At 40.8% G+C, this 488,133-nt stretch overlaps 20 protein-coding genes and 1 non-coding gene across 50 annotated transcripts; 11 read left to right on the top strand and 10 right to left on the bottom strand.

The window, feature by feature from the left end:
• Window positions 1-4,445: 4,445 nt before the first annotated feature.
• TRNAE-UUC (transfer RNA glutamic acid (anticodon UUC)) lies at window positions 4,446-4,517 on the bottom strand. The gene has a single exon. It is a non-coding gene; the product is annotated as a tRNA-Glu (tRNA).
• Window positions 4,518-5,713: 1,196 nt separating this feature from the next.
• Drep4 (DNA fragmentation factor-related protein 4) lies at window positions 5,714-13,617 on the top strand. Its single transcript, XM_066742925.1, has 7 exons — window positions 5,714-6,127; window positions 7,109-7,195; window positions 7,671-7,772; window positions 8,947-9,076; window positions 9,501-9,712; window positions 10,578-11,152; window positions 11,237-13,617. Exons 2-7 carry the CDS (start codon window positions 7,145-7,147, stop codon window positions 11,394-11,396), a joined length of 1,230 nt encoding a protein of 409 aa, XP_066599022.1. The 5' UTR covers window positions 5,714-6,127; window positions 7,109-7,144; the 3' UTR covers window positions 11,397-13,617.
• Window positions 13,618-36,389: 22,772 nt separating this feature from the next.
• Window positions 36,390-245,342, top strand: LOC136783133 (uncharacterized). Of its 4 annotated transcripts, none has more exons than XM_066743003.1 (13): window positions 36,390-37,391; window positions 86,098-86,196; window positions 148,406-148,545; window positions 157,352-157,354; window positions 193,131-193,269; window positions 195,636-195,700; window positions 201,754-202,005; window positions 205,983-206,306; window positions 207,765-208,056; window positions 208,154-208,299; window positions 235,095-235,970; window positions 236,640-236,885; window positions 237,303-245,342. In XM_066743003.1, the coding sequence occupies exons 3-13, from the start codon at window positions 148,464-148,466 to the stop codon at window positions 237,389-237,391; spliced, it is 2,514 nt and encodes an 837-aa protein (XP_066599100.1). In that variant the 5' UTR covers window positions 36,390-37,391; window positions 86,098-86,196; window positions 148,406-148,463; the 3' UTR covers window positions 237,392-245,342. The 4 variants fall into 4 exon arrangements, with proteins under 4 accessions (XP_066599100.1, XP_066599098.1, XP_066599097.1 ...); XM_066743001.1 differs by lacking the exon at window positions 157,352-157,354 and adding an exon at window positions 61,933-61,989; XM_066743000.1 differs by lacking the exon at window positions 157,352-157,354.
• Window positions 245,343-254,070: 8,728 nt separating this feature from the next.
• LOC136783143 (cystinosin homolog) lies at window positions 254,071-266,920 on the top strand. 5 transcript variants are annotated; one of them, XM_066743030.1, is made up of 11 exons: window positions 254,071-254,266; window positions 254,511-254,725; window positions 255,458-255,576; window positions 262,199-262,250; window positions 262,323-262,413; window positions 262,474-262,653; window positions 263,561-263,801; window positions 263,890-264,009; window positions 264,095-264,383; window positions 264,467-264,569; window positions 266,227-266,920. In XM_066743030.1, exons 4-11 carry the CDS (start codon window positions 262,211-262,213, stop codon window positions 266,300-266,302), a joined length of 1,140 nt encoding a protein of 379 aa, XP_066599127.1. In that variant the 5' UTR covers window positions 254,071-254,266; window positions 254,511-254,725; window positions 255,458-255,576; window positions 262,199-262,210; the 3' UTR covers window positions 266,303-266,920. The 5 variants fall into 5 exon arrangements, with proteins under 5 accessions (XP_066599127.1, XP_066599129.1, XP_066599128.1 ...); XM_066743032.1 differs by lacking the exons at window positions 254,071-254,266; window positions 254,511-254,725; window positions 255,458-255,576 and adding an exon at window positions 258,579-258,622; XM_066743031.1 differs by lacking the exons at window positions 254,071-254,266; window positions 254,511-254,725; window positions 255,458-255,576 and adding an exon at window positions 261,598-261,684.
• Window positions 266,921-268,587: 1,667 nt separating this feature from the next.
• Window positions 268,588-273,275, top strand: LOC136783139 (transcription factor TFIIIB component B'' homolog). The gene is made up of 5 exons (XM_066743020.1): window positions 268,588-269,516; window positions 269,579-270,032; window positions 270,214-270,650; window positions 271,011-271,121; window positions 271,200-273,275. Exons 1-5 carry the CDS (start codon window positions 269,180-269,182, stop codon window positions 271,532-271,534), a joined length of 1,674 nt encoding a protein of 557 aa, XP_066599117.1. The 5' UTR covers window positions 268,588-269,179; the 3' UTR covers window positions 271,535-273,275.
• Window positions 273,276-273,730: 455 nt separating this feature from the next.
• Window positions 273,731-280,245, bottom strand: LOC136783145 (methylglutaconyl-CoA hydratase, mitochondrial-like). Of its 3 annotated transcripts, none has more exons than XM_066743035.1 (9): window positions 280,027-280,245; window positions 278,549-279,310; window positions 276,997-278,195; window positions 275,933-276,105; window positions 274,896-275,859; window positions 274,531-274,620; window positions 274,316-274,464; window positions 274,124-274,240; window positions 273,731-274,035 (listed from the first exon to the last, which is right to left on the bottom strand). In XM_066743035.1, exons 2-3 carry the CDS (start codon window positions 279,280-279,282, stop codon window positions 278,036-278,038), a joined length of 894 nt encoding a protein of 297 aa, XP_066599132.1. In that variant the 5' UTR covers window positions 279,283-279,310; window positions 280,027-280,245; the 3' UTR covers window positions 273,731-274,035; window positions 274,124-274,240; window positions 274,316-274,464; window positions 274,531-274,620; window positions 274,896-275,859; window positions 275,933-276,105; window positions 276,997-278,035. The 3 variants fall into 3 exon arrangements, with proteins under 3 accessions (XP_066599132.1, XP_066599131.1, XP_066599130.1); XM_066743034.1 differs by lacking the exon at window positions 280,027-280,245 and adding an exon at window positions 279,639-279,973 and having other exon boundaries at window positions 278,549-279,298; XM_066743033.1 differs by lacking the exon at window positions 280,027-280,245 and adding an exon at window positions 279,639-279,972.
• A 514-nt stretch (window positions 280,246-280,759) lies between these two features.
• On the bottom strand, window positions 280,760-352,925 carry LOC136783135 (protein groucho-like). 10 transcript variants are annotated; one of them, XM_066743005.1, is made up of 19 exons: window positions 352,852-352,925; window positions 352,345-352,467; window positions 351,535-351,627; window positions 351,222-351,399; window positions 339,524-339,717; window positions 324,771-324,877; window positions 323,423-323,498; window positions 315,236-315,280; window positions 309,092-309,154; window positions 308,927-309,013; window positions 308,781-308,813; window positions 308,195-308,551; window positions 288,221-288,274; window positions 287,924-288,115; window positions 286,328-286,552; window positions 285,893-285,960; window positions 285,542-285,817; window positions 284,357-284,960; window positions 280,910-284,241 (listed from the first exon to the last, which is right to left on the bottom strand). In XM_066743005.1, the coding sequence occupies exons 5-19, from the start codon at window positions 339,557-339,559 to the stop codon at window positions 284,134-284,136; spliced, it is 2,331 nt and encodes a 776-aa protein (XP_066599102.1). In that variant the 5' UTR covers window positions 339,560-339,717; window positions 351,222-351,399; window positions 351,535-351,627; window positions 352,345-352,467; window positions 352,852-352,925; the 3' UTR covers window positions 280,910-284,133. The 10 variants fall into 10 exon arrangements, with proteins under 10 accessions (XP_066599101.1, XP_066599111.1, XP_066599102.1 ...); XM_066743004.1 differs by lacking the exons at window positions 351,222-351,399; window positions 351,535-351,627; window positions 352,345-352,467; window positions 352,852-352,925 and adding an exon at window positions 346,912-347,839 and having other exon boundaries at window positions 280,760-284,241; XM_066743010.1 differs by lacking the exons at window positions 351,222-351,399; window positions 351,535-351,627; window positions 352,345-352,467; window positions 352,852-352,925 and adding an exon at window positions 346,912-347,839 and having other exon boundaries at window positions 308,927-309,001.
• A 1,189-nt stretch (window positions 352,926-354,114) lies between these two features.
• LOC136783141 (uncharacterized) lies at window positions 354,115-355,931 on the top strand. Its single transcript, XM_066743026.1, has 3 exons — window positions 354,115-354,518; window positions 354,585-354,815; window positions 355,073-355,931. Exons 1-3 carry the CDS (start codon window positions 354,208-354,210, stop codon window positions 355,911-355,913), a joined length of 1,383 nt encoding a protein of 460 aa, XP_066599123.1. The 5' UTR covers window positions 354,115-354,207; the 3' UTR covers window positions 355,914-355,931.
• A 23-nt stretch (window positions 355,932-355,954) lies between these two features.
• LOC136783140 (uncharacterized) lies at window positions 355,955-362,888 on the bottom strand. 4 transcript variants are annotated; one of them, XM_066743023.1, is made up of 5 exons: window positions 360,938-362,888; window positions 358,281-358,521; window positions 357,930-358,039; window positions 357,374-357,724; window positions 355,955-357,298 (listed from the first exon to the last, which is right to left on the bottom strand). In XM_066743023.1, exons 4-5 carry the CDS (start codon window positions 357,654-357,656, stop codon window positions 356,088-356,090), a joined length of 1,494 nt encoding a protein of 497 aa, XP_066599120.1. In that variant the 5' UTR covers window positions 357,657-357,724; window positions 357,930-358,039; window positions 358,281-358,521; window positions 360,938-362,888; the 3' UTR covers window positions 355,955-356,087. The 4 variants fall into 4 exon arrangements, with proteins under 4 accessions (XP_066599120.1, XP_066599121.1, XP_066599118.1 ...); XM_066743024.1 differs by lacking the exon at window positions 360,938-362,888 and having other exon boundaries at window positions 358,281-358,523; XM_066743025.1 differs by lacking the exons at window positions 357,930-358,039; window positions 358,281-358,521; window positions 360,938-362,888 and having other exon boundaries at window positions 356,151-356,313; window positions 356,402-357,298; window positions 357,374-357,896.
• LOC136783136 (protein fem-1 homolog CG6966) lies at window positions 358,892-390,942 on the top strand. 4 transcript variants are annotated; one of them, XM_066743015.1, is made up of 9 exons: window positions 358,892-359,113; window positions 359,318-359,783; window positions 384,853-385,012; window positions 385,292-385,492; window positions 385,549-385,800; window positions 385,864-386,020; window positions 386,439-386,880; window positions 387,164-387,370; window positions 387,688-390,942. In XM_066743015.1, the coding sequence occupies exons 2-9, from the start codon at window positions 359,661-359,663 to the stop codon at window positions 388,090-388,092; spliced, it is 1,947 nt and encodes a 648-aa protein (XP_066599112.1). In that variant the 5' UTR covers window positions 358,892-359,113; window positions 359,318-359,660; the 3' UTR covers window positions 388,093-390,942. The 4 variants fall into 4 exon arrangements, with proteins under 4 accessions (XP_066599112.1, XP_066599113.1, XP_066599114.1 ...); XM_066743016.1 differs by lacking the exons at window positions 358,892-359,113; window positions 359,318-359,783 and adding exons at window positions 368,066-369,758; window positions 369,835-374,017; XM_066743017.1 differs by lacking the exons at window positions 358,892-359,113; window positions 359,318-359,783 and adding an exon at window positions 374,973-375,979.
• A 143-nt stretch (window positions 390,943-391,085) lies between these two features.
• On the bottom strand, window positions 391,086-394,738 carry rump (rumpelstiltskin). Its single transcript, XM_066743019.1, has 8 exons — window positions 394,602-394,738; window positions 394,091-394,463; window positions 393,738-394,007; window positions 393,426-393,672; window positions 393,182-393,358; window positions 392,672-393,102; window positions 392,456-392,591; window positions 391,086-392,362 (listed from the first exon to the last, which is right to left on the bottom strand). Exons 1-8 carry the CDS (start codon window positions 394,613-394,615, stop codon window positions 392,307-392,309), a joined length of 1,704 nt encoding a protein of 567 aa, XP_066599116.1. The 5' UTR covers window positions 394,616-394,738; the 3' UTR covers window positions 391,086-392,306.
• Window positions 394,739-395,185: 447 nt separating this feature from the next.
• Window positions 395,186-398,243, top strand: Idh3a (isocitrate dehydrogenase [NAD] subunit alpha, mitochondrial). The gene is made up of 6 exons (XM_066742928.1): window positions 395,186-395,371; window positions 395,718-395,843; window positions 396,535-396,707; window positions 396,784-397,018; window positions 397,109-397,387; window positions 397,483-398,243. The coding sequence occupies exons 1-6, from the start codon at window positions 395,345-395,347 to the stop codon at window positions 397,717-397,719; spliced, it is 1,077 nt and encodes a 358-aa protein (XP_066599025.1). The 5' UTR covers window positions 395,186-395,344; the 3' UTR covers window positions 397,720-398,243.
• Window positions 398,244-398,420: 177 nt separating this feature from the next.
• Window positions 398,421-400,683, top strand: LOC136783146 (uncharacterized). 2 transcript variants are annotated; one of them, XM_066743038.1, is made up of 4 exons: window positions 398,421-398,865; window positions 398,929-399,409; window positions 399,511-400,051; window positions 400,214-400,683. In XM_066743038.1, the coding sequence occupies exons 3-4, from the start codon at window positions 399,848-399,850 to the stop codon at window positions 400,424-400,426; spliced, it is 417 nt and encodes a 138-aa protein (XP_066599135.1). In that variant the 5' UTR covers window positions 398,421-398,865; window positions 398,929-399,409; window positions 399,511-399,847; the 3' UTR covers window positions 400,427-400,683. The 2 variants fall into 2 exon arrangements, with proteins under 2 accessions (XP_066599135.1, XP_066599134.1); XM_066743037.1 differs by lacking the exon at window positions 400,214-400,683 and having other exon boundaries at window positions 399,511-399,836.
• Window positions 400,684-400,818: 135 nt separating this feature from the next.
• Window positions 400,819-407,735, bottom strand: LOC136783142 (uncharacterized). The gene is made up of 3 exons (XM_066743027.1): window positions 407,457-407,735; window positions 402,022-403,182; window positions 400,819-401,848 (listed from the first exon to the last, which is right to left on the bottom strand). Exons 2-3 carry the CDS (start codon window positions 403,160-403,162, stop codon window positions 401,685-401,687), a joined length of 1,305 nt encoding a protein of 434 aa, XP_066599124.1. The 5' UTR covers window positions 403,163-403,182; window positions 407,457-407,735; the 3' UTR covers window positions 400,819-401,684.
• A 10,020-nt stretch (window positions 407,736-417,755) lies between these two features.
• On the bottom strand, window positions 417,756-421,127 carry LOC136783205 (G kinase-anchoring protein 1-like). The gene is made up of 8 exons (XM_066743143.1): window positions 420,990-421,127; window positions 420,112-420,221; window positions 419,547-420,010; window positions 419,402-419,467; window positions 418,866-419,097; window positions 418,531-418,788; window positions 418,303-418,460; window positions 417,756-418,170 (listed from the first exon to the last, which is right to left on the bottom strand). The coding sequence occupies exons 3-8, from the start codon at window positions 419,715-419,717 to the stop codon at window positions 418,138-418,140; spliced, it is 918 nt and encodes a 305-aa protein (XP_066599240.1). The 5' UTR covers window positions 419,718-420,010; window positions 420,112-420,221; window positions 420,990-421,127; the 3' UTR covers window positions 417,756-418,137.
• LOC136783203 (uncharacterized) lies at window positions 420,718-432,879 on the top strand. 3 transcript variants are annotated; one of them, XM_066743141.1, is made up of 5 exons: window positions 421,396-421,518; window positions 421,602-422,226; window positions 422,315-422,391; window positions 422,550-427,289; window positions 427,365-432,879. In XM_066743141.1, the coding sequence occupies exons 2-5, from the start codon at window positions 422,051-422,053 to the stop codon at window positions 431,276-431,278; spliced, it is 8,907 nt and encodes a 2,968-aa protein (XP_066599238.1). In that variant the 5' UTR covers window positions 421,396-421,518; window positions 421,602-422,050; the 3' UTR covers window positions 431,279-432,879. The 3 variants fall into 3 exon arrangements, with proteins under 3 accessions (XP_066599237.1, XP_066599238.1, XP_066599236.1); XM_066743140.1 differs by lacking the exon at window positions 421,396-421,518 and adding an exon at window positions 420,718-420,817 and having other exon boundaries at window positions 422,550-432,879; XM_066743139.1 differs by having other exon boundaries at window positions 422,550-432,879.
• Window positions 432,880-433,521: 642 nt separating this feature from the next.
• Window positions 433,522-437,956, bottom strand: Pi3K59F (phosphatidylinositol 3-kinase 59F). The gene is made up of 11 exons (XM_066743142.1): window positions 437,900-437,956; window positions 437,719-437,819; window positions 437,208-437,402; window positions 436,702-437,131; window positions 436,539-436,634; window positions 435,590-436,141; window positions 435,032-435,507; window positions 434,767-434,955; window positions 434,520-434,695; window positions 434,124-434,198; window positions 433,522-434,035 (listed from the first exon to the last, which is right to left on the bottom strand). Exons 2-11 carry the CDS (start codon window positions 437,787-437,789, stop codon window positions 433,635-433,637), a joined length of 2,661 nt encoding a protein of 886 aa, XP_066599239.1. The 5' UTR covers window positions 437,790-437,819; window positions 437,900-437,956; the 3' UTR covers window positions 433,522-433,634.
• A 520-nt stretch (window positions 437,957-438,476) lies between these two features.
• YL-1 (Vacuolar protein sorting-associated protein YL-1) lies at window positions 438,477-440,388 on the top strand. 2 transcript variants are annotated; one of them, XM_066742845.1, is made up of 6 exons: window positions 438,477-438,732; window positions 438,809-439,029; window positions 439,093-439,275; window positions 439,346-439,559; window positions 439,657-439,830; window positions 439,902-440,388. In XM_066742845.1, the coding sequence occupies exons 1-6, from the start codon at window positions 438,599-438,601 to the stop codon at window positions 440,131-440,133; spliced, it is 1,158 nt and encodes a 385-aa protein (XP_066598942.1). In that variant the 5' UTR covers window positions 438,477-438,598; the 3' UTR covers window positions 440,134-440,388. The 2 variants fall into 2 exon arrangements, with proteins under 2 accessions (XP_066598942.1, XP_066598941.1); XM_066742844.1 differs by having other exon boundaries at window positions 439,642-439,830.
• Window positions 440,389-440,533: 145 nt separating this feature from the next.
• On the bottom strand, window positions 440,534-445,219 carry Rab11 (RAS oncogene family member Rab11). The gene is made up of 5 exons (XM_066742847.1): window positions 444,929-445,219; window positions 444,086-444,281; window positions 443,725-443,999; window positions 443,477-443,633; window positions 440,534-442,403 (listed from the first exon to the last, which is right to left on the bottom strand). The coding sequence occupies exons 1-4, from the start codon at window positions 444,966-444,968 to the stop codon at window positions 443,497-443,499; spliced, it is 648 nt and encodes a 215-aa protein (XP_066598944.1). The 5' UTR covers window positions 444,969-445,219; the 3' UTR covers window positions 440,534-442,403; window positions 443,477-443,496.
• Window positions 445,220-445,946: 727 nt separating this feature from the next.
• Window positions 445,947-447,837, top strand: pyd3 (beta-ureidopropionase pyd3). Its single transcript, XM_066742846.1, has 5 exons — window positions 445,947-446,236; window positions 446,375-446,622; window positions 446,689-447,077; window positions 447,159-447,476; window positions 447,557-447,837. The coding sequence occupies exons 1-5, from the start codon at window positions 446,142-446,144 to the stop codon at window positions 447,617-447,619; spliced, it is 1,113 nt and encodes a 370-aa protein (XP_066598943.1). The 5' UTR covers window positions 445,947-446,141; the 3' UTR covers window positions 447,620-447,837.
• Window positions 447,838-447,839: 2 nt separating this feature from the next.
• Br140 (bromodomain-containing protein 140) lies at window positions 447,840-451,713 on the bottom strand. Of its 2 annotated transcripts, none has more exons than XM_066742842.1 (8): window positions 451,428-451,713; window positions 451,038-451,320; window positions 449,672-450,515; window positions 449,282-449,581; window positions 449,037-449,211; window positions 448,562-448,974; window positions 448,109-448,474; window positions 447,840-448,035 (listed from the first exon to the last, which is right to left on the bottom strand). In XM_066742842.1, exons 1-8 carry the CDS (start codon window positions 451,545-451,547, stop codon window positions 447,855-447,857), a joined length of 2,682 nt encoding a protein of 893 aa, XP_066598939.1. In that variant the 5' UTR covers window positions 451,548-451,713; the 3' UTR covers window positions 447,840-447,854. The 2 variants fall into 2 exon arrangements, with proteins under 2 accessions (XP_066598939.1, XP_066598940.1); XM_066742843.1 differs by having other exon boundaries at window positions 451,400-451,523.
• Window positions 451,714-488,133: the final 36,420 nt, after the last annotated feature.

Genomic DNA, 488,133 nt, shown 5'->3' with positions numbered 1-488,133 from the left:
TTTGCCAAAATATTGCCAGCTGAGTACAATAATTGAATTCAATTGTCGTGTTAATATAGGAGAATAATTTGTAAAACAGTGCGATTAAGAATACTAAAAAGTCGAATCAAATTCTAAAAAGTGAAACGTAGCTCTTGGTTTGAAATAATTCCCATATAATTTACAATTAGATTACAATGATACGTGGATTTCGATGCCAATTGACTTTTCAATTAATTACATTCGGGTCATTGAACGTCTTGTCATCAAAGCTAGTTCCCTCATTAAAAATCAGCATCGGGGCCTATGCATTTTCAATTTTCAGCGATTAAATTGTTTCGTTAGAAAGCTGGCCATTAAACAAATACCACTGCATCAAAGTAAATATTTTTAAAAGAGAACTCAAAGTTCGTAGAATGTAATGTTTGGATCCGCGCTAATTACTCTCGGCGTTGTATGGTGTGCGTTCACAAGTTTGTCCTCTTACTATCTTCGCTTTTTTCCATTAAAACAGTAATCTTGATACTATAGAGCTGTTATAATAATCACAACCTGTTACAATCGTGCTCGCTGTTAGATTGCAAAATGTAGGGCATTGCTGCAAATTATCCAATTTTAAAGTTAATACATCTATGTAGATGTAGGTAAATAAAAATTCTTGGAAAATGAAAAATAATTTCCATTCTAACAATTATTGCAGAGCTCGAGATAGACACACTGTTCCACATATGGCATATAAATTAAAGTAGAGAGTTACAAAGGGTTAAACTACCGGTAAATTTATCAGTATATAATAATCTGTAAAAGGATTACAGGTTATTTCTACTCCGAGGTTCGATCGCGGTTGATTAAATGGGATCGATCGTAAAAATAAAAATTGAATGGGGGGAGACTGATCAAAATGTTTGAGCAGTGTGCATTCAAAGTTAATACGTGATATTTCCGTTGGTTATTAGTATTTTAACCATACATAGTGATACGATTGGAGTTTTCGATTAATGACGGATTGTCAGTTGGTATGAAAAGGTTGGGTATCGGGATCGCAATCTGGAACGTCTTGATCACGCCTGAGGGATTATGCACGGAGTCATTAGCGAGGCTGGCAGCAATCCTACTTGTCCCAGCGAGTCAAGTGAAATTGAAATGAGCCTCGAAATGAAACTAAATAATCATGTTGCGAAAGCCCAGGCGACGATGATGAGGTCGACGTCATTTTCTGGGCAAACAGATTCGACTCTCGTCTCTCGTATTGGATGCATCGTTAAAACTGACACAGATTTTTTATTTCGCTCCCTCACACTCTTTGCACTGCACCTTCCAATAAAGTTACGCTATAATTTCAATATTAATTTACGATAGACAGCACAAAATTTAATATTATTAATACGCGAATTTAAATAACATATGAATAGAAGCTTCGACTTGACGCGAGACTTTTAAAATTAGAAAAATCATTCATATGAGATTCATCATTTTGTCAATTCAATTATATACTATATATATAAATTATTGTACCATTCATATGATGATATCGAAGAAAAGTTAATAATGATTCTGCACATTTTTAAAGAATAATTTTAATTTATATCGATTGAGCTTTCATTCGTTACTGATCCATGTATAGTTTTGATGTGTGTGTGTGTGTTTGTGTGTGTGCTATGCTGGCATTTAGCTTCATGAATTCCCATAGAGTGATGTAAATATGGAACGGAATAATAATATCTGCATCTCATTTATAACAATGAGGATAACACTGGAAATTACCTTATACCAAATGAACAAGAAATTATTATTGTAGAGTGGAGTTGAAGCAATAATATTCTTTTGTGAGAAAAATATCTAGTTCCTACGTAAAAGCTCTCAACAATTATGAGAAATTTGTGGAAAACCTGCCAATTCACCGTAATTTATCCTTATTTCAAACAAGATAAACAACTGTAATTTTTATGAAGGTAAACTAATTTTTAACGATACTGATCAGTTCAAACTGGTTATTCCTTTGTAAATAACTGACGAAACAAGCAAATTTCTAGTGATCTATCTGTTGTTTTGTAGTTTAAAGTCCAGTAGACTAAAGAAAAAATAATAAAGTGTTTTAAAGAATTTCCATTGATTCAGTGCAATCAAAATTAATTATTTGTACTTTGTAGGTCAACGTAACCTCAACGTTTGTCCCAAGTTAATTTGCTGTATTTTAATGAGATAAACAGATAATCCATAGCAATGAGTCCATTGCCCCAAGGGTCGAAAACGAAACACTTATCGAGAGGTTAATTGTTGACTTTTCGATAGTGTTAATTCATGAAGAGTAGAGAAATTTCAAGAAATATTTGAATACATTTGAGAGAAAGAGAGAGAGAGAGAGAGAGAGAGAGAGAGAGAGAGAGAGAGAGAGAGAGGCCTCTCTGTTTCGTCTTACATGCACGTTTATGAAGAAAAGAGACAGTTACTTATATTATTAAATGTAACAATCTAAAACTATTGGCGTTTCCATGATTTCTGCATAATTTATTCCAACTTTTATCGCATGAGACTGGTTTATTGTTCCACGACTTTCGAATCTGCAATCTTTACTGATGCTCGTCAATCATGCCTTATACCGAAATGAAATCTTTTAGCCGAGTTTGGTCTGCAGGTCAAAGCAGACTTTGAGGTTGTTTTAGTCTGCCAGTTATGGAAATAGTGTTCCTCCGCCTCGGACTAGCCAAAACGAGTCCTGCAATTTGAGAAATTACGGGGCAGGTGAGATTTACAACTGTTTTTATCCTTTGTCAGAGTTCCGTGGGAATCGTCGTTCGATAGATCGAAAAATGAAATATCTAGGAGTTTCGATAAAGTTTCACAGTGAAAACGCACGTGAGCCAAGAAGATTCCATTTACGATTTCTCCGTTACGAATAAAATTACAGAGTTGGAAAAAGATGCACGCGAATTAATGTATAAGATCCTTTCGCTCTCCATTAAACTGAGGCAAATCAGTCGTAACCTGCGAAAACAATTACTACGCGCAATTCCTTTTCAAGTGACCGGAAGAGAATCGATCGACTAATTGAGTTATCGAACTCGCACGATTAACCAGCTAAATCCATCAAATTATCCTCATATTTTTCTCTTAACCGCTGCTACAGGAAAAGCAATATTTTTTATAAATCGATTGGACGAGGTAAGTATGCAAAAACAAATTTGCAAATTATAAGAAAACCAATCATATCGGGTTTTTCGAATTTCTGTGGGAACATTCCTTAGTCATTCAATGACACAAATACATAACGCGTCATCAAGTTTTTTCCCATCTTCTCTATCCATCGCGATTCTAAGAAAACACTGGAGAGTCATTCCGCGAGATTATTTATACTCGAGAAAATCAACACGATGTAAAAAAATATTCAGATCACTATTATAATTCAATTTTTTTCTCAAATACGTAATAAATTAATGATTGTTCGTAGAAAAAATTTGTTGATTTCCGAGAATGGTTCAGGAGAGCTGGGATTTTCGTAGGTGCCTTTTTTTCACACGAGTATTTGGGTAGAATGAAAATTTGCTGTGTATACAGAGAAGCTTTCTTATCAGCGATAGAATCTGTCAATGACTCGGCAAAATTTATGTGGAGAAGTGCATAGGTTGATTAATGGACGCGAATGATTCGCTCTTCCAATGCTCAGACACAGACGTTCGCAGTAATCAATTATATATGAGCCCACGCATTCGAAGGATTTAACGTCCTTTGTGCGGAAAGCTCGGCTTTGATTATACCTGCGATCGAACCTCAAAGCTCTACCGTGCAGCCGTTATTGTTATGATTATTGGCGTTGTGGCTGATAAGCCTCGTCTCACTGTTCCCTCTCGTAGGCTACAACACACACACACACTAAATTGTAACAAATCGGTATATAGGCACCCACACACAGTATCTCCATAGTACTGAAATTTTCTGATTTACTATAGGTCACACGATACGATCTCAGGCCCATAAATGCTATAAACTGTGTCATAAGCACAAAAATGGAAAAATTGTTACAGTGTCATTATGTAAAATTTTAATATGTTTTCATTGTATAAGTGTTACGATCGATAATAAAATTCACTGAATTTTCGTCATTTTTATGTATTGCGTTTTATACGACCGATAATTAATTAACGTAAGCTTCTCATCGCGTGATACTAATGACTGGAGAAGAGTGGGGGTAGGGGCCAGACACAGGGATCGAAGAGAAGGTGGAGAAGGAGATTTATTATTAAGAACCTTATTTTTATTTTGTACTTATTACTATTGTTACTAATGATTCATTATCACTATTCCTTTCTTTGCTTTATTAGCAGAGCTGGATGTATTGTTTTGAAGAAATAACTGTTTTTTTGTTTAAATAATTTTTTATAACAATTATACTAATCTTAAGATGTTGTAATTTTAATATAAAATGTAAAAACATATTGTTGCAAGTGTATTTGAGAAAAAAAAGAAATTTCCGATACCGGGAATCGAACCCGAGCCTCCTGGGTGAAAGCCAGGTATCCTAGCCACTAGACCATATCGGAGGTTCTGTAAAGAGAACCAAGTTAAGCCTATCGACTCATTCGACTGAAGAATTACAGCAGTCCAAAGGTTATACACGTTTGTGGTATATACGACTACACATCACTTATACATATTTATTAACTTTGGAATGGTAAAATAAAAATATATATTATATGTTACAATTTATTTATTAATAACATTATCACGAAAAATGTTATTTAACCTTATCTTTTTAATCATCCTCCGAACATTGATCAATAAAATCTTTAAATATATATGTGCATAGATGAGTTTTAAACTAAACCTAATGCGATTACTAGTTAAATGAAATTAACAAACAATTTTACTTTGGTTATTTTATTTCTCGTATGGTAAATCATAATATGACGAGGTTTGCTTTGCCAATGCATATGGTGGTTAACATTTATTCGTAAACGTCAGTAATTTGAAAGCAGGGAACCGCAGAATTATCCAAAGCTCCACCAACAGAGTGAATATAATTCACGCGGCTGGTTAATTAAAACCGCAAATAACGTAAATAATAAATAACCGTGACCACTGATTATTCGTAAGTATTTGTAAGTATATAGACGTCCTAGCTTTTAAGACCTTCCCTCCGTTAAACTAATTAAAAATAACATCATTGGCTAGTCTAAAGTTAATTATACAAAATTTGTATATTAGTTTAATAATGCGTGTTGATGGCAAAAGTGTAAATGCCAGATGTAGGCAAGTCAAGAAAACTGTGTGTTAAAGATAATGAATTTCTAATTTCTTCATTAATAAAAGATAATTAATATAATTATACAAAGATAATAATTATTTACCACCGATTTTAAGCAAGAAATTCGCGATAATTTGGGATTATTAATGACGAAACTATCATTACAGAAGTAACCATAGTTGTACGCTTCTCGTAGACTTGAAATTAATTATCCAACTGAACACACAAAATTACAATGACACCAATCACGTAATTAACGTATAATTACTGTATTTCTGACGAACCTATTACAGCTCAGTGATCGTACCAATATTCACACCAACTTAAAAATAATTGCAAATTCATAATACTGTATTATAATTACCATAGAGCTTTAACCATTTTTTTAACACTTTAAAATACGATGAAATGTCAGATAAACTCGCTATAATTAAAAAGTTACAATATTAAACAGATTTTTCAACAGAAATATTTCTTTATTACCTCAATAATAAACAATTTCACATTAAAAAATAAATTAAAAAGATTGAGAAATATTTCATGAGAAAGGTTTGTAAATGTTGAAAAATTGGTGATAAATTCGTGTCTCTGTGAGGTGGCGCCACTTAGGCGGAGAGCAGCGGAAGCTTCAAGCGAAAATAAGCAAGCTGGAGAGCCAGAGACGGTGTGTGTGAGAGCGAGAGAGATAGCGAGAGAGTACAGGCAGTAAGGAAAGCCAGGCAGGCGCATATGCAGTATGCACTATGCAGTATGCACTGGTACAGGTGGCTCACTGCAACTGAATCACACAAGAGCTGCCATTCCTTCCCCGCATTGCACCAGTGCTAGACTAGCGTGCCTTCGTCCTTCACCCTCGCACACCCCTACGGCTCTCTGCACGTGTCTCAGCTCAGTGTCTGCTGCACCGTGAGTTTCAAAAGGCTTCCAGCCTCTTATTCCACTCTGCATTTTGTAATCTCTCTCTCTCTCTTTCTCTCTCCCTCTCTTTCTATCCTCGTCTCTTTTTTTCTTTCTCACTCTTCAACACAGACGTACACGAATAATTATTTCTTTCTCTCGCTACTTTTCTCGATTTCAAAGCTATTTCCACCTTTTTTTCTTATAATAAAAACGTGTTTTTTTACTTAACAATTAAAATAGAATTAATTATATTCATTTATTTTTTAAAAATTATTATTGTATAAGTTTTTTTTGTCTCGTTCGAGTAACCTTTGCTAATTTACCATCTGTTTAAATGTATTATCGTTAGATCGAATACACGCGTTCTGCACTTATCTGACAGTGAGGAACTACGCGTATCCAGTGTCAGGGTCAACAAGAGAGATAGGAACATAGAGAGTTGGAGAGGTAGAAGAGTGGGAGAGGGAGAGGGAGAGGGAGAGAGACGATCACAGCAAGAGCGTGGCTCGGTTATCGGAATGAGAGAGAAATTGAAAAGAGACAGGAATAATAATATTACTATGCTGGAAAAGTAGAAAATAGCTGAGAATAGAAAAAGTAGTAGAATATATAGAGTGTGTATGTACATATAGGAAATGAGAAAAAAAGTACAACTCAATACTAAAGTGGTCCTTGTGGTAAAAGGCTTGGATGAATAAAGAGGGGAACAAATAGTTAAGGAAGAAAGAAGCGGGGAGAGCTAGATTGCGTGTGTATGCATGTGTGAGGGACAAAAGGGAGAGGGGGGATAAAGGCAGATTAGAGCAGGGAAGAAAATTATACGACTAACGACTCCAGCTGTTGTCCTCCGGAACGTGCTATCTGTGGAGGGAAAGAGAGAGAGAGAGAGAGAGGCAGAAAGAGAGACACACATATATACATTTAATTTTATTATTTTAAACTTAAATAATTTTTCGCATTATCATCAGAATTACATTCACGTTTTAGACAGGATAAAGTGTCCTGTGGTTATCTTCCAACGATATGTCACTAATAACGGAGTGTTTTCGACGTTTAACCAACGGAAAATCTGAGGTAAAATGTACATATAATTAATAAATATTAGTTTCTTAGTTCATTTTAGAAATTATTTTGTAATTGTTACACGAAGCCAGCACTGTAATCACGAATGAAAAGATTTTATGCTCGTCATTACAAATGTTGTATTTATATTTCCTAAATGTATATGAATATAATTAAATAGATGGTACATATCATGAGAGAAAGAGAGAGAATCTCGATGACCTTGAAAGTTCTTAAGAGCTATATAGAAAGACTCGAAAATTTTTTTCGTTGCCAAATGCAATTGTTCAACTAAGTTATCATTGTGTTTTATAATATTTTGTAATTTTTATATATATTTCTTCTATTTTTAAATTCAAAACTAATCGACAGCCAATTTTGATATTATTTTCAACGTTAAAGGCGATATGATTAAAGGGTCAAAGACTGCGAGTTCTCTCGTGCTTTCCTTCATAAATTTTTTATCGACGGTCTTTTCACTTTGCAGGTGAAAGGCTACAAAGTGACCAATGTCGATCGAACGAGGAAATTTGGAATTGCTTGCCGGAATTTGCAAGAGTTAAAGAGAAAGGCCTGTGTCAAATTAAACGTGAGTTAAAACTCTGTAGTTAATAATAAATGAAGTAGATGAGCAGACGATTTTTGCTTTTATCCAGCATAGAGAGAACTGCTAATTAAACTACCTACACGAGCATCGGTTCGTCGGGTGTTTAATAGTTTGTTATTGTTTTTCCAATATAACAAAGGTCAGAAGCATAAACTAGGTCATAAATATTTCCACAAAATAAGCAGCATGATTCGATGCATCAACAAACTTTATCCTGCTCTCCAGCTTTATATTAAATTGCAAATTTAATTAAATGTTACAAGATAGCTTTCTAAAGATGGAAGGGAATTCTCTCTGTACTTTCTTAGTTGCTAAATAAGATCAATCGATCCTATAAAGCGCTTCTATCGATAAATTTTGATCAAATATTAATGAAAATTAAAAGTGTATATAGGTTTTCGCGTAATTCGTCCAAATAATTGAAGATTTTTCTGAAATTAGAATAAAGAATCATTTTTATAGCAAATACATTACGAAAGGTAGAATAAAAATGACTGATTTTAGTATTTAAACAGAAGGAGTACTTGTTTATCGATGAAAGGATCAAGCTGCAATGCTTGCATGAAAAGTCTCGTTATGCAAAAGTAGAGAGGAGGAAACGTTGGATTTTAAATTACTACAGGCTAGTCTGGAATGAAGAATTAATTTGAAAGAAGCTTAAAGCTCGCGAAACACTATTAACAATTAGAAGAGCGTTTAACAAATAGGTTGAACCAGTTGGAGCTCGACCTTGTTAGGGAATTATATTGGCCTACAGCGCTCTGGCTGTATCGAACCAGCCGGGCCAGGGACACTCTCCACCCTCTCAATGTCAAGGTCCCCGACTCATTGGAGAACACAAACTTGACTTTGAACGAAAGTCCTCATCCGGTTATTTTTCTCATACGAAAACATTGCCATTGCTCTCTTCGGTCCTTCTCGATTTTCCAACGTCAAGGTCATTGACTTGATTAAAATACACGAATGACCTTGAGCAGAACTTTCGACCTTAAAACGTTCATTAGATGATTCGTTGATAAGAGGATAATATTTAATCTTTTTCTGCTTTAAAATTTAAGATTGTTAAATAATTCGAACACGGAGAAAAATATTGTGTTCGGTTAATATCGATAATGTAATTTCGAAGAAGGCATGAATAAGTGATTTATGATCTCAGGTAACAAGTGATATTAAGGAGGTGAGCGTATATCTTCTCGATGGCTCATTGATAGACGATGAATATTTTCGAACGTTGGAGCCTCAAACGACGTTAATCTTGCAAAAGCCAGGCGAGAGAGTGTTATCAGGTGAATATATAAATTAAGATATAGTATTTGTCAGTTGGCGTACGTATATCAAAAGTCGAGTGAAAGTCCATTAAAAAATGATTTACTAATGAACCGCTCTTACATCAGTAATGATCCCAAAGGCTAAATTTAGTGGAAACAATTTACTCTGCCACATATTTCCTTAATCTGATCAACTCGCATGGTTTTTATTTGCTCGTGGCTATTATATTCTCATCTCCTGCATTCATATCTGTTATATCGTTTGCCTGGAGATTATTAATTGTTGCCTTTAATATTCCACACGGGAGAGCTGTTATTTGTTTGCTTGTTTATTTTGTTATTACACTGTGCTTTGCGCGATTGTGATTTATTTCCCATTTTACGATGGGACGCGTATATAGCCGTACTTTTATTTCATATTAAATAAAATTTCCAATTTCAGATGCGGATTTGCTGTACGAGACCCTAATACGGGTAAACATTGATTTTCTCACCACTGGCAAAAGAGCGTCGGAATTTCTGACGGAGAAGCTTAAAGCCAAAGTCGCCGTACTAAATAAGGCTTTGAACAAGGATGACTCTAAAACGTCATTCAGTAACAGAAAAGAGCACCCCGAATGGTTTCAAGGGCTGGAAACTAACGCTACTACCAAGGTAAGAAGTTTCTCGTCTCAAAACCACACGAGATGGTCTAATATATTTTTTGTTTGGTTTTTTTTTTTTTCAATAAATATCGAGACGAGACATCGGATGAATCAATTAATAAAACACAACACTATTAGCCCCAATTAAAGAATAAAGAGAAATCACAATTATTCAAATTGAATTTTAATATATTTGCACCGAGAGCCAGTAAAAAATGTTTTATATGCAGCATCGTGAAAAACATTGGTTTATTGATATTCATAAATAAAAGGAGCGAGGTTCAATTAGCTAGTGGATAATTAATATGTATGAAAGTTGAGTTAATTAACGTGAAATTTTGTAGCTCGCGTTAGCTTTGAGGCAGTAAATTTTGTGCTTATCGTGCGCCTCATTTCTATCTTAGGCCTGTGAAATGATCCAGTGGTAGCAGGTACCATGCTTGCATGCAATTAATTAACTCATTATGATCTCCCTTTAGGAACGTCTAGCAAGCTTGTCTCTTTAGCGTGTGGAGTTCTATTTCAGCTGTCTGTTTCCTGTCTGCCAGCTCCCCACCGAACCTCCCAAAAACTTGCCTCTTCTCCAAGGCCCACCTCTCATTTTCACTTAAACGCGCAAATTTTCCCAGACTAAATATTGCAAACCATAATATCACCTACATACACGCTCTTCCCGCGTTATTTCTCACTTACTCCGTTTGACTCTGACGTATAAATCAATATTTGAGTTATTCCCGGATATTCTACTCTTCTCATTAACCGTCTCAAGGACTCGATACAATCTCCCACGTCTCTTGGACTGGAATTAATTTTTAACGAGATACTCTGTTTTACTTTGAATAATATTTTTTAACGAGTCTTGTTTATTTTCACAGGAGGCTTACATGCACAGGAGATGCCAAGACAGAATACGTGGCTACTTGTACAAGGCGATCGAGCAAATCAGAGCATCGGAGGTTTTCTTGGAGAATCCAAAAGCTCGGAGGCACTTGTTGCAGGCAATTTCATTTTTCAAAATGCAGTTAAAGGAGGACCACTATTTCGGCTTTTACTTCGACAGAAGCAGAGCGTTGCGAAATTCAGGGAGCAGCGAGGACGAGCTGGACTCCTCGGAATGCTACGAGCATTGTCCTTGTAGGATCAGGCAGGACGAGAGCTCGTACGTTGGACTATTTGACAAGGAGAACGAGAAATCCGCTCGAGTCGATGAAACTGACGCGAGAAAATTTTCCAAAAGCTCCGAGTCGAAGGACGAGGAAGGGGAGTGTCCTTACAAGGTTCGACCGAGGAGGAAAAAGGACCAAATCGCTTTGTGCAACGGTAACGGAGAATTCAAGTGTGAAGGGGTTTGGAATACCGAGAAATGCTTATACGGGGACAGGCACAGAATAAATCCTTACAGGAGTAAGGAGGAACTCGTCCTCTTTTCTACCTGGAATCTGGATCACAAGTAATTTAATAATCCTAATTGTTTCATGCGCAATATTGTATACATGTTTTATTTGACATTCCAACAAGTCTCCTTGCATTGCAGGATCGAACGCTCAAGGACCCTGATACCTCAACTGATAGAAATATCGAAACAAGAGAAAGTGAAAGAAAAGGAAATTATTGATATGTACGAAAAATTATTTACCATAAAAAATTTGAGACTGGTTCATATCGTATGTCACGATAAAGGATCGCACAAGTAGTTTCAAGTTTATCGTACAATGACGCGAAGAAATACTTAATGGTCAATACGTAAACGGTAGAAAAATTGTATACATTGAAATTGTGTACCTGCAGTTGATAATGAATAGATTTAGATGCGTGTTGATTGTTTAGAAAAAAAAACAAACAAACAAAAAATACTCTCGTTGTACTGATACAAGCAATATAATCGAATATATGTAACGATAAGACTTCTGACATCCGATGTGAAAGATACTCTCGACTCACCGAATAATATCGTAATTTTTAAAGTAATTACAAGTTAAAAAATACAATGTTATTCGACTATAATAATGTTCCTGAAAAGTACTGATTTCTGCAGACTGCCAGTATTAGAAGGCTTTTAAGATAATGAGAAAAGTAAGCATTTGTCGCGAGTAAAGTTTCCGGACAGTTCAAATGGTACTTACGATTATTGGTGTAAGTAACTGATCATTCTGGCTCTTTGCTGCTTTGAATTCGGTTTACGAGTGTGCCTTCCTCTAGTACTTGTGAAATATTTCAATAACTCCTGGGATTATCTTACCTACTGTATTTCTTATTCCGAAGAACCACACAATAACATTATACAATGCTCATGTACGTTAATGTAATTGATTTCTGCAGAATCAATAATACGTGGTACACGAACAGCTTCTTCTCTGAAATGTGTATGATAATAAGAGCACAGAGTTTGTCAAAGATAAAACAAATAATTGTTTCGAATCTCGATAGCGCAGTATTCTATATACTTACCAATGTAAATTTTCTTTTCCAATTCTTATTTAGAGATGGAAAATTTGTCGACAAAAATTTCTGTTTTAATACAGTGCTTTTTGAAGAAGGTTTATTGCGATGCAATGTCCAGCAAAGTTCTGATAACTATATTGTTTAAACGAGTCACGTGCATATTTATTAGATTATTCATTCAGATATAGTATTATATTCGCATATATGTTAATGTGAGCGAAAATGCAAACTATATAACATTCCAAAGTCCCTTATTTTAGGGAAACTAAATGTTATCTGTCAAGTACTCAGTACACTCAATTACATGGATTGTTTAAGATTACCGATTTGTAAAGCTTTAAGAATGATGTGCCAAATTTGTGTAACTCATGGATAACATTCTATCCACTATACTACGCAAAATTGCTCATTGAATTTATTTCTGAGACATTTTGCAAAATACTTAATGCAATGTATATATTTTAATTTTAGTTCTTATCATAATAAGTAATTGTTCTGTGATAAGGAAACGGTCAGCTTGACAGTTGTGTGTACAGAGAGTATTGATTATTTTATTGCGATTGAAGTTATTTGCTGAATAGTATAATTTGATATGCCATACGTATACGAGAGACATGTATTACATATTACACAGGGTACAACTTTTTAAAACAATTATAGACGGATGAATATATCTAACTAGTTTTTCAAACTTGTAATTGTGATTGTATAGAAATTCACTCGAAGCATAGTATACTCTATTTTAGATAGAAATCTTATTTAGAGTTTATGACTGGACTAAAACGCGAAGATTGTATATGATAAATTAGATGGATAATCCTGTGTGGAATAAAAACGACTTTCTATGGGAGAGCTCTTTGTTGCTGAAAAGAATCAAATGGAATTAACTGTGTAGGCGTTTGTGTATACGTTATATACTGCGTGAAAAATGAATCACTTAATTAAGCCAAATGTTATCTGGGACGTCGCCTTTGTCAAGACTTTTAGACGTGAATACTGTTCACGAGCAGCTTAATTGACCAGTTAACTCGAATAAATGGATATTTATCAATCAGCATCAACCAAAGGGTCAGGTCTTGAATTTTGAGCACTCACGAAAATAAACGAGCTTCATAACCATCGAGATAATAAAAATGAAAATCCACTTGAATAATTCCAAGCTCGAAAAACCAAAGTAACGCAGCATTATCTCTACTTTTATTGTATTTTACAGTGGAATCTATTTATACTTTTAGATAAGAATGATTGAAAATTTCAAGTCAATGATACTTCTGAAAGTTTTGGCGACGATGACATCCGCGGGACGAACGATTTAATTTGCACTTTTTGGCTATCGTATATAGACTTAAGGATTTCAGCAACGGACGAGGTTGTACGAAAATAACAGTTTTCGACTGTATTTCGACACGGCTTTGGGAGAAGAAATTACGACGAATATTCTCGAATAAATATATATTTTATAGTTACGAGAAGTGGAAAGAATGCTAGAGGTGCGTTTCATTGATTTCCCAGTCATCATCACGCGCATAAATCAATTACGCCCAGTTAATTACAGGGCGCAATTAAAATGGCGATTATAACGTAAGAAGGGGCAGTCGAGTGCCATTTAATTTAATTGCGCCCCAGGATTCCCATAACTGCGAGAGAAAGAGAGAAAGGGGGCTGTGCAGGAGTCTTTGGGGGGGGGGGGAGGGGGGGGGGGGTTAGCCGTACCAAGTTTTGAGAATAGCATCGCGAAAACTTCATTAACGACGATATTGTATAAGTTTTCGCTTTGCTAGTTAGAATTTTATTGGCCGTGCGTCATGTTGCTACCAGGATTTTTTCTCTCTTTTCTTTTACTCTCCTCCGCTATAATTAATTAATTGCAGCTCTACTGCCGGGACGATGGTGCCAAGTAAGAGAGAGAGAGGGAGCTAGGCCGGTGTGCAGCTTCGCTTCCAACGACGAAGGCGTACAATAACGAAATGGACAATAATAATTCGATTTCGAATTCAGTGAGCAGCATGAATGAGCTTTTAACTCTGTGAGACGTTCCGCAATGACGTTTTCCCTTCGCTTTTTTGGCCGTTCGCGTCGCACAGGCCTCTTTTTATTCCTCTCCCTATTCTTGATCCATTGCAGCTCTTACGGGACCACGCATAGCGCGCAATTTATATTCGCACGTATTTTCCGCGCAAGACGCGTCGATCCAACTGGCAATATTTAATCGTATGGAAATTTTTAAAGCACGCACGCGCGTGCAGTAGGATTTTGGATAAAATTGCAAAATGATTTATTAATTATATATCTAGGAGCGAATTGAAGCTGCGCAATCTGTCAAATAGCGCGCTCCGGTAGAATGGACGATGATAATTGGATTTCAGATTCAGTGAGCAATCTGAATGAGTCTTAAACTACGTCTCGAAAGCGCCCCAGGCTGTACGGAGTCCCAGCAGCACAACCAGCAGATTTTATTCCCCGTCCCGAAAAGTTTCCCTATGATTTTCCGGGATCGCCTTCGGGCTAGAATATCATCGAGCACGCGTTATTTAAGCGGCAAAAATAGAGTAAAAAACGTGACAAAATGAAAGTTCTTGCGGAAAACTATATTCGATCTATCCGTGCAAACATATATATATATATATATATACATATATGTATATAGATGTATCCATCGGTTGAATAATCGCTGGAAAGTTTACAAGCAAAACAAAGGACGATATTACAGGAGAATTTATATGGTGCAAGTTTAAATTGGTGAACGGAGGGCTCGACGTTTAATAATGAATCTTTAATGGGGCGCACACTCGATGTATTTAATTGCGCTTTCAATAAGGCGAATTTTTCGAATAACTCGCGAATCGCGAGCGTTTGACGCAAATCAAACCGGACAACCGACGTAAAATAGTCTTTCATGGCAGCTGGCTGGATTTATTTGTAATCACCCGCGACCACCCGGCTTATATTCCAGAACCTACGTACAACATGGCGAAGGATAAATTTTCATTTCACGTCCCGCTGAGTTTTTGCGGCTGAGCGATCCTCCATGGGCTAAGCCGGGGTGCAAATTACCCGGCAATATGTTGCCAATTGTATAAGTAAAGTCGAAAATCGATCGGAAGATGAGGCCCTTCGAAGCTTCCACTACATATACATATACGTATATATAGTGTCTCTCTTTTATTCCCTTTCACCCTCGACCCTCTAAAATACCATTCTTTTCTTTACCTTTCAATTCTGTATTGTATACTCGAGTATTAATCTGTTTTTTGATAATAAATCAATTAAAACTTTGTAAATTATCATATATATATCCAAATAACATAAAAATTGAGAACAAATTGGATTCCCTTGTTTCGAAGAAGCACGATAAAGTTTTGAGGCGAAATCTTTGAGAAAAGAATCGTTCCCTAGATTTCAGAGGAGTAGCGGCCTGTCCCCATATAGGAGAGGTTCTGTCAATCCCACAACCAACATGGGTACCCATATAATAAAATGTGTGTGGAGAGAGAGAGAGAGAGAGAGAGAGAGAGAGACGAGGGCTCGGTGTAATATACGTTCACGCGTGTGTCGGTGTGTGTGCACGCGTGGGTTTAACGTTGATGAAAATCGAGAGAGCAATCGCGTTACGCCCTTGCAATCGAAATTCGAGTCGGCTTTCCACCCCACAAGTGCCTTTACTGCCGGCACTAATCACTTCACTGCGAAACGATTCACTGATTTATCGTTTAATGTCGCTTAGATGCTGTCCCAATGTTCTCTCCGCAGCAGCTATAATGGCTTTCTAAATACCCCTGGCCATTCACTGGCTTAGGGCAAACTCTGCACCCCCTCCCTCGCTTTTTCATTAAACACTCTTGGCTAATTCAAAGAAATATGATTATGGCATTTTACGAATTCACCTCGCTCCCTCCCAAACTCACAGTACTTTTCTTTCCTTTAATCTTTCTACTTTGAAAACTCCTCTTTTATTTACACTATATATATATATATATATATATATATATATATATATATATTATTATTAAAAAAAATGTCGAGTAATTTTGCAAGACAGCCTTCCAATTCATTGGATCGTTGAGAAGCAATTTTTGTCCATTCGAGCGTCCAGATATTTTCACTGATTTGTACTCGTATTACATCATTGACACAGATTGGTATAATCATATTGATCCGGCTGTGGGATCCATTTGGAACGATGCGTTCGTGAGTGGGCTATCAAGTGATCATAGCATGAGAGAAATGATAGCGAAGGATATAATTTAGAATTATATTGCAGGGACGCGTTGCGTTAAATTATCGGAGCAGAGGGAACGAGTAAGAAAGTTTCCATGTATTATTATTATAAAGTTGGAAGCTGTCAAAATGACAGTACCCAATGTTTACCCCTTTCGGTATATCGCGTATAAAGAGACGATACGAAACGGAGTTGATCCAATATTCCAAAAGGATTAAAAGCTAGAGAGCAACATTTTACTTTGGAGTGGAAAAATGCATTTAACTTACGCACACAGCGTTATAATAGGGAAGCGCACGTGGACGAAAGCGGTCCTTTCAATTACGGTAAAGCCTGGCGTTATAGAGCTTCACTAAACATTCTCTTTGTGGCTATGGAGCGAGATTCAACGATCGGCTGATGAATAATACAGGAGGCGAATCATCATCGACACACAAACGTATGATTGTAGTCTCCATCGCGAATAATAAAAAAGAAAATCTTTTGCTCTTCTCGCTATTTGCATGGTGTTAAAAATAATTTCAAGAGGTTTATAACGGTCGATGTGGGTAAAAATAAGTCGAGTCCTCGTGTCTCGCATCATTGCAACTTGCATGCTTATTCAATGGAAAAGTGTCTCGATCGGTTATTTAAGATTGTGTGTCTGGTGCACGAATATAAGAGAGGTTTGATAAAATTCTTTGGTTCTCTCTATTTTTCGAGTAAGAAATAATGCAAGTGGGTTGTAGAGAATGGTCGAGGCGAGCGCAAGTTCCCACAGTGGCACGTGTCTCGCGTATATCGCAGGATTCTGGTTGCTCCACGGAAGGACGGCTTGATCGGCCATTGAAGAGTGTATCTGGTACAAAGAGAGATTCCCGGACGAAACCAGTAACGAGCTTCCGCATTCCACTCGACGGATCGATTTCCATCCTCTTGTGGTGGGCCACGATGAGCGGCCACCAGGATTCGAGACTCCCCGAAATTACGTCGAGACCGAAACCAATAGCAGCCTCGGGCCCCAAAACGACGAGCAAATTTATTCCCCCTGTAGCTCCAATAAGTGCAAGCAATTAAACAGACAGATGGCCCTTGCCAAATGCTTTCCCCCTAATTTTACTTCCTACCTAGTATTATTATTATTATTATTATTAGGATTTTATTGCTCCGGTTGCACCGTGCACCGATGCAAATATTGACTCTCGGAAAGGAGGTTCTGTCAGAATTACTTTTTGCAGCTTCGAATTTACGTTTTTTAACGTAAGAATCGCTCGTACAATGGACACGACCGTTCTAAAATTTCGGATGCCTTGGAACTCCACCCATAACTCCCCTGGGGTAGCCGGAATTTATTTACCGTACAAGAACCACCCCACGTGCAAGGATAAAGCAGCCATGAAGTATTGGGGTGATTCGGTAAAAAAACGTCGTTCACGATTTCCCACGTTTAGGTGTCTTCTTTATGTTTACTGTATTCTTTCAATTTGGCTAATGCATTGATTAGTTGAAAAGCATTTCTTACGTACTGTAATCAGTATTATTTTTTTTTTTTTTTTGAACGACTTAATATTATTGCAAAAGTTATAATGGAGTATAAATCAAACACGCAGTGGATGATACGCGTAAATAAATTGATTCCCAGTAGCAATTCCAAGCCAGAGTTACATTTCCTGTGAGGAATACAAGATTTAACGTCCCCCTATCATGTTTTTTTTCTTCGTTTACGCGTATCCCCCATATATGAATCACCTATTCTCAAGGTGCGTGTGGTTATTAATCCTAGCTTCGAAAAGAGGGCTGCCTATGTATACAACAATGGAAAATAAAATACGAGCAATCCTTTCTATTATGATTTTCAAAAAAAACCAGTGACAGTGAGAGAGAAAGCTATTCGTAGGTTCGATTTCAGTACAAAAACACAGCAGGATTGTTTTAGCAATAAGATTTTTAAGACAAGCTTTAAGCTCCAAATTGAAGGTTCGAGTTGTAAGAGGAGTAAAGTGAGTTTTGAAAGTTATTGAAAGGAAGATTGAAATAATTTTGGAGAGGAAGGTAGTTAAAGAGTCTGTTAAAGAAAGAAGCGAGAGAAAAAGAGAGAGAGAGAGAGTTTTCGAGTTGAGATTCTACCTGGCACAGGCCAGGGTACCTACTGTACGAGGTGAAACTTTTCTCGAGTAAGCGGCATGGCAGATGTAAGAGGGATGTGCCAAAGATAGTTCTGTAGGAAGTATAGGCAATGCTTTCTCCTCCTTTTTCAACGATCTTGAAAATTCTCACGTCGTCGCCAGCATCCACTGCAACTATAGATATATGTTTCTTCAGCAAAGAGGAAGCTGGTCCTTGTGTACCAGCGGGACGACACCTCAAAGCTCCATGCAACCGACCCGATGCCTATCGCCTTTTGCCCATTGTCCCATTATTTGTAGGAAGCACCGTTTATCTACTCAACCGTGCCACATTCTCACGCCCCTAAATCTATTAGCCAAAATATGTCCGGAATACAAAAACTCAGCTGTGAAATATTGCGATAAAATGAACTCGAAGACTAAGAAATTTATTATTATTCAATTACGTTGAGATACTGAGAAAAATCTGGCATATAATTTAGTGGGAATTTTTAACAAATTGTACATATATATATATATATATATATATGATATTCGTATTTTCCCCGATCGATGCTTATCAGCCCAAGATACAGCGATTGTGCTTTTATTTCGCGAAAGGGAAATATTTATAGCATCGAAGGAATCGGCGAGATCGATCTGGCAAGTTTCTTCCTCGGCTGTCTGGGCCAGTCGCACCATCTCTCCATCTCCATCGTCAAGCTGGAATTACGTATTCCGCTGTTTCTCCTGCCAAGAAGAAAGATATCGCGGCAAAGTTCGCTCGGTAAATTTACTGATTAGAGCCCAGGTAGGTGTTCGACCTCGAATCTCTGTCTCGCTTTCATTCGGTTTCCTCGTCTGGCCCTCGCCACTCACCTCTTTTCCTTTCCCCTCGTTTTCACCCCTTTCAACCACCCCGACTCCTCCCCTCACCCCAAATCCCTCGCGACGATTCCATCTTGACTCTTGTATTTCGTTGTCTTACTCGTACTCTTCGCTCCCATCCCCCTCCCCCCTCCTTCTCTTCTTCCACATCCATTCTCTCCCCTCGTCCCTTTTACTCCTGATTTTCTTTGTTCTTGCATTTAACTCCCTTTTGTTCCTTAATTTCCCCTCCCCTCCGCCCTACACCTTTTACTTTCCAGGCTTTGAGCCTAAGCTATTCATACTTTTGCGTATAATCAGTTCTCAATGCAATTTATATTCGTTGTATGCGAGAATTATTCATTTTTGATTGTCAAGATTCATTATTGTTATGGTATATTTTCCACCTTTAATTCTGAAAGCCTCGATGGATTTAATCCTTCGAATGTCTCTTCGGCATCGAGCAAATGCTTTCTCTCCTTTCTCCAGGATTAGCAAGAAAGTTCTCGTTTTTCGTTTGTTGAAACTTGTTTCATTATTATCCATGCGTGGAGGTTTACAAATAATTTCTATTGCGCGTCGGAGTAGAAAAATACTTGTCCGGTAGCAAAAAGTTGGTCCTTTGGGATAGTCTTCGAGTGGTTTCACGCGCCTGTGTGCGCGTAGATGTGTATGGAAGTACAGGTAAATATTAACTTTTAAAATGAAAATATCCGTCGATATAATTGCATTTATATATACGTCACTTTGCAGTTTTCCTCCGTGAGTGGAGTGTGTCAAGCTCGTTGGACGATTCTCGCGTAAAAATAAATACGTGCGTGGTCCCGAATTATTCGAGTCGAGTATTCCAAGAATTTCCAATTAAAAAATGCTATGAGCTTTTTCCAAGTTCGATCCAGATACCGAGTATTAAATAACAAATTTCGCAACTTCCCCCCCCTCCCCACTATTTTTAATTAATAAAACGCAAACCTATATACGTTTCTTCGATAATCTGTATATAAATATTCGAAGCATTTTCTATTTTCTAATAAGCAGCAGTATAGAATTCTACGATTCTTTACGCGAATTACACGCGTGGAAAGCTTGCTCTGCCAATGTGGGGAAAGGGTTGTCCAGTAAAATTTGTAATTTTAAAAACATGTTACACGTATATATTTATATCTCTGTAGACGAATATTTCAATGCACACGTATATATATATGTAGATGTTATACGTGTTTCAGAGCAGAGTTGAGCTCGGAGCTCACGTACGCGTAGCTCGGGGAGTTTGTGTGTGTATCGGAGGGAATGTGTGTAAGCTGGCAGACCGCGGTAATATTACTCCTCCCACCGGTAATTTACAAGGCTCGCCTAAGTACACCGACGCGCACTTTCCTCGCAAATGTTCTACTTTCCAGATGAATTTTCCACGATCGCCCTCGCGCGCCTGAAAAAATATATTCCCCACCGGGAACAACGATTGCAGCCAGTCATTCTTTCTCGTGGTTGTTAGTCGCTGTCGCCCCAATTGCCACTGCAAACCTATTAGAACGTGATTTTAAACCGTTTCTCTTGCACCATCTCGAACCAGATAAGCAAAGATCAAAAGTTTTCTTTCCATGCAAAAAAACCTCTGGACTTTTCTTGAACCTACCCTGACGTGCTCCGAAGAGAATGACTAGAATTCATTTGACAAATGTGTGTGTGAATAGTTTTGTCAGAGACAAAAATTTTCATGCAATATTTTTATAGTGATTACATAGATAAACGAGCTTTTGTGGTAGAACGTTTGCAAAATTAACGAGATGAATTTTTTTCAGCCTCGAATCGAAATACTAAATGGAGCGGAGCGATTAGTGAAAAGATGGATATCGGGGTGCACGCATAATTTATTTGGAGCTGACAGTTCTATTTGTAAATTTTTGACACATCGAGGGCAAAATAGCAAAGACCGGGGAAACTGGGACGCCAATTCTTTTCCAGCGAGTTGACAAGAGAAAGAAACCCTGCAGTCTGGTCGTCAAACTTTTTCTCCCTGTCACGATATTTTTGTTCTCGATCTATTATGTAAGTGAACATTCTTGCAGTAAAAAGTGCAAATAATTGTTTCGACTTGGTAATTTATAGTATCTATACGTTATTCCAAATTAATATCAAGGTTTCTTTCTAATTTTATCAAATACAGCAGCTTTTAGGAATTTTTTCCTAACTCAGATGTGTATATATAGAAACTAGTTTCGTATTATTTGACTATATATATACAGCAACGATACTGGCAATAAAAAGTGAACGTTCATTAAACTAATTGGAAGAAAAATTAGCAGTTTAAAATGTCATTAAACGTGATAGAATAAAAGTGTGCTACATGTTATAAAGTTAGAAATAAAAATAAAAGAAAAACTGTTGGAAAGCACGATGTTTTTGAGTGTCTTATCGAACTTGAGAAATTTCTCTTTTATTCCTCTAGTCACATGTCGAGACACTTACTTTAAATTCAAATAATAATATAAAAAAAATCTTTACCTGTAGAAAGAGTTTTCGTATCAAAGTTAATGCATATAATGGAATAGAAGAAATTATAGTCGGAGAACAAGTATAATTATTGCTAAATAGAAAAGTTAGGAAAGGAAATTTCAATATTTATTAAATGGGAATGGACAAGACTGGGCTCTGTTTAAATTGCGATGCGGTATTGGTAGACTGGATCGAGGGAAGTAGCGTAATACGTTAATTTTCTGTTTTCGAGTGAGTCCTGGGTAAATTTTGGTGAATAGCATCGAGTGCTCAGGTGGTTGGCGTGAAAAGGAAGCATGGAGGAGTTTCGGGCTCGTCTATATGCGATTAATAAATTGCTCCACATGTTCGGCTGCGTTACATCGAGTGCGAGCCGCCAGGCACCACAGTGATAACATGATTTCCGCTGCAAATTATAATCAAGCTGTACGTCGTAGCGAACAATAACCCAGGGAGAACGAGTGGAGCGCGTAAATGGCATAATCGATCGGCGTGTGAAACACGTCAAAAATGATCTGCACGACGCTTTCAGCACGCCGGAATAATAGACTGCCACAACCGAGTATCCGATCATCCTCCTCTTCCCCACTCCAATTTTTTTTAATATACATGTAACATTGCTTCTAATTTTAATTGAAAAATCTTCCTTTGTCTTTTATCTGCGTTTGGCTGCTTGAAAATCATTGCAAATTATACGAGTGCTTGGAAGACTGGTCAGGTTTTTATTGTCACATTGATTGTTTATCGACAATGACCAATTATTGAAAGAGATTTTATATAAAGGGACTAAAATTCTATACACATTTAAAATGTTGATTTGACTTTTATTTGATTTTGCTGCTGAAGAATTTTTGCGAATTACTATAGAGTGCTCGGTTTATGTAGGATTAGTAAGGTTTATTGTTAGACTGATTGTTTATTGACAGTGGGGAACGATCGAAAGAGATTTTTTTTAGAGATTTTACGAGTTCGGAAAAGCTTGGGAATTGCTTTTAGTTTGTATTGACTTTTTACGTGTCCTTTTTAGCTTCCTCGTGAAGCTTTTCTTTTACTTGGCTTCCTAACAAAGCTGATAACTGTAGCTGTTTGTAATCTACTGAGTATATTAGCTCTTCCTGGGAGTAGTGGGCGGTGATTGGCTGAAAATCAGGTTAATCCGTGCAGCGCAAGCCCGAACGCCAGCCGGATTGAGCGAAGTAATGAAACGCTCGTGGTGCGCGAAACAATAAACGTCCGGTTGATCAGAACGCTCGTGTTTCCAATAATTATCGGTCCAGCTAATCCGGCCAAAGCGAAAATTAAAAGACCCAATGGGCAAACTTTTATTCAATCCTTCAAGTATAAACTTTCTTTCCTATACAAAATTCTAAATAATCTTATACATATTGGACACTATTACAGATTCAAAATTGATACAACAGCCATAAAAAAACAATGGCAGGTTGCTCCAGTGAATTTCCAAGCACTCGTATTGTTTACTTGCCAACATTCAAATTGCATCCAACAGTAACTATATGTCTCTTTAAATATTTCCGCATCAGTACTAGCACATCCTTCATCTATTTTTCTATAATATAAAATTCACCAGTCGAAAAGGGAAATGATTCATTGAAGTTAATTAGTAGCATGTGCAAAATTTCAAGTCATAAACACGGTGGCAACAGAATATAAAATATGTACTTTCTGATCAAACAATTAAGAAAAATTAATTCTCAATAATGAAACAGCCCTGTTAGTATTTCTAATCATTGCTGTTTTCATTATTGCAAATATCCGCAGCTTCACTTACCTTATAAAATATAAAAATACAGATAGCATATACAAAATTAAGCATATAAATGATTTTTAAAAATTACATAAAAATGCACAATAATAGAGAAGAGGCTTATTTCAATTTAGTTTACTAACAATATAATTAAGTTTGAATTTAATCATTTACTCTAACTTAATTATATTGTTAGTAAACTAAATTGAAATAAGCCTCTTCTCTATTATTGTACATTTTTGTGTAATTTGTAAAAATCATTTACATGCTTAATTTTGTATATGTTATCTATTTTTATATTTTATAAGGAAAATGAAACTGTGCGGATATTTGCAATAATGAAAACAGCAATCATTGGAATTACTAAATGGGCTGTTTCATTATTAAGAATTAATTTTTCTTGATTGAGTGATTAGGAAGTACATATTTTATATTCTGTTGCTATCATGCTTACCACATCAAATTTTGCACATGCTACTAATTAACTTCAATGAATCGTTTTCCTTTTTGACTGGTGAATTTTATATTATGGAAAAATAGAAAAAAAGTATGTACTGGGACTGATGTAGAAATCTTTAAAGAGAGAGTTTTACTGTTGGATGCAATTTGAGTGTTAGCATATAAGCAATAGGAGTGCTTTCAAATTCACTGAAGTTACCTGTCATTGTTTATCCATGGCTGGCGTATTAACTTTGAAAATCTATCGTAACATCTATATATTAAGCTAATATTAATTTTAAATTGAAAAAATTGTCTCTCGGCCTTTAATGGTCAAATCATCCAATCGTACGACATTTTACAATTTTGTCCAGGTTTTATTTCGAGACTCGTACTGTATTTCCAATAATTATCGGCTACCTGCTAATTCATCCAGAAAGCAAACTAAAGGGAAGAAGTTGTATGGGCCAACGTCAGGGGTAAAATTAAAGTTTCAGATGCTCTCACCGTGAAATTCCTGCCTGCCCTCTTGAAATTTTCAGCATGATTAGGGGCTGCGTGAAACTGTCCTGCCACCTAGAGATATGTCAGCTAGTTGGACAATTTTTACATTCGCTCGTTTCTCCGCATACAACAGCTATTCCCCTCGTGAGAAACTTTCGCATGAATTTAAAATCATTTCAAATGCTCGCAGCGAGCCCTGTTTTTCTTACTTTTCTAAAAAACATTTGTAATCCTATAGAGTGAGATATATAATTAATGTATTTGCAGAGAGCTAGTATTACACGCCTCGTAATTTAATAACAAAAAAGTCATTCGAGCTCATTTTGCAGCAATTATAAACAAAGCCTGGGAAGCTGGTGTAAACAAGAATTTAATTACCGATGTAAACAATATATAATTAAACTGATAATTAAATGTCAAAGTAAATTCTTTACTATGATGTTGTAGTAGGAGAAGGGTGGGGGGAGGGTAGAATTGTTTCTTTTTGAATTCCTTTTAACCAAGGCGAATACTCCGGAGGTATATCCTGCTGTAGAGCAGAAGAAACGTAGGTGGAGTTTTTGGACTTTTTCGTGGGTTGATATACGTAAAGGAAAATTTACTCTGTGTCTGTTCGCGCATCTCGCGGCTGCTTTCATGAATCTTTCATCGCGATCGGAATTTGAGATTTTTCCTGTCGCTGCCCTGGAAGGAGTCCCGCAACCAGAGAATCCTGCGGGATCAAAGAGAAAGGGGAGCCTTGACCTCCTTCGAGGAGTTTCCTCGCTTTTTCGGAGAAAGGAGAGACTCCGCTGGCCAAGATTATGCAAATTGTCCGCTGGAAGCTCGTTTCAAAAACGCGAATACCTGCGCTGGCGAGCCTCCCGAGGAATTTCGATCCGTCGATTCCTCGTAAAATATTTTGCAAAAACGTCGCGAAGCCCACAAACCTCCATTACAAATAATCAAACAGCCATCCGTTTTAAAATCACTGTTTATAAATATCACAAAATTAGAGATAAAACGATCAAAAAAGCGCTGCTGTTAATTAATACAAGTTCTTTCCAAATTTCCGGCTTTCTTTAACCATGCATCTCAATGTGACCGAGAATCTATACCAGAGAAACTTTTCCCTGGCGGTTGGCGAATCGAATTGGCGATTTCTGGCGCGTATATTTGCAAATTCCATCGAGGTTCGTTAAAAGAGAGGAGGAGGAGGAGGAGGAGGAGGAGGAGGAGGGGGTGGTTCGAGTCGATACGTTTCGCGTGGGGTCTGGAAGGAAAGGAGTTGGGTAGCTAGGGTGGCAGTGGGGGGAAGGGGAAGGGGATTGGGTTATTCAGGGTAGCTTGCAAGTTTGGCAGAAAAAGTAGCCCATATATATACGTATATATACATATATGTACAGGGATGGTCCGTGGGATGTACCTGCTTAGGCGTGTTGGGTGGCTCGCGTAAGGGTCGTGGAATGAGGAGGGGGAGGGGTGGGGGGGATGAAAGAAGGGTGGAAAGGACGAGAGTTATCGCGAATGGTGCACCCTCGCACAAAAGGCCCTTGGAACGTGCAGCCGAGTACTTGAGTTTACTAATGAACCCAGCTGGGGCTCTGCCACTCGAGAAGCACTTTTACTTCTGTCGTTCTGCTCTGCTGTATGCTCCGCGTTCAACACTGTCTACCGCCTGACAAATAGACTGTCGCGGGCAACGATGGTCGAACTTGTCACAAATTTTCATAGCCAGGCCAACCCCCTGGCTGCTGAAGAAAACTCTTAATTAGCAGGCTTCCTGGAAATGAATATTAATCAAACATGAGAGAAACGCTTAACTTCTCATCTCGATCCATTCATCCTGGAATTTTATATGAAAGTCTCAGGACTGTAATTTATAGTTTTCAATTAATAAAAGGATTTTTTTGATTTTTCTTCGTTGTGCAGGGGATATTGTATTTATTTTAATCAACCACTCGTCAAAGTATTGATTGAAACCTTTGCTTGTTTTAGTTTCTTAATTAAAAATCATAGGGGTGCGTGGGAGGAGGAGGCGTGCGATAAGAATCTTCGAGATGGAACAATGAAAGTGGGATAAATAGCAAAACTGCCTTGGCTCGCGTACGTGACGTAATTTCCGGTGACGAGATTGTCGATGTTTATCCATGGAGTGACGGGCCGTATAGAATATATGCTTTGGAGATTCTTTTATGCGTCTTGCACGAGTCGTGACAGTATCGATAATAACGCTTACGTCATCCCGTGGTGGAATAAAATCACATTACACGACGTTTACAAGATACTCCAAATAGATCCCCAGGATTCTCAATGTCTCGTTGACAGTTATATTTACTTTTTCTACCTTTATAAATAGACCTTTCGAGAAATTCTTGCTAGAAATTTATTTTATACGATATATTGACGAAATATGTTATATATATTAATTTAGCATATATATGGTACGTTCGATTTAAAGAGCCTTGTTATTAGCTAAACCGGTATCGCATAGCAGGGTGGTTGAAAAAAGAGGATAGAATTTAGAGGATCCACGAAGTCTGTAAATTTAGGGCACTTGCAAGGACTAAAGCTGGCAAATGGCGAAAGTTTCTTGCGTCTAAGAAGTAAAAGGGGGTTGAAGAGTACATGTGTATGTATATATATATATATATATAAATAGCTAGCAGAGGCAGAGAGAAGAAGAATCGCGGACAGGGTTAGGGGATAGCTTGAAGAATTAGTTTCTCGTTAAGAAAGTTTACGTTCTCGCTTATACGGTCTGCTCCATGTACCGGAGAGTCCTGCGGGATGTTTATAGCGGTGCGCACGCAGGACACGCGCGTGATCCGAGTGGAAGGGTCCTTTTTAGGGCCGTGTTGGATAAACGGTGAAAATATGGCGCGCCACTAAACACGGGGCGTCGTTAACACCTGCTCCGTCCCGTCGGTATTATCCTCCAATGAGGGGCAGGGGGAGAGGGAGGAGGGGGGAGCTTACTCTTCGACCAGACAGCAAAAAGGGCGAGCACGGTCGAAATATTCGCAAGTGACACCCTTCGCTGACAACGAAATCCGAGTGAGCTGCAATTTTTCCTACCCCAAGCCTACCAATCCTCCCCTGCGTGCGCTTCTACTCGAAATGTCCTACGGGATTAAGGAGATCATCGCTTGCTACCATCCAAATTCCGTCTTTAATTACTCAGCCCCCATTTCGATTTAAATTCCTCCCCCCTAACTCACTCACATTTGAATATTATTGCTGTCCTATCAAAGCGGAAACGAGAATATAGTACATAGATCTAAACAAAATTCGATATCGATCATTTTGAATCGTACAGTTTTATAAAAATGTATTAAAAGTAATTTTATATATTTCACTCGTATATTATTCCTATCAAGCTGTGCTAATTTCTGATTATTTCGGAGAGAGTCTATCGAAAGAGGAAAGCTTTGTTTTTACTTGTGTATGTGTATGTGTGTGTGTGTAGATGAAAGCATTGGTAAAATGAAACAAAGAAGAGAGAGAGAGAGAGGAGAGAGAGAGAGAGAGAGAGAGAGAGAGAGAGAGAGAGAGATGATCGTACGTGGTAAAATTGGTTTGTTCCGACATGAACAATTTTCATATAGGGAAAGTGGAGATAATTGGATGGTCCAGGGTCGGAAGTTAATCTTGTTGGAATTTGCATAAAGTTAGGACCTTATCCAGTCGATCGTGAAACATACGGAGCTTGCGATCGCACGATATCCAGAGCCACTAGCATCTCTTCATCCCTGTGTCCAGTGACTACGGTGTATACTCTATATATATATATATGTATGTATATGTATGCAGTGTATAGGAGGAGTACACGTAAACCACGGGACATCGAGAGCCAATACCCTTGTGTACCGTGAAACACGATCGTTCTGTGCACAATTAGGACAGCAGTTCGACCTTACGTCCTGCAGGTTCGTCCCGAATGTGTCTGAAAGGGAACCCACGATAATCCTTAAATCGGATAAAAGACACGACCAAAGCCCTCCGCCACTTTACTGCAAAATATCGTCCAATAAATAATCATACTCTCGTATAATCTCAACTAAAAACCCACGAGTGACAAACTATCTCCCCCTTCCCTTCCTTCCACCCAACTTTCTCCCTCCCACGAATATTTCCAACCAAACAGCAGAGTTATTTATCACTCAAATTTATTTCTCCAAGGGTTGACCACTCGTACTATTGGAAATGAAAAAAGGTCGAATTTGTAAGACGTTTCGTGAAAACGCGAGCACTCCTCGAGATGATGATCGTTAATTAAATTGACTGACCGTGCTCGACGAGCCGTGCTATTTTTGTCTAATTAAGAGCATCTGGCAGAAATATGCTGCGTGTGTATTTTATGGATCGTGGTGTGTGAGGCTCTGCTACACACATATTCATATATATATATATATATATATGTAGTAAATTCAGGGTTGACCCATATTTTTACGAGCGTAAATATTTGAGGGAGAGGAAAATTACAAGGAAGAGGAGACTCTCTGACTGCAAGGGGAGGGTGGGTTCTTTGACTGCTCGAATGCAGCTCGTCCTTCGTAAAGTCATTTCAGGAGCTGCGAAAGTCCTTAAACCGTCACTAATTGTGGGAGTAGCTGGTGCAGCCGTTTTTTACGAGTGCCGCAGTATTATATTTAGTAGCTCGGGCTTTCTAGAAAACTCCTCCAATGTCTGCCCAGAGCCATTTCTTTCTTCTCCCATCATCCTTCTTCTTCCACCAATGCGTTAAGATTCGAAAAGCTTCGAGATCACCGACGCAACATTATCAACCATCTTTTCACCCAATACTTATATTATTCATGACACGACCAAGCACCACTTTCCCCCTTCCTCTTAACCACCCTACACCTAATACTCCTCTCTCCAAATAACTATATACATATATATATACCCCTACTCACGAAAACTTTTTTTTAATTCACTCGACTTCCGAAGTACTCCTGATTTTCATCCGATACAACAGAAAAGCCCATTTAGATAGAGCTGAGAAATATGATTGAAACCCCAAATCGAAGCTCCGAATCGAAACGTCGTGAATTATCGTTCTGACCGATCTCGTCGAGGAATTTATATATCGAATATATGTTTGTTTATCGCGAAATAATAATTTATATAGAAAATAGTCTTTTTTCCGAATGTTCGATTAAATGCGGGAATTTATAATTGACGGACTAGGATATAATACACGCACATATGTATAGTAGAAAGGACTCGCGATTTTAGATTGGCAGGAAAATTTTTGTGGTTTATAGCGATGGGATTATCCGAGCATAATTTAAACGCGAGGTTACAGGCCAAAGCGATTCTGTCAAACGAGAATACTTCAAATCCTGTCTCTTCCGCGTCTCTGCCTCGTCTTTCGGCTCTCGAGCACGTGCTTGGAAGAACTCGCGACGTTACGGCACCGTGAAGACTGGCAAAAATGCTGTGAGAAATCTGCATACGTCGGGAAGACGAACGGAAATGTGTGTACGTGCTGGTATTCTGTGTCGAGATTTAATCGAATTCGAGTTGAAAAGATGCGTGAGGCAGTGCACTCTCTCTCTCTCTCTCTTTCTTTCTTTGTATATATTGTGTACTTGAAAGAAAGCTGGCAATCAAGAAGGAAAATGAGGAAATGAGAAATGATTGAATATATGCATATATACATGCAGATGTAGAATGAAAGGAAGAGTATTAATAGTCGGTTCTATAATATTGTCAGTCGTAGCAGGTTCCATAAATCACATCTAGTGGGTTATTGCGAATGTAAATCCGCGGATATTACCACGATATCACGAGATCTGTTGGAAGGGTCAAGAAAATAATATTGTTTATCAATCATCGAGGGGCTCCCTTTGTTGCAGGAGTAGACGGGAGAGTGCGCGGTAACATGTTTAATGCATCCCCCGGGTGGGATACATCGCCGATCCCGTCTCTTGTCGGTTCCTGCGTGCACCCCGTGCCGTGTGTTTCCTACGTTGTTATACGTGTCGTTGAAATACTCCGACCCACACACACACGCGCGCGTGCCAAACCTGATCCACTGGCAGAACACACGCGAGTGGATACACCAACACGCTCAAAGCCCGCAACTGTTCTACCATATACATATTCACACGCCTTTATTTATAGTTATAAGCTCCGAAAAGCCAGACAGAAGCGACTGGCAGGAAAATTTGTTGCGATTCGCCCTATTGACACAAATATAACGAACATTTGCCACTCGCTAGGAATTACTCGATGATGCATTAGCACTATCGAACCTTCCATGAAAATACTGCAACTTCCTCTCGCCTGAACTTATAGCTTCCTGAAGGAACCTACTCGACCACTTTTCTTCCTATGGATTTAATGGTGCAGAAATTACCTTTGATTTCTCTGCCAACTTACCCAACTTTGCTGCGCGATTCTCACACGACTGTCCTCTCTCCCTCGCGATTGTTCGAAACTGGAGCTTGTCTGGAGAAGAAGGAGGAAATTGTACGAAACGTCGAGTTCTTCAGGGTTCATTTGGAATAATAATAGGGATGGACCATCGTAAGCTAGAGGATTTTTTGGCCAAGTATTCATCGATGATTATTCCTTCTACAGCTGTACATCAGTTTGTTTATAATAAAGTGGCGAATCGCTTGTGGAGAACGAAAGGTTTTCGACACATTTGTTCCGGTTTTCCCGCAACACGGCTTTGGATAATAACGGCTATCCGAAAGCCACCGAGTCAAACCACAAACCATCAGCATACGCTGCACGTACATACGTCCTCTTGCATACAGCCGCGCTGCGCCGATATAATCGGCCACTGCTGCACTCCGCAGCTTCCTCGTCTATTTAGCTGTCCTCCTCTTCTCCTACATAGAGCTATATAGATTAGAATCCATATATCAATATTAGACGCGTGTATAATTTATAGGCCTTCGTTGAAGAGGACCTCGTTCTAGAATATTAAATCTAATATTATTATTCCAATCTGGTACAACTACTCTTCCGTATGGTAATTAACATAATTATCGTAATTTAGGCTTTGCTTCAACTGTAAATATATGTAGTGGAAGAAGGAAAAATATTTGGAAGAAATAATGAGAGAACATAGAGTTTTTAGGGAGACAAAGGGCTCAGTGGGCTTTTCATCGTGTTTCTTTGGAAAACTGATAAAAGGGCTTTAGATGGAGGCATGGCAGGCTTGGAAGGGAACTGCGGTAGGTTTAGGGCGGGTTTTCGTGTACCCGCGGGAAAGCTTCGGTCCGTCGTGGAAACGATCGGATTACCATTTTTTAGCTCCCTCTTCCTCGAGAATACGCGCTTCTCACTACCCTCACCCCCTCCAACAAGTAATTCTCTGTTTTCAATCTTGCCGAATGATGCGGAAAAGCCAGGCTATCCGCCAGCTGCCAAAATATTGTCCGGTTAAAGCCTCCAATCTAATTTGTCATTCATTTTGATTATTCACTGGCGAATATTCAATCTCTTTCTCTCTTTTGCTTATTATTTTTTGTACACTCTCGTACAAAAATTGCAATTCTATTTTTAAAATATATTAAATTATTATGAAAAATTTCAATTTTATATTTTTATAGATAGTTTAACAGCGAGAAGAAAATAATGTGTTATCCGTATAAAGTTTCGTAGTTTACATATTCGTTTGGAGAGAAGCAAAAAGTAACATTCTTATAGATATATCCGTAACACCTTTTCGTCCCTCGTTTTTGAAGCTCAGAGCTCCCAATAAGAAATAAAAATAGCTTAGTGTCTTCCTCTAAACCCACAAGCAGCGACGTGTCCAGTTTTTAACTGGAACATCCGGCTCGACGAAAATCGAATTTACAACACTCTTTCCTGTAAAGTGATTCGAGTTACACCTCTACCTTGTAAATCACGCGTTTTATTCAGAAATAAGGAGAAACATTTTTTACAATAAGCCATGCTGGAATATTTCAGTACCAAAGGATCGATATCGAGATGCATATATATACGACTCATCGTGGAGTACGTTGAGCAACTTTTTTCATCGAGATTGTTCGCATTTAATCGAACGCTTCCGCTGGCAGATTATTGGCTAATAAAAAAGTAGAGTGGACCTACCGTTGTAAAGAAATATTTTTAATAAAATGTCGATCCGCGCGTACAATGAAAAGGTGTTCCTCATTTAAAGTGGAAAAAAGGGGGTGAATTTTGTAGCGGTGTAATCTCGAGTGGCACGACGAGGAAAGAATTCTACACGGTTACACGTAATTCGATTTATCCCTTAAGAGAGAAAAAAAGTGTATATTTTTCTTCTATATACATGATAACCGAGTGTTCATTGGCATGGTTGAAAGATTAATTCTGATGAATGGAGGAGGCAAGGAGGTTCTAGATAAAGTTATTCGACGGTGTATAGGTCCAAGTCTCTCTTTTTGCCTGGTCCTCGTTTCTTTTGTGTGCTGGAGCCAGCAGCAGCAGCAGCAGCAGCGGCACGTGGAGGGCTTTGTCGGCGCTTCCGATTTTCTCGATAGCTCAGCAGACTCATTCGTCTCATCGCGATTCATCCGAGTCTGCCGGTGATATTTGTCGCGACGCGACGGTCCATTATGCGATTGGAAAATTTAGGAGGCCCACCCTGCCTAGCCAACGCCAAAAAACCTCCGACAAGCCCCAACCCTGAAGAGAGCCCTTTTCTTCCTCCTCCTTCGCTTCTGATCTTTCGCAATAAACGTTAAGTCGAGCTGACGCCCCGGCCGTAGCGCCGTCCATAAGTTACACTGACTCGACTCCGAATTAATTAACGTGGCTATAAACCTACCGGAAACCTCGATTCTATCCCGGAACTCGCAAACGATGCTATATTGAACGATCCAAACTTTTCCTCGGTTTTCCCATATTTTCCCACACGACTGTACGATGATAACAAAAAATTCTCTACTAATGTATTGTTTGTATTTTAGTATAGTACATATATATATATAGAGGATTTTCCATATCTAAAATCAAGCAGCATTGTCGAGCGAGAGACGAGATTAATTGGCAACTTCTCGAGTCGATTAATTAATTTTCGAGTGCTATAAGTTCTTCGAGGGTATCCTGATTAGTCAGCAGCTTTGGGGACAAGAGTCACGTGGCCGGTAATTAACAGGAACTTCTGGCAATGATCCTGTGGCTTCGATGAGTTAAATAGGACGAAGATCGAGGAGAGTTTTGAATGCTAGAGAGAGATCGATAAAAATATCGATTTAGTCCTGAGAGAGATAGAGAGAGAGTTTTCGTTAAATTGGCAACACTGTGTGGCTGAGCGGACCTTAAAACCGAGCAGAGGGTGAGGAAAGGGGGATTGGGGAGAAAACGCAATCGAGGACGTTGGAAAGGGGTGGTTGGGGGTGGGGGAGCTAGAAGGGGCTGCAAAGGTGGAGGAAGCAGGGTGTCGAGGGAGCACTGACCCTTCCAACAATCTTCTTAGACACCCGCAATTATCTTCTCTCATCTTTTTAATCCATCACCTCCACAATGCTCTAATCAATCCATATGATTAAATCAACCTACTTTACAATCAGAAATGTAACGAGGCAGCTCGTTAAGGGATAAACGTGCGTGATATTAAAATTTTTAGCGATCCTTGGAATTCGATCACTTTGGGGATGGGTTATAATATTTGATAATAATTCGATCAGAGACGACTTTCGGATAAGGGGAGAGGGGAATGGCCTGCGAGGTGGAGGATTTTTCTCGTTGCCTGCGCCACTGACAGCTTGGAAGACAGAAAGGGAGGGGGAGGGGGGATAAGGGCGCCGAGTGGTAGAAAGAGAAAGCTGGTAGGGACGAGACAGAGAAAATATAGAGAACACTGCGAAGAGAGAGAGAGAGAGAGACCGCGTTAAAGATCGGTGTAAGAGAGACGCAGTGGTGTTAGGTAAAGATGGATAGTCAAGTGCAAGAATGAACAAGGATAGATAAGGGAGCAGAGTTTATTAGCCCGAGTAAGAAAATGAGAGAGAAAGAAGGAGGACAGGTTTCAGCAGCAAAATCATATATTTCAGAAAACAGAATATAAGAAATAAATGGCAACCACACACGGAAAAAGAACTTCTATATACTGTATATACAATATAATATATCCGAGAGGTTACACAGAGAAAAATAAAATAGTACTTTCTGCTATATTTTAGAGTAACTTTAAGACACAACAAGGATTCTGTCAAAAAATGATGTACATTATAGTACTATGCACAATAATTATAGGAAAATTACAAATATTGAGTAAAATGTATTACATATTCGTCTTGTAATAATTACCAGAATACTTAATTTATCTTAAAATTACTGTAAAATATGGTAGAAAGTGTTATTTTATTTTTCACTGTGTATTTCAATACTACAGAAATTACGTTGTTTTATTTTTCGTTAGTTCTTTTCCCGCCCGGTGATTGATTGTTTTGGTAAATTTCCGCGAATTCAGAGACTGTCGCGATTCCACGAATCTTAGTGCTCGGCTTTCCCGCGAGAGCGCCTGCGCAGTAGCGTCCGCGCAGAAGCGAACGCGCAGAAGCAATCGCGTAGCCCGCGCATTTAGTTGTAGACAGTTGTAGATTACCGAACGTCGCATGTCTTTGAGTGAAGTCAAGTGAACTTTTTGCATATATTAAAACGAGACAAGATAAAACTTAGAAGTGATCAGAAAAGGCTTGCTGTAGAAGATATGAGAAAGGAAGGGGCTTGCTGTAGGAGAAATGAGAGAGGAAGAGGGCGAGGCAGCAATCAAAGTTACTACAATATAATCTATAGTATATTTAGTCGGATAAAGTACAAGCCACATGTACCGTCCTATACGAGCGATGCGAACGAGTCGACACAAGTCGGTGTACGGCAAATTATGTGATTGGTTGCGAGTCTGATGTGCACATCTCGCACCAATCGGATACTGGGCGAGAGCCGACGAAAGTCGCTGGAGCCAGGTCTTCCTGCCTGATGCGTACAATAAACTTACTTCTATTCGAACAGCGTTAACAAACGTATATACGTATCAATAAAACTCACCAATGCGAGATAAAACAGTGAGAATATAACGAGCAATTAAGCAAAGCGAGCGAACAATACTAATAAGTTTATAATTTATTTCGTGTGCAATAATAAATAGAACTGATTGAATGATAATTGGGAAAGATTAAGATCCCCCAATATCCCCAAAATTTTCGAAGTTAATTCACCACACTTCTATATACCATATAAACTGGATATATACGAAAAAAAGATGAAGAAAAAGTTGGAGGTGATCAGCAAAGGCTTATATTTAAGAGAAACGAAAAAGGAAAGGGGTGAGAGGGAAATCGAAGCAAGTGCGATAAAATCTGATATACTTAGGCGGGAAAAGGAAGCCATTTTGGCTTCTCTATATACACATATATATTTATAATACAAAATGAAAGAATGTTATTGCTAATATACAGAAAGAGGAAGAGAGAGAGAGAGAGAGGGTTATAAAATTTACGATAAGCATATTAAGCGGGAAAAGGTAGCCATTTTGTCTCGTCTATATACACATATATATTTTTTAATACAAAAATAAAGAATATTATTGCTAATACAGAGAAAGAGGGTTATACAAAATTTAAGACAAGGATACATCGAGGTTGAAGCACATTCGGAAAAAGAAAGAAAGAGAAGTTTGAAGGGTGATGGTGAGAGGGGAGAAGGTGCGTGCGCGAGAGAGGGTTGGAGTGGGAAATTTGGGGTAGAAGCGCGGGAAAGAGAGGGGTGTAGGGGAGGGAACGAGACAGCAGTAACGGAGGGTTTTCAGCGTAAGGTGGTGGGGATCGAGGGGAAGGTCTAAAGCGAGGTGGGACGAGATGTTCGGTAGCTCGAACGAGTCTGGACGAATTTGCCCGAGTCGCCCCGCAGTCAGTCCGACCCGGACGCTCGAGGGAGAAGCGTCATATTCTGGTCATTCGCTCGTTATTCCCAGTCGCGTCAGTGTCGCACTGTCCTCGCCTGTTTTTTTCCCGCAACGTACTCGTCGTCTCGCGACGTTCCAACTCATCATATATAAATACATGTGAAAACGCAGTAGAAGAGAAAGATCCTCTCGGCCGACGATCCGAAAACTTGGCAGAGCGATCGGTAGGGAAAAAGTTGTTGGGTGGTAACCCCCCAGAGGAGTGTTGGGGCGTTTTGAGAATTCGCGGGAAGACGCTCGAATTTTTCCAGTGCCCGACTCGCTGCGAGAGGGGAGGGAGAGAAGAAAAAGCTTTCTCTCTCTCTCTCTCTCTCTCTCTCTCTCTCATGGCTGGCTTTCAGCTTTCCACGGCCAGGAATCGATAGCACTCGCGACCGGTCGTTCCTCTCGCTGCAGTGTGCCAAGCGCTCCCGGTGTGGCTGTCCGTCAAAAAAACCAGTTTTCCCAAAAACGAGATTCCCCCTTTAGACCAATTTTTCACCCTCCCCCGTGGATAAAAAATTTACAACTCGTTATCTCGTCTCGCTCGTGGGATTGATCCTCTTATATCGTGCGAAGTGCGAAACGTAATCACAGCCCAGCTGAAAGGGTGAATGACTTACGAGTTTCGTCGACCACTCGAGGCTTTTGCGTGGATTTGGATATTGCTTCGCGAGAGTCTCCGTGTCGCACTCTTCTGCTCATGCTGCTTCTGATCGGTGACAGTGTTTTATGTTACTTGAGTGCCGCTCACGCGGTGAGCCAGTGAGATTTTATTGCGTTATTCCTCCTTCTTCTCAACGTGGCCAAATGGGAACCGATCTCTGACAGTTTCTGCGACAGAAGTGAGATATTGGAGTTTTTCCTTTGGTTCTTCTTATTTCTGTGATTTTGTGAGACGATCTGTATCCCTAAGTGCTGCTTTTTTCGAGACCTGCTTCGGATTCTACGTGCCGCTGGGATTTTTCTCCTACGCATTGGCTTCTTGGAGGAACAGTGAGTAATTGTTCGTCTCTTTGTTCCACGTATGAAAAAACCTTAATCTCGTGCCTCTCATCGCTACGCGCATTAATTGTTATTTTTGTTTATTCGTTGAAACGCATAGTAGTATTCCTTTTGGAAAATTCAACGTTTCCGTTTTAATGCGTTTACTCTTTTGAATCGATTACGTTGAATAATATTCTCTCACTGAACTGTTTATTATTGCGTTATTAACGTACATTGTTAATAACGCGATAAACGGTAATCGTAATTATAAAAACTTACATGTTAAATATGGGAATGGAATATTTCGTTAAAGGTGAAGCTGCAGAGCGTTATCTTCGCTTGTTTATTGTGCGGAAAATTGAAAATTATACGACGAATTTCCCGGATCTAATTGTATGTTTGAAAAAAGCTCGTAGGAAAACTATTTAAAAGCGCGAATTATAGTTGGTTCGCGTTGAAAGAGGGAAATGATGGAATATTATTAACGCGTTGAAATGACATTAGGAAAGCCGTTATTTTTTACTATATAATAATATAACCGTGTGATGTTTTAATTAGCTCTTCTTAAAAAAAATGTATATTTATTATTATAAAGGGGCACACACACACACACACACCTGGCTTTATTATTCTCGCGGATTACGAGATTAAGGTGTTTCAACTAAGTCACTTGTTTACATTCCATTCCCGTTGCAGCTTCATTCTCAAAAATTCCTCTTTCCGTGATTGTGTTTACATCGACTTTTCCTGACCCATTGGAAATATTGCATTGTTTATTTTTTCATGATAGACCATTTTAGCGTTAATCCAAAAAAATTAATATAGTTTTTTAAGCGTTAAAGTTGCCATTCTCATTCGTCTGCCTCAAGTTTTTCAATGTTATTTACTATTTAAGAATTAATAAGAAATTGTGTGCATGGATGTTAGAAGCTTTTGTTATTTATTTTTTTAACGAATTATTAAATATTCCATTCTTATGACGATGATTTTTCAGAGATACGTGTCCTTCCGTGATTGTTTGAAAGGTCATCGTACTTGTTTTATTTCCCATAGTGAAACAATCATGTTGCTTTCTAAGAATAATATTTTTATAAATTCTGTCAAATGTCACAAAAAAAAAATAACTAGTTTTCGTCCTTTTCCTAGACCTAAAAATTTGTAAAAATTGTTTTAGCAATCACTAATTACCCATGAATTATGCAAGTACACCAAGAGCTTCGGCTAGAAAAGCACATTAATTTTTTTCTTTGAATTTAGTGGTTAAACGAGCTGTTGGTGGAACGTTTCCAATTTTCCTAGTGCTTTGTTAGAACGTGATTTCCTTTTTTTCGAAGGAAAGTCCTGCTCGCATGAAAAGCCGTCCGCGACATTCGTATATTTCACGTAGTTTTACGATTGAGTGGCATTAAATGGAGCGAGACTTTAACGCGACGGTTTGGAATTTTTTCTTCTTGTTTTACATGTTTCGTTGTTTCTCGAACAAAAATGGGCCAAGCCCATCGCGAGTAGAGTGGGGAGATGCGTTGGGATCTCTCGGTATGGCTCTTTACCAGCTAGAACATTAACATATTTTATAAAACGTTACGATCGGATGCCGCGCGGGTGGAATTTCGAAAATTGCAGCTTCTCGTTGCTCCTCCCTCCACCCTCTAGTCGTGCACTAACCTCCATAGCGGCAAAATTATTGCGCTTGTAAATTAGACATTTGGACCGTAACCAAATGCCTCGTGTCATCGACGAAGCCCGGCCCGGCAGTATCGCGAATCATCGTGAATTTTCCTAACACCGACACTCAGCCAGCCCCCTTTCATTCTCAATGAAGCAAAATCACAAAACCTTTCCCCCTCCTCCCAATTTTTTATTTATAACAAGCTCCTCGACTGGCTCCAATTACCAATGATACGACTCGGTTAAAAAAAACAGTTAACACAGAAAAGGGAAAAAGAATGTTACAGGAACGCGGTTATCGAAAAAAATAGATACACCGCATATATATATATACCTATATATATAACTAAAAGCGATATCAATCCCAAAAGTGTGTATTTTTAATGAAAATCGACGGCCGAATTTTTTGCAGCTATAATATTTTTAACTACATTTATTTATAATAATAGTCATGCGAGAGAGCTGGAAGAGCTAAATTTATAAATGAATAAAACGCGCGCGGGCTTTTACAGGAGATTTTTCAACATTTTCCGTTCGTCCGAGCGGGGAACGCGTTGAAAAATTTACATCGATTCCCTCCTCTTCCGGCGTATATACGCATATATATATATATATCGAGGGTGATTCGCGTGATTTTTTTCAGAGCGACAATGACGAGCCGCGCTCTTCAGCATTACCCTCGTTATACGACGCGAGTCATCGATAATACCTGCAGGACCATTGCATCTCGTCGAGTATGCGAAGAACTCGCGTCTCCCGTGTGATCATTGGTAGTGGGGGGGGGGGGGGGGGGTGGGAGGCAGTGGCTTATCCGAAAACGTCCATAATGGCGTTTTATATATTTTTATCGAGGCACACGACGGCCACAAAGGTTTTCACGCGCCGTCGGTCCGTCTTTTTATAGACCTTTCCGCGCGCCGTGAAACGTTTCGTTCTATTGCCGAAGAATTAATCGCTCGTAAAAAGTCTAATGTTAACGACGCGCACTATCCAGCCGGACACGCTGAATATTCATCAAAGGAAAAGCTCATGCGGGCTCGTTTCGAGCGTGGAAAACGTCCGGATCCGATGTTTTTCCTCTATCGGGGCAAAAATCTTCAATCTTCGAGTCGATGCTCGACTAATGAACGAGCGTGAAACAGCAAAATGTTAAGGATCTCGCGAGCAAAGCCTCGCGCAGCTATATATCTGTGCGTGCTTCTCTCTCCGTGCAGGATGAACCCTGAAGAGAGGCGCGTCTGTATAGACGATTATCCATTATAATAAATTTTCATATGCTCGATAATTAACTAGCTCGTGCGTTTATTGTTGACCAATGAATAGCATTGTTGGGTCCAATGGCCGAAAGATTTATGAAGTTGCTTCTTTCGTTTTATCCTTTATTTTTCCTTCCTCCTTTTTGCTTTTCCAGTTTTTCTCCTATGAGGGATAATAATTTATCTCGCTCGGGGCTGAGAAGCAACGTTACAGGAAAATTCTCTCGATTTGTCCGATTAGCGAAGATATATCGATAAACGTGGTGGATATATTGGGGGGAGGGGGGGGGGGGGGAGAGGAAGAAGAAGGAGAAGGTTTCTGGGAATGAAATCGACATTCGATCCGAGGAAAGCGAGTGCCAGTGGCGCTGGCATAAATAAATGAACGAATGTCAGAAGCGGAGGAGAAAAGTATACACGGTCTCTTGGCTCTATAATTCCTCCTTCACGAATCACCGGTCTCCCTTGAAAGGGAATAATACACGAGGCCCTTTCTATATCATTATATACCTAACGTATTCTATTACTGCATGACCACACCGTACCTATTGTACTGGCTATACGTCTCATTCGATATATAACTGTGTTCCCAAGATTGCCCAACTTTAGCCAACAAAACCTCAAATCCATTCGTAATATCCTTCTAATGCGCCACGATTATTTCTCCGCCCCCCAGCAAGGGTTGAGCGTTGAATTTTTCATGCAATATTTTCCTTATACCAGCGTTTGTGTATCTTAGTATCGTTATAATTGTTGAATTTGAGAAAAATAGTCTCGCGTTTTCCCTCGTTTTATTCGCTCATATTCGAGTCGGTTGTGTCATTGCACTGTGTATATGTGTACGGGGAGGGGGGAGGGAGGGGGGGATATCTGGTTTTGCCGCTAGTTGTGGAGAATTAGTAGCGATTGTCTCGGCAGAGACAGTTTATTTATTTCCGCCTGTTGGAATACCGTAGGGGCGTCACTTGGTTTTGTATTCCGTCAAGTTTACTCGCGGAGCTACACCTGCGTGAGATAGCGTATACGCTATAAGAGGGCACGACGCTCGTCGCTTGCTTGGTAGCGCGCGCCTCTGTGTACCTTGGCATGCTTAGAACGGCAAGACAATATTAACTTGGGCGTTCTTGCGCCGGAGAGTCGTAAGAACGCTAACTTTATTTTCAAGGCCTCCTATGGCCTGAGAAAAGAGCACTCGGCCCTTCTTTCCCTCGGTAGCCGCAGTGTGTCGTGACCTTGTTACACCCGGAGAAGAATTATTTTGCAAAAATTGCCCCAGAAGGATCCAGCGAGAGAGAGAGAGAGAGCTTTCCGCACGAGCTTTTCGATCGCGATGATTATTACGGCGAGATGGGAAGAGTTTCAAGGCCGGTGCAGGGATAAAACGGTGTGCGTAAACGTTCCGAAGGATCGGTGTATAGGTTTTTACTCGCACACGCGGGTGCATTTATTTAAATTCCAAATAGGGAATTCCCCGCCGCGTACTTTCGTGGTCTGTGATTTTGCCTAATGCTCTAGGGAGGGTTGCGCGTTGCTCTATAGTAGCGAGGGTGGATCTTCAAACGAGGCATAAAATCGGAGATGAGTCGGTCGTCGCGAAACGAGTTGCAAGAAAGGGTCGGAAAATACTGGCGCTCGCGCGAGGGCTTCCCTCCTCTATACATATACGTATTAATCAATGCAAAGATGCCTGACAAGCCCCCTTTCTCCGGTCACGTGACGCTGCCTGCGCCTGCCTCGCCGCGTCAAGAATAAACTCCGAAAGAGCTCTCCCCGAAGACGAATCTTCAAGGCGAATACATACAAACGCGTTATCTCGTAGCGCGGGTTGCCTCGTCAGTATTACCGAGTTGCGGATCTTGATAGAGAGAGAATTAAATAATTAGCTGGATAGTTTCTTTGAGAATTTTCGTAGATGGGACGCAAAATTGAAAAAAGAACTCGTGGGGAGTGGGGGGGGGGGGGGAGATTAAAAATGGTCCTTTGTGGTGTAAACGCCTAGTAAAAAGTAGTATAAAACATGATTAATCTTGCACAAAGAAACCGACTGGCTTTTTTGCTCCACTGCACTTTAGTTTATGTTTGAAAAATAAACACTGGGAAGGGAGAGAGGGGTCTGGAGACCTCGTAAAAAGGAGCAAAATGTTTCTTTTTCAGGATAAACGTAAAATAAAGAAGCCTATAAAAGATAATTAATCAGTACAAAGAAAAGCGTGGCCAGCATTGTTTGGTCGCGTGCGCTTTATTTTATGCTTTTCGAAATAAATGCGATGGTAAAAAGTCATAAAGGGGGTGGAAGGGTTTCTCGTAGGGCCGGGATAAGCGTGAGTTAAGAAAATCTTTAAAGGGTAAAGAGTAAAATTCGTCTTTTTCCGAATGTGTGTGCAGGTCACTAGCTGTGGTTTCGCGATAACAATGGGGTTGTTTTTACGAGCCATCCCCGGTCAACCCTATTTCCGTCCTAGCAACACGCGAATTAATAACCGTTTCGAAAACCTCACTGCCTCTCCCCCCCCCCCCCTCCTACCACCTATATACACACATGTACACACTTTGAAATTAAAATATCTTTCTGCGGGGTGCGAGAGAGAAAGAGAGAGAGAGAGAGAGAGAGCGGAGGCAGACCGGTCGAGGGTTTAAAATGAGGGGTGGTTAGAGGGGGTTTGCCCGCGAGAATTAATCACTCGTCCAATCTGCGCGAAATCACGGCGTGTAATCACCCTGTGAGGTTTGTTATTAGCGCTCTCTACGCTCGCGAAAGTATACACAGCGATTGTCGAAACTTTCCGGAAACCAGCCTAGAATTGAATGTTTCAATTACCAACAGGTATTATGACTTTTCTGCCTCGCCATTTCCCATTATTGTCCAAATTTTCACTCGAATTATATCACCCCACTTTTTTTTTCTTACACACACTAATTCGTTGCTTCATCGACCAATGTTTATTCAAACAAAAGACTTTTCTTTCGCGTGCAATTGTTGTACGATTAGCCGAGTTACATTCTCGATATCCTCAGTATACTATATATATATATATGTATATAAAATGATTTGTCAATTGCTTTTTTCATGTTTCTCATTAAATTCTCCCCAGCCTCGGTTCCTACTTTAATTATTTGTCCGACTAAGAATTACGAAAGTACGAGAAACGTTTGTTTTATTCATGAAGCTCTCCTGATACTTCATTCCGTTGGTCGGTCCGATGTTTGCCAAATATCAGTATGCTTTCTTGCAAAGATGCACGTTTCTTGATCAGGCGAAACAGGATGATCAAACATGAACAACTACTTTGGTTCAATATCGTTCCAGCGGAATAATGGATTAAACATTAGTTTGTTTCGTATCGTACTTTACGAACATGAAATTCCCTTGGCTTATATTCCGGCGGCCGCGCGCTTTGGGATTGGGGAATTTTATTTCGATGATATTCCGCTGGACGTCTTAATACTTTAAGTACACGGAAAACTTTCTGGTTTCGCGTTACTTTAATGGATATCGTAATGCTCCGGCGGCGCTATGTTCTTTTGCGTCGTGGCTGCTGAAATGGTCAACCGTGCAACTTGAAAATGGAATTTCTGCAAAGAATATAATTCTTTCCTCATTTCTGTATTGATAATACACAAAGCTGATTAGTGGATTGCTACGCGTTACGCGCGCAAACTAATATTGAAATTTGTTCATTTACGATGTAAAGAAGCTTACGCAGTGTTGATTCATTTTTTAAATAAAATTTAACGTTGCATTTTGTATATTCTTTAAACGAGAATTATTGTTTTTGTTACGTATTAAGAAAGGGGATTTTTAGGGAAATTATTATCGTCTCGTGATTCGATCTTTTATCGAGACTAAATACTGTGGATTGTGCAGTTCTTAAAACATTGCTGAGCAAACAGATATTGGAGTTTCGCTTTAATGGATACTGTAATACGATCGATGCTCCTTTGTCGTGCTAGTAGAATAGTCAACACGATTGATCCGTTGTTACTCCCCTAAAACGAAAACAGGAAAGCAGTGCTTGGGAAACTAGTCTGAAACGTCATTGCAGATATGCTCATGGATGCGTCACACTAGTCATTCGTCAGGGATCCTCTCTCTCTCTCTCTCTCTTGTTCTCATTGTACCCTGCACCCCACGTGTTTCTAACGTCAAAGTACCAGAGTACAAACATGCGTTATTTCTATTCCATTAAGAATTTCCAATCGACTGATTTTCCACACAAAATTCAATCTACGTAAAAATTAATGACTATAGATGCGTTAATCAGTCATTTAGAGTTTCTCTCTCTCCTCTTTTTCCCTTCTTATATATTTATAATTAAAAATTCCCAATAAATGAATATTTTGAAACAAAATTTGTAATCCACACTTTTTTTATACATTTGTATGTGTGTGTGTGTATTACTAGATTAAGATTTTCGTGCAGCAAGCAGCTTTGGTTTTACCCATTTAAATGCAATTCAATTAAACGAATTGCATAAGTTGCATGGCAGAAGGTGGTGTAGGATTAATCAAGCAAGGTTGGCGCAAAAGCGTGTCGCGAAACAGTTTCCGTGTGCAGTGTTATCGACAAAAACCACTAATCAGGCGGACAGTTTGGTTTGGCAAGAGAGATACCGCCTGCTAAGATAAATGGCTAAGCTCGAACGAGTGTAAAGACACGATAAAAATATGTAGGAGATTAAAATGCTCCAACTGCGAACGAAATGAGCAATGTAATGCATTAATCTGCCAAGAGACACTTTTCTGGGTCAAAAGTTCAGGCGTTATTAAAATTATGGACATTTGTCACGTGTCCCACGTGCATTATACGAGCCATACACCTTCCGAAGCATCCTGGCATATATACTCTGTATTAAAGGTATTTGGCTGCCAGACAGCAGCAAAGTTGCATTTCTATTACAGGCCTGGAAATTCGCGCGTCTCCAGAGTATATACATACATATATATATATAGCTGTGCTTTACGGTGGAGATTTTTAGTCATTAATGACGAGAGAGATATCTTTGATGGAAATGAGAGAGCTTTGAATGTAATTAGTGGAGAATTGTCGCGTCGTTGGAGTTGCGTTTAGGATTGGGTAGGGAGGGGAGAGGGGAGGGAGAGGGGGGAGAGGGGGGGGGGGAGGATGTGAAACAAGGAGAAATGGGTAGAACGAGGCGGAGTCGAGGTCGGACTAAGATAGATAAGGCCTCGTTATGGATTCCAGCAGCGCACAAGCCAGGGCCAGGACGTTCTCATTGCCTCAAGTGTCCTGCAAGATACGAAATAATGCCAGCGTGCAGGGCCAAGGCACAAGGATAACTTATCCTGTCCACGCCCCTTGGAATTTCTCCTCCTTAAACTCTCTCTCTCCCTCTATCTCTTCCTCTTTCCTTTGCTTTTCACATCTCTCTCTCTCTCTCTCTCTCCGCGTTTCTGCTTTTGATTCCGTTCCCGTCATTACTATCGCAAGCCTTCGACTGACACTCGTATCACTCAGCGAGACTTCTTTACCTTGAAAATCCTCGATGCTCGGTAGAATCGCACAATTTTTCCTCTTTTCATTAGAAAATATCACTACACGAGCGATGCTAAAAACTCGAAGAATATTCCATTCTCCCATATATATATATATATATATATATATATTGGAAGCGAAACGTGTTTGGACTAAATTATCCATCGGGCTGAAACTATACATAGTCACGTGACCGCGTGAATTTCAGAGTGGTGTGCTTTCTTTGGAATGTTGCTTGGTATCCGAGGAAGCATAAAACTTGGAAGGAACGAGTGATTTTTCTTTGCCCTACAAGACTTGTTCGAAAAGCGAAGAAACAAGCAAGTGGAATGAGCTTGGCAAAGTTGTTGCGGCATCGAAAAATTTCGGATATCTCGCAGTAGCTGCCGCTGCTGTGCTGCTGGTAGCTGGCTTCTCGCGTGGTTCGTGAAGGGAAGGATGGATTGTTGGGGGGGGGGGGGCTTATCGGTCTCGCGGGACGCGCCAATACGGTGCGAGAGCCACCACACCGCCACGCTCGAAAACGACACCGCGTATAAGCACCGGATAAGAAAGTTTCGCGGTCTATGAAAAATGCAACGCTCGAGTTATCGCCGCCGTGAATTTTTCATCGACGCTAGCGAGAGCGTACGCGAGTTAGTTGCCTTTTTTCCACTTACCACGTTTTACCTGGCTCCCCCCTCCTTGTCCACCCTCTTATACTATGCGCCTCACTCTTCCAGCTTCTCCTCCATACTTCTTTTTTCTCCGCTAGTTTTACCTCTATCCCTCTCCCCATCTTACTTTCTTCCTTCTTTCTCCACACACACACAAGTTCCTACCAACTGACCTGTCGTTGATAACTTTGCCATGGACCCTTTCGTGTTACATGCTCGCTTACCTCGAAAGACGTTGCTTAAGCTTTTCTTATATCCTTGCTATTAGAATTTGTTATTTAATTTTTCATACTCTCTTCTCTATCCGCACTATTTTTCTATTAAATAATAATTTAAGAAATTGCACAGTTGAGAGAGGATTCGTTGTTTCGTTTCGTATATTATTCGTAGGTTTATAGTTTAGTTTTTGAAACTATAGTAAATTGATCCTTTGGCACGGGAGTCAAGCGTTTTCTTCTTTCCGAGACCAATCTGGTGGTCAAAATCTTATTCATAGTGTAGAGAGAGAGAGAGAGAGAGAGAGAGAGAGAGAGAGAGAGGAAAACGAAGGAACAGCTTGCATATGGGGCAAACCAGTTGTTTGACTCGACCGAGCGGCTCTCTTCAACCCTCGACTGATAATTTGGTGCTGTTTAGGCAGGCTCTCTATGCCTCTATATAGAAACGTGTGCGTGTGCAGCTGGTGCTGAGAAAACCTGCATGCACCATATTCCACAGAACCCTCTCCTTGCACATGGGAAAAGAATGAGCGAATGCCTAACCTCGCACAATTTTCTAGATTTCTTTTAAAAAAATCCTTTGTCATTTATAATTCTACCTTTTTAATTATTTATTTGCTCTTCACAAAATGAAATGATTTTTTCGAACCAAAAACTCGTGTATAATAATGGATTTGGTTATTATGTCCCAAAAATTCTATTCGCCTCGTTCCAATAAGCCACACACGGAAACTCTATAGAAATATTAGAGTTTTCCTCTAGCTGCTCTATTTCCAGAAATTCCTTATTTTTGCCCGTTTATATATAATACTTTAATTCGGAGCTTTTCCCTATTCCATCCATCGCAGTTTGGGTCACGCAGGGCAGAGGAACGCGTCGCGGTCGCGCGCGCGTTGCGGCACAAATAGACTCGTCGTCGCGCAGTTCGGTTCGTTCCAGCGCGATTCTCTCGATGTTCTCGCGATGACAGTTGGACGTGCCACATCCGGGTGTTCCCTTTTCATTGGAATTTCGTATCTCGCACAGTTGCACGTATGCCACGAGCGAACGAAAAAGGCGGAAAATCGAAAAATCCGATGCCTTCCGGCTTTTTCACGATCACACGAGAGTACCAGCTGGATCGATTCCTCCAATGTTGCTGGATTGTTCGTGCCTTTTATCTCCGTTCACTAGTTAACAATAAACAAACCTCTGTGGCGATGAATCGTCCTCCAACTTTCCAACTCGCAGATTTTTCCTCCCTCGTGTATTACATCGCTCAGAATGGAGAATCGTTTTTCCTCGGTGCTTAAAAAGTTGGTTGATCGATGTAATCTGCATTTTTAGAATGATATCGTTGCTTTTGACGAATGAGGGGGGGGGGGGGGGACGAGACCTGCCAAGGACAGTTTTTTAATGGTATCGTTTTAAGAGGGGGGATAGCCCTAGTTATTTGGACCGCACACGTACAGCATACACGCGACGTAGGAGATTGGCCTTTGGCAGGTGGGCTTTGAAAAAAAGGTGAGTAGTCCCTTGTTCGAGGCGGGAAGAACCCTCGGGAAAGCGGCAGCGATCCGTCAGCCTTAAATCCTCGAACGCAGATGCCTCCTCGCGCGCTCCATCCCCCCTTCGAAACCCAAAGCTATTTTACATTCACCTCAAATCATGCATATTTAATCGCACCAGCGGCCCGATCTACTTTCCCTAAGAGTTAATCGTGGCATAAGAAGGCTTTCCCTCGCCACTCACACTCCTCCCCTTATGCTACTGGTGGGGTGCTGCTGCTGCTGGTGTAGCACCACCACCAGCCTGCCTACGAATCTCACGCTCTAGTCGAACCCTGGTGACGAAACTCCGGAGACTGCAGAGTGCAGCGATCAAGCGGAATTGTCACTGTACACCCTTGGGATTCGTACAATAGAAGCCTGATAAAGTCAGAAACCGAGCTTATTAAAGTTTCTCGCTTGGAATTCAAGAAAAATCTGCCAAGAAAATTTCCTTTATTAATTCTCTCCTACGCTCTCTCTTCCTTCCTTGGTTAGAAATGTCACTTTTTGATGAATTTATTCAATATTCGAGTGTGTAGCTCGCCTTATTAGAATTATAACAAGCGTCTTATTAAATTTGCCAAAGTAATTGAAAGTTGGCCAACTCGAGTCCAGCCGAATAATTTTCCATCTGCGTTTTTTGCTTTTGCTTCATAGAGGAGTCTCGTTGATCGATGGATCCTTCAGTGTATAAAGAGAGAGAGAGAGAGAGAGAGAGAATAGAAAGTGATGCTTTTCGAGAAATTTCCAAGAGCCAGATTAAAAAGATTGATAAAGAGTTTTAGAGACGAGAAGGAGAATGGACAAACGATTGGATAAATAGTGATTTTGGAGAGGGTCCAGTAAAAAGGCTCGTTGTATCTCAGCCAGGTCGGTAATGGAGGAGAAGAACACCTGGTCGGAATCTCGCGCGACCAGAGTCCTTGGTGGAAAAGAGGTGCAGGTAGCTTTTCCGTTGCTCGCTGCATCCTTCTCCTCTGCACAGTCCTTGATTCCGCCGCAGCCCCTTGGTCGCGCAGGTCCTATCGCGTCTTTTCTCTTCCACTTAATGGACTTTAACGAGGTCGAGACTGTCGGAGGGGGGCTGGCCGGTCTCCTGCACAGGATAGACTCCGGGACAGACGGCCAACCGCCAGCGGTTAAATTAGAAAACTCTCGAGACGAGAAAGGCCGGGAATATTTAAATTAGGCGAACCAGCGTCCAACCCTGCCTCGTGTCCTTAATGAGCGGAATGAGCGATCGAGATTTTTAAACAAGGATATTTAGTGAATTAACGCTACTCTCGTAAAACAACTGCTCAACTACAAAAACTTGTTGGAAAAGTATAGACGCGCGCGATTAGCCTCTTATAAACTTTACTATTTTTTAAAAGGAGGAAATATTGCATGTATAAGAATAATGTATAAACACGTGATTCGTATTGAAATAAAAGAGCTCGCTCCTCGGTTTTCCTACGGCTGGAATTATCCCTGTAAAATTGAGAATTGCATCTGTGAGGTTTAGTGGCACAAGTTTGAACCATCCCGAGCATTATTACCATCGTCCCTGGTTTATGCTATTGTCGTGAAAAGTTTTCTCGCAAAATGCAACTAGCTAGCTCTCATTGGACGAGCAGACAAGCGATTAGCATCACGCGGATTCCCATTAAGCGAAAACTCCATCAGTTTGAAATTCGTTTATGTAAACGCGCGCATGACGCGCTCCTTTATTGTTCCAGGGGATAATGCACGGCCGGCTAATCAACGATCAGATTCGTCAGGCTGATTCGTTACCCTTCTTCCTGATTCCTGCTCCGCCCGCTCGCCGCGCGCCTACGTATTTATTCGCGGACCACCACGTTCATTATCACGACTAAGCGGAGCTAATTGAAATTATCTGGCCATCCTTTCGTCGTCTCCGACGTGTTACGCCCCCCCCCCCCCCTCCTATATCACTACTTTACGCAAAAACTCTCCTACACAAAAATATACACGATGAATGATGAAATTTTCCATCGAAACTCCAACAAGGAAGAGGAGGAGAGAAATATAACCGTGACGTCACAGTGTATTCGAAAAACAAAGAAAGGCGTTGAGAAAAGGTAAAAAATTGTCTCGTTTCCGTCAGCTGATTAATCGCAAAATATCGAAGACTTTGACAGTAAATATTTACTCGTTAGTAAACATTCTCCCGTAGATCCTTCCTCGGGGTGGATCCCTGCAAAGTTTGTGCCTGGCCTGTACTGTGTGTGTGTGCAACAAGAACAATGGAGATATATTAGGTGGTCAAGTTAAATGGAACATCCTGGTGTGTATAGCAACGATACACATGACTGTACATAGAAACTTGCTTGTACGTATGAGAAAAGTATTGGTGAAAAGAGAGGCAGAGAGAGAGAGAGAGAGAGAGAGAGAGAGAGGCGGCCAAACCCGGGGTTACACTGACGGAACGATGGTTCGCTCCTGTGTGTGTGTGTGTGTCGGTTGTAGCCGCGTGCGAAATGCCTGTACAAGGCGCGGAAACGCTGCAAGAGGAAGGAAGCAGATTCCATTTGCGGCTAAATGACTGATGCGCAGCGTGTTGCGCGCGTCACGTTATGACTCTTGACGTGCCGTGATATATAGCTGAGACAACAACACAAAACGCACTACGTAAACTCGACGTGACTAACACAAACCGCCAACGACCTCCAACGCGCGCTGTCTCTCGCGCGAACCAACCGAAACTCCTCTATAGATCTGTGTCTATGTGTACGAAAGGTAATATATATATATATATATATATATATATATATGTTTTAATACTCTATGTACTCTTTTTACGTGTGAAACGTGCGAGCGTATTAACCCCTGCAACTCCTCTCTATCGGCTCATTAATAATCCATTCCCTGCAAAGTTACTTGTATAATACGCTTTAAAACTGTGCAAATTCATTTTTACGATATTCCAATTTTTATTGAAACGCCATAGATTTATCGCTCGATGCTTTTTAATATTTTTTCTCAAAAGCCACTCGGTCTTCTGGTCAGTTTTCTTGTTTAATATTTCTTTACCAGGCTACGTGGAAGGGTGGTTTTCTTCTTCGCTGTTTCTTCAAAGGGGTTTTGATTTTTTGTTTAATTTATCGTGCCTTTGGGGATGTTATTTTTCAGTATTCGCTTGCTGTGTGCGTCCAGCCGAAGAGATCTCGTACTCGTTCTGATCGGGTCGCGTTTGTGCTTTATATATATATATATATGTAATAGAGTACAACGAGAGGCGTGCGATTTGAATATTTGACTCGGTAGCGAAGGCCTCGATGGCGGCACATCACCGCAAGATTACTCTATTATATCTCATAGACAATAGAAACCGCTTACGTGCCCGTAAATGGCTAAATCTACCACGAAGCAGCACCGGGGCTCTTGCCTCTCATCTCCACCGACGTCTCCCTTCCAATTGTATTTACTCCCCTCCCCCTTCTTATATTCCTCCTCCCCGAACTTTGTTTTACAGCCTTAAACATGTCTTGCTTAAATAATTCTATATATTTGCTTCTCCCCTCTCGACCATTCACCTGTTTCACCAGGCAATGCCACGTTTTATCCTTTAAAAACATCTCTCGTTCTTTTTTTATTTACCTCCCCCTCCTACTTGAATCTTCCAATGCACACACACACACACACACGTGTTCACTCTTCTTTTTTTCCTACTCGTCGTCCCCCTTTTACATTTTATTATTTCACTCGTACTTGTTGTATTTCTTCTCTCTCTCTCTCTCTCTCTCTCTCTCTCTCGCTCCTCCTTTTCTAGCTCTTTTAATATCCCGCACTCAATATTCACCTTCCTCCCCCCCCCCTCTCCCCTCTACACCCCTTCTCAGTATCTTCATTGTTGTCTCGTTCGCACTCTACAGGGCTCCCTCTCTTTTTCTCGTTTACATTCGGCGGTATCCACGCCGCTCTGTGTCGCTTTCATTTCCTGTGACCATTTTCCCTCTCTCTCTCTTTCGGCCCCTCTTTGATCTCGACGTCTTCATCGTCGTTTCTCCCCTCCGACGAGAATTCACCTCCACTCTTTCTTCCCTCCAAGCACGCATCTTGCTTGGACGGAGCCTTATCAACGTCCTCGGCTTCTTCAAAATGTCAGTTTTTATTTTAAAAGCATCTATTTCGTTATTAAAAGTGTTTCCAATCATCTTCAGGGATCTGTGTCCTTATCCTTTCATATTCGGTGTTTCTCGTTTCGACTCTTGGTACACACTTTGACACAGTTTATCAGTCGATGGTCCATTCAACAGCGATAATACCCTCCTCCTCCTCCCTTATCCTTGGACTTTCTCTCTTTTCACCCTCTCTTTATGTTTTCATACCCCATGAATCGTTGCGATCCCACGCACCACCCTGTATTTCCTCCCCTGTCCTGTTTGCGCGATCCAGAGCCTCGAATTCTGAACGAAAATTGATTTAAAACCCTCCAACACTGTATTCCACCAATTTTCGCGGTGTCAATTTCCCAAATCAACCAACGCCACACATTTCGAACCATTCGTAAGGAAGCATCGATCCTCTTCAGCCACTTGGCCATCTCGAAGATTCAACGCGTTTATCGCTCGACTCGAGTTTCACCCCTAAGAATGGATCCCTGCTCGCCGCATTTCTGGATAATATTACCAGTCCCACTGCCATAACACGAGCACGACAAAAATAATTCGTCGGCTTTATTGGATCAATGTTATTCGTGTGGCATTGACGAAGGACTGTTCGGTCGTCATTAATTTTTCTTATTCGATTGGACGTGCATGATGAAAGGAGGAACGAAGCTTGGCAATCGTCAATGTCGTTAGGCTCGCTCCGCGTACACGCGTCGCCCTTGCTTCAGTGGCTAGATCGGATGTAGGGAAATGCACCGAGTCCTATATATATAGCTAGGGGAGAAAATGCGAAAGAGGGCTCTCCCTGGTAATCAAGGCTCGAGAGGAGTTGTAATCATGTGGTTCTCCTCGGGTGTCTAGTGCCTCCTGCTAAAGCTCTTTGTCAATGCTGCTTATATATATATATATATATATATTGCTGATGCCAATCCCACAATTGTTAGCGCCCATTCAACGAGACTATATATATACGTATTTTGCTCCTTTCAACGATGAAACAATGACGCACGATCTTGGACCATCCACATTTGTCTTGTTGCATTCTCCCTGAACACTTTGTCCTTTTTCTGACTCCTCGCCAAAGTTTAAAAGAGCTGCTCGATGTTATCCTGCCTTATATTAGCTTGTCGTTCAAAATTTGTACGATCGTTGCACGTCTCTCTTTATATATGTATATATAATATAAATATATCTCACCCCCTCTTAGTCTCTCTCGCTAATTGAAAAATATTGCCAGTAAGGAGAGCGGGGTTAAAGGGACTGGGCTCGGTATTTAATTAGAACCGTTTGAAATTAATTACCGTCCACGTCGGCCCATGAAACATTTCCAGCGCGATTTCCATGGAAACGACATTACCGGCTGTTGAAAAGAGGGCGCCGCTTGTCATTTCCATAGAAACGCCTCGTCCAATTGGATTCGGTCGGACCTTCCAGCGACGCTCGAATTAAAACAAGTGTTTGGCTGCGCAAACCTTGCAAGATTCTTGTACCTGTAGCTTCTCCGCGGCACAATTCTTGGACGATCATCTCGAGGTCATCCGTTTCTGACCTTGATCGAGGTCAAATTATTTCTCCAGAGTGATAAACTCTTCGACAATGTATACAGGAATTTTTGTGGAACATCGACGGTCCATACAGAGTAAGATCTTCGAGAAATAAATTGCCATTGGAAGAAGAAAATGTAATTGTTGGCTTAAAGGCGAATGTCCCGTAAAAGAGACACACGTTCTGGCAGGAGCCACGTGCTGCTGCTTCCAATTCCCTCAGGATTGGCGGGAAAAGCGCGAATACTTAATATTGCACGCAATTTCCGGTGTTGCAGGTACATACGTGCTACGTCCCACTCGCCTCTTGGAAACAGCCAGCGTCTTCGTTGGGCAAATTGCATAATGGATGCAAGCCTCTGGCCACCCCAAGTCCACCCCCCCCCCCCTCTCTCTCGAAAAGATAGAAGCAGTTTTGTCGAGCCTCTTTCCTTATCCAGTAGTCAGCTGTCGCGTTAGATTTGGGTTAGTCGGATTACATCGCTTATTTTGGAGCCACCGATTGGTCTGTATTATTGAATGCTTGTCCAATGCTGGCAGAGATAAATATCCGCTGGGCGTGGTCTTAATCATTTAATACCATTGGAATTAATCGAAATTGTCGACACTCCACTTTGCTGCTACCTGTAAACGTTACTCTGGATTTCGTCATGGATTTGCTTCGACGTTCAATAGGATAATCTCTTTTGCTGTGCTCAAAAGTGCTATTCTTAACGGTGATGATTGCATCGAGCTTTCGACAAAGGAAGGATAATTGAAATTCTTCATCTTTTATATATATAGCGGAGGTCGATCGAAAGTACAAGGTGGAAACTGGAGAATCGTAAAGATTAATAACGTGCTGCAGCACCACTAAGCAGCTATTTTAAATTAAGTAGATATACATGAAATTATGGCTAACAAAGTTTTGAATTCATATCGTGTGCCACATCAAAGAGGCTGCATTTTGCACAAGGTTACGAAGCCTTTAAATGATTTCGCTGAAAATGTAGTTGGTGGAAAATAAGTCACTTTTGAATGCTTTGAATTTTTTTACATCCAATAATTTCACTACCGTAACTAAAGCACTTTATTTTTTTGCATCTTTATCACATTTTCCAATTTGATTTTCGAGAAGAGAATATATTTTCTACGATTATGTTAAAAAACTTTCAAAACTTGATAATCGTCGATGTTTGTTCAAAGATTAGTTTAAACTTGGAGGGGATTTTGGTAAGAAAATGGGTGGTGGAGTACAGTAGAGGGAGGAGTTGAGGGGGGGGGGGGGTCTTAATAATTACGGTTAGTATTGCCGAGTCTCACTAACACTGACCAAGCGAGTTTCTCGAGCAGGCGCAAGTTGGCAGTATCCCCATGGAATATTAATATGACGCGAAATATTATAAGCCGCGACAGCGTACGCCACGGGAATACTAAATATTATCCTGCAGAACTCGTGTGCTCTCGGTCTCGCATTTTGCTTCTGGCAGATCCTGCAGGACATCTCTCCACCCAACTCCTTCCTCTTCCACAACCATTCTACTCTCTAAACCCCCCACCATCTGCGACCATGATGATATAGTACATTTTGCGGAGAGAGAGAGAGAGAGAGAGAGAGAACTGCTTGATTTCACGCTTAAAAAGCTCTACAAACTCTACACCAATTTAGTACCAACTGAAACTTGTGTTATTTCGTTGCCTGTTCTTGCTACATCACTCGAAAACTTTCGATAAAATAGAAATCAATGCGAGTGCTCGCGTTAGGATTTATATTTTCGAAAATATTTTTCATTTCATAAGAATTCTCTCCCCAACTCGCTTTTCCATTATTTTTCTTAATAACGCTTTTCGTGCGACTATATACTATAGACATTTATTTATAACAGATATAATATTTCAATGTAAAAACTGGCAAAGCTATATAGGAGGCAGTCTTAAAATTCTATCAACGAGTGGAACGTGGTATTCGGTGAAGGGCTGTGCACTGTGCAGTGTGCAGTGGTGGCTTTGAGAGGGAGTGTAATTTCTTGATAATTAAAAAATAATTTTGAGGACAAGCAACATAAGGTAAACGCTTAGCGCTCAAGGGAAGCTCGTGTATGGAGAAAATGAGGAAAAAGCGAGCGAGGGGGTAAGGTTGAGCATATAGATGCGTGGGAGGGCCTTTAATATTTTTCTCATTTCGCGAGGTCCTTTTTCTCAAGTTGCTTTTGGATCTTTTCCGTCGTCGTCGGTGGTTGGTCGGGGAGCTCGGAGGTCTATAGCGATAAGATCGTTGACGATAAGGCGTCGTTACTGCTACTAGGCGTCAAAGCGGACCCGTGGGCGAGACTCGGTACGGTTAAACCTACATTTATTGGCTAACGAGACCCACCATCGTCAGCCCTTTAACAGGTAATTTTCCTTAACCGGAGATAAACTGCCGAGTGGCTGCTATTACACCTGCTTACCTACCCTCCCCTCCCCTCCCATCTGCTTATCCAGAGACGAGTCACTCGAAATTTCCAGATACACACCTTATCTTCCCCATGGGCCAAAATATATATATTTTACAAAATAATCCATACGTCCGATCCAATCGAGTTGATAATTTTTTAATATTTTTATTTCACACTCTTACTCAAAGTCTTTTCAAGTTTTCTCTTAAATTACATTTCTGCCAATAAGTGTCTTGATTTTGTCGATCGCGAGGGATTTATAATTTTGTTACTAGCTCGGTTATATTGACAAGGGAAAGAGTGGACATTTTCTTCTGATAAATGGTAAACACGTCGATGGCGGCAGAGTTGATCTTGTTATCAGCGTCTGGGCTGCGGTGGTAGTGGTAGTGGTGGTGAACACGTCGATTTGGGGGACTTGGCAACGCAGCTTTTAATTTAATACGTCCAAGCCCTAGCTGTGGATCATTATGCATAATAAAGCAACTTTGCTGCTTGGACAAGGCATCTCTCATTGTCAAAGAGAGCGAAAACTTCACTCTCCACCTTGCTTGTTTTCCTCATATTTTCACTCTTCTCGACAAGGCAAGGCCCATCTCTTTTTTTAACCAGAATAACTCTTTCCTTTTTTTCATGGGTATTTAGATAACTAGTTATCCCCTTGACGAGAGGCAAATCGAATTTCTACCCCCCTCGTTTGAGCTTTCCGTCAATTTTCCACTTTCTTTCCTCAGAAATTTGCTTATTTTTCACCTTGAACTCTTTTTCACCTCGTACAAAATTCTTTGGGAAATTCCTAGCGTTCGAATTCAGCTGGTTTATTAATTAGAAAATTTGCACTACAGCTTTTCCTTGATTTTCACGTTTTTTCTTCATGCTAGTCTCACCCTCCTCCCCCCTTTTAACCCCATCGAACTCTGGTTTACCTGATCGCACTCCATCGTTCAAGTCCCTCGACACTCTTTATTGCCCACTCGACCGCGAGCATAAGCAGGTACACTCGACGAATATTATGTCATTATGCAATCTCGTTGAGCATGCAACTTCCACCTGAAACTTGGAGTCTCCCTCGCACAGGTTCAGCTTGTGCCACAAACTTAAATCCCCTACCGAGGAAACGCCTTTTACAATGTTGCTGTACAACCTGTGACCAAAAAGTGTAAGCAACTCCAATAACCCAGAATTTAATCAATTTCTTCACTCCTGCTACTTAAAAAAAAAAAAAACAAAAACAAAAACTAAAGAGAATACAGCGATGAAGAATGTTCCAATTTGTTTCAAGGTCAAAATAAAATTATGGTATACTATATATTCTCGATTGTTTATTCCTCGTATCGTGTGTGGTTTTAATATCTTCTTTCCTTGAAATTAATAATCCATGGCTTAATTTTCAATTAATCACTTTAAACACGTTGGTCTTTATATAGTTACGTAGCTCGCCTGCAATATATCATAAATTCCAATAAAGCATTCCTGGTGACCTTAAGCTCGTGTGAGAGGGCTCGGTAACTGTTTAATCGCGAGCTAGTAATTTATTAATTTAAATTATGCTCGCACGAATATGACGGGTTGAAGTTAATTGGAGGTTTCGAAAATTCCACCAGTCTTACCCTCTAGCTCTTTATGCGTGTGCCCTATATATATATATATAAAACCTTCTCTCTCTCTCTCTCTCTCTCTCTCGCGCTTTTTAGCAAGAATCTCTCAGCGGCGCGTCAGCAATTGGCTGAATGTTTTAAGAGCAGTGCATAAAACGGATTGTCATATTCCGTCGCGCCTACCCATGCAACTGTTTGCGAAATAGCCGCCGGACAAATTTGATGGATTTTTTCGTCCATTTCCAGTTCATTGGCTCCTAAATTATTTACCGTCTGCTATAGCCACTATCAAAGGGATTTCAACCTGATTGTTCCTGATAGCGACGACAGATCAGGGATTTGCGAATTTCACGAGATCCAATCAGTCCCAGAAACAGATGCATACATTTATGTCTCTCTATTCAACTCGGATTTACTAAATTAATTGCCAGGCTTATTTTTCCATTATATCTATATAAATAAAACTTTCAATTTTATATTTCAAACCTTTTCCATCGACAAAATTAAGTGTTTAATTGTTTCTGAAACTTTGTTACATTCATTCGCAAGGATCGATTCGATTGCAACAATGCTGAAGCAATCAACTTTGATTGTGAGATCCAATTATTTTATTGCACAACGAAATTCGAGTGTCTTTGTCTTTAATCGTGGAAAGAAAGAAACACCCAGTATATACGTTGGTATTGGGGGGTGGTAGGTTAGCACGCGTGAGTTTGTGGGTACATAAATACGTATACTTAACCCCTCCTTCGGGGGTTGATTAAACAAGTAGCACGCGTAGGTTCTCGGCAGAGCGAGCGAAAACAGCCGTTTCCTCCTTTGGCTGGAAAGAACTTTTAGGGAGGAGCAGCAACATAGCCTGCAGGAGCTTGTTTCAAACGCGAGCGTCATTATCGCCACCTTAAATACCAACGCTGTATCCCATGCAGCAACATATATATAGAGCTATGGTGGAAAAACCACGTGACTTTTCATTTCTACGCCCGAGCTGCCATTTTCGAGACACCTGTGCCGCATATTTTTGCATTAATTCATCCGGCATTACACCCTCGCCCTTCCCACTCCCCCTACCTTTTTCATCGTCATTTTTTACTCGTTCATATAAATAGCTAAATTAGCGAGGAATATTTTCACGAATTTCAGAAAGCAGCCGCGCACACCGTTCGTTCTCGAATAAAAATACTCTTGCACCCTGCAGGAATAAAAGCGAGATGAGGTATAAAAATATACAGGATTCTACGTGTATGGGTGTGTGTGTATCGAGAGGAGGGAATTCTCGAGGATAAATTTTAAGTTGGATTTGGTTGGCGGGAGGATCGTGCAGTGCAGCAGCGGAGCAAGTTTCGATTTTCTCGCTCAGAGTCTACAAACCCAAATCCCATAGACCGGGCTTCTCTGGGTGTGTGCGTGCGGTCTCTATATACACATGTATATATAGGGGCAGGTTTCACGCTCAAGCAAGCACGGACGTGGGCAGACGTTACGTCCAGGTATACGTGGACAGGTAAGCCGTGCTGCTGCTGTTCTGCGTCTGACAGCCGTTACACATCCACGATCCTTGCGGAGAGATTGGGTTGATGGTGCATGGGTATGGGGGGGGGGGGGGGTGGAGTAACAAGCTCCCCTCTCCCCGCGTGCCCTTTCGAGGCCGTCCAATCCAAAGGGAGGTCTAGAAAAGGGGCACACGTCGAAAGCACGAATCCTGCCTGCTGCCTGCTGCCTGCCCCAGAGAGAGAGAGAGAGAGAGAGAGAGAGAGAGAGAGAGAGAGAGAGAGAGAGAGAGAGATTCGGGATCTCCGCATCGCTGCTGATCGAATCGCTCGTGCATAGTTCGCGAGAGCGGGGTAATTCGACTGCAACTGATTCGGGAATTGCCCGAGATACCCCCTCCAACCCTTCCGCATCCAAAATTCAACCTCTTTCATCAGTTTGGTCAACCGTTTTTAATGTATTTGCACAACCTCCCCCAACTCCTCTCTTCTCTTTACATATCCCGTGTACAATTTTATTTCGTACCTCGTCTCACGTTTTATATCCACGAACAATTCGCTACAATCTCTGTGCACTCTAATCTATTCGGCGCATTTCCTCCACAAGGTTCGATTTACCTTTATTCGCAGGTCGAACTATAGTGTTTGGAGATTTTATGCGTTGCTTCGTGCAAAATTCATCGCTTTGACAATTTTCACGGAGAAGCTTCCAATAGCGTGGTTGGATTCATTAGCAAAGGTTCTCGATATCCGGTTTCTCCTGACATTCTGGAGAACGTTGAATAGAATTTCGCTAGGTTGATGACGTAACGTATGAAGGGACGATTGTGTACATGGACGAAAGAATACGAGAGCAGAGCTGGCATCCCTCGTAGAATCGATGCCACCGGAAGATCGACCCTTGCACATATAGTTGCAACGAGTATACACCTTGAAGAACGTCAATTCTGTCTGACACGTTTCTACAATAAACCACTCGAACGATTCTCCTTATCTACGACCGTTCTTCGTTTACATACGATTGATAATTAATTAAAAATTGACAAGATTGTTCTCTCGAATCAGAAACTATAATTCACGATACTTCAGCATCGGACCATGAAGGAAAAACTCTAGGATGCTCGAGGATGAAAAGACTGCGCGAATGCACGCATATATTGACGAGTCCGATTGGCGCACGGCGCAGATGCATCAACGTGCGCACGTCTGCTCGGTATTTCCGAAGTATAATTGTCCCACGCGTCCATCATCTCCCGTGGGACACAATAGCCCATGGACGGACGGGCGAGTCTCTCCGCACACTCTACAGGGCCCGGCGAGTGGCATTGATTGCACCAGAGTGGAACAACTTGCATCCTCGAGTGCCAATTGCTCAGAGATTGTAACCCCGAGCTATCCGCTCCCCCCCCCCCCCTCCCCTCTCCCTCTCCTAGCTGGAACTATATACGCAAACCTTAATGCTACTCCGATCTGGAGCACCACTCGGAGTCGATTCAGCGAAGAATGGACCTCGCGTAATTAGATTCTCTTCGTTTCCATATCGACGTCCGCCAGTCTTCGGAATATATATACGTACACACGCGCACTCGAGACCGGCCTCTGCAGTACCCTCGCAGCAACGATTGGACGGATTGAAAAAAAAACGCTTCTCCATTTTTGTTCTCCCTTTAAAAGATTTATCGCGCGCAGCTCCTGCTCGACGCCACGTTCTATAGCGAAATCCACTTAAGCATCGCGAAACAGTTTTAAAAACAGGCAGCAGCGAGTAACTAGTCTCTGCAAAGTCACTTTTCCATAAATTGTACCATACATATTTATGAGGCTCAATGGATGATTTATCGAGTGGCACTTTTGGGAATTCAACTAAATAAACTAACTAGTCTGCCAATTTCATTTCGCAGCTGGAAAATCTCGCCGGATCGCCTCGCCGAGGATCATCCGTGACGCGGGTTGCTCTTTCTGCGATATGTCATATATATATATGTGTGTGTGTGGAATTTTGCGCTCTTGGCGTACTTTGGTCGCAGCGACGAAAACTCGCCAAGTTTGCGCGGGAAAAGGGCGGAAAAAGGGTGGCGACTACGTTGCATCGCGCTGCACGGTGGATCCTGAATTTATTTTATCCGTCCTGTTCAATTGTACATAGATGCGACCGAATCTCTTCGAATTTTTATGAATCCCTGTTGTACACTATGTACATTTCTGATTACAAATACGTCGGGCGCCTCTATCACAGATTTCCACGTATCATAAATTCATCTCGTTAAATGTACACGATGGAACACGTCCAACGACAAATTACACGTTTTTCGTTACACGTTTTCCGCTTTATATTAGCAAATGCTGCTAATAATTTAATGGAATTTAAGTGGAACGAGCTATATTTTTGGACCAGCCATTTTATATCTATATATATACATAGCGTTTTGCCATATAGCGCACGATAGCTTTGCCAAACGAGGGCTTCGATAAATCTCTCTATATGTTGATTTTATATTTATTTCTGTCTTGTACATTTATATAATTTTGTTTTTCCCACTTTAATCAGTGTACTCCTTTCCATTCCAGTGTTCCCCCCTAAAAGGACGGTTATTAAAACAACGTGCTGCTACAAATATCGATAAGGTATATATAACATTGATTATTATAATTAAATTGAATTTTGCACGTTTTATTCTCGCATATGCAAGAAATAATCATTGGAATAATTCTTGTACCATAAATAAAATAGACACGAGCGAATGTTTGCCATTTGCCCATTACACGTGACTCGAGCGTGAAAATCGCCTACTTCCGTGCAAATTTTGCAGATTACGCAAGTGTACGATTTCATCTCGACCGTGTCGCGATAAGAGAATAACTTTCACCGGGAAAATGAAGCAGAGTGTGTGTGTGTTATAAAAATCGTATACCTATATATACTAATCGTAATAAAGTTTTCTTAAACCGTGGAAAATTGCAATATTATCGAATAATTCTATTGACACGAGGTAAAACGGTTGCAGCAGATTTATCGACGAGAGCGATAATCGAGTGAAGCGCGTGCGCGATTAATTTGTAACTACTGCAGGAGAGCCGGCTGGTGGGAGTGGAGAGTATAGAATATTTAAAAGACGATAGGGGGAGAATCAGGAGTATACAAATTTAGCTTAGCATATTTAAAAGCTGCTGCAGTTGGTTCGCGGCTAAACCGAAGCTTATTCGTGGGGAGCATAAAAACACGTAAAAACTCGCGCTAAGCAGGCTAATTAGCATTTCGCATAGCTGTCTCGCGGACACCTGTTAAGCGCGACGTGGTTCTCTCTCTCCGGCAGCTCGTTTTGCAATAGCCTGCAGACTTTACGTAGGAGGGGGGGGGGGGGGGGGAGGATTACTTTTTCGTCGGTCTCGATCTAAAAATGTTGTTAATGTTGAATATCGTACGTAATAGGTCGCTCGTGTATGCAAATTTTCGCGAATGGAGATGAAGTGAGAGAGAGAGAGAGAGAGCGAGAGAGAGATAGGGGAGGGGGTTGAGTCGGGCCACCCTCGTGACTCGAGTGTGAACTCTATCGCCAGGCACGCAAACCCACGCACGCTACCCCCTAAGATTGCACAAGGAGGTCGATTATCGCGCTACCCCCCCCCCCCCCCCCAGACCTTCGCGTACAGAACGACCAGAAAATCGTGAGACTCGCTTCCGGTATACCCCTCCCCCCTCCACCACTACCTTTATAACTACCAGTACCTATCACACAGACCCTCGTAAAACACACGTTCTAAAACTCCTTTCATAATCACAACCATCCTCGCCTATATATACCTATATATATATGTGTGTGTGTGTAATATCTCCAAATTATAAAAAAAAAATTTTGCATAAATTATAAAACTCGGTGTAATTGACAAGGAAGAAAATTGTAACCCTACGTAATTATAATATCGAGAAAAAATTAGCGTTACACGAGGTAGCGTAAGATTGAATCGCTGAGAGAGTAATTGATGTTCGATATAAGTCGCAGATATTTAATTTGTTGCGAGCGTGTTATAATTTATTAGGTGTTGCGTGCATTCTCTCGTGCATACCAGCAATGAGTATAAACGCGCGGGGGCTCGTAAATGTGGTGTGTGTCTGTGAGCAAGGGTAGGAGGAGGGGGTGAATGAACGTGTAGCAAGGAAGATAGGAGGAGAAGGAGAGAGCGTGCGAGTGGAAGACCGGGGGAGCCATATTCTATACAAACTTCATCCACGAGTCGCACAGTCTGTATTTTCGTTATAGAAACACAGAAGGTACACGTAGCGCGCGCGCGTCGTAGGCTGCTGGATAGAGTGGCTGGGACGTACGCGTTTATACCGTTCGTATATATAGGTCTGAGTGGGGAAGTAAGTATCGAGAAATTTCTCAGATACCACCACGCCGTGCATGTCCTGCGAGATGCACTTGCCTCGTATTCCTAGATGAACCATCTTCTTCATACATGCGTTGCTTTATTTACACGTCTACTTTATTTGGCCCGACCATATCCTCCTTTCTCTACTCGGGGATAAGTATTTACGGATTTCTCCCACCCATCTCCATTTCTTTATCGTCAAACGCGTTTTGCATTCGCAAATGAACGTTCTCCTTTCGCACGAGTATCAAGGAGAGACCTGCTCTTATTCTCTCCCCTTCTCTTTCTACTTGGAAGCATCAAGAGAAATTCGCTCTACGCCATCGAAACCGATAGGAATTTTTCTCTCTCCTCAGACTCGCGGCATCTCTTATTCATGCGTATTCCTCGCGGTTTTCCCGTTGCAACAATTGGAACGTAACGCAAGCTACGAGGTTGATAGCTCGTTTGAAGAAATTCGATTGGCGAGCGAATAATTGCGAAACCGCGAAACGTCGGGCAGCCGGTCGCGGAGCAATTATTGGCAAACGCTTCGATTTTGAGGTTAATTCTGGTTATCAATTTAATTTCTGTTTTATAGTGGCACCTGCGTGAAATAAACCTTAACCCACGCACACTCCACGCTCGAATTATTTTTAGATTGGTCGCGCGCGGAGGATTAAACGAATTTGCGCGAAAGGATCTTTTTCCTGTATCATTCTGATCCAGTGATTATCGAAATCCTTTGGGAGATTCGTTCTCGACAAATTGAATAGGAAAAATGTGTGTTTGAAAATCTCTATTAGTTAGTTTTCCTACGGTACCAAGCTGGACCTCTATATATATACGCGTAGTCTCACGAGAGGGAATTTTCAGCAGCGAATCGAAGAAAATGATGAAAAATGTGTCTCTGGGAAAATGTCGATTTTCTTTTAAGAATTCGACCTGTTAACGTTGGCTCGCTCGCGAAATTCCTCCAAGGACAAATCGCTTTGTTGGGAACTCGCATTTATATGTCTCAAGATGCAGCCTGCAGTTGTCTTTTCAGCAAGTTTCACAGCTTAACGAGATAGCGGAGATATTTCTGCGGGAGTAACGCCGTTATCAGGGATGCGAGAGGAAAAGCTGTGAGCGAGTGTGTGTATGTGTGTGGGTGGATGGGTTGGTGCGAGGTGGTGGGGGTAAGAGGTAAGAAACAGGGTTGGGGGGATAGTGTAGTTTCGTATCATCGGAATGTTTCGCGAGGCGCGAACCGACTTGAGATATTACGAGGAAATTGTTGCTGGTTATCAGAACGAGAAACTTTATGTCACATAAACAGGAACAAAAGCCGACGATGGAGAATGGAGGATGGCAAGCTCAGGTTTCCTCCTCAACCTCGCCTCGCCTCGCCTCGCCTCACCACACCCTTACTTTCTCTCTCCTCTCTACCTTCTCCGATATAACTCATTGCATCCCCCACGGCAGTCTCATAATACAAGGATTAATACACCGTTGGTCCTTTACTAGTTTATAGAGACTAGAATACCTATAGATTTACGACTCTCATTCGCTATATTAACCCCATTGCCACACTCTCAATTCTTTTTTCTTCTCCTTTCTTTTCTTTTTTGGTAAAATTACAAGGACAATCTTGGGTAATCTTCTAAACACTATATACTGTGTTATTTGAAATTTACACTGGAATAAGTTGGGAATACTTTGATAATTATTATTGGGAAATTTTTGTAAAATTAAAAATATTAATTTATGTACACACAGTGACTGTGTGGTGAGTTACAAACTTACGGAGACGAATTTTGTTGTAATTTTCCCGAAAATAATCATGTTTGCAAAGTTTTTGATTGTCTGGAGATAAATGGGCAGGAAAGAGAACTGTTTTTCAGGTATATTATAATTGGGGGGATTTAATATATTCTTCAGGATAATTTTTAATTTAATTTAAATAGTGTAAAAAGTGTAGAAGACTGTAGACTAGTGTGGCGAAGCTCGACATTTTAGAATTTCTCAAGTTTTTCGTGCAAGCTGGCAAGAGCATTAGGAGTTGGCATCGGTGGGGGTGTGAAAACCTCTTGATGGTTAGAGGGTGGGAGTGGGAAGTGGTTGAGTGGAGGTGTCGCATTGTCCTGGAACAGGAGAAGAAGGTTAAACGTGAAATCGCGAGTAGAAAGGTGCGGGAGAGTTTCGCGGGACCTCTTCCAGTCCTCCTCCCCCCTCCCCACAAACCATACGCGAAGATAGCAGACGCAAGTTCTCGAATAAAATTACCGTCAGGGAATTCGTCAACCGATAACATCTCTCAACGTGCAATGGCGAATCCGTTTCCTCCATTTTCTCACAAAACTCTCGTCCTGCAATTTTTCCAGCCAGCTCTTCTCCTCATTCCTAAATAAAAACCTCTTGCCTTCTTTTCGTGGCTGTGCTTCCTATATATATGTATATATATATATATGATATATCCTCAAAGCTCCTTCAAAAACACATGGACAAATTATGAAATGTATTCAAATTAAAAATTCCAAAAGATATTTTATTATTCTCTAGATTCTTTAAACTAAGCACTCGATAAGATAAAACATAATTACAACAGCAGATAAATCGTTAGAATTTGTTCAATCGTGTTTTCTCCTTGGATTTTTCTCGCTCAGCCATCCTGGCACGAGCAAGGATCACACTAGTCGAGAGAGAGAGAGAGAGAGAGAGAGAGAGAGAGACGTACAGATAGCTCGCAAGTTCTCGAATAAAATTACCGTTAGGGAATTCGTCAACCGATAGCAGTGACGTTTAACGGGAAAGCAGTTTCTCGCCTTCGGAGAGTTTCCCCTCCTGGAGTGAGCTCTGCGCGCGGGATTTGCATAGAAACACCAAGGAGAGAGAGCAGCACACAGCGATCCCAGCCAGTCAGGCTGCTCCAGTTGCTCTGCTAGTTCAGCACTATCGCGGATGGATCCACTCCCCTTTTTCCAACCCTTAATCCTAAAGCTGGTACGTTCCAGTCGAAGAAAAGTCGATCCTCGAGATTGTCGCAGCAGCGTTCGAGCCCGGAGGAAAACCTTTGGAAATTTTCTAAACGACGCACGAATTTGCCACGACTGGATTCCTCGAATAACGCACTCGCTTTCCAAGGTGTTGCTCGAACCAACCCTCGATCAGCCAGTGAAAAACAAACTTTTTCAAGGTTATCAGATTCTTCCTCTTCTCGTCGATTGGCTCGACAAATAGGCTGCAGCAGGATACAGGGTGAAAACGTTTAACACGGTTCACCCCAAAAGCTGTCACTTCCTGTCGCGCGAGGACGTACTTACAGCGGACCGAGTTGTAAGCGAGATCTTGTCAGCGAAACTTGGGCGAATCAGTCAGTGTCGATTTTACAGCCGAGGAACTTCTGTTGGTGACGTTTGAATCGAATCGACAAAAACCACGAGGAATCCGGGATCCTCGACAGCTTGCCTCTGTATATATATATATATACCTGCATGAAATACACTTATATATATATATATATATAGGATATATTTACAGGAACCGTCTGGAGAGTCTCCCTCTCGTTCGCTCTCACCGATGTAGCTCGAGGGAATCGAGGATCACGTCCAAGTAGTCGTTGAACTGTGTTAGGTATCGTTGACGTTAAATTGTAGTTATATGCAGACGATTGTAATAATGATAATCGAAATGGTCGCACTTAGTCGCTAACTTCTCCAGCTTCTGTTGGAGAACGCTATTACCGTCAAGTCCCAATGTGTTATGCTGATTACTCAAAGTTATTCATTAGCCAATCAGGCTCCGCTATGGCGCATGGCGCCTGAAAGCTGAGCAATGTGGAACACTTTGCTCCTGCTTGAACAATGGCATTTCCAACGTATATATATGTGTGTTTCTTGCTGGAATTAACTGCACAAATTTCCATACGATTATTATACAGTCTTTGCGAGAGAATAGGTTTTTTTTGTCGGAATTTTTACGGATTGCAGTGCAAAATTATATTGCACGCAGTGCTATATACATATATATATATATAATTGCTAATTGAAATTGAGAGGCAGAGGGAGAGAAGTTGTTTGTCTTTCGATACTTGGAGGTCACGTAGCATGGACAATGGTTTATAACGACAGGGGCGTTTGGAAGCAGCCGATAACGGTAATCCAATTTTTCGGAATAATATTTGTCCTGAAGATCGACGAGCTTTGCCGTTGGCCGTGCACGTCCCGACTGACCCCTTCCGATAGCCAACCAGGAGAGAGAAAGAAGAGAAGGCACAGAGCGCTGTATATATATAGCTCCTACATCACCGACCAACGCAGAGTTCGGTGCTTCTTCGCTCGCTCGAATCATCCCCTTCGGGCAAGGTCGCCTGAATTTCGATGAGCATTACAGTATTTGCCGTAAACGCGGAGGGTCAGTCAGTTAGCTTCATATTCATAGGCAAATCTTGATTTATCAAACGATTTTCCTCCCATCATGACAGATTCTTCTTCAGCATCCGCGACATTCGTGCATGTATATAACCTTGGCAAAATCAAAATTCCAAAGGTTACGCTTTTCTCCACGCGCATGCAGAATCAACGGGGAAAACTTGGGAGAACCACAAAATTCCTGGACAACTATATATAGTCTCGTGGTAGTTTAAAGGATATTAAAAAAAGCGATTCGAAGCTGACTGAAACCAATTTCTGCTTACGCATGATTCAGCAATCTCGTCCCTTGCATATTGGGATCGGCCCTCGCGCGTAGGTATCTTCCCCGCGGCTGTTCTCTGCGTAGGAGGATAAATTCACGCGTGCATTTTGACGCGTAGAAGGGTGAAAAGTCGTCGTCGTCGTCGTCCGGTGGAGGAGGAGGGATGACCCTCGATTAATTTTGTCAAATCGCTGTTGGATCGAATTCGATATTGGCCAGCCAGTTCCACGCGTTGGTTGCAAGGACGAATGTGCCAGCACGTTTCGGTTCATGGCCATCATAAATATGCTAATGCTCCTCTATAACCATATCTCCTTGACGCTTTCTCAATTTTCACTCGTTACACGTGCCTGTAATTTTTTCTTTCGAATTCCAGAGGACGGCGCGACTATATATAGCGTAATGGGAAGACGAATGTTTATCTGCAACTTATATATATATGAAATATAACATTGTCAGAGCTGAATGGAAGCTCGTTTGAATATTTGACGATCGTATCTGGTGCTGCAGGAATATCAGGGAGTAACGAGCGAGCAGTTGTGCGCGATCGTATTATATTCCTCGCGGTGTGGATTGGCCGTATTATTCAACTACCCCCCCCCCCCCCCCTTAGCTTGTAAATCGCGCACAATCGAAGGAGTTTTCGAGTTGGAACGGGATTGGTTATTCCATTTTCTGATTTTCCAGCGGTAATCGAAGCTATCGATTCTCGCGTCAGCAATGGGACTGGAACTTATTTTTTTTCACCCCCCCCCCCCTCCCCTCCCATAGCCTATATACCATCCCCAGGATCGCATGATGGATCGCTCCCCACAATGGCTGGCTTTCTCGCGGAAACCTTCGCACGCGCCGCACAAAAGCTCCCGCGCGAGCTACCGTGCCTCGATGTGAGCCAGAGTGCGTGTGAATGCGTATACCTGAAAGCCTCTCGTTTTGCGTGGCTGCATTGAGAAAAGAATCGCTATGGATTTAAATAAACTGCTTTGCGCCATGGAAAATATTTATACGCGAAAGGGAATTTTTCCGAGTGGGGGGAATGGCATACTTGTGTGTGTGCGTGTGTGTATTTTCATTGAGTAGATTTTTTTTTGCAAGAAGAAGGCCAATGGGCGTGCGCGGCAGTGGAGAAGGTCCTTCGAAAAAGGCTTCCCTCTCCTCGTCTTCTTCTTCGTCTTTACGACAAATATTGGATCGCCGGATCCGCTCAAGATTTTGGATATTGCTCGCACAACACCCCTTGGCTATGCTTTTGAAGCACAACCCCTGCCTTCCTCCTTCTGCACGAAGAACCCTCTTATTTTATTATAGGGCTCAGTTAAACGCGCTTCAAACTCTCCTATCACAGTGAAAAACCTCTCAAAGTCTGCTGCTGCATATGCCCATGTATACAATTTCCTATTATCTACACTTGCGTCTGTTATTCTCTCAATTATCATAAAACTGATAGGCACTTGGAGTTTGCGGACTAAGTAGACTCTGGGACGATTTTTGCAAGAAAGATTTCTTGGAAAATCTCTCGTTTGGTATTCGTTGCGTTGGGTCTGTCTAGAGATGAGGAAAAGAGTTTAATATCCGAAAATATTGAATTATATTATCGGACGTTTTCTCGTTGAATGCTCGCTCCCCCATGTATACATATGGTACATATGTATACGTATACACACATCTATACGTATAGGAGGAGATTCACCATTGCAGCGCTTGGAACTATGTCAACGGGCTTGCGTCAGCCACAAAAGGCCGTAAATTATCGAATTCGTCGACAGGTCGTTTGACACGTACGGCAGAGTTAGCACAGGGTCCCCAATAGTGCACACACACCAAAACATACGTATATGCGCACCGATATCCCAAACTCGCTATACATTTTTATTCGTTGCGAGCATCACCAGTCGCACCCATACATTCTCATTCGCCCAGTTACACGTACAATCTGCACGTGACGTATAAACATCCTGCATATTTATACGAACAAATTCTTTTATAAGAAACAGAGACACATGCTCCAAACATAAATCAACAGAAACCTCTCTCCCTCGCTCGTGCGCATAAGTCAATGCAGGAAAAAAACAGGGAAAACAATGGAATTCCAATAATAGTCTCTATATTTATATTGCAATACATACGCAGACTTTTTGCGATAAATATCAAGAGACTGTGCAACACGAACGAATATTATTTCATATATAAGAAAGAGAGACACTTGCTTCTCAAACGTAAATCAACGACAAAAGCCTCTCTCCGACGAGCAAAGTAATTGCCTCAAAAATATTGATGAACGAAAACAAAGAAAATCGTGTAGCATATATCGCACGTACACCAGACACGTGTAAGCATCGATGGGAAGAAAATAATTAGCTAGATTTCCTGCCTATTTAACATAAATTATGGAAACAAGAATACAGACTGTGTTTTGCGAAAAGTGTCAAGGGAACGACGAAAGCGAACAAGAGCGATGCAAATGAATACGAATGATGGGATAAATAAAAGTCAAGCGAGGGATGATTGGCACCGGGGCTCGTACGAATGATGTATATCTATAAATATAAATGAAAATCATTGGGGTAATTTGTTTATTTGCTTTGTATCAGTGGAGAGGCAAATAAGCAAATAAACAAATATCAATACACATACGTACGAGCATTTCCCATCGACGCGAACAATGGGCCGTAGAGAAATCAATTTGCGATTTGGCATGCGTGTATTTAAGTACGTGGGACGTTGCGTCACGTGGTGTCACGTGTCGTCAGCTTAGTTGGCGCGCAGGGGTGCTCGGTCAGCCTTGAACCCTGAAGGGGAAGTAAACTACGAGAATGGTCATGGTCCTCGTGACAGCGTGTACGTTTGGGGGACGCAGGACACAAAAGAGAGAGAGAGAGAGAGAGAGAAGAGGAAAAAAGGTAGCATCACGGGAGGAACAGGATGATTTCCACCCCAGTTTCTCGTTCAGTCATCCATCGTGTCTTCATGACCGGTAAATAACGATAAAGTATATGCCCTATTCCCCAGGATCCGCTCCAATCGATATAAACGACACGCGATCCTTGCAAGAAAATTTTCTCCACTATATTCAGAGAGAGAGAGAGAGAGAGAGAGAGAGTTACACTGGAAAGAATCCTCCCAATAAACCACTCTCCTCTCGCTTTATTTCATGCCATAAATTTAATATAAATATTTTGTCGTAACGCGCGAAATAGAAAATTCAATGGAAACAATCGCGTGGACGTTTAACGTGCAAATTAATCCACGATTAAATCATTTTTTCTCCTTCCTCGACATATTTATATATATATATATACAATACACAGAATATCCGTCACTGGAGGGAAGTACTTAATCTGGCGTTTTAATTGTTTCGAGTTGATCAAAGCTCGGCAAATATCCTAATCCTCGCGTGGGTTGATACGAGTGGTGGAGGGGGAGGAGGGAGAGGAGTGGAGGTAGAAAGATAATCCATCCGGGTGTATGACAGTAATTGGTGCAGCTGGAACTCGATCGACCAATCGGTCGTTAAGCATTCATTTATGGCAAGCTGATATACAGAGCAATACTTTACTGCCATTATTGTTTGTCGTGTTGGACCAAACCAGCTCACGATTCGCGTAAAGTATCGCGTACTACTCGCTCTATATATATATATATATATATATATATGTATACGTGGCTGGCGATTATGCGAGAAATTTATGCCCCCGACAGATTAGCCTGCAGGTATTCGCTGCAAAGTGCCGACGACCATTAGCATGCTACAATTACTCGAAAATATAAGCCCTGATATACGAGCCAGCAATTAAGCACGCTAAATTTTAAGAAATTCTTATACTTACATGCACGCTCCACTTGTGTAATTAATGCTCCATTTACCAAATATAATGTACCTCTTCTGCCTCCCCCCTCCTCCTACTCGATATACTATATAGCTCCGATGCTTTAAGCCTTCGGTAATTTGTCGAATTACCGACTGTGATTTACGAGCGAACGATAATACTCGAGTGCGCCAAGAGTTGTGCTTCTACAGACTCTTTTTGGATTTATATAGAAAAATAATATCGATACGTGTTGCAAGGATCGAATTATTTCGATGCTTCGTACGAAACTGAGAATCAAAGGCTCGAAACTGTTCTTTCGAGAAAAATAGATTGTCCCAGCTGGTGAAACGGTGCTGATACACGAACGATTACCGAGTGCTCGGCTCTCCGTGGTAGTCATCGATCATTTCGCGAACGCAATAATTTCAAGGGGAAGAAGGAGGATTTTACGTGGAGTGACAGTCGCATTTTTTCTCTCCCTTGCCGAGAATACGATTGCTTTCTTTCATTCCCTGGGACACCTGTCTCATCCTTTACCCAAAGAAAGATGGCTTCCCTCGATCGCCCCCCCCCCTCCCCTCCCCCACCCACCTCCTCTCAATCCTCCTAAACACTCGCAACACTGATGCCTCGGCTTATATCCAACACGTTTAATCTTTCCTCTATTTAGTGCTATCATATAAAAGTATCTTGTGTTAGTGACGTTAAAATGCAAGATTCTACTCGTTTTATTGCAATTTGCTACTTTTTCTCTTGATATCTGGAAGTATCGAGTTTCTACGGGAATTTTTCGGATTATATTGAAGAATTTACATGCATAAGCTTATGACACATGCACAATCGCGTGGCTCGAAGACGATGCTGCAATTCGTTGCATTTCTCCTTTGTCCGCTCTTGTCTTAAAAAGGATACACGTTGCAGCATTAAAAAGCTGCGTTAACGAAGAAAAGCAATTTTTCCTCGCAACTAAATTCACTTTTGGCATATAACAGCAGGGCCGTTTTATAGCGGTGAGGGGAATTTAATTTTCCACATTATATTAAAATGCCAAGCTCGTGTAGTTGGCAAACTCTGCGGCCAGATTGTAGGTGGTATATATATATATATATATATATGGTGCGGAAGGAGAGGGGCAACAGGAGGATACTTCGCGACGGCTGCGTTTTATATGAATTTCTAACGCGCGCCGAGCTTTACGCACATCCGCGAAATTCGACGTGCAATTGCGGTGCACGCGCGCGGCGGAGCTTGCGGGCGATCAAGGAGAAACGGGAGGAGAGGGGGGAGGAAAGTGTCACGATGAAGAGAGAGAGAGAGAGGGAAGTGGTTGCTGCGCCGAGAATGAAAATGTAAAGGCCGTGTGCTTGCACGTCGAGCTTTCGTAAGGGGGCCGAGCACCAACGGAGCTTTTGTTCTTTTGCCTCGTTTTCTTCCAGCCCCGTGCACCAGCAAAATTCACTGACTTAATGGTCTCGTTTATTATTTCTTATACCCCGTGTACTCGCGCGCGTACACTCCCCCGCAAAAGGGTCTGCCCAAAAATTCAGCCACTCTCGAAACGCGAAAGCTCTGCTTTTATTATCCCAGTACCACGAAATTCGATTCGAATTTTTCTCGATCTTAATGGAAAATCGTCACTGGATTATATTCGAAGAAAAGTTCGACCGAATGGACGGATTATTCTGGTCGAATGTACATATCGACGAGAAAAATGTTACTCCCTCTTTGTGGCGTTCCAAGTTCAAGGACAGACTCGAGTCTCGTTAATGCAAAGCACCCGTAACGAGGCTGCATTCATTTGGAAGCCGTGAAAAGGGTCGAGGGAGGGTGAAGGGGTGGGAAATAAAAGCACAAAAGATCGGCAAATCTTTCAGCCTGTTTGGCCGTCCTCTTCACTTAAAAAGGAGCCACGCGGGGAAAGGGGAGTGGGGAAAGAGAGGGAGAGTGGCGCGCGAGACATAAAATATGATGCTTTTAAGCTCGTATGGAAAGTTTATGCGAGGGGGGGGGGGGGGTTGGTGGGCGAGGGCTGTTTTAAATTTCAGTTCGAAGATCGAAGAACCTGGGATGAAATGAAGCGTTGAGGGGGGGGGGGGAGGTTGAGCAGTATGCAGATTCGCTCGCTGAATAAATGCACATTAGTATGTGTACGTGTGGCTAGAGAGGTAGGGTGGAGGGAGAGAGGTGCACAAAACACAGATAAGGAGAGGGGTTGAGAAATAAGTAGAGTAAAGGTGGGTAATAGAGGGGGAGGAGGGCACTGCGGAAGGTGATCTTTTGAAAAATGAGGTCGTAAAGCATTCTACTCATATCGCGTACCGCCTTTTCACTCTCACCCCCTTTCAACCCCTGCACCATACTGTTCTTTCAATTCATCCAATCCTCTCGTTTCACTCTTCTCCGACGCTGATGCACGTACAGTCAATGGACCCTTTAACACCAGGCGAACCTTCTAATTCTTAATTTTGCTTTTTATCTCTCGTGGAAAGCATCGACTGGATAAATATACAGGGTGTCTGCTTAATTCGTGCTAAAATGACTCGGTCGAATTAAAGTAGGAATTTTTAGAATTCAATTTTTATACGTTTCTCGTTATTTGATTATTCATTGAAAAATTCTCGTGGATTGAAGATCTCTACTAATTGTAGAATTTTATCAGACATTCCTTGGGTTATTCAGGGTATAATAGGAATGTTCAAAGTATGAATTTTTTCATTCCGAAAGCTTTTTGATCAATGGCCGGATAACGAGATAATTGTTCAGAATTTTGTTCTTGGAATTATTCGCTCTACGTACGAAGCTACAGAGTTTTGGGGCGTGTTAATTAGACACCTTGTATAATGCTTGGAATTTTATAGGCCAACTGACGAGATTCGGTCGTTGGACGAACAATGATTGACTTGGCGAGGCAGAGTTAATCGGGCCATGGAAAAATTAAAAACTGGCGAATTTTCAGTGGAGCCACCGAAGAGAATTTCATTCACGACGCGACATCCAATCGATGCTTGTCGATAATTCTCGACAGCCAAGAGAAACGAAAGTGCGAACGGCTCGGGCTGAAAAATGGACGTTTGAAATCCACCAGCGTTGCTCGCTCACCCATATTCCTACGCACGGTGTCAGTTAAAATACGCGTATACATCGATAAAACTGTGCACCTACGTACTTGTATTTTATTTTTTGCAATTATAACAAACGTATGGATCAAAATTACGAAATATATTATCACGCAAAAAAAAGCCTCGCTTGTCAAACAAGGCGAATAGTGCATAAATCGCGTCTAGCATAATTAATATAGTAAAATAAAATATTTCAATTAAAAAAATTAATGAAATCCCAATGTTCTTATCTTGAAAAAGGTTGAAAATTCGAAAAACAAAATAGTAACAGAACAGTTACATGCCGGGGGACAGTTGTATTGAATCGTATTAAATTATGATCATTCGTGCTTGATTATTATAATTGGAGACAATACTAAATACATATAATCTCATTATCAATATCCTCAAGCTATTGACAATACTTATAAAATAGATTTTGTTGATTTCTATATACATATATATATTTGGAGTATTTTGTTTATTCAGCACGCTTGATTCGTCAAGAAAATAATTATTGTTTTTCGTCAATCTTATGAAAGCCTAGCTTAGCAGGGGCCACTCAACGTTTGGTTTTGTTTAATCCGATTTAAATTATTCATACATATTGATCAAATTTTGTTTGCGAGCATTTTGCTCGGAGCTTTCGAGATAACACTGTGTAACTCGTATTGGAATCGAAACGAGCTGCGGGGCTTTATTTTGTTACAACTATTATGTGAAATGAGTGGCGCTATATCGTGTGCCACGTGTCAAAATTTAGCTGATAAAACTTCTTGTATTATCTTCCTGTCACTTTTTACTCCCGTTGAAATGTAAAATGTGAAACGTGAAGCATAAAAACTACAATGGGACGGGATGTAAAATATCGAATGTAATGCGTATTATGTGCAGTATAATATAATAAATACGAAATATACATTGCTGAATATTCAAATCGTGGTGAAATATAAAATGTAAGGGAGGGTAGAGAATTTTAAGTATCAAATAAAGGATATTAATTTTAAATTTTATATTTTCTAAATGCATCACTATATATAGTTTTTTCAAAAAAATACTGTCAATTTATTCATTTTTGTTAAAATATATAGTTTACTAGATTTTAATAGAGAAAATCGTTTCGAACCAACTCGGTTGATGTATATTTTACTTTTTGATTGGGGAAATATATATGAGAGATGTATATACAACTACTCCGAAGATTATCCGAAGTAAAATTCGTTAACGGGACGATTTCCTAGGCGAGCACAGACAACTCTATTACAGATACGAGAAGGAAATAGTCGATTATTAATACGAATCCTCGAATAGATCCGCACTTCTGATAGCGATTAGCAAACGATCGTTATAATGTTGTATTTTCAAAAGAATGAATTATTTAATCGGAAAAGAGAGCTGTGTAAAAATTTCCCATTATTTATTTATTCGTTAGAATAAATTTTTTCACGATGGAAAATAACATCCTCGACATCGATAAAATTCCATGTTTATCGATTAGCATGGGAAAGCATCGTGCAAACAAAAACTGGGAGTTGCATGGGTATTTATGGAAATGATGAATGAAGATGGAGACGGAAGTCGGTGAAACTTGGCCATTCTTAAGTGGCTAAGTTATTTTTTCTCATATTATAAGTGTATAGCTGAGGGGTAACTCATCCAAGTATTCGTAAAGTTCCTTGGCACTTGGCCAGGTTCAAAGGTGAGTTTACTGAATAAATAAAGGCTTCGAACAAAAAGAAAAAAGAAAAGAGTGTGACAATTCGTGGCACTCGCACTTTCCAACCAATTTGCAGCTTATACAAAAATTCCTAAGGAGAATAAAAATGATTAATCCTGCGTCTAAAAAAAAGGACGAGTAGACAAAAGAGCCCGAAGACTGCGGAGCATCGATCCAAAATACTTGAAATTTAAATTTCTCAGGCAAATTTCTAATTTAAAGTTTTTCTCTTTAAGCATATACCTAGCTGGAGCTCCTCCAGTTTATTACGATAATCCAGTGTCCGGGCTTTCCATTTCTTTCTCTTTTTTCACCATTTTTTTTTGTTCAACGCCACGCAAACAGGCCGAGTTTTTATTGCAGCGCGAACTGTAGCGATTAATAACCCAGCCTGCACCCACACACCGTTTTTGCCTTATTCCTCTCCTTTTAGATAAAATGGCGTTCTCTCGTGCTGTGAAAAAATCTGATCGCACTCGATTAGGGACTTACGAGGCAGTCAGGCGATTGTGTGCATAAGCAACCGTTAATTATATCGCGATCCTATCATTTTAAATAATATGTATTTATTCCCCTCAGCCGATTAAGGCGATTACGCTTTTATCATGCTCGTATATTTTCTTCTCGAAATGGAGACGTTAGCGCTGCAATGTTTTTTTTTCCGCGCGCCCAAAGATACCACTAGACCTATATATATATATACTTTATACCGAAGCACGCGAAACGCGCGATAAGATTAACGCGCACGGCTCTCTCAAGATTTCCAAATCAATTTAACATTCGCCACTCCTTGGTTCCTCCGCGCTTGAAATTATTTAACGCTGCACTTTGGGCCATGAAATCTTTTTTCATTTATCAACCGCGTCCACTTTACTCCCTGCAGCAAGATTATCTATTTTTCAGAGTCGCCACGGCCAGAGAAAAGCGTGCGCACGCGTTATTTTTATTTTCCCGCGCTATAATTGACGATAAACGTTTCCCGCCGACGATTGCACGCGCGGCCATCGCCGATTTTGATACGCGCACGCTTCAGCGTTGCTACGTTTCCCACGGGATAAGGCGATTACCATCTATTTTTTCTGCTAAATTTATGCCATCAGCGCGCAGCCACTGCGGAAGTGACAATATTTTCTTTGCGCGTGGTCGAAAAGAAAGCGCAATTATCGATCCCTCCTCGCTCCCGCAGGCTCCGCCGAACGGGAGCCCAAATTGCGAACCCGCGGAACGAAAATCGAGCAGTTTTCACCGGGATTATTCCTGCAGCGACTGTACGGGGAGGGGGGGGGGGGGAGGAGGAGAAAAAAATCCCTTTTAATACGGCTTCCCATTTAACGATGCGTGAATTTTCCTCCCTCATTACTGCATCATCGTTTTAGTTTATGATTTAATTATATTGTTCAGCCGAGGAATTATCACGGATTTAATCATCAAACTTTATAAAATAGCACCGGCTGAATCATTCGTTCGAGCGGCGGAACTTTGTTTAACCTAATCGTGCACTTTTGTTGGCTTTTCTGAGCCAACACGGTAACTCGGTACTAACAAGGGAGACTGTGGTAGTATATATGGTATTACTTGCAAAATTATTAATCCCTTCAGTCGATAATCCTGTGTGTGGATCGTTAAAAATCATTTTTTTTTTTTTTTTAATAGTGCAGTGATTGATTATCTCGTGTTTATCAATTAATCAAGTGCTACAGTCTCCGAGGAAAAGATTCGATTGGAGTGGGTAAAGTTTGCAAAAAATTCTGGGGGTGTTGCAAATATATATCTATATATATATAGACACAGGTAGGGAGTAAATAGACAGGCACGCGAAGGATAATTCGGCGACCTCGCTGGTACAATAATCCTTCGTGTCATGGACTGACGACGATGAGAGGGGGGAGGGGCCAGTGGTTGCGAGGGGTTGGAAAGGGGATGGAAAGGGGATAGCTGGCCGAGGGGCGAACGCCGGCGCGAAGATATAAAGCGTGGATTATAATAAGCCGAGCTGCGTTACGAAATTGTTTCGTTCTCCATTAATAACGGTAGCCTGCTTGTCCAAACAGCTATCGTAGCCAACGACACCCCTTTCGACACGCGACTATTATTATTGCTGCCTTTTACCATCCCAAGACACCCTATGCATATACTATATACGTGCATGGGGAAAGGCCAGCCAGAAACCCTGCAACCTAAACTTGCAGATCGAATTTACTCGCAACGAAATCCAATGTGCTTTCCCCTCGCCCCCAAAATCCACCCCCTGTGGTTTTTAAATACAACGCTACACTCTACTCGAACTTTTATATTCATCGATCATCTTATTATCAAGCACAACGATAAAATAATTGCTATATTCTAGACTCGCGAAGATCATTCGTTAATTGATAACAATCGCCAATATTTATTCCTATGCGTTATCGTAAAATCGTGCAGAATAATTGTGGCATCGAGAAAACCTGGTAAATATTTTCTCTGATGAGGAAAGTTGCACTGGGTGTTGGGTGTGTAGTTATGACACAGTGGATCAGTATAAATAGGAATAAGCTTTTCGAGATACGTAAGTCAGTGTAATTGGAGATTTGGAGCTCGTAGTCAAATACAAAAGCAGAGGAGAGTCATCGTATTTATTCCTGATCTCGGTTGTAAAAGCCAAGGGATTGCATTTATGGTTTATCCGAGCTATAAAAGGGAATGATACTCGTAGCACGCAAAACGAAAGGAAAACTGGCGTGCAAGCTGCGACGCGAGTTTATCGTTGGATTCAAGTGGCGTTGGTCATACTACATGCAGGGATTGCATCGCGTTGCATGGAAGTCTGTTAATTTCGGTTCCACGAGTGACCGCAGACGAGATCTCGCGGTGGAGATGATGCCGAGCCGCGCCGTGCCTCTTGGAATCTTCAGCATCCCCTGCATGTATGCAGCTACAGCGGCCGGTACGTATATATAGCACTGGCCCGGCCAATCCCCATTGGCCAACTCGAGCCAGAATGCCCATTCACCTGTATATATGTACCTTTGCTCTCTTTGTCCCATCCTCCAATCTCTCCAAACTTACCGACCAGCCGAAACACTCGCGTAAACGCGAATTTTCATCGATTCGGTTAATGTCTTTGCTACACTCTCCACTGTCCGGTATAATTGAATTGAAATTGTATTCTGCTTTGAGGTAATTGTCGAATTCTTTGGTCGAATTATCCAGCTAGATTCCACGAGTCTTTTGTGATCATAGTATATACCTTAATATTTATGCTATTATATATGTATATATATATATATATATTATAATTTAATCTATACACAATGTGTTTTTTTCAATAAGCTGGACAGTTAATTAATTCTTGATTGGCTCATTGCGGGTAGGAGAATATTGACTATGGCAACCGAAGGGAGCAAGCGAATACGCGCGGAGCGACAGCCTCATATTCGTAATGAGTTTTGTGATTGACAAATAAGCGTAAATGTAGCAATTAATACAAGAGCAGTTAACACTGGGCGAGGATGTGTGACATTTTCATAAAAAGTACATCTCAATAATGTTTTAAATTATAGTATATATACGGTACAGCTGCCTTCCAATCGACTCTTTTCGCTTATGAGCTAATCAAAACAGCAATAGCAATTAGCAAAGTATAATTATCCGCGACACAATAATGATTCGAATAAATAGCATCAAATATGATAACGCACACATGCGTAGATATACGTATCGTACGTTTAACCACAGAAGGCATAATTAATTATAATTTTGCAAACGTTCGGTAGGTAGTTTAGTCCCTATAATTATTGATTATAATTATACTGCTATATCGGGGGTAGTATTTTATTATTGCTCGGTTCAAGGATTCAGCATCGGCACAGCAGCTGATGTATATCGCGAGTAACGAACGTTGCTTTATGCTTATGGATAAATAAAATCGATATATTTTGTAGAGACGTGGAGGGGGGAGAGAATTGTGGAAGCTTCGAGTGTTGGAATATTTGTGGAAAGGGGAGGTGTCGGGTGGTCGAAGCAGAGAAGTCGTGGTCGGCTTAGGGCTGTTTTACTCGGCAGGTGTAGACTCTCCGATGTCGGCTTGCGGACTCACGGGACTTTACGGCTACGTGCCATACCCACCGGGGTTAAAGCTGCTGCCGCCTGCCTGCCTGCCTGCGAGAATGGGATGTGAGCAGAAAGGGCTCTCTCTCTCTCTCTCTCTCTCTCTCTCTCTCGCAGCCTCATGGCCCACCATGCGCAGTCCCACGGGATAAGAGCAGCTCAGACATAAAAGCTATCGTCCTCCTGTACAATGAAAATATAAAAACCACAAATCGTTCCTCGCTTCTTTTTGCTTCTCCTGCGCAGCTTCGTTAACAAAATATCACTTGACTCTGGGTAAGAAAAAATTCTTTGCAATATTGGTGGTCGGATTGATGATGGAAAATAATTCTGACAATTGCATTGTATGTATACAGTGATAAAGGGAGAGAGATGCAGCAGTGCAATTTTTCATGAAAACGCAGCTATTCGAGAGAAGCCAATAAGTCTTTCCACATTTTTATTCGGAATATTCTGAAGCCATATGGGCTTCATCCGACCATCTGGAGCTGCTCACCCTTTGCTGACCCCTCGCAATCGTTAACTGACCACTTCACCACCACCCCCCCTCCCTCCCTTAAAAAAGCCCCTCCTCAACTCGCCTGGAAAATCATGGTATCGCAGCAGGACCGTGAATATTTTATTTACTCCAAGCGTTTTCTCAGGCTTCTTATCCCCCCTCCCCCTACCTCTCTTCTTTTACTTATCCTATATATATATATATATATGTATGTACATAGCAGCAGCATACTTTTTCACGTTAGCCTTTTTCATTCCTCTTATACTTCTTCCAATTTCCTGTATCCTTTTTCTTGGGACACGTTTCGTGTTCTCCCTTGGCTTTTGCGCCTCCTTTTGGCCTTAATCGCGCGAATTTATCTTGATTAGACGTTCTCCGGAAGAGCGGCTGGCTGACTGGCTACCCCCTTTGCTCGTTGCGATCACCACCCCCCCCCCTCCCCCCTCCCCTTTTCCTCCATTGCGTTTACAATCGCACTACAAAGCGCACGCTGCTTCGTAATCATTCAAGCCATTCTCGTGCCTGTCTCTCTGTTCTTTCTCCACCATAAGACTTCCTCCATCACTGTCTCCTTGCTTTTTCATTTAAATTATTCGATTATCCCTGATAGGATTCTCCATTGCTCGACACGTTTATTAAACTTTTATCGTTTTCAATTAAATTGCACCGAGTCGAAGAATCTTGATCGTTTCTCGCAAATTTGTCCGTCCGACTTTACACGTCTCTTTCTACTTAGCCAGTTTGATTTCCCCGGAAAAACAAGCGAGAAGCAACTTTTATTTATATTTTGTAATAAAGTCACTGAAATATCATCGCGATTAATTTATACGTTTGAAGAGAGAACGTTTGGTACGAGAGTCTGGCAAATATTCCAGCTATTCGTACGACTCCAGTCGTTTAAAACGTGACTTTATCGATTTCAACCTGATACGGTTACGTTACAAGATTCTTACAAGGGATTCGACGAAATATGAGCAAGCGGAACTCTTTTGCTCAGTCTCGAAAGTCTTAGAATAGATACTTTATCGCGCCAGTTCTTAAGCCCTTTGACTACCCTTCGTTCGACGGATTGATACCCCCCACCACTTGGTCCTACAAATTTGTTCCATCCTTATGCATATTACACATGTAAAAAGATCAAAGCAATAACCGAGAGCAAAGAAAAAAAATTAATTTCACTGTTATACAAAGAAATCTTAGAAATTCTCCAGTAATTTGATAAACGATTAAAAATTGTGCACGTCAGTCGGTTTAACGAGTCGGTGAACCATAGGAAAAAATGTCGAATCTTTTTGGACGAAGCAATGGCGACGCACGCACGCAGCGAATATTGCACGTAATACGATTACTCTGATGGTTTTCGGGGTGGTGCAGGCAGGCAACTTGCTGTGAGATTATGCAGGTTGTACACGGCCCTTTATTTAGCCCACTCCAATGGAGTTCTTCGTTAATTTTGCAACGATGCTTCTCGTGCACTTGCGGACGCAACTCGCATTCTGGCCTAATCCACACTCAGTGGGGAACGGGTCTGGCTGGTGATTTCATAGGGAATTAATCGATCGGCCGGAGGCTCCGAATTCGAGTGTCGGTATTAAAGGATTTCCCCGCGGCTCCTGATAATTCGATTGTACCACCCGTTATGCACACGCACGTCTATGCATCACTATATATACACGTGTACCGCGTCTGACAGTGCACCGACTATTACTACTACTTCCAACTAACATTGTCCTATAATTCTCACAACGATGCACACACGCACCCTCTCCCTCCTCCTATGTATAATTTACATACATCGGATTTGTAATTAATACTTGATTGTATTATTCGGATCGCGCGGATAAGAGCTTTCGTGAGATTGTGCAATGATTCTAATTAGACGAATTTCGTTCGAACCATTGCGTAGAATAATTCTCAAATTTACCGTTTAAAGCACTGTGCGATAGTCTGCACTTACCATATTTATGCGTGTGTGTTTTTAGCATTTTTATTCTCTCACAGAGGTTTGTGTTTTCTATAATAAATTGCTTTAATTTAATTATACAGAAATCACACGTGTTCTGTACATGTAAATAGAGCCAGTGCACGTCTTCGGCGTTATTCAAAGAGAATTAAATTTAGGTAAAGTCGCGTCCAGCACGTAATGAAAGGATTCTTCAAGCTGATATATCGGAGGAAGCAAAGTAAGGTTGTAATTTGACAAAGTCTGTTATTAGATGCACGTTTAACGTAATCGTATGGTACATTGACTGGTGCTTGTGTTGTTGCGCACGGAAAGCAGGAAGCAGGAGACATCGAGGGCTTGATTCGAGCTATTCGATCTACTCGAACTGCCGACATCACTGTCGTCTATAATTACTTTCGAAACAATCCATACCAACACTCTCTCCCTTCCTTGCTGACAGCGTGCGTTCATTGTTCCAACATGCGATTAGTACCATGCCGCGCCGACCAATTCTCCGTCCCTTATCTAAGGCTTATCTCCTCTCCTCGGATAGCACTGTAGCCTTATCGATCCAAATTATTATTCGCTTCAATCGTTTGTCAGCTTGGAAACTCGATAACTCCACATTGATCAGTCGTTTGATTCCCTTCGCCATTGAATCGACCAGATCTCTCTCTCTCTCTCTCTCTCTCTCTCTCTCTCTCTCTCTCTCTCTCTCTCTCTCTCTCTCTCTCTCTCTCTCTCTCTCTCTCTCTCTCTCTCTCTGGTCTTCTCGCAGTCCTGCTAATTCTAATTGTGTTGAAAGTATCGGGTTGTTGATAGGCCAAATCAAGGTTGATAAGATGTACAGGGGTATTTCTTGCATTTAATTAGAATTTTAGTCTTTATTTTTTACAACATTATTGACTGTATCAAATATTATGGTTTTGGGCAGGAATCAAATTTTAGTTAATCAAGGAGGTTTAGCCTAGTTTTTATGTGGCTGACACTATCTTGATATGGTTCTGGGAAACTGTTTTATCTGGGATGTGTGACAGTTTTTCTTGGGGAACACGGTCCATTCAGATACACTCGAACAAGTTAGCCTTCTTTGCTTTTGCTATCTGACACGTATCTTTGTTTCTTTGTATCGCGTACGGAAGAGGAGGGTTTTTATCGAGTGGAAAAATGCTATCCTCTTTCAGCTTGGTAATTATTAATACTAGTTTCTTCATGTTTTGTATAATGGTCTCTTTATACGTCAGATATTACAATTTTTCATTTAATAGCAGCATTTACGAGAGAGAGAGAGAGAGAGAGAAGCAATTTATTATCAATATTCCCAGTTTGTATGATTGGGGGAGGAAATTGAATAAAATTATGGATTTTTATATGACGTAGGTAATTTATTACGAGGTTGCTCTCGATGGCAGAGAAATCCAGTCGTTTTTATGTCACTGGGACCATATTTCCTTCAGGGATTGCTTTCAAGTTTTCACAACCCAAGTACATGATTTAGACTGGTCAATTAAAAAAGTTATCAATATATAAAATTATTTTCATGTTGGAACTTTCTGCTTTGGCCAGTATTGACTCGATGAAATCACTTGACTGGCTTCGAAGTAGACGACAAGCCAAATTAACGAGAGGCTACAGGCAAAGTGCCAAGAGATAAAGTGATCTCGGCCTTGCCTCGACTACCAATTAAACAGTTTATTTTATGTTTTTATTTTTTCTTGCTATCCCCTAGTCAACATATACATAGATAAAGATAGACTAAACACAAATAAACTCAACTATTCAAAAATTCCCTAATAAGTTAATAACAAAAAAATCTAAACTCTATCCAGTTGCATTCTCGAAATGCTGTAAATATAAATAAAGAAACCAAAATTTCCATTTCCTGTGTTAAATTACACCTTGAACAATTATCCGCAGCATATTTTTCCACTCGTAATACACAAGAAGGAGCATTCTCCATCTCGGTACATACAGCAAACTTGTGTCAGATATATAGCAATAAGAGCAAAGAAGGCTAATTTGCTCAAGTGTATCCGGGTGGACCTTATTTGCGTCAATCCTTGTTTAGCTAACGCGATTACCAGAGACTCGAGAGAAAACAAGCTCGTCTTCGAAACTCGCCGTAAGTCAAGCGGGCCACTTGCGCTCGTCTCTCTCGCTGGCTCCCCATCTCTGCCAATTCGATTGAATTACTTTCCGCGTCTTCGCCAATGGAGAGAGAGAGAGAGAGAGAGAGCCGGAGCTTATTCAGTCGGTTATAGCTTGTTAGCAGCGGAGCTCTGAATGCGCCAGCGAGCCATTCCGACTCGCTGTGATTACTCAGGTTAACCGTGCACGGCACACAAAGCGAGCCATGCGAGAGTTGGGGATGGGAAGGGGTGGGGTAGCCACCCCCTCCCCCTGTACATTAATACACAGCGCGTAGGTGGAGATTGGTTTTATTTCACGAGGAACATATACACAGCGCGCGAGCAGTTATTACGGAGCTGCTGCTGATTTATCGCACCATGGAACGTCCACTAACTCTTTCTTTGTTCTTTTCGCTGTTGCAGTGTAGTTACGACCCAGCCCAGCGAGCTAAAGCACGAAAAGCAGAGGATACCATAGCCGAAAGCACCAACATCGCCGCAGTGCAGCTCATCGGCCAGGGGGTGAGTCATACTCAGTTTCCAACCCCTTCGTTCGTCTCTCTCGACTCTATATTTATTTATTTACTTTTTTCATTTATTTCTCACAAGCCAGACCCAAGGAATAATTTAATGTACCGTGTACAGCTCCAGTTATATCACTTTATATACGTCGAAATGTATCTTTACGCGTTTTTTGCTCGTTCTTATAGTTTTTTTTTGCGTTAAAGCTGAATATTGTTTCTTTTGCATTTTTCTATGATAAATATTATAGTGTTTGAAAGAGGAGCGTATCTCGAACAGCGGTATCTAACGCGATAAATATAGTCGAGTGATTTGGAAATAATAAGGTTAGGGAGTTTTATCTCTTCCTTTAAGGAGCGAGAAGAGAAGTACATTGTCATTCCGGGCTGTGCTTTAACTTGATATTTTTCTCTCGTACAACCATGTTTCAAATTCAATCGCTGAACAGTACGGAATTTCTCTCGCTTTATTGCAGTTTCTTGATTTGTGTAGTTTAATATGCAGCAATATGATTAATAGCCCTTTTGTACCAGAATTTACGTAAAGTTATACATAAAGTTTTATTACGCTGTCGAGTATTTGATTGATTCTTGTATTGTGTAAACATGAAACGCACCATCGAGAAACGTGCATTAAAATACGTTCGATATTAGCGAAATGAAAATCTGTTCGAATAGGAAAGTTCCGCGGCAGGAGCTCTCATGCGTAAGAGGCCATTGTGTTTATCAAAGAAATAAATCACTTATTTAAATGAGAATCACGTTGTAAACATAGAAAATATGTCGAGCGTTCGCGCTAGTTGAATCACAGTGAAAATATCAGTCTTACATTTTTTTATTCAAAAGTACGTCATTGCGACGATTGGAAATTTTCAGAAATTTAACACACCTGTTATGTACGATTGTGTGTGTGTGTGTGTGTTTGAGAACCATTACAGACACTGCGGCACGTAAGTAAGTTTCACCTATATTAACGAAAGCTGCGTGGAAAGAAATTTTCAGGTGGAGTTACGTACAAGCTAGGGGTGCGAGGTATGAAAAATAGAAAGAAATGGATTCTTAGTCGAATCTCAAGTTCGACGCACGTACCGAGAAAAGTGTATGCAGCTTGTTCGAACTGGAAATCTGGCGAAAAGCTGAAGCGTGTATATAAGCGGGAACGCGAGGGGCTTTCGTAAACCGCGTGTTATCTCGCTCGTTATTGCATATGACGAACGTGTTTCCCAGCAGCTAGCAACCTCGCCTCGACAAGCCACTCTTTTTCTCTGCATAGATGCGACCTCGCCTGAATACCAATCAGAATCGAAACTCCATTATGCCGAACGACGCGCAAACTTTTAATCGGGAGATTCTTACTACTTCTATCTTGGAAAGAGTATAACAATAACCTGCGAAAAGAATCGCTCGAGGAAATTGAATCCCTCGGAAGAACCGAGAAATGGCAAATCAAAGACTGAACCGTCCAACTTTTGCACTGGCTAATCTGCTAATAGTCCGGCTATAATCTTTTTTCGCTACTGTCAATTTCCTTCCTATATATATATATATATATATATAGAGAGAGAGAGAGAGAGAGAGAGAGAGAGAGAGAGAGTTTTATCCCTAACTTGTGTACATTACTCGTCCGACGTAATTATGCACCCTTATCACTGGAATTGTTTAAATAAAATTTGATATTTTTGACGAATTAGTTTGAGATATCTATATATCGGTCGAGGTAAATAATGGAATTCATGGTCTAGTTTGTATTTGGTGGTCCAGTCTTGGGAGAACGCCGTGTAAGTGGTAATTCGTCATTGTCAAGGCTATATTCAGCTAGTCGTTGGATCAAAGATAAACATCTAGAGTGTGTCGGGGCAGTAACGAGTCCCGTTCCGGTTATATACACGCACAGCGTGTCCAGATGGCTCGTTCTGCTGATTAGCCCGGCTCTATTGGATCAAAGAAAGATAACGCGGTGTGCACCCTTTGTTTCCTGCACAGCTACTTTCGCCAAATAAATCCGGGCCTAGGCTCTTTGCGCAATATGTTAAAAGGTTTCCAATCGCGTATCGGGAGCACCCTGTCAATTTTATCCACCGATCATCAATCGTATAGTTTGGACAAAGAGCTTGTTGGAGCAAATCTCCATGCGTGACATATTTATCATTTCTTTGCAGTAATCGATTGAATTTTTTCGCCAGAAATCATAAACCATGCAAAAAATATATTTACCAATATTTTTCACGTCCTCTTCGGGCCTACGTATTCCCTCTGGAAAATTGATAATAATTGAAATAAAAAATCACGTCTAGACCGTGCAGGGTTTAGGTTTTTCGCGCGTTACACTTTTTGCAAGACTCAAAAGCCATCACCGCACATCGTGATCTATCCATTTCGATCGTTTTCCAACAGCCGGATTAAATTAATCTCCACGAACGCACAGAGTTCAATCACCGAAACATTAATAACTTTACGCGGAAACGCATGTGGAAATTCGGCTTTGGAAAATGAAGTAACGCTGCTCGCTCCTATGGGCTAGCTTTTTTCAGCAATTAATAGCGGTGTTCCGAGGATAGATAGGTTTTGTCAAGGCATTCCTCTATAAAGCACAGTGCTGGAAAGCTTTGCCTCCAAAGCTTCGTGTTTTGTTCGATATATTGGCTATAACGCACGCATTGTTGTACACGTTTCATCGCAATTTCTTTTATCTGCAGCGATCCTCCATTCGAGCACACTTTTAACCAAACGTAAATAAACATAGTTTTTTTTAAATACTATTCCCTAGAAAATTTCTGCGCAATCACCACTTTAATTTTCCCAATACCATGCACAGTTCAAATGACCAAGTATCAGCGACTCTCGATCCCCGTGCAGTCTCGCTGTACACAAGAAAGCGAGTAACGATCATCGGCAGAAAATCGAGTAGCCCGAAGTTGCAGAATCGAAAGGGGACGTAGGTTGGCGAATCGGTTGGCCGATCGAGAATATTACAGGTTTGGCCTGATGGGACGGGTTCCGGAAACGGAGCCAGGGTATTTTGCGCGTAGAGACGCAGAGTCGCGTCGGGAATAATGCACAGGGTGGTCGTTCGGTTGACAGTGGTTGGGGGGGGGGGGGAGGGGGAGGGGGGTAAATTCTACGGTGAGCCGCGCGCGCGACGAGAATTGTGCGGTATTCGGCGTCAGCGTCTTGAATGGTGACAAACGGCATGCATCACGAAGCCCGCACGGATGCAGCGTCGAGCCCTTGTGGCTTCTCCGCGTGGTGGTCGTTCCTGTGCGCGTTTCTACACTCACGCGTATACACACACGCGCGCCGCTGTCTGCATGTTCGTCCCCGACAGGAGAGAGTGGTGCAGCGCGCGCGCGAGCAATGCGGCTGCCCCTGCAGTTCGCAGTTGACAGAAACGCTTACGGAGTCGAGATATCCTCACCCCCCCCCCCCCCCCCCCCCCCCCCTCCCACTCCCTCTCTGCCTCTTCGACCCTGCCGACTGACGAGGTTGCCTGCGGTGGCCAGGGATAAACCACCCCCTACCAGTGCTAAGTTGGAACCCCAAATTTTAAAAATGGACAAAATCTAAACAGTTCTGGTAGCAGCTGGACAAGTTCTACAGTTCCTTGCTATTTTGCAATAGAGTTCTGCAGATTGAACTAGGGAAACTATAAAAAGATGATTTGCGGTGCCAAATTCACATTCTCTAATATTCAAACGCTAATATCCTTTAAACTAATAGTCCTATCGATAAAAACTATTAGACATTGTTGTGGAACTCTTTGGGGTGCCATTGGAACTCTAGTTACAAATCCAAAATTTGACAAAAAAATTGTATTACTGCCGAGTGTGCCTGTACACATATAAATGATAATTTCTGCAAGTAGACGTAACATGTAGAAACGAAGTAAACAATAATGCGAAGTATCCGTAGAATAATTGCACTGTCACTGCGTGCTTATTAAACTGTAGAATAGTTGAATAGACTCGACCAAATTTTAGTATTCATCGCGTATGATATATTCATAACTTTCTAGACTATATTTTGCTTTTGCTACATTTTCTACTCTCACTTTAGAGTATTTTACATGCAATCTGTATGCAATTCGACTCCGCGAACAAATTTATTTGCAGCTGCTATTCCATTAGATTGTATTATAACTAGTTTCATTCTGTTTTCACACGTTGGAATGCTTTGCGTTTTCGATTCAGCCTGTCCAGCTGCGTCCATCTCGCTCCTATCGGTCGGTTCCCTCTCGAAAGAAACCTGTGCTTCGCGGATCGTTAATTGAAAACTTTGGAAACTGCGGATTATTGCAGCCCTAGTCCTATCTAAATATTATTGTTTCTTCGCTAACTCGCCAAGTTAACATTTAAAAAAAAATAAAAAATTCGCTCAAGTACATTATTATTAAAGTCTGATACACGAGTAGTAATTTCAGCCTCTATAGAAAATCCCTAAAGATTATTAATCCAAGACGCAAATTCATTTGAAAGTAACGACGTTCGATCCGTATCAGAGATACAGTTCCTCGCAAAACCGCTGCTTCAGCTTCGGTGCTATCCTCTCCAGTTAACTTTTGGCATCCATTTGTAGCATTATTCCTGACTGTTTATCAATGTCACGTTTTTCATACATCAATCCACCTAGCTCGCATCTATCGTCCCTACCAAAGCAAGTAGCAAAAATGTTTGGCACGCCTCGAAATAAATTACCACACTTTGCTCCGTTTCAATAGTACAAAAATCGTATTGGTTAATTAATAACGGCGCTAATTATTTAACCCCGCCACAAATACATTATAATACACATACCTTATAGAAGACATCAAAACCTCGAATGGTAAATATTAAAATTAAAATTGCCTAGCGAGGATTCGATGGACTGTTTCGCACAGTTGCAATAATTTAGCCTCGAACGGGCCGGTTAATATTCGAAGGAGCCAGTTTCTTTGAACGAAAGAAAAAGCTTTTCGTCTTGGTTAATCCCGGCAGTTGTTTGAAGGTGCTGCATGCACGAAGATATTCCACACAAGAGGGTCTTTCTCTCTTATCCCTCCTTCGCCTCGCGTGTATACGCGTTGGGTGTTCACGCAAGGTTCGAGCGTATGTGCTCCCATACGTATAGGTATAGAGGCACATAGCTCGGCATGCCCTAGCATAGTCTCAGCTCCACTCGAGCGGCTGAATCGATCCGAAGCTTCCCTGTGCGCTCGCTCTGCGCCCCCAGAACGCGCCGTCCCGTTCTACCTACCTCCTAACACCACCGACCAACCAACCACCCCCTAAAGAAACTCCTCTCTCTCTCTCTCTCTCTCGCACGCGTAAAAACTCTCCTTTCTCCTCTTCTCTCCTTCTACTTTCTTCATTTTATTTTATTCTCTCCCTCTCCTTCTCACTCGCATTATACAATACACACAAAACCACTCTATCCAACTCTCATTGCTCTCTCTCTCTCTCTCTCTCTCTCTCTGCTTCACTCCACTCGTCCTTCCTCCAAATCTCATTCCTGCTTCAAGCACTCCCCCTCCCTTCTCTCTCTCTCTCTTTCTCTCTTCATCCATCCCTCTGTTTCCGGCTCGTTCACTCGTGACTCTTCTTATCATTCCTTGTATATAGCTATTCCTTGCTTATGCTCATATTCTCCAAATTACTCTTTCTCTCTCTCTCTCCCTCCCCTTTTTTCCCTTACTCCAATCTCGCTATAGGTTTATATATATATATATATATATAGGAGCAGCTCAATACACCTAATTTATCTTTGTCCACTCTTATACTTTCAGCAGTTTTTCCCATTTTCTCGCTCTTCGCTTCCGCTCGACTCTCCATTTTCTCTCCTCAAGGTATCCCTCTTCCTCTCTCGCTCCTTAAACAGTTTATTCCCATCCGGTCTTGATCAGCTTTTTCACTTTAGCTTTCTAGACAAACGCTGTATTCCCTCCCTCTCCCACGCGTTCCACGTTCCAACTCCCTCCCTCTTGGAGCAGCTTCTCTCCTTTTCACAAAATAGTCTCTCGCGCCAGCTTTCATCCTTCCTCGCTTTTCTCTCTCGTCTTTTCTCCCGTTTCGGTTTCCCGCCTGATACTCTCTTTCTCATCGACGAACCCGGTCACGCAGGAACCCGTTTCAAAAATGCCGGCCTCGCCCGTTCAACGCGAATTTCTCCGATATTTCTTCCCTTTTTTTTTCTCCTCTACCCCCTCCCCTATCTTTTCGCTCCTCCAGTCCCTTTCTTTTTTCGTTATTCGCAGCTTTTCGGATGGGTCGAGGTCTGGTCGTCCAACGAGCGAGCGAGCAAGCATTCTGCAAGTATATTATTTGGTAGATAGTGCCGGAGAAGGCGCGCTTGTTGCCCGAGGTGCCAGCAGGATATTGATAGGTCACTTGACTCCGAGAGGGATACGGGCCCCCTGCCCCGTGTGGAAATTGCTGAGAATCCTGGCCGCATGCTGGAGTACGCCTAGAATGTGTACACTCGCGAAAGAAAGCCTAGCTCGTCCCATATCAATAAAGACATGATAAAATCCGCTGGAATTCGTCCGGTCGGATTTCTGTCCAAGTACGAAAAAAATTCTATCGCAGCTGTTACGAGGGTAAACGACGCGAAGAGGATCTTCAAGGACCTTTCCTATTATGTCTCGAGTAAATATATTTTGAGAATTTGCCTGTGTGCTTCTAACGCAGCTCACTGGATACGCCAACCACTCTAACAAGGGTATCAGCATTGCTGAATTTCTTCTTCTCTCCTTACAGATTTTTCCCCTGGATAAACTTTACTCCTTTTTTTAACTTTGCGTGGATTTTAACGCCGTCCTCCGTTGAAATTTATCGTCGAAATAATTCGATAGTTCACTGTTCTTCTCCAGCAAATAAATAACCCGACGAAAATGATATTCAAGGACCTTCCGTATTGGGTCTTAGCTGAATAAGGTGTACCACTTTAAGCATTCCGGAACCTCAACTGTATATATACGTGTAAGGATCCATTTATCTTCCAAACTATAACAGATATCAATTTTTTACCAAGATCCTTTTTGAATCTAAATGGAAAATTTTTTGGGAAAAGCGCTGTAAGAGCGAGAAAATTGATGTCTCTTATAATTACAGGGATGCAAGTCCGTTTAACCTTTGAACTCTTCAACGAATCGATCTGTCCACCGTGGTATATATTTATAAATTTCGTCACCTTCCTCCGTAATACGCGTGCCAATAAAATATACAAAGGCAAAGTTTGTCGGATTCTATTGGCTTCTAACAGTCATTCCGAAGAGATTAGTCAAAGTTTATTCTGTCGAGGCCACACAAGTTGGAGAAAATCTTGGAGGAACGATCGATTCGAGGAGCAGAAACGTTTGCATTATTCCTCCGCGAGTCTCGGAGATTCAATTACACGTGCGTCGGGATTTGAGTTATCTCGGAGCATCCCGTGGCAAACGGCAGCTCGTAGCCGGCAATGGAAACGCGAGCAAGCGGCAGAGTTGCCTCTCTCGGGCGCAGAACGCTTCATGATTTGTGTCCTCGTTCATCTTTGTGCGTTCGCGCTTGGCGTCTGTTAGGCACACAACACACACGCGCGCACACGCGCACACACTTGCCGGATGTAGCTCTGCGAGAGACGGAAAGGGGTTGCTAATAGAGAAATTCAGAATGCGACGGAAACCGTTACGCATCTCTCCTCTATATATATGTATGTATATACATGTACCCTGCACCAAAATCTCACAGGGAAGGTTTGGGGGGGGGGGGGGGGATTGCTTCAATCCACTCCGGAATACAATCGCATTATAGTCTCCGCCTAAATATAGATTCCGTTTATTTCACGCAGAATCTCCGAGAAATTCGCACGATCGACGCGTTCGATAATTTTCTTTCTTATTTTACCCAATAACTATATACGTATACACAACGCGTCCCCGTACACGAGACGAGAATCCCGAGTTAGAATCACGCTCCTTTAGACTCGGACCTTCAACCTGGCAGGATATCTGCAAATCTTTCCCCTGGGAATAAGTTCGCTGACTAATTTAATCAACGCGCCAGTCATTAATTAAGAGCCCACCCCCCGTTGAACATCTGATATTCGTGGTTGAAGTACTGGAAAATGCTGTAGAATTTCGGGTAGGACGAATTACTTAATTGGATGGTTGAACCGTGGGTTATGGGACGAATTTGGAGGGGGGGGGGGTGGCTCGTCTAATTTGGCTAGCCAATTTATGCGTCGGAGAGAATGGACGAGTTGTTTATTATGTGGGAATCGTGCTAAGAGAAGGAGTTTTCGTACAAACGCGTGCGTTGATTGGATCAGCGCCGACGATTTCGTATTTGGTGGCGAGTCATGATTCGAGGAGGAGAAAATAATGGCATTGGAAAGTATAGAAATAGATCGGCGTGAATAACGATCGACGCAACGTCCGCTACGAATGGTCTGTCAAGTGCAATTAGGTCGTTCGTCCATGAAGGTGCGTCGATGACGTTAATATATCATCGATTATCCTATAAACGTATATACGCGACTGGAGTAGTGATATTCAGTTGGCACGTCGTTGCAGTCATTATGCAGCAATGCTGTAATGGATGCCATTGCACTGACCCCGAAACAAATCCAGCCTTCCCTTGCTGTCCCTGCAGAAATATCCTGTTCCTGTATGTGTGTCTGTGTGTGCGCGCGTATATATATATATATATATATAGCAACCGATTAATCCTCGCAACTGGGCCAACAATTCATTCAAGCTTGCCATTAGTGAAAATCGTAAAGCCCAATAATTTTCATTCGCTGTAAGAGTGGAAACTATAAATGTAGCCTTGGACTTTTTGCCAAGGGAAAACTTTTCCTACCCCCCCCCCCCCCTTCCACTCTCCAACCCTCTAACTCCTTTCTCTCGAAATCCATCAATTTTATCCTTTAATGGAATATTTCCATCCTCTCCTAGCAGATTTGCGACAATTGTTTCTTTGCTACCGATAAAGACTAAAGAATCCTCCTGTAATGGAGGAAAATTAATGTATCCCAAGTTTTTCCTGGCAAACTTTCGTTTCGATCCGTTCCCATTAATTTTCTTCCTTTCGAATTCGACGATAATTATATGCATACTCGTAATCTATATTCGGGGGTCGTGGTTGTGCGTGCATCATCTAGGAGAAAAATTGCCCTCGCATCGTTCTTCCAATGTCCCACGGGTTTTCCTCTCTCGACGTGTTCCATCTCGCTGTATATTCAACAACGTTATTATTGTTAGTCAACAAAGTTGCTAACAACGACGAGCCACTTTTCACCCGGACCACCGGACAGCCACTTTCTATAGCATCGCCATCTTCAGTCGCATTGAATCCATTTCCTGGACTCCAATTAGAGTCTGCAGACATCCTGATCCCCTAAACATCAACGCCAGTTAGCACAAACTTGGTTATCTATTTTCGTAATCCTCTGCAGTAGCGTTTACGTAAAAACAAACTGTTGTTCCATACATGCGCGTATAGGATAACACATATATAACAGCGTTGCTCGTATGACGAACAAAGGCGCAAGACTCCCCCTCCCTCTCTCACTCAAGATCAGTTTATTACAGCGCAGTATATCCAGTTAATTCTCTTAAAAATAGCTGGTACTCGGAGCAGCGATTGTTTTATTGTGGGGGGTTCTCGGCGAGAAAAAACATTCGGACGTTTTAAGTAGTGCTCGAATTACGTACTTTCGATAAAATTCTTAAGACCCGTAGTGTTGCGTTATAGGGTGCTCGAGTTTTATACTGAAGGAAAAAAGGGGTTTACGTCGATACTAAATACGGTGCTTCAAAATGGTGTTTAATGATCGCGGGCATTGCTACATGCACCGTTCTCGAATCGCTGTGTGTATACCTCTGCTTTCATATATATACATATATATATACATGTATCCGCGAAAATGCGTCGATCCGCAAAAAGGTGTGCGGACATAGTTGGGGTACGCGGACTTGGGGGGATAGAGGATAGGAAAGGATAATATTCATGAGCGTTAACGCGGGCGAGCGCGCGCGCGGCTCACCTATGTACCTTCCTATTGAAAATCGTGCGTTGGGGGCGCCAATTAGGGGCCTCCGGAGATGCGAATCCTTTGGAACGGCTGAATGAGTTAACTCGCAATAATAACAAGCAGTCACGCTAATGGCCGGTGATTCAGCACTATTTTGACGGCTGCCCGTCGGAATAATCGCTGCCTTGCGATTTTGCAGTCTCAATAAACGAGGGATGAACCTGACACCCCCTCGCGTTCGTCTAGCGCCCCCACCCTCCCTCCCTCCCTTTCCCCCTCATCAACCCAGCAAGCTTTGGTAAATGCTGAGTATTTAGTATTCGCGAGTTTCGCCGTGTAAACCGAGCCATGGCTGGAGCCGTGCAAATATTTGATTCCTAAGTCTCGATGAAATACGGCAAGCCTGCCGAGTTAATAATCTGATCGTACGTATATAACTGTGGCGGAAGCTGCGCTCGCTCGGGCCTCTCCGCTGTACGGTTCGTTTGATCGGATTATTAAGCAGCGCGCAGCAGGAGCCAAGTACGTGTTATGTGCCCGTCCGTACCTTTTATAAGTGGATTCCTCGGAGCTAGATTATACTCGAATAAGAGTGATAAAAATTGTCCTTTTACAAATGCCACACACGCTCTTATATATAAATATTGTAATTTTACGTGCAGGTACACTGCTCCAGCGACTCGAATAATTTCGCCTTCCATTATCCCTTGTTAAACCATCTTCATCCGGAAGGACCGGCGCGACGTGGAAAATTAGGATTAATACACGTATATTCCTCAAGATGTGTGCACAATGAAATCTTTCCTAACGGCAAATCACAGCGTTACTCCCGTTTCCACCCATACAACTGTACCTTCGAGTGTCATAGAAGCTAGATTTTGCAGTAATTCGAGAACAGGGTTCTCTTGCTAATGATTCAGGATCAAAGTGATCAAGACTGGACTTGTCCGGTGATACTTTGTCATTTGCATTGCACAGAGTCTTTTTTCCAGTTGGAAAGCTGATAAGCTTCACGCGAATCCCTCTTTTTAGTTACTCGTGAAACTCGAGAGGTAGCAAGGAATATCCCATCGACGCGATACCCTAGGGATTGTTCGGTGTGGGATGATGGAGGGTAGCCAGTTTTATCCGAAAGATAAAGTGAATTAAACAAACATGAGCCAATGTGTGTGTGTGTGATACAGCTCTCTCGCTCTGCGTCTGTCAGTCATCTCGCGAATAATATATTTTATGAGCAATTCTGCGGAGCGCAACTGACTGGATCGGCCTTACTCGTTTGGCGCCGTGCAGCTACCACCCCGACCAACTCTCGCGGTTGAATGCGTCCAGCTAAAAGCCACCAAGCTTCCAGCAACAACGCCCTAAACGGATGCTGCGTTCATTCGCTATGCTCATTCTCTCTCTCACACACGCACACATGCACAGTTAGAGTATTCCCTTTGACAATGTTCGCTATTATCAATGACAAAGGAAAAACCGCCGCGAGCATCGCGACAGATGTTGGGCCACACGCGTGCCTTCTAGATTGCTTATTTTCCTAGATAGAACTGTAGAAAATCTTTTGATCCAACGCGCGGGCCCCTGTAACGCAATAGGCTGCCAGAATTACATCAGCTTACGGAGATAATGTGTCCATTGATGGTTGACTATTTGATTAGACGACAATAATGTTGCAGTTTAATTGGCCCAGTAGTTACAGTGCGAAATGGGTCAGCCATACAGTGGAACAGTTGTGCAGTGAATCGTGTCAGTGACAAGCCCGGCATTCTTTTCCCTCTTGTTATATATATATGTATAATGATCGAATCGCACGAGGGAGGGGGAGGAGGGGTCGACTAATTCTCAATTGTGTCGCTAATATAAATTTGCGAGTTATTGCCGTATCAATAAAATATCTGGTGGCGCATGCAAGCAGCACCCCTTGCAACTAGTCGTATGTGTATAGGTATATCTATATAGTATCATTGCAATTGCAGTTGGCGCGCTGTACACAGTCAGCGATATTATAGAGAGGCACACCACTACCGGGCTAATTTAGACACCAAGACCAGTGCACCCTTGCGAATACATATCACTGCATTGACATGCCGCCGGCGCTACAAACACCAACAAGACTCCCATTCATCGGGGTGCTTTCCATCCTGCACAGTTCTACCCCTTGTACCCCCCCCCCCCCCCCCCAACATCCGTACCGCTCCGTATATCCCTTCCTACCCCTTCGTGACCTCTCGAGAGCACAATAGATTCCTGTAACTACCCCTATCTATGCCACGAATCGAACGGCTGTTTGTGTATTTGAGTGCACGCTTATTTGCCGGACACGCCAGTGTGTTACGTGCTCGCAACTCGGTATATATATTGTTATCCGTGTACGAGTGAGTGTTTGTACATTTCTCCGTGCCGCATCGCTGCAGCAGCTTTACGGATGAGGGTAGTTGTGTGTGTGTGTGTGTGCTGGTGCGGTGGCTCGATCCACATTCCCCCCTCCAAAATCATAGCCTGCCTCGCGTTCGCTTTAAACCGATGCGATGCTGCGAACGTCCTCAAGATGCTTTCGGGAATTCGTCGGTCGGGGGGAAAGCTTTGGATCGTTGACTCGTAACCAATTGTACCCTTTGTGCAACCAGTTCCCAGCCTTGTGCCGCTTTGCGAACGCCAACCTACCGTTCCTAATCAAATTCTCGTAATCTCTGACCTTGTAACCGCGCTTCAAACTGTTTTCATTGCGATGCACGCTTCGTCCCTTTCAATTAAATCTTAATCGACAGTAAATGTACCTTTTTTTTCTCCGATACGTATGTGCACAATTGCATATCGACGTTTCTCTTTTTCACTTTGTAATATGATTTTGCACCATAATTATCCAGTCGATTTTTCATTTCCAAAGACAGTCGTAGGTATATACAAAGTTGATAACTATATAGTCCCTGCAAATTTATAAAAATTGTTTACGCTGCAATTTTTTATATAAACTGATTTTTCGCTTCAAGTTGCACGCTCGGATTAATAAGGATAACAATTAAAGCAACTCGTGGGAGGAATGATTTTCTACATGCAGAGGGTTGTGTTGCGTATGATGCCGCCAGGAGGATATACGATTACAACGTTAAACTAATTGTTCTTTCCACAAGTTGGTTCCACGGCTCCATCGCGTCTCGCGAAAGCACGCTACCCTCTAGCGTCCTGCTTTTAGTATACTTTCACAACCTATACCGTGTATCATCTGTGTTACAATGATTTTGGTGAGTTTTAACGAAGCTCGAAAAGCGAAGCAAGCGCGTCGTAAATCGTGCACAGCTGATACTCGATACTTTTCCTATATATGTAACAAATATCCTAGCTGCTCCAATATAATCCGATAAATTTCATATTTCTTTAACAAATACCTCGAATCCTAGTATAATTGCAATTTCAATATAAGCAGGTTCTAATTTAGCTTGATATATAGATTCGAGCAATTAGCGATAATTATTTAGAAGGTTTTGTGCATGGATGGAAACGAAAGGACTGTGATATTGGAGCGAGGAGCGCTGGATATATAACGGGGTAGATATAATATTTTATCGATAGTAAACTTTGATGTCGTCAAAGTAGCCTCGAAATTGAATTCATTTACGTATATATATATATATGGTGGTTGGATGGGGGAGGGAGTAGGCCGTAATGATGGTGACTATCATACGTCACATAACAAGACGAATGTAACCGAGCAATTTTGATCCGATTTTAGCCACGCACACACACACTAGGGTTACTATACAAAGTATACACCGTATAGTAAACTTGTAGTATCATACACACGAGCATACAGAGGTTGCAGCAGCACACGCTAAAGTATAGACTCGAGGCCCAAATAAGCTGGAATAACCATTTTGCCTTTAGCTGCATTCATCATTATAGTCCGTAATCGCTCTTCAAAAGTCTCGTTACACTTTAACATCTAATTCCAGGCCATCCCGTACGTACGTGTTTCGTACATGTATTTCCGGCTGCCATTAGCTCGCGTTATTGATCAATTAAAGTTGCGTATCCCCAGAGTGGAAGAAACCATGCAAATAGCAGGCTGTGTGTACGAACTAGTGGGAGATTACCGAAAGTCGATGTTTAAATTTTCCCTATACATGTGTATACGAGAGCCAAATTTCTCGGAAACTTCTCCCCGACGTTTTTATCGCAACGGTGTACGGCATGTGGAAATTACGACGAGTCAATATTGGAATTTCGCGAGAGCACAAATTTTGTCATTAAGAAATTCTAGTATTGCCTGGCAATGTAAGAAAAGTTCTTACAAGCTTATCCTATATATCCGGCAATTAGTAGATCGATCGTAATTTGCGTTAATCGACGACTACAGCGGAAATCTCTGCATTTAAATTACAATGCGATCAGCCAATTAGCGGCGTCTACCTTTAGCGATCTCGTTAGCTTTTATCAATTAGCGCGATCCTTTTACAGCGAAGCCTGAACACGAGTAAGCTCCATTCTGTGTGCTTCTTTCTTTTTTCCCTTCCTTCCTTCCTTTTATATCTGCACAGCTCTCCTCGCTTGCTTTCCTTCTTTCTTTCACCGATTCAATTTTATGTTCGACATCACAGCCATTTCCCAGCTTGCCAAACAATTTTGTCTACCCGATCCAATCGCTTACCTAAATTACTTGCTTACATGTCCTCGCTCACACCCTTCTCACCTGTCACTCCGCGCTAACCAGTCGCAATTTATTTTCTCATTCGCTGGCTCCATTTTTTTTCCTAAGCGTTTCGCGTACCTTCGATATTCTTTTCCTGCATCTCATTCTTACATTGACTCGTAAACGCGTTTGCATGGCAATTATAATTGTTCATTTATAATACATATACATGCATATATATATTTCGTTTTATTCTCATCGCACAACCCGCAATTAAGAATTACTCTTATACTCGCATCAATTAAAGCGCGATTACTTGTAAATTTTGTAACTCTATTATGTATATCTGTAAGCTATAATTTCACGTTAATTATTCCTCTCTACTAATCTGGTATTATATATAGGATGTGATACGGTTACATCTAATAATGGAGCTGCGTGGATATCAGATCTGATATAGCACAGCTCTCTCCCATTGTATAACCTGTTATGAATATAATCTGTTTTCTAAATGAATGCAACAGTGTCAGATTGTTTGGCCGAGCTTGTAATAATATTAATGCAGAATGAACTGAATGGGGAATATTGTTACTTCTTACATGCTAATAGCACTGCTCGCTTTATTATTACACGAAACCAGTAACGAGAATAAATCCTATAGAGTATCGGCCAATACTCTGCAACGTATTTCATAAATATAATACAGAGCTCCGTGCATGTGCGTGTGTGTGGCTAATTTACAAAAAAATGCCATATGTATTATTGATACGGACAGATATGCTACGTATACCTATATAGAATAGCTGTACCTTTAATATTCCATTTTACCACTTTTATCGGTTTTACTCGCACATCTTTACACCGAGTTACGTAACGCAGCATCGATCAGACATTCGCTCAACTTTGATAAATCCTACCGGAACAAGGAGCAAAGCACTAGAATTATTCATACGTGTTATAATTTTGACGCGTCTGACCAGCAATCGGGTTTTCTACTTTAGTCGGTCGATGTTTCTTCGCGAGTCTTTCAAGATTGCTCTCGATCCCGAACGCGTCGCGAATCACGATTTTGCCGAGGCACGCGCTTATTAAAACATTCCGGTAAACGAGTGCACGCATTTAACACGAGAGGTAACCAACCCTCTTTGCAAAGGAATACGAGTCAATGAAGAAGCCGACTCAACAATACGTCGCGTTTCCCCTACATCCGAGCAGCAGCGAGGGGATTCCCGTGGAAATGCCGGAGAATCGGCTTGCCTCCGCCACTGCGCGCGACTCGTTTGGGCCCAGGTGTCGAGCACACTGCCGAGATGCTCCCCATAAACTTGCACGATATCGCGAATAAGAATACGCCCGCGATTATGCCACTTTATTCCCTCTGATACCCGGTAGCTGCATCGATTTCTCTGATAATCCTGGCCCATAATTTGCCCCATCTTGTAAATACAAGACGCGACGCCGCTGCTCTTGAAAATACACAATGTTGCTCTCGGATAATCCCCCCCCCCTCCTCCCCCCACCCACCTCTATTTTCAACACAATAAAACATATAAGCATTCCTCGCTAATTGCGCGCAATTTGTTTTTATAGTTATTGGAAAATATCAGGAAATTCTTTAATTGCTACAATTAACGAGACTCTGCAAATGTTCCAATCAATTGTTTCTGCAAATTTTTTCTCCTAGTCGGGATGTTTTAATCAGAGCGAGAGATTTGATCGATAACGCGAGATTGGCAAAAAGGAAGAAGGAGCGTTGCGCGTTCATCAATTTTCACTCTTTATTCTCTATTTCTCGGAGAAGGCAGAATTTTTTTACATAGAGGGAGGGAGAGAGAGAGAGAGAGAGAGAGAGAGAGAGAGAGAGAGAGAGAGTTCCGGCAGCCCCTCCCTCGTGCAACGAGAAGAGGAAAAAGTAAATCGCCATTGGATATATCTTGTAATAATCGATTTAAGCAACGACGAGGCCAACCGTACGGTACTCATCCCCCCCCCCCCCTTCTCCTCATGCTCCTGCGTGGATTCCTTTAGCTCGTATACGGTTACGATGCTTTCGTCGAGTGTCCGGACGATATTCTAGGATATAGAGCGAGTAACGAGGAGGAACGTCGTGTGCTCCGTCAAAATCGTGGCTAGATAAAGGGGTTGATGGTTAAGTGGGGTGTGAAGCGAGAGGCATTCGGCCGCGGGACGAAAATAAAATATGGCGAGCAAAGCGTCCCTTCGCCAACGATGCTGTGCAAAAGCTTGAATAATGGAAAAAATAGAAGTAAATAACGAGAGAAGCCATGCATGACGAAGCTGGGTGAGGGGTGGGGGGATGGGTGGTGAAAATCACAGCCAATGAAGAAAGCACCCGCTAATTACGTACGAGCAGTAAACGTGTAATATTCGTATGTGTAAGGGGCTTGCATCGCTACGTATGTGTTAGAAACGTGTAAAACATCTTGCATCGATGCACCGCTATAGGGGAGGAGCTGTGTTTATATCGCACTGCCAATTTTTTTCCTCTTTTTCCATCGGTTTCTATCTTACTCTCGCGCTCGTACTCTTTCTCCTCCCACACATCCCCTCCTCGTCGAGCAACCCTCGGAGCAGCCAGGCGCAAATCTCTGGCAAAAAGTGGCCTTAATGCCCTCCCTGTATTAAAATTAAAATAGTCGCGAAAAAAAACACGATGACTGCAAAACGCGCTGCAACAACCCCCCTCCTCCTCCTCCTCGCTAACGAATTGATATTCCTCCGAGTACGCTTGCCTTCCGGATGATTTAACCCCGTCCCGAATGATTCCCGAATGCTTTTTGTCTCAAGGATGATCCAATTATAAGATTGGAGCACCAGGCAGTGGAATATATCAAACGCGAGTCTGGCGTCGTGCTTTTTCCCCTTGTCTGACCCGTCCTTACTGGACTTTATTCACTGTGCTCGAAATTATTTTTCTGGTAAAACGGACGAGACTTGTTGGTGGCCGTGAGAACGAGAGAGATGAATTAGGCTAAAATTAAGTATACGTGTGAGAGGACAAGAAAGGAAAGTGTAAAGTGAGAAGATCAGTTTTGAAGTAAAGAGCTGGACGCATGTATATATAAATATAAATATATATATATATATATACAGGATTGGGATAAAAAGAAGAAATGGAATGATGAAAGAGTATATACGTATAAGATGGAAAGGGCTTGTAGGACACAGAGCGCGCGCGCGCGCGAGAGAGAGAGAAAGAGAGAGAGAGAGGACAGAGGTGGTTGCATCGAATCGAAGTCGGGGAGAATAGCCCAAAGCAATTGAAACCCCTGCCGAACCCGTGTAGCAGATTCACTTACTCGCCTCCCCTTGTCGCCTCGCCCTTCGAAAATCCACGCGAGTTACGGCAGCTCTGCGGTTCTCAAATCGCCTTACGCTTAACTCAAAAGCTTCTTGATTTTCTAACTTGATTACCAAATTCATCGATTCTCATGTAAATGTAGAACATTTCTTTTTATTCTCCTTTCTGTGGATGGTGTATAGAATAGTTTTTTGTGAAGCACAGACTACGTCCCGTCATATCTGCACCTTATATATATATATAGAGAGAGAGAGGGGGGATAGAGTTTTTCGCAGTGTTTCAAAGTTTGCCTTGTACTGATTGTGGTGGCGAGATTGCGGTCCGGTCCCCTTAATGGATTTTTCTGGCGAAATTGAGAGCCTCTGTGGTGAACGGGTGTTGCTACCTTGACGAGAAACTAATGAGATTACGCGGTGTCCGGATTGCACGGAAGATGGCGAGGATTGTGGAATAGTGGATGAGCAAGGAATGATTGCGAGAGGAGAGACTGAAAATTGTATTCGTGGAGCGTAAGTTGCAGAGAGAACGCTATACTCTCGAGCTATTCAGCCGAGTGGAGAGAGTAAAGTCAGGGCCAAGTCGGAGGGGAAACAGCAGAGGACAATCGAGAATATCAACGATCCACCCTCGGCAAGAATACTAAATACAGGCGAAAACTGGGGGAGGCAAATGGAAACATGGAAATTCGTAGAGTGGAAACCATGTCGGTGTGGGAAATTAAGAAAGAGAGGGGAGAGGATCTATATATATATATATATATATATATAATAGTTGGCCTGGGACACTGGATGCATAGAAACGTAGGAGGGATGATTTGGTCGAGTAGAAGAAGCAGAGTGGATTTGGGAAACAGCGGCAAGTAGAAAAAAGAGGAGGAGATTTTAATAAAAATACGAAGAAACGAGAATAGAGAAGAAAAAATATAGTACAGTGGACAAGCGACGATGAAGGAAACTGAATAAGCAGTAGAAATGGATAGTATGGACGGACAAAGGGTAGGAATACAGTATTGTTGAAGAGAGAGAGAGAGAGGGTGAGAGAGGGTGAGAGAAGGCCCCTGGAATCGAAGGAAGACAGTGATGCGAACATTGGACCGGGCCTCTATAGGGAAATATCCATAATGCGCATTTGCAATTTCAATGGCTCTGCGCGAGAGCCGGTAAGTTGGCCTTCGTACCGATGCCTACAACTTGCGGAGCACTCTTGCTCCCCTTTCCACATTTCCGCGAACCCCATAAACGCCTCGGGCCACCCCTTACGTGCAACCAACCCCCAGAATGCGCCACTCGACTATGCTCGCGCGTGATCAAATGAATTCCCTCGTCTCTCTCGCTGGATTTCTCTGTTTTTCGAAATGCAAGAAACGAATGGGGCTGCGTCGCCAGACGAGGGCTGCACTCTCCTTTCAACACCCTGTATGTACGCCAACGCCCCTCCTGCCTCTCGTTACGAGACGAGACGAGACTCGCATCACCAGCCACCCAAAATTTTCGCGACCCTTGAACCGCGAAACGGCAAGATAGTAAATGTGTAATTACCATGCGCGAAACGCGTAAACTGCACGCGTGTAATTGCGAAATTCTGCTGCGGATGATGAACGCGATTTATTATGCGAGGGGAGCATTTTTTTTATCGACTCACAGTCTTTTCCATTTCCAGCTATTTCTACCGAATTTCCACGCTGCTTTTACGATTTTTTAATTGCCCGAAGAAACACGCCATAAGTGCGAATTAATTTATGCTTTATGCACGAGCCTCGCATCCCCCTTGTTGATCAAACCTTTGCCCGCATTTATATTGACACTTTCTACTGTACACTGTTTTTTATTTCATTCAAAATTTGTCACTTGTTATATGTATCTTACAAGTGCACACGTATGCAATGTTAATAATCAGAACAATATTTTTGTAATATTATACGTATCACAGTGAATTATATCTGTTTGGCTGAAAAATGTCTTAGCTCTTTCCCTTATGGAGTGATTCAGCTTTTAGTTCTTGTTTGTCGAGCTTTGAAAGTTTCGCGTTGATCACGTCGGTTTGGTAGCATTGGGTAAAGAAGGGGCAGAAGCTTGTGTGTGTGTGTGTGTGTGTAAGGAGGGGGTGGTGCTACTTGGGCTGGCGCTCACGTAGGAGCTGAACGATTTGGTCGGTGAGCCGTAAAAAACGGGACACCCGGTAGACGGACGGGCAGCTGCTAAAGGCACGAGCCATTTCGCGAAGTGGTACATAACGCGGCGAGCGCGGGCCATTTCGTATGGTGGAGCAAGCGAGGTCGATAAATCTGACGTCGATTGAAATATTGCCTTCCTCGATATCCCTTGCGGCACTGATTCCTACCCCCGTCAACTACCACCCACCAGTCTTCCACACACTCGCTATACTTTTCCTTTCTCGACTTTCACTCCTTTCGTTTCTTCCCATCACCACCTTCCTCTTTTTTCTCCCAGTGGCCCTTTCCAAACTTTCGGTTTAAACCACCTTACCACGCTCAAAATTATTATCATGTAGATATGTATATACTGTTATACTTCTTGTGTGTCTGTGTTCAACCGATATAAAACCTAATTATAATAGCATAGTTTTATGTCGATTTAATCGATCTTGTAAATTAATATTTTATTGCGATGATATAAAATTGATAATCGAGTTTTGTTTCAAGTATAATTCTTAACAATGCTATGTGTGTAAAAAGAGAGTCTATAACGCTAGCTGTTATAAGTAGTATCCGGAGGAATATAAATTACACAAAGCGGTTATGGTTAATTAAGTCAAACATTTTGTGAGAATATTTCTCTAAATGTATCAGAGAGTACTCTCTGATTAATTGAATAGGTATATTTGGGCCACGAGTTTTTGATAATTTAAAAAATCCAGAATTATATTTATAACGTACGTTATAAATGTATTGCTATTTATCGTCCATCGAGTGAAAATCCAGGCTTGGATATTTGCGATAGAAATTGCGAGAAGACGAGCTTTCGTGTCAATCGACACGGAGTCATTTGAGATTTCCTCGAGCCATGAAATCGAAATAATAAATGTTGCAGTGGAGAGCCCTCGGGACGCCCGAGAAGAAATAATTTCACGTTGACTGGAATTTAAGTGGCTTCGTAATTAAAAAGCAGCAAAACTTAACCATGGTGTCATGTCGTGCGAGACCGTGTATTTTTTGTCTTCCCCTTCCCCCTGCCCCCTGGCCCCTTGGGCGATAATGGAAACATTATTAATTGCTTTTCGTTGTAGCTACTGTCAGGCTGCCATATGGCACTGATTAATGGCGATGCTCGATGGCCGAGCCATCTTGTACTATGCAAACAATTTGCCGGCCACGATTAACCCTGGGCTAACAGTGTCGCAGAAATTACCCCGAGTCCCATCGAACCTTTCCTCTGAATTTACATTCGCCTTGGATACTTGGATTTTATTGGATCCTCGGACTTGCCCGGCTTAAATACTCGCTGAAAAGTTTGATCGACCAATCCCCTTCGATTGAAAACTGCGATCAAACATCTTTTCCCTATTCTCTTGCTAGAAGAATGTATCATTCTTTAAGTAAGAGAGAAGAAATTTTAAAAGTACAAACAGAGAGATTCGAACAATTATAATGCAAATTATTTTTTGATATTTAATAGAGAGTTGAGGAATTTTATTTTAGAAAATTTGATTAATTATTTGATCCTAGAAGCATATGGTACACATCGGTTAATTATAAAAGAAATACATAGGAATATTTAAAGTATAGATTGCTATTCTATGATGATCATTCGATCATTATTTGGTTGGTTGGTTCTTGATGGAGGATTATACTATAGATTCGCATAGTACATTAGTCTTGGGAACCACATAGTCTTCCCCACGTATATATATATATATATATATACGATGATATACAACGCTTCGTGGGTGCTTAGATTTAACTTTGCCAGAGATTACCCAGCTTTGGATGATCGAACGTTGAACGCCGAGTCTCCAATGTTCAGCCTCGAAGCTAGGTTATCATTTCATTATTTCCGTTAATTTAATATACATCCATTGAGGCAGGATACGAGTGCTGTCGAGGGATCACGCGAAATAACGAAGGAGAAACGTCTGAAACCACATCAGAGCCACGTGAGGACATCTGACTTGTTAATTTTTCCCGCATAAATCTCAGTGTGCCACGAGAGCTTTTAATTGATTCGACTGGGACTACCAGCACCTTCCCTAACCCCTTACAAGCCACCCCCGAAAATTCCACAGCTCTATACAATCCGATCCCTATCGCAACGTCGACGTAATCGTTGAAAATCGTCTTTTTCAGAGTCAGGCCGATTGCATGACTTGAAAATTGAAGTTTTTCCACCGACGGTCAGAAAAGCCTGGACTTTAAAATAACACGAAATTAAAAGACGAACAAACACGGAGGAATCAATCGATCGAATCGCTGTGACTGACTTTACCTACGTTTTGAGGTTCGACGAATTCTTGCGGAATTAACGAAGGTTTAATTAAGAAAGCTCGTCTGTGTAGAGGGAGATTATACCGAATGGCCATGAACAATTACGGATAAAGACGATGCAAGTTGGGAAGTGACAGTGGGTGGTGGAAGATTGGGGTGTAGTGAAAGGGGGTGGGAGAATGGGGAGGGTTGGAAGAAAAGGACACGGGAGGTGCTCACAGGAGACAGAACTAATTTAGTCCTGGTTGGTCCACAAACAAGGACGAAACTGTGGAAGTTACAGGATAGCTGGGACGGGAAAAGGGCGTGTGGAAGGGAGAGGGAGGGGGGGGGGTGGTTGCTAGTGCACGGTCGACAACGCTGTTGGTCCAGAGTTAATCATGCCCGGCGAGAGAGAGAGAGAGAGAGATCGAGAGCTTCGCGTACTACGGCCTGACTCAATATCGATCATGCTAATTAATCAGTGCCATATGGCGTGCTTTGCGTCAGAGCTCTGCTGACAACGAAAACCGATTAATAACGTTTTCATTATCAGCCGCTTACGGACTGTAAGGCGGAAGTATAGCAAAATCCTCGTGACTTCCGGTGGGGTAAAAATTACAAAGTCACTCTCCCTGCACCCTCGCGCGTTACACACCTTCGTTGCAAAGATCCTTGCACCGACGCTACGCCATGTATATTCAATTAAACGAGCGAATTTAATCTCTCGGCAAACGTGACATCTTCATCTCTTCGCTCCCACTCAATATTGTTATGCAAGTGACTTGCTTCGACTACTATAGATATAGTTATCTATATATGTATATAGGATAAATTGTTTTATGGATTATAGAGACAAGAAGATTATTAAATCAATAATTCAAAACTTCTTCGCAGATTATTTTCCGTGCGGGAATTCTTTATTGGTCGATGAAAATATGTCGTAAGTAGAAAAAGACAGTGTGCAGAGCGACACGCAGTAGTTACACTCGGTACGTGTCAGACAGTCGGTACGGTAATTAGTGGCGAAAACTCACACTCGTCGCTCTCGTCCTGTGAAATTATTGCTGGCATAAAACATCGCTGCTTTACGGTATAAAAGGTAATTAGTGCCACGTGGTAGCGGTCGTGGGAGACGCGCGTTCAGAAACAATTAGCAAACGAATCGCGACATCTGCTCACTAACGTTTTGATTATTTAGCGTTGTGCGTGATAAATCGTCAGTTAAGCGTCACCGCGACCTACAAACCAACACGAGAACGCGCATCCTTGACAACTTTAATCGCGATTGCAACTTTTGTGTTATTCGCGCGTTCAGCTTTAAAATATCTGTAATAATTAATGCTAATTAAATTTTGCTGGAAATTAAAGAATTTCTAAAACTCTCAAAGTGTCAATAGTTGCTTTCTGCTGAAAAATTCTATGTCTTTTCGCATTTCGCAGGGGAACAAAGATTTCGCCCCTTCTCTTAGTAGCTGTGTTTTGCACTGATGGCATTTCTTGTACTGCGTGATCCCCCTGGCTGGCAGGCGGCGCCAGAAGAACTCTTCAGATTCTGCAGAGTACACGTGGAGGGTCCAGAAAGCCTAATTAGACATGGTGCAGAAAGTAGGTTGGGTCGAGGCAGTTGGTTGTTGAAAAAAAAGAAGAAGAAACAAGGAGGAAAGCGGAAAAAAAGTAGTAAAAGTTAGAAGAGTCAGACACACAGGCGTATATCTATTGTACGAGGAACATCTTCACGTTGCAGTGGTGACTGTGGGTGCTTCAGAATTTCGTGTATCAACTGCAACACGCGGTGAGACAGTGTTGGTGCATCGGCCCTCCCCAGTACGAACCTTCACCCATGCACACACGCACGTTATATAGGAATAACATTCTCGGAGGAAAAAGCCTGTGTATAGCAGCCTCAGAATTTTCTGCACCAATACAAACACAAAAATGGCATTCATGATTAGGGGTGGATAGGGGTGTGCGTGTGTGCATACAGGGAACTTTTTAGCACAAGAGTCGTGTACTTACCTGCAGACGCGTGAGGTTATACGCGCCAGAGAATATGACTGCTTGCACGTGTAAAAGGGCACTCGTACGTGAGTTTTTCCCCAACCTGGACTGCCCTTAACGTCTCTCTCGACCGACTACAGTTCCAAACTGTCTAGCGCAGCTGTAAAAAGAATGCGGGAGGGTGTATACGGGAGAAAAAATAACGAGAAACAACAATTCGGTAGTCCCCGAGCAACATCTTCTCAAACCTTTCCCTTTTATCCCCCACGCATGACGTCATCGCTTCCCTCTCTCTCTCTCTCTCTCTCTCTCTCTCTCCAGACACGTCGAGTACGTATATTTTCGTGCATTGGCGCGGAAAGCACGTTTTTCCCCCGTCAACTTTCATCGGAATCAGCGAACCCCTCGCAAAAAGTCAGGCTAAAATTGCGGGTTAAATTAACGAGTAATTTGTTAAGTACATTCCACTGGGACTAGATCGATTCAGGCGCGATGCTTTATAATGCGGCGAATGCTGCGGTTGGCAAACGTTGGAAAGTCTCGCGTCTTTCCAAAATAGAAGTAGTACATCCAGAGTTTTTTCGGGCCGACTCGAATAAATCCGTATAGATGGGGGAAGGGGGAGAAGGGACGGAGGGGCTACGTTTTGCTGTTTATCGATCTTTCAGAGTTTTTCAGCGACATCGTCTGGCTCAACTTTTCAATTCGGGAATGAGCGACAAAACGTGGCCATTATAAGCGTAGGCCCCGCCGAGATGGGAGGAAGTGGAATGGGGTTGACAGGGACTGGCTGGCTTTCTTGGGTCGTGCTGAGGTAAAAATTACTGTGTAGTCCGCGTAGAGAAAGTCTCCGGAGAACGAATTTTTCTTCCAGCGGCACCTGGCACCTGTCCGGTCGTCAAAAAAGAAAGAAAAGGGGAGGAAACAGGTGGAGAAAGCCAGGAAAAGAGCAATACGTTTCCATTAGTTGACTACGGTTGGCAGTTTCGATGTAGTCGCGACCGCGCGACTCACACAAATTTACATCGTCCAGCTACCTACCTACCTATCGTTATTGTTACGTCACGAACATTATTCCCGATTCCCTAATATTTAATGCATTTTTAAATGAAGCCTCAACTATCTTTTAAAATTTCTAATCCATTATCGCGTCAGATATATTTGTAGACAAAGATATTTCTAACATTGCAGTAAATTACTTCACTCGACGGAAAAATGTCCTTTTTGTAACACGTCTGGCTTTATCGACCCATTACTACTTATTCGAGTAGTAATAGTATGATGAAACGTAGTTGCTTTTTACTTTAGAAATCAAATAGTATTGCGACTTAATTACAACTACTTACTGATTTAGCTTTTTCAATTTAGCAGCTTAATGGCACTTGAAAGCTTCTGCACCAATACACAGCAAGAACCATTCGTAACCTTCACTCTGCAAATCTGGAGTTTGCCCCATGAATGCAAAAATGTTTCTTTATTCAGTTCCACGCTAACACATTTTGCAGCAACGAGCGCTTTCGTTCGGCGGGAATGAAACTAATTCACAGAGTAAATTTATGTGCTTGGGAAAGTGCGGAATTTCAGATGTATACGTGTAGGTAAATAAATAGGTATACGCATACTGTGCTTATTCTCGGCTCCCACGGAATAAAGTGAAAAACAATTCGATTAAACGTCATGTAATAACGTGTGCACGATAGCTAGAATATTCGAGTTTCCGTGTTTTCCACGAGTCGTATCAAATTTGTTACTATATTTCGTATTAACTTTAAAAAATTCTTCTTTTTCGAGATACGCTCCCACAGAGCCGTGGAACCGTGTCAACTATAATACTTGGGCAACTCTGCCAGTTAGGGGAGTAATCAGACTCTCTGTCGGACTGAAAAGGGAAGGTGGAAGAAGAACGATTCGTTTTCATTATGAGGCCCGTTTCCAAGTACCAGTGAGAGACACGGGCACAAAACGCGAAAGGGAACGCGATGCTCTTTTTTTTTTGCAGCCCCATTCGTAACATATGCCATCATTGCTACACATGTCATCCATTACTCACGAGCTAATGAATACTTGCACCATTTTTCTAATCAAAAATCCCAACGAGATTAGCGACGAAGCAAAAGTGAATAAACTCGTTGGGTAGCTTCAAAAAGTGGAAGAGGATGGTTCTGGTCAGACCGATTATTTTCAGCGGTAGTCGAACCACTGGCGAAATAGGAAGATTTTGTTTTTTGCATGTAGCGAAGCATTAGTCCATCCATGCGCTGCTTCGGTTCCGTTTCAGCGTTTGGCTTCGCCGCGTGTCTAAAAAGGAGGGCTTGAAGAAGAGTGATTCGTTTTCATTAGCAGACTCGCGTAAGTTTAGGATCCATGGGAAACTCATTGGGTGGTTGGTGAGTGGCGGTGGTGGGTGAGGGGGGTGGGGTAGTGGGAGGTGCTGAGAATTCCACTTGCGGGCCAACTACGAGAGGAACGTGAGTAGGTATCAACGGAGTCGCTTATCGGTGAGCGTGTGCCGACAGTGTAAAACGCAAATTGGTGAGTGTAAAATGTGAATTGGTGGACGTAAAAGGTGATCGTGTGCATGGCTGCTCGCAGCTAGCAGCGCCTAGTTCCGCCATTCCTTGCATACCGGGTGTTCCGATATACACGCCTGTGAACCACCAACGACTGTACGACCAGTTTGCGTACGGACAGTAATATCATAATTATGAAAAATTAATTCCAACGTTTTTAATAAATAAATTCATAAAGCACAGAGAGAAATGGTGATGAAAAAATGTTCAAATGCGTAAAACTAAAACGAATATAAAATATATATATACTTGTATGTTTAAAAAATAAAAAATTAAACATTTCAAAATACTTTGCAGCAGATGATGAAACGTACAAATAGCAAACTCTTGCATCGCGTCTAGATATTCGAGGCAATGCGACACGTAAATAGTTATTGTTGGATGTTAGTACACCCAGTAGTCCACGGATTATAACGAGCTCATTCAGCTAGTAGCGTTTTGATGAGGGAAACATGGATCGGTGAGCGTAAAAGGTCGAATGCGAATCCATAACTGCACGTAGCTTACCAGAACTCTATATTGAATATGGGGTTTTAGGTGGTGAATTGGTGTGCGATTGTTGGACGCGTGTTTGTGTGTAGCATGGATTCAACTGGATACAGACTGTAGTGTATGTGTCTCTATACATGGATAGAGAATATCGAGGTTACGTATCAGCCAGTAGAGGCCAGAAGGGTTTTAGGGTGTGTGGGGGAGGGGGAGGGTGCGGTGGGCTACTACCAGGACTGGCTGGAATGGCGGGGAGGGGTTGGGGGTGTAAGTGCTATTTCGTGTACGACTAGCACAGCCCCGATCCTCCCTTTCCTGTAGGAGAGCCGGATACTAACACCCCCCGGTCCATAGCCGCCTGACGCAGAATGCGCACGCGGCCAGCTTACGCGAGAAACTTGTCTTCGTGGATCCATTCCCATCCATCGTACAACCCCATTTTTTCACCCATCATCAATATACTCCCTCCTTCCCCCTCCTACCACACCACATTTCCCAAAATCCTTTATCCTTGTTTACATCCGTTTTTTAATATCGTTTATGCTTTGATCTCTCAGATATCTTTATTCTCGTACTCTATGCCGGATATTTTACTCACTCGTATCACTGGCATATCTCTAAAAAATGATACTTTTAAACTTTTCCCTCACGATTCTTTTTAGCATCGTCGTTCCTATACCCACTTGCGAAAGACTTTTTCCTGCGTATAAGAATGGAGTATTATCGATTATATCAACGAATGTGATTACCTGTGAATGGATGCGCTGCTTATTGTTTAATCGCATCTCTCTCTCTCTCTCTCTCTCTATATATATATATATATATAGGTAACAGTAATATTTAATTATTGAGCCAAGCTATTTTGGCAAGATATTCGCAATGTAAATTGAAATGGATGGCTAAAGGGGAGAATATGCGCGAGGCTAATGATTAATTTCATTATCGTCGCTGAAACCAGTAGATCACACAAGTAATGATAGTCCTCGTGATAGGCCAGCCGTAATGAAGGCATAGGGCGCTATAAGTACAGTTTCGGGAAGCTTCCATGGACCCTCTCATCTTGCAGTTTGACCATTTCCAGTCTGCCGTCTCCTCGTGGCCGATGTAACCCGCTATTAACTCCGCTCTGAATTGATTCTCCGGTTTACAGCCGTTTATAGCAGATTCCATCTCTCTCTCTCTCTAGAGTTATCTCGAGATAATTTGCTCTATCCATCTATTCGTCACTCTCTCAATCTCTCTGTCACCCCTTTACATATATCTAAACCCTCTCTGGTATCCTCCCACGCCCCAGCTCTCCTCGCTACGTACAGGTCAACCGGCCAACTTGGAGCCATAAAGTCTCCGATAAAACCAATACGACTGAGCAGCTGCCTTTTTCCACCCGTCGAGTCCGAACGTTCTCGTAAAACCTCGATGAATCCGCGCGATGGAAAAATTATACCAGTCCAACTCCTCCTACTCCTATAGCAGCCACTGTCAATGTAAACCTTACTGCACCACTGAAAAATTACCTCGACTTTTCAAAGCAAAAAAGAGGACAAAATCTCTTTTGAAAGTTTAATAATAAATTGTTATTTTGTTCATTACGGTGCTTTTCGGCGATTGTCACAGTGACGAGGGTCTTTTGTTTTTAGAATTCTCTCTGTTATTTTATTGTCGTAGGAATAAGTTTTTTGCAAATTGCTTCGTGAAAAGCTCGACGAACTGTTAACAGACTGGCGTTGTTTGTTTGTGATTGTTTGGGCCCTAATGGAGGATCAGGATGGTTGATGTAGTTAATCTGGTTACGGCGGTTTGGACTTGCTAAGGACAAGCCAAGCGTTGGACGTCTGCCACCCGAGCAGACTCCAAAATGAGAAGCTCGTTCGATCGCGTTCTCGTGAAATTGCCTTGCCAGCCGAGGCTCTCTTCTCTTCAAAGTATTCATTAATTATTTTCGATCGATCGAAAAACATACTTGAATTTCAACGAGCCATATCTTACTGCTACGATCCATCCGGCATGAAACTTGTAATTACAGGAGATTGGTCTGTGTGCTATATATATATATAAGAAAGTAGAAATATTTCCATTGAAAGGTACAATGCAACTCCAAGATTAATATTAATAGTGTACACATCCACCAACGCGCGCAGAGTGCGCGATTTCTGTTGATTTAATTTTAATGAAATTCTTTGAGAAATTTATTCTTTACCGGGGGTTCGGTGTACGACTGGTCGTAAAAACGTTTCATTTTCGAGTAAAATGAGGCAGACGTAAAAAAGCAAGAAGTGCCGGAGCATAATAAGCTTGCTTGACAGCTGGAGATAATTGATATTAATGTATAGAATAGAGTCGTGGAAATGCAGAGTCGGTATATAGCTCGTGGTGGTTCTTTGATCGTTCAACGTACGAGCAATTTTCATTTCAAGGGAATAAGTAACGAGAGTGAATGATTCGCGACTGGAGAACTCGCCTAAATTGAAGATTGGAACTTGCTCTCGTTTACAGTTCGACTTCTCGCTTATCCTCTTTGAGTTTTCCAGCTCCTCTTATACGACTCGCGAATTCGAGTACTACGTCCTGCTTCGTTCTCCTCCTTATTTCCCTATTTCACCTCTTCTTCCCTTCTTCTCTCCACCCTCCTCTCGAGCCCCGCCTTAATTCGCTACCCTCCCACTTTCCCTCCAAAGTATTTGCCCCCTGTGCGTTGACCTCGTCTAAAGATTCGTATCAATTACGGAATTTCAGCTACGTTAACTCTCCAACACTTTTAGACTCCTGTTAAAAACTCGTCCATCCTTCAGCAGTTTCGACTAAAATTAAACCGACAATCTCACACGTGTCCTATATATAATGCAAGCTCATGAGTTATCGATCGTACAATATTTCACCTAAAAATTATCAATTATGCTCTTAAATAAATCGAAGCTTTCATATTTTCAAACGCCATTCCACATTCAAAAGCTGAACATTTTAGTTTTATATTTGACAGAGAGGTTAAACTTTCAAGTCCATAGGCTATCCTTGCAATTCCCTACGAGTAGCTATATAAACGCCAGAACTGATCATCCCCACCACCATTCAACCACCGGTATAACGCACGCGCACTGTGGACCAAAATACACCAGAGGTTCTTTTATATCCTGAATTTCTACGTTCTCGAATTAAATCTCAGTTATAAACTTTTCTATTACTTCAATTTTTCAGTTATATATATAGTAGAGCCCTCGATAGAGGAGAAAAGTAGGAGAAGAACGGCAAGAATTAAAGAGAATTTATCAACAGTAGTAATTCCCCGTTTGCTCGAGTGAAAGCCCATCGAACGTACAGTCTTATGTCGTTTAATTGAAACCTCGCGCTCCTCCATTGAATTTGCGTTGGAGCTTTTGCCTCGTGCTCGTTGATGAAATAGCTGTGGAGAGAAGGAAGACTGGTTGGTCGCGTCGCGCATTGTGTACCAGCAGCTAGCTATTTCGAGGAGCCAGACTAGCACTAACCAAGTTCCGTTAGTATCTGTTACTCTTCAGAACTCTCGTCAACGGCTATCCGCCGGACTCGCGCTGATCTTCCTCGAGTCTCTCATTTCGCAGTTTGCTGTTATATCCCTTTACAATCTCTCTTTCTCCCCCCCCCCCCCCCCCTCACCCTCTCTGCAACTGCCATATTCACCCTACATTCCAAGTCTGCCATTGAACGGCTGTAACTACTGGGAGAGCTACAAGCTCGAATAGTTTGTTGCTTTACACAAAGCTTCTTTATTCCATCGGTGCACGGGAGAGGGGGGGGGGGGAGCATTCTCTACGATTCATCGATAAGTTTCGTCGATAGAATCCGGATAAATTAAAGTTATATATATACGGTGTTATGCGGATCCTCTCGCGACCAATGGTGGTTTTGGCCCTGCATCGACGTAAACGTTGCAGGAAGTTTGCGTAAAACGATGGAAAATCGTGATAAATCCCTCCCCCCTCCAAGTGGAGCATAATCGATCGATCCTCCGAGTGTCGAATTGAATTGGAAATAAATTCAATCATAAGTGACTTTGAGGCTATATATTCACGGTGATCAGAGCTTTCAGTCGGTGTTTCAGCTAATCAACGCTCGAGGCTGCGCAATCGTCATCTGAATAATTTCGCTGTTCAAATAAATCATGCAACCCCCGGGTCGCATGATTCCAGTGTGAAATAACGAGATGGTCGCGAGGCTTTATTATTACACGGAGATTACAGCTTTGCAAACATCGCTCGAAAGCTAACCCACGCTTGTTTTCCCGGGGGGGATGTCTGTGGAGGGGGTGGGGTGTGGGTGGGGTGTGTCCAAGGGGACTCAAGGGGGTCGAAGGGGCGAGAGGGAGTTGCGGTTTGCGGGCGACGGGCGGTTAGATGTGGCCAGCCGATTAAGACGTCGATAAATAATATTAATTGCCGACCATCCCCCTTCTGCAAAGGGGTAGCTCTCTCCTCGGCAAGACCCTCGTCGACTCGTGGTTGGGTTGGGGGTGGTTGCGCTTAATCAATACAACGTAACACGGAGGTGCCGATGCCGAGGTGTAAGTTTATTACGTAAGCCGCAGAGCGGCGGCTCGCTCTCAGGCTAAACTCTCTCTCTCTCTCTCTCTCTCTCTCTCTCTCTCCCCCCCTCGACCACTCGCTCTCTCCATCCAGCTTGTGCTGTCGGAGTTCCGTAATTAAAATTAATAATTCCGCGAGCTGGAGATGCAGCCCTGTCAGACGACTCTATTTGCGGCCTTAACGTTGCCGATACAGAAATCGTGACAGGACTGCATGAGCGGCTGCTGATTTAATAATGATACCTTCCATCTCTGGCTCCCTCTCCCTCTCTCTCTCTCTCTCTCTCCCTCTCTATACCACTGTACTTTGCTCTACGTCCCACTCCCTGCTGAACCCTATCACTCTCGCACCCTCTTCCTCTACCTCTCGACCGCTTTGAATTTCCCCACTTTTTAATTATGTATGTTTTATTTATTTGCTCATGCATATTTATAGCACGGATTCTCATATTATTCTTCCACCACTGTTTCTAAATTAACATGCTGAAACTACGGCTAGCTAGATGAGACAAATGTTTCGAGAGGGGAGCTGGAGGGGGATCGTGGGAAACACGTAGCTCCGCACATTATGCTGTAATCTATATATATGTGTATTCGTGTCTCTTTCTGTTTATCCTTTTGGGCGAGTGCGCCGCCTCGTCAATCGAGACTCGGCAAAGTTGTACTTAAATATTTGAAAGGAGCCCTTTCGTCATAACGCGACACATTTTATTTCATGAATAATGCAGGGAGGGATTCTCATCGACAGTTATCGTTGTTTGTACGCGAGATAATATCGAGCTGATAATTTATTAATGACATTTAGATTAGTCATTAGATGCTCGTTAGAGTACCTGTAAATAATCTTCAAATATGGATACCGTTTACAGGGCGTCTTGATAGGGCGACCGAATCTATCCGTCAACTCCAATCACGAGCTCGAGGCCACAGGGGCTTTAAAGCAGAAGGGTAGTTCCTTCGAGGGGGTGGCTTGGCAATCGAGGTAAGGCTAGGTTTCTCCAACCTGCCAAACGATATCTATCGTCCTCCGACTCAGCTACCCTCCCCGTACATCCCCCACTCTTTTCACTCCCCTTTTGCTTATTCAGTCCGCTTACTCGTTCATCTTTTCTTCTTAATAAATCTTACCCCCCATTCCCACTTTTTTGCAAGTTTAATCCTCGTAAAGTATCAAGCCTCGATACCTTTGGCAATAAACAGAATGGTAATGTGACCCACCCCCTCTCCACTCTCTTACACTTTTGAGCAATTTAACTCTCAAGGCCTCGCGTAACATCGCAAAGAGTGATTAATATTCAGTCTTCTTCGAGACTCGACGAATAATAATTATCCACGTGCAGTTTCTGCGAATGCTCGTCCATGTAGCGAGATTTTAATGGCGGCATTGTACGTTTGGAGTCGTGCGAACTCGACCGAATTTAAAGCAATCGATACTCACGATTTCGAGCCATGTTTATCATCCAGCCATCCCCTCTTTCGGCCAATACTATTTGCCTCCCAATTACGTAATTGCAAAGTACGTGATAATCATAAATTTATACATTATAGGGAAGGATCCGTGTATCTATAAATAGTGCGCGAGCCGATTCGCAAGATAATCGAAGAATCAATAGACGCCCGGCGCCGCGCCGAACCGAGCCGCGCCGCGCTGCTCCAAAAGCTTTGCTTCGCTTATTTGCGGTTTATCTCGCAATTTATAACTGATTACTGATTAGTTGAACAAAGAGGGTTAGAGTATTCGTTGTGATAAGAGTTCGATAGACAATCAAAGCTTTCATATAATCTCTGCAGTTTTATTAAAACTACGAATTTTTAATTAATTGAATCAATTAACGATACTCTTTGTACAATGATTTAATCATATATGAGTTATATACGAAAAGCTCTCTTATCCAATCACTCTACGATTTGCTTCTGATCAAAATTTGCGGTTTATCTAGAAATTTATATAATTAATTATACCAATACGTTAAATAGAGAGGATGGAGTATTTGTTGATAAGAATTTCATACACAATCAAACCTTTGATATAATCTGTGCTTTATTAAAGCTACGAATTTTCAACTAATTACTAATACTCTATATATATATATATATATATATATATATTGATATAATTTGAGAAAAGCTACGTAGCTTTCTTATATTAAAGCATTGAACGATTTTTGCTTCTGAAAAGAAATTGTTGGAATTATAGAACAATCGGAGACTCTATTGTTTTTCCTTGCTTTCTTCATTATTGGTAGCTGATTAATAGAAGTGGTAAGTAGAAACGGGATATATATGGTGAACCGTGGTCGACTGTGCAAATTCAATGCTGGCATTGTTCGATTCAGTTCACAATTCACGAGCTGCCGGTGGTATTTATGACCGAGTCCAATAACAATGTAACTCTCGTATGGATATTTATTGCAGTTAAACATAAAACACTGGCTTCTCACTGCGAGTCAATTGGGAGCCTGCGCGACCTTACGAATATTTCGCTGTGCAAACGATGGAGATCATCCCTTCTTTATTTAATCGTGCAAATCTAACGACCAATAAGTAGTATAGCTAAAAGTTTCGTCGGACGCCAAACTTTTTCTCTCTCCTTCCCTTCTCGAGTGGTTTATAATTCGATTTGGCGATAGTCCCGTGCCGTCCAAGCAGCAATAAAATCACAAATATGCTGATACGACGGTGCGTCAGTCAGTCACGGATTTAACAAATCCAACCAGCCGGAAGTCACGTGCGAATAAAACTCTTGCAGAGCTAAGCAGATAGTTATCGAGTTTTTCCTGACGCTATTCACCAGCTTTCGCAGTCTCGAGCCTTTCAAAAACGACAAACTCCGCTTTGACGCCTCTGCAAATTTCGGAATTAACGCTGCTAAGTCTTTCAAACCCCTCTGAACTGTTCTAATTAGTCGAACGAAATGGAAAAATTCACCCCATTCTTCCACCCCCCTCTTTCTCTCTCGATATACAGATTGAATCTTAATAAAAATATTTTTAAGCAACCTTTATTCTCGCTTACTATCATTCCAAGGCGATTCTCAATTTTTTTAATAATTAGAGAAAAAAATAGAAGGAAGTTTCAACGATGAAAATCTCATCAAGAAAGAACGAAAAGCCATGTTATATATACAGTTTCTTTTTTAAACAAGACTTTGCTTTTAGATTTTTTCTAACGTTTATCAATTTAAGGCATCGCGAGGAACACGTGTGAATAAAGGAAGGATATTGCGTAACAATAGATTTCGATAAAAGTAGAATGGTAGAATGGAAAAAGTGAAAGAAGGGGGTTGAAATTCAGATGAAAGGGAAAATTGTTCGTCAAGCAGATGTTTATCAAGCCAAGTTTTCGAGGGTGCCTACCCTAGTCGATGCAAGGGTAGGAAAATCTGCTTTGCTTCTCCAACGAAAATTGTCATTCTCCTCACGTAGAAAGCTTTAAAGAAATAACCCAAGTTATAAAAATCAACCGACGATTGAAAAAATAACATAGTTATAAACAAATCACTCTTCGCATCCCTTCGTTAACAAAAATACATGTCTAAAAAAATTCAAATACCGTTAGAAAAAAAAGTATGTGTTGCGAAATTTTGATGGTCGGAGGAAAGAGGAGGGGGGGGGGGGGGATCGGAGAGATTTTTGAGCAACGTCGTAATTTGGATGACATTTGGCAGTTGGTTCGAGTCGGGTCACACGGTTATAAGGGACGAGAACGCATGGGACGCGTGACGGCTGCACAGATTAGGTTAGCTTTGGTGATAAGTGATCGCGGTTCCTGGGCTGAAACTCTAATTAATACCTCGACGCTTCGTTTGAGCCGGTGACTTACGGGCCTGTCGGGCCGACGCAGAATTACGCCCGAACTACGGCGTAACACCGTTGTCCTTCAGGGGCGGTACGACCATTTGTTATCGGCAACTTGGCTCTGCCCGCCCGCCCGCCGCGCCTTTACCAGAATTCAATCGCTAAACTCGGGACCGGAAGCTACACACATGCTCTCTCTCTCTCTCTCTCTCTCTCTCTCTCTCTCTCTCTGTTCTCTTTTCTCTCACCTCTCCATATATCGCTCTCGGCCTTTCCTCTCTATTTTTATTCTCTTTCATCCTTACCGAGACTTCCTTTTACTCTTGCATTATATCCCCCTCATTTTTCCCCTGCTTGTGCGCTCGTACAGCTCATCATAAAACAATTCACGAGCTCGACTAAAAATCTCGATAAAATTTAGTAGGTAGCCGAAAGAAAATTAAAATACCGAAGAAAAACTTTTATTAGCTCGAATTATTTTAATAGATTGGCCGAGAGACGAAAATAAAATAAGAGACATTTTTGGCATTATTATAAATTCTACTCGGCGTGTGGGATATGGCGTATAATCGTATGATTTATCGTATTGTATTTTTATACGAAATGATGGTAAATTAATGGTGAAATTAGTCTAATGCGAGGATGAATTATTAATAAAATAGCTAGTGGTAAAAAAAGAGCAGAAGAGAATAGCTTTTAATCTTTTATAAGGCATGATACTCATTATGGATTGAACTAATACATATTTGATTTTCAATGCTCTTATATATATATATATATATATATATATGTATGCTTTATTGATTTCAATATTAACTGGTAGTATTACTTTTCACTTTGTTAGCCTGTAAATTATTTTCACTTTAAATATAGCTTGTATAGAGAGACGGTGAGCGAGCAAGAGCAGAAACTTTTTTGCAGGATTATTTTTTATATCTCATAGCTTATTAAGAAGAGCCAGTAAAGATTCATATTATTAGCCTAGGAGGGCTTCACTTCCGCTTCCGTCAGTCCGTTAATTCGACGTAGACCTGACGTTATAACGTCCGGTTGGCTGACACTTGTTCACCGAGCGTTTCGCCTTTAACTTTTCATACCAGCTCCTAGATTATAACAATTCTCTCACGATAATTCTTAAACACAGCGTGGCGTCCCGCGGTTTACTCGCAAAATCACCCCTTCATCCCCAAAATTCGACCATAATAACAATCCTCTGCACATGGATTATTATTACATCTGCAAAATGAACTTGAATCATTTATCTACAGATATTCATGTGGGAGCTCGTTAATTAAAGACCGTGATTACACTGGTAGATATTTGCCAAATTTTAAGCTAATTTACGTGGGTTTTGGGAAAATCACATTTCGTATCTTTATCCTCTTTGTTCAAGAGATATTACCATTTAACAACTCGAATATATTCCAGAAGACGACACTTGACCGAAGATTCGCGTTTACAAAGGTAGTTCAGGGTGCATTAGGTCGGTGCTTCAACAGTGGAGAGAGTGTATGCGCACGCAGCTTATCGGCAGAATAAACAATCAGGAAGTGAACGACTTGCACACACGTCGTCTGTGCAAGCACATAGTTGCGCGTTTTATCCGTCGCGTGTTATAAGCAAGAGACAATTTTCTAATAAATATGAAAAACAAAATAAAGAGCTAGCTTGAGAGACCCATGTACGTATTTTAATGGAAATATCGCTTGCTCTCTTAATAAGTAGTAAAGTCAGTGTATAGTCGGCCGTTCCTGGCATTCGTCCAATACAGCTGTCTCTCTCTCTCTCTGTCTATCGGTTATTCGGTTTTACAAGAAGCAGTCACTGAACCGTTAGATTATTTTCCGCACGGTACTTCAAAGCTTCTATCGTTCGCTCTTATAGGCTCTGCAGCTTCTTAAACTGTTCGAATCTCACATTTTGGAGGCTAGCAAAGTTTTCAACTGCCAAAAGTCCTCAGGCTGAAACTCGAAATTTTAACTGGCTCCATCAAGTTCCCCCCTAAGCTTAATATACATCATGCTATTTGGCGTGGCAGCTGTATTTTCGTGCGCGAAACCGTGAAGCATTTCGAAGAATTTCATAATCCACGAGGCGAGCGCTCGGGCGCGCGCCTACCTTCCTTTTCCACTGCGCGCAACAGTAATTCTATGTAAATTCGAAACAAATTACAAGTTGGCCAGCCAGCCAACCGACGTATAAAACGTCTTCAACTTTTGCCTCAAGTGTATCTCGGCGTGCATCGTAATTCAACTTGCGATTAATATACACACATGTATGTATATCGTTGGATAGGCAGTGTGAGAATTATTACACTTACACCGAAGATGGAATGGCGAGCATAAATCACAGAGATTGGTCTGAATTATGTAGTTTTTTAACACTGGGGTATAGTTGCCATGGATATTGAACATGCTGAAGCAGACGCGAGTAAGGATGAACGCTGTATAAGAAAGCAAGTTAATATTTAAGAGCTTTGCAATAATTGCATCTCTTGTCTTATAATTTACACTTGTATAAATATATATATATATATATATATATATACGTAGCATTTACAACGAACAGCACGATACCATCGTAAAATTAACGCAGCGCGTGTTAATTATGGGCTGCTTTTAAAGAGAAAGTAGATAACGCCAGTTAATAGTCGGACGTGTTCAGTGACACTCATCATTTACGGTTAATAACAATGTTGAATGGAAGAGTGAAGTTGAACGAGGAGAAACGAGTGAGTGGCTTATCGGAGCACGTAGCTATTTGGTAAAACAAGCCCTTTACAGGTAGAAACACAGGCTGAATGCGAAGATGACGTCAAAGAGACAAGACGAAGCCAGATCTCGGTCTAATCTGATCCAAGATAGACCGAGGCTGACACGATTGTAAGACTCCGAGACTACTTAATTACGCGAAACTTGAGCGCGCTAATTATAGGAGCTGCCAAAGGCGAGCACTGCCGTCAGAAGGCCAGCCGTTAGTCGTGGAACTATTCAATTGGCCAACTTCTTTCATTCCCCTATCGCGTCGACAAAAATTTATTACCCACGCTTAATTATAAAGTCTGTATACTCTTACTACTGTACTGCCAATTGTGAAAAATGATCCTTGCGATCGGACCTACCTTTTCCACTCGGAGGAATTATTTTAATTCGAGCAAACCGATGGAATCTCGTCGTTGCGATATACTCCAACGCGATAACTTTTCCATCCTGCGATATATAGTGCAATTCTCTCGAACCACGAATAAATCCAAGGGTTTTCGGCTAGATGTGAAACACAGGTATGTCAGTAACAGAAATCACGCGCGAGCCACAGAAATGTAATTGAATATCGAGCGAGGAGCGTTTTCTCTTTCGAGCCTTGGGTTATTAGTGCTAATAATTTAACGGGCTCCGAGTTGATTTACTGCCTACCAAACCACCCCCTCCCCTCCCCCCAATTCCCTCATGGACGACTTACCACCTTTTCAGGGCTGCCAGCAAACACATTCAGTTTATAGTTCGGTTTTCGTTCCGCGCCCGCTTCGAGTTGTTTACTCGTACACTCAGGCAAATGCACCGTTTGCGCTTTAGGTATGTTCGTAATCGTGTTCCTGTAATCGTACCAATCGCTCGGAAACAATAGGATGATAAATCAGCTTCCTGATTTTCATCAACGAGCTCCCCGACTCCACGTTCTTCCGGATTGTTTGCTCGTTTAATCAAATTAGGCGTTTAGATTATTTTAACCAAAGTGCACGCAATCTCATTTCGCACTTGCCACGCTCATCAGCGATTGCACCAAATGAACAATAAAATTCTTTCTCCCTTCGTTATTGTTAATGTATACTGATTAAATCAACGTTCCAAGACAATTAGAACCTCTTTATCATTCGAGGGCGGTCTTTGCTCCGTCAGCGTATAACCAGCGGTATTTTATAGCCACTCTCTTTTTAGTTTAAGATTCGTTGCAATTCCGAACACGCAGCTTTGGTTTTACACAAGTATATAGCGTTCGGCCTACAATCTGGTCACTATCGTAACCGGTCCCCGACTATCCGCAAGCTCTAACTGGCTGTAAACTCGGTGGAATTCGTTATCGGATCGGACTCGTATCTCCGCAAGCCGGTAATCGAGAGCTTCGCGATTTCCACAGCAAGCATTGGCGGCCACGTTCCATTCGGTAGCAGTAGCCAATCAATAAACTGCGCCCGGTATTGACCTATCCAATCTGATCGGGTCAAAGAATTTTTTACGCGTCACACACCTAAATATTATCAAGATAGAGCGAAATTTATCGGCTGAAAACATACGGCCGATTAGTTGCATCGTGCATTATTGATCAAAACGAATGTCCGACTAATTATAGGTTCGTACTACTTATTACAGTGTTGCTCGAGAATGTAGTTTGTCGGGGTGAAAATTCGATGAAAATTCGGCGAAATTGGGTGAAATTAGGGCTTCTATTGAAATATTCTTTTAACGCGGAGCGTAGCGCGCGCGTCGTTGGGACAATTTCACGAGCCGGTTGAAGGGAAAGGAATAATAGCGCGATGCACATTAGCTTGTCCCATTCTCTCAAGCCGTCTCATGGCGCGACAATAATACATTCGCGCTCCCGTATATCTCGAGCTTGCATGCGCTGCTCCTTCCTTTTTATTTTACAGAATTTCATTCGTCACGAGTCAAGTTGCTGGGCGGCGAGTCGCGCAACGAATCGCAATTATTTTTCCGCCCCGGCCGATTGTATACGCGCGCGCGCGCGCGCGTGTCAGCGAACATTGTTGTCTCGGGCAGAATTCCATTTTTGCAAATTATTCTTCCACTTCTCTCCCCACCCCTTGTCGAGCATTGTTCCACAAGAGGCACATTGTGTCTCGGAACATAATAAATTATTCCATCCCGCTCCGTTCCCTCATTCACCCAGCTCCTCCTCCTCCGTATACATTCGCGCCTCGCTCTGCATCAGCAGGACCAATTAATATTTCAATTCGAACTTTCGTCCAGAAGCCCCTTGCTGCTGCTGCTGCTGCTGCTGCTGCTGCTGGAAGCCTGCCTGGCACTCTCTCAGGAAACACGCGAACCAATGACAAAGATTGCCTCGGCTCGCGCTCGGTGCAACGCTTAACGTGGACTAACATTCCTTGCACCCCTCTATGGCGAAATGTAATTTTTCAATATAATGTTCCATCTATATTCTAGCTTGTCCGACCAAACTCGAGCTTTTCTACTGATTTCTCAGGGATTCTCCCCTTGCTTCAAAATTTCAAAGTAGTCTTGATCAATGCTATGATCCGACGGTACTCCCCCCCCCCCTCCACCTCTCCTCGGTCTTCAAATTGCTTTTGTATTTTGGTAACTCATCTAGTTCCCAGCGATCGTCAGTTTTCACGTCCGCCGAGAATATTTCGAGATTGCATTACCAAAGTAAAATTAAATTTTGGCTTGATTCTAACTTCATTTGTGTAAGTAGGATGATGTAAATTTGTTTTAGTTTAATAAGACTAGACGTTAACATTCTTAAAACTAATTTACAAACATTAAATGGAGGCGGAACATCCTTGCTAAGTTGGTCTCTGTATACGAGCATGAAATGAGCGAATATCTTAATTTGTTCAGCATGCACATAATGCAAACTGAGTCAATTAATACTTGAATCAGGAATTTCGCGTGTTAAGCGACCATATCGTAGCAGTAGACGAGCGCAAGTGTAAGTACCCCCTCAAGGAAACCGTTTCAGCTCTCTATATCGTGGGAGCTAGGTGGACTCGGTACAATCATGAACTTGGGCCAATAACGACTCTCCTATATTTCACTTCGTTTATTCGCCTGGGTCCACCCCGAGTCCACAGCTCTCCTCAAAATATATATATATATATATATACACACACATATAGCCGTAGTCCTTGCACCGATCTGATATTATTTGAAAACTCGATCCTCTTTCATCGATCAACTTCCGGTCCCCCCACTCGTGGAAACTTATGATAAAACAGTGAACGCACACACACACTTTTGTATACCGTTAAGAGTGAGCGGATGCTTCGAGTGTAGTTCTTCCGATTTAACGATAATACGAAAACGATTGTCCAAGAATATAATATGAAAAAAGTACTTTCTCTCCCCTCCAAAACTTTTCGCTCTCGTCTCAAATAATTATCTTGACCCTCGGATGTTTTATCCTCCTTCTATCCCATAAAAAATGAAAATCTAATGTTATATATATATATAGCTGTCGAATGAAATTGGATTGATAAAGTTTTCAAAGCGAAGATGAAAACTTGTTGAAAAAATTTCTTATCGCTTTATAAATCTTGATTACCACTTTGAAATATAGTTTTGCAGTGGGAAAGAACAGCTTGGAGGAATATTCCTCAGTTCTTGACTAATTAGCTAGATAATTATATATATATATATATATCGAGGGTAATTATTTATTCATTCGAAGCTTCGATTTTGTCCTTGATCAAACTTATTGGAACTTGACATGAATACCTAGAAGGATTTTGTGATTGAAAAGGGACGCTCTACCAGATTGGCCCATCGAAGCACTTTTTCCACTTGCAGCTTCCTGCTAATCCTTTTTGGTTCTCCCCTTTAAGGCTACTTTGCAAGTTTTAATAGGCAGTCTTCTGTCACAGGACGAAGCGACCGTGAAATATCAGGCCAAAAGCGAGCGATGAGTAAATAATTTAGCGAAACGACACCAAGCTGTTTCCAATATTGGCCAGTAAAGTAAATTGCCAGCATTTTCCACTTAAATTTGATTGAAGAGGATGAAAGAAAGGGGAAGGGGCAAAGAGGCTGAATAAAAAGGGAAGGAAAAAAGGATCCGCGAGAGAGGAAGATGGAGAGAGTAAAAGGTAGATTCCTTTATTTTTGGAAGACTTTGCAAATTATAAGAGACGGCTATCGTAGGAGAGCATCCGTGAAGCATCGGGATAGAAATATACTGTGAACTGATAATTTAGTGGAAGGAAATGACACCGAGGGGCACTCGATATTAGCTACACGCTCCGCCGGCTATCCAAGTGAAGCAAAAGCAGTCATCTCGTATAACGTCTGTAGCTCGGATCGTGTCTAGCAGCACCTCTGATAGTCGTAGGAGCAGCCAGCTAGCTATAGCGAAGCCAACACGCACACGCATCTCTCTCTCTCTCTCTCGCGATTCATCTATGCCCCTTAAATCCTCCTCGAGAACTCGGATCAAGGATCAAAGGAAACGTTTTGCGCCCTGATATTTTCCGCTGGATGGAGTCAGCTAGCTTTACTCTTCTACCCCCACCCCCACCCCTTCTCTTTCTTTCACCCTTTATCATCATTCCATTTGCTCGAAATTCAAAACTTGCAGCGCGATATTACCGAAAATGTTGCTCGAGTTAGCGCCTCGAGTTAATTGAAAGACTCGCGCGCGCGCGCGCGCGATTTAGTCTAGATATTATCCTCCTCCATCCTTTACAGCAATCGAATTCCCTTCAAATGTCTCAAGTTCATCCTTCGAAGAGTTAATATTCTCCCTTTGGTGTACCGCTACTCACTCTTCCGCTAAATATATATATACGTTTTATAGCTGCTTGCTTTTAAGAGAATTAAACGAATCGACCATGAAATCTTTATTATTGCTCTATATAATTATATTTCATTATTGCAAATCTTCCGGGCTTTCTCGTCCATGCTAAAAATGATTCCAAGGTTCAAGCGTTGCGATATTACGGTGCAAAACGTCGTGCAGGTATTATTCCTTTGCTGTATTGAGGCAAAAGTGGTGTTTAAGTGCAGCTGCACTTGCAACGCTCCTTATTGAGACGAGTTCGCGTCTCGAGTGCAAACTGGAGATCACATGCACCTCGTTATGTACGCATTCACGAATATTTCCCTCAAAAGCTAACGACCCCAGCCATGTACAGGGGCTTTAACGAATAATTTTACCGAATTAATTACGAGGTCCAATGCACTTCATCAAGAAATTCTTTCTTCGGGTTTTTCTTCGAGTACGGTACATGTCTTGTTAATTGATTATTTACGATTCTTTGTCCTCGTTCTCTGATTACTTTAACGCGTAATTTTAATAACACTCGCGGGAGAGAAGAATCGATATAGATTTTGTCAGAGTGAAAATCTCTTAGGAAGAAACGAAGAAGAAGGGTCGTGGATGAAAGCTGATAATAAATTGCGAGGAGTAAAAGTTTCTAGGAAAATCGTAATAAGTTTGACGAGTTAATTAGCCACTTCTGTCGTCTTAAGGGACGGATTTCTCGGACCCTCGACCGTCCTTAAACGTTTTTCCACTCTCCTTCGCTATACGCACCTTCCGCGTGGCGTGGCGTGGTGTGGCACCTCGCGTCAGCCTCGCAGCTGAACGATTATTAGAAACTGAGGTTTACCCAGCAGCAGAGTCCTGTCTGCAACTTGGGAGCCTCCAAGGGAGTCGAGTCTTTGTTTCCGGGATAATTAATTTCGAGGAAAACCTAGTGGGGAAGCCACACCCTCCAAACATCAACCCAATAATCCAACTCACTTTTCACTACCCTATATAGCTACGTGAATCTGTAACGCTTATCCAGGATGTCCTTCGGTCCCCTTTAAATCCTTGGATTCTCTTCTTGCAACAATAGCGTTACTGCAAATATATACGTATATACAGGACTTGTAAAATTAATTTCATGTTAATCGATGTAAGAGAACTCGGTCGTTTTAAACGTGGATTATTTTCAATGAAATTTATATATATACAGAAGCTCGCGGGAAACGACTAGTTCCTCGCTCTCATCGATATTCCAAAATCCCATTGGTATTCAGAGTACAAATGTCTGTCCCGTTTCAATTGGTTTCTTCTAATGACTCTGTCGACCCTTGCCACGTAACATTAACGAGAAGCTTCGCTGTATCGCCAGCTATATTTTCTCAAAACTTTTCTGACAATTGAACAATTGCCATTTCCCTGAATAAAGGGAACTTGCTTAATTTTCTTTCTATAGATTGAATATTTTAAAATTAACACAAATATTGAAATAACTTGTATTATTTTTGTTTAAAACAGATGTTATCCTATTTGTAAATGTAGGAAGAGATCGAACGGCAGAAAATTGCGTAATTACATTTGCATCAGAGAAAGAAGTAAAGTAGTTGTAATTTATTCCTATTGGTTTTTGTTAGTGGGATAAGCGCAGCATTTCTAGGTAGTAATCATTTAGTAACTGTTGGCTCTTAACGAGAGAATATTCGTTGACAGGAGGGATTGGTTGGAGCGGGGTAACAGTCGGGGGTGCAAAACGCGAATACTGGCAACCACAGCCTCAGCCGAAACTTATGGCTTAGAAGGACGTGTAATTTCCTGTTGGTAAAGTGACTTTGGCGTTCCTCCTTTCGCGGCAACACCGGAATTTACAATGACGAATGTCCCGGCACTTTTTAAGCGATGTATTTCTGGAGAGAACATCCAGCTTATTAGAGACTTATGAGTGTATACTCCCGCCGCACACGCACGCCCACTTCGCTACACACCAGACATGCTAGCCATGCCAGAATACTTAAGAACGCACAAAACCCTTTTAAATTAATGGCCCTTGCACCCGAAACACGATATACAAGGCAAATCCAAGGCAAACGAGCTCTCGTGCCTCTCCGAACATGTTTTATTTTTACCTTTTATACTCCCACCAGCCGAATTCATGTTTAATCTCCAGTTAACATTTTCCTACGCGCACTGCTAATTAATCGAATGTTAAAGACTCGTTTGAAAAATATCAATGCGATGCAACGATAATACGAAGAATTTAGTGGTCTCGTTCCTTGGATATAGATTATCCTATGGGAATAGACTTATCGTTCTAACTTGATTTTCTAAAAATTCCACCCCCGTCGATGTGCAGGGGACGCGAAATGTCAATAAACGACTGGCCAATAAAACAAAGGCGTCAATCCCCCGTCTACCCTGTCAGATACTAACTTTACCCTTTCAGTGTAACTCTGTTTGTCTACGCCTTTATTTTATTGGTCTTTCAACCATTGATTTATCGACCCTTTTTTCATTAACTGGAAAACAGACGTTCCTTCGGATTAGAATTGCTTTATTTCGCGAAAACTGAACAGTTTTCGAAAATCCCACTTGGACGATACTCCCCGCGCGATAAGCAGCAGTCTCGTTGTCAAAAAGAAAAAAATTGGATTTCTGCCGCATCGGTAAATCCCTTCTCCGAGGCTCGGGAGAAGCTTGGCCATCCGCAGCTATTTCTCGCGCGTACGTCTCGTTTAAACAAAAAGGTGGAATAAAACTCTCCAGTCGGAATTATGTAACTTTGAAATATCACCCCCACCCTTTTCCTAGCTGCGCACGATAAAAACTGTTTCAAGCTTCGTCTCCCTTTGGCAGTGGTACGTGCTCGATCTTTGAATTATTCGCCATTTGTATGAAAGAAAATTCGTCTTTATGGAAGGCAGTACGTTACTTGAAAGTTTTAAAACTCTCCAGCAGTTCTCCTTAGAGAGATTCCGATCCCGAAAGAAATTGCGGTACGCTGGAAAACTAGTGACTCCATGAATCTTGTACGCCTGCTTTTCGACTTTTGGTGCGAGCGTTTCTTTCTCGGTGAATCCATTCCGACCATCCAGCAGCAGCTACGAGGCGAGCGTTGCTGGCTGGTGGCAGCAACAGCAGCTACCAGTCACGCGTGTGGTCCGACGGCCCGGCGAACGCCCTAAAGAGGATCCAGCCAACCCGAGGGGGCGAGAGCGAGAGAGAGAGTGAAAAGGATGAGGGAGACTAGGGAAGAGTCAAGCATCGAGTCTGATTTACAAGCGCCATTAATCTCTTACGTCCCTCCAAACTCGTTTCACGTCCAAACGCAGATACGCGCTGTCTATTATCGCATATCGTTTTGGGAGGCCTTGCCAAATGGAAAAACTTGGCCTTAAGAGTGTTTGGATAAAATATATATATCACCTATAGAGAGAGAGAGAGAGAGAGGTCAAAGGTTGGGGATTAGATATATAATAATTTTTCTCTCTTTATCATTACTTTATTTTGTCTTAGTTCTGCCTAAAGTTTAGCAATGATTGTGTGTATCATTTTCCATCGGGATAATTATTGACTATAGATAAAAACTTATACAGAGTCGTGTGTTTAGCACATTGATTCGTCAGTTTTATCAAGGCTTCTTGGGGGAAATCTGGCTAGGATTCCCAGAAGGAAGGGGCTGGTCCTTGGCAGTTTACGCAAGGTACAAAGAGAAAGCAGGGAGAGAGAGAGTTGAAGCAGCAAGTAGCAAGCGGAGCTTTCGGTACTTGCAGTAGGTGGCTCGTTCACGGTAGTTCAGGCTCCGGTTTCCTACTAATCAACCTAATTCCTAACTTGTAAAACACACAAGCTGGTCGCCGGTTAACGAGGTTATCCCTTGTTAAGCATCGAACCCTTCCCGGATACAAGCCACGCGTGGCTGACCATTGGCAAAAAGGAAAAAAAAGAATGGAAAAAAGTTCCAACAACCCCCCGTTATCATTCGAATGAAATTTTACTCCGATGGGCGGTCATGTGTATACGAGGGGGTGGCACGGGTGCATTTAGGGAGCTGCGAGCCCGAAGCTATTGTCGCTCACGCGCTTCCGCGACAAAATGTTAATTACCTCTGCGAAACGTCATTGAAACAAATGGTTATTTCCAAGCTGCCCTTGCCATTAATGTAAACAAGAAAATTGCACTGAATCATATTCCTCTCTCTCATAATGGCTCGCGAAAATGCACTGCTATTGGCGAGACTGCTCCATTTTTTCCTCAAATTTTCCCCAAGAAATATTTTATTCAATAGGATTATTATATTCGTATGCTCCGTCATTGCGTCCCTTCATTTTTCCACCATCAACCCCTTTGATTTTTTTTTTTTTTTTGAGTTATTCTCCTCAGCGTCCGTGCTTTCGTTTGCTCGTAATTTGGGATTTTTTTTATTTTCGGATAAACTTTTGGTATATCGAAGGCAGGTTTTATTATAGAAACATTTTGGTACCATCGATTTTCGACAGAATCCGTGACAGGTGTTAGAAAACATCGTTTTTCACCACGCTATTTTCCATACGGCGCCTACTTGGCATTCCGCCAGCCACTGTCATTCGAAAAATTTATAAAAATTCATACTTTGCTGTCGGAGCATTCGTTTATGCCGCAGTTACAAATTTTTCAAATAGCGGCTACCTCGTTAACCTATATTTTTCAATCGTTGTGTCTCTCATCGCGGGACACAGTATTTAGCATTCTGCTCTCGATGTGGATACTTGGAGAGATCTAGTTTCATTATTCGCCGAAACAAATGGAGTAAATACGAGAAACCATTGGGAGATTATATTCCGAATAGACATCAGCTATATATATATATACACATATATATTGTATTCCCTCGCAAAGTATATATCAATTTGTAGCTATCTATCGGGGAGTTTCTTTGAATTCTTAAGGGTTGGTTAGAGAGGCGTGTAATAGCTCGGAAGCTTCTGAAAAATAAATAACTCGCGGAGAGAGGGATGCGGAGTAATTTTCATTGAGGCCGCGAGAGACGAATTTAATTCGCCGCAATTATGCAGGGTAGCAAGCAAGAGCAGTTGGAAGATTCGAGTCTCGAGCCCGTTCCCCACCCACTAGACATCCCGCTGGCGTCTATCCTCTTTTCGTGAGTTTGTCGTGCCCCGGGGATAAACGCGACTGGTTTTTCCCTTTTACCAGAAAACTGTTCAATCTGGGGGGAGGACTTTGGAACCAAGACAGGCACGGTGAGGAATAAGAGGAATGGTGCCCAAGGGTGCCAACCTAATTGTACCTACCTCATCCCCAATTCCCAGACCATACCCTCCCCCCCCCCCCCCCTCCCAGAAAACACCTCCAATGTCAGCTCCTGAAACTCTCCTTTTTATTTTCATCCCTCCTCCCCCTCTCACACAAACGCACACACACTTCCTCAACACCTCTACCTAACTCCTTTGTCATTCCAATCTCACTTCAGACCCTTGGTCTCTATTATTATTGATAATACACTTAACATTATACGTGTAATGATTCTTTCTCCATCCCATTTTCACCGGCCTCTTTCCTCTCTTCAGGAAGGAAAAGATAATCGTGAAACATATATATTTATACAAAAGTGTTACTTTGAAAATAGAAAGTCTCCTCGCACAGAGGCTATCCACAATTATCGTACGACTGATCGCTTTCAAAGAAATTACGAATTCTTCTCTAATTTTAGGAATTAAACGATAGTTATTGGTAGTGACGGAGCAATTACGGAATAATACGCCTCGTTATTAGAGGCGTTGGAGTATCATTAATTTAATCGCGTTACAATCGCGTCAAGCAGAGACGTAAATTATTATTACGTTCTTCCTCCTCCTGCAATAATTCTGCAGCGTCGAACGCTGTCGAAGAAGGGAAACGACTCTCTTGATATTCCTAAAGAAATTCAGCACTGTGCGATTTTTAATTAAAGCTTTCAATGACTGTTGCGTGCCACACGCATGCAGGCTTTTCAAATGAAATAGTATATTTAGTGTTGAAGTGCAAGAAAGTATCACGTGACATTAGCCAGCAGATTATTGTCACGCTTTTTCCATACACGTCTATATTACGAGTTCTACTCTGGGACAAGTCTCCAGTTGGATCTCTAATTGTGGCACGCGACGTTATTTTTATATCGGATCAATTCGGGATGCTTGGCTGTTTTGTTAAGCAGAACGGGTGGGGTGGGGGGTGGGGGGGGGGGGAACAAAACTGCTGCTACTGCACGAGGCTAGCTTGCAGGTGGTTCTCAAGGGTAGTCGAGGGTTTAGGGGGTAGAAAGGACCAAATGGGATGGGTATATCGAAGTAAGCCGATTTTATGAGGTTTTCTCTCGTGGCGCTACTCACTCTCTCTCTCTCTCTCTATCGGACCACATCGAACGATCTGCTGACTTTGCAAGAAAGCGACTGCCTCTCGTCCAATAGCACACGAGGACTCTGCTCGATCGCCAAGTTCCGCTTTCGTTCTACCGTGCAATGTCTCAACTCGATTCTCTCTTACAGACAGACACACTACTCCCCCCCTCCCCTTCCATTCCTGAATTTAACCGCATCACGAGATCCTTCCCTGTACAGGATTTATTGAATTTTAACCTTATCGCCGTTTTTGTCGAAAAACATGGCGGATGATAAAAATATAATATTGCGATAAGTTACTGTATATAACGTGCAATTTTGTTGTATACACAACAGTTGATAATTAGTAAAATTTTTTAATATGGAAAATTCTCCCTTATGGGCACAAATGTACAATATTTTCTTTTATTCTGGAATTCAACTTTATCACAGGATTCTTTTGTGTAGAAAATTTATCGAATTCTAACAAATTGTCGTTATTTCTATCGAAACATGATGGAAGATTTGACAAAGCGTCGTCCAAAGAGCAGCTAATACTCAGTCCACTAGCTCTTCTAATATAGAATGGTCCAGCTCGTGTGTGGAAAAAGGTGGATGGAGAATTACGCAGGGTGTATTGTAATCGGAGCTGGAGGAGCTAGGATCCAGGGGTGGAAAGGTATTTTTTGTCTGAAAGTAACGCGGTAGGAAGGACCAAAGGGGGAGGAAGAGGGGGGCGGGGGTGGCTGGCAAGAGGTGAATTCGATCAGTGAGAATTCCAACGCGGAATGCCAGAGGAGACTGCGAAACTACAAACAATGTATATACTTCGGATGGAAAGCGTACGCGGTAGTGTCACTCGTTTCGAAAACAAAAGGAATTCGGTGTCGAGAGATATCGCTCGCGCTCGCGTTCGCGCGAGCCTTTTTAGATCGAGCGCCGAGCGCTGAAAGTGCCCGGGCAGAAGCCTCCCACCCTCTTCCATCTCTTTCCATACCAACCTAACTCAACCCAACCCCCTTTCGATGAAAGCAAAACAAATGACGTACCGAGCGAGCACTTTGAAACGATCCATTTTTCTGCAGAATTCCAAGAGGAAAAATCAAGCCTTTAGGAAGATTACCCTTGATATCGAGCAACGATTCAAGCAATTTTTTTTTATCCTTTTATTAGCAAGATTTCAATCGGGGATCAATTATTCCCTGTCTATATGTACTCGTTTATAAACAATAAAGTGGAAATTGTATAGGAAAAATTCATTAAAAAATGTGTGCAAAGTATCTCTCGATAATAAAGAAGACTCGTGTATCTAATAAATTAAAGAGAAATTTTTCGAGTGGTTTGAGCGAGGAAGATAATGATGAAATGTGTCGAGAGAGAGAGAGAGAGAGAGAGAGAGAGAGAGGTGGTGGAGAAAGACGAGCGACGATCTTGCATGATTCTTGGCCGAGGTTTCGCAGAGAAAGAGGGTGCTACGTGTAGCTATTCGCTAAAATTTCATGTAATTCCAGAACTCGTTTCATTCGAGTCTGGCGAGGAGTGTGTGGATGTGGCTCTCTTTGGCTTTGGCTTCCACAAGGCGAGTGTTCTCTCCTCCTCGGTTGAATTTACGAGTTCGACTCGCGTGGACCTGTGGCCAATCTCGTGGATCCATTTCTCCAGATTCGACGAGTTACTTCGTCTTCGGGAAGCAAGTCCTTACCTCGCAGCTGCTGCTCCACTACCAATTTGTAATTTCACGCTGGGAGCTTTTCCTTTCGAAACTTTGATCAGTACCACTCGCACACATACAAATCCTTCAACCTATAACTTGGACAATTTACTTTGCATCGAGCAATTGTACAACTTGTATATGATTCTTCTTTCATCCTCCAACGATCGCTTTGCCAAGTTGCATTTTATACGCTCCAGAGTATCGTTCAGACTCACTTTTACAAATACTATATATATATACATAAAGAATTCTAGGTACAGAAACACTGAGAAGAGGAAATTCCTCCAGTTATGTTTAAATATAATTTTTAATCGATGCAAAATTGGATCGAGGTGGAAAATTGAGAGAAGGATCGAAATAGTGCAGCGATTAATTGATAAGAGCTTAGCTTGCTCCATGGGATAAAGACTGCGAGGGAATAATAGTTTATCCGATAGAGGTAAGAGAGAGCTTAACTGTACTTTTATCTCTGCGTCATATGTTAAAGGAAATCTTACAGGAGTATGAGTGCGGGAAGTAGTTAAAGCGTGGTGGTGGTAGGAGATTCGAAATGGTAGTAGTGGGATTAGTTTACAAGAGATTCGAGTGGAACGGACGTAGTCGGAGTGGGTCCGGTCGATCCAAGTTCGCGTGGAGAAAAAAGTACGCGTAACTCGTGTTGGACGGTGTCATAAACTGCGAATAAAGTGAAATTCTCGTTTAGTATGTCACTCGGCTCGCTCTCGAGCCTTCCTTCGCTCGTGTTTTCCCAACTCCTCCTGCCCAGTGGCCACTTTCGAAAAGGGCTTGGGGAAAATGCCGGATTTTCGAGCCTTCCCACCGAAGGCCATCAAAATTTTACATCGGATTGACCAGCTCGATCCAACTTGGCCCGGACTCCTCTACTGCGGCCAATGCATTCTATCGCGAAAAATCGAATTTCCACCGCAGAACTCGCTTCTCTCTCTCTCTCTCTCTCGCACACCGATATAGACCCACACCATGCACCTTTACCCAGGACCGAATAAAGAGACGGACACTATATAGTTGCATGGTCAATAGGAAAACGTCACCTCGAAGCTTTTCTAATACGAGCATTGATATCACGTAAATTATTTCTGCTCCATCCTATATGTATATATAGCACGTTCTTCGCCCTAGGATTTTGTTTGCAGCTTTGCAAAGATTGGGATTTCACGGAGACTCGGTGGAAATTTAATTCCAGCCTCATGGTGGAGCTTGATTAACGTGGAAAATGCACGTAGGAACATCTCTTTGGATAGCGAAAGATTTTTAATAGGACGGAATAGCCAGCTTGACGAGCGACACAATGATAATGCATAATTAATAGTTTTAAAAGATAAAAGAATTCAGCTAGCTCATTCCCCTTTCTAAACCTCTTCAATTATGATCCTTCATAATTCAGAAGACAATAGCGCTTCGTTAAAACGATCTCTAGTTAATATTTACTAGCCAGCTATTTAATTAACGACGCTCCGCTCTGATTAGTTCAAAAATAGAATGATAACGTCACTTTCCGTAGTAAGCTAAAGCTTCTCTTATAGTTTACTTATTAAATTCCTCCGACCCTTAGCTTTACCTTCAGCATAGATTACAAAGTTTTTCATACTTTCTTCGTACCGCCCTTCGGATATATATCTCGAGGAATCTCTTGCTATATTTCTTTTACAGAATCACGTAATCCCAATCGTAATTTTAATTCGTTAACGTTTAACGATCTGTGCCAGTTATTTCAACTTTTAGCTTCAATTTTTTCTATTTAAAGAAATTAGAAGATGGTTGATTATATACTTTCGTTTTTCTTATTTTTTCTCTCTTTTATTAGAATTCGAATAATTTTAATCAGTCGTAGGATTAATGGTGAGAATTCTGCTGTTGAGAGTTTATTCTGTATTTCTGTCAAGTTTCGAATATTTGTTGCTGAGAATACTCGACGAATTTTTGCAGAAATTTCTCCAACAGATTTGGCAGAAAATCGCTTTCATCTCATTGCATTACGGTGGCGTGAAAAAGGTGTTTGACGGCAAGTTTGCGAGGAGCGATCGCGTCACCGGGAAATCGGCTTACCCCGCAAGTTTTTCAGCAAAGTGAACTAGCTCGTGGTGATTCCCGTAACCGCAATTCTGATTTTCGCCAAGAGAGAGGGATGGATATATATAGAGAAGCACTGGCCAAAATATATAAGCTACGGTTTATTGATTATTTTTTCGCATAAAGTAATTCTCCAGTGACTGCATATATATACGTACGAAAAATTATTCATTATCGACTAAAGAGAAACGTCTTTTTATTGTTGTAGTCTGGCTTCGTTAGCTCAGTTTTAGTGGCTGACTCGAAAAAAGCCATTCTGAATGGAACAATTGCAAAGTTTTCTGGAAAAACGTTCTCGCGAAAGGTGAAAACGCTGACGGAAGTGGAACTAGAGGGGTTTGGGGTGGGGTGGCATTGTTGATGCCTAATTTGACTTGGACGTCTAATTAAGTCAGTCAACGGCGGCTGATGGCTCCCGGCGAGATGGAAACAGCAGTTGACGAGGTTACGAATTGAAAGAAAAGGAACTGCGTCGCCGGTTTATGAATTCAGACCGAGAGATTCGCTGGTGCTCCGTCTTCAAGCCAGATGTTTCACTTTGGCATGCAACGAAGATTTAAAAAATGTCATTCGACGTTACTCTGGAAATATTAAAGGTGCTCGCGAAAGCAACGAGTAACTTTGGAGATGGAATCTCTAAATTTTAATTGTTTACTATTTTATGCAACCATCTCTTCTGACTATTTTCTTATTTTATCACTGATTCTTCTTCGATTATTAAGAGAAGCTTCCAAATTGAATAAGATCGATATCTAAAATTATAATGGAGGCAAAAATGATTTCATCAAAGAATCTATCTGGTTTTTAAAAACCTCTTCTCGGTATAACCGTTCGAGAATGCGTGGTGTGCGTTATTTTCATCGTCGCCAGTTTATTCGCGACGAGTAAATAAAGAGACCGAATTGCGGAAGTTGAAGGTGGGGGGAAAGTAAAAGTATCGGTGGAGAAAAAAGGAGAGAAAAGTGGGAGGAGGTGAGGGAGAAGAATGGGGGTGGGTGAACGCGAGGGAGGGAGGAACAGAAGGAAAAGAGTCGATAAGGGAAAGAATGGGTAGAGTGAAGGGGATATAGCGTTAGGAGTGGTGGCGAGAGAAGGCAGGCAGGCGGAAGGCGGGTTGCGAATGAAGCCGAAACTGCAGTTACAAAAGGGCAAAAGAAGAATAGTGCAGCAATCCCCTTCAACAGTCTTGGCCAGTCTCGAGCGGCCCCGGTAGAGTCTCGAAATGGGCACACGCGCGACTCGTATATACCACACACACACACACACACACACAGACGAATACGCACGAGAGTAAGGAAAGAAGAAAGAAGAAAAAAAGAGGGGGGGGGGGGGGTGAAATCGAGAGCGAGGAAGCTGCGAGATTTACCGAGGAGAGTTGAAAAGTTGCCTGCAGCATCGGAGTCTCTGCCGGGGATGGAGGAGGTTGTCATCCCACCAGAAACGGCCGTAAGGATGAGGAAGGAACTTGCGGTCCGTCCTGGTGGGCGGCAGGGGGTGAAAGAAGATAACACCGCGCGAAGGGATTCCCTCGGATTAACCCTCCGGACAGATAAGGATTCAACTGCCGATAAAGCCACTCCCACGAGCAACGTCCATCAGTCTAACACGACTTCTGGACGAGCAAAATGAAGCCTGGACACGGCCAGCAAGTTTCGGACTCAGGAGGCGCACGCGGCGGACGCCTCGATAAATTGGGGACGTTACGCTCAAGATGCTTCTCGCCACGGTAATCTCTTATATGCGTGTTGCTTTCCTCCACACCTTGTGAAAAATAACCTCTGATATTTTCTGCATTGCCACTTTATCCTTCATCTCTCTTTCGAACCTGTGTATAAACTCTTGCTGCGATATACGACCATCTTATTACTCTTCTTATTTTTACACCTTTTTTTTAACGCAATATTAATTGATTTGCTAAATAGATGAACGTTGGATCTTCTAAGATTTCAATGAGAATTATCGAGAAACGCAAGGGTGAATGAACTTTATTGCAACTTATCGCTCTTCATCGGGTTATCAGCATAAAGTGCGAGTTGCAGGGGGTGGAAAAATCGGGATGAAAGTTTTTGCCAGTGATCCAGTGTTTTCGAAGGTGGAGTCTTTGGATTCTCGAGGCAGACGTTTGTTAAATGACTCGGCGGCCGGAGAAAGGCGGATGATAGATGAGGACGCGGCCAAGTTTGCTCGGCAACCAGGAAAAACGGCGCCGCCCTCTCACGGAATCCAATAAAACGGACCGCGTATACCTGCACGCGACCGATCCAGCAAGTCCCGCTAAAACCGGAAGTTCCTATCGTCGCATCGCTTGCTCTTTCCCGGTTTCTAGCATCTTGCCTATATGTGTTCCTTCACAGTTGGCAAAATTAACAATCTCTCATCCACTCGCTCCTATCCGGCTTTATCATCCTCGTCCAATTAAATCCCTTAACTTCTGGATCAACGATCGACGATTTCTCAGGATTCTTGAGTAGCGAATAAAACTTTTACTCGCAACAAACTTTGAGCTCGGTGAAAGTACAAAATAAATATTTCCAACCCTTGTATCCCTTGCGTAATAGATAATACTACAGTGTTCTCGTATCAGAATCATTTCGGACCAATAACCATTGCGATGATCAACGACTATCGATAATATTACGCAACGATCGAGCAATACGATGAAAAGCAAAGCTTGAATTATACGAGTAGCTGGGACGCGGGGTAAAAAAGCTAGATCAAAAACTCTCGTGGAGAATAACGTTTTGTTTATGAGAATAGAAAAAAAAGAGTGAGAGGGAGAGAGAGAGAGACAGCAAATCTGGGTTTAAAATGGAGTTAACATTGGGTAATGTACAATATGGAGGCAAGTTTGCCGCTGTAAAAACAATCGTTCCGGAAGTCGGTTGACCTCTCAAGGTGCGATGGGGATTATATCTCGCGCACAGCTATACATATATATATATATATATATATATAGGAAACAGCCCCAGGTAACACCTTCGAGTTTGTTGCCGCCAACTCGTCCGGCCTTTTTCCTCCGCGCCGTTTTTATTTCACCGCGTAAACATCGTTGCTGAAAGCAGAACGTGTCGAAAAAGGTATAATAAAAGAAGTGTTACTGGCTACTGCAGGATGAAAACGAAGGGGTTAAGTATAAGGAGGGGGATGGAGCGAGCTGGAATGGGGGCGAGAGGGAACAGTGGCAAGTCCGGAGAGCAATTCTCTTGACAATTTAGCCTGGCGGTTCGCCAACGGAGGCCAGTTGATTCAACTAATCTAAGTTGCTTAGCACGACTTCACCCCCACAACCCCTTAAGACCTCTACTATCCTCTGTACTCCCCATGCTGCTTATCCTTCTCACACCCTTTGCTTTCCTTTGCTTTTCTCCCTCCTCCGACGTACCTTCTTCTTGCTCTTCTCTCTCGCACAGTCTTTAAACTTTACATCTCCCCCCCCCCCACCTTTCACCTTTCCCTTCTCATCTCTTTATCCTTTCCACCCCTTTCTCTCGTTTTATCTCTTATTTCCATCGTTCCCTTTACCTTCTTCCACCCCGACCTCTCGTCAGGTTCTCCACTCCTGCAACCACTTGCCTGTATCACCCATATTACAAGAGTTCTATCCCCACCACACTTCCCCAAGTACCAGCACTGCGGTCCGGCTTGTTACAACTGCAAGTGCAGCGTGCAGCATGCACTAGGAACGTGCACTTCACCTCTAACCAGCAACCATGGCTTTAATCGAGCAGGTTACATTGCTAATTGGCTAATCGAACTTGGCGAGACCTTTGACCTTTAGACACTGTACCTTCAGCGTTTCCGAATCCTTCCAGCGTGAGTCTAGCTCCAACTCTCTCCTCCTTTGACCAATCGCCTTTGTTTCACTCTTATCAGCGTTCGGTGGACACCAAGTACAGTGGGAGTAGTTGATTCCTGGACGAGTAGGTACAGTTTCTTCTCGTCCTGTACCACGCAAAGTTAAAAACTGCCAGTGTTTCACGAATAATGGCAGCCTTCGACTTTGCGTGCCATAAGGGTGGTACAGTCCAAGCAGAAAGTACATCGACGAATCAACCACCTCTGCAGTAAAATCCTCCCTCTTTCGTTCTCCTGAAATATTCCAGTCCGAGCAACCTTGCTCTATAAAAGCAAATTCGAACTATTTTACCTTCTCGTACGTTCTATTTATGAAAATTCCCGTATATTCGTGTAGCATAGTCACGTGGTTCGGGGATTTAGACGAGTTTGTAAGGAATTAGGGCTTCATCGGCGAGTTTGTGGAACGGAAGTCCTGGTCCTAGCTGGTAGACACGGTTGGCTGCCACTTATCCCGGTTAATACGAAGCAGAGGTGGACTACGCTCGCGAATGGCGTTGCAAGTCCCACGACGACGACGACGCTTCACGGCTGGCAACTGTTATAACTTGAATAAGTTTGGAGCCAAAACTCGGAGCACACAAGAGGGTACCACGTACGTACGACGACACAGTAGGAAGCCTCGTAACTCTCCTTGCCTCTTTCTTACGGGTAATTGCTATCCCTGGGGAACACTCCCTGACAAAGCGGCCTGCTAGCTTAGCTGCTTCGTCCTTGTCGATAGGCTGCCATACCGATAAAACTCCACTTCGTTACGTTCTTCCACTCTCCAAGCCATTTTCTCCCTCAAATTCACTCTGCAATCCTATATTTATTCTCGTGTCACTTTGCCAAGGGCACGCATCTGCCAATATCTATAGCTACACGAATCTATTTAACTCTCTGACTGTAAGATCATGTGTCTTGTTTTTATTTCCCAAATACATTTATTTTTTTAATCATACTATAAATCCATCGATGCTCGGAGTTTGATTCGAGAGGGACCAAATCTCCAATAGCTAATATTTTCATATCCACAGTCTTTTTCGAGTAAATTCTGTCTTGGACAAATTCCTATGACGTAATATACCCAAGGACCAAACTAACACACATTCATCAATTATTCCCACTGCGTAAAGGACGATCGATTCTTGGCCAAACTCTAGATCAGACTTCCTTTCGGGCGCATTACCGATATCCAGCACACCGCCAGCTGATATCAAGCTCTCGCGGGTCTCGGAATTATTAACAGCCGTCACACGTACACACGGACAAGCCGGAGGCGGGATAGTTTCCCACTGAACTGTTGGAACTTGAACAGTCGATCCTGGAATTTCAGGCTGGCTTAACACTTTGCGAGTGAACGTATGCAGGGGAGTAGCTGTATACGCGCGTTCTCCGACGACCTTAGTGTGGGTGTGCTCATTCACCATTTATATACGTATATATATATATATATATATATATATAGACGTACATGTATTATCATACAAGAGTGTGTCGGGTGAATAATACTCCAAGATAGTATTGGTGCACGTCGACAGTGTCAATGTCTCTCGGCACTTCTGGGTGCAGACATTCCTACCTTTGTATATACACACGTGTGCGAGTATAAACGTCTCGAGATCCCTTTCACGTGTGTCTGCGTTCGAATCACTCAAGGATACGCATGTGTATGCACGAATGTCTTTGGACACGAGAGTGTATTGAGACTCGTGCGAGTGTGTTTTACACGCGCCATCGCAGGGTCTCGAGTGTGAGTGTAGGCAGAAGGTAGGGGAGGGGGGATGGTAGAAACTATAACTTGATATCTCTTGCTCTGGCAGAGTCGCGCTATCGCCAAAGCCTTGCACGAGGTGGAAGGATCCTCCGTGTTAACTGCTTGGTAAACTAAGTTAACGTTTCTTACATTGTAATTGGCTGAGAGGGTGGAGGATGGGGAGGAGGACATTGTCGCAGCTCCCCACCACTTTTACCCAGGGAACCCTCCGTTTTCACCCAGAAACCACCCATCCTCGACGCTGCTGCTGCTGCTGCCTGCTTCTCTGCCATTGAAAGAACTCGCTGTAAAGAGAACAACGTGATAAATGGAGTGGGAACATTGATTTTTCATTCCTTATACCCAAGCCTTTTATTGCTCGGAATCATAGCCGATGGCTTTGATGGATCCTTATCTTTATTCCTTTTTGCGTGCTCCTTTATTACTGCTTTCTCCAAAGAACCTTTTTTCTCCTTTTTCTCTCTTTTTTTTACGAGACTCTGCCATTTTTCTCAAAGGGGTTTGCCGTTATATAGTATTTGCAGGACAATGGGCCATATTCGTCCATTGCTCCATCAGTTACAAAGATTCTTCGTTTCCCTCGAAAACCTTAAGTGTGACTCGGCATGACAACCAAGGAAAACTGCTGGTTTTTCCCGTTTCTCGCGCGCCCGACCACGTTGTTCCTCTTCCACTTGATACTCTCGCTTGTCCAAAATTTACACGAATCGATGCAACTCGGTACATGAATTTTCGATTCGTCTCGCAATTTGCGAAAAGGTTCTTATTACCGGTAGAAGAATGATATGTTAATCGGTGTGAGTGTTGGCGGATTTAAGGGATATAAAGGGAGGATTAAGGTGGGTAATAGAGGATTGCGTGGGAAAATAGGAGCAAAGGAATGCAAATATAAGGGATAATGGTGTTAGCCCGCAGATTGCAGATTCGGGTTTATCGCGAATCGTGGGTGAAGCGGGGCCTGAAATGGGGGTGGGAGGTGTGCGGTAGAAGAGGATGGTTCCCCTCGCACCGAGCACGCGAGTGGAAAAAGAATTCTTGCCGCGGCGTCTATACGCGTCTGGGATAATAACTGGCGGACCAACGGTGCAAATCTTCAATCTCGTCTGGCAAATGGCCGATCTCGACGCGGCGGAAAGGAGTCGCTTCGAGAGCTGCGAGCCTCTGGAAATTTCTCTCACCGGAAAATGCCATTGTACCCCCCCCCCCCCTCTCCTTTGCCCTCACCGTCATTCCTATATCCTACCTCGATCTTCCTCAACTTCGATCCTCTCCTCCTTCTTTTTTCCCCCTCCTCTTCGACAAATCCTCCATTCGATCCTCCATTAATCCTCCAAATCCCCATCCTTCATCCCCACCGATTAAATCTCATCCAATACATCCACTAATTGCAACCATTTTTTTCTTCCTGTACCTTCTAGCCTCGTCCGTTATTCCTAAATTGCTAAACGTTCGTTTTCATACGGGACTCGAGGACTGCTTAATTTCCGAGTCAACGAATAAGTTTATTCTCGGAGATAAGTCAGTGTCCATAATTCAGGTATCTGCGTCTGCTGCTCCGAATTAGGAAATTAACGAAAGAATTTACGATTTCCCTTACGTATGATGGGTAATGGTGGTTTTTGGGATTCGTCGTGCTTCGTGGCTATTGGAATATTTTAGCCGATTTTCGACGGAGTAATATTTTATACGCGCGTGTACTCTGTGTGTAATGATATACGTGTATATTTGTGGCGCACGTGGGGGGAAATAGGACGAAGGAGAGGTGTGCCCACACATGAAAAAACGACGGTGATACGGCTGCGGTCTCATTTACGAGGAGAAAAAGGCGAAAGGAGAAATAAGAAAGGCCTGCGGGAGGATCGGAGTTTGCACGAGAAAGAGCAAAAGAGGACTTGACTAGGGGACGAGGGGTACGAGGGGGCGAATTTAATTTCTGAGTAACATTACACCTTAGGAGCCTTATTCCGGTGCCATTGTGCGCCTCCGGCAGCCACGGGGAGACACTCGATCGCAGGACTCCATTTGCGGTTTAGCATAATGGAAACCCAACGCTCCCCCCCCCCCTTTACCCACTCCTAAAAAGGGTGGATGATATCTTAGGGACTCCGCGAGAACGGTCCGCTACTCTCCCACACTCTCCGCCCTCCCCTCCTCTCTTCCTCTCGCACCGTCACCGTTTCTTTCTTTTCCTTGTCTTTCGTCGAGTCTCTCCAACGAATAAAAAAAAATAAATAAATAAAACACTCTTTTCATATCACAATGGAACCTTTCCCCACACTACGATTCGAGTATTTATTTTACCAATCTGTCAAAAATAGGTCACGAGATTTATCCCCAACTCTCTCATCTCTGCTCATCTCTTTCCAATGCTAAATAATAAAAATTCTTCGTGCAATATTTAGAGAAATAGTCTGTGAAAGAGAAATCTATTTTAAAATATATTTTCGTTCCTTCTATTAATTGCGATAATTTAATCTAATTAAGAAATTTCATAATTAATTACTGTGTATCATTGAATTAATTAATATATTATTTCGACATTCATTTTATAATAATTTCATCGGGTTATCGGTAAATATTGTTAGTAATTATTATCGATTTATATTATTATAATTATTTTCCATTGAGATTATTAATTGGGAAATTTATAAACGCGTATGACTAATTTTTTCAAAAAAAAAAAAAATACTGCGTTTGTCATAATTTGCACGGAGCATGAAAGAAAATGGAATCCTTGATAAGATTCGTTCCGCGATAATACGATTTCCTCGAATACATCAGGAAAAACCATTAAAACCGAATGATCGGACATTTCTGCTTCGTAGTTCGATTTCGATAGATTTTCAATCATGGGCGTAAAAATATGACGCGCGGTTTTGCCAAGGTTTTTCGATGATGTTTCGACAAACCTATAATCGTTTTCGCGTTGCGTAAATAATTGTCCTTTCAAAGTCACGAGCGTGGTGATATTTTTTCACACCGTCACTCGTTGCGTGGCTCCTGCAGACCCGTCGTCAAATTCTACCTTCGGCATTTTAACGTTTGATTTTATTCTCGAGCGATCGATATACACGCACTTTGGCCGAAACATTTTCACATTACCAGTTATTAAAGCAAGCAGGATTTATTTAAGGCTGAGATTCTAACGTTTTTCCTTCGTTTGATCGTTGCAGGAGTGCTGTGATGAGGGAAGAAGGATAAAGGAGTTGCTCAGGTAGGAGCACAGGAAAGATGCCGCCTTCCTCGAGAGCCTTATTAAGCCTGGTGCTTCTAATCATCGCCGGAAGTTACGGTGCCTTCAGCTCCAGACAGGGTGAGTGCCAATTTTTCATAGCAGGAAGCTCCTGGATCATCTATACTCCCTCTCTTCTTCGCTCGCTCGCTCGCGCGCACACACACACACACACCCACTTGCTCCCTCTCTCAACCCCCCCCCCCCCCCGCGTTTCCCTTCTCGCCGTTCCAACGAGAACTGGCTATTTTGTCTTCGCTTTTGCAAATTTTCCGAGATTTATGAACGAAATTTAGATTATCCTCCTAGCTCCTGCATAATTTTCGCGTTCAAGTGGAATTTCCGAATTGCCGGGGTGCTGTAGACTGAAGAAATTATTGTGCTATGTAAAATGAAGCACTCAGCGCGCGCGAATACTCTTATACTTTTGACTTTATTATGTTGAAACTATTAACGTAGAAGCTTTCAGGTCTATTGTTTTCCTTGAGAAAACTTAATTATCGCTCTTAATCTAAATTATTATATAATAATATTCCGACTTTTTCATGTATATAGCAGTACTAAAAATGCTACGCGTGTCTCGGGCGTCTCGTTTTATTATATAATATTTGGTGGCTAGTAATTTTAACGAATTCATTATATAAATAGCTTTGTACGAGACTTTTCCTTTTTATTGTAATTTCAATTTGTAAATTCCACTTTTGAGTCCTCGCAGGGTGGTGGAGCTACGGTTCGTGTGTTCGTTTTAATATAAAATACGCGAGCTTGTCTCTGTAAATATGTACGAATCTATGAAAGATTTCGTGTAGGTATTCTAATACGTGTGTTATACATGCATCGGACCGTTGCATTTGCACGCGTGCACCAACACAAATGCGCTCAGTCGTGATGCTTTTACGAGACCTCTTAGTGGCCATTTCGTAGATTAAGGCCACCTGCAAAGCAAATAGCTCACGCTCTGAATTTCGGTATTCCAACCCTCAACCAGCTCCTTTCACCCCCACCCCCATTTTCCTCTCCCATTACTATAGTTTCCTTCGCTAAAGTTGATCCAGTAGAGCTTCAGCATTCATCTTTCTTTTTTCACCAAAAAACACATCAAATGCATATGTTTCAAACCTGCAGCTTTATTTGATCCTCTCGTTTGATTTTTAATACTTTGATCGAGCTCGAATTAAAGTAGTAACTTGTTGCGCAATAATATTCTGTGCACGAACAATTGAATAAGCAAACTCGTTAGAAAAATAGTCTTCTTTTTTTGCTTATCACGTCGATAACAATTTTCTTAAAAGCGATACTCGATCAAAGTAACGATTTCCAAAGCAAAAATTCAACGTTGTATCAATGAAAATCATTGATTTGTTATATTTTCTCTAATTATCCACCCCCAAAATATCAATATATATATATATATAATGAAAAGAGTCACAAGAGGAGGAGGGGGTGGGGGCAGTATAGTTGAGAAAAATTAAGATGCTCGTCACGATGTTCGAAGGAGGTTGAAAAATAGAATGAAATGACGTGGTAGTTTTTTTTAGCGTCGAATCTGGCAGTTGATTGGGTAAAAATTTATGCGACTAGAGGGGTCGGTTGGGCTTCCGGTTTGGTATAGCACGTGGGGGGCGGCAGGCAGGCAGGCAGGCGTCGCTGTCAAAGAAGAACGAGCGAGCTAATCGCAGAGCAAATAAGATTATCTGATCGAATTTTAATGCTGGCCTCGCGTGTTGCGTTGTGGCTTGACCTTAACCGCAAGCGTAGCTGCTATACCACTACTCCACTCCCTCCTCTCTAATACGGGGATCTTCCAGAGTGCGTGTGCACGCTGGCTGGCTGCGATTAGAGCACTCTACGCACACACAGACTTAATCTCGTATTGGCTAATTTACAGTGTATAAACACGCTGTCCCAGTTTATCTCACTCGAGATTTGCTGCCTGACCTTTCAATTTCACCCCTTTCAACTTTGTCTTTGCTCTCTCTCTTTCTTTTCTCTTATCTCTGCTACTTTCATTTTCGTTTCTCTTTCATCCCATCATCCTCGGCGAGTCGTAGAAAATGTTTCATCGAAAACATTTATATTATCACTGCGTATACATTTATGAATTTTATAATTCTGGGAACAATAGCCATCTCACCCAGAAGCATTCCAGTGTATACAGCGAGGGCTTATACTATACGTTAATTTATGTATTTATTTTTTCAGTTGCTAGAAAGTCTGGTTTGTATTTTATTAATAATGTTTTTAACCGTTATTTTTCTTTGTGCTTTTATACGTTTCACAAAATGCTTTGTGCGTTTCCAATTTCACATGATATTTTCTCTGAAATTTCACGTCTCTCCCGGAATCAAGCATTATAATAGTGAATAAATTTTTTATCGAAACCTAAAATTAAATAGTCTCTCGAGCCGATAGTTTTCCCTTCGTATTGTTTCTGAGCTGTTTGAGCTGAAAATTCGTGCTCGTCCAACCACCCTAAGAATTGAAACTTTAATAAAGATATCGATTTCGTACGCTGGGGTCAGTGATTCCTTTTTGAAAGAGACAGAGGGAGTCTCTCCCTCTCTCTCTCTCTCTCTCCGAAACTAGTTGCTGCCAGATGATATTCTCTATCTTTCGACTCGCTCTTAGCAGTTGCTCGCCTTGTTCACTTCCGGTATAAAAGTTTCCTTAAAATAACTCTGCGAATATTTTTCCAGCAGCTTTTACCAGGTCTTATCTAACAAATACTAATTTAAATCTACTTTGCTGCAGGAATTAATCTCTCCATCTGAAAAATGATACAATTACACTGGTCCCTTAACTGATTCGCGATTGTTTAAATCCTGTCGCTGCAATGTTTCATTCGAATTCCTCGATGCTTCTCTTCGATAATTTTAGCCTATAGAGCAGAATGTAGATTATTCTCGTTCGAGCAATTAGTATAGGACTGATTAAAAGTTGGGGGTAAGCATTAAATGCTTAGGAAGGATCTGTAATTAAGTAAAATTTAGCGTATAGAGTCGTGTCTTTGCTTTGATCTTGGGAAAAGTTGAGAATGCGCACTCAACGTGCGCGCGTATAGCTTTAATTGTTCACCCTAGTTAACGACCACGTAACCAGAATCTTTAACGACTGACGTCTATTACCTAGAGCCTCCCCAAATGATACGTCTGCTGCTCCTGCAATTTATCGTCCAACTGTATTTTAATGCCTCGTGTAAAATAAATGTTTCCATCCACCTTCAAAACTTTCCTACCTTTCTACAATTCTTATACACCTTCTTCTATAACCATACGTTACTTTGATCAATGCTACTCTATTACCTTTTTATTTCATTTTTATGCCAGTCTTCGTTTATTACCGCCCCATCAGTTACCGATCATCCGAACGTTACGTTGTTTCACCTGCATATTATGGAATACTAGAAAATAATAGCTACTGCCAGTAATAAACAAACACTCGACACATACATCAACAGCCTTTTTAAACTCGATCCATTATTAATCAATTTGTAGTTTGCAATCGAGTCATTGCAATTAGTCGATCGACTCTCGTCGAGAGGATTTTGTTTATTTATAGCATGGATTTCAGTTTGCTAAAACACGAGCAAGTTTGATGATTATTTTGCCAAGCACCAGCAGACGTCTAGCGTTCTCGTCGCGTTAACAGGCTACGTTGCACTCGGCCCTGTAGTACACACCGACGCATTTTAAACGTAGAAAGGGCTCTGGAAAGAGATCGAGCTAGCAGACAGACAAATGCGAGTTTGCGCATAGTTGGCCCCATCGACCAAAACTTTGCCCATTCTCGTCCCCCCCCCCTACTCATCCCCCCGGACAAACCGCGTTTTCTTCTCCTACACACGCCTCTTGGTTATTATATTTCCGTGGCTGGACTTTGTTAGTACTTAACCTGACAGTCATCGCGAACTTTGCTAGAATTGCAAAATTTCCTCTTTATTGAATTTTCGTATAGCCAGTCGAGTGGAAGCTGCCCTCTCTGATCGGACGATGGTAATAGATTTCGATCAATCCTCTTTCTCGGGGATCAGTGATACGTCAAATTATCACAATCGTAAATAATTAACAAAAGATAGCACTACGTCTCTACAATTATCCCTCTCGATCGCGTAGATAAATATAAATTTAAATTCCACCTCTCGCAGCGTTATCGTTATTTTTTGCAAGAATTTCAGAAAAAGATTTTCAGTGGACGTCACTCTCGAGGCTCGGTATTAATTCCTGCTGGAGCTAAATGAATTTTTCAAGTATGATGGAAAGTGTAGACCTACCCCAAAGTAGAATATCGTGCAGAAACGTTTTATTCTGCTTGTGGGCTAGGGAGAATGACACCTCGTACCAGAATAGAAGATCGGAGACAAATGGTTCCGCATACTTAGCGAGCACTTGACTGTGACAAACTACCTCGTTCGCACACAAACACACGCGCCTAGTGTTTGCGGACGTTCGATGGTGAGGGTTCTTCGGTGTACAACGGTGTGGGGGTGTGCGCTCACTTATGGGATCACGTAGAAACGAGATCATGGTCAGCCCTTAGGGCTCCCCCAGCACACTTTCGCCGTACGTTTGCATTCCTAAGAATCCAGGACTGCCGGCCTGCCTGCCTCTTAACTTCCTCTTCCCCTTTCGAACCTCCGCTTTTCCCATTTCAGCCCTAAATTCTCTCATTCGACTGGCGCGTTGACCCATGTTTGCACTACTCCCTCACCCCCCCTTTTTCTTTCCCCTTCCACGTGGAAAAGTCAAGACTACGAAAAGCCATTTCCAATTAAAAAGAGAGAATGCTTTATACAAAAAAAAATTGCCCCCTTCACTCTCTCTCTCTCTCTCCCTATATATATGTGTGTGTGTGTGTGTGTGTGTGTGTGTGTGTGTGTGTGTGTGTGTATTTATTCATCCCTCGTTTATTCTACTTAGTGGACGGAACAGTGCTTTATATGTACTACTCTGATTTTTGTGTTTCTCTCTCAGTCTCGTATATATTATATTCCGTTACCATTGTTGTTATCAGTATTATTATCATCGTTATTTACATTTTCATTCCTTTCATTCCAATTACGGCTTTAAAGTTTGTTCCAATTTTCACAATACCCGATATATTCCCGTACAACACACGATATTATCAGACTGTTGAAGTAGTTTTATTAATTGACCTCAATTTTCAGTTTACAATACAATATGCTGTAGCTTGCTTGAAATTGTGGCTTAATTAAATTTGTACGAAATATTGAAAATGAGCTTTGGGTATAAATTTTGCGCTTCGTAACTGGATCTAACGTGAAATTATCGATTAAATTTCATGACGAGTGTCCCCGTAATGACAACGACGCAGTAAATGAATTTTTCTTTGACGTTTCGTCGAGTAGCACAGCACTCTTTGGTGCTTCAATTATTTAGCGATAATTGCAGTTTGAAAATGACCATCCGCGCACGGGAATCGCGTGACAAAACCGCAGGGAGCCACCTAGATTTTTGTCCCTCCTTTTGCATTGGAACCCAAGATAATTAGTAGATCGATGCATTAATTATTGCACCGGTGCACGACCACACGTTGTACGTACTGCATTTTCGTGGTTTTATCCTTTTCCCTTTATCCACTTGCCCCCAAAACTTTCCCCCTATTTACCTTTATATCCTATTTTTCGCGCAGCTACCTTTAACCCCCCACTCTCACTTAATTAAAGCGCGACGCATGGTCCGATTATTTCACCATCCGACGAATCGCGAATAAATGGCTATATATATATATATCGGCGTGGGGAAAAAAATTGGGTCAGGCCAGCTACACATTCGACCACTGAAAATTTTTTATCACCCCCGATCTATTAAATTATTTTACTCGACATTCCACTTTGACTCCGACGATCCTTCTCCCGTGCATATCCCTCGGCACTGCAGCTTTAAAAATAGCACGATATATAAGAGTTACAAAGAAATCGCATCAAGCTTGATTCCATCTTTCGTATGCTTCTCATTTCCTTCGGTTTATTATTCCATCTGATTTCCAATATCCGCTTTTTCTCCATCGACAAATATCGTACTAGTCTTACACTATACTGACGCAGATCCAACTCATTACACTCCAATTCACCCTTTATCGACTAATTCCAAGATACGAATCGTCGTGATTCGAAACTGTTATCTTCCTCTCGCTCGCGTGTCACTGATTATTTTTTTCATTCCACGCGTTGGGCTTTAATTAATGAATTTATTTAGTCCACGTGATATTGGGGAAAATAAATGAATATATAATTATTAGCTCGGTGGTTGGTAATAACGCGAGTCGTTCAGTATATCAGGATGACAAAGTGTTTTTAATTGAGCGATGAAGGAGGTACGGTGGTGTGTTGGTTGTGTGCGGGTATATAGGGGTAGGTTTTCATGTCGCAGGATAATAGATCCTGGTTGGCGAAAGCGACCAAGAGGAGCTAGGATATCGTGTGTGCACCTCAGGCTTCGCTCGCTCGCTCGCAAGCACAATGTAGCATAACACGGACGATCAATTGAAATTCGCATTATTGCCAGAGAAGCGAAGCGCGATACAGCAAGCTCGATCCGACACCTAATACGGCTAATTCCAGTTTATTAGGCTCAATCGCATTAGCTTTCCGGTTTATTGGCTCTCGTGAAACGTCTCTCTCTCTCTCTCTCTCTCTCTCTCTCTTCGAACCGATTCACTCGCTATTGGGATTCTAACTGCGGATTGCAACTCTTACTCATCTTCCTACCTCTCTGTTCTGTTCAACGACTCGACGTTAAATTTAGTTTGCGGCCTTAAATTTAATGTTTGGAAGGAGACTCTCCCTCTCTCGGGGTTAAACGAGAAATCTTCGACGCTGCATCACTCCCATGCAGCTACTAATTTACTTTCGACGTACTTGTGTGATTTGTTTGACAAAGTGCGACAGGAGAAACTCGTCGCGGTGCTCCGGCTCGTAATTTAAATTTTAGTAGACGAGTCCGGGTCATAACTGTGGGAAAATGGAGTGATTTTTGCATTTATTCCTTTAATGGATCAGCTCTCTTTGAATAGATCCCTTGGCAGGGCGAATGCTACGTATGGCAGGAAAATCGTCGGTCAATGGGCAAAATAACGTTATAAAGATCAATGCTAAAGCATGCTTTCTACAATTTACAATAGGGAAACATTCTGCAATTTACAAAACTCTCCACGTATACGGCCGGGCTTTTTCAAAAATTATTACCGATTCTCGATACAGAAATGCTCGGCTCAGCATAGACGGGAATATCGACAAAGTAGTCATACATATTTCATTTTATGCCACTATATATTCTTGTACCCGAGACTTTGCTTTTAGTAAAAAAAAATCCCTACATGCACTATTGAGCTTTCATCCTCGAAAAAAAAAGAAGAAAAAAAAGCTGCACATTTATTGAAAAGCTCTATCTATATATGATTAAAATCGCGGATTGCTGCTTCGCGATGATGTCGTTAACGAATAGAGTGGTGGTATCGATTTTCAAAGATTTTTCTTAATTTTGTCGAAAGGTCGTTGACCTATCGACTCGTAGCTTTTCCGCTCGTGTGGAATTAAATATCGAAAGTTTGATGGAATTTTCATTTGTCTAAGACTCGAGGCTCGCGGTTATTGGAGAAAAGGAAGAAACGGAGGAGGAAGGTTGACGATGAACTATTATAAAAAATCAAGCATTTTCTCCGAGTTTTCCTGTTTAAGTTTTACGAGACCATTTGTCCCTCGAAGAAAAGGGAGGAGGAGGAGGCGAGCCTTAAATAAGCACGTAGCGGTATTACAGCAGAAGACAATGATTCCGGATAAAATCCAAGCTATAAATCTTTTATCCGGATGTTTTTTCCTCAACTTTTTATTCGGGACACTCGCGCTTTGTTCCAGAGCTTTAGCCACAATCGCCTGAAATCTCTTGTTTTTTATCTTTAACCTTTTTCCCCTCGCTGTTTCATTGAAGAATATTTTAACAAAAGCTCTTTAAACGTTGAATTCCTCCATGCCAGATTATTCGTCGCTTATATATATATATATATATACGTGCACACGTTAAATATGTACATATACATACATAGCCTGATATTATTTTTAACAGCACACCGTTAGAAACGTATAAAAAGGTAATATTCAAGTTTTCTCGATGCGAGGTGAAGGAGGGAGGGAGGGGGGGGGGGGTGAGAAGGGAGAAAGGAGAGAGAGCGAGAGTACTGTTTTAGATTGGCCGCGCGAGAAACGCGCTTAATTGACGGCGAGCTTTACGCTGAAACTTCATCATTAAATTCCTGGCGGCAGCCACGACGAACACGCAAATGTATACACTCGTGTAACCCCAGTGGGCGTCGCGTGAGCCGATATTAGTTTGGAAACTGTTGCCAAACAATATAATGGTGCAGCTAAGTAGGGCCAAATTGCACACGAGTACTTTATGCCTCTTTCCCTCTTTGCCTCGGCTACGAAAAATCGATCATCCCTCTCTCACTTTTCTTCCTCTTCCTTTTTCTCACCCCCTCCCCCGAGCAGCACGATTTCTGTCGTTCAAGCATTATATCGCGTGAGCCACTAGCCCTTGCGTGTGATTTTTCGATTCCCAATACTTGTTTAGCCTAAATATCCTTCTAAAATATTTCATTGTTTTCTCTCTTTATGTACACCACTTTCCACGTCCCCTAAAACTATACAATCATCCACGTTTAATCCATTTTTCCAAATATTGTATCACGTACAACCGTCGTTCCTCGTTGTACGAGAATTTTGTTGCTCAATTTTCTCACCATTTTAATATTTCTATTTCACTGTCACGCGGTTCCACTTATCGATCAACGAGAGCCAAGGTAATAGCGTGTAGTTTCTATGGTGAAATATATTCTATTATATTACCGTTAACGCGTTCAGGGCAATGAGAGGGTTTAAAGGGGAGGGGAAGGGTCAAGGGAGAAAGCGTAAAAGGTTGTATCGAGAATCGGTAATAATTTATGAGTAGCTTTTTCGTGGCTCTGTATAGTAAATCACACAACATACTCTCTCTGTTTCACGCGCTGCGAACCATAGATTCTTATGGCGATAGCAATAACGTCGTTTCCGAGTTCCATCGGCAATCTTTCTCAATGTTCACGAGTCGAGTAGCCGGGGATAGTAGCGGAGGGTCGAAAGGGATGGGGGTAAAAGTGGCGTATAGGTGAAGAGGGAGGGTGGGGGGCGGTTATAGAACGCGAGGTAGTGACAAAGTAAGCATTGTTGGTCCAGTAGATAGCAGGGATGCAGATAGAAGAGAGAGGGAGAGAGAAGACGTTAAGAAAACGAGGGAAGAGAAGAAGGGTCCTGTCATGCCGGCTGCGACGAAACGAGGGCTCGAAGAATAGAATTCCTTGGCTGGCCAATAAGGGATGTTTCCTTTTTCAACATTGAACTTGTTCCGTGGCCCATGGAGCATCCATAGTTGAAGCAGCAGCCCTTTCTCTTCTCATAACACTACACACACGTGTATCCCCCCTCCCGAAAATTCTCATCACAATGGCATTTTTATTGCACAGCCATAAACGTTCCTGAAATATGTTTTTTGAGTAACTTACTCTTGCTTTCTCTTGATTTCTCCCTCCCCGAGCCCCTTCTATTTCTCAAAGTGCTATAACATTTTTATTAGCCACATTCCCCACCGAGAGATTTTTATCCCGAAACAAAAAGGTGCCACTTGCCAAATAGACGGTCTTATACTTGACTCGTACTACTCGTAATTTTACAATTTTCCAAATAACGCTTATATAGCACTCTCGACAAACTTTTATCTACCTGCCCTTCCACCAGGAGCTACTCCATGCCTTCCTAGTTTCCTTTAATCTAATCCAATTTAGCATCAAGGTGGATTTTTAACGAGCTTCCTCTCGCGGAATTCGATAAAAATAATTCTGCCATAAATTAGACGCGCATGGCGGATCGGCCTCCCTCCCTCCCTCTTCCAGGGGGTGAATAAGAATTTGTTTTTGGAGGGGAAGAGAAATGTGTAATTCGCATTTCAACCGGTCGTAAATATCCGGAGCGAGGGCACGTTTGGACATTCTCGATGGCACTCGACGAGGCAGCGTCAGGATGAAGGGGCTGCAGAAAGTAACTGCCAGACCAATAAAGGGCCAGCAAGGATGCAGATAAAGGAGAAGAAACGGCGAGAAAACGCTGGAATAAGGCTGGCCAAACGGAGCGCGTCGAAACGAGAGTCGAGGAAGGTAAACCTCCTTCCACTCTCTTATACAATAACCAACTTTCTCTCTCTCTCTCTCTCTCTCTCTCTCTCTCTCTCTCTCTCTCTCTCTCTACAAAAGACAGAGAGAACGGAAGAAAAATTTGTCATTTTTCGCTCAAAATATAAAGCCTTTGGAATAATAACAATAATACTTTTTTGTGCCACTTTATAGTCCCAAGTTTATCGCACGAGAAATCTTGTAAAATTAATGATAAAGTTCGATCGAATGGATCGGTGCCACGTACTCGATAAGAAGAATATATACCCGAAGGCACAAGTAAAATTCCAGGAGGAATTGGTAGCTCCTCGTCCTTTCTTCTTACTGCAGCAATGTGCTCATAACGAAATGATGACTGTTACTATACTTCAACATGTCTATATACATATTGCAGTTCTAGGCTGCCGAGTTACTCGGATGCAGCACGCGTTGCCTCGATCCCAAATGCCTCTCGAACTAGGAATTCTCTCTGTTTTCGATAGGAAATGCTACCGAAGAAACACGCCGCATAGCAAACTTAAAACACGCCCCGTCATTAGGCAAAGGAGCTTCAACAATTTAACGATCCAAAATAACTGCGATTGTCGCTGTTGATGGAGGGAATCCGAGCAAGTTTTCCAATTGGAAAGTCGAATAAAGCCGTGGAAAATGATTATTAACGAGGCTCCGTTCCGGAGAAAGGGCCTCCTCCTCGCTCGTTGATGGGAGAAAGCCATATTGGCTCCAAGTAGAAACATCGATATATAGTCAGACGCGTCCCACCCCTCGTCCGTTATCGCGAATCGAGTGATCCGTGATTGCATTAGCGGAGTGAAAAAATTGCTATTCGAGTGTTTTAAAGATGCCGTTGGTTGTTGAGGAAGCTACTTTCACTGAGCACATATTTGTCTTGGTTTAAAAGCTCGGGAGGCGGGGGCCGGGAGGGGAGAGAGGGAAAATCAGAAAAACGCGCGCGAGAAGGCTAGAAAAGAAGCAAGAGGTTTTCGAGAGGGAATGGGGGAGACTCGTAAAGTTAGCCAGGGCTGATAGGACACGTTTGCCGTTGACTGAGGAAACAAAATTAATCGCATCTCGACGTGTTTACTGGAGCTCGCGAAATGCCACTTGCCACTTTGCCAACAAAAAATGAGTCTGGGGATAGAAAAAGCCAGCCCTCCCCGATACAAGATTTTTTCCTTGCCAAGGTCCATGCTTTCAGCCAGCTCCCACCAGGTTTACGCTTTGATTCGGCTTACCCTGCACGGATCGCTGCCTATCCTAATAATACCTAATAAACCACAACCCTTTTATAAATAAGATTACAACCTCTCTTGCTTCGTTTGTTTTAATAATGAATTTCAACTCCACAATCAACGAATTATCTTACTCGTTGATAATCTCGTATCCTCTTAAAAGGAAAATTCTTTGTGCCAGAGGAGTTTATTGATTCGCCCAATGCTTCATGGTGTATCCTGTCTTCGTAAAATGTGTTTCTTTTTTTTTTTTTGTAATTTTATTGACTGATTAATTTGCGAGGTTACTTCTGGTTGATCGTGTGCGAGTTACGTTGCTTCCTCGGAGTTGTTGCTTTATTTCCGAGTTTATGCTTCTATATAATATTTATGTGTGTTAGAAGGGAGAGAATATATAACAGAGTGGAGAGATCGTTTCACTTTATATATTCTATAAGTTTGTTGCTCGCACTTGTCTATAGTTCTCGAAGATATCTCGTTGCTCATCGCCGTTGATTCTTCATGGCCCTGCAACTTTGACCCCGCTTCTCGCCTCACGCGAGATGCGACGCGTGCCTCCGACAAGATTTTTCCAGACACCCGGTGTATTTTTGGCAGTAACAATACCATGTCGCGCCTCTACTCGAGGAAACGCGTCGTCTTGTTTTAGATTCCCAGACACGGACTTTCCTTACTTTCCTCGTTTTCTCATCTTCCCCCCCCCCCCCCCCCCTCCCCTCCGCTCTCTTTTGCTCACTCGCTTCGCTATTCTCTCGCTGGGTAGCTCGAAATTACACTTTTACATAGAACAAAAAAATGAAAGAGAACTTGATGAATTATTCCGCGTAGCTTTCTCAAAACGTGGAAAGTAGTACCATTATTAGTCAGACATATTTAAATTGTTGCGTTATACTAGCTTTTTATGTCGAATGTTCTTTTTTTTTTTTAAGTCAGAGTTTATTAATTGGAGCTTTGATTATTCTGATATAAAATAGAATAGAGGCAGAAACACAATTAGACTGAACTTAACGAGGTGCGTCAAATATATACCGGATAGCTCAGTCTATTCCCATTGTTCCAAATTACCACATTGAATTTCTCAATTGGCCTCACCTATTTTCGAAAGCCTCCTACAAGCAGCTCGATTCCGTAACAATAATAGTCACTGGAAATTGCTTGCAGTATCGAAAATGGAGTATAGAACCACATGATTGTTTCATTAAAGGGAGTTACAAGCGGTTGTTTATTGTCGAACAGTAACTTCAGCCAGTTGACGACGTAAATAGAACATCAACCATTCATTTCACAGTTTCCACGTTAAGTACAGTAAAATTCTAGCTCTCTTTTATATTTTCCATTTGAAAAAAGATGTATATAATTTTCTACTTTCACAGCATTTGCAATTTATCGTTAAATTAATATCTGAAAAATTCAACATATTCCTCCTGCTGGTTGCAACGCGATCGATGGACAGCCGTACGGAATTTAAACATTGTCGTTTGATGAAAATTTATTTCTTTCAAAATAATGGGATTTTCTTGGGTCCACGGGAGTAAGATAGAAAGCGGATATTAGAATTGCAAGATAGGAGGAATGGTAAAAAAACAAGGTGGGGGAATTGGGGTGGTAACGGAATTCTCGGACAAATAAAAGTATCCGTAATGAGAAATGTTGATGGTCTAATTGCAATTTCTTCGTAGCAGAAGTATCATTTTCCTGTCGCATTAGTCTGTAATATACGTTGTCTCGCGCGGGCGTATATTTCCATTTTGCGAAAAGTGGTGGTTGGAGGGGCGGGAGGGGGGAGAGGATACACATTTCGACGCGGACTAATATTTCCCTGTGCTGCGAGGGGTTAAGGGGTGACGTGGGGGGTTGCACGTCAAACTTGCCGAAGATGGCGCATTAAATCTATTAAGCGCCGATATATCTTCATCTCACGTCGATCCTGACGTTTTGTTGATTTTCTTGATGCCTGAAATAACGCCAGTCCATACCCGACCGTGACAAAGAAAAGCAGCCAGATTATTTTCAACCGCGTCAAGCTGTTTTATACATATATGTGCATATACATTACTTCCAACGCTTCTCTCATTAATATCGAGTCTGTCCAAATTTCTCTATAAATCCCTAGTATCAAAGCGTGCTTCGACAAAAGGATACAATATTCCATTAATAATAATTGAATCGTGACAATTTGACGAGAAAATATTTCGTAATTTAAGAATCTCTATATCTATCTATATATATATATATATACATGTGAAAATCAAAAAGTGTGGGAGAAAGTTTGCAGCGAAATAAATAAGCCCGATAGATTTTTCAAAAGTGTCCTAGATTAAATCTGTTATATTCAATCATATTGGGGACTGCTAAATTTTTTCGCATGTGCCTTGTTGTTTGTCAAGCATTTGATATTTTTACGAATATTTCATTGTACTAAAAGCTCGAGCGGTAAAAAGCGAGGAATAAAAATTTCAGTAGTTTTTAATAAAGTAGCAGGGATTTCAAGGCTCTTTCAAAAATCTTGAATGATGTTTCGTAATACGAGCGTGTATATATCTGGCGGTGTGTATATATGCCTCCCTGCCAAACACATACTTAAGAAATCTATTGAAAAGCTCGCACAATAGCACGAGCTTGAAAACGAACATCTGAAAGTTGTGATTTATGCAAAACTCTTGTACTGATATTGCAAGCAGCTTTTCCAGCAAAATAGGAATATTCCGTCGTGGGGTGCTGCTGCTGCTGCGGTCTGCATTACAAATTCCTTACCCCCTTATAAATTTCACAGTGTATACTCGCTACTTAATTAACTCGATACTAAAAAGTACACTGGCCTCGTTAGTTTCGTATCATCCTTATTGACAGCTATCGAATTTCGCTCTTCAAATTAAGCCTCCTCCCGCGTCTCGTGTCCCACAAACTCACTTTACACATTATTATAACTTTATCCTGTCGACCAGTCAGATCTCGTCGCTAAAAAGCTCATCCTTTAAAATCCTACAAAGAAAATAATAATAATTACCTTAGAAAAACTCCATAAAATAGCTACGGAGAAAAATTTACGTGCTAAATATTCGTCGTGCAAAATCGAGTGTTGCTTTGCAAAGAATCATCATGGAATAATATATCTAATAATTACCAATTGAGATCGAACGATGAATTATTTCATCACACGTTAGTTTTGGAGTCTCGCGAGAGTAAGGACAAGTATGGGGGGGGGGGGGGGTGTATGTTAAAGGGATGCGAGGGTAGCCGTGGAGTGAGAGTGTACGTGTATGTGAATGCGAGAGAGGGAGAGAGAGGGAGAGAGCCCGGTCGTTACGCTTTGGTAAATTTACCTGGCAGATAAGGCGCCGTGGCAGATTAAACGCGGTATGCATGGGAGCTGGCGCTGTAATTGGTTTGTCACGGTAGACTCGACTGCCAGGCAAATTTACCGATCCAAAAGGTGTGCCGTCTCTCCTCTAGCTCCTTGCATCCTGCCACAGGAGCCTCCTTCCCCGTTGTTCCTGCCATTCTTGCTCCCTAGGCGGTGTCCTTGAAGCCTTCCTTGTCGTTCATCCTGCAGAATACACGTTGGGGATCGCGTTGCCCGACGCGCAGCTCGTCCTACCTTTCATTGTTTGATCAGTCCGCGTGTTTGGCATAATTTACTGTTTTCTCTCCTTGCCCAAACTCCGCTCTGTTTCCTCCCTCTTTCAAACACCCCCCCTCCTCCCCCCTCCACGCGGCGATATCACAATTGCAACGACACAACTCATGATTATTCATGAAAAGAAAAACCGTCGCAAAGTACCAGAGAGCGTGTTGCAAACCCTCTTCTCTTCAGGATTTATAGACTAGTAGGAAATTTATATAGCTGCAATGTGCGTGGCTGCTTCTCACTCGATCCACTCTCTTGGCGGCTTACACAATTAGCTCGAAATAACACGTAGGTGAATGTGTATATATACGTATAACGATGAGCGATATTTCTGCATTTTATGGAATTTGTCTTTTTCTAATGGGGCAACACGTGGTCTTATTAAGACTATTAATAGGCGAGGGAGAATGAACGTGGCTGGGCTCCGGCGGTGCCTTTTGGACTTGTCAGGCGAACGCGAGCGACGTTGAAGGGGCTACCACCGAGCACACCGTGAAAAACAAAGAGGAACCTCAGCTTCCTACAGCCAGCAGCAGCGAGCCAAGCTAGTTCGTTATGTTATCTTGTGTCACGCCGAGATAATTAAGTCCACGAATATATATTACCCTTCGAAATGCTTTAGCTACTATAAACTTAATAATCACTCGCTTTGCGACTCGTTCGTTCTTTACGAGCAGCCTTCCTTCTCTCGTGTACCTTGCAAACATAATTATGCAAATGGCCATTGTTAAATCCACTTTGTTTATTTTACAATTGTACTTGAGCCAAACGACGATCCACCTTAAAATAGCATCAAAGTAAACGCGAGAATTCTAGAATTAATTAAATGTATTACGTTTGGTAAGCTCATTAGATTTAAGTCCCGTCAATTGCACATCGAGACTGCACCGTTAAGTAGGCTGGGGCTGCGCGTTGGAATTTTTGCCCAATTTTTACGTCCAACTTCTTCACGAGTTTTAACATATATACGCTGTTTAAAATGTTAAATATCCTCTTTATACGTGGGGAATCAACGTAAACCTACGCGAAGGACGAGGGATTAAAACATTACATGAAATTGTTACAGCTATTTTTTTGCAATACAATTAAAAAGTTGCGTATACTGAAAAATGCCAAGTGCAAACCGGGAGCTTTAGATTTTTGTCGGTTCTATGAATAAGAGGAGCCTAGCATACGCGGAGAGATCCAACAGTGGAATAATTTTAATTTAGCTATAATGTAAATTCATGCTAAAAAACGTAAATGCGTATGCCGAGAATTTGAAGGGATTAAGGACTTGAAAATGGACCTCTCGTGTTGTTATCGTTATCGAGCAGAGATTCATCGACAAACTTTCCGATACTTGCAAATTTCACAAATCTGCATTATTTTTTATCGCAATATTTATTTGTCCAAAGAGTCTGTGTGGGTTAAGTTAGATATATTACAAATATACATGGCACAAGGGGAAACGAATCTTTTACCACTCGCAGCAGAGCAAATATGTATTTTAAAGGATTGAAGCAAAGTCGACGATAGAGATATGGCAGTCGTAATAAACGTTTTGTTTGCTTTTAATTGTCTTTAAAGGCGTGACAAACTCAAAAGGCACGAACTGCGCCGAGAGTTGGCGGCTATTATTAGTCCTAATAGACCGTATGTCACGAGCACTTCTCTTCATTTCCCTTCTTTCTCTTTTTCTCCCCCCACCCCCCATACATCATCCTCTTCCTCGTTCTCGGATCCTCGGAACTCACGAATTTCTCGCCAAAGCAAAAATTGTTAACACGTGTCGTCAATCGTGTGACTCTTTCGCTCGACAGCAGCCGAGAGCAATGTGTAAAAATATCCCTGCACTGTGCACTTCCGATGCCTAGCTACCACGATAATTTACAATATCCTGGTGGATTCACCTTTAACCTTTTTTTTACACCATAAACATTCTTATTTATCGCATAATTTGGCTTATAAATGGATCCAAGTGGAGATCTAGAAATAAATTTTGGCACAATATTTTCTGCAAATAATCAATACTGCGGCATCCTGACGTAGCATGTCGTAAAAAACGTCGATGAACGTTGGAAAATAACTCGGTCATACACCGAGCTAATATACTATATTTAAATTGCAGATGCACCAAGCCAAAAAATATTGTAAGAAATCTTTATTAAAACAAGGTGTGGTGCGTCATCGCGTTTAATGGATATTTATAGAAATATCCGAGTTTCGTCGGGGAGGATAAATTTATGCAAGATTTATCAAATTTTAGAAACAAATTTTTTTCCCTACTTATATTTTACTCTCGTTGCAAATTTAAAGTTTTCTCTACGTTTCCGTGGACTGCAAATTGGAATACAGGAAGAAATTTCTTTAAAAACCGGAAAGAGTCAGAGGCAGAGACGTTGTTGGTTCCTTCCTCTCGATTCCTCGTGCCTTTTACACAACAGCATTAAATTCATCTCTGTTATATTCTTGAAACTGCAACTATATAACTTCCTGTTGAAGCTCCTTCACCCAACCGCATATGCATTCCCCTGTTTTTTCGTGCTGCAAATCTTCTTTTCGCGCTATAGGAAGAAAAATTCGAAAACACACTTCTCCCCCCTCCTGCATTATCACGACCACTCCTTTTTTCAATCTCCGTTTCCTCCCTACCATTTCCTGAAGCGTGCATTTCTTTTTCTCATCTCAAACACGGTTTTTGGACTTGCCTCCCGCGCTATGCACACTCCTTCCCTCTCTCGCGAGCTCGCATTACGTTAAACACGTCGTCTCTAGAAATTTTCAAAAATATCTCTACAACGATCTATCTCCTATAGATTATTTCACTAATGATACTCGTTAATTTTTCCCACCTCGGTACACAAATATATTAATAAAATTACCAGAAATGGACCAATTGCAGAAAATGTATAGAAGCATTTTAGTCAGCAGGTTTGTTGAAAATCTAGCCTAGTGGAATTAATACATCACTAAAGCCCGCAGCCAAATCCACTGTAAATCTTGGATCTAACGTGCGTGCTTTAGGTACGCGGTGATCTATCACTGGAAATCTTCTCGCGGATTACGATAACCCCGAAACGATCTGTACAGAACAGTGAGACTATCTCTCTTCTCCTTCTACCCCCCCCCCCCCCCCCCCTCCTTTCTACAATTCAACCCTCATCTGGTAAGCGTTCACATATGTGTGTGTTCATGAACAGTTTGGAAGGCTAAAGAGAAAGGGAGGAGAGAAGAAGGAGGGGGGGGGGGGGGGGGGGTTAGGGAGAACAGTTTAAGTGGCCCCTCGTAAACGTAACGGTGGGTTGACATCCGGCATTATAGCCCCATGATTTACGCATTCCGCGACTGTATTTCAACGCTCGCGTCTCCTTTCGTTGAAATTTATTACGTAGCCAGCTTAGTCATCCCTCGCCCTATACTAAGGGTGGTCGTCATTCTCGTTTGTTAATGACATCCCCCTCTCTCGTTTCTTAAAATATACCTGCTCGGTTGGTCCGATCGACTCGATGATCGATCCATCGTTCTCTTTAGATTTTCTGCATTTTTTACTCTACACACTGTTGTCTGATTATTCCTACACTACACAGACTATATCAGCAATAATGTTTTTTGTTGTAACCACATATTCTTGAGGATAAACTAAGTAGAATTGCCCTGTAGTAGACACATTCGTAAATCCAATATTGCTGAGATAATTTATCCTCAAGAATTTGTGGTTAAAATTAAAAATATCACTGTTGTGATACACTCTGCATATATATTATATACACTAAAATGATGAATGTGTAACTTGTACGTTATATATATTTTCGTGAAAACATAGTTATTTCCAGTGGAAAGGCTGGGCTCTACGCTCGAGTCCAATATTTTGGTAATTTTTCATAAATATCTTGATTTCCACGTAATAACAGTTTCGGAGGTGGAAAATGATAAATGCCAGCATTTTCCCCGATAAAAATTGGAAATTGCGCTGGAGTTTCTTAGCTGGGGAGTAGTGGAGGACTGTGGTATAACCGCACGTGGCCGATTGGAGTGCATCTCGCGAGGGGTCGTTAACTCCAACGTAACTGCTGACACCTGAAAAAGAAAGAGGGCAGATCGAGCGAGACAGGAAGGAAGGGAGGGGGCAAAGAGGTTGAGAGAGTTGGTGTGTGTGGCTAGAGAGAGAGAGAGAGAGAGGAGAGCTTGGGAGATGGAGAAAAATATGGTAGTAAGCCCAGACGAAAAAGAATGGTACGCAGGAGCTTGCTTGCCTGCCTGGCTGCCTGAGAACGCCGACGAAAATGAAGAGAAAGAAGAAAAATGGTATTAGTGCCTTACCATCTCTCACTCCCTTCAACTCCCTTCAACCACCCCCAACATTGGCATGATAAATTAAATTCGGATCCGAAATAAAAGAAGCGACTCTAAATCAGTATGGGCACACGAAGACTGGGCTTTCAGTGCTCCTGCTGGTGCCTTTAACGAGACTTTGCAGCTCTTAGAAAAAAGAAAGGAGAGAAAGCTGGAAAACCTCCTGATAACTCCAAACAGCTGTTAACAGTCCTTTCATTATCGAGACTTTAATTGATTTTTCCCTCTAGATGCGTTAATTTACCAAAGTCAGTTTTTGCAGTTGGAAATTATTTCTAATCAAACTCATCTTTTCTTGTAATCCTTTTGTAGAAATTCTCAAGGACGTATAACCATCCCCATCAGTGACAGGGTTGCAATTCGAAAGAAATAATCTAGTATTGGCGGGTATCAGAATTCTCCCCTAAATTACGACGCAATACACGAATCTGGCCCCGCAGCAGCGGCAGAAACGCGAAATCGATCGAAATTCAGGAGAAGTGGGGAGTGCGAGGTTGATATCCAAGCCCCGCGGCGCAACGAGAAACACAGATTACAAGCGGTAAGAGGGTTGATTCCAAGTCCGGAGTATAGAGGGTGCTGGCGCGAGGGCCAACCGGAGACTCGACGGGCGATAAATAATCAGATTAATGAAAAATATTTCCCTCCGTTCTCTCTCTCTCTCTCTCTCTCTCTATCTCTTGTCGCACGAAGCACCGCGGAAAAAAACTCTACCACACCAACGAGAAATACAAATTTCCGATTTTCTTTGTAAGCTCTGAATATTTGATTGTGTGCGCAGTTTCGAGCCATGGTTATTTATTCGCTCGCGAACCGCTGCATTCGGCTTCCTTTTGTTTTCCAGCCACGACTGCATTTCTATCGCGTTACGTTTACGTTATTCTCTGCGTGGAGAACACGAGCTTGTGCTATATAGCCGGAACAACCATTCATTCGGCAGTATGAAAATTAGCAAAGATTAGGTGCATTGGACATTTTTGCGGTTCTTGCGAGAAAGTTTATATAATATCCTCGGATATATCAGTAAAATTTTTTTCTCTCTTCAAATTAAACATTTCCAAAGGATCTGTAGTTTTTCCCTTTCGTTGTTGACAATGGTAGTTGGCGAGTGAGCAGCTATTCGAAGATTATTAAAATTCCTCTTTCGTCCGAGGGGGTGGTTTCTCGCTAAAATTTGTCCAACTTAATTGTATATACGTAGGTAAAAAAGGGGGTGGACCCTTGTACAGCATCAGAGGGGGGAGGAAAGATTGGCGCGAATATGGCAGTAATAGTGTCGTAATTTGAGACTAGTTAAATTACGGATAAAATAGTAGTAATTACGAGAGTCCCTCCAGACGTCTAATTAGATGGCTGCACAGGGCCGGAAGTTACTACTGCTTCGATTTAGTGGCGCGTTATTACCGCATACACTATTTTCTCAACTCAACTCGACTCAACTCAGCCCCATTTTCCCTTGGTCTCTTCTTCTCTAGCTTTGTCTTCACCCTAAAGAAAATGCACTTGAAATGTTGTTCGATAAAGTACCCACCCCCTGGAAGCAGACTCACCCCGAAGCATGGGAAAGTTCAAAATTCTAGCAGTTCTCGGTAGGGTGAAAAATTCCATGAGATATTATTGAATATTTCATAGATGTAAAACTGTGGAGTAGACTTCCTTGGAAATGCTCACGTTCGTCATTTCTTTTTTGCTACAATTCGTCTCTTGACTTTTTAGCCTTCGTCCTCCTGCCACTCCCCCACGTTCTTATAAAAATTCATTCCTGTCCAGTTTTCCCTTACTTCTCTCCTAAATAATTTAACAAATACACGCGACGACGGATGCCACGTGTACCACTTGCAAAAATACATTTTTTCATTTATACTTTTCAACCTAGAGACAATTATTTCGGTTCGTTAAGCTAAATTTATATTGTGAATAATGAAAGGAGGGAATGAAATTTGTGCAGTTTTAACGCGCGGATGTGTGTATGGGTGTGCGACTCCTTACAAGCGAAACGCGTTAAGGTATGCGAAATAATGGATGGGCGTCGACCTGCCAGAGCCTTATTTCCATTCGAGTTTTCCATTAAATAATTCAGCCAGACGAGAAAGGTATCGCCGTGTAATTGGGCTGAAATATTGAAAAGCTCGCAGGTGATAGAAACTGAAGAGATATTTAGAGGGAGAATTAACGATAAGAGAGTGTGTGTGTCTATATAGCATATAGTACGGTATATACACGTATTATGGGAAGGCTGTAGGAGGAACACGTCTTGACATTTGTTTTGCAACGTGTCATATCGAAGAAACTTTATAATTCACGGGAGAGTTAAGTTTATTTCGGATAAATATTACTTACCCGGCAATGTCAGCGAGGAACGCGCGTGGTGTAGGAGGAGGAGGAGGAGGAAGGGAGAAGTGTAGAGGATAGGTAGCAGGTTTAGGTGGGAGCTATGACATTGAGGGTAGCAAAGTTTCAGGATCACATTAAAAGGCTTTTAAGGATCTTTCCGCGAGTACGTCTGGGACTTTACTGGATTAATACGGTAGGATTAATTTCGAAGGCAGGAATATTCGAGAAAATTAAGGGGTGGGCATATAGTTACGCGTATGAGTTTTAGCAAATGGCAGTCTGGTTAAAATATTGTTGAATCCAGTTAATCCACTCGGCGGATTAATTAAACGGGGCCAAAGCTTTCCATATCTCGGCATCGTTAAAAATTAATTAGCAATTTCTATAAAAAGCCTCGCACTTAATTCTACGTTAAAGCAAATTCTTCCGTTTCGCTGAATTATTGGATAATGAAATATGCAAATGGGACGAATATAAAAAGTGCGATTGTAGGTGTAGGTGTGCTATATAGCATAGAGAAATTGTTCCCGATCGAAGCTAATGCCGCGAGAGAGTCGGTGATTAACGGTGCTTCGGAGTGAGGATTAATTAAAAGATTGAATAATGAGGAGAGCCTAGCGTGCGAATTTCCGGGAGATTTCGGTGCTGATTTTTGAGAATTTTCGAATTGGCCTGCGGGACAAAGGTTATTCCCGTAGGGTTCTCACTGTTTCCAACGGGATTTCAAAAACCCTCTTGTGCAACTGGAATATTCGCAGCAGCAGCAGCGTGACGGGGCTGGCTGGCTGGCTGGCAGGAAGCTTCCCGGTGATGTAATTCGTTGGCCGGTCGGGACCGGGATCCTCTCCTCCATATACTTGCTCGATTTTCCACTCCCCTGCGCAAACTCGTTTCTCCGCTCGTCAGGAATTTCCAAGAACGTGCGCTCTCCTCTCATGGTGCATGTGCACCGACTTAAGAAATAAAATACTTCTCCCTCATCCTAACCTGACCTCACCCACCCACCCTCTTTCTTTTTCTCTCTATGCATTATCAATAACTTTGGATTAATCATGCTTCCTTCCCTCGCAACAAATATTATTTATACTCGAGAATAATGATCCATTGTGTGGATTCAGTGAAAATATTATCCTACCACCACCACAGGAGAATTCCAATAACACAAATGAGAAAACTTTCCTTGTTGCTACTGTGAAGCATAAAAATATCTGGTTGCGAATTGAGCTGATCGATATTATTTTTGTTTAATGGGTGGAACCTGTGTAAGCGACGTTCAGCTCTTTAAAAAGTGCTCTGATAAGGAGAATGAAAGAAATTTACGAGTGATAAGAGTAAAGGAGAACTTCTCTCTATACTCATTATCAATAACTCTGAATTAAACATAATTACCTCGTATAACTACAAATAATAATCAGTCGTGGAATAAGCGAAAATATTATTCTTAGAGTAGAGTGCAGCTCAATTGCAATAAAATAAATGAGAAAACTTTTTGATCGTCGAATCGAGTGAAGCATAAATACATACATATATATCTGAATGAATCAAAGTGATGGATATATTATTGTCGTTTAATGGACGTTACTGCAAGTGGCGTTTCTTTGGAGCGAGGCTGATAAGAAGGAATAATAGAAATTTAGAAGTGGTGGGGGTAAGGGTATGTGATTCTCGCGAGACTGCAGGAGAACTTTCGCTGGAAGGACCTTTTAGGAAGGCAGGCAGGCAGCTCGAGGGAAAGGGCCGCCCGCGTTAGTCGTCGCGATCTATCATTTAGCGAAAGCAAGCCAGGACGTGTACACGTTCCAGAGACCCCCCGGGACTTTTACAGGACCTTCTAGAAACCCCCATAAACCCCCTCGTCTCTCTTCGTCAAAGTCCCCCAGCTGATCCATGGCCTGTCGTTCCTACCAGTGAGAATTTATCCCCTGAAAAGCCGGGCCTTGTAATAAGTATTTCATTATATTCTAATGAATTAATTGCCTTTTAATTAATGCACCTTGATACTCGATCTACATCATCCGCGTCTCATCCTTTTCTCAGGCCAGATGCTGTCGCAACCTCTAAATCATAATTTAAACTCTCGCCGTGTATAATTCTACTAGCTAATTTTCCAAGGATGAGAAACTACACTCTACCTTTTTTTAAATAAATTCAATTTTATATAGGGTGTACCACTTAAACGCCGCTCGTCCCGGAACACGAACGTAAGAATTCACTCGCCTTCTCGCAACTGTATAACAAATATCAATTTTTAACTTATGGCTTCTTGGAATGCGAATATAGAGATGGGCTTTAAAAATGTCCTATAAAAAAATTGGTATCTCTTAAATAAATATATAGTTGCAGAGAGAAGGAACGTTTCTCACCTTTATGCCGGGGATTAAATTAGTAAGTATAGTACAACAGTACGATAATGGAAACTTTGTTTCAAAATCTCGCGATTAATTCGAGCAGCGATTCCATCTCGATCGAGAGTAAGATCGAAATCGTGTAAAACGATCGAGTTTGCCCTAATCAGCCGAACGTCCTTTATTTGAACAGTGTTAGGCACTTAAAATTTAACCAGTAATTTCTAACTCGCTTCGTTTCTATATTTACAAAGCACCGTTTTATCTCCCATTATACTCCTCCCTATTTTCTACTCACCGCACACTTTAAAGGCCGACCACGCCGAGACGTATGCAAATACACAATTATGCAATGCACACGGATAGGTTTATAGGCGAGTACTGGAAGTTGGAGGGTTTGTAGCAGGCAGGCAGCGGTGGTGACCATTCTCCATCCAACCTCGACCGCATGCTCCGTCGGCTAACGAGCATCCAGATAAAACGCCAAAACGTCGTCGGGATTAATTAAATAATTAAAGCGTGTAATTATCTCGAGCACGCCACGGAGAAACAGAGACATCCGTGAAAGAGGCAGGCGGAGCTCGGTCCCATCGCGAAATTAGAGATTTCGCAAAATTGACCACCCCTGCGCGCTGCTGCACGGTGCACGGTGAACAAGGGATAAACGAAAACTGAAAAAAGCTCGCGCAATATCCGGAAAGATAGGTTGCCTCTCTCCTCTCTCCTCTACTGCGCGCGAGAACATAAACGAATTGAAGGCCAGAGCTTGCTTGCTGGAAAAAAATAAGCGTTTATTACCTTGTCCTATAATGGCAAATTGCAAATTCCACCTTAAACAATTATATTCCCTAGCTACGCGATGAGAATAAAATTAAACGTTAGTAGCTCCGCGCGCGCGCGCGCGTGCTGCACACATAAGCCAGATGTACCTCGAGAGAGTTTATTTTTCATTTATTAACTTATATACTGGAATTTTAAGGAGGTTAAACATCACAAGGCATTGCCGAAGGAATAAATGCTGATGCTGTAATAAACTCGCTTGTTTTCTTCCTACAGGCTAAAGTAAATCCAACTATTCTGCAATCAACCGGAAATCCATCTTTAACGTCTACTTTAAGAGAATTAATTAAAATTTGCATTTAGCCAGCTGTATTTTATCCCTATAGTCAAGACTGTTTGTAATTCCAATTCGGATAAGATTATTAGCAATAACGCGTGCTTCTTTTTTCATTTGACAGCCGAAAAACAATTAAGATTGATAATAAGTACATTAACGTTCAGCCAGTGTCTTCTTTTACAGCGACTGCAAGCTCCAGTCCCTTTTCACTTGTCGGCCGCAGAGTCCCGTGGGACGCTTTTCTCGTTCCTGGTTAGCGTTCGATGGAATTGATATATTGGAATCGACGATAGGGGAGCTCTCACAAGTGCCGAGCTAGTATTGCAAATGCGTGAGCGTAAATAAGGTCATCCCTGAAGCTGCATCCATTTTCTTCTCTACGCGCAACGATCGTCCGACTCAAACGGGCGTTTTCCCCTTTTTACTATATTATTATTATATGCGCGTATCGTGTGCTCTATGCTCGTACACCTAATTTTCATGCATTGAAAATAAAAAAAAGACGTATATATTGTGCTGAAATTATGGACAGTGGAGACTCTGTTGTTCAATGTTTAATCGTGTTTAACATTTAACAAATGTACTACGGTTGAAAGTCCTTTTTTCAAGATTTTCATATCCATTCGCGTCTTCTATTTTTATTCCACTTTTCGTACTCGCTTTTGGATGCTTGAATTCTCGTCGTCGGTTTCGTTACAGCCACATTGCATCATTTTCCGCGATGAAGAGTCTTTAAGAAATCAGAAATCTCGTTTATCCAGGAGGAAATCTCCCGACTATAGTATCTTTAGTTTTCTTTGTCAGCTCGTCGTCCCATTCAGCAACTCTGCTCACCCTACCTCGGCCCACCCCCACCTTTTAAAGTATTCTATCCTCTTATTGTTGCTCGTTCGAGTTTCTGTCTTTCACTTCTCAGTTTTCTCTAATGATACGTTTCTATTTGCGATCCCCCTCCCCACAGAGCCGAGTGTTTTATTCAGTTTTTCAAACAAGCAAGAAATTTGCTTAAAAGAGTTTCCCTTTTTCCCTACTATCCTGAATTTCAGAAGCACGTTTTTATTTTACGTATTAATATGTATTTTCTTGTTCTCCTGCGCACAGATTCGAGATTTTCACTCGTTTATCATATTTTAAATATTATAATTGTAAAACGTTTACAAAAATTTGCATAGCTCGGAACTTGGAGAATGTTTTCTGGGTATTTTGGAAAGTAGCTTCCTTATTCCGCAAAGTTAAAATTTCTTTCCTCTTCTCCCGGCCGAATAGCGGTGAATGTAGCAGTTGAGAAATCGAGTGGCTGTAGTTTCGGTGGAGGTCCCAGTCCTGTGACCCGCGGTCACTTCCGGTAGTTTACGAGTTTCCACCCAGCCGAGAAGAACCAATAGAGAAAGTAGAGAAAGAGAGTCGCGAGGACGTACACATCGGAGAACTGGAGAAAAATCTAAGAAATTCCTTCTGCATTTTCCTCCTCCTCCTCCTCCTCCTCCTCCTCCTTTTTCCTTTTTTCTTTCTTTCTCTTTCTTTTTTTTCTTTCCTCCGTCGTCCATGTGATTTTATCCATGAATACTCTCGTAATGTTTGCTGCCTTTCTATTCTCTTACCTTCGACATCTTTCTTTTATTTCTCTTAATATTTGTTCTCATCGAAAGCTTCTTTTTCCACAAATCGACTGCTTTAAACTTTGCGGTATCTTCATTTAAATGAGAATCCTGTCTGTATATAAATGAAGTATTCCCTTGACTCACTTGCATCGAGAAATCCGCCCTACTCTCTCTCTCTCTCTCTCTCTCCTTTATTTGTAATTAAAATTTATTTCGTCCGCCCTTAACAAATGTATATTATCTGCTCCCTACGTTTACTCCAACATTTTCCACTTTTGCATAATCATACCGAAGCAACTTTTGATTGTGCACCTTATACTCCACCACTGTTACATTTTCAAGTTTACATATTTTATTCCGCGGTAATAAGTACAACCTGGTCTATTAATGACAAGATTAAAACTTTCTCTCTCTCTCTCTCTCCCTCCCTCCCTCCCTCCCTCTTTCCAAATTATTTCCCTCGTCCAATCACCTTCCCAATTTTTCCTTTCACCTTTTCTACCCACACTAGTCAATTTCTCCCTCTTCACAGGACCCTAATGGTTTTCCCTCAACTTTTACGAGACAGGTGAATCAGTGCGTGAGAGTTTGGCTCCCCAAAATGTTGTTTTTGTCACTTTTTCATGAGATATCTTGTCCACCTGTGTTTTATACTGTGTACGTTTTGGGGGGTGGGGAGAAGGGAAGGAGAGGTGTGGGGTACAGCCTTCATTTTCCAAATGGACCGAATTCACGTTTCGCGAGTTGGCGTTTGGGATTGAAAGAGCGGAGAGGTAGTGGTGGTGGTGGTGGTGGTGTGGATCGGTGGGAGAATGTAAGGGTGAAAGAGGAGAGAGAGAGAGAAAGAGAGAGGCAGCGAGAGGGTGAGAGAGAAGGGCTGGCAGGGTTAAAAAACGTAAATTGATAGGAGGCAGAGTCAGAGGTCAGTCTAAAATTCGAATCCTTTGCAGGGCCTCGTGCCGTGCTTGGAATTACATCGCGATCGGTTCGCATTTATGCAGACGCGGCTCCCATCACTCGCGCAATGGCGCCGATTATCGGGGCAAAATTTTCCATCCTTCCCCATCATGGCAGTTCACCCCCTACTACTCTCCCTCAACCATGCTGTATATTATGTAAGCCCATGTGCATCCAACATTCAAATTGATCATTACATGTAAATATTAACCTGAAAATGAATCGTAATCAATCCTTTATATATGTGTTACGTAAGCTCCAAAGCATTTAGTTTGAAACTGATTATTCTGTGTAAATATTGCGCGATAATAAGCTTCCTGACAAATTAGTTAAAGCTTCGTCATCCTTTCATTTTAGAATAATAAATAGTTCGCAGCTGGCTCGAATAGAATTTCTCTGTTTATCACGAAAATAAAACTTTACTCCATTTGGTTCGTTTCAACGAAGGAAACGCTGCATTTTCTTTTGTCCCGGTTATTCGTAGATTATTATAATACTGCCGGAAATGCTTTTATTTCGGCCTACTGTTCGTATAGTATCAGGCTGGCTTGTACGCCGAGCGAGCCATTTACCCACTGCACTCATTTTTCAGCAACAGTCGCGAAATTCAAGCTGGAAATACGCCTATGCGGACTCCATAAGGATTTTATATTTGGTCGTTCCATATGCATACACGGCTCGAGACCAGCGCGATGTAGGGAGGGAGGGGGTGGGTGGAGCTGAACCCTCGGGTAGCGTACAGCGCACGACGTTTACGGGGAGACGCGAGTTACTCGACTTTGGCTCTGAAATTTATGGAATCATATCCGAGGGAAATATACACCGCGTAGAGCGTTACCTAATGTGCACTACGAGTGGCTAGTCCATGCTGAATTCGATAACGATACGGACGTTCTTTGAATAATATTTTGTCGAGACACCCCGCCACGAAATGATATTCAATTTACGTCAGTTTTTCACCCCCACGTATCCACTTGCTCTACTTCTATCCGCCTCGCTCTGCTTCTCCCTCCTTTCTCCGTAACCTTCCCTCCCCCCTTTCTTCCTTACCAGCACACCAACTCGTAACACCTTGCGGAATATTTTTCACGAAAAGCCCCCGAACATTTTTATTAGTCGAAGTGTGTCGGTATTCATGGAAATGGAATTTTCCATTTAGCCAGAAATTATTATCTTATTTCTCCTACCCCTTACATCGCTGCCTGATGAATTTTAAGCAGATTGCACAATTATTTCCCTCTCGTTCGTAGGTTGATTTTTCCACACGCGCATATTTATCCTATAGTTGTACGAAATAAATGTACAAATACGAGGATGAGGGAAGATTATGAAATTTTCGGGATCAATTTTCAGCCCCTGCGCGTCAGGGAAATTTTTCTCGCAGAGGCGCCGCATCGATTTCGGCTCATCGCGCGAAATAGTTTGCGTCTCATCCAAGGGCGCCCGCTCTCGATGCTCTCGCGAAAAGATAGAAGATAGGATCTGCCCCGCGTGTGGAAAAATGAAGAAAAGTCGCATTTACTTACTTTTGCGCCGTGCACGATTTTCTCGCGAGAGAGCTTGAAAAAGAGGGCTGGGTTGGGTGAGAAAGACAGCGAGGTGTAGATGTGGAGGGGGGAGGGATTGAAGTGAGAAATATTGGTAGGAACGGGAAAGTGGAAGGATCGAAACCAGATTACGCAAGCAGCTAAGCTCACGCCAGGATTCTCCTCATCAGAATGATGCGATAGGCTTTCCCAAAAAGGAAAATTCTTGCAAAATCTCCCCACGACGATATTTCGTCTTTCGCTCGCTCCATTCTGATCTCAAATGAGAAACCGACGATATCGCGAAAACAATTTATTTGCTATTTCGTCACTCGTCTGACATTACATATACTTGTTCTACTTGTACTATTTATATAAAGATAATTGCAAGTTTTGAGCTTTCTCCATTCCTCTAATGAATTATAAGCAGACACCGAAACTGCATTTGTTTACAATGAGAATTGAAAAATGTTGATTTTTTTCCTAAATTAGTGCAGGTAATTGAAAAAAATTAAGCAATAACGAGCCTGCCATGGTTTAATTAGGTAAAGTCCTTGCTGGCTTACTTGTAAGTGTCTCATTAGGGTGGATGTCGCGTCTTGTAATTGAAATTTGCATCGCAACTAATTACTCCAGGAAGAGTAATGATTGTGGTATAAGAAAGATAATAATTATATGTGTCTCGTTTTCAAAAAGCCCCTCGTACACCATAATCGATTCTCGAATATTTTCCTACACGATCGATTCGGTTGGAAGCGAAACAGAGATTCAGTAGAGTAATTTAAAACAGAGTAAACGAAGAAGTCAGACGACTTTTGATCGCAATTTGTCAAACGCTTCATCCGTGCAAAGCTCTTCCTCTCGTTATCGATTCTCGGTCGGTCTTTAAGCCCGTTTTGATGCCCCGTAAAATTGCCTATCTGGACCGACAAAATTCGTCCTGCCTAGGTCGAGCGTCAACCTCCTTTAATAACGTGTCTCTGGAAACCTTGTATAAGCATTACAATTTTTTTCTTCGCAGTTTATAAAAGAAAAAATTGCGTAATAAATAACAAACTTTAATGCACCCACTATACAGCTTGAAAATCTGCAATAATCTCACCCTGTGAATACATTACACGTTAAACATTTCATCCATGCGCACAATTTTTATATCAAAGAAACTATACCTATATACACATAACCAACGTTGCATCATTCTCTGTTCGATCAATCCATTAGTTTTCGTGGAGCAAAGTGAATTGTGTGGATCAGGGCTGCGTCAATAACATAACTTACCACATTTATTACCACTAACAAACACCACGTCATCATAACCACGACGCAAACTGGCCCTTCGGAAGATTTACCGAGTCTGCTAATAGGTTTCCCCGTGCATCCTGTGCGTAGCATTCGTGATTCGAGACAAGAATGGTCCAGTGGGAAGTGGAGAATGCTAGGGCCGTAATGCGTTTTGCCATTTTGCCATTTTCCCCGACAAATCGTCAGGGCCTTCCGGTTTCCTCTCGCCGAAATTCATCAACGAACGGTTCTTCGTTCCGCCGGTCTTTATTCGAAACACGCGGGCCTACTCGAAGGATTATCGCTGTTCAAACAGAGCCTGAGGACTCTCACGGAGCTGCCACCAATTCCTAAACAGTTTCCCCTGGACCTTTCTACCTCGCTCGGGAAAGCTATAGCCTTGCAGTGAGCACCCCAAGGCCAATAAAATACCTCGCTCTGGCCCTTCTCGACTTATATTGCCCTTTATCCATCGAACTGCCCATCTTGGAATTCTCTGCAGGGGAAAAGACCGGAGAGCTCTGGGCACAGAGTCAAACAGTGAAATAAATAGTGATATAGATAAATAAATAGAGAGACGCTCTCTCTCTCTCTCTCTCTCTCTCTCCGCATCCACAGTGGAAATACCAGCTGAAAATGGATGGATTAACGAGCCTGTACAAGTTCGATTCGAAATACTTTTAACCGGATGCTCCCCCCTCTTTTTCTAAATTGCTGAATATTTTAGGAAGTATTTGCGAGATCGTTGAGTAAAACTAGGTTGAATCAATGGGGTGGGGGGTTGAAAAATTTCTAATCTCTTCCTCGAATTAACGAGCTCCACTCTTCCGGGCCTACCAGAATCGATGAAATTCCACGTCATCATTTTTTCCCTCATCTCGCGTCAAGTTTAAATAATTAAAGAGTGCTCCTAGATTTTCTCTACGTATAGAACACTATTGACATTGAATTATAAACTTGTGAGTTATCTCTCGCTCTTGTAATATTATTTCCTGGTATTACGTATAAGCTATAGCGATCGCTATTCCAAGGTATACAACGTGCAGTATATATCGACGGTTTCCTTTAGGGCGGATACAGTGCCTTAAATATTCCAGCGTAGCCGCGAGCTACGGTGCTTTTTATGCGACGTGACAGATCTTTAATAAATATCGTCTCGCGCGTAAAACGCAATGAAGTAAAGATGCAAGGAGGTTGAAAAATGAAAGGAAAGGGGAGGGTGATGATGAGGCGAAGGGAGGGGTGGTCTAAGAATGAGAAAAGCGAGGCGGAAAAGGAAAGTACGCTCAGAGGGATGAGATAAATTGAAAGAGCTCTCGAAGTTGTCAACCATTCTTCCAACAACTCTTTCTCCCTCTGTCTGTGTGTAGCCCCCTCCCCCCTCCCTTCTCACCCACATTTCAACCACCGTCTAACACATAGTTATCTACAGTTATGTATTTCACTCTATAGAATGGCTGATGCACCCTCGTACAACGTAGGTACGTACGATTCTCTCTCTGTGGCTTACCTTACCTTACCTTACCTTACCTTACCTACTGCTTATCTCATTCTCTCCTCTCTCCTTTTCCCTTTTTTGGCATCTCGCTTACTCATTTATTTATTTATTTATTCAGAACGCTTCGAACTGTTCGTCACTTCATGAATACAATATTAGAAGCTTCCGTCGTTCTATGTTTCCGAAGATCTCACGCGATTCCCCCTTCCCTTCCCGAGACAAACTCCTCCTCCATATTGCTTTTGCAGCTACTCGCTTGCTCCTGTTAAATCCAATTGTTTTGGAATTGAAGGATTGGATACCAACGCGCGTTAACCAGTTTTCTAATAAAATAAACTATATATTTATATATACACCAGTACAGACATATCCAGTGCAATCGATATGGCTACTTGAACATTTTTCTCATAAAATTACGACAATTTCCAACTGATTTATCCTCTCAGTCCAAACAATGGTTTGCGATTAATCAACGCTTATCGATAATTGTTAAACAACAAGCACCACGAGAAGCAATTTCTGCAGGGTTCTCTATTTTTAGTTACGTACGTTCCACTATGAAACGTATTTGCATTACTCGCGAAATTATTCCTGTCCAGTTCCAGGGAAATACACATATGATTCTGGATTTGACAATCTTCGTTAACATTCGAGCACTATCAAATTGATAAAGCATATTGAATCGCAAATGTGACTCGTTGCGCTGGCCATTATTTTACAGGCTAATGACATTTTACAGTCGAAGTATGCCAATTACCTACAAATGTTATGAAATCATCAGCTCGTTCTAATCATCCGTTTTAATAGCCATATATGTCCAGTTATCTAATATCTAGTCGGTCAAACAAAACCGATAAAATCGTTCACTCGGACGAGTAGATGAACATTACTGCAAAGATGGGAGAAAATATTTAAAGTAGCTAGCTTTCATTATTTACAAACCGTGCACCACCAGTGCGAAGTTAGCACCCCAAATTTTAAGAATGGAAAAAAACCAAACAGTTCTAGTAGAACCCGGAAAAGTTCTACAGTTCCTTGCTATTTTTCAAAAAAGTTCAGTAGATTGTTCTCGAAAAACTATAAAACGATGATGTGCGGTGCCAAATTCACATTCTCTAATATTCAAACGCTTATATCCTTTAAATTAAAAGTCCTATCGATGAAAACTAATAGACATAGGTACTTATACAACTCTTTGGGATGCCAATAGAATTCTAGTTGAAAATAAAAAATTAAACAACAAATTTTTTGTTTAAATTTTATAATAAAATTTGGGGTGCTAACTTCACACTGGTCCGCGCACCACATCGTTGTTAAAGTCTATTGCACGATGCTCCATTTCTGGACGATCTATCAGTGATCCAGAACTGTCAATTCGGAGATTCGTCGCTCTTGTCATTTGTCTCTTTCACTTACCGTACGACACGTAACTATCTTTCTCTTTCACAGCGAGATAATTCGAAAATTTGATTTTCCCACGCGACTGACTGCCAGGCCTGCCTCTTCGCAGACAGCATCGTCAAATTGCAAAGTTTTCTCACGGGAGAGAAGACGGGATTTCGTTATGGATTCCGCGAAAGCCGCGAGACTTTCCGATCTACCCCCATCCCATCCCCCTTCTTCACAGTCGACCTTCTTCCACTCCTTTCTCCCTCCCTCTGGCTTTTCATCTCCTCCTGCAAATTCGCACGGTCCCCCCTCCCCTCTCCAATACCTTCTTTTTCATCCATCTCTTTCTTGCTCCCAGGATAATTGTCCCTTTTCGCTTCACCCTCTACCTGCACCCTCCCTCTTTCTCTCTTTAGCACCTGCTTTCATCCCTCACTCTCACTCATCCGTAAATTCGCACGGTATTCCTCTCCTCTCGACATAAATACTCATACCAAATGCTCGTCCTTCAGCCAACGGAAAATACTCCTTTCTTCTTATTCTTCCCCCTGCTTCTTCTGCTTCTTCTTCATCATCTTCTTCTTCTTCGCCCCCCTCCCTTTTTTATTCTCGCATAAAATATGATTCTGTCTCCTCGCGAGAGCTTCCACATTTATCTGGATGAAAAGAGGTTAACTCCTGCAGCTAGTCAGACCTTGGTAGATCTTTATTTGATCAGGTTTAAGGCAAGGAGTAAAATACAAAAGTTGAACAATGAATAAACGTACACAGCACTTTATTTGTACGCAATTGCATCGAGATGTTGAGAGGAACCGACAAAAATTTAATAACCAATATCATTAAATCTGGATAATTTTAATATTGTTAAATTAATTACTGAATAAAGAAACAACACAGTCTTACAGTTATGTGTACTAATTAACATTTCATATTCAGAGAAGAGGAAACACGAAAAAAGCTTTACGTATAAACTACTGTGAAAGCTGCGGATCTCAAGATGGCATAGAAAAATGATTTTTCGTATATAAATGTATGTTTCAAGTTCGTCGTACAGGACTTTTGCGTAAGGTGCTTTTTTTCTCGGTCCGAAGTACAATTCAGCAGACTTTCGAATGACTTTACCATGGAGTAGTCTCTTTGCTGGTACAGAAGGCGTGGAAATACAAAGCTCTCTCTCTCTCTCTCTCTCTCTCTAACACACTCTTACACACGCTCTCTCTTCCTATTTCTTTTTTTCTCTTGGTACTCACGCTATCCTCGCGCCCCCAACTTTTCATGCCGAGGCTGCACCAGCATCCCGCGCGCGTTTTCCCTCTTATTCCTTTCTTATTCCTTTCTTTTTCTCTTCCCTCTCGTTATCCGACAACTCGCCTCGCGACTCTATGAATTGTGCAGTGTCTTCTCGTGTGGGGGATTTCTACGGATTTTATGGTGATTCCCTCCCCGTACCTACAGTGGCGGCACTCGCAGGTGATTTTGGAAATGAATAACCCATGACCTCTCTTGTTGTATCGCACGCTGGATCCCAATACTTCGGCCTAGGCGGATATCCGGTTTCTTTGTTTAGATTACAGGGTCAAGAGTCTTTATAAATTAAACATGAGTCGTACAGAATTTTTAGATACCTATGATTGCACCAATAGATCCATTCTTTTCATTATCTCCGTAGCCTGATTCACTCTTCTCTTTTTTTATCGATATACTTATATACATTTTTGACCAAACGATTGGCCGAATCCTTGTGTACGATTGCCTTCCAATGATTTTAAGCCATCGAAGATAGAATTACACTTTGTGGAAAAATTACATTTACCTTTCGCGCGCGCGAGCGCGCGTGTCTTTGATCATTTATTTTAGTAGCGGCTTACTTATAAGCGCTTTATGAAACTTGAGCACTTTAATAAAATAAGAGAGTGAACGAACGTTGGGAATTGAAAGGGGTAAAAAATGGATTTCATAATTGTTTCGCGGCGAGAGTTGGCAGAGCATCGTATAAATTAAGAATAAAGCCTTGAAACACCGTTCGTTGATTCGCGGACTCTTTGGGAAGTGTAAGCGATTAATTATTAATGAGAAGAAGCATCATCCTGCGGCGTACAGCCTCGAAAAACACGAACATGACTGACTGGAATATAGTCGACTTCCCCAGGATCTCGCGGAGGGTACACTAGCTTATATTTCTTGTGTTTTCACGTTTCGAGCAAATTGGTCCTGAGTTTCGGAAATTTGTCTCTCCTGCTTTTAATGGACAGGAAGAATGATAACGGTTGAGGAACGTGAGAAAATGTATAGGAGAGGCAGCATCTCCGAGGGGGGGAGATTAATCGAATATAGATGATGGGATATAGAGGTAAATCGAAGAAGTATCACCATTTGTTGGGAATAAACGAAAGGGCATAGCAGATTGTTTCTTTGTTCAGCACAGCGGGACTATTGTGTAAAAAAAACGAAAGAAAGTGCAGGGAGGGGAGTGTGGGCAAAATGGAATTGGAGAGACACAAGCAAGGGTGCCGATATTTGGCCCCTGGGAGCACTGGCCATTTTACGCGCCATTTCAATCCGTGACGTCGTCATCGTTCTTCACCCCTCTGCACCACCCTCGCCCCTTTCACCCCTGCACCTTCACCCTCATTCATCCTAAGCACGTATCGACTCGGAATATATGCTCGCCAAGTTTTTCCATTTTTATTTGTCTATTTTCTTCCTTCTCTGGATTGCCGGGGAAAGGGGGGGGGGGGGAGGGGGTATTTCTCTCTCCACCATCGATGGCAACCACCACTGTGCACGGCCATTCATTCGCTTTCCACGGAAATTAGCGCGTCCATCTTTTTTTCCTTCTTCGATCGGAAATAACTTTTCTTCTTCTTCGTCGTCGTCGTAACGCGTCCAATGATCGGTTTTGCGCGATTATCAGGCAGAAAGCTCCACGACGAAGGAAATTTTTCAGTTTTTACAGCCGCATTGCTCCAATAATAATGGACCACTCGCAGGAATATCGATTGGGGCTGGGAAATGCCTCTCGACGAATCTATCCTGGAAAGTATAGGGGTTGGACAAAATAGAAAGTCGTTTCATGATTCGACCCAATTGGACAGTGTAAGATAAACAAATCTGGAACATTGCTATTTTTTATTCTCCTCAATGAATTAAGTAATTTTTTATGTTATTTAATTGTGACATCTCGTAAGCTTTTTTTCTTTATTGCTTTGAATGAAAAAAAACACAAGGTTTGTTTACGTGATAAATTTCATCGTAATAACAAGTGATGAAGTGATAGAGTTCATCATGCGAAGCTTTGGAACACAGCGAATTATGTTTCACCAAGAAATCTGATTAAAAGTTATATCCACGCTTCAATAAACAAACTTACGTTTTAATATAAACTTGTAAAAAGCTTCTTAGCAAAGTCTATCAGCTGTATTCGTCGAAGTTTGCGCAAGATTTGCATAAGCATCGATTTCAACGTGTCTACGTAGCACTTTAAACAAAAGCTACTCCCTTAATTCGAAAAATCACAGAAATTAGCTTGATTATCCCAATGACACTGCAGAACCAGTTCGAGTGGAAAATTCATCATGACTTTAGTGTCTCTTCAGTTTAGAAAAATAAACTGAAGAGAATAACGATAATAAAGACCAGCAAAATTAATACTAACGCGCAACACGAGATTACAATAGAAGTCGGTATAAAAAAGTAAAAAATTGTAGAAACCTAGGAATCATTATCATTGACCATTTCCCCTTGGAACTTTCTACACCGTTGCTTCAGCTACTCCTGTTACTTTATAAAATGTTGATTAAGCGGTACAGAGTAGCGAGGCTCGAATAAAATACTGACAAATTGTTAGCTTGTAAATTGAGTGGAGGTAAAACCGACCTCCATCGTTTCCAATCGTAGCAGCGTTAAAATGCAAGCGAGCGTTGCAGACTCGATGGAAGTTTAACAGAGCGGCAATATGTCAAAGTGAAACGTTAAAAAGTTGCTCGTTAAAGAATCGCTAACTGTATGCTGAGTAGAAGGTTGAAAAAAAAATTGCCAGTCGTTCATCTTTGGTTGGGTTTGCGAAGGAGGAGAAAGCAGCGAGGAGGGGAAGGGGAAGGGGAGGGGTGGAAAAAAAAGCTGCGAGAGAAGCTCAGCTTGCAAGCGCAGCAATATCCAACTTTCGTCCTCGTAAAACTTTTCGCGGCTGACGGCTGACAGCTGTCAATGACGCGCGAGCTTGCAGTGAGTAGCAGGGGGGGGGGGGGGGGAGGGAGGATGATGGGGGGGACAGCACCGTGGTTTTCCATCTGACACCCCTTACAACCCACCCCTTCCACACCCACACACAGTTACCAGCGGTTTGTCAAAGTGTCAGGGATCCCGGGTGGCATTCTTTCGGGACAAAACTGACAATAATTCCGCTGATGCGACGAAGACTCGACGCGGTACGCACAGGCTGGCTTGCGGAATTGAAAGCGAAAGGAAACGGAAATGAGATTTGCGCCACGTAGAATCTTCGGCAGGGATTGAAAGCCGAGCTTGCGCGCCCACCCGCCCTTTCCAGCAAATTACACCGCTTCTGCTGCTTGTCTAAAGCCTCGTGGTACACAGCATTCGAGATCGATCGATCTATCCTCGAGTATAACAAGGATTCTATCATTTTACAATATTATATATATATATATATATATATATGCGCGCGCGCGGTACGCTTTATTTTCTTCTCGATGTGCGGCGGAAATAAGAAATCGATATTGCATGATAAATAAAAAGTTGCGAAGGGATTGGATGGCGGGCGAATAAACGAGAAAAAGTGATGAAATTCGCGCGGATAATGTGGAATAATATATAGAGGCGGAATAACGGAAATGGCGGAAAGGTAATGTAATTGTGGCAATGCAGATCGTGGAAGGAATCGATCAAAGCCGAGGACGTATCGGTTAATCGGATTAATCAATCAATCACACCAATTCTCGTTTCGCGACACGTGGATAATGCGAGGGAAACCATCAACGCCCCCCGACCAGTATCAACTCGCACCGTCACAATTTTTCGATACTCGATAATCAAATCCTGCAGCAGAGTACGACTATCGAGCATTTTTTCATTTTCATGTAATTTTACGCTTTTCGAGTTCACTACCGCTCATTTTTTTAGCGTTCGTCGAGGAAACCTGTGCATGCGTGGGAAAAACAGGTTTTGAACAAAGAAATGGTATAAATATGAAGAAGCATCGCTCGTAGCTGTGAGACTCTGCTCCATGACAATTTTTTATATAATAAAATCCTTCGAGCATTTTTGAATTTTCTTGTAATTTTGCGGTTTTCAAATTCTATCGCACGATGTTTGTGGGTGTACATCTCGTAAACTGGGAAAGACAGGCTTGAAAATAGAACAGACGAATATTCAGAAGTACTTGCAGTCATAAAAAAGCCGGCAATTAAAAGTGGAAGATAAAAACGGCAGTTATAAAGGGAGAGATGAAAAGAAGTAGTTTAAAAAAAAATAGGATCGTTTTTTAAATGTGTCTATACGTGGGAATTGTATGAAAGTTGGTCTTTGTAGAATCATTGACCCTTACTACTTAGTTATCGATTATTAGACGATTATTTCGTTCGAAAGGTAAAACGTTTTCTAATTGTTGCAGCTGCTTTCTTTCTCACTTGAAATGAGTCGAATCCTTTGTTCGTCGCAGAGCCAACTAGATTTTACAGGACTGATTGTCAAATGTATTCGTTAACCCCTTCAAAGCTCGGCAGGTCAAATAAAGCTGACTGGGACAACGAATATTTGTGGAGATTGTAAAGGTCGTTGCAGGAGGGAAGGTGGGGAGGGGGGGGGGGGGTTGTTGGTGAAATGTTCGAGGTGGTATCAGCTACAATGTTTTTTGGTCTGCAGGGTGTTGTCCGAAAAGCTTGTTTTTTTTTTGCTGTCCCAGCACCGGAAATAAAAGTGGCGGCGAAACGGCCATTCTCCCAGGTTAATAGTTACTTAAACGGCCACCCATTGTGCTCTCTACGGGGAGCCTCGCGATATTGCCAGGGACCGGTAAATAGCGTCAAATAATTGCTAGTGACATTTTTCGGCCTCGCCAACCCCCAACATCCCCCGAAGATTTATCAGCGGTTATTCTTAAATCACCACCGGGGCACCCATACAACCAGCTTTATTATCATTGCGTAAACTCGTAACCTGAAAAGTAGAGGCAGGCTTTGTAAAGTTTACAGCTTTTTAAGTTGATTACGCTTGAATCCGGAAAAGCCACGGATCTGTGGGGTGAGGAGGTGCAGGGGCTGCACGCGTCGAGAGACGAGAGGGAAAAAAATCTTTGTCGACAAAGTGTACACGCTCCCACAGCCACCCCAAAGCTTCATACGAGTAATCGAATCTCTCGTGTGCAAGATGAAGCGAAAGGCTGGTCGTGATTAATCGTCGAAAAAGCGAAGAAAAATGGGGATGTGTTGTGTGCTGGGTGCAACGGGGAGCATTGCGTGCCATCATCTTAATCAAGAAATTTTCGGCTGGTCACGTGACCCATGTGTGCAAGCGAGTAGGAAAAAGGGGCATAGGTGCCATTTCGGGCTGAATTACAGCCGCGATGGGGTCGTTAGATAGACTCGACGAGGGGGGACCGAAGGTGTGGCTGGAACACGCCGATGATGAAGAATCCACCAAAAGCCCACGCTCGAACCGTGAGAATAATCGTCAACTAATTGCGAGATGACCTCCTCGACCGACCTCAATTATTAGGCCTCATTTCACCTTCTCCTCTTATTACTCTTTTTCACATTCCTTTTTTCCGCATAACTTATTACCAGCAGATTTTCATCCTCCACCCTCTATATTCACATATAATTGCTCTATTTTTTCTTCTTATTTAATGCTAATTAGTGTGGTAAATTTATGTACCAATAAAATTCTTATATTTTTGTGGTACACATATTTTAGGAATGTTCAAGTATGGCTTTTTAATTAATTTCTACATTACTTCAGTTTGTTACTTGTAAGAGCACATCTCGATTATCGAATAGATATTGTTTTGCATAATGCAATTCTCATGTTGGATAAAAAAGCAATAAGAATCTTGCAATCGTATTAGCGGAAAGATTTCGAATTTTCACTTGCTTTGCCAATGTAACTTACTTAAAAGGTTCTATAAACGTAATAACAGATTTAATAAATTTCCATTAGAGCACGCTATAATGATATTACTCTGAACAAACAATTAGTATTTGTGCACGTAAGAATTTTAATTTGTGAAATTAAATAATTCGGGACGCGAGCTTTTAACGTAATCATATAAAATCTAAATTTCTATATATATATATATATATATATATATTATAAGAGTAAATTAAAACAAACAAAATGTAATTCCTACTTCAATTTTAAACTCAGGCTATATAGCTGCATAACTTGGTTTAATTGTTAATTGAATATTGCATGACAGTACACGAGGTAGTTCCGAAATCACTTGTCCAACTCATAACAAACCTTTTCTACTGTCTGACTTTTTTAAATTTCTATCACAATTTTCTGGCCAACTGAAGCGAATAATTATTGTGCTGTTTTCTTTTGGGGGGTAAATTGAGATTCCATAATATTAACGAAGTTTTAACAAAAAAGAAGCGCGTAAATAAGTTTGTGATGAACGAGGCATACTTTATGGCTGGGAACTAGGTTACCAACTTTGGAATCGCATATCCAAGCAGTTTCTTGCAAAGTACATTAATGAGCCATAAGGCTTAATGTCTTAAATTACTCTGCATTATTTTGCATAATTTTGATACCATTCATTACAATAGCTAGGCAGACCTTATTATATTTTTCATAGGTGTATAGCCAACAATGAAACATTTTCCAGTTTTCTAATAATTTCATGAAAGTCATAGAGTACGGGATATTTATTTGCAATAATACGAGAGGGGGACCACATGTAATATTCGCGAAGCTTACAACCGTTCTGTATCACATGACTTTTGAACGATAAATAATACAAGAGATTGTATAAATATATAATAAATATGATAAATAATATTTCCCACAAACTCATCAGTTTTAAATGCATCGAGCAAAAAAGTATTAAAACAAAAACGAGGATCTGCAAAACATAAATGAAGAATGATCAGAGTGAGTATTTAACGGATAAATATCGTAGATTCTAGCGTGAAATAAAAAAGATAAGCGACTTGGTGGGCTGGAAGTGAATATTTCAGGATCCCGTGGGGTTCGCGTTCGGTACTGCTGATTCGAGGATTTAAACTCGCGAAAAGGGAACCGCTTTTCCCGTATAAGCTTCCCGATCGAATAGAGGTTGGCTTACGGCGTACTGGCCAGCACACACCACGAAGAACGGATAATACTGGACCGTTGGCAGATTTATGAATCCGCGGAAAGTGCGAGAGACTCCGAAAATCACCCCCTGAATTTATGATTTCCTCCGGTGATCGGTAATATTTTCTACCCTCTACCCGCCATAATGCTTGATTAAGCCGTCGAGAATTATTATCTTGCCAATGATAAACCACCTAGAAAAACATTGCAAAAGAAAAACAATTTCTTCAACATTTCTCTATATACTATATAGGTATAGCTGCTACTTTGTTACAATAACAACTGTGCCAAGAAAGTTATGACAATGAAAAAATAGTTCCCCCCATGCACCGATGCTAGATCAATACCATGGGAAAGTTAGTCGAGCGACTCGAGCAATAAGGCAAATTTATTTCAACTTTCATCGCGAGCCTTATTCCACTCGAGATGAAAAATATTTTTTCCATCATACCTGCACAGCGATTAAAGCAGCGGAAGCTTGCATTTCTCTAAATATTGACTCTTTCCTCGAGAATAAAAAGCTTTCAAGCTTTTCGCTGGGAATCAATATAAAAACCACCCTGTCATTACTGTAAGAAAAAACGGGCTGGCGTAACTCTTAAGAACTTTTAACCCACCCTCCTTTATTATGACTCCATACAGCTCGTAAAGACGTAATGGCAGAAAATTTTTTCATACAACCACCGAAAGCCTCGCAGCATTCCCTATCGCTATTCACCCCTTGTGCACCCTAATTCTGACCAGCTTGCACGAGACTCTTACCTCCGAGAGCCCTGTTCGCCGTGAAACAAACGAGGAATCCCTCGGATTTCGATTATGGACGATAACTCTTCTGTGTATATATATATATATATATATATATATATAAATATGTGTGCGTGTGTGTGTGTCTGTGGCTCAACCCTTATTCTTGCCTCGCACCCGCCACATCTTGTGCGTCGGTTTTCTCCTGTATTAGTGGGTGGTAGTTTCCGGAAATTCGCTCTCGGCCCAAGATTATCCGCTCCTGGAATTCCCGTCGCTCGTCTTTCTTGCAACCACCAATAACAACCAACACACCCCCTATCCTCTCTTGCGCATTTTCTCCACACCCCTCCATTTCTACCCACTTTGTCTTTAGTCCCTTGTGCCTCACGCGATTTCTTCCAAATTACATTGCAAATATTACAAGCTGCATCCCCCCCCCCCACCCCACTACTAATACTAGCAAAAGCAGGATTATTCATTCAATATCCTCCCTCGCGAGCTTTCGTAACGATGGTAATATAAAATTGAATTTTAAAAATCAAATGTGAAACGATTTAAAATACAGTGGTAGTACTAATGATATTGCCAGACAGATATGGGATTTGTCATAGAAATACGCTCTTGTATGAGCCGTAACTGGCTTTTCTACTTTGTTGAGGCTTCCCTGCTTGCTCGCAGCTTATTATATTTGCCCAGTCTTTTTTGTATCTAAAAGTCTCTTACGTCGTGTCCATCACGAACGCGTTGCTTCGCCTATTCCATTAATCTGTTATACAATAATGAATTCACCGTCGAAGGATATTTCAACTGGCGCGCGCGCAACTGCGGGTAATATTCCTGATTCGCACGCTAATAATCTATAGCAGAACTTTTCGCAGATGCAAATTGCAATAAATTTGCATAACTCATGGTGAACGATAGCCCATACCATCTGCGCTATCTCCGCACTGATAATACGTATTAATTACAGTAACGACAAGTGGTAGAGCACAACGGTAGTCCCGGCACTAAGTAATAGTAGCGGTAATAGTTTCCGGAAATTCGATCGCTCTCAGGATTATCCGTACTATATATATAGGAATTCTCATCTCTTCCCGCCATGGTAAAGGATTCTCGCGCCCGTTCACCGATAACTTTCAGCTAGAAAATCGCTGCCAAGTCTCTCCCAGCTTTTACATCCCCTACTATCACCGCACTTGACTTCCAACCCTTCCTCTTCCCCCCCCCCCTCCAATTCGCCACTTCTATCATTTCTCACGTATTTAATGCGCGATTCGTCTCGCGTTACTTAATTATGGATATCGCAGTCCGTAATACCACTCGAAGCCTCTCTCTCTCTCATCTATAACATAGCCAATCTTAAATTAATCCGAGAAAGGGAGAGGGAATATCGGATCATTCTACTTTCATCCCCTGTGTAGCTCCATAACTCGCCTTTCCAACGTCTCATCATCCATCTCTCTATATAACTGCTCTCTTTTATATTGACTCTTTAAACCCGATTCTTAAGAGTTATTCTATCACAAATTATACCCAGCATTTGGATTTTCCCTGATTTATTCCGGTCCAATAACCATCGATAATATTCACGATCGCTTTAATAGCAATGCTTGTTCACTTTCAATTTAGTCCTTCGTTTTTTTTTTTTTTTCTATTGGATCGCGCACAAATCCGAGCATTAATCACAATAGCATTTAACTTGATTGAATATCAATACAGGAAAAAATCGACAGAGTGAATTTATCGCGAGGTTTTCCATCTACGCGTCCATTTATTTGTCACCCACCTCAATTTGTAATTAATTATTTATTTTTGTTTACCGAAAGATTTCATTTTCATTCAAATTGCCATTTCGGTTACAGCAAAAAAAATACAGATTATTCGCACGACTTGTAGTTGTCCCTATTATATAACTATACATACATATATTCGATGCTTTACTTCCTTACGTGCATTTTACTATAAAAAAACCACAAGTTTAACTCGCGATTTTTTTATCAAGCAGAGTTGGATCTTTAAGCTGTTTACACAAGCCTGAGCGAGGGCTAAATTGGGCATGAATTTAACGATGCGACGGATGATTTTACACAGCAGTTCCCATAACCAGAGACGACTTATGAGCATGTTTATATTCTGTTTCAGAGTGCATATTTCCGTTGAAATGGGAGGGCACCTGGTTCCAGAGTGGAGTGCGGCAGCCCATTCTAATCTCGAGGAACGAGCTGTCCAGCAAAGGCACGTGCCTCCGCAACGAGGGCGATAAGTTCCTCCTGTACGATAAGTGAGTACGACCTCGTTTCTTTCTCACCCCCACTCCACCCTCCCTACACTTTTTTTTTGCTGTTGCACTCAAGCAAGAAGAATGCCAAGTATACTCTCCCATCCCTCTCCCCCTTCATTTCACTTTTATCCCAAGCCGGGTCTAATCTCGCTCAACTCTTTTTCCCTCCCATTTAAGGCTCCTATTTAAGAGAATAAGAAACTTTTCAAATGTAGAAAAGAGCTTTTTAAGTCTAGCCAATGTTTTATTCCTCGTGATCCTCTTTCGATCTCTCTTCTCTTGCCTCAAGTTTAACCAAAAATTATTATTATCCAAGCTCTTATCTCTTTCGATTAATTATGGTCCCTGGCTTACGTATACTCCACTCTCTTTCTTTATAGTTTAACTTTTTCTCTTTCAATCTCTCTCTCTCTCTCTCTCTCTCTCTTCTGTATCTTCTGTATCTTCGATCGTGGGACCTGTGGTGTGTGTATATTATCCATGCTGAATCTTTGGTAGTATTTTCTTATAGCTCCTACAGAGGTTTATCTTTTATCTAGAGCTGCTCCTCCTTAGTTTGTATTCTCCTGCAGGCCTTTTACTTACACCTATTGCCTAGGGATCGTATTCCCCTTCTATATAATATCCATGTCTTGCTGGCGCCTCGTTCACAAATGTATATTCTGACTAGAGCAAGTTTGGCCCCGGGCTTGGTGGATTAAAAGGGGGTGGCTTTGGTGGAGGGACCTTGTTCTCGAGACACGCGAAGAAGCTGTGGCTCTGCAGCGAAGCTGAAAGGCCCGCTGGGGGAGGGAGAGAGAGGTGGGGGAGAATAAGGCAAGGTAGTTTCTACGCTATACTCGTGTCACACGATCGGTATGAAGTTTTCCGAGAGAGATTCCTATCGTATGCTCGCCTGCTAAAACTTCGATAGATACGCTTATACCAGTTTTAAGAGCTTGAATTGTACTTTGACGTGTTTTTCGAAGCACCTTCGAGACTTTACCCAAAGTCTCTCAAGGATTAATACAACCTTTGTTTGCCCGTCTATATAGTATATGCTATAAAAAGTGTAGTTAATTTAATCCGAGCTGTACAAATTACTTAAGCTTTTGGGTATATTGATTAAAGAAAATGAAATTGTTATATTATTGTGTAGGAATTAATTAAAGCAGCTCCAGAAGAAATTAACTATTGGTATGCTTGTACATTTATACGAACCCTCTACCTACATGCCATGTGCTTTTTCAGTAAATTCTTTGATGTAGCAAAGTAATTGAATTTCTCACGTTCGATTGGATTGGACCCCTGGAGGGGCTTCCTCGTACATTTTATTTTCCGTTAAGGCCATTTGTAGTTTACCGGTATTTCGATCTTGCAAAAGTGGAACGCGAAAAGATGAAAGCTCGACAGTGCAATCGATGAAAAGGGAATAAATCTTTCCGTAAGCGCTATAATCTTCGACGAGCGCGATCAGGTCTCTCACACAGATTTCCATTTTGCGCGATGAAATATTCTATTCCTCCTCGTTTTCACTTGCCTTGGAAAAAGAGAGATAGAAATATACATAGTTATAGATGCAAAAAGAGATGGAGAATTAATGTCTGCCTGTGTTCGTCTTTACCCTCGAGCCATTCTCTCTCTCCCTCTCTCACTCACACTCACACACACGTGCTCACCCTCCTCCCAGAGCCTATAGAATGTTTAAAACCGAAAATCAAGCATTAGAATTTCACGAATGGTTTTTTTTTTGCCACAACCTTTTCATTTATACTCTATATTTTGCTTTCTCTCTTCGTACCCTGGCTTTCGCGTACCAATCTCTCTCATTCGAAGCACAAAGAAAAGAACGCAAATTGGAAAATGGGAGATACTCGATAAAAATAAACACACGACAATCTCGACGAGGTTTTTTTTAGAGAGAGAGAAGGGTGAATTTTTCAGGAGAAAATTTGCTCAATTTACCATTTGTCCTCAATTACAGTCTCGCGAGATAACATCGAGTGCTTTTCGCTGGTAGATTCAGGTTGGCTCGGATGGTACGCGGTATTTCATTTACGGTAAATCGAGTAGTGCCTTGGAAGTAAAAGAGTTTGATATATCGAGTGAAATAAAGCGATAATAAATCAGGCGCGAAGTTTGTTGCGAGAGGAGTTGGGTGGGGGTTAGCGAGGGGCGAAGGGGAGGGGGGGGGGGGGGGGGAGGGGGCGAGACCGACCGGAAAGAATTACAGCATAAATTTTACAATTCTCATTTTGTGGGTCGAGTGGAGAGAATCCGGCGGTGGCGTTGTGCGTTTTAGCGGCTGCGGCTGCAACGACGACAACTACAAAGAAGAAACGACAAGGACTAAATGAAGGCTCTTTTGCTCTTCTCTTGTGTTTCAGAAAGTCCTGCTACCGCTGCGTCGTCATTCACGAGAAGCACTCCAACGTTCTTCAGTACAAAGAAAGTAAGTTCAATCCAGCAAAGTTACAAATACACCTACGTAAGCCCCTCTACATGCGTATACTATATATATATAACCATATAGAGTTAAGAGCAAAGGTAACGGCGCGCACTCCCACTTATATTCGAAAATTCACGGCCACAAAAGACATCCATTTTCTTCCTCTTTCAGGCTGGCAGTGCCAACGTACCTACCACTGCAGGCTCTGCCTCAAAAAAGAAAGAGCGATACTCGTGAAATCGCACCGTTGCTTTCAGTAGAAAAATCCCTGGAGCGAACGAGCAGCCCGCATAAGATTTTAAGTACCGGCTTGTTCCCACGTCGAAAACATCGCGTTAAAGATGGAAAGTCGAAAGAAAAGTCGATTCAATAAATAATTCTTCCTTCGTTCGTTCGTTCTTTCCCTCGATCCCCCCCCCCCCCCCCCCACGTCCCTACTATACTCGTCCGTTGACTACATTTATAGAAAATAACGTTTTACGAGTATACAACCAGTGATGAACATCAGTCATAAGTCAGACGCAGCGAGGAAATCTCTTTTATTATTAATTTTAGCAAGGACCCCGGGTATTGCCAGTGGAGAATCGTTGTTTTTGGCCAAAAATAACCTTCAGAAATTAAGTTGATCAAGCGTCTAATGAATGCCACGCGATGGTTTAATTAGCGAACGTATAATTCCGGGCAGGTTTACGAGTTATCTGGATCGTTTGAAATAAATCGCTGCCACGGCTTTTCTTAATAAACTTTTCGGCATTACGCGGCAGCTAGCACGAGCTAATTACGCGGACCATTTGTGCCATACCGAATACCCACACACATATACATAGTACGTAAATGCACGTATACACGCGTAGCAGCATTTCACAGCGGACGTTTCATTTTGGGTATCTGCGTCGTTAATCGCTTTATCGGAGGACCGCGTGACACCTCTGTACTCGAGCGAGAAGTTATAATAAAATCAGGAAATGAGAAGCTGATATTTATATTTGCCGAGCAAACGACGCGTCCATATTTGGCGACTATGCGGCTTCGCATTGTTCCGCGGCAGGCTCGATTGACAACATTTGCAGAACTTCCTGAAATCGAGTCTACCCAGCTTGAAATACGTGCGATTGGAACTGTGAATAGCGTGCGCGCTTGCTTGTGTGCAGACCAGTGTGCGAATTTAGCCTAAAATATCTCGCGTATACCGTCAAAGTTCCTCTCTTCGTGTGTGTACGTGTGTGCTCACTGTAATATACTTTAGTACGCATTACATATGCTCGTGTCAACACAGATGAATAATATCTGAATTAGAAGCACAGATTTGCTTATCCATATAGGAATGAGACTGCGCGTTTCATTCGATATATATATATATATACAAATGACTCTTAATTATACATCTTTCATCGGGGCTGCCTTTGTATCGCTCTGAATATAATATCATAATTATTATATTCATACGATTAATCTCGATTATTGCTTATAAATAACGAAAATAGCGTAGTAAAGGTAATATAATCAGTTTATATCCTTTATTAAATTATTGTTGCAGTGAACAATCGAGCAGAAAGATTTTCATAAAATACTTAAAATAACAGTATAGAATTCGTGTACAATAGTTTCATGCTTTCATTGAATGTAAACACGAACGTGGAATTAAATCGTTGCAATTGGCAACAATATTTGTTGCTGGTATATTTTTATATTTTCGCGCATACCTTTTCGCAATTTGACCCGTGACTACGTTCAGCTATCCGAAACTGAATAAACAAATCCGGACAAACAGACACTGATCTATGAATTCGTTGAGAGTGTGTTTGCTAGAAACTGCAGCTATGAGTGTACGAGGGGGTGAGAAATATATGTATGTATATGGGTGTGCGTACGAGTATATAGATGTGCTCGTCAGTGAAACCCTGCGGCCTCTCCACTCATGACTAACCCATTTTTCACGTAACGATCCATATTTACCTGCCTTCCACCGCACAACCCACTCATACGTATCACTTTCGATTATGAGCACCGATTCAGCTTCGTTAAAAAGTCCGGGGTGGGGGGGAAAAAAAAACAAGAAAAACTTTAACGATGCACCAACGACAAGAACAGATTTTTGCTCGGAGCATTTTTCAAATGTGAAAATTCATTGGAAAAATTAAAGCTTCGATTTTTCCTCCTCGATACATCTCCACCATTCAAAACTCATCAGTTTTACTTGTTTTGTTTTCTATACTTTATCGAGAAAAGTCTCTGTCAATTTTAAGTATTTTTATCGCTCGTGTATTAACAGCATTACGCATGATGGAAATAGTTGAGATTCAGTTAAATTCGATAGTATTGTTTTTAAGCAGAGACTGATATATCTAATGGTTAACTATGCTAATCTCTCTGCAGATATTTTCGATGCATTAAGAAATCGTTATTAATCCAAGGGAAGGGAGTAAAATGTTCGATTGGATAAGTTTAATGAGGAGACGCACAAGTTTTCGTCATTTTAATAATTAATATTCCAACGACGAAAGCTACGAGTCTCCTGGGAGGAATTCTGGCTGCTGAGGATTTGTTCGAAATAAGCAGAATCACAGCTCGTCATTGTCGTTTGTACAGGAATGAGAGTCGTTAAGTTCACTTGGAGGAATAATACAACCGTTCGAATTTCGTTTTTCGTTATCAGCGGGCTTTTAATTAACGATTGACGTTCCAATCAGCGAGCGAGTCTTTGGCTCGGTGGGAAGGGGAGAGGGCAGTAAGGAAATAGTTATCGATCGACCAATGGGAACATCATATTCCACGAGGATACTAGCAACTATTAAATTAACTCTTATTGGCCAGCGGCGATTGAATCATATTGACAAATATTAGATATTACATTGAGGTGTACTATTAACAACACCAACAAACTCCCATACAAAATATATTACATCATCTAGCTTAATCATTCAATTCATTTTACCTTCATTACACGCATAATTTTGTTTATTTGCAAAATTATCTTCAAACGAGTAGTCTTATTTGTTTGAAGTAAAATCATTTTTTTATTATCAAATTTACGCATACGGTATTTGAAATACTCAGGTTACCTTGTCAGCCCGAAGTTCCTTTCCCCGGAAAATTCTCTTATTTCTCACGATGATTCAATTAGAAATACTATTTAAAGCACTATATATTCGGTTTTAACGTTATGGAGAAAATACACTTGAAATACAATTATTCAATTAATTTAACATAACATGGTCTACCATTTGATACGACATCATCTGATATTTGTACTGGAAACTCGATTAATTTGGTTTTTCATTAAAAGAATTATTTCGTGATATATTCTCGTAAGGTGAATTTATTCGGATGATCGAAATGGACGTTTCCTTCTAAAGCAATCTTGGCTTCTACAGTGTTAATTCCTTTAAAATCCAATTGTACGATGCTCGTATTCCTAGTCCTTAGACATTTCCACCCATCAACCACCTCGTAAATTGCTTCCTGATTCTATACCCTAGAAATTCTCTCGACCGGAAATATTTCTCTTCCTTCTCCCTTATCCAAAGTCTAATTCTAATACGTTTGTTTTCATGTACTCCTTTCATTCACAAATGAGAGCCTCAAATAACTCGCATCTCTTTCGTTCTTGATTACCAATCCCTAGATAGCTGCAGACTTTCAACATATCGCTTTTACACTCCCCCCTCTCCCTCACATTTTCTCCATATATTCAGCCATTTCCCTCTTTTTCCATATTCGTCCAGTTTCTGACTGACCGAGTTTTCGAGTATCGTTCCTGTCCTTGTCTAACGTTTCGAATAGCAGTGGGTTTACTTTCCACCGAGCGTCATCCCACCACCTATCACGAGGCATTCCATATTTCCCCGAATCACAATGAGTCTCTCTCTCTCTCTCTCTCTGGTCCGGTATCCCTGTGGGGGCTGCAGAATCCGGCACTCGCGGTACGACACTATGCAGATTAAAGTCCGATAAGAGCGGGGAACTTTGACAAATCGTCGAAAAATGTCAGGCCCGCCGGCCTACTACCGGCGTTTTCCCCTTAATATCCGCCAGACTTGTCTTCTTTGCCTCTTGCAACACTGCAAGGAAAAGTGATATTTCCCCACTAATAATTCTCTCCTGCCTTCTATTTTTACATCCATCCATTTGATGTATTACACAGACATTCATCTTTTATGCCTTTCACGACGTTAACTACACTTATCATTTTCACTCTGCCAAGAAATGCATTTATTATATCATTACAGTTTTATCAATACAGTATCTGTATTTTTTAAAATAAATTTTATCATGTAAAATTATTAATCAGTTTTGAGATATGTATGGTATTCTTATTTGCTCGTTAATTGGAAGAAATAAAATTAAAAGGATTTTGAAAATGCTAGGGTAAATGTTAAACGAGTGAAAAATGACTTTTATTTTCGCACAAAGAGGGATTTGAGGGTGAATGGAAAATTTGGAAATGAGAGGATAGCGAAAAACCACGTGGAATGCCAGCTAGAGCCTAGGGACAACGGAATCTATTTCTTGGTGACTTAATAGCCGACGAATTAGGTCAGTTTTTAGCGTGTGCTTCGTCCAATACGTTTCGGTGGAAAATGGAAAACGCTTGTCAGTGGGGAAACTGATGAGCGCTAAACTGAATTCGTCCCCTCGTCTCCGAATCTTTTATCCTACCCACGGAAATTGTATATATCCGTCCTTAAAATCGTGCAGTATTTCCCATCAACATCGAAGGGAATAAAGTTAAAGCTCTTTTCTGAAAGTAAACTTTATAATTTCCCCTACTCTCTCGTATCTCTTAAATTTATTCATTTCTCCTTTCAATGGCAATAACTAATAGCATTAATAAACCATACGATCATAATGATTTCAACTATGAAAATAATCGGCAGTAAAAGAAAAAAAAGGAAGGAAAATGCAATTTCAAGGAGCTAGTAAGAAAGTATGGGAGGTGGAAGTTAAAAAAAATTGGTTTTAGTGGTATTAAGTGGCCATTTAAAACAAATGACTGTGAATAAATATTGAAGAAGGTGAGGCAGTGAAATGGCATGAGCGTAAAAGGGGAAGAATGCTGGAAAGGCGCGAATAAAATAACGCTGGCTTTTCTTAGTCAAATGGCACCATTAATATCAATATCGGAAAACGATATGTCGATCGATGAGTGCCTGGGTAGTGGGGGGATGAAGAGGAGGATTGTAGCCTGGAAGGGAAAGGAGTAGGGGTGGATGAAAGAAGGTGGCAAACGGATACAGGCACCCTTTCCTGTGCTGCTGCTTCTGTCGCCTACGGCAGTGGCACCTGCGCGCGAAAAAGTTAACTTCCTCTCACGCCTGCCACACTCTTTTGCAAGAAGGAAAGAAATCGAGAGGAATATCCATCCTTAAACTTCCTTCGCTATGAACTTACTACTCAGGAAGATTCGTCATTGCCCTCTCCCTCCTCCCATTCACTCTACCTTTCCTCCCCATTCGAAGCTTTTCTCATTTTCTCACTCAACTTTCTCACCCCCCCCCCTCCCCCCCCCCTCTCCTTCTCCAACTGCAAACTTTCTGACACAGCGGACCCTACGCTCCTCTCCCTATACTTTCTCCCTTTCTCTCGATTCTGTCTCTTTCTTGGAGCGATATTACTTTCCGATTATACTATATATATATATATATATATATATATATATATATATATAGAAAAAAGAATTATGAGATACACAAGGAAATCGAGCCTCGGCCTCCCATCGAATTTCCCCCGGGAAAAATTGCGAGCAACCAGGATAATGGGAATTAAGGGACGATTGTTGCTATTACGCTGTTTATTTTGCAAATTAGCTTTGCTTTATGGCCCGTCCGAGATTGCGATTTTACGGGATCTTGATATATATATATATATATATCTGCTTCATCTTATTTTCTCGATTCTCCCTTCTTTCCCTCTCTTCTTTTTCGACGGGATTTTAAAGCTATCGAAGTAGCTGCGCTGCAATGTTTCTTCGAGGTCTGACTCGTCGTTGATTCTTTCTACTGCGAGTTGATTTTTTGTCTATTTTTTACTAATCGATTATCGTTCCTCTGTTGCAGCATATTGTCACAATAAGAATACACTGGCATCTCTGTGCTCGTACATAACCGGTGATGCACTGTTGTATTCCATGTTCCGCGAGGATGCCCCATCTGTGCCATGTCCTTTTCGCGGTCCCATGACCTTTTCGTACAACCGAGGTCATGGCACCTGTTCCAGTCCGCAGAGCAACGTGGACACCTGCACCGATGACAGCAGGCTCCTATTTAGGTACCAGGCATGCCCGGATGTACCTGCATCCGAAAGCGCAGGTAATTCACGTTTATCGAATTAAGCTAACCAAACCTTGCAATAATTCTATTTAATCAGGACAGAAAACTTTGCAAATTTACACAGAGCCGAACCAATTTCAATAATTATATTTGCTAATAATTTGTAATCGAGCTTCGTTTCCTATTGTCATATATAAAACTGCGATAATTACTTATTTCTTTATGATAATTTCTCGCGAATGGTTTAATTAAACTCGACAATGCTTATCGTAGATCTATTACGTTATTTCTGAATTTTTAGCTTTAATTCAATGCTCGACTCCACATTTTTTCGCATTCTACCGCGGTACATAATAGAAGGCATCAGGCATAATTGATCTCTAAGCCGGACGCAAAATGACTTTTGTCACTGACAGTTGACAGTAAAACCAGCTTCGTTCTATGTAAATTCTATAATGTTTAATTAAACTTTTGTGATCGATTGAGAGTAACGGAAGAGTAAGTGACTGATAATACCTGCAAAAGTCACACTGTATTTGCATACTCAATATTTCCCTCTGTACTGACGGATAAGCCTTGTCATTATTTACTTCCTCGCATTGTTTCTTTAAAAAAGTAATATTTAAAACACGATAACATCAATGCGAATGTATTTGTGAAAACTTTTTAATTTCACTTGTCAATAATACGAGCAAACTTGTTAATAATTAACGCTCATCGATATTTTAATTAATCTCGTATTGCCTGCCGATATAGACCACACTCTCCGCGCGTATACAAAGATTTCTGAATAAAACCAGAACGCGCGCGGTATTTACATTTTTATACCGAGTTCTTCCACCCTAAATGATCGAATCAATAACTCTGCACGGAGAACAAAAATTGTTCGATTTAAATACATTTTTTCTCCGAACAATTCCATTGTTACACGCATAAGAAACGTTTTAAAAAAAAATGTCTACTCGAACGAAAGAGTGTCGAATGTTGTATTCTTACCACAGTCAAATTGTAGCATGGTTCTTTGTTTGGCCAGGATAATTTTGGTCCCTTGCACGTTACATCCAACTCATTTCGGATTTTGAAAATTCGTTGCGTGACCGAGCTCACCGCGAAACGCCGGTTAAAGGGGCGCTCGTCAATTACACGCACGGAAATGTTTCCATTTTACTGAATTCATAGACGTGTGGAGCTTTTCTGTGTAGGTGCGTTTGTTTATTTGCTCGTGTGCGAGCACCACCGGCTATATCGATGATAAATCGAATCACACGGGACCGAAAATACAAATATATAAACCGCCCACCCACGCGATTTCTCCGCGGTCCCTTTCCCTCTCCGATATTTGCCCAATGTACTATATAATTCCGTTTAATTCGACGCTTCCATGTATAAGTGGCTCCTGATTGTGTGTGCACACATCTATAAAGTAACGCGTAAACATATCAACCACCACTTTGCTTCTCGTACGATTTATTCCCTATAGAAAATTGTCTGCTGAAGCGTTCGATTCTTTATTACCAAACGCAAAGTCGAAGAAAAAACAGTATCGCTTTCCAACGTTTTTAATAAACTTTAGTCAATCATTTATATCACTATCCAGAAGCTTAAATCTTTCTTCTCGACTAAAATATTTTAATAATTTTCTTCTCGTATATAGGTATAAAAATGAGAAATAGTCTCTGTATTTCGTGGTCGATCGATGGTAACGAAATTGATTGGAAAAAGTGTGTATATAAGAAATAACAGATGAACAAAAAATTGGAACGAAGATCGTTTTAATTGACCCGCGATTGAAATTTGGTAGACGCGAAGCAGTTGAAAGCACGCAGAAGTTCTGTGTCGCAAGTTTCGAGCGCAAAATTGAGGCGTGTGCACACAAACCACGGGCAAAAAATACCACGGAAGTAGAAAAAATCTATTTGCATCAAGCTCGTCACACCAAGCTATACACATTGTAAATAACATTTTTCCTCTTCTTTGATAGCTGAAAACTATTCCAGGCTGGCACACAAGTACGCTCTGTGGAGGCTCTGATATACACGCCACCTTTCTTTGGCACATGGAGTATTGCGAAGACCAACCCCCCTCCCTTTTACAAATACACTCTCGCCTATGCACGTTCAGCCTTTCACTTCATCTCCTATTTCCTTCTATAAGTATACACCAACCCTATCTTGGCTAAAACTATTCATACGCGAGCTCAAACCCTTCCAGTCAAACTTGTAATTTATTCCAGAAGGGTGTGCAACACCCCTTTCTTTCCTCCCTTTATATATATACGTATACCGTGATGGTCAATGAAAGCTTATCAGCCAACAATACCAGTTATGGAAAATATAGTAATATCGTAAATTACCTCCCCACTGGCTTCAATCGAATAAGGGCTGCCTCAAGCTTTTTCTTTTATTCATATCAGTCGATACCAAGGTAGAATCTTTGTTAAATTTATAATTTAACGTTATATATTTATTATCAAAGAGATTTATGCGAAAGCCATTCAGGCACTTTTCCAATATTTTATCTCGAACGGAATTTATGCTCGATCGCAAATCGAACGAGCTCACGAGTTGAGAATAATCCATGCATTTAAGTATAGGGGGAGAAAAATATTGGTAAAAACAGCTTTCTTATCGCGGAGAAATCTCGCGATCGAACGGAGCTTTTCCCAACGGATCGTCGCAAATTGCCCGCGGCGAGAAATCTAGACTCGAGGAGGAAAAAACGTGTAAAGGGAAAGGGAGGGGGTGGGCGAGTGGTAGGGAGGGCGCGCTGAAAAAGGTATCCAGCACTCTTTCGCGAGATGTGATTTAGATACGCGAATCCTGGCCGGCGGGCTCCTTTTGCAAAGTCCAGTAGTACGAACGTTAAAGAGCCAGCCAGAGAGAAAGTAAGATCCTGGAAAAAGAATGATCGCGCTTGCCAAGATACTGAAAGCAGGATACTTTTGAAGCAGGGATTCTTTTATATCAGTTGCTCTCCTAATGAAAATTGGACTAATATCTTAGAGAGGAAAGATTTTTGCTCGTCTATTTTCATGATTAAAGGGAGTCTAGGAGATTTATTCGAATACGTCTCTACGGGGTATAAATATATATAATTTATTAAGAAACTCCTGCGTACATGTATATATCTCCCTTAGAAATACATCGACAAATCAATATGACCAGTACGCGAGAGCAATTAAATTCATTTATATCAGGCTTGGGGCTGGATAAATTCATTGATCGGATAGTGATTAATAGAAAAAAACAGCAGTTTGGTAGAGCGAAAATTAATAGCCAGCTGATAAAGCTTGGAAAGAGTAAAGTGGAGAGGTGGCAGTTGAAGATTGAAGAACGGAGATTCTGGAGGGGCGAAAAACTTAGTAGGTTAGCCACGCGGGATTGCAAGAAGATCCTTTAGTCCTTTTCAACGAGGATATCCTTGCAGCAGAACTCAGAAGGCAGTGCTAAAAGAGACCAACAATTATCGCTCGCAGGTAGCTGCTGTGGCTTTCGAGGTGTGGCCCAGACACGTAAAAATCTTCGAGCTAGCTGCTATCGGCTTTCCCATCGACCCCAAGCCCTTCCCCTCCTCCAACTACCCCCTTTTTACCGCTCCTGGACACTCTTTAGCGTCTCTGCACTCTCGCGACCACTGGACTTTCTCAACTCGATAATCAGGACTCGGCTATCTAAATCACATCTCGTGGCAAACTCGAATATCTTTTTATTCTTGCTACAATCCTCACTCCCCTCCCCCTCTCTTTTAACAGCAAAGTCCTCCATTTTGAATCCACGTTAAAAACTTTCGTCTCCTCTGCCAGAGTTATTTTTGTCAAAATTTGGTGAAAGGAAGCCTGATTTCTCTATCATAAAAATTTATCGAAAAGCAATTTTTTATAGAGTCGAATGTTCTGGGCTGTAATTGGTAATGAATATTTTGTCAAGATAAAATTTGTCAAGTGTTAAGGGTCCGGGATATATGCGAGGATTTTTGCGGAGTGTTGTGAATTAATGAAAGATCGTTGCTCGTTGCAGTGGAAGAATTGGAGTGCTTGGCGACCTGGAAGGAGGGCAGCAGCCGGTACTTGGTGGGCCGTTTGCATCATGGACATGCTTCCAGCAACGAAGATCGATACCGCTGCTTCGTGTACGAGAAGGCAGGTCAGACAGTCCAGGGCAGCCTCAACAGGGCAGTCCTGGGCATGGCCACCATGGATCACGAAGTAAACATAAATGGGGCCACTGCCCCTGTTCCCGAGGGTGCATCCGAAATTTACAGGGTGGCGCAGAGTGGGGACGCCACTTGCAATGGGCTCTTCAGTGCCATGGAAGGATCCAGGACGATGACCTTGAAGAAGGGTAAGTCCTTTGCAAATATTTGAAGTGCACATTTTTTTGCAACGCTGTGCCATTATCTTGGGACATAGCTACGTAACAAATTGTTGAGGAACGAACAATTTTTTTATATATATCACGGACGTGGAAAAAGGATTGCGAACTTGAGAATAAAAAATCCTGGCAGGTATGTCATTATCGTATTAGTTGGAGCTCCGCAAAGGATGCACTTTGCAATTAAGTAATTTTAATTTGCGCGGTGAAAACAAACGTTAATTAGCTTGTCGCCGACAACTGTAAAGTCGTTGTGAAAATAGTGCGAGCTGACCATTTCGACGGGATAGCAAACAGTATTGTCCTTCTTCAGTTAAAAGTATAATATTCTCTCCTTTCTGCTTCGCTCCCCACCTAGACGAGTTTGCAAACCCGTATCTCACCGCGAGTCTCCCGGAAACTTCGTTAACGGATTTCACTTCAGTGGATTTCACGATCTCCCCCCTACTCCTCTCTTCACTGCACTTCCCAGTTGCCACTTTCTTTGGCAAATTGTTTTAAGTCGAGTGGGAGTCACGAGGGGATGAAACTCAGGCAAACGAGGGTTCTTATAAGCATTGTTTTTAATATTACTATAGCCTTGCTCAACCTGGATGAAACTTATTTCATTTATTCACACCTATTAATTTATTTCCTTCCAACACACACGCACACACATACATATGCATTCTTTGACTCTTTTGAAATGCAAAATTTTTTATCGTCCTGCCTGCTTCAGTGAAATGCCATATTTTTACCGTTCGAAGCAATAAATGCAAATATTTCGAAATGGGAAGAGCTAACGAAGATCGAGAAATTTCCAAGTAGTGTATGAAGGTAATAAAGCTGGCCATTTCGGGGAGTCCTTTCTCACCCCCCATTTCTCGCACCCACGACGATTTTGCGTGACCGATAAAACTGTCGATGGCGAAACAGAATCGTCCGAGCTCATAGAGTTCCGGTTCCGGTTCTCACATCCACTTGCAGCAGCAGCAGCAACCCCCTCGAGCATCCCCTCCCTCCTATTCTTTGTCGCTTTTATGGCACGTAAAAGCATTGTTGCTCTCCACCCTCTCCTCCTTTGGCGAAAGAATGAAAATAATTCAGCAAGCTCGATAAGTCCTGTCAGGATACAAATTCCACTGTCGTAAAAATCGAGTTGCTTCTTCATCCATCTTCCCACCTTTTCCACAGACGAGCAGTAAATTCTACTCGTCACGTTATGCCTGCAGTTTATGTACTTTATTTTCCTCGCTTTCTACCCCTAAACCACCGCCCCCCTCCCCGCCTTGAAACTGCTTAGTTCAAATACTTCTCCAATGTATGATTCAGCGAAAAATATTGATTTCTTCGTACGTCTGATTATAAAATTGTATTTTCTATCACAAGTGTATTTATTTTTTCGAGGTTATTGAATTGCATTGAGATATCAAGGCTTTTACTTTACAGTTTCATCGCCAGGCGAGTGTCGATTTCCTAGTTGGCTTACCGGACACACCAGTGGTGGCCTCACCTGGCACACGCTGGATCTCGCCAGGTCGTACACCTTCCACCCCCGTAATGCCTCCCTCCACGTGACAAGAGTGAACACGAGCTCCTCGAGATACGAAGCTGCCTTCTCGGATTCGCCAAATGGCCTCGAACAAGAGGGACAGACTGTTAAAATTCTATGCAATAGCATCAAACAGTCGAGCGCTTCTCAAGCAATGACGATGATAGTTGCTCATTTTACTGTTGGCTGGTAAGTTTATTTATTTCTCGGATTAAATTGATTAAGTTTGGTTTGATCGATTCTTTAAGAGATATTAATTTTTGAATATTTGTTATTTTCTTTACAGTCAAAGCGGCTATATGTGTATGGTATTCTACAGAAGAGACGGTCATGTGATAGAAGTACAAACCGGAAGTCCGGTCTCCAGACCGGAAGAAGCCTGTAGCTCGTCGTATTTTCAAGAGAACATCATCCCCTACCTCACCTTAGTCAGTGAGTACTCTTGGGAGAAAATCTTTATACATCGTCCGTTTAATTTTTTATTAAATTATCAAAAATAATTGCCAGCGATATGATAAAGCGATTCAATATTCGATCGATCGTTGATAAATTTTTGCGTGTAATCGCAAAGAAGTAAAGCTCGAGAGATGAGACAATCTGGCAAATTTTTAATTAGTTGTGATAAAAACATTGCGGTTAATTACTGGTGTACTTTGGCGTACAAGAAACTCCACAAGTGCTCTTCCACTCTCTTTTTGGACCGCTTTCCAGTAAATAAATTCTTTTCGGGCGTAATCTCTCAACAAAAGAGCGGTCAAAACTAAGAGAGTGCTTCCTACAAAGCGTGTTCTGGCCTCCACGGTCTCTCAAATTAGAATCCATTAGTCTACCCTACACGAGTATTACCCCATTAAGAAGACACACAAATTTTCATTAAATTTGTAACATCTCGCTATGTCTATTATTCTCCACGAATTAATTAGCAATCACTTTCAAAAAACTGTTGATAACAAATTCATAATAATTAATATGAAAGAAGACACAATTTTTACAATAATTATCCGTCATCGTTCGTGATAAGAAGAGAGTTTTATAGCGTTTTTACGAGGTGCTTTGAAAGTTTTGGAAATCAGAGTGCTGGCCTTTCTATCGCGAGGGCATTTATGACACGACAAGATCGCCTTTTGTGTCGCGAGTTCGTGTTGGTTTGCCATAGTCGGGGTAAATTTTCGGGATCGCTTGTTAGGAGCGTTTTTAGGGGTCGCGTGGGGTTGTAGGATAAGGGCGTTTGCTCGGGTTTGGCTGAAAGGGGGTAAAGGTAGGCGGATTGGTGAAGGGGATGGGGGTGAGGAAGGATGAGATCGTAAAAACTGTTGACTGCCGACGATAAAGCCGCGTGTGTGCTGGAACTCTCGGGCTCTCCCGTAGAAAAGTTTTCGGACTGCGAGGATTTAGTGCGGTTGGACTCTCTCTCTCTCTCTCTCTCAGTGGCAAGCTCACCCTGGTCCGTACATTCGCTTCGATGGAGTTGCTAGGGCCAGAGCAAAAAAAAACAGGCACGAGCGATTTGTCAAAATCCCACGAACGACTTATAAGTTATATATATATATATATATATATATATATCTCCCTTCGAACCCTCTTTGCTGCGCTAGATACGCCACACTCAATTGTACTACGTCAGCGAAGTAACTCTACGTGTACGTGTCTCTCGTATAACACACACATATAGATATTACAAATAAACGTGGAAAAGTATTGGGGAGTCAAGTAGCCAGATTTTCTTGTAACTGAATTCCACTTGAGAGGAGAAAATTCCATCCCAGCCCCAAACCCTTCCCCCCCCCCCCTCCACTTCTTCTCACGAGTGGTAATAAAATCTCTCAAGTTTGAATTCGACTAATTAATAATAAAAAACGCACGCGAAGGATTTTTGAAAGAAGGTTAAAGTTTGTTCCGTCCGTTTAGAGATGCACCTCGTCTCCATTAATTCGTTAAAATTCTGTTCCGATCCCGGATCTGCCGCAATTCCTTTTCCATTAAACAGTTTTATGGGGGCCATAAAAATAGCTAGAACACTTTTTCCCTTTTAGCGTTAATCGAGCAGATCGACATGCAAATGTTGAATAAATCGTATCCCTCGTCGTTTCATCCATCGATCGTTTCTTCTCGCTTCTATCATAGCGCAACAAACTAAACGAGTTTTATGAGAATTGCGGGACGGCGGGAGTGGGGGGGGGGGAGGGGGAGGGGGGAGAGTAGCGTCGAAAGAGGGTAGCGAGAGGCGTCGCATTGGTATTCCGTTGACGAGCCTGAATTACACCTCGAAGACAGACAGACTCTTCCTTGCTCCACAGAGAACGGTCGAAGGGTTCATCCGGTGGTGGAAGGGGTTGAAAATTTTGCGCGAGAATTCGAAATCACGAGCGTGGAGGGTTGAAGAGGGGAGGGAGGGACGGGGGTGGTTGTAAGTGTACCTGCGACACCGCGTATAACGAGCTGGAGTCCCCGAGCAATTAAGGTACCTACCCTTCCAACCCCTTTCCAACCCTCCAACCCCCCATACTCGAACGAGAAACGACCTACGTGATCGCTGTCGAAAAATAAGGGAATATGGTGCTAAAAAAATGACGACGCCGGCGTCGCGGCGCGCCGAGCCAAATTGGCTGCAGCTCCCCACCCCTTCGCACCCCCTTTTCACCCTCTTTTTTCATACCCAGCACGCGTCTCTCTTTGTGGCTGAATTTGTCACCGGCAGCTGCTGTGTCTTGTTAATTGATTTATGGCTCACCCTGTGGTTCACCCTGAAGGATGCGTGGCCTTGTTAATGATCAGTCTTTCCTGCCAGCCTAAAGCTCCTCGTTTACCACTTCATTTAGCTATATATACATACGTATATATATATATATATATGCTCGAATTTAAAAACCTGATCGATACTGCGCGAATCGTGCCTTCAATTTTCTCTCTTTACTTTATATTATTATTACAGTTTATGCGTGTACCGTGTACGTGTGTGTGTGTGTGTGTATACGGTACATCGCGTATTAAAATTCCATTCAAATAATGCATTTTTCCGAGCTCGCTTCAAAGTTGATGCAATATTCCTGTCCCAGAAATTGGGAGGCAGCTTTCGGTGGAACGCAAGTTACTCCTTTTCACGATTTAATCACGGGAGCTTGCAAGCTGTACGAAATTTTTGCAGAGAAGCTCGCCGAGGGGGAGAGAGGGTGAAGCAGAGGAAAGTATAGCAGCTAAATTCACTTGTGTCCCTCCTGACCTTTTATTTCCAGCCTGTGTGTCCCTGCCCTTTTCCCCCGTCACTTGCCACATAAATCTACCACTGCCAGTGCGCTGGAGAGTGTCTGCATTTCCGGCGAATAAATTTCATCCCCCGGCCAGCTCGGAGGATGCTCGAATGAAGTTTCGAATTAGGCGCTTTTTCCCTTTTGCCAGCTTAAACATTCCCTTTGGCGAAGAACAGACGAAGGAACTGTCGGATACGCTAAGCACCAAGATAAAGATCGGCTAGGCGAATTAGCAGCTGTAAAATTTTCAACCCACTGGAAAGATAAATATTCCTGAATAATGGAGAACGCGTGGGGAAGGTTGACGAGGCTCATAGGCAAATCGTGAGCTAATCGTTGATACGAAAGCGAAATTAGGGGAGAGAAGCTTAATTGAGGGATTTTTCGAATTAATGGAGCTTCGAATTAAGCTTCTCTCCTTAGGTATGAAACGAGCTGCTTAAAAATTCTCTTTAGCCGGAGGAGAAGAGCAGCGTTAGGAGGGGCAAGAGTGGACAGAAATGGTGCATAAAATCAGTGATACACCCAAGCATAAGCCTGTAGCAAGAGTTGAAACTCCAATGTCGAAGGAAATGTTGGAAAAAACAAGAGTTGCTCCTCGTGTGAAACAGAACGTGTAGCAATGATAAAGTCAGGGAAATTTGTCAAAGTAAAAACATCCTAGGCTTTTTTCCAATATATCAAGCATGCACAGTGATATTCTATTTTTCTTATATTTGAACTTTCTTGCAGTCTGGAAATTAAATATCGAATGTAAGTAGAGAAAATATATATATACGTCACACGTTTAGTCATACTAATAGAATTTTAATAAACGCTAGAATCACTACAGAGCTGTAGCGTTTTAAATTCTTCCGGTGTTTTTTCTTTTTACCTCGGTTAAAAAGACAGGAGGGATAACGCTCGTGTAGATTCTTATACAGAGTATATTTAGCATGTATATTATGCAGCTTGTGTACAAAGCTCGCAGCTGCTGGCTAAAACGTGTAGGTACACAAAATTATAGTGAAACTAGACTGAATGCATAAGTGTGTACGCTGCTGAATAGTTGTCGCGTACAATTTCTCTATTATACGTATCAGATGGCACGCGGTTTTAAAATGTAATCAACTACAATATATAGGGAAAAAAGAGGAGCAGTACGAATTTTTACAAACTTTGAATGAAATTTTCTTCTCAGTTTCGAGTACCTTTGATTTTTTAAAAGATTCGCTTAATATTTTCCTATCATCGAGAAATGTATAGTCGAGACCGAGGCAAATCGAGGATTCTTCAATCTAAGAATTAAAGCTTATAACTTGTAAACGGTGTGATGAAAATGGTAAATGAAATCCTTATAAAATCCAGGGTCGTCTCTCCCATAAAAAAATTTCGCGTGAATTTTAATTGACAATTTTTCCAAGGGGAATGTAACAATAGGATATTAAATAAATAAGGCGATCTTTGTGGGTTAATTTGCTGCATAATTTTTCTGGCTGGGAAAAAGATTCGATCTAACGTTGCATTGGTTAAACGCACATACATGCGTGTACCTGCATCGCATGCAAAAAGTTGGGGTTACGTGCTCCAATTTATCTACACGGTGTCTACATTGCTATTCGTTCATATGCTTTTACTGCAATAACAAAACGAGCAATCTTACAATATCACTGATAACAACTATATATATTAAAAGCTTTTCTCTGTATTTACACGTAGCAACTAAACGATTTTAATTCGTGTGCTCCCAACTTCCGTATTATACCGTATATTGTTATTAAGACAGTAACAGCACCCTGTCTAATAATTATTTAATCGCCCCACTATATTAATCAATGAATCATTCGAATATTATTATTTAAAAATAAAAATGTTAGATCATAACGCATTACACACCCTGTAGACGAATAGTATCGGAGTTCGCGTAACGTTAACGAGCGCGTGCTTCCTAGAGGTACACCAGCTGGCCCGCTGTAATCGTCGGAGTTAAGTGTTGGGGGTTTTGGCCTCTATCGATTATGCCAGCAGCAAACGAAAAAGAGGAGTAAAGAGGGAGAAAAAAATATACGATACAGCTTGATGGAAAGCAGGCGAGGGTAAAAAGAGGAAGGAGGGGGGGGGGAGGGAAGATTCAAGGAAATGGAAATAGAATGTAAGAGGGTGTGGGGGGGGGGGTTGTGATTTCGGTACTGCGACCCTTATAGCGTGTACCAACTGATGACTCGCCGGAGAAGAAATTGGCGGGGCGAGTACGAAAAGGGGATCGTGCGGAGAGAGAGAGAGAGAATTAATACCACGAAGCTGCCGCCTTAAACAGCTATCCCCACGACTCGTTTAATAACAAGACTCGTAAATTTGCGGATTCACCTCTTTAACCTGTTTAACCAACTCCACTCGCAAAGAATTCAAGATGAATTTTAGAAACGAGCTGCGCGCAAATTGCATACAAAGAAAAATTAATTCCCTCGTTAACCTGGAATTTCCTTCTCGACAAATAAATGCTAATAAATTGAATTGTCATGCGAAAGGGGACTAGCTCTCGTTCGATGAGTCCTTTTTACGCTGGCGTGGAAAGGCTGGGAGAGCCAGCAGTTTCGTGAAAAGACTGTGTACGTATATGTATATATATATATAGCTTCGATACGAAAGCTGTGCTTTTAATCGCATCTCGTCAAGTTTCATTGTGCCTGTAGATGAGTTAACTGGAACCTCTTGGAAGGACGTTAAAAGTGCGAGGTGCGCTAGGTGGGGGGAGTGGCTCTCTCTTAAAGCTCGCGTCTCCCGACCTCAAGGCTCGTTTTCAGCTACGCGATTAACCTCGTTAAAGCGGAAACGATCGTAAACGCCCGAGAAAGCTCAGGCCTCTTCTTCTCCCTTAGATTTTCGTCGAGAAGCCGTGCAGTCAGTTTGGCGTATCTCGCGCGCGGATCCCGATAATCCACGCCGGTAGCCGAGAGGCCGTTAGAATTTTGTTCGAGGATAGTAAACGAGCGAATAAAAACAGCTTGTAATTTGCGCGCCCTCCTTTATCGAATTCCTTGACACTCGCAGCGTGCAGGACGATGCACACTCTCGTAAAAAAGTCCAAAAGCTCGCGAGACCAGAATAGATAAAAATTCGAAGCCTCTTTATAATCGCCGCGCTCCCCTCCTCTCGCCGCTCGCTTCGCGCGTCTTCAACGATAACGTGACGGGAATACAACGATTTTTATGCGTGTTTTAGTACTAGTTCCTAATCTATCGCTGTTTAAACCTATTTAACGCTAAATTTATGTTCGCTCGCCACGCTCAGTTTTTCTCCTTAATTAGAAATTCGATCAGAAATAATGTGATTTTGCATCGAGTGATATTTTCGAGTTCCCATGTCTATATATAGGGTTTTGTAATTGGAAATAATTTGCCTTTGATAGAGACACTACACGTGCAGTTTTTTTCGTTAAAATACGAAATTCAATTAGAAAAACAATGTAATAATTATTTGATCGATCAATACGTCCAACTTGCTATATTTATGGTGTTTGTGATTGGAATTAATTTGGTTTTGATAGAGACGAGAGCGGTTGGTAGTGGGGGATGTTGGCAGTTTGGTATATAGTAGAGGGCCAAGATGGCCGCTGCCGAGTAGTAGACCGTAGCTCGCGTTTTCACGAACGGTTTTTGCGAGCTTGCGCGTCCACCACGGGGTAAATTATGGCGCATAACCTCGGGAGACACGAAGGCACGATGCATATAACCTATATTTCACGTTCTTACTACGAAACGTGCACTATGAGACCCCCGATCTAGCCTGACCCCGTCACGTGACCAGGACGAGAATATTTCTCTTCCTCACTTTGGACAGTTTAACTTCACCCCGCTGCATCCCCCGGGTTATTACATAATAAAACGTATCAAATTTTTCAAATAATACACCAGCTAAGATTAAAATTGCTATAATTTTACTCGAGTTACACCGTTGGTGAAAAAATGTAGACATAAAACAGCTGAGAAAGTTGTACAAGGACCTTTCGTGATTATCGTGTGTTACTATATTTTCCTCTCTCTCCTTTCCCTGAAAAATAAGTCAAGTTAAGCGCTCGATTTGCCGTACAGGGATACTATATCTCGTGAGTTGAACGAAAAAACAAGAAAGTTGGTTCCCAATTACACGTTACAAGGAAAGTGCAAGCACAGCTCGGCATGCGTGCGAGGGTTCATTGGCTGAGGCGAGAGGAACGCTCTACCGGAAGTAAAAATCCGAAACAAAATTTTTCCGCGTGAGAAAAAAAGGGGGAAAAGAGAGAGGGGAAGAGTCCGCGCGAAGTGAAATAAGGGGGAAAAAGAGAAAGGTGTTGTGCAAGGAACGAAAGGGGAATAAAAGAGTAATAGAGAGTGTAGAAGAAAAAAAAATGCGCGCGCGCCATATGTTGGGTAAGCTTTGAGTCTTCTTGAACCACCACCTCGAAGCAGCCCTCGACCACTTTCCAACGAGAAATTCAAATTTACGCACCAACTGCCTCGGGTATGTTTTTCAAAGTTATGAAAAATGAGTCTGGCCTGCCCACCTCCTTATCCCTTCATCCCGAGGCTCTCCAGTACGTTTCCGTACTCGACCGGAAGCAAACAACATTGTTGATCGCCTGGCGAGCTTCCGGCGAGCAAATTTTAAGAACCTACAGCGCTAACCCGTAGAAATTAATCTCATCTCGCTCGTCCCTCCGATTATTCCTCGACTATACAGGGAGCTCTAGTAATTGGAATTACGCCTCGTGTTTGCAAATTGAGAGCTACCTAAACTATCTACCAAAGCCCAAACCTCTGGTTATTTGATATTTCAATTGCAAATTCTTCTTTGCCTTTTACTACGTTACACATCTACATATATATATATATATATACTTGTGTACAATAACATTTAAATCCAAAAATTTAACCCAAATCGATATTGAATTATTTAATAATCTTATTTTTATCATTTGTCAGAAAATGTTAGTTTAACGAATAAACGAAATTCGCCGGAGCAATGACAGTTTGGGGTGCGTTGGGTTTTAAGCAGGTTTGTGAGAAGTTGGGGGAGGTTGTAAGGAGATTTTCAGACACGTTGAGTCGAAGATTTGTGCGCTTGCCAATTGCGCCTGGGAGAACAAAGACGTCAGTTTAGTTTGATCGAGGGCGAGTCCCGTTCGAGTGTTCAGGGATTATACGAATTCCATCGGAACCTTCGAACAAATATTGTGCATACCGTGCCATTCTGCTATTCTAGCAAACTTAACGCTTATCTTAAGATTGTAAACGGATTTGCCTAACAAGCCGAAAGCTCTGATCACCCTCTCCCTTGCAATTCTTTCTGATACGACTCACTCCAATTAAATGGAGAATTTCGATTTGCAACCGAGAACTCGTTCAATTTTCATTTTCCACGGCTAGTTTGCATCTTTGGCTTTGTGCAGGAGGCATCGTTATCCCCGATGTTTTGGACTCGATTACGGCCCCTTGTTAAAACGCACGCGGAAGTCTCGAGGATCCAATGCAACCGCTCCGTACCGTCGGCAAATTCATGCAGTCGTATCGTATTTTCGCTGAAACACGTCGAATAGCTCCCATAATGGACGTCGATATGAATGAATCATACTTCTATGGCTATTGATAGTTTTCCTTCTTATTTAAGCCCGCAGGAACCTCGATTCCAGAGGAGAATGATTGAACCGAATACGAATAATGAATATAACGATCCCTGTAGATCACTTGGATCGAATTTGTCACTCAGCGCTCGCTCCATTCACGAATAATTCTCTGCAATTTCTCGAAATAATTTCCAGATGAATTATTCCTTGACTCATACTACTTGCCCGCTTAATCGTCGACTCAAACCACTGGCTGGAAATAAAATTCTTCAGTCTGCTATAATTTATTTATCAGTGGTAGACGGATTGAAGGATCGTTGTCTCTTAATTGTTATATACAAATTTAATTATCTCAGTTATATTTTTGGAACAGCCAAGCATGCTACGAGTAGTACGAGTGTGCATAAGCCAGCCTAAGTACATGTATATACAAATTCGCGTTGGAGAAACGAACGCCGCACAGACAGGCGGAAATGCGGCCGGGGAAAGGTTATAACGCGGGAGATGTCGCTGCGGAATTATCGAGCGGATTCTACTACGTGTTGTGTACGAAACAGTCGGATTCTGACGTGTTTCGGCAGAGGGGTGTTGCTCGTAAGGGGCTGAACTAGGTGAGGGGGAGGGGGAGGCCCTACAGGGGTGACGCGAAGATTTGTGGGCGCACCAATCGCGCCCTACTTCACGGGACAAAGACGTTAATTTGATTGAGTGCTGGAGCACCTTGCTATCCTAAATTAATTGCTCTTACCTATGAAAGCCCAGACTCGTGCCAATATACATACTTGTGCACGAATTTCAATTTTCTTAATTCAATTACCACATTTTTCACCATATACAATTTAAGCAATAACGTTCTCGCGATAAATAACTGCTCGAGACTTCGCACACTTAAATTTCTATTTCTTAATTGTATGAAGAATGAAAATCAAGGCACGATTAAGAATAAAATTCGAGTGTTTTTCTGCGGGCCAGATTTATGCTTATGGCTGTTAAAGGATTGTATTATTGTTAACGTACATAGAACATCCTGAATGTACCACGTATCTATATATATATATATATATATATAGACTACATACATATATGCATATACATACAATTTGCATATACCGACGTTTGTCTTACGCGTTGCTTATGGGTGCATCCGTACTTTACACACTTACACGAATTAGTTTGCTTAACGCCAGTGTGTATGGGTTTACATAAGGGATTTAGCCAAGTGTCTGACTATGTGTGTATTGGTGTAACTCGTGTACACCATTATTCCACCACTAGAGCAGGGGTGTGTACGTGAGAATTGTAGCAGTGTGTGCGAGGTGAGTTATGTGTTTTTGTGGATGAGAATTTGCGTTACAGCACCTCATACGTGTGCATTGTTGCCTGCAGATACGCTCGGGCTTCGGTTAATACTGGCTTTGTGCTGGTACGGAGCACTTTCCCTGTGTGCACGCGTGTGTGTGCGTGCGTGTGCTAGCGTGAGCCAGCATGCGGAGAGAGCGACGGGACGCATTCGTCACTGTTTTAGTCGCGGAACTACGCTGCCACCCTGTCAAACTAGTCCCGAAAGGCTTTCAGCTTGACAGGTTGGGCCAAATCGAATCGACTGGCATTTTCGGAAAAATTAGAAAACATCCATACACACAGGCGAGAGCTCGCATCCACTAAAAACAATATTACTCCGTTAAACTCGAAATTAAGATTCCTTTGTTCTGCCATGCACTGGAAACCAAACAAACTGCTAACGAACGTACAAACACTCCATTTAGAATTTCTGCAAATATATATATTAATCACGTGACTAGAGTTTTCAATCCTGCAGTGTAAAAGGAGAAACAAAAACGATAAATTATTGTAAATTATGCAAATCCGTTGATTGCTCAGCCGTTGTACGCTGTAAGATAAATGTGTTTAGGGCGAGAATTGGATAGTAATAAATATTCGCAATTTATCGTATATCGTGAAGGACGTTTCGTGGAGGGGGTAGGGGGAATAAATCAGTATCGAGTGTGAGAGAGAGAGAGAGAGAGAGAAGAAAGTAGATTGGGACGAAATGCAGGATTTCAGGCGATACAGCAGGATCGTAGCAATCCCTCAAGTTGTCACTTACCCCTTTTGCCAGTCCCGGTGAACCCTTTCACTGGAGGACATCGGCTTTCATCCGCGGCAAGCCGTTCCTTTCATTTTGGGGTAACTCGAGGAACCGAGCAAGGTCAACTGGTGGCCAGGCTTGGGGCAAAGTTCGCCAGGACGTACACCAAAGGACTTTACGGCGCGAGGATTAACTCCGTAACGAGCCCTCCTCTTCCCTGCTGGATGCCCTTCCGGAACGCTGACTACACCGCAATCGAATCGTCGAGCAATTTTTGCCCCCTGAAAACCTTCGCCCCATGCTGGAATCGACGATAGTTGGAATTGATCGGTTTATATGCTCGATACTGCCTCTTCCCTTTTTATTCGATTTATCGCTAAGGGGTTCTGCTCCGTGACCAGCCAGCCGTCGAAGAATGCTCTCGTCAAATTTTGAAAGGGATGCTTTGCCAGGAAAGTGATATCAAAGAAACCGACTGCGAGAAGTTTCTCCCGTGGCATCGCTCGTCGTCGTCGTTACCGACCGGGGATATTCATAAAAACCTCTCCGACTCGCGCGCGAGAAGCACCCGAAGCAACACTGCAAAAACGCTCAGGACACGCGTGTAAAAACTCTCGAATCTCTCTTTCAATTTTTCATTGGACTTTTCCCAAACCGTACAACGTATTACCCACTAAAATATACATAAGCAATGTTAAACCAAGTCTTACGTCGCGCACTTTTTACTGACTTTGCATAATATTTTTCTCCCTTTTATGTACGCGCCCGCGCGCGCGGCGAAATTCACGCGATAAACGGGGCCGAGAGGTGCGAAAGCTCTAAAGTGAGATTTGCAAACATTTCAAATTCCCTTAATATATACGTGGAAGATGCTGAATAGCGCGACACGAGAGACTAATTGAAACGGTAGCTTTTAATTTCTCCTTCTCTTTCGGGCCTCTATTACTTTTTTATTCATTTTTCGATGAGCCAGTCGACTTAATCCGGAGGTATTTTTAAGTGGGTGCTTGTGCGTTTGCGTTATAATTAGTATCTAGCACAATCTGCGAGATAATCAGTGGAATTAACTCGTTATCGAGAGCCACGTTTTAACGTTAATTCTCCGCAGGTTTATGGAAAATCGCGAACTCGCGCCATTATTCGATCAGGCACTCGATCGAATTATCGCCTTCGTTTTCAGTTACTCTAGCACATTAGCTGATTAGGGGGGGATAGGTGTGTAGGTGGGTATAACGGAGAGAAAGATGGCGAAGAGAGACGAGTAATTAAATAACGCGGAGGCATTAAACGAGTGGATTTAAACCTAAACTTGCTAGGCTGAAATAGTTGAACGCGTTCAGACTGATATATCCAGTGTCTGATGAAATTTTCGTCCGCATTCCTCGAATACCCCCTTTGGAGGAAAGTAGAAACATTCTGCGTCCTATAGACATTTTACTTTGATCACTATCGATGAAGAAGAGTTTGTATACATATATATACAGTACGTTTGTTCGGTACCATTTTTAACCCTGTTATTTCGAGGCCAGACGAAATCGATATAGGGATAAAAATTTAATAACGTTTGATCCTCATCCAAAGCGATAAAACGTTCAATTTGCATCAAACTTCGTTATCTCATTTCTATATATATTCGTTTGCTTTTGTTTACTCTATATGGGTCAATCGTGGATAGCAAATATATGAAAATACTCTTGTGGCTATATTTATTTTAGACCAGACTTTTGTTCTTAGAGGCTTAGGACGCTTGAGTGGAAACGGATGTGAAATGTCAGACCAGCGCCTCTGGCGATCGACGACCGGAAATGACGCGACGTATCAGCGTATGGGGGAGCCAACGTCACGATTCAGAGCCATCGCATGTCTAATCAAGTTTAGAGCTAGCTACGCGTAACTTTATCAAGCCCCTTATTTCCGATTCTATTTTTCTCTCTAACGCGCGTTTAAAAATAACTTTGCGCTGTAATATCAGGGATAACGGTCTATGAAAAGTCAGACGGACGATCAGTCCCAATTGGATCGTTCCAAACGAGCCAGATCGATAGAATGTGTTTCGATGCAAGAAATTTATTCGATGTGAAATTTACGACTCAAGTTTAACAAGCTCTCTTTTCTATATACTATATATATATTGAGAAAGGCCAAAGATTATAAGCTTATCTCCGGGAAGCAATCGAGGAACAAATAACGAAGCGTATAGAACGTGAAATCATTTCGTAAATTGACAATCGATTTGGTCGATTAATGGTCGTGGACTTTCTTGGCGTCGTGCACGTTCAGACGTGCCACTGTGAGGAGTAGGGGGTGAAAATGGGGCGAGGGGGAGGTTTTGGCTCTCGCAGCTTGACTGCTTCGGTCAGACACGAGAAACGTGACCGACATGGATGACCAATTCCATCCTGAAGAGAGAAGTTCGGGTAAATTAAAGGAAAACAATTGTCGTACCAACTACCCCCTCTCCCCCACAGTCCACCCTCTTACGTCCACCTTGCAACGTAAAGTGTCTGCCAGAATGTGCCCCGTCGTGCTCTCTTGCCAATTTAACGAATATACTCGAGAGCTCCAGCAGCTCGTGCTCACGCTGCAAGCGAAACACTCGTTGTCAAATGAACGACCACCACTGCAACTTCGGAATAACGAATCGCACGCGTCTCTCCCTCTCGTACTTTGTCATCCTGATTTTCACGACTCCACTCGAGACCTTCTTCCACCCTAAATATATATATATATATATATATATATACTTACGCACCGTTATCCTCCGTTAATCAACCGCGAGCTTATACAGCTATCTAAACTGTAATGCTGAATTTTATCCTCCGTCTGATTTATGGCCGACTCGTACTACTGCTTTTTTTATTACGACTACACTTTCTCCTTATACGCGAGAGATATTTTACGAGCCCCCACCGTTGATGCTTCGTTACCTCGCGCCAGCACCATTTTGACAAGTTTATTCGGTGTTTTGTGCCAGTTTCGCGCGAGGCTCGACCAACGAAAAGCACTCGTGCGTTCCGCGGCGCGTCGAAAAAGCGTCCGCCCAAAAAGATTGCGCATAGCTTTTATCACTGAAATGGCCCAGGTCGCGAATCATTGCATTAAAATTGATAGGCGCCGATCGGAGAAAAGTTTGGCGCTTCGGGTATCGCCAAATGGAATTTCTACGAGTCTATCCGGGCTTATTGCAAATCTCGCGGAGCTATAGATACGACGAGCAGTAGAAAGAGAGACGCTTGGGTCGGACAAAAGGGGAGGAGGAAGACGGAATATGGCGCGATTTGCATGGAAAATTCCAATCGCGTACTGGGAAAAGTATTACCCGGACGAGATATTGGGCCCGCGGCAAAAAGTCCTCGGCACTCTCGAGCCTCAAAGTGTTCGGTTCGTCGTCCAACTACTTTGTCGCCCATCTATAGAAATTCCAAGAATTTCCGATGCGAGCCGCCCCCGGCCGACGGACCCGCGTGAAATTTGCAAGCAAATTGCCAATTCTCAGACGCGTGGACACAAACACGCGTGAATCACCTGTGCCCGACATGCCCAGCGGCCATCTCAGAATTTCAACGGTTTTTCCTCCCCCCACCCCCATAGCTATTATTGTTTACCTCAGCAAAAAACTTTACCACATTAAACTAATCCACGTCATTCTTCGTAAACCACCCTCTTCATCCCCGAAACACAAACCTCCCGAAAATACCCTGTTAATAAACAACCTTTGCCCCTTCGCCCCTCTCCTCCCAGCCTCCGACTCCCTTTGTCCGTCCAACTCTCACTTTTTCCACTCGCGAACGAAACGGTGCAAAATATCTCAGCTACACTACTCGATTTTCATTCGCCATCGGTTTTTATGGTATATCGTATCTCAAGCGTGGTAAGCACCGCACACGCGTATTTGGCTTTTTTCATCGTTCTATAGTGTTATTATCCCGAGATTGGAAGTTTTTCCATTCTTACGAATTTTTCTTCGTATAATGAAATCCTGAAAAATCTCGGGCTCCTCGCGTAATTCTATTAAAGTTTTCGAGTTCTCCTTCTCGCGGGGGAGGATCTCGTGCAAAGACGCGTAAAAAAGTGGCGTGTTCAAGGGGTCGATTTACGTGGAAAGGAAAAAGCTACTCTCTCGCATTGTTTCGCGGACGCGATTGGCAGTTTGCATGGAAATTCGCCGATTCCTCCTTATCCGCGGGGCGTGAATTTCCCTCCAGCACACTGCGAGTTTCACGGATTTGCCCGGCAAGGTAAACGCGATACGATATTCGCCCTGGATATATAAGATACGTGACTGCAGTCTTTCCCACTGCGATACGAACAAACACATGATATTCCATGCTGCATTTCTCTTCGACGCACCTTCGATGCCAGAATTCAAAATGCGATCGGGTTAAATCGCCCCGTAAAACGAACCTCACGTTTACCGTTGTTTCTACGAAAGGTGGAATCGTTTCCGATGGTAAAAAGGAATAATTACAATTTTATCCTTAACTCTATTATCTTTTTTTTCTTTTATTTACGTGATTAAATCAGATGTTTATATCATTAACAATCGAGTTTTTTAATCGGGAACGAGGTCATACAAATTTACTCGCGCAGGAAATATTTATTTATTTAACTCGGTCCTCTCTCTTCGCGTTGGGAATTCGCAGTGCTAGTTTCTTGAACGAGAAGAGATTGAAAGTGGCCAAGGGGGTGTTTAGGGGGGATGAGGAAGGGACAGAGGGAGATATATATATATATATATATATATATATAAAAGATGGAAAGAGAGTGAGGGATTGAGTGAATTTCTCAGCGAAAATTTCTCTTACATATTCTCGAGCGCGCTTCGGTCGCTTTAACGGACTAAACGCTAAATCGCTTTCATTCGCGAAGCTGCCCATACACTCTCGGCTTAACCCACTTTTCCTGGAGACACGCTGTGATAATAAAATGAGATAGAGAGCGAATGGGAGGGAGAATAACAGAACTGGGAACGAGACTAAGCGAGTCTGGAATTATATAGTTTGACACTAGAAAAGTTTCTTTCTCTCACGAAATCACTGCTGTACGAATAACTCGTTGTCACGATAAATGGCAAAGGAAACATATTCCCAGGCGACGATATTATCATTGTATCCCATTGCGAATAAATTTTTGCAAAATACAACGACAATCGTGCGCAACTTTTGCATGCTCACCGTTGCAAAAATGTTACGTTACAAGAAATTATCAACTCGTGCTTGTGCAGTGCAATGTAAATTTACTACCCCACTTTTGATTAACGAAGCTGCTCACGATTTTCGTTATAATTTTCCCCAAAAAATTACGCTGTATATAATTAAAAAATAAGCAATTAGCAAGCAGTTCTTTGTTAAAAACCCCTCTAGAGAGAGAGAGCAAAGAAAGAATTAAATGAACAAATGGCAATGAGAAATTTATACAGAGGGTCGAATATTAGACGAGAATTGGGATGTTCGAAAGATGGGTGTGATTAGGGGTTGGAGGAAAATGCATGGGGGTGGAGCCACACCCCGTGGATCGTGCGGGAAGCGAAGGGGCGGTTTTAGCAGGATGTCAAGAGCTGTCAGAAAAAAACGGGCCGCGAGAAAGAGAGCTCTAGGTGGACGAGGAAAAAAGAGTGGTAAGGATGGTCCTGAGTGGTACGAGGGATGGGGGTGGAGGAAAGAAAGCCAGGCGTGTGCCAGTATCCGAGGAGAGCAAACGGGGATGTGTGCAAAAAACGAAACTGCAAGATCTGCAGTGCAAGCTACGTCTCGTGCGACGATGCAAGAATTGCCGTTGACGTCAGCAGAAGCTTCGCCTTTTATACTTGCTCAGGCTTACCTTCGTGAGCCACCCCCCCCCCCCTCCTCTCATACCCCTCGCTCTCTGTTTCTGTCCTTCCCTCTTCCTATATACCCTACGCCCCACCCCCCCCCCCCATCGCAGTCGCGCGGCAAACCTTTTAAAGCGAGGAACTTCCAGAATTCTTTCGTATTTACAAACCCCTTACCTAAATCGAATTCTAATCATTCGGAAATACCGAAACAGACCGCTATAGCTTCCGAAAAAACTTTTATTCAACCTCCACCTCCGAACCATCATCGCTATCCTCCCTATTTTTTAAATGACTCCGAAAAGCTCGAATCGTTCCTCGAGCTTTCGAGATTTTAGGAGCTTTTTCCACTCAAACTTTCGAGACCACCGAGATCCATATACCCCGTCAGTCTTTATCCTAGCCCTGTGACCTGGCTGGCTCGTTATATATACGTACGTTTTTCCACATTTTGCCTTATCGCAAAGACAGAAAGGGCGGAGAGAGAAAGTGGAGCAAAGTCGATTGATGAAAAGTATTATGTACACGGAGAAAATATAGACCGAGAATAAAAAGTTTTGCCAATAATGGCAAATAAAATGCAGAAAGGTACCTATAATCAAACGCAAGTTTGATAGTTTGCGCAGGAAGAAAAACAAAAGACATGCGAGGTGTACATAGAGAGAATGAGAAATGCAAATGGCGAGAGGGATGGTTAAGAGGGGGGGGGGGGGGGAGGACTGGGTTTGATGCAATTCGAAATGGATTCAACGGAAATCGCATTGTTTGCTGGTGCTTGCAACTGAAAGTTTTGCTAAGGGTCGCAATCGCAGATGCGTTCTCGCATGATTTACTCTGCACGGCACGGGGACTTTGGCTACCTTTTCTTACTCGAGCGTAGTCGGTTTATCGTGAAACAGCACACAAGATATTCACAGACGCCATTACTGCCCGATGTATCTCTAATAGCTCCGGCTTTTTGCCCGCATTAATCTTAAAACCGTGAGACCGAGGAAGGTAAAAAAGAGCGTTAATAAATGGCTGATAATTAAAAGAAAATTTATCGAGGCGTGTGGTTTGACAAAAAAAAACTGCGAGAAAGAGAATTAATCCAAAGTTATTGTTATTGTTATGCTGATGGTAATGCAAATAAAAATTCATTGTGTAAATTAGGTAATTATAGAGTACTAAAATTCGATTGGCTCTACGGTGTAAATTTATCGTAGAAAGTTGATAATGGAATAATATAACGTAATAGATATTCCTGGAGATATTTCACAAAGGAAGTGGAAATTGCTCGTAAATCAGGTATTATCGGTGTATTGTCTAAGCATTGTGTAACGTATTGCTGTGCATTGACGGTATTTTACGGGTTCTTGGGAGGATTTTTGCAGATTTGATCTCCAGAGATACTCCGGGGAGTCGAATAATGAGATTAAACGTGACAAACGGGCGCTACCCCCTCCCCCTGCCACGTATCCCACTGAAAATACTCGTCAGCTTTACCCTTTAGAAATTTACGAATGGGATTAAATTTCTCATTGAATATTCAAATACCGATTGCTTAATTGCAAACCGAGAGACAGAGATCGAGAAACTAATGAGTCTCTCGTATAGCACTGTACCACTGCGATTGATTCCAAAAATGTATTATTAACAGGCGAGATAACTCGGCGTGCATTATAGGCATTGCTGCAAATTTCAATTATATCATTAAAAAGGACAAAGTGAATTACGCAATATTTAATCCATCAGGATGAGTGAAATTTTGAAGAATCGATAGGAAATTCATTTTATCCGAATTAGAGTAACAAAAAAGTATCGTTAAAATGCACCAAGTGAAGAGGGACATTTTGAGGAATCGAGAAGAAATTCATTTTATTTCTCTTGTGCAGTATCAAGAAAAAATGTCATTAAAAATACAAACCGCATTTGGCAATATTTAATCCATCGGGATGAGAGAAATTTTGTAGAATCGATAGGAAATTAATTTTATCTGAATTGAAGTAGCAAGAAAAATTCTCTCCAATCTGGTCAGTATGGTAGGTAAAGAGGGGGTGTGGGAGGGATATTGGTGGAGTAAACCATCGGATTTCCAAGTGTTGCAGCGTGAGAAAAACTTTGCTCTGCGCACGGCTAATTCTCTTCGCATTGGAGCTAATTAGGAGCCAAGGGGAAAAAGCTGTGCTCTCAGTGGTAGGAAGGATTTTGCAGGATCCCTCTTGGTTATCCTGTTCATATAGCACCTATATATATATATATATATATATATATATATAGAAGAGGCGAAATCAGACAACGAGGCACTGCTCGAGTCCATATCGATTGGAAGATTGTCCGCGAGATGAGGCTCCCTGAAACTTGGTGAGATAAGGGAGAACAGTGTTCTTTTACTGACCAGCTCCGCCAGGCTTTTCTCCCATTCGTCTGACTCAAACCAGACAGTTTCTACTTTAACGATAAGAAAACTGTCAAGGAAACAAAAGATTGTCTATTAAAAATGCTACTCTAATACTATAAAGTTCTTCCTAGCATCCCCCCCCCCTCCTTTATCTCTGTTGTATCTCAGCTAAATACACGAGCAAGCTCTTAAAATATCTGTTTATATTCGATAAAATTGCTAATTAAAGTGGTTCCTCCCTTATCCCGATGAATATTAAGGGATTTAGGTAAATTATTGGCAGTTTTAGCAGCGTTTTAGCACCGATCAGCCTTTAATATATGGTTTAATAAGAGTTTTCGTCGAGTCGTTAAAACGTTAAGGAATTTCAGCTTCCTCGATGATCATAACACGCACACGTACACGCAAATGTATGCCCACTCACACGAGAGCCATTATTCGTTACTCTTGGTTAAATAGAGCTTTCGCACGAGTCTCGCTAGCGAGATCCACTCTCCCTCGCACACATACCCCCTCCCCTTCCCTTTTCAACATCCGTAGGTAGCTCGAACAAATTTTATCTAATTAATTATATAGCTGGCGATAATCAATAACCCAAGGTAGAAATTATGCGCAACGCTGAAACATTAATCCCCCGTCCCTTCTCTTCATCACTAGCAAAATAACTGGCAGCGTTGTGTCGATAGCAGCTCGGAAGCCTTTTCAACGTTAAGACAGAATATCGTAAAACTGGCAAAGAGTGCGAAACCTGCTTTTGCCGATAAACACACGCGAGATAAATTCACGTGCAACCAAATGGTAATCAGAAATACAAAGTACAACCACGTGGAAGCAGTTTTCAGTGTGAGATTCGCGCTAATTGCAGGGGCTGTCAAACATTGAAATATAATTAAAATTCTAATTAACTAGTTTCGCGTTCGATGGCAAAGCGGTGAATACAGGGGGAGGGGGTGGTTGGAAAGGAGAACGAGGATAGTTTATCCAAAGGAGAGAGACACTCTTATTTATCATTATATCGCGCCCCACGCTGAAATATTCGTTGATTCGATCATTGGAATCCAGCGGCACGGCTTTGAAAAAGTTTTATGTTTACCACGCGTTCCCTTTCTCTCTCGTACACATATAGACAACCCACACGTATACCCCTTTTTGCCTCCGTTGTGTTTTCTAGCTCGATATTCGTTTAACGCCGTTTCCAGGCCCGATGCTATTACTCAAACGATTATAAAAATTTATCCCCTCAACAGGCTGAAATAGGATTCTATTGATCCTTCTTCTATTTAGACGGGACCCTTGTTGCGGCATGAAAAATCTGGCGGAAAAATCGTTTTTAAAGATAAAATATAGCGTGTCGTATTTTCGATATCCCCCCTTTTTGTTCACGCTTAAGAGAAGCATTAAACGTATTCAACGGCTGGGAGCTGCTGCCGCTAAAAAAAAAAATAAAACACTAACGCCAGGAATTCTTTCGCTCCATGGGCACTGGTCGCTAAACGGGCATAATTAAAAATTAAATAGTCCAGGGCAGTGGCCATACATATTTACACACTTTTATAATCCTGCATGGGGAAAAAAAACATTGTCCAAAGGCTCGGTGACGTTTCAGCCAGCATTAATAATGACGCGGAAGCTTCGGGGGTTTGAATAGTTGAAAAATTAATTTATAGGAGGGGGGAGGGGATGGAGAGAGAAAGGTAGGAAATCTGGGCTGCAATAAGCCCCATCGCAAACTTAAAAATAGATGGAGTTTCGCGTGCTGCTGCAGGATTCGGTGAGAGCAAATACGAGGATTAGGATTTTTTGTCTCCTTTGGTTGGGTGGCTGCCGCGACAGGGGGTGGCCGAGTGGAAACAAACCCCGTAGCTGCATAACGAACGTCAATTGAGAGGCAGAAGTGCGCGTGTGGGAAACGGAGTTAGAAGTGGCTAGAATTGCACGTGCCAAAAATTCCATCGTATTCGTCCATGGGACTCGCATCGTTTTTATTCGCACAGCAAAACCTTCCAGCAAATCGAATCTTCAATTGCGATTGAGCCATTGTTCCCTCCTCCGGTCACTGCTCATACTCCCTCCAACTCCCCTTTCCCTCCTTGTTTATTACACTTTCTTCTCTGTCGCATATATACAGTTGGAAAATTCAGTGATGATAATCATCCGCTAAACTCGAACGTTTATTCACTTTATCAGCCTCCTCCTTAAACGATAATGATACTTTTTACTGTCGAGAACCGTGATACCCCTTATCTCCCCTCGGTCTAAATTCTAATTCGCTCGGATTGCAAACGCACCCGTTTTGTTTCAAGATTCGCGATAATTACGTCACGTGGCGCCAGAAACCTATTTAGGGAACTCGTTTCTCTCGGTGAAATACACACTCCCAGCTGGCAACAATTAAAAGTAATTCCATTTCATCGTATTTGAAAAATTTTCAAGTGTAACGATGCTAAAATTGCCCTCTACCGTTTCATTGTACATGCTAATTTTCTATAATAATGCATTCATTTGCCTGCGCAAAGAGTGCAATGCAATTATTCCATAGAATTTTAATACTTGCAAATAATGATTTTATTCCCTGCGTTCGTTATCTTTTGTAATTCACCAAGCGTATTTTTAGGAACGTTGTAATTTTGTTGGACCTGTTAGTAGCAAGAATTAGATTGTAATTTGGTTTTCATTCATGTGTATGCGCGCGCGCGTGTGTGTGTGTGTGTGACATGAGTAATTACAGGAGACCGTTCAAGGATCTGTAAAACGTCGTTAATTCAGCCCTTGACGTCCTTTGGAAGGACCAACATGGTCACTGTACAATTTTAGCAGCGTTCTAACTTTCGTTGAGAAATTAAGTGGATATCTCGAGGAATGGTCGGACAAGGATAAGGTGAATCCAAAATAGAAAGAATTCGCTGATAGTCTACCTGCAAGAATGTACCGCCACTGAATAAGAAACTCTCTACTTTGCAAAGTGTTTAATTTATTATATTCGTTTGAATTATTAAATTGAAAATATTAATATAATAACAACAATAATTATATACACTCGAGTAATTATAATTAACATAAAACTCTTGTCTGACCAAAGCTATTATTTTCTACTGGTCAAACACAGGATGTCCATAGTATATTTATAATAAATTAACGATATCCAATATCTTACAAAGGTTATTGCTTGCCCATAAAGGCTAATCGTTCTCGACAAGATTCAATGAAACGATAAACTCGCAGAAGCATTTGCTCAGGTTTCCCAGGTGTTAGTGGTGGTGATGGTCGTCGTCGTCATCGTTTCGGCTCATCTTCGAAGAAAACTCGAAACCAGCAAGACACACGTACGCATAGGGTGCGGGTTTCTGTAGAGACGTGTGTCTGTGTTATCGTCTAGCCGAAAGCCGGGATTAACGTCGTGGGGAAATAATTTCTGCGTCAAAGGCGAGCCTCGTTTTTACGCTGGATCGGTCACGAAGCACCTTAGCGGCATTTCTCTTTGCTTCTTTTCCCACCCCTCCCCCTCCAACCCTCCTCCTTGGCATCCTTTCAGGACTGGAATAAACGCTAGGAGATTAGGACTCGTGTCTTTGAACTTGACACGGGTCACCTGACTCCGTGGTTCCAACCTGCTGTCTACAGTCTTCTTCTTTTGCTCCTCCTTCGTCTTCTTTTATCCAAACTTCCTTCTTCCAGTCTTCCGCCTACCGTCCTTTTCCCCTTCAACTTCTCTTTATGCCACTGCCTGCCTTACCTCACACACACTGAGAGAAAAAATACTCTATATTAGAACTACAAAAATGCAGTAGTTTTTGTTCTCATCTGTGTTATAATGTAGATTCGACACTGCGGTGTAATTTAGTTACTCTGGGTAGAAAAGAAGTAGCGAGCATCTTTAAAATTAAAGTTTGGGAAAAGTAAATTATTTAACGAAAAAGAAAATGGTTAAGGGTGTAGTATAAAAATTGTACAGTATTATTTTTAACGAGTAGTTTAAAAAAAGAGATGCTTTTTATTAAATTTTAAACTTAATTTGCTATACGAATATCGGTGTATTCTAAAATTCTTATTTTATTTTATAATTCTTCGTAGCCCTTATCTCTCTTTGCTATTTCTTTATTTTTCCTTTAGCTTTTTTCCAACAACTCTCATTCTTTCGAACTTGCCAAAGCTTCCCCTGCAAACGCTCTACGACCGCAGCTTCCTACCAGCATCTCTGGTCCAACATTTCTCCTCGGGCCTCTAACATTCCACCCCCACTCCCGTACCCCACGCCCTCTGCCTGTCCTTATCAACGAGGATCTTTATTTTCCTCCTTTTTTCTCGCCGTGGCGTTTGATTAAAACGCCCTGACCCGATTGTCCCCTGCCTTTTCCTCCCACTAAATCCCATACCCACCTCCCCCTTTCCCAACCGCCCTTCGCCAGAAATTGCAAGCCCCTTTGATAAGTGGCAAACAGTCACTACTGTAATTTTACAAGTATTGAGTCGCGAGTTTAAACCTTACTGCCTCAAATCGCACCAAGCATATTAGATTCTTTGGTTTTTATTGAATTTCCTCTCGAAAGAAGCTACGAGACAGTTTTTAGCAAATAAACAATAACGTCAATTAGAATCAGCAAAGAATCGAGGAATCTCTAATATCGAAGCACGATTTTTTGCATATTTAAGCAACATTCACAATTTTTTTTTCCTACATCACATACAATACTCTACTGATCATTATTACTCCAAGTTTTTTCTGTTTTTCAATAAACACGTGGATTTTCTAATAAATACGTCAATGTAGTCTGTATAGATGATAGATTCAAAAGATTTAATCCAAATCGACGAAAGTAGCTTCGACAGCAACAATAACAACTTTCCTTCAGACTAATACTCTACAGTTCTATATCCGGTTAACAGAATTATATAGAAATATTTTTCATCTGGCCTTGATGTTCTTCAGGCTTTTAAGTTTCTCCGTTTATATAACCTCGTAGAAGTTTCAGCCTATACTACTGCCTTATACTTGAATAATGGCCCGTTATAATTAAATAAGTTTCTCTGCATTTGAATACTGCCAGTCAGTGTGCTAAGAATCCCAAAAGAACTTGGAAAAGAATTCTGTACTGTAATGGCCACACGATTTAGTGACGAATTCAATGTAGGAATAGTCCCCATCCACTCTCCTCCCAAAAAGAGGGGGAAATCGTTCTTGAGGAACAAGAACATTAACTTGATTCGCGGTGTGAAAATCGACGAAAAGAAATCGGCTTAAAGTCTGCGCAGGGAGTTAATGCATCGCTGATCCTCCATCCTGGGAACCAATACCAGCCTAACAATCTGTGACGCTTGAACCGAAAAAGGAATGTTCCATTATTACCCAACCTTTTCTTGCATAAAAAATCCTTATTTCGCTAAAAAAAATAATTGAGATTATAAGCATAAAAAAGGCAATTACAATAACCACTACTAAATTATAAAACGAGAAACAAGTGCGTTATTGTATAGCTTCGATTAAAATCGAGATTTACTTTATTGCTTTAAAGATTTTAATTCAAGAGTAAAAAGTATACAGAATAAATTGGTTCATTAAGAGATAACGATAAACATAATGGTGAAGGAGATAAAATAAAGTAAGGATCCGTATATTTTTTTTAAGGAATCACACAAAGCGAGGGTAAGTTTTTGAGAATCGCTATTACTCTTGGTGCGATCAGGGGCGATTACCTTTGTTCCGTCGATCGGAAATGACGCTCCGATTCTCGGCAAGGCGATAAATTTCCACCGGAAATAACTTTTGGCAGGATTGCTCGCTGGAGGGATGAAAACTAGGGGGGAGGGGGTAAAGCTCAACCGAAAAAGAAACTCGACCTTTCCGACATTCGAACAGAGAGTCGCTTCCCTAACTCTTTCGATATCCATTCCAATCTCAAGCCTCTCACTTCCGGTTCATCGACGTATACATATATATATATATATCGTATATGTATGTATATGGCCAAGAAGTGTACATACGAGGAACATTTGCAAGATTAAAAGGAAAATATTAATTTTAGGACTAAGTGTACGTTTACGAGGGAAGACAATTTGATAATTAGCTATGAAAGAGAGTAGTGAGGGGTGATCAGTGAGGTAACTAAAATCTCTCAAAGTAAATAAGCGATCGCGTCACGCGAGACCCAAATAACCAACGAGCTTGTCATAGTAAAGGTAGAAAAGTAAATGGTGAAAGATCGATCAGAAACAGAAATAGTTTGGCCACTCAAGGGTAAGTTAAGAGGCCGAGGGGTGGAAAGTCAAGGGAGGCCTGCGAATGGCTCCACTCGACTGATTAATTAAAAGTTAGCAATGCCATGTCAAGAAATATTCATATCGCGACCGGCACTACCTGCCCACGACTTCAGAGCTTCGTAGAGTGTATACCTAGCATTAAACCTTTATGATTTCGTGACCAAGTCGCTGTTTCAGCCAGAAATATGTTACAAAAAAAATACACACTCTTGTATCTCCTTTTCATTGTATATCCTTAAGAAAAAAAATCTTTGAAATATTTGCAAAATCATTAGCCAAAATTTTTAATTTGAAAGAGCATAGCCGTTCAGAGAAAATACACTCTGAAGAATTATGCTAGAAAGCTCGTATAACCCAATTCTTGTCCAAACTTATTACAAAGAGTATGATAATATTCTTATTAATATTAATTACACGTAACGTCAAGAATAATAGTGTAAAATTATTTTTTGTTTATGAATCATGGGCTGAAAGGGATTATATATGTATATATAAATTTATAAAGATTGGACTTGGTCGAGATTGGATTAAGTGTGTAGAAATAGGGGAGGGGGTTAGAAGATAGACTTTTAGTTTGAAGGAGGAGAAGATAAACGAGGCTTGGGACACTGAGTAGACATTAAACTCTCGTCAGTGTAGGAGACCAGCGGAGGTCAGTGAGATTTGCAACAAATTAATACGATAAGATAGCGAGAAAGAGAGAGAGAGAGAGTAATTAGCGATACGCTGGATCTGCAGAAGGGATGGCCGAGGGTGGCTTCGAAAATCGATCGACTCGAAGGTATACCTTGGTCCTTTGGCGTTCCTCTCCCTTAAAACGTGGAGCCTCCAGACCGGGAATCGCCTAACGAGTCGGAAAAATCAAGTCTCCTTTGGCAGCCAATGCTCGCCTTCAACCCTTAGGAATTCGTGTCTAATTAACCATAAAAATAACGAGATTTTTGCGGCCGGCTCACCCTCCTCCGATAGCTCCAAATCGATAGGGAAACTCGTCTGAAAGTGAAAAGGGAGCAGAAGCGAAAGTGACGGGCCAAGAAGTAGAGTGAGATCCGATGTGAGGGCCACCGGGGCTGGTGAAACAAAAAAATCTTCTATCTATAGAATATATGGGAGATACAGAGTCAATAAAGGGAATAAAATCAAAGGTATATAGAGAGTAATCGAATAAACGCTGCAGGGAAGAAATCAAAAGGTATATCTTCAGGTGGAATTGGAAATGTTGGGAGGGAAATAAAGATGGTGGAGGGAGTGAGGGTGAAATTGGGGGGAGGGGGTAAGAGATTCATCGTCTTGGAAGTTGAAGTTAGCGAAGGAGTTGGAGGCAGGGTTGAATGGGATGGGTCGAGGGTGAGAGTTGGCCCTTGGGGTGCGTCGTCAGATTTGTCTCATTAGAGCTCGCATTGTGCGTTCCTATGGCCGATTTACTCTCTCGCTCACTCCTTATAGCCATTCGCTTTTCGCTTTTACTAAAAGCGTTCAACAAATTTTCCCCTTTTTCTTCGCTAAATCTAACGAGCTTCCATTTAGCTCACAATACTCCCACCCCTCCTCCCCCCTTGTTTGCACGATTGCCATCATCCAACACGAATATCATCCTGGTATTACTTTCCTTTTTCATCTCACCCTTCTCATTCGAAAACTTAATACACTTACCTACCTCATAGTTTCATCCATCACGTGCCTTTTAAGATCCTGTTATGAATTATGAACCTAGCGCGAAGTTCGAGCCAATAAAAGTAATTGTAGGTATGTAGTGACTTGTGCAATTCTTTTAAGCAAGAAAAATAATTTATTCTCATTAATGTTAACATTGAAATTTGAAAAGTGACTTTTTATATTAAAACGAGAAATTTCTTTTACAGCGAGTTCACCAGAGCCACGACAGTGTCCTTACTTGGGGAAATTCACGGTGACAGGGGTGAATCAGAACCAGAGGAACACCAGGGACAACAAGAAGGGACAGCTGCACCAGGAGACACAGACCAGCAGAAGAGAGAGGGAGAAAGTACGTCATGGGGAGGATCATCGAGGTGGACGAAAAATGGACTTTGAGATCGAGACGAGGAGGGCGAACAACGAGTACCTGATTCGCGAGAGATTGGGTCGAAGGGCAAGGTCAAACAGATACAATGGCATTGGCCACAGAGATGGAAGTAACGAGGACATGAGTACTGGGTATCTGGAGGAGATGTTGTCGAGTCATGGTCCAGGTCATGGCAAGGTTAGAAAAACGAGAGACATCTCGAGGTTGAAGTGGTCCTCGAGGACTGGTGGGACGGAGAGAGTCAAGGTCGAGGAGTGGAACGATCGGGCTGAGGAGAAGAGCGCCCTGAAGAGGGTCAGGATGAGAAGAAGCTCGGCGAGGGAGGACTTCCAAGTGGACCAGGACGAGTATGCTCAGATTCGTCAATTCTGGGCACCAGAATTCGATGACTCGACCTTGTCAGCCTTCGTGCAGGCTCAGGCTGATTACTTCGGGGAGTACCCGGAGACTGAGAACCTCCCGAAGAAGAGGTCCCCGGAGGAAAGGGGCAGCAGCTCCGGGATGACGTACGATGATCTCGTGAGGATGAGGAGGGATCTCGATGGTCCTGACAGATTCGAGGACAGCCTTGAGAGAAGGGAGAAGAGGGAGGAAGAGGAGACCAGATGCAGCTCGGAGGTCACAACCCTTAACATAGGATGCTCGACCGCAGACAGAATGGAGTTTCGCACAGATTGCGAGGACTTCATTACTGGTAACATCCTACGCCATTAGAACTACTGTCTAGATGTTAAATATCCTTGCTGCTGTGTCAGGACGATTACATCTGTGTGCTAGTTAGTTGGTCAAAGTTCAGACTTTCAGCTTACTGGACGATCCTTTGTGCACCACGTCCAATTGAATTTCTTACCAACGCTAAACTGCTCTAGAATATTCATAGTACACCGCTGCTTCAGGGTTGACCCTTGCTCTGACACTACTACCACTGTCTCGATCGGACCTTCTTCGATCCTGGGCTAAATCTTAGAATTGAATTTTTTGTACAGTTCACTATATACTTGGTAAAACGCTTCTCTGCTCTACTAAGAATAACTTAAAGTGCAGAGTGTAATAGACACAGTACTTAAAGTCCAATTTCTGATATACTCCACTGCATATTAGCTCTTAAGATATATATGATGGATAATTTAAAATTCAAAGCGTTGACAGAGTATTGTTACCGGACAGGGTACTTGGTTTAGCGATATACATACGCAAAAGTTGGTCGAGCGCCTTAAATCCCCAAAGTTGAATTTATATGAACCCCCGGGATACACTCGTCACTGTATAGTTGGGAAAGTTTGTCAGGGTAGGGGAGGAGGACGTGTACGAGTCAGTGGAAGTTGCAGATCTAACGCGTTGGAATTCTTGTTACTGCTTTCAGCTTACTCGTGCCACGGTAGATGGTTCGATGCTGAGGGCACGCAGTTTGTGATCGCGACGCCCTTGGCACGCAGACCGACGTGGACGAGCGAGAACAATAGGCCCCAACCCTACAGGAACACCAGAAGATTGTGCTTCATGTACAAAGAGAGTGGCGGTGTTGTCAGTTTGACGGCCAGCCCCATAGCCTGTCAGAGGGGTGTCCCACCACCCCCACCCCTCTTGGCCTTCAATGCAACCAGCATCGGTAAGACCACCCCTCCATAAATCTCCCCTGCTCTCAAATAAATTCTTAAGATACCTTAAACACCCTCCAAACCCCTCGCTACGATAACCAGTTATCTCAACCCCTCCCCGCCCCTCGCCCCATCTCCTATCTCACCCTTTTAGCCACTACCCCCCCCCCCCTTTTTATAGCTTTACAGCCTCGGATAAATGCATCAGCACAGAGGCTACAGAGATTTTTCATTATCCACTAACTTCTCCCATTAAAAAACACAGTCGTTCCGATAATTAAAAAACCTATCCTAAAACAGTTTTGGAGAATCACATTATGCATGCTCGTATTTACGATTTAGCTATAGCGGTAGTCATTCGAGTATCTCATGGATGAATATTTTAGCCTATTAGGAATTTCGTATTCTTACACCTTGTTATTTTCAAGGACAATGCATGGAGGACAGCAGCAACGTTAACAGCCAAGCACACTTGACAATCTTGATCGCAACAGTCATCGTGGCCATCTTTAGGTGATTCTAAACTAAACTCAGCAAGGAGTGACGATCAATCGACTCTAAACCGAAGATCTGCGCTGCAATCGGAAAATCCCCAAAATGGATACGGTCAGTGCTGGTCACACCGATGCTCGTCACTCGTCGTTCGAAGAAAACTAAAATTGTACATATAGAGAGACTTTTAAGTGATTGCAATAAGCGTAAACTATTATTACCCCAAGTTTTATGAAAAAATGCACACGTGAATAGTTTTCAAGCAAAAGCTGGCTGAGTTTCGCCCGAAGAATAGGTTTTTTACCAATGTAGTTAATAGGCGATAGATAATTCTTGGTACCCATCGTGGGTCCATTTTTATGGTTAGACCATATCAGCAGATCGGCGGTCACGCTTGATCGGTTTTATCGATCAGAAGACACAGATGTATCGACGGATTCTTATAGCGAGTAAGTTGAACGTTGAACCTTGTCCTTCGAGGCAGGAGACCTTGGTTGTCTTCATTGTTTAAAAAAAGAGAAAAAAACACCTGACCTTGAGATTAAGATAAGCTTGACAACTTGTATGGTGGATGCTGAGAGATTATTAATAGAAAATCGAATGCAGTACAATCTTCTAGAGCGATGGGTTTTAATCGAGCGAGGAGAAGGGTGGATTGCGATGGTGCGAATAGAAAATGAATAAAATGTTAAACAATAAATTTTAATTGCAAATATATCTGTGAGTATATAACCAATCGAAAAGTTATTATACAAATATAAAATTATCCTCCAAGGACAAAGACTAATGTTAGACCAAATTTTTACTGATTGATATAAAAATTCTATATATTTGTTAATGCATATTCGATAATAAACTGATTGAATTACTTAAAATGTTCTCCACAAATAACAATGTATATCGTACATTCTCATAGATTCGTGGTAACACAGAGCTTTTCTAATTTCGTCGTATGGAGAAACGATCCGGGATCCCCTTAAGGATTACTTTGCCTGTTTGTGAAAAATAAAGTTGCATCTGTGATCTACGAAAGTTGCACTATCTGTAAAAATCTACCCTCTCTCCTCGCTCTGGTTTTCCTTCAAACGCGTTTGCTGAGTATTTACGTTTCTCGCTTTACGATCACGCGCTGTGATCTCCCGAGAATTCGTCGTCGACGCATCGTAAACGCAGCGAAATTCTCGGCGATCTTGCGGGCCAAGCCTGTTTTTACTACAAGCAATAAGCAATAAAGCAAGGGGCTGGCTCAGCCCTCCACAGAGATAAGCCACACGGTACACAAACCTGCATAAATTCTCGACCTAATTCAGTGGCATCTTTTCCGTCGCTCTAAGGGCAAATCGTAATTTATTGCCCTGATGCTTAGGTACCGCTGTTTCTGCTGGTTAGCCCAAAACATCGAGCTAAATGATACGAAGGGATCTGTAAAAATCCACGAAGCGCCAATTTGCATTGCCTCCCCTAATATTTTAACTAAATTTCTATTTGCTCCCCACTGGACTAATTCAATTATATCGAGCAACATAGCTGTGTTTTTTCATTGTTTTAATTTGGAAAATAAATATTAAAGATTGCGCTTAATTCGTTTGATCGTGTTAACGATAAGCGAGGAAAATTAATTAACAACGGTGATAATAAAGCAATTTATGTGGGTAATGCAGCATTGGATGCTTTGAGGATAAGCGAGAGTGCATAAACCAGCAGAAAATCGTCTTGAAATTTATGGCAAGTGGTTTGCTCCAACGAATAAATTGTAATATACCTGAGGATGCTTTACTAATTTAGCCATTGTTATCGCAGGTTGGTGTACAACGTTCCGATAAATAATTGAGAGTGGAGAACGAACGGTTGGAAGCTGGCGTATTATTATATGATATTGTAACTAATACAGAGTCTATATTATATTATTGTACAACTATCTTTGTAAGGATAAGTAAATCGAGTGGTGAGAATTAAGAGAGAACGTAGAGAAGCAGCCAATGAGAAGGTATGATAGGTAATTATTAAATGGATAGTTGGGATACGAGAGGAAGAAAAAAGCCAATCGCTATTTTACCACTTTTCCAATAATGTTACAGTAGTTGTTAGAAATCTTGTACGTCTTCTTCGATCATTTCGTATTAATTGAAATCATTTTTATCAGCATGTTTAAAACAATAATTTTACAGAATCATAGTTACAGGTTTTTATTAAAATTGTCAGATCTCTCTCTGATAAAGAAAAAAGAATTCCCATTAATTTCAGTGATAATTCTTTTAAAATTAATAAATGTATAGATATGAGTGAATCTCATTGCAAAAATAAAAAAGCTGATAAAGATGATTTCACACCGACTCTGTCTGTTCAACGTTTGATTGCGATGGGAAGAAAGGTTTCACTCTCGATTATCTCGAGATGGTTGATCGTCAGTCGCACAGAAGAAAAACCAATCTGAAAAATTAGTTGTAAAAGAGAAACATTTGATTTATCACGGACAAGTAGAACTTAGCGTAGGTGTATTTAGCGATTAGCACCTTAAAAACCATACTGTACCTAAGAAGCAACGTATTTAGCGTTAATGTTAAGGATCGAAATTAGAATTTAAGTCTCCTTAGCTCTTAGGGATTAATAAGCTCATTGTGACAGCAATCAGACGGTGCCCCGTGGTCCCATAGCAAACAATCGCCTTGCGCTTCGTTCATTTTTCTTACGTCACGCGCGTCCAATCCTCCAGTCGTCTCCTCGGGATATCAGACCACTACAAAAAATATCATAATTCCAATATTATTTGCTCTAAATTCTCTTTCCTCTGTATATTCTGCCACACGTGAAAATCTTCATGATGGAATTAAAATTCTCAAACGCGAAGGGTTCGTACCTATATATATATATATAGTAATTTAAAATGCATTCGCGTCGCAATTGGTGAATAGAGGTTCGGAGTAAGATTGGCCGAGCATCGAGATGAGCGATTGAATTTTAAAGGGCACGATCGGGTTTTCATTATTCTGTCGCGAAATGGAGAAAGTGGAGGAGTTTTTGCGCGAGCGAGAGCGAGAGACGCGTGCGCGTGTTCGGGAGCCACGCAGCAGCCAGGTTGCTGAATATTCCATTATTTTCAATTTGTCCATTGCAAACAATGCGGGGAGATTCGATAATTATCGGAGCATCCCCAAACATCGTTACTGACCGAGCGAGACTACGCGCGGCCGTGCTCGTCAAACATTATACGAACCGCTTAATGAGATTGATACAATCGCCCGATGCATTTAATCCTACCAATTTACACTGGTCCTAATATCGCGCGAATATTCCCCTAATTGAGTCACTAATGAGAAACGCGAACGACTCGCCTCGTTTTCCTACACCCTCTCCCCAATCGCGTTCCTTCGACCCCCCTTTCTATTCTTTTCATTCTTCTGACAATAACTCTTCTGTTGACACGCATCATTTAGATTTTTTTCAGTAGAAAAGTTATTTAAAATAAAGAAAATAATATGTATATAAAGGGGTGATCGCGAGGGACAACCAGGTTTTACAAGGATTTCTCAGTTTATGATTTTGTCTATCAAATTCGAAAATAGTCTTTTGATTTATAATTTTATTGAAATCATTTATACAAGTTAAAAGCTTTAATTCTTAAAATCAAGAATCTTCGTTTTCACCCAGCCTCTCCCACCTAATTTAATGCAAGATCAACCAAAAATCCATAAGCAAAAATATGGACGTTGATAAAAACATTTCTACCACTAAGAATAATGTAAAAATCAGGAAACATGTCCATTTTGTCTCGACAGTATTTTATCGTTGATAGTATTGTTCTAGGAAGACTTGTTAAAAAGAGAAAAATATGAAAGGCCATTTTCTAGAAAATCTCTTAGGTCACTCTTGCAGTAAACGCCTCGTTTTATCCAGCGATCGATCGTTCTTCGAGATATCCGAACGAGCCTCCGAATGCTCGCGGCGTACGAGAGCTAGAGAAATCCCGTTTTATTTTTTTACGGGGTCGTAAAAAGTGCGGGGAATTAAATCAATCGTTCTATAAAAAGGAAATCGGACAGTTTCAGGTTTCATAAACAATCGTAGGGTTTTCGATGGTGGTTCACTGGACTCGTTACGTCGTTTTGTAATCGATGAATGAAGCGATCGATGTTGGATTCTAATAGAGGGGGGGGGGGGGAGTAAGAGAGTGAGATAAAATAACGTTGGAAATCAGAGAGAGAGAGAGAGAGAGAGAGAGAGTCGAGAGTTTGGTATGCAGATTGGCCGGAAGGTAGTGAAAATGTCTCGGAGTGTCGCGTGGTTCGTGGAACTAGGTGGCATGGTGTGTTAACGATTTTATGGGGGGTTGGGCCCGTCTAATGGGATTATCGGATTACTTTCATGTCGGTACGAGTACTCCTGCGCGGTTTATTACCTTCGCACGCTGGATTATGTGCTCATTTTTGAATCTCCTTGGCCAGCTATATAGCCACGTTCCACTCTACGATCCAATTTGCTGGTAGACTCTAACTCCCACTCCCTGCCTACGACATCCAACCCCCTCTCCCTATCCTCGAAACGGAGCGCACTTTAATTAATGCAAAATTCGTGAAACCGCCGATCTAAAACTGTCTCCTCCGCGAAGCTTCCGCTCCACCTGGAATCCGGTCACGTCCCTTACGAAGATGATCGGACTTTGGGTAAAGCACTTTGGACAAGTATCGCGTCTCTCTAGTAGCCAAAGAAATTTCTTTAATCGTCCGTGAAAATTAAATTTACCCCACTGAGCTTAATATTCAACTGCGTAACTAGAAACTAAAATGCCATGAGGCTAATTAGGCCAATTGCTCGTAATTTAGATACATTTGTTTAGATTCAAGTGATACTTATCTAATATTCTCTTGATGACCCTCTATACTTACTATAATTGATTTCGCTCTGTATTAATTTTTATGTTTTCTTTGTCTCGTGTTATAATTTTTGTCAAATAATTTTCCTAACTTTTTAAAAGACTTTTTTAACTCCTTGTATATTTTTTAATTATTTAATTGCACTTACGGTCTGATCTTACAATGTCCATCGTAAAGTTAAATGATTTTACAAAAATATCTTACGATCGAGCTCAAAGATGCGATCTACGTAAAAGTGGATCTTTGAAATTCTAAAGAAGAGGATCATAGAGACAGGGGGAGGGGGTGTATTTTTTCATTGTTCGAGCAATTTAAATGGTAGCGACATTAAAAGGTGGCTTGAATTCGAATCACAAAAGATTAGAGGGTTCCTCGTGTAAACTATATGGGGAAGGGGGACCAGTCCCATTGAAAAGTAGTATACACACACGTACACACACTCGCACGAGTCTGTTACGAGGACTTCGATCAAGGGACAATCATCCCTCGGCCGACTATCGAAAGTTTTCTCTTTTTTCATCATCGATTATGCCAATCCCTTTATCGAGCACCGACAAGCAGGCAGTTTTCGCGAATGAAAATCGTGCCACGCGTCCCCCTCCCCTCCCTTCTCCTAAAACCAACAATAAATTGACGTTCCTACTGCTTTATCATGCATCTGCATTGGGGAAATAATTGACGATCCGTTTATGTACCGTCAAATGCCACTCAAACTTCGACATCTTACACGAAAAAGATCTCAGCCGCGACTGTCCATCGAGAACGTTCCACCTGAAAACCCATAATTTTGCTCAATCCGTAACTAAAATGCGTAATTAAAAATGCTCAATCAAATCGATCACTCCCACCGAACGAATTAAGGTGTTCCAAACGTGGCTGCTACTTCCATCCCAATAATTTCCCCCTGTCATATTTCTCCAATTATCACTAATGATGAATTCAGAAACGCGCAATTTTCGCACTGCAAGAATTAAAGTCAAATTTGCAACATTATTTCTTTGCAATTTATTTATAATTTATAAACATTTGCACGAAGCGTTTTTTTATTCGACCGACTCAGAGTGTTACCGGAGAAATTCGATGATGTTTCACGCGATTTTTGCTGCTGAGTCGTTCGAATCGGCTTGGCTAAATAACGTAGGTTAAACAATGGAAAATAAAATAGGAGGGGGGGGGGGGGAGGTAAAAAAACACAAGCAGCAGTAGATAAATCAGCAATGGAATCGTCAGTTTTAATGGATTCTAGCATGCACCGGTGTCTGTTAGAATTTTCTCCTGGCAAATACCGAGCCTCGCGTGACTTTTGAAGGCTTTGCATGTGAAAAGAAATTCCGGCGTACGATTCATACGGTGTGTGTGTATGTGTACAGACACGAGTATATAAGTAGGTGCTCGGTCTATCAACATGCGCGCCTACCTGTTTCACTTTGCGCGCTGACGTGTAGTGTGTGTGTGTGCGTGTGTGTGTACGCGAGCGCGAGTAAAATCGAACACGGCCGGAAGTGCCATTCGCGCGCGACGCGTGACACGTGCGAAAAGGACCGCGGGGCGATAATGTATTACAAGAGTTGAAAGGTCAACGCGTTTCCCGAATAAAAGAGCCTCATCTCTCTGTCCTCCTAACGAATACAATCAGCATCCGCGAATGCACGCCCCTCGATAGCCCAGAAACCAACGTCCCAGTTAGTTTTAAACAACGACGCATTTACCAAAAAATTCCTGCGGTGAACAAAATATTCTTTCGCGAAGAAAATTCACCCGGCTATCCATCGTGCATATTGTTATTGCTGGAGCAAAATGGGAGCTGTTCTCCGTTTGGTCAGTGACGTCAGGGATGTGCGATCTGATTGGCTGGTGGGCTGTTGGGGAAGCGATAGGACCGGAAGTGCTCGATGCGTGGGAATTCCGGCGCGAAGATTCAATCGGTCGAAAGGGTCGCGAATAATTCGAAAATTATGAAACGAGACTCTCCTGGTTCGTTTCATGGCAACTCGCAGGTGGTCGAGTTTCAATTAAAATTCTGAATGCCATTAAAGAGCCCGGAGTGCTTCCAATGGCTGGAAGATCCGAGCTTTTGTAAAATCACCTTCTCCAGAGAACGTTTAAGTGAAATTTCACGCATCGAAGGGTCTCTCGCGAAAATCGAGGGAGCCTTTCTTTTCTCGCAAAGAGAGAAAGGTATATGTGTATAGTATACAAAAAGAGAGAATGCGGGTAAGGGGAAGGGGGAGCTTGCGTGTGTGTGGGTGGAGAGAGGAGAGTGTGATAATTTGTTAATTTTATCAATTGAAGAGAGAGAGAGAGAAGAGTAATTGGAGGGAATTACCGCGATTTATAAATAAGTATGCGAACTATAATAGACTCGAAGCTACGAAAAACAATGTTGGGAAAAAAAACAAATTGTGCATACGAGTTAAAAACTGTAATAATGAATTGAAAAAGACGACCCTGTAATCCCTCGATTTAATGCAAAAGCAATATTGCGCAAGTGAGAGTGTGAATGTGTGTGTGCAGAGATGGTGAGAATTGCTGAGCAAAACAGAGGGTAGGATGATAAAGAGTGTAAGCTACCTGTGCCTTGTAACAAACTATATATGTATATATTAATACACATTACGAATGTACACACACTCGCAACACTCACAAAAACATATATTATATATGATAATATATATATAAATACATAACTCTCACGGTAATCTATTTAACGATCGTTACCGTCTCTTCTGAAATAGAAAAAAAATGGAAAAAAATGACAAAATCCCCTCTCAGAATTTTCATTGAGCGTAAACGAAGAGAGAAAGGGAGAGAGTGAGTGAGATAAAACGAGTGATTGTCGGGAAGATTGAGGGAAAGAATGGGGGGGAGAGAAAGGGAGCGTGAGTCTTTGAAAAGTGAGTGCTGGAGAGAGAGAGAGAGAGGTGAGTGCTAAAGAGAAAACACATTGTTAAATAAAATAGCAATAATCGAATTTCAGACTGAACTATAATTGAATATTATACCGCATCTTTGTTGTTGCCACAGCGACACGAGCGTGTTAATTATTATTATTATAAAATACTGTTACAGTGTCTTGCTACATTGAGGAGATTGAATAAATCTCGAAGCTCGAACTGGAGGATTTATTTGCGTACCGCATACACTCGCAGCACGCTTGCATTATCTCGCATTTTTACGTTTTATTCTGGCAAAGGCGAGCAAAGTGGCGGGAATCGTTTTAATTTTGTAACAACCTTATCCTTTTAGCTTGTATAGTTTTTTATAGCCCAACCGCGCGAGAGAGTTACTCCTAAGATAAACGAGTTAAATCTATCGCAAAAAACGAGCTTGTAGTGTCACTTAGCACGGATAGTCTTATCGCGCGAATTTAATTCGATTCCTGAAAACTCTGTAATCTTCTGTAAATTGCCTATATATACAATACAATTTTATTTGATCACTGGAGGAACCGAGATTACCCAAGTCGAAATTTCGAGTCCACAGCATAATTATATTCCAGACGATTCGAGATCGGACACAAAGTAAATGTTCAATCTTGAGAGAAATCGTTCGGTTTTAGCACTTTAATGGCGAGCGTTATTGAAATATTACATTAGGGTCTGACGCCTCCGTGGATTAAATGAATTCTAAAGTTCTAAATGGAGATTTTTATATTTTGTGCATAAAATGCACGCCGGCTGCGAGCAGTGATTACGGTGCTTTGTCTTATTTTAATTAGCCCGATGTAAACGAGTTTTGCCTAATTAGTGGCGCGAGTCAGCATAATATAACGAGTACACGTGGGGAAGGTTCGCTCGCTTGCTAGTTGCCTCTCGTATCAGCTGTCTACTTTTTTCCCCCCTTCAGTTTTTCCATTGCCCGCGTGCAACACGAATTTGCTCAATAATTAGATATCTCTGCGCCGTAGCGCCCGCCGCTGGCTCATCTTTTTCTTTCCGCGTTGTACTCGCGCTCTTGCCACCAATCCCCCAGCTTTTTCAATGTGGCAAAACGCCGATACCACTTTAACGCTGCAAAATCCGAAAAACGAGTCCAGTAACGCTGATAAATCTCTCACCTACAAAATTAGTTTCTCCATTCAATTTTCTCCTCTCCACTCGAGAACCGTTCTTCTCGTCCAAAAATATTTTTAAACCTCTCAAAAATACGCAGTATACACATATCTACATAGTTCATTATTCATATATTCTGATGAATTTAGCAGAAATTTATAACAATATTTCTCAACATACGAGACACTTTGCTCAGCTGTGATAACGATTCAAATACTCTGTGTTCTCCATTTATCATTATTATTTTCAGTTAATGAAATCGAGACGTTCTTTTGTTTATTGAAATTCAAAGAAGAGTAGGATTGTAATACGCAGTATAAGAGAGGGAATTGTCCTTGAAGAATACAAGCTTATTGGAGAACTTGGTAAGATTGGCAGATCCACGTGAGGCTAACTAGAAAGGAGCATGGATATTTTCGATGCTGAGAAAAGGATCGACAGTGCTGTATGTACCGTGCAGGAGACCTTTCGCTGGATGGACCAGCCGTCGTTTCCCGAAGGAGATCAATGGGAGTGGTGCGACAAGACGTTTCCCAGATTGGAAAATATCTGTCAGTGTGCTGTTTCGGTCCCTGTTACCCAACAGTGAGTCCTCGCGAGCAATTGAGATTGCATGTCAACCAGCAGTCTTCCCAAGAATGTCCAACTGGATCGTGACAAGACACTTTTAATTTGCCTTTCCAACCAGCTGGACACACTCTATACCCACAGCTCTGACCCACATCCCCCCACCCCTCTCCTCGCCCTACCCTATACGACTCTCTGACTAATTAATCCAGCAAATTTCCTCACTGTTATGCACCAAGTACCAAACGTATCCACTCTATCAACCCTTTGGAATATTATCGTACAGTAAATAACTCTTGAACGAATGCTATAACTGTACTTGGGTGATTTCTTTCGTCCGATCTTAAGAATTATTCTTAAATAACTATTATAGCTTAATCATGCAACTGTATAATAGTAATCCTTGATTCCTAATTAAAAAAGTGCGGAATCATTTTGTAAAATGATATCGTTTCATTGGATATCACGCGATTTATAAATAGTTCTCGTTATTTAAGCTAGTTCAGAGCTTATAATGATTTTATTAAAAATGTGTGATTCGTGGTTATATAAATATAAGTATTAATTAACTCGTGAAAATTATTATTATTTTAAAACTATTTTTAGTGTAATTTACTTGAATTATATACCTGCATGTATATAATAATTGTTTCGTGTTAATGAGCTGTTATTATATTTATCAGAGGTTGTTTGTATCCATCTTAAAATCTGATCGGAGTAGACTGACCATAGAAATAAATCTAGATAGGGAATTAAAGTTTTGATGAAGAAGAATAAAAACGTTGTTTACGTGGGAGATCGTAAAGGGGGGATTGGCGAATTTGGAATTTAGTTGAGGCTTGTCGTAACTTTGGGTGATTTCAGGGGCCACCGGGTATATCCGCGGAAATGCTATGCTTTGGCCTTCCGTGGAATGTCCGATTAACGACGACCAATAAACGAGCACTGCAACTTCCTCCCTCCTGCGCTACCCCCTGTGTGTGCACGTGTGTAAGTAGATATGACCGGTATATATGTATATAATAGATCCTACGAATGTCGCTCGCTCCAAAATACGTGGAAGCTGCCCTGTACCCCTTTACCACGTATTCTATATATATATATACTGATCGCTCGATATTCAGTCACGAGCAATCCCAACACAACCATGAAGTATAAACAACCATTTTTTATCCCAAAACTTTCACCAATCTCTCCTCGAAACTTGCTTTCTTAAATTAATACCTGTACTATAATCACCACGGAAACTAAAAATCTTCAAGTTTTTGAGGACAACCACAGTATTCTACCACAAGAACCAAATTTTTAAGTTAAAATGTTTATTTAGTCATTGTGCAAAATACATAACTATAAAAACTCTTTAAACTGAGTATTACTTTTGTACAATTTCAAGAAACCAATTTTCAGGTTGAAAAGTTGATTTAATTATTGCAAAATAAATAAGTACAGAAATTGGTTAATTTGAGTAATTTTTTATTAGTATATTTAATGACGTTGCAAAGACTGAGGAGAGTTTGCGATCGTTCCAGTTGATATGAGAGAAGAATTTATGTTTAGTTTTCATGGCTTTTAGCGACTTTTTTGGCGAACGATTAAAAGAATTACGTGTTTAGAGGAGAAAATAGGAAATTGCAAGGACGTACGTTGCACAAGTTTAAACGAAGGTCTCGGTGAGTCTCTGGGGAGGAGGAGAGAGGTTCCAGCAGGGGAAAGAGGATAGAAACTTGATCAAGGTCTCGCGGTCGTTAATGAGCAAGCTTAATCGGAGATCGGTTCTCTTTGGTAAACTACAATTAGGTACATATAGACATAGAGAGGGAGGGTGGCTAAGTATCGTCGAAAACGTTAAATTTTAAGAGGATTAAGGAACAGCGCCATCACGTGACTCGCAGGCATTAATTTTTTCCCTATACAACCCCTGTACGTAAGTTCAACTATTTAAGTCGACTTTCAGACTTCCGGGTAATCCCTGACACGTGGCGAATGTCAAGGTATAATCTGGCACTTGTAGAATTAAGAAATCCGAGCCTTTCGAATTAGTTTCTATTTACAGCACGCGACTACGGTACTTTGAATTTATGACGTATAACAGTTTTCAATAAAATTAACTATTTTAAAAATGTTTTATTTATCTTTGCATTTTTTAATTGGAATCGTAGATTCGATGTAAAAGCAGCAATTTAGGGAACTCGTGGAAGGAGTTGGACATCTTTTCTACTTTCTTTATTCCAGCTCCAAACTATTCCCCATTCTTTTAATCTCATCTCCATTTTTTGATAAAGTGTACCGCTTTATAGTTAAATTACAGTATCCCGTGGACGAGAGGCTCAAGCGGGGCTCGTTTAAAATTGCGATAACGTTTATACACTGTAGTTTCCTTTTAAGGGGCTGCCGTAAATTTCTAAGTACCCGTAAAATGATTATAAATGGTTAAAGTTCTGCGTAACTGCACACTGACGTTGATTTAACGTGGACTTTATATGCCATACACACAGCCCATGGAATTTTCTATATTCTATTGTCCACTGGTCCTTTTCTCAACTAGCCTCTCACACTCTTTCACCTTTGGTCGAAATGTTTTAGAGAAACACTTGCAAGACATTTGCAAGTTCTAAATATACATATATAGAAACGGATATAAGATCTCTGGATTGCGTGAGACGCTTCTGACGTTTAAAGCCTCATCATTTGAAAGCTTTTTTAAAACCTATTTAAGAGACGCTTCCTTATCATGATAATGCATCATTCACGTAAAAGAATCGGTCTGAAAATTGGAACGGCAAAAGTTACTGTGCAGCATAGTTGGACGGTAGCGGTCGACGGTATACGTACTTGCCGCCGAGACACCACCGATTCTCGCTTTATATAACTTGAGACTAAAAAATAGATACCTCATTTAAAACAACTCATCCTTTTCTTCGCTTCTAACAATTTCTCATCAATTTTAGAATGGCAATAATCAGGTGATTTGCTCGTTAAAACAAATATTTAATGAAAGTGACAAAATCGAATATCGAGGTTGCGCTATATTTTCGAACTATGCAAATCGATGCGAGCTGAAATCCCGAAAACGTGATACATAATTAAGTGGATTATCGGTTAATTAAGCAGCAGATTAATTTAATATAGATGATTGATTTCAATTGGCCGTACATTTGTTATCAGAATAAATATCAATTTCGAGCTGAAACAAGAAATCTCGAGAAATAAGAAATTAGCTTGTTTTTGTTTTACATATAGAAAGCACAAAGTATTTCACTATAATATAAATATATAAAATCATATATTACTCATCATTGATGCCAATCAATGATAATTGAGTTTCTCGTACTAAATTAAGAAATTGACATTTCCACAATTACCTCCAGGAAATTATATCCAACAATAAACTATTCCAAAAACACCTGGTTATATAAAAATTCAATCAAATCAATATTAATAAAACCATATTGGAAACTCAAGAAAATCAATTTCTATCTCATGAATTACTTTTTTGAAGGTTCTATATTCGCACAGATGAAATATTCTCCAAGAACAATAATAACATACTGTGATCTGAGTATACGGATATATAAAATATAAAAGAGCAAAGCGAATATGAGCGATAAGCGACTACAGAGGTGAAAATACGATGACGTTTCAAGCTTATTCCCGATGTGCAATGGTGATTAGCGAATTCCCTCGGTTGGCAGCCATTGTTCTACCAGCAATTATTGCATAAACGCAAACGCAGCGTTAGCGAGCAGAGCGGCGCGGCGTGACGCGACGCAACGCGACGTCGACGACGACGGTGACGCGCGTTACGTGCCCGGTCACCCCAGAAATGGCAGGCTGCCTGCCTGGAGGACAGCTGTGGACAAAAAAACGCCATTGATTGGCACGAAACGAGCTGAACTCGTTCCAAGACTCGATCGTCGCTCGCCTTCCGGTGGCCAGTCTCGCCGATTCTTCCTCCTCCTCCTCCTCTTTTTCTCTTTAGCTAACCCCCCCCCCCCCCCCCATCCAACATTCCTCTTCTTGCACGAGATTCCTCGTCGACCAAAATTCGCCTCGATGATACGTAGAAAACTCGTCGATCATCGAATTTCACCCAATCGATGAAAAAACTCGGACGAATTGGGTTATTCGCACCAAGAGTTTCTTTTCTTTTATCGAATTTTTATACTGGGTGTGTTACTTTATTCCGAATCGAACCTGTGCCTTCATCGTTATTTTTTACCTCTATATATGTATATATATAATAGATCTTATCGCAAGGAGTCACGTGGAAGTTGTTGAAATTCAATTTTGCATCGATAAGGATTAATTCTAGCAGTGCACGAGGTACCAGTTTGGTGAATGAGGCCCACCGATCTGTGAATTAGATGATTTCAACCTCCTGAAATTATCTTTGTAATTATCTGACGGATGTATTGCAATCACGCTGCGTTAATTAGAGTGTTGATGCGAAAAAACTGACAGTTTCGTATCAGACCACTTTCGAGATAGATGATCTTGATGCTTTAATACCATTCACAATCGTATTTGATTCAATATTATTGTGTCACCTGTGGTGATCGTGGCATTGATAATTCTATATAGACTACATCATTTAGCATATAGTCACTCTGCAGACTGACGCTTTTTCGAAAAATCATCATTCTCTATTTTAGAGTAATCCCTGTAAATAAACTGATATTGAAATGTATCTGTCGTTGTGTTATCGAAGATTTTCAATTAAGAGTTATAGACAGATATGAAATTAATGTTTAATTATATTTTGTTACAAAATTACTGTAGATATCGTTTATGTTCGAATAGTATAAACAAACGAATGGAGGTCTCTTTTATTTCATTCTTACAAAGTTATACCTTTCTCTCTCTTTCTCACAAAACGAGAATAACCCATTCTTGTCTGCAAGCTTCTCTACCATTATCATCAAAGCAAGTGTAAAAACTATCGAATTACTTTGACAATAACAATATCACGTAGGATTGTACATTGTTGTCTTATCTGAAAGCTAAATGTTTAATTGCAGTAGTTACGATTACATCCTATCTCAGCTACTCTATCCAGATAAGAATATTTAACAATACTTTGATAAGAACTACTCTTTGCATACCAAACCAAGTTAACTTACTGTATAGAAATCAGAGAATGTGTGCAAACCTATGGTTCGTATATTGTTTTCAGTTGTAAAATTTATCAAAATGAGACCTGGATAATTAAAGGTGAGAATATAGTTGCTTGTAATATATATATATATATATAGAGAGAGAGAGAGAGAGAGAGAGAGTTGATTGAAAAATAAATGGTAAAAGCGTAAGAATTGGAGTAAAAAAAAAGCAAATGGTTGGAGGACTCTTCATTTCACCTATTAAAGTCCACGGTCTATTAAATATTGTTCATCTCTGCCACTGCAGATAATTAATATAAATTGATCCTTGAATGATTCGGTATATATCAAAGTCTGTAGCTTGTATTGGTCTATCACACAAAGAGTCAGATTAATTGATATCGATTAGTGGAATAGGAAAAGCTTCAATAATAATATTCAGTTGGAATATAATAATCACCAAGAAATTTCGAGCAATTATCCTTCATTATTAATGAGTGGACTCTTGCTATTCCGCCAATTAATACCAATTGACTTAAGCCATTGGTTGCTGCAGCAATTACATTTATATATGCACTTACATCCCATTTCTCCACGTACATTTGGTCCAATGAAAATTCAATAACTCCCGATCAATAATTTTCATTTAAAATCGATAACCCAATTCTGCTGCTTTTTACACGTAGCTCGTCATATCTCGAAGAAGAATCCAATAAAGAGATAAAAAATTAGTACGTGAAAAACCGGGATATATATACGTATATACATATACAATATATGCAAAATTGCATTACTGCAATAATAATAGATCAGTATCCGAAATTGCACATGAAAAATTTGCTTTTAATCAAGCAGCTGGAGCAGTGTGGTAAAAATTTGTCAAAAGCTGACGTTTGACGAGGAAAAATCTGGTTGTGCTTGCATTAAAAATGCAACGTGCATGGAAAAGCGCAGAGGCGACCCACATCGGGGAAAAATAATAACGCTCTTGCCATTTCGTGGAAAAGGTAACAAGGAAAAGTGAAAATTTCTCTATATGTATATTATATATATATATACATCGACAGATTCGATTTTCCTCCACGTATTTGACTTTGGCGAGTGCAATTGACTGCATCGCATTTACTTTGCTGCACTTTGTGCTGCAATTTCGGAGGTTTTCTGGCAAAATATCAGTCGAATTCCTTGAAAAATTACGCTTTTCCTCATTTCGGAAAATCTCCATTTAGCAGCAATGAATTTCCAACGAGCTTTATGTATATTTAACAATTCAATCAGAATTTTCACGATTATTTCCTTCGTGCGAATAACGCGAGACCTACGGATAATAATAATAATAATAATAATAATAACACAGGAAGAAATAAAATTGGAGGGAAAAGATAAACGCGAAAATTACTAAGAAAAAAAAAACAAAGAAAATCGCTCATCTTAAACCAAACTAAAAGGATGTATCTTCCTGGTGCAAAAACGCCCAGCGTGAAATGCACTTTTAACAAAGTCAACGTACATTCTACGCCTTTTTATCCGTTGCACAAGATTTTTTCCTCGTTACTCGCGTGACACTTGAAACGATAAAGTAAAGCAATAACCGAGGTTCATTGAAAATTCTCAAACTCGTCGTGATATATTCCGTTCCAGGAAAAATGGAAAATTGAAATTGAGAATAACGAGAGAGCACGCGAGATAACGACGAGTATAAAGTCAATTAAGTTTTCGAGATATAAATTCGAGGAGTCATCGTAGGGAGAAAAATCCATAGGCGTAAACTTGGCAGTTTCTCTGATGGGAGTACGATTGGTGGGGTAGGGGGAGGAAATGTGATTGAAAAATTTGATAAAGTACAATATCAGGTGAGAATATCCTGTGAGTGCAAAGTGAATTCGATCGTGGTGATAGCATATGTATACATATACATTTATACGAGTATCGTTATGAGAGAGAGAGAGAGAGAAAGAGAGAGGGAAGGAGATAATCGGTAGTAACGGGCATGTTTGGGTGGGGCAATTTTCAGGGATGTCTTGGCGGGGAGAGAGGAGGGGGGGAGAAGACGTTCGATCAATTTATATATACAATGTCAAAGGCTCCCACGATTCATTGCGATGCCGACCGTTTCACGCGAAACTCACTACGGTTTCTCTCCTCCAATTTGCACGCTGTCAACTCTGAGAGAGATTTTTCTCAAGGCCGAACCATTGACACCCGGATTTTCGACTCCCAAGATCAAGGCACATCGAGGTCACCCGTTAGACAGCTTCTAAGAATTGATCGATGGATTTGGAATTTTATCGATAAGATCGAGCACCGAATTTTTGTGAGTCTCTTATTCTAGAAAAAATTTTCAGGTGTATTTGTCACTTTGAAAAATTATTAATAACAGAAAGAGTTTTATAATGTTTATTTTCTTGTAATTGAATTTTATCGTGCAGGAAATTTTGTGTTTCTTTTCTTGTTTATCATTCCTTTTATCACTGTGTTCTTGATTTGATACTCGACTACCTTCTTTGGTATATATATATATATTACTGCATTATCATTACTTCCACGTAACGTTACAGATTATAATTGTGCATGGCAGTGATCTGGCCTGTTGACCTCGTGCACCGTGCTACTTTAACAACCTACCGAGCGAGCAGCCACGTGCTCGTAAAAAACTGGAAGATATTCCGGTGAATCCTTCGTGTCTCGCCACTCTTGAGTTTCCTCGTCAGCAAACTGGAGTCTTTTGCTAAAATAGAGGCTGGAAGCGATAGGAACTATTCCCCTGGATGACGTAAGTATAACCAAATTTCCACTCGACCGAGCAAACTCGGTGAGAAACTACGATTCGCCAAACGACGTAACGATAATAAGAAACAGAAGTTTTCTCAATAAACAAATTCGTTGAAATCGTTGAGCGAGACTCGATTTACAAAGCTGTGCAAATATTGTAATTACAAATATTTTACTCTGTTTGAAATCAATGTACAGTAAACACAAAAATTTACTCGATTCAAATAATTCTTGCATCGAGTAATGCCTGTAAAATAAATTACTTATTTTATTAAATAACTGACTTGTTTAAAAAAATTGCTTCTCTCGAAGCTCAAATTTAATACGTTTAAATGGAAGTTTGTTAACTCAAAATAAATGATTTTAGTGGGAATATTCAAGGTATAATTTAGTTTGAATAAAATAATGTTTTTCTTAATATAAATATAATGTATACTTAGTTTATTAAATAACTGACTTGATTAAAAAAGTTATTTCTTTCGTATCACAAATTTAATGCGTTCAAATGGAAATTTGTTAATTTAAAATAAATAATTTCAATGGGAATATTGAAGGTTTGGTTTAGTTTGAATAACATAACTCTTTTCTCACTATAAATAGAATGTATTTTAGATGAAATCCTGGTACAGTTAATGGTTGAAAGTTGGAATAAGGGATGTAAAGGATAAAAATGTTCTTTGGGGTCGACTTGAATTGATCTGGGCAGAGTTAACCAGGTTTGATTCGATTGCAGGTAGTTCCAACGAAGGAGCGTGTCTTCTTGGGCAGAAATTGGACGTTTCTGCACGGGATTAGTCGACGAAGGATTTATCTGTCGAGCGGTTTCTCTCGCTACACGGCGAAATTCACCAGGTGAGTCTTCCTCCTTCTTCCTACCAACCCCCCCCCCCTTTTCTTTCACCAACACCACCACCAGCGAGCAACCCAGAAGGGATTGAATCGTCCAAACGAAATTACGAAATCGTTCTCGGTCACCGGGATAGCTGGCGTTTCGAAATTGGCGCGCTTGAAATCTCACACGATTCGAACAGTTGATGACACTCGAAACCGGAAACACCAGGCGTGTCTCCCTGACTCGCTACAGTAAGTCATTGACTCGCGTGAGAAATCACGCGGATTCCAGCGATTTCTCATATTCGTTGGGACGATTGCTCGATAAACAATACATTTCCTCGGCAAGTACCACTTCATTAACACAATTCTTCTCTCTCTCTCCATTTTTTCTATCCATTCAACTATATTTTCCAATTGTTAACTACAATATCTATACGTTGCAACGCGTTCACGTTCACCATAATTCGTAATAATCTCTCTTAGAAAGACAAAAAATATTCGAGTTACACATTATCAGTACAATATTATTTTCATTGATATATAATTATATAGTAAAATAGAATTTTTTCATTAAACTCCTAAATTTTGTTTTTTCTTTTGCAACTGTTTTACCATCGCTAAAGTTTCTCTCGTGTATTTCATCACGATACAAATCGTGCTTTTGTTATTGTTGAGTCGGGGAGAGAGGAATGTGTCGATAATGAGAAATCTGAGCTGCTGTATTGCACGTGAACGATATTGGGATCCATCGAGTCGTACTGTTCGATTCGTGCGAGGAATTATCACTGATAAGAAGCAGTCAAGACGCGTTAACTAGGAAGCTCCTACATTTCTCCTTATCACTCTTCATATGCTATATCTCGGATGAATCAACAGCTTATAATAATTTACTACACGAGTCTTTTCCACCTATCTCTCTCTCCGCCTTTAACAAACCAATTACGAGTACAGTTCTAGTGGAGACTTTGGAAGCACAACATTTATGAAAATTCACCCCCAATTTTATTGATTTTTTGCTTGCAAAATTATTTAATAATATGTACTTTCTTTTAATTAATTTATGCCGTAAATTATAACAAATAATTTGTTTAATTTCTGTAAATCATAAATCAGCATTGTGTACTATATCTATATATGTATAGTATATACGTCAATATATACTTAACAATTAAATCAACGTATATTACACGACCTATTTACAGGACACGCAAATCCCCTGCACTCGCGTGCAGCCAATAGCCTCATCGAACTGCTTGTTTATTTAACGGAACTCGTGTAATTTATTACAAACAATGCTGCTGAAAGTAGCATTGGTACACGTATACGAGACACGAAACTAAAGTGAAGAACGTGCGTTAGAATAATTGTTTATTATAATCAGGTAATTGATGTTGATTCGTCAGCAATTTCAAGAGTCTTTATGAGGAGTCCCCAGAGATAAGAAAAGACAAGATGGAAATGAGATACAAAGCATTTAAGAAGCGTTGACATTGACCAAAAGAATACGTTAATATCGTCTGCTATCAGTTTTTGCCTCGTTGATCATAATATATAAAGAGAAAATTTATATTGTTTAATTTTTTTTCGCATTTTAATGTTTTTAATTTGTTCACGAGTGAAACTATGAGGACCTTTCCTATGGGTTTTAATTATTAAAACGAAAGTAGGGAGATTTCCACGTCATGAGAGCAATAAGGCGACTGAATTTTACGTAATACGATATACCGCATTAATAAAGCTACCTTGGATATCTCATTTCTTAGGCATATGTCCTCGAACGCAGTAGGACAAGGAAAGTATGCACTAACGATAAATCTGGCATACTGATCGATCTACTATATCCAATTGAAAATAGTCTACTTTCGAAAACAGTAACAAGTTTATTTAAATCGTGCTCTGACGCCTATCAGTTATATAGATTACAAAACACTATCAATGAATTAACTATTAATATTGGAATCGTGAAAAATATAATTGGTATAATAACACGTTTAGTGACTCTCGCAGAAAGAATCAAACAACTTTGGAACGAAATTGACTTGTGGCAAAGGAAACCTGAAATTTGCCTTGGCAGACAAACTGATAAGAAGATAAGGCTAGACCCTTGTAGGCTATCAATGACTCCAAAACTGTTTTATCAAATAAAACTTTTGTTGTAGCATTGTAATCCGAGCAATCCACACGTCCTGAGTTATTTTTTTAATTCCAAGAAAGCTACGTTATATAGATATTACTCTCCATTATTGAATGATTACTGGGGTTTTTCTTAATCATTGATAATGATAACATTAAATGTCTGATGATCGGTGGAAAGACGATAAGGTTTATTCAATATAAATATTTCGATTTATTTATTATAACTTGCTGGATCACAGAAATAAAATCTTAAGAACAAATATTTCAATGTACTCCGAACTATTAAGGGGTTCATTATTAGATTATAGTATAGCGAAGGGAATAATAGAAGCATAAGTAATTGTAGATAGTTCCACGCGGTCTTTGCTGTACATAAAAAACAATTATTTATTTCCATTATTTCGAGATAATCGATATACATATATACTCAAAGCTATTTAAATCTTTTTTCCATAAATTCAATTTATAAAAATTGATTAATCAATATTACTCCAAAACTACAACGTTTATTCTAGACCAATATTTATATATTCATATTTATATTTTCAAATGGTGCATGTCTTTATCAAGGAGGAAGAATTAATTAATTTCTCGCTGAATAATTTTTACTTTGATTTGGACCAAATAGAGAGAAATAAATCTAGCTTATCTTTTAAGATAGTCTCGGATAATTCGTGAAAAAAAAATTTTAATGTAAGCTACCTTTATAATCAATTGGTTTAAAACCAATGAAAACTTTAAATTCATTGCTGAGCTACTAGATAACCAATAAAACGTATTTTTAAAGATTTTCCAGCTATGATAAGCTACAATATTCCAACGTTTCTCGTAAAATAAAGCTAAAGTACTCGACCTTCTACCAGTCGACGATAATGCTTGAAAAATGGCTAAAGTGCGATACTGGATACGTTCGATTCTTCGTAACAAGGTATCTTTTCAGACAAAAAATCTTATAGCAAATCATTCAAAGAAAAACACACCAGAAGTTTCTATAAATTTCAAACGCACATTTTAAAAAATCTACAATTTTTCTAACACTCGAGTACAATTTCTTTGCAGTTTCCATTAAAATTTCAATGGATCAAACATTTTTAATCTCCACAAAATTTAATTAAAATCAGTTATGAACATTACAACACCTATATACGTTCGCCCAGAAGTGTTTCCAACTCGAAACACAATTTTCTTTCATCTCGATAGAATTTGTCGAAAATCTCGCGTTTCAACCACCACTTTTTCATTTTAATTGAATTCGCCGCAGAACGAGTTTTTCGAGCTGAAAAATATCAAAAAGTTGTAGGTTTCTCGCTTCAAATGGTAGAGGATTTTTGGTTATCAAGTGAGGGTGGAGGGATACAAGTGAATAATCGAAAAATAGTTGTTACATTGTCAAGTGATAGAAATTATATGGGAGAATTTTTGAAGCACACAAGAATCGATTTTAGACGAAAATCGAAGCTATCTTGGAGTAAAGTGCATGACTTTCGATCTGGTGCGTATATTTTTTTCGTCAGGTATCATTCATCAAGCGTCTCGAGCAGCCTGATACAGGCAGCTATCGCAGTGGTCGTCGGTCACGAGACAATGAACTGTTCCTTTTTTTCTCCTTTTTCTTTTCCTTTCTTTTTCTTATCGGACAACACGTGATACCGAATAACCTGTCAGAATTCGCGGCGGGTCAAGCTTGCACGCGCTCGGAAGTTAAAACTTATTCCTGGCCTCGAAGATAAGCCACTTCCGTTTTGTAAAAAATATGTTTCAACGAATCCCCCCCCCCAATCAGATTGTTACACACTCCGGGTATTTTTTTCCGCGACGAGTCAATCATCGTAGCTGCTATTAAATTCATAATTCAAATAACAACGTTTATGGGAGGCTCCTTCCACCATTTTTCTTCATCAAACAGCTCGCCGCGTTTCGCGTGTACCATATCAAAGGGTTTTTACGTACGAATGATATAAATACACCGTGCAAGTATTTGTTTTCAAATGTCCATGTATTTTTAGGTCTCGTATAGAGTATCATAATATTTTTTCTCTTATTTTGTTCAGGGGCTTTTGTTGTGATTATTTAGTTTAAAATAGGAGTAAATTATTTTTCAAGCCTATTAATAAATTAATATAGAAGGGCGAGTTTTGTTATATTCTAATTGGGTCCTTTCTAACAATAAATGTACACATGAAATAAATCCACTGCACAAATATTTATTTTCAAATTTGTATAAATTTTTGTACATCTATTGAGTGTCATAATATTTATTCTGATGCATATATATATGTTATTAATAATTTCGTATTATAATCATTGAGTTAAAAATGACAGCATCCCTTGATTTATTTCCAAGCAAAAGACTTAATTGTCCCAATATTTCTGTCGATCAAATAATTCTACAGCTGCTCAACGATATATATAGTAATCAAGAAACACCCTCCAATCGAGCCAATGCTAAAAATTCTTAACCTTTTCGCACTATCCACTTTATTTTGCTCAACGTCATATGTCAAAATTTTAATTAAAAAAAATATTTTATTTTTAACGATTGTATAATAAACTAATAAATAATATACTAGTATAATTTTTTGTATTAACTCTTACAAAAATCGTATTATTTTTTTGCGCTGCTGCTATATTTTATGCAATAAGGAAGATTTGGCGAAAAGTTGTTGCATAATTCGTTTGTTACTCATCTCTCTCTCTCTCTCTCTCTCTCTCCTTATATAATTATCATTTTTCTGTCCTTATCAAACAGCTCCTTTCAGTACAAACCAAGAGCGTTTTCCGTAATCTCGATGGAACTTCACCGAGTCTTGACCCACTAAATGAGTGTATTAAGTTTATCTCGAGACAAACAATCCGGGTTTTAACTGAATAAAGAAGGCGAGTATCCTGTGTGTTTAGTGGAGGCTAGAGAAAGGCGCGAATATATATATATATAAAATAAGTTTGTTTTGTTTTTGTCCGAGTCACGATAAAAATCATTCGTGTGCAACGAGATATTATATCTAAGGATAAGGGTTAAGGGAATATTGCACATCAGGTTATCCTTGTTTTTGACCACGTTCGATCTGTAAATTTCCGAGAAATAAATAATATTATTAACAACCCGCGCAATAAATCAACGCTGTAACGATGTGTTTCCTCCTACATCCGCAAAAATTTTTTCCTAATCGCATTTCCTTTACTCCGTAATTAGATTATTCCTGGCAAAGTCGTTAAAATAATTCGTTTAACCTTCGTAATTTCTATGAACACTGTCGCTGATTCCTGCAGATAATTTAGATTCATTTTTAATGAGAATTAAATGAATTCTTGTGAACTTCCGGTAGCGATTATACCTATATAAATTTTCGCCTTGTAATTTTTTAAAATATTTCTAAAATGTTACGTATATAATTCGTCATTGAAAGAATTTAATTTTATATTTTGCTTTGTTCTCCATGGTATAATTGTCCTGTAAATAATGGAGAAGGACGTGTCATATTATTTCCAAGTATTTTAGAAAGGTTTTGCAGGTATACAGGGTGGTAAATGTATGGAAATTTCCATTGAGGGTCAGGTAAAGTTGAGCATAATAAAGGTCGCTCCAATCCAGTATAACCAAACTAACAATGAGTAAGTGCCGAATAGTTATCTGAATGCACGCGGCAAGATGGAAATTTCCATTGGACCGACTAGCATAGAGTGGAAAATTTTTAGCTGGACAATAATAAATGTGTACTTGTAGTGCTTTTACGCAAATTCTATTCGATTTGGAAATATTGAAAGATCTTTTAGAGGGAGAAAGTCTTTTATTAAAGCAGCATACTGCATCAATATCTACGTGTATGTGTAGTATGTACTATGTAGGTATACATGTGTATCGAGAGATGTAAACATAGCAGATCCACGTGCAGCCTACAGATGGCACTCCGATAATGCTGACATTTGCGTGCCGACGTAAATATTGTCTGTCAAATGGGCACGTAATGTACGACCGGCCGGCAAAACCACGTAATTTTTACTATCTTGTGTAGAACTATTGAAAGAATGCTACCAAATCTACGATTTTCATTGAGTTGTTAGTTTGTATGTTCCATAAGAAATTTTCCGAAGACCGATGCACTTATGAGGTTAAGTTCGCGCGATACAATCAAAGTCGCTTTAAGCATTTAATAACAATGAACTTGTGCCCTTTTCTCAATTCTGGATAAAATTATATTATGCTATCCTCTTTATGCTACACTAACAATTCGTGATGACACGAAAAATTAGTCACGTGTTTTACTGTTATTTTTAAAACCTTTGTATTCTTCAAGGTTCCCATAACTGATTGTTCGTGCTCAAACTAAGAAGTTTACTGCTGTCTTTGTAAATTTCACTGTTATAAAATCAAGGGAGTTATGCATGTACCATGAATCCATAGTTTCTATATTAATACTTTATTATCTAAAAAGCATTAACACACACACTGAAAAGTCTGTTTGAATGATAAGTCAATTTAAATGGATCATAAAATTTGTTACAGTTGGTATACAAGATGGCATTATCATGTTACGTGGGATTTCTGCTATTACTGGGTGAGTGCAAATGAACAGATAACAAATTAATCATTTTCTTACCATGCTCTTAATAACATATTTATTTTATAGCTTTTTGCCTGACCGATGCTTCTTTTGAAGTATCAGAGAGAGATATAACAGTACATTTAAACACCGTAAAAAGTATTAGATTATCTATAACGTAAGTAAACTTATCCTAATTGCATATTACAAGGACTCATTCAAAATAAATTTGTTTTAGAAACCCTTTGACAAGCAATGCTACAGTATCGTTGGACATTCAACATCCTGACTTAGTCAGTGTTCACCCAGCAAAATTTAATGTAACAATAAAAGAAAATGCATGGGACATTTCTATAAAAGGTCTAAATGCAGGGCATTCCATTATTAGTGCCAATGTAACTCCAAGCAATATTACAGAGTAAGTAATTTAGATTGTAAAATTAAAATATCAAGTGATTAATGAATTTAAAACATGAACTGGTACTATGTTCTATTCAATTTCTAAAAATTAAAATGTTTAATATCTTATCTTTGTGTCCTCAATATTCAGAACTGCTTAATTGTCTTAGACAAATTGATATACACTGGTCTTTTAAATTTAGATCTAATAATGATTATTATATCAATAGCAATAGGTTGATAACAGGCTATGAACTACAATGGCAAAATTAAAGTATATAATAAAGTTATGTAGATTTATCATCTAAAAAATCAAAACTCCCATACTAAAAGTATCTTGTGGCAGATATTGATACACCTTATTTATTTACCATGAGTAACTCTGAAAAGATTCCAATCAGTAGCACTCTCACCAGTTCATTATTTAGTAGCAGCTATTAAGATAGCCTCTTGACCTCAACTTGTCATGAAACTCAAACTTCAACTCCAGTCAGTCAGTGCCCAGATTTTGAGCAGGTCACTGCTTCCTATTATTTCAGTGATAGCTTCAGTTCTTAATGTGTTATATAGTGCATACTGACTGTGATCTACAAGAGTATCAATTATTCAAGATTGTCATTGAATTATTTAGCATTAATGCTAATTGTGTTAATTATTTCAAGTATTAAAGTTGTGATATATATTCTTTCTATTTTAACCATTAATTAGTGACACCATTTTCAAAGTTAAGCATAATGACACTTTACACAATATTAATAATAACTAGGGATCAATTTAATAAACTTAACTTAAAGTAAGAGTTATTTTAACAGAAATAAATATATATACTCTTTGAAAATTTTGCAAATTTTGCAAATTTTGCAAATTTTACAAAGTGCTTAACGTTCGAATAAAAGCTATAATGGATATTTATTTTATTGTTGCAGTTTCTCTCAAGCATTTGTCAGAGTTACAATTGAAAAGTCCGAATCGCTTTATCATATAAGTGCAATAGTAGGATGGATTTATTTCTTAGCATGGAGTGTCAGCTTTTATCCACAAATTTATACCAACTACAAACGGAAAAGCGTAGTTGGACTAAATTTCGATTATTTATCCTTAAATCTCGTTGGATTCATAATGTACGCGTTATTCAATTGTGGACTATATTGGGTACCAGATGTAGAGGTAAGCTAATATGTCATTAGTATTTATGGATATTCATAAGTAATACAGTAATTGATGGAAATCATTAAGAAACAAATTTTACTTGCAGCAAGAGTATTACAATCGTTATCCAAAGGGCTTAAATCCAGTTCAAGTCAATGACATTTTCTTCGCCTTGCATGCCGTATGCGCTACAGTAGTAACGATATTCCAATGTTTTATCTATGAGGTAATGAGCAATAATAGATCATTTTAATATTACAAGGTGTTTATGTCCACAATGTTAATGCATAAATTTGGTTTTCGTATTTTAGAGAGGTAGCCAAAGGGTATCGACAACGGCACGAATAATTCATGGCGTATTTGCCGGCTTTATTTTTATATCTATGGCATTAGCATTCACAAATACAATTAAGTGGTTGGATTTCCTATACTACTGCAGTTATGTAAAGCTAGCCATTACTCTTATTAAATATGTACCACAAGCTTTCTATAATTATAAAAGAAAGTCCACCGTTGGATGGAGCATAGGAAATATATTTTTAGACTTTACCGGAGGCATATTGTCGATGCTACAAATGATACTTAATGCATACAATTATGGTAACTATAAGCCTTCCAAACGAAAAGTAGAACATTCGTTAGAAAATATCACGGTGATAATAATATCCTTCAATTTGAATTAGATGATTGGGAAAGTATATTTGGAGACGCAACCAAGTTCGGTTTAGGATTCTTCTCAGTCGCTTTCGATATATTTTTCATCATTCAACATTATGTATTATACAGGTATGTTAATGATTTTTGGTCACTCTTAACTTTTATTGTACTAATGATGATTTATGGTCTCTCTTGTTTGTCGTATATTATTAATGCATGGGAATATATACTTTATTTGTTTCTGCATTCCTTTTTCAAGTGCATATAGATTTGCATGTACTGGAGTTGATAAACGGAAGTTTGTCTGGATCTTCATTGGCAGGTCTAAATGGAAACATGCATGCTTCTGGTAGCGTTTTTATCAATTAACATTTTGTGTATCCCAAATGTTAAATGGTTTATTACAAATTATTAAAACTGCTTACAATCGTGCTTATGCTTTAATGCAGAGTCTTCAGTTGCTTATAATTTTTTCATACCACTTCGCTGTACACTTGTATAAGGTAGAGAAAACTTTTCATTTTCCAGATATATCAATGAAAAGGTGATCGACCTGAATGGCCGAATATAATCAACCTCCTCGTCGTAATAGTTTTAATTTTGTACAACAAAACCTATTTTTCTCTAAATACAGACACACATAAAAGTATTGTAGTTAGAGCGAAAAAACGAAGTCCGAATAGTTTATAAAATAAAATTAATAAATTATTTAATAAAAAGTTGTATATATAGAAATTAGGTCAATATAGGAATAGCGCGTTTTTATAGATATTTTTAAAGATACAGTATTAAAAATAAATTATACACTTTTTTAATATTTATTAGCTTATATATAGTTAAATGCTAGATGCCATGAGGAGACTTAATACTGTAGGACTTTTATATACGCGTGTTTGTTTTATTTACTTTTTATTTGCTAATCTCAAGACATAATTTAGACAAATATAAGGAATATTATCATATATTTTTAAGAGTGTACATAATGAATACTAGTAAGCTATAGAGGGATAATATGTTACAAATGATAATTAGGATTCAATTTAACAAAAAATCATTGTAGTCATAACATAATATAATTATAACATATATTTTGTACCAGTGAGATTTAACTTATACTATAATAAAAGAGCATCAAAGTTATTCGCGAGAGGAAAATATGAAGAATTGAACAAATAAGAATTGTCTGTATAAATAATGTTATCGATTTAACACATTATCGCCATACAAAAAACAATAATGATCCATCTTAGCTCCCCCTTGTGTTGTTGGCTAAATATTAAAATAAACATTTTTTCACCTTCCAATCCTTTAATTGCATTCATTCCTAAACTTTAAATGTTTCTTATTAATGATATAGTTGAAAATAAATTGTTCATATTGGTATTTTTTTAAGTTTGGCATGTTGCATGAAAATTTTCATTTGAATCATTGTTAAACCTTCTCTAACTTGCATGATAGCGAAGGGCTTTGCAATGATTTATCTTAGAAACATTTATAAAAATATTAGTATGTTGCTGCACATTTTTATGTATTGAAAAGGTAGGTAAATATATGTATAAGATTTTAATTCTTTTTGCATGCTTATATTCTTTACTGCTTGCCTGTATGTCCTAACACAATAAATCAGTACAACTAATACAACTTTAAAAACTAATTTATTTTGAAAGTTTCAAACAAAAAATCTGTAATGCTAAAAATTAGGGAATATTTTATGTTAATTTCATCTTATTAGCTTGTGATTTTATCAATACTTGTATAAAAAAACAAATTTTAAACATTTTCACAGGGAATGCTTAGAATATGCCGAGATACCTGGTGAAAGCAGTGTGAAAAAAATTAAAGAAGAATTACCACCTGTTTAATATAGAAATGTCAAATAAGTCATTTCTTATAATTTTTTATTATAGTAAAAACTCATCATTATATAAATATCAAAATTATGTAAAAAAGGAAAAAAATAGTAAAAAGTATCATAAGCGTATGAAAGGAATAACATACAAGAAATATATTTTACAGTTCAGTTTTTTAAAGATTGATTGTGTATTTCTCTAGCAAGAAAGAGTCATTAGAAAATTGAATCTATTTATTTGTATTAAATTATGTGATATATTTTATCTTGCGTATTGACATTTGTTATGTAATTAATTTGCTATAAAACACATTTTGTAATTTCAAATCTTTAGTTCTGACTGGTGCAGTGATAATGTATAGCACAGTCAACAGTCTAACTATAGAGTTTTGACGTCATACCCGATTTAAAGATGTCCGAAATCCGAATGGTCCGATAGTCCGATTATCTATTTGATTATTTTCAGTAGCTTCGACCAAAGTCACAATCACCAATCAACGTTAGAACACTTAGAAAAACTATTTATAGAGAATACGGAAGAATGCTAGTTAACACACATTTTGATTAAAAAAACATTAAATTTTATTATTCAATGTTATTTTTGTAAAAAATATATGCTAACTCGCGCTTTTTTATCTTGAGTATATGATTGTGAGGGTGAGGGCTCTATATAAAACGGTTCCTACTATACTTTTCGTCCCGGAAAAAAGTGAAATTACAACGAGTTTTCTTAATTAAAATGTAAGCTAATTATTATTTTAATTTTAAGGAAAATAGGTCTTTAAATAATGAAATAGCATTTTATAAACAAAACATATTTATTCAAAAGCAGGGTAATTTTCAGGTTTATTAGGATATTAAGAATAAAGGTTATCAGTAAATAAATACAATTAAAAATTGAACAAAATTATATTAAAAAATATATATACAGGTCTTTCCTTCCCATGGAGGTACGAAGTACCTGGAGAGAGCATAAGCTTACGGGGTTGCCAGGTAAAGGGTGAGGGGAAAGAAGACTAGCCGCCATCTTAGTACCTGTAGAAATGTAGCTATATATAGTACATACATACGAGCACCGATACAGGCGATACTAGCGATGTCGCTGAAAAGTTGGATAAATCCAACTTTATTTCAGTGTCGCTAGCGACAGAATATATAAGGAGAAAGTGTATACTTTGTCCCACGTGGCCATTTGTCGCTAGCGACGAGCGACAAGTGAAATCGTACCTTAACGGGAATCCGTATACCGACATTATAGGGCGTAAACTATTTCGCATGCAGCGTCGTCATTTGTTGACGGATTGTAAAGTTATTACAGGTTTTTGGAAATGCCAGAAGCTTATCTACTAAGCTACGTTAAGAAAATTAACAAAAAATGAAAAAAAAATTTTGTTTAAATAAATATATTAACATTATTGAGAAACAACAATTCAATCGCAAAATCCCCAACGTACTTTACTAGATAATGTTCATACGTTTCCAAAAAGTCCACATAAATGCAAATCCGACAAGAAATGACGATGCTGCATGCGAAATAAATAATGGAAGAATTTCGTGTTCGGGAAGTCGCCAACACGAAATTCTTCCATTATTTATTTCGCATGCAGCATCGTCATTTCTTGCCGGATTTGCATTTATGTGGACTTTTTGGAAACGTATGAACATTATCTAGTAAAGTACGTTGGGGGATTTTGCGATTTAATTGTTGTTTCTCAGTAATGTTAATATATTTATTTAAACAAAAATTTTGTTTCATTTTTTGTTAATTTTCCTACGTAACTTAGTAGATAAGCTTCTGGTATTTCCAAAAACCTGTAATAACTTTACAATCCGTCAACAAATGACGACGCTGCATGCAAAATAGTTTTCCCCCTGTAATGTCGGTATAGAGACCGTGCACACCAACACAATGACAGTGAGATAAGAATGTATATTGGTGTATATGCATACTATCAGCGCAAACTATCGGTCAATTTTCGCAGTTTTTGAGTGTAATTTATTTATACGTATACAATTATACAGTGACACTTCGCTATCATTGTGTTGGTGTGCACTGGGATCTGACACGTGGGCGGAGTCTATATATATAGATAAATAAAAAAACGAATATGGCGCATGAAAGCCTAAGTGTCTAAATGTCTATTGAAATTACAGGAGGGTTATAATGATTTCGATGGAAAATATCTGTACAAACTTTTCTCCCATATTCAAAAGTTTTAAGGTTTTCAATAATAAATTGCAATTTATTGAAAAATATCCATAAGAATCAATGTAAAACCTGGGCTTCCTCTGCTTTCATTTTTTACCGCTTGGAGCGCTTCAACTATGTCAGATCACTCAGAATTCAGATCCCAATACGGTACGGATTCCCGTTAATTCGAGCCTTCGAGGCTTGAGTGTCCAGGCTCCAGCCCCTGGAGGATACTACGCTATAGGAAAATTATACTACACTTGGCAACGCTGGCTGGTTAATCACTAGCAAGAAGAAATAATTAAGCTTTGCGAGACCCATATTGCTGTGTTATGTTGTTGATAAGTGTTTCGATATTTTGAAAATACCGTGGCATCTTTTTACCCTACTGTTGACCCCCAGTTATTTACCATTGTAGGAATTGACATTTACAGTGAAGAAACAAGAATTTCATAGGTTATCGCAACTAGTGGTGTTAATATAGCTTTCATTGATTCAACCAACTTTTGTTTGACATCTTTCACTCCGATGACTCCAATTTCAATAGGAATGGAAGTGATACAGTTTAATCAGATTTTATGTCGTATCATGTAATTACGGAACGCAGTTTTCACGAGTTTGTGTCAAGGAAGGTTTCAGAAGAGAATCTAAACGTAATATTTTTTTCTTAAGCAAATCGTATTCGTATTAAATACAAAAATGAGAAGAACACGTATAAAGGCAATGGCCAATGTATCAGTGCGCCGAAAGCAAGGAAATTCTTCACCATTCACAGCAGCTAAAACTGAAAGTATTAATGCTATGGAGAATGTAGATACAGATAACAATGCAGCTGTAATTAAACAACCTCAAATAAAAGTAAAACAAGAAGTTGCAAATGATTATGAGTTAATGGAAACAGAATCAATTTGTTTTTTTAAACATGAAATTGATAAAGATCCAGAATTGTGTAAAATTTCAATAGAAAATTATGACTCAAAAATACCTCACGATCAAACTTTAAGCAAAGTAGCCGAGCAAAAAGATATAGAAGAAGGTAAGTTTGTATATAAAATTTTAAATTGTATAAAATTAGAATAATTTAAATTTGAATTAAAGGGTCTCCATTAAAAGCTGTGCAAAATCGCTCTTGTTTTATGAGGCCCATATTAAAATTTGATGATGATGGATGGACTAGAAAAAATAGCTTACAGGGAGATGAACCCACTACAAGTGAATCAGAGGATGATAATAGAAAGGTCTTACCTATTCCAATTAATCATTTGTTGGAAGATCCATCTCCTTCATCAGCTCAAAATCTTAAAGAAAATTCTAATGCTCTTCAAAACAATTCCACTAAATGTAAAGCAGCTCAGAAAAAACGAATAATAGTTTCAGAATCAGCAAAAAAGTTAATGGAGGCTAGAAAGGAATTCTTTTCAAAACATGAAAATAAAATACCAGATAGAAGCAAATTAACTATGCTTGATTTAATATACTATAATCCTATTTCAACCCCAATGAAAAAATCTGAGGATACTACCTTAGCACAAAGAAAATATTCAGGTTTGAGGTAAGATAGCTTGTGTGTTTATTACCATTTCCTTAAAATGATAGTTAAGAATGAGTAGAACTAACTCTCCTTAGTATAAATATGCTATCTTATTTATTACCTAAAATATAGCATTTTCAAGTTATGAGTTAATTTTACTTATCTTAAGTAGAATGATTAACAAATATTGGAAACATTACAGACACGAAGAACTTACATCAGAAGTAGAGGAAAATTTAGATGATCCAACAACAATGCCAGGGCCTCGAGTTAAGGTTGGATCAGATGGCCAATTGATACTTGATAAGCAAAGCTTAATAATAAGGCCTTCCCATGCAAGAAAGCATAAAGAGGTATTGTCAAAGGAAGCTTTACTTTTTGATGACGACAGTGGTAACGGATTTTATAAAAAACGACTAAAAAGTAAAGAATGGTCAAAGTGGGAAACATTGAAATTTTACAAAGCTTTGAATACAGTTGGTACTGATTTTTTATTGATGCAAAGTTTATTTCCTAAGCGAACCCGTCAGGAAATGAAATCTAAATTTAAAAAAGAGGAAAAAAGGAATAGAAAATTGATTGAAAAAGCTCTAGAGTTTCATCAAGAATTTGACACTGATTTGTTGGAGAAAGAATTAGGTAATTCGCCGCTTTTGTTTACTACCTAATTCATAAAATATGCAGGTAGTTTCACGTAACGGTCGTCACGATTATTTATGTATTTCTAATAAAATTAAAAAGTACTTGGGTTAAATTATGAAATTATGCAATAAAAAATAAGTCATTCCATTTAAAAAATAACAAATGACCGTATTTTTTAATTTAGCCCTTTTATGAGATGACGCTGACATTAACTTGATTAATTTTTAATTTTAATAATTTCTCCTAATGTTAACAAAAGCTTCTTAATCAATCATTGTAACTGTTATGTGAAACATCCTGTACATCGTTATTTATAAATTTGATGATTATAAAGTTTCATTCAATACTTCATAACAGCAATATTTGAGGAGTCTGTAGTACAAATGGAGTCAAGAAAAAGAGAAACAGCAAAATCATCTAATATAAAGAGTAGAAGAAGTAAAAAATTTCGATCTAAGAAAATAAGTAGTAAGTAAATTATTACAAAAGTATATTTGATAAAACTATAGATATTCGGATTATCAATTTTAAGAACGAATCTTATAGGATTAGCAGCATCCAGCATTGGAGAAATGAATGATACCGAAGATGAAGATAATTGCATAAGGTCAAAAAATCGAACTTTTAAAGCTCCTTTAGAGAAGAAACAACCAAGCGGCGCGACCGTGAGTAAACGAGGACAGAAGTTTTCAGAAAGCGAAGAAGAGAAAGAAATAAACAATTTAAGCTCAGATTCTGACTCGGAAGATGAGCAAGAGTCTTGCGTAAATCGACCTACGTCATCAGAAAAATTACGAAAAGTAAAAAGAACCAAACGGAAAGAATCGAGAGGAAATGAAATGGATACCAATATTCTGCCATTTGAATTGATACTTTGTTAATTGATCCTAAGAGGATCCTTGCTACCGACATTATGCATTGAAAACGAAGACCAACGATATGATATTATATAGAGACCGATTACAAACTTCAGTTACGTCGCGAACTATTGCTCTTTCTTCCTCTTTCGCTTTTGCTTTCTCTCTAATAAAAAAGTTATATTTTCAAGAAATGAAAATGTTGAAATTATCGCTTCTATATTTTACAAATGACTAATAAATTAAGAAGTGGGAATCTTTTATGTAAACAAGAAGTCCAAACGAATCCAAAAGACATAACGAATGAAATCGAACAAGAGATAAGGCCATATCATTGGCCGGAGTTTAAAAAAAAATAATCTTAAAATTTACATGGAGCCGATAACCGACCTCCATTTATTGAAAAACGCAAGTAAACGATAGTTGAATTATTTCACGTTCCACTGCATTTTTCTATGAATTCATTAGGAATTTTTCTTTGTATTAAAAACATTTTTATCACTCGTGCATGAAAAGTGCCTGATTTCAGCATAGTTTTTGGGATCGAAAATGAATATTTTCATGCCGGTATAGCCGCGCATGCGCAGTAGAGGTTAACTTCACTTTCGGCCCGATACTTTCCTCTCTAGGGTAGAAAATGACTACTTTCCTCCCAAGGAACAAAAGTATAGTACTTCCCACACGGGCTGAATATAGTTACTATTGACCATATGAGAAATTAAATAAGAAGGGTTATATTTCATTGTCATAAAAAAACTAATAAACTCCGAATAAGATTATCCAAAGTATAATATAAATTATAATGCAGAATTAGAGTGACTATATTTATTTTTTTACACATAATAATTTTGTTTATTTTTATTTTAGGGGGCTCCGCCCCCAGCCCCCGGCGGGGGCTTCGCCCCCGAACCCCCCGCTCCCCTCCCTGCCCTTCTTAGAATCACTTCCTTCGAAAACCTGCATGTACCCTTTTACGTACTCATTCATTTATCATTTCATTCACTCTTTACTTATAATTAATTCATACTGAACAATTTATTAATACATTACAAATCTGTAATGCACTCGTGATAAAAAATATCGTTTGTTACTCGGGACTACTTTACAATTGTACTCGTGTGATGGCAGCCCTCGCTTCGCTCGTGCTGCCAACTTCACACTCGTTCACAATCGTCAACTTTCGTCCCTTGTAACAAAATCTACTATACTTTACATATTAAACTTCTTAAAAATGAGAACATCCCCTCTCCCAAAATCAAAATTTTTAAATAATTCTTATTTTCGATACATTTATACTTGTGACGAATATTTGCATAAAAATTTGTATGGATTAGTTCATTATATTTTTGAAGGAAATGTAAGCGTCGCAACGAAACGTGTAGATTTTAGAAAAACACGTTTAACCCTTTGAGTCCTAGTGGGGAGCACCTGGAGAGAGCATAAGCTTACGGGGTTGCCAGGTAAAGGGTGAGGGGAAAGAAGACTGGCCGCCATCTTAGTACCTGTAGAAATGTAGCTATATATAGTACTATATATATATGTCATATTCTGAATCCAGAATACCGTGAACCAAGACAAATTAATAACACGGAGTGAATGTAGACGATTGGTGAATGGCGGGAAATAGGAATATTTACCAAATGCAAGCTGGTGCCGTGCAACTTGTCCATTGGACTCATTAGAATTTGGAGTAATCTATAACGGGCTGTTACCGCTAATATATATAAATCTATTAAGGTATATATATATATATATATATATATATTTAAAGTAAAATACTTAAAATAAATTAAAAAATAAATAATAATTTATATAAAATTACGTTGTAAAAAATATTGCACATTCAAATTAACACAAGAAGCTTATAAAAATTAATACAAAAGTATGATCGAATTTAAGAGTTACATACAGAATAAATAAAAAGATATTTATGAAATTGCTCTCTCCAGGTACTTTGTACCTCCATGTTATTTGAACATCAACACAGTAACAATAAAGTAAAAGTGTGAAGGTGTATTATATACACATACTAAGTGCATACTATATACTACGAAAAATGTCCGTCAAGAATAAAGAAATTTATCATTAGAAAGTGTTGGTGGCATGAATGCATTATATATCATCTACACTACCAGAATTATCCATTACCTTAACGTTACTGTGTTGGTATAAATGGAGGAAATACTTGAATTTATAATCCTTTTTCAATGAAACAAGAAGTAATCACACAAAGTTTTGTTTTTAATATTGGGATTTTCATAACTTACAAAAGAATATCGGAAAATAACAAAATATTATAATGCCAGTAGTGTATTTCTATCTATGAGTGTATTACTCTCGAATCTAAACTTTACCTCGGTAGAAATTATTAACAAGCTTTTGCGTTAGTGTAGAAATTATGCTCTGAATTTTTTAAAAAGTGGATGCTTGTTTGCCGTTGAGGAGTTAGCTGATTTTTTATATTGATAATAAACGGCATCATCAGCTCCGGAAATTGATATCACATTACCAGCTTCTCGTATGATCTAAAATGCATAAACCGTAATGTAGCATATGAAGTAAATATTGTATATTGAAATAAATAAATAAATATTATTGTTTCATTTATTATACCGATCTGAGCCATTCTCCAGGAATTCATTCTTCATCGGCGTCTTTGTCACTTACTAATAATACTTGCTGTAGTAAATGACTTTATTCCCCTCTAATCTTATATATCAAATCTAGCTCCTAAAAATTCATTACAATTAAAAACACTTTTTTCCGAGCAAAACTATTTTGAAAACTTCTTAATAAAAACAATACCTTATCCATTCCAGCTAGTTTTGTGATAACTTCATAGGCGTAACCCTGATTCACTAAAAATCTTTGACGGTTTTGAGAATAATTCATTTCCATAGTATCTTACGATACCAATGTATAAAAGAATGCATTGTATTATTCAGCAACTGCTTCTATAAAATAAAACAAAAGTAAGTATTTTTTAATTTTCTAACTTATTTTACCAAAGAAGCGCCAACCTTTCTTAGCTCGCAAAATTCTTTCCAAACGCTGTGCTTCTTGTCTTCAGAATCCACCATGCGATGATATTTGTATAAGAACATTGGTTTCTGCCAAATCAAAAGATGTATCTGTTACTTTACTTACAAATATAATATTAAATTTAGTATTAAATTTAAAATTCTGTAAAATTTATTTTCTTTCACTTTGACTAGTAGGACCATAAATATAACTTATTCATTTTTATTGCATAATGCTTTATGGCGAAGAAATTGTTAGAAAAAACCATTATTTTATCTCCCCTTCTTTCATGATTTTGTATCAAATATTGGCAGCAACGAAATTTATTTGGATTTATTATGTAGACCAATAGCTCTTGGCTCACCTTTTCATTATTCAGATACTCTCTATATTATTCGGGTGTCATAGGGCACCAAACTTCTGCACACTGTACCCCTGAAATAAAACTTCATTTTCATAATTCCAACCATTTGGATTTATATAGCTTAGGTCCAATTAGAAAGGTAAGATCCACGATTTTATCATCTTTTCTTAATAATGTAGCCGTTAAACCTAATTTACAATAGGACTGGACAATTGTTAGTACTCAATGGAACATTTTTCAAAAAATCGTATGCACTTCATCCAAGACTATAATTCTCCATTCCTGTTCCTGCAACCACTTTATTGTTTGTTCAGCCTCGAAAGAACGTTTTTGTGTATGCGTGATCATGGAATATGTTGTAACTTAGATACCACAGCCCATTGGCTTATGTTTTGCTTCGCTAGTAAACCGACATATCATCAAGTCATCAGCAGTTGACCACATTTCAAATTGCTGTTTCCATTGCTCAACCGATACTCCGAAGTTGCACAAAACCAAAGCTCTTTATCTTATTATACAGCAAGCTGTGTGACTCTTACTATACATTTTCCAGCACCGCATGGTAACATTAATTATTACACCAGATCTTCCTCGATTTTTGCCAAACATCTTTCTCAAACTTTTCTCTTGGTAAGGTCTTCAAACTGCTGATTGTTTTAAATCAATATTAATGTCAAGATTAGCAATATCATTTCGAAAATCAAACTCTGCCAGTAAAGAATGCTCCAATTCTATACATCTCTCTTCTTCGTTACTGCAATTTTCACTTGATTTACTTCAAAACTAACAGTCTTGATTTCCGCATCTTTTTCTTCATCCTCATCTTCTTTATCTATTTTATTATAAAAAGTAATAATATCCTCTGGAACTGTAACTAATTCCTCTGTAACTTCCATAGTACCTTCCGGTGTTTGCATTTTTCCAGAAAAACTGTTGGAGCATGTAGCATTAGTTTGACACCAAACTGTAAACCATGAAATGATGCCTTATATATAGCTTTGTTTTAATTAAACCAATTTTTTGTACAATGTACTTACTTGAAAATTTTTGTTTATTATTTGTGAATATAACAACATCATCCTTTTGTTTCATCTATAATCTTCCTTAATTTGCATTCTTGAATAACAGCTAGAGTCTTTTAACAACCTTTGAAGTACTTCTAGATAGGAAACTCAACAAAGTACTTGTTGTGTTTTAATACAAGTTTGACCTGAATTAAAGAATTAGTAAATAAACTATAAATTTTTTTCTCTATGCATTTTAAGCGGTTTAATGAGTTATACATACTTTATCAGATGATAATGTATATAATTTAGTAAATTTGATAATACCATCGGGTATACTAGTTTTGCTTAACCTTTAAAATATCCTCTACATTCACTCACAGTGTTATTAATTTTTATCTTGGTTCACGGTATTCAGGATTCAGAATATGACATACATATATATAGTACATACTATATGTAGCTGCATTTCTACAGGTACTAAGATGGCGGCCTGTTTCCTTCCCCTCACCCTTCTCCTAGTACCCCCTTGCCCAAAGTAGGACCTTATGCTCTCTCCAGGTACCTCGTACCTCCATGGAGTCGCGCGGTGGCAGTACTCGCGTGATACTCGCGCGCCACGGCGGATTCCTAGGCTAACCACTACGCGACGCTACGCAAATAAGTCCCTGTTTCCGCGCGTGCGCGTCACTCGACGGTTATTCGCACTCACTCGAATCCGTTCCCGCGTACTCGATCACAACACGACCCGGATTGTTTATGTTTGGGAGTCTAAGGTCGCGAGTCCTCACAATGACTGTACTAAGTCCGCGGCCTTGAACCGACTCAAGGGAACGATCCTGTCAACTGTCAAACGCACAACGAATCGATGTAATCGCGAACACTTTTACTAATTCGCGCTTTTACACACTATGACGTTCGTTATCGGTCCGACGGAATGATCACTCCGCTAGGTTGCCCGCTTACCCGTGACATGTGAGCCGGGCCAGCGGTTCCCTATAAAACCGTTCGGTGCTACGAGCCCTAAAGCCCTAGCACACCCCGGGACGTCACTGGACTTTTTTTACAATACGAATAATCACCCTTATATCAGCTACCTTGGGCTGGCTCTCTTCTTTATCTCTCTCTTCTTTTCTGTCTCTCGCTCTCTCTCCGAATGCCCAATGCTGGCCCTTAGGGCTGGAAGCTCCGCTGTCCGGTACGGCTGGCGGCAGGGTGGCAGTCGTCGCACTTAAACGCACGTTTTGCTTTTTTTCGGTATGCGGCGCGCCGCTGCTGCTCTGTCGCAGAACTGGTATCGGCGGCGGGGAAAATATCCTGGCACTAAGTGTCACCTTTGACATCTAAACTACGTGTGTCGGGGCAGTCCGCGGGAGCAGGTAAGGCCCTGCGCCTGTCCCGCCGCTGCCCCGCTACACCCATCGCGCGACACTAGGAAGCCGACAAGTTATCGATCCCCGATCAATAACTCATCGGTTGATAACTTCCTAGTTCGCATACGACCCGCCTATCTAGCGCTTGAGATTAGCAAAGCGCTAGATGGCAGCTATTGTAACGCTGCGGGAACGCAACGTTACACTATACTATAAAGTGAAAGCCGTGAAAGCTTTAAAAAAAGTGATATTTTAATAAGATAATTTGATACCTTTAGAATTACAGTGTATCATTTCATAAAAGCGTTAATCAGACAAGTCATACTGACCATAGTATCAGGATATTATTTGTTTTCGAGTTATTGATTGTCGTAAAATGTTGTTAAAGATATTTATACATTTTAATTAAAAAGACAGCTGTTTAGTTGTGTCGGTCATTATCTATTAAAAAATAATCATTTTAAAAATTTCTAAGGTTTACTTAATTATAACATTGATAAGTCCGTTGAAAACCATTGCGAAATATTAAAATTATTTATAAATTTCTGTTATATATTGCTAAGTACACAGAAACATTGCCAAATCTTGTACAATTTGTTTAAACTTATAAATTTACCAAAATGCAAAAACATGAATTGTTTTAATAGAAAAAAATTAACTTACATAATTTTCCAAGAGGATCTTCGATTAATTATTTGATACTTAAAACTTAAAAACAAAGTAATATAACAAAGTGGACGATTTTCTGTTCTATTATTTGTACCTAAGCTCCTTTAAAAACAGGAACACGTTTTGCACTAAAAGCTGCAAGTCCCTCGAGTCTATCTTCGGTATTTATTAGCTGAGAGTAACATTGTTTTTCTATTTCCAATCCATCTTTAATAGGTACATCCATTCCTTTAGAAACAGCAACCTTAGCCATCCTAAATATAAGCGTTTAATAATCATACCAATGCTTGCAGAATAAATGCAAAATACATTCATAGAGAATATTTTATACAAAATTTAAATTATTTAAATTAATATACAACAGTTTTTCCTATCCCTGCCAATTTACGGCAATTTTCAATATATACATATATATTTATAAAAGAATGTTTATTTAATTACAAACTCTTTCCACGTTAAAAAAATATAAACTCTTATACAGGAATTTTAAATCTTAGTGTCAATGAAAAGAAAAAAGATGAATAAACATTCTTTAATCCGAACATCTTTTACTAGTCTACCACCTGTAAACGTAATTCTTTTGAAAATGATACGCTTATTTACTTACTTAACTCCGATGGGACCGTTAGGTAAAATTTCTCTAGCAATTGCGAGCGCCTCTTCATAAGCAGCATTTCCATTTTTATTTTGGGGAACAGCTCTATTAACGAGTCCAATATTTTCAGCTTGTTCTCCATCGATTATTCTAGCCGTATAAATGAGCTCCTTGGCCCTGGGTACTCCGATCAATCTTGGTAGCCTTTGAGTACCCCCTGCGCCAGGTATTATAGCTAATTTTGTTTCCACGAGTCCCATTTTTGCTTCACGAGTAGCAACTCTGATATCGGTGGCTAATGCCAATTCTAGGCCTCCTCCCAATGCTACACCATCTATAGCGGATATTACAGGGGCCGGTAGCATTTCCACCTCGCTCATCATAGTTCTTAAGGAAGAAACAAAATCCGAAACCTCCGAGTCATTCATTTTTAACCTTTCACGTAAATCTGCCCCAGCGCAAAAGACGGAAGGTATTAAGCTACGAATAATCAATATTCGAAGCTTGTTATCTTGTTTAATTTTAGAAAGCTTATCTGACATTTGCGCTAACAAATTTTTGTTAAAAGCGTTACGAGCGTCTGGTCGATTTAATCCTAGAACAGCGATACCATTGTCTTTTCCATCCAGATACTTGAGGATCACATCTTTAGTTTTTTCCTTGGTCCTGTACGATGTTTCGGTAGATATCGTTCTTGACAAAGATCGAGTAAAATGGTTCAGATAACACGTAAATTTTACACTCATTGCTACCAGTTTGAATCTGGAAAATATTCTAAAAAGTATTTATTACTTTCGTTAAAAATCCAGAAAATTGAATCGACATGTAATAAAAATAAGTTTCTAAACAGTTAACATCGAGCCAATATCGGGCAATTTTCGAGCCGAGTAAACAACAATTTTTACAAGTTTTATTTATCTAACAATTACTACATTGTTGATAAATCATGTCTCCGAGATTATAGCTTCTACTGCGTTGAATGATTTTTGTTTATATAGGGGAGCACACATAATTAATTAGAGAGCTACGATTATTTCAACTATCGAGCTTACAATTCACCACGAGAAAAACTTTGAAATAATAACTAATAGCTTGGCCACACCTGTATGTATTAGACACTGTTAAATAATGTGTTAAAAAAAGTAGAAGTATATCGCTGATCCGGCAGGAGTTTGTTGTACTTTTAAAAAAATAGCTTGTACAAACTAGAATTACAAGTATTTTCACAATGATAAGAAAGACGAAGAAGAAATCGCAAACATTGCGATACGTTCCACTTCTTATTTCATTAATGCTTCGTCAGCATTGCTCACGCTACTTAAGCCGGTGGCACACGATGCTTGTTTTCGCTTTTGGATTACTCGCAGCCTTCTAGCCAGCCGAGCTATCATTGGCCCGTGGTAAAATGAAATTAAAACTTTCTAACCAGTCAGCCAATAACACGAAAGTGAGCGAGTGATCCATCGAAAGCAGCATCGTGTGCCCCTTACTTTACGCTCAAACGAGTGGGGGGGAATGAGTGATAGCAGTGGTGATAGTGGAGAACACTGGTGGGGAGTGAGGTCCGAGGCTCCTTTAAGGCCAGTATCCACGTTTTGACAAATTGGTTCCGAGTTTTTGGCCACGATTTTTCACACAGGATGTTTGTCCTTGGATCAATTTTTTCTTCTAGTGTAAAAATCCAGATTCTAATTGACCTACTTCTCGAATCGTGGAAATAGGGGCCTTAGATCATCCAAGGCAAACTTGCTGAGACCTTCGTCGCTTCTTCAGCACCTGCAAATTGATTTGTGTTATTAATGCGATATAAGCTTGAAAATTACTTTTTCTTTTACCTTTTAACTGCTGAACCTGTATATTTATGGACTTTATTTTTGTATACTTGGGGCTGATTCATCGGTTCCCATAAATAGAATAGTTTTAAATTCTGTCGTAGTTTATTTGTTTCGATTATAATTAGGAAAGAGATTAGAAAAGTTATAAGAAATCAATCATCGGGAGATTAAGATGTAGTTGAGGAGGCACTTGCGCCCACGTAGCCACGATTGATAAAAGTATCGTCATTAAAAAGAAAAAGGACACTGATAATTTATTATAACGTAATTTCGATGTATAAGAATATAATAGCTACATCGTATAAAAATTATAATATATGTATATAATTATTATATTCCAATGTGACTTTTCTTTTATAATTAGAAATTTATATACCAATGAGTTTTATTTAAAAAGTCTACTGTCACAATTGAAATACTTTGGAAGAAACTTCGTCAAATTTATCAGCCTCATGATATTTCTTAAACTGAATAATGTTCTGGTTTAAAATATTCTTTGCTGTTTTACTTACATCTACTACTGCAGTATCCGCTCGTTATTTCGTCATTATTTTTTCACTACTTCCCACTTTATTAGACGTACCAAAATTTAGTGGCTTCTCGCAAAATATAAGAATAACTAATCCTCGTTTATGAACGATTACCGTTGATCATTTGCATTATCAAGGTAATTTTAGAATTGGTGGTATTTTCGCAAAGAGGAAAACCTCGTGTACAATAGTCAATTTGTTTATGTAGTGCAGACTATTGTCAGTGGTAAGACTCGTCTATTAACAATGTCTACCCACCAAGGTCATTTATGCTGCGTTGACATTTATAGCTAAGTATATTCTGAAAAAGAAATAATAGACACAATTAATACAAAACAAATATACTTAAAATGATTTTTTATGCTGAAAATCTCCTGGCTGCATCTTTGCTGATGAAGAAGATTAAAAATAATTCGCCATATAATTCGTAATTGATTGCTGCATAAATGTATTTATTCTTTTGTTATGACACTGAGAGATAGATAGCTGGTTTTATGCAAGACAATAAATAAAATCATAATATGAATCGCCATATATTGTTATTTCTAGAAACACCATTGCAGGGGGAAATTGAATAGACCCTCTTTTACTTATAAATGTCGTCTTTAGACATGTCATTAATCGACACATCATCTTTACTATAAATATTGATTTGGTAGGCAAGACAAGGGCTGAGAAATAAATAATATCAATTTCTGTAACAGCAAATTTAAGAAACAAAATAGTCTTAGCTGAGGCAATTTAAAGCGTGAACTGTTTTTAATATAATTTCTTTATTTGTTAATTAAATAACGGTTAGGAGACACTAGTCATGCCTTTGAAAATGTAATTTTAGATTTTCATAGACTTTGCATTTCTCAGTCCTTGAAGCAACTACCAATCACACGTTACCAGGAAGACGAGAATCGCACAATAAGCATTAAAGAAAATGCAGTTTAATTTTTATACGACAAATTTACTCTGATTCTAAACTATAGCTATGCAATTTTGTGGGACAAGAAAGTTAAAGGAGGGGCTTCTAAAAAAGAAGCTATACGTGTTGCCAAAGCTTGATTAATAAATTTGCCAAATATGACAGGTTTAAAGTCGTATGGGAAAGTAGGAAGAGTCCTATTTTCTACGTATTAAAGATTAAATACATTTGTGCTATCTGATACTCGTCTTTCTGTATTAGATATCAAGTGAGCGACGCCTAAACAAAAATGAATAAATCACTTATTCTATTATGAATAACATAACGCTTGGAAATAATAGTTTCAAATTTATCCGCGTGTGTGTGATCTACTAGTATTAATTTTGTACCAGATGTTAGATTAATGGTAGACAACCCGAAAAATCTAGAAAGAGGAAGAAAAATCTTATAAAAAATTTTTAGCCCTAGCCCCGCAATTAAAAAGTGATAAGATATTAAAAATGCTCCCTTATAAGATTTTCTGCTGACTAGGCATCGCTATCACAATCTTTTGACTAATAAAATGCCTCGACTAAAATAATCTGTAACTTTTAAATAGAGCTCAACGAGATACAGGGCTAGATCGAAAAATTACTTGGGTATATGATCGTTTAAAATTCCCTCCTCTTTCTATATTAGGAATAAATTTCTGTGCGGAGTGTGATAAGAAATATTATACTTTATACTTTTCGTAAATCACTTTGTCAATTTTTGTGCAAGCATCGCTCATAAATCACCATTTAAGAAGAGTAGAGAAATAGTTTTGTTTTGTTTGTGCATGGGATTGTACTTTACATAGGTATGCTGAAAAATTATGCCCAATTTGCTCAAAGTGTAAAGTCAAACTGGCCACAATTATCAAAGATATACATGAATTTTTTTTACAGAGAATCATTGTATCATTCACACTTCGTACCAAAAAGCCAACACTTTCCGTTAGTACGGATAATCGCATGCAAAGTGAAAAACTACGAGCCTCATAATTTTCTTTCTCTCTTACTCAGAGCAATGGCGTAACTTTCGATTCATACTCTCCTGGTTTTTGTTTTATAGAGCAGCAGCACCGTTTGAAAACTATGCGCGAATATACCTGTAATATGTTGAATGTATTTTGAATCGTGTCTCAACGCGAGTCATCTAAAATTATCAGTGCAATAAAGTTATGCCAGTACTCGGAAGCAGTATTGTGCAGTTACAGCGATTAAACGAGAAGGAACCAATGACAAAGTTCTATGCGCCTGTATGAACAAGTATCATAGAGCAAAGACAATTTTGATGATAAGTCACATTTTTACCATTCGTCCTTCTAAATGTAAATTTACAATTGGCAAACGCAAACCTCTTTACATTGCAAATATACGCAATGCATATGTATGCACAGTACTACTTTCACACAAATGCTTGGCATGACAAACTTTGATCGCTCCCATAAGTACTATTACATGCGAAAATGCTCGATTACTAAATTGTTTCAAGAACAACAAGGACTCTTCGTAACGCAAGATTTAACAACGCCGGTAACATTAATATGGATTATGAACGATGAAATTTTCGCGACTACGGATTTGCCGCTGTTACTTCAGCCAATCAATTTTAGAGAAGTAATATTTCTATTCTTACTCGACTATAAAATCATATCTAATATCAGCACTTGCAAGGCTCGCTCGCTTGCTCCACGCAAAATGCTTGGTAACGTTCTATTAACACGTTCTCGTTGTATACACGCTAAAGTTCGTAATCACATCAGCAGGGATAGTAATGCCATGCATGCTTCGGGCTTACAAAGCACGTATTCCCTGCTACCTATCTCTCACTCTCTTGCATTTACACACGTACACACGCACAATCGGACGTTTACGCGCATCGTTCTTCTCCGGAACATAGTCCTAATATAGGCTCTCGTATATGTACACAATAACTGGAAAGTTGTCACGTGTCCTAAAAGAGTGCTAAAGCTTCACTTGCCCTTTGCATCCCCCAAGCAGGGTTAACTCGAAAACGAGTCAAACTCGGATGGGAAAGGAGTTGTATAAATCAATCGATGACAATTTAACAGGGATTGATCGAGTTGTTAGTTTCAAGACAAATATTACCTTGATCAAAAAGAAATTAAGAAACGACGATAAAACAAAGAGGACTGTTATACAGGAAAAAAATCCAGGTTACGAATATAAAGTTAATGGAATCGGGCTGCTGGGTCGAAGACAATTAATCGGTGCGGAGACAGCAAGGACTCGGACCGTTATTCGGGTCACCCTGCTGGGAGGGGGAGGAGTTGGCTTAGTAAATCACTTCGTAGACGGTGGCCTTCTTGTCGCCGGATCCGGTCACGATATACTTGTCGTCGGCTGAGATGTCGCAGCTCAGGACAGACGAGGATTCCTTAGCCTGAAACGAAGGATTGCACTGATCAGAATTGTGTGAGAAGGCCAATATATATACACACAAAATTCGATAACTCTCGATTGAAATATCACTTATAAATGAATACATATATGTTTACTTGGAATATGGAGGCTCCGTAAGGCGTGCGCCAAGCATTGAGCAGATTGTCCTTGCCAGTGGAGACGAACCACTTGCCACAAGATGCGAATCTCAGCGAGAGCACACAGGATTCGTGGAGGTGTAGCTGGTACTTGTCGGATTTGGTAGCATGGAGTACCTCGACGTTGGAGTTCTCCATGCCAACCGCCAGCCACTCTCCGCTAGGGCAGTATCCCAGTGAGAATATTTGCGAGCTGAAGTCGTGCTGCTGGAGCTGCCTGCCTTCCCTGAGATCCCACGATCTCACTGTGTTATCAAGGCCACCGGTCCAGAGTTTCGAGCCATCGGCGGAGATGTCGATGCAGGACGCTCCGTCCGTGTGACCTTGAAACTGTCTGACGAGGGTTTGGTTCTGCAGGTCCCAGACGGCGATATTCCCATCGCTGCAGCAGCTGAAGCAGACCTTGGAATCGGGCGAGATGGCCAGGGCGTAGCAGGCTGGTGCCGATGACGTCAGCTCGGCTTTGATCCTCGGCGTCGGACTCGCCAAATCCCAAATACTCAACTGGCTAGCCTCACCGCCAACTATGAGCGTCCTCCCATCCGGCAGCAACTTCACCGACCTGCGTTTACAAATTCATAAAAATGTATTCCTTCCGTTCGGCGCTTCTTGACGCGATCCACGCTGCGAATCAATTATCATCCCGCGAGCATGCGCATCGGGGACCTTCGCGATGCTCGAAAACCAAACGCGCGCATCTTATCGAAATACGATTAATCACGCATATTTACATAATTGCGTGAAACATCGATACGTTGTACATTTTACACATACACCTTGGTCCTTGAAATTGTAATTTTCACAGGCATACGAGAGTTAACAAATGTAATTCGAACATTATAATTATTATCATATCGTTCGTTTAAACGAAAAAACGACGAAGATGCGCAATAATAATGAAGTAAAAATAAATATTACAAATTTACATTATTATCTACCGCAGAATGTAACAATAATTATCAACGTATAAAAATGATTGATTTTCGAGTATCGTAAACTCTGTTGATTATTGTACAAAAATTACGAGTAGTACGGATTAAAGTTGAGAGTACTCGTGCAAAATTAATGGAATTGCGTATTCGGAATTAGGTCTTATAATTGATTGGCATCGTTGAAAGGAGTCGAAGAGAATTTAGGGCCAACCTGATGTAATTATCACGTTGCAAGCAATCGAGCTGTGAGACTGGTTTGGTCGAACCGCCGACCGCTTGGCCGATATCCCAGACTTTGACGCAGCCTTTGCCACCGGTGTAAACATACTTGGTAGGATTGGAGATGGTTACAGCGCATACGACTTCGCCGTGAGTGAGCGTATTAATCTGGCGAGCGTGACGAGGGATTCCCGGCCCTATTAAGGCGTCAGTGGGGAACGGTACTGGTTGCAACTGGCCCTCTCCGTTCATGTGGAACGAGTAAGCCCTGAAACGAGCAAACAACAATTTATCCTCTAATCAGCTTTTGCCAGATCCAACAAAAATACCGCCATGTACTTACGGTTTGCCACCTGGAATGTTGCTGATCCCGTTGCTCGAAGGTATCCTCACGTGACCATCGAATCCAAGCTGACATACGGACAGAAAACGGATAAAGATGAGTATTACAAAAAATTATCCACAAGCATATAAACAAGAAAATACACATATAAACGTAAAACTAAAGTGGGATAGGACAAGGACGATCGAACGTTTGAAGAAAGCAATGATAAAATCAATGACATGCAAGGTATATATGTATACACGGTGTAAAAATGAAAAGTTGTTAACACTTGAACGAGTGTAAGAGAAGAAGAGGTTCTAATGTACAGAGGGTGAATTAATGATTTATGACAGAGAAGCGGAGAGTGTGTTTAGCGTTGGTGTGTACAAGGAAGACAGAGGTAGGATAGAGAGAGAGAGAGAGAGTGCGATATGATTGCAGAGAGTGCTTTACCATAGAAGGCGGCCTTGCGTAGGGTAAATTGTTGTAGGAGGAAGGCGACTGTGGGGGTTCATTGGCGCGGGACTGTAAAGCCTGATAGGGCTGCGGTGGCGTTTGCTGCGATGATGGCGGATGATAAGCCCGCGATGCCAAGGGTCCAGGGATGCCGCCCATAGTTGGCGTACAGCTGCGCGAGCCCCTCGCCGCCGCCGCTACAGGTGTACCCGGCTTGTCGACCTGCCAAATGTCCCGCAATTAAGCAAACCCCACTACCCATCTCTCCACACCCCACTCCCCTTCATCCTTACCCCAACCAACCGCTCGCAGAGCCACTTAACGCGATATCAAAATTCACCACCAAATTCCATTCCAATCTCTTCTCCTTACCCCACACACACACTCGGTTCCAAACCAGACCCATGTATATGCTACGTGTACACCTATATATATATATATATATATACATACACATGACAATTTTCACCTCCCACTACGACACACTCGCGACCTTCCGACTTTTCAAGGTCGAGCTCTCTAGGAGCAATTTTACAGTTTCTTACACACGTGCATGGTCGACAAAACTACTATATATATAGATATACATGATGAATTAAGAAAATATTGCAACACACAAGAATCGTGTTGCTCGACCGACGAGTGTACGAACAATCGCGAGACTGTACCGGAGGTTTCTCGTAGCGTTCCATCGAAGAAACACGGAAGCCACTGTGATAAAATAACGCCAATATAATATCGTCGCATCGAGGCACTCGATTTATTAGAAACAAAGACGATTGAACGAGCGAAGCGTGAGAGGAAGAGAGGGGGGGGGGAGATATTCAATTATAATCAGGTCAAAGACTCGTCGGAGCCACCGAGGTACAGTCGATGGAAAGAACGCGAGACACGGATACAACGACAATTAAAATTGCAATTTTCTCGACACCATTACTGGTCGTTCGAACAAACCGGCACACGGTTTTGATTCGCGTTCACCGTCCCCCCCCCCCCTCTCTCTCTCTCTCGCTCTCTCCGCGTATCGATTACCGCGAAATTTAATGCGACCATGGCTCATTAGTCTCGACTCCATTTGATTTGGCCGCTCAAGCGGTTTTAGCAATTTCATATATGCGTGTAATTTTATTCTCCGGATTTAGCAGCGATGATTTTCGCATAGGATCTCCTCTTCCTCCCCTCTCCTCCTCCTGCACCCTTACAACCAGACCGCCAAAGCTCTTATAAGCCGTGGTTTCCATAAGTTGTAATGGCGTAAATATAGTGGTGCATGTATACATATATATATATATATATAATACACCCAGTGGGATTATCCGTTAGCGTAAAATATTCCTCGCATGCCTTTCCTATATATATGTATATACTGAAATTCAATTTATTCTAACAAGCGATTCTCTAGAAATTATTTATAAAGCAAGCGTGAAAGCGTGTTGATTGATCTGATGCTTGGATATATCTGGAGATAGGTGTATATCGTTGGATGGGATTTCTCGCGATAGTCGTGGAGGGGGAGAGGGAGGAAGAAGGGAAGAGGGGGGGGGGGGATCAGCATTCGTTCACCGAGTAAGCTTGCTCTCCGCGAGATCTTACATCTTTACTTTTCAGAGAGGGCGTGCTACGGGCCGAGGAACTGCCGCTTCTCGAGGGCGGCCTGTCCTTGACCGAGGTCGAGCCGGAACCGGAAGTGGGTCCACCGATATGGCTAGGCGCTCCCAACTTGTCCAAGGTGCCGTTTTCTCGTGGGTCCGAGTGCTCGCCGTTGGCGTGTGGCGACGATCCCTCCTAACGATCGTTACAAACGTTCAAAATTAGGGAAAAACTTGAAAAGACCCCGTACATGATTTTCTGGGCCGATCAATCGGTTAATTAGTCAAAGCAATCACTCACTTCGTTAGCCACGTCAACGACCAAGTCTTGATCGCTTTTCTCCCCGTCGCTTTCCTGCAAAATAGGAGAAAGAGAGATAACGTTATGGTTCGTGATGCTCTTATTTATTATTTAACGCATTATTACTATTATTATTATCTAAGTGATATAGCCCTGGTACACAGGAAGAAAGTACGGTAATTAGTCCATTGGATATACAAGTGCGAGGAGAGATAGGTGCAGCCCGAAGGTGAAATGTGTGTGCGTTGATTTATTATCGTCGTTATATTCGATTCCATAAGGTTGCAATTGCGATACAGCGTACTATAGACGCGTATATCGCTCGATAGTCTGAGTTAGCCTCGACCCATATTCAGCAGCACCAGATGCTTCTTCAAGGATGCATTATTAATCTTGATATTCGCACGTAGAACGCGCATCATCTGCCATTCCCTTAATAGTCCACTGCTGCTCCATCTCTAAATTGCCAGTCTAAAATTGAAAGTGCACTCGACTGCACAGCTTTCAATAATTCAATTTCACATTTCTTCATCATTTCCCTCCGTTCCATTTTCAGAAATCTTCCCCATTCAGGGAGCAAAAGAAGCTTTTACCTCCAATTTCGAATTAAACCTTCTCCGGTATATATATCGTCTTCTTTAATTGCAATTAAACTTGTATAAATTTGTCCAAAATTAGACAACAACATTTCGTTTCGTCGAGTGGAAATTCTTCGAGTCAAAGGGGACGAAGAAGGCAAAGGCCTAATTAGGAACTAGCGAGGAGCGATTGTTGGGCGTGAATTAATGGGGCGCCTCCTTTTCGGTGCAACTTTCAATCGATTCGCGCCACTTTCCACCGGCGGCCCATTAATACACCTATATTCCCATTCGTCTACTCTGCCTCGCTATTGTCCCAAGTACGCCAGAATAATCACCAGTTTAATTACCGAGCGTATATACAAAAAATACAGACAAGAATCTACGAGCGAAATTCACTGGAAATCTTGCAACACTCCAGATAATAATATTACGTGATAAATGCAAAATAAAGAAATGAATATCGAATGATAAATGATTTCGAGTAGATAAAATGTTGCTGTACGTAAAAAGCTCGGAGTATCAAAGTTAAAATCGTTTAAAAAAAACTTCTAAAAATTGGGAAAGGGCATAAAAGTTTGAAAATGAAAATGGGGTGGAGATTGAGAGTGTACAAGATGAAACGAGATTTTCGTACAGCGATTCTTTTCGCAAACTGTACAAATAGTTACGGTACAACGGTATTGGGTGGCTAATGACGTAATATCGCATAGCGATGTCCATCGATGCATTATAGGATTTTCCGAGTGTGCGTTCTTGTTACACGGCAGTTGGTACACTCTCTCACACGTGTTTCTGATTTCAGAGAACGCGTGCATGTAGCCGAGCGCGAGTGTGTAGGTGTGTGCATGCGCGAAAACCACCTGTGCACGCTTTGCAGCCGGCTGGGTTTACCCACCAAATCATCTATTTAAATGAACAGTTGAAAAGCCGATAACAAAAACTTGCGCGTTATATTTATTGGCCTATCAGCGGCAGTTCGCACCCCTCGAAATCCCACCGGCCAATAAAATTGCTCGATGCGATTGGCGCCTATATATTTATATGTATATGGTATAGCGATACGTTCAAGAAACAATCGATGAGTTGGCCGATCATTGGATACTTTCAAGCTAATTAAACCATTTGCTGAAATACAGAGCGAGCTTATACACTTAAAACCCAGCGAGCCAGCCAGTCAGCCCCGAAGAAGCGTTGCCATTGCGCAGGCAGAGAGTCCAACTGAGACGAAACAATGTTTCTCCGTCGAGAGGATTGATAGCAGCACTTGCGTTTTGATTTGAAAATGAGAACGGAGCCTGAGTGGCTGAGATTAATTAAGCTGGCCGTTTAAAAAAATGTTGAAGGAATTTTAATTTATCGCGAGAGGCTTGATAGGGGGAGGGGGTGGGGGAGGAGGATAAGAATGATATCCGGAAGGTAGGGCACACAGCAACGAGTCGTTCTCTCGCAACGCGATGCTCGAGATACGAGGGGGGGGGGGGGGGGGGGGGGGATAAGGATGAGGATGAGGAGGAGAAGGTTGGCGCGGAGAGTACGAGCGAATGGAGGAGGGGGAGGGTATAAATAGAATTGTAGACACGTAAAGTTATGCAGAGGAATGTATCTGATGGTCGTAATCCGTTGGCGATGTATCTGGAACGAGAGTGGTCGTTGAAGGGGTAGGAGGATGGGGGAGGATCGGGAGAGTGATTGGACTCCCATCAGAGCCCTGGGGAGGTGGGAATGGTTAGGGAGAAGGTGGAGGAGGGTTGAGGGGGGTGGAGGTAAGGAGTGGCATCGCAGAGCTGCCGCGGACATGCAATAAATTTGTGTACGGACGATGAGCCAGGGTAAATAGAAGGCACAGTGTGGTGGTATTGATTTCAGTGGTATTACGACTGTGGGATGGGGGGCGCCACGGTTCGTCGAGGGTCGAAGGGGTTGGAGGTAACCGAAGACGACGACTACGACGACGACTACGACGATGACGACGAAGAAGAAGAAGAGGAGGGGGTGGAGGGTGGTGTCTACCGCCCCTTAACCTGCTCGTTCTAGCGTTAAATATGATACAAATGTTATCATCCCTTCCCCACCGCCTCCGCATCAGCCTCTCCCACCCCCCTTACCCTCGCTCCCTCTCCTCGAGCCAGCACAGCCACCTCCCGTTCCACCCACTGCAGCTTCTTCCCTCGTTTACCCCAGTGTAACGGGGATGACGGTATTAAGGGCAGCTCTATTATTCGACCACCCAACCACTCGACTCTTTGCCTCGAGAATCCTCCAATTCTTTTTTCTATCCGCCCCACCCCCCTCGCCACCCCATGCCTCGACTAACCTTTCCTCCTTTCTCTTTTCAACCCCCTCCCTCCCTCTATCCATCTTCCCCGTACACTATCACTCTCATCCGCTACTTCACCCTCCCCCCCCCCCTTTCCCATTTCTCCCGGTTATTTCTTGCACCGTCCTCTCCCCCACCCCCCTCAACCTCCGCCCCACTCTGTAAACAAACGCGAAAGGAAAGAGATTTAAAGATCCTGGAAATTCCAGAGTTTTCTTTTTCCAACAATTTTTCCTTTAATTTCCCATTTTACTGGCTCCGTGCATTTTTCCAGATGGGAGTGGAGAAAATGTCTAAATATGCTGATTCGAGGGATGCGGCAGTTTTCTCGACTAAGTGGAATCTCGCGCGTTTGACGAATCGTAATAGTTTTGCCAGTGAAATTTTTCTCTGCGGATTGTTCTTCGGATTGCGACTCTCGTTACGGTTCGGTGACGTTGCGCAACGGAAAGTTAACATCCGTGGAAACTAGTGTTAAAGGCGTTGCAATTACGAGATTAACACGATGCAACAGTTGAAGTAATAACTTTAACAACTGGGATTACTGATAAGCCGATATGAATAGGTCGATAATATATTAAGCGATAATTCAAAATAACGTCGAATCGATGCATTGTTACAGCATGGCAGGGCTGGCTAAGATACCGAATGGAAAATGAAGCAAGATATTAAAGCTAATGCCGAAGCTACTATATTATAGAATACAGTGAAAGAAGAGAATTTACCGTCTTGTAATTTTATTCGTTCCTTCTTGAAAATCGACTTACACTTGGTTGGCATTAAAATTCATTTAATGGGGCAGCGAGGGGCAAATTTAAACTGAAAAACTTTCCAGTCAAAATCTCATTGAATAAGAGTTTTTAATTTGTAGGATTTTATGGGCTAAGAAAAATGACGAGCAGGGGGGGTGGTGGGAGGTCTGGACGATAAAAAATTTACATGGATCATAATTTAAAGAAAAGAATCATTAGGGGGTAGAGAGAGGGAAGGACTGCGAGGGATCATTGCGTGACAAAGAAGTAAGAAGAATAGGAAAAGTTTTTAAGATAGCTCGAGCGTGGCTGAGATGGTTTAAAGTCCCGCAACTCGGGAACGAATGGCGAAGCTTGCTTTCGGATCTCCATTTTTCCCCCTGCCACAGTCCTTATTCGTCAAACAACTTTCCCGAAAACTGGGAAATAATATCCCCCGTATTCCTCGGAGACCTTTTCAACTGCCGCTCTATGTAGTAAAAAAGATGCCAAGAGAGAAAGAGAATGAGAGAGAGAGAGAGAGAGGAGAGAGAATTATGTGAAATAACACGGATACGATAGCACCATTTTCGAATTGCCGAGAATATTATTTTATTATCTCTCCCACCCCCTTCTCTTGGAAAAGAAGAGAGAGAGAGAGAGAGAGAGAGGTGGAAAATATAAAAGTGTATAGATATAGACAACTATACACAGAAAGTGCAGGAATTTCTACTCGGCCATTATGTACATTTCCCATTAGGAACTCATCTTTCGAGAATAAACTTTTACAGGAAGCGGAAAATAATACTGGGAATGCGAAACTTGGTCACGTGGGATTACAAATCAAACAAGGTTTAAAAAGAAAAACCAACTGTGTCTGGTTATCAAGAGAGAAACAATTGATCGAGATAGAGAAGGAAGAAGGAAGAGTTAAAAAAAATATTGTTGATATGATAACTACAAGCCTAGACGCGACTACAGCACATGAAGAATTTTAAACTTATAAAATAAATAAAGTGACACTACTGCACAAAAGTGGAGTTTAAATCGGTAAGCCTAAACGGGACTGTAGTATAAAGAACAGTACCAAATTATAAAATAAATAAAGTGATACGGACTGCATAAAAGTGGAATTTAAAACGCCAGAAGAGTTTAGTTATTTTGATTGAAATACGTGGCTGAATAATGTTGATGGGAGATTAAATACTGATAGAGCATGCTATATTTTCATTGTTGAGACAGAGTGGAGGAGAGGGGTGGGGTGGGGGGTGGTATTGTCCCGTAACTTTTACGAGACAAGTCGCTTTATATCCCGAAGCAGAAACGCGGTGGAAACGTATTAAAGTGATTACCTCGGATGAAGAAGAAAGATAGGGTGGTGGATGAGATGAGGATGGCGAAAAGGGGGGGGGGGGTGAGTGGGGAAGGGGATTGCGAGGGGTTGGAGAGAGGTGGACGTTGACGAAAGTCTGGAAAAGCTGGGTTCTTGAAGGATAAAAACTAACGTGGACGCTGAACAATGACGGGGAATGAAATTGTGAGATTTGCGAGAGGCGTAGTGCAAAAAAAATCACTTTCTTCGTCAGAAATTCTTTTAATTACAGTCTCGGGAGAGTCCCGGGGAAAAATTGGGGAGAGGCGCGACGAGGATGAGTCGGGGTAGAGAAAATTGAGAGATAATTAATTATGGCGAATGACGATGAGGTTGTTCGTATCGAGAGAGAGAGAGAGAGAGAGAGAGAGGGGGGGGGGGGGGAGGGTGTATATTTATGGTGCGCGTGGTGGTTACGTAAAATCTAGGAGGAGAATGGAATTAATGGGAGAGAGTCGCGCTTGATATTACGAGGTCGTAAGAGGCGAAGACATTTATATTCGTGGATCGAACGTGTCTCTGTCCCCTGAAATTTAATTTCAACAATGGCAGGAAACGCCGTCAAAAAACGTTTACGAGCTATAAAGAATCACCGATGGCCGGCCGCGTGTAATGGGGAAAAAAAGAAGGAGAAGGATGCCACACTGCAACAGCCTGAAAAAGAGGGTGGTTTTCGGTGGGTGTGAGCGTGTGTGTGCGCACCCTGTAGAATGGGACGAGGCTTGCTTGCAAGGGCGCACGAGGGCCTGAATATTTGTCCAACTAAACTTGCACACTCGGGGGTGTAAAAGTTAGCGCGAAGACAATTTATTTGTCGTTGCGCGACTCGAAATTTCCACACTCGCTGGACGATACCTTCAACTTGATATTGCGGAGGAAAGAAAGGTGTGTGGCTGCTATTTAATTATGCACAATTCTATTTATATATAATATTCCCCTTGCAAACTCGCTCGAATCGCAGTATCGAGTTCCGCGCTGCGCGCGATGTTAATTCGCGAATTAAAAATAAACTTTCCATGCACCGATCGTGCAAGATATAAAGTGTTTAGCCAGGTTGGCAATATACAGTGGGGGAAAAAAATGGTATCGATTAGGCTCTCCCGGTGAAATTTGCTCGGCTGTGCAAAAGTGAAATTACGTGGAACCACTAATCTGTGTAATTAATCGGGCTAATCAAAGAAGAGGTGTGGGGTAGATGGGTAAGAACGATCAAAAAGATAGATAGAGAGAGAGGGAGAGAGGGAGAAGAAGAAAAAGAGAGAGAATTGCGAGGTTACTATATATATGTATATACATATATATATAGCAGAGCGAAAAGAGTCCTGCGACTTTCCGGCTGGTTTTTCATATCTGCCGACGGAATGGAATGGTGGAAACGTATTAAAGCTTTTTCCAGGGGGGGGGGGGGAGGGGGAGGAGGGTTGCGTTCACGGAGAGCCGCAAGAGAGAGAGAGAGAGAAGTGGTGGGGGAAGAAGGCTTCCCAGGCAGAGAAAATAAAGGGAAAAACGGTTCGTATGAAAATGTAATTAGGGGAAGCGTGGAAGCTCGACTCATTGCGGCCTCGACCCTTTTATCTCGCCACTTCTTCTCCATCCCGCCCGCTCACTTACTTCAACCGACCGCACCAGACTCCCTCCCTCCCCTCCACCCTTACCTGTCCCCCCTTCCACACCACTATGTCGAATTATAATTTGTTAATTATAACGCGTGTGTGTCCAGTGACGGGCTAAACTTTGCCGCTTAAAAACTCCCGCGTGTAAAAGTCGACTTTGCATTTCCGGCAACGACTTAACGCGCGCACATTACGCTCCGCTCTCTCTCTCTCTCTCTCCACAGACAAATTTCTTCTCACCTACATATATATATATGTATATTCGCAGGGCAACGCGGATTAAACTGCTATTGAAAAATATAATTAAAACCCGCTAATCTCTCGCTCTTCCGCGAAAAGATGCGCGAACGGGCGAGCGATAATATTGCTATACATTTATTGCGCAATTAAATTTCTTCGCACCGACGCAATAATTAATACAAATTATTATAGCCATTTCCTTCGCGGAAAAATATAATTTTGTCCACTGAAGATACGTTATAAATTGTGGGCGTTTGTGCAAATATTAATAGTTTTAAAAATGTATAAATTTTTGTACAAAATAAATTACTAAAAATTGGATATACTGTTTTATAGTTTATTAGAAGTTGATACATTTTTTTATTTACGCGAAGATGCAGAATTTAGTCACGAGTTACTCGATAAAGAAAAGGCATTGTACTGCACACTGGGGGAGGAAATGGTTAAGACTTGTGCTGTTAAAACAGTGGAATGGAGAGGGAGACACGCATATACACATGCACATTACCGGTACAATACGTGTGTAAGTAAAAGTCGATTGTTTACATCGCAATAAGACCTAGTTTCCAATCAAGAAACACGGTAGTGTCTCGATGTCAAGTACATAAATCGTTTATAGCATAATTAATATAGTAAAACAAAATAATCGAAATAAAATAATTAGTAAAACTCTAATTTTAGGTAATTAATTACTTTTACTGTGACAAAAGTTAAAATCTCGAAAAAAAAGATAACACAAATGCTACTTGCCGAAGGCCCGTTGTATACAATCGTATTAAATATCGCCATATTTTGAACTTTTGCTATCAAAAACACATCACATGCATTACTCACTAACGATAATCACGAATTTTGTAGATATTGCACTGTATTTTAAAAGATACTTCAATTATAAATTGATAAAAACACAAATACGCGTCACAAATACTGCGCGCGAACCATGCACTAACGTTTTTTACGAATTTTTAACCTATTTCACTGTATATTGAATGATTATTGATTTAAAAACTAAGAAAAGCACGAATACAGATGACAAACACATTGCACGCACTAGGCACTGACGTTTTTCACTTATTTCACTGTACTTTAAAAGATAATTTATTGATAAGTTGAGAAAAGTTCGATTACGGATGACAAACACACCGCGGGCACCACACAGCGACGTTTGTCACTTATTTCACTGTATCTTGGGCGATTGTTGGGTTTTGGAGTGGTGAGGAGCACGCGAATCTCGTTGAAAAAAAATGTTTGGAAGAAAAGCGTGAAGAGCGCAGAGCAAGGCGCGCGAAAAGTGAGAAAAGGCCCGTGGTCGGTCCCGATCGCCGTTGGAAAATTCGAAAGGCCGGCGGCGGCGGCCATTTCGGGAAACAAAAATAAACATGGCGGCTCGGCAAGCCGGTGGTGGGGAGAGGGTAGAACCTGCTCGCACAAATCCGAAAACTGGTATCAGTTCAGTTTTCGGATTTGTGCGAGCAGGTTCTACCCTCTCCCCACCACCGGCTTGCCGAGCCGCCATGTTTATTTTTGTTTCCCGAAATGGCCGCCGCCGCCGGCCTTTCGAATTTTCCAACGGCGATCGGGACCGACCACGGGCCTTTTCTCACTTTTCGCGCGCCTTGCTCTGCGCTCTTCACGCTTTTCTTCCAAACATTTTTTTTCAACGAGATTCGCGTGCTCCTCACCACTCCAAAACCCAACAATCGCCCAAGATACAGTGAAATAAGTGACAAACGTCGCTGTGTGGTGCCCGCGGTGTGTTTGTCATCCGTAATCGAACTTTTCTCGATTTTTGATTGAAAAATTTTTTAAAAGTCAGTAAAGTAATTTAATAAGTAGTGAATATTGTCAGTGCGTATTGCGTGTGGTGTATTTATGCCATGTGTACATGTTTTCTTTTCATTTTTAATCACAATCCCTCAAAATGCAGTGAAGTAAGTGAAAAACATCAGTGTGCCTAGTGCACGTGCTGTGCCTGTGTTGTGCATTCGTACTTTTCTCAATTTTTGATTGAAAAATGTTTTAAAATTCAATAAAGTAATTCAAAAAGTCGTGAATATTGTCACTGCGAAGTGCGTGTGGTGTATTTATGCAGTGTATACGTGTTTTTCTCCAGTTTTAACTACATAATCTCTTAAAATACACCGTAATAACTGCAAAAATCGTGAAAATGTTAGTGCCTGGTGCGTATACAGTATGCACTTGTGCTATGAATTTTAACTTTTTTCGATTTATAATTAAATTATCTGCTAAAATACAATGTACCAATTCAAAAAGTCGTGATTATCGTTAGTGTGTGATGCGTGTGACGTGTTGTTATTGTTTAAAATTCAAAATATAGCTATTTAATATGACTTTATACAACGGGCCATCGGCAAGTAACATTTGTGTTGCTATTTTTGTTTTGTTTTCAACATTTTAACTTTCGCCACAGTATAAGTAAATAATTGCCTAAAATTTGAATTTCACTAATTATTTTAATTCGAATATTTTATTTTACTATATTAATTATGCTATAGAGACGATTTATTGTGCCTGCCGTCTTTTTTTACAAGCGAAGCTTGTTTTTCCTGGGATATAGAAAGTTGCGTGAAATTTCAAACGTTTCGAACTTGCTCTCATTTGTGTATCGTGTTTAGCTGAGAATATAAACTCTGCCACGTAATAGCGAGGTAAAGTTTTAGGCTTGTGGGAATCAGTGTCTCTCATTGGTCTTCTCCCTCTCTCTTATTATTATACCTCGAATAGCATAGGAACTTTACATTAGGAGTTAAAAACGATAAGTGGGCTAGACAGAAAAATAAATAAAAACTCAGTGACACTGAATTTTCTCAATTTTCCAAAATGAAAAATTTAACAAATCGCTTAATCGAAGCTACAGTGAATTTTGATTCGTTCCTGACCCATAATTGACACTCGACAACAATGACGATTGAATAGTAAAATTACAAATGTTTTTTTCGTTGTTGTTATTTACTATCGGAAGCAGGGGAAGTCGCGTGTAATTTTATTCCGAAATTTGTAGAATTCAGTTGTAAACTATGATCCAATGGATTTTTTAGATTCCTCTGTGATATGAGAAAGAAAGAAAGAAAGAGAGAGGACATAGTGGAATAGGGGAGGGGGGGGGGGGGTCTGGGGTGAGAGGACGAGCGATTCCCTCTAAAAGCTTTCCGCGTGCGCGCGCCAGAAATTGCTCGGCTAAAAGCAAAAGATATGAATGCAGGAAAAAAATTGAAACATCGATCCACGGGATTCCTCTTGGGCGTTTAACGCGGAGTTTGCTGCTGTACACTGGCTTTAATGGATTTTTCCGGAATATCCAGAGCCGGAAGTACCGAAAAGATAAAGGGCGTAAATAAAAGACGCAGCGAGGAAAAAATGGAGCCTTCTTCCCCGGAAAAGCCGCTTAAATCGGGATGGAATATGGAATGCAAAAAAGACTTTGGAAAATCTGCGAAACGCGCTCGCGCGCTCCCGCCTTTCCCACCTACCGATTATATTCACGTACGAAGAAAAAAAAAGAATTCTTTCGCCAGTGTGTTTGAATAAAAAACATTTCTCCACATTCTCCGCGCAATTTATCTACATATATATATATATATATATACAAGAGTGTTCTTTTTCAAAAGACACACATATAAATATTAGAGAGAGAGAGAGAGAGAGAGAGAGAGAGAGCAGTGGTAATAATTGGAAGAATTTTATTCTTTCGCGTTTTATCCAGCATCTTCATCGCGCAGCCTCGAGGCTCCGAGTGTAAGACGGAGGCTGTTCATGACTAGAGTTGTCCTCGAGCAACAATTTACAAGCAGCGCGGTCCACTCGAAAGCGTTATAAAGCAAAGAGAACCATTCTGCGAAGATGCGACGTACTTCGTACAATGGCTCGGTGGGACGGGGAAGTGAAATGGTGTTGGGTGATCGTGGAGAAGGGGATGGGGGTGATTCTCGCGCGAGGGTGGCGAGAGAGTGGGATGGAGGAGGAGGAGGGAGCACATTAGACCGGGAGTGGGTGAGTGGGGGGGGGGGGAGGAGGGATGCGTGGCGGATCGTACAATAAATGCGGCATTTGCACCCTTGGCTTTCGCACAGTGGGATCGAGAAAAGCCTGGAAGGGACTTACCCTCCCCTCTTACCAAGCAGCGTGACGAATTGGAGCTTGTTCCTCGCGTTTTATTAATGATTCACCCACTTTTCATTATCAGCGTTTCATCGGATAAATTTCTGCCGTTGATGATATTGCACTGATGATGAGATAAGGAACACAGTGTTGAATTTAATAGAAAACAACATTGTTTTCAATTATTGTGGGACCAAAGTTTTTCCGTTGAATCGCGATTTGAATAAACTTGTATCGTGTTGGTGGGGATGGAGAGGAGGGGAAATCTGCTGATCGAAAAGATGTTATAATTCTGGGTACTTTTGAATTGGATAAAGATGTCAATTATTATTCGAGATTGGTGGAGGGGTGCATTGGGAAATAAGGGATGATGGAGGGAAAGGAAATCAGTAATATTTATGGTTTTAGCGTGGAAGCGCGCGTTCCGTGAAGACAGCGAGTTTAGAGAAGCGTGAAGGCGTCAGAAGTGGCAAAGAGAACAGCTTGGTGAGAGGGAGTGAGAGAGAGAGAGAGATGAGGATGTAGAGGGTGGAGGTTATACGTTGGGTGGGAAAATGTAAAGGCGTTGGGGGTTGGTATACGCGGACCGTCATACAATAAATACGATATTTGCACCCCGAGTGGCGTGGGGCAGGAGGGCGAGGGGTGTTGGTTTGGTTGAGCCAGCCTTTGGGAGAGAGAGAGAGAGAGAGAGAGAGTCAGTGGTGAGGAGGGCGGTAGGGGAGGGAGCAAGAGAAACGGGGGGTGGAGGAGTGTTGCGAAGGTGCGAGGGCGGGCAGGGGATCGTATAGATTTTTATGTCTGCGAGAAATACAAAATGATGGATATAAACCACCTCTCGCCTGGTCACCCCCCGCTTGCTCCATCCCCCACCCCCTCCTCTCTCTCCCTCCTTTACCACTCAGCCGAGTAGCACACAAACACGCATTGGGAAGAGATCGAGAGACGAATAAGTGAAAACGCGTACGCACACTCGACGGGATCCGCAAGTACGTGTGTACTACGTGGTAGAGGGGGTGTGGGGAGACGAGAGAGAGAGAGAGAGAGAGAGAGCGGAGCGAGAAGGAAGAGAGTCGCAGAGAGACTGAAAATAGATGTGGCGGTGAGAGAAGAGGAAGAGAAAGAACGAGGCAGTAATGCAGCGGGCAATCCGCGAGACGTATACATCGAAAGATATATAACACGAATGCACACACTCTCTCGACATCTATCCATGCCGCTCCCCACCCTCCCGCGCATTCTGCGGGTTTGCAAGGGGCAAGGGGATAAACGGGGATGTCTTTCCGCCTGGCACTCACGTTTCCCCAGTGTCAGCCCCGACTTTCCACCTCCACCCCCCCCCCCCTCCCCCACCAGGACCAACCTCGACCTAACCTGCCGGCGGAGCAACCTCCGCGCGCGCTACGACCCCCTGCGGAAGCTCCGAGCGAATGTTTTGTCATCATACCACCCTCTGCGTCAACTCCACCTCCCCTTACCCCCACCCCACCCTTCCATCTCCCTCCCCCTCTCCATCCCACCATCCAGATACACTGGCAACCACGTACACACCTCGAATTTCCGCTTTAGGTGTCCCAAGTACTTCCTCGCTGTGTTGGTGAACTCTCTCTCTCTCTATATATATATATATACACACCTATTTCGAAACACCCACGTGCATGAGCTTTGTGTGTACAGTATATTATACATATATACTATTATATTGCCATCCACTTGTATTCCCACACTCGTACCTACAGGAGTTTCGTATGCTCCGGCCTCTTTCTACATGATTATACCTACACACACACACACACACACACATTACCAATCCAAAGCACATCTCTCTCGTGCCAGCGAGAGTACGCGTATTCTTAATTCCGTTTTCGCAACTGATTTACTCGTGCGTGTCGAGCCAAAATTATTTAATCTCGATTCGTTTAATATTTATTCCCCCCCCCCCCCTTATGATCTTGGCAAGCGAAACACTCGCTCGAGAGCAACGTCGATGGAAACTTTTGACACGAGGAGCCGCGTTACGCGTACGTGCAGGAATTTCTATATATTTCGGTGTGTGAGTGATCGTTACCCGTGCACCAGTGTGTTTGCCCTTTTTTACATGGCGCTTTCAAAGAGCGGCCGGCTCTTCTAAAAATGCGCTACTCTCTTTTTTACCCCCTCCCCCACCTCGAGCCACCCCAGTTCCCTTTACATCCCACGCTACCTCCCCCCTACTCCCTGCACTCTTAAGCGTACCGAGCGCTCCTTTCTCAAAAGCTCTGTGAATACACCTATAACTCCATTAATAACCAACGGCATATGATTCGATAAGATTTTCCATTACAAATCTATGAATAGCGCGATTTTTTTTAAATAAAACCTTTCGCGCGGACTTTCTCGATTGCTCTCTGTAAAATTATATTTTTATTATGTTTAAAATTCGTTGGGAGTAACGTTTGCCAAAGGGGAATAAATTTCGGGACGAATTGTTTCTCCAGGATCGAAGCGTTCGTAGCGAGTAAGAAAACGTGAAATAAATAAGTGTGTTATATATAGATATATGAATGCTTTGATTTCACCCAAGTTTCACGAATGCACCGAGAGACGAGCTTTCAATCACCTGCTTAAAGATTCCGATGTGGTAGAGGAAGTTACGTATCGAATAAAGTAGTTTATCCAAGTTGCCGAGCGGAAGCGTGGCAGGTGTAAATGGATTAATTAAGGGAATGCATGAGGTGAGACAAGCGGCTGTATTGTAACTAATCGAAAGAATCGTGAATATTTAAAGAAGAAACACGCTAATTCGATCATCAAAGAGACACAAATGTCATACCCTTTTAATTACGACGAACACGCGAGAAAAAAAAAACGCAACCAGCAGATAAGAGTTTGTCTTTTTTTTCTACACTAAACATAAATGAAATTTAACGAGTCTGAGGGATCAGCAGTGTATAATCGACGATAAAGATTACTCGGGTTAATGCAAAATAGTAATAAACACGCTTGGCGCGCATATACAGCGTCAGGGAAACTCGATAAAATTACGGACAATCCGATAATCAAGCAAGAGTCGGAAAATCGAATTAATGAAAAAAGCTTTTAAAGCCGTGAATAATTCCAGAGGGGTCCGCGCGTGCGTTCGTTCAGTTTCGTGCATAATTACGGTGGGTTAAGAAATTTCCAACGGTATCGTTGGGGAGGGGGAATTGAAGATTGCTCAATAAGGCCGAAGATTGGTTTAATTAGGTTTATCGGTTGATGCGTAAGTTATTCCACGCTCCATCACGAGTTTATTGGCAAAATAGCGCGATTCCAATTACATTAGTGTACATTAGCTCGACGGAAAGTTGCGTTATGAATATCCCAGTAGCGATTACTATCGGACACAAGTTACTCGCTATCGCGTCGATGTCGTGCTTTAATAATTTAAGCTGGTAGTGGAGTTTACCACCCCCTCCCCTCCCCCTTCCTCCTAACACCCTCCTTGGCTTCTCTCGCTCCTTCCTCGCGCAACCACCCTTCTCGGCGTTTCGCCCCTCCTCGAGGCAGACTCTCTATCCGCGCGTACTTTATTATTTTTTCAAACAAGACAGCAACAGTCGATATTCCAACTTGGGCTCTCTTTGCGAAGCACCCCGAACCCTCGCGCGCAGTTCGCCTCGAGAGACGAGGCGCTTCGCTGTTACTCACTTTTCTCAGCGTCAACCCCTTCTGCATTCGTCGATTCGTTCCTCCCCTCGAACAGCTGAAACCTCGATAACAATCTTCATTCAATTTTCCATAAATCTTTTGCAAGAGGAATTTTAAACCTCGAAATATTCTTTTCTGCTTTCTTAATAGGTGGTATGCAACAGTTTTTATTTTTGTCCACTCGAACGTTATATATTATAATAATTATAGAAGCATCCACTTTTGCAGAAATCTCTCGCAAAGATAAAACTTGCAATCCTCGCTGAAAAGTCTATCGCCTCCATTGTTACTCGTTTCTGCCTTTGTTAATCAATGGCGTATAACGGTTTCTTTCAACGTTCTTCCGTTAGGAGAACGGGCTGTGTATTATCAAAGCCACTCGGGACTAATTCCCCGCAAATACGTTGCATCTATGCTTTCGTGTATAATTTATTACACTTGTTAATAAAAGCCTTATCAGGGATGGCTGCAGCTATTAATCTTAATGACTTTAATTATGGAGGGAAGAATGCAGGACAAATATTTTAATAGGATGACCTAGTGTAGCCTTCTCGTTTTAGCGAAAGAAATTGGCATAATTACGTGGCATTGCAGAAACGTCGTTATTTTCTTGGCAGATAATGGAGATTAAGATGATTGTCGTAGGACAATTTCAGCAGCGATGCGAGTTGGAGCGTGATAAGCGGTATGCCTGACATAAAACTTAGTCAAGGTTAAAGCAAGCAGGTTTTGTCTCTCGCATCTTTGCCGCGACTACGGCAAAGTGTTCATTATACACACACCACGTGACAATGTTTTTACTCGCGTCCTGCTTTTTACTGGATTTCACATTATCATGCCAGGTGGAAGGAAGAACAATAACTCGTGTAGCACGCTTTCCTACCAAACTCCTTCCATTTTTTCCATTTAATTTTACACTCTGACACTCTAAATGCATACATGATCCAGAGGAAAAATCGATCAAAATCGCGTTGCACTAAATTGAGAAAATTGTGTATGTGGTAGTGTGGTGACGCATAACCATGAAAGAAATAATAATGAATCGAGTCGAGGCATGCCCGGAAGAACCGTGCGTGGGGGACAACGAATTATCAATCTAAATGTAATAATTAATCATTGCAACTATATATATATATATATATATATATAGCTGGCGGGCTTAATGTCCAATTGTGGTATTTGATTTAGATAAATATATACAGCAAACGCAGTACGGAGTGTAAGATAATTATGAAAACAATTCAGAGTACTGGTATCTTTTGTCAGTGTGCAACAATAAGCTGTTAAATTAAATAAACATCATTGACCCGAGTTGCAAGGGTATTAATGAAAGAATAACATTTAACAACGCGATAAAACGGTAAATGGATTTATCGAGGAAGCAAATATTTCGTCGCATTTCGTCAGTAGCGAGCATAAAATCTGTCCTAGCTCGCTTGGAATAATACCGTTCCCCGCTTGATTCACATTTCCGTTGCAACGAATAGCTAAGTTTGGTTGGTAGAATTTTTAGCAAAAGACATCCATCGCTGAAGCTGGTTTGACAAATGGTCACAAAGGAGTATGGAATGGGCCATGGGGGGAGGGTCGAGGGGGAAAAAAGGACGAGGAAAGCGTACGAAGGGAACAAAAATAATAAAAAAAAGGGGAAAACCGGTAGCGAGGGAAATAATCGAAAAATACAGGAGCCGGATCCATCAGAAAAAGTCCGGGCTTTTTTAATATTATACAGGAACTGAGGTGGGGGAGGGGGAGGGGGTAGTAGGAAGGCGCGAATCGAGAAAGGGTAGAGGGATGCGCACGGGCGAACTGAGTAGAAAAATGAAGGGATGAAAAGGAGGTTGGTCCAGAGGGAGGGAGGGAGGGGGTGGTAGGGGTTAGAGAGAACACGTCGACGAGGCTATATACGAGGGTTTGGTTGGACAGTGACAAGCGAGCTGGTAGGACCCACAAAATAAACTGAATCCCTCCTACCTCCACCCCCAGCAACCCTCCTCTTCATCCCCCTTGCTGCAACACGTCCCAGCACCCTCACTCCCACCTCCCTTGCCCCATCTCTCGGACTCCCATTCTAGTCGCGTCATCCGAACCAACTCCCCCCCCCCCTCTCACTCTCTCTCTCTGCGTTCCCGTGAAACCCTCATCCCGCCAAGTTGCGCACTCTCCCCCCCCCCCTTCTCTCGCAGAGAGCCTTCCGCCTCCGTGGCTACGTAGCTTGGCCAAATAAATTACACCGCCTCGTGACGCGAAAAAATCCAACGAGTTGCCGGAGTGAGTGAGTGGACGGTTGGTCGGGGTAGGGGAGGGTGGTAGAGGGTTGAAGGGGGATGGATGAATCGGGGATGGAAGGAAGCGGAACGAGCCGCCGCCGCAAGGGTGACGAGGAAAGGAGGAGAGGACCACTGGGGCAACCAGTGACTGAGAGTCCGAGTGTAATAGAGAGATAGGGGTGGGGAGGGTGAAAGAGAGAGAGAGAGAGAGAGAGAGAGAGAGATTTAAGTGCGAGCAGAGTGGAAATAGGAAAGCGCGAGTTCGGGTAAAGCGAGGGGTGGTCGACGAGGGTGGTCGAGGGTGGTGGTGGTTTGGGGTAGTTTGAACGTCCGAAAAGGGGTAGGCAGAGGACGGATAAAGGCCAGCACGCCGGGCGGAAATAATGAGAGAACGGAAAAAGTGGAGGAAGCCGGGAATGGGGATGGGTAGCGTGGTCCGCTTTAATTGGTTCGACGTGGTCAGATGAAAAATTCAACCAACCCCGCAGTTGCCTTCCCCCACCCTCGCGATTTTCCCCACCGAGCATCGAGACTCCACGCATCCCGCGTCGCCAGTTTCTGCTTCGTCTTTGACTCTCCATGCAAACTCGCTTCCCCTATACTTGTTCTCCACTTTCCTTTTTTTATCATTTCTACCCTCAAACGCTTCGATGTTTATTCCCCCCCACTTTGCTACCATCGGACGATCCGACGACTTTGGCAACTTTTTAACAACAATTTTCCAGCAGCTCTATCAAAATCAATTTCAACGTCGAACGATCTATTTCAATCGCGATTCTCGCTCAGAGATTAATCGAGTGGAGAACGCTAATGGATGTGATTTGCAATTCTGGGTGTCTGGGAAATTTCCAGGATTCGCCACACGAGATTCCACTTTTTCTTTTTCTTTCCTTCCAAGTGCAACTGTTAGGTTATACATATATATATAGTCTAAGGAAGAAGCGCTAGTAGTAGAGGTAACGCATAGCGTCAGACTTAAAACTTTCATTCGCCTCTTTCATCGCAGCTCGAGGTTGCGCCCGACTCGTCTACCTACCCCCCAGGGCGATGACTGATATAATCAAGCTTTTCTCTGTAAATTAACACCAAAGATTACCTTATTAGATTCCCTGCAGTTCGTCTAGTATGTTAGAATGTCAAATCCAAACTAAAACCGTTTCATTTGAAATATGATAAGCTTTCCCTGTTATAATCAAACTAACGTTAGATATATAATTTCGTAAACTTCTTCAGGTTCGTTCTTTGATCAAGTCAATGATGCAATCAAAGTTAATTAAGCTCGTTTGGAGGATTCTTCCATGGGGGAGAGGGGATACATTTTTTTCTTCTCAAAGGGTTTTAAAAAAAGTATTTACGAGATGAAGACGAGGGGAGGTCTCGTTGGTCGACAAGAACCACAGGTGTAATTCAACTGTTTACCTTTCCATATTTAAGGTGGTGCAGGTAATAGGGCCACTTTGATTAATGCTTTATGGCAAAGAGGGGTGGAAAGGTTCGAAGGATGAGAGAGAGAGAGAGAGAGGATGGAATGGACGAGAGGGAGAAAAGCATCCTTTCGAGGATGGAATGCCGAAAGCCAGCACCTACCAACTATGACACGCGAAATCTCATTTCCGATTTTCACCCCGGACACCCCCAACTTCCACCGAGCGCTGTGTCCTTCCTTGCAATTCCACCAGCCGTTTATTCAATCCGAATAATGTCAGAGAGCTGATATTTTCTCCAAATCCCATGACCACTCTTATGAAATTACTCGACATTATCGCTCCTCGGAGATATTTTCCACGATTTACCGAGGACTCTCTGTGATTCGAGTGAAACGAGTAGTCAAACACTTTTTTGATACAAATTAATTTTTTCAAATATATATAATTAACGTTGTTCCAAGCAACGAATCAACTGTTTCGATATCCGAAAAACTATTACTTATATACGAGAAAATGCGAGGTTTTGTTGGAAAAAAGTGGTTCAACTTTTTCCGCGGATTAATCTTGAAACGAGATACGTTGCCAGTCCCCGAAGGAGTGTATTAATCGTCCGGAAAGAGGGTAAAAGGACTTGACTGATTGGGGGAGGAAGAGACAGCGATAAAAAGGGCTGGAAAAAACAGTAAAAACGGAATCGAGGGAAGGAATCGAATGGAGAAGCAGGCAGAAATAAGAATGTGTTATATAGTATATATGTATAGAAAGAAATAAATATAGCATAAAGGGGGAGGGGTGAAAAATCTAGGGAAATCGTGGAAAATAATTGTAGAAAAGATGGGAGGAAAATAATGAAAGATGAAAGGGGGATATGAAAAAGGTTGAATGGACTTAACAAAGGGGTAAAAAAAGGGGGGGGGAGCACACTTGAAATGAAAAGAGAAGGAAGAGGCGGGAAAAGGAAGAGCCGAGGAAAGTAATCTAATTTAACTCGGCTGTTTTCACGGTTTTTAATTATACAGCCTCGACTCAAGAGCTGCCACGCTTTGTCCTGGCAATTCTGGTAAAGCACCAGGGCGCGTTCTACGGCTTCCCACCAGTCAGCTTTTCGCCTTCACCTTCAAACTGATTCGCGCTTTTTCCAACAGCTGACCTGATTCCTTTGCTAACGTCGTTTCAGCGATTTCTTCGCTAGTGCAAACATTCTGCTAAATTTCAGATAATTCTTCAAAACAATGATATTCTCTTATTAACACACAAATACACACAGATACAGATAGTTTACTCCTTTACACTTACTCAGACTAAGAACGGTGCACTCACCAACACGTTTCCTCGAAAGACCGAAGAATTCTTCCTTACACCTCCACCGTACAGTAATTAACATTTTGTACAAAATCTCTGATAGAGATCAAAATCGCTATATATCCATATAAACTAATTACTCGACTGTAATTATCCATGCAAAATTCCTTCGGTACAGCGTCGTACAAAAGCTTTCGCTATATTACACTGGATAGAACGTATCAACGTGTAGAAATGAATTTTTCAAGAGAATCGAAGCTTTTGTAATTGGCTGGACGGAAGGCTCCCCGAAGAAGAGGACCCAGAAGCAAGTGGAGGATCTTTCCGACTCACGTGACCGAGTTTTTCCTCCTTCCGCCTTTTGGAGTCGTTCTCAAGGTCAGGGGTACGCGTTCTGAACTTTTCGGGGGGCGAAACGGATCTGCGGAGTCTCTCGTCGGCATGGGCGATGGACTTCCGGTCCTCCGGCGTTTCTGCGGCTGGTGCCCGATGGGGTTGAAGGTCGGTGGGTTTGAGCAAGGCCTGGGCCTGGGCGACGGCCGCCGATGGATGAGGTGGTACCGGGCCCAGGTGCGGAGGGACTCCGGCGGCTGCAGCGGCCGCTGCAGCCCCGGCTATGCTGAGCAAGCCACCGGGAGGCAGACCACCCACCACTGCTCCGTGTGGCAACTGTTGAGCTTGCATCTGTTGCTAAAGGCAAATGTAAAACAACGTTTAATTAACGCAACAAACTTTTTCCCTCTTTCCCCATATACACATACGTATATATATATATATAATTATCCAATATGATTCGCACGGAGAAACACGCTTGAAATGTTTTCAACGAAGTACGAGTAATTCCGGCACAAAGGATCATTCATATATATATATATATATATATATATATATAATAAGTGTGTAGGAAAAATGGACTCACCAATATTTGCTGCAAGCTCTGCTGGTGCTGTTGCTAGAATGAAAAAAGCACAATGGATCAGTGAGAAAGGTTCGAGGAGAATTTGGAGAATAAGGAGTAAGGGGTGGAGGTGTGGGGGTTGGAAGGAATTGGTTGGCTGAGCTTACCCCAATAATAGCGTTGAGCTCTGGCATGGATATTTGCTTCGCCCTCTCGACAGCATTGGCCACCTGCTGCTGATGCTGCAAGCCATGCTATCATTATCGTGTCGTTGTCACACTCGATCGCGAGATTTTGCGGCACGCGTGCCAAATTGAAAGTCAAAGACTCACCTCTTGCGCCAGGAACGGAAGGAGCTGGTGGATTATCGCGTTCAGCCTCTTCGCAATTTCCGTCTGCGGAATTCAACAAAAACACAGCATTTTATATGGAATTTCTCTATATAGAATTTTTTTTTTAAAACAGCTCTTGCAAAAGTTTTTATCCCTTGCGAATATTATTTATATATATATATAGCTTTGCAACATGGAAAAGGGAGATATAGGAACGATGCATTTGTTGGATTTTCTTGCAATATTTTTCAATACGCGATTCGTAGGATAAAGCTTTTACAAATTGCCAGGTCGTTTCGGCATTGTGCCTCTATTCCGAAGAATTTACGGACAGCGTTCAGCCGCCGCCGCCACGGCGCGCAGCGCATATATGTATATATGTATAGTCCAGAAGAGAAAGCTCGGCTCGGGAGGGAAAAAAGCGCGAGGCCGAGCGCGCTCCGTTCGCCGGAGACAGAAAGATAGAAAACTGGCGCGTCCGTCAATTGGATTCCACCCCCTTCTTCCCTCTCTCCCTTTCCCACCCCTTACGAACTCTCGCTAGTTACCCCGAGCCATCCCTTCCAGGCGAGCGCGCGCGTATACCCGGTTGCCACCACCGACGCGCGCGCCCGGAGAAAAAGAATGCGTGACAAGGAAAAAAATAAAAGTGGACGCGAAAAATGCCCCTCGCATGAAAATTCATTTTCACCGCTCGAAACGATATTTCGCTGGGAAAAGCGTCTCCACCGATCCTCCTCGCGTCGTCGAAACTGCAAACGCTGTTATTCCTGAGTTTCGGGGTGCGTTTCTATGTATATATACAGGGTGTTCCACGAACGATGGCTATGCCAAAAATACCATCCGATAGGGGACAAAAATCTAAGTAAAAAAGTTGCAAAATCTTTTTTACTAGCACCCGTGGTTAAAAAGTTATTTGCAATTAAAGATTATCGGTTATAGTAGGCCTTCTTTAAGAGGAAGATTGTTTTGGTCGCATTAAAAGGCCAAAATGCTAAGATTCTGCGAATTAAAATACTAAGAAAAACACAAAGCCAAACATCCACCTGAGACTATTGTGTGGTGTGCTTATGTTTTGATTGTTTTTATGGCGCTCAAACTCGAAACAGCCGATCGGCCTTGAACCACTTGAATAGGCTCAAGTGGATGTTTGGCATTGTGTTTTTCTTAGGATTTTAATTCACAGAATCTCAGCATTTTGGCCTTATAATGCGACCAAAACAATCTTTCTCTTTAAGAAAGGCTACTTTAATGGATAATCTTTAATTGCAAACAACTTTTTAAGCAAGAGTGCTAGCAAAAAAGTTTTTACAACTTTTTTACTTAGATTTTTGTCGCCTATACGATGGTATTATGGCATGGCCATCGTTCGTGGGACACCCTGTATATAAATAAACAAATATAAAAATAGTGTGAGAGAGAGTGAGATAATTGATAGGGTCGAAGGGTGCAGCGATGAGGTCGGGTTTAATGCTGAACAATATATATATATATATATATATGTATAATGCACAAAGGGACGGTTTGAAAATTGCGCGAGACGTTGGAAAAAAGGAATAAGGAGGGTGTGTGTAGGGGGATGAAGGGGGTGAACGTGTCAAACAGAATCGAAAGCTGGTGGACGCGCGTCAATTCGCCCTGGGGGCTGGAGAACGAAAAGGGCGAGGGTGGCGAACGCGCGGGGGGTGGAAAGGAAGGTTTGGCATCGGAGGCCAGTTGCAAAAGAGGTGGAGGAGGGGGAGGGGGTAGGTGGAGCGGGGCGGTCGGTGGCGCAAGTGTTGTCCAGCAGGAAAAAATGGTTATTCCTTCTCGAATGTGCCCGATGCACATGCAGCTTTTCCCGCAGAACGGATGGTCCAGGTGGATGGGAGGAGGGGAGGGGGATGACAGGGGGTGGTCGAAGCGGCTGAATGGGTCGGGGGGTGGAGGTAACATTGAGATTAGCAACGGGTAAAAAATCGATGTCATCGCCCCTGGTTCACCCTAGCCATCCCGACTCTCACCCACGCCTATATCGTCCGCCGTTCTCTCTTTCGTCCTGCATCCCCCTCCTCCACCCCATCCTACTCTCTATCTCACCCCCCGGACCCTCCGCTAGTTCCACAGGGCCAAATAAAAGAACCCGAACACACCAATCCCCGTTCCGCGTACCTACACAACGGCCGGGGTTCGCGCGTGTGCGTTTACGCTTCTCCACGTGTGTGTGTGCGCGCGCTAGAAAAGCGAAGCTCGAGAGAGCGAGAGAGGTTAGAGGAGGGGGAGAGGGGGATGAAATGCGGGGAAAAAGCGAGAAAGACTGGCGGAGCAAAAAAATGAGCGAAAGGGGTGGCCGAGAGAGGGTGGGAGGGGGTGGTTTCGTGCCCGGATAGATAGACATATATACGTGTGCATGGAGGCAGAGAGAGAACTGGAAAGGCTGGCTGAGTTATATGCAATTGGTCAGCTTGCGCATTTTTTATCGGTTTCGCCCCGCGCGCTCTCTGTCGCGATGGGAAATCGTAGTTTCTCGCGCTCCCTGTACATACATACATATATATATATATATATCGATGCACGCCCCGAGAATACAAAAGCTCACTTTTCTTATAGAGATTGATGATGAAACTAAAGCCACGGCAATTTTCGACCTTTCCTTCCACCATTTATATATATATACATGTCTACGATCGAATCGATACATCGTTTGTTTTGTAAAAAATTCTGGACGAGAATCGTGCATGTGTAAATGTGACGGACCAATGGTACAGGAATGTCTCGTGTGAAAATATTTTAGACCCGATGAGACTGTGCAAAAACGTCTAAACTTTTTTTAGGAACCAAGTAGACCACTGTACACACTATACATGTTGCAATAGGAGAGGAAGAGGGCCAATAGGAGAACGCATGGTACGGAACGTCGCTGCGTATTGGAATCAATCGAGCAGCAGGGCGACTGGCATTCGTGCCTTTCAATTAACCGATAAGCGTTATCGGCTAGGCACGCTCGCCTCGCACCGGTCACGCAGTGTTTGCTTTTTTCCCCGACACATTCCTGCCATCTCCCGCGCAGCCGCCATTTTTCCCTTTGCCGTGGGAAAAAATTTGCGGCAAATTCGCAAGGAGGACGCTCGGCAAATTTATTCCATCGCGTCCGAGAGAATTTTCTATAACCCACACACACATATATATATAAAAGCGAGTGGCTTCTGGATTGATAATTCGGCAAAGTAGCGAAAGCGTGTAATAAGGTAAATCCGAGCGGGAATAAAGTATCGATGGTCCATTACGTTTTACGGGGAGGAAATTTAGGGTCCGAGGGGCGCGCGTGCGGTTATTTAAAGAGGATCCTAGGGTTGCTCGGTATACTATACCGTGCCGGGGTGAATTTGAGTTAGCGTAGTGGGAGGGGGGTGGGGTGGCGAAGAAAAAGACGGATCTAAGCTCGCAGGGGAAGAGAAGAGATTGTTTTCATTGGGGAGTCAAATTGAAGAGGAGAGCGAGGAGCCGAAGAGCGCGATTCGAAAGTCGGCCAAGTGCCAGAGACAGCGACGCAGCGCCGGGTTTGCCGGGCTTGGGGCTGGCTGGATGCTGCGGCGGAATTATTTTATCCTTTTCCACTTCTCTCTCTCTCTCTCTCTCTCTCTCTCTCCCTCATCCTCTTCCGGAGCCCTCCGAGTTCAGACGGCGAGAATGAGGGGAACCGACAGCTCGCGTAATAAATGTTCCTCGAGAACCTATTAAGCTGCAGGTGGTTAAAAATCGAGGGAGCGAAAACACGCTAAAAATATTATCTATTGCTCGGGGTAAGAAAAGTATGGTTCTTCGGGGGGAGATCCATTATTCCTCGAGAGAAACGACCCTGATAATTATCCGCTCCTCCGATATTTTTTAATCCCTCCCCCCTCTCTCTTTGAAATTCAATCTCTTCTCGCTTTTGCCTCGCGAAACAGATTTCGGTGCAATTGTTATATATATATATATATTTATGTATATAGTTTACGGTGAGAATATTCGCAAACTATTTGGTCAGGGTAAATCGTTCCTGATCGTTGCTTTGTTGGCAATTAAAGCTGGAACAATGGTATATATTTATAAATAAATTTCAATTCGCTGGATACAGAGTAAATAGTTTACTCTGCGAACATATATGTATACGTGTAATAGATATTTTTTCTATGGAGTAGCTCGAATGTAACAGCAATAACCGGCATACGTTACAGGAGATACTTTGTAACGATACAGGAAAGCAGGTTACAATTAGCATAAATTAATCGGTTAAGTAATTTAATTGCAAATCGTCCGCAAGCGTATCAAGTTGATATTGCAGTTAATTAGCGAACTGCGAAGGACCAATAACTTTTCATTTCTTTTCCAATTAGCGCCAGGGTGGGTTGAGACGCGGGGTGTTACGTTGCTACCCCCACCCCACCCCTCTCAGTGGGTCTTTAACTCTCCCACCCTGCAATTTGTCGTCGCCCGCGCGCTGCCCCCGGGGGATTGATTTCCCGACGGCCAACGGCTTTCCTTTCCCCTTTTTCTATCTGCTTCTTTTACCCCCGTCCAACCCCCTCCCCTTCCCCTCCACGCCATCAACATTGCCACTCGACTTCTTATCCCTCCTTCCCGACACTTTATCTTACACCGTAGCGAGGGAAGAGACGAGTTTCTCCCATTTGTTAAGGGAACGATTATTACATTTTATTATATACAGAGAGAGAGAGAGAGAGAGAGAAAGATGTTCAAAAAATCTGCCCCACCCCTCCACTCGGTCCGTTACATCCCCACCCTTAAAATCCTCCGCTTCGTTCCCGTACCACCGCCTTTGTTCACCAATTTGGTTAATGAAAATCAGAATAAAATATAGAAAACCCTGAAAAGTCTGATATTCGCGCTAGAAAGAAACGAACAATTGAAATTCAAAAGAGAAATTATAAAGCAAAGTTATAATTGTGAAAATGTGGACGAGGAGAGAGAGAAAAGGTTTATAAATTAATTGAAAGATTAACGCAAGAAATCAATTAACAATTAAAAGTTGTACCAGTGTATTATATGTATAGTCAACCGTTTGCCAATTGTGCTTTTCGCCCGCTCCTATTACCCTTCGTCGATAATCCTCAGTTTCGTCCGTTCGATTTTCATTGCCATTTGGTTTTATCCCTCCTCCCCCCTTTACAAGGTCTCGTTAATGTTTTCTGCAAGAAATCACGAGTCAGCGGCAAACTGCATTGTACGAGGGAATTCATTGTTCGGGTAGAGGGAAATAAAGTGATTGATTGTTTCGAGGGAAGAGAGGTGGATGGGGGGGGGGGGGGGAGGGGGAGAAGCAGCAGAGCAACGGCAGTGGTATTAGTATTGATAGCGATGCTTGTAAGAGCCACGCGTAGTGGTGGTACAGCAACGTGCAAACAAGAAGAAGAGGAAGCGGAAGGGAGGGGTGCAGGCTTCTTAAAGAGGAAACTGTTCCGGCTGGATACACCGGTGTGACCGTGGAATTTCGGGCTGGAGGAAGGAGCGTCGCTGCACCCCATTTCGGGGATGGCCTTAAGCCGCTGCAAGGGTGAGAATTGATCGGCCGCTAATGCTAATGAATATCGCTTTTGGTCCCGCGCGCTGAGGTTATTCTTGCTGCCTCAAATCCCCCCCCCCCCCCTCTCCCTTCCACTAGTCTCTTTACAAATCGACTTCTTCCACTTCCGTGTCAAAGGTCGCGCGCGCTTTTAAGAAAATTACTGCCGACGCGGAGAGGCTCCAAACGTTTCCCCTAATTAGCCAAAATTACGCGATTTACAGAGTCTCGGTGCCAGCCTCGAACACACTCCGCTCTTAATTAACGCGAAATCTCTTTATCGAAGGAAGAGACGGATTGTCCTTTTGGTAGCGCGCGCGCTCTCTCGCGACGCTTCAATCGTGCACTCGACTTTCTCCCCGAATCAATAATACTTACCGAGTATTCGTAACTTTTGCTTTGTTGTACACGGGAGTTCTGGGAAAGTTTTAAGGGTTGATATCTCTAAAACCGTTTTGCATTGGGAGAATAAGATTTGCGAGAGCTGTTTTAATTATCTTAAGATCCTTGTAGTATCGGCTGATTGGATGGTTCAATTAAGCTCGGGAGGAGCTGATGGGGTAATCGGGAATAATCAATTAAGACGATCAGTCTCGTACCTGCTTGTGCATCTCCACGTTCAGGCCGTAGGACATCTCGTAGTACTGAAACAGAAGAGAAGATGAGAGCGTTAGAAAGGTTTTCGAGACGTGGAAGAGACGCCTCCAAGGCGATTCCCCAGCTTCAATATTTAAAGCTTCTGCAACGGGTCTATAGCTAGATACTTATATATATACATAATACGCAAGGCCGTTGCAGCATTTTTTACATTCAGCTCTTCCGCGCTAAATTCCCCGACAGCCTATTTCAGCTGTCCAATGACACGATTTCCAGCCTCATAATCATTTCATGTACTGGGGGAGACTACGGTGTACGAGAGAAGAGTCCGCGATGCACGAGCTTTGCACTTTTATTAGCCAGCGACGATCGATCCTAATGTAATTTTATGCAACTAGAAAATGTTTTTATCCTCCAACGTGTCTGGATATTGTCACAGAAGCGAACTTTGTCCTCCCCTTTCTTGCATTATTTATTCAGTTACCGTGATACTTTCTATCAAATTCTTGATGCAAGGTAAGGCGAAAGAAACTTCCAGACAAACCACCTGTCTTCTCAAACTTTCCCCAGTAACATTCCTATTCCTCCCTTTCTTTATCATCGTCGAGTCTAAATGCTGTCTAAATCCTTTCTTATCTCTTACAGGGACGTCCTCCCGTTTCCGAACATGACGAAGCTTCGAAATTATCTTGAATTCGGAATTTTCTCCCACAAAATATTTCTGGAGCCTCGACTCTTGCATTTTCTAACCCTGAAGAAAAAAACTGGGATGTATTTGTTGCTCGATAAATGATTTATGTAATTTTCTCAAAGCCATATACATATATACAGTATAAGAGATTGAGCGATTTAACGTAGGAATCTCGTGGAATGAAACTTTAATTTAGCACTCGCATTGAGATTTCCGTCTCGGATTTCATCTGACTAATAGGGACCGGCATAAAAAGCTTAACAGAGTAGAAGGTGGTGTGCTTTGTGTATGTTGGAAACACCTTTTATCGCTTTCGCTCGACGTCTATTCTCTCCGAAACTAGTTGGGAGCTCGCTCGGAAAGTTGGCTGCTGGAAGGACGCGTATAAGGTGGTGGGAGAGGGAGAAAAAGTGGGATGGAGGAGGCGAGTGGTAGGGCAAAAGGGGGGGGGGGGAGGGTCCATGTGTGTGTGTGGAGCTTTTAATAAATATTGCAGACTGCTCGTAAATCACAGCGAAATGGGAACTGGCATTCTCCAGGTTCTCCCATATTTTGCCTGGTAAAGGATCATTACCAGATCATACCATAAACGAGATTCGGTAAAGGGGCTGTAACTGTGTTTTTGACTGGCCATATGCAAAAAACGATCAATTTACAATGTTCCATCGTCGAGCTTTTAACTAATTCCGTGTCTAACGTTTGGTTCCATGATACAAACGGCAACATCCAGTTTTGCGTGTACCTGATGTGATTCAACGACCGAAGAGTCCTAACCTCAAATTGGTATTTTTAAAGGATTCCACAATTTGCCAAACGATAGATTTTCTGGCCAGCCAAACGAGTAACGATTCACGTACGACAAACAAGCCTTGCTTTCATAATTTCCTTGCCAAATAAACGCACTGGAAATCCAGATGATCCTGATTGCGAGTCAACAGAGAGTAGCGCTTGGATTAATCGTTTCTTACAGCCTCTTTTCGTTCGGTAAATCATCGTTTACCAGGAATGATGGAAAATTTCAGTCATTTCACATTGTTCCATCATTACAATCAAAATCCCCATTATCATTCTTACCAAATAAACCCTGCAATAAATACAACCAGTATCATAAAAGATTATAACATGGGTAAAATAAACACGAAGACATTGATGAAGAGCATTCGGAAGATGCTGATTCTTCGGACACTGTTTGGCGTAGCTGTTGGTTTGCACGAATGTGTGTAGGGAGTGTTATTGGGGATAGCGGAAGAGGGGATGTGGGAGAGAGGAAAAGCTGGGGGACGAGGGATGAGAGGCGAGGTGTGGTGTAGCCAGGGGGGTGGTGAGGGGAAGCGTACACACGTCAGATAGGAGAGATCGATAGCACTGGCCACGGAAATATACTAGCTTAATAATGCAACCGATAGCGTGGAGGAGGACGCGAATCTGACCGCGTGTGCAATCCGTGTACACGTGTTTTCTTGTAAACGAGCCGACCACCACTGATCGCCACGCTAAACACGCAATTCATCCATAAACTCTATTATACAATCGCCTCGTTCCATTCTGATGCCAAAAACCTTCCCAATGTCACTTCGACTACCACCTTTATCTCTCCACCCCTAACCTTGAAGAGAGTAATTGGAATTATGTTAAACTCGATTGACACTGGGAAAGTAAAAATTCTTATTTTGGTTGCCGAAGAGGAGCTTGATTTTTGAACGGTCTACTTTAAATTTTCGTTCTTTGTGCATGGATAAGAGTGTTCTTGAAAATGCGAACGTTTACCCTGTAGGAATCGATGATCGATTGGTAAACAGGATCTGCGTAGGCTTCGTTTGGCAAACGAGGGTGTGTTTATCATTCTACGTGTATCTAAATAGAAGGTCGATGATCGTTTACAGTATTTTGCTCTTTTTCGTCTTTCTAATTGATTGTGTAAATGGTGATAAAAGTTTGATCGATCGAGAATTATTTTACAGCGTTGCAGGTTTGTATCTTTTGTTTCTACACGTGCTCGAGTAATTTTCATCCAATCGAGAGGTTTGGTCCAAGAGGATTCTTGGGTATATAAACTAACAGGAGTAAACGAAACCAGGATGAACGTGTCGAGTAATCGTTTGAGAAAAAGACTGGACTGTTCTCCGATACATTATCAAGTTTATATACGTGTGTGTGTGTTTATATAGCAACAAGATTAAGCAAAATAAAAATGACAAAAACTGGCTACTATCGAGTGAGAATTAAATTCCAATTTAAGAAGATTAAACAATTTATTTTTACAACGTACTCTCGTCGTTTTGTTCCACAATTGGGAGACTCGGTTATAAAAAAGGAAGATTCTTGGGTGCTGGCAGCAGGAGTAAACGAAACCAAGATGTACGTGTCGAGTAACCAATGGAAAAGAGACTGGGGAGGAAACAACTCGACTACTCTTCGATGTGCATTATCGGTATTTCTATATCGGAGCACGAAGAAGAAACGCAATGAAAATCGAAGACCGACTATCGCCTGAAACAATTATATTAAGGGGTGAACTGGTGGCGATATAATGGAATGGTAATTTAAAGTCAGCGGTAAAACAATTGTCACGCTCTCTGGTTCAACCTATAGAGTTTCCAAGGTCGAAGGGTAGAGGGGCGAAGAGCAAGAGAGAGAGAGAGAGAGAGAGGGATCATGAAAGTTGATAATCCGACGAAGAGAAACTGTTGGTGGCAAAGGTTCGTATCGATCTTGCAGAGCGTTCCATCTTATCCTTTCCATTCCTTTTTCCGTCCTGCCATCGTGTCCCATCCTTTCCCACTTTTGCCACACTTTTTTTTCTTCTATTTTCACGTGGCAAGGAACCCAATAATGGGGCTTGTACCGATAATTCCACCACCCTCCCCGGTTATTCGATATGGATCTTACAGTAGCGAGTCTTTGATAGGGTGATCGAGCCACCCTGCACTCCCCCCCCCCCCCCACCCTCTTTGTCCCTCGATTTCCCGTTCCTTCGTGGCTGGCCGAGTGATCCTGCTCATTCGTTTAAAACAATTCGGTTAGAAAAATGCTCGATCAAGAGTGTAGTATAGAAATTAAGGCAAAAGAGAGAGAGAGAAAGAGGGAAATTAAATGAAAAATAGCTGATGGGAGAGCAGAGTTGGGGAAGAGGAGGAGGAAGGGGAGGGGGTAGGCGAGGAGGATGAAAAACAGACGAGGAGGGTGCAAAATGGAAAAGGCAAAAAGTAATGAAGAATCATGCCCGGGGGCGTGGGCTACGTTTAATTTTTGTGCCGTGTTCGAAAAAAGGAAAGTGCATATCGCTAAATGGAAAGAGGTAGTCGAGCGGAAACGGTTAAGAGGGGGTAATTGGAGGGCTCTCCTTTCAGTTTTCGATAAGATTTTTTTTCTCCTCTGGCAGAGGCTGATCGTTATATCCCGTGTATCGGGAATCAAATTAATTTGCCGAATGAGCCCGGCCAGTCTCCTTTTTCTCACTGCTGCGCCTGCCTTCATTTTCCAAAGTGCCACGACGAAATAAAGTGGCAACTCGCTCTACGACCTCGTTCGCGGCACACTTCAGAGAATTAATTTAGCTACGGAGTCGCGCACCAGTGCTGCCAGCGCCAGCGCCTGCTCCGTACCGCTACTCTTACTCTCGCACCCTCCACCGCCGCGAGTCTCCGAGACCCTGAAGGGCGATCCAATTCCAATTTTTCTCCTCGCGGGGAGGAGATCGTTCGTCGAGTTCGATGCCGAAGAAATAAATACGAGTTGCCGGCGAACAACCCAAAAATCGCAACGGACGCTGATAAAACAACGACGCGAGTACAAGATATCTCTCGTACAAAACTATTTATCAAGGATAAAGAGAGTATACGTATAGGAATCCAGGAAAAATAAACGGGAAAAAAGGAGGAAGAGTCGTGAAAATGTCTAAAATCATGCTTCCGAGTTACGGGGGAATAAAGCTGTGTAGATAAAGAGAGTTAGTCGGGGCTTGCGCGAGGAGGGAAAAGTTAAGAGAGCACGTCTTATTTCGCATTAACCGTAACAAGGAGGAAAGGAGTATTATTGGGATAAAGGAGACAGTTTTGGTGGAGGGTGAAGAAAAAAAAAAGGAGGAAGAGAAACGCGTGGTGCGTCGTAGTCTCGATTTGGGAGAGAGGAAGAGGGGGAGGAGGGGGGAAGATATAAGGCGATGATTTGCGCGGCGCGTCAAATGGAAGCGTCGGGGGCTTTGGCAGAGGAGGAGGGGGGGGGGGGGTTGAAAAGGGAAAAAATTGAAGCTGCACGGATTTACGCGGCGCGTTACCCTAATGAAAATCGCGCTGGGTGGTAAAAGGAGAGGCGTAAAGAGGAGGGAGGGGGATGAAAGCGGCACCCCCCTCGAGCCCTGCTGGATCCACTCTGGGAGCAACGCGGGATGCACGAGGATAGAATTAGAATATCAGAGACAGACTCTCTATACGCAAACTCGGGGACGCGCTCACCAACGTGCAATTGCAGGTATATAATACTCGCCGGTGGTTGACAAACCCTCGACATCAATTTCTCTCTCTCTCTCTCTCTCTCTCTCTCTCTCTCTCTCTCTCTCTGGCTGCTACTCCCTTCCGACCTCCCCCCTCCACACCCCCAAGGGCTCCCTCTTCCCTGTACTTCTCTCTTCGTTTACTTTGGAGATATCGATTACCGGCTCAACTCACCCAACCTCCATCAACCCCTCTCTCACCTACCTCGGCCATACCACCACCACCCCCACCACCCCTCCAGCCCCAGCTAGGTGGAAGCTTGCTGCTTGGTTGCTTGCACGGTGTCACATTGGTGCAGCAGCAGTTTACAGAGATGCCACGGTCCACGACAATTACGATCTGCCTCGAATTGATGCATCACCCCCTAAGAACGATCCCCTCCCCCTCCAACACCCCTCCTTTCTATCTGCAATACTCCCTCCTATTCCCTCTTCCCGTATCCAACTATCCATCCACCCTAATGTTCCTGATACTTGTCTAATATGATTCGATCATCCCCCTCCTCCCATCCCTTCTTCCTCTATACACACACACACACACACAAATGCACCATTTCAAACTACGACACTTTCAATTCCAAACGATCGATACTTGACACGCGTCGAGTCTCTAATTTCTAACAATTATTTTTGTCGATACGAAAAGAAACGTTGTGTTGTATATATGGATGAGGGAGAGAGTGGAACAAAAATTGATCGAAATTAGATTTTCGGGAGGTTCGATGATGATGAATGGATATTGGAAATATTTGATAAATTTTGTCGCGTAAATAATCGAACGGTTCGAATAGAATTTCTCGTATCGCGTTACCGAGACTCGAGTGGTAATTAAAAATGTACAAGAGGGACGATGCGAGATAATTCGATAATATTGTGCGGGAAAATGCTTTGGCTATTTAAAGTCCTGAAACTTTCAGCTCGGAAGTCTTTGTTATACATATATATATATATAAAGGGGTGGAGGGAGAAATTCTATTGGTAGTTTTCGGAGATACCCAGTGCGGTTAAAAGTTAAATCGAAGGCAAATTCACAATCAGCCGCTATTCCTCTCTATGATCTTCCGGCGCGACTAGTTTTAAACTGAAAATTTATGATAGAGCACATAAACACTCGGTCGTTGTGTTGGAACGACGACGAACGTAAACAATTTCCCGCTGGAAAAAGCAAGTTTCGCTCGAGTTTGACCCACTTTGGAAATTCCACCTCGGTGACGTAACTGCTCGAAGGAACACGGTAGGTTTTCCGGATATAAGAAGAAAAAAAAATGTACAAAATTAGTTAAATTAAACTTCCGAGTAGAGAGCAGATTCTCGGCAAATAATTTCTCTATTACGTTTACATTACGCGAGAGAGCTAATCGAGTCTCAGTATCAACTAACTAGTTTGCATAATTTTTTTTATACAGAAATCTTGTCGAATTGGTAGATCCATTTAATTGATTATAAAATAACGCGATTATTTATATATATATATATAGAGGATAATTGGATCATATCGGAGAGAGATTTCTATAACGATAATAATTAGGCTGTGCCGGAATAAAAGCTGGCATAAGTCGTGCTTCTGATGGAATTGGGAAGGACAGAGGAGCGGAGCCAGAGGGTGAATTCGTGTTCGGAAGGTCCGAGTGTCGCCGACGAATACCAAAAAGCCACTCTTCGATTGGCCAGCCACTTTTTGCCCTCTGGAAAATCTTGGAAAAAGCAAGCCCGGGCGATATTTCATTCGGAGCATTTAATTTCCGGTCTGGCTGCTACGCCACTCGTGAAAACCAACCTTTAAATGGCCCACGGCTATTATGATGAGCTATTTTAAGCAATTATCGAATTTCTTTTGTCATTGAAAAAACCAGCCATTACGGTCCAAATAAAATCAATTAGTGATTGTTGAAAAAAATTACACTCCTGTAAACTGAATACATATATATATATATATATATATATATATATATATATATAGGTGGAAAAATCATTTCGAGTGGAGAAAATCTGAAAAAAAAAGAAAAGAAAACAATTTGGTTTAATGGTATGGTTGGATTTGAAGATGGAGCGTTAAAAATAAGGTGATGGAAGGATGTGTCGAGGTTTCCTGCATTTTCTCTCTCTCTCTATCACCCCCTTGCGTAGAGACCGGGTCGCATCGAAGCCGCACTTTAATATAGGTAAGTCCACGTTAAGCTCCTTTCCAATGACGATACGATTAGTACGGTTGGTCGAGCTAATTGCCTTCGCGTTGATGGGAGCTAAATCGAAGAGCTGGCAATACGAAGCGAGAACAATATCGATCCTTTTTCCTTCATAACCACCCTCCCCCCCAACCAACCTTAACGTCCTGCGTTCCCCACCAAACCTCCTTTACCGTACCCTCCAGAGAATTCTGATAAAGATTACGAAGCTCCACCTGCCAATTATTTCCCCGTGATCTTTATTTATCCCCATTGCTTATTCGGTAAACCCATTAACCACGATGAATCATGTACGGAAAATCCTACTCGATTGCACGTTTTTGCCATGTGGCCGAGGGGAATCTGCGAAAAGTTGAAAAATAATTTAATCGTTCTAATTAAATCAATATACTATATATATATATACAAGAGTAAAGAATGCAGGGGACGATCAGGGGACGAGAAATTGAGAGGAGCAACGGTGGGACACAACGAGTATATATGTATATCCAAGGAAAGAGGAGAGAAGGTGCAGAAAAAAAAAAAAAGAAAAGGGGAATAATTTTATGAAGGCTGGAAGAGGGCAAAGTTTCCGTGGCGTGTTGGTATGAAAATTAAGTGGACGCTTTATGTTTTAATAGCCAATGAACACGGGCCGTAATTTTTTAAGCGACCTGGGGAGAAATTAATTTTTCTGCCAGTGTTTGCGGACGCGTGTCCCCCCACAAAGGAGCGGATAACGAGGGTCGTCTGGGGAAGGTAAACGGGGGAACTCTCGGTAGGAGTAGGAGGAGGGGGTGGGGGGAGCAAAGAATTGAGAAATAAAGTAAAAGCAACTTACGAAGTGCCTTACCATAACGTAATGCCTCTGCATCTCGGTCTTCTCGCTGGCCAGCTTTTCGCACTCCAGTTTTAGTCTGCGAAAAGGAAAAGAGATTGAAACATAAATCAGAATTAACGCAGCTTTTAGCGGTTAAACTCGCTACGTGCATTTTAACTCGAAATAAACACGACTGCCACGCTCTCGCCCGAGCTAATTAAGCGTTCCATTGAAAAACTATAGTAATGACGAGTCGAGGAACCTTTCCAATCGGAATCTGGCTGTTGTTGTTGTCGTACAGCGAGAAATCGATACAACGAAAGCTTTTTACCGCGATTAGGTATTTTGTCCAATAGCCATAAATAATAAATGATTTTTCGTAGTTAGGGAGGAGGACGGAACCGTCGGTGGTATAAAAGTGTCTATAGCTATCCTTTCCTCGGGGAATCAGAAAATTTCGAATTCGGACAGAGGCTCCGGCGGAACCCGAGAGAAACTGACTTTGCTCTTAGTCGAATTCAATGGTCTCGGGACGGAAAACCGATCGTAAACACGAGACACATATCCTTCTACTGCGAAATTGATGATTCTCGCTATTTTATCGAATTCTTCCCGCTGCCAATTCGGTCGAATTTTAACTAGCTTCCTATACGTTCTCCTTTTTTCCCTGTTTTTGTGCTTGTGTTACATTTTTACTTTTATGAATACATATAACTATGGTTAACATTGATTGATAAAATTTGCTATATGTGTAAATAAAGAATTAATCTGGACGATATCTTTCGTTGTTTCCCGAGCAAAACGAGTGAAAAATCAAGGTCGAGACGCTCGTTAGAAAAGTCGTGGCAAAGGGAAGAAGTACAAGTTGGGTGGTTCGAAATTGCGGCGGGGAGGAGGAGGATCGCGAGATACTAAACGGCTCGTATGTGCGGGACTCGAAGAAAATGAAAGCACCTTTAACTGCGCCACTCTCGCGTCCGGAGATACTACCGAGAACGAGAACCATATTGCGCTTGATAAAAAGAGAGAAAAATAAGAGAGAGAGGAGCTATCCTCGCGACTCGTCTAAAACGATAATCATAATATAAACGCGTAATCATATTTGAAAAGAAGAAGAAGAAAAAGCGGAATGAGAGGTAGCAATATCGAATCTCTCGTTATATTACCGTAGACTGCCAGTGGAAAATTTGAAAATTGAACGCAGGGATAAAAGCACGAGGAAAAATGGAGGGAAAAAATTGGAAACGATTGATTAGGCGATATCACCGGCGTGTACAGTCCGATTAATAAAGATTTCCCTCTTTGTTACCAAGTTATTAACGGGACGAGCTGTGGAGTATCGAGTGGAGAAATATATATCGGGTCTTACGAGTGGTACTGCTGTTGGATGAAATTGAATTCTTCTTTGATCCTCTCACAAGTGTCGGCCACCGTGAATTTCAACGCCCCCGCAGCCCCACCGCTTCCTCCGCCGCCCTGAAACAAAAGAAAGAGAGAGAGAGAGAGAGGTGAGATGAGAACGGTTGCATAAAACGGAAAATAAAAACTGGAGAAAAGGACAATGATCCGAAAAAAAGGGGAGGGGTAGAAATAAGATCGAATAAAAGGGGGGGAGACTATAGGGGAGAAAAATTGAAAAGTATCGATAAAAAAAAAATAGAAGACTCTGTGCATATACAGTGTGACGAAAGCGAACTATAAAAGGGAAAGAGATTCGATTAGCATGCGACAATCGTAAAAACAGCTAAGCTGCGATATATATATACATATGTATAGGTGCGGGTCCTGCAGGGTATTAGCCTCGTTTACAAGGGAAAATATCGGGACGCTGCTGCCGGGATTACTCCTCCTGGTGTGTGGCACTCGATCATAAATTACTCAAGATGTAAAAATGTCCTTCTAGGAAAAAGCATATCCCATATGTTTTATTGCAGCGGTGCTCATCCGCTGCGTCATCGTAAACCAAACGCCGTTTCTCAATTGGACAAAACTACAAATCATTATCAGGCTGGGTATCAAACGACGCTAATGAAAAGCAACGACTGCTCTCGGAAATACGCGCGATACATCATCGGCCAAATACCTTCGTTCGCCAAACAAACACTAGTACACACACACACACACACACATATATATGTGTGCAGGATGACGAGCGTCGCGAACGGAGATTTGCCGAAGAAGAGGAAGAATCCTCGAGCGTACATCCCGAAGAATAAACCTTTTCCCTGCTGTCCGGAGTAAATTGGCTTAATTGGACGGGAGAATTACTCGCATCGAACCTGAAGAGGAGACTCCGCGTGCTTCCGGTTTAAATTGTAGGCTTCCAAAAAATAAGAAAAGGAGGGGGGAGGGAGAACAAAGTTGCGTCCATTTGTGCCGTAGAGTTCGTAGTGGTCGCGTGATAGCAATTTGGGATCTTTCGAAAAGTCGAAATGGGACAAAGATGACAGGCGTGTCACGGAATGGTTTGTGGTCCACGCGAAAAAAAATATTGCAGGGGGGGGGGGGGAGCATCTGGGAAATACGAGTGTGGAAGCTGTGCGAGTGAGAGAAAAATAGAAAGAAAGAGAACTTGTGTGTGTGTGGGTAGATGAAGGTTGAGCGGTAAGGTGGCCAGGTATAAAAGACGAGCAAGGTGAAGGATGAGGAGTTGGGGAGGGGGGAGGGTGGATGTAGCGAGGAGGTCGGGGTGGAGGCCTCGAGAGGCAAGGATGAAGGGCCATGAAGGCGTCCTTAATGAGACCCATTCCACCAGGTACCACCGAGTCCACCACCACCACTACTACCCGACTCGACTCGACTCGACTCTTCAGCCTCTCTCGTACCAACGGCTCTCAGCCGAGCTGAAATTACTGGGAAAAGGATCGGGCTTTCCGATGACAGTAATGATTACGCCAGCTTCTCCCCCCCCTCCCCTCTCCTTTTAGCCTCTCTACCGCTTCCTGCGGGAGAACGTCAATCGGGATCGACAAAAACTCTCCTCCTCCTCCTCCTTTCTCTTTCCATTTCTCTCTCCTGGTCCCGACAATTTACCAACATCGCTGTGTATAACTGTGAACAGTAGTATATATATATATATATATATATATATTGGACATTGACCAAGCAAGAATAATACTTTTCCACTTGTTCGAAGATCCAACTAATTGACCATGGTGTGCGGGTCCGGAGCTTTGGATCAGCCAGCGGAAGTAGCATCGCGATATTTCGATATAATTGTTATATAGGTGGTTGATTACGCAATGGATAATTAAGAACGTTAATTAGCGGAGTGTAGAGTTCGAGACGCGTCTCGATATTTTCTCCGAGGCAACGTGTTCTCGGCTGTTTTTCTTCGAGAAGCATCGTGCTGGATCGAGCGCAGCGTTCGAGTGGGAGAGAGAGAGAGAGGGATAAATGGATGAAATAAAGGGGGAGGGGGGGAATTAACGCGATGGAGAGTCGCGGTGCGTGGGAGGAGAGGAGGGGGGACGGATTTTCGTTCGGTCGGCTTGAAAATTGGCGAGCGGCTTTAAACAGCTGATGACTGTCCGACGTGGTGCTGTGTGTACGGGGTGCGGCGATGTAGTTGGGAGTAGGGGGCGGGGGGAGGGGGTTGGTTGGAAAAGCAGCGTTTTTCGAGGGCACGCAGAATCGCGTAGAATGATTTGGCCACTTGTTGAATTTGAAACGGCGGTAAATGTCGGTGGTAAAATGGTTTGGATCCCTCGCGTCCCGCATCGGGCCTCCTGCACTTGTTGCCATCATCAAACGGAATAGTCATCGAACAGGTTGTTTCCACCGCGGTAAATCCCCCCCTGTCGTCTCGTTTTCATCGAAATCCACGCACGCGAGCGAGCCTCCCTGCATCCGCGCGCGTTTACGCCTCGCGATAACAAACGAGCTCGCCGATCGCGAGCTAATCTTCTTTCCACCCAAACTCCATTGCGAAACGATCAACCGTCTGCTTATTTGCCTTTGGGACCATCGAGCTTTCCCGAAATTTTGCTATTTTTTTTTAAATAGCCTAAAATTACGAAAATCTGTCTGTTTCTGTTATCTCGAGGTCATTGTTTAAAGAACGAGAAATCTCATCGGTGAATTACCTCGTGCAAGAGGAAACACATTTTCCAACGAATATCCTATATGTGTATGTGTGAAAGAAGGAGAATGATAATGTTGATAACGATAGGAAAGCGAGTTGAAGTAGGTTCGAACGTACAGAGTCTCCTCCCTCTCGCATACGAGGTGAATGATGGCGAGAGAGTGCGTACTCATTGCGCCGTAATTAATAAGCTGAAAGTCTCTCTTGGCCGGCGGCTACTAATTAAGGACAATCGTCGATTGAAGTCCGGATATCGATATAATTCGATTGGTCGAGGCGTATGAAATCTGCTTTAGCTGGGCACGGCACAGTACGGCAGCCTTCCTTTTAATTATATCACGTTGCGTTCTTCCCTCTTCCACTCTCCACAGCCCCCTCCCCCCCCCCCCTTCCCACGCTGTCCATCCGTCAAGCCGACAACTCCTCTTTTTCCATCGTTCTTTGACGCAACTATCGGATTTTCCTCTTTGAGCTTAATGAATCGCGCAGCTTCGTGCGGGACCGCGGAAGTAAAAACGTTTTATTCCCCGATGAAAGGAGGAAATCAATTTTTTCGCCACCCCCAACCCCCCTCCCACCCCATCACCGGCGAAAAAGTTATTAGCGGCAAGACAAAAGTCTTTCGCGGACAGGAATTATCTCCAACGAGAACCACAACGCGTGTATTTATATATATATATATATATTTGAAGAGACTACGTATGTATATGTGTGCGTGCGCGTGACCAGCTTTTGTATTCATTGTCCGAGGGATCGAGTTCCCTTTCGCACCAACGAATCAATGAACGCGTGTGGTAGAAGGAGAGCGTGTAGTGGATGGTATCGAAAAACCGGCTGGTTCACTTTGTTGGCCGGAGATAATGGCCGTGCGAATCGTAAATAAGGTAATAGGTCTTCGGAGGGTCGGAGAGATAGTCCGCGAGGCGAGCGAGAGCGGCCGAACCGAGCAACGATCGAGTGACGTAAGCGACCAGCTTGTTAAGCCCCGTTCACAATACCTCCTCCCCCCCCCCCCCCCAACCTCCTCACGAGCTATAGTTCTCTCAGCAACACCATCGACATTTTTCCCAAATATCTTTACGACCTCGTAGCTAACCGATATTCCGCCTCCAACGCGCCATTTTACACCTTAATTATCGTGTTTGACAGAGAGAAGCAGCAAATTTATAGCCACACGGTTGAAATAACGCAGAGACCGTTTATAAATCGCGAGGCTCGCTCTCTTTCCATCCTACGAGCGTCTTTGTCCGACTCGAACACTCGTTTTGTTTATCGAGAAGAATTTCCGAGAAAGCGTTTGTCTCGTCGAGTCCTGGAATAAAGCTTATTTGGATTTCAATGGGGAAGGTCAAAGGTCGACTTGGTTTGTTATTGTTTCGTCGTCGTCGACGACGACGAGCAGCGAGGACGAACCGTCGAGAGACGGCCGCGCCTTTTCAATGGAACTGGCAGTTTGGACGCTTGCACCGGGTACGAGGCTGGTGCAGCTGCACTCGAATAAACATCGGTGCACCGATGAGCATCGAGCGTCGGTGAAACAGTTGGTCGGTTTGGGTCGAAACGTTCAACGTGGCCTGGATGGTTGCCTTCGAGCTAGCGCTCATTGTCAGTGCGTTCGCTCGCTCGCTCGACTGTTCCTTCCTTCCCTGGCCGATTGCACGTGTGTACACAGCGTGCCTTCACAAATAACCAACGAGAACCACCGCCTCCTACGGATTCGTCGATTAAACACGCGAAAATCCCGGTGGAACGCTGCACGAACGTACCTAACCTACACGATTGTGAAATTGCAAAATAGTGTCAAGCGCAGCATGAGAAATGAAATAATAGCGCAGACTCGATGGAGAATTTTCGATTGAATTCTGTGGTGGATATGTACAATAGGATCGAGTCGACAAGTGCGTGCGTGTTCAATAACAAACATCGGGAGTTGGAAGAAACGTTGCTTCGAGAGTAAACATATAAGAGAGGAATCGCTACTGCTCTCGATGAGAACGAGTTTGAAAGAAAACGAAAGTTTCTTGCTTCTTCGGTGGTGATAAAAGACGCTTGGAACTAGTTGAATAGCTTTTATTTACGTGGATTAATGGCGAACGCGGGTCGATGAGGGAACGAGCGTTGTCGGTTCGAAGCGATCGTGTGGTTGGGATTGGCTACGAAATGAGCGAGTGGATGATAATGAGAAGGAAGCGGAGTGAGACTTTACATTCGGTATAGTATGTAAATCGATCAAGCCAGTTTCATCCATCTAACGGGGCTCTGTTTAGTAATGCTGACTGTGGAACGGGTGGCAGCACTGTACACGCGCGCACGCACACACACATCTATATATATATATTTAATACACTAGTAGCGAGGCGCCCGTATGTACACAGGCACACACGAATGGGAAACGAAGACACATAAACGAGCTCGAGCGAGCGTGTAACATGGCGTAGCGACTGACGAACATAACCTCACTTCTCGTTCTCGCCCAAACCTCACATCCGTGTCCGTGTCCGTGTCGCAATGGCGGATCAGCAGCAGTAACACAGTTCTCTCCACTCGTACAATGCACGTATACATAAACAGTGCGTATATACGGTGTATTCACACTCGTACGAGTCACAGAGTTGCATCTGTATATCGGTATGATTATTATAGGTTAAACGCCCACCGTGCACAATGCGCCCCACAACAGGACCTAGCATAACCTCACTGACGTGATACACCAGCAATATTATAAGCTTGCCTTGCCAGCTGCTGCGTTTATCCTTCTCCTTGCTTATACTCCTACGTATACATATGTATATATATACGCTTCTCCAAAGCTTTTTCTATATACGAAAATTGCAGTGGAACGTTAAACGAAAGTTATTGTTTTGATTACAGTGAAATTGCAGATGTGCACAGAGGAGAGTGTTTGTATGCTAGGTGAAGAAAATAAATGGTTGGAGGACACGACGCAACACAGGGCTGGGGAAAAGTGTATTGGAGTTGGAGAGAAAAGTGAAAGATTTTCTGAACTAGGCAGGTGTCCCCGGATAGTTTTGCTATTACTGCAGACAGTGTTTTAGCAATTCGCGAGGGGTGTTATTCGCTTGGCCAGCTCGTGTATCGCCTCTATTTTTCTTTCTTTCCTTCCTCAATCGCAAAGGCGATAATCGTCGAGGCTCTAGGAGCGCCTTGCCACCTGTTCGTTTCTCAAACTTTCAGAGGAAAAATATTATCCTGCTATCTCTATCCGCTCGTCAAAGAAAGTGATATTTCAAACATAACTGCGCGAGTCGTGCGACGATCGATGCTACCTGGCAGCAAACTTCCCTTCTCATTCCGAGCTAATACCGACTCGACTCTAGCCTTGATCTCGCTCACCTTTCTTACTCTTCGTCAACCTCATCAAACTTTCACGCTGATACCGAATCATCGAAATATCACAAATTTATTACACTTATATATATATATATATATATATATATATATGAAAATGCTATTAAAAGGTTTTAAGAATATTTTTTTCAACGACGAAAAATAATCGACGGTAAAGAACGCATAGAGGTCTGGTCGAAAGTTTTACGCGTGACGATACATAGCCTAACGATAATCGATTTTCTTGGTGATTTTCGTGAGTCTGGCAGACCAATAATTGATCACGTACGAGCGGATAATATTTTCCCAAGCAAATAGAGAGGATTAATTCAGCGAGCGTGAGATTGCGGGAGAAAAATCACAGAGAGTGTTTTCCCCTTTGGCTGTAAAACGAAACAACTGCCACCTCGATCCGTATTCTCGCGATCGATCAGGATGATTCGCAATACTCGTGCGGGGAGCCAGTGATCATCATTCGTTGCGATCGTCTCTCGGCGTCCTAAACGTTATAGGCAGAGACGCGTGCACGTGTGTGTGTGTGTGTGTGTGTGTGTGTGCGCGCACGTAGCAAGTCATCCCCCACCCCCTTTCGGTCCTTCTTCCCTCGGCCACTCGTTCTCCTCACCCTTCCCCCTCCACCATATCTCTATCTCCGAACCTTTAACGAACAAGGCCGAGGGTCGATTCTCGTTCGACATGTAAATGTAAATGTTGGACAAGAACGTTTCGAGGTTCTCACCGATTACCTCACCGCGTAAAGCAATTTTTTACATTGCGCAATTCCACCTTAGCAACAATCCAATTTCCAACGCGCGCTAATTATCATCCATAACGGTTGTAACGTTGGGGGAAGATTGGCAAATTTTTCCGTCGAAATTAAATGCACCGGACGGATAATTGGATGCGAATAAAGAATTGTGTTTTTCAGGAGTGAGAGTTGCGAGAGAAATGAAATGGTAAATTGAATGTGATGGTGAGGGGGGGGGGGGATTTTGAGAACCACTGTCAGGGCCATTTGGTGACTCCCCAGTGCGGTGTGAGAGTGTATAGCCGGGATCTCGACGCACTTGACAGTGGTTATCAATCTCTTGGGCCAAGCGTGAGACACGTCGGACGAGCGTTCGTCAGGGTACGTCAGGATTGTTCCGTACATTGGGAAATAAGAAAGTGTGGCGGAGTATAGCAGGTGCGGGTCGATGAGACGCGCGTAAGAGGGAATAGAACCAGGATGTAGAGGATGGTGGGGGTAAGCGAGAGACCACCGAATATTGCGCAAATCTCCATTAGGATTCTGCACGGTGCATAAGGACTTCATTAAACGGCTCTCCCGTATTCCTCCAGCAAACTCCGCGCTCGGCATTCTGATTTGTTTCGATACGCGTGAGTCATAGCGATTAAACCTTCGATAGCTCCGTTCTCCAGGCCCCGAAGACTGGCAAAATCCACCAACGACCTTCCTTCCGCCAAAAATAAAGATTTCCTTACGCGAGTAACGGCCAATTTCGCGCGGTCGAGGAAACGACAACGCTCTTCAGGGTCGTTGGAACTTGAAATACTTCCAGAGGATGGAGGACTCTGGGTGTGAGATGGAGGGGGTGTAAAACGGAGTTGAGAGCCACTGTGGAGGATTTCAGTGGGCGGCGTTGGACCCCTCGTGAAATGCTTGTCATACCGTTCTTACCCTGAAACCCTGAAGCCTAACGGATCCCAACAGCGAAGCAAAGCTCGACCCGTTTGCATCGACTCTCCGCTCCCCGTTGCACCGGTGGAAGGAGGACGCGTGTAGTGGATGGTGTGGAAGAGAGGGGTGGGGACCAGGGGGTGAAACGAGAACGAGGCAATGGGCATAGAACGTGGGGAGGGGTGGGGGGGGGGGGGGACCACATCGATGAACCCCGTTGGACTCTGCTTTAAACCCCATGGGCTCGTGATATGACCTCGGGCCAAGAATTATACTGCTAAAACCCACCAATTACGGCCTCTGAGGTCCCTTCCTCTTTTTCAACATCCCCCCTCCCCCCTCTCACTCTCTCGCACTTTTCCACCGCCGAGAGCAAACACCGCGCGGCGTTGGCCAACCAGAGCTCCTCTGATTTATTTGAAAAACACTCGCGAATCTCTCGGACAAACTTTGCAAAATTCAACTTGAATCGTACACTTGGCTGGCTTCTGCCAAAAGGACTCTGATCATTTTGACGAATTCTTGCTAAAAAGCCAATTAAACTTTATAATTATCTTCCTGGCTGTGTATCACGGTGTTGGACGTTGGTCTTTTTGCGGATGCTGCAGAGTGGACGGAGTGTGCGTTGTTCCATTGGGTAATGATTGAAAATAATGATATGTATACACAAAAATGAATGGAACTGTACAGTTAAAGAGAAAATTGGTGAACTAATGGGGACAAAGGGGAGGAAGACACTCGTTTCTAGAGAGAGAGAGAGAGAGAGAGAGAGAGAGAGAAGTAAATTAGAGGCTGGACGGTGAGTAAATAGGCGGTAAGAAGGTTGGTGGAGGCTCAACTGGTTCAATGTGCGAGTCAAGATGGGGTGTAAAAAGTTTGGAACGTTTCCATTATTCCACGGCTTTCCAAGTATAAAGCGGGTCGGCCGGAAGCGACATGGGATTTTCAAGAGTTTTCATCAGCCTACGAGAACGCACAGGGCTTGAAAAAGAAGGGGGGATTGGAACCGAGGGAGATAGCGCGCAGCAACGTTTCATAAATCGTAAAAGACTGGTCTCGTAGAGTGTGAGAGAGAGAGAGAGAGAGAGCGGAGCCTTTTTATATATTCTTTTCAGGGCTCCGCTCATCGTTTTAAAGCTGCTCGGATCAAGTTAATCGCGGATTCCTACAGCCTTTGTTCCACGGCGCATCTCGCAAATTTTTACACCGTCCAATGTAATTCTTAAAACGCATACAACACCGTTCTCCACTCTTACGCTCGTTCCCTTATTCGGTAATCGCTTCGCCCTTTGCCATCCCTGTTTACCTCGCAACGAATACTCGGAGGAGGAGACGAAAAATACCGGAGACTCTGTATAATTAATTTCCATGGACAAATTGAACGCAGTGGAAAACTATCGTCGGTCTCCGGAGCCCGGGAAAAATCGTTAAATGGACGAACTGTTTTATCGCGTACCCATTATCAACGCCAATTAATAATTATAAAGCTTTAAACTTCGGGCAATTGCAAATTTTAATAAATTGCTCGTACCAAGTAAAATTTCAAAATAATATTTTATAACTTTGAGTTATTAGCGATGGAAATTGATGTTGAAATATATCCAGTGCCGTTGCAATATTAAAAAGAGTGCAAAATTTACAAAGAGAGAGAGACGCGCGCGAGGAATTTTGTAAAAAAATTAGCGAGAGCTTCAACGAGGTCGAGCGTGGTTTCTTTCATGGAAGAAGAGCCCGCTGTTGTATATATATATGTATAAGTTGGTTAAAAACATCGAGCTGATTACTTTGTCAATCGTGGCTGAGCGTTAAGCATGACTTTTGCAAAATCCATCAACCCTCCGGCGACCATTTCAATTTTCGTCGCCAATCCCAGATTCGACCGCTCCAACAATTAGTCCTCGTGCAATTTGATCAGCGATTGTCATCGACCATTTTTTTTAACTTTGCTTTTTTGCTCCCCCGTGTCCCCACGACTTGCAATCAATCCCGGCTTTGCAAGAATATCCAGGCCCTTCCTGCCTCGGCCATGCGACTGAAAAAAAAACCAAAACCTTATTTAATCAACGTTCGTTTCGCCTAACCCACGGCTAAAAATAATACCTGGATTTTGTTAACCGATTTACGTTGGAATCGTCGAAGAAGGATGATGAAAATTGCGCAAACATTTGGACGTTATTTTCCCAGCGATACGAGGAGACACGAGGGGAAAATATAAAATAGAAAAGATGCTGCATACAGAAGCCGATGAGAAACCAGTTGAGAGCCACTGACAGTTTGAATGTTAATTTTTCGCAAAAACGTTCAATGTCGCGCACGACATTGGAGGCTGAAGAAAAACGTGCAAGGGTTTTGATGGAAAACTGGGCCAAAGAGGCGAGACTCGGCAGTAATGAGTTTTTAATTAGCGCGATATGAAAATGTACGTTAAGGGGGTCTGAGGAAGGAAGATTCGCTAAATCTGGTCAAAAGTGCAATGCTATAATAAAAGTTTTAATTAAGTCTCGTGGGATCGGTAGGTTCGCTGGTATCTGCCACGTAAATAGCATGAGCGATGTAAAAAAAAAGTAAGCGAGGTCTGAACGCTGCGCTGGGGGCTTTAAGGGCGGGGGTTGGCGAGGTTTGAAGGGTTGCTGTAGTCACGGGGGGAGGGGGGAGTCGGGGAAACAATGCAGCTTCCCTTTGACCGTCGGAGTAATGCACGGCAAGAGTCAGCTTCCTGCTGCAGCATTTTCGAGACTCGCGCAGCTTGAAAAAATAATCCCCCGATATTTCACCCACGTATTCCACTCCTTTAAACTTGTAAATTACCTTCGCTACACGTATCTCCCTTGCTTCGCCCCTTACCCCAACTATCACCAAATTCTTTATTTTCATCTTCAATTCTAAAAAGACACGGACCTGATTCTTCTTTGTCCAGGACCTTAATGATTCTTTTTCTTTGAAATTACAGTTTAGGAAACCTTATGGATATATTGTTTAAAGAAATAAATTCAATGGGGAAACGATTTTTGTCATTCGCAACCGAACAAGATTTTAGCGATGCAAACTTTGTCGTGCACTGTACGCTCGTTTAACGCGTTTTTTACAATAATATTCCCCATTTTCATCAATTCTAACGCGACACGAACTTGATTTTTCTTTCTCGAGGATTTTAATGATTCTTTTTCTTTAAAATTACAATTTAGAAAACGTTATAAATATTCTCTTCGATAAAATAAACTGACTGGAGAGATAATTTCTGTCATTCGCTACCGAACGAGAGTTTAGCGATAAAATCCTTGTCGTGCACTGTACGTACACTCGTTTAACGTGTTATTTACACCAATACGCATTACCGTATCAGTGCGAAATCACTCGTATTTCGATGCTTCGAGCGAGACCTGCAATTTCTGTTTGATCATCGATCGCGCAGTGCGGTTGGTTTCAACGTAATTAATCCCATCTTTATTCGCGTAAATTATCGCACTATTATACATATATATATATATAACAGAGCATGAATTCAGTCTCACGCTTAATCACGAAGAAACAAAGTGCAGAGAGAGAGAGAGAGAGAGAGAGAGAGAGAGAGAGAGAAATTGTACAAAAGGGAGATCCCACAAATATTGCTGCAATAATAATAACGTAATTTGTTCGATGCGGCATTAAGTAGCGTAGGAGCCGAGTGTCGAGATGAAATTAAATAAACGCAATTGCATAAAGTTAGCGAGAGGTTCGACTGGGTTACAGGCTGTTACGAAAGGTCAAAGTGCGTTTAAAGAGAGTAGTGGGGCGAACGCTCGAAGAAGAGGAAGAAACCAGCATCGACGGAGAATTTATTTAAAACTTGTGCCATTCGTCCTATCGATTCTATTGGCTCATCTATGTATAAGGTTCTTTGAGAGAATTTGTCGCGCTATATCCCTCCCCCCCCCCCCCTTAATAAAATAACGAATGATCGGTATAGGAGTCTCCCAGAGCTGTTTCGTCTCTCGCTATTTCTTTGTGAAAGATCGAGTTACCGAGTTGCGAGCACAATGCTAGTGACCATGCCATTATTTGTTTGCCAGCCAAGTAACGAGGGGGGAGGGGGGGGGGGGGGGTATGGATAGAGAAAACGAGAGAGAGAGAGAGAGAGAGGAGTAAGAAAAAAAAAAGAAAGAGAGAATCAACCCCCATAACGCATCCACGACTCGTTCTCCATTGTGATTCCAGCGGTCATCTATCATTCGTTGCCAAATCGATTCTCCTTCCTCGACTGCTTTTTCCTTTTCTTCCTCCTCCTCTTCTTTTGCGCGTGCTCGATAAATAAAACTGTTTCCATTACCCCATCGTCCGCCTCCTCCACCCCCCCCCCCTTCCCGTTTCTTCGCAGAGCGATTCTCTTAACGAAGAAAACCTCCAACGATTGCTAAAAGAATGCGCGCGGCTTAAAGCGGGACTATCAATATCAAACTTTTGCCACGTCAGCGGCGTTACTGAAAATAATCGGCGTTTCTCTTAGCGTCACGCGTTTCATAAAAATTCACGCCTTTTAGGGAGTGGAAAGAGCTATTAAGCAAATCTTGCTCCGTTCCCAAATAACTAATCTGCGTCTATTAAAAAGTCATTCTCACGTGTTTCCGTATACCAGAGACTCTTTTCTCATTACGCTCTTTTGCTCGAAAGCTACATTTAACTTTCTTTTCCGCCGCTTTTTATAAAAACTTTCCTTTTTTTTTTACCCTTTCCACAGTATTTTGCCATGAACTTTTGCTTAGGATGTTTACCCAGGTCTTTTTCCTAGGCTTTTTAACTATGCTCTTTATCTCCCTCCCACCGACTGAATGCCGTAGCCTTGATCTTTCGCTAATGCTTTTTATCCAGTCCCTTTGGCCAAGAAACATTCGTCTATTATTTTCATTAAAGCCTTTTATTCCCAACTTCTCCTACTTTCACCCTAGTTACACCAGGATAGAGAAAAAAAACACGTTTCTCTTCCACGTCCGCAAAATCTTAAATAGCTTTGGACTCCTCCATTCTAGGCCTCTACAACAAAAAATGATAAAACAATTAAAAAAAAGTCGAGAGAGACTGTTTATAAAATAAAATGAGAGCCCGATGACGCGAGAAATAACGAGAGGAAATTATCGAATGAAGAAATATTGGAGGAGAGCTCGCTGCACTGGTGAGTCGTGTATAACTCGAGGGCGATTATTCGGGGCATTGACAAAGGGCTCCGGCGCGAGCAAGGCGCATCGAGCGTTTCTACGAATGGCAATTGTTAAACGTCGAGTTGCACACCTCTATAAATAATCACTGCAATTTCTAACGGACTGGCTGCGCGTGTCAGCAAACTTTCCGGTGGTCTCGTTGCGTCGTAAAGAACTTTGAGGTTATGTGGCGCGTGAAATTACAACGAAGAAAGCACCGGGAGAGAAATGGAGCTGGGGGGGGGGGGCAGTTTATGCGCGAGTAGTGAGGGGGGGGGGGTGAGAAAATGAACAAACTGAAAATTCTTTGAATTAGCAGAACGATTGGCGCGGACTGGGTAGGAGGAGAACCGGAAGGAGAGGACCGACTGCGCTGGCTCCGAAAGAAACTCCCCTCCTCCCCCCTTTCAACCACCCTTCGCACAAACACCCCACTCCAACCGTTCTAACGAGTAATTACACTGTTCCAGTTTTCCAAACGAACCTTTTATCCCCGATATTCCCTCTAAACTCTACAACCCCCCCCCCCCTCCCCCCCCCCCCCTAGTGACCCATTTTTATCTCGCGAACACGCGCGAATTTCTAAACAACGCGACTCCACCGTTGTCGGGCATTATTCGGGGTTAACCATGCAAATTGCACGCTCGGAGGCCCGCAACGCCGAGCTAAATAAAACGAGGTATACGTTCTCTAAATCAAACTGGCTAATATCGTTCATCAACCGTGGGTTTCTCGTTGCGAATCGGAGCTTTGGATAGGATCGAGGAAAACGCTGACCGAGCTTGCCAAGTCGGAGTCGAATCCTCGCTCTGTGATATCGGCGACTAATGACTATTAGAGGATCCCCTTTCTGATATCGACACAGCCTGTGTGTCTATATATATATATATATATATAGTTTAGGGAATCGAGGAGCCACTGCTCATAGCAGCAAGAATAAAAAGGATTCCTCGCGAGCTTTTAAGCTCTTTTTCAAAGCTCTCACTCCCCCCCCCCCCTCCTCCTAAATTCATCCATCCCAGCCTTCATACACACAGGTACAAGCGTCCCTGTACGTGCGAGTGACGCGCAATCTCACCGGTCCCCAATTTTTTTCACATACTCGCCAGCCGGCCGGCCAATTTATCTCCTCAATTTTTCCATCGACCCTTTCGTAACTCCCAGCCAACAGCACCGTTAGGATTCGTCCGAAGATACGGACGTCGCGCGCGCGATCAATCCTGATCACGCTCTCATTTGAATACCATGAATACATCGCGCCGGAGGCTTTCCCACTTCCGAGCTGCGGTTTTGGAATTTCAGTTTTCAAACAGAGCGACGTTCGCTTCTTAAATTTATGACTAGCATCCCGAGGGCCTCGGTCCAGTTTGCCCGATGGAATCTGCCGTTCGAGCGTGTTTAGCGAGGCTGCTGGATTAGGAGGGCTCGTCCATGAGTGCAGAGGTCACTGACCTTTTGCAGTGTTCATCATGCGGAGGTTACTGGAAAAATCATCTTGGTTCCATTTAATTTTAGAAAACACCAGTTTCTTCAGTTCTCTTTTCATTACTTAAAATAAATGTTAAATAAAATTTCAATGTTCACTAGGATTATGTTTTCATAGAAAATTACAAATTGGAGAAAGAATATTGCTTAAAAAAATTGTATCATTGGAATATTCTTGGTGAACGTTTGGTCAACCAGTTTAATGGATTAAGATTCGTGTATGGATTTAAAGGTCAATGAACTTTAGCAAGGTCCAAGCTCAAAAATCACATTGCCCAATAATTGCCAGTGGTTTTTCAAGATAAACCAGGAGGAGCGAAAAATTCAGAGTGAAAAACACAGAAAGTACTCACGGGAGCGGCTGCGTGTCTCGCCGGCGCGGGGTACATCTTAATTGTTCCCAAGTGTTCTCCAACAGTCACACACGTTCAGCACTAACTACGCTCAAGGTCGCTTCATGGTCGAATCTCTGGGTGGATCCTCGGCGCAGCATCGTCCAAGATAAATCCCTCCTTCCTCCCATGAACCATCGGATTATCCTCTGATCCTAAAAAAAACAAAAGAGTAAGTTCCGTGGTACCAATACACACTCGCACCGCTACATACATTAATAATTTGAGAGATTAAAATTTGAGCGTGTTGCATCGTGCGTGAAATATGAAAGGGGGAAATAATTAAGAGGCGAGTGTAACGCATCGTAATCGAATATTTAGCGCAACAAAGGTTGATTAAAAATCGTAACAAAGCGGGAAGCCTTGGTAGAGATGGGAGAGGGGGGGCGATTGTTTATCATGACAAAACAGGACAGCGAGGGTTTGGAATGGGCCAATGTATCGAGTACGACACACACACACACACACACACAGTAGTACGGTTGACGGTCGAATCGCATTTGCGCATACGGAGAACGTGGCGCAGCGCTCGCGAGCGCAGAAGCAAATCGCGTCGTGTGACCAGCGCACGCTACGACGATACGTGTTCGAGTGGGTGAAACGCAAAAAAAGCAGGTTGCGTAAAACGTTGGCGAGTCGAGTGGTGGAGGAGGAGAAGGAGATGGGTCGTCATCGTTGTCGCGCGGGAATCGCCTAAGTTGCACAGCTTATGTTAATCACCGTTTCGTGTCGCTCGGTTGGACTCGATTACTTATGCGCCGGAGTTTACTCGCTCGCGGCTCTCATCGATTGCGCACCGTTCAGCAACGTGCCGCAATTCTCTCCGTAAATTAAGATCGATTTAAAATTACCTCGTTCATATATATATTTATATATATGTGTGTATGGAGGCAAATAAAAAATATTAATCGAGATTTGTGGCAAAATTCGTTGCGAGGCAAAAATTGCACGCATTTCCAGTGCGGATGGAAATTGATGTGTAAAGAGGGGGAGGGGTGGGGGAGTAGGAGGGGGGAGGTTTACGAGACCAAGCGATCAATTTATCGTTCGATTTACGAGGCGCGTAAAACGAGCACCGTCGGCGTAGCACCAGCAGCATTTATCCTAATCTCCTAGGCGTGTTTCGTGGCAGTGTTGGTGGCTCGAGTCGGGTTGGGTTGGGTCGGGTCGGGGACAAAGGAAGTAGAAAAAGTAAGCACACGGCGCGACGGCTAAGCTACGGGAAGAGTGTGGAGTGGAGGAGGAGGGGGGTGGAACGTACGGGCGGAGAAAGAGAGTGGTTGGAAGCAAGGAGGAAGGTGAGAATGAGAAAAGAAAAGCAAAGTGACGAGGTATTTGTGTACATCGGGCGCAAAGCCGGCGCGTAGGTGAAGGATCACGTACGAGCTAACAAATACACTTACATGTACCACGCCTAACATACGTTTTCAATAAGTATCTCGAGGTTTATTATGCGCCACCTCGACCTCCGCGTTTCGTACTCTCCAATTACATTTTTTTCTCCTTATTCCACCATTTATATATATATATATATATGTATATGGTTCTATTCGTCGTTTTTCTCGACTCGCTCCGTTACTAAGATTTTGCAATCGTCGTTGAGAAAGGTTAGTTTTGGGAGTAGGATGGGGGGGGGGGGGGGGGTAAGTAGCGCGAAGGAAAATGGTAAAATTAATAATTTTCGGTCTTTCAACCGGAACGCGCGATACACGCGGAGAAAAGCGCAACGAGTTTGCCATTACAATCTCTTTGTAACGTGGAGCGACGTTTGATGTAACGCGCAAAATGGAGTCGTGTAACTCTATTAACAATCCATTCCATGTGTGCGATAACACTTGGCCGGAAATGTTTAATCCAACAGCGAGCCGCGTGGACCTATGAAAAATTCACTAACAAATTTCGACAGTCATTTCCATCAATTTCATGCAAATGCTCAGCCACCCGGCTGATGAGTTCGAAAAACAATTTAACGTGAACGCGCCTTTCAATCGCGACAAGGTCACACATGGAAAAACATACCCCTACCCAAACTGTTTTATACTGGATTTAACTCGATTCTTTGTACCAAAGAGGCAATTATATACAAACAAAATATTCATATCTTTTGTGTCATTTTGAAGAAGCTTCTTGGAACAATGAATTTTAAGTAATTCGATGATGAAACAAAGGTAGGTATATGTATAAGTCGATTGGTGTTACATCAAGATCGTTTCCAATCGCGACAAGGTCGCACAAGCTTTAACCAAGTTCTCCGTCAAAGATAAAAAATAAGTCAATATTGCAAAGAGAAACTTGTGAAAAATCTTTGTGTTGGGCCAAGTTTTATTCAGTGGCTTCAGCGACGAAGAAGAAAAGAAGGACAAATATCTCCAAGCTGACCGCTATTACGAGATTGGCGTTTTAATTATCAGGTCGAAGAAGACGACGGCATCTAGCAACAGCTCGATGATTTTATTATTCACGGCACGTGCCGTCGACAATCGCTTCAAATGTATTCAGTAAATTAACGCCCCGAAGACTGCATCGACCGCCTCCGGGCAAAATAACCTGTTAAACTTTGCCCCCTTTTCTTACATTACCACCCCCACCTCTCCCTCCCCCACACTGATCGTTATCAACCACCACCACCACCACCAAAAAAAAGAGAGAAAAAAAACACCCCTGCATAATACAGCAACAACGCGCACTTAAATCAATAAACAAACCGTGAAGCAATATCGCGTTAAAACGTTGAACGAACGCGAGCAAACAACGAGTCACCGGAATATTTCAGGAGCGATGCGTTTTTTGCTGGAAAATGCAGGGAAAAGTTTCGTTGAAAATTTCGCGGGCTGGTTTAAGCAAGCGTTATCATCCGATATTTTTGCTCGAATATACTTTGGAATAATAGAGTGTTGCAACAAGTGTTTCCGCCGAGTCTTTGTATCGCGAAACAATGTGGGAGAGAGAGAGAGAGAGAGAGAGAGAGATGGATTCGCCGTGAGTGGTAAGGGAGGGGGGGGGGGGACACTTTCCGAGGAGAGACGCTAATTATAAGTTTGGCCATTATGGCGAGCGCACCACACCGGGCTATATTTTCTTGGCTAATATTTAGCAAAGTTTTTCCTCCTCTTGGATGGAGGAGGGGGGAAGATGCTAGCGACTGAATAGACCCGCACAGATCGATTTACGATTGTGCCGCTCTGGATCTCTCTCTCTCTCTCTCTCTCCCCTCCCCCTCCTCTTCCTCCTCCTCCCACAGGGCTTTTCAGTAATCTACTCCCGCATCTGTTGTCGCGTTACGTGCTGCCGGCAGTTGTTAATAAAGCAGCTCCGAGTCTCGGGCTAGTTAAAGCCTAGTCGACCATCGGGAGAAGGACTCTGGATGTGCGTGTGTTAGCTATATTACTCTGTACGCGCTATAAAAATCATCTCTTTCCCTTGATTCTTATAGCACGCTCGCACTTGTTCCTTTTCGTTTAATCGTTTTTATCGAAAAGGATTGGTAAAATAATGTTGATGAGTGGCTGAAAATAAAAGCGATAGTTGTCAACTTGTGATACAAGGATTTATAGTGATACAAGTTTGTATCAAAGACTATAGAAATCAAAATTGTTTTTTAAAAAAAGAATAATAAAACTAAGTTGAGTTTGTGTGGTTGAAAAGTAAAAGCAAACGTCATTAACTATTGATATATCGACTGATATAGTGCTATAAGTTTTAACATGGATTCTTTTTTCAAAAGAATGATAAAGCGACGTTGATAGTTTTGTTGAAAAATAAAAGCGATCTTCGTTAACGAGTGATATATCGACTTATGACGATATATAAGTTTTGTACAAAGCACTAAAGCCAGCTTTCTCGTTCGACGTTTATAGTACACTCGCACTTGTTCCTTTTGGTCTAATTATTAGTCTTAAAAGAAGATTAATAAAACGACATTGATGGTGTGGTTGAAAAATAAACGCGATCACAATTAACAAACGACACATTGGCTTTAGTTTCTAAAGGGACAAACAAAAAAGATTAATTGCTCCAGGCGTTAAAGCTTAACCGTGTCTAGTTGGATGAATAATTACCCAATGAATTAAATATAAATAGCTGTGTATATAACCAACACATGTACAAAGAAGAGAATATATTTATACAGTATATAAGAGCTACTTTAATTTCTTTCCTCTCCAATTTGAAATCCACAATCGTGCATTACTGTTGTTTCTGGACAAACTAAAAAAGAAACAAATTTTTGAATTAATATATATATAGATATACAAAGAGCGCTATTTAATTAAACAGCAAGTTTGTACACAAGCCTCGACACAATTTTCGAATCGAATTATCTCCGTGATACTACACACATATACATACATATACATAGGGATAAATAGTAAGTAGAAGCTGACTGGAGTTGGCAAAGATTGGGATTAGGAAGTTCTCTCTCTCTCTCTCTCTCTCTCGATTTCAGAGAAGCTTGCCGCTAAAAGCCATTCAAGTTCGATTCTATAATTACCGTTGGCGACTTGGCTTGGCAATGTAGGTGCGAGAAAGAGACGGCAAACAGGGGGAGGAGGGGGGAGAAGAGAAGAGAACAGAGCAATTATCAAGGTTAACCCTTTCGACGCTGAATACTTTTGATGAATGAGCCGTACGTGCGTTGAATGCTACACTGCACGCTGCATTTTTGCACAATTAAATCTGGCGAGGGTAAACGGAGAAGAAAAAACTTCAACGCGTGACTTTCCCCCTCTTAAATCAGCAATATTTAATTATAACAATCTAACTTCTACAATTCGATCTTGGGAAGTATAAAAATTCAATATTTTTATCGTAAATTTCCCACCTTTAAACATCCATCACGCCTTATGCACCGTGCTGTAAAACGATTGACACGTGACTCACGCGACTTAATTAAGAAAAATTTAACGAAGAATAAAATTTGTACAATTTTATATCTCGATAAATATAGAAATCCAATATTTTTATCATAAATCTCCCACCTCTAAACGTATCTATCGTACATTATATACCGTGCTGCGATGAGAATAGGTGTTATCTCGACATCGTCTTAATCAATGGGCCGTGTTTACGCTGATTACCACAAGTGTCTTTAATAAAACAGCTTAAAATAAAGCTTGACACATCGTGCGGGCGATAATACTAACCGAAGCGTTACGCAGCTTATAATTCGGAAAACCTACGACGCGATTCGTCAGAAGAGATTCGAGTTTATCGATTTATAACAACAAGGAGGAAAAATTTATCACGTCCGTGGTAATTTGAAACCGTACACAAAAGAAATACATATTCGATCGAGAATGTTGGGTTATTTCGAAGCGAGCACTGTGTGTGTGTGTGTGTGTGTGGTAATAGATAGTATATAGTATATATTAAGTATATCTTATTCAAGAACGCTTACAAGCTTCTATCGTATTTACTAGTTTAGGCGATACTATGATCGATAGCTAATGTATATTTCAAATGGAGCTACGTGAACTAGTTACACGTTCTACCCAACAATGTTACACCGATTTACCTGACACTGAACAAACACTCTTCGCTGGGAAACTAATAAGCGAGCGGAGTATTGGTAAAAAATGAAAAATACACGAGTTAATTACACGGATTGCTGTTAATTTGTATTTGTAAGCCGCGAGTTTCCTGGTAGAAAAAAGAATCTGATTTTCTGGCCAATCACTCGTGTTAACAATGTGGAAAATATGGAAATGTCTAATTTGGCAAGACACACGCACACATATAGAGGCGTAAATACGCCTAAAGCATATTCAATGTGTCACGTCCTGGACGCGCGTTTAGATATGCATAGGTGAGCGCACACGGATGTTAATGGGGAGCGTGTTTTGGTGGAAACTCCTTTGTTCTGCTACGCGTAGAAATTTCTTACGATTGACTAGTCTCGCGTGCCACGTGGTACGCGCACGAATCAATTAGTCGTGCATTTCCAGTCATTAACGACGCAACGTGCCTCTGACACAGGCCAATCGTGACTCGCGGATAATTTTAACCCCACCGATACAAACCCAACCTTCTCCCTCCTCCCTCCGCCACAACGTTACATTTTAAGCTCTCGCAAAGCTTTCTTATCGATCACCGATATTAAGCCATTTGCTTCGACGCTGCAACGCGAATGCCTCTGGCTTTGCTGACGGTGGGGATAAGCACTCGCGATATATATATGTGTATACTTTTAAAGAAATATGTAATTTAGGACCTAATTTATCATTTTCCCTGTAACTCGGAGCTTTTGTGTTTATCGCTTTATTGGAGGAGAGAAGGGACACGTGTAGGAATGATATTTTTCGATTTAATAACAGTATGTGACCAAACATTATCAAAATATAGGATTAACGCTAAACGTACACAGGATTTTTTATACACGCGTTTACATTTTGAAAAGGTCATTCGACAGCCAAATGGTAGCTTTGGCGTTGTTAAAGAAATATAATTTAAAATTTAATCTAATTTTGACTTTAACTGAGTTTCTTTTTACGTTTATTGTGGTGTTAGAGATGAGGATACTCGTCGAGATTTTCGGTGAATTTGAATTATGGACTACATTGTTTCGACACTGAAATTAATTCTATATATGTATATGTATATGTATGGCAATTGGTACACTTAGAGATTCGAATCGTCTCGATGCACGCGGTTCAAAATGTTGCATTGTCGTTGCAATTAATCAATCGTTCGTAAGAGACAACTAAGTGAAACAAGGACGCAAAGCACAGATAAGAAAACGTCAATGTAAATAAGTAGGGCAACAATTGTACATTTTTCTCCTTCGCTAGTTTCCTCGCTAAATGATTCTACATTGCCAGAAGTGCTTATCTATGCAAATTGTAATACAGTTAAAATTTTAATTATGAATATTTTCTATTTAAAAAAAAAAGCTAACGAAGAGAAGAATTACCCTACTCGAGATACAAGATAAGTGAGAAACTGTACAGAAATTGGGTTTTCGATTGAAATAACGGTGCTGGATCACTGGCACACACAATTAGTAGGTATATATATATATATATATATTGTTCTTGGAAAAACACGTCACTCGTCCAAGACGTTTAACGCCAAGGACTTTATTTCGGATGAATCAATGTCGTGAAAAAAGAAAATAAACAATTACAAACTTAACACTAAATTTACAATGGTATAACAGCTTTGGGTAGAACGTTTTAAAATATAAACACACGTGTATGGAAAATTAATTGAAGTATCACTGGAGGATAATCAGTATTGCAAAAAAGAAAGGTTTTATGACGAAGAGAAAAATTCGCAAGGGTATTCACAGTGAGAGCGGAGAAGGAAGTAGAGAGGAGCAATCCTAAATCAATGATTGTAACTGGAGAACTCACCAGTTGGCACACCGTGTGATGCTGAATTCACTTAATCCTTTGATCTAACCAAGTACACGCGTGCGTCGAGGATTTTTGATCCGGAAGCCAAAACTAAACTAATTAATAGAGCCAGTACAAAGACCCTGAGAGTACTATTTGAACACTGGCTGCTGCTATATGCTATACTACTGGCAGTCAGACTATATAAAAGAGTGACGAATCGAATGGAAAATACATTTAACAAATACAACTGTGTGTATCCTAATTACAGGTTTAGCGAAACTGAGCGTCCACGCCTCTCATCGACGATAGATCCATGTGTGTGCACTTGTAACAATAAAACTCAACCGTTAATACAACACTACGCCAGCGAATCCAGCTGATTGCCCAACTGAAAAACCTGCCGATTCGTCATACCAATGGAACAGTAATAAAACACCCAATCACTGGATCCTATCGTATCGCACTGCTCTTCGTCGTAGTCGTCGCACTGTTAAAGAAACTGAGAAAAGGCGCTAGGATGAATTTACACGTAAGGTTAGGAAGAGCAGAGTAGACGGAGAGCTCGTGGAAACCTATCGTCGCACTTGCTTCACAACGCTGGCACTGATTCGAGAGAATTGAGAAACGAAAGTTTGTATTTTTGAATTTTTCAGCCAAGGGATCGGTCGAGCGTGAAAATTACCGACGAACGTCGCACTTTTCCAGCGGGATTTTGAGGTTAGGGCTCACTTTCGTAGCACGAGTAAGGGGGGAGAGGGATGGGTTCCGAAAGGCGCGAATTAACACGCGTGTACTTTTTGTGGTTTATTGAACGCGCAGTATGTGCCGGTGTTGTAACCGAAGAGTATCGAGCGTGACACGAGCGCACCGTGGAACGAACGACGCTCGACTGTGCTCGACTGTTAGCCGAGTTGAGAGCCGAGCAGAGCCGGGCACCCAAGTGGATGACGGGAAACGTGTGAACGCCGCTTGCCGCCGCGGCGAACACCAATAAGCGTTCACCACCACCACTCCTGCACCAGCACCAATACTTCTTCCGTGCTACCACCACACCGACGATACCAACCGCTCCGAAACCCATCCACCTCACTGATTTACTCTCTCTCTCTCGCTCTTTATACCTTCTCCTTCCATCCTCTCCTCTTCCAGTGTACGTTTGTGCGAAAGCGTGTTTTGCCCTCCGACACAACCTTGGCCATCTCTCTCTCTCTCTCTCTCTATGTCTGTCTCGCTCTCGAGTCCCAATCTTCCTCGTTCCCCTATCTCCCCATTTCTCTCTCTTTCTCTCTCACTCTGCCCCTCCCCTCCCTCTACTTTACTTGAGCAAACACGTGAATTCATCCTTGTCCCTCCGCCTCCGACAAGCTCTCTCAAGGGCGTCGACCGACAGGGGCGGCTGCCTCGACGCTTCCTTACCTCGATTTATCGTGCTTTGCTTCCTATTGCTTACTCTTAAATTACTCTTTCTTACCCTTACACTTCTACTTATCTTCCTCCTCTATCTGTATCCACCCCCTTCCAATCCCCTCTCCTCCTCCCTTCTTCTTCTGCTGCTTCTCCGCCACCCACACTCTGCCGCAATCTTAACGCGGTAACGTTCATGCTTCTCCAATTCTTAAACTCCTTCTTATACCAATTGCATAATATTGCGCGAGTGTGCTTCCCCTTGCTAATTCCAATTAAAATTTCATCAATTCCAATTTCTCGCGGTACAAATTTTTCATGTGGCTGCGACTCGCGCAACTTTTTGCACTGTAACAACGAAGAATCAATTAACAAAAGTACATATGGGAAGTAGGAAATAGTAGTAATAGCGAAAGCAAAATGTTTCATAGTGGCGACAAACCTTGCGAGTCTAGAATTAACAGCTGGAAGCTTTATTAAAGTTTATAATGCACGAAACGCTGAAAGTATTAATAGAGATATGAAAATGATTTCTTTTGGGAAGCACAGCGTCGATTGGAATAAAATATAAAATTAATCCAGGGTAAATGTGCAGTCGCACGAGTGTTCTATATTTTCAGGCAGTTTGCAATCGCGTTGCAACGTTGGGAATAATGCTTTATTTAAAAAAATAAAACAATCTGTTTAACCAGCACGAAGAAAACCTTATTTACGCTTTTCTGCAGTGGCCTGGCAAAAGGGCTAGAGAGCAAAGAAGAAAACGACCGAGGGTTTAGCGTTACAATGAGTCAGGCGTTTTTTCAAAGTTTATTTCACTGGAAGAAAACTGTTTTAACAAACCGTTTTAAAGCCGTAAAACTGGCAATATTGTCTTAACCGAATGACCGAGATGAAGAAACTGTAGCGGCTGACAAAAATCTTAGGCGGTTTTCATAATTCAAAGCTTACACCCTTGCTTTTAGCGCGCTCCTTCTTCCTCCTTTGTGAACTCTTCTTTTTGCACTAGCTTCTCTTAACTCTTCTCTTCTCTTCTCTTCTCTTCTCTTCTCGTTTTCTCTCTCTCTCTCTCTCTCTCTCTCTCTCTCTCTCCGTCCGACTCTCCAGTGCCGAATGTCGAGTTGTGTTTGTGCTTGTGCATGTGAGGAGGGGGGAAGGGGGGAGTGAAAGTGCTCGGGACAACGTGCACGAGTCAACTCAGCTGCAAGGAGGGCCCCCTGGGGATGCGAGTGAGCGAGTGAGAGAGAGAGAGAGAGAGAGGGATTGAGAGATGGAAATAGAGAGCGAAGCTGAGTAAGAGAAATTGAGAGAGACGAAGAGAGCAAAGGGGCTATTGTGTGGGCGTGGCGAAGCATACATTTTCTCTCTCACTCTCTCTCTCAATCTTCCAGTAGATGTGCATATACCCAGAGTTGCGTGAGAGTGTGCGTGAGCCCGTCATATTACCCAGCTCGTTCTGGGGGCGCGAGCAGATGAATCTCCGATTTGGTTAAGCGACCGCGGTCCATTCTAAATCAGCCTGTCTACCTGCGGCTCTCTCACGGAACTCTCAAATACCACGGGACTGAGCGCCAATCAACAACTATTTTACATCTCTCCCAATACGCAAGATAACTTTCAATTCCTAATCTCTCGATAATACTTGGATGCTTCACAGATAAAATCCAACTCACCCTGGCAAGCCAGCCTTTCAATTTCAATCATCGATCATGAAGCAAATTTCTCTCCTCCTCTCCTATATGTAAGCTCCTTTCGAGCGCTTCCATCTTTTAGCGTGAAAAACGTAAAAACTCTGCTCTAATATAAGATTCAAAAGGAAGCCCACGACAGTCGTTTTCTCCAACCATGCCGAATGAAACAATTGCTTACTTGCCATAGGCGGGGTTCACAGGAGTCAACAAGATTTAATTGATCAAATTCTAGCACCGCAAAGTGTCTCGTTACCAGAATTTAGAAAAATTAATCGGCGCTTCATATAGCCACAATTTAATTCCATAGCCATTGTTGTCCAAATGCAACATTCGTTGTCACGCATATATTATTCAGGTTTATCGATACTATCTGGTATAATCAGTACAGTTTAATTGAATCGAATCACGATGTTTGCTCTTCTCAAGACGGATCATAAATTTTAATGAGAGCCAAGTGTATAATTCTGAAACAAATAATTTGCACGTGGATTAATAAAAGCAATAGTATCGATTGGAAATCTGATTAATAAAAAATGTTGCAAAACCTGGACTGAAATGTTTCTCGTGGAGCGTGTTGGAAATGGGCATTTTTGGTGAAACATTAGCGTGATGGAAGATTTTTTTACGCTTTAGGGAAGAAAACTCGTTGGTTAATGCAAGTTTTTAGCACAAAGAGACGTTCGTGACCTTACGGGAGAGTCTGTACACGCTATGAATGTACTCATTGACATATTGCCACTGCGCTATCAGTGTCCGAGCTGCAATTGGCGAGAATTCCCTTGGCGGACTCGCTCATTGGTCGTTCGGTAAAGACAAGCTGTCCTCTTATTTTCTCTCTCTGCGTCTCCCTCCCCCCTTATTCTCACTCTTTCTACATCTATCTAAGACCGTTTTGTCCTTCTCCCTCTTTCCATCTCTATCTCTTCATCACCATATACATTTATCTCAATCTACTCTCTCTTTCTTCCACTTCAACTCCATCTACGTATATGCTATATCTATACCATAGACCCTCTTTCATAGTTTCTCTCTCCCTCTTGTTCTTACACATCGTCTTTCCCTCCCCTTGACAAGCCTTTACCGCAAGCCGCAGTCCACTATACTTTTGCACACACACATACACACACATCCGTACATCCGTTATCACGTGCAACAATGCAAGGATATATTCCCCATTGTCGCGTCTCTTGGCCTCACCTACACAAGCGAAAAAAGAGTGAAGAAGCCACTTACTTGTGCAAAAAGCAAATGTCATTTGTTCGCTGCTCGACGATGGAATCCAAGATTCCTAAATGCACTTCGACTCCAATTTCTCACACTCCTATTGAAATGTTGAGTGCAATGTTTCAATGTGCATATGGTAATACGAGTAATCCGACCCTGAAGCTCCTTTATAATCGATTTGCGCGTCCTACAAAAAATACTCAATTATACATTTTGCCTATCTGTCGATATTCAACAATGGTATTTAACGCTAAGCCTGTTAAATTTTTTTTTCCAAAAATTTAAAGCAAATATTCTTCATATATATATATGCAAAACTCACTGATTATTTTTTTTTTAGAATCCTTTCTTGCAGCGCTGCTTACAATTTCTCCAAGGTCTCTTAGGAGGAAAAATTTAGTGTTCCTCAATGCACCTACAACAAATGAAGAGCTTGAAAATGACGGTTAATATAAATGTAGATAGAATTTTTATTTAAGACCGAGTAGAGAGTACAAGAGGTGAGATTTCTTTATTTTGCAAGGAAAAGGAGAAAAAAGGACGCGGTTTTATTGAATTTACATTGGGTTGGTGCAAGGATGAGGTAAGTGTATGGGAGTAGAGGTGAGAGCGGGGAGGAAAAGGAAGGAAGAAATTTGTAAAATGGCGAAAGGGAAGAGGATGGGGTGGAGAGATAGCAGGGTTGGGGGTGAATTTCATGGAACGAGCAAATAGGAAGCTGCACGCAGTGCAGTTATGAGGGATTTTTCCGCGTGCTGGGTGAGTTGGGGCAGCGATCCATTGTCTTATTAGTGGCGAATAAAGTTCTTATCGCGTGATGCAACGACAACAGCAGCAACAAGCCGGCAGAGCGAGCTCGTCTCGAACAATTTCGCTGGTAATTACAGCGAATAAGGTATTATAGTTCGGACGCATTGTCGAGAAAATCGATACACCCTGTCTACAAGTGCAGGCAGCACACGCGACGTACAATGTGAAATGTGGTTACTCATAGAGTGGTTAAGGGAGTTAAGGGACAGAGGGGGAGGGAACAAAAGAGAACTCGTCTTCTCGGCTGAATTTTCCAACGGAAGCAGTAGTTTTACTCAGCTATGGATCAGCCACGATCTATTTTCATCGAGCCTACACGTACCCTTGGACATCCCTGAAGAATTCATCGCTGATGGCTAACTTTCCTTCGTTAGCTCTTCTATTCCAATTACAATCTTCGACTCGGATCGATTTAACGCTCATGGAGAATCCGCTGGATTTGTAACTGTAAAGGAAGAAAGTTTACTTTAGAGTCTTGCGATAGTGGATGAAAATTAGATCAATAAACGAAAAATGACGTTGGTCGAGCTGAAATCGATTTGGCGCATTTTCAGTTAGGGTGGGGGTCAGGGTGTCTCGTGTCAGGCACTTTGGCCTCCTTTTATACGGTCGGTAGAGAAGACTGGAGCGATACACGATTACCGACAGTAGTCCACTTTTGTTTATTTGCATCCCCCCCCCCCCTCCACCACCCTCATTCTGAATACGAGCACCCAAAGCAAGTTCACGAATGAACGAGTACGCCAAACGCGCTCGACTAGTGTGCATGTGTCCCTCGCATATCAAACGCACCCAGAAACGCAAAGCTACAATTTTTGTTTCTATTTACCAAAACTTGCACCATCCTCTCGCACCTTCTGCTTCTTTTTCCTTGCTCCTCACCTTCTCCTCTTCTTCATACTCCTCCAGACATTCCTCTTTCAATTTTTTGTGCCCCAGTTGGACTTATCAGATCCACGAGGAATTCGCAACTTGCGAATCTTTTCTTTTCCAGATCAGAATTGCAAAGCAAAGGAAATTAGATTGAAATTTCATTTTAAAGAGATTGAAATACTAACTGGCTGGAATTTCGCATGAAGGCTTGGACAGAATGTTGACTTTTTGCTGTGCTGACGCTGCTTTTTTGTACTTCTAACTAAGCGTCAGAGCTTTCCAGTGGAATTAGTTGAGCTGCGCGTTATTGTGTCTTCGGTTTGGTCGAGGCAAAACCTAAAAAAAAGGATAGAATTAATTTTGCAGGAATTGAAATTGCATTGGATGGAAGAGAGAGATATGAAGATGGAAAGAAGAACGTTTTGTTTTTGTACGGAGAATAATGACTTTTGGCCCGTCTCACTGGCGTTGTTTTTCATTCTTTGGACAGAATCAGCCGGGGCTCTGTGTCACCTTTTCTTTCCTTGTCTAAAGCGGCCATACACAGTGAGCGTGAGCGTGTGTATGTGTGTGTGTGTGTGTGTGAGAGAGAGAGAGAGAGAGAGAGCTGCTATACTCTTTTTATCTATCAGCCATCTCGTTCTCTACGCCTCTGACCCACCCACGCGCCCTTTTCTCTACTCATTTTTACGCTCAGCCATTCTCCCATTGTGCAGCCAGACGAAACGCGGTGTAGAATAAGAGGAAAAAAGCCAGAATTCTGCTGCTGCTATTGCCACCGCCGCGCCGTTACCATTGCCACTGGGCACTGTCGCCTTTTCACTCTGCTATTACTTTTCTCCATTTTGCCAATTCGCAGTAGACGGCTTATTTTTATGTAAATCCAACAAAATACTCATAAATATAAATATGTTCTTGCTACGACATCTTTTATTTTCCAATATGACAACAAGCAACAATTTTTTACGTAAATAAACCCCCCTCACAATACCCCCACTGTTATATTTTCTTCCTGTATTAAGAACTATAATCTCTCTTACCAGACAAGCCTTTGACCCTTAACAATCACTTTAGTTGAGCCTCGTGACCTCGGTAAATTTTAATAGTTGCCACGACTAAACAATTTCTCACATTAGGTAAATTGATACTGTACATTCTTTAAACAATGCAAGATGGCGGTCAAGCTTCCTCCTTCTAAATCTATTGGGATTGGCGGTCGTGACGTCACAAAAACAATATGGCCGAAAAGAGTAGGTAATATTTTTGATAGGCCGAACTACTTTATGTACTTACTGCACGATTAAAAATCAGGATGAAGCTTACAATTAATGAAATTTGCAATTTTACTAAATCAATACCTTCACATCGTAATTTTATTGAAGGGGAAAAATTATTAAACGCTAAGCACATAATATTTTGTGGTAAAACAACGAGTGTAAAGGAGACAAGTGACTTCAATTTTATAGCATTTTGTTTACAAACATCTAATATGAAAGGAAGCCCTCATGAAATAAATGGATCAATTTCTTCTGCTGCAAAAATCAAAGATGTGAAATGTTCCTGCAAAGCTGGTTTAAGTAAAAAATGTAAACATAGCGTAGCTGTTTTCCTATATCTTAGCAGGTATTATATTTTTACTGTTTTATCATTAATTATAATTAGTCTTTGCTAACAATAATTATGTTTTAGATTTGATGTTAATGATTTCGATTTGGTATCATGCACTGACACAAAATGTTTATGGAAAATTCCACAATTAAAATCCATGGAAACTTATACTCCAAAACCACTTTGTGAGCATGAATGTTTTAAAGAGAAGATTAAGAAAGACAAAGCTGTCACACTCACAGACTACCAAAAAAGAGAAATATCAGAAGTCCTGATAACTAAAAATAAGAATTCTGCATTGCATAAGCACATGTATACATAAGTATAATTGTATAGTATTTGATAAAAAAATATGTCAAAGTGAATCTTTCTAAAGTCTTTTAATGTAAACATTATTTGTTAAATTTTTTTACTTTTGAAATGGTAGTATGACGTTAAGTAAAACTTTGACATTTTAAATATCTTTAATATATCTAAATACAATTACTTTTTTTTTTATAATATTCACCAGATTAAATGTGTAATATTCTAAAATATTCTATCTTTTAACTAATTTTGTAAAAATATAGGTCTGGAAGACATGAACCCCTAATCATGGAAGAAAATAATAATACTTTGGAAGCAAATTGTCATATGATACAAAATATTTTTAATAACTCTCCATCAAATTCAATGTTGTCTTTAGCAAAGAATTCCCCATGTCTACCAAGAAGAAAGTGTTGTGCAAACTTTTTAAATTCATTGAATGTAAATTCTAAATTAGTTTGTGAAGAAACTTTTAAAAGTAGAGCATTATGGATTAAAGAAAGACAATTTCGAGTGACAGGATCAAGATGTTATGCCTTATATACATATATGAGAAATAAAACCCCAAATTGGGAGAAGAAATCAAATCAATATTTTTATCCAAAGCCTTTTAAACAAACAGAGGCAATAAAACATGGTATTGAATATGAAACAATAGCAAGACATACATATGAAAAGTATAATGGCGTTAAGGTTGAAATCATGGGACTAGTTGTACCAGAAATGAATCCTTGGCTAGGATTTTCTCCAGACGGTGTTATTTTGGATGAGAATCAAAAATGTACCAAATTAATTGAAGTCAAGTGTCCATTTGCTGGCAAAACAAATACTATTTCAGATATAGTACAATTTCTTCCTTATTTAAATACTGATTTAACATTGAAAAAGAAGCATATGTATTATGCGCAAATTCAAATTGGAATGGCAATCTTAAATATAGATATAACTGATTTTATTGTATTTGCATCTTATGACAATAGCTTTCTCACTGTAACAATTCCATTTGATCAAGATTTTACAGATAGTATGTTAGTATCTTTAAAAAATGTTTATTATAATGAAATGTTGCATAATGTTTGTATTAAGGAAGGACTTGCAGAATAAAATAATTTTAAAAAGTTACGCTTTTAGTATTAATTATTTTTTATTATTTTTAATAAGAAATATTAATATCAGATTATATTATTTAGTATAATATATGAACATGTTTATATATATGCAAATTTGCTTAACATTTAAAAATTTTTATGCTAAAAAGATTAAAATAAATTATTAAATTTAATTGCAATGAAATTTATCATCTTTAAAAATTGGAGAACTTAAATTGATTATGGCACATATAATAACAATTATTTTTTGACACATTGGCATAAGACACATAGACATTTTACTACCCAAAATTTGAAATACTTTTAATCTCTGGTTCAGTCTTTCAACATGTACTCTGGCACTTGCAATATCTGCATTTTGTACAGCTTCATTTTCTAAGAATTGATTTTTATCTCTAAGAAATGATGGTCTAATTAGTTTTATATTATTGTTGAAACACAAATTATCTATTAAAAACCCTTTATCTACCATAATAGACACACCTTTTTCTAATTGTTGTAATAATTTACTTTGCTCAAATATAGCTTTATCAGATGCTCTGCCTCCATAAGCACTACTTACAAAAGATATTATACCTCCCGGGGTTACACCAGTCATGAATTTTACAGTATATCTTCCTTTGTAGTTCGAGTATGTTGTGATTTGACAACATAAATTTTTTGGTTTTTGAATTTCAATTTCTGTGCAATCTAAAATAATTTGTGTGTCAGCAAAACCAGCAAAGCAAAGAGGTATATTTTTTAAAATTTCGTTTCTTGATGGATAGTGAATACACGGATTTAAGATTTCAAATAAAATATCCAGCATATTACAAATAATCTCTTTGCAATATCTCACATTTACTCTTGGAAATAAAAGTGATAAAAATGAGTAGCTTACATTTTGTTTCAATTTAATAAAAGTTAATAGTACTCTTTCGGAAATATTTAAGATGCTATTATGAATTTTTAAGTGTGGTGCAGCTATTTCAACAGCAGTAATAATACTGTTGAGTAATTCAAAAGTTTCGATTCCTGTAGCAGTACTTAATTCTGTATCAGTTTTTAATAAACTTAAAAAAGATTTATCAAGTAATAAATCTCCACTTGTTACTTGTACTCCAAAATCAACAAAAACATTTACATTATTAGAATTTTGCTCCATTTGATTTTCTTCTTCGATTAGAATCTCATCTTTGTTGAGAAAGCAGTCACAATTTACCGCTTCTTTTTTTTCTTCAAGTCTGATTAAACCTTTTTTTATCCGATTTTCAAGTCGAGATTTCCTTGCAGTAATTTGAGTAATAGTAGTGTAGCTGATAGAGCTCTTGATACTAGACTGTGGTAAATTTACTGATGGTATGCTTGATTTTTTTAATGATCTTGCTCCAGCCTGAGAATCTAAACGAAAATATCGATTTATAGTGCTAAGCTAAAATTGAACTATTTATTATAATAAGATAAGTTATATTTTACCTGGTGATATAGTATAATCTTCTGCTACAAAATGCAGAGAACAAACTCGCATAGTTTTAGTTACTTTTTTTCCCATTTTTAAAACTCTAATCCACAACAATCTTCTATCAATAAGCTCATACTGTCCAAATTTATTCATGTACTTGACTTTAATTTTACCGGCTTCAGGAAAATGATGGAAGCTTAATTCGGGATTTGTTTTCGCTTTACTATTGCAGTTAAAAACGGAGCAGCATATTTTACTTTTTGAATTTATCGGTAAAAATCTCGTACCGGTTTCCATTTAAAATATTAATTTTTCACAGAGTTGTTATGACAGTATGTACACGCTGCTGGAGTAACCTACCTACTCTTTTTTGTTTTAATTTTCGCCACCAGTTGGCGTATCAAGGTTTAGCCAAACCCAATAGGTTGATCGATTACATGCAATTTTCATGAAAGACGTATAAGTGATTGGATAAACATTTATTTTTGTCTAGGAGGTTAATCTTCGTTTGCATTATATGAAAGTATAGTGCTATGCGTTATGAGAATACTTGGAGTACAGATTTGTTACCTGTTTCAAAAATGAATGGGTAGCTCAGCCGAACTGTTTAACGGTTTGAAGCTGACGCCTCCATGGCGGGATTTTGGCGGCAAAAATCTTGCCTTCTCACCTCAACGTTCCTAATTGGTTAGAAATTAGAACCAATCTACTTTTTCAAAATACATACTAGCGATAGTTCGAATGAATGTATTTTACGCATTAGAATTTGTACAATAATAGGAAATTCAAACTTTTAACGGTTAAAACGATCAAGATAAACGAATCAATTTTGGCGGGCTAAAGAAGACGGTGGTTTGCTAATCGTATGATTGATCATACACCTCAAGCGGCGTACCGATAATTAATATTAGCTTAATTTACCTTGTTTTCATCTATTCGAAGTACTGGAACGTTTAATGCTGAGATTTCAAACTTTTTGAACGTTTAAGAATATCTCGCAATGGACGAGTCAACGTATTCCATCCAAACGATCAGTCGAGCTTTGTAGAAACAGGAAACTGAATTAACGATGAAGTTCGTCAATTCTCTTCTAAGCTGCTAGTGGCGCCTGGCGGTAAATCCAGTAACTAACTCGAAACTCACCACGCGTGACCTGACTGACCTGTCGGTAAGGTAGGTGTGCGTGGCGCAATAAATACAAAGATAAAAGACTGGACTCGATAAACGAGATAAATAGCATCTCTGTAAATAGATTGTCGTCGCGTTTCGCAGATGGTCTAAAAAAAACTACATAAGATGGCGGAGGGGGGAGAATGAAGGAAATTAGAATCAGATAAAGAATATGGGAGGAAATACGAGTGGTAAGCGAACGAGCGGGAAATAGATGATGCGCGGGTAAGACGTGGGAGTACAGTGAGAAGAAAAGAGAGAGAGCAAGAGAGAGGGAGAGACAAGACGCGCGGCGACTAGCACGAAGAGGAACAGCTGGCACAAACACGATTGATTCAGAATTCAGAGGGTTCTGGATTCTGGCGCTCAGTCGTTGACGAGCCGCCGTAGTGGAAGAACAAGAGTCGCCACCTTGTGGCATAAAAGTCCCCGTGTGTTCATAAAATGAGCGAGACAGGACTGCTGTTTGCTTGTATGAGTGATATTGAGTGCGCGAGCGCGCTCTATTCTAGACAGTAAAGATTGTCGTGTACCGTATCTCTCAAATCGTCTTGCCAGAGTAGAGAATATAAAATTAGAAAAAGGTAAACTGTGGTTTTCGCCAGAGATCGATTAACTAAGGCTGTACGTTGAGAAGGAAAGCCAGGAATAGTGTGGATCTGGTTCTTTTGGCAGCCGAGAGAATTTGGAATCACAAGGCTGTTACTCTGCTGTTCCTACTCCTACTATTACTTCTGTTACTACTACTACAGTGTACCACTACTACTACTACCTTCCTTTCTCCGTAGCTAACACGGTACGGTTAACTGACTGCAGTGCGAGAGCAGCAGCGAGTAGTAAAACTGAGAGATTGAGAGAACAAAGGGATACACGAAGCGTACACACAAGAAGAAACGCGGTTGAAAGCCGAGGCAGCAATAACACGGTGGAAGAAACTACAGGCCAGTGCCATCCTGCCTTGGAATCTGCCAACCTTCCACACTTAACGCTCCACACCATCCCGATGAACCTTTCATGCCCAAGCTACAGCAGTCTGCCGTATCCTGCTGCCTCGCTCTAACCTCCATTTTTATGCAGAGAAACGTAGCAAAAGAAAAACATCGGGAGTACTAGAGAAAGTTTGTTTCTTGTATGGAAAATTATGTGCTTATAATGTCCCTGGGTAACGTGATAATGACGCCCGAGAATGAAATAATGGATTTAAAAAGCGTGGTCTACTATTCGTCGAGGGACGGCTGGTTAAGACGCCTCAAGGTGAGTTTACTCCTCGCTCTGTTCACAACCCGTCAATACACCTACTGTGCACGTTCTGCCACTCTACCTAGTACAAGCAATGGCAACCAGACAAGCCTTTTCGTTTTACACAACGGTTTGCCTCAATGATGTTCTCGTCGACCCTGATCTGATGTTTTGAAATGTCGCCAGCCATTTCATATACGTCTCCTACAAATAACACATTTTTCCAAACACATTTTGACATATGTACCTTCTTATTAATGCCGGTAACTAATAATGTATATTTCTGATATTCCAAATTATGTACACACATTATTATAACTACTAATCCTTCCTATTTTATTTACACAGTGTTGGAATCAATGTTGGTGTCTCTTGTATTTAATTTATACATGAATGTATATGTATGAAACAACTGGACGGATCAGAAATTAACCGTTTCTATAACCTTTCGAAGGTCGAGCGAAGAGAAGATTAAAGTTATTTAACCACTCGGTTAGGCATTCCAATTAATTGAAATCGCAAATAGTGGTCTCCACGAGTAAAGTAATACGTAAATGTATTAGAAAAAGCGAGATGATACATATAAACTGTGAACTGCAAGTACCAATTGTTACAAAGCACTGTCTAGCGAGTGTCCTGTCGAAGGCCATAGCAATTATACGTAACGGAATTGTCACGAAACAACTAGACCCATAAGGCCAAGAGTAAGATTCATTGTTTATCTTTTGCTCTGGCAATGAACAGGTGTGTTCCGTGACAGTCTTAACTCCCTACTTCTCCCAATAACAAAGTCCATCTTTGGACCATTTCGACTTGTTTACTCTCGCCACGACTATTTTTCCATTCAAATGCGATTTTGATTTGGAGAATCAAGTGCGCAGGCTCCGTCTATGCGCGCGCACTCTCTAACAACGAAGATATATTACATTGCAGCCATCGGATAACGCGTTCCGCTGTAGCTCTTGTATTCCTGCAAAATATTTCTCTCCTCTCTTCCTCCTCCCTTTCTCCCCCCTCCGTTCCGTCCTCGCCTGTCTGGTATAACCGGAGTGAGACGTTTTTTGCTTACCACAATATTCTACAGAAATTCTCACAAACGCTCTCTCTCTCTCTCTCTCTCTCTTTCTAGCTCCGTGTTGTGGCTTTGTCGGTTCATGAATTTATCTTACCTTTAAAAGCCTCCCGTCTCAAAGTTTTCTTAAGGTTTTTTCCTCAGCAATATGATTCAACGGATCAGTACAGGTACGAACAAGTCTTTGGAAGAAAAGTAGAAATTTGCCTCTCTGGGCTAAACTTTGTCTCGAGTAGGAAATAGCCGTTGCACACAGCGCAGTTATATTTAGTTACAAGACGTCCGTCCGTAGGCGCTCCCGATGTTTCTCGTAAGACTGGCCTTTCCTATAAATTCTAACATTTGCGATCCAATGACGCTTTTACGTTTGCGTACCAGTTAAAAACGGCAAGTGCAAAACTGAAGGAAAGAGTCAAGTTGAAAGCCAATGCTGCTGACTGAAGGCAAGATATTGGCTAATGTCTCTCAGTGTCTCTCAACTCGTTGCAAAGGACCAATCACATTGAGACTTTTCAAGGCAATCCTCCAATAAGAATTGCGTACCGGACCTCGTGGTTAGTTAAATTCTCCACAGGTATAATCTTCTTCTTACCTTTGACATTTGTTAAGCGCCAGTTAGAAAAACTCATCGGTACCTATTATATATATATTTTGTTATTCAATTATTCTTCTTTATTAACGAAAATCAACCAATTTTCGAGCTTTCCAATGTTTCTAATAATGTTATTCCTGTATATGGAAATTATCAGAATTAGAAGGAATTTTTCAACGACTGTTTCAAGACATTTTCGCCACGATGAGTGGTCCAAGGAAGATTTGAATGAAAGCAACTTATTGTTAGAAGATTCTGCTCCGCCAAGGCGGGGCTAATGATAATTCCACGATGATCCCTGCAATTTATAATCCTCTTGGAGAGAAACGTCCATATACGGGAAGAATCGCCAAGTAGCCGGATAAAATGTATAAATTGTAATTTGAAGAAACGTGACTCCACTGGAATCTACGGGAATTTATATCAGACTTCCAGGGATCGATGATGCGTCTGACAATACAAGTTTCTGTCTCAGGCAGAAATCTCTGAGGAATAACGACGATAATACTGAAACTGATGGGATTGGCAGAAAAAATTTTACTACGTGTTTAGCTGGCTGAGAGAAGAGGGGAAAACGTCATTGAATGATTACCAGCGTGATAAACGTTTATTAGCGTAGTATAGAGCGTGACGGGGAAATGACGTATTCGAGAATTCTCTTAAGCTAGTTGCGGGATCAGCCGTAATCTCATTGCTGATTTCGCAGAAACTGCTCCCGACCGACCTTACTAATCGTCGATTATCCTCTTTCGAACACAACCACCTTATTTATATCGTATGAATTGTACGAATCACTAATGAAACCAACAGCGGTTGGACATCAATGTGTAACGAGCATGATAACAATACGAGACTTGTAATTGTCTTGTAGAACGAGCCACGTACTAATTATTTCCATTTCCGTCAAACACGCAGCTTTATCTTGAATCGGCTGACGAACGACGAGACAAAGAAAAATGTTCAAGAAACGGTTTTTGCAGATATGTTATTTTAGGCATTTTAATAAACCAGTGTTAAATTTATAAACTCCGACAAACAGGAGTTGTACTATGATATATACGTATTTATAGACACGAGCTGTGTTGACAATAATTAAGGAAAAATTATCTTAATGAATATAGGAAAAACGACAAGACAATGAAATGTACAAGAAACAATTTTTACAGACATTGTTTTAGCAAACGTGTTTCAAATTAATATTAAACTTGTACAAACTCCATAAATAAGAGTTACACTACTGAGTATGCGTTTTAAAATATTTGCTGTTGATATTAATTACAGAAAAATATTTTAACGTGAAAGAAACAATTTTTTAACAATTATACCAAATCAATATTAAATTTACACAAACTCTATCAACAGTCACATTATGGACTATGCGTTTACCAGTTAATAAACCGATGAGATTGCGAATGTCTGATTTTAATATAGCTTATTAAATAAAGTCGTATTATGAATCGTATCGCGAACTGCGCAATCAATTAAGAAACGATCCGGTGATAATGAGAAGGGGAAGAATATTCAATGAATGTAAGAACGAGCCTGTGAGGAAAATGGGTTGAGTTAGGAGGGAGAGATATCGACAGAGAAGTCGAATCCAATCGGTATTGAAACGAGGCAGCTATTTAATCCATCTCTATTGCAGTTTCTCATTATCATGAGATTATCGTACAAGTAGTTGGCTGGCTCGTGGCATCTATTAAAAGGTGCAACGACTTCGTTTCATCAGTATAACACGTAGAAGAATCAAGCCCCAACAAAGAGAATCCAACTGATCCTTGTTGCCATAACTCACTAAATTCCAAATGACTACCACGTGGCTGTACCTCGTTAAAATCATTATATCAGCAATTCTATGCTAGGTGATCAGTGAGTATCGATTGCCATGCTTAACGCTAATGGTAATTGCAACATTATCTCGTACATAAATTGTTAATCCCTCGATGCTTGCTTAAACATTCTTTTTCTGTAATTTGCAGATGCTTAACACGTGCGCAATTATTCTTATCAAAAGGCAGAAAATGATAAAAACGTACAGGACGTTTTTCCTTAATAAGCGGAGAGTTTCTTCAGCATTTTTTTCTTCACGTCCCAAGCACGATAGAGCCTGGCTGGCGGAGTCATGCAAAACACGCGGAGCTCCGAGTCTATTGATTCTCGAACCCCGCATAGTAACCGCTTCGTCGAGCCTTCTAATTCGAGAAGCTGAGAATAATTCCACGCGCGCTTCACACGTATATTTGTCCATCCGAGAGTTTATTTAGAATGCGCTTCGTCCTTTCGTTTATGGTCGAGCGTAAACAAATAGGTGCAGCTAGTGAGATGCGCACGTAACTCCTGTAAATACTCTGTACATTTGTTACGTGGGCGTTATGGCTGTACTCTGAGGCCAGAACCGACACTAGCTTCTCCTACAAAGCTTGATCGATTGTCCACCAACGAAACTTGGCACTATCAACGCAGGAATACACGTGTCATACAATTTGCGATATTCTGTCTCTTTAAATTTATTGTTTGGAATTGCAAAAATTAGTATTATTGTAATTTGAGGAGCTTTAGACATTTTCTATGCAAAGTTTAATCGATTGTTCACCAGCAAAACTTAGAAAGATCAATTTGGGATTATAAAAGAACCAACGAGCAATATTATAGTTTTTAAATTGATTTTTCGGATTTTATATTATACTTAAAACGAACTGTATTGATAATACCAAAAAGCACTATCGTTAATTTTGTTAATTTGAGAAACTATTATGAGAAAAGCGTGTACAAATGTCTCTTATCTCTGTGTATTTTATCGTCGACGAAGCTACTTTGGATCAATGCGATGAATAAATTAAATTTATAGACCGTAAAGTCTCGAATGGCTTGCAATTATTCGCACTGTATTTTCCTCGAGGAGTCAGCTGTTTGTACCATAATTGAGGAAACAATTCTAATGAACTTGCATCGCAGTGATCAACAGCGTGAAAAATTAAAACATAACGTCTAATTGAGGAGTGATATTAATTAAAAATCTTGGTGATAAAATAGTTGCTTAGATTTATAAGAGTGTTATCTAAATTTTTGTACAGTCTGACAAAGACTCATTGGTAAAATAATTCGACGAAAGAAGCCAGAATGGTGAGAAGGTGCGAAAAGCTACAAGGCTTTAATCGATTAACGTAAACCGAGCGCATTAATTTCGTCAAGTTGGTGAAGCCTGAAGTTCACATGGAAATCCCATCAAAGCAGCAAGGAAAGTGCTTTACGAGAATGTATCCAGCGTTTTCAAATGGCACGAACGTCAGCCTTATTGAGTCATTGAGCCATATCAATTTCAAAGAGAGAGAAAGTGCGATCCACTTTTACACTCGATCTAGGAATAATATGTTTTGAACGTTTGCTCGTGTTTAGCCAAGTATACACATTCATTATAAAATTGTACACCATTAACCAGAGCACTTTCGCATTCCTAATGTTTCAATAGTTCCTGCTGCCAGTTCGGGCCACTGTTACTCTTCATTGTACTATTCCTTTTGCTTTGGTCAGTTTAGTTAAAAGGTGGGCAGCTATTGCGCAAACTGGCACATCAATTCAACTAGTATCCTTACCAATTGCATAATGACTTATAGTTCAAGGCTAAATCAATTTGTTCCTGTAACTGACTCCTGCCTTCGACACTGATTTTTTTACATTATTGCTTCTCAAATTTATCTTAGATATAACACTACAAATAGAGATTTGGACTTTTATATATAGATATTTTCATTCTTAACAATTATATTGGATATTCAGTATTATTGCCAAAGTTCAATAGCTTCCACCTTGCAGCACACGTAACGTTTATTTATAACGAATATCAAGAACATTCTTAGTGAATTCAAGATTGTTATCCAACGTTCATAACACTACAGGATTATGATAGAAACGTTAGAACCAATAAACGTGTAAAAACGTTTGAGAAGAACCAAAAACTCTAGAGTACCTCTCACAGCTTCAAATACACTTTATATATTCAAGGCTACCAAAACCAGAAAGTAAATTACAAGCTGCTAATGTAAATTCGAGACTGCAAACAGTTTTCTCTCGAAAATTCAGTGTTTTTGTAAAAACGGTAGATGAACGACCTTGAGATTAAAGTGTGCGAATTGTAGGATAAAATTCAAGGCAAATAGGCTTAGGAGAATGACAGAGAACGAATCGTTGTAATATGTATTATCTAGAAACAATAATACCATCAACCCGATGATGGTCAACGATGCAATTTACAGTTATATACATACATATATACACAAGACTGTGTATAAATGCAGAATAAGAAGCAACGTATCGTCAAGAAGAAATTCAAGAGAAAACAGGAGGTGAACATTATTGGGAAACTACGCAGAAACCGTGGATAAAACGTGTTTTCATGGTCATGGAACACGTGCTTGTAAAATGAGCTGCTACGTCACTCCACGATCTTGATAAATCCATCCAATTTAGCACGTGGACCTCTGCTCGCAGGATCCTTATAACATATTGCATAGACTTCGAGGGAGTCTTTCCCACAAAGTGGGAGGAAAGTTTGGACCGAAAATTTGAGAAGCTACTGCGAGTGAAATTGAAGGGAATCGAAGGGTGAAACACGAGCAATTTTGACGTATGAATCGAGCTAAGGAAATATACACACATTTTACAGCATACATATATATATATATATGTATAAATAATCTGAAACTCGAGGATTCATTGGAATCGTAGACTCATCACGAGGCAGTGTCAGTCGAATTTCGACCGAGAGAATAACTGCCATCCTCAGCGACACAATTTCAACGTATTTTTAGATTCTCTTTGCTCTTACTCTCTTTCTATCTATATCCTTCCTTCTCAACGACTGACAAATCTTTTTCTCAGACTTTCCTGTAACACGAGAAAATTCAAACAGTTTTAAAGATGAACGTAGTTTTTGTAAACGTGATTTGTTAAATATTGTCTAGATTTATTTGTGTATATATTTCTCAGTTTAATTTTTTAATTAAACCAGATAATTTTCATGTTCGATTTCTACCAAATCGATTTTTTAAATAGCAATGCAAATGTTATAAAGCGAGAATTTGTAAGTGCTTATAAATGTACGAAAAAAATTCACTGAAAATGTGAAAAATTGTCAACAGTTAATATTGATCCAGTTCACAGATATATGATTGTACAGTCACGCTTTAATATTGCTCTGTTGGTATGCACGGGGCGAATAAAAAGATTTTACGTAGATTAAATAACTGTTTGAATAGAGAGAGAGTTTTGTGCGTTCTAGTTGGATACCTTTATGTATATGAACTAATTGTGTAACTATGGTGGGTAAAAAATATGATTTGATTCAAATTAATTCTGTTTTGAATATTCATAATAAAATATTTCACTTAGCGTTAATAAATATTATTTGCATCGTATGCAGGTCAATTTAAATAAATTCAATTCAATTTTATACGATGAAATATTTGTTAAATTCAAGTAAAATATATTTTATCGTGCGATTATTCGATGTAAAATTGATTTAAGTCATTTTTTATTCATGTAAATTATTTGTCACGTTTTAAATTTCATGGCAAGATTTTCAACGTATTCTTTCAAAGGCTTTGGGTAGAAAGAACTTTTTGATCGCAGGTTATGCAAAGCTGGTGAAAAATCGATAAGGCTGCCTGCCTCGAGTGCCCTTCGCTATCACTCTTCTTTTAAATAAAGCTTTCAAACTGAGACAATAAATCCCTCCTCTCTTGCGACGCACTGGAGCAATAATCCTCGTAGCTTCGACTATACTTCTATACATTGTTCTACTATAAAGCTGCACTTTCTTCAATGACAAATATCACAAGAGTTTTTTCCATTTAAAAATAAATAAACGTGCTATGATTCTATTAATAGCATTTTTTATATTATATATTATAAAATATATATTTATTTTCTTGTATCTCTGAAATTCCACTCGAATATATCAGAATAATAATTTTAATTGGATTAGGAAAACACGAAAAATACAAAGATTGATTATCTTGAAGAAAATTCACGAAATTATTCAAGAATCGTCTATACAAAGATATATCATTATAATGATTTCGAGATTCGCAAGGTTCAATACGAGTTATATTAATATATCGCTCTGGAACTCGATTCGTGTCGACACGTTGACTTTTAAACCGATCTTTTGCCAGCCAGACGCCTGATTTCTCGAACAAAGCAATGACTGACTAAGCGGGTCATTGTCTCTCTCTCTCTCTCTCTCTCTCTCTACCGTTCTCCAAAAATAATGCATTCCACGAAAATAATTTTTATACCTCTCCACGAGACTCGAAGAAAATTAAACGCAATCGTAAAATTCGTAAATTCTTAACTCTACCGTTTGCAAAATATCTCATTTTAACAAATAAGTGTACAATACCCTTTACGCTCCTATACTTTCAATCGTTCAAACTTTTACAATATATTTCGAAATGTAGATGAAAAAACTAAAACCAGCAATAATTATTTAATTCCAACCTTATTATTGATATTTCTACTCGATGAATTTTTGTCAAGACTATTTTCCATTACAGCCACTAACGTGCATTCAACTCGGCTAAATTCTAATATTACTTTGCAGAAATATGCAGAGGATAAACCGCAGGCAGTCTGGAAAAGGCGAGCACATGAAAAGTTGACAAGATTCTCTCAGTCTAATAGGCTTTTAATCCGTCCCCTAGCTACCATTATTTATACTGTAAAGAAGATCAAAGTCCCCCTAGCACTCCCTGTTTTTTTTTCTAACAGCACATTGTATAAATAAGTTTCATCGAATTGAAAATTTATTCGCCGAGAAAATATGAAATACGTCAGTGAGACTCGCGGGGAAATCATTTTTTTGTCTTCTCGTATATACACGCTGCTCTTTAAAATCGCTCGATGCATTCTTTTTGCTATATAGATCTAAATTTATCAGTCGTCGCGTTCCATAAATTATTTCGCGTCTATTATATACGCGTTTTAGAATCAAAACTGAATTATACGCGACTTGCAGTTCGTAAATATAACTCGATCCCTTTTCAAACGCATTACGTCACGCAATATCTCAAATTTTGTTACTCGAGTAGGTCAATAAAACGGCGGAAGAAATTTGGACGCGAATTTCATTATGGAGCTTTGATGTATTCAAACGTTTACTGTATATGTGTGTGTGTGTGTGTGTGTAACAAATGGAGAATTCGAGGGAAAATTAATATCATTATTGAATATTTAAACAATTTGAATCGTTGGATAAAAAATTGAGCAGTAAACTCGAGTAATCGAATTTTTATTCGGGAACAAATTTGAGGTTTTGTTACAAAAACTGATTTAACTTATTTGAACACACTTTTGTAAAAAATGTAATCGAGTAATCTGACGAAATATCATTATGCGATCAATTTTATGAATTATTTACACGATGCGTGATAAATTATTGTTGATGTGGAGCACAAATTACTCTCAATTTACTTTGAATGCAATTTACCGATCCACGTATGTCCGTGGATGTGCGATATATCAGTCTTAATAAACTTGTTCGTTTTCTGTTCAGATCACTCCGAGTCTCGATTGATTTGCAAATTGCGCTTTTTTTCCTCGTGCCATTACCGCGAAGAGGCTGCTGCGAAACGTGAATTTCTGTGCAATAGGAAAATAAATATTGTATTGCATACGAAGTTCAGCTTCATCCTGTCGTATCTAATGAGAATTTAATTTTTAATTGAGATGAATTTCTGTTATTCCATCGAGGAAAATGTGGAACGTGAAATTCCAGCAGAAATATATATATATATATAACTACTGCCTGTGAAGTTCACACTGACTAAAAAATTGCCTAGTGAAAAAACTTGATTTTTAGTGGAATAATACAATTAACAACCGAAAAGAATGATCATCGAGTGTAAATCAGTAGCGAAAGTCTGTGATCGAATCAAGATCGATTTAAGAAGAATCGTTTCCGTGTATAAAGTACCTTTTCACCGGTGGATAATCGAGTGTCAAGATTGCGCAAGGTATATGACTATATTGCATAATAAAAAAAAGCTGAAGAGACGATGTGCCTGTATCACCGGTTAACTAATAGGTCGTTGCTTTTTGCAACGAACACCTTATAACCATATTACCGTAATACCAGTCTCATTTACTTCTCTGCCATCATGCTCCAGATAGTTGAACGAGTGCAGGATATTAGAAGAAAAAAGCCGAGAGAACTGGCAAATTTCGTCGATTACCACCTATTTCACTGGCGAAAGGATTTTCGTGGAAAAGCCTGCAATCATATCGATCCCTGCAGCCTCGTAACCATAAATAACAGCCAGCCAACGAGGTAAATTCGCAAAATCATTCGCAAATAATTTACACGTTCACGAGAAATAAAGATTAACGTTCTTAATTATTTTCAGGTAAACACAACGCGTGGTTTGGTAAGAGTCTCTACGAGAGCGAATCGAGCAGGATAAGAGGTGTATTTATAGGAGGAAAAACTGAGGATTTTTACGAGGAAGAGATTATGTACTCCAGGATCGAAGTTGGAGTGAATTCTGTATCAGAGTGACTAAGTGGAATTTCCCAGGAATTTCCTACGTAGATAAAAAGAATTTTTGTCCCTGAAGAAGAATACTTGGATCAATGGAGAAGTTAGAAAATGGATTAATAAGCATTTTCGCGTGTTTATTGGAGAACCACGTGATCGTCCATACTCCAAGGTCGAATTTTGGTGTAAGGTACCAAAAAGACGAGGATCGTCCAGTGGATGCAAATTTGTCATTGCGCTATTTCCTGCAATGGTCCAACGATCCACCGATATTATTTTGCAAGGATTTTTGGGCCACGAGGGGGAAGGACTGAAACTCCGCAAACTATGAATACAATCGTGCAACGTTGGACGTACGTTATTTGCAAGTGAGATTGGTCGTGATGGGAAATGGCTCAGAATTGGCACACACTGAAATGCAGCAGCATCGGAACGAAGAAGATATACTCGGTATTGTCCGGACCGTGTGGTTAATTCAGTAAGCGCAGGATTAATGAGGGATTTTGCGAAAGTGGATCAGCTGTTTCGTGTTTCGCTGCTGCCACGATTGTCCGAGCGTCCATCATTCTTATTCCTAAGGTTTGCGTTGGCGTCCTGCTTTCCACGGGTGCATCCGGTCCCCGTGGAGCACTCTGTAAACATAACGTGTGTGTCTATACACACACACACACACACACACATATGTATGTATATATGATTGTGCAGAGGACAGGAAATTCTGCAACGAGAGCATCGTCGATCGTCGCCAGACTTCGTTAATAATTCATCATTTTTTTCTTATCTCTGTAAAGCCGATAATCGAGCCAATGTTGCAAAAAACTTGCCAAAAGACGATTGTTCATACGCGTATCTCGAGTTGGAGAAAAAAGTACCTTCTGTTGATAAGTTAATTATGTTTTCTTTAAGTTAAATGTATAAGCAAAAGGTGTTCTCTCTTGCAGAGTGTTTTAAATTCACTTGAAATTTACTCGGTAGCTGAGATAAGTCATTTAAATGTTGCGATTCGACTAAATAAGTTTTGTAGTTTTGTACTTTGAGCAATTGTAAGGCGAACACTTGGTTTTAAGCAGATTCTTTGTTATGCGTTTAATTAGAAACTTATTTTTGTATGTAATTAGCGAATATTAATTTATTTTCCGGAAGTAACGCGATTGTACGGAAAGCCATTGTTATTATCGATCGAGACGGTTCCCGATTTGCTCGATAAACATTGATGTTACGGCCCATTAATTTTACCGGTGTAGACGCGGTAGGACGCAAACGAAATTTATTACGACTCAGTTTTGATATCGGTTAATATGTTATTTCTTGCCAGGAAAAACGAGAAAAGCTGCCGCGCAATTTTATCTCAATGTCAGAACGCGAGTTCCGACGATGTAACGCAATAATTGGCACCTTTTAATTTCAATCTTTCTCGTTGGAGAACCGGAGGAGCGTTTAACGAATTAGTCGAAGAAACGCGAGAATTTAGAAAAATTATGTAATATGGTTTTGCGGAGACGGGGCAGGCGCGAATAATCATCGCCATAATGGAACGACCTTTTTTTACGACTGTTTGGTGACTGAACGCGAAATTAGCCGATAATGCGGGGATTTTAACGGGAATCGAGTAAAATGTTCGAAAAGCAGGCGAGATAATTTTATGCTAAATTTCGAAACGCTTCGTCGAGTGATCGAAAATTTAATCGACAGAAATATTTGTATATCTGTGTGTGATTATTTCTGTATATTAATATAATAACGATTGCATAAATTATTACTGTTTTGTGGCGATGCTGCTACTTGATTAATATACTGCTTCATTCATTCTCAATTGAACGTTCTTCTAATTAAGTTATATGTATAGTGCAAACAAAAATTATTGAAAGGACTAAAAATTGTAGGAAATATTGATTTATTGGGAAAATGTTTTAAATTGCAAAGGTCACCTAGATTTTTTTAAATTGAATATCTTTTATTACACATTTTTTCATAAATTATCTCAGCAACTCTTCAAAACCTGCTTGAGATTTTCTCATTTTGTCCAGTCGTTAACGAGATATTTCAATTTTGAGTTTCCACGTAGTTGTGGGTTGTTGGAAGTAGCATGCGTGTCCACATCACGCACACACGCCTGGTCACTCTCACCTATACGTGTACATTCAAATTAAAATATATTATAAACTCGTGGATGAAATAAAAACCTAAAAATAGTATTTTAGAAAGCTCTTGAAACAAGCTACAAGAATATGCAATAAAACAATATAAAATCTGTTTAAAAAAACTCATGGTGACCTTAATATATGACCTTTATCACACTGCCCAAGGTCATACAAATATAGACACCTTACAAAATTTTTCAAGCACAATACTTTTCCCTCTGAAACATTTTTCCAAAAAATAAATATTTTACAAGATCTTTCATCGCTCCAGGACACTTATATTCCATGTGTACAAGACCAATAAAAAAAATCTCAACAAAAAAATACAATTAATTTATAAAAGTTCATCAGAAAATGAACAAAAATCCTCGTTCATTGCGAATGCGCTTACAAGTTAAGTGTTTTTTTGTTAAGAATGCACAATGTATGACAGAAAGTGATTAACCGCGTTCGCAGTGTGTCATCTGCTGATTTGCCAGTGATAAGGAAGTTTGTTTTATAGTTTTTACAAGCTATCTGCTTGGATGCGTCATGTCTTGTATTCAAAACAAATTCGAAAGTTTGACGCATGCACTTTTTATCGGTCCGGAAGGTAAAAGCGTGACACACGCGTGACTGCGCAAAAGACTCTTCCCAATTAGGGATCGAAAGCAATTAACAGTCCATATCCCTCTGTGACGAGCCAATTGAAATGACGAAACGCTTCGATCAACTTTTACTACTAAACACCACTGAACCTATCAACAGGTTCCAATATCGCTTTTTAAAATCCCCTTCGAAAAACATTTAATTTATATACATATATATAATCCCCCCCCCCCTTCACCTGCAAATGTTTACAAAATTTAAACCGCGAACAAGCGAGAAAAATCAATGTAAAGATATCAAAGCGTAAAATTGCGAAGCGCGAGGAGGATTTTTATAGTTAATTCATTGAGCGATAAGCAAATAGAAAAATGTGCAATTATTGTCAATGCATTATCGGTGTTGTTCTCGGGAACGTTATGTAAGCAATTAATAAAACGTATTACATTAAGCATTGGATCACTCTTACTCAATTAATCGAGTTAGTTTACTTGTTACACGTAGTACACATATATATGTATATATGTACACCAATAATCTTACTGTTTGTACAGTGTTAAGCGAGTTAAGTCGTAATACTTTCATCAAAGGTCCACGTAACGATTTTGTCGCGAAAGTAAGCAGAAGTTTGTGCAAAATTTCTTCGCTCAACTGCACCGAGTGTGACTCGTTCGTCTGGATTGCCCTGCTTCGCTATTATCAAGACACTTTTGCTACCGACTGTACCGCAAACTAATTTTTCAATTCCGATTAACTCCGATGAAAATGTAAGCGTTTGACAATCTCGGAACTACGCGACCTTTGACGATCGAGCAGTGGTCGAATCGCAGGAATTTTATTGCTTCGCCAATTGGATCGAAGGAATAATAAAAGTTGTGTGCCTCGAGTTGGGTGTCAATGTCGTCGAGTGATCTCTGCAAAGTGGTACATGTACATTTGGTCGCGCTTATGTGGATATGGATTATGCAAGAGTCTAGTCGATCGCACTGTTTATTACGCGTTTGTTCTCCTTGAAAATCCTTGTTTACGCGTCATTGATCTAAGCGAGAGACGCCATCGTTACGACGTCTTCCCACCAGGAGCTGCTTTCGTTTCGTGCCACTCTGGTCTTTTATGGTGATCGATAAAAAAGGGCAAAAAATCAATTGGTTCGTGCAAACATCTCAATCAGCGTTTGTAACAAGGAGTATAAGTGTGAATGAATGAGTTTCTTCGAGAAATAGTGATTTTTACTGCAAAATGGAATCTTCCCACCAGGAGTTAGTTTCATTTCGTACTACTGATCTATTATGGATCACTGTAAAAAAGAGCAAAAAATCTCAATCGGTTCGTACAAACATCTTAATGAGTAGTATAATAATTAAAATAGGAATAACTGCAAGTAAATGAACTTCTTCAAGAAGTAGTAATATTTTATGCAAAATGGAAAATTGTGGAGATTATTAGGAATTTTATAAGGAAATTTGTTTATTGTAAAACAATTGAAAGCACGTTTATGTAATAATAAAAATATTAGGAAATAATTGAAGAACGATCAAGATTCGAGATAGATGAGAGTATTTTTTTTATATTTTTGCGCGGAAAAATAACGTTCGCTCGTGACCGATTTCCTTCGTAATTCCGACGTAACTTTTGCATCGAGTGACCGGCGCGTCGACACCGGTTACGTAAGAGTCGGTAAGAGCCGATCAGGAAGAACAATTAGAAAGCTGCACGGAGGCGTTCGGTCGCATAAACGCTTATGCGATTCGATCCCCCCCCCCCCCTCGTCTCGCACCGTTATCCCCGCACCCCCTCCTTTCTCACCAAGGACCACTTTCACGCGATAGATACGGCCCTGCGTCACGCTGGCCAATCCCTGCACGTTCTAACAGTAAATGAAAAAAAATTAATTACTTATGACAAAAAGAAAGAATATTTTTAAGCACCAATCCATTCAAGACGCTAATTAAGAAATTCATTGGTTAAGAAAATAACAAAGTGTCTCACCGAAACTTGTTGCAAAACTAAAGTTCCTCTTGACTAATAAACCAAAACGGTAAACAAGAAGAATGACGGAGTAGTGTTGTAGTTTTTAGAGCGAGACTTTGATCAGTGATGGGCTTAATTCGTGGGAATAAATTTAATACAAGTTTTATTTTATAGTTTATTAATAGTGTAATTAATTAAAATATTCTAATTCTATTGTAAATTTAAGAGAAATAAAGAAAATTCATACTTATGATATATTTATTGCACTTTTCACACAAAATGTTGAGTGCCCTCATATACAATTATCGAGTATCGGAGAAATTGACTAACTACGGCCCTGGACTTGTCTGGCCCCTGTAAAACTTTTCTTTCTCCTACTCTCACTTCGCCAGGGCGATCCTTGCGCACTTGGTTGTAGTTTCAGTGCCGAAGCAAGTCTGGACCACGTAGCAGCTACCTTTCCTGCAGCACTCGAAGGTCTCTTCTGCTTTTTCTCATCCCTCTTCCACCCTCGTGCAATATTCAAAAACCTCGCAAATTCCCTCTAAAAATCAAACAGTCCTATCCCCTTGTTAAACGATCATGCATTGTAAACTTTGACCAATGATGCAATACAAAAATAAAAAATTCTAAATCTTAAACTCCATTTAATTCGTCACAATTTTGTAAGCCGATAAGACTAAATATTTATCTTGTTAAATTGCTGATAATTTTAACAAATTATTCGAGCAAACATCCAAGGTATCCTTGTGCTCGAGAGTAAAAGTTCTTTGCTGATTAGAGTCTCACAGTGCACAATACCTCTTTCACGATATCCACTACTGGTGTCTTTCGGAGACTCTCTGTTCTCACTGTGTGGACCACAGTGGTACCATTTCCTCTTAGCTTCAGTAACGAAGAGAGTCTGGACCAAGACAGTGGTGTCTCTTAGTCCTCCCAAATCTTCCATCCAGCCACATTCCATCCTGATAATTTCCTCCTTATCGAAGCCATTCAGTGAAAGCACGAAAAGTAAAAGTTCACCAGTGCCACAAAGTTTCGTGCCACTTTGTGATAAGTACACAATGTGATACAACAAAATCATCCCAATTTTCTGTCCTCATCGATCTCATCCAAGTTGAGTCCTCTGCGTGGCGAACCTTCTTCTTTGCTTCTGGGATCCTCGCTGATCGTGCAATAACGCGGAAGCAAAGCGACAATGTTGCATCGCGCTTCATTGTAACGTGTATGATCGCACAAGTTGGGAAAGTCAGAACGTAACAGTTTCGTGATCGAGAAATGGCATACGTGGTGAATTTCGATGAGAACCTTACGAGGGTGAGTTATAACTGTAACAAAATTCATTTTCTAAATTATAGGTTGTTTTTAGGCTTTGTGTGGTGGATTTTATTGTTCAAAGTGAATATAACGGGTGTACTGGTAAAAGTGTAGTGGAGTGTGAAGGTAGAAACTCATTTATCTCTGTATAGATAAGAGATATCGATTTTTGTCAAGGTATCTTTTAGAAGCTTCTGATTATTTGAATTCTCAGAGTTTATGAGGAAAAAATTGATACCTTTCGTAGTTTTCGAGTTTACTGAGTTTTTATATACGTGTGTTCTGCTGGTTGACTTTAAGTAGTACAAGTATATACTTGGTTGGGAAATAATTATATTTTATTCACTTACCTTAACCATATACATAAACAAAGATATTAATGTAAAATACAATTCTATTTCTATATCCCTAAAAAAAACAGATTTTCAAACAAGAATTTTTTCATCGAAAAAACTCTAAATGGCACTCTACATCAAGTTTGTCGAAAATCGAACACGAAGAATGTTGATTTTCTCAAGTATTCTAAAAGAAATAACGAGTTATATAAGCAATTGAAGTAACAAAGTCCCAATTCGCGTTTATACTGTGTTTACGCATACTGGGACGACCAAGCGTGTCGTTTGAGGGTTAATAAAACATTCCGATACTGAAAATAAATTTCTATTCCACGCAGCGGAGTGTTTCGTAATGGGAAAAACTCGAATAAAGGCGTTTGCTCGATGAAAAGAAATTTCTCATCGATACTCGTGTTTATTAAAGCGACGATTTGCAGAGAGGAAGGGCCCAATTTATTACCGCATTTGCCATGCAAATGGTGCAATGATCGCGAACGATTAGCATGATAATGCACGCGGCTGTGAAAAACATCGAATGACCCGAGCTTGACCCGTCTTTCCGTCTCTCGTTCACTCAAGTGACGCTAAATAAACATCAGTCCCTGTCACATACACACACACATATATACATCCAAGAAAACATTAAATTTCTTTGCTCAAAATTAACCTTAAATCTAGAAATTACCCTACATTTTAAATAATCCCATTTCTAAAGGGATGGTACCGTGGTACAGTCCGTTCAAAAATTAATAGCGAAATAAAAAATATAGTCTCGTATTTGACAAATGCTAATTATGCTGAATTTTATAAATACACTCCAAATAAATATTCAGCAGGATAATATGTTTCTTGTATCGAGTAATTTGATCCGGGGTTAACTGGCCCATAAGCGAGCCTGACACCAATAATAAACAGCCAATCAGGGTTCGTAAAGGAAATTGGATTATTCTCGCGTTTCAATTTTTCTTAGAAGAGCTGAAACTGTACTTACAAAATGGTTTGTCTTGAGTAATAGAACCTTCAAGTTTTTAATTTCCAGTCTTCGGGAACGCTTGATTTATGGCAAATTATTAAGAAAGATGGATAATCCTTTCCTTGCCTCGGGCGATTTAATTAAATTTTTAAAACATTATATTGCACGAGTCATAGTAAAATTACAATTTTTTATACGCAGTAAAATGTCCATGCGTGCTGTTTATCATCGTGAAAACGGGTCACGCTTGCATGAGATTCCACGCGGAAAAGATGATCCGCGATATTGTGATTGAGTAAAATTTGCAAAGCTGTGCGAGCTCCCCCACCATTAATCGAGATCTGATTGTCCCGTTAAAATATATTCCTTCGGCAATTCTCACGTAAGCTTTTGAGATGGGTGTATCATCCAGAACGTAAGAGTGACGACTGGTTGTATAAAAATGCGTGATCAAAAGTGAAAGCTGAGATTGAAATTTCCAGCAAAACTGTTATAATGATCGATTCGTTACGATCGATTCCAAGTTTTGTCCGAAGTCGATGGAATTAGCTTCTTACTCCGCTTTTCTTCATTCGACAAAATCATCCGAACGAGCCACTCGTTCTAGGCTCGTCGACTCGCTGCTATAAAAAACAGGGCTCCTCGAACGCTTTTATCCTCGCAGTAGTCTTCAAGATGGACAGTCGGACAAACGGAGATTTTTTTTTCAGTTGAACTGCAAAAAAATTTATAATAAAATTACAGAGCGACAGTAGAAGAAATCAAAACTCTAAAAATAACTCGTTTCGATCAAGATCGCTGTTTCGACAATTATAATCGCAATTTGCGTCAACGCGTTGTCGTTAACCAACAAAAATGAGAAACGGATGAATAAAATTATCATTGGAAAACTTATCGAGGTTATCGCGAAAGAAGTAGCTTTTTCTTATTTGTATAGATTTACGTGTATAGTTGGAGAGTAAACACGTGTCGAGATAAAAGAAGAGGATGCGAGATTAAGGGGGTGAGGGGGGAGGGAAGGGGGGTAATAAAGCAAAAGCAATTACCGTACATCCAGACGCCGAATTATAACGTAGGTGCAGAGACGCAGCCACAAATTGCAGGCTGATTTTTCTCAATTTTCTCTGCCGTGCCACGATTCTCCAGTGCATAATTGCACGCGATAATCAGTGACAACGCGTGTACAATTTTAATTCCAAGAAGCGAGAGAGATTGCGCGCTGTTATTATTATCACGAGTGCAATAATACAATGCAGACTACTGGGCGACCCGAAACAATAAACAGAAGACGAGGACGAATACATTATATCCCTCAGCCTGTTAATCGAATCGCCAAAAAAATCATCGTTCGCTGTGTGCAGTTGACATTGACCCAAAGTCAACCTGAAAATAAACTTTAATTAGGATTTTAACGTCTGACCCGAAACCCACTTACTCTCCTCGCGCCTGCCCAATGTATTTTCCGTGCATACGAGGGAACAGCTGGGAGTTGAGAAATTTTCCTGAAAATTGCTGCATGAATATTTACCGTTCGTCGTAATTAATTTGATCGTGAGAAATGGACGTAAACAGGATGCGATGGTTAATTGATTATCGTGTAAATTAATTGAGGGGAGTGGGATGCTAATTATTTATCTTCTATATATATAGAGAGAGAGATAGCACTGGCTCGGTGTAATCAAGGACAGTTTTGGGCAGTTTGAAGAGACAATGAGACAGACACCTGATAGACGAGATTAGAAATCGTCGTTGAGTATGACGAATGATGTTGAGGAACGAGGCAGTTTTATCTCGCGCATCTCTCCAATCTAGTCTTCTTCGCTGTCCAAACAAAGAGCCGTCCAAGAAAACGGTTTCAACGCCACGTCAGCGGGAAAACGGGTCTTTCGAACCTTCGTAAATCGCGCACCGAAACTAATTTTAATTCTCGTCTCCTCGGATATTCGATGTTTCTCTCTGAATACTAACGCGCCAAATAACAAAAACTATCCTTTTCGATCCCTCCCGGCCATATTTTTAGAGCGCTCAGACTTTGCGTCTTGTTTCTCCCAGGAATCCCCCCCCCCCTCCTTCCCCCAAGCTACTCTCCTAATCCTTCGCTTTTTCTATACGTAACGGTTTTTGAATCTTTCACGAACAATTATACGAATGGCTGTTATTAATGCTTTCTGATAAAAACAGTGTACATTAACCTGGTTGTAACAACAAACTCGTTTATGAGAGAAAGCTATATTTATACATATTGCACACATACTTATTTCTTTGTACACATTCAATGACAAAATTTTAGCAAATTTTGTGTACTGTATATTGTATATAGATAGAAAAGAAATTTTATGAGAAAACAGTAAATTGTTCAAACTTCCATGTTGCAAATTGATTCGAGTGGTACACCCTGTACGACTTGTATAAGCAAACTTTTTTCCTGATGGATTGGACTCTGTGTAACCTCTCGTCGTCAAAGATTACACTTTTTCAAACGTAAATCTAAAATAAGAAAAATGTCTGTTCGTCGACAGGCTTCTCACTGGGTAGTTTTAAGTGGAAGAGATTTACCGGCGGCACCGCGCGATTCGTTAATGTCTCGAATGATGGAGAGCCTCTTTTACCATTATAGCTTTTTATTCATCGATTGGACCAAGAATTTGCGATGATGTACGACGTAGTAAACGCAAATAGTAACCCATTCAATGATTCCAACAATCTTTCCTTTCAATGGGAGAAGTATCTTTGGTTGAAAATAGTAGAACGATCGACCACTCGTAAACCTCGTTCGAGAAACACACTTAAAGTTCGTAAAACAAAATAGTTTACTGCAGTGCAGAATCCACATACTCGGTTTTCTCCGTATAATTCGAGGATTGTTCGCAAAAAAATTAACAGCTACAAAGTTCTTGGCCGAAGATTTCGCATTTTTTGCCCATTTTTTCTACTTATTTTTTCCCGAGTTCTCGCGTTATCAATATATACATATATGTATATATACAGTCGTTGGACCTGGGAGGATATACAGTTAGACGCCGTACGGAAATTAGCTTGATTAATCGTCGAAAGTTCCCATATATATATATATATATATAATGTAACGTTGGAGGGAAAAAAATGTCAACGCGCAAACGTTAAAGAAATGATGCAGGTGTGTTGAAATTTCGAAAAGCGCGGGTACAAGGCGCGTGCTAACTCACGCGTGACGTCAACATTTTGCGCGCCAAAAGATTTTTGGCGCGCCGTGTACCCGCAGCTTGGTAAAAAAAATTTTGCGCGCATAAAAGTATCATGTATATACTATAATATACAGCTAGGAGATTTCTGTCTGGTATTTTGAGCAATTAGGAAAATACGAGTATTAGGTACTTTGCATACAAGCGCTTAATTGAACGTTTTCACGCTAGGAGCGGAAAAATCGGTATGCGGAACTTTTGAAGCGATTCAGCGCACACTGGCCACTCCTGATATTCGAGGTAAAATCCAAGAAAATGCGCGGAATGTTTTCCGTTCTATTAAAGTTAACGCGCAATTTTGTCAAGTTCTCCCTACGACGCTCGCGCCGATAACATTTGCGTCGCCGTCTCGTATGGAGAGCGAGTGTCCCACAAACGAGCGTGGCAGCTGGCGAAAATAAGAGCGAGTTAATGACTTTTCAAATTTACGCAAAATCCGTGGAGGGACGCAAAAGCAACGATGACGAAGTCGAGCTAAAAATTTGTCTGCTTACGACCCACTAAAACAAGCGTCCGATCCTTCGTATTACATGTTTTCTGCTCGATCTGGGTTAAGTGCTTCTTCTAAACAGAAAAATTCCCAGTATACAAACGCAAACTCGATAATCCTCGCGTTGTATACAAGAGCGGTGATCGCTGCGCGATTCTATTTAAATTCTCACTCTACTGGGAAAGCTTTTTGTATCGTGTTTACCACTGCCCTCGATCACCGTCAAAAATCAACGAGTTCGTTGAATTACAACCGTTGGACTTTTCACGCATTTCTTACAAAAGTATAAATCAGGGGGAATATAGTAAATTTTCATCGTTCAGTCCAGTTTCTTCACTCGGGGCATTCGTGGGATATTTTGCCTTAGGGTTAGGAAAGTTTGAGGCTGCTATCGATGGACGAGCGAGTCGAAAGGTCTCGCGCGTCGGTTTGGGAATAATTTCCAGAGGCGTAGGTATATGGTAAAGGGGGAGGGGGGATAGAAATTAAGTGGTCGAAGTTTAAAAGCGAATCGTACTAGTTTTTACGTCCCACTGACCCAGATTGGCGATAAAGGAATCGAAGAGGGTCCACCGAAAAAGAAATTCGGTCACGTAAATAACGGGGACCTGCTGTGGGGCTCGTGTATGGGACGTAGTTTCATTAGGGACTGATCGAAGAAGACTGGGTGGGGATCGGAAAGAAAGCATTGGAGAGAAAAGTGCCCGGGTTCCCCCTGACGACGGCCAAACGACGCCGTCACGTTGCGCCCAATGTCGAGTTGTCAGCGATTATTGCCCGTTAACGGGACCTGCACGCGGAGGAGGACGACGATGATTTCTCCAGGAGCCGATCAACCGCCACGCGAAGGTGACTCTTCAGTTCAGTTCCGTTCCGGGCAGAGCGCGATCCACCACGTTTTTTCCTTCCTTTATTTACTCGCTCAAACTCTGCTCGTCTCTTTACTCATTCTTCACGAACCCTGGTGCAGCGAGTAATTAATCGAAAACAGTGATCCACGGTTCTTCCGTAATCTTCAGTTTATATTTTTAATCCATTAATGTTACAAATCTGTATCACGCTGCACTCGAGCTCCCTAGAAAGAGTGCTGTCTACCATGTGTTTTTCTGTTGTTTAATTATTCACTCATTTACTGCTTTGTTAACTTTTAATTAATCTCAGTGTATTCATTATTTAGACTGTGATTCATTGTTCTCCCGCAATCCTCATAGTTTCACAAAAACTACATATAACGCTGCACTCGAATCCCTTAGAAAATTGGAACCCGCTGGCGTTTCCGGTTGATGCGTGACTCAGCGATCCCCTTCAACTCGAATATATTCTTATTCAAAGCATTTCAGAATATTCCTCGTTCCATTCGCTTCCACTTTTACAGCGTCGTTCCAAAGTCTGCAGCATTAACCGAGACCGAATATCGATTTGCATGATCATAGATCGAGTTTTTTTCTTCACGGGTGAATTTCAAGAGATTTTCGTGAGCAAATGAATGCTCAAGTCAAATACAATCTTGCGGAGAGTGTATACCGAGTAGTTAGAACGTACTGAGAGACAGCGGGAGTGTCAGGACGAGTACGTGACGCGAAGGCCAAACGTATTGTTAATTTTTACACCAATCGCCGGTTCTCCTAAAGCCCACTGACGCAACAAACCTGCTTCCTCTCGTGACTTTTTTCTCCATTTTTCCCGAAATTTTTCAACAACCTCTATAAATATTCACCGACTGAAATGTAGCATCAACGCGTGTCCATAGGTTCTCTAGCATACATACACACATTTATAAGAGGAAGGTGTAATTTCGTCAAGAATAATTAACGTAAAATTGCAGAAAAAATCTAATTGCAAATTCGATGACGAATACATACCGTTTTCTTATTCCTTTAACGGATATTTCCAGAAGTTTCCACGTCAATTACACAAAACTGTGCAAACAGCAAACATATTAAAGATTCCGTGATTTTCGATACTTCCGGAAACGGATGTTTGAGCCAATCAGTGCTGAGTTGAACAGATCAACAATAATTTCGTCATACACCGACACTGCAGGTCGATGCCTGTACTGCGACTGAATCGAAAGTCACGTTGCAGATAAAGTGCAGGGGAAGCGGCTGCTCTCATTAGTCTGCGTTTTGCGTTTTCTACTCTGTGGTTGCCTGTGAAAAAGAACGTAGTTATATTTCTTGATAAAATTGGTAAATAATAGCAGGGACTCGAATCGAACAACTCCCTGATATTTCCACGCGACTCGATCCAGCGAACATAATCTCTCAGGCTATTTGACAATTGACGGATCAATTTATCGCGACAAGCTGGTACAGCTTTGAATGCTTCGACGTTGAATTTGCACGAATGTTGTTGCTACTTAACAAAAGTCGGAGAAATATGCAGAAATCTCAAGGCTAGAGGTAAGCCGGGGAGGGCAAATTGCAGAGTGATCGTAATTTTGCTGATTGCGCTGAAATCTCACCCGCGAGAAGGAAGCACATAGTGTCATTAACGTAGTGAGAAGCGGACTTGCAGCGGGGCGCACGTAACGAAGGTCGTCCAACCGAGCAAAACTCCTGGAAAATTATCATAACAATTCGCTTACTCGAATCTTCTCAAATTTCTACCTCACAATAGCAAATTCTTTCGTAAACTTGTTGAAATTGCCAGAATTTAATTTGCCATCTTGAGCAAACCAGATATATACGAGTACTCTGTTCTTATACGAGGAAATAAATTCAGAGCTATTTGAAAATTTATTGTGGAGGCAAGACTATGTAAAAGCTTTTTATCTATGATAAGCGTTATCGAACGGGGTTGCAAGTACCTTTTACAGATTAATGCGGGATCAATAAGACTGCTTCGTTTTCCTAGTAAATAATTAATAATAATAGGCCGAAACTTTATTTCTAGTAAAAGAGCAGTATCTCATATACACACTGGTGGAATTATATGGAATCGATAAGTTTGTGGTTCGAAGGTGAGAGGGAAATTCGAAGTGTTGAATTTTCCAAGAAAGAGATAAAGGGACGAGACGGGGCAACGTGAACGTACGTCATGAGAAGACTGTAGAATTTTTTGAACACCCAAAGTGGGGGAATTTTAAATATTTAACTTGTAATGGTGGGGACGCTTACCATCTTCCTCCCGGTGCTGTAACTCTCACCTCATTGCATCGCCAACCTTCACAGTACAAAACTTCTTTCTTTCAAGTAGATGCAAATGTCGTGACAACTTGAAATTTTAAATCGTTCCACCTAGAATTCCAATTTCACATACAGGACGTTGAACAAGAGCAATTTCTTCAATTCTCCAAGCTGCTTTTTCCAATCTCTGAAGTACATTTATTAATTTCAGTCGTCCTACAACAAAAACTAAAAACTACTTCCACCTAAACAACAGTGACTTTTACCTGTTAATTCAACCAACCAGTTTTAATGATCTTACGCCATCGTCTAGACTTTTTTTTGAGTGGATCGGTAGTCGATTGTGATTGTTCTGTTTTTCGCTGCGAATGATACTGGACTGAAACGGTGATTTGTGCATGCGATAAAGTGAATAACAGTTTTTTTAGAGGTTAGGTTAATTGGGAATCGCGTGTGGTACGGCACAATTTCTGGCAGCAAGCGTATGAGCCGTTTGTCCGTTGAGTAGCAATTCAAATCGATTCAACACGGGTTCCGTATTGTCCAACGTAAGTTTATAAATCATGATTGGAGAATTTTAAAAGAGGTGCGCGCATGCGTAGAAATTGAAAAATTTTCCGTTGGTAGTGTTGGTACCACTGAGCAAAATCGAAAATCGTAATTTGAGAGTTGGTAGTGGAGGAGGGAATATTTGATGGAGAAGTAAACATGACTTTTTTGTTACAGCTGCTCTTGGAGCATCGATCGAAAGATGAGGTAGGAGCGTTGGTGGGCGCCGAAACTCATGGCGCAACACCATTGGTAATGGCTTGTCGAAATGGGCATTACGACGTGGCTGAATACCTCATCGAAAAATGTGGGGCGGACGTCGAACAACCCGGATCAGGTAAGAGAAAAATTCTCGAAGGACTTTCTCGTGGTCACTTCCCATTAAGATGCAATAATAGCTCGAAATTTAATGACTACTCATTCTCGTACATACGCTATCTATTATATATATGTATAAATGTATTAGACACAACTGTTATATATTAGTAAATTCTCCCATTAAAAGCTCGATTCAATGCCTCTAACCATATAGATTTTTGATGGAAAGCAATTATTGTAAACACTGCTATTATTATTATTATTACGTTCAACGTTAATTAGACTCGATTGTTTTTAGTGGTTTTCGATGGAGAGACGATAGAAGGTGCACCACCTCTTTGGTGTGCAGCAGCAGCGGGTCATTTGGCATTGGTGAAACTTTTGGTAAGAAGAGGCGCCATAGTAAATTCGACGACCAAAACAAACTCAACTCCCCTTCGTGCTGCCTGCTTCGATGGCCATTACGATATTGTCAAGTTTCTCGTGCAATACGGCGCAGGTATAATATAGAAATTTACAAAGCAAAAAATATTTTTTGAACGAAGCAATTTTCAGACATCGAAATGGCGAATCGACACGGCCACACGTGCTTGATGATCGCCTGCTACAGGGGCCACATTCGAATAGCCAAATATCTGCTTTTTTTGAAAGCGGATGCCAACCGAAAATCCATAAAAGGAAACACAGCTTTGCATGATTGCGCGGAGAGCGGATTTTTAGAGGTGTTGAAGCTTCTGATAGAGCACGGTGCTCGAATGGACGTCGATTGCTTTGGGATGACTCCGCTCTTGGCTGCTGCAGTCACAGGTAAGAAAATAAAGCAACGCGAGGATAATAGGCCGAGTGCTGAATTCTGGGATTTCCCCACAGGAAACACTTGCATCGTTGAATACCTAATAGGAATGCCCCACCTTGTGAGCAGGCAGGAGCGAATAGATGCGTTGGAACTCTTAGGGGCAACTTACGTCGATAAAAAAAGGGACATGATAGGTGCTCTGGAGTTTTGGAAACGAGCGATGGACGAGAGGTACGAAACTTTCACTGTGTTCTGTAATATATGCTCTATGCTGAATGTGTCACAATGTGGCACGTTTCGAACGAGACGTCCCGTTTTTAGGCAGATTCTCTACTTGTATATCCAAACATAGATTTAGGATCTGAAAACTGTTTTGTTTTATCAAATTTGCAAGCATTACTAAATATGAATAGTAACTTATGGTAGTCACATAGCAGAGCCTAGAGCTAATAATAAAAATAAACAAAAAGAAATAGTTAATGTAATGTCCCCTGTTGAGAAATATAAATGAATAGTTACGTTATGTACGCTGTACTGTAATGTATATATATGAACGTTTTGTTTATTCTCATTCTTACCTACTTTGCTTAATCTTGTTTTACCATACAATTGAAAATGAAGATATGTAACTGAAATTAATTTTCGACAGATTCAGAAGCGATAAACCAGCAATACCGAAACCTCCACCACCGCCGGAAGTGGCTGCTTATAATTTTGCGCGCGAGATTCACGACCCTGAAGCTTTGGACGAGCTCTTGGTGGACCCTGACGAGATGCGGATGCAGGCTTTGCTTATCAGAGAGAGAATCCTGGGACCAGCACATCCGGACACTAGTTATTACATACGTTACAGGGGCGCTATTTACGCCGATGCTGGAAAATTCTGGCGTTGTATCGAACTCTGGAGCTACGCCCTGGAAATGCAGCAAAGCATGCTGGAGCCATTAAACCCAATGACTCAGAGTTCATTATTCAGCTTTACTGAACTATTTAGTTTCATGATAGGAGAAGAAAATAGACAAACTAGAAGAGGAAGGATGGTTCCCAAACCTGTGCAGAAACGAGAACTCTTTACAGTGTTTACAAAAGCAGTAAGTTTATTGTCGCAACGGTCTTTGTTTCGTTGATTTACATTAGTAGTGCCAATTGTGGCGAATAATATATTCTGTAGCTTAACGTTCTATTAGCGAAGAGAAGACTGAAGTAGTATACTTGTAATTATTAAGCTAAGATTAAATAGTTGATACTTTAATACCTAACAGTTTCTTAATTAAGATATTGTAACGTCGCAAAAGTCTGATATCCAGCATGAATAAACATTGTATACCGTTACTGATAAATTGATAATGGAGCACTGTTAACTTGTCACTACAGGCAATGGAAGTTAAAGTGGGCAAGCAGATGTTGGACAAAGTACCAACGAGCGAACGTGATCTTACATATTTGAACCGAGTTCTGGTAATCACGCTTCATCTCGCTTGCCTTTTGACACGAGAGATGCCTGAGGAGGATACACAGGAGTATCACAGTCTGCACAGGGCCTTGTATAAATTGGTACGAACGAATGCAAGAGGAAAAAGGGTCAGTAAAATGTATCTCTATACATTCTTAAATATGTATAGAATAACTGTGTTCCGTTATACAAAAATCTTTTAAAATTACATCACAGTCTCCTCAATGGAACATTATTCCTTCTTAATCACTTCATGAAATTAATACTTAACAATTAGTTTACTATTTGAGATTATGGACGGTAATGCAGTTAAGTCTAAAATGAAATTGTTAATGAAAGTTAAACGGTTCAATTACCTGTCATTGCAAGCAATCTAGTTGATGAAGGGTAATTAGAGACCAATTGACCGCTTCGTGTTGAAAGTAATTGAATGATAATTTTGCAGGGACGCGATGCTTTGCAATTGATACACAGCGAAGATGGTGCTTTGGTCGGCAGGTATCCGACCTGCAAGTTTCCCGCGCTTCATTTGACCCAGGCGTTGTTACGAGTTGGCGCTGACGTCACATCGAAGGACTATGACGGAAATACGGCCCTCCATCTGATTGCCCTGTCGCATCCTTGGAGACCCGACTTAGCCATCGCTTTGTTAGACGCTGGAGCCCATATAGATGCCGTGAATCTGGAGGGTAAAACCTTCGAGACGTTATTGAACGATAAGCGTCACTACGACTCGGTCAACCCTCTCAAGTACACCACGCTCGCCTGCTTAGCTGCCAGAGTGGTCAGGAGAACACATCACATCGACACGGTGCCCCCACACTTGCGGGATTTCGTCTTAATGCACTAGTTAACGCGACTTTTCGCCTGCGATTAGTGTATCATGTGAAAAAAAGCTCATTCAATGAAGTATTGTATAGGTGGAGAATCGTTAATAGAGCCATTTGCTCGCTCGTTTATACGTTTGTACGATCATTCATTCACCAGCATTGTCTTGTCTGGACGAGTCATTATCGTAACAGCAGCAACGAGTAAGAGGAACTTATCAAAGTCTACTACAAATGCTTGTTTCACTCCACGGTGACTAAGGTAGTAAAGACCGCTAAGTTTTCATTGCTGATCGTTATATCGTAAAAGTCCCTTTTTACAAATCTACGTAGAGTTTCAAGTTTTTCGAACAGCGTTTTGTGCCCTGCTATTTAAATCCTTGATTAATGATCTACGGATTTGAATACGGCGAGAGATAAAAGTCAATTGTGATTGACAAAAATCAAGATATTTAAAAATTTAAGAAAGATTGTAATGGGACCCCTATATTATATTAATAAGTTAGGACTAAAGCACTTCGAGTCTTGATACAGGAACTTGTCGAAAGGTACTTACTGACATCGCTTCATTGATGGCTTAAATACTGAATATTGTGATTTATTATGATATAAAAATGGGCCTTTCGGACCCACCCCTTATAAATAAACCCCGCGCGAGTCGTATTATACTATAGACATTTCTTAACATACTTTAGCCGTATTTATGAATGTACGTTAAAAAATTGTTGTGTAATCTTAGAAAGAAGTACTTTTTATTTTTCAAAAGAGTTGTGTAATTACATAAAAAGGAATTTTTACCTTCTGCAAATTATAAAATAAATAATGATAGGAAGGATTTTTAATGAAAATTTTTTGCCATTGGCGTTTATTGTCACTCGCGTCGTTTACTCTCAACGAAAAAGGGAGCATCTACTTTCAAGTCCGTACGTAATTTGTAGGATTCCCGTTTCAAGAATAAGCTCCCAAATCATTACTCTCGTAAGAAACGAGAAAGTTTCGGAGCGTTCTCGATGTTACTCGATAAGTGATAATGCGTTTGATAATAACTGATTAGCAACGGAGCCTCAAGCTTATGCGCAACACTGATACCTTTATTTAAAATGTGATAAAACAATACGATATACGTAGGTTTAACTACAGAGATAACACCCATGTACACCGACACTCACACATTACGCGCGAGGTGTTCAAGTAAGGTGCTTTTTCTTTAGAAGACTTTGAATACCGCACTTTGGCCGAAACAGCACAACTGCAATTTTTCTATAGAGACCGTGCACACCAACACAATGACAGTGAGATAAGAATGTATATTGGTGTATATGCATACTATCAGCGCAAACTATCGGTCAATTTTCGCAGTTTTTGAGTGTAATTTATTTTTTACGTATACAGTTATACATTGACACTTCGCTATCATTGTGTTGGTGTGCACGGTCTCTATTGTGCCCCGCCTCGAGTGCTTATAAGCATTCATTAAAATTATTATATCTATATACAATAAATTGCTTTCTCTCATTATCATTCTTCGTCTTCTACTTCCTCCGAAGACCGCGAATTTTGTACTTTTTACATATTTACAACACGGTTCATTTCAGCAACTGTAAAAGCAATGCTAATACTCATGCACCTTAATTCTACACAGAGTGCTGATTCGAATCTCTATAAAAATAGTATCTTACATTTTCTTCGCCGACTCAAACTGTTTTATAATGCAAAGACTGTGGAAATACAGATATAACAAGAAAATATACCAGAGTTCATTTTATTAAAGATTTTAGACATGAAAGTGAAACAATTATCAGCTAGTAATCTCAGTCTCGTTTCTCATTCCTGAAATAATAATATTCACGTAAAGCATTGATTGTATTTTTTTTGGGACTTACCTAAGTTTCTTTTGTCTCGATGGTTCGTTGAATCCTAAAAAAATTTATAATGCTTAACGGGCTCTTCGTGCTGCTCTTTGCAGACTGGCGCAATTGCACAGTCCCTCGAGTTCTTTATACTCTTACGCTTCCTTGCATTTTACTTATTACAGAGAGCAGACCGAAATACTGGTAAGAGTTAAAATTACACAACCTGAACATCCCAAATTTTAACGAACCTAATGCACCAAGTTATCGGACCATCATAAAAATATGTATTATCCCACGGGTTAGTAGTACTGCTCAAAGTATGGAACTGGGATAATCCAGCAACCGGACTACACGTAGATCAAAATCACAACCCTCACAAATTTGGGAGAAATTTTTGCAGCCAAATCGCAAAGATCAATGCGATATATAAAACGTAGCATGCCATTTATCAACGTACAAATTCATAGCTAATTATCAATAGTAAACCAGCACCAACAGTTGTGAACAAATGCTACCATCACTCTGAGCTTAAAAAATAAACGTTGTAAAATGTTACAAAAATACATTTTTTTATGGATGCAAGTATTCGTTGAAGATCGCAGCATCAGTCACAACTCGACATTCGTGAGAAAACGACAAAATTACAGACACAGGTAAAGACGAAAATATTGCTCCGAACACTCTTTGCCCAAGACGGTTTTTCATTCTGATTTCGGTCTGCGATATATGGATTGAAACAGTATTAAGCCAATGCGACGAAGAGCAATTTGAGTTTGTAACATTACTTGCTGTACTTGATTGTGTTAATTTGCTAGTAATCACCGATCATCAATCGACCGCTGGACTTTCAATAAGTTGTAGACAAGCCGTTTCTTTCTTCTTGCGACAGATCTTCAGCAAAGAGGAATCAACGAAGCACCTGAAAAGACTCTCACCTGCGATAATGAATAAGCTTTCACCTTGCACGAAGCCCAACTGCCGACTTCACTATGGCTTTTCAAGTGGAAGTTCCTAAAATAATTAAACACAGCATACTAGCCGGTTCAACGCAGGACACACGTTAAACCCTTTTGAAAAATAAGCTCGATCAGTCTGCTAATGTAAGTGCCACATAAGCACTGCCTAACTTAAAAAATAAAAGATATATCACAAAAGAACAGAAATAAAACACAGAACGACCGACGTATATTTCTTGTGAAAATGAAGTTGAGTTTCATTCAATCACTGTCGTGAAGTTATAGGTATACAACAATTATACAATGCACAAAATCTTCCTCGAGATCTAAATGGCGAGAGAGAGAAAGAAATAATAATATGTTTACCAAATGTGCGAAATTGCCAATCTGCCTTTATTTTCCTTGGCAAAGCGTGTATGGTATAAATCATAAAAGTTATAGTGCAGTGCTTTCTTCGAAGCTTTTAAAATGGAGCATCGACTTTTGGTAAACATATTGTAATCCAGACTATGGTAAAAAAATGCCGCCTAGCTTAGCTTAGGGTATAAAGTCATCCGATGTTCGTTCGCCGAAGTTTCCAAATCAATGAACCAAGAGACGTTCCTGATGACAACAGAAATAAGTTAGGTAAATTCCGTTTCTCAGAATCAATATTACGATGCAGCATTAAAACAAATTGAGTACAGCAAAAGAAGTAGGAATTACCAACATGCCTTGGTAGCCCTGCTCAACTACGAAATTCATGTTATTGATTATGTACAAGAGAGTCCATATAGCAAATGTAACGAAAGTTAGACAAGAACCCCGACCAAAGGCTATGATTTGCTTTTAACGATTTCGCATGAATACGCTTACGATCAGAATCGATGAGTGAATTTTAATTTCGAATGTAAAAGCAATCGCCTAAAACGAATAACCAGTCTGCGAACGATCAGGAACTTTAAACCGCATTATCGGAAAACTCGATCGATCTCTCGTCATTCAACTAAGAAATAAACTTATACTACATTGCTATTACTGTAAATAATAATAACCTACATACTGAAAACCTATGAATAATTGTAGAACATTAAGAACCTAGACCTAACGACTAAGCGTGCCAATCATTCGAACGATTTAGAATTGCTCAATAAGACTTGTACTGTAAAAACAAGACGATTCTTCCGGCACATGATTTTCAATGGATAGATCGCTAGAAAGAAAAGTGATCAACCGCTGCTACCTATTTAGAATACTTCGATACTATGACACGACTGCTGATCATCCAAAAAAGAGCTTCAACGGCATTGGACACTTTGTCATACGAGTAGGATAAAATTCAAGTATTGTGTTATCGGAAACAAAACAACACCGTAGCCGATCGACCAACACCGAATTCTTCGCTGCATCAGCGAATTAGCCTTAAGCATTATGCTCTTCTGTTGTCTTTTATATGTGACGTACGACGATCGTTCTTCCATTTATACGAGCGCGATTCATAAGACCTGTGAAATAATTATTAAGGAAAATTTCGAGAGAACCAATCGGTGCAACTATATGTTACATAGTAACTGTCTCACTTCATTACTAAAGGATACACACTGCACGCTCTGCAGCCCATTCAGATGCAAATCGTACCATTCCCATGTCCGTTCCTCTCATCTCAGCAAACTTGATTTCTCCAACCTCTTTGAACTTATCACGCAGCATTTGCCATGTTGTATTCGGGGGTAACTGAAAATTGTAGTAAGCACTATTTATACTACATCTACTCCATCAGAGTAACGAGAAATAAACGCTCTTTAGATACGTACGTTTCCTATAAGAATAGTGTCACTGTTGCCCGCCCTGTTGCCCCCGCCTTGTCCTTGGTTACTTGAAAAACCACCACCGCCACCTCCGCCGCCACCAGACACACGATCTCCATCGCCTCTATCGAAGCTTCCATCAAAGTCCCTATTGTTTCCAAAGTTAGAGCTGCCAAAGGCGTTATTGTTGCCAAATCCAATATCATTATCCATCTTTGTCAAGCCTCGTGGTGCGAACGAATTATTTGCTTGGCCTCCAGCCAAAGATGCTTGCAAGCTGGACAAACTTCCAACTCCACCGCTAAAAGAGTTTAAGTTTGACGCTAGCTCATTGGTCAGGGAAGAGTTCAATAAAGAGCTTGTGGTAAGATTTGCGCCTAAACCACCAGCAAGGCTAGCTTGAAGAGCAGCTGCGTTTGTGTTTGACAAAGCGGAAGCTGTAATATCATAATAATAGTGAGCTTAAGGAGACCTAAAGTAAAGTAACTATCAAAGAACGGCGAAGTAAATCATTACCTAATTGAGCCGGGACAACATTATTCAGACCGGCACCGAATGCACCTGCGGCTAATACAGGTGCTGAAATTGGATTGACTACAGGAGGATTGTTGGCTTGAACATTTGGAAGATTTCTTGCAACATCTAGTAACCTATTACCACCAGCTCCAAGCCCCATTCCGATTCCTTTCAATCCTATTTGCCAAGTTTATTGTTAGTTTCAAATATTAGAATAAACTTTTCAATTTCATAAAGCTCCTACCCTCTGGTAACTTTGGTGGCATGTCTGGCTCATTGGCTCTATCAAGACGCACAGTCATACGTCTGTCATACAACTGCTGATTGTGAAGCATGGAAATTGCTTGAACTGATTCTACAGGGTGATCATATTCAACAACACCAAAACCTCTTGATTTTCCATCTTTATCCTTTCCTAATTCAACATGTAAAACTTTTCCAGCTAGCTTAAACACTTCCAATAATTTCTTTTCATCGACTTTGTAATCCAGCTGAAAAATCATATTCTTAATATTGTCCTCCTATAGTACAGGAAACCTACAAAAGTTCTACTCACATTTGCTACAAAAACTCTGGTAACCAATGGTCCATTTATGCCCAAAGACTCCAAAAATTGAGTACTAAGTCCATAAGTATTGCCAAATTTATTTTCAGCATTTCCCCCACCACCAACACTGCCACCTCCACTGCCACCACCTCCGCTAGGTACTGACATATTTTGACGACCCTGAGGCCTTGGTGGATCTCTGAATCTATCATCCCTTGCTCTATCATTATTGCGTGCTGTTGCTAAGCGACCATATTTATCACGCTCAACATCATAGTCCTATAAAAGATTATCGCTTGATCAGTAAGTTTCAGTGATCAGAACTGCAATTTACCCATTCTCTTAATAAGCTCTTTAGTTACCTCTTTAACAACTAGTTTTCTATCCTTAATATCATAACGATGCATCTTCTCTACAGCAATTTTGACAGAGTCTGAATCTTCAAACTCAACTATTCCACAGCCCCTTGGTTTATCATTCTCATCAGTAAAAAGTTCTACATGCGCCACTTTGCCAACTTCAGTTCGGAAAAGATCTTTAAGATCTTGCCAGCGGAAGTCGTAAGGAATGTTGGAAACATAAATGCGACGATCAGAAATTTTGCGACCGCCGCGGTCATTTCTGTCTCTGCTTCGATCCCGGCTTAATGAATTAATGCGATTCTGTCTGTCATTTCTCCTGAGTCGGTCACGTTCTCTGCTCCTATCTCTTTCGTCGTTACTTTGAATTTGCGTCCTAGTAATTTGTAAATAATATCAGTATTATATCACTATCCTTCTAATGCAATAATGTACCAGTAAAAACAAGCCGGAAACCATTGCTTATTTCTATGAATGTATTCAATTTTTAATTGTAATAAGTATATGTACTTACTCGTCCTTAATCATTCTTCCAATCTTTTGCAAAAAACACTCTTTTGCAACGTATTTCCTGTGTAAAATTCTCTAAGAACACAAAAATCGGAGTAAAACACGCGCAATTCACACACGGCACGAAGCGTCTTACAAAATGGCGTCTGCAATAATGAACAGGAAACTGCTTCAGTCAAAACAAAATTTAAGTTTATTGAACTGCATCTATGAAAATTTGAAAAAATATATATCAACCTTATAGTTTGCATTTTTGTTCTTACATATTTCTTATATCATATATAGTGTATAAAAAATAAATAATACATTGGTAAACCTGTAATGAATATAATGAGTCAAAATTAAAAGGAAGATTAGAGAAATATCAAAAGGAAATGATAAAAGAATAGAAGGCAATAGAGGGGCAGTGCGATAATATATATAACTTCAATACGCATTTGGGATTGTTGCAGATGAGATGTAGACGTATACATATTACATATACAAATGTAAGCAGAGTAGCATAACAAATTTCTTCGTGAAAGGAAATAAGAGACGCGCGCACGTCATCGCGTCGTCCGCTATCTTCCGGTTACTCTTGCAATAGTTGCAATATAGCAGAGCAGAAGACATCATCTTGAAAGGGCCAATCACGAGCTTGGCCCAATCCAAATCTTGTCGCTGCTGCTTTTTACTGCTATCAGTACTGACGTGCATTACTTCTTCCATTACAGAAAACTCTTTGTTATTAAAATATTGTCTGATAGAATGGCAGCCCAATTTATACGAAAAGCTGTAAGTAACGAATCTCGCACAAGAAATCCCAGGAAATGTCACTGTCCTCCGAGTAACCTTACTTTTCCTCATCAACGAAGGTTAGAATTCTCGATAAATTGATTATATATCCGTCTGCTTCGTCGCAGAATGCTCACTATCCTTCTCCTACGAGTGCATCCTCACATGATTCTTTCTACTTTGTTATATAAAGAATTCTCCTTGTTCAAAAGAGTTAATATCAATGGTCCCATTGCTCCATTATGTTTCATTGCCATGCATCGTTGCTCGAATGCAGAGCAGTGCACCTTTTTATCGATATGGACTTGCGAAGATTTCTAATATTTACCTATTTTTATAAACATAGATTGCTCCAAAAATCGGCGGTGCTCGTCTTTACAGTAGTAAAGTTCACAAATGTACTCTAATACCTGGAGATGGTATCGGGCCTGAAATTTCCGTCGCTGTGCAAAAGATTTTTGCTGCTGCCAAGGTAAAGTATTTATGTAATTATTTACCTGTATAGGAAGGCATTAGAATTTTTGAAAAGTGTTGTCAACAGTGTTCGCTCTTAGTTCAATAGACTTTATGAGCAGTTCTGGTTACATATGTTTTCTATTACTTTGCATTTTGTGTCAACGTTTGGTTTATTAAAATGAGTATTTTGTTAGTTTTTGGAATGATAATGGTTTGTACTTTACAAGGTGACCCAATTTCTTTTAGCTGCCCTAACCTTAAGGCGTTTATTTTAATCTTACTCTTATACAGGTTGATCCAATTATAGGCTAATTCAGTGTGCTCTTAATGTAGTTCAGGTATGTTTTTTTTTTTGTTAACTTTATGTATTTTCCAAATGCAATGTATATACAAATATTGGATTATTTGGTTTTAATGGAAAAGAGCCATACTGCTAATGTTTGACCTGCTGGGCAATAATATCAGACTTATATTTTTTCTTTGACAAGCACGCAGAAATCTTTATCATGTATCAGGAATTTTGGTACTGTAATTGGAGGGATTGAGTTGTGTAAACTTATTGCTTAATGCCTATATCTTAGCTTGAATGTGCATATATACAAATTTGAGCACCACATTAACACTGGTAGCCGATATCTATCATTACCAATTACGTCTGACTTTATAACTTTGAGATTAAGAATGATCAATGCAAATTATTTTTTAAGGTACCGATAGAATGGGAAACAGTTGATGTCACACCAGTCAAAGGTCCAGATGGAAAATTTGGAATACCACAAGCAGCTATTGACTCTGTCAATAAGAATAAAATTGGTCTTAAAGGACCCCTAATGACTCCAATTGGAAAGGGTCACAGGTCACTGAATCTTGCCCTCAGAAAGTAAGTTTTGGCACATTCTTATCATTTCTTCAATGTAATTCTTGTATTGTTATAATGCTTGAAAACTAAATTGCAGGGAATTTAATTTATATGCCAATGTAAGACCATGCCGTTCTCTAGAGGGTTATAAAACATTGTATGACAACGTTGACGTTGTAACAATTAGAGAGAATACGGAAGGAGAATACTCAGGCATAGAGCATGAAATTGTAGAAGGAGTTGTGCAGTCCATAAAATTAATCACAGAAGAAGCATCGAGCAGAGTAGCAGAATTTGCTTTCCAGTATGCTCAAGATAACAATAGGAAGAAAGTAAGCCTTTGATGACAATATATTATTTATTTCACGTGGCGTTAAAGCTACAAATGAAGGAATGCCATTTAATAATTATCTTAAATACAGGTAACGGCTGTACATAAAGCAAATATTATGAGAATGTCCGATGGTCTCTTCTTGAGGTGTTGTCGAGACGCTGCTCAAAAGTTTCCTAATGTTAAATTTGAAGAAAAATATTTGGACACAGTATGTTTAAATATGGTGCAGGATCCTAGCCAATATGACGTATTAGTAATGCCTAATTTATACGGTGATATTTTATCCGATATGTGCGCTGGTCTCGTAGGAGGGCTCGGCCTTACACCCAGTGGAAACATCGGTATTAACGGTGCTCTCTTCGAATCAGTAAGCTTTTAATTGTCTTATTTATTAGTCTTACCCCACTTGTTATCTAAACAGTTTTCTCGCCTCATCTCGCAAACTTCTTTCTGCAAATACAGGTGCACGGAACGGCTCCAGATATCGCGGGACAAGATAAGGCCAATCCAACTGCTTTATTGCTGTCAGCTGTGATGATGCTAAAGTACATGGGACTGAACGAACATGCTAGAATAATTGAGCATTCGGCATACGATACCATCAAGGATGCTAAATTCTTAACGGGAGATTTGGGTGGCAGCGCCAAGTGTAGCGAATATACCGACGAAATCTGCAAAAAGATCGCTGCGCAACTTTAAGCGTTGTTACAATATATCGATGAAACGCAAACTGCCAAATACTCGTAGAATTTGTGCCTATGGTATTGAGATGCTGTTTTTAGAGGCGTCGGTACAGCCATTGGGCTACGCACTATCTTGCAGTCAGCAGTCAATCTTGGAAGACCGCAAAACTATTCGGAGCAGACGAGAAAGACCGTGTATGCATACATTGAGTTAACAATAATTACTCTCGGGACCTAGAACAGTTTATTCAAAGGTAGCTAGAATTGATTGATGGGATCTGTGGAAATAAGCTCAAAAGCCTGCTATTTAATCTATTTCATTAGAATCAATCATTTCACTCGTCCCTCGTTCCCTATCGTTTAAATCACAGGTCCTATTAGATCGTTCGACGAACGCCGTGTAATATAATGTAAGAATATTCTGTATTATACCTTTGAAACGAGTTGTTACAATTATTATTATCAAGAAGTGTGCTCTTTAAAGGTCTTAGAAGTCAATTTTGCGCAGTATTACTGATTAAATAAAATGCTCTAAAACTATTTATGTGCTAATCGACGGTGTGTTCTTATTTCTCACACGTCCCTCCTGATTTCTCTGCTTTTTATTTTGTATTTAAGTATGAGAGAAGGGGGTGAAATGTCTGGAGGACACAAGATAGTTTCAGAAGTGTCAACACTTCTCAGCTTTTACCCTAGCGGTGTTACGTTATGGTACTCCTCCCAAGCACTTCATAACTCCCCTCCTATCGTGGGACAGTACGCTTCGCTCCTTTCTCGAGAAAACTCCGGCAAGTATGAGAAAAGTTGCCGGCTATATTTCACCAAGCCGCAAACGACAATGAGGGCTCCAGTGTCGTCTTCGCTGCTCGTTAATTCCTGCCGTGATTTATCGAGATTCCGCCTATGAGTAATGACTGACTTCTTGCAAATTTTAGATATTGCATTTTTTTCTCAACCAGGGATGAGTAATGGCACGTGCTCCGACGATATTACGGCATCCGCTCGTAATTCTTATCGCACGATGAAATATGTGCTTTTTTCATCTCGATGAGGGCCTGGGATGCGAGAGAAACAATCTTGCGCTGGTTCTGCTGTTGGTTAAACTGTAAAGATTATATGGACACTCGTGAAGAGCATTTACCATCCGTCGCTTATAATAAAGGTACGTTCAAATTATTGCCAGTTTGCTCGATGAAAAATAATAATACATCTTTCTGATTTTCAGAAAAACTCGCACCGCTGGAGAACCGAGCCATTAGGAATCGGTTGCGTTGGGCATCGAGGGACGACGGTGCTCTCGCTGATCCTGAGGGTAGTTATACATAAAGGTGATAGGGACACTCGTGAAGTGCGGAAAGCGACGCATGCATATTCATTGCGATGCCGATGCGAGGCCATGCTCATAAGAATAATAAAAATTCGAGGGTTGAAATTATTTAGATTTATGCCCGCTCTCTTGTCCTCGTGCCTCGTGGTGACGAGAAGTGGATTCGATTCCGGGGAACAAATTTCATGCATTATTCAAGACTCGCCGCTATGCACCCTCGGTCAATGGATGCAATCCTTTGGAAAAAGTCTTTTTCAATCTTTTGCTGCACAACTTCCAATAATGCACACAGCGTGTCAAGCATATAGCATTCACTATTTACTCGTATCGTATCAAAGCGATACACTGAATAATCCGCAAAGAAAGGATCCAGCCCTCCGTGAGTTTATACCCCGAAGTCTTTGAAAACAACATAAAATTGCTTTTACCATGCAGTTTTTCATCCTCGGTCGTTAATAATTTTCTCTTCGCATTTTTCAGGTGGATCGGAGCTCTGGATCCATCATTTGAGATTAACTCGAAGAAGCACGTGTTCTAATTTGCCTAAACTCTTGTTTCACGGAGGATCGATATTTCATATCATCGAAAGATCTTTTTATTTTCGTCGCTGCAGGTGTTTCCTGTGGAGTGGCAAGTGAATTCGCATGGGCTCTTAATTAATCATTCTGTACAACGTCCTATAATCGCCTTATGGAGGATTAACAGGCCCGCCAGCAGCGGCTCGCACAAAAGTCTCCCATTTATCCCAGTGGCAGAGAGCAGTCAACGGCCTCCAAGACACTCAAGTTTTCGATTGCTCGATAGGCACTGCTTAAAAATGTCTTTATATTCGGTGCTTGCCATTTTGCTCCTTTTGAACTTGGTCAACGGTAGATTCGTCTATCTTCAAGATCCCGAAGGACGCCCGAGAGACCCGATTCTTCCTATTACGTTTGACAACTACGAGCAATCTTCCAGGGACCTGGATCTTGCCTTCTCCGCTGGAGAACCCAACGAGAACAATTTCGTTCAACCGAAGAAGGTACATCAGACTTGAAATTAAAAACTTGAGAAAACCTGGAGTTTCAAAGATTAAATACTTGACATTGGAATGTGTAATTTTATTGTGTTATTCAAATGTAGTAATTAGCATGTACAGATTTGAATTTATATTAATTTTAAATGCAAATTATTGATTCGTTAGGTTTACACCGTTTACTCTCCGGAGAAGCCTGGGTTGGATATCAGGGAGGAACGACCGATTTATTACAAGCTGACCGAAGTTCCCAGAAGAAGCTACGACGATGTGATCGTTACACCTGAGAGGAGCAGGAAACTGGTGAAAATCAACAATGGAAACAAAGGAGAAGTGATCTTGGAGCTTCGCGTTATAGCTAACAATCACGAATCTGTTTAAATAGGATGTAGCATTTCATCGATTGGCTTTGCCACCAATTATACCCCGCTTCGAAAGTCAAAACCGCTGCTATTGTTATCGAATATTATATCGATTTCACCATGTCAGTAAAAAAAGCTGCTACGTATTATTTAATTGCATCATTCGTTAAAAACCATACCCATATTTTGAAAAATATCGGATATCGCCAATACTGCGTGGAGTAAAATATGATTGTGCTCCAATTTGATTTGCATTTGTATGGCAAAAGCTTTTTTCCAATTGACCATTTTGCAAAACAATTTCTTTCTCCGTGATCAATACGTTTGATACTATTATCACTCAACTACAATGCAACGTTTAAATAGTTTTTAGGTTTGGTTAAAATCTCCTCCCCCATGTATTCATCAGTATTTTCCGTTCAATCGCATTGTTTTTATTAGATCGAATTTACAGTGAATTACTTATCTATCGATAAAGATACATCGGAATATTTTTAATTATATTTACATAATACATTTCATGTACAGTTGAAATAGTATCGGAGGACACACGTCCCACGCTATTAAAAGTCTCTAAGACCCTGTGTAATTTACATTAGATTGCTGAAATACGACGTTCAATTGCCACTGAATAACCTTCGTAAAGAAAAAAAAACTGTTGTAAAATCAACCTATTTATTTACTGAAATAGCGCGACGAAGGAAGAAACTAAAAAACTGTTATTAAAGGGACTGGCAATGATTCGTGATAGAAATCATTAAAAACAATGCACAAATGTATTATCTCTTGCTTTATCGCGACAAGCTATTGTCCGGCAATTAATAAAGACATGGAACACATTAATGCCGCAATTCTGTAACCCCAGAATAAAAATTTAAATCGCATTCATTCTACATTAGGGAGAACGATCCCTTGATTTATCATTACCATTAAAAATTGTAATCAAGTTTAATTCAATATACCCTGAAAGAGCTTACGATTATAAGCCATAGATTGATTATTACTCTTAACAACGAATGATAATAATCGAAAGCGCGAGATAAATGACTCGTCGACTTTTATAATGTACAATAAAATATTTCATGCTTTTCTAACAAACGCCAACGGAAAGGATCTAGGTTTAAGATCAATCAACATTATACAGATATTTCAACAGTTTTGACAAGTTTGTCGAATGACGTAATATCAAGCCAACTTTATATTCGCGTGTAGAAATATCAGTGCTAAATTCTATTATACAGAAACGAGTGCGGTTCTTTATGTACACCCAGATGAAATTATTCGGTTACTTGCAAGGTATGCTCGATCGGGGGATTCCCCTTTGGCTCTTTCACGTAATCCACCACCAACTCGAGGCCAATTAGGGCGCGCAAGTCTTTTCTCTCCTCCTCGTTATTGGCTGAACTTCCACCAGATTCTTCTCGTTTCGGAGACCTCTCCACTATGATCCAAAAATTCAAACATAATAACATTTTAAATTTTAACAATTCATTCTAGAAGGCACTTTTTAGTGTAACATTGATTCGTTGCAGTAAAACCACAATAATGGCTGAACAATTTTACCCGATGAGTGCAAAAACGTTAAAGCTTTTACACGCAATAATAATTTCTTACCTTCGGACTCTTTCTGTTCCTCGTTATCGGTGGACTCCGAGGGTGTTTTCTCTCCTTGTCGAATGTCTTTGTAAGTCCTGGTGAGATGTTTGAGTATGTAATTGGTACCCCTGGTGTTTTCCTCGCCGTTCCTCGACGTAGTGGCCTCGTCCCTGGTGAGGTTGAGTGGTCTGTTGCTGAATTCCTTGGATTGCGGCACACTGAAGGCCGAGCAGTGCTTGCTCTTGAAGGAGAGCTGTCGCTCGTTCATCTTCCGGTCCCAAATGTGACCGGAAACGCGAAGGTCGATGAAAAAATGAAGAGGATCTATGCCAGGGTAAGAGTGTGGCATTGGGTAAGGTGGGTACCAAAGGGGACCAGGCAGAAATTCCTGATTCGTCGCGTTCCCGGGCATACCAAAGCCTTTCACACCCTGAAGAACCTCCTCCCTGCCAGGCAAACCTGGCAGAAAATTCCTCGGGAAATCTACTTTCTTCTGGTCCGATAAAATTGCCATTTCCTGGCCAATTGGTGGTAACTTTGGTGTATTATCAAAATTCCTCTCGTAACTCTTCCGTTCTCCAGATTCTTCCGGTTTGATCCTCCTCAGCTTCGGAAAGCTCGCCTGGTCGGATTGCTCGTATTGCTGATGAGGTCGTTCGTCGAAATAGTTTTTCGGGTGCTTGCTGAAGTCCAACTTGGCTTCCTCGGTCGATTTTAAAATGTCTGGCACGAAATGCGGCTTCTGCTCGAATCCTGGCAGTTTTTCGACCTCGTAGGTGTCCTTGGACCGGTCCAGAAGGACTTCTTGAAGAGGCTCCTGTTGTTGGGTGGCTGCCTGCGAGTGAAAAAACTTTTCAGGCGATGCCTGGTGATTGTGTTGAGGCCTCTCTTTGGTGGTGAGTTCGAGGGGACGATCCCGAGCGTCGCGCCAGGATCTTTTCCGACGCCTGGGCGCGCTGGGCGTCCCGACGCTCGACGACGCCTCTGTTTTCGCTTGGACGAACGAGCGCAGCATCTCGCTGAAGAAGAAGCTGTGCGACGTTATCGGCATGTTGTAGAGATATGGTGGGGTTGCTGCCAATAATCTCGATACCAGGTCTCCTCCTGATAACGAGGCTGGATTCTTCAAGGTCGACGGGTCACCGGTCGTAGTAGTCATGCTGAAGGATTCGAGTTATTCTGTAAACGAAAAGAGCGAGTCAAGATATTACGCTCGATCTGGATTCTTCAAGGTCAAAAGGTCATTCACATCGACGAATCGAACAAACTCTTCTGGAACGAAAAGACAAAAAGCAGAAACTATATATAAATAAATATTATAATTGGAACAGGAAGAACATTGCTAATGGCTTGATTGGTGGAATTCGAGGAAATGTGTGGAGGGGGGGGGGGGGGGGGGGAGTGGAAGAGAATAGCAGGAAGAAGGAAATTCGTGGCAAGGCGTGTAATGTCTGGAGTACAGAGAGGAGGGATAAGGGTTGGGGTTTGAAGGGGTGAGCGAGTTGGTAGTATTGTCTGTGGAAATTAATTGAATAGCTAGGAACGGCAAGACGACGAGGAAGACGTCGCTTTTGGAGTGGGTAGGGGAAACCGAGCTCTCGCATCATCGCATTGAATCATCCATTAAGGATTACTAATTTCTGTCAGGCGCACCTTCCGGATTCGCTCGAATGTCGCGCGTGAAATCCTCGAGTGACTCTCGAGATCTCGTTAGCAACGACGTTGTAGGATTTTCCCATTTCTATATAGCTATACAGGGTATACTACGAACGATGGCCATGCCAATATCATCAGACAGGGGACAAAAATCTAAGTAAAAAAGTTTTAAAAACTTTTTTCCTAGCACTTTTGGTTAAAAAGTTATTTTCAATTAAAGATTTTCGATTTCAGTAGCCTTTCTTAAAGAGGAAGATTGTTTTGGTCGCATTATAAGGTCAGAAAGATTCTGAAAATTAAAATACTAAGAAATATACATAACCCAAACATCCACTTGAGACTATTGTAGCGGTGTGTTTATGTTTTGATTCTTTTTATGGCGCTCAAAGGCTCAAACTCGAAACAGCCGATCGGCCTTCCTTCAACCACTTCAATAGACTCAAGTGGATGTTTGGCTTTGTGTTTTTCTTAGAATTTTAATTCGTAGAATCTCTGTATTTTTGACCTTATAATGCACCAAAATAATCTTCCTCTTAAAGAAGGCCTACTATAACCGATAATCTTTAATTGCAAATAACTTTTTAACTAAGGGTGCTAGCAAAAAAGTGTTAAGGACTTTTTTACTTAGATTTTTGTCCCCTATCCGATGCTATTAACATGGCCATCGTTTACGAGACACCCTGTATAACTTAAAATTTAACAGTACTATTATTATAATCGAATAATATAATTTCCCATAGTTCTGCTGCGATCTTTCTTTTCCTCGAGCAAAGTTTCAAAGAGCGATTTTTTCTTCGTCGAGTCTTCCATCGTATATATAAAGAGGAGCTTTTCGAGTGGGAGACTCGTGTAGCGTTTCAACGTGGAGAATCGAAAAGTAGAAGGATACTTTTTGAGGGATCGAGAGGGTGTATAATGAAAGACTTGGGAGAACAGAAAGAGATTGGCGTCGCGGTTCTGGATAGCTGCGGGTGAGGAGAAAGAGGACGAAGAAGGGGGTGTGGTAGAAGGGGGTGGGGGTGCGGGGGCTGGCCATTGTTTCGGGCCATTGTTTCCCAAACAAACGGCGTCCACGTTGTTTCGTCAGGAGATATTATGTTCAGGCAGACAGGCAGGCAGGCAGGACGAACGGGAAATGGACTGCTGTCAGTTTTACTCTTCGTGATAAATACGCGCTTACATCGTCGCGTCGTTTCGCGCCACACCACTCCACTTCGCTATATATATATATATATATATACTTCAACCCCATTCCATACCACGCAACATCCTCATAATTCCACGACAGCCGCACACTCCAATGACCCGATTTTTTTCTCCGATCCATCCCTGCCCTTTTCATCAACTCGACCATCCTTCGTTGCCCCTCGAAAGGGTAAACGAGTTTTCCGCGTTTTTCCATCGAAATCACGACGTTCTTAAAAACATTGCAACGCTTCTTGCTGCAGTAAATTCCTCTCAAAGCTCTCGGCCAAGCTGCATAAAAATTACACGTTTAAGGCTGTAATTATTTTACATCCCTCCCCTAACTTCCCTCTTCTTGCATTTAAAAATGTCTTCGACACCTGTTGTACGAATCGCTCGAGAATTAACTTTATTTTCTGTATATATAGATACAAAGTTAATTACGGCAGATTGTAAGATTATTCGCGGATGATAAAAAAGCGAGGTAAGAAACGGGAGAATTGTGCGAAATATATAAAAGAAGGCCATTTTTGTTTTCAGACGGTCGTAGGAAATGTTCGTGCTCGCGAGGATGTTCGAGGGGGTAGAAGCGGGAAATGGAAGAGGAGGAGGACTTGTAATAGGTTTATATGTAAATTTTGGTAGAAAGTAGTGGGTATAAGGTAGAAAAATAATGTTCCCCTTCGGCATAAAGAGGCCGGGGAGCTTGAGGAAACTTTACGGGCGGACGATTATTCCGCGAGTTTCAGTTTCACGCGGGGGGTTTACGATTCATAAGACAACTCGGCGGATTGAATTAAGCGAGCGGCAGCTGCCAGTCCGGATGGTCCGCTACCGCGGAATCTGCATAATCCCGTTCCCGTCGACGATTCTAATTGGCGGATTGTTTCAATCTCTGTCGCCGCGAATATTTGCATTCTCCTCCCTCTCCCCCCTCTCCCTCTCTCTCTCTTTCGCTTCCTTACCCCTTTTCATCCCTCGCTTTCTTCTCCTATCCATTTCCACTTTTCCACAAATACCCTACTTTGGCACGTCCCACGCTTTTCCATCATCCCCCGGCCCTGTTTGCCTTTCTCTACCTTGCAAGATAAATAAATCCAGATTTTTCATCAACAATAACTCTTCTATCTCTTGGATCGACTATTTATCGAGAATAATCACCCTCCTCCTCTGTTTTCCTTTGCTCGATCCACACGATATAATTCCTTTTTCCAAGCTTCGCGTTTTTCCATTCTCAGAAATAATAATTCTATCTGTGTATATATGCACCATAGGTATATATCGACCGTGTTACGTTATTTGAAAAAACAAACAACGATGAAAGGGGCAGATTTAACTAGTGTATATGTATATATGTACAGTAGTATCGCTGCAACAAAGAAAATTGGCCAAATTCAATGACTTTATACAGGAAAGAGACTCCTCGTCCTTATTTTCTCTCCCGGAATACCAAGCGTCCTTTTACAGTCCACATAAACATTTTTATTGCTGGCGGTTCTTTCGCAAAACGGTCTCACTTTACATAGGGAGAAAAAAATGTCAGTCGCAGCAGGACTCGCATTTTTTACGGTTCAACTCTTTGCGTAATTCGAACGGCCTGAAATCGTATGAGAAGCGTCCTCCTGTCCGGATGGCTGCGATTTCAACAGCTCCGAGGGAATTTCCGGTCCCTCCCCTCTCTACTACACCCCTCGTTCCATTAAACCCCCACCTATAATACCGAATATCACGTCCTTTCCGTCACGAGTCAAACTTTTGCGTATCAGAGATATCAAAAAATCACCGAATATATATGTTTCCTTTCTCCGTGAAAATCCGTCGGTTAATATTGGAACAGAGACAAAAAAATACTTCTTCGCGTTCGGCTGAAAAGCCAGCATAATTAAAATTTTTACATGGAGGATTTAAGGAGGAGGGAGAATATTGAGAAAAAAAAGGACAAGGAATTACGGAGAATAATAAATATTACACGCATAAATAGGCAAGTGGTGGGAGAGCGAAATAGAGGACTGCGACCGAATAATAAATCGAGGGCGGCAACAAGTTTGCTTCTTCGGCAACCGCTGGCTGACCAACCCGTGCTAAACTCTGTCGAATCAGCGAGCAGCTTTGTGTCACGTCACGGAAAACACGCGTGGCCAACCCGCTCGATGTCACGCATCCCAGATAAATTATCGAAGCCATCGACATTTTTTCCAGCACCGGCGATTATTTTCCAGACTGCAATTCTGCCGGTACAATTAATTCCTCTTCCGCTTGAGCGCCGCGAATCCCCAACTGTCCACGATTAAATCCGATTTCACGGGAAGAGGACCCGATACCGCGGCAACGACGAGAGGGGCTATCGCCCAAGCCAATTTCACAAAATAAAAACCAACGCTTCGACCATTCGTATTTTGCATGCTTTGATAACGATAAAAAAATCCACAACAGAAACATACATATATAGTACGAGCACTGGAATGTAACAACACACATATTTACACAGAAAATTAAATAAATAAACATTGCGAAAAGCAGAGAAGAAAAGTTGGGAAAAAACTGCGTGAGAATAGGAAGAAAATTGCGAGCGGAGAGAGGAAGAGAGTCCGAGGCCATCTTCTTGCACTCACCAGTGTGCGTAGTTCGGTCCTCCAGTAGTACGAGTCTATGCGAATCCCGACAGGGAGAGGAGATTGGAGTTTCGCGTGGTTGCCGTGCCGCCGGCAAATGAGATAATAATCGGAGGACTCAGTCACTCTTCGCGGTGACGATGGCAGAGGCACACGGTGGGGTGAGTGGGTGGACGTGGGAGGGTGAAAAAGGGGTGTAGGGGAGAGCTAGCTGGAAGGGGTGGCTGTTCGTCGGCGTCCGGAGTAGCGTGGTGGAGGGGTGCGCTTGTATTCAAGGCCCGAGCGAGCGCATGACGAGCGAGAGAGCGATGCTGCGAGAGGATTGTGAAACGGCGAATCTAAAATTCAAGAGAGATAGAAGAGTCACACCGGGGGTTGGGGTTGCTTTTCGACGTGGGGGGAGGCTGCTGGGGCTTCGTGGCTGACGAGGGGCCAGGGAGGAGAAGAGGAACGATGCTTTTTCAGATGATCCGGCCAATCTGCGCATCATTTCTCCCTTCGGTATCACCCCACCCCTCGTTCGCCACTAAACCACCCCCTCCTACTAACCAACTACGCGGATTCCGCACCACCACCGCAACCACCGTGCACAAGCCCCTGTTGAATGCCACATTTTCAACCAGCAACCGGCTGGACCTATCGGCCCTGTTGGGAGGAGGAGGGGGAGGGGGAGGGGGTGGGGGAGGTACTAAAAGGGACAGAGTGCTCCATCCATCCCCTTTGCCTCTCGAGCTCCCTGTTGAAAAAAGAGATACAGAGAGAGAGAGAGAGAGAGAGAATCTTTACTCGCGCCAGTCTTGCTTTTTTACTGCCTGGATTCTTTTCCCACTCTCGATTCAGTCGCGATATTTTTCTTCCTTTTTCACAACTCTCTCTCTCTCTCTCTCTCTCTCTCCCTCCGTCGACGATTGCATTGATTTTTAATGGCAACGAGTCGCGAAAAACTCTCCCACGAGTTTTGCATTTTTATCCCGCCTGCATGTGTCGTCACGTCTCTCCTTAAATTCCGCAATGCAAATGTTGGCGGCCTCTTTTGCAAAGTATCGACGTATCTCGCTTCGGAATAAGAAAACGTAGAGTTTGAATATTCGAATTTTTAGGAATTTCTGCGGGATGGGTCCTGTGCGCTCGTTTGTCTACGTGTGTTTGCATGTGGCTTTTGGGTAGGGGTGGGTTTGGCGAACGCACGTGTTAGAATACACGAGTAACGTTCCCCACCCCCTGTGTCTACCTAAGAGGCAGCGCGTACATCCGCCAGCTTTAAACTTTCCAAACTCACCCCCGGTGACTCATGGAATTAAAGCTCCAGTTTTCCTATATCCCAACATCCACCATTATTGTCCCTTTTTACTCATCATTTTCCAAACAAGGAGTTCAGCCGTGTAATTCCAACTAAGGGGTTCTTTTAATTACTATTTTTAGGTAAATAAGTATAAATTTTGCTGTATTTTAATTTTTCAAGCCAAGCGTAAAGTAATAAAGAGCGTTATTAACGAATGCAACTGAAGAACAATTATTATACGGTGGATAATATTTTGGCTCACTGGCGAAAGATGTCACGACCGTTTACGGAGCTAGTCTCATAGAATCAAAGTTTCAGTTTTTCTGCATCCCTTCAGCTACCAATATCGTTGCTTTCTACTCATCATTTTCTAAATAAAAATTTCAGCTGCGTAATTGTGACGACAATAATTCTTAGCAACTATAAACAATTAACTATATAGTCTCTATTATTTCTAAGCAAGATGAGAAAATTCACAAGCATTATTAACGAGGGTAACTGGAGAACAATTATAGCGGATGATATTTCGCTTGACTGCGAAAGATGTCATGACCACTTATAGAGTGAAACGGTGTTAATTGGCCTGCTAGTAGGGGGAAACGCGCGAAAGCACTCCTGCCACTTGTCGCGGTACCCAAAGTATCCAAAGTAGGTCTCCTGCTCACCACTCTCTCGTCCTTTCACGTTGCAAAAAAGAAACACGTCTAAAGATCAACGTTTCACCCCGATGCTTTGCCATTCAACGCTTTGTTTACAACAAATGCAAAACTGTTTAAATGACAAAAATATCCATTTGTCTTTTATAACAAAAAAGAGTAGGATAAGGGACTCGATAAATTGACGAGAAGGAACGAGAACTATCGATGGGGGAGTAAAAGTTGATTGGAATAATTGGACAGTGGATTAAAGTGCGAGAGAAATAAATCTCGAGTGGCTCGAAGAGCAAGCATCCTAAATTTAAATCGACGGTCCCTAAATTCTCGACGGTGCGGATGGGTAGGCACAGGCGGTCGGGTATAGGGATCGAGGAAGGAAGGTAGACGGAGAAGAGAATAGAAAAGGTGGAGAAGAGGAGGGTGGAGGGGGTGGGGAGCTGCGGCGCGCGGAGCGGTTGGAAAAGGGGGTGGAAAACAATTTAGCCGAAATTCGCCTCGTCGCGTTTGGCGACTGGATACACTCTTATTTGTCCCCACGGCAATCTGTCGACTGTGAACGCGCGCAAGCCCCTCCAGCCCCACTTCATCCCTCTTTTGCTCTCCTTTCGGTCTCTCTCGAACCCTCCTTAACCACCCCGGAGGCTCGCATCCCCCTTTCGCTCGCCTCCCGAAGCGCGAAACCGCGAAGCCTCACGGGAATTTTAAACACCAGTGATTCGTCAGTACTCCACCCCCACCTTCCTACTACGCTCTTTCAAATTTCCAACCCCTACCACCCACGCGTCTCTTTGTCCATCTCCTACCTCCTTTCCATATTCTTGTTTTCCCTCTCCCGATTCCCTCTCCCATCCATCCCTCCTTCACCAAAGATCCTTTTCAGCAAAGATTCCCAAGCGTTGAACGTTCAACATGGTAATTTTCGAATATCTTCGCTTCCCCGAGACTTCGCCTCCGGATTCCTCGAGAAAAAGTTTACCTTTCATATCGCGCCATGTTTCTTATTCAATTGCTAATCTCACGCTCTACCTCGATTGAATCGTAAAATTTTCCACGTCCAACTACCTTGCTCCCCCTCTCCCCATTCTTCCTCCAATTTTAATACACTGCAATAATATGAATATTACACGCGTGGACGTGGGAAGGATAAAAAGTTAGGTTAGAAGATTCGCGTTTATATATATATACACGGTTCTCAAAGGAAGATCGAGTTAAGGGTCCAAGAATAAAATGAAAGTGGGCATTAGGAGTAATTTGAGGAGTGAGATCGATGTAAGGGTTGGCGTGCCAAAGGGGAAGGGGTGGGAGTTTAGGGCCAATCGCGCGAAGGGGTCCGAGGCACTTGTCGATCGTTGGAAATAAATGATCGTCGAGTCCTGGAGGCTCCGCCAGTATATATATATATATATATATATAGGAACAAGGGTGGAAGGGGGTTGAAAATGGAAGAGACTGTGCCAGAGTCGTGTAATATTCCCGGGAAGTAAAGCTGCGGAGAATTTCATCCCCGTCTCGCGCGCCCCTCGGCGAGAGAGAAGGGATGCAAATAACTGGTGATAACAACAGATAGTTCTGCCCGGCTGGTTGTTGGTGTTGGTATTGGTGACGCCACGGTACACACTGCCTCCGTCGTACAGGGGGTGGTGTGGGGCTGACTGCTGGCTCCGAATCCACCCTTCGAAAGGCAGAAGCAGCCCGGCAGAAATCGCGGGGGCGTGGAGGGGGGACAAAAGGGAAACGAGACAGAGTGAGAGAGGAGGGTGGAGGATTGCAGGGGCGGCGTGTATACACGGAGATGGATCCGTTCGTTGGTGTGAATGGGGTGGGTGAGGATAGAGGAAAGAGGCTCTTCTCGCAGGGGACGAAATAGAGAGAGAGAGAGAGAGAGAGTTGGAGGGGTGGGGGTTGAAACGGAAGGATACGTATCTGGCGGTCGGTTCAGGGGGTGAAAGGGACTGGAAAGTGAGAAAGAGTAAGAGTAGAAGTATAAGAGGAGGGGAGGGAGGTATTGGGTTTTAGGGGGTGGGGGAGGAAAAGAAGCGTGGTAGATGGCAGATAGCGGGCGGGAAGTTACCCCCTGCGGCAAACTGGTTGATGGAGGCTTCTGGGGGCTGGAGTATGGGTGTTTGGGGATTGTCGTCGTGATGGGGGTGGTGGGTGACTGTGACGCGGCGACCGGGAGGGGGGAGGGGGGATGAAGCGTCACTCGCTGTCGCATGGAACGCGCGCGCCACTCATCGTTCGCGCTCGCTCGTCTTTTGTTTGCGATACGATGCGATGCGACTGGCAGAGCCCGGTGACGGCGCTCTGACGGTGCTTGGGGAGCGGCTTGTGCTTGCCGGACGGGAGGAGGAGGAGGAGGAGGAGGGGGTGGAGAGGCGCGTAAAGGGGTAGTAAAGGGGCCGCCACTGTTGTGGAAGGGGGGGGGGCTACAAGGGAGTGAGAATCATAGAACCACGCTACACTTAACGCGACCCAGCAGCGCCAATCTCTCTCTCTCTCTCTCTCTCCCTGTTTGTCTGTCTGTTTGTGTACGTGTGTCTCTCCTCCCTCCAACTCCCTCATATTCCACGCGTACACAAACAGACGGACAGATACAGATACGAGAATCGCTATTGCATCACCGGATACAAGCAGCGGAGAACAGATTTCAATTCTGTCCTCTCTGACGCGATACTAACCTACCTGCCTCGGCTCCACTCCCTCGCTACAGACACGTGCGCACTCAACCCTTTTTCTAAATCCCACTATCAAATTTTCATTCCACACTCTTACGTCTTCCCTGAAAAAAATCTACAGTTAAGAACTCTGCTCCCTTTCTCCATATTCATCGAGTTCCAAAACTGTCGTTGAAACGTTATAAAGAATCAAGAAAATATAGCGTCCCTTCGATCACCAAGGAATATGACGCTAAATGTGACAAACTGCGGAGAATTCAATCCTCGAATCCTCGTAAACGCGGAGGATCGGGCGGTGGATTACTGGGATTAGGCTATTCCGTTGACGCGAAGCAATTTCATTAGGAGTTAAAATACGATTACGAGTGCATAATACCGGAGGGAGAGCGCGAATAAGATTACTGAAAGATGCATCGAAATGAATTTAGCAGCTGGGAGATAAAGGACGAGTGCAGGAGACCGAGTGGTGTTTACAGTTTCGCGTCAAGGTCACCGTGCATCCAGGAGGGTAACCTCCTGTCTCGCCAAATATACTTAAAACTGCCCTACTTTCTCCTCCTCTTCCAGCCCTAAATCCTTACCTTCCGAAAATTTCAATTCAGCCCAGTGATTCGGTGCCGTACCGAAAAAAATGCAAAACTCTGCAGAGCGGGATTAACGAGAAGGGGGAAAGCTGTGCAACGGGGAAAAATCGTAGAGCCCAGCACGCTCGGAGTTTTATCAGTGAGAGAATCGGATATGAAGTAGTCGCATGGTGGAACACGCAACTCGGATTTCAGACTGCACTGCTGCAGCTCCCTGTATTATATATATATATATAAAGGGATGTAGGAGCCGTGGTTGAGAATATCCCTGCGGAAATAGAATGCGAGATGGCTAGGGGGAGGCGGAGGGGGGAGGGACAGACGCGGAAACGCACAAGTATCCGATGCGTATTGTGCAGGGTATTCGATATCAAATCCTCTAGCCACAGTAATCGGCAGAGATCGAACGTCCAATCACCGCTCGCCTCCCTCAGAAATCCTCAAACATTTACATGCCATTCACGAGTTTTCACGTTTCTCCAATTTTCTACAAATTACGACTCGCTCAATTTGCGTCCCATTCATCCTTCGGCAGAGCCAGTCCTTCGCTATGAAAAATTCCAATTAGGGCTTAATTATACCGAGCGTTAATTACACGCTACAGTCTTTGTGTTTGGTTCCTACGTAGCTGCGTCTTCGTGAAAATGTAAACATTGTAGGAGGAGGGGGGGGGGATGTGAAATACGTGGACCAGTGATGAGATATGGTTTGTCGCGAGTGGAGTAGAGCGAGAGATATGGCAGGAGAATTGATTGACGGAGAGCTGGATAGTGAGAGGGTGAAGAGGGGGAGGAGGGGGGAGGTAGAGAGAGAGAGAAGGCGAAGTAAGTTTGAGATGACGGAGTGGGGTCAGAGGGATAACTCGGAGGTCTCGACCGGAGCTGCTTTTGACACGAATACGTTTATGCGATCGCTTGGCCTCTCGTTTCTCATACCAAAGCCACTTTATAACCCACCACGCATCTTTCCTCAGCTTCTCTCTTTCAGAATCCCACACACCGTGGACTTCTTCGTGTCCATTGCGTTTGATAAATCCTTCTTTTTATTATATTCATATATATATATATATATATATATATATATATATTCATCATACACATAAATTACTCAACCCTTAAAATTTTATGGATCCTCCCTGGTTACGAGGAATTTTTGAGGAATTGATAATTCGACAGTCCGGGGAATTACCGTATATATCCCTCTGCTCTCGCATTTAATGCGGAGACAATTAAATGTCCCTGCATTTCGACGCTAAGTTATCCGACAAGTTTCTGAACTTGGTCGCGCAAACAACTTTAATTGAATATCTGGCAGCGAGCACGCTGCATAGGAAAATGATGAGGGATGAGGGAGAGGGATGGGCATATAGTTGTAGATAGAGAAAGATAGATGGATATAGAGGGGGAAGGGGATGTAAAGCCAAGCAACGATAATTCCACTTTGATCTTGATGCGAATCATCGATAAATGCAAATTAACCAAACAAATCCTCCTAGACTTCTCTTCGTCCGCTCATTCCGGTCCGAGAATCCACTGTAAAGTCTTTAAAAAAATGCAATATTAAGAATTTATTACATCGTGCTGATTACATTCGTATTATACAATGGAAAAATGAGAAATGACGCGAGGGATCGACTACGAGGGATGATCGTGGCCTGCTTGGCTTTCGGGGCTTTGAAGGAAAGGGTGATCGGAGTCTGGATCGAATACAAGGGAGCATTTACACGATTATCCCGCAGGAGAAGCCTGGATCAATTACATAATGGCGTGGTTGAAACGGACGCTTTCCAAGTCTCGTCAACCCTACTCGAATCACCCTGTCAACCCCTTTTTGGTAAACAGTCGTAGAATTTTTTCTTTCGCGTGGACAAATTATATCACGCTTGTTTTTTCCAATGGATAGGGGAAGTAACTGAATCTGTATTTATTACATATAACTATGTGGCTGAAACGCGCGTGGATTATTCCGAAAATCTCGTGGTGAAATATTTTCTTTTGCGTGGAAAAATCGTATATCTGCTTTTTCAGAGCGAAGAAGGGGAGGAGGGGAGGTAACTGGAGATTTAGCATAGAAAAATATCCGAATCCAATGAGATTATCTCGTAGGAAAAATCTGGATCAATTACATAATGGCACGGCTGAAACGGACGCTCTTTCGAAACCCTCGTGAACCTCCCCCCTGCCCCTGAAAGCCCCCGCTCTCGCCAGCCTGCCAACCCTTTTCGCAAAGTGACTATAGAACAAAGGGCTGAGCCTCTTCTCTGCGGGCGCTGTAATTATTATGCTCTTTGACGATCCCTCTGTCTGTCAACGTAACACCGCGGAATCGATACTTCTAAAACTTTAATCGCCCCGCGTATACGAATGCATACCTACGAGCACGAAAAAATATTCTCACTTTGAAAATTTCGCCGTTCTCCGCGCGATGCCATCGCGCTTCCCATAATGGCCGCGCTCGCGGAACACTCGACGCTTCTAAAATATTTGGTCATTTTTATCATCGACAAATTCAATGTGTAATAAATTCATATTTACTCGTTCTCCACTCGTGCCTGGCACCAGACTTCGGATACCAGTTGGCAGTGAACGAGTTTGTAGTCGAGGGGGCTGAAAAGCTAGAAAATTTGAAGATGGTATTGTATAATTGTAGGGGGCGGGGGGTTGTAAAGAGTCGTCAGAGGGGTTGTTGGAGTTTTCTTTATATATCGAATAGGACGAATTGAAGTGTCCAGTTTTGTTGGTGAGGTATGAGAGAAGCTTTTGTCGAATGGCTATGCTTCCTCGTTAGTCTTAATTTTGTCGCGTTGGATAAGAGCGGAGTAGACAGTTGGCGCGCAACGAGTTTAATGATAGCAGCGATGAGGATACACACGATGAATAAGATCGTAATAACGAGTGCGCTCTCCTTTTCGTTCACATCAGCCCTTAATTTTCCTGCCTAATGTTCACATTAATTTTCCGTTCGTCTTTTCTCCTCACCTGTTTCGTGCCTAACACCCCACGACCGTTCTTTCTTATCGCTCGGCGACCCCTCCCCCTACACCTTCCTAACTGGATTGAACAAAACTGACACGCTTACGTAACGCGTTGGTTTTTATTACATTGATTCTATTCTAGTGGCTCGTGGATAAACCATAAATACAACGATAAAGAAACCATTCATTTTATGCGAAGCATTTTACCTCGTGTAATCATTTCCTTTTATGATCCCTCGTCATTACGAATGATAGCGAAATATTAATAACGCGTAAATGTGTATCTATGAAGCGAAGAGAAAGTTCTATTTTTTTGTGCATAGAAGAATAATGAATTCTGTTGGGCAATCAATTTATATAAAAAAATTGTATTTGTCAAGGTCACTCGAGTTATGATCAGAGTACTATGATTTCTTTCGATAAAAAAACAGATGATACTTTGTTCGAGGTAATAATAGTTATTTAAAGACAGGGATATTTTTCATAAATTATTGGTTACGCGCGTTACTCGATTGTCAATCCTGACCGATGGAAAATCTCAGCCTATATACAAGAATGACAATAGACTGTCAGATAATGAATCCCCGTTGTCACTCCCCTCTTATCGTCCTACATTCTAAAACGTACCCTACCCTACTCTCATTCTCCCACCAGATCATTTTCTCCCTAAGGAGTGAAGGGCTCGAGGATAACACGTCACACTTTGCAAGAACAAGTCGTTAATTATTCAAAAAATTATCAATTTCGTTCCTTGCCGTATGGTTATATCGACAATCATTTTCTATATATCAGGAGTATTGATAATTCTTACAACAATTACATTATTTTATCCTTATAAGATTATCTCAATTTATTTCCAATAAATATTACAAAAATCATCGAATAGATTGACTTAAAATTTTTTAATTCCATATGTATTTGTTAATATTTATTTCATTTTATTTAACAAGTTACAGCGATCATTACTGCACTCTATCATTCGTTTGATACAGTGTTGAAACGATGAATGTTGAATGGAGATCAGTTCCGCCATTGGAGAACGGAATCTTCACTGAAGTTACCCCTAATACTTTCCATCCCTCGCTCTTGTAACAAACAGGACTATGACCAAGTAGGCGAAGCATCCACTTAGCGCTAATGCTCCTTTTATTGGTCAAGATCCCAGTGAAAAGCTGAATAGGCGACTTCCCTAGTCCTCTCTTTTACACCAATACCGAATGAAAATTAAACTGACGTATCGATCGTCTCCACATTTCTATCAAGATGTCTCATACTGAACCAAATAAACAATCTTAATTATTCTATATTTGCAATGTCCCCTTTTCCTCTTCGCACAATATCTACTGAAATAAAATAAAAATGAAAATTAGCTTTTAAGAAATATCACACTCATCCAATTTTTAAAATTATTATTTAAATGAAATCTTGAATATAACTTAGGATTGGAATTTAGTTGCTTGGATCAATGAATAACGTCTTTTGCTATTTCCTAGCTTTTATTTATAAATGTTGAAATTTTTTTATAAAAGTAAACAATTCAGGATGAGGGAAAAGATTGGAAATAGGGATGGAGCGATATATCAAGCTATGAGATGAAGAGACTGGAGATACTAAAAAAGCGCGAGGCAGGAAAACGGACAAAAAATTTCCATAAAAATGCACGACCGCAGGTATAATCCGGATGAGGCTTAACGCTTTGCGAATGGTCAGCCGATGGAAATGGCTGAAAAGGTAGAGAATTGGTACAGGAACATTGCTAATAAAAAAGATACTGAAAAATTCATTTGGCTGCATTGCGCATAATCTTGGAAAAAAGCCATTACTTAGCAAGACTTAGCTTAACAAATGAATGGATTAAAAATTTATCTTACGTATGACACGAAGTTTTTTCGTTTTGGCTGTACTATCCACAATTTTACGGTATCAGTTTTCGTCAAAACTTAAGGGCAAATATTATATACAAAGTACGGAAATCTATTGCTAAAAGTGACAAACTTATAGTCAATTCAAGAACGATACATCTTGATCGACTGCTAGTAATAACCAGAAAACATTGACATTTTGGCAATCCGTGAAACTCAATTGATTCCAGTGGAAATTAACACCGCACGGATAATTATTAAACGTATCACAAGTAGAATATGTTTATTACAAAATATTTTAAACAATAAGGGGCTTTTAGAAATTCTTGAAGATAAAGCCTCTTTATACACGTAAAACATTTACGGAAGAGCAGTTTTTATCTGCTTAATTAGTATATATAGTATACATATATATTATAATATCATTCAGTAATTAATCTTATTAACATGTGTAAGCAGACTCTTATGAAGATATAAGAAAAATAGCTTACATATTTTTTTTTTAGTATGATTTATAAGGATATAAAAACTTCAACTTATGAACAAAATCATGATTTGAATTCATTTTTAACGAAGGAGATCAATACAATAGTTTAATAATAAACATCATTAACGTATTCTTACAGACGGACTTTTTATTCCATTTGCTTAGGCATTCTCACTGGCTGGTCGCTTTTTGTTCTGAAAAACAAACGTGATATGAGAATCAATGCCTTGAACTAAATTTCAATCTTTTTCTCAGGTAAGGATAACGGTAAATATTCAATGAAAATTGTTAATTATTTACATTTAAAGGAACGCTTAACATGTTACCGTTTGCTTTGATGTTTTCTTATCATCTGCACTAGATGCACGGGTTTTTGATCTTTCTTGTTCTAGTTGGGCATGTAGTGAAGCTACCTCTGATGTAAGTTCGTCGCGAATATCGCGCAATTTTGCTACTTCGGCTAATACTGATGCTTTGTCTTTCACTGTAATTCAATATGGAAATATAGAATAAAGAAAAAATATCTAAAATGAAAAATGATAGCCATATCTTACTTTCTCCATGAGATAATATCTCGTATAGTTTTTTGTTTCTTTTCTTCACTTGTGTAAGCTCATCTTTTAGTGTCTCAACTTCACCTCTTAACTGACTTATAATTTCATCCCGTTTTTCAACTTCTACTCTCAGTTGTGCAGACGTAATGTCATCATCAATTTTACTAAATCTAGCTTTTAATATATCCTTTTCTTTACCCTTAATAATCTCTTCTTCAACTTCTTTCTCAACCCTTTCAAAAAATGCTGGGTCTTCTTCTGCAAAAGAATTAATTAAATTAATATAATCAATTTCATGTATTTTCATTAAAGAATTGATATCTGTTTAAATTTACTAGTTTTAGATTCCAATGTTAATGCTTGGACTGGTTGAGGTTGGGTCGATCCCCTGTTATTAAACTCTTCCAATGAAATAGTGGTTTTTTTGGATTTCTTCCCAGATTTTTTACTTGAATCTTGCTCTTTTTCTTTTTCTATCTTTGCTGCAACCTGTACTTGCTTCTCGTATGCTAATGTTGACAGCAAAATGGCTTGATGCATATCTTGCTCATAGGTTTCTTCAACAGCCTTAAGGAAATCACAATTCGACGTGATAACACACAAGACTTATAAATATGTCCCTACTGAAACAAAATCTCAGATTTAATGATTTATGCTCTAACAAAATTTAATTTCTCTCTCAAAGTTTAAAAAAAACCTCTTCCAGCCTTAGGACTAAACGCTACTCTGCACTTAGTCCCCTATAATAAATAAGTCCGATTATACAATGTTTTACAAGAAATACATTGCATGTTCTATAAAAGATCTAGCTTTAAATCATTTGATCATCAATTTTTATCAATGCATTTTAAAAATTGTAATGAGTCCTTACCATTGAATCTTTTTGCTTCCATTGCTCCCATTGTTGATCATCATTAGAAGCTTTCTTCTTCTTGCTCTGAAATTTATTGATTAAATTCAAACATGTGAATAAAGTTGATATCTGAGAACTATATTTAAAGAAAAAAGGAATAAACCTTGTTCTGTTTTTTTTTTTCATCTTTCTTAGGCTGTTGCTGCTTAGTCTTATCACTCTTGTTCTTTTGCCCACTTTTATTGGTAGGATTTGTCTTTGGTGGTTTCTTGGGCTTGAAATCGTCATCGTCGATACTAAGAACAGCGAATCTGGATGGTACGGAAGTTGCCATTTTTACGAATTAAAATTAAACACTGAGAATGATCTGTGCACGATGATTCGTCTATGAATGATTGAACGGTTATTATTAAGGAGGATCTATCACCCAATGTTGGGTCAGGTCAGTAAGCAATAGTAATGGTTCGCTGATGGATAAGAAAGCCGGTAGATAAGCTTTATAATCACGTGTGAAACGACGACCTTCTTTCAAATTGACAAATGTGTCAAAGGGAGACACGTCTCTTTGGGTGCCAATTCGCAGCAAGTGAAATGAAATCCGGCCGGCGTGAGTCTTCGTATTCTTACCTGGGAAGTCAACAATAGCGTATTATACATTCGGTTAAAGACGAAAAACGTCGTCATGCAACGGTATATTGGCTAATACAGTAAAATGAATAAATACATACAAGTACGGAATGCTCGGTTTAATGCAAGTTGCTTACACCAATGCTACCAATACACTTAAACCCGAGTGTTTCATCGACGTAACACATACATTGTCACGGGTAACACATACCTGGAAAATATAAAAGACCTGTGTAAAAAGCCGATGATTACCGAAAACTACCGATCCCTTCCGAAAATTCGACAAACTCTAGACAAACAGAACTCTGCCCGCCATCTGTCGGTAAATATTGTAACCAAATGCCCCCAAACCCGCCCGGTGACACAGTGTTGCCAATTCTATTCACGGCAAACCAAAATCGTCGTCACTTTCGTGCATTCGTTCGTGAGAGTTTCTTTCTTATTTAGTAAATGTACAAGTATGTTAATGAAAAATTCATCGATCATCGGAAAAAATTCTAATAGGATATAGAAATGTGTTTGTGTATGTGTTAAATTTTCTGAAAGCTTTCTTACAGGAAAAAATGATTTCCCGCCAATATATAGTTGCGTAGGACAAAAGAGAGAGAGAGCGAGAGAAGGGATGCGCGCGTTGGTTGTTGTGTATGTACACAGATCTATGTTGGCAGGAATGGCGTGAAATATCGGGATTCTCGAATAGCAAATGGCGAAAACAGGGGAGTGTAAGCAAGAAAGAAAAAGAGAGAGAAGGAATAAAATCTGAACGCGATTGGTGTGCAGCATTAAAAGAGTAGAGCAGCAAAAAGGGTAAGAGAGAGAGGAAGGTATCTATGTATCCGTACTATCCATAGTAAAGGCGCCCCGTTGCACGTCGGGAAAGCGAAACATCCGAAGTATCCGAGAACCCGAACTGAACCCGAAGTCTGTGTCCGAACCGAACCGAAACGAAACATGTATGTATGTACTACGTACGTCGTACCGTAAGATTATAGGATGGTGAGCGTAAAGTGTTGAGTTGGTCGGTCGAGTGTCGTTTAGATTTGGGAATCGGGGTTGGCTTGGAGTTTTGGCGACACATCGTTCCATGTGCGCGTGGTGTCTGCCTGCTTGATAATCGCTGCCCCGTCCAAGCGGTCCAAGCCTCCTGGTGCGCCCTGGGCCCTGCCTGCCCCCTCACACTTCGTCCTCTCCTTCCTGGGACGCTGCTTTGCCATCTCGATTCTGGCGATTTCAACGATTTTAAGCGATTTAAGCGAATTTGGCCGAGGGCAATCTAACAACAGTCTTCTTGTGTAACGCTGCAACGGCCAAAACAGCCAGTTCTTGGACTAATATGCCCGACGTGGCCCACACTCTCCGCTGTCGGCATTCAAATCAACTTCATTAAAAGACTACTGCATAATACGACCAGTGACGCTTGCCCCTCTTTTCCCGCGAACACAATACCAATCAAATTGTCGTAGTTCTCCTATCTAATGTTGTGATATTTCTATTATATCTCCCAAATGGTACATACCCATCCACTTGCTGTCTCTTACTCCATTGGATTCTACTGTTATACTTTTGCTAATTTATTTCTTTCTTCCAACAGGGTACGTTAGAGCCTGACGAGTGAAGGTGAAGTTCTACCCAGAAGTTTTTATCCATTGAAATGTTTGAAGATCTGAAGGAGCCTGGTCAATCGTAAACTTACCTCTGTCTTGCCAGTTTATTCTGGCATTACTAATGCAAGAGCTCTGTTCAACGATTAATAGTTATATCCGATCAGTGGTGCAAATTAAAAAACATTGTACCTTTATTGACTGATAGTATAGTATCAATCTTGCTATAGCATTTTAAATTTTCATGTTTTTCTTGTGCTTTTGTTTTGAAAGTATATTTATAGTTGATTCTGTTGGACATCAGAAATATACTCAGCCTTATGTAAGCTTTACGCTACATTGGCAGCATTTTTGTATCATCTGAGGAATGTTGCATGAAGTTCATCTATGACTTGTAAAATTCAGCTATTTGCATAATCAGTCTAAGGCTATTGCAAAGATGTGTGATCAGACAGAAATCGAATATCCGGATGGAGATATTGTTTGGGTGAAGCTGGGTGCTTTTTGGTGGCCGGGAAAAGTCACTGGATTTGAAAATTTACCAGAAGACATTCAGCGTGAATTTCAAAAGAAACCACTTATCGCAGCTGTGAAATTTTTTCAAGAAGATACTTAGTGAGTTATTATTTCAATTAGAGCAATTTTTATCCATTAGTAGTGCAACTGATGGGCAAGGTGTAATTTTTCCAATTTCTATTTTCAGTGAATTTGTGAAAAGCTATCAACAAATTTATAAATATAACTGTTCTCTTAAAGAGGAATTTATTAAGAAAGGCTTAGGTATGTATTCCTCTTGAGAAGTACACACACTATTATTATATATATACTTATAATTTATACTGCATTTTATTTTTATAGCTTTTGAACTAATATGTATCGCTCATTCACATATCATGACCAATTATAAAACATTATATTAACACTAGAATATTTTACAGATAAATTTAGAAGTAAAAGCAAAGATGGTACCAGCTATATGGACAAATTTCCTGGTGACGTAGAAATGGCAGAAAAGTTAACAGGTGGAGATCCAGATATTTTGAATGATGACAGATTCAATCCAGAAGAAAAGCCAGATATATCTTCATTATTTGGGGAGAAGAAAATTCCGAAGAAAAAGAAGGACCGCGACGACATGCACCGACGCAGCGAAGGCTCAGAACTCGTGCGAAGAATCACGCACCCTCGATTTCAACGTGGTGAAAGCGACCATGAAGTTCGAATTCGCCAACAACCTAGTAGTTTGCCATCGACGCCAAATAATTCATCATCACCGCAGTATCCGTGCCACTTGTGTAATTTTACCGCATCTCGAGTTAACGTAATCATTTGCCATATTAAGAGTCATAGATCTGGAGATAATAGTCCAATGGCACGGTCAAAAGTGAAGACGTACTCACAAACCAGAGGAAGGGTATCTGACCCAAGCACACCAAAAAGAAAATACGTCAGGAGAGAAAAGAATAGCTCCGGTAGAAACAAGAGCGAAAATAGGAATGAATCGGGTAAAAGAAAACAAGTTAGACAGCTTGAAAAGACTAGTAAGAAAAAGAAAACTGATCCTGAGTTGCGTGAAAAGTTGCTTGCAGATTGGGAGGATGAATCTGATGATGATGTTAATATGGATACATCTGTTGACAATAGCTCCTTATCGAGTCCGTTGAAGAAAGATATAAAGGACGATGATGAGAGTAGCAAAGATGCAGATGGTAGTGGAATTCTTGCAGAAACGGAGAGACTTTTAAAAGAAACCGACTCGCTGCTTCGTGGTATGAATGATTCAAAAAGTAACGAATCTGGCTATTTAAAAAATGATTTAAGCAAATCAAAGAAGGAAAAAGAGAACGCCAGCCTTGATACCGAAACAAAAACTGATAAGGATGACAAGAAATCACGTTTAGCATGTTTTGATTTTGACGAGGACGATGTGCCAGAGCCATCGATACCACCTGTCAGAAAAATCCCTCGAGTTTTCGGTGAAAAGAATTTGTCCTTGAAAAAAGAGATGATAAGGGAGTTCGAAAAAAGCCAGGCTTTGAAGACTGAGCAGGAGAAGGAGGCTGAAAAAGCTCAAAGTGAAAGTAAAAATGATCTGAGCGAGCAACAAGAGCGAGAGATAATTGGAAAGAACGATGTAATAACGGATACTGAATTATTACAAGCGATAGACAGCCATAAACGAGAAATGCAAGAGAATAAATTATTGGAGAAAAGTAATGAGGGAACTAATCAAGCTGGGAAGAAGGGTGCAAATGAAGGAAAAGCATCACCAAGAAAGGAAGAAAGAACATCCCCAAGCAAGGAAGGGAGAGCATCTCCAAGAAAGGAAGAAAGAGCATCTCCAAGAAAAGAAGAAAGAGCATCCCCAAGAAAGGAAGAAAAGGCATCCCCAAGAAAGGAAGAAAAGGCATCCCCAAGAAAGGAAGAAAAGGCATCCCCAAGAAAGGAAGAAAAGGCATCTCCAAGAAAGGAAGAAAAAGTTTTGCCAAAAAAGGAGGAAAAAGCTGGCAGTAAAATTTGTGAAACTGAGCTAGAAATCGTAGAAATATTTGAAGTTGAGCGTGAAGAGGACGAGGAAGATCAAACTCCAAAAACTCAACAAGAAGATCCTGCGGTGGATGCTAAAGCTACAGATAAAGCTGATGAAACGGAAAAAATATCGGGGATCGTAATAGACAAATCAAAGACTGTGGCTACTAAACAAACTATCAAAAGCAATGACAGACTGTTAAAAGAAACAGATGATACTTTGTCGGAAAATTTGACTACCGAAACAGAAGACGAAACCGTTTCTGAGTCAGTTCCAGAACAAAGCGAAGCGTCTGATATCGATATGATCTCAAATGTTTCTTTAAGCAATTCGGATAAAGACAATCAAAGGCTGGTAAAAAGACGGAGAGGAAGGCCAAGGAAAAATTTTGGAACAACATCTACTGTCCCTAACAAAAATGATATTAGCTTGAAAAGTCCTAGAATACTGGAAGCTATGGAAACCGAAAGAAAGACTTCCGAATCAGACACCGAACGTTCGTATACTGGAAGAAAACGTAAACCAAATAAGAAATATTTAGAATCGGACATTTATGTTCAAAGTTCCGATCAAAAATCCTTAAAGACCGATGAAAGCCTTTCAGAAAGCGATGACAGGCCATCCGAGAAGCCACGAGGCCGTGGTAGACGAGGTAGAAAGCCAGGACACAAGAAAAAACTAGAATTAAAGGATCAGATTCAAGATTTGGAATTGGAGTTATCCGATCAGTTTTTGGGAAGCGCGGATGACGGTGACTTGTCGAAAATCCACAGAAATAAAATAAAAGGGAAAAAATTCGTAGGACTGGAGGAAAGATTGATCGTAGGCAGACGTTCCCATGACACCGACGACGAGTTCGAGGAGTCTGAGGGAGTAATAGAATTACCATCGGGTAATAAAGCGGATGGATCGTTGGTAGAGAAAGAGGAAATAGAGAAGAACGGTATTACCGAGGAGGTATCAACCCATAGCGAGGACAAGCCATTGAAGATAGCTGAAAAAGATGTAGAAGTTCAACGCATGACCGAACCATGCAAGGTTGAAATGCTACCACCGAAAAAATCCCAGATAAAGAAGTTTGAGTTGTCGCAAATTGATTTTTTTGTAAACGATACTGCTGAAGTTAAAGCTACTGCAGACTTGTCAGAGAAAGACAAGTCTAGCACTGTAATAACCGATGCAGCACCGCAGGCAGAACAAATTATTGAGATGAAAACCGAATCCCTCGATAAAGAAGCTATTCCTAAGACTGTGATTGAAACTCAGGAACAAAGCGAAGATTTGCTGTCCAAGCGAAGCCCGATGACAACGAGATACAAGGGAAAGTTTACTCCCGAAACTGGTGCTAAGCTGAAAAAAGACAAGGAAGGGCAGGATGAGAAGTCTGTGAATACGTTTCAAGAAGCTTTCCTCAAAACTTTACATATGGACAAGAAGAAAATGTCTCAAGAGGAAATAGAGGCAATTATTGGGAAAGCTAAAAAAGGTAAAAACGTTATAGGAAAAAAGAAGGCTGATGAAATTGAATCAACCTCTCAGGAATCACAAAGTGAAAGTACAGAAGAAACTGTAGGGTCTGAAAATGTTTCGATGCAAATAGAAGAGAGTGTATCGAATATTTCATTATTAGGAGGGTATGAAGGGGTTGAGGTTGTAGTGGAGGAAAACATTGAAATTGACCCTAGTACTATCGCCACTGTAGAAAGCGCCGTCTCGCCATTCCAGCCTGAAAGCAAAAGCCTTGCAGTTGGGGACTGCGTTAAAGCAATTAGTATCGACGTACCAAAAATTGACGAGCCTCCCAAAGCATCTGTGTCAGCAGCTTCACCATCGTGCGATATAAATGTACCCGTGAAAAAGCGCGAAATGCCAAGAATCATTGAAAGTGTAACTTTGAAAGAGCCCATGCAAATCTTGAAAACCAAGTTATTGGATAAGCTACCAGCCAAAGGTGTAAAACACAAATTGGAGCAAGATTCCGCAAAGAAAGGAAGTCCTCGCTCTAAAATGATGAAAGTGGAGCGAGTAGGGTCGAACAGTAAATCGAATGTCACTGCAAGGCTTAATAGTCCGACCATAACGTTGACTAAAAAGCTACAAGTTTTAAAAGCTGGAGACGTGGATGTGGCAACTCAAATACTGGAAGTCCAAAACGAGAAGTTGAACATTCAAGCGCCTCAAACGCTCACGACGGCGACTGTGACTGAGAAGTATATTCAGCAGAGCTCTCAAAGTTTAGCCGATATGGACTTAGACATCAATTCAATGCCATTTGTTTTGAGCGAAGATGTACTAACGCCAGAAGCTATTGAACAGATGCCAGTAGTCATCTCGTCGATTATTCCCGCATCCAGTTCAATTTCGCTCACCCCCGCGCCGCAAATAGCAACGACCAATCAAGCACAGCATAGTCAAGTGGAATTAGTGACGTCACCCAAAAAGAAAAGTGGAACGCCAGCTATTTTAAAGAATAAAAGTAAAGCAAAGCCTACGATTACGAGTATCAAAACAATCGTGCCGCCCCTCACTGGTGGCGTTAAAGGGCTCAAGTTTCAGAACACTCAGCCAGTGGCCAAAACGTCACCTCTGTTGATCCAAAAGAACCCACCTGGAAAGTATGTGGTGGTTACTGCAGGAGGTCAGCAGTTGAGATACAGTGTTCAAGGAAAATCTAGTCCACCTCAAAAGATTGCTATTCCAGGAGCTAAAACTACAGGAAATGTACAGGTTGTTCAGCAAGGTGGTAAAGTAGTCATTTTAAACCAATCTGGTCAGAGTAAGATGCTACCCTTGAACATCACGAAGACTCTGGGAGGTAAAGTACAGAAAATCGTGACTAGCAAAGGACAGATATATTGTCCTATAAGTCCACAAGGTCAAATAATAACGTCAAAAGCTATGATCGCGCCAAAAAGCGATGTTGGGTCACCGACGACGTCCAAGCTGCCTGCTGGACATAAGATTATCAATACCCAAGGAATCATAACGTCAAAAGGAGTATTGACGCCTATCACAGGTAGTATGAGCGGAAAAACGACCTTATTGGGTACAGTTTCGCAAGGGATCTTGACGAAAGGTGGTATATACACTCCAATAAGTGCGTTAAGTGGAAAAACTATTATTGGGTCAAAAGCGTTAGTTACCAAAGGTGCTACTCTATTATCGCCTCAAAATTTAGGAGGTCAAAAAACTATATTAACGCCAATCTCACAACCCATTTCAGGCAAAACAATTTTAACAACACAGAGTATCGTAGGGCCAAAAGGTACCGTACTAACGCCAATCACAGGTCAGCAAGTAAAAGCTATTGCTGCCAAAAGCCCTGTAAAGAGTGCCAAGGTGCAATACCAGAATGTACAGCAAAAGGTGCAATTACCGGTACTACAAAAATCTCCAAAATCATCGTCACCCACTGTGCAAGCTAGAGCAACCCCAGGGGCAGCTGTGAAATCTGGTGGTACTTTAGTTTTCCAGAATACTGCGCCTGGTCCAAAGACAACGACTCCACCGACAAAGAAGCTTCTCAAGCAAACGATAGTGCAGCAGGGTAGCCCTGTGCGAGCGGCTACGGCTCAGACTATGACACAGCAAACTGTTGTTCAGCAAAAAGGAAAGGTTGTATCCTCACCGTCTGTCCAGAAAGTCGTGGCGTCACGCGGACGTCAATCGAAGGCTCAGCAAAAAATTGTGGTTCAAAAGATACAAGAGCCGGTAGTCTCAACCGTTCAAAGTATCCAATCACGACAAATTAAATCATCCCCGTCGTCGTCGCCAAAAATATTGACACAGCAGAAGCAAATCTTGACTGGTACAGCGAACAAACCAATAGCGAAAACTCAGGTGATCAAGGGCAGCACTCAGCAAAAGAATGTCTTGAGTGCAGCGCTGAATTCCATTGCTATGGCATCCGTTAACACTAATTTACCTACAAGTATGCCATTACCTCCTCTGGAGCCTATCGAGCCACGCAGGGTATCGGAAACGATTGCAGTTCCTGAGGAAACTGTGAAGAAAGAGCAGCCTAAAGTAGCTTCAATCATTGAAAAGACAGAGGTGGGAAAAGTGGAAGAGCCAAAGGTAGCAACTCAGCCTCAGATTATGGCGCTGCCAACGGAGAGCAGCGATGGAACGCAAACATACGTATTGGTGACAATCGATGAACAAGGACAAATACAGCCACTGGACAATAATACTCTGATGTCTCTGGAAGGTACTACCCAGAATCCGGATGGCACTAGAACATTGTACATAGATCCCAGTTCACTGGGCGAAGCTGGTACTCTGGATAACATAGTTCTGCAGTTCGACAATGGTATGTCGAACGTCCAAACTGGTATCAGCGAGCCAAGCCAGACAGTCATGGCAGAGAGTTTCCCTGCTACTGAAATAATACAAACCTCCAACCAAGATATTCTAGCAGCAGCTCTGGCAAATACAGATTTCCAGCAAGAAATCAGTTTACCCGAGAGCCAAGCGACGAGCGTTATGTCGACAGGTTTGACGCAAACTAGTCTGATCAATCAGACGATTCTGCAGTCGACCATCATACCACCTACGGAACCAATCTCATCGCCATCCGTCTTGGAAACCTCGTTGACGCTTAACCAGCCTATCATGACTCCTCTGGAAGTACCTAGCAACTTACCAATTCAATCAGAAAAGACGTCAACCTCTCTAGTCTCGACCATCCCGTCATCTCTGGAACTGCCCATTACCATCACGAATCCGAGCATTTCTTACATATCATCCACGGGTGAAGCACAAATTCAAATAGCAGGAAGCTCCATGCCAGATATTGGTGAAATCATGGAGACCTCGAATGTAGCAACGACATCTGCTGAGATTCCTGCAAGCACGCAATACTTAGTTATACCGAATTTAGAGGAGAGTATCGTGGTGGACTCTCAAGCAGCTGCATCTCAATGTAAAAATATCTCTGCTGTAACTTACTCTGTGGCCATACCGAATAACATCGTTTTGGACACGACACAAGCTCAAACTACTCCTTCTATGCCTATAATTGATGATTCCTACGTTGAAGAACAGTATGTAACTACGGTAGGTACGTCGGAGGAAAATTTTGTAGACGTTCCTGTATCAGAGATGCTTGTATCTAAGGCTCCAGTAGCATCTACGGAAACTGTACAGTCGCAGGAGGTGACGGTTACTTCAGAAATCGCAGCTGTTGAGGTTGCAACCGAGGAAACTTGCGAATCTTTGGACAAAGCTGTTAGTATCGAGGAGACCGTTGTGGCAACGGTGGAGGAAGAGGACAGGGGAAAAGAAGAGACGGAAACTAATAATTGCAATACAAATATAGCTGTTGTCGAAGATGGCGTTAGCAATACTGAAAATATTGTAAACATTGAGTTGCCGGTGCAAACCGAGCAACCATTGACGAGTAGCATGCCGATAATAGAGGATGGAGCGTTGGTAACGTCTGATTCGAATTCTGTAATGCAGGTGGAGGACTGCAGCACGATGGAGTCATGTCAGGAAGCAGATGCTGTGAATAATGTTGAAACTGCTTCCTCGGCGATGGAAATTGTTGACGCTGACTTGGAAAAAGGAGATTCGCACGTAGTACCTGTGGAGCAGCCGATAAGCAGTATGACCGAGGATGTAATTGAAAGCATGGAAGTGAGCGAGACTTCAAATATTTACCCGAGTCCTAATGAAAATGAGAGGCAGACCGACGAGCCAACATCTCAAGAGGAATCCACTTCTCGGATCACCGAAGATTTGCAGCAAATGGTGGAGACTCCTACCGAGGGTAACCTGGAGGCTCCATCACAGTCTTACGAACAATTTGAAATCTCAATAGCTGGTGGTGACTCGGCTGATTTACCGAGTCAATCGGCTAGTAAATCTGAAAACTCCAGGGAGCCATCGCAATCTATAGCTTACGAACCAATGGAGATCGACGAGGAAACGGCGAGTACCGAACCACCAACGCAATCTTTCGAGCATTCGAAAACCAGCGAAGCTTCTCAATCGTACGATGCTTGCGTTGAAGAGAATACGAACGCACCCACTCAATCGTTCAATGAGATTATGCAAAGCCAGGATGAGCGTGTCGATGAGGCCGTGGACGATCCAAACTTTCCCACGCAAAGCTACGAAGTTGGTAAGTTGGAGAACGTTACGGAAAAATTGGAGACTGATGCAGAGATCAACGAGGAAGGAAATATACCGTCGCAATCAAACGATATCGGAGCTGATGGGATCGGTACGTCCTCCATAACGACAAATAATTCAGGATTAAACGAGGACGAGACTGCAAGCTCGTCATACGTTCCTGAGACCCCTGAAAATCAAGAGCGAGACCAGGATCAAGAAAGTGCAATAAGTACGTCTTCTTACGAAATTCCACCTTGCGAGGAATTGAATATCGCCTCGTCCAGTGTCATACCTGATACCTCGGTTAGGGCAGAGCATACCAGTATTCATGACAATGGTGTACCAGAAATACCTACCTCCTCTTACAATTTGAATCCTGACATTACTTCGACTCATGTAGATTCTGTACCAAGTTCCAGCTATGAAGATCAGGTGGTAGTAGAGGTCGAGCAAAACGTGTCAACTTCTTACGAGGTGCCCATCTCGATGCCTGGGCTTGACGAAAATTCCTCGCAAAACTTCGTCACCGAAAGTACAGACCACAGGAACGAGCCATCTAGCTATTACGCACACCAAGAAGTTACAGCCAGCTATTACGAGTCCGTTGATCAGGATGCCAACTCTAGGCTCGAGGAAGATGCTCAAGAAGAGGTTACTCCTAGCTATTATGAAGGCAACCCACAGGAAGCTAGCCAAAGTTACTTTGCACCGGAGGAAGCTACGCCCAGTTATACCAGTCCTAGTTACTACGATCCCAGGCCAGAGAGTGAGGCGAGTCAAAGTTACTACTCCAATGATGACCTTGATAAAACTGAACAGTCCTCTACGCAGAATACAGAAGCATCTCAAAGCTTTTATCAGGAAAGAACGGATGAATTAAGATTAAGACAGCAGGGTGAGGCTACCCCAACTTATTCCGAAAGATATCCAGTTGATTATCCTTTGGATAATTCGCCAATAGAAAGGCACGACCTTGTAGAAAGCTCGGTACCAGCCACTAGGTCCATGGAGAGGTAATATCTTGCAGGTGATAGCGGATTTTTACGATAACAAGAGCCTTTTTGAAATTTGGAACAGACTATTTGGCGTCCGCTGCCATCCACAAGCTTCAGTCTATTTTTAAATGTAAATATATAATTATAAAATAGTAAGTGGTTTAGAGTATAAGGAATAAATCTAGATTCTTATGGTAATTTATATCTCTAAATATATATATCTATATACATATATATGAGTAAATATATATATATAAATATATATAAATATATAAATATTAATTCATATACGGCAAAAATATATATTTATATATATTATATATGAAAAATGCGGATGCAATCCGATCATATGATTCAACACATAAGCATTGTAGATTATGGAGAGGAGCTTAGTTTTGTTGCAGTAATAGTTTGTTTCCCCGATCATAGATTAAAGAATTAAGCTTTGCGTTTTCGTAAGAATTTAAATGATGCTAAATGAGATATGAAAAAAAATCGCAAAAAGGAGGGGGAAAGAGATGGATAGAGAGAGAGAGAGAGGGGGGGGGGAAGCTCATTAATTAATCTTTCAATCTTCTTATATGTTAACAGAACAGTTGTTTCAGAGAAAGTTTTTATCGTGTAGGGGCAATGGAATAGCAGGGAAGCTAGTGGATTATATATGACATTAAATATTTTTCAAATTCACGTTGCTGAAAAAAAAGCCGAGAGAAAGGTTTTCAACTTTAACAGGACACGCAAACAATAAAATTTGTCTGCTACTCCATTGTTCAATTACAGCAAAGCGATTCTTCGTTCGCGATACCCGAAAAGTGTGAAAGTTCAAAAGGGCAAATGCGAATAACAATAATTCTGATAAGGTATCACATTTTCTTTATACAAGCATGTGGAAAGCAGAGTGATGACCGCGCGCTTAGGCTTTCAATCGAAGATTAAAAAATCGCGATTAATGCATGACGCGCCTTCTTTCGCTCAAAGATCTATTCTACATTTGACTTCAGTAAGACAGTTGCGACTAAGCTCATGAGGAAAAGAGCGAATCAACAAAAATAAAGGAAAAAAGAACAACAGAACGAATTAAGGATCGCACTCGATAGTTTTAGTTTCATAATTTCGTTAGTTTACAGAACTCCATGAATAATAAAAGATGCCTATATAATTTCTTTTATGACAATATGTGTAATCTGTGTGTTAAAAGATAATGTAAACGAAAAGAGCAAAGATTTGTTACAAAATCTGTCTTGATTTGGGATGAAGTATAAATAATATAAATTTTTTGTACTATTTTTATGGCCACGAAAGTTCGTTTTCTTTATACTAAGCTGTATGTCAAATAGCACTTAATTTTGCAGTGTGATAATAAGAAGCATGGCAAGATTATTTGTTTATCACGTTTTACTTATTGCAATAAATTAATGTATAATTTATTGAGTGTAAAGTTAATCATTTATCAAATAATTCTGTTTAAGTATCAAAATGAGCAAGCATTTCATGCTTTCTATTGGCATTTGTGTACAATATATATTTCAAACAAGGCAGATTTTTGGGTGATGTCCTGATAAAAATTATATTATATTCTTTATAGTCTCATGTTACTAAGAATAAATCTATGTTTTTATTTCTCGTGGCGTTTTTTTAATCATAGTCACGTATGTATATATTGTGTTGATATTGAAAGGAAAAGAAATACTGCATCGCTTTGAATATTATTGAAGTGTAATTTGAACATGTAGCAGGCCGGCTAAGACCTGTCTCGAATGGCAAGGAACGACTGAATTGTTAATATTCTCTAATACAATTGAAATTCTTTTGATATATAAATTTCTTCCACGTAAGAATAATAAATTCATATACTTATTAATATTACATAATATTGCGAGAAAGATAGTTACATTTCCTATGGAATCGTTCTTGGATGAAATGATTTAATAATGGCTATTTGCCCCTTTTCATCTAATCTAAAGCGACGCGAAGTGACATAAATAAATAGCGTTACGACAATTTATGTATCGATAACAATTTGATATTTTCAACACTAACAACATTACATTTTTATTTCTACCGTGTGCACCACATCAAGATTGTAACTACATGCTGAAATAAATATATGAATATTTACGTAACAGATTATATGCATAATGAATCTTTATTCAACAAGAAAAAATATCACATCCTATCAAATCTATGATTTTTTACATATTATTGGATCAATGAAACAACGATTTTTACTAAATATTTATTAATTTAAATAGGATGAAAGAATTAATATAATAAATTATATTACATTTATATAAACTGTTGTCAAATATTTACAATATAAGATTTTAAACGTGTATAAAGTAATACAGTCTTTCAGATGATAATAGAAATGTTTAGACCTATTTTCTCCAGTACTGTGCAAATTTGTGAAGCTGCTCCACTAAAACTGCCATCACGGCAGTTACTGATAAATCTAACAAATTTTGTACATAATGCACTGCTTCTTCATCACTTAGATCTAACCGCAATTTGTCTTGAACTTTTTTAACAGCTTTGTCTGGTTCTAATGCTATATCCGGTACACTAGCATCAACCATTAAGGAAAACAAATTTAACAATAAATTGGCATGTCGACGTAAGTGTAGAAATGCAGTATAGCATTGCTTTCTAAATTCATGATAATGTTCAGATCCTACTCCACCCATTGCTTCGACCATTTCTTTGCTAAGTTTCATTGGAGGGGGCAAAGGTTTTGGATCTCTTCCCAAAATGTACCCAAAATCAATATGGAATAGTTTCCCTATAATTACAAATATAATAAATGTAACTCTACATAATATAGAAATAATATATTCAAACATATATAAATTTATATGAGTGATAATTACCTGATGTTGTTAAAAGCAGATTATCTAAATGACGATCACCAACTCCTAATACATAGGTAATTATACAGTAGCCCGCTGAAATATTATTAATATTAGTAGTGAAATTACATACATCGACGATAAAAAATTTCAGATTATATACAAACATTATATTATTAACAGATTTGCTTGCTTTTAAACACATGCAGTTAGTACTAGATTGACTTAAAAACAGTTTTGCAAAGTTCAATAAATTCTTTACTTTAAAACATTGATTTTATTCAACATATTTTTAATATGTGCCAAAATGATAATAATGGAAGGACAGTAAGTAGATTTCTTTTACTACTTATGGGAACAAATTCAATGCACCTGTGTCTTTCTCATACAAAAAAAATATACACAGCAAGAACATACCACAACTTCGGACATACGTGTCCATAACTTCTGCTGCTACACCATAAGGACTTGTTTCTGAAGGATGATATTTTCTGAAAAAGTTTAATATCGAGCCTTCGCTAGCCAAGACTTCTGCTACGGTCGTTGATTCAATAAACTGTAAGAAACCATGCCTTGTACTCGTCGCCAATACTCTAAAAAATACTAACTTTAATCACTCTTGCAAATAAACTTAATATTTTACTGTAATTAAACAAAAAGTTACCTGTAAGGGGTTAATTTTAAATCTAAATTTTCTCTTCTTAATAACTTATCCATTAATGCTATTGTTTGTAAAATTAGTTGATCTTGCCTTAAGTCATCTCCATGTTTGAAAATTGCAATATATTCGGTGCTTTCTGTCGTCAGAAAAGTAAGCTTCGATGGCATTAAGGCTGATTTGAAAAGACTAGCTCTACAAAATAAAGTACAGAGTATAAGTTTCAAAGGGCACGACCAACTTTTCTTAAAATTACTTAAAAATAATTTACTTTTCAGGAATAATTCCCTTGATGCAGATTTCTGGATCCAATGGGAATGGTATTGGCTCAAAATTAGAGAAGTTTAGTTTAAAATTTGGATCTGGCTCTGTTAATAATGCTCTCAATCTGTCTGTTTTTTTCTTCCGATTGCCACTTTCTCGTGCAACTGCTTTCACAAGTGCCACCAGTTGTTCAATAAATACTTTCTGTCGTAACAGAAAAGCTCTGCGCTTTTGCCAGACTGTGTTTCCTTGTGCCAATGTAGTTGAAAACATCTTCATTACAGTTAAGTACATTTCTCGAACCCGTGTATCTTGTTTAACCGTTATTGCTGGATCTGGTTGATTTTCGCATTCAATGGAGAGATACCAGTAAAAATAATTAGCTAACATAGAATTGTGGCATGCTCGAGTGATGAGAAACGACGCTAGGTCCATGAGGGTATCCTGACTCTGCGTTAATTGCTCGCATTCTGATTCGTTTGACTACAAATATATTCGCAAATGTAATTTTTATTGATTTTATATTATATATACTAAATTATTTTTAAAAATGTATAATACTTACTGCTGCTATGGGCATATATGAAGAATCTGTAGCTTTCAGTTCTCTTTCCAATTTTTCACATCTCTCTATTTCTTTTTCCTTTATTAACGTTTGATATGCTACTTTTATGCCTTCAAAATCTTCATATTTTAAAGCTTGTACCAATTGCAACAGATATAACATTAAATCATCATCTGGAGCATGATTAAGTCGACCTATCGCATACCTCCTCACGGCTGAATGCGTGAAAGCTGGTCCCAACAATTCAAGGGCATCTTCTGGATCAGGTGGCGCCCACAAGTTCAGCATTTCCAGCGCTTGACGCTCTTCTCCAGCTACTTTCCAATTTACACACTTTACAAATTTTGTTAAAGCTTTTTTTTGATTTGATAAATAAAATCTATATTTCCAAATAAGATCTTGCTCTTCTGTGGACAATGCAGTAGTCGGCGGATATCCCAGAATTGTATTCAAAGCATCGCGAACATTCGAAGTTGGTTTCAATTCCCTTGTATTTCCTCCACTGCGTAAACTACGTGCCAGTTTATGATGTTTTGCCTCAACCAAATTTTCCTGCAGATTAATAAACAAATTATAGGTCATGTAACTAACAATAATCTTCTTTTTGTATGGAAAAAAAATATAGTATAATATTATTGCGCACGCTTTACCTCTTCGCTTTTACAGCAACAAAAATAAAAAAAACTATAGAAACAATCTTTAGATAACTCCTCAAAGCATATTATAATATCTTTTACCACAATTCTGATAAGCTTAAAGAAAACTTTATAGACACCAACCAGCCATCTTAACATTTTACTTACTTTCTTTACAAGTATGGCTTCAGATTAGCTAGTAACTATACGTGAGCCACTTGTTGAAATCATTTAAGTAGGTCTTAGTTATTGTCTAAATGATACAGTAAATATAATAAAAGCAAATAGCTAATTTAACATTAATTTAAACTCACTTGAGATATTTCACAATCAGGAAGTGTTACAACATCTGGCTGCAACCTGTGTGAAATTAGATCATCTCCATCTTTCTCATAGAACAAAATAGAATGCTAAAATGTTGAAGGGTTATTAATTTATTTAAGCTCCATAAACCAAAAAATTATTTTTAATTCTTACTGATATATTATCCATTGTAATTTGTGGAAATTCTATCATCAAATATAAGTATTCAGAGGCCCTCTTTTCACGTTCATTAATGACTTCAATCTCCCGGAAAGTTAATCTGTCTATCCAATCAACTTTGCTTAATTGACCATTTCTATGCTTTTTTGCAAGTTTAGCCAAACGTTGCATTTGTTCTTTTCCATGATCTTTGGTTTTGCCTGGTGTAGTTGTAGGTGAATTTCCATCTGCTTCCATGCCTGGCCAAACTCGAAGGTCTAGCATACCCTGCCGAAATACACCGTGTTTTCCAAACAAGGATATTGTTGTACCTCCTACTGGTAATTGTCTACCAGGCCCAGCGCAATCATATAAAGTTATACATAATTGAGCATCCCGTGGTAAGTCAGAGTAAGATATTGGTAAAGTAACCCACTGATTCCAACTGAAAGATTAATAATATAATAATGTGCTAGAACAGCAATTTATTTTAATTGTCTAAATATTTTAAAATAACATACTTCCAACGCAAAGTAAAGTGTTTGTAAGCCGTATGAACTGGTAATGCCAGAGGCCTACCACCTGCCCATACTTGTAAAGAAGCTGCTAAGTCTCCACATCCGCCTCCAATTCCATATAAACCTGAATATTTTAACATGGGATCATGAAGCAGCTTATCATATTCAGGACGCTGTCTTTTCCCTTCTAATGTACCTCTAGAGAAACATTAATAATTAGTTTAATTAAAGTAGAATCAAATATGTTGTCAGTAAGAAAGTTACATCGATAAAGATTCAAAAATAAATTATCTATAATAACACAATATATTCTATAGAAAAAATAATGTAATAGCTTTATTAGGATTATGACTTGTATATTTTATTATGACATCAAATGATAATAATCCGCTTATTCAAATTAAATAGCAAGTCTAAAATTAGCTAACGTCCCTTGAAAAGAGTTTCAACAAAAATTTTGTTACAACATCAGCTGATATTGATGTTCCATTTATAGGATATATTTTATCCTTACACTTTAATTTGTATCCTGGCGTCCAAAGATGAACTGTGCACATATAAAAACTTATCATTAATATCATTCATAATGGCCAGTTCAGTTGTCTCTGAAAAATCCTAAAAATCAAAGACATCTGTCAATATATACTTCGTATTTTATCCCTTGTTACAAATGGTTACAATTTACCTCTACTTACAATTTACATTTACAATCTGGCGAATCTGGCAGTTGGCAGTTGGCAGGACTGGCTTGGCTTCCTTGACTTGACTGTAGGCCTCGGAAGTTTGCGCTAAATCAAATACTCGATATGATTGGTCGATTTCAAGAAGCGCTGATTAGTCGACCGATCAAATCGATTATTTTACTTAGCTCAACTTAGGGTGAGTTTCACCAACTCACTCCAGGGTTAAAGTGATATAGTTCGCGTTACATGAACTATACTGCATTAACGAAGGGTGGTTAAAGTAGTACAGTTCATGTAACGCAAACTATACTACATTAACCCCGGATTTAGTTGGTGAAACTCACCGTTATTAGCACTGGCCGTGCTCTGGCACCTTAGCGCTAAGTTAGCGCTATGTAAAATACATGCGATTGGTCAAATGGATTATTAAATTGACCAATCATAACATAGAGCTAACTTAGCGCTAAGGTGCCTGAACACGGGCACTGTTCCTGTGTTCCACTACATCTAAAACACAGCCAATGAGGTGTTTCTTTCTTTGATGAAAGGTCCAACCAATCATTTTCATTGTTAGGCCGTTGTAGAATGTTGTAGAGTAGACGACTTGTAAAGTTGTAGTCTGGTTGTAGTACTACATGGCGTATACATTGTCAAAGTTGTTAACTTTATTTTGTTATTAAAATAAATCTTATCAATAAAAACTTAGCAATCATGGCATCATCAAGAGAGAGACGTTCAAATGCAGGTAGTAAAATGGCTAAGCTTTTGAATGAGGAGGAAGAGGATGATTTCTATAAAACAACGTATGGTGGCTTTGAAGAATTAGAACAGGATAATGACTATATGTTAGTAAATATTGTTTTGTACTGTATTTTTTTTCTCCTTGTATCCTGATATTGTAATATATTTTTTCATTTTTAGGGAAGAGGATGAAGGGGAAGATGAAGTTGATTCAGATTTCAGTATTGATGAAAACGATGAGCCTGTTTCTGACACAGAGCAAGAAGCCCCTAAAAAGAAAAGGGGTGTAGTAACCAAAGCGTATAAGGAACCTAAAGCAAAACCAAATCAACAAATATCTACCCCAAAAGAAAGAAAGAGAAAGTCACAGAGGCATATTAGAGTTTCTATTGATAGTATAGGTAATAAATAAATTTTATATTTATAAAAGTTTCTGACTATTTAATTTATTTGATATTAAACAGAAAGAAAGTCAATTAGAAGATCAACAGCTGCTAAATCTGCAGCTACTCAGAAAAGATTAAGGGAGAGAACAGCTGATCAGAAGAGAAAAGTAAAAACAGTCAGGCATGATGCGTGGAAACCTACTCAAGAAGAACTATTAGAAGAAGCATTAGAGACTGAAGAAGTCAATCTAAAATCCCTAGGTAAAAACATTTTTATTATAATATTATTTCTATTATTGGATAGGGTTGAAGTGTGAGATATGAATTGCAGAAAAATATCAGAAATTGGAAAATGAAAAGAAAAATACAAGGACTGTAAGAAAAAGTCACAATGAACCTATGATAAGATATCAATCACTGTCTATGCCTGTAATGGTGTTGACAGAAACACAAGAAAAAGATGAGGAAAAAATAAATGTTGAAGGAGATGATGAGAAAACAGCTGTAACATCTGAAACTCCAGAAGAAATAATGGAGCCAGATAAGTATGTATATTTAGTATTAAATTATACAATATTTTGCATTCAGCCTTTTTAAAGTATAGTAATCTATAATATCTTTAATCAGAAATGATTATTACAGCATATCAAACAGTACAGTAATAAAAACCAATTTGGGTTTACAATGTACTGAAACAGGACAGTATTATGAAAGAACGTTTATTACTTTTGAAAATGAGCAGCTATTCTCAGAAGCATTTAAAAAATCTGCAGTATCAATACAACCCCCTCTGAAAGCATTATGCGCCATTACAAGGTATTTGTATTTATTGGGTGATTTTCACATTAAGTAAGTATTGTCTAATAAAAATGATTTCTTTTTCAAAGATTACCAGCAAAGTATTTTGATCCCATGACAAATTTACCATACAGAAATGTACAAACGTTTCGCCTACTTCGTGAAGCATATTATCAGCAGCTTGAAGCACGAAGCGATATAAATGACGCAAATTTGAGTCCAGAATTATTGCGCTGGCTGGAATGGAAACAAAAACAGCAGGGAAATTTACACCGAAACACAGTTAGACTCGAACCCGCGTGTGTATCTACCAGTTCATAGCTCTTCTTTATTCTGCAGAAGCATCAATCGACATGATTGCAGAGAAAAGCCTATAGAGTTATTAGCTTCTTAATAGGAAAGACCATTAAGGGCCAAAGCTCAATTAATTTTTTTGATGGTTTATGTGAACGTGATTTTTTTGTACTAATTTTTTCATTCCAAACTACCTCGAGAAGTTGGAGGAGCAACTTATATTCAATAATAATTATTTAAAATTAATTGTTCAATACATTTCTGTGCTCAATTGTAAATAATGGCAAACTTAGAGAAATATTTACTGGTAAGTAAAACCAAACTATGTATCTTTGCTAGTAATAGTTTTCATTGAGGGAATGCATAGCATTCAAAAACCAAAACTATTTACACACTTATAAATGAATAAAAATGAAATAAAACATGATTAGAGTATGGCCTGTATATTTTTGTAAAATTTATTGGTGAAAACTAAGCACGCGCAAGTTATATTCATTCGTCGATCGCTCTTAATACAAATGACCCTAATTCACATATGTATCGACAAAGTATTTATTACAACATTCACTAAGCATTTACAGCATAAATTTTTATTGCAAAACTTGTTTTATGATTTTGTAGTTTCTCTTTCTTCATTGTATTAAAATAAATATAAACAGATTTGGCAAACTGCGTATGCTTTTATGATAAGCACGTGCGTAATTATACCGAAATGAACGGCGTTTTCATCATTCTTGTGACTCTTAAAAAAAATAATTTTCCGTCAATTTATGATTAAAGCTATTTTTATCAATATAAAATATTTCTAAAGTAAATTACAATATTTATCACTTTGTAACTTCTTTGTTTGTTGTTTCTCAATATTTGTGTACATCAGCTTATGAGACTAATCATGTTTAGCAAAATAAACTAATTGTAAATAAAAATTTATACAATTTACTTTTTACTATTTTCTCTCATTTATATTTGAAAAATTCTTTCTTCCAGAATCGACCGACAGCTAAACTTAATTATTTTTCTACCTCAGTTTGCCTTACCAATGCTTTTGCCAAGGATTGTGGGAGGATATGTAAGAAAAGATTATTTATTTTTCCAACAAATAAATATTTATAATTCCCACCTATATTTTTATACTTTAAATGTAGTCATGGCTCACTTCAGAAACACTACGTACTTCGAATACTAAGCAAAAAAAAAATGAATTACGTTCGAAGCGGCTATAATTATTCGAGGCGTGTTGAAATTAACTTTTAGAGAATTTGTTTTATTTCTCTTGAATAATTCGTTTAGTTTCTATTAGGCATTTCGTAGCAGATGCATAATAGTATACGTATTGACAAATTATTTTGAAGCTTCCCTTTACTTTTATGACATAAGATGTATAACAGTGATTAATCTGTTAATTTATTATAGCTACATACATTAAAATAACACTATTAAATTTAATAGTACGTATTGAAATATGACCGTCGAATATTTGAGAATACTTCTCGAATTAATCGCATATTACAGACTGCAAAAGCATTTTATAAAAAAAGACTATATATTGTGTATATTGAACATAATCTTCGCCGATACTAAAATTAAGTAACATTAGGCGGAAGGTGTGCAAGGCAAAAGATTCTTATCTACAACGTTATGCAAGATATCCTCTTCTATTTCTTCTCATTCTTATTTTAAATCGCGCGTCATATTTTATTGTAACAAACGCACTGAAATATATTATATATTTTCAACTGCTAAAAACCTCTCAAGAAGTGAGCATATGCATAATACAGTAATAATGGATATTGATTTACCGAACTATTCAATCACGCTATACGCAACAAAGAATTTTTATTTCTACACGTGTATTACAAAGCAGCAACGACAGTATGTAGAACATTTGAAACACAGTTGCAAACTACGTTCTGGCAAAGGTAATATGTGAGGCTAATTAATTAAAGGGGTAATAATGTTGTCGTAAATGAGAAGTATGGTATTTGTGCACGTTTATGTTTTATACTGCAACATAGCTTATTCTTTATGCGTATTTTTATAGAATTTTCTTCTTTCCATCATCATGACTGTATTAATGCATATTCATTAAGAAGCGACAATGAATAATAATAATAATGAGAAGAATAATATTATTTCCCTCTCCAATTTCAGCAGAGTTAGGAAAATTCCTGTGTGTCTATGAGATGTCTGCCTTACAGGAATAGCCTTGTGTGTGTTGTACCACAATCCACCATATCCACCTGCCAAATCTAGTACCGGCCAGCATTGTGTTCTTCCCTCCCTTCTTGTTACAGCCTCTGCAAAATAATTTCAAAACTCGTTCACGACATACTTGAACTATTTCGTTATACATAGTATCAAAACAGCATCTCTCTAACAGATTGCTATTGTTTATTTCAATTGTTCAGTTATTTTTTTGGCAAAGGGAGATGACAGTGGATTTAGTTTTGCATGTTTATTTGGATAAAGATCAATACAGACATGCTTTCGTTTCGCTTTCGAAAATTAAGGCAAAATAATATGACAATCAGTCTTATCAATGTTTATCTAGTACAAGAGCTATTTCCTTTTACTGCAAAATATACAAAGAGAATGAGCGACGTAAGGATTGTACTACTATTAAATATTGATAAACTATCTTAGCTGGATCCTTGAAAGATAAAGGAAAAATCTTTTACCACCATTATATAAAGATTTGTGCAAACTATAAATCTGGTCATATTGTTGAAATTGAATCACTATAGTGTTGAGTAGAAAATCTGTGAACTTATTAGCAAAACACACATAATGATCGAATTTTCACCTTTCTCTTTTCTTCCATAGCTCTTATTTTCATGAAAGAAGCTTTACCTGAAGCTTCCTTCAATGCCAATGTCATGTATATTCTCAGATTTCCATTACAGTTGGATAATGTGCAATATGATCAGAAATATAAACATTATATATAATTAAATACTTTCTTATACGCAAGCATTAGTAATTAAATGTAAAAGTTTGATCATTTGTTACCGGGATAATTTAAATAATGACAATATCTTTGCTATTTACATACTACAATTCTTTCAATTAGTAATGAAATATTACTAAAAACAATACAATAATAATAAGAAAACGCGATGAAATAGTATTTTAAATTATTTAATATTTGATATATGTTAGAATCAATTCAACTTACAGATCAACTTAACAGTTACAATTAATTAACCATTTATCTTATGTTAAAACTATGCTATCGTACAAAGAATTATTCAGAATCTTCACACTGCTTTTTTCCTGCTTTTTTTCCTGAATCATGGACTAAATCTTTTAAAAACTAGACATTATCCAAGTGTACATTTGTGATACTTATATTGTATATACGTGTACACACATTTCAAGCAGCGATTTGAGTCACTGGCAACACTGCTTGCGCATTCCATCAGAATTCATTGTGGGCTTCACATCAATAGGTTCTACATTTTGTGGGCGGATTGTATCTCCTTCTGGTGGATCTCTTATTTGTTTTTGAGATACGATTCTGTATATTTCTGTAAAGCACCAAATCAATTGTTGAGTAATGATTAACATTCTTGAATGAACAAACAGGAAGGAAGATATTTTAACACATTATCACATTACCTGTTAATATATTCTGAAATGCTGTTTCAACATTAGTAGAATCTAAAGCAGATGTTTCAATAAATGAAAGGCCATTTCTTTCTGCGAAAGCTTTAGCCTCATCAGTAGGAACTGCGCGCAAATGCCTCAAATCAGACTTATTGCCAACTAACATGATCACAATATTTTGATCAGCATGGTCCCGCAATTCTCTTAACCATCTTTCTACATTTTCGTATGTCAGATGCTTGGCAATATCGTAAACCAGTAAAGCCCCAACGGCTCCCCGATAATATCTATAATATCGAATTAAGTTAAAAAACTTAATAATGACATAAATTAATATCCCGCCTAGTATTGAAATATTAGTTTTACAACTTACGCGGAGGTAATTGCCCGATATCGTTCTTGACCAGCCGTATCCCAAATTTGGGCTTTAATTGTTTTCCCATCTACCTGTATACTACGTGTAGCAAATTCAACACCTATAGTCGATTTAGATTCTAAGTTGAATTCATTTCTCGTAAATCGGGATAGAAGATTACTTTTTCCAACTCCGGAATCACCAATTAAAACCACTAGAAAGCACATATATAATATTAAATATTAAAGAATGATCCATTTTTCTAAGAAATTTCCAAAGAAAGTATTATTAAATCATCATATTATTAAATCAGTAAGCAATTACATCACTAATCTTTTATTCTCCTCCTATCTTTGTCTCTATTTCAATGATACATTCAAATAGACAAGCTGGGTACGTATAATTGGCACGGTTATACATTTATCGGGACAAAGAGAAAAACGGCTCTAGAGAGCGTTCGAATAATTAATGGGAAAACAAAAACAAGAGGATTCTCATTGGAAGATGCGGTATACAGTAGAGATTCGAGCAGATCCACAAGTTGGCTCTACGTGTCAATTTGACATTTTCTAAGATACAGTTATGTACGCAAGTGGAAAAAGTAAATTCAACACGAGTAAATTGGCGGGCCAAAGTACAGTATTCGTCAACGTTTAGGGTTTTATATTTAACGTACTCTCTGAATCACTCATCAACCAGTGCCGATCATATGATGTCAGAAATTTTTAAAGAATAGCCCGATACAAAATTACATTGAATTTCGGATAGCTTTGCGATAGAAATTTTAGTTTCGCGTCCACGTGTCAAAGACAGGAGGTGAAACAATTTTATTATTTCTCGCGAAAACAATGGAAGAAATACCTTTAAACAAGTAATCGTATTCGTCATCACGGGTACCCATCTCGTCAGCGGTATAACACAGAAACCCCCTTGATGGGTGGACGATGTGGTGCCCGGAGCGATGTTACCTGGATCAGCGGTAGTGAATGAAAATTTTGCAGTAGCCAATTAGCCACTAATCACTTTATCTTCTTTTAGAAATCTGTCAGATTACGCGGTAATGCTACTAGGCCTCCTGATTACTATCGGACAGCCCGGGATTTACGCGGAGACACAATTATTTTCGTCCTTTCAATTAAATTCTACTACAATATGGCCTCCTTTCTACGCCCCTCCAAAACGATTACTTGCGCATGCGTAGCGATTGCACGCACCTGCGCGCTACCATTTGCGGACTTTACGAATTTTACGGGAAACCCCTCCATGCACACAAAAATTTCCCATTTCTCTCCCTCTGACTATTATTTTTAATGAAACAATTTTTTTCTCTCCTCATTCTTGATTAATCGGAAACTCGAATTCAATCATCTCTTACACACATATGCCACGACCTCCATATTTCCGTCCAATGGGAGAGCTTTTTTTGCCCAGTGACGCAATAACATTATACGGGCGTCATTGGCCTTTTGTTCATTGGGCAATAATATTATTCGTTCATCGTGTTGTTCACCTATCTTCAAAATATAAAAAATCATTTCTTTCAACCTTTCTTATATTTCAAAATTCTCTCACTTAATTGTCTGTAGCGCACCCTTTTATATTTTGCAAGTGCCAATTAATTGCAATAAGCTTTATATATATAAATACTTCTTTATTATTTTTCTTCCTTTCTTAAGTGTTCTGCAAATTGTACGGATATTTGTATAGTAATATTGGAAGATACTATACTTTCTTAAGATAAAGATACAGCAATCTTTTTGATAAGTCTCGATCTGTGGAAAAATAGCCAATGAGCGTTAAGTAAATTTGATAGTTGAAGGCCCCCTTCTTTCTCCCCATCCCTCTCAATTCACCCGGCGTAACTCTCATTCGCTCATTCCTGTTTTTTCCGCCCAACCAGTTCCCACATTTGGAGGCTTTGTCTGTGTCTGCTTATATTCAAAGATAAGAGAAGAGTTATATTATAATCAGTAATACCTCACACTCAAAAAGTATTAACGCTTGACATTAGCCAGCTGCAAGTACTGATTGTTATTCATTCGATTTGATTGTTGGCTCCGATTGGTGATTGACGATGTATGAGCATACGATCGACGAGATATTAGAAAAACATTTACCAATTAAAGAATTAACTGAGGTCAAGCGTGTCCTATATGGTAGAGAAATAACGTGAGTTATATTCCATTAGTAATCATTATTATTTCCTTATTTACGTTAACAAACAAACTCACAATCTCATTTTGCAGCACTTTGAATTTTCTGAAACACTATCAGCTGTGTAATAATTTTTAATACTATTCTTTATAGACCAATCATATTACCATCAGTACCATTCGGAAGCATTGATGTTCAAGGATACAAGATTAATAGCTCTATTGAAGAGCAATTGAGTCCTCAGAGAATTGTACGTGTTGGCCTAATACAGCATTCAATTGTTAAAGAGACTACTGAACCAATAGTAAATCAGAGAGATGCTTTATACGAAAAGATAACAAACTACATCAACTATGCTGGCAGCTGCAAAGTCAATATAGTTTGTTTACAAGAGGCTTGGAGTAGGCTTCTCTTGATTTTTATCTAAAACCTTGGTTACAAGAAAAATTTACTAATACTTCTTACAGATATGCCATTTGCTTTTTGCACAAGAGAAAAATATCCATGGTGTGAATTTGCAGAAAATGCAGAATCTGGTCCTACTACTTTGCTGTTGTCCAAGCTTGCTCAACAGCATAATATGATTATTATATCACCTATTTTAGAAAGGGATTCTGTTAATGGTGATACTATATGGAACACAAGCGTAATAATTGGTACAGATGGAAATGTAATTGGAAAGCATAGAAAGAATCACATCCCTCGTATTGGAGATTTCAATGAATCCACATATTACATGGAGGGAAATACTGGACATCCCGTGTTTGATACTTGTTATGGGCGCATCGCAGTTAACATTTGCTATGGCCGCCATCATCCACAGAACTGGATGATGTTTGGATTAAACGGAGCAGAGGTCATATATTTATTTAAGAATAAGTTGGCTTAGATCATTTGAACATTCTTACAATTTATCTGTAAAAATTATATGCTTTAGATTGTTTTTAATCCATCCGCAACAGTTGGAAATTTATCCGAACCATTGTGGCCTATTGAGGCAAGAAATGCAGCTATAGCCAATAGCTATTATACCTGTGCCATTAATCGTGTGGGAACAGAAGTTTTTCCTCACGAGTTTACATCCGGTGATAAATTGCCTGCTCATAGACATTTTGGCCACTTTTACGGTTCTAGTTACATAGCGGCACCGGATGGCTCTAGAACTCGCGGGTTGAGCAGAGTCAAGGATGGAATCCTCGTTGCTGATCTAGACCTGAATTTGTGCAGACAAATGAAAGACATCTGGGGATTCAGGGTAAGAGTTGTGCAATAGTCCTCTGCTTCTTTAAAAAATTCTTTTGATGCTACTACTTATAACAATACTCTACATTGCAGATGACACAGCGTCTTGATTTGTATGAAAAGGAATTATCCGAATTCGTAAAATTGTCTAAATAGCATCTCACAATAATTTCTGTGCCATATATAAAAGTGAAATATTGTTTAATTTTTTGTTTTGAGTGAAAGTTTTTTCAATAAAATAAAGGTATGAAATCGTCAAATACCAAATACGCAAAATAATAATTGTCATTAGAATATACATATATGTATATACATATATATACTCCAAGGAAAGTTGTCAGAAAAAATTTTAAATGTAAAACTTTCTAAACTTTTATTGTGTGTTAATAAATTAGCCTACGGTCGTTGCACCTAGCGCGGTATTATACGTTTGCTTACGATAGTGTAAAGCTTCTTGGTAAGCTTTTTTCACAGCTTTCCTGTCAGCCGGTTTACGTGATTCAACTAATTTAGCTTCGTCAATTTCTTGCGATACGCCAAGCTTTTCTAATTTCTCACCTGGTAGCCACTGCCTGTATAAATGAAATGCAGCGTTAAATCAGAAATAAAATTTTATAATCATTGATAACTGGAAGAGGTAATTACCAAGTTCGTTTGGTGTCAAAAAATAATACTAAGAAAACAGGTTCCTTATAGTTTACTGCAAGAGCCAATACATCATCTGGAGGAGCTGGAATTGGTACTCCTTTATGTATGGTACCTCTGGGTGTGCTAGGGTCAATAATTAATGCCGGATACCACGGATATCCTCGACATTTAGCCCAAACTAATTGTAATGCTTCTAGAGTATTCTCAGGGGTTTTCGGTTTTTCTTCATTCTTTTTAACACCTTCGTCTTGCCTCAATTTTTCCTCTTCGGGATCTGGTGTTGTAGACCTGCTAGTCGAACAACTACTACAGCTGGAAGATTGACTCTCTCCTTCACCGATATCACTATCCATTGCTCCGCTCCTACAATAATAATTAACATATTATTAAATATATTGTTTACAAATTTGTTTCTAATAGCTTAAGTTGTGTTTGTAAGGAATGTAATACCTGTATACTTTAAAACTATCACCCTGCTTTTTTTGTTCGCCTTCTAATGACAAGGGTTGACCTCCCCGACTGGCGCGTGCTCTAGCTTTCCTGGTGAACAATACTGCAGTTCTACGATTGACTCCAGCAATTTCCTTGTCACCTCTTTGCGTATCATTTTCAGTACGGGCACGACTAGTTCTTTCCCTCTTTCTCGATTTAGCTCCTGGCGGTTCGCTTTCACTTGCTACGTCAAATTCCGGATAATCTTTGCGTGCTTGTTCTATCAAGCTTCCACCTTGTTCCTTCATCTTCATTCCGGTTCGGTAAAACATTGTATCCTTACGATTATATGCCAGACAGTTATTTACCATAAGTGTAAAATCAGTTTCAAACGCTGCAATGGAGTCGTATTCTTGTCGTTCTATTTTCATCTAGAACACATATAGTTTTAAGACCATTTAAAAACTTAATATCTGCTGATTTAAATATTTACCCGCATGGTGGAAAGATCCATAGGATGGGTAACGATATCAAGATAATCAGGAACTTCTTTTATATTTACAGGTTGTCCAAAAACGTCATTTGTGTCTTTTGCTTTTATGGCGTCCAGTAAAGTGTGCAAAACACTCTCCAATGGTCTCAATTCGAACCATAAACATTTTTCTTTTCTGAAAAAGAATCAAATATTTAAAGGAGTTTATTTCAGCAATACAAGAAATATACTATATATTGTTTTACACTTTAAACAATTCCTTCTTTAGTTTTTCACGTTTTCGTACTAGCTCACAAAGTAGTCGAGCTCGTTCTAGATCCTGTCGCAAGCATTGCCAGTATTTAAGCTGACGGTAAAGCTCTCTTGGTAATTCACCATCAGTAGGTGGAGTAACATAATCCCCAAGCGTTGGAGGTCTAGAATGTGGATGAGAGCTTTGGAGACGTCTGAGAAGCGGAACGCCATTTCTATATTGACGTTTTAGTGTCCAGTAAGCAATCAGGCGTTGAATAAGCTGGCTTTTCTTTGGTAAACCTTCTGCCAAACTGTAAATGACACGAGAGAAGTAATTTATTAGTTAATTATAATCCATTAATTATGATTTATTGATCAATTTAATTTCTACAGGTGCTTACCTAGCAATTTCTCGAATTCGTTCAGGAGGTATGGTTGGAATAGATATAACTGGTGCAGAAGAGCTTTTTTTATTGGCGATAGCTCTTCTTCTGGCATCTGCTGGATTTGTAGAGGGTTGATAATCTGGTGGTGTATGAGCCTCGCAGTAAGCAGTCTTTTGTACGAGCATTGGTTCTCCATTGGTTGGCTGTACAGTTTGCATACGCATACAAAGACCAGCTTGCTGCGCACAAGTTACGTGAAATGCCGCATAACAATTGCTCTTATGGCACTGTATGCATGCCCCTACACCTCGACGTTTGCAAACTGAACAAGCTAAACGCCAACGTGCAGCAGGTATACTTTCAATACTGTCGATTGGTTCTAGAAATACAGTATTTGCAAATCTTACTTCTGGAATCCATAGGGCACATACTACATGAGCCCAAGTAGCTGGACGATCTGTCTGCTTAAAAGCTCCTCCTCTATTTGGACACAGTACACAGTCTACTGCTCTTGATGGACTCTGCAAACATCTTCTACACAGCCACTGACCTTCAGGAATATATGGTACTCCATAGCAATCTTGGTGTACAGCAAGATTACACATATCGCAGAACAGGATAGCATTACTGTTTTGACATTCTCCATCCATACAGATACAGCAGACTGCATCTTCATCAGCAGCTACACCTCCACCTCCATTTGTCTGTTGTTGAAAATAAGATTCTTTTTCTAATCTGTCCATTAACAATTCAAATGTGTTGGCTTCAAGTGGAGGAGTGAGACCAGAGGATATTCTCCTTTCATTTACAATAGTCAGCCATGCTGTATCTTCTTCATCTAAGTCATACTCCACTTCACCTTGACAAAGAATAAATGTGTCCATTATATTAAAAATTTACTATTTAAAATAGTTGAAGCTGTGGCATTAAAAGTCAACAGATATTGTTTAAATTTATCATATAAGTAAATCTTACTATAATAAAATTAGGTGATTACTATAAGAAAACATTTAGGTAGCTTATTTTAAGATATTATACATTAAAATTAACACAGCACCTTCTGTAAAATTGCAGAAGTATAAATGGAAAGATTTTCATGAAATTTTTGTTACACTTTCAAAATTGTTAACAACTATACTAAAATCGCAAATTGCTAAAAAGATTGTTTCTGAGTTATTTAACAAGTCAAACAGATCTATTTTGCAATTTTATACACTTCATAAGGTGACTTTACATATTATATTTAATTTTTTTTTATACCAAGATCTATTTGTTTATAAGGCTTAAACTATATCTACTATCTTAATGCTATGGTCCATACTACATTAAAAATATTAATATAAAATGAACATAGATGCAGAATGAAACATTATTTAGTTACCATCTAACTCTTCTCCACTACGCTCCATAAATCTAACATATGAATTAGGAAGTGACTCAGCTTCCCCTATTTGATTTTCATATCCTTCAATCTCCTTGACATTGGCTACAGGTAATGTACCTAATATTGCTTTATCCTCTTTTTCTTTTTCCAGTATCATGCTATTTCCTTTTGATACTAGAGTTTTATCATCAAAGGAATTCACCTCAAATGGTATGATTGGTATGCTTTCAGTAATACCCAATTTAACAGGTTTATTTCCATCCTCGCCTATTGGATGTACCTTTGGTCAGCAAACAAAAAATAAAATAGATATATAAAAGCGATATGAGCAATACAATTACTAGGGAGATTTAATTTACCATTAATAAAAAGGAAAAGATGACTAACCAAAACAAACTTTTGTGCCTCTTGTATGCTTAAAGTTTCTGCTCCACTGCTTGAAATACTGTCACTATGTATTCCTATCCTGTTACGACCCTTTTTCTTGTTAGATTGTGGAGTATTCATCTTGAAATATTACTTACAATATAAATATAATATATTATAAAACAAAGCTCCCCGGATAGCCTTAAAAACGGTTATTTGCAAACATCTCTAAAAATCCGGCTTGGATCATTTCAGTCGATTCCGGTAATCCAGGTAAGGCAACTCCATTTTTCCATGCTTTCTAGCCTGTCTTGTGTACTGGCTGCCCTGGAGAATTTTTTTTCACTAACTCATCCCCACTCCCTACTACAAAAATACGAGGAGGGGAAGGAAATGCTTTTTCGTGCATGATCGCGACGCCATCTTATCACTTCCGGTTTGCAAGCTTTTCGCGCCAAATATCACAACTAATTTTCCATCTAACAGAAGCATTTATTATTCGTAATACATATTCTAATTAACGTTTCTATATCATAAAATTATTTAGAAATAGTCGAAAAAATTAATAATTTAATAAATAATAATAAAATATTAATAGAGACATTTTGACTTGATTTGACATTAGCTTCTTTTCTATTCGACCTATCCCGTACAGACTTTCAAATGAAAGTATGTAGAGCATGCGCACTCAGATGCGCAATACAAGAGTAACGATGGTAAAGAAGGTGTCGGGCGTCACTTGTTAGACTTTGGAGGGAAAACCGTTAAGTGATACGTTAGAAAGTGACTTTACTGGTCGTCGTTTAGAGAGTTAACAATGGAGTTCTGCATCTGCTATTTTTCTAGAAATTCACCTTATCCTCACCAAACAGTTACCTGATTCTATCCTATACCACACTACTGCACAAAGAGTTTTCAAACGCAACCTCAAAGATACTTGTCAAGTAAGGAAGGACTGAGTACTTGGGTTGGCATTGAAAGTTAACGTTGAAGAGAGCCAAACTCTTCATTTTCCATTCATTTCACACACCCAAACCCTTTTTCTCTCCAGTCTCTTCATCCATAACCCTTCTACTTTACTGGATCGCATTCAACTCTGGTCCTTCAATTTTTTCCCCATTTAAACTGTACATAGGGAGGGGGATAAACTGAGAAGAAAATTACTATATCAATTTTAGGTTTAGCACTTAGTTTTTTTGACTACTTGAAACAAAAATTCACCAAAATGTTTACAGCAATCCATATTAAAAACAAAGTCAATACATTGTTGCTCCTAAAATTTATCTTCATCTTAATGAGAAATATAAAAAGTGCTTTTATATATATATTTAACAAAAATAATATACTTTATATTATTTTCATCAAATGTTGATTATATTTCGTATCATTTATTAATTTTTAAAGGTTGTTCTATTTTTACGAAAATAATTTTTGATTTTGTTTTTTCGCTATTTTTTAAGCCCATTTTTTTAATTTTGGGGTTTATTTTTTCAGCTGCCATCTTTCTAGTTTCTCCTGGCTCTTTGTTAGCATACAAGTACCTCGACCACAGCAGGGGTGGTCCATGGGCGGAAAATAAGCATCTCCTAAAGATTGCAGGGGCAATTTGCCCTACAATGCCGCCCATTTTTTTTCACACATGACAGGCCCTCCGCTTGATTGCACGCATGTGCGTTGTACACGTGTGTGTGTGTGTGTGTGCTTTGAGCCCTTGCGAAGTTGTCCTCGGGGCGACCACCCAGCACCCTTTCAGGGTCACGTCTAGCGACAAGAAGTGAGCTGGAAACAATGAGAAGCGAGGGAGGAAGAGAAACGATTTTATGTAGGAAAAAAATGCAAAAATCACGGCCCATAACATCGTCGACAAGCTTGGAGCGTGTAACGACATGAACCTGTACGGCAGTTTGTTGATCCAGCGTGCAAATGGCTTAATTTTATCTGCAGTCCTTCAAAAATTTTCAAAGTATGTACCAATCTTTCAAGTTTCATTACGGGAATCGAACTAAAATGTGCATTGTTAATTTGTTTTATTTTACGTTCCGACCATTACGGATAGATGAAATAATTTTTACACTTACGATGTATATATATATCTATATATATATATATATATATATATATATACATACAGCATTTGTTTGTGGAAAGCTACTGCATCAGTCAGATCGATGCTGCGAGGTGGGTTTTAAAAGCAGTTCTAGTAAAATATTTTGCATGGAATTTGCTTCTGCTATACATAAAAGAATAAAAAACAGTTAAGAGCTCGTTAAATAAAAGCATTGAATGGATTATGATAAAACTTGGAATATTGCAGAGAACGTGGGAGATAGGGGTAGATAATATTATTACAAAGTGTAATTTAAATTGATTTATTTGTGGTTGGGGGTGAATGTCGTAAGCCGAGGAACATTGAAAATTGCGAGAAGTGTTAAGCTTAGGATGAAATTGAAACGCGCTTTCGTAAGCTATACATAAGTTTTTTCATGATCCACAGTGCCATCCCGAAAGGGCGACTCGTAAAGTTGGCGAACGAACGCACTTAGCACGTTCTGAGCGAACTTAATTGGCTTTGCGCTTTACATGCACGACGCCTGTATTCCCTGGTTTAATGTTTCCGTTATGTCACTCGTTTCCTGCAATTTTATGTACACCCAGCGCGATGCTCGCTTTAGCTCGGCCCATTTTATGCGTTAACAGCGATTTTTACGTTTAGCATCCTAGCGCAGAAAAATAGACTTTTACGAGGCGCCGTTAAAAAATTGATAAGCTCGTAGCTTAGAAAAAGCGTCAAGCCATGTAAGACGAGAAAATGTCATAGGGAGATTCCTCCAAAGTTTGTCGGATTACAGTTTGAAAGTTGCTCCGTAATTCAATTAAGAGCCTTTGACCGAAGCTCGAACTTTTCTCAGACGAAATAGCTGTTTGTCCTTTAAAAACAAACAGAAAGGAAAGCCTTTGAATTTTTATTTCCTACTGTCAGTTTCACGTACTTTTGATTAGCTCGGTGCTTCGCTTGTTTTTGTTTTCTTTTATTTTATTTCATTATTATTTTTATTTTTTAAGAGGAATATACCTGACAGGAGTAGGTAGTGCGATGTAAGTGGAAAGGACATTTTTAAGCATTCGTGCTACACGAGTTTTTCAGCGTTTGAAGCAGCTTGAATCTCTCGAGTTTCTCGGGACAGACAGAGGAAGAGAGTGCAAGAGAGCCATTGACTCGACGCGCTTTCTTTTTTCACGCACGTTTTGTTTTTTCTTTTATTTACTGCTGTCTTGCTCGCAAATCCCCATGATATTTACGTTTCACTCCTGCGCAATTCCTGAATAATCTCTTGCATCGATCGATAACTTTCACTGTCTTGTACCATTACTGTGCACTGTGTACTAATTGAATGACTAAAAACGAAAAAGAGACATACACAGGAGGGCTTCTAAACTCTAAATTATCAAATTACTAATCGCTGGATATGTGTTAAAAGTCAGACTCATCAGGATGAAATACACGCTAAAGCACAAAGAGAACGTTTGACGATAGAAATAGAATTACAATTTCGAGGGTGTACAATATTTTGTTAATATCTCGCGAAAAATTATTCTTCGTGTAGGGAGAAATGTGTAAAACGTTGGGAGTTAACGTTATCTAGATGCATTCGTAAGGAATGGCAGATTTGATTAAGGGTCAAGGTGTATTCTATGAGTATTCCGAGGGGTAAAATCGATTAAGTCGTCGTGGCGCAATGGCTTTCGATAGTTCGCAACCGGTCGTAAGTTACACGCCACACCACAGAAACTCTTACACTGTTACATGTTTGCAGGGAAGGTGCGAAGGGCCTGGCAGCGGGTGATTCCAGAACACCGGAGTTGGAGCGAATTAGCAACAGAACAGTCCAGGACATACCAGTAGCAAAGTCCTGACACGAGTGGGAGAGTAGTAGATTCCCGGTTAGTATATAGTCTTGCTTCATAATACATTGATAGTAAACAATGTACAACTAAACTTTCCAAATATATTTCAGTGATCAAGGATAGGGTTTTTAACGTACCACTTGGAGGATTGTTGGAGCTTATCGATGAAGTTCTGCAATTTGAATAACGAGGTATGTTTGGTACATTTGGGGCAGACATAGATTATTTCAGCTGAAAGGACCGGGTGCAAGAAAGGAAAGGGTGGAGCTAGATCGATAGGCATTAGCGTTAACTTTGCGGGCACACGATCCAACGAGTAGCATGCAAAATTCTCTACCCTTCTTCCTGGGTGACCCGACTCTTCTACTTCTCCGCCCAGTAACTGCGTCTGCTAGACACGTGTGACAAAACACCGCTAGAATTCCATACCCATCAATTTGCACGTGTGCCTTCGTAGTTTGCAATACTACGAAGAACCTCTTCTCGAATTTACCCACTAGTCTTGTGTTAAACTTGAAAATGGATGGGTTACTTGGAAAACTGGCAAAACAATACTCGAGCAAGAGGAAAATCTCATTTTCTTTGGAGAGAAAAAGAGAAATATTTCGTTACAATGTTGGATGATGTGATTAGTGAAGGTATTTAACTCTTGAGAGTTTTGTTTACCATCAATTCTGGTTTTATTCTTAAAAATACCAAGTTATAGTGTCTCTGGCTTTGCGTGCATATGCATTTGCCTCTTGTAAGTTTGGGGTGTTACTTCCTAACTGGATTATTACGTACATACGAGCGAGCAAAATTGTGGGGTGGCACTAAGGGGTGGGGTCGGACGTTTTAGGTCCGTGTGGGTAGTATAACATTTTGCGAACTTGCGCAAAAACTCGTCAGAGCCCTCTCAACTGATATATACACCCTTCGACTACCCTCTTCGACCACCCTAGAGTCGACCCCATTTCGATGAGCTCAATTGTCCTGTTTTGCAGTTACAGACCTTCCAGACTCAACCCACATCTCCTAATTATTGAAAAGTTATGGGCTCTCTTGCTCTAAACTCCTCATGCACACTATACATCTATTTATCCTGAAAAACTATCAATCTAGTATAACTGCTCTGCTGAAATTCTCTATGAATGCTTTGATAACTTTAACCAAGTATGAATGTAATTTTCTCAAAAAGGCATCTCAATTTGAAATACTTTGATAAATTGTTTTTAATTTTTGAAAGGATTTGTGAACATTCAGTTGAATGGCCTTTAAACTAGGCTAAATTAAAAGAGCGTTTTGCTTCAGGATGAATTACAGTCTGTGATAATTAAATTACATAAATGAAAAGACATTCTGGCTTCGTAGATAAACCAAGTTGCAGTGTCAAAGAAATCAATGGAGTATGCTATTATCGAGCGATGTATACATAAAGAAGGAAAGAAACAAGCCAAGCTCGACTAGCTTTTTAATTAAAAATTTATTTGCAAGATTTTCCACTGTAAATCACTTTTAATCTCTGCGAGATTATTTTATACCTGAAAGTTTCATATAAAAGGCTTACACAGTGCAGTGTACATATTAAAAACAGGGTAGAAAATAAGAAAAGAGGGAAGAAGAATAGAAAGGAAGGAAGAGAAAGAAACAAACGAAAGAAAGTAACGAGGACAAGAGCTTGGTATTATGATTATCATGAATATGTTGGCCATGATAACCCTTTTATAATTCTTTGCAGAGCTAGTGATTAAGAGTGCTTGTAAAAATGAGCAACAGTAGCAGTTTGGCTTTTTTACCAGTCAGCTTTCACAACGTTACTGGTGTTTAACCGTCCACATTGCTATTTTATATCTCTTGCGTGGTTAATATAAAGTTGTACTCTATAAGAATGCGTTTACGGTCAGTTCTCGCTACGCTTAAACCCTATTCTACGACATCCGCCGATAAACTAATATTACAGCTTCTGTTTAAGGCGCGTAATATTTTTTTCGGAAACGACCCTGAATTTTGCGGGCAGTTAATAGCCAGCAAACAAATAAAGGTGTAATAAGACATCGAGCATGATGGTTGAATTAATCCCTGAAACACGAAAGTTTATTAGAAAAGTTAGGAAAGTTTTATTGCGCAATTATACAGAATTAAGCATAAAGAGAACAATGGGAGAAGTTTAATGCGAAGGATGAAAGCATTGTTGTAGAGGGACTTACTCTTGTGTTTAATTTCAGGTACTGGCAGAGGAGCTTGATGGTCTTTAGTGATGATTATGAGGAATTGGAAGGTGATAATCGAGAGAAAGGCCTTTTCTCAGTTTGCAGCTTTATCATGGACAAGACTGGAGCAATTAGTTAATCGTTGGAGTTTCATTTCCTACGCAGGTTTGTACTAAAAAGAGTCGAGTGATGAGGGTTTTGCTTAGCGCATTTCGGCCGCATTTCCGCTTTTGTGTCCGGTGCGTCGTGTACGTCATCGAGGCGAAGTGCACAGGTTCGCCGTCCGCTAATGAAAAGCCTCGCCATCGCCAGTCGATTCAGCCTTCACTGTAGATGCGTTCGAATAGCGTCTCTCTCTCTCTCTCTAACTCACCCTCGCATTCTGTTCCCCAACCCTCGACGATAGCCATACAGCCCAGCCCAGAATAATACGTACCGGTAATTCTGATGGATAGACCAGCACAAATCCCCGTTCTGAACGCGCTCAACGTGCCTGGCTTAACATCAAAAATCACCTTCCCTTTATGCACCCTTAATAAATTACGGTTTAACCAACACCGTAAACTTCCGCGTTCGATTTCCTTGTAAATGTTCCTTATTACTGTATCAAAGCTATGCAGCAAATTATTTTGATCATCTCACGGTGAGAAAAAAGTTGAAGCTTTATTGTCGAGTAAAACTATAATTATTTTCTTTCGAGACATCCTTAGCATTTATAATGATTTATTCAAAGGCGTAACTGTACGTATAATGTGCGGGTAATCAACAATTATCATTTGTGCCGAAGCTCGGATGGAAATTTTGGTGCGGATGAGTGGAGGATTACACGTAGGTTATACCACTTTCACGATGGCTATCTCATAAATCAAAATTGATAACTGCTATCTCCAAGAGTCTCTTTCTCCTCCATTTGCAGTCTGGATTCGTCTCTGGCTTTGCCATTTCCACCTCGGCCCTTTGCCCCTTTTGACCCTTCGTTCCTCTTTAACACCGCTCCCCAGCCAGCCACCCTCCCCCCCCGCCCCCTCGATTTTCCGTCATTCGATTAAATTGGTTTGCGATTCCATTTGCACGTTTCAAGCTACTCGAACTCATCTTCGTCTGGCCTCGTCTACTCCACCAAACTCCACTCTCGCCCCTCTTCCCAACTCTCTTTCTTCTCTCTACCCGAACGCCCCGTATTCCTTTTAATAAACGAATCAAGATTTCGCTGAATTTATTTCACGCCAAATTGATTTATATCGCTTTCGAGAATTACCAGGATTTTACCTGCAGATTTAACTCAATTTTCAAGTTTAATAGATCCTAACCTGGCAGAAGTGGCACGATAATCTTGCCAGTTTTCCCCCTAATCAATGCCTGTCTCCTCAATGATTTCTTAAAAATGCGCCTTCTATTCCCACGAAGCTTAAATTAAACTGTAAATTTAATATAGCGTGTAAATACCGGCTTAATTACCGTTTCTGCTTGTTAACGTTGAAGGGAGGAGAGGCTATCTCGGGGATGAAAATTAAGCTGGTGCATGACCGTAAGCAATAACAATTGAAACTTTTCGCTGAATAGCTTATCTCTAAAATATAGTATTATAATTCATGGGAGAAATTTAACGGAAGACCGTTTATTATTAGCCTCGATCGGTTTAGCTAATCAACAGTGTTTATTCGGTAAACATTTGCTTTTATAAACTTTATCTTCGCGATTGTTCACCATTTGTTACTCACGTGTGTGAACGGATAAAAACCTTTATAGGATCTGAGAGCTTCAAAACGGTATAGTTATGGTTTTAGCAGATCAAGTGGCATTCGTTGGGTTATAATGCGAGTACATTTTTAATTCCCCCACCCCTTCAAAATATTCTTTTTCTATTCGCTATGCATTCATCAGGACATGGGAAAGAGATTGGTTTCTTTCTATATTCGTTTCACTATGTAGTTTTTACAGTGTGGATTTTTTTTCAGGTAGGCTCGAATGGAACATGAGTTTTGAAAAAAGAAAATAAAAGGTTGCAAGGACGATTTGGTATTGCAGTCATGGAGTCAATGAGTCACTCGTTGGAGTGGGAAGAGAGAGAGAGACGACGGCCGAGTCATTAAAATGTTACAACGGCTTAATGCAGTCGTGTTATACGAGCCGTGACTGTTTCTCAGCGATTCATGCAATCTCGCTTTAAAATCTTTCCAAGATCCGATCTTGCAGTGTAAGTAAATGCTTTTTCCTAATTTTTTTCGTGTATTTCTTGCATATTTGTAAAGTTTCCATGAAAATTTATAATCATTGTGTCAGCTTTGAATGTCTCTAATTGGTTTTTCGTTGTGGTTTTGAGAATGTTTCCGTAAATAATAAATACGAAATGTGGTTTTGTCGCGATAATTAATTGATGGCGTCGAGGAAAGTTGACTGATCGTGCATGGTGCATTATAAATCGACACAGCAATTAGATCGTTTTACAAGCTGAAACGTTAACTCGGTAATCGTGCCATTCTTCAGCGTCCCTTTTACTTCACCCACGTGTGTAAATTTTCCGCTTTTTTCAATGAAACGCGTGTTTTCGGGAATGAATCGTTGGAACGACTAGCTGGGTTGATGGTTTACGCGTTTCGCCTAAATCGATAGCGTTGTTGTACCTCTATATCTTGAGTGCAAAATTCATCAAATTTACGTGGATGCGCGAATTCGTGAATTTCCTCATCTGTAATACATTGAAGAGAAAAATCTTTTGATTTAAATAGATATGTGCTTGGTTTTGGTAAATAAGAGATTCAATTAAATCCAAATTATTGAAATTAAACCAATTTAATCAATTTCGTGAAATCTTATTAATATCGGGTAAATATTTAATTGGCGCGTTTAAAGAAAAGATTCATTTCACGATCAATTTACTTTTTTCTCAATTTATGTTTGTAAAAATTTTGTACTCGAAACAATGTGTGTACATTTAATTGTGGACCTTAAATAGTGGGAAAAGAAGTGGAAAAAACCAATTAATATGGAAGAAAAGTCGGGAAAATGGATGGATATGCGAGATACAACATCCTTAGTTAGAATTTATAGTTTCCAATGCGGAAACATTTTGTAAAACGAATGTCACGTGTTCATCGCTTGACAGTTGACCGTGTGACACGTCGCGTTCCCAATTAGGGCTAATGATTTTACACACCTCTATCTGTCTGTGCCCCTTCAACCCTCTTACCTTTAATTGTCACTCATCCGCCACCAACTTCACCTTTTACTTCTCTTTTCTCCCTTTGACCCTTTGCTACCTTTTCAAATTAAGCGCGAGGAAAATGCAAGCAAGCAATTTTCTTGGCAAAAATCTCCATCCTTTTAAGAGTGTCAGAAAGAACTTTATCGATCTAACTATTGTTTCTTTTTCCAGGGACGAGATCCGTAAGGCTTTACAACAGACAATTTGGCAAAATTGACAAAAGTGCTGGAAATGAAGAGAGCTTGGTGAAGTTGTTTTGATCGTCGACGGGAGTTTCCACAAACATTTCTACAGACGAAAGTTGATCGCATGGCTGTTACCGATCACGTGAGTAACATTATAATCCATGACCCGCCTTGTTCGGAGAGTGAGAGAAAGCTAGCGACACACGCTCGCGCCACCTGCGGTCTTGACAGGTGCAAAAAGGCCAATCCTCTCCCTCGCATGCAGAGAGTTCGTGGACCGTGGCAAACTCTCAGTGCCGGAGGCGACCGAGCTTGTTAAACTACGCTAAAGCGAATTATAATGAATCGGCCATAGAGACAAGAAGCTTTGTCCTTCGAAAATCCTTTATTTACAATTTTATTCTGCTATTCCGACTAACCGCGCCGTTCTAACGAAATTAATTTGTAAACTCTCTAGCTTTTCTTTAGCTCTCCCGATACTTTGACAATTTTTTGATCATTAAGCATTGAAATGCAGGAGAGTAGCGAAGTTTGTTTAAAAATGAATGACAGTGTCTTTGGCGTAAAGGAAAGTTTAACGCCATATCATTATGTATAGGAATAGATTTGGTCAGTCTGCAAGTGAGGTATGAGGGAAACGGTTGTAAGGGAACGATATCAATAATTCTACTTGTGCAGCCGTTTCCTTTAATTACCGGGCAAAGTTGGATACTGTTCGGTCGGTGTATACGACACCCAATGGGCTTTCTCGTCGTAGGATTCTGCGGTACAATGGGCCATTACATAATGGAATACAGACGTACCGCGTAGACAGTTCTCTATAATGTCTGACCATAGCAGCCCCTAACCCCTTACTCGATGAGCTTCGATATCTCGCTCGGTGGCCTATGGATGCGGGAAACACCGAGAATGCCAGCAAGCGGCATTGCTGATGGAGAAAAAAAAACTTTTGCAGTCAGCCACGCACGTAAAATTGTTTCGCGATACCATCCCTTTTTCTCTCTCGTCCTTTTTCCCATAACCAGCCGTTCCCTCCCACCGAACTATCCTCTTTTATTTCTACCCCCGGACCTTCCATTATTGAGATTCACTTCCCCCTATTCCCCACATTTCACGTGTCTCTCCGTGTGCCGCTCGTGCTTACAAATTGCCGTGGATTCCTTATCTCAGCCGTTTATTCCCGTGCCATGATATGCCCATTTATGTTGTATTTTGGCACAGCATGCTTTTTCCTAGCATTTTCCTTACATTACCGCATAAGGTCGACCCTTCTTTTATAGCATCGGTATTTTCAGCTCTTCCAAGTCTCCAGATAGCGAGGAGGCACGTGCTTTAATTCCCGTTCGTTTCTTCCATTATTTTATAATGTATAATTGTTGTAGAAATCGTGCGAGATTATTGTGCATAGAAATAAGGCGATCCTTGAAGGGAAGTTGTGAATACCGAATGAGTATGAAATTGTTATATACGATGGTATATGTTGATGATGCGTAGTCTTACCCTCGTGGAATATTGAGATACTGCAGTAATTCGACACGTTTCAGCCTGCCACTTCATGTACTACATATATGCGCATCTACATTCTCGTCCTTTGAGCAGTCGTCCTTCCCTAACATCCTACCTTCCTCTCCACGCCTCCATCTCCCCTGCCAACCGCACTCCACCCTCGTCCACACGGAAAGCCGCTGCGATTTCACCAATGACTCTCTCTAACCCCTGCAGAATCATAGATTATTGTTTGCCGCGCTGACCTCGTATCCAACGTTGAATATGCAAGCGTTTCTCCCGGCGTAGCTCCGATTCGGACGTCCTCGTCTCAAATCTGAATCCAAAACAAGATTCGTGTCTCCCCAAACGAAGATCAATGTTATTTCTCCATAACGTAAACCTCGGTTCGTGCAAAAAAACCTTGTTGTAAAAAACTAACACTTTTTGTCTCTTTTAAATCCTAACTTATTTTCAATTTCAGAAGATCGTTAGTTTTTCACGTTAAGGAATTATCGTACGTTGCCAGCTTATCCGGCTAGAGATGAAATGTACCAAAGGAGCAAATTAAAATCTCAAAGCAAAGCTTCAGATATAATTAACAGTTTTGTGAAAGTAGTGAGACGTGAGTTTTTAGCTTGTTTGCGCAATTTCAGTTTTTAAAAGTACATACACCCGCTTTGTGAGTAAAAGTGTACGTGTGTATGTGTGAGTGAGTAATAGAGGACCTAGCAGAGTATGCAGGGGGTATCTGCTTTTTGTGAGCCAGAAAGAATAAGTAAATAGATGAAGTCGAGAGAGAGAGAGAGAGAGAGAAAGAGGGAAAAAGGAGGAGTGGTCGCTTCTGGTCCTGCGAGTCCAGAGCCATCGAATGAGCCTTGCATATCCCATCCGCAATGTTTACCTGCGGGAAACCATCGACCCGTGTCGACATTCCCCAACGACCCTGCGGCTTGGAATACTCCAATTTGTCAACCGCGTACAAGTGCTTTTTTTTCTAAGACCATCCTCATACCGAGCATCCTCTCTCTTTTCTCTTTTACGCTCGCACAACGTACACTCCCTCCTCTCTCTCTCTCTTGTAACCTCTTAGACCCACCCTCCTTTTTCTCTCTCCCCCTCCAGCTCCCCCTTCGCGTGCTTAGAGGGGAATCTTCAGCTTGAGCTTTTAGTGCGTACCCACCCACTCTTAACGATGCAGCGGCGTAAGCTCTTCTATCTTCCGTGCTCTCTCCTCTCTCCACTTCTATATAATACTCCCTAGCTATTCTCATTTTATTCGCACACTTTCGATATGCCAGCTTCTAAAAAAGTAATAAACACAGAGATTTCTAGTTTGACACACAGTCGATGTTGTCAAAAATTTTCCATCTCCTTCTACAGAACAATTCTCTTAATTTTTCTTTTTTCTCCTTTTACCGTAATAAACATTCCAAACTGACACACGTCGCCTCTCAATGGTACAGAGATTATTCTTGCGTCTTTCACCCATTGCTGAGAAAATATTCTCTCTACCTTTGCTCTTTTCGTTTTTCTCCGATGCTCATGCGGAATTGTAAAGTTTTATAGCACAAATTACACTATAGAATGCTTTTATTTCTAAGTTTGATAAGCACACACAGCGAGTTTCGAGTCTGAAACTAAACTTTCTCGGCTTATCCACATCAACCTAGGTATAATTGTTGCCGCAAGCGTTTAATGTTGGTGCGATGTATGTAAGCTTTGTTAGTACGTGGTCAACCTGGCTGTTTAGTTTTGACACATTCTTCTATACGTTGTAGCGAGCAGGTATAATTGTATAAATAAGAGCTTTGCTACTACAAAGTGTTAACTTGTACGACCAATGCTATGCTATAATCACTAAACCTTGGAAATCTCGATAAATCACACTTTGGTTGGCTCGATAAACACGTGTGTTTGCTCTTTGGGATATATACACACAAGGATCAAAATGTCTGACCAAAGTGCAGTCTTACTACTCACTAGTTTCGCGTCTGTCAGTCTGAAATTATTTTCGCGAGTTTCTTTCATCGAATGTTGGAGCGATGAAACGTGACAACACGATGAGGTTTTAATATGAAAAGCGATATTAGCGAATGTTGGTATATACGTCGAGTGGACGCAGACATAGTGAAAGAGTAATGCACGTATAGGAGAAGCCTCGTGGGATTCGCGTGCTCTTAGGGGTTGATATCATTAGTGAGGGCACCGAGCCCTTGAGTCGCACTGGGATAACCAAACATACTCGGCACGAGTTCACGTCTCATCTATTTTGTAATGAGATCAAATCTAACTACTCACGAGACACGTTTCATTAGATGCTTAATCGACGGATGCTCGATACAAGTAGATGCTGCGTAAATTGCCAGCAACTGGTGATTCTTTTCAAATTTAATTAACCTTCCTAAGTAGAGCCATTTGCAAACGACCTTTTATCGTATTATCGAGGAAAGACAACTATATTTGTGATAAACAATTTATATATTATTGCAGTGCTGTGAAACGGTATAAGATTCAAGTTTAATAATTTGTTTCTCTGTGTTGGAAGGGGAAAGAGCCAGGAAGGACGTCCCGGGTTTCATCTGCACGGTTGATCGTGAGTCGCAGGCCAGGGCGATATTTTCGATATGCTTAAAACGAATTTCGATAATGAGAGTGTAGAGAGGTAGTAGGGTGGTATACTACTATATATACACAATACACAGTTTGGGTGTATGGTTATCTGGACATTGTGCAGTCGCCTTGTTTGCGATTGGCTCGTTGACTTAAGCGGATGATGCACGGCTTCTGATTCCGCGTGGAATATAAATTCCGAGCAGCCGGGCCTGCTGGACGCTGCGTCGAATAAATTTGATTGCTGTCAGATAACGTCGACGTGCAAACTTCCAGCCCGGCTTCCGGTAGCAGTTCTCTCAGATGTGAATCGTCCAGCAACATATCAGTCGGATTAAAAGACCGCTGGTATGAACGAAATCTGAAATTAAACCGGAAATCTATCCAAATTTATATTCCCTCGCTCCCCTCTGATAATGCAGAGGGAGAGAGAGAGAGAGAGAGAGAGGGAGAGTCTGATCAAAAACTCCTTTAACCCCTTTTCCAATACGCAAATAAGCGGCTGGTGAATTTGGATTCGTGGCAGAGGAGCGTCTATTTACAAAGAAATGCGTATACTAGTCTCCCAATTTGGAGGAAGGAGATGAGGAGAAATAGAGAATCAATTTTTTAGCATATAGCAGAAAGTCCATTAACACGAATGGTAGCACGCAAGCCACTGTATTTAACAGAATACTGGAAGTCTGATTTAATGTGTTGGCCAATTTGGAAAGCGCTGAATATTAGATTATACGAACACAATGAATTTGTAGTGGAATAACGCTGGATAGATTTACAAAAGGAGCAAGGTGAAATATTGCCGAGACTAGGGGAGAATTTGCGTAAGCGTAAATATTAGAGCAGTGGAGAATAAATTTGTAATAATAGGTGAGATTGCTTTTGGCAAGTGGGAATATCGGAGAGTTGGTAGAAGCCAATGAACCAATCAAAATGACCGCACAATGGACCGATTGCGTGCACACCATCACTATGATATGCATTTTGTCAAATAAATACCAGAAATTGTTTATTTCAGAGACTCCGATAAAAGATAATAACACAATATCTCGCTGTTGAATTGCAATCAATGCATCCATTGTGAGATTAATTCGTGCCAACCAGAAAATTCAAGATTTTTATTAAAAAGTTATCGCAGGAATTAAAATTTATTTACAAAGTGCCATTGTATTGGTCGGCCAATGATATAACAGTTGTACGGTGCCGACTTATGTATTAACGAAACACCAAACTAGAAATAATCCATTTACCAATCAGATAAATCGACTAAAAATATTTTAATCCTTCCTATCTCTTCGACGAAGACCCACGGGGTGATCTCGAGAAATTTTCAGAATGAAATACTCTCTTAGCCCGCTGATTCTGGAACTTCCCTCGAGTCACGAGATTGACGAAGCTCGGTTAACATCGAAATGGAGAGGTCTTTCTTTAATCCACCGAAGAATTAAATAAATTAATTTCTGTAGATGGCTCGAGGCAATTTTATCTCTAGCCACTCGAATGTACAAACAAATTTACTTATCCTCAAATATACCCACGATTATAATCCTCTCGGATCATCTTGCTGCTCTAATATATTATTGCAAGTGAAAACAGTTTGCTTTAATTACACGAATCTCTGTACTACCTGTGTAGCTCCCATCCTTTTCGAATAACGATTTTCTCTATTATTCAATCTAATAAGAGTATATCCAGCTTTTCCATTTGTTTTTCTATTTTCACCGACTATAAACGTTCGCGATTTCCTCGTGGAATTCAATCTGCGAGGTCACGAAGAATCGGGAAGGTCACAGGCTATCGGTGATATACGGGGATAAAGACGCTTTTTCTCTTTTTTCGACTAACTTTCACTACCCCCCCCCCCCCCTCTCTCCCCCCCCCGTCCTTTCTAAACTACCACAGTCTCACATTTTTTCCTCGATTCCAATCCCTGCAAGGCCTTCCGATGACGAGGCAGCCTATTTTTCCGGAACGCCTATTGTTTAGTTACTATAAACGCTCCTCTCGTATACAAGTTTTTTTCTACGTGGAAAACACCTCTCTTTTCTCTCTTTCTATGTATACGGATGGCAGTAAAGGTAGTGGGAAACATCGGCTTCCGCCTGTTGTTCCTGCTCCTTCTCACCTCTCTGTCTTTCCTCGACCCTCACCTCCCTCCTCCCCCACCTCCTACTCCCTCTCACACGCCATTTATCCTCTGTGTTTGCTCTTCGACGTCGACCGGAAGAGGTGCTCTGCTACATTTGTCGCGTTTCATTTTATTGGCGCCTCGGACAAAGCGACGCGATTCCCTTGTTTTCACCGAGTTTTCCTCCACGTGTATAGTATGTAGTATACATGTAGCAGATGGGTATATGTACTTTCGACACACGCTTTCGACAATTTTCCTGTTTTTCTCCACACTTTGTCGATCCCCCCCCCCATCCTCCCCCTCTCCACTCACCTTAACGAAAGGCTTGCTCCTTACACGATATTTGATCAAGGACGTTTTATCAAATATTTCAATTCATTCGTTGAAACATTAAATCATTGCCCTTAATTTTTTAATTACCTCTATCCACCCTTCTCTCGTACAATTTCGTTCATTTAATTATTTGCTCGACCTTCGTTTAACTAACGAAATTTCAGGAAAAAGTAAATATGAGTTTTTTTCTCTGTTTGAGATACGTGTTAATTCGCTGAGTTGGTTTTACGTTTACTTAATTAATCAATTTGGATTTATTATTGGAGAATGGTTTTAGTCCATTAACCCCCACTTCCTTCCATGGATTTGCGTAAGCGGAGCAAATTCAACTCTGTATGGAGTATCCGTTTTGCAAATAGTTGAAACGAAATTTCCAGTTTTTTGGAAGTTTTATTCCTGCGGCTGATGAGCCGCAACCGACTAAATAGTTTGCCGTAATACCTCACTTTCGTTTTTTCTTGTTTTTTGTAAACAATGTATCCAGCGCACCTGTGCTTAGCCATATATTTTTCATTGCGCAATGCTTTTACGTCCGAGTATACAGAGGAGCATAATAAATAATGTATTTGTTTGCAAGCTGTGAGAAAGTTTGGGGCCTGTATATGCATCGGAGAGAAATGGCTTTTTAACATTTCTATTTAGATGCTCGTGTGCCATTGATTAAACGGATTTTCCAATGGAAGATATTTTTGGAATTCTCGATATAAAAGCCGCAGCTTGAGCAGAAGAAGGGTTTCGCTGTAAAAATCTATCGGTTCTTTAAAAATTCAATCGTTATTTTAACAGTTTATTCGACGATGATTCATTTTTATTAATGCATTTGTGACGTGACTTTATCGAGTTGGCGAGGTGCACTAGCGTCGTTACGGCATGGAGCGGGTTTGTTAGCCGTGTGAATTAATGCAATTGTCCGTAATTGTTGGCAAAATGAATTAATCGATTTTCGTGAACCAACAGAATGCAGGGCTAGCGCGCCCGGTGTTTCCCTGTATTTTTTCTCGTTTATTCCCCATCCTAAATTCCGACAAATCTCTTTTAAATTGCATTCGTGGCATTGTGTAAATAAAAAAATGTAGTTCGCGGTGGATCTCGTAATTTTTTTCGAGAGGAAATCGTTGTATCGCCGTTGATTAATATTCTTCTTAATCGAGCAGTGCAATTCTTTTACTTTTACGTTTGAGACGCGATCGCTAATCGATGGAAACATTTCTCTCGCGCCATATACCGTTCAGATGTACCGCGAGGCGACCAGTGCAATCAAATTGGAGCAGCAGATAAGTCTGTGTTTCGTTCCAGTCATTATAGGAGACGAGTAAGAAACTCTCCAGCTGTTTGCTTTAATTCTTTTTCTCCTTGGATATGATAGCTTCAAGGATATCAAGCTCTTTTCTTTCATTTATACGTATACCGGGTGTAACATTAGTTTGCATTCGATAAAAATCCTCAGATAAGAAACAAATTATAACAACAAATTTTGACTCGGATCATATGAAAATTATAAGCCTAAATAATTGCTTGATTCGAAGGATATATCAGACATCGTATAATTGTGCGTCTCGGAAATCTTTACATTTAATAATTTGCATTATTCCGAAAGAATGCTCTACACCCGGTACAATACACTACACCCCGGCCAGATTTGCTTGGATGGAACTGATAAAATGACGAGTCAATCCCCATTCTGTCGCGTTTTAACAATCTACTCTTTCCCTCTACCCTCTTCCACTTTTATTGCTAGACAATTATGGCTGCTCGACACGCGAACCTTCTACTTAGGGCGCCATGACCATGACAAATTTTGCTCCGTTTCCGGTACTAAAAACCGGAAACGATTCGATTCACGTCCCTGTCGTGATTAGCGCTAATTACCTTTGAGCACCGACGTTTGGAAACTAAAAGGGGTGAGTAACGAGGGTTTGGAATATTGATATAGATACGAGTAGGGCGATTAAGTGAAACAAATCAATAATTGATTCAACTTTTTTCTTCAAGGAAATAATATTTAACGCATCGTCGAGGTGCTGCGAAGCTAAACAGATGGGACTGGGACCAGGCGATTGGTCGTATGTTTCTTTGCTCCAGACGTGTCTTTTTCCTTATCGACGATAAGTCGCTGACGTGATAAAGTGACTGTCAGCCGAAGAGAGAGAGAGAGAGAGAGAGGAGAACGCTGCCCATCGCTATCCGATCGTGGATAAAGACGTTTCTCGTTCGCTAGCTGCTTGGCTTCTCGATTTCTCCGAGAAAGATTTCCCTCACCCCTTTGGCCCTTTGGAACTCGAAGAAACTCGCGCCCTTGCTGGACAATGAAGCGTTTCTTCGAAACTTCTCTTGGGATTATCGGTCCAGGGTAGCTCCAAATTATTTTGCGTCTGATATGATTAAGTTTTAACTACTTGCGTAACTCTGAACGCTTTGTCTTCTATTCCTAGCATTATATCGCTTGTTCGAGATAATTATTCCAATCGTTCTGCTTTAAGCAATTATTTTTCGATAGATTATTGTAACGTAAAATTGCTTTATGTATCGTAATAGTTTTCTAGTATTGGAATATAATTGTTGGAACAATTACTCTGTGGTATTAAGCCAGGTGAAGGCTATGCATTGAGGGGAGACGAGAAAAAATAAGTTTGACACCAAAGTTAAACCATCCAAAGAACGCTGTCAAAGACGTTGTACACCTGACAGATTCCATGGGCTGGCAGAGCCTGCATGTGGCAAGTCTGCTGTGCACGTCTCTCGGTAAATGTGGGGCTTGCAAAACGTTCTTTGAAGATTACGTAACAAACACAGGGTTGCGAAAAACTGAAGCAAGAAGGGAAAATGTTTCGAAATTAGCGAAATTAAACCACAAAAATTCAACGCTAACAACACTAGTAGCAAATAATCACAGCAGTTTCTCTACTGAAAATCGTAGCTTTAGCAGTTACCACGGAGAGAGATTTAGGGAAGGAGAGCAGAGACGAATTTTAATCCGCTGCTGAAAAATTGACAAAGGTTTCGAGTGATATAAGCAGTGCTTGCGTAACGAAAAATAGAAATTTTTTAAAGAAACAAATTTTAATTGCAGGAATATAAGTTCTGGTCTCTCTTTACCAGGAACAGCATATACATGCACATTTGGTATTTCGATCCTGGTGGATCGGGGACGAGCTCGAGAGGCAGGAATGTAGAAAGGGAGAATTAAAGTAAAGCAACGCCTGACTATCCGGCTGACCATTGTTTGTCGTTACTGCTGGAATCGCGAGAAAGCCAAAGACAAAGTTACCAGTATAGAGTTGCCAGATATTGCTCTTTTACAGCCAATTTCAACTAAAACACAATTACATATCACACGTATGTACACACTATAAGCAACTCTGTTTTCCCTGTTAAAGATAAATTTCTGATTATGGCAACTATGGCTATTGGGCAAGAAAGTTCCTGCAATGCGTTTAATAAAATCAACTGGAATTAGGATCGGGGTCGGATTAATTTAAAGGATGACTACTCGCAGTAGTAGTGCAGTATCATTCCATGTGCGCAAATAGGAAAAAATTGAAAGAGAGAATTTTTTTCAGGTGCATATAATGTCCTTTTGCCTTTGGTATTCGAGCTTCGCGAATTCTGAAGAGAATCGAGAGGTGATAAATGTGGAAGAGGAGAATTAAGCGAAGGCAAGGCCGACTATCCGTCTGACCATTGCCTGTCGTTACTACTGTAATCGCGAGAAGGTCAACGAGAAAGTTACCGCCGGGCCCGGAAACGCCAGCAACGCATCTAATAGAACCGACCGGGATTGGGATCGGGGCCGGATTAATTTAAGGGACGATAAATCATCGCGGCACACTATCCCTCGACAGATACGACAAAAAGATTTATCTTCCTGCATCCAAGTGTGGATGCCTTTGCCGCAAACTGCAATCGTCCTGGCCGAATTGCCAGCATCTCTATTCTCTCCTCTCTTCCTCCTGCACTCCCTCCCCTCCCCCCACCCCCCTCCCTCACACTCACTCAATGCTACTGCTTGTTTCCTCCCCAGCCACACCTAAGTTGCTAAATGCCACACGTCGCTCGAAAAGTCCAAAACGTACAAAACCAAAGAGATATGTGCGCTCTTCAGCTACAACCGCAGCTTTATCATCCTCAGCCTTTCATTCTTCACAATTTGGGCCTCTCTCCTTCAATCAGAAAACGTCTTTATTGTATCTGTTTTGTCCAACTAGCTCGCGTTCCCTGTATCTCTTAGCTTCCCCTCGTTTGAAGGGCGAAGCACCTGAGAGTCGAGTAGTAATATAATTTCGTTATATAATTTGTATAATCTCTAATATTCTATTTTACCTATTTAAGAATATTGTATAGATTTTTATTCATCGATTCTTTCGGTGTTTCGTGTCATTCGGGTTAATTTTGAAAGTGGAAAAGAACGATTGTTCGGTTGTTTTTGGCAATTGTTGGTATGGTTAATATTAAGGTGATTTATCGGCGAAAATGTCGAGGTAATGGGTGAGGATAGAAACACAGGGGTGTAGAGGTAGCGACTGCTGGGGCAAATAAATTGATTTCTTTGTTCGGTTTCGTTAAGGGGATGGGAAAATTTATGGGAGGGGAGGGGGTGCAGGGCTAGAATCGCGCCCGTCGTTCAAGTGCAAGATTGCAACACTGACAGCGGTAGACAAGAAGCCATTATGAAATTTAAGAGCGATAAAGTGCTGTTATAAGAGAAGGCGAGACATCGTTTCGCTGTGTGCGACCAAAAATGCGGCCAATCCTAAAAGCTTTTATTAGAAATTGCACCGATTAACTTCCAGCCTTGTGCATTTGTCTCCAAACTTTCATATCGTATACCCCACCTCGGCACTCGGATCTTACGCGAAAACAACAATTTCTTTATTTACCCTCTTCCTCCTTTGGATCCTCGGCTATTTTTACGATGCAAGAATACGAATCGCCCAACTGATTCACCCTCGCATCGCGCGCGGGAAAACGCGTAGAGATCGCTAAATAAATTTCAATAGAATCGGAACGTCGATTCGTGATAATTAAAAGAGTTTGAAAATATTTTCAAATAAAGGGAGGAAAAAGGTAAGGGAATGGCAAAATTTTACTTGCTAATAAAACTCCTGTTATGGTGCTATCAAGTTTAACGATGGACCTGTTGTAGTCGTGCACAGTCGTTATAGTACAAAGCGCTTTTGGTATATGTATACTATATATATATATATATATATTTGCCGACGCTGTGCATGAAAACATTCGTTCCCGTCAAACCAAAATTTGTATAGAATAACACGGGGATTTCTGCTTTTCACCGTTATACGTACAACCATTCGAATGGTTGGAGAAAAGAACCGTGCTTTGCGCTAGAAGCTGAAATTGCTTTCGCTGATGAAATGATTCAATTTAATTGGCCCACCATATCGAAAAAGATGACTGAACAATTTAAATAAAATTAAAACAAATATCGCTTTTCCTCGTCGACGCGAAACGTTGAAAAATATGCGTGGGTGTATCTCGACGGCGGTTTATCTTCGTTATATCGAGTATTCGAAATTAGCTATATACAGTCAACTAATTAAGCCAATAATCCTTGGGTAAGCGATCGACGAGAAAATAGCCTAAATATCATCCTCTCGGCAGCCTTCGTTATCGCGATAAGACCTATTATTGTCGGTTAACCGAACGATCAATCCTGACCCAATAAGATGGAGGAAAAAGAGCAGACGAGTCTTTTATACCGCTTAAATCACTTTTTGTAAATGCCTGTGTGTGTACATCGAGTATCGGATGCTGTTTCCACCGCGCGCACAGCTGTGGTTAACGTTAATTAGCTCAATCGTTAAATCGACTTTCTTCTCGTAAATCTTAATTCACTAACGAGCAGGATACTCTGTGTATAATAAAGCTTTACGAATGTTCATCAGCCCCAATGTTATTCATAAATTACACAAGTTGATTTAACGCTGGTGATGTTTAGGTTTGGCTGCTTAAGTTAAATATTTAATTAACGAGCTTATTTTCTTGGGGCTGGATTTTGCAAGGTTTGGGTTGGGCCGATACGAAATTATGCGGGTGCAATATCTTTCACAGGATGAGCAGAATCGACTTTGAGTTGCTTACTTGGGTAAACTAAACTAAGCTGGTACTACGAAGTTTCTTGTAAATGTGCCTGGTAACACATTATTAGGAAGAAAGGGAGGGGGAAAGGAAAGGGATGGAAGATGTAGGTAAAGTTATACGATATATATATTTACAAGGCGGTGCATTAGATGGAGGACCCACATTTGACTTGCCGTCAGCACCGCAACCACCACCACCACCACCACTTCCGTCGTTCGTGATCAGGACATTGGAGAGAGAGGGAGCATTGTTATAACTTCCTAAACGAAGCTAGTGGTTAGAGTTTTCCAAGTAATATAAAGTTCCAGAAGAAAAAAAAAAATTAGAGGACATTGTTCTGGCTCGTAACCAGGCAAAGCTACAAAGGCCCCGAAACTTTCAAAGATATCTATATCTCTATACACGAATGAGAAATTCTGTGACATTTATCTCCGGATAATCGATTCGCGAAAAAAAACGTGTAAATTCGATCGTTAAGTAGTACGAGTCGATCATAAGGGGAACATGGTGGACAATCGTTAACAAGATAAAGGAGGGGGGCGAGGCCTGGGAAAATAATGAATGGAGAGTCCTTTTAACGCACACAGAATGGCATAGTTATCGCGTTTCGCCTGTAGCGTGTATCGCGCGAGCCAGAATACAGTCGAAGCTGCAGGGGGCTGTTAACGGAAACGATGCGCGCGAGGGCTGAGCTATGGCTGGTTATACCACTGGTACCTGGCTCTGCTCTAGTTATATTACGACTATGGACTTTCCGCCCTTTACCACCACCAGCCAACGCAGAGCCGCTCTATTTAATGACGTTAAATATTACCAGTGCGCGCGTCCCTCTGTTGGTTTTGCCATATTAATTTACATTGGAAGGACGCGGCTGTGCACGTGGCTACCCCTTTACACCCTCGCAAAGCCACGTGAGATCATCGGTATACTGTACACGCCGCAAATGTATATCGTCCTTCCCACTACCATCACCATTCCACTCAATCTCCCCTTGCTTAACCCCACCACCACCCTCTCTCTCTCTACTACTCTGCCAAATTTACCCTCCCCCCTCCCGGGGCCTTCCAACCCCCTCCTACGTAACTCAGAGATTTACATCGGAAAATTAGATCCCGACTCTCTAAAACACCAATGACAAAGCTCGTCCTTCGCGTGCACCAGAAGGAATTCCTACGGGTGAAATTACGACGGGGGATTTCATAAGCTCGAGAATTTTTCTCTTTATCCTCTCTGCCACTCGCTCTCGTCCTTTTTTATCACACAGCGGGAGATGAGTAAGAAATATTCAAGAGGAAGCCTGTATACGAGTTGCCTGCTCGTAGAGTTTGGCGAAACGTCAGATTTTCGGATCCCTCTTCCATTCTTTCAGCCTGACTTCCGTAGGGCGCCCTGCCTCCGCTTCTTTCCGTTGCAGCGAAAACTTCCTCCGAGTGGCCCCTTTGAATTATTTACTCTCCTCACCCGCGCGCCAGCCACGCGAGGTCCTGCCCCCTCTCCTCCGCAGGCCTTCTTTTAATAATTGTGCAAAAGGTGTGCAAGAAAAAAAAATAGCACTGCAGATACCAAGGTATGTATATATAAGAGGCACTGTGGTATGTAAGGAGCAAGGGTTGAAACGGGGTGATTGGAAAGTAGGGGGGGTGGGGAGGGTTCTGGTGTATAAGAGGTATACATATATAGGAATTCGCATGGAGCGTTACCAGGAGAAGATGTTCAGAGATTGTGCCCCGGAGCAAGACGTATTCGGGTCACCGATGTACACCCAGCAGAGAGCTCCCATCGGTATCCATCCTCTTTTCTCTTCCATCCTCCGAAGCCTCCCCCCCCCCCCCCTCCTACCGCACTCCAAGGAAGAGTCTCGCCTTCTCCCTTCTCCTCGTCCCCAAACTGACATCTCCTTTCCAACTTTCTTTTCCTTTCGAATCCTCCTATTCTGAGTACGATTCCTTTCCTTTTGGATTATTCAGACGATCCCAAACACTTATTGCACATAATTTTCATACTTTTCCTTTGTTTTTCTCCCGCCTATAATATTCGTCAGATCGTTCGAAACAAATGGCAAATTATCTAAGAGCGTATCAAAGTGACAAAGTGTCTGGATGACCGATCGACGTGGAAGATTGGGCTTGGGCTGTTTCAGATATTTAGCGCACGACACTAAATCCGAGCTTTCAGAATCTGTTTCCTGTCGGTGGCGATGGCTTTTTGTCGGGTCGAGCTTTTTGTTCCGCTTGTCGAGTCGCGTGACGCCCGACGACCTCGATATCTTAAATAAAGGTTCATTATCGAGAAGAATGAATATCCTGGTTGGATGACATGGGGGAGGGGGGGGGGGGGGGAGGCACGCCGTTGGAAATTAGCCCACGAAGCCTGGCTTGGACATCTCCGCTCGAATTCATCCATGAAGGGAGGGGGAGGGGGGAGGGTATCCGCGTTTGACGTGAAAATTCCACCTTGAAAGATCGAAGCTTCCACGGCGGGGCGCGTCACCACTGTGGTGGCGTCACTTCATTCTCTGCTTAACCAGACAATGCATTCGAAAATAGCTTCTGATCGATTTTTCATCGCTACTTTATTCTCTGCTGCACCCCTTTCACATTGCCTCCCGAAATATTACACCGGCCGAAGATCAAGCCCCTTCTACTTTAACAAAGTACACATATCGATTTCCAATCTTTGTATAAATATTCATTCGACGCGTTTTAATGCCGGAGATTGAAGTGGTTCGATCATCTTTTCTCTCTCTCTCTCTCTCTGACTCGCGCGTCAAATATTTTCTCGACGACCTCGTTATTTTAAATAAAGCTTCGTTGTGTTGGCGAGAGGCAGGGGAAACGCTGTATCTCCAGATTTCACTGAAATTATCCTTTAGACTAATTTTGACTCGTGGAGGAATCGAATGGTGGATCGTCGCCTGGTTTCTCCTTTTCAATCGTGCTATAGTTATGCAATATTAATTAGGCTTATTCGCTTTTACCGAGAGTCGATGGTTTTAAAAATAAAGTTCTGACGCAATTTGCTTGAACAGCTCTCGATTAAAAAGTTCTCGAGCTCTAAAAGTCTAATTATCCTCGAAGAAACAACGCGTTCGACCTTGAAAATATTCGTTATCCCATAATGGACCGTTCATCTCATTCTTGCAATCCGATGTATCACTCGGAGCTCTGCGTCTCGGATCAATAATAAAGTATCCACACCTCGCGAAGTACCTCGATCAATCATCGCCAAAAATGAAGCGGAAATAGAGGAGAAAGACTCGTAATAAAGCAATGAGAAAGCGATTTCACAGTTGATTATTCTTTTCGATCGGTGGGAATCGAGTGATGAAGCTGTGGAAAATAATTTTATAATCTACGAGCGGCTATATAAAGTAATTAATATTTCGGAATAATGGCAATGGAAGTTTGATGAAATTTGTCTGTCGAATGATAGAAAGAGCCAATTGAAAATGGTCTTTTTATACAGCATCGTTCTCCGGATCGATGAGAGTGCGATGACAAAATTGTAGAAAATAACTCTACGATGTGAATAAACTTGAACGAACCAATTAATAATGTAGAATAATTTTGAGAGAGCAAGGGGAATTTGATTAAAAGTATTTGTCTCTCGAATAGCGATGGTGGATTGAAACGGTTCCTTTATTTATACGAACATCTATTTGCTGCAGACAATTTAAACGGGCTCCGTCTATGCTGCTGCACAAAGCTTCATTTGCGTGTTACACGTGTGTAGGTCTGTGTACAAACAGACGTCTTTCTAGTGACGTTAGCAGAGCCCCATCAAGCGATTCTGGCATTGCAATATCCGCAACTGACCTTCCCACAGTGACACATCGTATCCATTTAATGTTCTTCTTGCATCACGGACAAGGATGTACTGGTTCAAGTACTCCCTTAATATCCAGAAATTTCACTGCTCCAACGCAATCCCACGAATGACCCTTGGCAATGTGAAATCAGGAAACGTTGAGAAGAAAATTACCAAAATATTTCCATTAAAACTTGATAAGCTGCAGCGTTTCTTCCTTTAATTTTGCTAAACCGATCCAACGAAATCACATTTTTTTCGACGATTGCTTAAAGAGGACGTGGAGCGATCATGTTGCATCGATGGACGTGCGAGAATGTAATGGTTCGAGTACCTTGACAACGTGGGGGATCCGGACACCTCGAAGACAAAATTATGGTTAAAACTTGACAAGTCGTGGTGCTTATTATCAATCGAATTTGAGAAAACTGATTGAACGCGAGGAGAGACGTTTTGGAAAATTGGTTAAAGATCGAGGACAGTGTGAAAATTAGCTGATGCTTCCTTAGCCTGTCGTTTATTTTACCGCGTTATATCTCACTCAATGAACGTCTCGTATCGTGACATGAAAGACGATGTAAGCCCGATGCTTCCTGGCTACGTGTTAATTTATAATGTGACGACGCTGCAACCTTAATGCGAGATCTATAAGGGATCGTAGCTAAAGAGTGTATTAAACATACCGTACACACACACACACACACACACACACACACACACATATATACCTATAAAGTGAAATAGTTCATTAATAATCTCTTCGGATATAAATAAACAGACCGTACATATTTACCTGAGGTTTTCTTTGCGAAATCTCTATAATATCACAAATGCACGAAATATATCCTGGCGAAATTGAATTCTTTCATTACGGAAATTCAATAATAATGCTGCGAGTGTCGAGTGCGTAAAAAGTGTTACATCCATCGGTCGGAGTGAATTAAAAATGACGGTACAAGAGGCAAAGCGTTAAAATAACACGGTGTTTCACTGTATCGACTGTAAAACATCGAAAAAGCGGTAGCGATTCAAACGAATGAAAATTTTGCATTTGGGGATGGAGGTATTTTTTTTATATATACAATAATTGGATAAACATTATTCAACCGCTGAAACGTTTACCAAGGAGGGTTCGGCAATGCACGTTTGCACGATATTATACGTTGATGCCGTTAAACGGCTTTGCCCTACTCGCGTCTAGTCATCTTCTTATTAAATGTTTGCATTCTCCATGTTTGTTTTCGCTAATAGCGGATTCAACGTACCGCAATGATAATTTTATAAAACGATGCGCCATTGTTTGCATTACGTATACAATTTTCCTGCAATTTCCACTCGAACAAATTTCGATGCATCCGTATCGCGATAAAGCCTGCTTCTAATGCAAAAAATTACGTTCTTCGTGTAGAAGAGAATTAACCGTCGCGTTATTTCGGGAAACTCGTCGGTTTTCCAGGGAAAATTCCTGTCGGATTTGTATTCTTCGTTTATCATTTATTGTTTGGGAAAATATTTGTCGACGGTGGGGTTTTCGCGTATTATGTACGGGAGAATGTGCTGGGGGCGGGAATCATCGATAGAATTCGTTTGTGTCGGCAAGATCAAAAGAGTTTCCACGACCTCATAGTTCGTCTTTTCTCGTAGGTACTTTGCAAGACGGCTGCTCCTTGAAGCGAGACGATCCTCTGAGTTTCTCCACGGCTCGATCTGCAACACATATGCCTCATTCGTTTCCGTTTCGTTTCGTTTCGCTTCGTCCTCTTTCCCGCTCCCCTCTCCCCCCTTCCACCCCATCTCCACACAGCCTCATTTCGTTTCTGTTCCCGTTCCGTATGATCTGATTCTTAGAAAAGTACCCCGTGCGCCTCCAATTCTCCCCCTCCCTTTATCTTTTAACACACGAACCTATTTATTTCTTTGGATATACTCCCCCCACCACTGCTCCAATTTCCACCCCCCTCCCCGCATTGTCCCATTCTCTTTTTTTTAGCCACCCTGTCGCAAGAACATATAAAGCATCGTGTATAATGCAAATGCGCTAAGATTTCTCTTTTATAGCCCAAATAAATATACTACCATCCATTATACAAGCAAATCTGTATTCGACTAGAAAGCAGCTTTCGGATTATTGATTTTTTACCAAGTAACAGGCGAGCGCAGCTTCCTTCTCTCCGCTCCAGGAAGAGATTGTTTAAATAAATAATCTTGGAAAATCTAAAACTCCTACTGTGTGTATATACACTGTAAATCCAAAGTTTTAACTTGACACAAATAAGAGTGTAAACTTGTAGTCGCTTTGTACACGTTTAAAAAAAAATCCTTTCTCTCATATTTAATTCGAATATACTACCCTTTTTAAAATCGTTATTATACAAGCACGCACTAAGGTAAATAAATACCGAGCTAAATAAATATGACTGTAATGACATCGTTCTACGATTACAAAATTTTAGACTAAAAATGACAAGCACCGTTTCTACAGAAAGTAACTGCAAATATTTGTGTAGAAGCAAAACTTTGGAATTTGCACTGTAATCTCGTTAGTCGATCAAGTTTTATACCAATATATATCATTTTTACTACAAAATCTATAGAATCGTCGAATTGGAAAATTTCTACAAAGCTATGTGTTTATTGTAATGATTACATAATTATACAAAAAAAAGTGTCTGGTAACGCATGGTGCAGATACGATTGGACACGTCGTAAATTGTAAACGTCGTAAGGCGGGGATGGGCATCACAGGTAGGCCCGACTGGAGTATCGCAGTCCGGTTTACGAATGATGGCTTGTGGGACCCGAGGCTTATTTGAAATTCTACGCGCATCACCTCGTTGCCGTGTGCCATTTCTGTCCGCAAATAAATAAAGATGCGCGTCATCGTCTCCCATGCAGTACCTACCGTCCACCCCCATGCACCCAAACTGCCACACCTTCTTATCCTTCTACTTGACGTAAACATCCGCAACTGCAAACAGCAAGCCGATCACACATATGCGTGCGTGTTACGAAATTGCTTTTGCCTTGGGAAAATATTCAACGTTAACCTGGTTAAGGATCAAAGACCGGAGAGTCAGAAATATCAAAAGATTCTCCCATGGAATCTCATTGAAATTTATTTCATCGAGGAGGCTTTGCTATAATAGTTTTTAAAATCCAATATATAACATTTTCTTCTTTGCGTGCAGGAAAAATTAAAATTGAAAAGTATAGTCTATATAATTTTCACGCTTTTCCGTAGTATTCGTGGCTTGTTCTTTGATGGCCTTTGAGAGCAGGACGGAAAGTGTAATTCGATGCATCAGGCGAGTCTAGGGGTTGTATAAGAGGAGTGGGGGAGTGAGGAGGGGGGGGGGCTGTAGAAGGAACGCCATCCTGAATTCTAAATATGCGCATCGCGTTACGTTTGCACTAGTGAGTCAGAAAATATGCTGTTTACGGCCTCCTACCGTACACATCCTGGTCTTCCCGCAGGTATTACACTCTCCCTCTACCTGTGTGTGTACGTGCGTTACACGGGAGCATTTGCACGCGTTCGCGAGGCGGCAGCCTCTGCGAGAGTCGCAATTGCAGCTGCAACACACAGGGTGGTGGTGGCCATCCACCACGTGGCCATTGAGATGCAGACGTCGACCCTTTCTCCAAGATCTCGATATGCATTTCTTGAAATTCAAACGTGACACTGTTACGTCCTCTGGAAAGTAGCGCAACCTTTTCATTCCTCCGCCTTTTTCTCTCCTACGTATTTTCAATAATAAACCTTGCTACTTTCTTCTATATATATATATATGTATATATAAAACGAGATAAATTTCCTTCTGAATATTACAATTCCATCGCGAGGTTTATTTTTCGGCGAAACTCTGGCGCACCTATACCTCGCCGCACGCCGTCTTCCCACTATTGCATTCCCTCCTCTCCAATTGCCAGGCGAAAGCTAAATTAATTCACGCATCCCGGTTGCCTGCACTCAGCAACGCCGAGCTACTCACATTTTCCCTCGCAGTTTACGTAAATATTCGAGTAACGGTATCTTGATTAGTTTCAGGATTAATTACTCCAATATATTTCCTTCTCCATTTGTATATATATACATATAACAGACTATTCACGCTGACAACTGATGTTTCGTCGTGGTTTTCCATGAGCTTGGCGAGTCGCGCACTCGAGACACTCGTCGAGTCTGATCGAAACGAATTTAAGTCACTCGTTCGATCGAAGGATCTTTGCGATTTGTGGATTGAGGGGGGGGGGGGGGGATCTGGGTTAATTTCCTGGACATTTTCAATATCACCTCTCGACCTTTGACCCTCTCCCCTTGTTCTCTCTCTCGGTACATCGATCGAGTATAATTTAGGCTTCGAGTGTACGTGTCGAGGAAAATTGAATGTTTGATAAAACGCGATTCGCGATCCGATAATATATCTCATCGAGTGTAGAGAAATATTTTGTATCTCGAGGGATCCTCGGTGGGACGATCCTTTGTGCACGTGAGATCGATCTGGACCCTGCAGCTTTCTTATATATATATATATATATATGTATATATCATTTTTATTAGACCGTCGACAGATTGACTTATACTACTTGGAAATTCTCGTCTCCGCGCTTCGAGTGACTTTTTGCACGGCAGAGTTACAGCGTCTCGTGGAACGTACGTACGCGATCCGGACTCCCCCCCCCCTCCTCCTCTCTCACCTGACGAAAATATATACCTGACACTAGAGCCCCAGATTCCAGAATAGGCACTGCCACATATATGACAAAATTTCCCTCCCAGACGACAGGCCTTTCATTATTTATCATTTGCATCCAACTTTGGGCTCGAGAGCCGCGAACTTTCCAATTATTCGAACCGCACTGCGGCTGCTTCCCGCACGTGCTCTCCTTCTCCCTCCTACACACACACACGGGAAACAAACACAAACACCAGACTCGGGTTCTCATTACCCTGGATGGAATTAAAGTTAACGCTACTCATCAGCGTTTCGGTCAAAATTTCTCTTTTCTCCCCCCCCCCCCCCCCTCCCCATCTTTTCTGTTTTTTTAACGCCGCTTTCAATTTTGCCCCTGGCAGCCGCGCTTAAAACCGTCAGCTTTAACGCGTTTCCGTCGTATTTATGATTTACGAAGAATCCAAGCGAGAGTATCGCAGCGTTAGCCGGTGAAATGAGTTGATTAATCGAGTTTGCTATATTTATCAGTCGAAATAAAACTAGCAGCGACTAACAACCATCGTTTAATCAAGTCAGTTATTTCCCAGTGTCTTCTCGCTGTAGAATTAATAAATCATCTTAAGGTCCCATTACTGCAGGAATGTTCTCAACTTGGCGAGAGAGAAGGTGCCCGCTGTGCTCCCCCCACTCCTGTCATTATAGTTCCTTAAGAGATTTTTGAAAGAAAGTCTCATTAAGGTTGTATAACGAAACGGACGAGAGCGTTGCGCTGCGTTCTGTACTGGTCGTCGCTGACGCTGCGCGACGGATATTAATTCTCGTTAAGCAGTGATTTTCACTGCAAATTCGGACATGCGTATCCGCCGGTGTGTAATAGCTAGAGGATAATCAGCCAATTAACTAATCAGGCAATTTAAATGCGCATACTTTGCCATGTCGCAGCTACCACGCATATACTTGTTGCTCGCCATTGTCCGCGTAACCAACATTGTTTCACCAGTGCGAAATATTGATTAGAGTGGACTTGCTTCGACAAGGAACCTCGTCGTCACAAATATATCGAAACTCGTTGAAATTCTGTTCGAGGGGAATTTTTAAGACGTGGAAGGGTCAATTATTTTATATGGGTGTACGAGTGATAGCGATGTACCGTTATGATAATAAGCTTGCTTGATTTTTCGTGAAAGAAAGAAATATATCAACTACGTCACGATGTGACGTCGCGTTCCGATTATTTCAACTAATGAGGACAGAGTTTGATTAATCGAGACAAATATTTCGTTTATTTCCACGCGAGGCTCTCTTTATTCGACGTTAAATTGGATAAATGTCAATCGCTCCTGTTGGAAATTAAATTGCCTAGGTGGATCCTTATTGATCTAATAATAAAAAACTGCAGGTCGGATCGAGAGAGGCTGGTGGCTTTTAAAGCTCGAGAGTTTATCTTTTCCGACAGAGGGAAGAGGTAAAAGCTTTTTATGCAGATCCTATATATAATTGTGGAATACGATGCCGAGAACCAGTCGAAAGATTGGTCCCTTTAATTGGAGCGTTATGACGGATACACAGGGATTCGCTGCAGGTGTGTGTGCATCGGTACAGTACGATTACAGGTTTAACAATTGCGGAAAGAGAGAAATTGAGCGAAGCCTCTGGTTCGCTGCTGAGTGATAAATAGAATAAAAATGCTGAAGAGAGAGAGAGAGGGAAGCAGAATTTTTCAGGTAAGGATATATCGATTCTCATTAAGGAGAATTTATTTGCTTGCAAATAATAGAGAGGCGAGCCAGGGTCAGGTAAAAAGCATGGCTTTTATCGGGAAAATATCCTCTTCCCTATCAATTAAAATAGCTCTCGTGCTAAGATTCTAATATCGATCTTGCTTCTCTCGGGAGGATAGATTGAAAATTGCTGTGTAATTTTGGTTTATGCGATTTTCAATTTTTTCTATGGGTTATTCTTGGTCCTTTTCTCACTTTTTCGATCAAGGGAAACGTGCCGGTTGAGAAATTGTTGTTTGCTCTGGTCGTCGAGGATGAGGAGGACGCTTATGGAAAAACTGTATAGTATCGCGTGGAGAAGATGAGAATCGTGTGGAGTTGGGAGGAGGAGGAGGAAGAAAGAAATTTTTTCAAACCACAAAGCAAGGAATGGCCGATGGACTGCTGTCGCTTTTGATCGGCTCGGCCTCTCTCTCTCTCTCTCTCTCTCTCTCTCTCTCTCTCTCTCTCTCGCTCGCTCGCTCGCTCGCTCGCCCGCCCGATACTCACCGAACGGTGCTGCTGCTGTTGGCTCGTAAGCCAGCTCGTAATCGGCGTATTTCGTTGCGGAATTCTTTTACCATGTCGAGGAATCTCATTCCGTCTGGAAATACCTTTTCCAGACAGTTTGCTCCATTCTTAATTCAACGATTCTCCCTTTTCGGTCTTGTCTTCTCTATTGAACTAAGAGCGAATTGCGAATGGATAGCACAAACTTCTCGAGAATAATAAAAATTCAATTTGATTCGGGAAAAATTTTCATAAGAATCCCATTTCATCCCTGATATTTTAATGACGCATTCCGCGCTGTCGGCTCGCTTGTACCAAACTGTATTCTCTTTACCTGATTCGTCCTCTGGCCAAAAAAACAAAAAATACAATATTTCTCTTTGTACTTGTGTGTGCTTTCTCAGAATCCTATATATATATATATATATATATATCGAAATAATTTTCTTTTCAACGAGAACCGATCGGATTTTTAATGGGAGTCATGTCTCGACTGGTGACTGACTATCTCGATATATCGACAGGCCGCAAAGAATGATGGCCCGTTATCGGGAAATGCTTATCGACGTTGGGAAGACAGGCGTGTCCTCGATGCATTCGCCAGGACAAATGAGGAGATACGTTTGTCACGCGTGTCATGATTCGATCGCTCAAATTTTTACGGAAGCCTGCACTTTGCAGACCTGCCATATTATCCTCAATTTTAATTCTATATATATAAATTATCATGCTTACTTGTTGGCAAATTGTTCAAAGGGTCGTACCCCGCACCGATTGGATCGAACATGGAGATTGCGAGAGTGGCAATTACGTGTATACATAAGAGAGAGAGAGAGAGAGAGAGAGAGAGAGAGAGAGGGGGAAGCAGCAGAAGAAGGATGGAGAGTGGGGGTTTAATGAAAATGACGATAAATTCCTGGAGAGTTTATCGTCGACTAGCATCCAAGCAACGTACGCAAAATTGAGCCGTTCTCCACGGGTTCCCTTTTTGCACAAAGTCCTCCCATACCGTATATGTATACATATATGCATTATTCCTGGTGCTCATGAGGAACGCGCGCACTCGCATTTCAACAATGGCAGTGGAGACACTTTCCGGACTGAAATTTCCTCCAGTGCGCTCGTTTACAAAATATTCCGGCGCAATATGCACTCCGTCTGCTGCAGCTACTGCCTAGCAACTGGAGAGCTGGCAATATGGTTAGGTTTCCTCCCCTCCATTCCATTGCCACTACCATTGAGAAAATATCCTCCGTTAAAAGTATGTTTCTCTTGGTCTCCCATGGCGATTTCCACTCCCCCCCCCCCCCTCCCCTTCCCCATACAAACACATACGAGAGCTGACCCATTCAAACTTGGATACAGCTCGTTAGTGCCAGCCACGATGAGGTCAATTGTGCGACTGATTCTGATAAAGTCGAATTACTATTTCCTATTGGAGCAAGATGTTCCCTCTCCCTCTCCTCTCCTTCCACACTCTTGATTTTTTCGCTCTATTACCATCGCGATTGAAGACGTACATTTTTTCCATTGTGTATATATATATATATAGGTATAGCAAGAACGTACGACTACACGTCGAGCTTTACTACTTGAAATGCATAGTATCAACCGGATACAGCGTATTGCTGCTGCATATAGAAGCTATATATATATACGTATAATATTCTGATAGAGCGTGGAATAAATTATTACACGTAGATCGTAACAATCTATTAAGCCTCGTGGGTGGATATATAGAATAATCTTATGGGAGAGGAAGATCGAGAAACAACGTTTCTCGAAATTGGCATAAATTTGCCATTGTTCCTGTTTCGTGTAAGCATCGTTGAATGCAGCTGCAGTCTAAATATAAATCTTCCTATTCAGATTTCCTTTTTTACACTCGTCCCTTTTCGTTGGCCCATGACTGTTTGATGCACGTGTCACGCCGTACGTTTACTATATATACGCGTCAGCAGAATTTTTCGCACACGTCCGGCAAGATTTAGAAATTCCCTCGCGTATTTTTGGACGGAAAAAGAAATTAAAGGTCATTGACCTCTTGAAAAAAATCTCTCTTCGATCCCTCGACCAATTATCGCGATTTTCCGTGTTTATCCGCGAAACGGGCACGATCGATCTTGACGAGTACTCGATGAGGAATATAATGGCGGTGGATCGGCGCATGTAAGAGGGACTCTCGCGGGCCACGCGGAGGATTCCGCAAAGTTGAATCAATCGTTGAAATGAAAATCCGTGCAGAGAGCGGATAGCAAGGAGAAAGGCGCTTTACGATGCAATTTACGTATTCTAATAAAGCAATTTCTTTGACACATGCCGCGTACGTGCTCGCGGCCATTCGTAAGGGGGATTCGTTCGTTCGATAATCCTGCTGCGTATAATTCTGATGAATTAATGCAACAGGATCTCCCACCTTCAGCGTTTCGCTTTAAATCGGGCTGGATGGATTTTATAACGTAAGCCCATCCACGTTACAGAGGAGTGCCGGCTTGCTGGATGCAGTTTATGACAGAATTTGTATATCCTAATAGAGGGCATGGTATATCTGTCTAGTACTGGAAGTTGGAGCATTCTACGAGACACGGCAGTTGGTAATACAGTTATGTAGATGGTAGCGTTCCCCTGGATGAAATCCACCCCCTCCCCTTACCTCCCTTTCCTATGTTAAGAGTACAATGTCGTCACGTCCACGAATCTACTTTATCCCCCCACCCCCCTCTCTCTATACATATATATATATCGTATAAACCACCTTTTATCAACTGTAGCCTATTATTTATGTCTCGGAAGCCAAAGCGTTATCAAAATCTCTCACATCGATTCTCTCGATATTACACTTTTATACTCACCTGCATCGTGCTTTATTAACATACTTTACGTCCGTGTCTGATATAGGACGATATACTCCCCGAAATTTATTACGTCGCGTTCTATGATTCGATTCCCCTCTCCTCGTGTTTCTAAATAAATCCTACGACCCAGTGGATACTCGCGTTGAATCGCTTAATTCTCTCGGTCCGAATATCTCGCGATTATTGTTCTTTTTCTATAATATTGCTTGTATTTTTCGTGCGTTATTCGATTCTCATGCTGATTTTTAATACACGTCGCAGGAGTTGTTCATAGGAGGTTAATAGTGGATCGTGTTTTAACGGGCTTTAAAAATTTATTGGTAGCCGTCGTCGACGTTAAACGGCAGATCCGGAAGGATTTGCCCCTCGAGCGTCCTTCGATCATTCCACCGTAAGTACTTGCTAGGCGCCCCGACAGTTTCTCTTCCGTATCTGTCCGACTTTTCCCATTCTCGTATCCTGCGTCGCTCGCCTAGCTAAATCCTCTCGCATCATTCGTCATGGTCGACGGCCAACTGGGACGCAATGCCTTTTCGCTACCGTTAATCCTAACCGAACGTAGATCCCTGGATCACTACTAGATCAGCCGGGAATTTTCACCTAAATTTTTCTTTTCCCCCCTTTATTCGTACACTCACTCTCCGTTAGGTAAATAATTCCTTTCGCGAGTCGGACTACAATTCTTCCCCCGCCGAATCTCCATTTTTTAATAGAATAACAAAATGTCGCACTAATTTCACACTTTTCTCCTGAAAACGATCCAGCGAATTTTTTAAAGCGTACACCAGGTATATGCGACATTCCTCGCGCAGTGGTCGACCTCCGTCGCGCGTTAAACGAGCCGAGGATTATTTGACTCGACTTTGCTGCCCCTTCTCCCCCTGCCCGATAAGGCTGGATTAGCCGGAAACACCGAATTTAGGTTTACCCTACTGTTTCCGCTTAATCTACACTGTCCGTGTGATTTCCGACTTTG

This window comes from Prorops nasuta, unplaced genomic scaffold (assembly GCF_024137725.1).
Source record: "Prorops nasuta isolate Cenicafe-Biocafe unplaced genomic scaffold, Cenicafe_Pnas_1.2 PNAS00032, whole genome shotgun sequence".
In the NCBI taxonomy this organism is placed as follows: Eukaryota; Metazoa; Arthropoda; class Insecta; order Hymenoptera; family Bethylidae; genus Prorops; species Prorops nasuta.
The sequence above is the reverse complement of the archived record's forward strand: the minus strand, read 5'-3'. Positions and strand labels throughout refer to the sequence as shown.

Bases quoted from the DNA above. Each gene is read 5' to 3' on its own strand.
- LOC136783203 (XM_066743140.1), top strand. From the start codon at position 422,051: ATGTGTGATCAGACAGAAATCGAATATCCGGATGGAGATATTGTTTGG. The intron at 422,227-422,314 runs GTGAGTTATTAT...TTCTATTTTCAG, and splicing joins TTTTTTCAAGAAGATACTTA to TGAATTTGTGAAAAGCTATC. The intron at 422,392-422,549 runs GTATGTATTCCT...AATATTTTACAG, and splicing joins ATTTATTAAGAAAGGCTTAG to ATAAATTTAGAAGTAAAAGC.
- Rab11 (XM_066742847.1), bottom strand. From the start codon at position 444,968: ATGGGTACCCGTGATGACGAATACGATTACTTGTTTAAAG. The intron at 444,000-444,085 runs GTAAGTTGTAAA...TCGATATTATAG, and splicing joins TATCGGGCAATTACCTCCGC to ATATTATCGGGGAGCCGTTG. The intron at 443,634-443,724 runs GTAATGTGATAA...GGTGCTTTACAG, and splicing joins ATTTCAGAATATATTAACAG to AAATATACAGAATCGTATCT.
- LOC136783143 (XM_066743028.1), top strand. From the start codon at position 261,762: ATGTTCCATAAGAAATTTTCCGAAGACCGATGCACTTATGAG. The intron at 261,804-262,198 runs GTTAAGTTCGCG...AATTTGTTACAG, and splicing joins AAGACCGATGCACTTATGAG to TTGGTATACAAGATGGCATT. The intron at 264,010-264,094 runs GTAATGAGCAAT...TTCGTATTTTAG, and splicing joins TCCAATGTTTTATCTATGAG to AGAGGTAGCCAAAGGGTATC.
- LOC136783140 (XM_066743023.1), bottom strand. From the start codon at position 357,656: ATGGAAACCGGTACGAGATTTTTACCGATAAATTCAAAAAGTAAAATA. The intron at 357,299-357,373 runs GTAAAATATAAC...ATTTTCGTTTAG, and splicing joins AGATTATACTATATCACCAG to ATTCTCAGGCTGGAGCAAGA.
- Br140 (XM_066742842.1), bottom strand. From the start codon at position 451,547: ATGAATACTCCACAATCTAACAAGAAAAAGGGTCGTAACAGGATAGGA. The intron at 451,321-451,427 runs GTTAGTCATCTT...TGCTGACCAAAG, and splicing joins AGGCACAAAAGTTTGTTTTG to GTACATCCAATAGGCGAGGA. The intron at 450,516-451,037 runs GTAACTAAATAA...TTCTTTGTCAAG, and splicing joins TAGTGGAGAAGAGTTAGATG to GTGAAGTGGAGTATGACTTA.
- LOC136783142 (XM_066743027.1), bottom strand. From the start codon at position 403,162: ATGACTACTACGACCGGTGACCCGTCGACCTTGAAGAATCCAGCCTCG. The intron at 401,849-402,021 runs GTAAGAAATTAT...TTTGGATCATAG, and splicing joins GGAACAGAAAGAGTCCGAAG to TGGAGAGGTCTCCGAAACGA.
- LOC136783133 (XM_066743003.1), top strand. From the start codon at position 148,464: ATGCCGCCTTCCTCGAGAGCCTTATTAAGCCTGGTGCTTCTAATCATC. The intron at 193,270-195,635 runs GTGAGTACGACC...CTTGTGTTTCAG, and splicing joins AAGTTCCTCCTGTACGATAA to AAAGTCCTGCTACCGCTGCG. The intron at 208,057-208,153 runs GTAAGTTTATTT...TTTTCTTTACAG, and splicing joins GCTCATTTTACTGTTGGCTG to TCAAAGCGGCTATATGTGTA.
- LOC136783141 (XM_066743026.1), top strand. From the start codon at position 354,208: ATGAAGCTTACAATTAATGAAATTTGCAATTTTACTAAATCAATACCT. The intron at 354,519-354,584 runs GTATTATATTTT...ATTATGTTTTAG, and splicing joins GTTTTCCTATATCTTAGCAG to ATTTGATGTTAATGATTTCG. The intron at 354,816-355,072 runs GTATACATAAGT...GTAAAAATATAG, and splicing joins TCTGCATTGCATAAGCACAT to GTCTGGAAGACATGAACCCC.
- LOC136783205 (XM_066743143.1), bottom strand. From the start codon at position 419,717: ATGGCAACTTCCGTACCATCCAGATTCGCTGTTCTTAGTATCGACGAT. The intron at 419,468-419,546 runs GTTTATTCCTTT...AATAAATTTCAG, and splicing joins AAAAAAAAAAACAGAACAAG to AGCAAGAAGAAGAAAGCTTC. The intron at 419,098-419,401 runs GTAAGGACTCAT...GATTTCCTTAAG, and splicing joins GGAAGCAAAAAGATTCAATG to GCTGTTGAAGAAACCTATGA.
- Idh3a (XM_066742928.1), top strand. From the start codon at position 395,345: ATGGCAGCCCAATTTATACGAAAAGCT. The intron at 395,372-395,717 runs GTAAGTAACGAA...TTATAAACATAG, and splicing joins CCCAATTTATACGAAAAGCT to ATTGCTCCAAAAATCGGCGG. The intron at 396,708-396,783 runs GTAAGTTTTGGC...ACTAAATTGCAG, and splicing joins CTGAATCTTGCCCTCAGAAA to GGAATTTAATTTATATGCCA.
- LOC136783146 (XM_066743037.1), top strand. From the start codon at position 399,100: ATGCTCATAAGAATAATAAAAATTCGAGGGTTGAAATTATTTAGATTT. The intron at 399,410-399,510 runs GTGAGTTTATAC...CGCATTTTTCAG, and splicing joins AAGAAAGGATCCAGCCCTCC to GTGGATCGGAGCTCTGGATC.
- LOC136783145 (XM_066743035.1), bottom strand. From the start codon at position 279,282: ATGAGTGTAAAATTTACGTGTTATCTGAACCATTTTACTCGATCTTTG. The intron at 278,196-278,548 runs GTAAGTAAATAA...GCTTATATTTAG, and splicing joins AACGGTCCCATCGGAGTTAA to GATGGCTAAGGTTGCTGTTT.
- Drep4 (XM_066742925.1), top strand. From the start codon at position 7,145: ATGTCACTAATAACGGAGTGTTTTCGACGTTTAACCAACGGAAAATCT. The intron at 9,077-9,500 runs GTGAATATATAA...TTCCAATTTCAG, and splicing joins AGGCGAGAGAGTGTTATCAG to ATGCGGATTTGCTGTACGAG. The intron at 9,713-10,577 runs GTAAGAAGTTTC...TTATTTTCACAG, and splicing joins AAACTAACGCTACTACCAAG to GAGGCTTACATGCACAGGAG.
- LOC136783139 (XM_066743020.1), top strand. From the start codon at position 269,180: ATGAGAAGAACACGTATAAAGGCAATGGCCAATGTATCAGTGCGCCGA. The intron at 269,517-269,578 runs GTAAGTTTGTAT...TTTGAATTAAAG, and splicing joins GCAAAAAGATATAGAAGAAG to GGTCTCCATTAAAAGCTGTG. The intron at 270,651-271,010 runs GTAATTCGCCGC...ACTTCATAACAG, and splicing joins TTTGTTGGAGAAAGAATTAG to CAATATTTGAGGAGTCTGTA.
- rump (XM_066743019.1), bottom strand. The intron at 393,103-393,181 runs GTAATGATTTAC...ATGATATTACAG, and splicing joins TGTTGTCCCGGCTCAATTAG to CTTCCGCTTTGTCAAACACA. The intron at 392,363-392,455 runs GTATCCTTTAGT...ATTATTTCACAG, and splicing joins GGCTGCAGAGCGTGCAGTGT to GTCTTATGAATCGCGCTCGT.
- LOC136783136 (XM_066743015.1), top strand. From the start codon at position 359,661: ATGGAAAATTATGTGCTTATAATGTCCCTGGGTAACGTGATAATGACG. The intron at 359,784-384,852 runs GTGAGTTTACTC...TTTTTGTTACAG, and splicing joins GCTGGTTAAGACGCCTCAAG to CTGCTCTTGGAGCATCGATC. The intron at 386,881-387,163 runs GTAAGTTTATTG...TTGTCACTACAG, and splicing joins TTACAGTGTTTACAAAAGCA to GCAATGGAAGTTAAAGTGGG.
- Pi3K59F (XM_066743142.1), bottom strand. From the start codon at position 437,789: ATGAATGATATTAATGATAAGTTTTTATATGTGCACAGTTCATCTTTG. The intron at 437,403-437,718 runs GTAAGGATAAAA...ATGTTTCTCTAG, and splicing joins GCCAGGATACAAATTAAAGT to AGGTACATTAGAAGGGAAAA. The intron at 434,696-434,766 runs GTAACTTTTTGT...AGTATTTTTTAG, and splicing joins TTAAAATTAACCCCTTACAG to AGTATTGGCGACGAGTACAA.
- YL-1 (XM_066742844.1), top strand. From the start codon at position 438,599: ATGGCATCATCAAGAGAGAGACGTTCAAATGCAGGTAGTAAAATGGCT. The intron at 439,030-439,092 runs GTAATAAATAAA...GATATTAAACAG, and splicing joins AGTTTCTATTGATAGTATAG to AAAGAAAGTCAATTAGAAGA. The intron at 439,276-439,345 runs GTAAAAACATTT...TATGAATTGCAG, and splicing joins AGTCAATCTAAAATCCCTAG to AAAAATATCAGAAATTGGAA.
- LOC136783135 (XM_066743005.1), bottom strand. From the start codon at position 339,559: ATGTACCCCGCGCCGGCGAGACACGCAGCCGCTCCC. The intron at 308,814-308,926 runs GTAAGCTCAGCC...TTTTCATTCTAG, and splicing joins AGCTCAACGCTATTATTGGG to CAACAGCACCAGCAGAGCTT. The intron at 284,961-285,541 runs GTTGGCCCTAAA...TTGTAAACGCAG, and splicing joins CAACGTGATAATTACATCAG to GTCGGTGAAGTTGCTGCCGG.
- pyd3 (XM_066742846.1), top strand. From the start codon at position 446,142: ATGTATGAGCATACGATCGACGAGATATTAGAAAAACATTTACCAATT. The intron at 446,237-446,374 runs GTGAGTTATATT...TATTCTTTATAG, and splicing joins CTATATGGTAGAGAAATAAC to ACCAATCATATTACCATCAG. The intron at 447,078-447,158 runs GTCATATATTTA...TATATGCTTTAG, and splicing joins TTGGATTAAACGGAGCAGAG to ATTGTTTTTAATCCATCCGC.